At 45.0% G+C, this 576,716-nt stretch overlaps 5 protein-coding genes across 7 annotated transcripts; 4 read left to right on the top strand and 1 right to left on the bottom strand.

Annotated features, from left to right (window-relative positions):
- Window positions 1-63,391: 63,391 nt before the first annotated feature.
- LOC119646518 (vacuolar protein sorting-associated protein 28 homolog) lies at window positions 63,392-64,300 on the top strand. Its single transcript, XM_038046978.1, has one exon. It carries the CDS (start codon window positions 63,539-63,541, stop codon window positions 64,169-64,171), a length of 633 nt encoding a protein of 210 aa, XP_037902906.1. The 5' UTR covers window positions 63,392-63,538; the 3' UTR covers window positions 64,172-64,300.
- Window positions 64,301-143,208: 78,908 nt separating this feature from the next.
- LOC119646519 (integrin alpha-PS3) lies at window positions 143,209-196,230 on the top strand. Its single transcript, XM_038046979.1, has 15 exons — window positions 143,209-143,671; window positions 169,365-169,732; window positions 169,792-169,923; window positions 176,407-176,669; window positions 176,828-177,034; window positions 183,178-183,283; window positions 183,348-183,530; window positions 183,657-184,043; window positions 185,692-185,821; window positions 185,882-186,086; window positions 186,247-186,404; window positions 194,746-194,815; window positions 194,900-195,573; window positions 195,638-195,779; window positions 195,910-196,230. The coding sequence occupies exons 1-15, from the start codon at window positions 143,484-143,486 to the stop codon at window positions 196,003-196,005; spliced, it is 3,309 nt and encodes a 1,102-aa protein (XP_037902907.1). The 5' UTR covers window positions 143,209-143,483; the 3' UTR covers window positions 196,006-196,230.
- A 15,574-nt stretch (window positions 196,231-211,804) lies between these two features.
- Window positions 211,805-495,072, bottom strand: LOC119661170. Of its 2 annotated transcripts, none has more exons than XM_038070385.1 (9): window positions 494,183-495,072; window positions 466,629-467,158; window positions 395,167-395,349; window positions 385,462-386,279; window positions 374,569-374,710; window positions 343,192-343,431; window positions 250,677-250,798; window positions 222,454-222,586; window positions 211,805-212,488 (listed from the first exon to the last, which is right to left on the bottom strand). In XM_038070385.1, exons 2-9 carry the CDS (start codon window positions 467,065-467,067, stop codon window positions 212,457-212,459), a joined length of 2,109 nt encoding a protein of 702 aa, XP_037926313.1. In that variant the 5' UTR covers window positions 467,068-467,158; window positions 494,183-495,072; the 3' UTR covers window positions 211,805-212,456. The 2 variants fall into 2 exon arrangements, with proteins under 2 accessions (XP_037926313.1, XP_037926314.1); XM_038070386.1 differs by having other exon boundaries at window positions 374,569-374,707; window positions 494,183-495,070.
- LOC119661171 (alcohol dehydrogenase 2-like) lies at window positions 243,232-244,679 on the top strand. 2 transcript variants are annotated; one of them, XM_038070388.1, is made up of 5 exons: window positions 243,232-243,323; window positions 243,379-243,514; window positions 243,601-243,828; window positions 243,893-244,069; window positions 244,244-244,679. In XM_038070388.1, the coding sequence occupies exons 2-5, from the start codon at window positions 243,422-243,424 to the stop codon at window positions 244,514-244,516; spliced, it is 771 nt and encodes a 256-aa protein (XP_037926316.1). In that variant the 5' UTR covers window positions 243,232-243,323; window positions 243,379-243,421; the 3' UTR covers window positions 244,517-244,679. The 2 variants fall into 2 exon arrangements, with proteins under 2 accessions (XP_037926316.1, XP_037926315.1); XM_038070387.1 differs by having other exon boundaries at window positions 243,252-243,514.
- A 50,532-nt stretch (window positions 495,073-545,604) lies between the features above and the next one.
- LOC119646384 (vam6/Vps39-like protein) lies at window positions 545,605-557,908 on the top strand. The gene is made up of 10 exons (XM_038046828.1): window positions 545,605-545,736; window positions 549,418-549,695; window positions 554,953-555,156; window positions 555,219-555,492; window positions 555,617-555,876; window positions 555,939-556,334; window positions 556,393-556,557; window positions 556,622-556,977; window positions 557,030-557,426; window positions 557,505-557,908. Exons 1-10 carry the CDS (start codon window positions 545,667-545,669, stop codon window positions 557,799-557,801), a joined length of 2,697 nt encoding a protein of 898 aa, XP_037902756.1. The 5' UTR covers window positions 545,605-545,666; the 3' UTR covers window positions 557,802-557,908.
- Window positions 557,909-576,716: the final 18,808 nt, after the last annotated feature.

Genomic DNA, 576,716 nt, shown 5'->3' with positions numbered 1-576,716 from the left:
TGAAATGAGCCATCTTCACTCTAGTGGAGGTGTCATCGGGTAAGTCATTCCTCACATTACCAAATGACAATCATTTTACCCAGTTACCCAGCCCGCATGAAGGGAATGCTACCAAAAAATCCAGACCCGAATCCAAGGGAGGAGAAAACCCGGGAAGGTCAGGAGTGAAGGCAGGACCCAGGAAGCCCGTCATTAGTTATGCTAGTGCGGTCAAGGGCATTCGACTGGCCATACTGCCAAAAAGGTTTCCCGAGCAAATACTCACTCGGGAGGAACAGGAAATCATTGAGGACCTTGTCGTCAAGCAGATGATCAAGGGTTGGACATCGGAACTGGTGTTCACCGGGATACGCTTTCGACCAGGCCTTATACTGGTAGACTGCGCGATGGACGACACCGCAGAATGGGTTAGAACCATAGTTCCTAGATTGCCAGGCTGGGAAGGGGTGGAACTGTCGACATGTGCTGGGGATGTTATACCAGGAGCCCACATGGTGACAGTTTTTCTGCCAAAGGCCGCGGCAATAGAAACGGAAGACCTTATGAGACTCCTAATTGCTCAGAATGAAGATCTCCATGCTCGACTATGGAGAGTCTTCAGAAGCAAGGTAGAGGGCAAGGGTAAACTCCTCACGATCGGGGTAGATGACCGATCCCTGGAGGCAATTAAACATCGGAGTTGTCATATCTACTACCGATTTGGCAACATACTCATGCATGTGCACAGGGAAAAGCCGAGGAAAGAGACCTCGGAGGAGGCATCGGGTGAAAAACTTACCGAGGTCCCTGAAGAAGTCGCGGAAGCCATAGAGGCGGAAAGAACTGGATCAACCAGGGAAATAGACCTGCTGCCCAGTAAAGAGCAGAAGCTGGAAGACCTAGACCTAGGACCCCTGAGGCTCAGGGTGGACAACGACGCGCAGGAAAGCGCCATGTCGGAGGAGGAGGGTGACACCCCGACAGTGGAGAAGAACTCCAAACAATAACGGAGCCAATCGCCAGCACTAAGATAGCCCAGATAAACGTCCGCCATGCGAGAGCTGCATCTGCAATGATTGCAAGGGCAAATTCCAAGGAGAACATTGGAATAGTGCTGGCTCAGGAGCCCTAGGTATACCGGGGGCAGATTCGCGGTCCGCAAGGAGGAAGCATGCAGGTAATTTGGTACTCCTCTTGTGAAAAACCAAGAGCTTGCATAATTCTCAAACGTAATTTAAAATACATATGTCTTTCAGAGTTCTAAACCGGGGACCTTGTGGCTATCCAAGTCTCATTGGAAGCCGGGAGGAGCACTCGAGAGGCAGTTGTAGCATCGGGATAGTTCCCAGGAAATGAGAGCCGGGCTCCACCGGAACAAGTCGCAAAGCTGACGAAGTATTGCGAGGAGAGGGCGTTACCACTTCTTCTCGGCTGCGATGCCAACGTCCACCATGAAGTCTGGGGAAGCAGCGACACTAATCGTAGAGGTGAGTACCTTCTCGAATTTATTCTTAGCAATAAGTTAGAAATATACAACGTAGGGAACGCTCCGACATTTGTGGCCAGCACCAGACAGGAGGTACTAGATATAACTCTAGGAAATACTCTAATGAACGGGATGGTCAGGAATTGGAGGGTGTCGGATGAACTCTCAATGTCTGATCATAGGATAATCAGATTCGACATTGAGGGTAACTCCGAAATAAAAAGAATAATAAGGAATCCCAAGAGAACGGATTGGGAATCCTACACAACGCACTTGAGCAACAACATTGCCCACCTTCAAGGGGGCGGTGACATCAGGAGCGAACTGGAATTAGAAACGGTGGTGGAAAACCTCAACACAATCTTCATTGACGCCTATGAGGCTAGCTGTCCGGCCAAGCCAGTCAAGTCATCAAGGAATGTACCATGATGGAACAAGAACCTAGCCAGAATGAGAACAGAGGTACGAAAACTCTTTAACCGGGCAAAACAAACCGGGGACTGGCGGAGGTATAAAAATGGAGTGACTGCGTATAGCAACACGATCAGGGAAGCGAAACGAAACAGCTTTAGGGAATTCTGTGAAGGGATTAAACAGATCACAGAAGCAACCAGGCTGTACAAGGCTGTAGCCAAAGACGGGGGAATATCCTCTGTCTGCTTGAAAAAGGAAGATGGGACATTCACCGAGAATGAGGAGGACAGGGTATACCTGCTTCTCAGAACTCATTTCCCGGGGTTCTACCCCTCGGTGGCAGGCGACAACAATCTACCTGACACCCCAACAACGAATAAAAGGGGAAGGAAGGAGAGCTGGAAACTAGCAAAAGAGGTATGCTCAGAAGCTAGGCTAAGATGGACAGTGGGAACTTTTAAACCAATGAAATCTCCCAGAGTAGACGGCATTTTCCCAGCACTTATCCAGAGAGGCCTAGGAATTATCTTAGAGTCTCTTCTGACGGTGGTAAGGGGGATCATAGCACTGGGTTACATACCAAGGGCATGGAGACGGGCGAAAGTGGTCTTTATTCCGAAAGCGTGTAAAAAGGATCCTTTTCACCCTAAATCTTTCAGACCAATCTGCCTCACATCGTTCGTACTCAAAACAGTAGAGAAGGTCATAGACAACTATATTAGAACTAACGTTCTAAAGCGTAATCCCCTACATCACTGTCAACACGCTTATCGGGCAGGACGGTCAACTTAAACTGCTCTGTATCAGCTGACAGAGGTACTACGGGACGCCATAGAAACAAAAGAAATTGCACTGTGCGCGTTTTTGGATATCGAAGCAGCATTCGACAACACATCGCACACAGAGATACAGGATGCCCTGAGCCGCAAAGGAGTGGGAAACACCCTGGCACTCTGGATGGGCAAAATGCTAGAAAGCAGATAAATAGAGGTACAAACAGGTACAAATTCTATTATCATGAACACCACTCAAGGCTGTCTACAGTAGTGGATGAACTCCTGGACGTGTTAACTAATACTGGAATACAAGTCCAGGGCTACGCGGACGACAATGTTCTAATCTGTAGGGGCAAATATGAAGATACCCTATGTGATAGAATCCAAACTGGATTAAGGGTTACTAGTGCCTGGTGCCGGAAGGTGGGACTGCGGATCAACCCAACCAAAACCACCGTAGTACCATTCACTAGGAGGCGTAAGCTGGATCACCTGAAAGCCATAACATTACATGATACGGAGGTGAAACGAGAAACAGAGGTAAAACACTTGGGAATCACGCTAGACCAAAAATTACTCTGGAAGAAGACACATGTCGGAAACACTTGTCGGAAAACCACGAGGGCTCTGATGACTTGCAGATCCATAGCAGGAAAAAAATGGGGTTGCAGCCCGAAGATACTACTTTAGATACATATTGCAATAGTAATGCCAATGATTACCTATGGAGCGGTAATCTGGGCAGAAAGAACCCAACTCAGCACACAAGCCAGGGAATTACATAAGCTCCAAAGGCTGGCTTGCGTGTGTTTCAGTGGGGCAATGAGGACATGCCCAACGGCATCCCTGAAGGTCCTTCTGGGATTAACCCCTCTCCATTTGCACATACAGATGCAGGCAAGGGATCAATATTCAGGATGGCTGGTAGTATGAGTGAGGCGGGGAGCTGCCTAAATCGAAGGAAGATTGATATCCTTTCTAGGCGGTATCCCGAATTACTAATACCGAGGGACAACATGACAACGAGGTTTCACTTCGATAAGAAGTTTGAAACACGTTGGAGTAACAAGACAAACTGGGAGAGCGTGGCTGCGACATACGGCTTAAACCAACAACTGATTACTTGGTACACTGACGGATCCCTCACAGGAGAGGGAGCAGGTGCCGGTGTCATTGGTCCAAGGAAAATGTACTTTGAGCCAATGGGCAGATACACTCGCATATTCCAGGCGGAAATATACGCCATAGACAAATGTGCCTCCTTTAATCTGCAAAGGAACTACAGGGGGCAGAACATAGCTATTCTCACTGAGAGCCAAGCAGCGATCAAGGCACTTAGGTCCAACCAGATGAACTCTAAACTGGTATGGAAATGCCTTGAGAGACTGAATACACTCGGCTCGTCCAACAAGGTCTGGATACTTTGGGTTCCAGGCCATGCTGGGTTGGAAGACAACGAGACAGCGGATGAACTAGCCAAGAAGGGAGCAGGGGTGCCTTTACACGGGCCAGAACCCTTCTGTGGAATCGGAAACGGTTTCATGGCTATGAATCTAAGAAATGAAGAGAAACGGATGAGGGAACTATATTTTGCGGGCCTACCAGGGATGGAGCAGTCCAGGGTGCTTATTGGGGGATACGAACCCATGCGCGCAAAGGATTGCTTAAACCTCACCAAAAAGAACCGCCGAATCATAGTGGGAATTCTCACTGGTCATTGTCGGCTGAACTAGGGAACTAGAACCTAGGGAAGCTAGGAATATCTACGGACACTGCCTGCAGGTTTTGTGAGGAGGAGGACGAAACCTCTATACACGTCCTGGGACAGTGCCCGGCACTTGTGCAAAGTAGGTCGAGACATCTGGAAGAACACTTAATACCAGATGCAAAGCTGAAACATCTGGAAGTGGAGAACATACTAAAGTTCCTAACAGTTACAGGCGTGCTTGAGATAATATGATCATTAGGTACACTATAACCAGCAAAAGAGGCACAATAGTTCTTCAAGGGCGCGGTGTGACTTTCCCTTAACAGAATAATAATAATAATACCCAGTTATATACAGGACACGGAGAAATGACAGACCTATGGTATATGCATCGCTTTGGACAAGATAATTTCCCAAATTATTCAGGAATAGATAGTATACCTAGAGATGCTGAGCAGGCGATGATTCATAGTCGAAAACAGAAGAAGATTGAGCAAGGCACTGAAGACGAACGGGGTCCAGGAGGCTCAAGTTGAATTAGACAATTGCAAAATTTCGAAACCCAGGTAAAAAATTGTAGCCGACTTCGTCTCTCTTTTCGTTTTTGAACTTTAGATGTAAACCCAAAAAGAGGAGTCCATGGACCATAAAGAGTGGAACAAGTTGCTCTCGATTTGGTCCGGTCTGACATTAAATGGATGCGGATTTAGGGCTCCTCAATCCCTAAAAAGAAATTGTCTTGCTCCGGCTAAGTTTTGGTCCGAACTATGGGCGGATTTACGCTGAATATAATTCATACCCTTGTTGTGTTTTACGAATTAAAAACTCTGCTGTGCAGAGGTGAGGAAGCGTCTGATGAGTAGCCTCTGCCCTGGTAAGAAACCGTAGCCCTCTTCGTCCCTCTTTTCATTTTCGAAACGAGTTGCTGGGAGAGGCAATGATGAGGAAGCCTAAAGGAGATGGAAACATGAAGGTCTAAAGATAAACCTACCTCGCGAGGTAGTACCTAAATGGTGGCGTTGTCCGGAGTGGGGATGGAACTCCAGAAGAAGTTTTTAGTGGATGTTAATATCACATGCTTTACCTCCAGCGTTCATGGAGCTGATCTGGAGCGGACGTGCCTTTCTGAGATTTCTATACCTCATAACATAACATATGGCATCGTATCTATAGATACTCACTTCTGAATCCTTTTGCTGTTCCTAAATCATTCACCAAAAGAAATAAATGAAAAGATATTACAAGTAATTATTTTTCAGTGTACGTTGCATTGATGAAAGCGTATGCACTCAGAATTGACTGTTTTCTTCTTTTTTTTGAATCGTATCTGCTGCAATGGGTGATCTTGACCTAATTTCGAACGATTCTACACATTGCGCCGTACTGCTCGCTGCATCATCACGTCTTTATAACTAATAAATGATACGCACAAAGTATATACATATGTCCATATCTACATACTACTCTCATATATAATCTTTAAATATTGTATAAAGATATCAGACGGCGCGTATACCATGTATGCGGGCAACGTACTTTCCATACAATGAAACCGTCACAGGGTGATCAGACGTGTCACGAATGCCAAGACATTTCACAGTTTTATCAAAAACAAAAATTACAAATTTGCAGAAACCCAAGACTGAACGTACCAAAATAATAATAGCAAATGCATTATAGGTTGTGGGTGCCAACTCAAGACCAATTTGACTAGGACGTGTGTCGATTTTTCACCTGTGCGTTGCATTGTCTGGCTGCGCTTCACGTGTGCGACTTGCAAGTGGGTGGGGAGTAATGAATGCTCTGCAGAACATTAACATTAATGCACCATTGAAAATTCAATCAGCATGAAATATGCAGTCGGGTGTGCATATGCACCTCAACCAGGGAATGCAGATCAATTTGATCTCGAAGACGCTTAGACAGTCTCAGAGAAAGATAATCAAGTCTCAGCTAAAGATATTCAAGTAAGATACAAATTACCCACCGTGTGGGTGGAGAATCGACCTTTTCAAACATTGCACCTGGAGTCCGGTGAAGCTTATGAAATGCTATCACTACAAAGTAAGTAAAATCCTGCGACGAAAATATTAAACATTTTTTTCGACTCTCTACTGTTTGAAGCGGGAATGGAGCCTTATTGATACCTTGGCGTCTGACATCACCACATCAAGTGTTAGAAACGAAACAGGTATCAGTGATGCAGGAACTAAATAGTACTTCCACTATCTAAAGAAAGGTCTCGATCAAAAAAAAACCTTTAAGAGGACTCAAGACAGACCGTAGCCTTCATCAGTAAAACCGGAGAACAAGGGCGCAGTAGAGGTCGGCCAAAAGAGGAGAATGCTCCCAACAAGCCCATATCCGAACCCAAGAGGGAGGAAACCCCGAGTAGGACAAAAGTTAAGTTAGCAGCCACGAGGCCTGCCATTAGCTACGCTTATGCTTCAGACATAGGACACAGCGGAATAGCTCAGCACTGCAGTCTAGAATGGAGGAGGGCTGCCTTAGATAGTGTACCAGGCTCTTCATCATCATCAGCGCAACAACCGGTATCCGGTCTAGGCCTGCCTTAATAAGGAACTCCAGACATCCCGGTTTTGCGCCGAGGTCCACCAATTCGATATCCCTAAAAGCTGTCTGGCGTCCTGACCTACGCCATCGCTCCATCTGAAGCAGGGTCTGCCTCGTCTTCTTTTCCTACCATAGACTTTCCGGGTGGGATCATCCTCATCCATACGGATTAAGTGACCCGCCCACCGTAACCTATTGAGCTGGATTTTATCCACAACCGGACGGTCATGGTATCGCTCATAGATTTCGTAATTGTGTAGGCTAAGGAATCGTCCGTCCTCATGTAGCGGGCCAAAAATTCTTCGAAGGATTCTTCTCTCGAACGCGGCCAAGAGTTCGCAATTTTTCTTGCTTAGAACCCAAGTTTCCGAGGAATACATGAGGACTGGCAAGATCATAGTCTTGTACAGTAAGAGCTTTGACCCTATGGTGAGACGTTTCGAGCGGAACAGTCTTTGTAAGCTAAAATAGGCTCTGTTGGCTGACAACAACCGTGGGCGGATTTCATCATCGTAGTTGTTATCGGTTGTGATTTTCGACCCTAGATAGGAGAAATTTTCAACGGTCTCAAAGTTGTATTCTCCTATCCTTATTCTTCTTCGTGTTTGACCAGTGCGGTTTGATGTTGTTGGTTGATTCGTCTTCGGTGCTGACGTTGCCCAAGATCTCGCTCCAATCAACGCCTGCTCGATCTGGATGAAGGCAGTTTGTACGTCTCGGGTGGTTCTTCCCATGATGTCGATATCGTCAGCATAGGCCAGTAGTTGGGTGGACTTGAAGAGGATCGTACCTCTTGTATTTACCTCAGCATCACGAATCACTTTCTCGAGGGCCAGGTTAAAGAGGACGCGTGATAGCGCATCCCCTTGTCGTAGTCCGTTGTTGATGTCGAATGGTCTTGAGAGTGATCCTGCTGCTTTTATCTGGCCTCGCACATTGGTCAGGGTCAGCCTAGTCAGTCTTATTAATTTCGTAGGGATACCGAATTCTCTCGTGGCCGTGTACAGTTTTACCCTGGCTATGCTATCACAGGCGGCTTTAAAGTCGATGAACAGATGGTGCAACTGTTGTCCATATTCTAACAGTTTTTCCATCGCTTGCGGCAGAGAGAAAATCTAATCTGTTGCTGATTTGCCTGGAGTAAAGCCTTTTTGGTATGGGCCAATGATATTCTGGGCGTATGGGGCTATCCGGCCTAGCAAGATAGTGGAGAATATCTTATAGATGGTACTCAGCAACGTGATACCTCTATAATTGCTGCACCGTGTGATATCTCCCTTTTTATGTATGAGACAGATAATGCCTCGTTGCCAATCGTCAGGCATTGATTCGCTTTCCCATATCTTGAGCACAAGTTGATGAACCCTTGGTGTAACTGGTCGCCTCCATATTTAACCAATTCGGCTGTAATTCCATCGGCTCCTGACGACTTATTATTTTTTAGCCGATGAATTGCACGGAATGTTTCTCCTAAACTTGATGGTGGCAGTATTTGTCCGTCGTCTTCAGTTGGCGGGACCTCCAACTCGCCGATGTTCTGATTGTTCAGTAGCTCATCAAAGTACTCAACCCATCGCTCTAATATGCCCATTCTGTCGGAGATCAAATTTCCCTCTTTGTCTCGGCAGGATGAGCATCGAGGTGTATAAGGCTTAATCCTGCTGACTTGTTGGTAAAACTTCCGCGCCTGGTGCGGTTGCTCCCTGTCCTTTTCTAGCTCACAGACTTGTTGGTTCTCCCAGGCTTCCTTTTACCGTCTGTGAAGTCGCTTCTCCGCTTGACGGAGTTCGTCATAAGTCTCTGCGCGTGCCCAAGTTCTTTGAGAATGCAACATTACTCGGTATGCGACATTCTTCCGTTCCGTTGCTAGCTTACATTCATTGTCAAACCAGCCGTTCCGACTCCTTTTGCGGCTGGGGCCAAGTACGTTTATGGCCGTATCCATGATAACGTTCTTTAGGTGATTGTGAAGATCATTTGTTGATGCTTCATCTCCAGGTCCTCTGTTGACTGCGGTTATTGCGGCATCCATTTCCCTCTTATAGGTGTCGGGGAGAGTTGTGTTGTGAATGGCTTCTATGTTAGCTCTCACCTGATTGTCAGAGATAGTGATCCGAGTCTATATTAGCCCCCCTATATGTTCTGACATTCATCAAGGCTGAGAGGTAGCGGCGTTCGATCAACACGTGGTCAATTTGGTTGAAAGTGATCCCGTCTGGAGAGGCCCACGTATGTTTGTGGACCGCTTTCTGCGCATACCAGGTACTTCCAACAACCATTTCATGTTACCCTGCTAATTGAATAGTCCGCAGTCCGTTATCGTTTGTTTTTTCGTGTAAGCTATGAGAGCCAACGTATCGCCTGAATACGGGTTCCTTCCCTACTTGGCTGTTAAAATCCCCAAGTATGATTTTGATATCATATCTGGGACAGGCTTCGAGGGTTCGTTCTACTACCTCGTGGAAGGTATTCTTCTCCGACTCTGCAGTCTCCTCTGTAGGGACGTGAACGTTAATGAGGCTTATATTTCTAAACTTGCCTCGCAAGCGCAGAGTGCATAGCCATTCGCTTATGTTTTCAAAGCCGATAACATCAGGTTTCATTTTTTGGCTGACTAAGAAACCTACTCCGAGCACATGGTTTACTGGATGACCACTATAATATATGGTGTAGTGGCTCTTCTCCAGGAAACCGGTCCCTGTCCATCGCATCTCTTGCAACGCTGTTATATCAGCCCTATATTGGGACAGGGTATCGGCTAGCTGCTCATCAGCTTCATCTCTGCACAGGGGGCGCACGTTCCATGAGAAAATGCGCAAATCGTTTGTCCGTTGTCGTTGCCGGGTCCGTCGTTTTAAAGTCCGTCCTGTCCGAGGCCCCTGTTGTAGCTTCGTAACAAGTTGTTTTCCATGTAGGGTTGTCAGCCCTATCCAACCCCCAGCCTGGAGGACCAATTGGTACAATTTGTCCCGTTTTTAGGCTCTTATTCGCTCAAAATAAGGATCTTCACACGCGGCAGCAAAAACAAACTCCTCACGATCGGGATAACTGACCGATCCTTAAATGCAATTAAACGCCGTAAGTGCCCTATCAACTATAAAATCTGTAATATCTCGATGTCTGTGTACAAGGAGAATTTGAGAAAGATACTTCGGAGGACATATTGGCTGACAAGCCTAGTGAGATATCCGAAGGAATTCTAAATGCAATATAGGTCGAAATAATCGAGCATGGAAGTGGGCCTACTGCTCATCCAGACTGTGAATCTACACAGGTGCAGATTCATGGTCTGCAAGGAGGAAGTATGCAGGTAATTTGAGATTCCTCTTACCAAAAACCAAGAGCTTGCATCATTCTCAAATCAAATTTCATGTATGCCTCTCACAGCTCCTGACTTAAGACTTCATGGTTATCGAAGTTTCATTGGAAGCCAGCGTGGGAGGCAGTCGTGAAGTTGGGCTACTTCCAAGGAGGCAGAACTCAGATACCACTGGACTTAGTCGTTCTCAACCAACTCGCATAATATGATTTCGGGAAACAGCAATACCGATCGAAAATGTGAGTATTTTCATGAATTCATCCTTAGCGATAGGTTGGGATAATAAAATGTAGGGAACATGATAATGACAACGACCAGCATTCGTGATCAACACGAAGCAAGAGGTACTAGACACAACCCAGGGAAGGGGGTTGGAGCGGTTTCTATGTCGGATCACAAAATAATAAGATTCGACGTTGACGGCAAGGTTGATAGGTAGAAAAAATAAGGAATCCCAAGAGAGCGAATTGGAACTCCTACATAAGGCTCCTAATCAATAATATGGCTCATCTAAAGGGGGTCGGTGATATAAGGCACAAACTGGAATTGGAGACAATAATGGAAGACCTCAACAGCCTTCTCATCGACGCATTTTAGACTAGCTAGAAAGCCACGTCATCAAAGGCGTATCCTATTAGAACAGGTTCGTGAGCTGCTTGCTAGAATGACAACATTGTGCCACCACCGAGGCTGAGACTCAAAAACGTATTGGCCTAACCAGTGCGCACTGGCGATGTATAGCAACGCGATCAGGTAAGCAAAGCGATATAGCTTCAGGATATTGGATTGAAAAAACCACAGGAGCATTCAAGCCATGCAAGGCTATAAATAAGGATAGAGCAATATCCTCTGTCTAATTGAAAAAGGAAGGTAGCATTTACCCAGAAAGAAAGAAAATTGGAAGCTAGCAGACCGTAAAGTAAAAGGCAGTAGAACCCTAAGGGGATTTTATTTTGCCTATACTACTTCAGAGGGGCCTTTCTCGCAGGTGGTAAGCGGGAGCATAGCTTTGGGATATATTTGATGTGTGACCACCCTGTTGCAACGGCAGGGAGCATGCAGATACTCCTCCCATTGTCACACTCAGAATTGTTCAACTTCTTCGCGATTTCGATAATTATCCTCTTCTTCCACTCGCTGGGGTATCCGCATGTTGCGGTGACTAACCATTTCATCCACAAGAGGAAGAACCTTCCGGATATGATACGGTGAACAACCATGGTAGAGTGAGAAGTCGACCGTTGACGTTCTTCACAGGACCATCGAAAGGTTTGCGGTCTGCAACATCTACCTCTTCCTGACCAGCTCTCTTGTCATGACATACACTACGTTGAACTTCTCGGGATTTCGTTTGGTATCGGAATTCGAGCGCGTCACACCAGCCATCACTCACAGCGGTCAGTAGATCCTTCAACACAACCCAAACCCAACTGACCTTATGACAGGTTCTGTGTTCAAACAATGTGCCACCAATGATGAGACAGTAGAAGTTGCAGAGTTCTACAAACCACCCAAACCGTGCTTCTGCGTCTTTCTCCACTATATCGGAAGTCTCCAGTGCGTAGCATCATACAATTGCGATGCTACTTAACCTTCACTGGAATCTAGCAGTTAGAAGTCTGTCAGAAACTGGCTCCCAGGTAAAGAGAGCGCGCCTTACGGTAGCGGTCAGAAATAATCCAACACGGGATTCGCGTCTGCTACCACTTCGTTTTCCAGAGTACAAAAGCACATTGTCATTAGTGCGCAAGGGGAGAGGAGTACTGTCCAGAGTCCCACAATCTTACTTCGTTTAGGTACAGAATATCCAGTTTATATCGCTGGAATTCCCGCTCAAGTTAGAGAAAGCGAGTATTCCGAAGATTTTTGCAACCGATGTCGAGGAGCTTGCGCACATTGCAGAAACAAAATAGCGGCCAAATAGTTGGATCCAAAGTTAGATCAAAAAGACTCTAAAAGGCGCATTTCGAGAACATATAACGGAAAGATTGGAAGGGTTTGATGCTTTGCTGACAGGGCCATAGAAAGGAAACAAGCGATCGGGGTGATAATTATACATGTCTGTGATTCAGCGCAACAGCCAAAGCCTGTGTGACAATCACTGGAACAATGACGACATTCTCAAAAGCAACCCTAGAGGTCCTTCTGGCATTGACTCCTCTTCATCTTCGCATACAAATGCAGATAGAAGGGTGATCTTCAGAATGTCCGAGGATATCAACCAGACAGAGAGCTGCCTAAATCAGATAAACTGATACGTTGACGGCCTCACTACAGGAAGAACGGCCACAGGGAAATGACCAAGGAAACAGTACAAATCTAGAGTATGACAAATTTCCTTCCCAGAAACTTTCCAAACGAAAAAATTTTAATTAAATCGTCATGGTACCTGTATGTAAAATCCTATTCCTATCTAGGTTCAAAAACCACATCCGATAGCAAACACGACAACAAAATCCTCACAAAAACTGTTTCGCTCGAAATGTCTCACCATAGGATCAAAGCTCTTACTGTTCAAGACAATAATCTTGCCAGTCCTCATGGAGTCCTCGGAGACTTGGGTTATTAGGAAGAAAAATGCCACGTTCGAGGGAAGAAACTTTGGCCCCTACATATAAGGTGTATCCTTCTGGAGACAGATTCCGACATTATAATGAAGAGTATGCAGGTGCAACAATCTCCTTGTGTTAGTCGTTGCTTAGTCTTAAGTCAACTCATTTTGGATCTGTATCCACAACTTTACATCTTCCATCTCAGTTCTTATTAGCCAATCAGTATCGAAACAACACCCAGATATCCGTCTAGCTACTCCTCCAATGCAATATGATTACTATTATGGTAAGTTTGGCAGAAATCTGACAGCAGTTGGTATACCAACAATTCCTTATTAAAATCGGTTAACTGACAATCTGTCCGTCTGTCTGCTTGCTTTTCTGGCTGTCTGTTTAGCCTCGGGCACTGGACGATGCATCATCAAAGTGGATTCTATCATGGATGTATACATTCTTTGAAGTGAAAGTCCTAACATCTTAGCTATCGCAGATCTATAGCACCAGAGAAATCTTCAGGACTGATATTGTTCACAAATATGACATTTGCATATTAATTTGGAGTCGCGTCTGTCTGGACTAGCTGCATTTCCACTCCTGATGAAGTAATCAAATCATCTGCAAATTTTAGCAGAAAGATCTTTATGAGGAGGAGGAGGAGCGAAAGTAATTGATGTGAGAAGTTCCCTTTCAAATATGGTGAACCTAAAAGTCACAACCTATTGAAATCACTAGGACTTTACTTTTGGAATATTGGTTGACTCTTATGGATGTCCCAATAGAAACTTCGTTGCTGTTATAAATAAAATAACCAGAATACGACGGGATCTCTTGTCATCACACTGTGACGTTCGGTGAATGCAAAGGCTTTTGATGCAATTCGCGAGGGTTGGTGTCAGCCCAGTAGCGCATGTTTTGTTTGTTAACCGACCCACACAAATGAAAATGGGCTTCATCGCTAAAAAAACAATAGCACCCTCGGGAACGACATCAAGAAGGAGATCACACGCGTTCATCCGAGAATTGAAGTCACGTTCTGAAAGTTCCTGCACTATCGTCATCTTATAGGGATGAAAATGAAGATCATCACGAAGAATTCTTCTCACAGAACGATCGGATAGTCCAAGGGCAGATGCGTGTTTGCGCGCAGAACGTCGTGGCGATCGCAACATTGACGCTCTCACTGTTTCAATGTTGTCAGGTGATCTAACGGGCCGAGGGACTCCAGTTCTTCCTTTTGTCGCACTTGCAGTTTGTCTGAATGTAGTGACCCATGTAACAATTGATTTGCGGTCTGGGACGGGAGCCAACGGGACTAAATTAAAGCGATTCCGAAATGCACGCTGTGTTGCAATAACCGAACATCCGCTTGAAAAGTAAACCTCAACGGCAAAGGCACGCTCCTCACTATTCCAACGCATGATGGCGACTGAACCGTGTGGGGACAAAACTTTACAGTATCCCCTCTTGAACGAGACCACTAGCGCCCCGCTATGACATCAACTAACTGAGTGGCGCACATTTTAAAAAAGGAAGTTATGCTGCCGCACCCTGTATTACACATTTTTTTCGACTCTCTACTGTTTGAAGCCGGAATGGAGCCTTATTGATACCTTGGCGTCTGACGTCAGCACATCAAATGTTAGAAACGAAACAGGTATCAGTGATGCAGGAACTAAATGGTATTTCCACTATCTGAAGAAAAGTCTCGATTAAAAAAAGAACCTTTAAGAGGGCTCAAAACAGACTGTAGCCTTCATCAGTGGAACCGGAGAAGAAGGAAGTAGTAGGGATCGGCCCATAAGAGGAGAATGCTCCCAACAAGCCCATATCCGATACCAAGAGGGAGGAAATCCCGAGTAGGTCAAGAGCGAAGTTAGAAGCCATGAGGTCCGTCGTTAGGTGCGCTAGTGCTTCAAGCAATCATTGAAAGGAATAGTGTTGAATAGTGTACATTTTCGAACAGAGCTTATACTGATAGACTTGGCAACAAAGGACACGGCTGAATAGCTCAACATCGCAGGCTGGAATGCAGGAGGACTGTCGACATGTGCTTCAGATGATATACCAACCTCTTATTCGTTCGAAATAAGGATCTTCACACGCGGCGGCAAAAACAAACTGCCCACGATCGGAATAGGTGACCGATCCTTGAATGCAATTAAACCACGCAAGTGCCGCATCAACTACAAAATCAGTAATATCTCGGTATCTGTGTACAAGGAGAAACTGAGAAAGATACTTCGGAAGACATATTTGCTGACAAGCCTAGTGAGATATCCGAAAGAATTCTAAATGCAATGTAGGTGGAAATGATCAAGCATGGAAGTGGACCTACTGCTTATTCAGACGGAGAACCTACAGAATTATGCAGGTAATTTGAGATTCCTCCTGCCAAAAACCATCTAATCAAATTTCAAAGATAAATGCCTCTCTGAGCTCCTCACTAAAGATTTCAAGGCTATCTAGGTGTCATTGGAAGACGCCTAGACTACCTCAGAAGGTAGTTGTCAAATCGGGTTATCCTACTGGACTTAGTTGTTGTCTACCAACGCGCATAATGTGATCAGGGGAAGCAACAACACCAATGAAGAGGTGAGTACTTTCATGAATTCATCCTTCGCTATAGATCAGGATAATATAATAGGTAACATGACCATGACAATGACTAGCATTCATGACCAATACGGAGCCAAAGGTACTAGATACAACCCCAGAGAGGAGGGACTGGGGCGGTTTTGGATGAACAATCTATGTTAGATCACAGAATAATAAGATTCGACGTTGAGGCCAACTCTTTGGAAGAAAAAATAAAGAACCCCAAGAGAACAAATTAGGACTCCTGCATAAGGCTCCTAATCAATAATATTGCTCATCAAAAGGTAGTCGGTGATATAAGGAACGAACTGGAGTTGGGCACAACAATGGAAGACCTCAACAGCGTTCTCATTGACGCATCTGCGAGAGAGAGCACGTCATCAGGAATGTACCCTGGCAGAACAGGTTCCTGAGCTGTCTGTTACAATGAGGGCATCCTGACTCCACTGAGGCTGAGGCACGAAAATATGCTGACCATGTATAGCAACGCGATCAGGCAAACAAAACAAAATAGCTTGAAGAAACTGAATAGAACAAACCACAGAAGCAATCAAGCCATACAAAGCTATAAACAAGGGTAGGGCAATATCCTCGGTCTGTTTCAAAAAGGAAGGTGTGGCAACTACCCAGACAGAAGGAAAATTGGAAACTAGCAAACTCCAGAATAAGAGGCCGTTTAAACCCTTAAACTACCCAAATCACGGGGAATAGATTGTATTTTGCCTGCACTTCCTTCCGAAGGGCCTAGAAATCATCTTAGGACCTTTCTTGCGGGTGGTAAGCGGCAGCATAGCTTTAGAATATATTTGGGGTGTGACCACCTTATTAAATGAAACAAAACAAATCGTTTTATGGGAAGAAGTAAGTTTATTGCCGACAAGAATAATACAGATTGCCCGATAGGAAGGTGGAAGGCGGTGGTGCGGTGGAAACGGCGAGGCTACGAAGAGTTACGCCTGTTTAGTTCGGCTGCTACGGAAGGATTAATTCGGCGATCGTCCTGGTTTAGGATGCTGAAGTATGTCGCTGATCGAACGCGGTGCAGAAGCCGCGGAAATTCGTGGTGCCACATATATACCAAGGATATGAAAGGGGTCTTTATTCTGAAAATGGATGAAAAGGATCTAGCCTAAAACTTTCAGACCAATTTTCTTGAACGTCTTAAATAACTACATATATTAGAATCAAAGTTCTAACGCATGATACTGGGTGCGGTTTTGGAAGGTGTTCTCCCTGGGCAGAGGTGAGGCAGCGTCTGACGATTTGCCTCTCCCCTGGTAAGAAACCGTAAAGCCGTCATCGCCTGACATTTTCTTAAAGTTTGGGTGCTAAGCCCTAAACGAGGGGTCCGTGGACCAAAAAAAGAGAGAGTAAGTTGCTTTCCATTTGGTCCGGCTCGGCATTAAGTTGATGCGGACTTAGGACTCTACAATTCTAAAAAAAAATATTCTCAGCTCTGGCCAAGCTCTGGTCAATAAGGCGGATTAGCGCTCAATATAATCCGTAGTCATGTCATGTTCTGCGAATTATATAAAAGAAAACTTACCATCTGCGAGTCACGCTGCTCCCAGGGGCAGAAGTGAGACAACGTCTGACGATTTGCCTCTGCCCTGGTAAGAAACCGTAAAGCCGTCATCGCCTGACATTTTTTTAATGTTCGAAGAAGCTTTCGACAACACATCGCAAGCAGAGATACAAAATATCCTAATCAGCAAAGGAGTCGGAAACTCTCCTTCCGGATGGGTAGAATATTAGAGAGCAGGTATATAATTTTTTTGCCATGAATACTGCCCAAAATTGCCCGCAGGGTGGAGTACTATCACCGCCACCGTGAAGTATAGTAATTGACGAACTGTTAGGAGAGCTTACAAATACTGGAATACAGGTCCACGGGTATGCTGATGATATCGTATCAATCAGAGGGGCAAATATGAAAACACCCTATGTGAAAGAACCCAAATAGGATTAAGAGTTACCAATACCTGGTGCAGGAGGGCGGAGCTGTGTGTAATCCAACCGAAACCTAGTTTCACTAGGTTGGCATGGCATGAAAGTTAAACGATCAAAATCGGTGAAATACTTCGGAATTACATTAAACCAAGAAGTACTCTGAAAGACGCGTGTTAAGGACATATATCGGAAAGCTACAAAGGGTTTGATGATTTGTCGGCAGGGTCATAAAGCCCGGGGTGAAAATTATACACATCCGTGGTGAAAATTATGTGCGGCCCTTCCATTATCCCTTTTTTTATCGAAATTTCTATTCCGGACTCCCAAGAAAATTCCACAACTCCCCCCCCTCTCGTCAACTCTGTTTGTAGGTCCACAGTAGGAAAGAAATGGGTACCTCTATAATACTACGATGAATATATACTACAATGCTGGGTAGAAACGAACTGAGCACAACGGCCAAGGAATTGCACAAACTTCTGACTTCTGACTTCTGTGCGATTTGCCCAAATGTATCCCTAGAGGTCCTCCTGGAATTGACTAATTCGATGCAGATAATGAGGGCGATCTTCAGAAGGACCCGGGGCAGAGAGCTGCCTAAATCTAAGAGAGATTGACATTCATTCTAGGTAATATTTCGAAGTGCTGATACCAACGGGTTATCCCCCTCACAACGAAGTTTCATTTCTATATTTGAAACACGATTGAGCAACTGGGCAAACTAGAAAAGCATGGTTGTGACCTACAAACTAAACCAGCAACAAATTGTTTGCTACTTTAACGACTGCCTCACGACAGAGGGAACTGGTGCAAGGGTCTAATGAAAAAGTGTAACGTGATGTTGCCTCTATGTAAAATCTAGACCTCAAATTTGTAATGAAAATAAGGATCGTCGATGATGAAAAGACCATCCTGAGTGGCCGGAGACGACGAAGAGTTGGAAGCTTTCCCAAAAACCTAAAAAGATGGCGATATTCACTGTGAAGGTCCACCCGAAAATTTTGAAGCTTCATCGAAGTGCTCCATCGGAACGTGTTTGCACGCCTCTGTGGGAGAGGAGCGGGGTCACTTTGGCTATCGTCTTTTCATTTCTGGCTGGTATGCTACCGGCAATCAAGCGGCCAATTGGGAATGTGTATGTCAATAATGAACCGATTTATTTACTTCCATGTAACTCTTCCCAAGCTCGTTAGGCCAATATCACCTTTACGTCGCGTCAAGTTGTTTGATATGTGTGGTATATATTCCAAATATGTCGGTCCAGGGAGTCTATTCTCCGTATTAATAAGGAAGAAATGATGTTATTTGGACCCATAGATTTGTATCTAAGAAACAAATTAAATATGTATGGCTATGTGACTTTAGACCGTACACTTTGTACTCTGTGAATCGGAGGCTCCCAGTTGATGACTTTATTATCTTTACTATCAGAATCTGGTTTAACTTCAAAGTCGCTTCAAGCGAGTTAGCCTCTTCGAAAAATCCTCTCTATGACGATCATTTAGCCAATTTTATAACCATCTTTAAAGCTATCTGAGCACCTTTGAAATGACTAAGATGAATTCATCTGTGGTCCAGGAATGTGTCTGGCGTGGTAATATCGATGACTTCTCGCTTAACCGGATGAACCAAAACAACTGATATGAGAAGTTCTCCTTCAAAAATGGTGAGCTGACAAGTCACAACCTATTTAGACTTTACTCTTGAAATATTGAGTGAATCTTATGCATGCCTTAATAGAAACTTCTTCGGGATCATGTGTGTATGTGTATGGTGGGGGAGAAGCTACAGCTTCTGAGCCCTCAGGCCGTGTTGGCCCATTGTACTTGCCACCCTCGTCTAACGGAATATTCCGGATTCGTTAACGTATCGCAGGATTTCCGTTAGTTGATGTGATGCTACCCGTCGCAATTGGAGAACATCGGCACCAAAGATCTGATGCCTGATGCGTCCATAAGCGGGGCATTCACGTAGGAAATGCTCCGTGGATTCCGCTTCCTCATTACAGGAGGGACACATATCATCTTCGGTAATTCCTATTCTGAACATATGCCTAGCTAGTGAATTAGGGCCTGTCAGAATGCCCACAATACACCTGCAAGTCCTCCTGCTTTTCGACAGGATAAATTTTGCGGTACGTATGTTTGGTTTTTGCAGGAAAAGTTTAGTGTGTCGAGCAACAGTTAGCCTCTGTCACCTGTCATTTTGACAAGCTTGTTCCCAGTTTTTGAAAACAGACTTAGCCAATGCTACTGATACTTCAATTGCTGGCTCCGGTCCTGGGATAGGCGAAATTGACCCCTCTTTCGCTAAAGAGTCCGAGATTTTATTTCTTTCTATGCCACAGTGACAAGGAACCCAGAGTAGTTCCACCGTATTGAATCTAGACATAGAGTTCAAACGTTTCTGCATTCCTGAACGATTTTCGAGGTGATCAAAGGACTGCTCAATGCCCTCAATGCAGCTTGACTGTCACTGCAGATTACTATGCGCCTGCCCTTCAACCGCTCGTCCCAGTTCGCCGCCCTTAGGATCCCAAAGGAAAAGCCCACTTCTCGTTTTTATTCGAGAGGTACACTCCGACTTCAGAACCCTCTTCTGTTTTTGAGCCATCGGCGTGGAAGACTTCCGTATATCCCGCCACGTATTCCTCTGGGTCTTCCCAGTCCTCTCTACGCTTCAGGGTAACTTGATATCTTCTACCAAACAAATGTATGGGGACACGGAAGGCATTGTAAAAACTTCCTTTTAGAATTAGTCTGATTATTGTGTTGTCACTATCACATGGGTTGTTGCGTAGCATTTACATTGACATACCTTAAATGAGTATGTCAGGAGGCCCAGTCTCTAATTTCCACACCAACAACTCATAGTTTTCAGATGAAGTATATAAACGAATGAAACTAGACTCAAGTTTTCCATCGATGATCTCAGCCCCTCTCTCCCGTTAATGGTTTGATCGTTTATATCAAACTCCTTTTTGGAGAGGCATCATATCCCCTGTGCCCGCTCACCTTTCAGCGCGAAAGTCACGTCTTGACTTAAAGTTTTATTACCACTTGACTTCAGCTTTGCCTCCTTCCTCCTTCCAAAGGGATCTCTCCTAATGAATTTTGTTCACCACAGCAAGAATAGCAGTCGACGAAGGAGGATAGGAATAAACCCAAACAAAGTTAAAGTAAGTGACACCATTTTGACCTAAGTATGCAAAAACGATGTTTGGAGCCACAATAAGATTTTTCCATCAGCGAAACCTGCCACTTTAAAGCCCGTTGTTGGAGGTTATTCTATAATAGATTGTGTAATCAGTTGATCAACCTGAGTTTGACAAGCAACATTCAACATTTGATCATCCCCCCAAATAATCCCCCCCCCCCCCCCCCCCCAAATCATCATCACCCCAAATAATATAATTGAAATGATACGCTTCGCTTCGAAGTTCGCTTGAAACTGAGAATCTACACTCAAAACAAAGAATTCAACGTATTTTCGCTTCCATCAAGGATAGAATTTAACTTTCTCCTTCATTCGAGAATTGGGTTAAGGCCATCCCTCATCCTTGGTAGATATCTTTAATGAGCTATTTCCGCCTGCAAAACTTAAGTACAAGATACCCATATCCGAAAGCGAACGACAACCACAACAATGATTCACACGAAACAAATTGGGTGGTTAACTGAATTCACTGAACGTGAATTTCACATACCCCATGTTGTTGTAAACGACACAAGATCACTTTGCCAATTTTTCACCAAGTTGATCATGAAAGCGTGTTGCGAACCTTGAATGCGCGACAGTTCTATGCGACCGTACTTTGCCAAAATGTTTAAAATTAGATTGAAAACGTCAGAGTGTAAATAGTATCATCTCCAATTGTGTACTTGGGCAAGCCAAGAAAACGCGTGAAGATCGCTCTCGAAATCATCATTGACAATACAAGTCTCTGAGCATGCAACCATGATTTCAGTACTCAAGTTGTCTGCGAAATTTTAATGGGAAGAAGAAACTTAAATATTTCATTGAAGTGCAGCGGGGGTGTTGATTATCCAAATTAAAACCGAATTCTTGTCAATTTCAATTTTCTTCAATGACGTGTGGGCTCTGAAAATTGAAGATGATTTAAGATAAAGATTGAAAATATGTATCAATGCTTATTGAACAATTCCTGATCCCCTGTCTCCTCCACGCCTATTCAGGTTCAAAATGTTCTCCTCACTTCTTCCATTGAAAGCTTGACAGTAACATAGGACCTGGTTTGAATGGGCTTCCTAACCTCTTCCTAGTTAACCATAACCCTACGTCTCCCACCTGCTCCTTCCTTACATTTGAAAAGAGGACCTTATTGTCATTATTCCCAAAGCCGTGACCCTACTTTAGCTATCTCACTCTCCTCCTTTTGTTTGAAAAATTCTCGGGAGATACGATACTGACTGATAGATTTGCTTCTGCAGAAGAGAACGAGAAGGATGCTCCTTAATCGTGCTCTGAAAGGTGAATCAAGCACTAGCTGGAATCGCTATAAAGAGGCACAGAAGGCTCTAAAGAAGAGCATAAGATCGGCTAAACGATCATCTTGGAGACGCTTTTGCGAAGAGACTAACTCTCTTGAGGCAACCTCAAAGCTGAAGCGGATTCTGGTCAAAGAACGTAGCCAGAAACTGGGTTATTTACGTTTACAGAATGGGAAGTACACAGAAAGCGATGAAGAAACGGCAAATCATTTGCTTGAAGTACACTTCCCAGGCAGCATCCAAAATCTAATCTCAGTGCCAACAGGTGCATACAGCCCTCAACCGAGAGACTGGAATCTGGCATGCAAAGTAGTATCACTGGAGCGAGTGAAATGGGCATTTAACTCGTTCCATAGATACAAGTCTGCAGGTCCGGATGGCATCATCCCTGCGCTAGTAATAGAAGGAATGGATGCCCTGGGTCGACACATTCGGAATATATATCGTGCATGCCTTGCACACGCTTATATTCCAATTAAATGGCGGGATGTGAAGATGTTGTTCATTCCCAAACCAGGAAAACCCACCTACACAGACGCAAAAAGCTTTCGATCGATCAGCCTAACGTCCTTTCTGCTAAAAGGAGTAGAAAGACTAGTAGATCAGTTCATAAGGAATACACACGTTCTTAAATCGCCACTTCACCATACGCAACACGCCTACCAGAAAGACAAATCCACGGAGACAGCACTCCATGAACTTACGGCAAAAATTGAAAAGGCGATGTCCGATAAAGAATACGCCTTAGGCGCATTCATGGACATCGAAGGTGCCTTCAATTATGCCTCATTTGCGGCAATTTAAGTATTATTGGAGCAATGAGTACTACGCCGACTGCGGCACTTGAAGCTATCCTAAATTTACCCCCCATTCACTTGGAGGTGAAACGGAAAGCAGCCAACGACGCATATACGCTCGATACCATTGGAGCGTGGAGAGGCGGCCAATCCAACGGGCATGCGTCTATCTGGAAATTCCTTGAAAAACATCCGGTAGCTTTGATGCCGACCGATCATATGGTTTCCAGATTCGTCTTTGAAAAGATATACACTGTCTTAATCACCGAAAGAGGAGAATGGTCGACAAGTGGCCATGAGTCTTTTCAGATTACAGACCTAATAATCTTCACCGATGGGTCAGTCACGGAGGATGGATCGGGTGCAGGTGTGTTCTCGGAGAATCCGATTATGGAACTGGCCCGACCCATCGGAAAAATGACGACCATATTCCAGGCGGAGATATATGCCATTTCATTGGCAGCAAAAGAATGTCTGCGACAAAAATGGAGGGGTCGCACCATTCGAATCTGCTCCGACAGTCGGGCGGCATTATCAGCACTAAATGGCAACAACATATCAAGCCAATTGGTGTGGAGTTGTCATCAGGTGCTGCTCAAACTTGGCCGACTGAACGAAACATTCCTGATGTGGGTGCCGGGGCACTCTAACATCGCCGGTAATGAGGGGGCTGATAGACTGGCTCGCCGAGGGTCTGGATCCACAATGGTGGGGCCAGAACCAGCTCTTGGAATCCGACCATCTACTGTCAAGTCTACTCTGAAGGGTGAAATTGCAAGGATTCACGCAGCCGAGTGGAGAAATTTGGACTCTTGCCGGCAAGCGAAAATCCTTGTGAAGGAGCCTAGGGCCACTAGAGCGGCATTTTTGTTGTCCCTTGAGAAGTGGGACATGGAAACCCTAGTAGGGCTTTTGACGGGACACTGCCCCTTAAACTACCATATGAAAAAGATTGGGGTAGCGGTTTCGGCTGTGTACAGCCAATGTAAGGAGGAGGAGGAGACAGCCCTGCACTTTTTATGCAGCTGCCTGACATCCTCAGATCTCAGACCAAGACACCTTGGCAAGGTTTTCTTCAATGAAGAATCTGCACACTCTCTGCCTCTTGAGAATGTTCTCAGATTCGCTAAAGCCTGCGAACACCGTAGGCAGGAAGCCATTGAATAGGCAACTTACGGGGATAGTACAATGGGCCTAATAATGGCCTGAGTGCTCGGAGCTGCGACTCCCCCCAGTTAACTAAACTAAACTAACTACTTCTGCGCACCAGATCGCCTGCAACCTAGCAACTGGGTTTTATGAACTTCCTTGCCAGTTCACGTCAGGAAGTATACGTTATCTCAATCGATTTGCCCAAAAGCCATCGATTCCATCAACCATGATATATCCCTCTCCAAACTCTCTTTGCCCCATTACACATGGCTATCCTCCTACTTTCCCAACCAATCCTGCATATTTTCCGCCATTGGTGACTCATCAAGATCCTTCCCTCCCAATTTTGGGGTCCCGCAAAGTTCTACACGGGGCCCTCTACCATTCTTATTTTTTATTAATAACCCTCCCCTTTTCCTCACCTTCTTTGCTTGCTTTACGAGTACAGCCTTAAATTATTTACCTCCTTTTCACCTCGGCTTACATTACGGATTACACCCTCCTGCAATCCAAATTAGATCCTCGCTCGGTTAACAAGCTGACACTAAATGACAGCAAATACCACTCGATGACAGACCGGACCTATTGGGGAGAAAGTTTTTCCTTCTATTTCTGGTCTGGACTGACACCCAAGTTTTTAAAAAATATAGACGGCTTGTAATTTCATTCAGAGCTACTCGATGTATTAGTGGTGTATAGCGTCTCCAATATCCTTTTACCACTCTCTTGATGAACAGCATCTATCACTTCTGAGCTCCTTTCAAAACCTAAGTGTAACTTTTGACAACAAGGTTCGTTACAATTTCCACTTCGGGAATATAAATTAAAGTATGGAAGCTTTGATAAGGGACATTAAGTTAACTTGGAGTACCAGGGAAAAAACGTCCACTAGTAAAGTAATAAGGCTAAGCAAGAAACAGAAATAAGAGCTCCTCAAGGTAAGGTGGGTGGGTAAGCAGCGAAACGGAGTAGAGAAGATGTTAATGAGCCCATTGGTTTTCAACAAACTTCCAAGAAGAAAAAGACCATGGAGACAGGATATTGCCCTCGAAGTAATGACTACTTCCAAGAAAGGTGATAATACCACACGCCGATGTCCTTCGGAAGATGAAAGTAAATTCGGGACTTGCGCATAGTATAGGCCGTACCAGACGAACACAGAAAAAGGATCTGATGTTGGGGTCAAATAAATCCAGAGAAAAGTAGACAACCGGCATGTTGCAAGTGTCCATAGGATGGAGCTGAATCACACGGTCAAATGAGACTGACAACGATCAACCCCGAAACTGCAAAGCCGATCAAGACTTATTCACACAAACCAATTGTGAGTCGAATGGAGACATGACAGTGATCTGCGACCGGTACCGCATCAGCGCTATGGGCAAAGAGAAGACAAACAATGTCATTTCTGAGAGCTGGTTTTGTAAGGGCAAAAGCCAATGGCGCCCATATATATAGCTGCTACGCATGTTCTATTACTACAGTAGCATGCATGGTCCTTGGAGGAGGGAAGCTGAGTGAAAAACACTAGACACCAAATCCTACTTGAACCCTGTGCGGTACTGATCATTGTACGTGCCCATACTCGGAGGTTAGAGGTTAGACTTGATCATCGATCTTAGTATCACTTTGGTAAAAAGGAGGGTCTGGTGGGAAAGAGAAGAAAACTAGAAAGATGGGCTGACCTACTGGAGATTTTGAACAGGGGGTATTCCTAGTGACTCTCGAAGGGAAGAAACACAGTTAGGCTGAGAGATATGACGTTATAATGCCTCAACCAACCAAACTACTGGTGGAACTAATAAATCCGGATGTTGACATCATTTTGCCTATGAGCGGGGAGACTTTGTCAAAAAGCAAAGAGGGAACCGGAAGATTACGAGCTAAAGGAAGCAACTGAGATTTTTAAAGCTGGCTTAAAAAATCATGCGAAAAAAGAAACGGCATTTCTGCAAGTAGCTATGCTTTAATGCCAATATAAACCCATTGAGGGTGGCTTACAAATGGCGGCTCTTCTTCAAAATAATTATAATTCTTTTCCCGCAACGGGCGGAAAGTGGGCCTTAGAACCACATTTTTTCAACCCCCTTGGTTTCCAAGGCAACACAAATAACCTGTAAGTGGTTTGAGATAACAAGCCCCGGGGTTGAACAGTATTCCGAAAAAAATTTTCACGTTGACTGCCAAGCTGCTCAGTTCGGCTATTGAAGTCTCAAAAGTCACCTAGCGTTTCTTCTTCTTATTGCCCTCCCTGTTTTTTAGACACTTTAGGGAAAACGTTAAAGAGGTTGATGTACACCCTGATTCCGTCCATCGAGCTAGCGATTGGTTTATCGGAGTAGTTGTATGAGCTCGGCGAGCCCGCTTTATGGTCGACATGGTAATAATGGTCTTAACCTACTAAGAAGGCATTACAAGTTGTTGAGTGTTCCATGGAGGTGACGGTAGATGTTGGGAATACTTTTAATTCCTTCAACTTGGGTTGCTTTTAATTGTTCCAACTTGGGTTGCCTTCAACGCGACCAACTAATCCGTTGGAGCGGCACCTAGGCTAAACTGCCCCCGCCCCTACTTATATCAGTCAGTCGAGAGTTATCCCCTGGAGGAGACTTCTCTGGTATGAGAGATAGCTATGGCTAGGTCACGAATAGCATGATCCGCATTCTACAAATTAAAATGTACCGGAGTGCAATCGCTCACCAGCTGCTAGCGCAATTCGCTGCAGAGTTAAAGGCTGATCTAGTGCTAATCAGCAAACAATACTGGAACAGGGACCCGGCTTTATGGCCTCTTGACTTATCGAGTACCCCTGCCATCTGGGTTTGGGACGACGTTCGACTTCGAAGTTCTGCCCAAGGATGAGGGAATGTGTTTGTCTGGATTCGGTATTTAGGGATATCGTTTTTAGTTTTTAGCTGACGCCGAATGAGACAATGCCGGACTTTCAGCGCCGGATTCATGCTCTGAAGGACGCGTTGCAGGCACGGCAGGGAGAATCTTGGTTGGCGGTGATTTAGGCCCTTAAGTGGGGCATGCCGCACCCAGACTTCAGAGGAAAACAGATCCTGAAAATGCCGGCGAAAACCGGGTTTGTAGTTTTAAACACCGGATCCACACCAACCTTTTAATGCCCAGGCTGCGAAGAAAGCATCCCTGACATCACTTTTGCGTGGGAATATATGGCACCATCGGTGGACGGTTAGCGAATCCTGGAAGACTTCTCGCTAACCATAAAAACAATGGGCACCTCACGTTAAGGACGTTAAGCAAGGGCTTGAATAAAGGACGAGCAAGTTTCTCCTCTCTAGCTCCTTAAAAAATTGCGAATTTATGGCGGGGTTATTTTCATGTCAAGCAGGTTGAGGAGAGAGTTGAGGAGTGGGAAGGGATAAAAGGGTACGCAGAAGGAAGAATAAGGTCCTTTCTAACATCGTAAAAAATTATGGCAATCATTACCCGTTGAAACGTTATCGCACCTCAACAAGGGGCTGTTTATTCATTATTTATTCATCAAGGCGCCGTAACTTTTTAAGAAGCAGTGGCCATTATGGATTTTTAGCCGGGGTAGGAAGGAGGGACTTTATAAGAAAGAGTGACCGATGCGATTTGTTAGCCGCCATGAGTTTCTATCGGGTTCGAAGAGGGGGAACTCCCCTCCCCCACCATAAAGTTTTAATTCCATTCCATAAACAGGGGTGAAATTCTGAAAATTATTGAAAATGCTACCCAAGAAATCCAACAGCCAGTAGAGCGCCTGATATATCTGAAGAACAAGGTTCGCTACTGAAAATAGAACGAATCACTGCCTCTATTTCAAGAGCTGCTGAAATATGGAGGAGCATATGCTTCAGATGACATCCCGGTCACGATGGTACCAGATAACCCGTGGTAATAAAGAGATAACTGATGGTTTCGTCCAGGGCAGAGGCAACTCATTAGACGCTGCCTCACCTCGCGGGTCCGATCGCGCTCATCGTGTACGTGGATTCAAAGTGCAAGGGTAAGTGTATCACCTGATTTGCTTACATTTTCCATTGTTGACATTCAGTGTTAGCTTGTTGACCGAACACCAACAGACTAAATTATCTAGGTTGGACTGTAAGAGAGCACAGTCCAGCAGAGACGAAACAGAGGCAAACAATTTAAGGTCGTCTGCGTAAAGCAAATACGAGCAGGTGAGGATGGAGGCGAGGTCATTGATAAAAAACAGAAAGAGTAGCGGGCCAAGTATAGAGCCTTGGGGAACACCAGAGGAAGGAGAGCAGGAACGAAATGAGTAACCATGAAAAGAAACTTTGCAGGAACGGTATGAGAGATAGGAGGAACGCCAGGAGATGACTGAGGGAGGGAACTCTAGCGAAGAAAGTTTAGAGAGGAGAATGTTATGGTCAACGGTGTCAAAGGCTTTGGAGAAATCAGTATAAACAGCATGTACCTCCTGTCGTGAATTAAAGCATTTAGCAACAAAGTTGGTAAAGACCAGAAGGTTTAAAGCCGTAGATCTATGTTTCACGAAACCATGCTGCTCTTTGACAATGAGGCGACCGAAGTGCGCGGTCAACCAGTCGTTGACGTATCTTTCCAGGATTGTGGAGCAAGAGGAGAGAAGAGAAATAGGGCGGTAGTTCACAGCAAGAGAAGAGTCCCCGTTCTTGAGGATAGGGATGATAAAGGCCTCTTTCCATAGATGGGAAAAGTAGCATTCTTCTAAACTTTTGTTGTAGATTATACTCAGAGATAGGGAAATGTGTTTTCTACACTTAAAGAGGAAGAGGTTAGGAAGCGCATCGGGGCCAGGTCCGACATTGGGGTCAAGATTACCAATGAGGAACTCAAACAAGGAAGGCGTAAGGAGAGGAATGGCCAGAGATTCGAAACAGTCTACAGTTATGAGAGGTGTAGAGGTTGGAGCCCTCGAGGGAGGAAACACTGAAGGGAAGTAGGTGCAGAGAAGGTAGCAGGATTGTTGTGGAGAATTGACAGTGGAGTCAGCAAAACTGATAGAAGAATGGAGAGATTGAGTGGGATTACGAGAATTGCGAGCGTGAGACCAAAAGGGTTTTAAGTTACCGCGGGCAAGGGCGGCTTCGACGCTCAATAAGTACCTTTTACGCGCTTTTCTAACCATTAACTTCACAGTAGAGCGTATGACCTTAAAGTGAGCAAGGTCGGCGTCATTCTAAGATGCCTGAAGCTTCTTCCGCACTGTATGTTTCAGGCGAATATTAATTAGAATTTCCGTTGTGAACCAAGTTGGGTGCGAACGTAGCCACGGAGGGGAAGAAGGGACATAACAGGAGAGGAGATCGAACAGGATATTGTAAAAGGTGGTTAGAGCTTGATCACACGATGACTTGCTTAATATATGTACCCAATTAAAAGACGCTAAAGCTCCGTCAAAGTTGGCTTTGCGGAAGTTGAACTTAGTAGGGTTGCCGAAGATGTCAACTCGTGTGGACAAGTCACCTTGAAAGACGCAATCACCCGGTCGGTGTTGTTGTCTTTTGCCGGTTTGACGCAGGACAGAGGGAAAAGCAAACCAACTTTGCTCTTTATATACTCCAGACCATCGTCCGTAGAAGTTGCGAACGCTAACCTGGAGATAAAGAGCTGTTAAGGTAGGGACGCCACCTTCAGCTTGGGGCCACTAGTATGGGTGAATGAAGTGCCAGGATATATGGCAGCGGCGGGAAGTGGAGCTTTTTTGGTGACTGGAACGATGTCATGGCTGTGTTCCGATTCGTGACTTGCTGAGGAGGCTGTGGATATTGTCCCGCAATAGTCGCGATGGAGCGAGATATGATCGGAGGCTCGGTGGACTATAACTCATCGCATAGGGACCGCTGCATCAGGGGTGTAGAGCCGGAGAAGCAACCCTGATGCAGGAAGGCATTGCAGACGAAATCAACTCCGATTGAGAGGCTTTGTGCATAAATTCCTGAGAAGATCTTGAGGAGCGCCTTTTCAGAAGTCAAAGTGTCGTCGATCGAATTCCTAACCCACCAGGAACACGTAGATAACGACGACTTAGTAAGATCATTGCATTTTTGCCACTGCTTCAGTGTTGCGATTCACGTTTTCAGCGGAATTCAATGACCGTGCTGAATCGCTGGGCTTGGTAAGGTCATCCTTAACAGAAGGAGAAGAAGACACAGCTGAAGATACAGTAGATGCTGCCGGTAGAGGAACTCCATTCGACTTCGATACCAAAGCAGAAGTTTCAACGGTGCACTGAATGACTACCAAGGTCGAGGACTGTTTATTAAGCAGCTGTATTACATCTGACAGCGTGGAGCCATGGCAAGTGTTGCAGCGTGTTGGCGAACTATGCTCGAATCTCTTAAAAATGCTGCAGGAATACCTAGGCATTTGATGTGGTAAGATTTCCCGCAGTAACCGTCGCAATCAAGGAACTTAGAGCACGCGGATTCAGGTTCAGGATAACAGTCAATAGACCCTATTTCAGCTTACACAAGCACCAAATTGTTAATGCTGTGTTCTTAATGGTCTTAGCTGTATTCTAGAGAAGAATTCTCCGAAAAATTGTTGGCCCTCTACAGGAGGATAGACGTCGAGATGGGAACAAAATCTTGTTGAAGAGGGTGTGGTACACGCATAAACTAATCCATATGGGTGAAGATATCCGGCCCGATAAGCCTATAGAGCAATATGTATCGCAGAAAAAACGCGGCAAACCCTGTCTGAGATGGAACGACGGGGTAGCGCAAGGCGCCAGACCGCTTTTAAGAATATCGAATTGTTGGACCTCGGCGCAAAACCGGGATCTTTCACTAAGGCAGGCCTAGGCGTAGACTTTTTTCCAAGGACACGTCGGAAGACCTCTGAAGTTTGGAACTGTGGTCGACCTCAGATAAGTATCGGTGATGACTGCGAGGAACCCAATTAGCGCTATGGTACGCCAAGTTGAGGTCACAAACTCCTAAGACAATGACTGCTGGGGTAAGCTAGCTCAGATGCTTCGCATCCATCCCGTAGCGTTCATGAAGGAAAGCAGCTCTTCCACCCTGCATCTAGAGATCTCTTTGAAGACCTTAAAGAATAGTTTACCTAGTACCCGCGACCTGGCTCTGAAATGCCGAAAGGATTCTAATTCTTCTCCGCAGCTTCGGCAATGCGAATTATAGAGTATACCGAGTCTGGCGGCACGGTCCCCTATTCGCCAGTGCACCGTGCAGAACGAACTAATATTGTATGCATTTGTACCTGTCTGGCACAAAGGCGATCGCGGTCGAGTCTTGTTATAAGTATGCCAAATCCGCCCCTCGAGAAACTCCCAAGAGCAGAGCCCCGCTTGGCCAATCTATCAATGGTCGGAATAGCTATGTTACGCTTGGGACTCAGATCATGGCCATCGACAGGCTTCCAATATCAGTAGTACTTCCGCTTGAAATACACTGGCGAATCCTGGGAGACCGTACGACTCGAAACATTTACCAACATTGAGCCCCAATTTGTTCTGTGCATGCCAACGAGATAGATTGTCAAAGTTTGGTTGTAGGCGATTAAGTTCTGCAGGAGGGTCAAAAATGAAAATAGTTTCAAATGCAGGGAAAAGACGGGGACAAGTAAATCAGAAAGGAGGATCATTAATGAAGGAAGAGAATAGAAATGGAGTAAGGTTGGAAACCTGGGGGAATCCAAATGAGGAAAAAAGGAGTTGGCCTTACTCACGAGTAAGGTCTCAACTATGAGAGGACAGATGATGTAAAACTATATGAACCGAGCTCCTTGAGGAGCAGAGAATGGTAAACGGAATCAAAAATTTTGGAGAAGTCAATGTAAATTGACGGTATCTCACACCCATGCTTCTAATTGGAAGTGTTAATATTTTATGTTGATGATATAACATCACATGTACAGCTAGGTTAATGAAGGGTGATGTTTGTGATATTACTTTGTAATATCAACTTCCTCAAAAAGTGGCATGATACTGGCGATGGGAGGGAGATACAATAAAGGCATACACGGATCCTTCGGAATCAAAATAATAACGAATATGTTGCGTCACCAGATTCAATAGAATAACTTCGTAAATAAGAAAATGGACCCTGAAATATTTTGATAATATCAATAAACTGTTTACTTACTAGTGGCATCATGCAGTCGTGTTCCTTGTGCATCATATAAACACCAAGTCATTTCTGCAGCACCTGCAATGAAAATTTCTCCATCTGTTGTGGCGTTGCGCCAACCCACTCGCTGTACCACAAGATCCCATACAATGATCACATCTAATGATCAAGCAAACAACAACGGAGACAACAATAAACAGCAAAGTTTCAATGCCAAGCGCTCGGTAGTGACCTTTTCCAATTTTATTTCCGGAATACATTCATCTCGCGGAAAATCTCATAAAAAGGCATATCAAAATGTGCTAACTTGATTTGCATCACGCTAACTTGTCTACAACCATTTTATTTGTATTCTTAGTATTCAATTAAAATATCTAAATAATTGCTTCAATTGAAAGCTTAGATGCATGGTTAGAGGCAGCCTTTAGAGAAAGACGTTATCCGTGATAGGTGTTTACCTGGTGCGATCATTAATTTGAGTCATGTACTCATGTAGATTCAGATACACTTTCATATATATAGTTGTATCTATGCCTATCCATACAGATATCCTTCCCCATACAAAGCTTAGCTGTATCTATTATGGAATGCCTTACGGACGGGGTAGCGAAAAATGTGTTGAGGAAGGTCGTGTCGACTTTGAGATTTTGTTCTAAAATTAGCAACGCCATATATTTAGAATTCATTCTGTGTTGGAAAATTGTAGAATTAATTTTCCACTGCATCCGAGCTGGTACAAGATACAAGTTGAATGCATATGCCTCTAATGCTTCCGTGGGAAAAACATAAACAAAATATAGTGAAGTACCGTGAACTGTGATCGGAACTTTAATTAACTTCCTTTTCCGCACTAGCAAATTCTCCCTGCTTTTAACATTGCTTCTAATAAACTTCTAGCTAAAAATAACACCATTGATCAAGGAAAACTGGCAAACTAATATAAAAAGCGAAAAAAGATATTATTCTCTATTACTAACAAGCAACTGGTTGCATTTGTTATTATATCTGTATAAAGGCAACTTAGAGAAATATGTATGTTTACAAACTGAAGTGAAACAAGAATGACTCTCAAAAAGAATCAACCTATTGTCTATTGATAGGAAAATATGAAATTATCTATTCTAAAACTGGAACATTCAACAAAGATTTTATTCAGAATGATGGTGGACCAGCCTAAAAATTTCAAAAAGTAACTGACGGTTTCATCCAAGGCAGAATCAACTCATCAGATGCTGCCGCACCTCTGCCCTAGGAACAGCGTTACTTACCTGCCTCACCTCTGCTCTGGACGAAATGATCAGCCTCTTTTTGAAATTGTTGGGTATCTAGCTCGAAAAGGAGGGATCCCTGGACCACAAAAGTGGATTAAAGTTTCTTCTCAATTGGTCTAGTCCGATATCAGCTGGATGCGAACTTAAGGGGGGTTTTCCTGTCAATTACTAAAAAATCGAGTAATGTACTATTATTAACTTTATTTTAACAGGTATCGGTATGAAGGATATTTCGGAGCCTAGGCACCATATAGTGGCAGCCCCCTGATTTTTCAGATTTTTCATTTGGGTAGTTTCTGAGAATGGGTCCGTTAAAAAAATTACCACTTTCAACCCCCCGCACTCCCCACCTTTTCAACAAATGTCAAAACTAAGACCGGCTTCGAAAAGTACTAACCGAGACCTTTAATTTGATACCCCATATGACTATATTTGATTAAAAAAAATGTACACCCCCCTTTTGCATGTATGGGGACACCCCCCCCCTTAAATTCGACGTAAACGGATGTAACTCACTATATGCGTGAGCGTTCACAGTTCCCACCTTTCTACAAAATTTGGTGCCAATCGCTATAACCGTCTCTGAGGAAAATGCTTGTGACGGACGGACAGACAGACAGACAGACAGACAGACAGACGGACAGACAGCAGCAATGGAGGCCAATAAATCTTGCGCGGTAGTTACTCTCGATGTGAAGAATGCCTTTAATACGGCAAAATGGAACAAAATAATTGCGGCTTTAACCAAATTGGACGCTCCTAAATATCTGGTGCACATAGTCATGGAATTTCTCCGGGAGAGGATATTGTGTTACAATTCGGACGATGGACCTAAAGCGTATACAACAACTTGCGGGGTTCCACAAGGATCAGTCCTCGGTCCTCTTCTGTGGATAATATGACGGAATTCTAAAGTTGCAACTACCCAAAGGAGTGACAATCATTGGCTTCGCAGACGATATCGGAGTAACTATCGTCGCACAAGACATTGATGAGATCGAGGTACTCACAAACGAGGCAATTTTTGAAATCAGGTCTTGGCTAGAGGAAGCTGGTCTGACACTCGCGGAGCATAAAACCGAGGTAGTTTTGATTACAAAGCGAAGGAAGCAGACGTCGATAAGGATCAGGATTGGAGAACACATAATACAGTCGCAGCCAACGCTTAAATACCTAGGAGTTATGGTTGACCAAAGACTGAAATTCAAGTCTCATCTTGAAAATTTAGCAACCAAGGCTTCCGGAGTGGCTACATTGTTGGCAAGAATGTTGCCAAATATAGGTGGTCCTAGGCAAAGCCATCGGCTCCTGATCTCGAGAGTTGTTAGCTCCATCTTGCTTTATGCAGCGCCAGTCTGGGCATCGCCTTTGAAGGTGGAAGCAAACAGAAGAAAAATCGCAGCCCCATACCGATTGAGCGCATTACGTACGTCATGCGCTTACCGTACAACTTCAGATGAAGCTGCTTGTGTGATAGCCGGCATGATCCTCATCGACATCTTGGCGAATGAGGGTCGACGCCTGTATGACCCATCATATGCAATCGGTGAGTCTTATACCAATCGTCGGCAATTGGCACTAAGTGATTCTATTTTGGAATGGCAGAAAAGGTGGGATGATTCACCTAAAGGACGTTGGACACACAGGATTATTCCAGATGTCTCTAAATGGATCAAGCGAAGACACGGTGAGGTTAGTTACCACCATCGCTTCAGGCGTGATGACTCCCCGTATTGCCCAACATACGTGATGATTCCGGAAGATGCGGAGCATGCTGTTTTTAACTGCCCGCGATTCGCTGCACACAGAGCGGAGGCGGAAATTAACGCCGAGGCACGGTTGACACCCGAGAATATCGTGGACTACATGCTAGCCTCTGAAACATCTTGGAGAGCGGTGGAAAAATTAATGAAGGCGATCCACAATCTGCTAAGGAGGGAGGAGCTTCGGAAGAAAGTGACAAATAACGACAGAAGCCGCAGTTCATAACTGATCCTGCCCCGCGACATAATACCGAAATGGCAGTCCCGCGGGGTAAGCGAAGGAGAAGGAGGTGGTTTTAGTGAGTAAAAATCTCACATAACCGTATGGCAGGAGCCAACGGTAGGTTTCGAACCTTTCCACCTTTTACACAAAACTTTAAAAATAGTGTCAACTTGATCTTGGTGTTGGGAAAACTTCATTTCCAGATTTTAGATAAGGCAGTGATGTGGATCTAGTTCGATGCCACCGCTAGCAGAAACCACTCTTCCTAGATATACAAATTGATCGACGCCTTCGATGCTCTACCCATTAATGCTGATATATAGTTCCTCTTCTCCCGTTGGTGGGGTATAGCGCGTCAGAAACACCTATGCTCCATCGTTCGCGGTTACCTGAAATGCCCTTCAGTACCTCCCATGACTTTCCGACACGCTTGCGCTCCTTCTCTACTGTTCTGGGCTAAGTGTCCTTCGGGCATCTTGGAAGAGTGGATTCCACTGCATGACATAGCCCGCAATGCAATTGTCGCTTCTCTTTATTGTGTGACCTGTCCACTGCTGCTTTCTTCTTCTGATCGCATCGCATAAGAGTGTCAAGCCTGTGCACTGAAAAAGTTGTTGGTTTGAGATAGTTTCCGGCAAGCGTACTCCGATGATACGATACTAATACGTATCGACTAAAGTTTGGAGAGTTTGAGTAACAGTGGAGTTCACTTTCCATGTCCTACTTCCATACAGCAACACAGAAAGAACACTACCTCAGAACAGTATCAATCTGATCTTGGTGTTAAGAAATAACTGCATTTCCACATTTTAGACAGGATCAGCGAAGGCAGATCTAGCGTTGTTAATCCATCGGCCAAGATCGATTTCGATGCCACCGTCCGCAGAAGCCATGCTTCCTAGATATACAAATTGATCGACGCCTTCGATGCTTCGGCCATTGAAGCAGATAGGAGGAGTACGATGACCCGTCAGATTGAGAACATTGGTTCTGTTGGTGTTTATCTTCAGTCTAACTCTATTTGCCTCTCTTTCTAGAGCCATTTAGCCAAGGTCTGTGACCCGGTGGGAGACAAACAGATGTGATCAGTGTAGTTGAGGTGATTGAAGAAAGACGTCATAGCCCATTGAATCCCTCCACGTCCTCCGAACAAGACCGCATGAAGAACGTCACCGATAAAAGGAAAAAATAATATCGGTGACGAGGTGCAACCCTAGCGGACTCCATTTTGAACCTCAAAATGCTCCGAGATTTTACCTCAATGCACTAGGTGATATCTTGTGCCATCATATGTCGCTCTGATAATAGCTATTAGTTTCTGCGGAATGCCCTTCCTGCGTAGAGCACTCCATGTTCACGCTGTCAAAAACTTTCTCGAAATCGATGAAGAGCAAGCACAACGAAGCTCGAAATTCCGCGCACTGCTTCAAGATGGTCAATGCAGAAAGATCCGGAGCGGAAACCAGCAAGCTCTCTGTCCATCAAGCTTTCGAAATGTTCTTTGTTGCGTTTCAGGATTATTTTAGCTATTATCTTTGCAACTTGGAGGAACATCACCGGATGTGATATGGTTAAAAACCGTGGCGAAACGTTCTTTTCACTTCTTCAGCTGATCATCATCAAGGATAAGGAGTTGACAGTTAACGTCCTTTGAAAGATTTGCGCCCAAGTGTAAATTTTTGTGATGCCGTATACACTTCTGACATCATTGCGTTCTGGGGTATCTTCCGCTTCTTGACCTGTGCAATAGCAAATTCATTTTTATTACGGCGGACACTACGTTGAACTTCCAGGGATTTCACTCGGTATCGGAGCGCATCATGCCCGCTATAACTCGCGGTCAGTAGAACCTATAACCCCTTCCGCTCATCGATCCGCTTCCACAGTTCCGCAGTCAGTTAGGTCTTATGACGCCCCTTCGGGATGTGGCTGATAGCCTGCGTAGCACCTTTTTTAGCGACAGCTGGATCAATCAAAAGATCGGCGTGAAACTAAGGGGGTCGCAACCCTGCGAGAAGTGGCGCACGCATCATGCAAACGAACATACGTGACCATCAGATGGTGATCCCTTTCGACACCGATGTCTGCAAGTCTCTTGTCAATAACAACCGGACAACTCATGATTGCCCGTACGGCATCAGTAGTCAGATCCAACTGACCTTATGGTAAATATTGTGCTCGAACAGTGTGTCACCAATGACCACCCGGCGAAAACTGTAGAAATTCCCAAACCATTATCGTTACAATCGCCAAAATTGTGTTTCCCTCCATCACATGTAAGAGTATGATGTTGTCACAGTGAACTTTGGCACACAGATCATCCATCAAGATAGCAATGCCACCTTTAGGAACCTTCACCTGAACTGCTTTAAATTACTCCTAGAAAGCATCCTTCTAAACTATTTCGAAAGTGTCTGCTGGTGCGTAGCATTGCACAATTGTGATCCTCCTTAATCTGGACCGAAATATTGCAGTCCTAGGTCAAAAGATGGTACCTTGCGGAAGTCGCGATTACTACCACTTGGACTTCCTTAGTACAAAGCACTTTGGCTTTAGGAGAGGGAGAGGAGTACTCCCCAAAATCACACCATCTTATTTGGCCTGGATCCAGAATTTCCAGCTCATATCGTTGAAATTCTGGTTCGAGTGGAAGAAAGCGAGCATGGTGGGGACCATCACTATCGTTGTCAAAGAGTGTGCGCCGTCCGAGCAAAGCAAATACGTGTCTGCACGCTAAATAGTAGCACCCTAACTGGAACGACCGAGGAACTCGCATAGCTCTTCGGAAAAGGTGGTGCCAAAAGCTACAACATAAAATACGAACTTGGTGAAAATAGCTGAATACGGTGTTGGCATTGTCATCTCTGAGGGTTTCCATGATGCCATTAAAGAAGTCGAACGATTTGATGATCGGCTGATGAAGCTCACGGTAATATCGGCTAATTGTGCTATTCACTTCTTCACCGCGTATGCACCATAGACAGGTCGACCTGATGCCGAGAAAGACGCCTTCTGGCAACCTCTCAATGCAAAGACCTGCAACGTGTTTGCTGATGACTATAACATCATTGCCGGCGACCTTAATGGACATGTGGCTGAAAAGGCACAAGTGCCATGGGGGGGTTTGGAGCGCGCAATGCAGGAGGCGAACGTATAATCGATTTTGCGGACACCTATGATCTTGTACTTATGAATACATGGTTCATCAAACCCTATGAGACCATCGCACCACAACATCGGCCGTTGATTGCCGTCCTGTGAAATAAGCTACCGATAAAACAGCGTGAGGAACGCACTGCTCCGCGGCGCATATAATGGTGGCGATTTCTTGAGAAGAAAGAAGAAATGATCTCACTTACGCGATTACCAACCATTACCAATGTGGTCGAATCGTAGAACCAAATAAAAGGCACGATCCACAAAGCAGCCTCTGCAACCCTCGGAGTCACCAAGCCAGGTAAGCGATACATCAACCGAGATACTTGGCTTTGGAATGCCAATGTTGAAGCGAAGGTCCGTGAAAAGAAACGTCTCTATCACAAATTTCTCGACGATAAAACACCGGCCAATTGGCAAATTTATTTGAATATACTCATCCTCTGTTTCCAGAACCATTGCCGACATTTGGAGCAGTTTTACCTTTCAGTGCAACTGAAGTCGAGGAAGCAATAAAACGAATGAAATCGTGGAAAGTAACAGGACCTGACGACATCGCATCTGAGCTCTGGAAAGCGAAGAGCTAGGACTCAATACTGTAGCTCAGGGAATTCTTTAATCGGGTTATTCAGGAAGGTAGAACGCCATCTGACTAATAAGAAAGTACCACAGTTCCGATATAGAAAAAGAAAGGTAGTCCAGCAGAATGTTCAAACTACCAAACTACTTTCCCACATCATGAGAATTTTTGAACGCATACTTGAATCAAGGGGGATTTGTCAAGAACTGCGTAACTACTGACGCAATATGCGCTGCGCAGTTACTCATGGAGAAACACCGTGAGAAGTATCGTCCTCTTTACATAGTATTTCTGGACCCAGAGAAAACGTTTGATCGTGTGCCATACGAACTCATCTGGTATACTCTACGACAACACTTAGCGCCAGAAGAACTCGTGCGCTGGGTTAGATTGCTTTACCACGATCCGAAAAGTAAAGTTCGAAGTATGGTGAATGTATCAAAACGGCTGTTGGTGTTCATCAAGGAAGCGCCCTCTCACCACTCCTCTTTGTTCTTCTTATGGATACCGTCACAAGGGATATCCAACGTCCAGCGCCCTATACACTGCTTTATGCAGATCATGCTTCCTAGCGTCACATAGCATAAATGATCTCGAGCAACTTGTTCAAAAATGGAATGATCGCTTCATCCAACACGGTCTCAAATTGAATCCAAGCAAAACTGAATTTTTGACGACCGGTCTCCATGAAACAAGTACAATTACTGTCAGCGGCAGTGATCTGCCCAGAACTGAGCGATTTAAATATCTCGGGTCAACGCTATCAGCTAATGCAGAACTGCCCTATGAAATTGCTTCACGCATTAACGCTACCTGGATGAAGTGGCTTTCCACAACTGGTGTTCTTTGTGATCGACGTATCAACAAACGTCTCAAATCTAAAATTTACCGCATATACGGTTAGAGTACTGACAGGTGATATTTGTGAACTTATATACTTTCTAATATCACTTTTTTCAAATAGTAATGTAATACCACTTTACCTAGAAGTGATGTTTCGCGCACCTCTAGTGTGACAGGCAGAATCGACTTTAATAAGGTTTTGTTTTACACAAAATCTTAAAAAGGGGCTGACAGATGAAAATAATTGAAGCCCAACAAAAAGACTACTGACTTCACTGATTACTGCTTCTATTTTTTTAATTTATAATTTTTTTTATATTGAGTGCAATTTGCTAGGCTTTTTAAGTTCTTGCAGCTAGGCACTGATAGAACTCACAATGGAACTTATGTTGATTAAATTATTCATCAAACACTGTTATAAAATAAATTATTTTAACACCTTCAGAATCAAAACAAAGAATACCCATTAAGCTATAATTATGGTAATGGTCTACCATATAAAACAGTGATACCTGTTGGATGAGTATCTTAGGGACTGGCAAGATGCAATTTAATGTTCAAATTTACAGGTCATAATCACCCAATTAGTGAATCGATAGGCATTATCAACAAGGCGATCTTGATTGATTCACTATTATTTATTTCGGCAAATTAACCATTCTGATGATGATGGTTAATTTGAGGCCATAATGAAGCTATTAAGACGGGGGTTTTTATCTTACTTCAATTTTATTACCTGTGCACATATGCAGATTTGCGCATATATTTTTCGTTTGGTTGACACTTGCTCTGGAGTAGCATTTCAACCCTGTATAATAGGCGGATAAAACATTTTTCTAATATGATAAAGCTAACACTCAGAGCAGTGACCATATCTATTACTATCTGTGTCGACTCTTTCACTTCTAAATCCATCCATCCATCTTTTTATTTCCACCATTTGTTGGGTTTTTTTGGTTTACATCTATGATTCGTTCCCTACTAATAGCACTATGTCTTAAAATTTACGGTGCAATGGTCGAGTTGGTTGTGCGTCAGCTTCACAATCCTTCTACCCCGGGTTCGTCATAAATGTTTCTCTTTATTCGTTGAAATTTAACTAGAAAAAAAATATCGATTCGACAAAAAGACTGTGGCCATAGCCTTTACTCCACAAAGGAGTGACTAGCAAAGTACCCTAATTTTATTTATGACCTCAACATGGTAGATTTAATTTTATACTTTGTGCGAGATTGTTATTTCAATCAGCAAGTCAATATCAATGTTGACCCCACAAGTCTTTGAAAAAGTCAACAAAGTTTATTGTTTAAAGTAACCTTTGACCTTTTTTAAATGCTCTTGTCATGGTCTCTCAGCTGTCAAGAACTTCTTCAGAAGCTCCAGTAATTCGGGTCAAGATTTAATTATTTTTTTCTTAAATTTTTGCAGTTTAAAATTCTCAGAATTTTATCTAATATCTTTTATTTTTAAATTCCAGATTTTCCATATTGCTGTTTGGATATTGATGTTTATCACAGCTTTAATCCTTATTTGGTTAATATATTTATCCCGTGGTTTGCAGTTAGAACGCCAGCAATTAGCCCTAGTGAAGTTTCAGCGTATACTGAACTCAGAAAACCGCTCACAGTTCAATAATCTTTGAAGTTAACTAACATCTCATGAGGAATGCTGTTGAAGAAGGAAGTTGCAACTATCAAGGATTTCTAGCCAACATATGGTAATTAGGGTCTGTCAACAATATTGCCTTCTTGTTGGGGACAACTTATTTTTAACTTTTTTATATTCATAGATACTTGAAGCGGCAATGTTTCCCACAGTTATATTTTTAATGGATTTGTTTCCTCTTTTTGATTAAATTGTGAAGCACCTGAAAGTTCATTTCGTATTTGGTATATTTTAAAAGGATAATGTTATAATCTTTCCTGTTGATCCATTTGGGATTGCTCTTTAAACCAATAATTCAGATTATTATGTCCCCAACTTTATTCTTGAAAACTCCTATGTCTCCCAGGAAAAATCTTACTTCAATGATAGAGAACTGTTGATTTCAGCAAAAATAATATTACACGAGAGGTGGTTTGTTGAAAGAAGGGAAGAAGGTAGGAGTGAGAAATATATATGCTGAAAGGTATTGAATCCAAGCATCTTTTGTTTAAAATGGCATATCATTTCTCCTCCGCCAGGACGAAGCAACGGGCAAGGACCAGCTCTGATGGAACACGAAGGTAGCTGGCCTAAGCTATCCCTATTCAATCCCCAAAGTTCCACCTCAACGCAGAGGGTACGGTAAAGAAATTACATACAGAAGATACGTATCTCGGCATATTGCTTGAATTTGTATGATGGAAGAAAAACATGGCACATGTACGCTGTTTTTCAGTCGCAGACACAAGGAAACCATCCGTGCGCTATCGACATAACAATAATTTAAAAACTTGGGCAGAACCAACTCTACATAGTGTCACAGGGGCCGAGACAGAAAGCAAAGTCTTTAACTGATTTACAAGAGTTGTTTATTTCACGTTTTTAGACACGGAACATATTGTGGTCCATATCGGTCGGCGTCTCGAACTCGACTCTTTTGCTACCCATCATTGTCGCGATTGCTCGTTTGTGACAGTTCGGCCACTCCTGACAAATCGGACTCCTGGCCGGGCACGTTCCCCGGGTCTTCTTCGTTGTCGCTCCCATCGGTATCGTTGTCGAGGAAAGGTGCAGCTGTGCACCACGGTTTAAGATGTTCGGCGTGGAACACCGAATTAAAGCGCCTTTGTCGACGTTGGAGACCTTCGATATCTTCAACGACGTATCGGTCGAACCTTAAGACTTTCGAAATTAAATGCGGCCCTCGATATCGCGGCTCCAGCTTTCGAGAAAACCCCGTCGAAGGAGCATCGTTGGTAATCACGACCAGATCACCCTCCTGATATTGAGAAGGCTTCTTGCGCTGCCTATCGAATCGCTGCTTCCATTTTGCCTGCTCGGCTTCAATAGCTTTAGTTGCCCTTTCCCGTCGGATATCGATACTTTCTTGTGAATCGTTCGCTTCATCGTGGATGGCTTGTACGAGACGGTTATGAACAACGTCCCACAATCGAAAATCGAATATGAGATCGTTCGGACTATATTTGGTCGTTGCATTTGTATTGCTGTTCAAAGTCCACTGGATGTCGCGGATAGCTGTGTCCCAATCTGAATCGCTTACACAGCTGGCTCGAAGACATTTGCAAACCGTTTGATTAATTCTTTCAATTGAGCCGTTGGCTCGAGGTGTTCGAACAGCTGTTTGAATGTGTTGGATCCCGTTTAATTTACAGTATTCGGCAAAGTTGTGAGAAGTGAAAGCCGTGCCTCGATCGGTGACGACAATAGCTGGTAGCCCAAAATACGAAGTCAATTCATTCAGCGCTCGTATTACTGGCTGGGTGTTTACGCTACGGACGGCTTTTAAGACTGTAAATTTAGTAAAAGGATCGGTGATTCCCAGGATATATTGATTTCCTCGTGACGTCTTTGGCAGTGGTCCTACATGATCCAGGTACAATCGCATGAAGGGAATAGGTTTCACAGTGTCGATGTATAGCTGCCCTTCGGCCTTCCCTGTCACCGTCTTATTGTACACGCATTCCATGCATGCTGATATATATGATTTGACATATTTTCTCATTTTCGAGAACCAAAAATCTTTCCTCAATCGATCTAAAGTTTTCTCCGCAGCAAAGTGTCCCATGTCATCGTGGTACGTACGCACTACTCTCCATCGCATTGCCGTCGGTACAACGAATCTCAACTGATCGTCAACTTTGCGGTACAAACGGTTATTTTTGTAAACGTATTCGCGTCGAATCTGTGTCGCTTGTTCAGAGCTCATTCCTTGAAGAACTTTGACAATATTTGCTAACTTCATATCCTGCAGCTGGATGGTCGTCAAGAAATCGTGTTCATCGAGTTCCACCTTAAGGACGAGGTCGGCGACTGTCTTGGTTGGGTTTGGAGGCTCTACGGGTGCTGTGCTCAGAGCGTCTACATGTCGCATGCGGTCAGCACTGTATTCACAATCGAATTCCTGAAGACGTAGCCACCATCTAGCAATGTGAGGATGTAACGGCGTTTTATTTTTCGTAGATATTAATGCAGCACAATCAGTAATGACACGAAACCTCTTTCCGATCAAAAACATTCTGAACCGTTCCAGGCTGTCGACTATGGCTAGAACCTCTAGCTCATGACTGTGATATTTCGCTTCGGTCTCCGAGCACTTCCGACTGAAGTACATGACAGGTTTTAACCCGTTGTCGCTCTCTTGAAGTAACACTCCAGCAATTCCATTCGAACTCGCGTCCGTGTGGACTTCGTGCTGTCGCTTGACGTCGTAGATCTCTAAAATCGGTGGATGATAAAGAGCTCTTCGTAAGGTATCGAATGCTTCCTGTTCAAGAAATGTCCATGTAAATGGTTCCGCATCCTTCGTTTTCAGCAATCGAGTTAACGGTAAAGCTATCTGAGCATATCCTTGAACGAATCGTCGAAAGAAACTAGTTAGTCCAAGAAACTGTCGAACCTCGGTTCGATTACTAGGTGTTGGGAATTTCTGAATTGCATCGGTTTTCACTTCACCGGGTAGAATACCTTCCTTAGTGATTCGATGTCCCAAAAAGGATACTTCGGTCGCTAAAAATGTACATTTCTTTATATTTAATGTCATACCGATTTCCGCTAATATTCCTAAGAACTCATCCAACGCTTCCAAGCCTTCTTTGATATTTTTGCTCGGTATGATGATTTCGTCAACATAAGATACTACTCGTCGTTTCATTCTCGATGTGATTTTTCGGATTTCTCTTTGGAATTTGAATGGAGCGTCGGTCAATCCAAATGGAGCTACGCTGAATTCATATTGGCCTATATGAGTGGCGAAAGCCGTATACTTTTTCGATGATTCGGCAATCGGGATTTGGTAATATCCTGAAATGAAATCCAGCGTAGTAAAGAAGGAATTTCCGGCCAATTGTGCCACTTGCTCTTCCACACTGGGAACTGGGAATGGTTCCTTCACTGTATTCGCGTTTAATGCTCGATAATCGATACAAAGCGGGTCTGTACCATCTGATTTCGCGACCAGTATGACCGGAGATGAATATTCCGACTCGCTCGGTCGAATTATTCCAGCTTTCAGTAGCTCGTCGATCATTTCTTCTACTTTCAATCGCCTCGGGAACGGAACCTTGTAAGGCTGTCGACTGACTGGTTTGCTGGTGGTAACACGGATTTCCATTTCGGTGGAATTTGAACGACCGATCGTTGATAAATTAGTAGAAAAACACTTATGCCATTTTTCCAATACTTCAGACAGTTGTTCTTTATCGATTGATGATATTGGTCCGGTTCGTATGTTCTCGAATTCCGATTTCATTTTAAATTCACGACCACGAATTGTGCAGCACCTACCTTCTTGCAGTAGAATATCGGTTCCAATGAGTATCTGCTTATCCATCTGCTCGTCGTCCACGATATACAAAACTCCCTCCAGTATCACGTCGTCAATTCTGATTGTTGCAATTATTTTCTTATTGCAAAGGTATACAGCTCCACCGAACCCTTTAAGTTGTTGTGCTGGCTCGACTTGTTTAATCTGTCCAATTCGTTGAGCCTCAGACTGTCTGATCAAAGAACAGCTACTTGCTGAGTCCACAATACACTCAAATTCATCGTCGCCTATTTCCACTGTCTTCGTTAGCAATTTGTTGTCTGTGTGTTGTGCTATACGATTTATTGTCTCTCGGCGGTTGGCTTGTGTTCGCGCGGCTGTCGGGCAGTCATTCTGCGCATGGTCAGTTCTATTGCATTTCACGCATCGTGGTCTTCGTTGCGGCTTCGGACAGTTCAACGACAAATGCCCTCTTTCGAAACAATTGTAACATAGCCTCGAGTTTTGATTTGCAGCATTCAGCAGCGGCGGCGATCGGAGTATATTCGTTCGTTCACCCCGAACGCTATTGGAACTATCGTTCGTTCCCGGATCGTTCGCTACAAATCGTCGTATGGCCACTAGCATTTCGCTCGGCGTGTTGAAATGCATCGTGGCTATGGCAGTTTGTAATGGTTTCATACAAAGCCCTCGTCGTATGTAATACACGATCGTTTCGTCGTCAAGCTTCGCCCGTCGTCCCATTGCGCAGACGCGGAAAAAATATTCTTCGGTTGTTTCGTTGTGTGCGCGACGGCTGCTATCGAGCCGCTGTCGCATATCTTCTGTCGTAAATCGACTGGGGAAATCTGCAATTAGCGCTTTGGAGAATTCTTCCCACGTTGCAAACGTCGTTTGCAATCCGTCAATCCATCAATCCATCGTTTAGCCGGGCCTTTCAACTTAGCCTGAGCGGCAAACAGAACGAGGTATTCCTCCCAGTGATATACCTGAGCCAATTTTTCAATTCGGTCGATGAATTGTTCGGCTGATGCGGACACATCGTCGAGCGGGTCAAATGTTGGTAGAATCCCGATAACATCTCGTGGTTGAAATACGTATTCCGCGGTCGGTTGACGAGTTGACGTCATCGTCTCGTTGCGCCGTCGTAGTGTCGGCTCGATATCGCCGAAAGCCGTTAATTGACTCGGTGCGGTAATATTGAATGGTGTGCGTTGATGATGGGCTTCGGCAATAGCATCGTCGTCCTGGGGTAGGACAGCTGATGGAACGGGTGGAACAGGTGGTACGGGTGGTACACCGATTTGACCATTTTTAATGGCCGCCATTATTGACGCCACATTTTCCATCAAAGCGGAAACCGTCTGTCGAAGGTCGTCGTCATTGTCCTCGATTTCGTTGTCGGACACTTCGATTTCATCGCTACCTTCACTGTCGATCAACCGCTTCACTAAATCCGGTTTTCGCCCGGCCGATCTCAACTCCCGGTCGCGCAGCAACTTCCGTAATACCGGGCACGTTAAATCTGCGATTGGGAATTTTTGTCGCGGCATTTTGCATTCACCGAAACCGAAAAGGAAGATCCCACTTCTGATCTGTCACAGGGGCCGAGACAGAAAGCAAAGTCTTTAACTGATTTACAAGAATTGTTTATTTCACGTTTTTAGACACGGAACATATTGTGGTCCATATCGGTCGGCGTCTCGAACTCGACTCTTTTGCTACCCATCGTTGTCGCCATTGCTCGTTTGTGACAATAGTATTCTTGGCCGCACGCAGCCAGGCAGGCTGTTAGCTACTTCGTACCATGGGGTAGGTAGGTAGGTATCAGTGGCCGCTCCGGCTCGTATCTTCAGAGCCAGCCCGTAGCATTCACGAAGGAAAGCAGCTCTCCGACCCAGCAAGTAGAAATCTCGCTGAGGTCCCCGAAGAATGGTTTACCCAGTGTCCGCAGCCTGACTCGAGCCAGAGCTGGGCAATCGCAGAGAAAGTGCATGAGGGTTTCCCTTTCTTCTCCGCAGCTTCGGCAATGTGAATTGTAGGGTATGCCGAGCCTGGTGGCATGGTCCCCTATGGGCCAGTGCCCCGTGCAGACCACCGTAATCTTGAATGCATGAATGCATGCAGACACGCGTCTGACACAGGAGCTCTCGTGATCGGGCTATATTATAAGCGGGCCAAATTCTCCTTGACTTGGCACAGCTTGTAAGCCTTCGCCATCTCAGGCCTGCGGCTGCTAGGTAGTGCGAGTAGACTCGGCCCCCAACAGCCGCCAGCGGAACACAGACTGTATTCGCTGAGAGACTGCCCAACAGCAGAGCCTTGCCTGGCCAATCCGTCAGCCCGCTCATTCCCCTCTATGTTCCTATGCCCGGGAGCCCACAGGAGGGTGACCTTGAGTGTGCCGCCCACATGGTTGAGCGCGTCTCTGCACTGCCCCACCAACCGGGAAGATGTCGTTTACTACAAGGCCTTGATGGCCGCTTGGCTGTCGGTCAGAATGGCTATGTTACGCTTGGGGCTCGAATCACGCTCCAGCCATCGACAGACTTCCAATATCGCCAGTACTTCCGCCTGGAATACACTGGTGAAACCTGGGAGACCATACGACTTGAATACACCGTGTGTATTCGAGAAAACCCCCGCGCCGACTCCATAGGCCATCTTTGAGCCGTCCGTAAAGAATACCGTGTCATAGTCTTGCAACACGCCGCCGGTCTTCCACTTTGCCCTGGTTGGAAGGTCCACAGCAAAGTTTCTCGTGAAGTTCAGCTTGCGTGTGACATAATCCGTGGGGGATGCCCAGATTTCTCGAGGTATTTCATCTAGGATGTTGCTGTGGCCGTAGGACTTCGCTGCCCAGCATCCGGACTCACGTAGTCTGACGGCACTGCAAGCTGCAACATATTTGATGTGGAGGTCTAAAGGGAGGAGATGCAGGAGCATATTGCGAGCATCTGCCGGGCAGGACTGCAGAGCCCCCCCGTAGCACCTGCACACGCGGTTCTTTGAATCCTATTAAGCTTCGTTCTATTGTATTTCTTCTTCAAAGCCTGCCACCATACCAATAGAGCCATACGTCAGGATCGGACGCACGACAGCGGTGTACATCCAGACAACCATCCTCAGTCGAAGACCCCATTTCTTTGCAAAGGTTCTCTTACAGGCATAGAAGGCTATACAGCCCTTCTTAACCCTCAGTTCTATGTTCAACCTCCAATTTAGCTTAGGATCCAGGATTACACCCAGATACTTTACATTAGAGGAAAGAACCCATGTTTGTTCATTCAGCCGTGGTAGATGGAATTCAGGTATCCTTGTCTTGGTGGTGAATAGCATCAGTTGCGTTTTGGTTGGGTTTATGCTGAGTCCGCATCTTGCCGCCCACAGGCACACCTTTCGCAACGCTCCTTCCATGATGTCGCTCATAATGGACAGAAACATCCCTGATACTAATATCACCAAGTCGTCGGCATACGCCACCACCTTCATCCCGCTGCTTTCCAATGTACGTAAAATTTTGTCCATTACTATTAACCAGAGCACCGGTGAGATAGCACCACCCTGGGGCGTGCCTCTGTTCACAGCTCTGGTCAAGTGGTTGCCTCCCAGATCGGACCAGGATTATCCTGGTACTCAGCATGGATATAATCCAATGCGTGAGATACTCCTCCAATCCAATACCGGTTAAGGCTTCCTTGATGGCGTTGGTACTGACGTTGTTGAAAGCTCCTTCTATATCCAAGAAGGCAGCAAGGGTATACTGCTTGTACTACAGCGACCGCTCAACCGTGCCAATTACCTCGTGGAGGGCGGTTTCTGTGGATTTTCCTTTGAGGTAGGCATGCTGGGACTTAGAGAAAGGCGTTGTCTCCATAATCGTCCTTAAGTGAATGTCCAGGACGCGTTCTAGGGTCTTCACCACGAAAGAGGTCAGGCTGATTGGCCGAAAGTCCTTCGCGGACTCATGACCGCGCCTGCCCGTTTTCGTTAGGAAAACCACTCGTGCGCGCCGCCAGGACTGCGGTACGTATCCTAAAGTGATGCAGCTCCGGTAAATCTCAACGAGCCACGGCACAACCCTTTCCTGCTGCTTCTGTAGCATGACTGGCATTATGCCATCTGGGCCTGGAGATTTGTGTGCGGAGAAGCTGTTTATAGCCCAGCCGATTCTATCCCCGGTAATTACCGATTTGATAGTTTCGCACAGCTGGGGTTGCCGCAAACCCTCCAAGCGAGGTTCTGACTCACAGTCCTCCTCGCTGGAGGGAAAGTGCGTTTGCTCCAGCAGCTCCAAGGTTTCACTAGAAGATTCCGTCCAGGAGCCTTCCGACTTTTTAAGGAAGGATGGACTCTTATGTTCCTTGGGCAGAATCTTATTGAGCCTCGCGGATTCACTAGTGCTTTCAATGTTCTGACAATAGTCTAGCCAAGACCGCCTCTTGGCGGTCCTGATGGCCGACTTGTACTTCTTTAGGCAGTCCTTGTATGGCTGCCAGTATTTTTGCCTGTAGCAGATGTTGAGGATTTCTCTGGTCAGCTTCCTGAGACTAGAGAGACCTTCGTTCCACCACGGTGGTAGGGTCTTTTTGCTGTACTTAGTAGGGCATGAGACTTTAAAGGCGGTATCAAATGCCTTCTCCAGAGCCCGGACCTTTGACTCCAGTTCGTCTGCCGTGCCAATCCTACCAATTTGCGCACCGGAGAGTTTGTACTTAATTACCTGACCAAACTTTCTCCAGTCGATCCTCCTGGGGTCTCTAAAGGGCTCGGAGACCTCTGCGGCGAGATCTAGACTGAAGAGTATCCAACTGTGGTCAGAGAAGGATTTCTGGTCAGACACTCTCCAGTCCTCCACCCTAAGAATCCCGTTGTCGGTTATTAGGGTGATATCAAGGACCTCCTCCCAACCGTCACAGTTCTCCGAGCAGGGGAAATGAAAGGTTGGTGTACTGCCCCTGTTACACACCGATAGATTTGAAGTAATAATAAAATCAAAGAATGACTCACCTCTTTCGTTGATTTCGGAGCTGCCCCAAAGCGTATGCCTTGCATTTACGCCGCAGCCTATCAGCAGGTTGGCTTTCTTTGCTGTTATGGTATTCGTCAGATGTTGTAGTTCTTCTGGCGGAGCTGATCGGTCGTGAGCCATGTATGCCGAGGAAATATACACGTCCTCTGCCCCCACCTGCTCCAGCTTGACCACAACTAGGTCACTGGAACTCAGGTCCGGGCACAGGAAAGCGTGCAGACTCTCCCTCGCAAGTATACATGCTCTAGGTTTAGCCTGATCAGCGTCTCTTGTGCTGTGGAATAAATAAAAGTATTTGCTTTGATGTTTCGGTCGCTTCCGACCCAGGGCTCCTGTATTAATGCGATGTCGATGTCTTCCTCTAAGAGGAAGACGAGCAGATTAGCCGAGGCACACTTCGAGTGCTGCAGATTTATCTGCGTTATCCTCAGCATGATCTGCTTACGTGGGGGGTTTGTCAGCCCCCGTCGGACCGTCGATCGTCATCTCCTCCAACAGCTCGTTGGCGGCGTCGATTGGGTCAAGGTCGTCGTCCGGTTTTGCGGAGCGGAACACTTTTACTTTGGCATTCCTGACTCCGAACCACACTTTATAATCAGCCTTTTTCAGTGCCTCCAGGCACTCCTCGTTTATGCGGAGTAGTATGGGCTGGCTGTTTATCTGAGGTTCCTCCTCCTTGATAACAACCCAGTCGTCCATGGGAATCCCGGGGTTGTGAAGGCGCAGGAAATGGACGAGCTTGTCCTTCTCCATGCGGATCTTCGGCAACCAGATGCAAGCGACCGGTCTCCTGAGAATCTCGTCGTAAGGGATAATCTTGAGCTTAACGCCCTCCCAGGCGTCGCTGATCTTAGCGACACACGAACCAAGAAAGTCCTTAGAGAACTGGTCCATGCAAGCTATTATGTGGAACCCACGGACCACCTGAGATGAATCAAAGTGGGGAGTGAGTCCCGGGTGCTTGCCTCCGGTCTCCACGAGATGTTCATAGACCATGCCCGACAGCCTAGCCTCAACACTAGTCGACACCTCCAGCGTTAGTTTGCCGCTAGCAGAATTGCCATCCGCCAGCGCCACACATAAGTGACTCCTGGCCACGTCGCTGAAGGGCTTCGCAGCACGTGGCCCGCGGGCTGACGGTTGCTGTACAATTTCCTCCGTATGTTGCTTGGCGTCTGCGCTCTTGCCCACTCTGGTCCGCTTCTTATCTTGTTCGACCTCGTCTTGAGATCGGTTGCGTTTTAGAGCGATGGGCTTCGCCTTCTGCTCGTCAGCCCGGCGTTTGCTGTTGTATTCATCAACAATCGCCTGGTATTTAGCGAGGTCTTTTTCATCCCGCTCGTCGATGGTACCGGTCTCCTTATTCTTGGCAATCTTGCCAAGAATATGCATCGCCTTCTGGTACTGGCTCTTGAGCAGGACACCCGTGGACCTTTGCTTCTTAGCCGGTTTCCGGCGACCGACATTCTTGTCGGTTTTCGCTTTCGAGGGATCCCCCGACGCTGAGGGCTTCGGGTCAGGAGTACTATGCCTGGTACTCGCTACACCCAGCCTGACGGCAGTGGGTTCCAGGCTGGAAGCCACTAGTCCGTCTGACGCCTCGCTCCGGGAGGTCCCTGCGGTTGGTTTCAGCACAACGGTGCTACGGCTGGCACCGAGTGTACTGCTCTCGACGGCCACTGTCTCTTGGCTGGAGGCCAGCAGCTCGTCCTCCGATGATGCGCCTGGCATCATCGCCTCCTCTTCTATCGTCGTTTTAGTTTTTTTGTTAATTGAGTCCATGTCTTGGTCCCACGAGTAGTCCGGGAAGAATGTCCACCCTGGCTGGCCCGGCCACCAGGGTAAGGGTCTTATTTGAAACTGAAGGTGCCCAAGGTATTTAGAGTTCGCATACTAAAGACCAAGCTCCCCATTGGCCACGCAGCCCTCGGCGTATGCTGGCTTGGGGTCCTATTAGCACCTTCTCCGGTGCAGGGAGGACGATCCCCGGGCTGTTGCTTCAGTCCATCCCCCCGCCAGATCTACTTGCCCCTAACACATGATCAGCAGACAAGCAGATCCTCGTCAGTTGGATGAGCCTATTCCCAGCCCGGCCCTACACACTCTTGGCCCGCCCGAAGACGGTTTCCAGCGGCCACCACGCGGAGGTCGTGTGAGGACTTGCCGAATTAGGCAACTTTAACCTGAAGCATAATCAGACCAGGCCGCCTTTAAAAGGATAATGTTATAATCTTTCCTGTTGATCCATTTGGGATTGCTCTTTAAACCAACAATTCAGCCTATTTTAGCCCCAACTTTATTCTTGAGAAATCCTATGCCTCTCAGGTATACAGTTGCCGAAAATCTTAACGCCATGATAGGGAACTGTTGGTTTCACCAAAGATAATGTTACACGTAAGCGAGGTGGTTTGCTAAAAGAAACGAAAGAGAAGGTAGGAGTGAAAAGGCTATATGCTGGGGACGAAGCAACGGATGAGGACAAGCTCTGATGGAACACGAAGGTAGTTGGCCTAAGCTATCCCTATTCAAGCCCCAAAGTTCCACCTCAACGCAGAGTGTGCGGTAAAGAGATTACAAACAGAAGATACGTATCCCGGCATATTGCTTGAATTTGTATGGTGGAAGAAAAGCATGACACATGTACGCTGTTTCCCAATCGCATATACAAGGAAACCATCCGTGTTCTATCGACACAACAATACATTAAAACCTTGGGCAGAATCAATTCTACATAGTATTCTTGGCCGCACGCAGCCAGGCAGACTGTTAGCTACTTCGTGCCATATGCGATCACATTTCATATATCATATCAGCTTTAAAATTTATGAGCGGGAAAGCTCCGTCGCTTACTAATAGCAGAGTATCATTTCACCTGCTAAAATGAACCTGTTCAATCATCCATCTTCCCACCGGCACTAATTAAGCCATCATCATCCTGTCATTGATGCAAATTAGACATTGATAGTCGTTCAAATTGAATTCATACGATTGATACGATTCAAATATTTCATTATTCCCAAGTGCTAAACTTTATCTTAACAGAAATCTGAAATAAAAATGTCAACCTAGAGCAAGTCTCCCAGGTTATCTATCATGAAGACGGAAATACGATACTTTCAAATTGGATGGAAGTTTATGTTATTCGTGGCAATCAAATTCATTTAATAGCAGTACAGGAATATATGTTTTCAGATTAAAGATAAAATTGCTGCCAAATCGGTTGATTGATAGAGAAACAGTTAATTCAGTTTTTGGAATTGTCAGGAGTTAAATGGGGAAGAAGAAGAATTTGATGTTAGACGTGAGAAGCAGTCAAGATGCTTCTGGGAGAGAAAACTTTGGTTTCTAGCCTCGAACCCACGTGCTCTCTGGGAATCTGAGACCTTGACTTCCCCACAGAAAAGAACAAGGTAGAAGAGGCCATCCACCGTGAATGTCTGGAGGTAACCAATTTCCGGATCGGTATCATTCCTGCAAACTCCCGATGATAACGTTACGCAAACTACGGACTCAGGGCGGTGTCCAGTTTTCAGAGTAGAACTAAGAACTAAGATCTAATATGCGGTCAACATGATTCGCAGCCTACAAATCAATATACACCGGAGTGCAGTCACTCACAAGTTGCTAGCGTAGTTCGCTGCGAAGACCAAAGCTGATTTAGTGTTCAGTACCGAAACAACGACCTTCTTGCCCAAGCCCGAGGGGACGGCTTTGTCTGGATTCGGTGTTTCAGGGTAACGCTTTTCAATGTCTATCTAACACCGAATAAAACGATGTGGTACTTTCGACGCTATCTTTGGCACAGAGGGGCGGATCCTGGTCAGAGATGACTTCAATACCAGGGCGATTTAATTGGGCATGCCTCACCTAGACTTGAGAGGGAAACGATTCCTCGAAATGGCGGCGAGAACAGGACTTGTAATTTTAAAAACCGGATTCTCCCCAATGTTCCAGGGCCGAGGCTGCGAGAGAAGCATTCCAGACGTAACCTTCGTGTCGGAGTCACTGGCGCCGCTGGTGGACGGGTGGCGAGTTATGGAAGACTTCTCGGCTGGCTGACACAAACTCTCAGTGTGCGCCACTCCGGCGATCATTCTATGCATGGAACGTCGCGAAAGTGAACACTGGGAGGTTTGTCGAAACTCTTGGAACAGGTGGGGCTACGCTGGAAGGTACTCCTGGAGGTGGTGGCGCTGCAGCTGACACCGTCGTAAATTCAGTTATGAACCTGATAACGACGGTCTGCGGAGCTTCAATGCCCAGGGGGGCATCGAGCCGTGGCAAACTTCTTATCGACGAGGTGAATGTGGACCCATCGGGACTCGGTTTCAAATTGGTAATCCGAAAAGCTGGGGGCTCTGAGGAAACCCTCTTCAGTTAAGGCCGAGCAGAGGGACCGTATTGTATAAGCAATAATGGCAACGCTTGCACTGATCAGCAAAGGAAAAGGCGACTCTGAGTTGCCGTCTTAATACCGCCCAGTTTATATGCTTGGCACTGTTGGGAAAGTGCTGGACAAGCTCATCAGAAACAGATGCACAGCTTCCTCAACTCGGCTGCCTCAAGTCAAAACGGACGCGTCGCCTGCCTCGCCCGGCTTGCGTTTTCTTGCCGTATGAAGGGCTTTAGTCAAGCCAAGGAGATCCGTTTAACCGTGCCCCCGATGTTGAGACTATAATGAGAACTTCGAAGGGGCCCTCATAAGGTGGCTGCAGCGGCTTCCAAAGGGCGTCCATCCTAATTAGTACATACCTAGGAGGACGATTCGCCCGGCTTGCGTTTTCTTGCCGTATGAAGGGCTTTAGTCAAGCCAAGGAGATCCGTTTAACCGTGCCCCCGATGTTGAGACTATAATGAGAACTTCGAAGGGGCCCTCATAAGGTGGCTGCAGCGGCTTCCAAAGGGCGTCCATCCTAATTAGTACATACCTAGGAGGACGATTCGAGATGCCTGGGCACGTCCGCCACAGTTTTCGTTTGGTTGGTGGGTGTACCAGCTCCACGGGACTCGCAGTAAATTCTTATCGATTTGCTGTCGGGAAGCCAAGTAGAACCAGTGGCAGGACCTGCGGCCAAGAAGGATCGCCTTGGACCATTATAGCGGGCTTCAGCATCCCATTGGACTGCGAGTGGAACGTGGTTGTCCGGTGGCATTTAAAACAGAGGAGTTTGTCAAACTCTGAGAAAAGGGTGGAATCAAACTGCATTCCGTGGTCGGTGATTATAATTGCCGACACACCAAAGCGTGGAATCGACTCTCGACAGAGGGCCTCTGCACAAGATTGTGCAATAATGTTTCAAAAACGTTGTCTCAGACCACCGCGTGAACATATCGACGATTGTGAGGCAATATCTGAAACCGTGCGAGTCTCGCAAAGGTCCAATGATGTCGAGGTGGGTTATGTGGAAACGCTTGGTGGGCCAAAGGAACACTGTCTTTCCTCCAATACTTTGTAGTCTTCCGCTTCTGCCATGGGGTGCACTGTCTGGCTCAAGAATTAATGTCGTTGCCCATGGACCCCACAAATACTTTGCGGTGACTAACTAATTCATTGTCCTAATGCCTGGGTGCGCCAGATCGTGAATGGCGTGTAATACTTCTTTTTCGAAATCGGCTGGAATATATGGCCTTGGTCCCTTACCCGGGGTCTCTCAGTATATACTGGATGTTGAGCCGAAGATAGGAAACTCCTTAAATGTGATTGCCAGAAAATCGGCTGGTGACAGGGATCATGCGCAGCCACATTATCTTTTCCAGACACGTGTTGAATGTTGGAAGTGAACTTGCTAATAAAGCTCAAGTGCCGAAGTTGGCGAGGGAGCGCTTTGTCGGACTTTTGCTTTAAAGCACAAGTGAGTGACTTGACGCTTGTACCTTCACTGGGTCCCGTTGGATGCCTTCAGGGGTAATCAGGTCGTCGAGGAATCGCTTGCGATTGTAGGGATTTGCCCTTTTGAACGTTAGGTACTAGATCGTCCTCAAGGAGACGCTGACTCACAAGAAGACGTCACCAGAACATCACCCAAATGTATGAAACAGAAATTAAGGTTTCGCAGCACAGAGTGGATGAACTTTGGAGGAAAATGGGGAGCCAGTGGTGTTGATGTGGTGGTCAACATCATTTTTAACGAGCTCAGAGAGACTACGCTCGGGTGCGATGTTGCGGAATTTTTGATAAAGTGCTCGAACAGGTGCATCGACAACATCTTCAAAAATGATAGAAAGAGTGTTGGGTGAGCAGAATGAGATTTTTCCTGATTTTCTAGCGGAAGTGGTGGGGTCAACGAGAGGCCTGTTATGTATTTCCACTAGCAATCCATAGTGGCACAGGAAATCCGCACCTAAGATAGATATGCTGAAGTCCGCGATAATGAAAAGAAAGAAAACGCTCGTCGAAGTTCTAAACTCAAATCTTCCTGCCAGTAACGTACGTACGGATCGAAGAAGAATTTGCTTCCGCGAGTTTCAACAATCGCAGTATTAAATTATGGTGCCGGGATACGCGAAGAACCGAAACTTCAGCACTTGTATCGAGCAGGTAGTTGCGCGAGCCTAAGGGGTCGTAGATTGTGAGGCGACGTGATGTTGCATTTCGGGTAGCAGTCGCCAGAACTCGCTGACTTTTTTCGTGAGAAATTACAAGGGCTGGTACATTTCTTAGTTTTTTTCGGCGAAACCAGCGAAACCAGGCGGTACCAGCTTGCCTTGGTAAATGCCAAAGGTCTCGATCGCCTATTTCGGGAGGCGGATCTAGACCTTGATCTAGTCTTATTTCCCGAACGGAAAGCGCTGACGACCTTTGCCAACTGCTGTTAATGCATCTGCTGTAGCTGAGCCACCTGGCTTGAGTTCTCGCGAGACACCTCACCAATCATGAGTCGCACGTGAACCTCATTAATTTTATCTGCGGTGACGGCTAACGTCTCCAGAGATCCCGAATCCGCATATGCCAGGATGGCCTGTGTGCTCTCCGAGAGCCTCTGCAGCCACAAAGACTATAGACGTCCGTCAATTTGGTTTGGCGCACGGTCACCTAGCGTTAACTCTGTCTGTAAGCGGTTAAGTTTAGCCGTCTCACTCACCAACACGTATTTTATGAGCTGCTCTTTTAGTCGTTCATAAGAACAGTCCTCGAAGACGCCGGAGACAAGCTCGTGATTGAAGTGAACGGCATCCGCTTTAATGCCGGCCACAGCGAATTGGGAGCTAGTGAAACCATGCTGCCGGGATCCGACGCCAAAACGGCAGCAACCGTACGGCCACGGTTGTTACCGAGAAAACAAGCAAATGGAATGAGTAGAGAAATGGGTAGCAATAGTAGATGAGAAGGAAAACGGTCCTACGCCGTCCCTTGTGGCGTTCTTTTTTATAAAATTTGAAGGAGATTGAGGTGGAGTCGACTCTGCGGCTTAGCGAGTTTTGATTTAATAGTACCCGAAGAACATATTGACCTTACAAACTATGAAATTTTGATCGTAACAATACTTAAATTAATTCTACACTCTTCGTTCAGACCACGCGTTAGCATTCGAGTCAGATTCAGGCTTATCCACATTAAATGTATATTTGATATCGGTAAGCAATTCTTTCTTCGGTGCCGTTTGTTGTGTTCTGTATTTTCGCTGTCAAAAATTGTTTTCCGATGTCATGGCTACCACGATTCATTTGCATTTAAGTCTGAGCTTCCGGAAGGCCAGTCAGCAGACGCTAGGAAATCTGACACGTTCACCCAATTTTCTTGGCCTTGTGGGCTGGCGCAGAATCCTACTGAAAGCACCAATCAAGCTTCCATTCAGAGGCTCAACTACGGTCTTAGCATCCGTTCACACACGGCTGAGTTGGTGTTGAACTGGTTTTACAAAAATGAATGACCGTTACGCCTTGATAGGAAACTTCCCACCACACCATCACTGAAGGAGGGTGGTGCCCTCTTTCAACGCGTGGTGCTCTACCATTAGTCTTATAACATGATCTTCCATATACCCTATCATTTTAACCATTAAATTTTTCTCCGTTAGAAAAGATTTTTTTATACGTAAAAAGGATTTTATTATGCCCGTTTTTGTAAAGCGTTTTATCAGGTTTTGGTTCGCTGAAAACGGTTTTCTTTTAATTTAGACGTAAGTAAATGGCTTTCACAACGTCTATAGGCCCCTTAACTGGAAATCTTCGATCTTCGACGTCATCTATTTCTCTGTACCATTGCAACCTTTGGTATAAGAGTCGTTTACTTACAGATAAACGTTTTATGTATCCCTTTGGACGTCTTTCCACACTCGTATAAGGCAACAATAGTCACGTGTTTCTCGTACTTGTTGAACCTCATCGTTACGCTGCTCACGAACTACTTATGGCGATTTGAAACTTAAGTGGAGGTAAAAGGGCATCCTATATTCCACGTTCACAGTGTTGCCACTATTTTTCGTTTCTCAATTCACTCGCTACCATGTTTTGCAATTTACTGACAGAATTTGTGGATGTAATTCAGTCCCCATACTCGCGTTTCTATAGGAATAGACTTTGCAAATTACTAGCTTACATACTACTTGCCATTTTAGTCGTCTTTTACAACAAGCAAGGATAACTTTTAGTTTCTTAAGCTGGAACTCAACGGGTGAGTTTAAAAATCTCAAGTTGCTAGCCTACAAACTTCTAGCTCCTTTAGCAATTGCCTTCGATGAGGAGCAATAAATCATCATCATCAACGGCGCAACAACCGGTATCCGGTCTAGGCCTGCCTTAATAAGGAACTCCAGACATCCCGGTTTTGCGCCGAGGTCCACCAATTCGATATCCCTAAAAGCTGTCTGGCGTCCTGGCCCACGCCATCGCTCCATCTTAGGCAGGGTCTGCCTCGTCTTCTTTTCCTACCGTAGATATTGCCCTTATAGACTTTCCGGGTGGGATCATCTTCATCCATACGGATTAAGTGACCCGCCCACCGTAACCTATTGAGCCGGATTTTATCCACAACCGGACGGTCATGGTATCGCTCATAGATTTCGTCATTGTGTAGGCTACGGAATCGTCCATCCTCATGTAGGGGGCCAAAAATTCTTCGGAGGATTCTTCTCTCAAACGCGGCCAAGAGTTCGCAATTCTTCTTGCTAAGAACCTAAGTCTCCGAGGAATACATGAGGATTGGCAAGATCATTGTCTTGTTCAGAAAGAGCTTTGACCTTATGGTGAGCCGTTTCGAGTGGAACAGTTTTTGTAAGCTGAAAAGTAGGCTCTGTTGGCTGACAACAACCGTGCGCGGATTTCCTCACCGTAACTGTTATCGGTTGTGATTTTCGACCCTAGATAAGGGAAATTGTCAACGATCTCAAAGTTGTATTCTCCAATCTTTAGTCTTTCCGTTTGACCAGTGCGGTTTGATGTTGGTTTTTGGTGCTGAACTTGCCACCATATACTTTGTCTTGCATTGATGTGCAGCCCAAGATCTCGCGCCGATGAATGAAGGCAGTTTGTACGTCTCGGGTGGTTCTTCCTAGGATGTCGATATCGTTAGCATAGGCCAGTAGTTGGGTGGACTTAATTAGGATCGTGCATTTACCTCAGTATCACGGATCATTTTCTCGAGGGCCAGGTTAAAGAGGACGCATGATAGAGCATCCCCTTGTCGTAGACCGTTGTTGATGTGGAATGGTCTTGAGAGTGATCCTGCTGCTTTTATCTGGTCTCGCACATTGGTCAGGGTCAGCCTAATCAGTCTTATTATAATAATTTCGTCGAGATACTAAATTCTCTCATGGCCGTGTACAGTTTTACCCTGGCTATGCTATCATAGGCGGCTTTAAAGTCGATGAACAGATGGTGCAACTGTTGTCCATATTCCAACAGTTTTTCCATCGCATGCCGCAGAGAGAAAATCTGATATGTTACTGATTTGCCTGGAGTGAAGCCTCTTTGGTATGGGCCAATGATGTTCTGGGCGTATGCAGAATATCTTATAGATGGTACTCAGCAACGTGATACCTCTATAATTGCTGCACTGTGTGATATCTCCCTTTTTATGTATGAGACAGATAATGCCTCGTTGCCAATCGTCAGGCATTGATTCACTGTCCCATACCTTGAGCACAAGTTGATGAACCACTTGGTGTAACTGGTCGCCTCCATATTTAACCAATTCGGCTGTAATTCCATCTGCTCCTGGCGACTTTTTTAGGCGATGAATTTCACGGACTGTTTCTCCTAAACTAACTAACTAAACTTGGTGGCAGTATTTGTCCATCATCTCCAGTTGGCGGAACCTCCAACTCGCCGATGTTCTGGTTGTTCAGTAGCTCATCAAAGTACTCAACCCATCGCTCTAATATGCCCATTCTGTCGGAAATCAGATTTCCCTCTTTGTCTCGGCAGGATGAGCATCGAGGTGTATAAGGCTTGATCCTGCTGACTTGGTGGTAAAACTTGCGCGCCTATTGCGGTTGCTCCCTGTACTTTTCTAGTTCACAGACTTGTTGGTTCTCCCAGGCTTCCTTTTTCCGTCTGTGAAGTCGCTTCTCCGCTCGACGCAGTTCGTGTCCGCGTTCTTTAAGAATGCAACATTACTTGGTATGCGGCATTCTTCCGTTCCGTTACTAGCTTACATTCATCGTCAAACCAGCCGTTTCGACTCCTTTTGCGGCTGGGGCCAAGTATGCTTGTGGCCGTATCCATGATAACGTTCTTTAGGTGATTGTGAAGATCATTTGTTGATGCTTCATCTCCAGGTCCTCTGTTGACTGCGGTTATTGCGGCATCCATTTCCCTCTTATAGGTGTCGCGGAGGGTTGTGTTGTGGATGGCTTCAGTGTTCACTCTCACCTGATTGTCAGAGGGGATTCTAGGTGGTATTGTTATTCGAGCTCGGGGCACCATGCCAACGAGATAGTGGTCCGAGTCGATATTGGCCCCCCTATATGTTCTGACATTCATCAAAGCTGAGAGGTGGCGGCGTTCGATCAACACATGGTCAATTTGGTTGAAAGTGGTCCCGTCTGGAGAGGCCCACGTATGTTTGTGGACCGCTTTCCGCGCAAACCAGGTACTTCCAACAACCATTTCGTGTGACCCTGCTAATTGAATAATCCACAGTCCATTATCATTTGTTTTTTCGTGTAAGCTATGGGAGCCAAAGTATCGAATACGGGCTCCTTCCCTACTTGGCTGTTAAAATCCCCAAGTATGATTTTAATATCATATCTGGGACAGGCTTCGAGGGTTCGTTCTACTGCCTCGTAGACTCTCCGACTCTGCAGTCTCCTCTGTAGAGGCGTGAACGTTTATGAGGCTTATATTTCTAAATTTGCCTGGCAACGCAGAGTGCGTAGCCTTTCGCTTATGTTTTCAAGGCCGATAACAGCAGGTTTCATTTTTTGGCTGACTAAGAAACCTACTCCGAGCACATGGTTTACTGGGTGATGGTGGTGGTGTGGTGGTGATGGTGTAGCGGCTCAACGCATCTCTTGCAACGCTGTTATATCAGCCTTATATTGGGACAGGGTATCGGCTAGCTGCTCATCAGCTTTATCTCTGTACAAGGAGAGCACGTTCCGTTGCCATTGCCGGGTTCATCGTTGTAAAGTCCATTCTGTCCGAGGCTCCTTTCGTGGCTCCGTAACATCGGTTTTCCGTGTGGGGTTGTCAGCCCTACCCAACCCCCAACCTGGAGGAGCAGTTGGTACAGTTTGTGCCGTTTTTAGGCGCGGGAGACTCGTCTTCATCCTTCTCCATCTGCAGTATTTCGTTACGAAAGAGCTCCCAGCGGTCACTACGTGGAGGTGGAGATAGGGTTTGGTAGTAGAGCTGTTGGTGTTGGTTCAGCAGGCATTTCCCAGGTTTTATGCTCCATCGTGGGTACCAATCCACGTTTCGCCCTGGGACTTATACTACCCTTTGACCACGCGCACATTACGCTTCATTTTTCGTACTTTTTCATTATATTTTCACGAGTGCCGGAAGGTCAGTCCCTTCATTTGCATAGAGTTTCGAAATTGACAAATTGCTAGCAAACAAATTTGTTGCCTTTTTAATTACCTCTGACGACAAGCGAGGAAACCTATTCTTAAGCCAACAAGGTACTCCATAGCAGTTCAAATTTCACGTGTATACCAAAATAAATCTTTTTCCGAAAAGTCCCATATCTCTACCGTGGAAAGTTTCCCAAAAATAAAAGCCTATTATTTAGCAAATAGCAATATGGACAAAACCATAAAAAATATTTAAGTTTCCGTTTAGAGTAAAGTTTGTAATTACTTATTCTGAATAATAAAAGAGAACGTGCCTCCGAAAAGGGTTCCCGAGATCGCACCACCCCAGCTCCTGCTTAATTCTTATCTGGACATCAGATGGCAGCCGACAAATAAATTGGTTTCATCTGAAAAGAATTGTTTACTAAGCAAACACAGCGACAATAAGGATTAATAAATTCTATCCAAACAGATAACGTCTTAATGTCGCTCATTTTCCAGAGAAATGATTTATTTTTTGCTTACTAAGTGATAGGAACGGCGACTGTTTGCGCTTTTTACGTAAACGAATACCTCACGGCATCACATGAACGAGTCAACGCACGAAAGCCAATTAATTAAAGTTTAAAGTGAAATATGTAACATAAATGCAAACATGACCTCGAAATAATCAAGCAAATGAGAATATTTAGGGGAAAATATTGAGTGTCACCATTTTTTAGTTTTGGTGGCTTTTGACCGTTTTGTTGGAAAGTCATTTTTGCAAACATTAGTTAAGCCTGACTGAATGCTCGCCTATTTTCTGCACAAAGGAAATTAGTTATTTAGGAGAATCACTAACAGACAGCACTCACTAATGGCATATAAACCCATTATATCAGCTTATAGCCAAATGCTGCAGTTAATTCCTCGAAAGTTCAGTTACCACTCTTATCTATTTCTGTGATAGTTCGCTGTCAGCCTATCATAAACCTAAATTCTTTAGAAATTAAAGTGGGCAACTTTGTTTACCGAAGAAGCAACTTAAAATCCACGATGCAATATCAGTTAAAAGTCAAAAATAGGAAAAGAAGCCAAGAAATATAATACAAATGAAACACATTTGCGAAAACCATAGTTTCGGTATTAACATCTATTTGAATTCTATCCCGCCGAACTGAAAGCACCGCTTCAACCAAACGATCCCAGTTGACGTTGAAATCTAGTACAATTTGCTATGACGAATCGTCGCTTGGCACAGCTGATGTGATTCATTTGTGTTTTCATCCTGTCACCTAACAAAGTCGTGACAGATTCCCACGGATTGCGGTTTCTGAATTATTTTTAATAAAATTCCTTTCACTCGTTTGATTCGTGATTAACGTGTAATAACTGTCGCCATGCAAGACAACCGGCCGGAACTCTACGAGGAGGTGAAATTATACCGACACGCTCGCGAACGTGAGAAGTACGATAACATGGCAGACCTGTACGCCTTGATCAATACTTTGCAGAATCTCGAAAAAGCGTACATTTGGGATTGCATTACGCCACAGGAATACACGGCAGCCTGCTCCAAGTTCCTCGTCCAATACAAGGTCGCATTCAAGCAAGTGCAAAGCGATGAGTTTCCCACCGTCGATGCGTTCGTTAAGAAGTTCCGCCTGGACTGTCCCGCGGCCCTCGAACGGATCAAGGAGGATCGCCCCATTACCATCAAAGACGACAAGGGCAACACGAGCAAGTGCATTGCAGACATTGTATCGCTGTTCATCACGATAATGGACAAACTGCGGCTGAAGATCAAGAGCAAAGACGAATTGCATTTCGAACTCAAGGACCTGGTCGACACCATGCACCGACTCTCATTGATTCCCGAGGACTTCGAGGCAAAGGCAAAAGTTGAGACGTGGCTCTCTACGCTGAACGCAATGCAGGCATCCGACGAACTGGCCGACTCGCAGGTCCGCCAGTTTCTTTTCGATTTGGAATCGGCGTATGCGGCCTTTAATAAGCTTTTGCACAGCGGGTAGGGGAGAGGCCCTTTCTGTGCACACATTGTGGATTGTATGCGCGACCACTGTTTCGGCCGGCATTTGGCGATCTTTAGGTTTAATTTTATATTGTTAATGGAAAGTTAATAAAAATAGTTCGTATTCTAACTTTTGTATTATTTTATTCTGGCTCACTACTCGGTTTAGCGTTGGTGAAACTTGGCAGGACTGAATTTAAATTGGGATTTGAACTGTAGTTACTCTTTGTATGTAGAGTCATTCCATATCCATTAATTAAGGGAGTCTCAGCGTCTGGACGCAAGGAAGTTAGTCCGAAAAGGACAAATAGGTGTCTGCACGCTAAATGTTGACACCCTAACTGGAAAGACCGAGGAACTCTTAAGATCCCTTCGGAAAAGGCGCTTTGATATCTGCGCTCTGTAAGAAACTGGACGGTCTGGTACCAAAAGCTGCGGCATTGATCGCAAACGCGGTAAAAATGGCTATAAACTTCTCTATTTTGGTAGCCCACACTCAATATGATGTTGGCGTTGCCATCTCGGGGAGTTTTCGTGATGCCATTAAAGAAGTCGATCGATTTGATGATTGGCTGATCAAGCTCAAACTTTATACCAGCTGATCGCACTATTCACATCTTCATCGCGTACCATCGCACCACAGACAGGTCGACATGATACCGAGAAAGATGCCTTCTGGTAAGTTCTCGATGAAAAGACTTGTCACGTGCCTGCTGACGGCTATATCATCATCGCCGGCGACCTTAATGGTCATGTGGGTGAAAAGGCAGACGATAACAGGTGCCATGGGGGCAAAGGGTTCAAAGCGTGCAATGAGGGTGGCGAACGTATAATCGATTTATCAGACACCCATCACCTTGTACTTATGAATACATGAATATAGTGGAAACAGTAAAACGCAAATCGACTATATTCTCATAAAACGCCGACATTTTACCATTTCCAGTGATTCCAAAGCCGCTCCCTATGAGACCATCGCACCTCAACATCGGCCGTTGATTGCCGTCCTGCGAATTAAGCCATCGATAAAACAGCGTGCCGGCGGCGATTTCGTAAGAAGAAAGAAACAAGTTGGGAAACCGAAAGCTTAACGCTTCAGGTATAACAGGTTTTGTGTTTCCTAATGTGAGAAGCACAATGCAGTTCTTCATTGGCTGACAGCATTAACTCAGTGCTCAGCTTCAATAACCTGCCCAGAACTGAGCAAATTAAATATCTCATCTCAATACCAGCCAATGGAGAACTGTATTTTGAATTTGCTTCACGCATTAATGCGACCTGAATGAAGTGGCATTCCCCAACTGGTGTTCTTTGTGATCGACGTATCAGCGAACGTCTCAAATCTAAAATTTTCCACAATATCGGACGTCTGATGAAATACCTCGGGAAATCTGGGCATCCTCCACGGACTATGTCACACGCAAGCTGAACTTCACGAGAAACTTTGCTGTAGGCCTTCCAACCAGGGCAAAGTGGAAGACCGGCGGCGTGTTGCAAGACTATGTACAGTATTCTTTGCGGAAGGATCAAAGATGGCCTATGGAGTCGGCGCGGGGGTTTTCTCGAATGCACACGGTGTATACAAGTCGTATGGTCTCCCAGGTTTTGCTAGTGTATTCCAGGCGGAAGTACCGGCGATATTGGAAGTCTGTCGATGGCAGGAGCGTGATTCGAGCAGCAAGCGTAACATAGCCATTCTGACCGACAGCCAAGCGGCCATCAAGGCCTTGTACTCAACGACGACATCTTCGCGGCTGATGGGGCTGATGTGTAGAGACGCGCTTAACCGTCTGGGCGGCAAGCTCAAGGTCACTCTCCTCTGGGTTCCCGGGCATAGGAACATAGAGGGAATGAGCGGGCTGACGGATTGGCCAAGCAAGGCTCTGCTCTTGGCAGTCTCTCGGCGAATACAGCCGGTGTTCCGCTGGCGGCTGTCGGGGGCTGAGTCTACTCGCACTGCCTAGCAACCGCAGGCCTGAGATGGCGAAGGCTTACAAGCTGTACTAAGTCAAGGAGAGTTTGGCCCGCTTATAACATAGCCCGATCACGAAAGCTCCTGTGCCAAACGCGTGCAAATGCATTCAAGATTACGGCGGTCTGCACGGGGCTCTGGCCCATAGGGGACCATACCGCTAGGCTTAACAAACCCTACAACTAACATTGCCGAAGCTGCGGAGAAGAAAGGGAAACGCTCATGCACTTTCTCTGCGATTGCCCAGCTCTAGCTAGAGCCAGTTTACGGACACTGGGTAAACCATACTTTGGGGACCTCAGAGAGATTTCTAGCTGCAGGGTGGGGGAGATCTGCTTTCCTTCGTGAATGCTATGGGCTGGCTCTGAAGATCCGAGCCTGCTGGACTCTGCCTCCCTGCTCCCATAACAGCACTCACGGTCTTAGAAGTTTGTGGCATCAAAACGGCGCACCAAAGCGCTAATTGGGCTCCTCGGAGCGGCCACTGATACCTACCTACCTTCCCATCGTCCGTCTGCCGCTCTCTATAGTTCTGAGTGTTGACCAACTATAAAAGACAATGAAAGTTGTCTTGGGGTAATGGAGACGAAGATGTTGCATTGCACTGGTGGCGTGACACGTTTCGATCCCACCCCTAAAGAGGATATCCGCGATCGTTATGGTGTTGCTCCGATCGTGGAAAACCTGGGCGTGAGGCGTTTTCGATGGTATGGTCACGTAATTCGCGCTAACGAGAATTCACTTGCCAATATCGGTCTGGACATCGAAGTCAACGGTAAGCGACCAAAAGGCCGACCGAAACAACCGTGGCTTGATACGCTGGATGGGGATTTAAAAGCTTCGCGATTACAACCAAATCAGGCGTTTGATAAAATAAAATGGCGAAACCGATCACGAGGAGCCGACCCCGCTTGTGAACGGGACAAAGGCTGAAGAAAAAGATTTATTACTCCTAGGAAGGAGTTTTTCAGTCAATTTCAAAAAGTTGGTAATATACTATTACTAAGTTTATTTGAGCAGATATCGGAATGGGACATATTCTGAGGCCTAGATTTCATCTAAGCGCAACTTTCCTGATTTTTTTCGGATTTTTGGGTTAGGTAGTTTCCGAAAATGAATCCCTGTCTCATTTTAAGTGCGTATATTTTGACCCCTTACTCGTGCACTTTGTAATTCACCTCAAACCTAATACCAGATTCGGAAAGTACTAATTGAGACTTTTCATTCGATGCCTAATATTACTATATTGGATACAAACAATTTTTAAATCCCCCCTTCACTTGTATGGAAAATCTCCATTTAAAATGCACCCAATTTTATGTCACTTACTGTATATGTGGGATTTCATGGTTCCCATATGTCCACCGAATTTCGTTTGGACCGGTTTAGTCGTTTTGGGGAAAATGTGTGTGACAGACAGACAGACAGACAGTGAATCGATTTTAATAAGGTTTTGTTTTACACAAAACCTTAAAAATGATCTCACCTACGCGATTACCAACCATTACGAATGTGGAAGAATCGTGGAACAAAATGAAAGACACGATCCACAAAGCGGCCTCTGCAACCCTCGGGGTCACGAAGCCGCATAAGCGGTACATCAACCGAGATACTCGGCTTTGGAATGCCAATGTTGAAATGAAGGTCCGTGAAAAGAAACCCCTCTACCACAAGTTTTTCGACGATAAAACACTGGCCAATTGGCAAATTTATAAGAATGCCAAACGGGAAGCAAAGAAACCAGTCGCTGTCACCCTAGCGGTCCATTACAAAAATCTTTACGATAAATTGGACACTCGGGGTGGAGAGAGAGGTCTGTATCGACTTGCCAAAACCCGTAACGAACGCACACAGGATATAGAACACTTCTGTTGTGTTAATGACAAGAACGGTACTTTGCTTACCAACCGTCGAGCCGCAACGGATAGATGGCGAGAATATTTCGAGCAGAGTTCAACTGAAGAATTTGCTCATCCTCCTTTTCCATAATCATTGCCGACATTTGGAGCAGTTCCACCTGTCAGCGCAACTGGTGCTCAGAGGTGGCGGTGAGGAAGACGGGGCGGCAACCCTGTCGGCCAAACCAAAACCAAGTGGCCGAGGAGAACCTCCATATTGGTGGCACCGGGAGACGCTGTAATCACTTTGGTTTGCCGGCCGTGATTCAGTAGGCGAATGTTTCAAAGACCTAATCAGGGAGATCAGATCCAAGTCTGCACGGGGACTCATCTGAAGTGGCAAATTGGTCACGAAACCTTACCAGGGGTATACTGATACCATGGGAACCGACATAGCCCCTGGACTCTCAGACTTCGGGTGAACTCCTGTTGTATGTAGGTACAGCTCGGTTGTTTGCGGTTGGCCTCCCTAGTGGGGGTTTCATGATGGTTGTGGTTGTGCTCAAGCGAGAAGAGACCTTCGGGCCTCGGCATGGTGTTGCGTTTGAACACGGGTGCCGTACTCGTTAGTTCGGTAGAGATTTAGGTAACTCTTGCATCCACCAGTATGAATGCTAAGCCATGCACTTGGTATAGACTGGTACCGTTGTTGCTTGTCTCAGCGGGGCTCTGTTTGTGGTCACAAAATCAATCCGTGTCGGAAGAGGACCGTAGGATTAAGTCTCACGACAGGTGTCTACGTAAAACACCATGGGCTTCACTGTCAGCGCAACTGAAGTCGAGGAGGTAATAAAACAAATGAAATCGGGGAAAGCAGCAGGGCCTGACGACATCGCATCCAAGCTCTGGAAAGCGAAGAGCTGGGACCCAACACTGTGGCTCAGTGAATTCTTTAAAAGGGTTATTCAGGAAGGAAGAACACCAACTGACTGACAAGAAAGTACTACTGTTCCAACATGGAAAAAGGAAGGTAGTTCAGCAGAATGTTCAAATTACCGTCCGATCCGGCTACTTTCCCATAACATGAAGATTTTTGAACGCATTCTTGACAATCGTATTCGCGAAATCGCTGAAATAACCGTGAATCAAGCCGAATTTGTCAAGAATTGCGGAACTACTGACGCAATACACGCTGGGCGGTTACTCATGGAGAAACACCGTGAGAAGCATCGCCCTCTTTACATTGTATTTCTGGATCTTTTTTTTTGTGCGTACACGGAGGTGGAAAATCTTAGAAAGACACGTCCGCCGCAGCTCCGCCGCCCGAACGGCGGAACTACAGCGGGCGTGTGTGGGATTCATACCCACTAAAAACCACCCCCGGTCTCTCCAGCCCCAGCCCCGCGGGATCACCATTGAGGTATTACTTGGCGGGGTAGGTTTGCTCTTAGGCACTCATCCTTCTCCTATTTGCGGCTTTCCTCCTTCTTTGTTCCTTCAGCAACTCCTCCTGCATTTCGATGATTGCGGAGCCAACCCCAAGCCACTTCTCCTCGGACTCCAGCATCTCAGTAACCAAGCTCTCCGGGGTCTCGCTCCTGCCCAGCACCTGGTTTAAGCTCCTTCTCTCCATCGCAAATCGTGGGCAGTGAAACATCACATGCTCTGGATCCTCCGGTATGCCATCGCATCTGGGACAGTTCGGAGCATCATCCAACCCAAAGCGGTGCAGATACTGCTTGTAGTAACCACCGTGTCCCGTGGGGAACTGGGTAATGAGGTAGTTGGTCTTCCCATGTTTTCGCTCAAGCCACACCCTAATGTTGGGGATGAGCCTCAAAGCCATCCGCCGGTAAACCGAGTTCACCTGCTTCCGTCTCTGAGAGTTTGCAAGCGCCTCTGCCCACACAGGCGACGAGTAAAGCAGGATGGAGCGCACCACTCCGGCTAGCACCAACCTCCGGGAATGTTTCGGTCCACCAATATTTGGCAACATTTTTGCAAGTGCCGTGGTGGCACCGGCTGCCTTTTGGCATGCATACTCTAGGTGTTCCCTAAAACTCAATTTGGTGTCAATTATTACCCCCAGGTATCTAATAGCCGGCTTTGATACAACCGTATGTTCACCGACCTCCACTTTCACAGTGTTATTTTTTCTGCGGTTCGTTATTAAGACCGCTTCCGTTTCCGCGTCCGCGTCCGCGTCCGCTCTCACTGTTTCCGTTGCGTAAACCTCCACATCTTCTGGGTGTTTTGCTGCAAGAACCACAGCTAGGTCATCACCAAAGCCGACAATCGTAGTCCCCTCTGGGGCGGGAGAGCAAGCACCCCATTATACATGATATTCCACAACAGGGGACCAAGTACCGATCCCTGTGGTACCCCGGCTGTGACAATGTACTCTTTGGGGCCCTCATCCGACCCGTACCAGAGAGTCCTCTCTGAGAGGTAGTTTTCCACCAAATTCGCTAAGCATCCGGGGACACCTATGTCAGCCAACGCCCCTTTAATTCTATTCCAGTTGGCCGAGTTGAATGCGTTTTTGACATCCAACGCCACCACGGCACAGCAGCCGCCAAAAATCAGTGCACCTTTTGCCAGGCTTACCACCATGTCAATTACGTCCACCGTAGAGTGGGCGCGTCGGAAACCAAACTGGCGTTCCAACAAACCATTGCTGGCTTCGACGATGGGCAGGAGTCTGTTGTAGATGACTCTCTCCATCATCTTCCCCATTGTATCCAACAGGCAGATAGGACGATATGACGCTGGGTTTCCAGGTGGCTTGCCAGGCTTCGGAAGCAACACCAACTTTTGCTTTTTCCACTGGGCAGGGAATATTCCTTCTTTTAGGCACGCCTCGAAGGTGTTGGCGAAAAGGTCGGGCCTAGTCTTCACTGCCAGTTTCAAAGCTCGGTTGGGGATGCCATCCAAACCTGAGGCCTTGTTGTCACCGAACCTACCACATATTTCCCGCAGCTGGATCTCCCTGATGAAAGAGATCAACGTTTAAGTCCAATGACCCTTTTATGACTGGTCCCATCATTGTTGCCATCTGCTTATGGATCTCTCACTTTCGACTTTCTCTCTTTTGATGCACCCAATGTTATATATGTTAATCACCCCGTCTGCCAGGATGTCAATCGGCATCATTCCCAAGGTGACGAACGCTGCATCATCTGAGACGATCCTGAAGGCAGAACCGTTCGGTGGTAGATAGAAAACTTACAAAATTGTTCTTTGGAATGGTCAAGCAAGTAACTTGCATTTGAATTTTCACCAACTGTCGAGAACGTAGGGTACGGGATTGTAATTCAGAGCATTCGAAATGCATGTCTCCGAATTTCAGGGTACTCGTTGCATTATTATTCACTGACAATTTTAAACCGGGCGTATGCATATTCATATGAGCTATGTGCGAGTAGTTGCAAACATATATATTTTGCATTGGACTTTTCTTCTCGCATCTAGAAGCATATTCAATTTATTTTCCAGTCTACAAGTCCACGCAACATCAGATGAATATCGAAAGACTTTTCATATGGGTGGGTTGGGTAATGCATGTAGACTTGACTGAAAAATGAAAGTGTCTCCGTTCCCTTCAGGCCGACTTGTGAAGTCAACTGGCAAAGCTATAATCAACGCACATTGATACCTGCCCAGCCACTATACACCTGAGATACAGACAGCATTGGCTGCAGTCGTAACGTGTCATACATTGCCAAAAGTTAGAGACCTTTCCTTCTTTTGATTGAGCCTTGCACGCAAGTTCATTTGTTCGTGCGACGCGAATGCCGATAATGTTTCTTATATTTTATGCGAAATGTCTTTGGAAATTTGTAAAACGAGTTTCAGAACAAAGTAGGGCAAAATGCTAAACTTGTAGAATTCAAATATTATATAATTGACTTGCATTTTAGCGGTGAATGTTGAATGGGTTGTGTACGAAGTTGCTGGGCTGTAAGAGGATTTGAATTCCTTTGGTATTCTTCTGAACGGGCACGCTATTTGTATATGACGATTTCCTTCAAACTTTATATCCCACAAGGCAGTTCAGATATTTAAAAAACTCAGCCGAAAAGGACGTTGAGCAACTGGGATTAGAGTCCTTGAAAAATACAATAAGCAGTGGAATTCCTTCTCTGAGCACCTTAAATATCTTGGGGACTGAAAGTATCTGTTCATGTCAGACTGACGGAAAGAGTAACCCTATTTTGAGGTATAAGATATTAAATTTATTTCTGAGGCTACAATCAGAGCCATGTCGTGACTGATACAGCGGTAGTGGCTTATACTGAGTGCAGGTTTAGCATTCATACCGATGTATCATCATCAATGGTGCAACAACCGGTATCCGGTCTAGGCCTGCCTTAATAAAGAACTCCAGACATCCCGGTTTTGCGCCGAGGTCCACCAATTCGATATCCCTAAAAGCTGTCTGGCGTCGTAGTCTACGCCATCGCTCCATCATAGGCAGGGTCTGCCACGTCTTCTTTTTCTACCATAGATATTGCTCTTATAGACTTTTCGGGCTGGATCATCCTCGTCCATACGGATTAAGTGACCCGCCCACCGTAACTTATTGAGCCGGATTTTATCCACAACCGGACGGACATGGTATGTACCGATGTATGCAAGGCCTATCTAACATCTCTGAAGCAACTAAGAGGTACAGCGACTGAGTTGTTCAGCTCCACGTATAAGCCCACAAAAAGTTTTGTGGCGATACGGGGACAACCCCAAGCACCATGAAACTCCCACAAGGGAACCAACCACAAATAATCGGCCCGGAAACACATTCTCCAGAAGCGTATGCTCTCAGAGCGCCATCGCGGTCCCATGGTATCAGATAACTTCTGGTGAGGGCTCGTGGTAAAAATCACTTTAGATGAGTCCCTTTGCAAACCCTGATCTGACCCTGAGTACGCGAGGATGGGACTCCCCAACGGCTTAACTGGAATCAGCCCAGTGCGGCGAATCGCAACAAAAACTTTCCACCAGTCAACTACCGCTCTGCGTACAACACAATACATCAGACATAACAAGACAACACTAACACGAAACACATTAGCTAAGCCAGATTTTAGCAAACGTACGCCCTCCTCATGCTGTAGGCTGTACGACGCCGGTCCTCCACTATATCAAGAGGAAGAACTCCCAACAATACCTGCATGTAGTCGGTCGAAATCGTGTAAAATACAGGAAGACACGCTAAAAGCGCCACTCGCTGACAAGCGTAGAGCAGTTTCCTGCCCTGCGCCGCCATTGCGCCAGATCACACAACAGAGGGGACCCGTACGTAGAACATGGAAAACATAGTCCCACATATATGGATATACCAGCTCGCCTTGCACACCTCCACACCACATTTAAATCACCCAGTTCTGTCAATAGCAGTAACCTGCCCAGAACTGAGCGATTTAAATTCCTCGGGTCAATGCTTGATACGCAAGATGGGAATTTAAAGGCCTCGCAATTACATCCAGATCAGGCATTTGATAAAATAAAATGGCGGAACCGATCGCGACGAGCCGATCACGCTTGTGAACGGGACAAAGGCTGAAGAAAAAGAAGAAGATGTGAGGAACGACGAGTGCATGACAGCTCCGTGTCACATAGATAAAAATTCCATTGCCCTCCATTTTTTAGAAAAAGATTTAAATAAATCATTTGATGGAAAGCCCTGTGTTGATACATAATAGTCAATCTCATACGCTTCAGACTTTGAATTTAATCTTCTTTTTCTTTTTCTTCAGCCTTTGTCCCATTCACAAGCGGGGTCGGCTCAAACTATGAGTTTAATATTTTTAGCAAATGCGCAGAATTTAACCATACAAAAAAGGGCTGGGGAGATTTAGATTCTTCATCAATGGAATTTTAATATTTCACTCGAATGTCAATTATTCTCGTTAAGCATCTTATTTGTTTGGCTTAGGATGCTGTTAATTCGCGCGAAATTGATAAGTTTCAACTGCTGTAACTTTGTCACTAATAGTTGGATATTCATGAAACTTGGCATGCGTATGCACGATACTGCCATCTATGCCGGTGCAATTACTCCTAGGATAAACTTAAGGGGAGTTTTTCAGTAAATTTCTAAAAGATGGTGATATACTAGTATTAGTAAGTTTATTTGAGCAGATATCGGAATGGGACATATTTTGAGGCCTAGATTTCATCTAAGAGCACCATCTTGACTTTTTTCCGATTTTTGGGTTTGCTAGTTTCCGAAAATGAGTTCTGTCTCACTTTAAGTCTGTACATTTTCACACCTTACTCGCGCGCTTTGCAATTCAAAACTAATGTCAGATTCGGAAAGTACTAATTGAGGCCTTTCATTTGATACCCCACATGACTATATTCGATGAAAAAAAAATGTACATCCCCCCTTTACATGTATGCATACAAACTTATGTCACTCACTGTATGCGTGGGATTTCATATCTCCTATATGTCCACCAAATTTCGTTCGGATCAGTTCAGCCGTTTTGGAGAAAAATGCGTGTGTCAAACAGAAAAACAGACAGACAGACAGAAAGACAGCGAATCGACTTTAATAAGGTTTTGTTTAACACAAAATGTAAAAATGTATATCCTTTCTGAGATCTTCCAGGATAGGAAACAGAGCCCCCCTGGTAATTTATGTGAACGTTTGACGATCTTGTAGGGTAGATAGTGGAAAATTCTCCTACGCTACACTAAACCGCGAAGAAAATGTGCTCATGCTTGATTTCTAGACTGAACCCTTATCTGAAACAGTCATTGTGGCCGGTAATAAGCTCATACCTCATTATGAATAAATATGTGCTAGTCTAAGGTTGCTGGGTATCCCTATGTATAATACTATCGTTGTAATTTTCTCAAACTGAAAGTGGGGTCCTTCAGGACTTAATGAGAAACATTTAAACTTTTTGGGAAGTATTAGGTCGCGGAAATTTACAGGCGTATTCTAACTTATGATGGACTCCATTTTCTTTATTCTGCAAAAGCGATGGCAACCAATATTATTCCTCCAATTTTATTTAATGGACAAAAAAAGAATCTTCTACAAAGTGAGCACATTTTTTTTTCTTTTTGGGAGTAGGGTAGGGACTCCCGCAACAGCCCTCTGTCGGAATGCAACTCCCTGTCATCAGAGAACTAGCCTGGAACTGTTTGACATATTACTTCGGGCTAGCTCTCCCGTTCTCCCGGGAGCCTTCAAGTCAGGGAATTCCTTTCACCAAAGCGAAGGAAGGGGAGGAAGGTAGCTGTTAGTTCAGTGAAGCCCTTACCGTCCGATCTCTCTGCCGGTCGAGTTCAATCCTCTTCGCAATAAGATGAGCCCGAACATAATGCGCAATACGGTTCCAGCTCCCAGTGCTCTTCAGCATCTCTTTGACAATGTTGTCTGGAGAGAACTCCCCTGTGTCTGCATAAAGGTGCTGACGAAAGCCGTCCCACCTCTCGCAAGAGAAAAAGGTATGTTCAGCGTCGTCCGCCACTCCATTGTAGAACACATAATCAGGAGATCGCGCCTTCCCGATCCTGTGCAGGTAAGACTGAAAACCTCTATACCCACTTAGAAGTTGGGTAAGGAACTAATCAATCTCAACCATGGGTCTAATATGCCGATGAGCCGCGCAGTCCATCTGCCCCTTGGCTCATTTTGCCAAGAAAGTTGCCACTCGATAAGGGTACGTTCTTCACGGGCAACCACCTCTCTTAAGTTCTCGCCTTTACGGCGATAGATATCTTTGCGCTTTGGGCCACGGGGATCACTCCCGCGATCCACCATCACAGCCGGTTCGGAGACGGTGCGATAAGCAGACGCCACTCGCAAAGCTCCCCGCCTCTACACTCTCTAGAGCAGAACCGACTGCATTGCTCCCATAAGGAGACGTCTCCTAGTTGATATAGGGCTCCCAATATTCGCCATTAGCCGATTCAAGGCCCCGACTCCAGCTGCAGCCCTGTCCGTTATTGCTTTGATTTGCTCGAAGAAGCTAATCTTCGAGTCGAGCATTAAACCAACGTATTTAACCGCTGGTTTTGATTCTATAGTCAACTCGCCGATCGATATGGGACGCAGGATCGGGATACTCCTTCTGGTCAAGATGACTACTTTGGTTTTTTTTCAGTGCAAGGCTGAAACCGTGAACAGTCATCCATCCGCTTATCTGCCGCATCATTATGCCAAGTCTGCTTCGCGCCTGTTCAACAGTGCGTCCGGCAACAAGTGCCGAAACGTCGTCTGCATAACCGACAAGGCGCGCCTCTTCGGGCATATCAAGTCTCAGCAGACTATCGTATGAAACGTTCCAGAGGTCCGCCCTAGGATGGATTCTTGTGCCACTCCGGACGTGATTTCCATACTCCTTTGGCCCTCTAGCGTCTCGTAGAGCAGGGTGCGGTCTTTCAGATAATCCGTCAATATCCGGAAGGGAATTGAAGGCATTTCTGACATCAAGCGTTATGAGGAGCAATATCCATCGAGATCGGCGGTTACGCGCCACGGCTCGATGAACCGCATCTACGACCTCCATAACAGCATCTAGTGTAGATCTCCCTGTTCTGAACCCAAACTGGATCTCTTCAGTGAATCTACTCCTGATGAGCTTCCTAAATACTTTTCCGGCTGTGTCAAGCATACACAGGGGTCCGTATCCAGACGGGAGCTCCGGGTCTACTTTACCCTAACTGATCAACAAGGATAATGCCCTCCTTCAAGCAAGCGTTGAACGCCTCAAGTAGCAATTCTGGCCTTTAGCGGAACACAAGTTTGTAAACTTCCGCCGGGATACCATTAGGACCTGGCGCCTACTTAGTTTTCATAGTGAGAACCACTTCTTCGAGCTCTCTCAGTGTGAAAAGGGGGTAATCTCCGACGCTTTCCGCGCTATTTACATCAAGCCGTATAAGGAGTGTGGAGAATAATGCTCGTACAATGCGGTCCATTCTGGTCGGTATTTAGTATGCAGGGCCTCCGCCGAGCCCCGATTTTCCGGGTGACAAGCTTATAGGCAAGTCCCCACGAGTTCTCATTCACCTCATTAACAAGGTTCTGCCAGCCGCGAGCTTTGCTTTTATTTATAGCGCTGTGGAGTCTCCTTTTTGCTGATCTATACTGTGCCTTTATGGCACATGCCTCCTCGTTGGCATGCAAACGTTGTGTCAAACGGCGGAGCGTATGATACTCCCTCCGTAGGTCGGCAATTTCTGCCCTCCACCAGTACATAGAAGACTTGTCGCGCCTGGGGCCCCTCCGTGGCATGGAAACCTCACACGCCAACGTTATCAGGCTCATCACTGAATTTACGACGGTGTCAGCTGCGATACTATAACCCCCCGGAACGCCCTCCAGCGCGGCCCTGCCTGCACTAAAAGCTTTGACGAACTTCCCGATGTTCACCCTCGCAACATTCCAAAGGCAAGAGGAGCGTCGCGTTGGTACTCGCCGGCAAGTAGCGTCAACCACTTCGAACGCGATGTACTGGTGATCACTTGTCGAGAAGTCTTCTAGGTCTCGCCGAGAGCCAAGGGGGCCTTTCAGATAGGCAGTATGGGTTCCGGAAAGCCAGATCAACCATCGATGCCATCAAAATGGTTACTGGCTTGGCCGAAAATGCAATTCACGGAAGGGGTTGTACCAGCAAATATTGCGTGGTGGTGACCCTAGATGTGAGGAATGCATTTAACTCGGCCAATTGGAACCTTATACGAAAGTCTCTGGCGACGATTGGTGTTCCCACCTACCTCGCCGCTATTATCGATAGCTACTTGAAAGAGCGGACACTCTGGTATGATACCGATGACGGATCCAAAGAGTACGTTGTCTCCGCGGGTGTCCCCCAGGGCTCTGTACTGGGCCCACTACTGTGGAACATCATGTATAATGATGTGCTCAACCTTCCGGTTCCGGAGGAGGCTACGGTGGTGGGTTACGCCGATGATATAGCACTGGTTGTGGTTGCAAAGCATCTCGAGGATGCTGAGTTGTACTCAAGCGAAGCAATCAGTGTTATTAAGGCTTGGTTAGAGAGTGCTTGACTGGCACTCGCGGAGGAAAAGACGGAAGTGATGAGGATCACTAAGCGCCGCAAAAGAAATTACGCCTGCATTAGAATCGGGAATCGTATCATCACTTCCAAGCCGGCCATCAAATACTTGGGGGTGATGATAGACGGAGGATTTAATTTTAAGCAGCACATAGAGCATACTTGTAAACGAGCATCCACCACGAGTATTTCTCTGGCAAGGATGATGCCGAACGTAGGAGGCCCGCGGCATACTTGCAGGCTGCTCATAGCCAGGGTGGTGAGCTCTATCATGCTGTATGCAGTCCCAGTTTGGGGAAAAGCAATGCAGGTTTTAGGCAATATACATAAACTGAGTGCGGTCTACAGAAGAACATCCCTAAGGGTGTGTTCTGCCTTCAGGACCGTCTCAGACGATGCAGCGTTCGTCGTCTCCGGAATGATGCCGATTGATATCCTGGCAACCGAAATGATGAACATTTATAACACCAGGTCCATCTCTCCCTTATCTCAGGTGAAAAAAGCCGAAAGGGAGAGATCCATAAGCAGGTGGCAACAGCGATGGGACCAGTCAGAAAAGGGTCGTTGGACTTACAGGTTGATCCCTTCCATCGGGGAGTGGCTGGAGAGGAAGCTTGGGGAGATCAATTATAATCTCACCCAGTTTCTTACCGGCCATGGAGGATACCGTCAATACCTTTACAGGTTTAAATTGGACACCTCGCCTAATTGTCCAAACTGCGGGGTCCCAGAGGACCCGGCGCACGTTTTCTTCCAGTGTCCTAGGTTCGTGGAAGAAAGGAGGAACCTGGAGGAAACTCTAGGTGAAGTGCTATCACCGGAAAATTTTGTCCGAAGAATGGTAGCTTGTCAGGAAGACTGGGATGCGATCAATTCCATGATCGCTGTAATCCAGGAAAAACTGCGAAAAACAGAAGAAGTGAGGAGGACGCGGTTACGAACCCCGCGGGTAGACGGAAGGAGACCTAGCTAAAGTAAGCTAACTCCGCCCCGTGATGTAATACCTAAAGGTGGTCCCACGGAGTAGGGGGGAGTCGGGGGTGGTTTTAGTGGGTAAAAATCCCACACTCTGGCGTGTCCAGGCCAGAGTTTTTTGAAGATTTCCACCTCCTCAAAAAAAGAAAAAAGGTCTCGCCACCCGTCCACCGATGATGCCAAAGATTTCGATGCAAAAATGATGTCAGGCTTCCTTCACAGCTTGGGCGCTGAAATGTTGGCATGGATCCGGTGTTTAAAACTACGAGCCCGGTTCTCGCGCCATTTCCAGAATCCGTTTCCCTCTAGAGTCTGACTGAGGCATGTCTCATTCAAGAGCCTTGGCTTTAAAACCACCGCCTATCGTCCCTCCGTGCTCGAAACGGCGTTCTCTAGAGCATCAAGCCGGCGCCGAAAATCCGTCATTGTCTCGTTCGGCGTCAGGTAAACGCTAAAAACGTTATCCATAAACAGAGGATCCAGACAAACCCATTCCCCCGGCCTTCCGCAAGAACACGAAGTCGAACGTCGTCCCGAACCTAGATGGCAGCGGTACCAGATAAGTCGAGATGCCATGAGGACGGGTCCTTGTTTCGGTATTGCTCGTTAATCAGCACTAGATCAGCATTTACTTCCGCAGCGAACTGTGCTAGCAACTGGTGAGCGGTTGCACTCCGGTGCATGTTAATTTGTTGAATGCGGATCATGCCGTTCGCACCCTAGCCCTCTCCAATTCCGCCCTGAAGATCGGACACCGTCCCGAGCCTGCAGTGTGTGCGACGCTCTCACCAGATGCGCCACGATCCTTGCGGAGAACGCGCAACTCTCGCTTTCATTGCAGGTCTTTGCTTGATGACCCACTTGGTCGTATCTCCGGCATGCTGTCCTCCTATCCGGACCCTTGCAAGCTCCTGACGTGTGTCCATAGTCCAGACACATATAGCGCTAGGTGGGGACTAACCGCATTCGTACCCTGCATACTACCCATCCGATTTCGATTCCGCCGCTGCTAAGGAGTTTCGACGCATATTACTCGGGGGCGTCCTCCACGGCGAGCTTTTAGTCTCGAGCATTTACAGAGGTGATACCTACCCGGGCATTGGTTACCTCTGGACATTCACGCTTTAGCATATTAGAAGCCACTAATTGAAACCCAAGGAGATTCAGAATGAAAGGTTATTCCTCCCACCTTTCAAGTTACCTTGATATCCGAAACGCCAAATAGAAGTTCGGGAAATGACAGTATTCCATCCTATTTTTAGCAATCAGAAACTAGCTATTAATCAATATGACACAATAAAATCTACAATAAGTCAACAACAAATGGTCGTTATTGACCTTTACTTTGCCAGATCGCCACCAACACTTTCATGAGAAATGCACTAAACCGCAAATCGCCCATTACCCACTTAACCTTCTTCGTATCAGAATTACTTCCTCTGTGTCAAAAATTGCTTTCAATAATGCTCGCCATATTGTGGGCCACTTCCATTGCGAATTATGCAGTCGGAAGTGATCATTAATAATATTAGGCCGGTGTCAATCAAAATCCAAATCCGCGCGATTATACCGTACGTTGATAGTAATCTTAATTGATATCGTTTCGCCGAATTGGTTGCGCTGCTAATGCTGGCTTTTTGTGAATGTACAATTAGGAACCGGGTCACCTATTGACAAAGATTTTTGCACGGTATCAGTTCCACCCCGCAGGGTAATTTGGGAGACCAATTTAGATTGTGCGCCAGACCTGGCTGTTCTAGATTTAAGGTCGTGCCTTGAGTAAGTGCCTGAAATTGTCAGTCCATGGTAGCTTAAAGCTCGTAGCTTGTTGCAATGGAACAATTTTGCTAATGAAGCAATTCGGGATTATATTGATTTTGGACAGATGCAACCCCTTCTTCCCTCCTGTATCGGAAGTCTATGCCTTGCAATGGACAAGCATATACTGATTTTGGCGCAAGAAAACCAGGGTACCCCCTCAAGCCTAGTCTTATCACCAAGGGCATCATATGTATCATTCCAAGTGTTTGATCAGTTCGAGGCTTATTAAGATCCAAGTGTTGGTTTTAAGGTAATACACGCCTTCACGGAGCCTGAGAGCAATCGAGCCGAAATCATAACATTCAGAGTTAACTAAGAAAACACTCACTCACTCAGGCAATGCTAATATTTTCGCATTGGAGCCACTGCGAGCATAATCGATATTGTTAAGGTGCAATTACCTGGCTGACTACTGTATTTATCATCGAGACTGGGCTAATGGAATTAATTTTTGCAAGAATACAATACACTCGGTTACCTTGACCGAAAGACGGTTCAGTCTACCTTCTACGCTTTCGTTGTTGCTTTTCTGCGTAAGACGATTATATCAAGAAAAAAGTCCTCAGGGCAGCATGGGACCGTCAATATGCTTTCTTAATTCTCGTTGTCGCTCTTAAATCTTTTGCTTGCCTCCGACTTCACCTTCGCTTCCATGTCGACTATAATTCTACCTTAGTCCACTGCACTTTTACCTTGCGATTTTTGAATAAATTGTTTCTGATCGATTCGATCTCGATGGCTGCATGCCGGCATACGGGAGCTGACTTTTCCAGTAAAGGTTACCTAATTAGCCAAAATGTCTCGAATGTCTTTCAGAAACATGAAATTCCATGGACAATTTGTATATTTGTTAACACAAGGAACAGTCCCAGCTCCCAAGGTTGCGACTATTATCGAGTTTCCGAACGATTATGTAAAGATCCGAAAGCGGTTATTATTTTTCATAAAGTCAACCGCAAATGAGACATTGAGGATGTTGCACTTTCGGCATTGTGCATTGAGATTTCAACCTGAGTCAATTGGCCGTGGTACCGACTGGATCGGAAATTTTGAACGTGTTCCCTTGACGGGTCGGGTCGACCTTCTACATACTCCTTGCACACTCGGCCCACCTTTTTGTCATCACGAGTCCAGAGATACGTTCAGCAATTTATAAACATATACCACAGAGTGACCTCATAATGGACAACGATTACAATTTTTAACAATTTGTCCTGAAGGCAAATTTGTTTTGAATCCGATGAAAACACGTTTGGCGGGACCAGGTCCAACGCCTTCGGTTGTAGGTGCTCCCATGTAGTCGCTGCAACTATCGAATTCTGCAACGACATCCATCTGTAAAATGGACGCGTTGCAGTGCTTTCGATTGTCTTTCTGATATTATCAGTTATTGGTCTGCACTATATAATGACAGCCTTGTCAACATGCTGAAGATTTCGGCTTGGTTGACAAAGCTGCCGTTTTTATCATTTCAGTGAGACATTGGGGACATTGCTGGAGGCTTGGCGATATATTACGTGGATATGAAGGTTCATTCAAGCTTAATTTGAGCCAATGGTCAAACGAGTGATACTCAGTGTTATTTCTATTTGTTATGATACAACCATTTGATTGTAGATTCTTTCTTCCTTTCTTTCTTCCTGAGAAGAATTTTGGTACTTTAGCAGTATTTTAGTACATAAACCGTGGGTATGAAGTACAACAGCACTACCACAAATCTACCATCAGATGCCTCCACAGGCGTGGAACTAATATAGGAAACGTTACAGGATGGACACGATCATCTTCTCATCCTTTTATTCTGAACATATGTCCAGCTAATATGCTTTTTTTTATGGATGGAGGTGGAAATCTTAGAGAGACGCTGCTGCGCCAGGTTGCAGTTGTGTGTGGGATTCGCACCCACTAAAACCACCCCCACTCTTCCTCCCCTCCCCGCGGGACCACCGCGAAGTATTACTTCGCGGGGGAGGCTCTGGTTCGCTATACCAGCTCGTCCATGTCACGTCTCCGTCGCGCCGCCTTCCGAGCTCGATCCAACTCCAGGAGTTTTGTCTGCACCACGGCTACTGCCTCATTTACCGCCATCCAGTTTTCCTCCGACTTCAGCATCTCTTCCACCAGGTTCAAGGGCTCGATGTCCGCCCCTAAGATGCTGTTCAACCTTCTTTTCTGCTGCAAAAATCTGGGACAATGGAACATAACGTGCTCCGGGTCCTCGGGTGTAGCACCGCATTCAGGACAGTTGGGAGACTCGTCCAACTCGAAGCGATGCAAGTACTTCCTATAGCCACCGTGTCCCGTAAGGAACTGTGTCAGGTGGTAATTCAATTCTCCGTGCTTTCGGTTGACCCATTTCTCTATACACGGGATCAATGTATGGGGTCCACCGGCCCTTGTCGGAGTTATCCCATCGTTGTTGCCACTTGCCACACAACTCTCTCCTGATGGCTTTTCGGAAATCCGCATTCACCTCGCACGGATTTGCCTTCCGTTTTTCGTAGAGCCAATGTGCCTCGCTCGCTAGAAGATCTATAGGGATCATTCCTGCGATGACACACACTGTCTCCGTGGACGCCGTCCTAAATGCGCTGCACACCCTTAGCGCAATTGGCCGGTATGCCGAACTTATCTTCCTCCGGTTGACAACGTGGTTCAACGCTCCCGCCCAGACAGGGGCCGCGTATAGCAGGATCGATCTCACCACTCCCGCGATGAGTAGCCTGCGACTATACTTCGGCCCTGCCACGTTAGGCATCATCCTTGCAAGGGATGAGCTGGCATTTGCTGCCTTCTCTCACGCATAATCCAAGTGTCCCTTGAAACTCAGCTTGGCATCGATCATCACCCCCAAGTATTTGACAACCGAGTTTGAGATGACCTCATGATTACCAACCCGGATGGTAACCGTGTTGTTCTTCCTACGGTTGGTAATGAGGATCGCCTCCGTCTTTTCGTCCGCCAGGTCCAACTTGGCCATTCTTAACCATGACTTGATGGTATGAATGGCTTCATTTGCATAAAGCTCCACGTCCTCAGGATGCTTTGCAATTGCAACTACCGCCAGGTCGTCTGCAAAACCAATCAGCGTCCTCCGGCATGCGAAGGCCAAGCACTCCGTCGTACATTATGTTCCACAGCAGTGGTCCCAATACAGTACCTTGAGGCACACCTGCTGTCACAATGTACTCCTTCGGCCCGTCGTCCGTCTCGTACCAGAGAAGTCTGTCCGAAAAGTAACTCTCGATGAGCCGAGCCAAGTAGCTAGGAACACCCAGTTTGGCCAAAGCGCCCTTAATCCAGCCCCAGTTGGCTGAATTAAAAGCATTTTTGACGTCCAGCGTCACCAGAGCACAGCATTTGCCCATGGCCATTGCATTTAGAGCCAATTCCACGACTTTTGCTACTGCATCGACCGTAGAACGGGCACGCTGAAACCCATATTGCCGCTCTGAAAGACCACCCGCGAGCTTGATGAACGGGAGCAGCTTGTTGTATATCACCCTCTCCAACATCTTCCCCATGGTGTCTAAGAGACAAATAGGGCGATATGAAGAGGACATGCCGGGTGGTTTTCGGGGCTTCGGTAGCAACACCAGCTTCCTCTTCCACTGGGCGGGAAACACTTCTTCCGCCATGCACGATTCGAATGTGCTTGCGAACCACCTTGGTCTGGCCTTGACCGCCACCTTCAGAGCCCTGTTCGGAATTCCGTCCAATCCCGGAGCCTTGCTGTCCCCAATACGTCTGCAGATTTCCCAAAGTTCCTCTTCGGTAACATTAGGGATCGAGAAGACGTCCTGCTGAGCTGCTGGTTTTCGATGATTACCTACCTGGTCGCTGTGAGGGAACTTAGTAAGGAAGATCCTCCAGGAAACGGGAAGTGACACCTGAAGCCAAGTGGTAATCAAAACCCCAAGCCAACGTGTGACTACCGTGCCGAGGACTGAAGATGTGGCCATAAACGGTGAACTCTGGGTACCAGGCAACCCCCGGTTTCAACTACCCTTGTCTTGGCAAAAACGGACTCCGCCGAGATCGACCTACTTTCCCCCGATAAAACTGAAACCATGGCTGCCAATTATGAGAAAACAAAAAAACAAAGACCTTTTAAAACAAGTCGGGAAACCGGACGCTCGGCGCTTCAGGAATGGAAGGTTTTGTTTGCTTCTTCTGTGAGTATATTTGAGTGCAGAACCATCCTATGTGTACCTAGCCAATTATGTATATGCATTTAGCATGTCAGACTAATCGAGCACTTTCATTTGATACCCAAAATAGCTATAAATTTTACACCCCCTTTTGCATCCATGGGGTGCAGGGCTCGTACCAGCGGTTTTTGGGAGTGAGCGGGCGGGCTCTCGGTCGTCGATATCCCTCGACTGCAGTGCCTCGGTGGTGGACAACTTGGCAACCTTGGTATATAACGCTACAAGTGATTTGGATCTGGAGAAGGAGGTATTCAAGCGAGGTGTGACCTTACCGAGAACACCAGTAACAAGACCAAACAAAGATGAACAGAAGGTAGATCGTTGGACGACAAAAACCATGATAACACCCACCGCATCAAGAAAGGCAGAAGAAACTCGTCAACATTGAGATCTCCACCAATGCCAAACACGGTAAAGGATAAGGTACAGGCAAGGTCAATAAACGCCAAAAGTGAAGGACTGTCTAAAAGGAGTAACCCTGTCGGGGCTTATAGGGGCAGAGTCCCAATCCGGAGGAATTACCCTTCATCCAGCTTGGGGCAAAAATAGTTGAGCTGTCCGAGTTTATCAAGTACAAGTACAACGTGCACCATGCCATAAAGAATATGGTGAGGGTTATTAGAGTCCTCTATAATAGATTGCAGAAGGAGGAAAAGAATAATAAGGATGCACTGAACGTCGCTGTGTCAACAATGTCACAAGCGACCCAAGTCACGCCTAACCGTACTACCGTCGAATCATGGCGAAATAAACGAGTACTTGAAAAAGAGAAGGATCCTCTAAATAATCAGCAGGCGCCTAAGAAAAAAAAAAGGCGGACAGGACATTCTGAAAACCAGCACCAACAGCTTAGAAAGAGGAAAGGGTACAGCGAAGGTAGGAAACTCGACCAGCGTTGCGAAGCCCAAGATGAACGAAAACGATGGATGGACTAAAGTTACCAACAAAAAAGCAAAAAGAAAAGCAAAAGTGCGAACTCGTCCAGATGCGATTATTATCTCCAGAAAGGGCAATCTGTCCTACGCGGAGATACTCAAAAAGGTCAAAGCTGATTCCGATCTAAAAGATCTGCGCGGAAATGTGAACAGAATCCGAAGAACCCAGAAAGGGGATCTCGTGTTCGAGCTGAAAAGATCCAACGTAGGCAAAACTGATGGCTTTCGCACTCAAGTGAAAAGCTCACCTCGGGAGAATGTCACAGTACGTGCCCAAAAGCATAAGATCTATATATAATGTAAGGATCTCGATGAAGTAACATCGAAAGGAGAAAATTTATACTGCTCTGAAGGAGCAATTCAAATTGAAAGAACTTACCGAGGAGTCTGTTGTGGGCTTACGAAAAGCTTTTGCGCAGATGGACATAGTTTTGGCTTACGAAGATGCTGTAAACACCTTTCAGAAAGGGGGTCAGGCTCGGTTGTAGACCTGACCTTTGCCAGCCCTGTCCTGGCGCGTGGTTTGTCCTGGTGCGTCAGTGAACGCTACACCCACAGCGATCACCAAGTAATCTTTTTGAGACATGTGTCGAGCTACAGGGCAAAGAGCTATCATGCCCGAAACCAATAAAGATTTCAGGCTGGTCTGCAAAATCTTTGGATGAGCGGACCTTCATAGAGGTGTAGTTAGATCAACTTAATAAAGAAAGCGCCTCTACGGAAAGAGCTGTCCATCCGGCTCAATGCATCGCCAAAGCATGTGACGCGTCTATGCCTAGGAGGTGCTCATTCCCCAGTAGAAAACCAAACTACTGGTGGAATGATGAACTGACCGGCCTCCGATTAGTCTGCCACCGAGCCAGAAGAGCGGTTCAGAGGGCGGTAGGTAGAGTAGATCAGGGGCAGAAAGAGTGCGCCTATAAGGCAGCCCGCAAAACCCTCAAACTCGCCATCCAGCGAAGCAAGAGGAAATGCTTTAAAGAGCAGGGATTATTCCCCCAGCGAGAGGAGAACACCGACAAATACCAACGACCTCTGAATGTGGCAGCAATTCCGCCAGTCACCAGGGACAAGCTGCTGGAGATCTGTGGTAGAATACGAGACAATAAAGCGCCGGGCCTGGACAGAGTACCGAATAAGGCTCTTAAGCTTGCCGTGAAATCCAGGCCGTTCAAGTTCACTGGGTTGTTCGAAGTAAGCATGTCCAAGGATATATTTCCGACATGGAAGCGGCAGAAGTTGGTACTTCTGCCTAAGCCTGGTAAACCTCCAAGTGAGCCAACCTCCTACCGACCTATATGTCTTTTGGACACTGTGGGGAAAATGTTAGAGCGGGTAATCTAGAATAGATTACTCCCGGTTGTTGAAAGCCAAGGCGGCCTTTCAGATCGGCAGTATGGATTCCTCCGTAAAGCCAGATCAACCATTGATACCATCAAATTGGTTATTGGCTTGGCCGAAGATGCAATCCACGGAAAGGGTAGCAAATATTGCGTGGTAGTAACCATCATCATCATCATCAACGGCGCAACAACCGGTATCTGGTCTAGGCCTGCCTTAATAAGGAACTCCATATATACCGATTTTGCGCCGAGGTCCACCAATTCGATATCCCTAAAAGCTGTCTGGCGTCCTGACCTACACCATCGCTCCATCTCAGGCAGTATCTGCCCTTATAGACTAGATTAAGTGACCCGCCCACCGTAACCTATTGAGCCGGATTTTATCCACAACCAGACGGTCATGGTATCGCTCATAGATTTCGTCGTTATGTAGGCTACGGAATCATGTAGGGGACCAGTAGTAACCAATGACGTGAAAATTGCATTCAATCCCGCCAATTGGAATCTAATATGCAAATCGCTAGCGAAGGTTGGTATTCCCACCAATCTCACTGCTATCGTCGATAGTTATTTAGCTGAAAGGAGGCTCTGGTATGACACCGATGGCGGACCGCAGGAGTACGTTGTTTCCGCGAGTATCCCGCAGGGTTTCGTATTCGGCCCACTACTGTGGAACATCATGTACAACGATGTACTTAATCTTCCCCTTCCGGAGGAAGCCACAGTGGTGAGTAGCTGACGACATAGCGCTGGTTGTTGTCGCAAAGCATCTCGAAGATACTGAGTTATTCTCAAACGAAGCAATCAGTACTATTAAATGTTGGCTAGAGAGCTCTGGTGTGACACTTGCGGAGGAAAAAACAGAAGCGGTCTTCATCACTAAGCCCCTGAAGAGAAATTACACCTGTATTAAAATCGGGGATCATATCATCACTTCCAAGCCGACCATCAAATTCTTGGTGTTGGTGATAGACAGGAAGCTCAGCTATAGGCAACACGTGCAGTATGTTTGCGATAAATCATCCACTGCTAGTATTACTCTGGCGAGGATGATGCCGAACGTGGGAGGGCCACGGCATACCTCTAGGTTGCTTATACCCAAGGTGGTGACCTCAGTCATGCTCTATGCGACCCCAGTTTGGGGAGAGGCGTTGCGGATGTCAGTTAACACTAACAAACTGAGTGCAGTCTACAGGAGGACAATCCTGAGGGTATGCTCTGCCTTCAGGATTCTCCCAGATGATGCAGCATTCGTCATCTCTGGAATGATACCGATTGACATCTTGGCAGATGAGATGGCGAATATATACAATGCGAAGCCAAGCTCTCGCTTATCGCAGATGAAGAACGCTGAGAGGGAGAGATCGATTAGTAGATGACAAGAGCGGTGGGAACGCTCGGGAAAAGGTCGGTGGACTCATAGGCTCATTCCTGCCATCAAGGAGTGGTTGGAGAGACGACACGGTGAGATTAATTATAATCTCACCCAGTTTCTCACAGGGCATGGAGGATATCGCCAACACCTGCACAGGTTTAAATTGCAGACCTCACCCGACTGTCCAAATTGCGATGGAGTCCCGAGGACCCAGAGCATGTATTCTTCCACTGTCCGAGATTTGTGGAAGAAAGAAGGAATCATGGGGACACTCTAGGGAAGGTAGCACATCAAGAAAATTGGGATGCGGAACTCCATGATCGCATCTATCCAAGTCAAATTGCGAAAGGCAGAGGAGAGGAGAAAAGCGCGGTCACGTGCGCCGTGTATAGAAGAAAGGTGACTAAGCTAGAATGAGCTGACTCCGCCCCGTGATGTAATATCTTATGGTGGTTCCGCGGGGCAGGGAGGCAGTCGGGGGTGGTTTTAGTGGGTAAAAATCCCACACACTGGTGTGTCCAGACCAGTGTCTTTTGAAGATTTTCATCTCCTGAAAAAGAAAAGACAGACAGGCAGACAGACAGGCAGACAGACAGACAGTAAACCGATTTTACTAAGGTTTTATTTTACACAAAACCTTAAAAAACTAAATCCTTTACCTGAATAAAATACCTTGACTGAAAAAAAGATATTCTGAACTTTCAGCTCCTTGGAAGGCAACGGAATAGCTGGAGGCATTCCCAACATTATGCCCGTGTATCTAATTGCGACAGGAGCTCCATGAGTCAAGTCACCTTTTCGATGCCTCTATCTCCACGAATCTTTTGATTCACCATTGATGATTCGTTTCTTACTTTGAAGGTCCAAAAAAGATTATCATCACTTTTCTGAATTTGCATTTGGGCCTCTTGACTTCAACAAACAACTTAGAGTATTCATTCTTCAAAACGTGACAGAAACAATTTTCAAAGAAGTGAAAAAACATAGTTCCTATGTAGCTACATGAATACATACATAGTCGACGAAAACAGTGCCCGTATCTCACATATGTTCATACCTGTACCTGAAACTTGAAAATGCACTTTACACTTGACCTTGTCGAAATCAAAAGTGTTCAATACCCATTCGAAGATTTTAACCCTGAATAATTTGTCGTGCATATATATCTTTTCCAAGCGTGTAGTCTATAGTGTGAATGGAAAGTGTATCTCATGACTTCAGGCCCACTTACGGAGTGGCTTTGCGTGAGAGCGTGTTACAATAATAGCTTCTTGACGATCTCATTCTTTCTTTATTCTTGACATTGAAATTTCACGATCAGCACCTTGGTAATGACAAATTGGATTTCATTCAATGAATAGCTCTCCAAAATTATTGTATTCGGACCTAATATAGTAGCAGATACTAGCGTGTATAAGCATAGATACGTACGCTTTTCAAGATCGGATGTGCTTCGAATAGATTCTCCCAAGTGCCTTTTAAGGTATTACATGCATTACTGGGACGAATCATGGCAGGCTATTTACATACAAAGTCTGCTTTGCACTGAGCATATGTAGAATATGTAGAATAATCAGTAATAACTGAAAACTGCTATAATTTAATAAGGTCTTTCATCGTATCTGCAATCAATGGAATTACGGGTGGTCACTGCAATATGCAATCAAATACGACCAATGAGGAAACTCTCAATCGAATTTTCCACCCAATAATGTCAAATCGCGATATTACGAGACCCGTTTTATGGAATTCGTAGATATCAAAGTTAAGAACTTTCGATGGATGACATAATCCTCAGATACAATTTAGTAACAGCGTTTTGTAATTAATGTGGTCAAATCATTCTCTCTTAGGTCCCAAGTGGCACCTTTGCTGCGACAGCGAAATATTTTTCGCTGAAATGTTAATGTCACCGTGAACGCAAAGCTCAATTAAAACCATAAATTTACTCTGCCGATTCCTGTTTGCCGACATGAGAAACTGGACCAAGGCTTCACATACGACACTTTTTTGATTTACTTTAATTTTTCTGCACGCATGTCTCACATAGGATTTCCACATACGAGATATACTGCAAAACCCATACATATGTTCCCAGACATGTGGTTAACTTACATGCGTTGAACGTTACTGCTAGATGTGAACAAGCATCTTACAGATATACATTTGTATCTAATAGTTTGCCTGTAAAATCCACTACAATCGAACGGATTGATCGAGATATGTGATGGAGGCAAAAGTCTAGTTGCGTACCTATGAACATTCGCTACTGCATTGAATGAACACTTCAAGTGTAAGCTGTGCCTACTTTGATAATTTCTGATATTTGCGGATTTGTCATACCCTGAGCACCTTACAGGTGCTGATATGTGCATGATTGCATGCACGTTACGCACACCCAATGGTCAGCTGGCCGTACATGAAGCATTTACTTTCATTGCACTCGAACAATTCTGTCAAGGGGTCTCTTATAACGCCCTTGTTTATGTCATTGATACCTAATGCGATTTGTGGGAAAATAGCTATAAGATATGAAGGTATCTGAAATTCCATTCAAATTCTCCAGGACGCGTTAAAACCGACCACCGAGAAACACCTAATATCGTCTTAAGGGTGAATCTCACAAAGGTCAATCTCACAAATCAGAAAAGATCGACTTTCAAAGAGCAGCAAAATCGAAAAAACCAGTAAAGCTAACCATCCCCCTAACTCAAAAACGAATTGCCAACCCATCTCACATTCCACTTCGGACGACCAGCATTTGAAGATACTATTTCAGCTACAGCTTCTAAGTTCAGACACAGATAATTAGACTGGGAAGTGGTCTTACGAAAAAGTCTCCAATCCTGTACCAGTTGTGCTCCTTACAACTCTCATTGGTAACCTGCTACCAAGTGGGTGGAGTAACCTAGAAAGAAAAGTCGTTCCTATTAGGATGAGACTAGCAAAGATTTAGTCAGTGACTGATGCGTTTATGATAAACTAGGATTCAACCTAAACAAGTCGGGAAACCGGAAGCTGAACGCTTCAGGTACGAAAGGTTGTGTATTTCTTAGTAAGTAATATATGCATATATTATGTGGGAGTATCCACTTTCCGGTGATATTGATATTCATAGTCTTCAATTTGCAAAGGATAAACAAATTTAACCTATTATAACTTTGTTAGTAATAGTGCGATTTCCACCAAACTTGGTAAGATCATGCTCTATATTATAGCCTACATTATTGGTGCTAGGATGAACTTAAGGAGGGTTTTGCAGCTATTTACCAAAAATTACAGTAATATACTATTATTAACTTTATTTGAACAGATATCGTTATGGAAGGTATTTCGGAGCCCAGGCACTATTATATATAGTGGCAGCCTCCTGATTTTTTTCATATTTTTCGGTTGGGTAGTTTCTGAAAATGGCTCCGTTAAAGAAATGATCACTGTCAACCCCCCGCACTCTCCATCTTTCCAGCAAATGTCAAAACTAATCCCGGCTTCGAAAAGTACTAACCGAGACCTTTAATTTGATACCTTAGATGACTACATTTGAAGAAAAAAAATTTACACCCGCCTTAAATGACGTAAGAAGATGTAACTCACTGCATGCGTGAGCGTTCACAGATTCCACCTTTCCACCAAATTTTTTTGTCAATCGCTATAACCGTCTCCGAGAAAAGTGCGTGTGACTGACAGTCGGACAGACGGACAGACGGACAGACGGACAGACGGACAGACGGACAGACGGACAGACAGACAGACAGTAAACCGATTTTTATAAGTTTTGTGTTTACGCAAAACTTTGAAAAGACCTTTAACCAAATTGATCAAAACAACCAAAAGAATGAGCAATCAGCGTACTTGACATTCACACGCTCCGAAGCGCTAAATGTGACTCACTCCTCTGTGTTGTATATCTACAACTCATGGAAAAAAAGCCAGCCTTCTCAATAAATGTTATCTCGGTAGACTCCAGAGAAAGGCGATAAGGCAGACTGTAGCATCCGTGACTTCGGAGTATTCGCATCACTACGTTCGCTTTGTCATACGACGGGAAGATTCATCAGTTTGTACGCAGCATTCTTTCTTTCCTCATATTGACTTCCATTATCTTCCATTCTCCTACTTTCCACCCCGGGATCACTCTCAGAATTTAAATTATCCAAAACCCTGAAACCCATTTAAAAATTTTCAATAATAATAAAGAAATTTTCAAATATCCAAAGTGATCATTAACATTTTTTGTTGTTGTTCTCTTTATACGGCCCCATACTTGTCACGCTTGGCAAATGCATTTTTAATGTTTGTCTCAGGCTAATGCGAAACGTTGTTGCATGGATGCGACTATTGCTGTGGCGGCTGATTTGTGGAAAGTACGAAGGAGTCTGGTTCTTGATTCCTGTCGTTAATTCAGTATATCAGAGGATTCGGATCCGGATTGGATACTTGAAAAACTCTCAGCAGGAAATTGGATCTGTAGAGTCGGATTTGTATTTGAAATAAAAGTTTATACCTAGTGTAATTTGTTCGAACGAAAAACGGTAACAAGTGGATTTAAGGGTTGGAATCCACGGTTAGCGGCAATCTCAGAAACCTGCTCTACAGTCTGGTCGTCATGCGGTTATCTACCAACAATTCAAGGAGTTTGAGCTGACGAACTCCAGAGGGGAAATGTAGTGCTATTCTTCTATCCTCTAGGATTATCAAGGAAAGGTGAGAACTTCAAAGGCCCTGCCTCCTGAGACAATAGAAGTAACGATTAGGGATGTGATCCATCGTGGGTTTCCTCTCTCCATCGCGGCATTCACGAATTTTACGGCTCCATGTGCTCGATCGAGTCAGTACTTTTTATACAGGGTGCGGCAGCATAACTTCCTTTTTTCAAAACTCAATAAAAACTATTGTGTGCATCGGAAAATATTTATTTATTTTTTATAATGTAGGTACATGTCTAAAGTTTTTATTTACATTGTTTTGAAGATCAAATCTGTTAGGTGACGTCCCCCATTCTCCATAAATTGCGTAAACCAATTTCTGGCGTTTGTCATGACTCTTGTTAGCATAGCAGGTGTTATGTTGGCAATTTCTTCTTGGATGTTGGTCTTCAAATCTTGTAGGGTTCTTAGACGGTTCACATAAACACGGGATTTCAAAAAACCCTATAGAAAAAAATCACAAGGGGACAGATCGGGAGAGCGTGCCGGCCATTCCAAATCGCCTCTAATTGAGATAAGGCGCTCTGGAAAGTATTCCCTCAAAACAGCCATCGATGCTCTTGAAGTGTGTGCTGTTGCACCGTCTTGTTGGAACCAAGTGTCCCCCAAATCCAAATTTTCTAGCCGTGGGAAAAAAATTCTGTGGCATGTTTACATACCGGTCCGAATTCACTGTCACTGTAACCTCATTTTCCTCAAAAAACCAGGTACCAATAATTCCAGCTGAGGAAATTGCACACCACACTGTCACTTTGGGTGAATGCAAAGGCTTTTGATGCAATTCTCGAGGGTTGGTATCAGCCCAGTAGCGCATGTTTTGTTTGTTAACCGACCCACACAAATGAAAATGGGCTTCATCGCTAAAAAAAAACAATAGCACCCTCGGAAACGACATCAAGAAGAAGCTCACACGCGTTCATCCGAGAATTGAAGTCACGTTCTGAAAGTTCCTGCACTATCACCATTTTATAGGGATGAAAATGAAGATCATCACGAAGAATTCTTCTCACAGAACGATCGGATAGTCCAAGGACAGATGCGTGTTTGCGCGCAGAACGCCGTGGCGATCGCAACATTGACGCTCTCACTGCTTCAATGTTCTCAGGTGATCTAACGGACCGAGGGACTCCAGTTCTTCCTTTTGTCGCACTTGCAGTTTGTCTGAATGTAGTGACCCATGTAACAATTGATTTGCGGTCCGGGACGGGAGCCAACGGGGCTAAATTAAAGCGATTCCGAAATGCACGCTGTGTTGCAATAAGCGAACATCCGCTTGAAAAGTAAACCTTAACGGCAAAAGCACGTTCCTGACTATTCCAACGCATGATGGCGACTGAACCGGGTCTGGAAAAAACTTTACAGTATCCCCTCTTGAACGAGACCACTAGCGCTCCGCTATGACATCAACTAACTGAGTGGCGCGCAGTTTAAAAAAGGAAGTTATGCTGCCGCACCCTGTATATTTTCAGTTTAGCTTCTCATGTGTTCCCTAGGGTTCACGTGACGTTCGTGTTTTTTTGTATTTTAGTTTGCGATGCGGTCCCACGGATCGATTACAGGAGACGTGGAATTTTGTGAAGTTATTCAGGAAGGAGTGAACCATCCAAAAGGACTCCCTCACACATTCCCGAGTCTAAGTAGGACAGATGCATTCAGGCGCGTTTGGATGTACACTTCAGCGGAGCATCTGGATTTGGGGGTGAACGTTTACAGCCAATTTTGCCGACTTTTTAGTATTTCGGGTTAACTCTCCTCCCTAGGTCGACTCCGACCACCTCAGATGGTCCTTGATCGGCGCCTAATTCCCCTCTAAGTTATTACAGAAAAAAGAAACAGGAAGTAAATTCACCTTCTGCATGGATTCTCAAAATGAATCCGTAAACGACAGTTGGAGAGCGTGAATACTGAATCCATTCACAACACAGCCCTCCGTAACACATATAAGGGCGAAATGGATGCGCAATAACCGCAGCTAATAGATGTCCTGGAGATGAAGCATCAACAAATGATCTTCACTGTGTTCAGCGAATCGATTCCTGACGACTGGCAAAGAGGCGTTATCTGTCTCATACATAAAAAGGGAGATATCACGGTGTCCAGCAATTATAGAAATATCACGTTGCTGAGTACCATCTATAAGATATTCTCCGCTATCTTGCTAGGCCAGATAGCCCCATACGCCCAGAACATCTTTGGGCCATACCAAAGAAACTTCACTCCAGGCAAATCAGCAACAGATCAGATTTTCTCTCTGCGGCAAGCGATGGAAAAACTGTTGGAATATGGACAACAGTTGCACCATCTGTTCATCGACTTTAAAGCCGCCTATGATAGCATAGCCAGGGTAAAACTGTATACGGCCATGAGAGAATTCGGCATCGCAACGAAATTGATAAGACTGACTAGGCTGACCTTCGCCAATGTGCGAGGTCAAATAAAAGCAGCAGTATCACTCTCAAGACCATTCGACATCAACAACGGTCTACGACAAGGTGATGCCCTATCATGCGTCCGCTTTAACCTGGCCCTGGAGGGAGTGATCCGTGATGCTGAGGTTAATGCAAGAGGTACGATTCTCTTTAAGTCCACTCAACTACTTGCCTATGTTAACAATATCGACACCATGGGACGAACCACCCGAGACGTACAAACTGCCTTCATCCAGATCGAGCCGGCGTTGATTGGCGCGAGATCTTGGGCTGCCCATCAATGAAGACAAGACAAAATACATGGTGGCAACGTCAGCACCGAAAACCAACCAACCAACAACATCAAACCGCAGTTACGATGATGAAATCCGCGCACGGTTGTTGGCAGCTAACAGAGCCTATTTCAGCTTACAAAAACTGTTCCACTCGAAACATCTCACCATAGGGTCAAAGCTCTTACTGTACAAGACTATGATCTTGCCAGTCCTCATGTATTCCTCGGAAACTTGGGTTCTGAGCAAGAAAAATTGTGAACTCTTGGCCGCGTTCGAGAGAAGAATCCTTTTGGCCTCCTACATGAGGATAGACGATTCCGTAGCCTAAATACCGACGAAATCTATGAGCGATACCATGACCATCAGGTTGTGGATAAAATCCGGATCAACGGGTTACGGTGGACGGGTCACTTAATCCGTATGGATGGAGATGATCCCGACCGGAAAGTCTATAAGGGCAATATCTATGGTAGAAAAAGAAGACGAGGCAGACCCTGCCTGAGATGGAGCGATGTTGTAGGTCAGGATGCCAGAGAGCTTTTAAGGATATCAAATTGGTGGACCCCGGCGCAAGATCGGGATGTCTGGGGTTCCTTATTAAGGGAGGCCTAGACCGGAGACCAGTTGTTGCGCCGTTGATGATGATGAGCGACCTTCAGCGAAAAGAATAGATTCGAATTGCATCCTCTGGTCCGTGCTGATAACGGCTGAAGCACCGAAACGCGGAATCCACTCTCGACAGAGGGTCTCGGCACTTGATTGCGTCGTAATGTCAGCCAGAAGTATTGATTCAGTTGACTACGTAAGCCTGTCGATGATTGTAAGGCAATACTTGAATCCGTGCTAGTCTCGCATAGGGCCGATGATGTCGAGAGGGATAATTACCTAAGAAATACACCTACTTACTTTCGAACGTGCTTGTTGACCTTGCACTTTTGGCACGCGATGCACTGTCAGGCCCTAGAGTTTACGTCTTTGTTCATGGACGCCAGAAATGTTTATCAGTGCCTAACCGGTTCTTCGTCCTGATGCCTGGATGCACAAGATTGTGAATCACGTGGAATACTTCCCTGCGAAAATCGGCCGAAATAAATGGTCTGAGTCTCTTATTTGAGGTCTCGCAGAGTAAATAAGAGTTTGAGCCGAAAATAGGAGATTCCTTGAATTTGTATTTGGAATTTCCCTTCAAGCTTTGACGTTCTGCATCGTCTTCTTGTGCCTCGGTAATTGCCGTATAATCGACAGCGGCGGGAATTGTGACCTCTGAGATTCGGGACAACGCATCAGCAACTACGCTGTCTTTTCCAGACACGTGTTAGATATCAGAAGTAAACTTGCTGATATCACTCAAGCGCCGAAGTTGGCGGAGGGACGGGGGTTTGTGGTCCGTGAACACCGTGAGCGGCCTGCCCTGAAGGAGAAACTGAAGTATTTAATTGCAAGAAACACGGCGAGTGTTTCACGATCGTAAGCGCTGCAATTGGTTTGAGCTGGATTGAGCTGCTTCGAAAAGAAACTCAATAGTTGCCAAATTTGATTCACCCGTTGGTGGAGAGCGGCGCATACCGGTGTATCAGAGACATCGACGAACAAAGCGAAAGATGCATCTGGCTGAGGAAATGCCAGCAGTATTGCCTCGGCAAGCTGTTGTTTGGCTGCCTCAAACGCATGGACGGCCTCAGTTGACCACGCAACCTCGCGGAAGTCTTTAACTTTATGCCCAGACAAGTAGGCGTTCAAGATCTCTTTCTAATGAGCGGCCCTGGGCAAGAAACGACGATAGAAATTTAAGATGGCCAAGAACCTTCGCAGATCCTTCACCGTGGTTGGTAGTGAAAAACTCTTAACCGCCTCAACCTTGTCAGGTTGGATACCGTCAGGGGTTACTTAAGTGGGGGAATCAGCATTTTTCAACGTTTAGGACAAGTCCGGCCTCAAGGAGACGTTGAAAAATGCACTCTAGATATTCTAAGTGCTCAAATTCTGAAGAGGAAACGACCAAAAAAAAAACATCATCCATATAGACGAAACAAAAGTTCAAGTTTCGTAAGACAGAGTGGATAAATCACTGGAAAGTCTGCGCAGCGTTGCACAAGCCGAAAGTCATCCTAGTGAACTCGAAGAGTCCGAAAGGTGTTCAGATAGCCGTCTTGTGAATATCTTCGGAGACGACAGGGATTTAGCGGTACGTAATGCAGTGGTCGGCAACGTCTTCGAAAATTATCGAAAGAGTCATTTTGGCGGGTAGAAATTTTCCCTGACGTCTGTAATGAGATTCCCGGTCTATCAAAGCCTTGTTCTGCAAGTCCACCAGCAGCCCATTGTGACGAAGGAAATCTGCGCCTAATATGCTAATGTCCGTCAGGACGAAACGCCACGAAAACGTTTGGCGCAGTCCGAAACTCACGTTCACCTGCTTATAGTCATAGGTGCTGATGGGAGACGAGTTCCCGGCCGCCAGACGTAAATTTGCGGAAATCGGGTGTTCGGACGAAGTACAGGGAGAACCGACACCTCAGTGCCCGTGTCGACCAGGAAGCAACGTCTGCTTGGGGGATCGAAGATTGTAAGGCGACGTGGTTATGCGTTTCGGGTAGCCATGGCCGAAGCACCCAGCGAGCCTAGTTTTTTATTGCGCTAAACCTGCATCCGGTGGTACATTTAGTCGCTTGAGCTCCGTATTTCCAATGGTACCAACAAACCGTCGAGGCCGATGAGGGTCCCGGCGTACGACTACCCGAACGCCCCCTCGGGAAGCAGACCTCGACCGTGATTGCGATCGAGATCCACCTCCCGAACGCAAAGTACCTACCGTCGCAGTTGTGTCTCGGGAAGCTTCCGCGACCACGGGGGGCGTGTGCACGTCGCGCACTTTGTCTGCCGTGGCGGACAACACCTCCAGCGATCTCGAATCCGCGCAGGCCAAGATGGCGCGGGTGCTCTTTAGCAGCTCCAAGCCGACCTTATCCCCACCCAACTGCTTTATTTCTCGTAGTAACTGTGGTGTGGTTCAGCTTTGCTTTCTCACTCACTGAAAGGCGCCAAATCAGCTGCTCCTTCAAGTGGACGTACGAGTACTCCTCTAGCACCTCCATGACGCGTGCGCCATAACGCTCGCCAGTGCAAATTGCGCCTCCAACTGACGAAACCACACAGCCGGATTGCCAATTTTCGATTATACGCTCGCCATCCTCATTGCGCCCTCCAATCCCCTTCCCCTCATGGCACCTGTTACCATCTGCCTTTTCACCCACATGACCATTAAGCTCGCCGACAATGATGATATGGTCATCAGCAGGCACATTACAAGTGTTTACATCGAGAAGTTGCCAATAGACATCTTTCTCGGCTTCAGGTAAACCTATCTGTGGTGCATACACAGTGAAGAAGTGAATACTGCGATCAGCTGATATAATGATGAGCTTCATCAACCGATTATCAAATCGCTCGACAGACACAGCAATATTCAAGAATGTTTCTGACAAGGGAGCTGAGGAGTGTTAAAGTGGGCTGAATTGAGGTAAAGTCGGAGGAGGAACGTATGATGAAAACAGACATTTTGGAAGCTCGATTGATGATGTCAACCAAATGGGAATTGAAAAGAAGTTTGTCATCGAATATTACACCCAGGTCTTCAAAGGAGGCCAGTAGTGAAAGGGGTTGTCCACTAAGAGAATGGGAAAAGGATGTTGGGGAGAGTTTAAAGGAATATCACATCCAGCGATATTTGATGACATTCAGTGTCAGCTTGTTAACCGAGTACCAACGGACCAGAGTATCAAGGTTGGACTGCAAGAGAGCACAGTCTAGCTGAGACGAAACAGAGGCAAATAATTTAAGGTCGTGTGGGTAACGCAAACACGGGCAGATGAGCGTGGAGGCGAGGTCATTGATATTTTATCAACAGGATGGGGGCCAAGAAGAGAGCCTTGGAAATCACCAGAGGAAGGACATCTCGTTAGTGATGTCGACTGATTTCAAGTCATCTTGTTTCGGCTTTAACTTTCCGTTGACTATGATAGGTCTTTTCAAGTGGTTCTAAACACCCTTTATCAATGAAAAGTAGGAAAGCCAGACTATTCTTTCGCGGCTTATCTTTCTTTAAAGTGAACCTTTCGTCCACAAGTGTCCTAGAGCTATGAAAATGCATAAATTGGAAGACCTTGTCCTTGTCAATGCAGACCTACACACCCGAGTCCGAGCTACAGGTCTGCTAGGAATATCGTCTACGGGATCAGCTTGAGCCTTTCACTCTTTTAGGTATGGTGACGCATAGATTGCCAGAATCCTGGAGAATTGTCCTTGAATGCTATAATAAGTTATAGTACAAAGAGGCCAACTAGGAGAAATAAAAATATGGAATAGTACTACTCAGGTCCAACACACTATCAAGGATGTACCTGATGATCACTTCAGAGAATTTCGCCTCCACACTCGGTACCTCTGGTGAGATGCTGGTAGAACTAGTGGAACTACCATCCACCATAAGTTTGCTGGCAACGGTGTTCCTTCGGAAGGTGATGATAGCCGTCAGCCCCAGATATTGCCCCTCATGATATTTTGTAACACTCATTTTGGTGGCTATAAACATTCATTTACATTACAGAGAATGTCGAATACACCTCAAAAAATTAGGCATAAATTTTGTGAAATGTCCAGCAATAATACTTATTGAAAAAGCCACCACCATACACACTGTCCAGAACCAAGCCTAATAAAATGTAATTAATTTAATTTATCGCACGCCGATCTCTAAACTGGAACCATAATCCCAGGTGCTCATTGAAAAAACTTCCAAAACAGCCGACCCAGTTCTGACGGACTGGTGAGACGACGGTGGCTTAATAATGAGCGGATTAATCCATTAAACTCGTTGTTAAACATGATCGTTTTATTGTGTTTATGAGCGTGTTCTTCGCATTCTGTACGGTGGAAGCAGGCAAAGCTCACCGAGGTTTGCCGCGGGTTGGCCCAGGCAATGTTAAATAATAACTTTCGCTAATTAATGAGATGCATAATGGCTTTTAAAAGTGTAATGGGAATTAAAGTTATTCGTTCTATGTTAACATATGTTTTGTTTTGATGTAAACGTAGTTGAGAAATTAAAATGTCGTTTTTTTAGACAATGTCTGCAATGAATAATGAAAATTTAAAGATATGGAGGAAGATGGGGCTGCCACTGCTTTCATCCGCTTATTAGTATGGAGATAATAATTGATTCGCTACACGTAGGTTATCTTATTCACAGTGAGGGGGAGCGAAAGGGTGCGGATAGGAAATCAAAATTAGATTTCGCTAGGTATTCACCGAATCTCAGAACCTTATCAATAGTCTTAAACAAGCCTGACGAGAAGGAGGAGGAAAGTTAGGAACACCCCAACCCCGAGTCCGGATTTTTCGGCGGTTCGGATAATAGAGGGGCCCGCATAATTTGCGCCCCGAGCTCGTTTTTTCTACATGATTTTCAACTCGGACCTTTACGTATATTCTATAAGGCAACCTCGATAAGGAGACTTTCTGCCAGAACTGAAAAGCTCCGGAGATTAATCAGCAAATGATTTCCGCAACCAAGTGGAAAACTCGCAGGAGCAGCAGGTCGTGGTCAAGGCAAGCAGGTATGAACTTCTTGAGTTTTTTTGTGAAAAATAGCAGCTATAAACCGCCTGAGAAATGCACATGGCGGTATTCACACTGCAGCCATCAGTTTGTTGACAGAAGCAGCAAGTGTGTCCAAATCGGCCTGTGGGTGGTATAATACCTTAGAGAACGGCCCTGTAAATTGAAGCTTAAGAATACACTCAAAGCCTTCTCTGCTTGTCATAAAAGGCGACTAGAAGATATAGAAATTTGTAGGTTAGCAACTTGTAAATTGGAAGGTTTACTGCTACCGAAATGTCAACAACACCTCGGATAAGGACTGACCTCAGGCTGAAGCCCCTTGGCTATCGAAAATGGACTATCATTGGTTTCTGGAATGTGCGCACGGTCTTTGTCAACGATGGTGTGGCGGTACATCGGAGGCATGAACCAGAACTGCATTGCCGTGGTGAACGATACACTGCATTACCGCCGCCGCGGCTTGGTACTAGACCAGCGCACAGACCTCCAATTTTCTTGATTGGACTGCCGGCGCGTCCAGATGCAATTTTTAAGAAAAGAACAATTTATTTTCTTTTGATTTCTCTATATTCGTTATAGGCAAGTATAGACGATTCCATGGGCGAATATCTCTTTTTGGAAGCCAGTATCAAGTTGGGATATCGCTGGATCTCGGAAGCAACCTCTGGACCGCAGCGTGGACTGTGACTTCCAAAATTGGAGACAAAGCGTCTACAATAACGTTGTCCTTTCCAGACACGTGTTGGATATCAGAATTTAACTGGCTGATATAACTCATGTGCCGAAGTTAGCGTGGGAACGTTTTGGTCGGGCTTTCGTCTAAGCGCGAAAGCAAGGAGCTTGTGGTCCGTGAAGACGGTGTACGGCCTGCCCTCAAGGAAGAAATGGAAGTATTTTATAGTGAGGTACGCGGCGGGTAGTTGATGTTTATGAGAAGTGCGCGAATGCGATGGTTGGCAACGTCTTCGCAGGTAGAAATTTTCCTTGGCGTCTATAACGAGGTTGCGGGATATATCAAAGCCTTGTTCTGCAAGTCTACCAGCAGTCCATTGTGACACAGGAAGTTTGCACTTAATATGGGGATGCTAATGTCCGCCAGAATGAAACGCACGAAAACTTTCGGTGCAGTTCGAGACTCACGTCTACCTACCTATAACCATAAGTGCGGATAGGAGAAGAGTTCACGGTCATCAGTCGTGGATCTTGCGGAATTAGGGTATTCGGACAGGGTACAGGGAGAACCGACAACTCAGCGCCCCTGCCGATCAGGAAGCAACGTCTACTTATATGGTCGAAGATTGTAAGGCTAAGGTACTGCGCTTCGGGTAGCCGTCGCCGATGTTCTGTGACGTTTGCTATGTTTGTGCCGCTGGCTACCTCCTGAACTTCAAAGTTCAAACGCTCGCAGACAAGAGTTGGAAGTAATTGTCTGGATTGTCCGGACTTCACTTCCTTCTGTTCTCAACCAACTTCCGTTTTTTCTTTCTGCCATCGGTTCCGCTAATTGAACCATTTTCCTTTGTTCGGGGTCAAATTTTTCCCCAACAATTTAAAAAATCTTTTTTACTTCTCGACATACTCTTTATTTACAAAACGTTAGCACTACTTATCATCGATCCGAAAAGTAAAGTTCGAAGTGTGGCGGGTGTATCAAAACCGCTTCATGTCTCTCTTGGTGTTCATCAAGGTAGCGCCCTTTCACCACTTCTCTTTATTCTTATTATGGACACCGTCACACGGGACATCCAACGTCCAGCGCCTTATACACTGCTTTATGTAGATGATGTTTTCCTACCATCTAATAGCAAAAATGATCTCGAGCAACTTGTCCAAAAATGGAATGACCGCCTCATGCAGCATGAATCTGAATAAAACTGAATTTGTATGACCGATCCCCATGAAACAGGCACAATCACTGTCAGTGGCATTGACTTGCCCAGAACTGAGTAATTTACCTCGAATCAACGCTTTCAGCCAATGGAGAACTGTGCTATGAAATTGCTTCACGCATTAACGCAACCTGTATGAAGTGAAAAAGTTGCGATCGGCGTCTTCGATGGTATGGTGGCGTAAGTCGCGCTAACGAGAATTCACTTGACAAGATTGGTCTGAACATCAAAGTCGATGGTAAACGACCAAAAGGCAGGCCGAAACAGTGGTGGCTTGATACGCTGAATGGGGATTTAAAAGCTTCGATATTGCTTCCAGACCAGGCATTTGATAAAGCCAGATGGCGAAACCGATCACGAGGAGCCGACCCCGCTCGTGAACGGGACAGAGACTGAAGAAAAAAAAATCAGTGAAAATTAATTGTATAAATCAGCGTTTGAAAAGAAATTTTATTGTTCTTTCCGCTCGTGGCTGGTCAACGGGCAGGACTCCAATGACAAATGCTATTCTTGACACTTGCCGCCCCAGTCCCATGTCAGGCTGTCAGCTGTTTCTACGCCCATTGAATGCAGCGGCAAAGGCGAATTCGCAATGGCACTCAGTTTCGCGCCTCCGGTGGACCGCCACATTCTAAATCAAAACAGACCGACTCGCGTGCGATTGTTTCCATGTCACGGAGCTGATCGTATCTATTTGTTTTGAAAATAAGTAAAATGTTGGAGCGTTGCTGCACATGGAAAAATTAATTTTGCTGAGACTATTCCACCAGAATATCAAAACTACGTATTCGTTGTGACCGCGGCGATATTTGTCTAGCTGGGCTGGCACACGACTTAAGTTGAAGAGGAGCGACTTCATCCCACGACGGTTTTGATCATCGACAGCAATTGCCGTCGTTTTATAGAGACATTACAAGCGACACCCCGAGGAAAATTTATTGATTCGTGCAATCGTTGCGGTATTCAAACGCCTGGATGATCTCAGTGGACCACGAAACCTCTTTAAAGTCGTCAGAAAAAATTTACACCGGCAAAAACGACACTCTTTCCATTGTTTCCATTGCAAGAAAAGAGTTTGACGATCTCATAAATCTCATATTTGCAGAGCCAACTCCACTTTATTTGATCCCTAAATCATACGGCGAAAAACTGCCGCATCAGATCCTTGTTGTCCCCGAAGACATACCGAAAATATCTTCACATCTTTCGGACTTTCCAAGTTCATCCGGATGACTTTTAGCTTGTGCAACGTTGCGCAGACATTCCAAAGATCCATCCAATCTGTCCTGTTTCGACGTGTCGTGTCCTGTTTCGTATACATGGATCATGTTTTGGTCGGTTCCTTTTTCGAATCTGAGCATTTAGACCATCTTCAGTGCATTTTTCAACGTCTCCTTGAGGCCGGGCCCATTTTAAACGTGAAAAAATACAAATTACTACAAAAGTAGGTGAAACTTCTCGGTCATATGATTACTCCTAAAGGAATTCAACCAGACCCAGACAAGGATGAAGTGATGAAAAATTTTCCCCTACCAACCACGATGAAGGATCTGTGAAGGTCCCCTCGCCAATTTCGGCAATTGAGCTTCAGCAGTCAGTTTACTTCTCACATTCAACACGTTCATTCCGGCCGATTTTCACAAGGAAGTATTTCTCACACAATGCCCAAGATCATGGACCCAGGCTCAAGATGACGAAACGGTTAGTCACTGGAAAATATTACTCTTTTCTCGGAATTGGGCAAGCTCCTTGGTTTGGCTACTGCATCTATCTGCGGTCCCATGGGATGTTATGATACAACGTTGGCACCGGACACTAAAGGCCGCCTTAATGGCTCGCGACGATCCGTCGTCGGCCTTCGCACAGTTTATCGAGAGGAGTTCACGGCTAGTCCTCCGGAGATGGTGTACGAGAAAATCTGTGACTCCTCGCCGATCCTGTACTGAACATCAGAGTAGGGTTGAGCGACTACGGCATGCTGCATCTGTTCAGAGACGTGGTTTCGAGGCTGCGATCGACGCCACGTTCCCGGCACACGACGCCGGAGTTCGACACCCTCAGGGACCTTAAAACATATTCACTGGTCCTCATTGAGTTGGATGCTTTCCAGAGGCCGCTGCACCCACCACACAAGGGAAGAAAAACTTATTTCCCTACATTTATTATAGACAATCAACATTGCCTGGGACTTGTGAATGGACTAAAGGAAGCTTCTGAAAGGTACGTCGGTGCGAGTGCAGACAATTGGAAGCGAGCACCAAGTCAGGATATCTCTGGATCCCGTAAGGAGCCTCTGGATCCCGAAGCAGCAGTAACCGGCTAAAGTGGCGATGGTCTTCAGAATGCCCGTTTTCTCTAACTTAAGGGGGAATTTCAACGATATAAGCTGGGCATTTTGAGACTAAGCAAAGTAAGATGGTGGGACTCTGGAAAGTATTCCTCCCTCTTGACACAATAATGGCACTATGCTTTTGTACTCTGGAAAGCCTAGTAGTAGCAGACGCGAAACCGATGTCGGGTTCTTTTTGATGGCCACTACAAGGCGCGCTCTGGGTACCGGTTATAAATAGACTTCTGACTGCAAGATTCCAGTTCAGGCGAAGGGGCATCATAATTGCACAATGCTATACATCAACGGAGACCTCCGATATAGTGGAGAAGAATGGTTTCTACCAGCAATCACATGCATTTCACTGGAGGCTCCAGAAAAGTGACATCGTGATTGTGATGGGTGATCTGAACGCCAAGGTGGACTCTGATAACACCTTGCTCAGACATGTGATTGGGAAGCATGATCTTGGCGACCGTAGCGGTAATGGTGAGAGGTTGGTGGATTTCTGCAACTTCCTCGTCATTGGTGGCGCACTGAGCACAGAGCCTGCATTACGGTCAGTTGTACGAAGCAATCAGATTGGCCAGTTTGCGTATATTTAGCAGTCGTCTCCCAGATGTGCGGTGAATTTGGCGTCGAAAGCGATCACCATTTGATGGTCGGTTACGTTCGTTTACCTATTGCGTCTTCTACTTTTCGCCGGGTTGGACGCCTGCGATCCGGCAATTGTACAGCTATCTTGCTAATCGGATGGCAGATATGCAGAACAACCCGCCTGAAAATATCTATAAGCATTGGGCCGTCAAAAGAAATATTTTCTCTCGAGTGCTCTGCAGGTCGCCGGGCACTCCGTGGAAGCGGATCGATTGACGCGCCTAATTCGATAGAAGATTCAAGAGAAGCAGGCCCGGGATGACACTCACTACCTCACCTGATAATAATAATAATAATCGTTGGCGCAGAAATCCAATTGAATAAGGGCCTTGAAGGGTGTTAGAGTACTTCATTCAAGATCGTAACGGTTGACTACAGTGCACTGTTCGAGGCAATGTGGTCAGCATTGCGCTCTCGGGTGGCTATTACCCTGGTTTAACTCAGGTACTCATTCACAGCTGAGTGGACTGGTATCCGACGCCAAATCACAATTCAAATCCCACTGTCACCAGGGAGACCAGAGGACTGCTATCCGGACATCCTTCTCCGATTCATCGCATTATCCAGTGCTTCCGATCTCGTGGTTATCAACCCGACACTATTGGTTTTCCTGCGATTTGTATTAAGGACCATTTCCGTCTTTTCGCTCGCCACGTCAAGTTTTCCCTTTCCAAACTATACTTTGATGCCATAAACTTCCACGTCCTTGGGACACTTCGCAGCTACCACCGCTGCCAGATCTGTAAAGTCAATCAACGTGGCCTCCTTTAGCACGCGAAGACTAAGGACTCGATCATATATTATATTCCACAGCAGGGATCCCAATGCGGAGCCTTGGAAAACATGTCTTCACAGCGAATCTTCCTGGAAGTCTCTCCGGGAGGTAATTCTCGATTATCTGAGCTGAGTAACGTGGGACAATCAGTTTAGCCAAGGTGCCCTTAATTCAACCAAAGTTGGCCACATTAAAAGCATTGTATCAAGCATCACCACTGCGCAGCAATTATAAAAGGGCTCCCCAGTCATGCTGCCGATTGGATAGACCACCTGCTAGCTCGACGAACGGTAGCAGTCTGTTGTATATCACCCTCTCCAAGATCTTTCCCATAGTGTTTAAAAGACAGAAAGGGCGATATGAAGAGGTTATGCTAATTGATTGTTGGGGTTACATAGTAAAACCAGCCTCTGCCCCTTTCATTAGGAGGGAAGCATTAATTCCACCATGCATGGTTCAAATGTCCTTATAAACCATGTAGACCTGATTGTAGCACCCAACTTCAGGGCTTTATTCGGAATCCCATCCTACCCCGGAGCCTTATTATCCCCAATTCGTTCACAAATCTCTCACCATCCTCGGTTACTCGTAAAACCAATAAGGCTACCACTTTCTTAGTGTGTGGTAAAAGAATTGTAATTATTCTGAATAAGAGCCGCGGATACGTCACTTTGGGGAATGCCAACGACGCTTGTTCACTAAAGTCTTTTAGCACCGCCATACGGATTCTAGTGATCCCCATATAGCAATTCAAGCATATAAAAGCTATTAGGAAGAAGCCCGACTAATTAAAGAAAGAACGACTGTAAACTTTGCCCTTAATTTTCATCAAATTTGCCGAGAAAATAACTGAACAGTTAATTTCAATTAAAAGTTAGGCGTTATGATAAGTGCGGGCTTTGTTTCTATCAAATACTCAAACCTTTACCAAGACACAGTTCCTCCGCTGATAGTAAATTGCTGGTTGATTTACGGTATTCCAAGCTTTGGTTGCAGTATTCGCTTTTCGCTTCGAAGTGCAGTTGCTAATTGAAGGCAATACAGTGAAAGTAACTTATTTCAAACCGAAACAAAATGCAAAGATGCATCTATTGGTAAAATTGCGTACTACCATTGGGCTGGCATATTAAACTTTCTTTTTAAATACAAATTAGCACTTAGCACGATTTTACTAACGAAAAAACTATTTGGCGATAGTGCATTCATATTAGTAAATTATCCACGGTTCGGAAAAGGGTGGCCTTTTTGGCAGCGACAACACACCCTGTGAACAGCTTCTTCACTTTACTTTAATAAGAAAGTTAATTCAAGCCTACAACATTGAGGCAAAACTAAGTCGAACACAAAGTTCGATGACAAACTATTATTCTGAATTTACTAACAAGATTGAGAGGCTAATGCTCTACTAATTCTGCCATCGTTGATTGATTTGATTTGATCCCAGAGCTACATTATTTTTTTTAAAGGTTTCCTATTGTATTACAATTGTTGTGACTATGATCACGTCACGAATCGGTTTTTGGGATATCTATACGTTCCTTGAAAATACTATCAAAGACCACTTGGCCCCTTCAACTCGAGCGAGAGGTGTGGCCCTTTTATTTGGATATTGGGACTCTGAGTATTCCTGAGGACTCTCTCCCTCTTGTGGTACTTTTGTACTTTGGTAAGCCTGTCGGAAGTAAGCGTGAACCCGATTAATGCTTACTGGGTCCATAAACTACGAACTCATATCCTAGGAATCAGTATCAGATAGAATAACGACTGAAAGATTTCAGCCCAGAATGAATAGCATTTCAACAGGACAGTGCCACGCGTCAACTAAGACTTCCAATGTAGAGGAGAAGGAGAAATGAAAGTTGAATGCGATCCAAAAAAGGCTTCCTGAAGGTAACATTATGATCCCGATGAGGTAGTCTGAATGCCATTATGTGGTTTGATAGCAACTTGTTCAGATATGTGATGGAGAAATATGCTCTTGGGGCTCATAATGACAGAATCCAGAACCTCCGCAAAATCAGTTGGATTTGAACTCAGTAGCAATGTTTTACCAATCAGAATGGTCAAGTCCGACTCAGTAGTAGATTTAGGAAATATCTTCTGGATGGGTACAATAAGAAAGTCATTGACGTCTGATTCAAAGAGATTGCCGCATCCACTCGTCTCGAAGTTTAACAAGGGCGGACATTGGGAGAAGTGTCTTCCTGATTGGATCTGGATGAACATTGGGGCGTCATCAAGAGTATTCTTTTTTCTGTCGATAGTTAAGTAGTCAACAAAGTTCCAGAGAACAGCATAGGATATGACAAATGACAAAAACGTGGAAGGGGGTCGACAAGCAAAAGAACCTGAAGTTCTAACAAGCATGAATGAACAGAATGAGCTTGGGTTTTGAAACCGTAAAAACCCTGTGAAGTTGTGGCATACCGTGCATAAAAATTAGTGTTTGTCATGTTACCTAATCATGGATATTGATGAAATTAATAATAGTTTCTATATGGCAAAACACATTTTGAAAAGGCTTACAAGGAGTGGTATTTGCATGCTTCCCATTGTCATAAAGCCAATTACGAAAAGAATTGATTGACGGAAAACCAATCAGCCTGTAAAAATGTTTATAGAAAAGTTATCCAGAACAAGAAACCAACCAATGTGGAGGAAGAAAGAAAAATCAAAAGCTCAAAAGTCCAACGCTATTGGGTTTGGGCTAACAGTGTTCCGGGCGTCGATATCCATCGATTGCGGTGTTTCGATGGTGGATTACTAAGTCACTATTGCATTTAATGCTTCGAGTAGTATAGAGAAATTGGTGTTCCAATGAAGTATAATACCCCCGAGAACATGATAAGAACCCAGAAAGATGCCTAACCGACTAGGCACCCGTCAGATCACAATGGGGAGGTTGCATTTAATCGGGAGATATCGCACCAGCGAGTGCTCAATCCATTTAGAAAAAGGCACGATAATGCTGCGATTTCCATTGATGCCAAAGTCGACTAAAGGCGTAAATTAGGGAGGCTGCCACAAATAGTAAACCAAACAAAGGAACAATCTCCGAATGCGGACCAATCATCTGTTGTCCTGCTCAGAGGGAAAATAGTATAATTGCCCGAATTGTTAAAAGACAAACATATAATGGGTTAGCTAAACCCGCCAGACCATGTTCTGCCTATTATTTCAGTCATTCAAGCTTTCAACTTCCGAATTCTTTCGGTCAAAACCGACTGACATGCGTCGATGTGCAAATACTTCGAGAATCAACTGTATTTAAGTCCTCGAAATAAATTCTGAAAATTTGGGACTTTGAAGGTACATAATTTCGAAAATGAAATGTAATTTACTCAAAGTTTTTTTTTTATTATTTTTTCCAGAAAATCAGTTTTTTCAAATATCTCAAAAAATAAAAGAAGATAACGCATATGTGGATACCCTACCCTCTTCTCTCCAGGGTGGCGCTGACGAATCAAACTTTACCGTGATTATATCAAAATATTACTCACTTCAAGCGCCACTACTTCCTAAGGAGGAGTGGCCGTTGCTTTTTTCAGTGGGCGTGGAGAGAGAAGATCTTTCGTTTCTCCATTCATCCCCCTTCTTCGCCCGAGGGATGTGGTTCAAAGTCAAACCCTAGCGTTTCGACATCAAAATAGCTCCAGCTCGGGGTCTTATAAATCTTTAAGCGGAGTGACCTTAGTAATTTTTTAATCTCTTGCATACTCTTCCTCTCTCCCTAGCGCGGTAGGGTTGAAAATTAAAACGTCACTATGAAGACATAACAAAAGCTTACTTTGAAGGGCCATAACTTTTTGTGAGGAGAGGTTGGATTTTGATGATATACCGTGGGGTAGGACCCCGGAAAATGAGTTCTGAGAAGCAGGTGTACTCTGTCCTCCTCATTCTCGGTAAATGTCCCGGATATTGCTCCGTCTTTGGCTACAACTTTGTAAAGCCTGGTTGCTCTGTGATTTGTTTTGCCTCTTTAATCGCGTTGCTATATGCAGTCAGTGCATTTTTGTACCTCGGCCAGTCCCCAGTTTGTTTTTCCCGGTTGAAGAGTTTTCGTACTTCTGTTCCCATTCTGGCCAAGTTTCACCACAGGATTTCCAGTCCGTTCTCCTGGAATTTCTTATTAGTTTTTTTTTTATTACCCTCAATGCCGAATCTGATTATTCTGTGATCAGACCTAGAGGGCTTATCCGATCCCCTCCAATTCCTTACCAGCTCGTTCATTAGAATATTTCCTAGAATTATGTCTGGTACCCCCTGTTTAGTGCTGGTCAGAAATGTTGGAGTGTTCCCTAAGCTATGTATTTCTAACTTATTGCTAAGAATAAATTCATGAAGGAACTCACCTTTTCGATTGGTGTCGCTGCTTCTCCAGACTTCGAGATCTGCGTTGGCATGGTAGCCGAGGAGAAGTGGTAATGCCCTGTTCTCACAGTACTTCACCAGTTTAGCGACTTGTTCCGGTGGAACCCGGATGTCGTCTCCAGGGAAGTATTCCGATGCACGACTGTCTCTCGAGTGCTCCTTGCGGCTTCCAATGGCGCTTGGATAGCCACAAGGTCCTCGGTCAGGAAGTCTTGGTTTTTCCCAATGGGAGTCCCAAATTATCTTCAGCCTTCCTCCTTGCAGACCGCGAATCTGCCCCCGGTACTTCCATGGCTCGTATTGTTCTCTTAGGAACTTGGCCTTGCAATTACCGCATATGCAGCTTTCACATGGTAGAAGTTTATCTGGGGTATCTTAGTGCTGGTCATTCGCTCCGTTATTGTTCGGAGCTCTTCTCTTCTCCACTATCGGAGTATCACCCTCCTCCTCCGACATGGCGCTTTCCTGCACATCGCTGTCCACCCTGAGCCCTAGAAGTCCTAAGTCTAGGTCGTCCAACGTTTGCTCTTCACTGGGCAGCAGGTCCATTTCCCTGGCTGATCTAGTCCTTTCCGTCTCTATGACTTTTGAAACTTCTCCGGGGACCTGGCTATGCTTTTCATCAGGTGTCTCTTCTGTGATGTCTTTCCTCAGTTTTTTCCCAGATATGTTGCCAAATTGATAGTTGATGTGGTAACTCTCACGTTTGATTACCTCCAGGGATCGCTTATCTACCCCGATCGTGAAGAGTCTACCATTGCCCTCCATCTAGCTTCTGAAGACTCTCCATAATCGCGTGTAGAGATCCTCATTCTGAAGAATTAGGAGGTTCATGAGATCTTCCGTCTCTTTTGTTGCGGCTTTCGGGAGAAAAACTGTCACCACGTGTACTCCTGGTATATCATCCCCAGCACATGTTAACAGTTCTGCCCAGCTTGGTAGCCACTCTGCAATATCTTCCTTCGCGCAATCCACCAGTATGTGACCGTATCCCGGTGAACACAAGTTTCGCAGTCCATCCACTCCACATTTGCCTGACAATAAGGTCTTCGATAGTTCCCTGCTCCTCACGAGTGAGTATTTACTCGGGGAACATTTTTGGCAATATGCCAGTCGAATGCCCTTGACCGCACTAGCATAACCGGGTTTTCTCTCCTCTTGGCTTCAGGTTTGGATTTTTTGGGAGCGTTCCCTTCATGCGGCCTGATCTCTGCTGCTCCCCGCTTTCTTGGCTCCGTTAAAGATGGCTTAGGTCTTTTCTGACCTCTCTTAAGGGCCTCTTCTGGTTTCAGGCCTTCCCTAAGGTAACGCAGGTACCATTTGCACCTGCGCCACTGAGACCTGTCTCCTCCCTGACGTCAGATATATTTACCTTAGACGTGTTTTTGCTTGTCCCTGCTTTTTAAGCAGGGGTGTTTGTTGGTTGTTGTCCTCGGAACATCCCAATGTTGACCTTGAATCTCTCAGTATATTGGATATCTGCCGCCCCTGGTTAACCAGTTTTTTTGTTTTAATACGGGTACTCATTTGATTCCAACGAGTATGGGGAATTCGATTGGGGAAGGTGTTTTTCGACACCCCACTCTAAATCCATAGCGTTTTGTTAATAGTAGGCTGACCTCGTACAGGGTGTGGCTATTACCACTCACTAACGGTATTGGTAGACGAAAGCTTGGCCCCTACAAAGCCACACATCGCCCTTGAGGAGAGACAGCTCACCCTCAAAGAAAGATAGGTTGACTTCAGGGAGCTAAGCACTGCTTAACCATCAGGGGGAGGGGGGTTTACATTCGCCTCTGAGCAGAATTCCGTAAAGAATTCAGCATTCTCCTTTTTGACGATAATTACTACTTATCGTGGATAAGTGAGGTCTGTTTGAGCAAAGGAGATTAAATATAATTGAAAAGGACACATAATACAGAAGAGTGGCAAAGCGACAATCACTGGACTCAGCGACGACCCGGTGAAATTAACTACCACCTGATGCCATTCTTGAGATGGTATGGCAGTTACAGATACAGCCTGTACGGATTTAGATTGGGCGATTCTGATTGTGGTTATCCAGCTCCATCCATGACTTACTTAGAGTGAAGGAGATTGAGAGATTGGGCCCTCTGGAATCTAGCAAAAGTCCGGAAAATATGGACGGATGAAGCGAGAGGAGAACTGGGGCGCAGTATAACAAGGAACAGCAGTGTCATTCTAAGTTTTCCACCTCTAACTATTAAAGGCAGACAAACAGACGTTGAGCCCACTTGATTAAGGTTTTGTTACACACAAAACCTTAAAAATCATATATTCAACAGTACAGAAAGGCGAAACCTCCAACAGTCAGAGCAACATTTCAACTTCCTCGCTATTGATGGCTTATCAAATGTACATTGAAGTGAATCGAGAATAAATGCTATGCATCGTCATTGACCTCTTATTCGGAGAAGCGCCTCATCGATAACAAATTATTATGCGAAATCGAGGCACAAATCGGGTCAATTCATAACTCTGTCGAGTTAAGGCTTGACGCAGCAAGGGTGCTATCTTGATCATTCGGAACAAATTGGGGAATCTGTATATTCCGCTAATTCTAATGCTTCCTTCCGCTGGTGTTCGTAACTTTGTCATAATTAACGCGACAACTTTTCTAAATACACCAGCTGATGGCTATCGCGGCTCCATAATAATTTTAATCGAATGCAAATTTGTTTCTATTAGAATTAATTGTCTCTCATTAAATCAATGTAAACTTAAATGGATACAAACAATAAAACTCCTCTTTATGTAGCAGATTTGAAATTCACTGGGTGCCGTGGGCATCACTCACAGCCATGCCAATCTGATGAGCAGTAAACCTGGATCATAATTTGTACGGCGAAGAAATTAATTCGATACCCTCCCTGAATACTAATCGCTTTCGAGTAGCGCTGATAGCGTCCAGTGGGGGCTGCAGAGATCAAGGGAAGGATCAATGTTTCCATGCAAGTAATGAGGGAGTCTTGCTTTGTGCCTTTCATTTGTGTTGACTAGTTTTGAAATTATCGAGGTCATCACTCACGTAAGTTGATTTAGTTCGTGATCAAGGTATCGTTATGGAATCGGGGAGAATGGAACTCATGATCATTTCATAGTTTGTTTATGAACCTATCAATCAATTCTGCCAGATAATGGAAGTCACACAAAAAGATTTATAAACAACCAAATGATATTCTTCTACGGAATAAACCTTTCTCTTAACGCTATCTTTGTTTAGTTTAGATACATATCTGCTCGTAAATCATTCACTGTAAATAACTTCTGAAGTAGAATGTCGCCAATAAGGCAAAGCTAGGAAGCTAAATACTTCAATTTAGAAAGCTGTGACCAATAGATTTTTATTTATGAGACACCGCCTCTCCAGAAGTAGGGTCAATTCTATCCGAGTCCTTCAGACAGGATTTAAAATGGTGAGGTAAAGATAAGGTAAAATAAAAGTCGAGCACACTAAGCACTGTGATGCGTCATAATGGTGCAAAACCCCCAAGACCATAAGCCAGCTTATGGAGTTCACCAGAGATAACAGTTCTCTTACCCTACAATCGGAGATCCCCTTTAGGACGCCAAGGCACAGTTTACTTAGTGTCCAATGCCTAACTCTTACTAAGGCTTGGCAACAGCAAAGGAAGTGCAAGCAGGCCACTATGGTAGTACCTATTCTGGGTATGCTAACTCATGACATTAGCCCCCGCCCCCCATGCGTTTGGCTCAGAAGTTCTCGTGTCCGGTTTCGTCGTAGTAGAGCCAAACCTTCTTTGATTTAGCGCGGGTAACTGCAGTTAAAATTATAATTTAGAGATTAAATTACATTTATTTATTTTAAATATTCGATTAATCATTTGAATATAAATTTTATTTAGAAGAGTCATTCTCCTCCAGATCCTCGTCTGTCTCCAACTGACACGGAAAAACGATTTTCGCTGTCAAAAATTGTTTTTCGATGTCATTGTCGCCACGATTCACACTTGCGTGCGTCGGACTCATGAGTTGCTGGTTCTGCCACAACATTTCACCCCCAACTGGAACCAAAAGGGAGTTTCAGTGAGGAACCAGACGCAAGGCTCCCTTAACTCGGCTACCTCAAGCCAAAAAGGACGCGCCGCGCCTCTCGACCTGTTCGCGTTTTCTTGCTGGCTTTGTACAGCTTTAGTCGAGCCAATAAGCCCGTTTGATCGTGCCCCCGATATTGAGGCTATAATAACGTCGGCCTCGCTAGAGTGCTTCGAAGGATCCCTCATAAGTTGGCTTCAACGGCTACCGAGGAACGCCTGCCCTAATTAGGAAATGCGTACAGGGTTCGAGATCCCTGGCACGTCAGTTACGGTTTTCGCGAGGTTGGTGAGTGGTGACGGCTTCAGCTTTGACATTGCGCCCTTGAGCAGACACAAAAGACCGGTAGCATTGAATCCCGATCTGATGTCGAGAATAGAATAGGCTGGGGAGTCTCAGGTTCCCCACGTATACCAGCTTCACTGGACTTGTAGCAAATTCTTCGCGATTGGCTGTTCAGGGGCAATCAAAAGAGTGGTAGGACCTGCGACCAAGAAAGGTCGTATTGGGCTGCGCCACCTTTCGAATATCCTATTGGGCTGCTGGTGGCATGCGAGGAGTTTGCCCAACTCTGAGAAAAGGGGGAAATCAAACTGAATCCCTGGTCTGTGATTATAATTACCGATCGTCAAAACTTTGTTTTATTCAAGCGATGATTTCACTTTTGGACAAATTGTACGAGATCAGCTTAGTTAGAGCATTGAATAGGGCGTTGCATTTTTGATATCCCTTTTGACAATGTGATGAATGTCAATAGAGATACGAAGCGGTTTCGACATACCTGCCAGACCTCGATCCTTACTTCTTGAATCAATGAACGTGTTACTCTGGAACTAGATGTTGTCACCAAAGGTCCTAAATGCAACGCCAACACCATATTGAGTGCATGGGCTACCAAAGTAGAGAAGTTTATAACAATTTTTACCCCTCTCACTGTCTATGTCACGCTTTCGGTATCACATCATGGGACCTGCCACTAAGAGGGATAAGGTCGGATTTAGCATAGTGTGGAGTAACTCCCACTATTATTTACTTTTTTCCCAGATCTCAACATTTCATTTTTATTTCACTGAGGATATTTCAAAGAATGTTGACGGAGGAGCTCACCGACCTCATAATTGCTAAAAACGAGGATCCTCACATTCAGTGGTGGAAAATTTTCAGAAGGGAGCTGACGGCCGACGGCAAATTCTTCACGATCAGGGTAGATGTAGATGACCGATCTTTGGAGGTAATAAGAAGCGATAAATGCCGCCTAAATTATAGACATCGACTCTAAGAGGCCACACATTAACGATGCACATGCACTCAGTACTTCCCTGCTCGGCTTTTGTCCTCAACAATAATGAGGAGATCATCCGCATCAGTAACGCATTCAACTGCCAAACTAAGGTCACCCAACAGTTCATCCATCATCACGTTCCATATTAATGGACCTGCGGTAGATCCTTGTGGGCAGGGAAGTTCCACATTAATCAACGCACGCTCATTAACACCTTAAACGAGTGTTTTGCTACCATGGAAACAACTCTTCCACAGAGTTAACTCCTGGCAACCACAAAGTTTTGATAACACAGGAGGTTATCTGCAGAAAAACTTCTGATGTTTGACTGTCCAGGGTTTCAGCAGCATGGCGACGTTAATCGCATGTACTGACGAGATCTTGCAAAATGGCAGTCGCTCTAGTGCAATTTAACTGCAGCAATGCAAGCGACATAGCGCTCATTGGTGGACATTGACCCTAGGGATCCTTGCGATGTAAAGAGTGCTCAACATGTACCTTAGTATATGTCCGGCCGGAAGCTTCGGGAACCCACAACTGTTGAAGTGCACCTCGTTCCTGCAAGATGAAGCCTCTGCATTTAAATCCAGGTGGCTTTACGTGAGTCAGCATAATCCCACGGTCTTATCGGGCGTGGATTGATTCGGAGACCACAATCAGAGCCCGCCGTGACTGATACAGCGGTACTGGTTTACACTAAATGCTTGCTCAGCCTTACTGTACTGTACTGCTATACTCAAGCGAAGCAATCAGTATTGTTAAGGCTTGGTTAGGGAGTGATGGACTGAGGAACAGACGGAAGCGCTCATCATCACGCCGGAAAAGAAATTACGCCTGCATTAGAACCGGAAATCGTATCATCACTTCCAAACCGGCCATCAAATACTTGGGGGCGATGATACCGTCAATACCTGTAGAGGTTTAAATTGGACACCTCACCTAATTGTCCAAACTGCAACGGGGTCTCAGAGGACCCAGAGCACGTATTCTTCCAATGTCCTGGGTTCGTGGAAGAAAGGGGGAACCTAGAAGAAACTGTAGATGAAGTGCTATCACTGGAAAATTTTGCACAGAGAATGGTAGTTTACCAGCAGCTAGACGGAAGGGGACCAAAACTATTATCCGAAAAGCCCCGTGATTGAGACACCTACGCCCCACTCATTAGTGAGAATCTCAACACAGACGCAATTTAGGCCCGTATCATTAATGGCGACGGCCGCTTTGGCCGACCCCCTTGTAGGCCCAGGCAGGCCTCTGATACAATTATTGACTGCCCACGATTCCTGTAACATAGCTACGCTAATGTTCTGCTCGCGCATGTGCTGTGTACTAGCCGAGATCATACATCACAGCAACGGTGGGTTGAGACGCTGGATGAGGATTTAAAAGCCTTCAGATTGCATCCAGATCAAGTATTCGATAGAGCCAAATGGTGAAACCGATCACGACGAGCCGACCCCTTGTGAACGGGACAAAGGCTAAAGAAAAACGTCGAGGTGGCGCTGCGCAGTAGTTGCAGTAGTGTGTGGGATTCTCCCCCACTAAAACCACCCCCACTTCTCTCCCCATATCCCGGGGGACCACCGTGAAGTATTACTTCACGACGAGGGCTCTAGTTTACACCTGCACAACTAGGTCGCGCATCCGTCACGCTTTCCGGGTTCGAATCAGTTCGTGTATCGGAGTTATTCTTACGTTTATCGCACTCCAATTTCCTTCCGATTTCACCATCTGCTCCAAGAAATCATGGGGTTCGATAACTGCGTTGAGGATATCGTTTAACTTTCCTCTTTCATTCGTGAATCTCGTACAATGGAACATAACATGCTCCGGCTCTTCCGATGTAGCGGCGCATTCGTGACAGTCTGGGGACTCATCCAATCCAAAGCGTTATAAGTACTTCCTGTATCCACCATGATCTGAACGGAACTGCGTTAGGTGGTAATTCAACTCTCCATGCTTCCGCTCAACCCACCTCTCAATACATGGATCAATGAATGGGTCTAGCGGCCTCTGTCGAAATTATCCTGCCGTTGCTGCCATCCCGTGTACAGCTCCTTCCTAGTGGCTTTCCAGAAGCCCGCAGTTAGTTCGGTCGGATTCGCCTGCCTTCTTCATTGAAGACAGTATGCCTCACTCCCTAGAAGATCCAAGGGAATCATTCCCGGGATGACACACACTGCCTCACCGGATACTGCCCTATATGCACCCTCAGCGCGATTGGCCGGTATGCTGAACTTACCTTTCCCTAATTCACTGACTTATCCAGTGGGCACACCCAAACAGCAGCCGCGTGTAGCAGGATGGATTTCACCACCCCTGCTAGAAATGAGCTAGCCTTTGCTGCCTTTTCGCGCGCATTATCCAAGTGCCCCTTGCAGTTCAACTTGAAATCGATCATTACGCCAAGATCAATTTTGAAACGACCTCATGATTACCAATGCGGATTTTGACAGTATTGCTTTTCCTGGGATTGATAGTAAGGACCGCTTTCGTCTTGGAGCCATGCTTTGGTGGCATGAATGGTTTCACTTCCATACAGGCCGATATCTCGCTTAATATTAAGAATTCGAAGAAAAGCAGCTTAATTCGTGGTGTTCGATTTGGAGCACGAAGAGAGGTTTAGGGTGATATATGGGTTAGGGGGAGGGGGGTCCTTTGAAAAATTTTAAAAGCCGATATCTCACTTAATATTGAGAATTTGAGGAAAAGGAGGGGGGAGGGTCAAAAATTGGTGAAAATTGAAGAAAATTGAAAAATCCTTTGAAAAACTTTAAAGGTCGATATCTCGCTAAATATTAAGAATTCGTGGAAAAAGAGCCTAATTCGTGACCACCAGCCAAGAGGGCGCGGAGAGCTGGAGGGTGATATATGCGTCAGGGAGTAGAAAAATGGAGAAAATTGAAGAACAATTGGAAAATCCTTTGAAAAATTTAAAGGCTGATATCTCGTTTAGTATTGAAAATTCGAGGAAAAGGAGGTAAATTCGTGATCACCAGCCTAGAGGGCGAGAAGTGCTGCAGAGTGGTATGTGGGTTAGGGGGTCCAAAATTGGTGAAAATTGAAGAAAATTCGCAAAATCCTTTAAAAAACTTTAAAGACCGATATCTCGCTTAATATTACGAATTCGGGGGAAAAGAGCTTAATTCGGGATCAATAGCCTAGAGGGCGAAAGGGGCTGCAAGGTGGAATATGGGTTGTGGGGTCGAAAAGTGTGAAGAATTGATGAAAAATAGAAAAATCTTTTGGAAAGCTTTAAACGCCGATATCTCGCCGATATTGAGAATTCGAGGAAAAGGAGCTTAATTCGTGATCACCAGCTAAGAGGCCGAAAGGGGCTGGAAGGTGAAAAATTGATGAAAAATCGAAAAATCCTTTGAAAAACTTTAAACGCCGATATCTCGCTTAATATTAAGAATTCGGGCAAAAAGGGCTGAATTCATGATCACCAGCTTGGAAGAAGAGAGCTGAAGGGTGATATATGGGTTAGGGGGTCGAAAAATGGTGCCGTCCAACTACCACCACCGCCAGGTCGTCTGCAAAACCAATCAATGTTGCCTATTTGGCACGCGAAGGCCGAGCACTCCGTCATACATTATGTTCTATAGCAGCCTTGGAGAACACCTGCTGTTACAACATATTCCATCGGCCCGTCGTCCTTCTCATTCCAAAGAGGTAATTCCCGATTATCCGAGCTGAGCAACCAGGGACATCCAATGTTACCACCGTGCAGCACTTGCCGGCGGCCAATGCCTCCCGAGCCAGTTTCACTACCATTACTATTGCCTCGACAGTGGACCGTGCTCTGCGAAACCCATATTGCCACTTCGATATATGAACCGCTAGCTCGACGAAGGAAAGTAACTTTTTGTATATCACCCTTTCCAACATCTTTTCCATGGTGTCTAAACAAGTCGGGAAACCGAAAGCTGGTCGCTTCAGGTATGAAAGGTTTTGTTTGTCTCTTCTGTGAGTATATTTAAGTGTAGAACTATCCCATTTGTACGTAGCCCGTTATGAATATGCATTTAGCATGTCAGAATTAGTACTTCGGGTTGTAAATTTACACGGTAAAGACAACTTTGAGCTACTGTAACTTTGTCACTAATAGTACGATTTTGATCAAACTTGGGGATAATATGCCTCATATTATATTTTATACTACTACCAAGCTCTATAACCTAAGGGGGGTTTTACTCAATTTCCCAAAAATAATGTAATATACTATTATTAACTTAATTTGAACAGATATCGATATGGAGAGTATTTTGAGGCCTGGGCACCATATAGAGGCAGCTTCTTGATTTTTTTCAGATTTTTCGGTTGGGTAGTTTCTGAGAATGGCTCCGTTAAAGAAATCATCACTTTCCATCCCTCCCACTCCCCGCTTTTTTAACAAATCTTAAATCAAAGAACTAAGACTAAGGACCCTCCCTAAATTCAACCTAGAAGGATATCACTCACTGCATGTCTGGGGGTCCATAGTTCCCACCTTCTCAGCAAATTTCGTGTCAATCGGTATAGCCGCTTCTGAGAAAAGTGCTCGTGGCAGACAGACAGACAGACATAATTGACCTGCCCGCATCTTCTGCTCGATATTGTGATGGCGCTCTTCCCCCCGGATAAAGAGGAGCGCCAACAACACAAGCAAGCATTGGACGTCTATATCATACCTGCGGTAACTGAGGAGGAACTTACGCAAATTTGCCGGAGAATTGGTGATAACAAAGCACCAGGTCTGGATGTTGTTCCCAATAGAGCCCTTAAGCGCTGTTAAGACCAGACCCGACTGGGTTATCAGCGTGTTTGAAACATGCATGATAGAAGGAGTTTTCCCCGACCGGTGGAAGAGGCAAAAACTAGTTTTGCTCCCGAAGCCGAATAAGCACCCAGGACACCCATCATCATACCGACGGATTTGCCTTATCGACCCTGCAGGAAAGATGCTCGAAAGGGTCATCTACAACAGACTGCTCCCTATCATCGAATATAAGGATGGACTATCGGAGCGACAGTTTGGATTTCGTCAAGCTCACTCAACGATCGACGCCGTAGACGTTGTTTTGAAGCTGGCTCGAGACGCGATGTCGTCTAAAAAATGTTGTGCCGTGGTAACGTTGGACGTGAAAAATGCGTTCAATTCCGCAAGTTGGGAGTGGATAAAAAGCTCACTGGCTAAAACGGGTGTCCCTAGTTATTTGACTAAGCTCCTCAACAGATACCTTTTGGAGACGACACTTTGGTACGACACGGATGAGGGATCCAAGCAGTACACGGTCACCGCAGGAGTACCACAGGGCTCAGTGTTGGGTCCTCTCCTGTAGAACGTCATGTACAATGAGGTTCTTCTCCTTGCCGTGCCAAGCTGTGGTTGTCGTCGCGAAACAACCTGAAGACGTTGAGATGTACGCTAACGAAACCATTAGCGCCATAAAAGCGTGGTTGGAGATGGTTCAGCTTGACCTTGCGGAACAAAAGATGGAAGCGGTCTTGATTACCAATTGTAGGAAGAGGAATACGGTTAATATTCGTGTTGGTGGTCACGTCATCACTTCGAAACCGGTTATAAAATACCTAGGGGCGAGGATTAACACTAAAATCAATTTCAAGAGACATCTGGACTATGCCTGTGAGAAAGCGGCAAATACCAGCGTGTCATTAGCGTGGATGATGCCTAACATTGGAGGCCCGAGATACAGACGCAGATTACTTGTGGCCGGAGTGGTTCGCTCTACACTATTATACGCGGCACCAGTTTGGGAGGAAGCACTAGCGTGTGACAGTAATCGTAGGAGGGTAAATATGACTTACCGCTTAGTGGCGCTAAGGGTGTGCAGCGCCTTCAGAACAATATCAGCCGAGGCAGCATGTGTTATTGCGGGAATGATCCCGATATACATTCTGGCAAGTGAGACACGTTGCCTGTACGAGACAAGGAAATTGAATCCTCCTGAAAACGATGCAGAATACTGAAAGGCGGCAAGGCGAGAGTCACTGGAGATTTGGCAGAAACGGTGGGACAATTCGCAGAGGGGTCGCTGGACCCACACTTTGATTCCCCGTATTGAGGAGTGGATCCAGCGACGGCACAGCGACATTAACTACCATCTGACGCAATTCCTGTCAGGACATGATGGTTACAGGAAGTACCTGCACCAATTCAGACTGGATGATTTGCCCTTGTGTCCTGAATATGGTTGCACACCTGAGGACCCGAAGCATGTTATGTTCAACTGTCCACGATTTCTCTCAGAAAGGAGGAGTCTGGAAGACTCTCTGAAAACCAACCTAAGCCTGTAGAACATCGTCGGAGAAATGTTGAAGCCGGAGGGAAACTGGTGTGCGGTAAACTCCGCAATCAAAAGAATACAAGAGGAACTTGGAAGAGCGGAGCACGGAAGGAGGACGTGAAGAACGGAAGGCTTGGTCGCTTAAAGCGCAGTCCACCCCGCGAAGTAATGCGGCCGTGCAGCGGGGAAGGAAAAAGGAGAAAGTGGGGGTGGTTTTAGTGAGTGAGAATCACATAAGCTGCTGCAACCTGGCGCGACAGTGTCTTTGTAAGATTTCCACCTCTATCAATTAAAAAAAAAAAAGGCAGACAGACAGACATTGAACCGATTTTAATAAGATTTTGTTTTACAAACAAAACCTTAAAAACAGATAGGGCGCTTGGGATTTGAATCAAACCTCCTTTATGAAATTGATGGTGCTATCCGCTGTCAAAATTATTTAATAACCAATTTGTTTGGGTAGTTTTCTCCGCTTGCCTATTGTCGTATTTTCGTATATAAAGAATAAAACTGAGACTGGAAACCACAAAAAATATAGTCAATAGAGAGAGTCATATTGGGATGATTGCTCTATGACTAAGTAATTAAATAAGTAAGGTTTCTGTCAGACTACTCAATCTTGCTGGGTAAACTACCCAGGAAATCATGGTCGATTAGAATTGCGGTATAAAACTATGATATCGAATATTATATATCATTTTCTTGGTTGAATTTAAATATTCTCACGATACAAGTGCATGAATGTATATTTTATGAGTGTTTTATCTGCAGCGGATAATATCATTTTGTGGTCGCACTTATCCAAAGCTTGGGAAATATTTTAGAGTCTTTTGTAAATGCTATAATTATCATTGTGCAGTAGGTTTGATATTGAAGCCTGAAATCCCTATGCATATGTACTAATACAGGTTGCAGGAATTTACATATTTACAAATTTTCCCTAAGGTTAAGTCTAAATCTTGCGGAAAAAGTTCTTACTATCTGAAGACAAAGGTTCCATATGAATCACAAATCACTTTTCCCAACCATTAGTTAATGGATATAATCCATAGAACTCACGAACACACTCGGCTAGACATAAATATGTAATTATTCATTCTGAATTACATGCACAATATTTCTAATATGACCGTGCACTATGCAGTTGTCCACCCTCAAGATGCAGTTACTCAAGTAAAGATACACTTTATGACAATCGGCGTTTGTTGATAGTACGTGTGTCTATTTCCTGCAGCTTTGCGATAGCAGCACGTAGTTTGAGTGATTCATTACAGCTGCAACGTGAAGTGAGGAGTCTTGAGCAATTGTCTAGTGACTGGACTGGGCTTATCAACAACCCCCTGCATGGCTCTGGTCGCTTGCCAGCATAACAATCTTTCTTCCATATCGTTTTGCATTTTTGAATATTTCCTATGTTTTATCTATTTACGGGCTGGGGCCAATGATTCAGCAAGAGCCGGGTATGTCTTCATCGAGGTCAGTGCACATTCATTATTGTAATGTGTCATATTAGTGGATTTTCTGTGGAAATTCGAGCAAGAAGAATGAAAGTGCGAGTAGCGAATAGAATTCTCGGAGGGATCATGATTACTAAGTACTATGAATTTTCGTGTTTGGAAACTAACTTTGCTGATTGGAAACATCAAGTTCTCATCTACATACTCATTATTCACACGCCACAGAATTAGATAATTATAATTAGTAATAGAGAAAAGCTATCCCATAGCGCTAATGAGGTACCGAAAAAACACATTTTTTGACATACAAAAATGAATATCTTCCAAAATGAAGGTTTTGTATAAAGCACTGGTATGGACACGCCAGCGCTTGGGATTCTTACCCACTAAAACCACCCCCGACTCCCCCCAAGCCCCCCGAAACCACCACACGGTATTACATCAGGCGGCAGAGTCAGCTCATTTTAGCTTGGTCCCCTTTCGTCTCTATGCGGCGCACGTGACCGCGCTTTTCTCCTCTCCTCTGCCTTTCGCAGTTTGCTCTGGATAGATGTGACCATGAAGTTGATCACATCCCAGTCTTCCTGACATGTTAACATTCTTCGCACCAAATTTTCTGGCACGAGTGCCTCTCCTAGAGCTTCCTCTAGGTTCTTCCTTCCCTCGACAAACCTTGGACAGTGGAAGAATACAGCTTCAGGTCCTCTGGGGCTCCATTCCAGTTTGGAAAATCGGGTGAGGAATCTAGTTTAAACCTGAACAGGTACTGGCGATACCCCCGTGCCCCGTCAGAAACTGTGTGAGATGATAATTAATCTCTCCATGCCGTCTCTCCATCCACTTCTTGATGGCAGGGATGAGCTTGTGTGTTCACCGACCCTTTCCCAACGCTCTTGCAATCTATTTAGAGATCTCTCCCTTTCGGCGTTCTTCGTCTGCGATAGAGGAATGATAGACTTCGCATTGTATATATTCGTCATCTCATCTGCCAAGATGTCAATCGGCATCATTCCAGAGATAACCAATGCTGCATCCTCTGAGACACTCCTGATTGCCGAGCACGCTTCTGTAGACTGAACTCAGTTTGTTAGCGCTAAATATAACCTGCAATGCCTTTCCCCAAACTGGAACTGCATAGAGCAGGATCGAACTCAATACCCTAGCCATAAGCAACCTGGAAGCATGCCGTGGTCCTCCCACGTTCGGCATCATCCTTGCCAGGGCCACACTTGCAGTGGATACTTTGTCATAAACATACTGGACGTGTTGCTTATAGCTAAGCTTTCCGTCTATCATCACTCCCAAGTATGGTGATGACAGGCTTAGAAGTGATGATATGATTCCTAATTTGGATACGGGCAAAATTTCGTTTTTTCCTCCGCAAGTGTTAGGACCAGAACTCTCTAGCCAACCCTTAACAGCACTGATCGCTTCGCAAGAGTATAACTCAGCATCTTCGATGTGGTTTGCGACCACAACCAGCCCTATATTGTCGGCGTAGCCCATCACCTTGGCTTCCTCCGGAAGGGGAAGATTAAGTACATCGTTGTGCATGATGTTTCACAGCAGTGGGCCCAATACGGATACCTGTGGGACACCCGCAGAGGCAGCGTACTCTTGGGGTCCGACATCAGTGTCACAACAGAGCCTCCATTCTTGTAAATAGCTGTTGACAATAGCTGCCATATAACCGGGAATGACAATCTTCGCCAGAGATTCCCGTATTAGATTCCAATTGGCCGAATTGGACTGGATTGCATCTTCGGTCAATCCAGTAACCATTTTGATAGCCTCAATGGTTGATCTGTCTTTACGGAACCCATCCTGTCGATCTGAGAGTCATCCCTGGCTCTCAACAACCGGGAGTAATCTATTATAAATTACTCGCTCTAGCATTTTCCCCACAGTGTCCAAAAGACAAATAGGTCGGTAGGAGGTGGGCTTACCTGGAGGTTTGCCAGCCTTAAGCAGTAGCACTAACTTCTGTTGCTTCCATGATGCATGAAATATCCCCTTGGGCATGCACGCTTCGAACAACTCAGCGAACATGTCCGGTTTGAATTTCACGGCAAGCTTAAGGGCTCTATTCGGCACGCCATCCAGACTCGGAACTTGGTTATTTGCTATCCTAGCACAGATCTCCAGCTCGTCAGTGATGACTGGCGGTATTGCCGTCACATTCAGAGGTCGCTGGAAGTTATCTATTCCCTCCTCTAGCTAGGGGAATGACCCCTGGATAATTTTTAACAAGAGTGACGGGCACGTGATCTGCAGAGATGATTGGCCTCTGAATCGCCCCATCACGTTTCTACAGGCGCTCCCCTACGGGTTTACGTCCACTTCCGAACAGAGTTCCCTAAAGCATTCCCTCTTGCTTCGTTGGATGACGAGCTTAAGGGTTTTGCGGGCTTCCTTATAGGCGCACTCTTTTTGCCCTTGGTCGATTCTGCCTACCGCCCTCTGAGCCGCTCTTTTGGCTCGGTGATAGGCTGATTGAAGGCTGGCCAGTTCAATATTTCACCAGTAGTTCGGCCTTCTACTGGGGAATGAGCACCTACTAGGTATGTATGCGTCACACGCTTTGGCGATACATTGGACCACATGGACAGCTCTTTCCGTAGAGGCACCAGCTTTATTAGGTAGGCCTAACTACACCTCTATGAAAGTCTGCTCATCCAGGGCTTTAGGAAAACCAGCCTGACATCTTTCTCGGTTTCGGGCATGATGGTCTTCTGCCCGGTGGCTCCAGCCATAGCCCAAAGAAGCTGATCGCAGGTGATCGCTGTGGGTGTAGTCCTTGCTGATGCACCAGGACATACCGCATGCCAGTGCAGGGCTGACAGAAGTTGGGTCTACGATTAAGGCAGACCCCCTCCTTTCTGAAAAGTGTTTACATAACCTGCATTGGGCAGAATTATATCTAACTGTGCAAAAGCGTCTAATAGACTGCGGCCCCTTGCATTTGTCTCTCTCATATCCTACTCACGGGCCATTGAAGTCATCAGCAATCACCCTTGGACTACGACCCCTTGCGTCGAGAACAAGACTCTCAAGCACTTCCTCTAAATCAGACAGTGTCAAACTTGGTGAGGTGTAACAGCTGCACACATATACCCCGTTTATTTTCGCCTACACCCTGCCGCTGTATGTCTGACTATCAGTACATTGTATGACTTGTCGACCGCATGCCCATATCGCCACACCACCAGTCGAATCACTAATTATGGCAATTTCCACCTTGGATTCGTAGGTGATCTGCTCGAGCAAATCTTGAGCAACCCTACAATGATTGGGGTTTATTTAAATAAACCTCATTTATTGATTGAAGTCAGCGCCTTTCTAAATTCCAGGCATTTAGCACTTCCGACAATATGCCAGTAATCCCGTCCCTCACTTCCATCGCACAATAAGCATTTGAGGTCCCTATTGCATGCTTTGGCAATATGGCCTTTCTCCCCACAGCTTCTGCATCGATTGAACCGATCAATGCTGCAGGTGCATGCCTTTGCGAAATGACCTCTTTAGAGAAATCTGCTCTCTCAGATGGCAAACAACCCATCTGATTTGAACCTTCTTGGCTGTCAATAACTTCTGCGCTATGTCCATTGGTAATAGTAATGTAGCCGTTTGACTATTGTCAGAGACCTTCCGCAAACTCACAATGGACTTCTCGGCAAGTTCCTCTAACTTGAGCTGTTCCACCAAGGCAGTGCAAATTTCTCCTTTGGATGTCACTTCATCGAGATCCTTGCACTCATGTTTTTGGGTCCGTACTGTGACATTCTCCCGAAGTGAGTTCTTAACCTGAGTTCGGAAGCCATCAGTTTTTCCCAAGCTGTTTTCGTTTCAGTTCAAACAGCAGGTCGCCCTTCTGGGTCCTTCGAATCTTGCTGACATTTCCGCCTAGATATTTTAGGTTGGTGTCAGCTTTGACCTTTTTCAGTATCTCCGCGTAGGATAAACTTCCATTGTTGGAGATCATAATTACTTCTGGGCGAATTCGTACTTTTGTCTTTTTCTTCGCCTTTTTATTAACAACTTTGGTCCATCCACCATTTTCATTACCCTTGAATTTTGCCTATTTGATTGCCGAAGCTTGCACTTGGGGGACCTGCTTTCCCTCTTCGGTGCTTTTAGTTCCATTTTTCCAAACTATTTGTATGGCCTTTTTCCTCTTATGTGCCTACTGATGTCCCAGAGGATCCACATGTTTTTCCTGCACTCTCTTGGTTCGTGGCAGGTTTATTGTAATACGATTGGCTGTTACTTGGGTCGCCTGTGACACCGTTAGAGCAACAGATTTCCGCTTGCCCTTGGAATTTCGTTCCTCCTGCTGCGATTTGTTGTAGAGCACTCTAATAGCTCTCACCATAGTTTTTATGGTTTGGTAGACGTTGTGCTTGTCCTTGATGAACTCAGACAGCTCCATTATTTTTGCATCAAGCTGTGCGAAGGATAATTCCTCTGCTTCAGGGCTCTGCTCTCCCTGAGTCCTAACCGGATTACTAATTTTAAATAGTCTTTCACATGTGGCATTCATTGACCTTCCCTTCGTTTCATCTTTTTGGTGTTTGGCATTAGCCGAGATCTCAAAGTTAATGAACTTCTTCTGAATGGGGCTTTTTCCTTCCTTCCTTTGCCACGGTGACCAAGTTGTCCACCATCGAGGCACTGCGGTAGAGGGATATCGACGACCGGGAGCCGGCTTGCTAACTCCCAAAAGCCGCCGGTACTGGGGTTCCAAGCCTCTGCACCGTAAGTTTCCTCCTTCTCGCGTCATCCATAGTGGTTTTATGTTCTGGGCATCCTTCCCATAGCCATTTTTATCCGCGCCAGAGATGAAAAAAACACTAACCCATGCACAGTCAGAGATATTGCTACTCCTCACTGGTCTGTCCGTCTGTCTGTCTGTCTGTTTCTCCGTCACATACGTTCTTCTCGGATACTGTAGCAGCGATTGACACCAAATTTGATGGAAAGGTGGGAACCGTGAATGCTCACGCATACAGCAAGTTAAATCCTTTTACGTCGAATTTAAGGGTAGGTCCCCATACATGCAAAAGGGGGGGTGTCATGTTTTTTTACCAAATATAGTCATGTGGGGTATCAAATGGAAGGTCTCGATGATTACTTTCCGAAGCTGGTCTCAGTTTTCACATTTGTTGAAAAGGTGGGAGTGCGGGGGTCGAAAGTAACCATTTATTTAACAGGGCCATGCTCAGAAACTGCCCACATAATATATGCGTATATTACGTGTTACGTACTAATGGAACAAATTCACACTCAAATGTCTTTTTAAAAGAAATACACAAAACCTGAACGTCCAACTTTCGGTTTCCCGACTTGTTTGAATTTGTGTCAAATGATATGAAAGATACACACTCAGGCACGAATAAAAGGAAGAATCCAGTGAAATTATTCATTGCTAATTACTTTTATACTTTCAGTTCGATCCCACTCCAGAAAACGAGTCTATGATGTCAATGGGCAAGATTAGCACTTTCATTTCTGATAATTATTGTGTTCAGGGAACATACTCGTGAATAGATGAAAGTATCTCAATCGATCTACTAAGTTGTCTGAACCTCTCCGTTGTAGTATGCCTGCATATCTACGTATTTTCGTATCTGTATATGTCCATCAACGTCTCGTTTGACGACCATCAGACAATATACTTTCTTCAAGTTACTGCTCTTCTTATTAGGAGCTGTAACTCATGTGCCGCATTTTAACAACAAATATATCTGTATGTGTGTAAAAGTAATTACTGCAATGCATCTACGTACTATAGTTGGTCACTGAAACTCGAACTATTTTGAGAATAACACAATTGGCAATTAGTAAATTGGTCGCATTGGTCTATCGGTTAACAATATAATAAGATGCATTTTGAAATGATATAAGTAAACATTTAACTACATATGAAGGAACATAGTATTTATATGAGTCTACGTATGTTATGCATACCATTTCCCATGAGCTCCACATTTTTCGCATTATCGAATCACCAAAAGCCGGTTTTCAATCGATTGATGAATCGCAAAGGTATGCGATCCGAACAGACTTAACCGCCATCACCTTTATATGGTGTAACCGCGATGAATCATGGTATTTCTCCCGCACTGATTGTATCTCGCGACAAAGTAAAAAGATGTATTCATCGAAAACTTTCAAAATTCCTAGAAAGAGAATCCCCCCATGATATGATTGCGAGCTTGGACCGTAAAGTTGTGCGTGAACAATAATCACATCTCATGAAGAGTTTTTTCATAATTGTCCCAGCATTTTGAGTCACGTTACTGAGGGGGTGCTCGCATTGGAATAGTGAATTTACAATAGATTCGACGGAATTGCTTCGTTGACTAGTCCAGTATCTTGATAAAATATAACGACGATTATATAGAATTTCATAATATGAGATATATTTGTAGGTTGCTTTCTTTGGTGGTTTGTTCCAGAAAATAAAGACCTTCTGCGTTAACACGTTCACTCCTAACCAAAAAATCAAAACCTTCCTGAGAACCTGCAAATTTTTTCTACACAAAACAGGGCGAAATATACATGTTGGACTAATTCTGGTGTCCTTTCCATGAAGTTGGTAAAATTCTAGGAAATATGGTGCTCAGGCAGTATATGCGTGGTCAGTTCCCTAGTTGAAAAATATCAGTTTCTCATTCAATATGCAGATCACAGACTCAGTTTAGACGGGATAGCGATCACGAGCGGACGTGACATCCCAGAGGCAACCAACGAGAAGAGGAACCTTCAATTTCTGGAGCATTTGGAACCGACTTCGGTCGGTAGTCAGCCGCGACGGATAAAATATATTTTTTATATTTTCTTTATGGTAGAAATCACATCCTCCGGACAACAGGATTGCAGGCAGCAACAGCAAAAAACCAAGGAGATGTCCGCCAAGATGGCAAAGAGGGGGGCCCGAGCTCCGGAAACAAGACTCAAGCAGGCTTCCTTGAAATTACTAGTATGCTGAGGGAGGAGACTGCTGAACTCCGAGCAGATCTCAGGGTGGAAAAAGAAAAATGACAGGAAAAGGAAAACCTGCAGCAGCTGCAACAGCAAACGGAACAACGGATTGAAATGGACGACATCATGCCATGTGTAGAAGGCAGCAAAAACGAAGCGGTAACATCGGAGGACGAGGATCAGTTTAAATTTGTGACAAGGCGAAAGCCAAAAAAATAATTGTTAGTGCCAAAATTGTTAAGATTACAGGAAACATTCCGCAGGTTAAAATCATCTCAACCACCGCACAGAAACCCAAAATACCGGTAATTACCGGATACCCCCTAAACGTCCCTCAATTGCTAAGGTCCCTTAAGTCAAAAAGGATGAAAACAACATTAAAAAAATGCAAGAGCGGTTACGACCCTCATCTTCGCCGAATCCATCGAGGATCACGACAAAATCTTCGCTCTTATCAAAGAGCAAGGGTTCAGCGCCAGAACCAGTACCCCTCAATCCTTGCAGCAAAACTGTCTCAAAGGTTGGCCATACCAGACGTCTCTTACGCCCAAGCGACGAAAAACTCGTTGCCCCGAGTGGCTCCTGTACCTCCACCTCCAACAATACCATCTCTCCCAAACCAACCAACTGCTTTCCGTGAATTGATTGGTGCTCTTGCTTCAGCCAAGACAGACAAGCAACGACAATTCGCCGCCATCAAACTCATCCTTAGCCTATGGAGTTAAATATCGTTACTTTCAACTCCGGGTCTCTTGTATCTCACGCCCAACGTGCCACTGCCCAGGTGTTGGTTAACTATCTGAAAGTTTGGAGACTCATATTAAAAGCAGGCATAACGTGAACTTCACCGGATATAGTACCATCCGGGACGACAACACCACCGGCTCCGCCTTTTTAATCAAAAAAGACTACGAATTCGAAGAAGTCGCCATAGACAATCTGTTAACCTGGTCTGCTGCGGCGACTTTCATTAAAACGGCAAATAGTAAGGGGATTTTCATAGTCTCCGTTTATATAAGACGTCAATCGAAAAATGAGGAACTGGTCCATGACTTAAAAGTCTTGAGCGATCTCCAGTTGAAGTTTAATTATCTTGTCTTTGGAGGCGACTTCAACTCCAGGCACACTGACTGGGGCGATACGGACATTAACTGTAATGGGAAAATCCTGCATAAATGGATCCACGACCCTTATTATTATTCTGTTAAGGGAAAGTCGCACCGCGTCCTTGAAGAACTATTGTGCCCCTTTTACTGGTTATAGTGTACCTGTTGATCATAGTATCTCAAGCAGGCCTGTAACCGTTAGGAACTTTAGTATGTTCCCCACTTCCAGAAGTTTCAGCTTTGCATCTGGTATTAAGTGTTCTCCCAGATGTATCGACCTACTTTGCACAAGTGCCGGACACTGTCCTAGGACGTGCATAGAGGTTTCGTCGTCCTCCGCACAGAACCTGCAGACAGTGTCCGTAGATATCCCTAGCTTCCCTAGGTGATAGTTCAGCCGACAATGACCAGTGAGAATTCCCACTATGATTCGGAGGTTCTTTTTGGTGAGGTTTAAGCAATCCTTTGTGCGCATGGGTTCATATCCCCCAATAAGCACCCTGGACTGCTCCATCCCTGGTAGGCTCGCCCAATATAGTTCCCTCAACAGTTTCTCTTCGTTTCTTAGATTCATAGCCATGAAACCGTTTCCGATTCCACAGAAGGGTTCTGGCCCGTGTAAAGGCATCCCTGCTCCCATCTTGGCTAGTTCATCCGCTGCCTCATTGCCTTCCAACCCAGCATGGCCTGGAACCCAAAGTATCCAGACCTTGTTGGACGAGCCAAGTGTATTCAGTCTCTCGAGGCATTCCCATACCAGTTTAGAGTTCACTTGGTTGGACCTAAGTGCCTTGATCGCTGCTTGGCTATCGGCGAGAATAGCTATGTTCTGCCCCCTGTAGTTCCTTTGCAGATTAAAGGAGGCACATTTGGCTATGGCGTAAATTTCCGCGTAGCCCTGGACTTGTATTCCAATATTAGTTAACACGTCCAGGAGTTCATCCACTACCATATTCCACATCAGCGGCGATAGTACTCCACCCTGTGGACAGCCTTGAGTGGTGTTCATGATAATAGAATTTGTACCTGTTTGTACCTCTATTTGTCTGCTTTCTAGCATTTTGCCCATCCAGAGTGCCAGGGTGTTTCCCACTCCTTTGCGGCTCAGGGCATCCTGTATCTCTGTGTGCGATGTGTTGTCGAATGCTCCTTCGATATCCAAAAACGCGCACAGTGCAATTTCTTTTGTTTCTATGGCGTCCAGTAGTACCTCTGTCAGCTGATACAGAGCAGTTTCAGTTGACCTTCCTGCCCGGTAAGCGTGTTGACAGTGATGTAAGGGATTACGCTTTAGAACGTTAGTTCTAATATAGTTGTCTATGACCTTCTCCACCGTTTTGAGTACGAACGATGTTAGGCAGATTGGTCTGAAAGATTCACGGCCCTTTCTCACCAACCAATCTCGAAATGGTCTTGCCGGATCCTTCGTCAAGACCCAGGAGTCAATCTATACTAGACTACTTCCTTCTGTCTATGGCTTTCAACTAATCTCAAATAATACCTTACCAGGCATGTCCGACCACTTCGCAATCAATCTTAAACTGTCCTCACCTTCTTCTCTGAAAAAGCCAGTAATGAAGATAAATTCAAGGCTAAGTTAGCACCAAAACTCAACTTGAAAAAGCTCATAAATAATTGTAATTTGTCGGACAAAGGAATCGACGAGGCTATTTGCTTAGCGTCTGACGCCACTGATATTGCTACACGCAGAAAATCTAAGCTAATAAAAGTCGATGAGTTTGAGTTCAATTTTTTTCCACATGAAATAATGCTTCACTAGAAAGTAAGGCAGAAGGTAATACATAGTTTGGAAGCAAGAAGGAATGAGTTCCCACAGAATACTGCAAACGTAATACGGTCTTAAAGGCATCAACGGTAGGACCAAACTGAGTCTATCAGAAGTTCAGATCCCTCTTCTAGACACACTCAGGTCGAGGAGGAAGGACAGATGACGATGCATCTACTCACGCAGCGTGTGCGTGGGCAGCACTCCAGAGAAAATTATACTCACACCACATATGCGTAATCAGCAGTGAACGTATTAAGTATTACATCACGAGCCGGAGCTAGTTTACTCTGGCTAGGTCTACTTGCTTCAATGCTCACGCTAGTAGCCGCACTATCCTCATTTCTTTCGCATTTCGCAGTTTACTCTGGAGTTGATAGCATGCCAGCATCCTGCGGACAAAATTTTCCAGTGATAGCATTTCACTTAGAGTTTCCTCTAAGTTGTTCCTTTCTACCACAAACTTTGGCATTGAAAGAATTCGTGTGTTTGGTCTCCCTATGGCAGTTTGGCAATCAGATGACGTACCAAATTTAAACCTGTGCAGGTATCACCACTAACTTCTATGGCCCGTCAGAAACTGGATGAGATTGCAATTGATCTTCCTATGCAGCAATTCCCGACGGTAGGGATCAACTTGTGTGTACCATCTACTTACACCTTAGAGGAGAGATGGGGTTTGCCTTATATACGTTTGCTATCTCGTTTGTCAAAACGTCAATCAGCAACATTCCCGAGTTGAGACGCTCCTGAAGGCAGAACATACCCTTAGGGCTGTTCTTCTGTAGATCACGCTCAATTTATATGCGGTATATAAAACATGCAGTGCTGTTCCCCAAACTGGGACTACGTGCCATATTCGCAGGATCCTTTTTCACAAGTATATTCTACGTGCTACCCAAAATTAAGCTGCATCTATCCCCATTGCTTAGAGCGCTAAACTGTCCTGATAGAAGGTTGCTGTAACATTTTACCCTTAGTGTCTAGAAGATATATGGCTCACCTGAAGGTTTACCAGCTTTAGGTAGAAGTACTAAATTTTGCCAATCCAATGTGGCAAGATATATCCCCTCGGGCACACACTTCAAACAGCTGAGCGAATACGCATTATCTGGATTTCACGGACTCTGTTCAAAATTACATCCAGGCCGGTAACTTTGCGATCTGGGCTCTGTAAAAGACTGAGAAAGTCTAACGGAGAAGCGGAATCTCCTCACCGCAACCAAATACGCAAAGTGGAGAAAACGCCTGCACCGCAAATAAGTAAGCAATCACACGAAAGACTGCCAGACCCTACGACGGAAGACCGTAATTGCAATCATCAAGAAAAAGCTACAGAAGAGAAGCCGCCCCGATGCGCTAATAATAACGAAAACAAGTCGGGAAACCGGAAGCTAAACGCTTCAGGTACGAAAGGTTTTGTTTATTTCTTAGTACGTAGCACGTAATATATCCATATATTATGTGAGAGTATCCACTTTCGGGTGATATTGACATTCATAGTCTTCAATTTTCAAAGAAGCAACAAATTTGAGGTATTATAACTTTGTTAGTAATAGTGCGATTTCCACCAAAGATAAGATAAGGTAAGATCATGCTCTATATTATAGCCTATATCACTGCAAAATTTCATGGTACTAGGATGAACTTAAGGGGGGTTTCTAGCCAATTACAAAAAATTGTAGTAATATACTATTATTAACTTTATTTAAACAGGTATTTCGGAGCCCAGGCACCATATAGTAGCAGCCCCCTGATTTTTTTCAGATTTTTTGGTTTGGTAGTTTCTGAGAATGACCCCCTTAAAGAAGTGATCACTTTCAACCCCCCGCGCTCCCCACACTTCCAACGAATGTCAAAACTAAGATCGGCTTTGAAAAGTACTAATCGAGACCTTTAATTTGATACCCCACATGACTATATTTGATGAAAAAAAATTTTACACCCTCCTTTTGCATGTATGGGGACCCCCTTAAATTCGACGTAAAAGGATGTAATTCACTGTATGCGTGAGCGTTCACAGTTCTCACCTTTCTACCAAATTTGGTGTCAATCGCTATAACTGTCTCCGAGAAAAATGCGTGTGACGGACAGACAGACAGACAGACGGTAAACCGATTTTAATAAGGTTTTGTGTTTACACAAAACCTTAAAAAGTGAACTTACGTACGCTGATATTCTGCGCAAGATCCAAACAGACGCCTCGTTAATAGACAGCTGAAAGTGTGAACCGCGTAAGGTGAACGCAGAAGGACGACCTGTTCCTGAAATTTAAACCAGACGAAAACAAGTTAGAAGACTTGCAGAAAAAAATCGAGTGGTCATTGGGTGAGGCAGCAGAAGTGATGCTCAGTAAAAATCGCGTAGTGATTGAGTGTAAGGACTTGGACGAGATTATAACGAAGGAAGAAATTTTTTAAGCAATACCATCCCAACTGGGAATACAGTCGCTCAGGAGAAAGAAGTCATATGGCGGCACACAAACTGCGTCCATAAGTCTAACACACGAAGTGGTCAAAAGGGCTATCATTGCCAGTAAAGTTCAAAATGGTTGGGCTGTCTGCTGACTACGAGAACAGATAACTCTGAAAAGATGCTTCAGGTGTTTGGAATTTGGGCACGTGGCGAAAAAATGTACTAGCGTTCATGATAGGTTCGACCTGTGTCGTACATGCGGGAAAAAAAGACACATTGCAAAAGTCTGCGAAAAAAACAGAATTGTCTGTTCTGCAGGTAAATAAACGACATTGACAGCGCCCATATCACAGGCAGTAGCACATGTTCACACTCTGCGGAAATGAGGTTCCGACAGTTAAACCTGAACCATTGTCAAGCGGCAGGACCTGCTCTCCCAAACGGTATTGGAAAACAAAATCGATGTTACTATGATATTATGTGCGACCACCAGTCCATCATTTTTGAAATCATGCATGGTACACGAATGAAATGGTCCCGGGCGAAAGGGTTCAGCTAATACTAGTTTGACGAGGAGATTTTCGAAGAAGTTCTGCAGAAAAATACAACGCTTGAAGGAAGCGTAGAAAATAAAGCTTTAAAGATCGGGGAAAATTTACGGCGGGCATGTGACGTCTCCATCCCAAGGTATATTGTATCCTAGAAGCAAGTTCCGAACTTTTGGTGGAACTCTGAAATACGAGAATGCCGCAATACCTGCGTCAAGGCCAGAAGGCGCAGTCAGCGAAATAGAAATCGATCTTGATAAGACCAGTTACATGAAGAATACAAAAACATCTCGGAAGAAATTAAATTTGGCCATAATAAAAAGTAAAAGCGAACATTTTAAGCAACTGTGTAATGAAGCTGACACGGACCCCTGGGATGGCGCCTATAAGACAATAATATCGAAAGTCAAAGACAAACGCTCTCCACCAATTTCTTCCGCTACTCTGCTTAATGGAATAGTAACGAATCTTTTTTCACAGAATGTGAGCGCCGCTTACCTTCCCACTGTCGAGATAGACACCGTCGCAGTTCTCATGGTAAGTGAAATGGAGGACCTCGAAGCTGCGGAAAAAATAGTTCAAAATAAAGCACCTGGCTTGGATGCCATCCCCAATAAAACTCTCAAGGCAGCAGTGAAAATAGTTCCAAATATGTTTGCCAAGGCGTTCAACGCATGCCTTAAAGAATTGATATTAGTCCCCAAGCAAAACAAACCTTTGGGGGAAGCTTCGTCCTACAGGCCGATATGCCTTCCAAATAATGCTAGCAAACTATTCAAATGAGTAATCTATAACAGATGACTTCCAATTGCCGAAAAGGATGACGGTCTCTCCGAGAATCAGTTTGGTTTTCGAGAGAGGATGTCAACAACAGATGCAGTTGTCCAAGTAGCGAATACAGCTAAGACGGCACTTGACAAGGACAGATGTTGTGCAGTGATCGTGACTGGATTTGAAGAACGCCTTCAATTCCGCTAGATGGAGCAAGATACTTGAGTTCCTAATCAACTTAGGCATGGCGAAGTACCTGGTGCGTATCGTTACGGACTTCCTTATCGATAGGGTTCTATGCTGCGAAAGAATGAAATGGTACCAAATGACATGCGGAGTTCCATAAGGGTCCGTCCTAGGGCCACTCTTGTGGGTTATTATGTATGACGGAGTACTAACGCTAGACTTTCCTACTGGTGTGATCTCTATTAGTTTCGCGGACGATATTGGTGTGACGGTTGTTGCACGCCTTCACGAAGAAGTCGAGCTTTATGTAAATAAAGCAGTCAATGAGATTAAATCCTGGTTAGAGAACGCTCGCCGAGCAGAAGATGGAAGTAGTTATTATAACCAAGCGGAGAAAGTCCACTTCCATGAAGATCAAAGATGGAACGCAAACAATTCATTCCAAGGCTGCGCTTAAGTACTTAGGCGTAATGATTGACCAGAGGTTAAACTTCAGATTGCATGTGGAGTTTGCAGCAACCAAGGCATACAACATCGGAGCGCTGGTTGCGAGAATCCTACTAAATATACGTGGCCCAAGGCCGCGCTGTCGACTCCTCATTTCAGAGGCGGTCAGTTCGATTCTACTGTATGCAGCCCCAGTATAGGCAGATGCACTGGAAAATACAGCAAATAAGAGAAAGATTGGAGCTGCGTATCGTATAAGTGTACTCCGAACATGTTACGCTTACAGAACAATATTCAATGAAGCAGCTTGCGTGACAGCAGGAATCGTCCCGATTGAGATTTTGGCGAAAGAAAGAAAACGACATTACGATCAAGCGTACATCACCGGAGAATTTCCTGTCCGTCTGCGACAGGTCGTACGAACTGAAACTGTCGCGGAATGACAGGAGAAGTGGGACAAGTCAGAAAAAGGGCGATGGACTCACAGAATTATATGGGATATCCGAAAATGGATCGAGCGATCTCACGGCGAGGTAGGTTTCGACCTAACTCAATTCTTGAGCGGATACAGAGGCTATCGAGCATATCTGTATCGATTTGGGCGTGATGATTTGCCATATTGCCCAAAGTGCCCAAATATTGCAAAGCAGTCAGAATACGTTTTTAAGGTTTTGTTTGCTAAACAAAACCTTATTAAAATTGGTCAATGTCTGTCTGTATGTCCGTATGTCTGCCTTTTTTTTTTATACGTTGGAAGGTGGAAAGGTTCAAAACCTACCGCTGGCTCCTGCCATACGGTTATGTGAGACTTTTACTCACTAAAACCACCTCCTTCTCCTTCGCTTACCCCGCGGGACTGCCATTTCGGTATTACATCGCGGGGCAGGATCAGTTATCAACTGCGGCTTCTGTCGTTATTTGTCTGTCTGTCTGTCTGTCAGAGGCACTTTTCTCTGAAACGGCTATACCGATTGACACGAAATTTGGTGAGAAGGTGGGACCTGTAGACCCCCAGGCATGCAGTGAGTGATATCCTTCTACTTTGATTTAGGTGGGGTCCTCATACATGTAAAAGGGGGGTGTAAAATTTTTTTTCACCAAATATAGTCATGTGGGGTATCAAATGAAAGGTCTCGATTAGTACTCAAAGCCGGTCTTAGTTTTGAGATTTGTTAAAAAAGCGGGTAGTGGGAGGGGTGGAAAATGATGATTTCTTTAACGGACCCATTCTCAGAAACTACCCAACCAAAAAATCTGAAAAAAATCATAAAGCTGCCTCTATATTGTGCCCAAGCCCCAAAATACTCTCCATATCGATACCTGTTCAAATTAAATTAAGTTAATAATTGTTTATTACCATAGGGTTACATTGGAAGCTACAACCGGAGAGTAATTTACACCCGAAAATATAATGGAACTTATGGGGAAAGCAAAGGGGTTATGGACCGAAGTCGAAAAGGCGATTGCACGGATTGGTAAGAAGCTTTGTCAGGAAGAAGTCAGCCTAAAGAATGAACGCGAGAGAAACACGAATATTAACACCAGCGCAGAATAAATTCTGATCCAGCCCCGTGACGTAATACCAAATGGGGGTCCCACGGGGAGAATGGAAGGAGAAGGAGGTGGTTTTAGTGGGTAAGAGTCCCACATAACTATGTGGCAGGAGCCTGCGGTAGCTTTTGAAGCTTTCCACCTTCCAACGGAAAAAAAAGACAGACGAACAGATAGACAGACATCGACTCGATTCTAATAAGGTTTTGTTTCACACAAAACCATAAAAATGTACCCGCCTTAAGCCTCTGAAAACCCACTATGGGAAACGAGAAATTAATACATTGAATTCACATATGCATTTTCCCTTTTTGTAATTTTGTAAGATCGGCAAGGGCAAAACAATTTGAAATCGTGTGTACTCGCACTGATTTCCCCCCTTGAGGGGCAAGGGGAGTGAAGTAGCTGTCTAGTATCTAACTGTATCCATATTTCCGATTTACTTCTTATATCTATCTGAATTAGGCACTACCCGCAAAGTTCATTAGCACGCATATACTATAAACCTACATACACACATGTCCCGTTGGAATAATTGATATTCATATACAAATGATTAAAAAACTAAAATAATTCTTTTCCACCCAATTCATACGAATTTACTTCGTGTGGTATTGACGAATTGATATGTGATGATGACGTCATGCAGGTTGTAGAGTGCACGAAATTCACAAAAAATTGTAAAGTTTTACCCCCTATAACTTTGTTAATAATAGTTTGATTTTCTTCAAACTCCACCAAATTGTGCATTATTTTCTTCTTTATACGCATGCCAAATTTTGTACTTCTGGGATGAAGATTTCGTAGAGATGCACTACTGCGATTTTTTTCAGATTTTTCGGTTGGATACGTTCTGAGAATGAGACCTGCTACACTTTTTGGGGGTCATATATTGAGCCCCCACTCCCCTATGTTTCACCCAATATCAAATATTGAACCAGTTTCGAAAAGTACTACTTGAGACCTTTCATTTGATGCCCAACATGGCTACATTCTGTGAAAAAAAATTTGCACCCTCCTTTCACATGTGTGGGGAGCCCCCCCCCCCCCCCCCCCCCCCTTAAACTTAACACAAAATGGCGTCAGTTGCTGCATGTAAAGGGAACGGCAGATCACATACTCCTACCAATTTTCGTGACGATCGGTCCAGCTGTTTCCGAATAAATCGGCTGTGACAGACAGACAGACAGACGGACAGACAGATTTCAAGGGATATCTGGACTATGCCTGTGAGAAAGCGGCAAATACCAGCGTATCATTAGCGCGGATGATGCCTAACATTGGAGGTCCAAGGTACAGTCGCAGATTACTTGTAGCCGGAGTGGTTCGCTCCACACTACTATACGCGGCACCAGTTTGGGAGGAAGCATTAGCGTGTGAGAGTAATCGTAGGAGAGTGAATATGACTTACCGCTTAGTGGCGCCAAGGGTGTGCAGCGGCTTCAGAACAATATCAGCCGAGGCAGCGTGTGTTATTGCGGGAATGATCCCGATAGACATTCTGGCAAGTGAGACACGCTGCCTGTACGAGACAAGGAAAATGAATCCTCTTGAAAAGGATGCAGAATGCTGAAAGGCGGCAATTCCTGTCCGGACATGGTGGTTACAGGAAGTACCTGCACCAATTCAGGCTAGATGATTCTCCCTTGTGTCCTGAATGTGGTTGCACACCTGAGGACCCGGAGCATGTTGTGTTCCACTGTCCACGATTTCTCTCAGAAAGGAGGAGTCTGGAAGACTCCCTGAAAACCACCCTAAGCCCGCAGGACATCGTCGGGGAAATGTTGAAATCGGAGGGAAACTGGTGTGCGGTGAACACCGCAATCAAACGAAAACAAGAGGAACTTGGAAGAGCGGAGCGCGCAAGGAGGACGCGAAGAACGGAAGGCGTGGTCGCGTAAAGCGCAGTCCACCCCGCGAAGTAATGCTTTGCGGCGGTCCCGCGGGGAAGGAAAAAGGAGAAAGTGGGGGTGGTTTTAGTGGGTGAGAATCCCACACGCAGCTGCAACCTGGCGCGGCAGTGTCTTTCTAAGATGTCCACCTCCATCCATAAAAACAGACAGACAGACAGACGGACAGACAGACATCGAATCGATTCTAATAAGGTTTTATTTCACACAAAACCTTAAAAACGAAAATCTTGCAAATATTCGAGTGAAAAGAAAAAGATAGATCTTCCTTTTTTCCGATACGATTTTATCTAAACTAATACTATATTTTGGAAATCAGTTATTTTCTTCGTCAGTGTTTATTTCCGTCCCAAATATTTACACCGAAAAGATTGGCTAATAAACAAACTCGAGATACAACAATTATAACGTTTATAGCTATACTGTAATGGGGTCAATAATGAACGCAGATAGATAGATTGATTTTCAGCTTTTCAAATCTCAAAAAAAAAATTTCCTACTTTATAATTTAACTAGAAACAAATTGGATGGTATAAGATAGTTTCTATAGTATCTTTTCTTTCGATTTCAGCAATACACCCCCTTATAATAAAATATCTTTTGCACGAAACGTACAAGCAACAATACTAAATGCCGTGTTGTGTTGACCATCTACAAGGTTCGCAGTTTGTTAAGACGCTTTGTTCCGTAAAGACATGACTTGGGAGAGTGGAAGTCGGTTAAAGTTTATCAAGTTTTAATACCGAAGAATCTCATTTGAATAGAAACCGCGGCAAACCTTAATTAGATTCTTATCTATGGAATTCTCGTGATAGCGGCAAGAAGTGTAAACATAGTGCGAAATTAATTTATAGGGTCCATGTATTTACGAGTATCGGCCCCAATTCGAAATATAATATCTCTAGTGTTGTTCTAACGAAAAAGATAAACCAAATTGGAAACCACAATGCAGGAGTGCCGGGAGTTTTCGTTTAAGCTGTTTTTATTAGTTGCATTTAATTTGTTTATCCAAATTAATGGATTTAACATTTCGCCGAAACCAAATATGATTTTCAAGGAACCTTCCTTGAAAGTTTACAAGCCGAAAGTGAGATCATCATATTTTGGATTTACTTTGAATTTGCGGGAACAAAGGTACGTCTTGGGATATTTTATCTTTTATATTCACAGGACGAATGCAATCATCTTTTTTTATGGTAAAATTCCTAGAGATCGTTTATTCTGTGTTGGATTGGCAAATGAGGGAGTGACGTAGTATTAACGTCGGATACTATGTACTCTATCGTAATTAGCAAGTGTTTTGTCTAGCACTAGAGTACGTAGTAGTAATTCAATTCCATTGGCTACTGTTTCATAACTCTATCAAGAGATTGGTTCTAGGTCGGCCGATCTTCATTTTTCATTCAAATTTCTGGCAAATATCTACGGATGGGAATATTCCACGAATGGCTACTTTTCCATAGAAATGAATATTCTGGGAAATGCCTATTTTTTCATTTACTATACATACCTATTTGTTCGTTCATATTCAAACACTGAAAAAACTGTCCTTTCAGTGGAAATGTTTTGAAAATTAATTTTGGTTTAAATGTGAAATAGCAACGTCCGACACAAAAATGTAATATATTATTTTTTTTGTTCGTACAAGGAGGTGGAAAATCTTAGAAAGACACGTTCTCCCTAGCTCCAGTGTGGGATTCGCACCCACTAAAAACTACTCCCGGTCTCTCCAACCCCAGCACCGCGGGACCACCATTACGGTATTACTTCGCGGGGTAGATTTGCTTCATTATTGCGTCCGCCAAGGTCAGGCCAGGTCTTTCTAGCCATGTTTCTGTCGCGTAAACTTCCTCGTCTTCTGGGTGTTTTGCTATAATAACCACAGCTAGGTCATCAGCAAAGCCGACAATCGTAGTTCCCTCTGAGACATGATATTCCACAACAGGGGACTAAGTATCGATCCTTGTGGTACCCCGGCTGTAACAATGTACTTTTTGGGGCCCTCATCAATGCCGTTCCAGAGCTGTTTGAAGCAGTTCTTTTGCTCTTCCGGATGACCTCTTTTAGGCGGCCACGCAGTTGCCTGTGTGCTTCCTCTCGACTGTCGCAACCGGGCTTTTTCCTGAGCCTCTGGCAAAGCCTCCTTGCTTGGTAACATGCTGCCCGCAAGCTTGCGATTTCGTTGTTTCACCAGTAGTTGGGTTGCCTACTGGGGAGCAAACGCCTTTTGGCCATAGTAGCATCGCATGCTTCCGTCACCTATCGGGTGATTTGGGTGGCTTTTTCTCTAACCGTACCATTCAGGGATATGTCGGGTTTGAGCGCAGCAGAAAACGTGTCCCCTCAAAAGCTTTTGCCGTACAGCCGAGCATACCACCCTGCATTCTGCGAGAATTCTTTTTCCAACTCGATCCGTCCTTGATTTCCATGCAGATTGCATGGTGGTCGCTGTGAGTATTGTTCTCACTGACACTGCATTCCTTCGCAATGTGACCGAGGCAAGGTATCTAAAGCATCGCTACGATGTCACCTGTTCTCTAGGACGACACATAACCCAGCCTATTCTCACTCTTCCTGTTGCTAACAGTTTGAGTGCTGTCTCTACTGGTAGGCTGATGATGGCGGTTGGTGTTTCCCCGTAGGCTTTCCTTAGCGTTTTCATCGCTGACTCTTGTAGTCCGACCAGATTGAACTGCTTCTCTTACGCTTCGCGAACCTCCTTCGTGATGATTTCTTTTATATCTGTGCAGATTATAGTGATCTCGGGTCTGCTAGCCGTTATGTCGGCTTCTTGTCCTAACGACTTTCCGATTTGGCCCACGAATTTTTCAGCAGTTACGTCCTTGGATTTTTTTGAGCTCCAACATAAGATCTCCCTTCTGTGACCGTCCAATTCGGCTGACATTGTCTCCCAAGTTGGTGAGTTCGGGGTCTCCCTTCACTATCCTGAGAATGTTAGTATATGACCCTTCACCTCGTTTGGAAATGATAATCACCTCCAGTCTTATCTTGTTCCGATCGTTTCTTCACTGCGGTTACACTTTGCTCCAGGCTTTCGCATCCGCGTTTGGAGGTCCGGTCCCTTTCCTCAAGGTTGCCGCTGCAACAGTTTCGCTGGCAGCTTTAGTCGCAGTTCTCGTTTGCTCCGCCTTTTCGGAAGTCGAATCCTTTTTTCTTTTCAGGGTGTCGTTCAGCTTTTTGTGCAGCCTCTTCTCCGGTTTCTCCCCCTTTGTATTTCGAACAGGCGTTACTTGAGTCAGCTGGTTCACCTTTTCATTCGATGGCTTTCCATCTCTTTCGTCCTGGGCCTTGCCGTACGCTAAACGGTTGTCTCTTATCATGGCCCTCATATTCTTGTGAATGCTCCTGCACTTCTTTAAGAATTCACACAGCCCCATTATCTTTTTACCCAGGGCAGTAAATGCAACTTCAGACTTATCATTGCCTTAAACATCGCTCGGGTGATTCGGCACCAAGGATTTTTCATCGAAGACTCCCGCTTCACACTTCCCACTGGGGGCACCGATCGCGGGAGCCTATGCCCGTGTGGGAGGGGATCTGCGAAGAATCGAGCTCCTTCTGAACGGGTCCGTCGATGGAGCCAGTTCCAGTCCCTCCCTACGCTTGTAACATTAGATGCCACAGTAGCTAAGGTTCCCACTACTGAGACACTGCGTTCGTTGTCTATCGACGCTTGCCCACTCCCAAAAACCGCCGGTACTGGGTTTCCAAAGCCCTGCATCGTAACTTTATTTCCCTTCTGTTCTTCCATAGTCAACTTTTATCCACAGGTGGGCTTCTTGTTCCCAAAAATTAAATATATTTACAAAATGTAAAGAACTATGTATAATTGAATGAATGCCATATACACAGGCCCGTCGAGTAGCGAGTGGAAAGACCCAAGTGTAGATAGATCTCAATAAAATTAGAATGTACAATTACACCCTGGGCCCGGATTTTCGCTCTACGACCCTGCATGTAAATACATACTTAATTAGCATTTTGTTGATTGACGATACTTTGAATCTTTAAATTGGCTGTTGAAGCTGTGATTCTTTTAGTTAATTTTATGGATCTCTTGAAAAATGCCCGTCCAGCTACCTCCCTCAAAATGTGTTCAAATCTCCCGCTTCTCATCTCATCTTATCTCTGCGTTAGCGCTGACTGTTTGTGTAAATTTACAGCGGTTCTCTAACAAGATCTCCGCTTGACGTTTATCATCATCTTTCACGCGCAATTCGCTGTTGACTGTTTTCTCGTTCTCGTTCTCGTTTCGTTTTTTCGTTTCTTTTTCTCATCCTGCTTTGTGCGGGCAATAAAATTAATCAATTAACACTAATCTTTGTGTTTTGTTTTGATATCAACTCGTTCTCACCCAACCGTGAATTTGGTTGAATCTCGAAAGAAGTCCGGTCCCAGTATTTTTAAAGAACGCATTTTTTGAACATTGTTTTTGAAGCGTTTCTCGAACATTATGAGTACTCTTCTTCGGATTCTTAGCGATCATCCCCTCCTCGCTTTCTTTGGGAAGGACCCTCAGGTCTCATTAAAAAGTTGTGCAGAAAGATTGTTAAGGCCGGTGGTGTTACAAGGTAGCCCGTACTGAGACGTAATTGTGGCTTGCCATATTATCCACTAGAGGTGGATCTGCACCGGATGTTATACAGTTGAGAATCATGATGAAATGCTCCGTCCACCTCTTGAACTGTTTATAATCGTGGATGAGAAGCCTACTGCTAACGTATCTCACAGGACCATCCAAAGGCATGTGATCACCTACAAACTGATTCGTAATATAACTTTTGATTCCCCGACCAACACAATGGTGGAATTCCTTTGGATGCGACACTGCACTTCTCATGTTTTTCTTGGAGTAAAGTTCTACCTCCACTCGGAACCGTTGACATAGTTCTTAAGTCCTTCCGCTTATCGATCAAACTTTAAATTTCCGCAGTCGCCCAGGTCTTATGACGTCCTTTTGAAATTTGGTCGATGACTTGACCCGCCCCCCCATTTTCACAAAACGAAAGTTTTCCCACTGTTGGATGACAGCCGGATTGCAACAACGATCCACATAATCAGTTCATCTGAAGGACTTTGAACATCCTTGAACAAATTAAAATATATACATATATAGGCTGTCAAGTTGCATATACTCATAGTATCAGTTCCATATCACAAGTTATGAAACACTGCCGTTGTTGATAAATCGTGCAACTCATTCTATTTAAAAACGGTTTTAAAAATTTTATCTGTTGTTGAAAAAGCCACGATCAAGTATAAATAAATGCTTTCTTTTTTTAGTTTTTGATAATGCGGCCTTGTTGATCATATGTGCAATGGAATCCATTTCATTATTTTGTACTTCCTATATTTGGTCATTTCGATGATTTGTACAAAATCGCCAGTGCCTTGACCATACGAATTATCGGAATTCCCTTGTATTAATATAACGTGAATAGCTGGCATTTTCGCTGGTAATTTTTGACTAATTCCTGTACATACCCTGAAATAACTGTCCGCCATATTCTTTCCACCCAAACAATGGGTAGCTTTGTTATTTTTAAAATGTTCTCAGCTGCTTGGAGCTGCACTGAAGTTCGAACACTTTTTATTTGATTGATATGCGGTAATCGGGGTAGCTGGTTCAGTCTGTTGATTCCATTTTCCTCTCTCTGTTGCACCCAGAATTGCCTACAACTATGGCAACTTCGTTTGCTTTTCGGCAAACTTCAGTAAATCGGATTTTCATATATTTATTTATTTATTTATTTATTTTATTTATTTATTTATTTAATGAGGACAATACACAGAAAGCAAATTTCTTATTACATATTGTCCTCAGAGGGAGGAGCAAGTAAATGACATATTTTGCGCTTAAAGCTAGAGAGGGACATAGAGTCAAATGAACCAAGCTGTAGGGCATTGTACGACCGGCAAAACCTCGGGATCGGAGAGTGAAAGTAAATCTCGAGCTCGGCGAAGGGCACATCAATAATGTCCGCATTACGTGTGTCATGAGACGAGGCGATGCGGAGAATAATATCCGAGTTGGCGGAGCAGTCCATCAGACCATTGCAGAGTTTGAAAAGAGTACACATATCAAGGCAAATACGGCGTTGCTGTAGGGAGGGGAGATTGAGGGTGCGGAGTCGTGACGGATAATCAACCCGTGGAAGGTTCTTTTTGTAAAAGAGGGTCCGGGTGAATTTGCGTTGTACAGCTTCAAGAGCGCGGCCGTCACGGATGCGGTAGGGGGACCAGACTACAGAGCAGTATTCAAGGATGTTTTTGACAAGGGAATTGAAGAGTGCTAAGGAGGGCTGGATTGAGGTAAAGTCGGACGAGGAACGTAGGATAAAACCAGACATATAATTGAACTATTATTTCTGCATCCAAGATTTTGCTTTCGCAAACAGATCTTTGATCGTGCGTTGACTCCGCCTCGATGGGTGACCAAAAAAAGAAAATTATAACTTATGTGAAAATAATTTTAGCCCAGTCGTGATCGACATTTGCTCTCTTTTGCATTTATTTTCTGAGAGTAAAGTTTCTCCATCGGAGTACTTTTATGCCTTTCTTCATTTGTAAGATTTTGACAACTCACACTCACTACATTCTGATGGAATATCTTGCGTTAGTCACAATCCTACCGGATTATTTTTCAAAATCAACTTGGCAATCAATCTTGAATGGGGTTTTGTCGACGTTCGTTTCGATCTTTCCTAGCATCTTCGTTGATATTGCCTGCCGCCTCAGATCGACTGGTCCATTTGACAGCCTTTACTAAGACAATAAAAGTCTCTGTCTTACAGTGCTCTTGGACACTGGATGAAGTAGATCTTGAGTTTTCCTTTGAATCTTAATTGGCACACTCATTTATTATTTGTCCTGTAATAGCGACGACATAAAAGACGTGTAGCCCTTTTACCATCCATACATGACCAAACTACGTGGGATATGAATGGGCCGATCAAACGATCCCCTTTAATTTTAATTAATTTTTTTAACAAATTGTATCTCGTTTAATATAAGATTTTCTTATCATTTAAATCTGTCAGTGTTTTTCAAAATGTACTAACCAATATTTTTCAAATTCTGGCTAGCTGGCGTACTACAACCCTTCCTTCTTGCATCAATACGGTTGAACTATTATCTTACATTTCACTCTAAAATGAAACAAATAGCATAATGCTCATGAATTTTTTCTACTATCTAATCGAAAGTCCATCAGCGTCTCATTTTGGGACCAATCCTCATTAAAAACGGTTTGATCAGACTCTTTTTAAGGTTTTGTGTAAAACAAAACCTTATTAAAATCGGTTTACTGTCTGTCTGTCTGTCCGTCACACGTATTTTTCTCGGAGACGGTTTTAGCAGTGGTGGGGTGGTGAAAAGGTGGTGGAAAGGTGGGAACTGTGAACACTCACGCATACTGTGAGTTACATCCTTTTATGCTGAATTTAAGCGAGGTCCCCATATGCAAAAGGGGTGTACATTTTTCTCACCAAATATATTCATATGGGGTATCAAATGAAAGGTCTCCGTTAATACTTTCAGAAGCTGATCCTAGTTTTGACATTTTTTGGGAAGGTGGGGAGTGCAGGGGGTCGAAAGTGATCATTTCTTTAACGGCCCATTCTCACAAACTACCCAACTGAAAAATTTGAAAAAAACCAAGAGGCTGCCACTATATTTTGCCAAGGCTCCGAAATACCCTCCATACCGATATCTTTTCAAATTAAGTTAATAATAGTTCATCCTCGCATCACAAAATTATAACAGGTCCAAGTTGTTGCTTCTTACAAATTCAAGACTATGAATGTCAATATCACCCGAAAGTCGATACTCTCACGTAATATATGTATATATTACGTGCATACACATTCAAATGCCTTTATATCAGAAATACACAAAACCTTTCATACCTGAAGCATCCAGCTTCCGGTTTCCCGATTTGTTTAGACTATGAGGAGGGGTAATAATCACGCATAATTACACTCAGATATGGTGAGGGAGCTTAAAATTCTAGGAAGGTACGTCTGCTGTAATTTGAATAACCACCTCCACCTTTCCTATCCTACCCCCCTCATTATTCAAGCTCTTTCAGCATTCCTTGATATTGTGAAATAGTTATAAGTGAATTTGACTTCGAAAGACACTAAGATTTCGTTTCCTTTGTTTTCCCCAATCAATTGAAGAGTCTTGGAGAACTCACTTGAATTCTTGACCGATTTAGTCTCAAACAATTTTATTTTATTTGGCTATCTGAAGGATGGGAGACGTTGCCGTGGAAATGATTTCCCGCATCTCCTTGTCTGCCTATTGGTTCTCAAAAGTGGTTGACATTCTTTAATAACGCTGTACACCTGTTTTACGAGTTGCGGTATAGTAAAGGATAGGTCCTAAACCTTATATACCGTCCATTTTCCAGCTTAGCCTTCATGCGATTTTCGTAGTCCTCTTTGTCCAATCTTGCAAGGATGTTCTCTTTATCTGCTTTGATTTAATAAGCGGGATTCTCTCTGAGTTCCTCGATTATTTTCTTCTCTTTAATGGTGTTCCTGCTGGCCGGCGCTCGCTGTTGCTGAACTGATACGTTCTTTTTGTTCTGCAGTAGTTGGTCTTGTCGGAGAGGGTGCATTGATTCCCGTGCATTGGTCGATCTTGGGCGGCAAAAATCAGTCCATTGTTTAGAAGTTTTAAATATTACTCTGTGAAGAACTGATAGGATTGGTTTACTACGTAATTATAAATTTAATCCATTTTAATCCACAGCTGGTGTCTCCGCAATGGACTCACGGTGAACGCTAGGAAGACTGGACTAGTTATGTTCACTAGGAACGTCAGGTGGGGCAGCTATACGCTAGCCACCTCAGCAGGGGCGGAAATCCAGCTGGCACAAACAGCCAAATACTTAGGAGTACATTTCGACTCCAAGTTAACGTGAAAGCATCATATCCAGGAACAATATCAGAAATCCTGCAGATTGCTCTGGTGGTGTAGGAATACGATAGGTAAGACCTGGGGACTTTCACTTAAACGGATATACTTGATGTATACATCCATAATAAAACCCATTTTGATGTATGCATGCATCGTCTGGTGGCCAAGACTGAACTTTGCTAACAGCAGGAAGCTGCAGATTCAGAGACTTGGTTGCCTAAGTATTACTGAAGCAATGACTGCGGCACTTGAAGCTATCCTAAATTTACCCCCCATCCACTTGGAGGTGAAACGGAAAGCAGCCAACGACGCATATAGGCTCGATACCATTGGGGCGTGGAAAGGCGGCCAATCCAACGGGCATGCGTCTATATGGAAATTCCTTGAAAAACATCCGGTAGCCCTGATGCCGACTGATCATATGGTTTCCAGATTCGTCTTTGAAAAGACATACACTGTCGTAATCACCGAAAGAGAAGGATGGTCGAGAAGTAGCCATGAGTATTTTCAGATTACAGACCTAATAATCTTCACCGACGGGTCAGTCATGGAGGATGGATCGGGCGCAGGGGTGTTCTCGGAGAATCCCATTATAAAACTGGCCCGACCCCTCGGAAAAATGACGACCATATTCCAGGCGGAGATATATGCCATTTCATTGGCAGCAGAAGAATGTCTGCGACAGAAATGGAGGGGTCCCACCATTCGAATCTGTTCCGACAGTCGGGCGGCATTATCAGCACTAAATGGCAACAACATATCAAGCCAGTTGGTGTGGAGTTGTCATCAGGTTCTGCTGAAACTTGGCCGACTGAACGAAACATTCCTGATGTGGGTGCCGGGGCACTCTAACATCGCCGGTAATGAGGAGGCTGACAGACTGGCTCGCCGAGGGTCTGGATCCACATTGGGGGGCCAGAACGAGCTCTTGGAATCCGACACGGGAAGTGGAACATGAAAACCCTAGTAGGGCTTTTGACGGGACACTAAACTACCATATGGAAAAGATTGGGATAGTGGATTCGGCTGTGTGCCGCCAATGTGAGGAGGAGGAGGAGACGGCCCTGCACTTTTTATGCAGCTGCCCGGCATCCTCAGATCTTAGACGAAGACATCTTGGCAAGGTTTTCTTCATTGAAGAATCTGCACACTCTCTGCTTCTGGAGAATGTTCTAAGATTCGCTAAAGCCTGCGAAGCGGGAAGCCATTGAATAGGCACCTTACGGGGATAGTACAATGGGCCTAACAGTGGCCTGAGTGCTCGGAGCTGCGGCTCCCCCCAGTTAACTAAACTAAACTAACTAATTATAAGTTTGGTAGACATAGGGTCCCGGTATCTCCTCTCGGCGACTTCTGGGGAGTTTCCTTCCTTTCATTTTCGCATGTTTCCGCCATTTTCACTTTAGTGCTTCCTGTTCACTCCTTGGTGGAGTATAGGGTACCCACACAGTCAGATTGTGCTTTAGTTTCACTATCATCACACTTAACGCTGTGCAAGTGATAAGCGATTCGAAACCCGAGCAGCGAGATTGGAAGGCTGATGCTCTACGCCCTCAACCAAGGCGCCGTCGTTTTCCCTTTGGTGGGGGGAAAATGGGACCTCATCGAGGTATAAACAGGTCAGTTTCAGATGTAGGTGATATGCCTCCAGAGGTTTTCTGTTTTCTAAAGCAAATGATATTCGCATTTTAGGAAAGAATTTTGATAGAGGAACATGACCAAACCGCACTGAAAACATCAATGGATCAATGGATCTCAGTCCACGTAAGAATCATCCTTTCTTGAAAAGCAACTGCAATCTCGAATTATATTTAAGTTATTCAAACTTTTCGGCTTGAATGGCAAATTTTTGGAGATTTAATAAGCCTTATTATGGTATGAGTCACACTTTCGTAAAGTTCTTATTCTTTTAAAGAATTATGAAAAATCTAGTATCAACTTTGATACCGAATTTAGTCACTTCCCCACATGCTAAAATGAAATTATATTTTTCAGAGTGTGTTCTCATACCTAAATATAAAAGTATATTTTATGCCAACCATCAAGGAAACTACTGTCTTCCAAGTCTCTTACATAACGCTTAGTATCTTTCTTATTCATCTTTGCGGATACAAAATCTACAATCAATATTTACATTCAAACAAACTGGTTGGAGCTAAGACATAACAGACACGTATAGAAATAAGATAAAATGCGAAGCTTAAAGTAGCTTTTTGTAGATTTGCAAGTAACATACAAACGGTTATTATACGAGTATTGTGTGGATAAGTCATTAGTTGAATCTGTATGAATCATGTGGGTTTCTCACGAAGCATCACCACGTTCCACCTTTATTTTACTGTCGCTGACCAATCCCTCGTGCCGATGACGAATTTAGAGAAAAAGTTGTACCATCTCAAGATTAGTCAGTCAGTCGGTCAGCCAATAAGTCAGTCATTTAACCCATGAATTCTTTGATAGCAATTTATATGATAATTACGACTGTCTCGGACAAATTGAATTATCTGATTCACAAGGGGCTGTGAAGATAAAATGGTGTTCGTTGAATGTAGTCATAACTCTTTGAAAGGGCATATCTTTCGAAGAGGTTAACTTGCATAAAATGGAATTGAGCTCCTCTTCTGGGCTCACTTTTCTTTCTATGTCTTCGCAAATCTCAGAAGATTGTGACCTTAGAACGGGATTCAAAATTCATAGATTCTAATTCCCGAAACCCACGTATGGAGGCAATATGCAAATGGCATCAATCTTAATTCGGCGTGAATGAGGCTGACATAGTCATCTGTAATTGACTCGTCGTGAATTAGAGCTCATAAAAAATGTGAACTCTGGCGTGCGGTTAGCACAATTTTGACCATTTAGGCGAAAGTGAGTCCACTGGGATTGGGACCAAAATAGAACCATCAGTCAGCCAGTCAGCCAAGCTCGCCGTCCAACAATCCGAAAATCTCTTGACTTTGTGATAAGAAAACGACAATATCGTATTCTGTAATTTATTTTTAAGTACTTTCCACCTAAGCATGGTCGTGGGACAAGGCAACGACCAGGAAAATTCAACTATGTTTAATGCATGTGATAGCGGCCATGGCGTCATTACAGAATGACGGCGTCATTCTGCGACGCCGCGTCCCATAGCCTACTCAATTTCGCGGAGGAGTGAAAGTGAAGTAGTGCCACTTAGGCTAGTACGCATACAGTTATTATCACTTAAGCCTCAGCGGAAATGTTCTTTCGAAAGCAATTAGAAATTGTAGCCTGAAGGCAATGAGCTCAGACATTGTATTGTTGGGCGTGTAGTGATAGTGACGAAGTGAATTATTCACTCATTGGATGTTGTGAGGGTAATGTCAAGGTAACTGACGGGACAGATCACCCTCGAAATGGAAGTGAAGGGAGCGTCCTGGAGTGGGATTATAACTACAAGGCAAAAATTTGTTATCTATAATATGATGACCTCAGCCCCTAATTTCCTCCAGGAAGAAATAAACGATACATTTCCGAAAGATATTAACCAACCAATGGTCATTTGAGTTAGTCAAACTAAATTAGTTTAGTAAAATGACTACAGAACGTCCACAAAGCCAAATATTTACTTCCAGCATTGTATCTATAATGAAGATACATTTGGAAATAATGGAGTAGGTATGAAACAGATCCATCACTGTCCATTGAGTCCAGTACTTGGTCTGTTAGAAACATTAGAAGCAGACTTTCCTCTTCATAAATAAATATAGAAATCACTCCTACAAGATTTTTTTTTCAGTCCATGAAAATCTGAATACGAAAAATAAGATTCTTGGAAGATATTTCTTTGTTGTGTTCGTTTCTTTCAAAATTTCCAAGCATTTCAATATTTATAGTCAAGGAAATGTTGTAGGAATAAATACAGCTTTCATGTGGTATTAAAGAGCATATTAACTCGTATTGTATGACCTTTGTATTGCACTAGCAAAAGGCAAGCTAGCGAAACAAAAATGGACGAAACCTTTATGTACTGATGAGTTATGATGATGTTAATGGTAAATTGAATGTTGTTCCTTATGGCTCCAAAAAAGAGTCACGTAATCAAAAGCAAGAAAATTGAGGATGATATAGGAAAGTCCACGTTACCTTGTAGAAAAATCTGAATAGCGAGAGTGAGTCAAAATCTTACAAATAAGGAAAAAGATAAAAAAGTATCTACTCCCGGAAATTTTACTTAAAATTTGAAATATGAGAACTAAGAAATTATCCTAAGTGGGTAATGAATGCAATTTGTTTCGAGAGCAGAGTGTAGTTTTTAAGGTTTTGTGCAAACACTTACTATAATTTTTGGAAAGCTGGGGAGTGCGGGGGGTTGAAAGTGATCATTTCTTTAACCGACCCAGAAACTACCCAACCGAAAAATCTGCCACTGTATGATGCCTAAGCTCCGAAATACCCTTCATACCGATAATTGGCAGGGAAACCCCCATTAAGTTCATCCTAAAATCACGAAAGCAATGTAGGCTTCAGCATAGAGCATGATCCTACCAAATTTGGTGAAAATCGCAATATTACTAACAAAGTTATCGTAGGTCAAAGCTGTCGCGAGCGATGGCGTAGGTCAGGACCCCAGACAGCTTATAGGGATATCGAATTGGTGGACTTCGGCGCAAAACCGGAATATCTGCAGTTCCTTATTAAGGCAGGCCTAGACCGGATACCGGATGATGATGATGATGTCGCTTTTGTGCAAATTCAAGACTTTGAATGTCAATATCACTTGAGAGTGGATATTTTCACATAATATATGCATATATTACGTGCTACGTACTAACGGGACAAATGGACACTCAAATCTCTTTATGAAAGAAATACACAAGACCTTTCATACCTGAAGCGTCTAGCTTCCGGTTTCCTGACTTGTTTAGGATTCAAATACGTTTTAATTTCATATATCATGAGTCCCCTGAGAAACAATGTTTAAGCCATATCAGGAGCCTGATTTTAAGGTTTTATGTGACGGTGCAATGCCCGAGAAAGTTGTGGCACCAGACTTGTGATCGTGGCCTTGTGGTTAGGCTTTCAATCCCGGCCGCAGTCATAGATGTTCGCGATTTTCTAAATAGAATAGTATAATACAATGGGTGCTAGCGGCTAGAGTGCTGTAATTAACGTTCCTCCTTCAACCTTTATCGGTACCTTACTATCACAAACGTGAAGTTACCGGTATCGTTCTCTGTGTTGCTGTAGGCCTACGGTATATCTCGAACTTAAGCTTTCCGTTAGAGTTGACGACATTTAGATCCAGGAAAGGTAAAACACCATCCTTTTCTACCTCTAGTGTAAACTCGATTTTATTATGAATCTTGTTTATAGAGGAGATGACCATGTCTATGTCGTCCCTTCTAACGATCGCAAATATGTCGTCTACATACCTAAACCAAACTTTAGGCATTATTCCCCTCGATTCAATTTCTTCTTCGATTGATGACATGAACCTTTCAGTGAGTAATGGCGAGAGGGGGTTCCCCATCGCTACTCTCGAAGTAGTTTTGTAGAATCTGTCCCGAAATGTAAAATAGAGCCTGGCAAGGTTAGCATAGATACGAACTTTTCTTCTTCATTCCGGGCCAGATCCAAACTGGTTCAGCCATCTCTCGAGTTCGAAAATTGACTCTTTTACTAGTGTGTTGGGACACAATGCCTTTACATCAAACGACACCATCAACTCGTCATCACCCATCCTCTCAATGCGTTGCAGCTTCTCTATTAATTCATGGGAGTTAGCAACTGAGTACTTACTATTCGTCGTCCCCAGGTTCTGGCACTCATTAATCAACCACTTGGCTATGTTGTACGTCGAGGCAACCACCAGACGAATAAGTATCCCATACTCCTACCTATTCAACAACATCAGGAATTGGGCAAAAAAGTACCAACTGGAAATCGTAGGTTCGAGTCGATCATCCACCTTGCGGAGTTTACTGGGAAGCGTTAAGGATCCTTTGGGAGCGAACGAAAAAAGTGGGATTTACCGAATAACGTGCAGCGACTGCAATAAAATATACATAGGACAAACGAAACGCCTGATGACGACGAGGTTTGATGAGCACATTAGGGAAGCGGTAAATTGTGTTCGGAAACAAAAATCGTCGTGGCAGCGCACATAGTCGAAGAAGCCCATATCATTCAACGCGATAACCTTGAGCTCTTGAGGCATATAAACCGAACGACAACCTTGGACCCTTGGGAAAGTCTAGAAATTCTGAGAGAAGAAGCGACGCGGTTATTAAATACAGATTCCGGTAATTGCCCCTCAAAATTAATAAGACTTGCCGCGGTAATTAATAGATAATTAGGTTAATAATTTGTACTGATGAAGGGAGTAAGTTGCTCCCGAAAAATATATATATACATGTTCAAATCTCCCGCTTCTCATCTCATCTCATCTCTGCGTCAGCGCTGACTGTTTGTGTAAATTTACAGCGGTTCTCTTTCTACATCTCCGCTTGACGTTTATCATTTTCTTTCACGCGCAATTCGCTGTTTACTGTTCGTCTCGTTTTCATTTTCGTTCTCATCTTCTTTTTTCTTCTCATCCTGCTTTGTGCGGGCAGTAAAACCAACTAATCAAAATTAATCTTTGTGCTTTGTTTTGATATCAACTCGTTCTCACCCAACCGTGAATTTGGTTGAATATCGATAGAAGTCCGGTCCCAGTATTTTCAAAGAACGCGTTTTTCGAATATTGTTTTTAAAGCGTTTCTCGAACAATACATAATAAAATAAAATTGTAGTTTGGAGTAAGCTACTGGTCTATCAATGCTATCAGCCAATAGAGAACTGCGTAATGAAATTGTTTCACGCATTAACGCAACCTGGATGAAGTGGCATTTCACAACTGGTGTTCTTTGTGATCAACGGATCAGCGAACGTCTTAAATCTAAATTTTACCGCAATGTCGTCCGTCTTGTCGCTCTCTATGGTTCTGCGTGTTGGCCGACTATAAAAGACAATGAACCGCGTCTCACCGTAATGGGGACGAAGATGTTGCATTGCACTGGTGGCGTGACATGTGTTGATTACGTCTGAAATGAGAATATCCGCGACCAATATGGGTTTGCTTCGATCGTGGAAAAACTGCAAGAGAGGCGCTTTCGATGGTGTGGTCACGTAATTCACGCTAACGAGAATCCAATAACCAGTATTGGTCAGAACATCGAAGTCAATGGTAAGCAACCAAAAAGCCGGCCAAAACAATGGTGGCTTGATACACTGGATGGGGATTTATAGGTCTCGCGATTACATTCTGATCAGGCATTTGATAAAATAAAATGACGAAACCGAGCCGACCCCGGTTGTGAATTGAAGGCTGAAGAAAAAGAAAAAGATGTGAGGAGCGACGAGTGCTTGACAGCTCCGTGTCACATAGCTAAAAATTCCACTGTTCTCTATTTTCTAGAAAGCGATTTAAATAAATCATTTGATGTATTGATAATAGTCAACCTCATACGCTTCACACTCTGAATTTAATATTATGTCAATTACTAAAAATTATAGTAATGTACTATTATTAACTTTATTTGAATAGATATCGGTATGGAGGGTATTTCAAAGCCTAGGCACCATATAGTGGCAGCCCCCTGATTTTTTTCAGATTTTTCAGTTTGGTAGTTTTTGAGAATGGGGGTTCGTGAAAAAGATTACCACTTTCAACCCCCTGTACTCCCCACCTTTTCAACAAAAGTCAAAACTAAGACCGGCTTCGAAAAGTACTAACCGAGACCTTTAATTTGATACCCCACATGACTATATTTGATGAAAAAAAAATTTACACCCCGCTTTTGCATGTATGGGGACCCCCCTTAAATTCCCCGTAAAAGGACTATATGCGTGAGCGTTCACAGTTCCCACCTTTCTACCAAATTTGGTGTCAATCGCTATAACCGTCTCCGAAAAAAATGCGTGTGACGGACAGACCGATTTGAATAAGGTTTTGTGTTTACACAAAATATGCATGTCGGTGCAAAATTTAGTACACCTAGGATAAACTTAAGGGGAGTTTTTAGTCAATTTCTAATAGTTGATAATATACTATTAGTAAATTTATTTGGGCAGATACTGGAATGGGACATCTCTCGAAGATTAAATTACACCTAAGTGTATTACACAAAACCTTAAAAAGGGCTGCAGATTCTTCATAAATGCGACTTTAATATTTCACGCGAATGTCAAAAGCGGTAAATTCGCGCGAAATTGCTAAGTTTGAACTACTATAACTTTGGCGTTAATTGCCAGATTTCCACGAAATATTGTCCTCTATGCTGGTAATTCGGAAGTCCTAGGATGAATTTAAGGGGGTTTTTCAGTAAATTTCTAAAAAGTAGTAATATACTATTAGTAAGTTTATTTGAGCAGATATCGGAATGAGATATGTTTTGAGGCCTAGACTTCATCTAAGCGCACCACCCTGATTTTTTTCGGATTTTTGGGTTGAGTAGTTTCCGAAAATGAGTCCTGTCTCACTTTAAGTGCGTATATTTTGACTACTTACTCACGCGCTTTGCAATTCACGCCAAAACTAATATCAGTTTCGCAAAGTACTAATCGCGACCTTTCATTTGATACCCTACACGACTATATCCGGTGAAAAAAATTTTTGAATCCCCCCTTTGCATATATGGGGAAGCCCCCCGTTTAAGCTCCACATAAATTTATGCCACTCGCTGTATGCTTGGGATTTCATAGTTCCCATCTGTCTCTACCAAATTTCGTTCGGATCGGTTTAGCTGTTTTGGAGAAAAATGCGTGTGACAGACAGAGAGACTTTGAATCGATTTTAATAAGGTTTTGTTTTACACAAAACCTTAAAAAGATAAAAAAGTATCTACTATCGGAAATTTTACTTGAAATAAAAGATATATCGCGAAAAGTCTTATCTTTTCGTTGGAAAATCGCCAGGTGAGATACTTCCTGTGTTGTTTAGGAATTGTTTGTGAAAAGTGAGTTCCTTTATTCTCAAGTTTTGTGTAAAACAAATTAGAAATCGTTGAATTTATTCTCATGAAACGTGAAGTATGAGAACTTGGAAATTATCCTAAGCGAGTAATAAATTCAATCTGCCTTGAGAGCGGGGTGTAGTTTTTTGTGTCTTTCAAATGGAAAGTTTTCATTTCATATATCATGGGTTCACTAAAAAACAATGTTGAGGCCATATCGGAAGCCCAATTTTGAAGTTTTATGTGATGGTGCAATGGCCGAGCAACGTTTGGTGTCGGCTTTAAAATCTTCGCTTTGTGGCATTGTATTAATCCCGGCCGCAGTCATAAATGTTAGTTTTTTTTTTGTTTGGGAAATGAGGGATCCTAAGTTCACATCTACTTTATGGTGGACCGGAGCAAATGGAGAGCACATACTTGATGTTGGATCAGACCAAACGGAGAGCAACTTACTCTCTCCATTTGGTCCGATTCAACATAAAGTAGATGTGGATTACTTATCTTCCTAACAAAAATCCCGCTTTGGCCTAGCTTAGTCCCAAACTATTGGATATAATTTGCACCCTTGTCATTTGCGATTATATAAAGGAGCGTTTTTCGCCTGTTGCGACTTTCGGTCACGCTGCTCCTAGGGCAGAGGTGAGGCAACGACTGATGAGTTGCCTCTGCCCTAGACGAAATCTTTAGTCATCTTTTTTTAAGGTTTTGTGTGAAACAAAATCTTATTAAAATCGATTCAATGTATGTCTGTCAATCCGTCTGTCTGTCACACTCGATTTACTCGGAAACGACTGAACCAATTGTCAAAAAATTTGATGAGAAAGTGTGGTCTGTGAACCCCTTTACATATGGCAAGTGGCACCATTTTATGTTGAGTGTGAAAAGGGCGCCCGAGATATACGAATATGGTTGTTAAAGTATATTTAAAATTAAATTATGTAATTTTCTACATTCTCCCCTGCATCGAACCTCTTTCAAATAGAGGCGTTGTGGTATTCAGGATCCTTCAATATATGCTGGGCCAAATTCAGAAGATTAGTCTTGCCTTGCCGTCGTCGCCTGGATAGGTACGAATGGCTCGACCGAGTGGCCATTTCATGATCGATAAGTTGTCATCCTTGATGATGACAATTGTGTCGATCGAAATGTTTGACATTGTTTTTTTTCAGTTATAGCGGTGTTGTAGAAGATGCAAACACTCTATGTATTTCGACAGCCTCTCTGCCTCTCCCCCCTGAAGACTTCGTTGACTCTAAGGGACTTTTAGAAAATCACTTTAGTCAACCCACAGGATCGATTTTTTTAACAGAGGTATAAGCGTATAAACAGATAATAGTTGCATACTCCAAGGGAAGTCATTGGTTATCTGTCTACGATAACTTCAGAAAGTTGAAATTAATGTCCATGTTTTTTTTACAGTTGGTATAAAAGTTGAAAAAAGAACTAGGTTTTTTTCCTTATCCTGTAAATATTTTTATTTTTTCCCGCATACAATCGTTTCGGAGACCATATGTCTCCTTCCTCAGTGCTAGTACCTAATAAATAGGAAAAAGGCACATGGTCTCCGCAACGATTGTATGCGGGAAAAAATAAAAATATTTACAGGATAAGGAAAAAAACCTAGTTCTTTTTTCAACTTATAATTTCAGAAACTTTCCGGAGATAGAATTTCCAAAAAAAACCAAAGATTTGCAGAAATTGCCTATAGAATAGCGGAAAGCAAAGGTTTGGTATAAAGGTACCCTATCTTGAACGCAATAACGACCTTCAGACATTGACCATATTGACGGATAACAACTGATGCAAAAGATTTAGCAATCAAAAATTGGCCATGATGACTCTCTTTCAGAAAATGTTTTGGAACAGAGGAGATGGTATGAAGTTGATGTTCCAAAGCAAGAATCTACTCGTATATATCAGTGATTCCATTGTTGAAAGAAGTTCCGATGTGAACTTCATAGTTTTTGTGATGCTTCGGAATCATGGTGTGATACTTTCAACTACAACAGGAAAATATATAGTTACAGAAAGGTATGTCTCCCTGCTACGGGGACTCGTATACGTGTAAATCCTTTAAAAAGGAAGTCCACCGTTCCGAGGTTGGTAGTAGGAGACGTCATGATTCTCTTAAAGCTCATAAAAGTGCGATTTCCAGTATGCAGCTAAGCATAGCAGTGTAATTCTGATGCGGCTCAATACTAATTTTGAATTGTTTGAAAAAGTACTCATCGAAACTGGGTACTGATATCAGCGACAATGTGGCCTAGTTAGAAATGCTTAATGCATATTTTTGTAATTTGGACCTCGTCCGGTCAAAGGACATAACTCTTCGCAATTAGGCAAATTAATCCTATCGTACAGGTCGTCAGCTCCATCACATCCAATCATGATTTGTCAGTACAGATTCTCTTGAAGAATATGAACAAAGTCAACTTGGGGTACTCCAACTACTGCAGATGACTGAGTTTATCAAGTTACTGGAAGATATTATAGAATTATTCTGATCAGAAGATCTTTATTGTTGACGGCACAGGCGCACTCAACAACTGACGGGGAAAATTTCTAGCGTTCACTTCACCATTATCCCCCGGTTATTTCCGAACATCCACTATTCTAGAAGGTTATGTTCGCGTTTTCTTATACAAGGTAATTAAGGCGGTAAATTTAAAGCTTTCCCGGTAGCATTTAGGAGTGTCATTGTGTGGAGAGGTTGTACTCAGAGTGTGATGGTGATCACAGTACCAATTTTCAGAGAGCAATTAACAATTTGGCAAAGAGTTCCAGCAGGCGGTAGGAGTGGCAACGAAGAAGTTCGCAGCTATATTCGGGAAGGACGGTATAACCTGGAGGTTCATATGTATGGCCACGGCACATTTCAAAGGGCTCTCAAAGGCTACAGTCAACTCAGCTGCAAAATACGTGAAGTGCATATTCGGCGGAAGAATATAATTGCAGCATTCAAAAAATCTGTGATTGTGCCAGGCTGAGACCTCTAGTTTCATTTTCGAATAATTCTGTTTATGTTCAGGCATTGACGTTAGGAAAATTTTTGGTGAATCGACCATTAGTTGTGATTCCTGACGTTGATAGGACAATACGGAGCCTGCACAAGCAGTGGTAACATCTGAAGGCCATATATCATCTCTCATTCTCTTACTTGATTGTTTAAATTATTTTTATTTCGTATGAAACATTACAACACGAACTTGTAGCTCTGACTTTTTTGAAAACAAAGTTATCAGATCAGAATTGTGTAACGTCTAAAAACTTAAATTTTAAAATTTGATTTTCTGTTCAAAAATTTGGGGGGGTCCTGTGTGCGAACAGCTCCCAATTTATTGGGCTAAGCAACCAATTTTTTTTCATGGCAAAGGCAAGTCATTGTCTTAGGTCTGCAAGTAGTGAATTCTATAATATATCATTTATAATTCGTACTCATTTCGTAATACATGTATGCATATCAGGTAACAGTCAGCATTTAGGAACCACTTTGGTCGGCTCCCAGGGCAGCGCCTGATGAATTGCCTCTAATGAAACCACAAGTCGTCCTTTTCTAAATTACAATGATTTCTCAACACTTTTGCAGGTTTTAATCTATATTATTTATTAATTTTACATCATTATCAGATCTAGCGTCATATTAAACATATTTTTAATAACATTAAAGCAACACAGGTGACCCTACATTTTAGTAGTACTTGGAAGTATACATTAAAGATACTATCATAAAAATATACTCCCCATGTAAATATCAGCGTAACTATGCAAACGGTTTCGTAGTGACACGTTTTGTTTTCAATAAAAATACGCTGAGGTAAGGAGATCGGAGTTACCCTTGCGTAAATCATTATTTCCTACTTAATGAGTCAGTCATTTCTGTTTACAACCAGTTGTTCGTCCATTCATGCTTGTAGTACTTACTACCATACTCGTATGTATGTGCATGCATTTGTTAAAAGTTTATGTAACATGACTCGTTCAAACGACATTCAATTTACATTGAGGAAATTTGAAACCAAGAAAGTCATATGACGTTATGGATGTAATGCCTGTATGACATATAAAGTACATACAGCGGTCGGTTTTGTTAATTTATGAGTAATCTTTCCGAAATATCTTAACATGTCAGCTTGTCAGAGATTTCTTTTCGATTGTAACTTTTATAGGTTCCTTATAAGTTTGTTTTTTAAGGTCTAGGTTTCATGCTAAAATTCAGTGTAATAGCAATTATCAACTTGCTTGCATGGATCGATAAGCTTCTAAGGGTTGTTTGACAACCATACTTGGTATCTAGATTCAAACTTGGGCATGGTATCATATCGAGAAACTAACAGCGAACCACGTAAACATTCTGGGCGGCATAAACCAGACAAGGATATATATGAAATGATAGAGGATTTGCTAATACAAAAGAAGGGATGATAGTTCCTGCAAAAATTCCAGGGTTATTGATGGGGGGATGAGACAATTTCAGACCTGGAAAACATGGCATTATTAGACATAAGGATCTTATTCTCCACCACACTAGTAAAGGAACCACAACTTGGATATTTAGAAGAAGAATAACCAAAAATCGACGGACCACGTAAGAATGATGAGGGAAGTACGGTTTCATAAGGAAGACAATTGAAAACTTAATCTGACGACACTGGTCTCACAAGTAGGACCAAGAGACAAGCGGCGTGTACTTATCAGCCACACTACAAGCAACTATCAGATTACAAGTCTATTCAAGAAATACCATATCGAAGTAATATCTAGGAGGCTTAATCAGCTGAAGATACGATATGAAACCAGAGTGAAATTATGCGGTGTTTCCAACGATTAATTAATTGAAATAATAAAAACTTGTTGTTTCTTTTTCGTTGGTGTGGGTATTTATTCTTGCAAATACCGATATATCGGGAACCACTTGTTCCCTTCATTTGCACTGATGAAGGGAACAAGTGGTTCCCGAAACATCGGGATTTGCAAGAATAAATACCCACACCAACGAAAAAGAAACAACAAGTTTTTATTATTTCAATTCGATATGAAACGTCAAAAACAGTCATCCTTGGAAACACGGAAAAACGGAATCTATCATTTAATTCGTATGGATTGCCAAATATCATACATCAGACAAACCAGAAGGTTAAGAAGCAGCGAATTTGGCAATATGGAAAAACATACTAACATATTCGATAACAGGGAGTTGCAGTCTAAAAATTTCGGAAATTTCGTCCTATCGAAACGTCAACTACGCATTGCATAGGGATTGTCCTAACACCAAAGACATTTGACTATCAAAATGGACTATGATTGATTTCTGAAATGTGCAGACGATCTTCGACAACGATATCGTTTTCTTCAGCTTGAGCGAGAACTCCAAGACAAGAAGACTCTAGGCCTAAGCGAAGGAAGGTTTTCTGAATTCTGGAGAGTACACTTTTCCCTCTTGCAGCAATGTGCTTTTATTCTCCAAAAAGACGAGTGGTAGTAGTAGCAAATTCGATGTCGATTTGTCTTTGCCGACTACCGTAAAGAGCGCTCTCTTGACTTGAAAGGCTGTTTGTGACAGAATTCCAACTGCAAGAATCCGGTCCAAATTAAGGACCATCACAACTATGCAGTGCTATGCTAATATACTGGAGAAGGATGCATTTGACGAGCAATTACATGCAGGTCAGGAGAAGCCTTCTAAAGATAATATTGTGATCGGATACAGACTGTCCCTCTAAGCAGAAGAGAAGTCATCTCTTCAGTGCAGTCAAACTGAGTAAAGGCTACTGCTTCCACTCATACGGGAATTTCTCCGAATTCGAAATCTTCCTAACGTGTGGAAGAAGGAGATGATCGTTAAGATTCCAGAGAAGGACACAATTGGAGGATTATCTGCGTGCTCCATGCCCTCGCCTTTGCGAGTTGAGGTGCCACATCCTCCAGGTAAATTTGGAGCATTGTAATGTGGCGACTGCATTTATCAACCGTCGGATCAATAGCTGCAAGACATGTATATTCCACATACAAGAACCATGGGTTGCTGGTGGAGAAATTAAGGACTTAAAGTTCCGACATGCTGATTTACTGCCTACTAATGGAAGTGATAGACCCCGCTCCAGCATTATGGTTTCAAAAACCTCCAAGCTATCTTGGATAACGACCTATGTTATGGTGACACCACAACGATCAAATTGACCAAAAAAGTGATCAGGGAGATAAGGAGATTCTATGGTGCTCTGGTAATTTCCATAGTGCTCTGCCAAAAATAAAGGCAGGATGCGATGCTAACGCCCGCCATATATGAAGTTCCAACATCAAAACGAGAAAATCGAGACTACTGCAGTATCTGGTAGGAACCGAATTGCAGATCCTCAATTTTGGGTAATGAACCCACTTTCTTCAACGTGCTCCAGCAAAAGGTCATCGACGTCACGGTGGCATTGCGACTCTTCTCAGAAAGTGGATAGCATCAAACGATATTACACTTTCGAATCACAGGCGCATTGATTTTATAATGGGCATGAATCCACCTCCAACCACTCCATTTTGAAATCCTCGTGAGACAGATTCAGCGACGTACAAAACAGAACTGAGCGCCCGAGTTACGATCGTTAGGAGACGTATCAAATCCATTGCTGGAATTGAGAAAACTTTTGCGAAATTACCGACTTTATTGAGGGAAGCTCAAAGCTGAAGCGGATCCTTGTCAAAGAACGTAGCCAGCAATTGGGTTCTCTACGTTTACAGAGCGGGAGGTACACAGAAAGCGGTGAGTAAACGACAAACCATTTGCTTGAAGTGCACTTTCCAGGCACCATCCAAAATCGCATCTCGAGCCCGACAGACACATATAGCCCTCAAATGGAAGATTGGACTCTGGCATGCAAAGTAATATCACAGGAGCGAGTGAAATAGACTCGTTCCATATATACAAATCTGCGGGTCCGAATGGCATTATTCTTGTTCTGTTAATAGAGAAAATGGATGCCCTGGGCCTAAACATTCCTAAAACAGGAAAATCCACTTACATAAACGCAAGAAGCTTCTGACCGAACAGTCTAACGTCCTTTCCGCTAAAAGGACTTGAAAGACTAGTAGACCGGTTCTTAAGAGATGCATATATCCCTAACTGGCCACTTCATTCTAGGCAACATCCCTATCAGAAAGGCTAATCCTCGGAGACTGCGCTCCATGAACTAACGGTAAAAATCAAGAAGGCAATGTCCGATGAAGAATACGCCTTAAGCGCATTTATGGACATCGAACTTGCCCTTAATTATGCCTCATTCGCGGCGGTTTGTAACGCGGTAAGACAGCATGGATCGATCCGCTGTTAATCAGTTGGATCCTTCGCATGCTAAACTGGAGAAAGATCTGCATATTGGTCGGATAGAAGTCAACTGAGGCAGGATGTGGTAGGGGTTGCCCACAGGGAAGGGTTCTCTCTCCTTTGTTATGGTTCCTGGTAATGGACACCTTGCTATGGCTCCTCGAGGGCACAAAGGTCTTCCCACAACATCTGCGAGCCGCTTCGGCCACGCTGCTCCCAGGGCAGAGCTGAGGCAGCGTCTGACGATTTGCCCCTGCCCTGGTAAGAAACCGTAAAGCCGCCATCGCCTAACATATTTTAAAGTTTGGGTGCTAAGCCCTAAACGAAGAGTCCGTGGACCAAAAAAAGAGTAAGTTGCTCTCCATTTGGTCCGGTCCGTGATCAAATTTATGCGGACTTAGGACCCCACAATTCTCAAAAAATACTAATCTCGATGTTTTGGACTAAATTTATCAGAAGTTATAGGAACATAGAAAATCACTGTCAGTTGCATCCGAGTCCTCTATACAATAGCAAGCAATAAGTACATTGCAAACGAACGACCATGTCCCAAGAGGAAAAAACCACTCAGGCTGCTTCAGCTTGCCGCATGAAGAACATCACATTAGGCGGAGCAAATGGACCGAAGCTATTTTGATGTGTTGAATCTTTTGAATCTAACTTCGCGGAATTCCCAAACAAGAAGACCATCCAAATCAAAGACACTTAGGTGAATGTTAATAGGATAGTTCGAGGTGCAGATCATATTCATAACCCGTTCCGACTTCAAATTTTCAAACCTAATTCGAGTTTATTTTCGAACTTTCACTCGGTGCCAGTTATTCAGGTTCCGTACCGGAGATATCCCTTTCTAAGTCCGATCTCCTCAACTGGAAATGGGATAACATAAAGATATTTTTTTATCCTCTATAGCCACCACCTCTCATTTACAGAGCAGCAAAATACCAAAATGAGTACATCCAAAATTAGACACCCTAACTCAAATATAGTCTAGGGCCTATTGCCCTCATCATCGGTATTGAGAATTTTGATTTTCTGGCATTAGAGTGTTTCCTATTCACTCTTTAGTGGAGTACACACACACACAGCCAGATTGTGTTTCAATTTTACTATCATCACACTTAACACTGTGCAAGTGATAAGCTCACAGCAGCGAGATAATCACAAGAAGAACATAGCCACCCATGACGACTAGGATTCGAACCCGAGATTGCGAGGCTGACGCTTTATTCCCTCAATCATCGCCCCGTCACTTTATTGTAATACTGGTATTTTGCATATGGTCCCTTAGGGTGCGATAAATTTACATGAAAGAGGCAAATTTGCCCTATTATAACTTTGTTAATAACAATAGGGTTTCCACCAAACTTTTTGGTATCGTGTTTTATACTACGGCCTATACTGCAAAATTGCATGAATTCAGGGTAAACTGAAGGAGGTTCCTAGAAAATTTGCAAACTATATGTACCCATAGTAATACGCTATCATTGCCTGGCTAACTTTACTTGAGCATATGTGTGTATCCCTCAGCAATTTGATAGCATGGATAAGTTTATTTGATTGCACTTCATATTTATATTTACCTATTCTACTTTTATCTTTCCAGCATTATAGTCGGAGCACCCCGCGCTCAATCTAGTCTTGAATCTCAACGTCACATCAATGAAACAGGTGCCATATACAAATGTTCCCTCCAGAGTGGTGAATGCGCTCCATATGTTTTCGACGCCAATGGAAACGTGCATGTGGAGCGATCAGACTACACCTATGATTCCGAAAGAAAGGATCTGCAATGGTTAGGAGTTTCTATGGACGGTGGCTCTAAAGAGACTGACCGCTTCGTAGTATGTGCTTCGAAATTGGCTGCCGATGCAGTCGTCGAATATTTGGCTCATGGGATTTGCTATTGGACTCCAAATACTTTAGGAAGTGAGCCACAAGGAGTTCGACAAATTGCTCCTTTAAGGTTAAAAAGTAAGACTAATTTTTTTGTTTGATGAAGGTCGTAATTTAAATTTGTCTCACTTTTCTAGGTATGCAGCTTAAGCTTAGAAATGGAAACCGTGTCTATTATTATTCATTTGCCCAAATGGGGCTGAGTGTACATCTCACTGAAAATAATGAGGAAATTTTAATTGGAGCTCCGGGAATATATACATGGAAAGGTATGTTGAAATTTTGGAAGACCTTTTTTAATCTTTTTATTATATTCACTGTTGATATTTTACGTCCAAGCATCAAGGCTTATAACAAGGGGAATTGCCCTGCCTCCTAAAGAACTGATGGTTATAGCAGGTTGCTCTTAAGTGATAAGGCTTAAGCTTCCTTTGAATGGTACTATGGCATTCTTGGCTGAATTGGCTCTCAGTCCCGTCTTCCTGCGATAGTTACTAGTAGTTCTTAATCTCGTTTCGATTCCCTCCCACAGAGGGGGGCTACTTCCACTGCTAATTTGGAATATGGGAGTTGATGAATTTCAGTATTTGTTAGCTCTTCGAAGAGTCCGCCAACTCCCATATTCCAAATTAGCAGTGGAAGTAGTCTCCCTCCTGTGGGGAACCCCTTAGTTGTATTCAGTGGAATTGAATTGGAATCCGTTGGTACTTGCCTATTTTCCAATATTTTGTCCATCCAGAAGACCAGGATGTTCCTGACGTTGGATTCTAGACTAATTCAGAGAAGTGGGGAAGATACTTTTCATTCCGAGCGATTTTATTAAGTTAAAAGTTCCTAACGCCAATTATACTCTACGTACCACGCGTACCATTTTTGATGTTCTCTTGTTTCTCCCTTCATCTTCTATCGAAGTGTCAAACAGAATGTCCCTGTCCTCAATCGTTGAATGGTACCTCGGAAGATAAGCCTGGAGAAGTAGATGTTCCTTATCTTTATTCTCGGTAAATACCCCATCTTTTTCCTATTTAGATAGACAGAAGAAACTGGTCCTTAGCTACTACCTAGCATACCCTGAATGTTTCTGTGGTTTGTTCAACCCCTTCACAGAATTTCCACTAACGTTGTTTCGCTTTGCTTCGACGATCATGGTGTTTTGCCTCGTCAGAGCGTTTTTGAACCTTGATCAGTCCTCCATTTATTTCCCCCCTTCCGCCGGTACATCTCTTGATGAAATCACTGTCCTATTAGAAGAATTTGCCTCATACGAGACGATGGTAACTGAGTGTGGTCTTTGAAAATTCATTCATTCTGTGCATCACTGCTCTCCTCTAGATGAGTCATGTTATTGCTCAGTTTTCTTACATAGGAAATCCGATCTCTCTTCTGGGATCCCTTACTTCGTTGAGTATTTCTTTGGATTAAGTCTACAACCTTTTTCGCCGAGTGTGAGCCACGTATGTTCGGTTGGGGTCTTTGCTTGCACAGATCGCATTGTGTTTGCCCTCCGCTCGCGGTACTACACTTGCTCTAGGTGGGATTTGGGAGTCATCTCTTGGGAAACTTTCTCCGCAGAAAATTATGCGGAAAAGGAGGGCCTGGGGTGAAAATTATACGAGTCTGGAGTGAAATTTATATGAGCCTCCTATTATCCCTTTTTTCCATTGAAGTTTTCGTTGGCCAGGATCCCCGCAAAAAACTCCAGGCCCAGGGGTACCCCCGTTTCCATCCCCCGCTTGTCAGACTTGCATATCTATTTCAATTTGTATTTAAAAATTATACAAGCTTATGCTTTTTCGCAAAATTAGTCCTAAATTCCGTTCAGGTCACCAATTTGTTCCCAATACTGAGCCTGCATTATTCGAATGTCATCCTTTTGCTTCCAATTATGACGCTGACGCAGCTTTTATGTGGTGAAGATTTACATAGATTCTGTTAGTGGCCTTGGGCTTGGACCATTTGTCCAATGTCAGTACCGTCTTCCTCCTCTGACATGGTACTTGCCTGCGATTCGTTGTCCGTCTTGAGCCTTGTGTGATCCAGGTCTAGCTCTGTGATTTGTCCTATGTTTCAACTAAATGAAAAGATTGTTTTTTTGATTGGGACAACCCTATTGTTTTGATTAGCAGCCACTTTTGGATGTCAAAATAATAAACAGGTGGGGGGGGGGGGGGGGGGGTAAGGTGGAGTTTGACATCCACAGAAAAACCACCCACACCCAAGGAAGCATTCCGATAACCTTTAACCATTCATTGGCTAATGAGAAGAAAGGAAAGACAATTGAAAAGAAAGGAACTAACGCACCTAAGCAGACAACAACAAGAAAACTCAGAAGACAGAAATAGATTCTCCTGCATCTACTCAAGGGCAACGCGAGACATTAAAAAATTAGTGGAGAAAACAAACCTAATTCCGATACTTACAAGTAGGCAACAGCAGCTAAGACAAAAACTGAGTTTCTCCAAAGACTGCCTGCAAAAGAATGAGAGGCGTGGGATATACAAAATCGATTGTCCAGAATGCGACCAGGTTGACGTTGGACCAACTAAAAGACTGACCGCCACCAGGATCAGACAACATTTAGGGGAAAGCACGGGTTGCATTGAAGAAAGGACGAATAGCGAGCGAAACAAAATCATCAGAAGCCAAGCATATGGTAAACAGGGACCATAACATCACCATAGATAACAACGAGATGCTGCACACGGTAAGAGAAACACGGTCATTGGACATCCTGGAAAGTCTAGAAACGTTCAGACTACTGGAGGAAAATAGGATAAACACAGATCTTGGGAACGCTCCGTCATGGCTCTTCAGGCTAATTTAGGAAAAATCAGGGCTAGTCTTTAATTAACTTAGATTGAAGCCTGAACAAGGAGGCAACTGTCTCCCGAAATATCGATATATGCTAATAAAAACAAGAGGATCGTCTAAAAAAACAATATCTTCTTTTAGCTAGGAGTAAATCGTCAAATCTTTTCTTTTCACTAGGTAGTAGGTCCAGCTCCTCACTCAGTCCTACTCTTTTAGTCTTCATAATCTCCGCGATTCCTTCAGGTATTTCGATAGATTTTCCACCTAATGTGTCCTCTGAAATATCCTTCCCTTTTCCTTCGGGCGCGCGTATCGGGATCTTACTGTGTTTATAATTAATATTTCACTTGTTGCTTTTACTTGCTTCTGGAGATCCGTAATCCACCCCGATCGTGAGCAGTTTGCCTTAGCATAATACTGTCCACAGCCGTGTATATCTTCATTTTGGTCGGGTACGTGGTTAAGGAACTCCTCTGTCTCCATTTTTGTGGCTTTGGAAGGGTAAACTGTCAATTCGTGCGCCTCTGTTATATCATCGTTAGTACATGTCGACAGTTCTGCTTCCTTATATATGTAGCCTGGCAATTTAAGGACTTATGGTCCTTAGCTACTCCGCCGTGATCTCTATCCGTCTATCAGTATCAGATCTGCTCTTCACGAAAGAGGAAATCGGAAAGTGGTCCTGGTAGAATATCCAGTCGTATGCCCTTCAGCCTACTACCGTCTTCTTACGTTCGTGATTGGATTTTTTGGGAGCATACTCTTCCTGTGGGCTGATATACGAAGAGCTAGATACATGAAAATCAAAATGAATCCTTGCACGAAAAATTTTCCCTGAAAATGGTTGGATTGTTATCGGTGAAGCTAAGGCCGAATAGTCAGAAGGCCTTCTGGAAGACATAAGCAAGTGAAGGCCCTCGAACTTGTTAAATTTTCACCACGGGGTCTCCGCAAATAGCGACAGAGATTCTATTTACATTTGACGAAAACTTTCAGGATGCAGAAGATGAAATTAATTATTCTGAATTGCCTTCCGGCAAGTTGTCAGAAATGCTAAAAAATATGTAGGGTGAGGAAAGTGTAATCGGTTGTTTAGCGCTGCGCCCCATACCGAAAGACGGTCTCGCACTTTGCTCCCCTCTCTCAGACTTTTCACTCTCAAATTTTCGGGAGCCATTTAGCTTTGCAAGCATCGTTGGCACGCTGTACTTTACCAAGGGGTAAATGGCAACCATATTTGTAACTTTAAGCCTTTTGACAGCCTCTTATCTTCCACCCAGCCTTCTGACAATATTTTTATTGTGTTCTTTTCTCCTGGGTCTTTTCTCGATATCGAATTCACCCGCGCAAAAACTCAGTTGTTTGAACCAAAATTTGACAGGTTTGACAGCCCGCCCACCCCGGTAAGCCTTCTGGCTGTCCAGCTATTACTTCACCAATTACAATCCAAGATTTTCCAGGTAAAATTTTGTTAATTTCCATGTAGCTCTTGATGAGTTGCGCAAATGTTTGACGCTTGCGCAATGCGTTGTGTTGTGTATAGGCATATTGCGCTTCATTACGGGGTTATGGTCCCTCAAAGTGGGGTTCCTTTTATATCATCATGGCGAAGTTGAATTTTCAAGCCTATCCAGACAGAATGGGAAGGATATGTAGAAGAAAGATAAAGGTTACCTTTTTCCAACCTCGTTAAAGGACTGTGGCGGTCACCATCCCTTTAAACGATAGGGCTTAATTTTGAGCCCTATTCCCGCGGTGGTAAAGGAGGTACCCTCTCTCTCAAATCCCCCTGTCTAATGGGGGTATTTGGATATTATGATAAAGTTGGTTTTAGCAACCATACAAGCGGAGAGCGAGAGGGTAAAGAGGATATATTGAAGGGGTAAGAAGTCTGGCCTTTCTACTTCTGTTAAAGTTACGACACCCCAAAAGGGGCTACTTTCGAATCATAAATAAACTGGTAGAGTAATTATTGTCCTAATGTGCAAGAGGGCTACAGTCGGGGCCGCTCCTAAAATGGAGTTCTTAAATCAGACTCACTAAGAGTCGCACGTGATAACAATACAGATAGATGCAATAGCATTTTAATGGCATGTTATTCGTACCGTTTCCAACTTGTAACTAATAATTGAACAAAATATCACCACGTTGCGCATCGGTCCGTTGTGCAATTTGTTTGACTGTGAATGGGCCCTATTAGAACTCTGCTTTCACTGGGTCTTCTTCGGCTTCGCCTCTGAAGGTTTAAGTTTATCTTTCTTAACCTTCTTAAGGGACTATTCAGGTTCATAGCTCCTGTGCCACTGAGGACTGTTTTTTTTTCGGTTTTCTAATATGCCAAACTCAAACGTACTCTTATGGTCCCTCCCTTCTGGTCATCAATTTTTTTGGACTGTGGTCTTCGCAACAAGTGAATGTCCACTGCCTGACAACCTATGCACATATTTACGTGTGGCATGGGGTCCTACTTGTTTGTTGTTGATTTTGTTGTTTATACTCATATGATTCTCACGATGTCTCTCTCTCTCTCTCTTTCTCGATGTCTCACGATGTCGGCTCGCTCAGATATCAGTGAGATTTCGTTCGAATATAATCAGTTTTCCCCGGTTGCAAAATATCCGATGGGAAGGCTTCAGATAACACCATAAACTGGCAGGGGGGATTCCCTAGTCTAACTCCGTGGTATTTTGTTAATATTAGAGCCGTTTCAAACAGGGCGTGACAATTACTATTCACTAGCGTAGATGTGTACAATACATCAGTTTAGTAGATGATGTGATATCACATCACTTTTTGAAGTAAGTGATATCACGAACAGCACCTTTCATTGCTCCAGCCGTACATATGATGCCGATACTATCAAACATTACTTCTCGTTGGAGAGATATTTGTCCTTTAGTGCAAGAGAAGGACATCCATAAGATATTTTTGCATGTAGATAACATTAAATGATGATTATTGCGAGCGAGCATTGCTTATCATTGAGGAGCAACCCACAGTTGGAATCAGAAATATATCACCATCACGCAAAAATCCGAAATAATTTTTACACACCAAGGGTAGGCAAGGAAACAGGGAAGTTCACAAGCAATAGTCGTCATCGGCACTCAGCAGGCGCTCCGATCACTTATTCTAAGAAGAACGATGACGTTTTGTGATATGACTTCACATTGGCACGGGCATTACCAAAAATAACTTATCACAAAATTAATATCATCATCATTTCTCTAATGGGTGGTAATGTTATAATGTAGTGATATTAAGTGACGTTGTATTGTTAAGTGATTCGGTGGTACTGGGATCCCGGTCGGTGATGGAGGGCTGATATATAAGAGTGATATTCTTGGATCTTGGAGTGCTACATATTAATCTCCCTGGAGAACATGAGTGAGCTCCCACTGCTTCAGCCCCTTTTTATGAAAGCAGTTATACAGTTATACTTTATAATTGATGCATTGCTTCAAGAAAGAGAGTTGATGTAGTCAGATATTGCTAATTTCTCAATAGTTATGTTAACGTGTGATAAGGGAAAGTTCATTATCTTCTCGGTTTCTGCAACCACAATCTTAATAGGGTATTTGAATGTTATTTTAATAATTCAAGGGCGCCGTGAAGTCAGAATATATAAATAATACTTGCGAATTCGTATTGTACTTATCTATCGAGAAAATGCTTTTCATATTATTCATAATGAAGCTGTTTTACGATTTCTATCTGATTTGCGGTTTTCATATACATTACTATAAAATCTTATTTTTCATTATTCATAAATTATATATTCCAACAATTTCACAATTACATGCCACAACCGCTGATTATATGCCTGCAATTATGTCCTCACTCGTTACTATTATTTATCATTAACGAACAAATGATTATGAATATATTCGGATTTAGTGACACTTAAAATTACTGACTTTTTATGTATTTTAAATTTCTAGGTTCTGTGATTAGATATCGTCCTCGTGTGGAAGAAGATTTTGGAGGCCTCAGCCGACGAAGTTCAGATAACCCTGGTGCTCACAAGATTGTTCCACGACAAGCCATTGAATATATTAGTGAAATTCCTGATCCAGAGAATTGGGGTCAACAGAATGATTCATATTTTGGATACGCTGTGTCATCTGGTTACTTTGATAGTCGCGAACCACACAAGATTTTCTATGTTGCAAGTGCCCCACAAGCAAATCTACAAAGTGGAGAGGTAAATTCTGAATAGAAAGGGATGTTTAGAATATCTAGTTTAGTTCCTCAAAGGTATCTGAATATCCTCGCTGGATTTTTCTTAAAATCTTAATCCTAGTTTTCCTATGAATATTATTTATAATGATTATCGAAATAATCCTGTATTTATTGAACCAGGTCTACTTGTTCAGCTTCATTCTGAACACAATTATAATTCATCGAACATTTACGGGTCAACAATTTGGAGAATATTTTGGGTACTCGTTGCTTAGTGAGGATTTCAATGGAGACGGACTTCCTGATCTAGCTATATCAGCTCCCTTATATTCAGTCCCAGGAAGCTATGAAAACGGAGCAGTTTACATCTTTTTGAATAAAGGAGAGGTTAGTTGAAAAATTGTTTCAAACACTACAAATTCAAAACCATTTTTAAATTTCAAACAACATTATTTTGAGTATTTCATTTCTTTATAGAAGTTTTTAATTACCTATTATACACAACAAATAAATTTTTGCAAAACCTTTCATACCTGAAGCATGCCGCCTCTGGTTTCCCGACTTGTTTCATATAACTTCACAATTTTATGTAAATGTCCATACCAGAATCCAATTAAATGCATTTTGCCTAACGGATCGGCGCAAGCAATAGAGAAATTTCTACGTGTATACGGTTGTGAAGGTGTGACGTCGCGTGCAATCTTCGTATGCCGCCCTCATTTTTTTTAGGGTTTGTGTAAACACAAAACCTTATTAAAATCGGTTTACTGTCTGTCTGTCCGTCTCTCTGTCTGTCTGTCTTTTTTTTTCGGCGTTGGAAGATGGAAAGGTTCAAAACCTACTTCTGGCTCCTGCCACACAGTTATGTGAGACTTCTACTCACTAAAACCACCTCCTTCTCATTCTACTCTCCCCACGGAACTCCTATCAAGTATTGCGTCGTGGGGCTGGATCAGCTTTTAACTGCGGCTCATTATGGTTCTCTCCCTTCCCTGTTTTCGTCGTAGCTCTTCCTGCCTAAGCTGTTGGTGGATAGCTTGCAACCCTTACAACCTGGTTCCAGGCATTCGTTGACTCCAGCATAAACTCCACAATGTTTTCGGGTGTTAAACGACTGTGTGCGACCGCTTCCATTCTTGTTCGGTGCGCGGTGATCCTGGGGCAATCAAATATGACATGCTCCGCATTCTTAGCCACGTTACCACATCTTGGGCACCATGGTGATTCGTCGTGACCAAATCGATGTAAATAAGCACGATAACCTCCATGTCCACTCAAGAATTGTGTCAACTCGTAGCTTAATTCCCCATGGTTTCGTTCAAACCATCTCCGAATATCCGGAATGATGCGGTATGTCCAACGACCAGTTTGGGACTCGTCCCATCGCTGTTGCTACCGTTCGATAGATTCCCACCGTGCCAGCTGCCGTCGAAATACGCTAGACTCTCCAGCTGCATACGTTTTGTCGTAGAGTCGCCGACTTTCTTTCGCCAAGATGTCTATGGGAAGCCTCCCTGCTAGTACATATGCTGCTTCTCCTGAGGTTGTCCGATATGCACTGCATACCCGGAGTGCACTTTATCGATACGCCATTCCCAATTTTCAGCAGTTCACTTTGTTATTCAGAGCAGTTGCCCAAACTGGAGCTGCGTAGAATAGCACGGAGCTGACTACCCTGGAGAGCAGAAGACATCGACTTTGTCTTGGCCCACCAATGTTCGGTAGTATCCTCGAGATCGTTTTAGCGATAGAAGATGCTTTAGTTGCGGCGTACTCAATGTGTCTTTTGAAGTTGAGTTTTCTGTCAATAATTACTCCCAAGTATTTGAGCGATGGTTGGAAGTAAATTGTTTTTCCGCCAACTTTGATTTTCACAGTTGTGTTCTTTCTTCTCTTGCTATTGAGAACTACTTCTGTTTTATGCTCGGCAAGTGAAAGGTCAGAATTTCTCAACCAGGAATTGATCTCCCATACCGCCTCATTTGCATAGATCTCGATCTCGTCTTGGTGCTTTGCAACCACCGTTATTCCGATATCATCGGCGAAGCCAATAGTTGACACGTTGTCCGGTAGGCGTAGCGTCAACACTCCATCGTACATAACTAACCACAGCAAGGGACCCAGGACAAAACCCTGTGGCACTCCGCAAGTTGTCGGGAATATTGTTAGCCTATCGTCCGAGTCACAGTAAAGTCTTCTCCCAAGGAGAAACTCGACCACAATGCGTACAATGTACTTCGGGGCCTGTATCCTGACGAGTGCCTCGATAATTTTTTTCCATTTTGCACTATTGAACGCATTTTTTACGTCGAGGGTTATTACTGCACAGCATTTTCCTTCTTCCAAGCCAAGCCAGTCAGCATGCTGATTGCGTCGACAGTTGATTTTGCCTTACGAAATCCGAATTGTTTGTCGGAAAGGCCTCCTTCCTTTTCCGCAACAGCGAGCATTCTGTTATATATTACTCGTTCAAATAGTTTGCCAATGGTATTGACCAGGCATATCGGCCTATATGAGGAGGGGTCACCCAATGGTTTATCTGCCTTCGGAATGAGTATTAGCTTTTGTACCTTCCATTGCTCGGGGAATTCTCTTTCCCGAAGGCACGCCGTGAAACTTTGGGCAAACATATCTGGTGCTGTCCTGGCGGCTACTTTCAGGGCAATGTTAGGGATTCCATCCGGTCCTGGAGTCTTTTTTTCAATCAATCTTTTTGCTGCGTCTAGAACCTCCTCATTTACCACTATCGGAACTTCGTCGGGATTTAAATGTACTGCAGGCAAACTTGTACGATTCAGATCCACTGGGAATAGAGTGTTCACTATATTCAGCAACAACTCTGGGCAAGTAATCGGTGGGAAGCGCTCGCCTTTTAGTGATGACATCACCGACCTATATGCGCCACCCCATGGGTCAGAGTCAGCTTTAGTACACATCCGCTTGAAATGTTCGGATTTGCTCTTTGCGATAGCTACTTGAAATTTTTTCCTCGCATTTTTATATTGCACGTGTAGTTTCCTCGAACTCGGGTCGGTTTCTTCTGCGCTGGGAGCGCGTCCTAGCTTTGAGGCACTTTTTCCGGCATTACTCAATTTCGGAATTCCACCAAAAATTAGGATTTCGTCTTCGGAAAGTGCTACGTCGAGGCATAGCGGCATCGCATGCCCGCTGCAATTTTTCCACGACCTGTGAAACTTTGTTTTGTGCGCTTCCCGATAGCAATGTATCTTCCAGAAGTACCTCCTTGAACATTTCTGCGTCGAATTTCTTAGTTACCCAGCTCATCGTTATTCGTTTTAATGGCTTCAAATTACTCCTTTGCAAGGTTTGAAAGATGATAGCCTGATGATCGCTGTGTGTGTACTCCTCGCTGAAGTCTCTTATTAGAGTATCACTGACGAAGGTGAGGTCTACCACCGATTGCAATTCTCCCCTCCAGAATGTGTTGGCTCCCCCAGAGTTGGCAAGTACCACGTTCAAGCGCGAGATTGTCTCCAGCAATATTCGTCCTCTTGCGTTGGTTTCTCTGCTACCCCATTCTTCTGCCCATGCGTTGAAGTCGCCGGCTATTACTTTGGGGTTGTGGCGACTTGCATTGAAGGATAGTTTCTCCAGCAATGACGTGAATTCCTCTAATGTGAGGTTCGGTGCTGCGTAACAGCTATAGATGTATATCCCTCCAATCTTGGCACCAGTGAACCCGTCTTCTGGATGTTTTGGCTTGGCTTCCGCAGCTCCATATCGCCGCCTTACTGGTTTTGTCTGCTATCCATACTCCGCTATGCAGATTTTTGTATTGTTCAGATACAATCGCAACGTCGATGTTGTTCTCGAATACGCACTTTGCGAAAGTAGGTCTTGGGCCGCACGACAGTGATTCAGATTGAATTGCATAAACTTCTCTGTCTGTCTGTCTGTCCATCACACGCATTTTGCTCGGAGACGGTTATAGCGATTGGCACCAAATTTGGTAGAAAGGTGGGAACTGTGAACGCTCACGCATACAGTGAATTACATCCTTTTACGTCGAATTTAAAGGGGGTCCCCATACATGCAAAAGGGGGGTGTAAAATTTTTTTCATCAAATATAGTCATGTGGGGTATCAAACTAGTACTTTTCAAAGCCGATCTTAGTTTTGACATTCGTTGGAAGGGTGGGGAGCGCGGGGGGTTGAAAGTGATCACTTCCTTAAGGGGGCCATTCTCAGAAACTACCAAACCGAAAAATTTGAAAAAAATCAGGAGGCTGCCACTATATGGTGCCTGGGCTCCGAAATACCTTCCATGCCGATATCTGTTTAAATAAAGTTAATAATAGTATATTACTACAATTTTTTGTAATTGATTAGAAAGCCCCCTTAAGTTCATCCTAGTACCATGCAGTGATATAGGCTATAATATAGAGCATGATCTTACCAAGTTTGGTGGAAATCCCACTATTACTAACAACGTTATAATACCTCAAATTTGTTGCTTCTTTGAAAATTGAAGACTATGAATGTTATTATCACCCGAAAGTGGATACTCTCACATAATATATGGATATATTACGTGCTACGTACTAAGAAATACACAAAACCTTTCGTACCTGAAGCGTCCAGCTTCCGGTTTCCCGACTTGTTGTAGTTGTACGCGGGTGATGACTTCGCAGTTGATTATTTAAGGCAGAGAATGAATGGATTTTGCTCTTTTTATTTCCGCCGACCGATCTTCCATTTGATCGATGGTGTAGAGAGATTGGGGGATCTACATACCATTTTAGAGAAGTTTGGTTCAGAGAGGGCATTTTTTAACGTTTCATCGAGGTCGGGCTAGTATTTGACGTTGAATAGTGCAAATTCCTACAATCGCAGGTATCCAACCGGACTCAGTCTTGTCTGGCCTGAAAATCAAAAACTTCCGTCTGATTGTGTGGTTTCTAGGGGCTGTTCACACGTTTGAGGCCAACAAGCAACAGCTGGTGAATGCTACATTTCTAGCATTCTCTCCACAAGATGCACCCCTAGCCGTACTTGTCGATGCTTCATACCTTGCCGTAGGTGCTGCTCTTCATCAAAAAGTCAATCAAATCTGTCTACTGTTGAGCTTGAAGGCAGGTTGTTCACATTATTCACGGCCCATAAGGCACTTACTTTTGCTTTAAAACAAAAGCCCAACAAAGCGTCTCTTCGCCAACTTCGGCACTTGAGTTTTATCAGGCAGTTTACTTCCAACATTCAACACGTGTCTGGAAAAGATACCGTGGTTTCTGACGTTTTATCGCATAATGAAGAGGGCAGGGAACTGCCACCGTCGATTTTCCGGGAATCACTGAGGCGCAGAAGGACGCCGCAATTCCCCAGAACTTGATGGCACACTCCAAGTACACCTTCAGGGAGTTTCCCATCTTTGGCTCGGCATCCAGTATAGACTGCGAGACTTTAGGTAAGGGAACAAGGCCATATATTCCAGCCGATTTCCGATCACGATCTGGTGCATTTAAGCATTCGAACAACGAATCGAATAGTCACTGTAAACTATTTCTGGCCGTCTATGAACAAGGACATTAATTTCGGGGCTAGACGCTGCGTCGTATGCCAGAAGTGCAAAACTACAAAGCATGTGAGGAAGAAGCTAGGAGTGCCCTCTCGTCCACCAAGCGTTTCTACACAATCCACCTCGACATCATTAGCCCTTTGCGAGACTCACACGTTGTCGGGTATTGCCTCAAAATCATCGATAGGTTCGCGCGGTGGCCTGAGGCAATACCTCTGAAAGACATTATTGCACAATCTTGTGCAGAGGACCTCTGTCCAGAATCGATTCCACGCTTTGGGGTGCTGGCCAGGAATGCGGTTTGAGTTCTCTCTTTTCTCAGAATTGGGCAAACTCCTCAGATTTAAACACCATCGGACAACCGGCAACCACCTGCAATCCAATGGGATGCTCGAAAGGTGGCGCATGACGCTGAAGGCCGCTATAATAGCCTAAGGCGACCATTCTTGGTCGCAGGTCCTACCACTCGTTCTTTTTGGCCTCCGAACAGCCAATCGTGAAGAATTTTCTGCAATTCCCGGTGACCTGGTGTACGGGGAGAACTTGAGACATCCCAGCGACCCTGTTCTCGACATCAGATCGGGGCTCAACGTTATCGGTCTGCTGCGTCTCCTCGAGGAGGCAATGTCAAAACTAAAGCCACCACGATCCACCAACCACGTGGAAACCGTGGCTGACGTGCCCAGAGATCTCGAATCTTGTGCGCACGTTCTGATTAGGATGGACGCTCCTTGGAAGCCACTACAGCCACCTGATGAGAGTCCCTTTGAAGTCCTCGAACGAGGCCGCACGGACAAACGGGTCTCCTTGACTCGCCTAAAGCTCTTCGTCCAACAAGAAAACGCGATCGATGCGAGGGGCCCGCGACGTGCGTCTGGTTCCTCGCTGGAACCCCGCCCCCCCCCCCCCCCTTGGTTTCAGCGTTAATTAAACAGTTTTTTACTACCGACCCCCACGTTAATTTGCATTTTTTAATTGATATCTTTTCATTTCAGGCAAATTTCGAACTATCCAATGTTTTGAAATCGGGTAACAGTCTACCAGGACGATTTGGCATAACACTATCGAAGCTAGGAGACATTGACCATGATGGTTACAATGGTAATTGATATTTCACAACTGTGGTAACTTCAACTTGGAATATTCATAACTGCTTTTCTTGTAGATCTTGCGATTGGAGCTCCTCATGAAGGAAATGGAGCAGTTTATGTATTTTTGGGTAGCAGCAATGGAATACATGAAAAAGCCAGCCAAGTTTTACGGTCACCAATGGATGACTTAAACGACCAAAGTATGTTTGGACATGGAATCTCCAAAGGAGTAGATGTTGACTCCAATGGCCATCATGGTGAGTTTGAGAGGAAGGGAGAGCCAGATTTTTGAAACTGACTCGCTGGCACGATGGATGTGTTAGCCATAACTACCAAGATTAAGTATTGAACTAATCACCCTTCTTTTCTGCATCCCCATCTAGATCTAGCGGTCGGTGCTCCCAATTCCGAAATGGTCTACCTCTACAAAACATATCCTGTGATCCGGATAAATGCATATACCCAGTCGTTGAGCCGCTCAATCAGTATTAACCAGACTAAATTCCAATTTCGAGCCTGCTGGAGTCTGGAGTCAACATCAAACCAAACAGACCAACAGCCCATCAAGATTACATTGAAGGTTGATCCGCAAGTGAAGCGAGCCTTTTTCTCTGAAAACATCAATGAAATGGAATTCGATGCGATTGCGGTTCCACTGCCAACATGCAAAATCTATGATGTTATGGTGAAGTTCTCGCTGCCAGATATTTTCAAATCAATCGACATTGAGATCCACTACGCGCTTATGAGAAAGATACCTGACAGTGAAGGTAAGTTTATTTATTTAATTTAACGCTGTAGGAGGGGAAGCTTCAGAAAGTGGAGGCGGGAGGGGAGAGAAGCTTTTCTTAAAGAAGAGGGACCGGGTGAATTTATGTTGCACATTTTAAAGAGTAAGACAATCACAGTTGCGGGAGGGTGACACCATCACGGAGGAGTACTCGAGGGTATTCCTCACGAGGGAGTTGAAGAGAGCCAAGAGGGTTGGATGGAGTCAATATCAGAGGAGGAGCCTGAAAATTTTGCTAAAGGTCGTCTGCATAGTGCGAACAGGGACAAGTAAGGAGGGGAGGAAAGTCGTTAATAAAACTAAAAAAATAACAAAGGGCCCAAAATAGATCGCTTTGGGATACCAGAGAAGGGGGAGAGGGACCGGGAACTGCAGCCGTCAAAAGAGACGCGGCAGGATCGGTTGGAAAGGTAAGAGGCAAGCCATAAAACAGGCGGTATGGGAACGCTTAGAGACGAGAGTTTAGATAGAAGTATCTTGTGATTTACAGTGTCGAAGGCTTTAGCGAAACCAGTGTAGATGGTATGTACTTCTTGCCGCGAATTTAGAAATTTGGCGACAAAGTTGATAAAGTCAAACAGGTTTGAGGCAATGAAAATAATAGATAGGGGAAGAGAGATGGATTTACCAGTTTTGAGCAAAAAGTGATTTGGAAGACAGGAGAGTGGAGTCGGGATATCTGAGCATCGAACTCAACAGCATGATGATGGGCGTCAGAGTGTCCTCTCTAATCTTTCTGTGCGTTGCTTTTCCCAATCCAAGGCCAAGGGTGCGATCTAAGTGGTTTCTAGAAAAGTTTAACTGGAGGGCGTCACAGCTGTACATGAAAGTGGATAAAGGAAGGGAAAGGGGAGGGGGTAGAGTTATTAGGGAGGGAGGGAAGGCCAGGAGAGCATGGGAAGATTAAAGTCGCCACAGAGGATGAAAGGAAGAGAGGGAAAGAAAACGATTAGGATTTCTGATAATCTGTCGAAGGAATTCTCGTACAGAGAAGGCGGGCTGAGGCAGAGAAAATTATTTGTATGATAAAGGGCCATAAATTTAGCGAATGACTCGTATAGTGACAGAATCGTAGGTGGAGGAGGAGGAGGAAAAGATGATTTTGGCACGGAGAGGGGACTTAATAAGTATTAGGGCATCTCCACCATTTGTCTTGCCAAGCGCAGCGCAGTCTCTGTCACAATGAAAGACAGAGGAACCTTCGAGGAGCTCGGAATCTAAAATTCTGTCATCCAGCCAGGTTTCAGAAATGCATATGACATGATGTTGGAATGCTAAGGCAGACAGTTTGAAATCCGACAGCTTGGTCCTTAGACCCCTTACATTTTCATAAAAGAGTGTATAGTTTTCGGAATCATTTAAGTTCGGCGAGGCAGGCGGGCGGGCCGGTAATTTTCACGAAGCTTAGTCCTCTGATAAGGCTTGACGAAGACCCCCTGTGGCCAAAGGAAGATTGGACGATAGCATCGAAGTCGTGGGGATATGTCACTTTGAAGGAAGCTATGTAGTTACAGGACTTAGTTTTAGAGGGAAGGTGTACTTTGTGGTACTTCCAACTAGATAAGCTTTCGCTGCTTAAGATATTTCTACTTAAAAGATACATTGACTAGATTATTTATGATTTTCAGTTTTCTGTGATACATGTGCTGCCATCAATCCACGCGATCCTAAGTTTTCGACCGAAAAGATCAGTTTCAGTACCGGTTGCAAGGATGTTATATGCGTATCGGATTTACGAGTATCTAGCTCTGGTTTTGGGTATGTTCAATTCAAACTGCATATTATCTAAATATATCATTTATGAAATTATATTTTCAGTAAATCATTCATTCTGGGAAGCACTAGGACGCAAGTTGTCACCTATAAGATCGCTAATAAAGGAGAGACATCTTACTTAACTGAGCTCAACATAACAGCACCCTCGCAAATGCCATTCGCGAAAATACCGTCTGCTTGCAGATTGCAAGATAATTCCTTGAGGTGTACATTGTATAAGGGAAGGCCATTACCTAATGGTGCTGAGGTAAGGGAAGATCGGTTTGTGTTACTCCGTAATTACTTTTATCCCTTATCTGTCAATTTAAATTCGTTCAATTTGTAATTATTTTATTGGATACGTCTATCTTGCAGTTGTAGCACTAGTTCTTCTAGCCATTTTCTGATTCATATTGGACATTTTCCAGGACACACTTGACATAGCATTCGATACCTCACACTTAGCTGGAGAAAGTGTTACAATAAAAGCAGAAGCATTCAACACTGGTAACGAGCTAAATCCTGGCGACAATGTTCTAGTGAATGTCATTCAATTAAGGGAGTACAGCGAAGTGGATATATCCTAGTAAGTATTGGGTTACTCATGCTTTTATTTTTACCTGTTAATTGGGACGCAGAAATTCTAGAAAAACCGAACTATGTCTCGTAGAGTGAACCATAGGGAGCTATTTCTCGTGATGTTAATCCGCTTCTTCTCACCATGAGTGAGTGTGACCCGCGACCCGCCCAGAACTGAGCGATTTAAATATCTCATATCAATGCGATCAGCCAATAGAGAACTGCGTTATGAAATTGCTTCACCCATTAGCGCAACCTGGATGAATTTGCGTTCCACAGCTAGCTTTCTTTGTGTTCAAGGTTTGATACACGAAGCCTCACCGAAGGTTATTTGGTGCCAGCATATGCTCCAGGAGAATTCCTGGAGGATGTGTTCTCGGCCGGGTTATTGGCGGTTGGCCCCCTAGTGGGAGTTTCATGATGCTTGTGGTTATGCCTACATCGCGGGTAGAGCTCCTCGGAGCTCAAGCGTGGAGTTGCGCTGTACAACTCAGGTGCCGTACCCCTTAGTTGCGGCAGAGGTGTTAGATAGGCCTCGCATCCACTGGTATGAATGCTGAGCCTGCACCCAGTATAAACCAGGACCACTGTGCTTGCATGGCGGGGCTCTGATTGTGGTCCCAAAATCAATCCGTGTCCGAAGAGGACCATTGGATTATGCCTACACGGCAGGTACTCACGTTAAACCCCCAGGACTTTCATCCGAAATGAGGATAATCGTGATCGATATGACCATGGGAAAATGGCGGGAGAAGTGTCTTTGATGGTATAGCCACGTTTAAACATCGAAGTCGATGGTAAACAACCAAAAGGCTAGCCGAAACACCAATGGCTTGATACGTTCGCGCAACCGATCGAGACGAGCCGACCCCGCTTGTGAATGGGACAAAGGCTAAAGGAAAAGAAGAACTTTGGGAATTATTGGTACATGGGATGAGTTCTCCTCCCGGGGAACGGACATCTTCACAACGGTTTCTAGGTCTGAGGTCGAGTTGTCTTAGATGGCGTTGGTCACGGCTCTTTAAAAACTCTTTCCGTTCTTCCGATCACTCGATTTGGGCCCCGTTACGGCTGTGGGCTCAATACCCTGGCAACTGTATGATGGCTTCATGAATAGAGGCCGACGGACGAGAGAAACAACTTACCATAGTCAGGCAGTAATACTTTTTTCTTAAAAAGGTATAACCTAACATCCATATTCCCGTGCTTAACTCTGGATGATCATTATCTGGTACGCTTGAAACTATGTAGATATTGGTTGCGCAACCGAATGCTGGATGGGGGTAGTAAACTAGCCTTCTATATAAGGAAATTCGATCGCATTGTGTTTTTTTTTGGAAGGCGAGAGTCAGCGGCTTATGATTCATAAAAATGGGGAACTAACTTCAACCAAAGGCAAAGTTGTCGCCATGGACTTGTAGTTCCCGGCTACTTATTTACGTTCCGCTTGATTAGAATTCTTTGGGAAGAAACTCAATAGTTCCCAGCTGCAGTTAATTCATAGTTAGAGGACTGTTCATATTGCGAAGCAAAATTAGATGTCCAAAGGTATGTCTATGTCACCTGAAGTATGGGAACTCAGGGGCTATCCCGGTTTGCATGGTAGCAGTATACCCCTAGTAAGGTTTCGTGACTATTGCCACTTCAGATGAATCCCCGTGCAGACTCGGGTCTGATCGGCCTAATTAGGCATTTGGAGTGTTCGCCTACTGCATCGCGGCCGGCAATGTGATATAGCGTCTACCTCCAATATGGAGGCCACTTGGTTTTGGTTCGGCCAACAGGGATGCCGTCCCCGCCACCTCTGAGTACCAGTTGCGCTGACAGTTAAGTCCTTAAGGGTTTTACGTGAGCACCTGTCTGGAAAACTTAATCCCATGGATTTTGTGACCATAATCAGAGCCCCGCTGAGACAAGCAACAACGGTACCAGTCTATACCAAGTGCATGATCCGGAGGATTTTGTTGTATGCAGCTGATCCCTTGTGAAACTAAGTCAGTTCTCTGTAGATCAAACCTTCAAAATGTTCTTTGATGCGTTCCAAAATGATTTTGGGCAATATCTTCGCAACAGCAAAAAGCCAGCAAATATCCCTTCATTATCCCGTTTTATAACCCCCCCCCCCCCCCTGCTTATTTGCAAAAAAAATCAGGCAGCCAGTTTTCGCAAGCCTCTTTTGAGGCCAACTTAGTAGCACCAAGAGCGTTTTGCATGGACCGGAAGACATGGTAATCACTTGGTGCCAGGTCCGGACTCTACGGTGGGTGCGATAGGACATCCCATCCAAGCTCCCATAGCTCCTGGCGGATCATCAAAGATGTGTATCGACCAATTCTGGCCGCTCCTGGTCAATCGCCTGCTTCAAACGGTCGAGTTGCTTACAAGAATCTGATGCAATACAGTTACTCAATAAACAGTCCTCGACCTTGGCCGCCATTCAGCGTGCCGTTGAGACTTCCGCTTTGGTACCGAAGTCAAATGGATTCCCTCTACCGGCGGCTTCTTCGACTGTATCTACTGTACCTCCAGCTACATCCAGCTACATCTCCTTCTGCCAAGGACGACCATACCAAGCCCCCCGATTCAGCCCAATCACTGAATTCCGCCGAAAACGTGAACCGCAACACTAGTGCAGTGCCAAAAATGCAGCGATCGACGTCGTCATCTGCATGTTCCCGACGGCTCAGGAATCCGTTAGACGAGACTGTGGCTTCCGAAAAGGCGCTTTCTACTGTGCATAACAATGTAGCCTCAACATCGTCTCAGGAGTCTATGCACCAGGCCTCTCATTCTGTATTGAATTCGCCTGCAATGCCCTCCTACATCAGGGTTGCTTCCACTGGCTCTACACCCCTAATCCAGCGGCCCCCACGCGACGAGTTACGGTCCACCGAGCCTCCGATCCTGTCTCGCTCCATCGCGCCTACGAGGGGACAATAACCGCAGCCTCCTCAGCAAGTTTTGAATCGGAACACAGCCGCCCCACTTTCTGACATCGTTCCAGTCGCCAACGAAGCTCCGCTTCCCGCTACCGCCATATATCCTGGCACTTCAACCATCCATACCAGTGGCCCCAAGTTAAAAGTGGCGTCCCCACCTAAACAGCTCTTCATCTCCAGGCTAGCGTTCACAACGTCTACGGACGATGTTCTGGAGTATATAAGGAGCAAAGTTGGTTTACTTTCTCCTCTGTCCTGCATTAAACTCACAAAAGACGACAACACCGACCGGGTCATTGCATCTTTCAAGGTTACTTACCCACACGAAGTTGATGTCCTCGGCAACCCTTCTTTCTGGCCTGAAGGTGTATTCATAAAGCCGCATAAGCGCCCCAATTCGCGGGTAAATTTCAGGGCAACCCGCCTGCCTCGCCGAGCTATATAACTGGATCCATGTTCACTGTCCGTCTGTTTTATCAGAACGTCAGGGGTTTAAGAACCAAGCTGGGGGCCTTCAATTTATCCGCGCTGGCTCAGCAACACCATGCCATCTGTATCTCCGAAACCTGGCTAGACGATGCCATATTATACTCTGAGCTCCCCGAAGGGTACTCCACTTTCCGTTGTGACAGGGACCGGGATGCTTCTCGTAAGTCCACTGGCGGTGGAGTCCTAATTGCTATAAAAGATTCACTCCCCGCTGAACTCGTCTTCTCCTCCTCTGGCTTTCCTTTTGATTGTGTTGCTCTTCGTGTCTCCCCGCCCAACTTCCTCCCGTTCATTGTTTCTTGTGTATATGTCCCCTGTGCTAGCCCTTCTCACCTGTATGAAGAATTGTTTGACAGTTTGTCTGAACTCCTTACCGTCAGATTCCCTTCCCTCCCTTTCTTCCTTTGTGGAGATTTCAACCTCCCCATGCTGAACTGGCCTAATCATCCTAGTCTTCCAATTCCTTCCAACAACTTCTCCCATTCTTCCCTCCCACTTTCTTCCTTTATGTATACTTGCTCTGCCCTGAATTTCAACACCACCAAAAACTCCTTGGGCCGCACTCTCGATCTCTTCCTTTCCAACCTCCCCGAGCGCCACCTCTCTTTATTTCCTGGCACATCCCCGTATGTAAAAACCGACGCTCACCATCCCGCGGTTGAATTTGAAGCGGAGCTCCCTCGTTCAAAACCCAAAACCAAGCGTAAACCCACTAAGTTCAACTTCCGCAAAGCCAATTTTGACGGTCTGAACTCAGCTTTAGCGTCTTTCAACAGGGTTCATATATTAAGTAATTCATCGTGTGATCAAGCTCTTAACACCTTCTACAATATCCTCTCTGATCTCCTCTCCTGTTATGTCCCTTCTTCCCCTCCCTGCCTACGTTCTTTCCCAACTTGGTTCACAACGGAAATCCTTAATAACAACGGAGTGGGTCGTGGACAAGGACGGAGAGAATGACGTAAGCCACGAATCGGATGGCACTGTCAAATCAGGGCAACGAACTAGCTTCCCTCAGGAAGAAGAACAAGGGTCTGCTGAGTAAGTTAGAAGAACAACATCCTGGAGGACATGCGCTTGAAACATACACTGAGGAAGAAGTTTCGGGCTTCTAAAAATGACGCCGACCTTGCTCACTTTAAAGCTATACGATCTACTGTGAAGTCAATGGTCAGAAAGGCGCGTAAAAGGTACCTATTGAGCGTCGAAGCCGCCCTTGCCCGCGGTAACTTAAAGCTCTTTTGGTCTCACGCTCGCAACTCTCGTAATCCAACTCATTCTGTCCCTTCTTCTATCAGCTTCGCTGACTCCACTGCCAACTCCCCACAACAATCCTGCGACCTTCTCTGCACCTACTTCTCTTCAGTGTTTGCTCCCTCGAGCCCTTCACCCTCTACACCTTTCATAACCACAGACTCCTCCGAATCACTAGCCATTCCTCTCCTTACGCCTTCCTTGGTTGAGTTCCTCATTGGTAACCTTGACCCCAATGTCGGACCTGGCCCCGATGGGCTTCCTAATCTCTTCCTCCTTAACTGTAGAAAACACATTTCCCTCCCCCTGTGTATAATCTACAACAAAATCTAGACGAATGCTACTTTCCCCGTCTCTGGAAAGAGGCCCTTATCATTCCTATCCTCAAGAGCGGAGACCCTTCCCTTGCTGTGAACTACCGCCCCATTTCCCTTCTCTCCTCCTGCTCCAAAATCCTAGAAAGATACGTCAACGACTGGTTGACCGCGCACTTCGGTCACCTCATTGTGAAAGAGCAGCATGGTTTCGTGAAACATAGATCAACGGCTTCAAATCTTCTGGTTTTTACCAACTTTGTTGCTAAACGCTTGAATTCACGATAGGAGGTACATGCTGTTTATACTGATTTCTCCAAAGCCTTTGACACCGTTGACCATAACATTCTCCTCTCTAAACTTTCTTCGCTAGAGTTCCCTCCCTCAGTCATCTCCTGGCTTTCCTCCTATCTCTCATACCGTTCCTGCAAAGTTTCTTTTCATGGTCACTCATCTCGTTCCTTCTCTCCTTCTTCTGGTGTTTCCCAAGGCTCTATACTTGGCCCGCTACTCTTCCTGTTTTTTATCAATGACCTCGCCTCCACCCTCACCTGTCCGTATTTGCTTTACGCAGACAACCTTAAATTGTTTGCCTCTGTTTCGTCTCCATTGGACTGTGCTCTCTTACAATCCAACCTTGATAATTTAGCCCGTTGGTGTTCGGTCAACAAGCTAACACTGAATGCCAACAAATGCCACTGGATGCGCTATTCCCTGAAACCCTCCCCATCATCCTTTTCCTATTCTCTCAGTGGTCAACCCCTTTCACTACTGACCTCCTTCAAAGACCTGGGTGTAATATTCGACGATAAACTTCGTTTCAATTCCCACTTCGTTGACATCATCAATAGAGCTTCCAAAATGTCTGGTTTTATCCTACGTTCCTCCTCCGACTTTACCTCAATCCAGCCCTCCTTAGCACTCTTCAATTCCCTTGTCAGAAATATCCTTGAATATTGCTGTGTAGTCTGGTCCCCCTACCGCATCCGTGACGGCCGCGCTCTTGAAGCTGTACAACGCAAATTCACCCGGACCCTCTTTTACAAAAAGAACCTTCCACGGGTTGATTATCCGTCACGACTCCGCACCCTCAATCTCCCCTCCCTACAGCAACGCCGTATTTTCCTTGATATGTGTACTCTTTTCAAACTCTGCAATGGTCTGATGGACTGCTCCGCCAACTCGGATATTACTCTCCGTATCGCCTCGTCTCATGACACACGTAATGCGGACATTTTTGAAGTGCCCTTCGCCGAGCTCAAGATTTACTTTCACTCTCCGATCCCGAGGTTTTGCCGGTCCTACAATGCCCTACAGCTTGGTTCATTTGACTCTATGTCCCTCTCTAGCTTTAAGCGCAAAATATGTCATTTACTTGCTCCTCCCTCTGAGGACAATATGTAATAAGAAATTTGCTTTCTGTGTATTGTCCTCATTAAATAAATAAATAAGAAGGTCTGACCATAGTTGAGCAGCTCATAATGGATGATTCCCTTCCAATCCCACTAAACACACAGCAAAACCTTCCTGGCCGTCAATTCGGGCTTGGCGTTGGTTTGGGCTGACTCGCCGCGCTTCGACCGCGATCTTTTTCACGTGAGGTTGTCATATGTGATCCACTTTTTATCACCAGTCACCATCCGCTTCAAAAATGGGTCGAATTCGTTCCGTTTCAGTAGTGCATCGCAGGCATTAATTCGGTCCAAGAGATTTTTTTGCGTCAACTCGTGTGGCACCCAAACATCCAGCTTTTTTGGAATTCAATCTTCTGCAAATGGTTCCAAACGGTTTAATGGTCTAGACCCAGTTCCTGGCCAATCGAGCGAATGGTCACATGCCAGTCTATTTGGATGATTTCGACAATTTTATCGGTTTCTACGACGACTGACCTGCCAGTACGCGGTGTATCTTCGACATCCACTACACCAGAATGAAATCGATCGAATCAGCTGTGCTGTGCGAATCCTTACAGTATCGGACCCATAAACTTCACAAATTTTCTCGGCCGCCTTCGTTGCATTTTTACCTCAGGTAGTAGAAACGTAAAATATGGCGAATTTATCATTTGGTGGACTGCTTCTTTGGCGCGCTATAACTTGAGACTGAAACGGACTGTCAAAGAGACACTTCTAGCACAGATTGTCGTCTTCAAATCGCCGTATAGTATGACCCGATGCGATATGTTTACGTGCCGCCATCTATTGACAAAATACGACATTTCTTTTTCCCCAATCCTATACTTTTGTCCATGATAGAGCCTACTGATGACATGCTGCCAGGATCGTAGAGAGAAAATCTGGGCCGGGTGTGGAAATTATGCGGAAAATTGGGTCCAGAGTAAAAATTATCCGGGTGTGGGGTGAAAATTATGCGGGCACTCCTACTATCCCCCATTTTGAAATTTCTGTTCCGGACTCCCGAGAAAATTTTGAGCCCGGGGGAAATCCACCCCCATCTCGCCAGGTCTGGATCAGCTGGGTATTGGTTACCTCTTTCATTACTTTCTCAAAACTTTATGTTGTCCATTATCAACTAGATGCAGATTCGAAACTCCCTTAGTCAGCAAAAACACGTAACAATGAAAGTGTCTGTACCTTTTTTTGAGCGGAGGAAAATACCAATTTCTTCAAAGCTATTTCAGAAAATTGCAATGAAAGGGTTGGTAAGTCCTTGAGGGTTTAACGTGAGCATCTGTCTGGACGACTTAATCCCACGGTCTTCTTAAGACACGAATTGATTTTATGACTACAATCAGAGCCTCGCTGAGACAAGCAACAACGGTACCAGTCTATACCAAGTGCATGGTTTAGCATTGATACTGGTGGATGCAAGACCTAACTAAATCTCTACCGAACTAAGGAGTACGGCACCCGTGTTGAAACGCAACACCATACCGAGGCCCGAAGGTCTCTTCTCGCTTGAGCATAACCAACAACCCCCATGAAGCTCCCACTAGAGGGCCAACCGTATATAACCGGGCTGTATTCTCACATGCAACGGGAGTTCACCCGAAGTCTGAGAGTCCAGGGGCTATGTCGGTTCCCATGGTACCAGTATACCCCTGGTGAGGTTTTGTGACCAATTTGCCACTTCAGATGAGTCCCTGTGCAGACTCGGGTCTGATCGCTCTAATTAGGCCTTTGGAGCATTCGCTTACTGCTTCACGGCCGGCAAGCCAAAGTGTAGGTTCTTCTCTTGTTTGTGGTTTGGCCGACAGGGTTGCCGCCCGGTTTTCCTCACACCTCTGAGCACTAATGAAAGGGTTGAAGCAATTAAAATTTAGTTGCATACGCGTTTCCCACCCAAAATTGTATTACTACTGATTCACTAATGAAATATTTTCGTCTTCCAGCCGACAACTGACGCCAATTTTGAGTCTTGAAAACGATCTTGGAATGAAAGAAATTAAAAATTTGGTTGAGGTAACTGAATCATTATTATTATTCCGATATCTCGATTTTACGGTGAATGCTACAATCGCATTGATATTTACATTCCTATTTCAGATTCGTAACAATGGTCCAAGCAAAATCAGACATATGAAAGTCCTTATTCATATTCCGATCTCGTATCTAGTCCCCAACACTCAAAGTCGAATACTTCTAGTCGAATATAATAACATAACGATAAACGCTACTCACAACAATAGGACCATCAACGCCGTCTTTACACAAAACAACACAGTCATCATCCAAAATGCCATGGAAATATCATCAACTCCTCAAATAGTTGAAAATATGCAAGGAATGGATTTCGATTCATCAAAAGTCGGATATCCAGTTGAATTTGATCCTGGAAACCAGCCCGACAGTTCCGAAACGGATCTCTCCAACAACTTCAGTAATAGCAAGAGGCGTCGTCGGGCTACAGGAGACATTCCCGATATTGAGTATGACCAACTGACGCGATGGGATAATACCATCACTGAGATCAGGGAGAGTCTGTCGAGTTTGGTGTCTATCGACAAAACCGTAATGTTCAATTGTCACAACCCTGCGGATGCTCTCTGCATTGAAGCCTCCCTCGATGTAACCAATTTGGAAGCAGGCGACAACGTTGTTAGCATATTGATAAGTTACAATGTTGACCTTAATCAAATCGATAAAATCTTGACTGAAACGAAAGACTACTTCGTGATCACTACTCTTATTGACGTGACCAAACTGGACGATGAAGAAGGGTAAGTTGCCTTAAAAATGGCTTATATAATGCTTACATTGAATGTCCTCCCGTCTTCCTTCCAGAAAAACCATCAAAGTTCATAAATCGTACCCGCACAATATAATCTCGAAATACAAATTGGCAATGGTTCCATTATGGGTGTATATTATATCGATAATAGCAGGACTGCTGATCCTTGTAATGATGACTTATGGATTTTATAAGGTAAGACCATCTTGGCATCTCGATTTATTGATATAGCTTCAGACCCACACTACAATTCCTGCGCTAATTCCAAACTATCTTTACTTTCGAAATTTATCTAATTCTGTATTCCCAACTCCTCTAATTCCAGATGGGTTTCTTCAAACGCGAAAAGAAAGAGGAACTTGAAAAGTTGCATCGAAGAAGTCAGCGCGAAGAAGACGAATCCGAACAAAGGCTTACATAAGGTCCAACTACCGATTACCTTTAGATATTTCTTCATAGTTTTTAAGGATATTTAAAAAGGCTGTGCATTCCATTATAATTAAAATAGTATTTTGTATTTGAAACACAAAGATAGGTTTAAGTAGAATATGAACGAAGCGTACGAATTAGGAATACGAATATTTTCTTATTTTCTTTATTTGATTTTCTCACTCTGAAATAAATTATTCTATTGGTTTCTATGAAATGGATTAGACTTTTTTCATGGCCCTTTTTCGGTTGGGTCGTCTGGTTCGTACGCGGAGACTCAAAAGTCTTAAAAAGAGACGCCCCTTCCAGCCCCAGCCGGGCGAACATCAGAGCTAGAGCAGGTGCATGTGGAATTGGCTACTGTGGCATCTAATGTTACAATAGATAATGGTGGAGTGGAAATTAGGTCCACACCGGATCCTTTTAGGAGGAGTTCGAAGCTTGGGAGATCACCACCGAGAACAATGGTTCTTTCTGGTAATCGAGATTCGCCGCGGGACTCTGAAAGAAATACGAATAGTCCCTTAATCGAGATCATTCCTTGTGGCGTAAGGCGCGAAAGCAAACGGGAACATACCGGAATGGCGTTCGTTACACTCGGGGAACGAATAAATGAACTGTGCGAGTTCATCAAGGAGAAGCGGAATATCCACCAAAATATTCGAGCCTTGATAAGAGGCATTAAATTGTCTTATATCAAGGCACTCGAAGAAAAGAATTCCCAAGCGTCAGTTGGCAAGGTCACAAGGGAAACGCAGGTGACGCCTCCCCGTGATAAAGCAGGCGGGAAGACAGGAAAACGGGCTAGAGACGGTACCAGCGAGCCTCTTGGAAAACAGCAAGTCCCGAAGAAGAAAAAAGCCTCTTCACCAAAGAAGGCGGAGCCAGCGAGAGTACCCGCGAAAGTCGGTAATCTTACGATTGCAGCCACAACACCTACAAAAGTGGAAAAAACCAACGCCCGGAGGCCCGAACAATGGACTAAGGTGAGCAACAAGAGGAAAAAGGACAAAAAGAAGCTCCGCCCGGAAATAATAATTATTTCCAAGAAGGGAAATATGTCCTATGCCGACATCCTCCGAAAGGTGAAATCAGACCCGGAATTGAAGGATTTGGGGGATAGTGTGAGCCGTATCAGGCGAACACAGAGAGGGGATCTGATGCTGGAGTTAAGTAAATCCGCCGACAAGTCGGCCGATAACTTCCGCGGGAAGGTGGAAAGTGTACTTGGAGAGGAAGGTAAGAGCTCGGAAACAGGAGATAGTGGTTGAATGCAAGGACCTAGATGAAGTCACCTCACGGGAGGACATCTGTGCTGCGCTAGAGCAGCAGTTCAACCTTGGCGATATAGACCAGAGTGCCATAAAAAGGATGAAGAAGGCATATGGTGGCACACAGACCGCTATTATTAGTTTGCCGGCGGAATCAGCTATTAAGTTAATTACCGTGGACAAGGTAAGAGTAGGTTGGGTCGTGTGCAGGCTCAGGGAGCAAATCTCTCTAAAGAGATGCTTCAGATGCCTCGATTTCGCCCTTTTTGCGGCGGCATACACTAGCCAGCATGATAGGTCGAGGAGTTGCAGGAAGTGTGGGGAAAAGGGCCACCTCATCAAAGATTGCACCGGAGATCCACGGTGTATGTTATGTAGTGGGAAAGAGGGCGTGGAGGGCCGGCATATTGCGGGAAGCAGCAGATGTCCGGTATATAGGAGGGAGCTGAACCGCACAGGCAAATGAGATTGATACAAATCAATCTCAATCACTGTGAGGCAGCTCAGGACCTGCTCTCGCAAACCATTCGAGAGTTGAATGTCGATGTCGCGGTTATTTGCGAGCCGTACAGAAACTACGGCGGTGCGACTTGGGCGGTGGATGCATCTGGCAACGCCGCAATCTGGGCGTGCGGAAGACAGGCCATTCAGGAAGTCATGGCCGCCCCCCCCCCCCCGGCAGCTGGTTTTATAAGCTCCTCCTAGTGCAACCTTAGCACAATATGAGGAGATGTTAGACAGTCTGGTGTTGGACGCTAGAGACCGCAGCCCTAAAATCATTGCGGGCGATTTCAACGCGTGGGCCCTGGAGTGGGGAAGCCGATCGACGAACACCAGAGGTCAAATTCTGTTGGAGTCATTTGCGGAGCTGGACATCGTGCTGGCCAACGTTGGATGCGTGCCCACCTTTCGAAGAAGAGGGTCGGGTTCGATCGTTGACCTGACATTTGTTAGCACTTCATTGGTGAGGGAGATGGCTTCGCAAGTGAGTGAGCACTACACCCACATTGACCACCAGGCCATCTTCCTCCGCATTGGGAACCGGGGAAGCAGTCAACGACGCTCTGGAGGTGGAAAGGCTAAGGCGGTTGGCTGGTCTATCGGAGCTTTCGACAAGGAGACATTCCTGTCCGCATTGTAGGGAGCCCATGATCCGGATGGAACAGCGGTGGAAAGGGCCATACAGCTGTCTCAGCGTGTAACCGAAGCATGCGACGCTACGATGCCACGACGACGTTTGCACCACGGCAAGAGACCAAACTACTGGTGGAACACGGAGATCGCTGCCTTGAGATCCTCTTGTCTCCGAGCGAGGAGACTTTCCCACAGGACAAGGGGAAGCCCGGAGCACCAGGAGCGTGAGGAGGAATACAGGGAGCTGCGAAGCAACCTTAAGAAGGCCATTCGGAGAAACAAGCGGGAATGTTACCAGAAGCTCTGCATGGAGGCTAATACGAATCCGTGGGGTACAGCCTACCAAGTTGTAATGAAGAAGATCCGCGGGCGAAAATCACCTCAAGTGACATGCCCACGGCTCTTGTTGCAAATAATTACAACTCTTTTCCCGCAGTAGGAGCAGGACGAAAGAGAACCCCAACTGGCAGCTCAGCAGGACGTCTTTTCGATCCCTGATGTTACCGAAGAGGAACTTTGGGAAATCTGCAGACGTATTGGGGACAGCAAGGTTCCGGGATTGGAGGGAATTCCGAACAGGACTCTGAAGGTGGCAGTCAAGGCCAGACCAGGGTGGTTCGCAAACACATTTGAATCGTGCATGGCGGAAGGAGCGTTTCCCGCCCAGTGGAAGAGGCAGAAGCTGGTCTTACTACCGAAGCCCCGAAAACCACCCGGCGTGCTCTCTTCATATCGCCCTATTTGTCTCTTAGACACCATGGGGAAGATGTTGGAGAGGGTGATATACAACAGGCTGCTCCCGTTCATCGAGCTTGCGGGTGGTCATTCAGAGCGGCAATATGGATTTCGGCGAGCCCGTTCTACAGTCGATGCAGTAGCAAAGGTCGTGGAATTGGCTCGAAATGCAATGGTCATGGGCAAATGCTGTGCTCTGGTGACGCTGGACGTCAAAAATGCTTTTAACTCAGCCAACTGGGGCTGGATTGAGGGCGCTTTGGCCAAACTGGGTGTTCCTAGCTACTTGGCTCGGCTCATCGAGAGTTACTTTTCGGACAGACTTCTCCTGTACGAGACGGACGACGGGCCGAAGGGGTACATTGTGACAGCAGGTGTGCCTCAAGGTTCTGTATTGGGACCGCTGCTGTGGAACATAATGTACGACGGAGTGCATGGCCTTCGCGTGCCGGTGGAGACAACGCTGATTGGTTTTGCGGACGACTTGGCGGTAGTTGCAATTGCAAAGCATCCCGAGGACGTGGAGCTTTATGCAAATGAAGCCATTCATACCATCAAGTCATGGTTACGAATGGCCAAGCTGGACCTGGCGGACGAAAAGACGGAGGCGGTCCTCATTACCAACCGTAGGAAGAACAACACGGTTACCATCCGGGTTGGTAATCGTGAGGTCGTCTCAAAATCGGTTGTCAAATACCTGGGGGTGATGATCGATGCCAAGCTGAGTTTCAAGGGACAGTTAGATTATGCGTGAGAGAAGGCAGCAAATGCCAGCTCATCCCTTGCAAGGATGATGCCTAATGTGGGAGGGCCGAAGTATAGTCGCAGGCTACTCATCGCGGGAGTGGTGATGTCGATCCTGTTATACGCGGCCCCTGTCTGGGCGGGAGCGTTGAACCACGCTGCCAACCGGAGGAAAATATGTTCGGCATACCGGCCAATTGCGGTAAGGGTGTGCAGCGCATTTAGGACGACGTCGACGGAGGCAGTATGTGTTATCGCAGGAATGATCCCTATAGATTTTCTAGCGAGCGGGGCACACTGGCTCTACGAAAAACGGAAGGCAAATCCAGCCGAGGTGAATGCGGATTTCCGAAAAGCCATCAGGAGAGAGTTGTGTGGCAAGCGGCAACAACGATGGGATAACTCCGACAAGGGCCGGTGGACCCATACATTGATCCCGTGCATCGAGAAATGGGTCAACCGAAAGCACGGAGAATTGAATTTCCACCTGACACAGTTCCTTACGGGACACGGTGGCTATAGGAAGTACTTGCATCGCTTCGAGTTGGACGAGTCTCCCAACTGTCCTGAATGCGGTGCTACACTCGAGGACCCGGAGCACGTTATGTTCTATTGTCCCAGATTTCTACAACAGAAAAGGAGGTTGAACAGCATGGTGGAAGAGATGCTGAACTCGGAGAAAACTGGATGGCGGTAAATGAGGCAGTAGCCGTGGTGCAGACAAAACTCCTGGAGCTGGATCGAGCTCGAAAGGCGGCGCGACGGAGACGTGACATGGACGAGCTGGTATAGCGAACCAGAGCTTCCCCCGCGAAGTAATACTTCACGGTGGTCCCGCGGGGAGGGGCGGAAGAGTGGGAGTAGTTTTAGTGGGTGCAACCTAGCGCAGCAGCGTCTTTCTAAGATTTCCTCCTCCATCCATAAAACAAAAAAAAAAAAATATACCGTTACGGTCTTAAATATGGTATTCTAAGACACTTCAAGGCCCTGATGCAATATGGATTGTTGCGCCAACGATTATTACTAAAAACCACCCCCGGTCTCCCCAGTCTCAGCCGGGTGGACAACAATTCAGGTATTTTAAGGGTGGGTTTGGCTTTAGCCACTGGTAGTTCGGCTTTTTTTGCTTTCCTCTTTCTTTCTTTCTTCCACAAAACCAGGAAACCATAAGCCAATTCTCCTTCGACCTCAGCACCTTTACACAATCCTTCCTAAAATTTGGTTCAGATTTCGTCTCTTTGTCGTGAGCCTTGGAAGTGAAACATCAGATACTCTGGATCCTTCGGTACGTTACTGCATTCAGAACAATTCGGTGAATAATCCTACCCGAGGTTAAACAGATGCTGCTATAACCAAGCGCAGTGTTCTGTGAGAAACTGGGTAAAGTGGTAATTGGTCTCCCGTGTCTCCGCTTATACCCACCCTTCGAAGACTCGTCTAAGGTGCGCTGCCGGAAATCATACGACTCTAATCTTGTCGTTCTCCAGAGTTCTGTATGCTCCTCTATAAATCTTGCATGGTATAGCGCGCTTATTTGTTTCGCTAGGATGTCGGCTGGGAACATGCCCCCTGCGCCAGTACTGCCATCTAGGCTGGATTGGTGGGCTTTCAAAAAATGGCTAGCAAGGACGTTTGCTTTCTCAGGAGGGGCTATATTTCGTGGAAAGATGTTATTACTGTTGACAGTTTTGCCAATTCGCGGAGATATTTGCCTGAGCTGCGTTCGAGTTTAGCTTGATATTGGAAAGGTGGTTAGGGAGGTTGTTATTATATAAGGTCAAGATTCTTCGTGGATTGAGGTGTCGAGATCATGAATCTTCTCCTTTAGAGAGAAGTACAACCGAGAATATCTGTTTCTATATTGTCCGGAAGAGAAATGAGGTTACGAAAATTGAGGCAGAGGGTTGGCACGGATTTGTCGGATACATAGGAACAGTTCGACCTAGTGCCTACGAGCAGTTCATCATGAACTGCATGGGGGCTCAGAAGGCATGGAGTGCTTTTGCGTAGTGCATGAGCAGACGACAAGGATGGTCGAGTGAAAAAAGGTGTAGAAATCCCCTGAGGTCTAGTGAATGGGATTGCCTTGGTTCGGGATGGAGAAGCCCGTCTCTTGGCGTTCTTCCTCGCCATCACTTCGACGAAATTAGGCCACTTACTATAGTTGGCAAATTGGTCACTTGTCCCACAGTCTACGCACTTGGGACTTTCGTCAGGTGCCTTGGGACCGTCACCTGGCCTATCTATACCGTCAAATTCGATGCACTTGTACTGGAGGGGACAGTTTGATGCTGCATGACTGATCCGCTGGCACTGCAATACAATATTTTTTGCTTGCTCATAATCGATTTGAAGCGGACCAAAGTGCGGTTTATCGCCTTAACTGGAGTGAAATCATCGATCTCGAAACATGGGCGTCAAAGGAGAGACTAGCCCAGCAGTTTACGGCCCTTTTGCTTGGATTTCGAGGTGACGAAGGGTTTGGTGGACAGCGTACTGGAGATCATCATCATCATCAACGGCACAACAACCGGTATCCGGTCTAGGCCTGCCTTAATAAGGAACTCCTGATCTACGCCATCGCTCCATCTTAGGCAGGGTCTGCCTCGTCTTCTTTTTCTACCATAGATATTGCCCTTATAGACTTTCTGGGTGAGTTAATCCTCATCCATACGGATTAAGTGACCCGCCAACTGTAACCTATTGAGCCGGAATTTATCCACAACCTAACGGTCATAGTATCGCTCATAGATTTCATTGTTATGTAGGCTACGGAATCGTCCATCTTCATGTAGAGGGCCAAAAATACTTCGGAGGATTCTTCTCTCGATCGCGACCAAGAGTTCGCAATTCTTCTTGCTAAGAACCCAAGTTTCCGAGGAATACATGAGGACTGGCAAGATCATTGTCTTGTACAGTAAGAGCTTTGACCCTATGGTGAGACGTTTCGAGCGGAACAGTTTTTGTAAGCTGAAATAGGCTCTGTTGGCTGACAATAACCGTGCGCGGATTTCCTCATCGTAGCTGTTAGCTGTTTCACTTTCTTGGGATCTGAACCATGTTCCCCTTTGGGGGTTTGCTCTCTTGTTAATCCATTCAACCGTTGGTGTTGTTCTCCACTCCTGTTTCGTCCCTAAATGCCTGCGTTCCTTGATAAATTCGCAGAGCTCTATGATCTTGTTTCCCAGTGCGATAAAGCCTCTTATATAGCTCGGGTTTTTAAGCGTCGAAGTTTCCTCCTTCTGGTAGCCTCTCGTTAAACTTTTTCGACTAAGGGATTAATGAATAATGAATCCAAAATTAAATTGTTCTTTTCTTTCCACTACAAATTTTCGTTTGGTTAGTACAATTTCGCGGTTTCCTCAGACTTTCGGGGACTGCGGATCCATTTTGAAACGAGCCCTACGTGTTTGGTTTTGGAATAATTCTGCCTATACCAATGAGGTTCATAGATAGGAAGATTGCCACGAAACCCCAAAATAAGTGTCTTCTCCCTTTTCACGTCCAATTTTATTCTAAAATTTTCATCCCGACTATTAAGATTTTCTTTTCAAATCAAAATCATATGTTGATGTTTTTAAAGACCTCTTCTTGAACAGCATAGAGCATACTTTCAGACAAAAGAAATATCATATTTTTCTGCCCAAGAATATGCAAATTCTAACCTTAAACAATCTGAAAATAAATTAAACACTGCACGGCAATTGTATAAATTCGTCTTGGTGTTGAATTCAAATTATTTTTAATATGGAACAAAAGCTAAAAAATCATTTCAGGAGAAGGAGGAAGGAAGGAACGCTTTAAGAGAAATTATTTGGCAGTTAATTCTACTTCAAAGTCCTTTTGCAAGGCAATATAAAAAGAGATTAAAGTGAAGGATTTACTCACTTTGGTCAAATATCACTTCAGTCGCATATTAAATTGACACTTTACTTAGTCCATTTAGTGCTGGATCGCACTAATTGAAAAGAAAGTGTCCTCCATTTCTGGTGAAGTAGCACTAAATTGCAATTAATCGGTTCTAGATTTAGTCGAATTAGTATTCACAAAATAGTAAAAAATCAAGCTTCGAATTTTCGAAGGTTTTCCCAGATTAATTTAGCATCTGCAAGGTTACATATTGATGTCCTTTATATCTGTGTTTCAAAGGTAGTATATTAAAATCGATACACTGTCTATCTGTCTGTATGTCGGTCTGCCTGTCACACGCACTTTTCTTCAAAGCAGATAAACCCAACCGAACGAAATTTGGTAGACAGATGGAAACTATGAAATACGACGCATATCGCGAGTGACATGAATTTAGGTGGAGGTTAAAGGGGGCTCCCTATACATGCAAAGGGGCAATTTAAAAAAAAATCACCGGATGCAGTCGTATGGTGTATCAAATGCCTCGGTTAGTACTTTCCGAAACTGATGCGAAGTGCGTGAGTAAGGAGCCAAAATATGTGCGATTTTGATATCTACTCAAATAAACTTACTAATAGTATGTTACCAACGTGTCCAACAATGGAATGATCTCATGCAACATGGTTTCAAATTGAATCTAAACAAAACTGAATTTTTGATAATCGATCTCCATGAAAGAGGCACAATCACTGCCTGCGACAGTGATCTGCCTGAATTGAGCGATTTAAATATCTCGGGTCAACGCTATCAGCCAATGGAGAACAGCGTTATGAAATTGCAACCTGGATGAAGTGGCGTTCCACAACTGGTGTCCTTTGTGATCGACGTATCAACGTACGTCTCAAATCGCCGGATGACAGGGGGTCCCTTGAACTACCAGTTCCTTTCCTTCCTCCCCTCCCGTCGGTGAAAGGAATTCCCTAATTTGAAGGCTCCGCAAGGTGGGAGAGTTCGGAGACTAGCCCGAAGTAATGAGACAAATGGTTCCAGGTTAGCTCTCTGACGATGGGGAGGTGTTTAGTTGGTAGTCCAACGACGTACCGAACCGGGAGTTCAACACTCTGTGCGTAAATGCAACCTACTCTACCCCAAAAAAAACTGCGTTAGAAATTGGATTTAAGGTGTTCGTTGATGGATCAATCGCAAGGAATAGCAGTTGTCATTAGTCAGTCAGTAGTCATTCAAGCTGGAATGATCGCCTCATGCAACACGTTCTCAGATTGAATTTAAACAAAACTGAATTTTTGACGACCGATCCCCATGAAACAGGCACAATCACTGTCAGCAGCAGTGATCTGCCCAGAACTGAGCGATTTAAATACCTCGGGTCAACGCTATCAGCCAATGGAGAGCTGCGTTATGAAATTGCTTCACGCATTAACGCAACCTGGATGAAGTGGCGTTCCACAACTGGTGTCCTTAGTGATCGACGTATCAACGTACGTCTCAAATCTAAAATTTATCGCAATGTCGTCCGTCCAGTCGCTCTCTGTGGTTCTGAGTGTTGGCCGATTATAAAATACAATGAATGACGTGTTGCGGTAATGGAGACGACGATGTTACGTTGGACTAGTGGCGTGACATATTTTGATTACATCCGAAATGAGGATATCCGCGATCGTTATGGGGTTGCATCGATCGTGGAAAAATTGCGAGAGAGGTGTCTTCGATGGTATGGCGCTAACGAGAATTCACCTCCCAAAAAGATAAGACACCTTATATTTAGGCATTTTAGAATGGAATTCAAATAATAAAACCCGGTTCCTTTTATGATATTTTAATATTTCATTGAGCCTCCTTTCTTTTTTATAATTTCTACCATTCTTTTAGGTAAACTATTAAACAATTTTCTTATATATTTTCTGGAAATTTGGCCCCATGCAGAAATAATAGCGTTTTTTTAATTCGTTTACGTCTTCAAATTGCTTTGATTCATCATAAACGATTCGGGTCAGCTGCCCCCAACAATTCTCGAGACCTCGCTGGGAAATCGAGGACATCAGTATGTTAAAAAAAAAATATAAGGACAAACGGTTCCGTCCAGGGCAGAGGCAACTCATCAGACGCTGCCTCACTTCTGCCCTGGGAGCAACGTGACCGTGAGTGGCAAGAAACACAATTTTTTATTTATATAAACCTTAGCCTAACAGAATTTACAGACACAGAGGATGATTAAATAAAACATGAAGGAAGACTTAACGAGTTAACTCTTATCTAAATCATAACCTAAAAAAGAAAAGTTTACAGACTAGACTAACTAATTAAACGAATATATTGCCTAAAACATAAAAGGAAAGAAAAAAGAGGAAAGACAATTAAAAACCTCTTACGACTAAAAGTACTTAAAAACTACTTGCTGGACTTACCAGGGTAAGGCCAGGCAATTAAATTCCATTTTGGAGCCGTCAATGGACTGCTAATGGAGCTTCAATCTTTGCAGATTGACGCGACAAAGGCAATCATTTGGAGCCTTTGTTCCCAGATGTCCTTGGAACTGGACAGGGCTGGTAAAAAGGCCTTTAGTTGGCGACTGAGTTCCGGCAGGCTGCATTTAAACAGCTCCTGCGCCTTGCTACTAATGACCTCATGTGCATTAGAGGCTGGTGTCTGAGCAGGTGTTTGCTGGCTTTTCCTCAACGGGATGCCTTGGATAGCCTGGGCGTAGGAGCCGCCAGGGCTTATTTTAGCAGATTGATGATGACCAGCGCCCTTCTTGAAATTCAAGAAGGCGGAACATTTTCTATAGTTCGCCGGATGTTCTGTCGAACCACAATTGATGCAGGCGGGTTTCTCCTCCTGCGTTTTAAGGCATTTGCCTGGCGCGTGTGAAGTGACGCCCTTCACACACCTGTAGGGCATGCTGCAGTTGACCGCAGCGTGGCCGATCCGCTGGCAGTTCTTACACTGCATTACTTCTTTGTTCCTAACAGGCTCGAATTTAACGAGCGTGTTAAGAAATGTTTTCACACAAGCGGGCTTCGTCGTGTTGAACCCTGGTGAGAATGTTATGAGCCAGAGGTCGAGCGAACGATTCTCTCGTAGCGAGCGTATCGTCGCATACTCCCTGACGTCTGTGGCCTCAGATAAGCCGGCCTGCGCGACAGCGGTCATGACGTCGGTTCTCGGATGGAACCGATGCAAGCCCCGGATAACCATGTTAACCGGTTTCAAACTCTTCGGGGTGTAGGAGATGAAGCTCTTCTCCTTCCTTGGAAGGTAATCCCGTGTCTCGTTGAAGTCACTCAGTGAATTCAAGAGCACTTTGTTTTTACCGCCATTCTTTTTTAAAGTGTACTTGTCTGGGAGCGACTGGAGGTGCTCTGAAATGATGGTGGGCAGTGCTGCCTCGTCCTCGCATAGGATGATCGGCGGAATTCGCACTTTCCTGTTGCTGGCTGCTGCTGGCTTTGACGTGGCGGTGCTGATGTCGGCGGTACTCGCGGCGGCGGTGTTCGCTGACATAGCCTTCGAAGTGCACGGTTTGTTGGAGACGGGCTGAGAAGTGGATGGAGTAGTCCGTTCACCTTTTTCCGTAGTTCTAGGATCGTCATATTCAGGTGCTGAATGTGCGTCATCAGGAACTGTATCCTTACTGCTGGGTCATTCCGGTCCGTAGTGGTTGCTGTTGTTTGTTCTTCGTTCTCCACGGTGTCGATGTCCTCCGCGGCGTCGTCTTCGAGCGGCGTGGTAGCGCGCTTCTTACGCTTCACCTTCACCCAGGTCGACATCCTGGGGAAAAAAAATAAAAAATAATTAACGAATAGTTACCTGTCCGACTAACGTCGGCCGATAATGATGGACTCCGTAGAAGTCCAAATGTTGCTTGCGGCTTCCTGCCGACCGGAGTCGGCTCTGGTTCCTCGATGCTCAGTCCGTGATAATTCAACTCTCAGATCCGGAGAGCCACGTTTGCACGCGGCCGCTGCTACGACTGAAACGCGAGGGTGAGTGGCAAGAGATGGAAAACGCTCCTTACATATTCGGAAAAACACACCAAGGGTGCGAATTAATCAAAAAGAAACCGCCAATAGTTTGAGCATAAGCTAGGCTAAAGCTAAAGAACCAAAAAATGTGAGAGTAAGTTGCTCTCCATTTGGTCCGGTCCAACATCAAGTGGATGTGGACTCAGGATCCCTCACTTACCCTAAAGAATCAGTATGTTGCTGCTGAAAATACTGCTTAACGACCTTTGCACTATGAATCGCAACATTATCTTGCTGGAAAATGAACAGCTGATCCGCGATTGCTCCCAAATTGCTCACGTAGCATTTGCACATACCGGGAGCTGTCTATTTTCCCACATAAAAACCGAATAGTTGACCGCCCATTGTATTCAACAGCAGCCCAAACCATTACACTTCCACCACCAAACTGTCTTTTGCTTATCACTCTCTCTTCCTTCCTTAAATCATGGAAATAATAGCTGAAACCGTCGGGTCCGTCGAGGTTAAATTTTTTCTCGTCAGTAAAAATTACACGGCGCCATTTTTTCTTCCAACGCAAGTGAATTTCTGCAAAAGCCGTTGTGGTCAGTTTGTATTTTTCTGTCAGAGGGGGTTTTCTCTGTAATTTGTGGGGCTTAAGATGCTTTCCTCGTGCAATAATGTTTCGGACATTTCTAATGGCAGTGCCAACGCCTGCCTTGCCCACGATTTGCCGTGCGGTTAGCGTAGAATTTGATGTTAATATAATAATCCTCCGTTAAGACCGAGGACTTACTGCCCTTGGCCGCCATGTACACATTTTCTTCCCATAATTTTCGGGACCCCGAATAACATTACGGACGGCACATCTGCTGCGGTCCGTAATCCGAGCGATTTCTGCTAGGGACTTACCAAAAATCACCTAAAAGCCAATTCTATTGATACCTTACGTCTTTTTTACTGGTCAAATGTTCACACTTGAATGACCAGAGAATGATTTTTCCTTGGTTTTTACCTACCTGAAATTCGAATTTCTTCTTCGGGGAATCCCTCAGTTAATTACTCAGGAAAATCTAATTCGGCACCGTTATCTCGGATCTATACACACCTTCTTGGAATTGTTTTATTATTTTGGGATTTTATGATATCGCTCATAGATTTCATCGTTATGTAGGCTACGGAACCGTTCATCCTCATGTAGGGGGCCAAGAATTCTTCGAAAGATTCTTCTTTCGAACGCAGCTAAGAGTTCGCAATTTTTCTCGCTAAAAACCCAAGTCTCCGAGGAATACATGAGGACTGGGAGGATCGTTGTCTTGTACAGTAAGAGCTTTGACCCTATGGTGAGACGTTTCGAGCGAAACAGTTTTGTAAGCTGAAATAGGTTCTGTTGGCTGACAACAACCGTTCGCCGATTTAATCGTCGTAGCTGTTTTCGGTTGTGATTTTCGACCGTAGATAGGAGAAATTATCAACGGTCTCAAAGTTGTATTCTCCTATCTTTATTCTTCCCGTTTGACCAGTGCGGTTTGATGTTGTTGGTTGGTTGGTTTTTGGTGCTGACGTTGCCACCATATATTTTGTCTTGCCTTCATTGCTGTGCAGCCCAAGATCTTGCACAAATCGCCGCCTGCTCGATCTGGATGAAGGCAGTTTGTACGTCTCGGGTGGTTCTTCCCATGATCGTCAGCATAGGCCAGTAGTTGGGTGGACTTAGGATCGTACCTCATGCATTTACCTCAGCATCACGGATCACTTTCTCGAGGGCCAGGTTAAAGAGGACGCATAATACGGCATCCCCTTGTCGTAGACCGTTGTTGATACCGAATGATCTTGAGAGTGATCCTGCTGCTTTTATCTGGCCTCGCACATCGGTCAGGGTCAGCTTAGTCAGTTTTATAAATTTCGTCGGGATACCGAATTCTCTCATATACCTACGTATACGGTTTTACCTTGGCTATGCTATCATTGGCGGCTTTAAAGTCGATGAACAGATGGTGCAACTGTTGTCCATATTCCAACAATTCTTCCATTGCTTGCCTCAGAGAGAAAATCTGATCTGTTGCTGATTTGCCTGGAGTGAAGCCTCTTTGGTATGGGCCAATGATGTTCTGGGCGTATGGGGCAATCCGATCTAGCAAGATAGCGGAGAATATCTTGTAGATGGAACTCAGCAACGTGGTACCTCTATAATTGCTGCACTGTGTGATATCTCCCTTTTTATGTATGAGACAAATAATGCCTCTTTCCCAATCGTCAGGCATTGATTCGTTGTCCCATACCTTGAGCACAAGTTGATGAACCACTTGGTGTAACTGGTCGCCTCCATATTTAAGCAATTCGGCTGTAATTCCATCGGCTCCTGGCGACTTATGATTTTTTAGCCGATGAATTGCACGGGCTGTTTCTCCTATACTTGGTGGTGGCAGTATTTGTCCGTTGTCATCAGTTGGCGGGACCTCCAACTCGCCGATGTTCGATGATCCTCCTCCTCCAAAAGTTCTGGGTATTTGTTGCTGCCGTCTACTGTCCGAAAGAGTCCCTGATACCCAGGAGTATAATGTAAAGCCTGGTACTCGGTGGAGACCTCAACGCCAGGCAACACACTTAGTTTGATGCATGGTCGAACCAGAGTGGGGAAAGACTCCACCGTCTCTGGTTTCCTTAGCAAACTCTGTCCTTGGCGTAACCCCAGGATTCTGAGCCGACTTTGTTCGGATTCCGCGAAGCGCGTATGCCACGGTACTTGGGAGCTTTTAAAACGGAAAACAGTTTCTGAATGTTGCCCAAGGACCGATTGTTATGTATTACGACCTTGATCAAATGAATGAACTGGCTCCATTCCCTACTCTGGCCAGTAAACATGGGGTCTCAGGCATCGACGAACACAGCTAAGGAGGAAATGTAAGTAGTGTAGCATCAACAAGCTGTTGTTTGACCGTAACAAACGTCTCAGTCTTTGGTTTTGAACCCGGACAAGTAAGCGTGGAGGATTGTTTGGTGATAAGCCACGACGATAGAAGTTTAACATGCCCAAGAATCTTCGCGGATCCTTCACCGTGGTTGGCAGGGGAAAGTTCTTAACTGCTTCAACTTTGTCCGGATCAGGTTGGATTCCCTCAGGGGTAATCATGTGCCCGAGACATTTCACCTGGTTTTGTAGGAATCTACATTTTTCAACATTTAGAATCTGACCTCAAGGAGACGTTGAAAAATGCACTCGAAATGGTCCAATTCCTCAGATTCGAAAGAAGAAGCGACCAAAACATCATCCATGTATACGAAACAGAAGTTTAAGTTTCGTAGGACAGAGTGGATGAATCTCTGGAGTATCTGCGCAGCATTGCACAAGCCGAAAGTCATCCTGGTGAATTCGAAGAGTCCGAAAGGTATGCAGGTAGTGGTTTTCGGATTGCCTTCGGGATATCCAAGGTTGTGAAAATACAACAGTTTGTAAGTGAAGGCGCGAAATCATGGATGAATGGAATAGGGTACCGATCGGGAATTGTCTGAGCATTCAGATGTAATTTCCGTAAGGCCCCATTCGCCGTTTGGCTTGGAAACCAAATGAAGCGGAGAGCAACAACAGCTACTGGAAGGTCCGCAAATATCCAGTTTCAGTAAATCAGTTCCTTGCAACAGCTAGCTTCTGGGGTGATAGAGGATGCATCTTAGAGAAGATGCCGGTGATGTTGATGTGGTGCTGCGATATTCGGCGACGTTTTCGAAAACAGTGGAAAGGGTGCCGTTTTCGCAGGTGGTAATTTTTCCTGACGGCTCTGCGGGCTCCATTAATGCCTTGTTCTGCAGGTCCGCCAAGAGCCCATAGTGGCATAGGAAGTCTGCGTCTAAAATGGAGGTGCTAATGTCCGCCAAAACGAATCGCTACGAAAACGTCAGGGTCACTAATTTCGGCTTTTGCTCTCTCAAATGTCCCCCGTTTTACTAAGCAATCGTTCGGGTAATAATTGACTGACTTGTACGGGCGCAGAGATTCCTGAGAAAACCTCAAAATCAATCAAGCGGGAAAGCATCAAAATCAGAGCCTCTTTAACTACAAATCGAAAGAAAATGCTCACAAAGTTCTACATGTTTTTATTTAGTACGTTCTATAAGTTCATGTTAATCTATCAGTCAGCTTAGACTAATCTAAATGATTCCATTACATTATGATCTGTTAACACCGAGTAGCTAAAGGTCTAAAATTACCAAATACGATTCCATTATATATTATTCTACTGATAAATCCGTTTTTCCGGTGCTAGAATAAATAATAAATAATTTCACTTTAAAACTTAGCCGACATTTTAACTTTATTCCGTATTTGACAAAAAAGATACTTTCCAAGACTGAAGTATTTCCCGATCCATTCTCAAAAGTTCCACCTTAAATAGCGACCATTCAATAAATATAAAATAATATTACTTTAGACGTTAGAAAATTGTATCTTAAATAAATTCATTTGCACTAATTTTACTCTTTAGATCGTTACTGCGTTTACTGTTCTGTTTGATTTGATGAAATTCATAAATAATTGTAATCAGTTCTGTGGTTTCTTTACCAATCGGTGGTTACTCGGTGGACGCAATGCACGCGTCCACGCCTTTATGCAAACTTAATTAACAATATTTTGATAAGGATCTGTGTACGCGGAAACATCGTAGGTGTAGGTTCAATTTAGATGGGATAGTGTAATTGGTATGTACAGGACGTCCGCTCCGGGGTGGCTAAGTGTACTTCGGCTTCGAGGGCGCGGAACCTGGAAAGAGGAGAAGAATTTTATTAGGCAAATGCCGTGAAAAGATTGGTTTTATGTGCACTTGGGCGCATGGCTAAAAGCAACCAATAACCAGGGCAATAACCAGGTGTCAAATGTTAATTGATTTCGTACGCACATGAGCATATATTGCATTTGTTATTCATCCAGGTGAACGCACACCAGATAGCGTCGATAATTGATTGCAAGATGCACTCAAGTGTGCATTTGTACTTTTGTGTATTCAAGCCCATGCAAAAGACATAACGAAATCGCAGTCAGAAGATCAGTTTAAATACAATTATGCAGGTAAATCAAGATAGGTTGCGTAACTAGATGCTTCCTTCTGTGAGTTCAGATAATGCCTCGACTTCTCAAGTATATGATGTAGTGCTTCAGATCAATTGGCTTTTTGCCTCCACTTATGATATTGTTTACAAATCAATCCACTAAAGGAATTGAAGAATGGCAAATTACATCTTCCGACATTTGCAAATGGGCACAAGTGGCTACGAAACTGGAGAAGGAATTTCTAGATGACATAGGGTCCACAGGGTATACATATTATCTGACTCTGGTTAGTGGAAGAATGCATTTAATAATATGCAACACTCCTTCGTTTTCGCCGTGCCTAACACCCCTTTTCTTTCTCATTATACTGCTCTCAATTTACCAATTCCCTATCCCAATTATTCCATTTTCTATTTATTTTATGAAAAAAAAACCTAACGACTGGTCGCTTTCCCCTAACCCTACGAATTTATTTACATTTGAACCATTCTAATTTTTGTTTTAATTTCCAAATAGTGATTATTGATAACAATCCCTGTGAGGGATTCGTACTCCATCTTTGAAGCCAGTTGCTGGGATGCATCCCTTCTGCTTCCTCAGAATTCGGTGGACTAGGCTTGCATTAATAATGTGATAGGCCCGCTCTTGTATAACTTTGCAACCCAGAGAAAAAGTTATCCCATTTGGGTCAATCAAGATTGTGAAAATTACCCCTCTCAACTTAAATTCTTTGCAGTTTCATCAAGAAATCAAATCGCATTCAGAGTGTACTCAGTTCTGTACAAGCTAGTTGGAGGAATGTGAAAGTCCTTCTCAAGGAGCCTGTTGGTGCCAACACGCTGGTCCAGGATGCCCGTTTGACATTCCTGGGCTTTAGAGCGTTTATACCTTTTAGAAGCGTCTACAGGTGTGGGGTGATCAGAAATATGGGACTCTTCTATAACACGGAAACAAACGATTGTGGATGCTGAATCGTCGGTTGAAATCGTCGATGCTGAAAGACTATCTCTTAAAAGTCCTGAGCCGGGTGGTGTTAGATTGCCTTCGACCACTCCCAAGGTAACTTTCCTGGGGAATGACTTGCCAGATCATGTCTTTTTTGCCTACACTAGGGTGGAGGTTGTTGAAGTTAAGGGCGTCGCAGTGTTTTAACTGTGGTAGACCGGGCCACTTACACAAATTTTGCAAGACCCGAGTTTCGAGATGTTTGGATTGTGCTGCTGAGAACTGCACTGGGAACTGTGAGCGCAGAAAGTGCCTACTGTTCGGGGAAAACTCCCACAACGCCAGGGATAGGAGATGCCTGAAATTGGTTGCTATGATCGTGTGTTCCCCTCTCTTCTTAGTAAAGGGAGCCAAGAGTACCATTCTGGACTATAAACGGGTTGCCGAGGCTCAGCTAAATTTGGCAATGTCCTGAAAAGGAACAGGTGAAGACTCTCAATCAGACCGGCTTAGATAGTGATCACCTAATTTCTCGCTGTAGCATTGGTGAAGATACTGCAATATAACGTTCGAAGCCTTAGGGCAAATAAATCAAAATACTATGCTAATAGCAGCAGCTTTGATAAACTTGCGCTGTTGGAAACCTACACTTTTAACCATTCTCCTCACTCTAAATTCATCTCTGGATTTAACCTTCTAGCTAAGGCAAGCTATGATGGTGTCGTTTTTATAATAATAAACGTTGAGGCAACAATTCAATTGGATCAGGGCCTTGAAGTGCGTTAGAGCACTTCATTCAAGACCGTAACAGTATACTACGGGATTATAGTACCCTATAGGAGGCAATGAGGTTAGCATTGCGCTCGCCCGAGATTATTACCCTGATTTGACTCAGGTGCTCATTCACAACTGAGTCGACTAGTATCCGACGTCAAATGACGATACAAATTCCACTGCCACCAGTGAGATTCTAACCGCGACCTTCCGTACAATAACCTGTAATTTTCGCTTTTCGTATATCCATTCGTTTCCGCCAGACTATCAGACTATGAAATCGTCATAGCGGAGACAATCAATCTCTTTTCCAATTTTGTGGTTGTTTTGGTTTACATCCCTCCCAATAACTCCAACGGGGATTTCAGCACGGCTATTGGGAGGCTCCTCACTTTTTGTGAATATTATAACAATGTTTTTATTCCCGGAGGATCTGAATGCCAGATCCATCAATCTGTGTGATTACCTCAGCAATGGCAAAGGCAAATGTATAGAGGGTGCGATCCTCAATTCCTCATTTATCTTCCTTAATAATGGTAGATCCACTTTTTACAACCCACCGTCAATGTGAAACCAATTGGGCTCGGTTCTGGACATTGCTCTGGTGAATTCTGCCAGTCAATGTTGGCAGTCGAATCCGATTACAGAAAAAATATCTAATAGTCACCACACTCCCATCTACATCTCTACGCAGGTGCTTAATGTGTCTCCTAAATTCAAGATTGATTCGAGTAGGTTAAAGGCGCGTGTCTGCAACTTAGCGTCACAAGATGATATTCCCACTCTAACGAACCTTTTGGAAACGGTCGTGTCGTGGGCTTCAGAGCTTAGGTTCTACTTTAAAAGGAAACAAATCGTGTATAGACGTTTAGGACAAGTTCCAACAGCCAAACGATTGTGGAGGATGGTGGCCGCGAACGCGAAGCGGAAGTGTTGGCGTGGAATTTGGTATGATTTATCTGAGACAAAAGATGTTATGTCTTTCTAGAAATCTATGAAGGGATTTCGTGGCTATCTTAGTGACAGGCCCCCAACTTGGGATCCTACGAAGATTTGGGAATATCTTGATTATCTAGCTGGGCAGTACAGCCCAATCTCGTTCTCATCTTGATGTCCTCAAACACCCCACAGTGTCTTTGCCTTTCTCTCTAGAAGAGCTGACTGCCGTTTTGCTCAAGCATAAATGTGCCTGCCCCTGGTGTTGACAACATCACTTATCAAGATGTACGCTGGTTGGCGCCTGAAGCTCTTTCGGCTTTGCGGGAGGGGCTTAACATCCCACCTATGGATTAGTCCTTTATTCGGATGGTACCCATCCCCAAAGCTCTTAAGGGCCCTGAACATTTGACGAGTTACCGTCATATCGGCCTCATTAATGTGTTTGATTCGATAATCAAGGTTTGTATCAATAATTTCATTGAATTCAAAGTCCTGTCGGCCAACTGCTACGCCTATCCTGTACATCTCGATAGCTAAGGGGAGGAGTCAGCAGATTTTGGATGTGGTACTGGATGTAAAGAGTGTCTACGAGAAGGTGGATCTTGCGATTCTATGTTACATAACGTCACGTTTCCGTTTTCCTGCTGAAATTGTTCTATGGGTGCCAAGGATAATGTCCAATCGACGCTTCCAATTAGGGCTGGACAGCGTTGGCATCCCTCAAGGATGTGTTTCAAGTCCAATGTTGTTCAACCTTTATACAGCAGCTCCGCACCATAAACGTTCTGATAGTATTAAAATCTTCCAATATGTGAACGATTTCCTTATTTTGGCAACCGAAGGCAATTGGAGTTCGACCTCCGAATGTCTACAAAGACAGGTTAATCTCTTTGTTGATGAATCCCGTAGATTGGGCCTTCCAATCAGCACAACAAAATCCCAATTTATATCCTTTAAGCGAAGCAGGATCACACCCCCTGTTCATTAAAGTTAGTAATCACACCCTTGCCCATGCTAACTCCATCACCTTCTTAGGCAGGGAAATAACGAGGACATGTTTGATCAGAGATCATTTGAACACTATTATCTCGAAAACCTTAAAGGCCGGCAGGCTGATTAATTTTGGAACTGGTTTTTCTTGGGGCCTCACACCACGGTTCACGGTTCACAGACGTACAGTCCTAAGGGTGTGTTCTGCCTTCAGGACCATTTCAGATGACGCGGCGTTTGTCACTTCGGGAATAATGCCGATTGATATCCTGGTAGACGAAATGATGAACATGTTACACATTATACTTTATAGCAGGTGAAAAAAGCCGAAAGGGAGAGATCCATAAGCAAATGGATGAGACCAGTCAAAAAAGGGTTGTTGGAGTTACAGGTTGGGGGAGATCAATTATAATCTCATCCAGTTTCTCACTGGCCATGGAGGTTACCGTAGATATATTTATAGGTTTAACTTGGTGTGAATGTCCAAACTGCGATGAGCTCCCGGGGAATCTAGAGCACGTATTCTTGCTATGGCCGAGGTTTGTGGAAGAAAGAAAGAACCCAGAGGAAACTGTAGATGAAGTGCTATCTCCGGAAAATTTTGTCGGGAGAATGGTAGCTTGTCAGGTGGATTGCGATATGGTCAACTCCATGATTGCAGCAATTTACGAGAAACTGCAAAAAGCGGAAGAAGTCCGGAAGGCGTGGTTACGAAACCCGCGGATAGAAGAAAAGAGACCTAGCTTGTTGGTTCAAAAGTGTAGGGGGGAGGGGGACTCGTTGGTGGCTTTGGTGACTTACTGGCGTGTTCTGGTAAGAGTCTTCTACTTCCTTAAAAAAATAACAAAGTGAACGGACAGACAGACAGGCAGGCATCCAGGTCACAAACTTTCTGTTTATTTATTTTTATTTTTAACTTCACATTTGCAGTATTTGCTTAACATTAAGCAATCGTTTTTTTTGCATTTCAGGTTCTAATGCGGACCTACGCACTGGTTAAATGACACGTGAATTTCTGATAATGGTGTAGAGCGGGACTCAGATACAGGTGGAACTTCACTGCCGATTTCGCCACATTCTTTAAGGCGAGAGTATAGTGTAGAGGGAAAAAAATCGATTTTTTTTGTCTTAAAAAAATCTTCATTTCTTCCCAAACAAAACACGGACCTTCCGAAAGGTGAATTCGAAAAATTCCTGCCGATACAGTCGTTTGTTTGCAAGCGCGCGTTGTCTGCTTTGACCTTTCAGTGTTCTGGTGTTTTTTGGCCAGCTATGTCCGTTCTTGAACACATCCTTCTCCAAATATAAATACTTGTAGCCTTAGATGCCACGGTGGCCTAGTTATCCACCACTGATCCATTGCGGTCGAGGGATATCGACGACCGGGAGCCCGCTTGAACACTGCCAAAAGCCGCCGGTACTGGGGTTCAGAGCCCCTGCACCGTAATTTTACTTCTTCTCAATTCGTCCATGTTGGTTTTATTTTCTGGGTACCCTTCCCATAACATGTTTTGGTCCACATCCTAGAGATGAGCAAACACTAGCCCGTGCACAGTAAGAAAATAAAAGTGCATGGACACATATTTAGACATCAATAGGTATGCCCCTATGGGGACCCCCCTTAAATTCGATGCCACCTGGGATCACACCTGATGGAAGATCTGACAACAGGCTCTGTCCGTCTGTCACACGCATTTTTTCTCAGAGACAGTTGTAGCCATTGACACCACATTTGGTGTAAAGGTGGGAACTGTTAACGCTCACGCATACAGTGAGTTACATAATTCTACGTCGAATTTAAGGAGGCCCATGCATGCAAAAGGGGGTGTACATTTTTTTTCATCAAATATAGCCATGTGGGGATCAAATGAAAAGTCTTGGTAAATACTTTCCGAAGCCGGTCTTAGTTTTGACATTTGTCGGAAAGATGGAAAACGCGGGAGTTTGAAAATGATCAGTTTTTCGAACAGACCTATTCCCAGAAAGTACCCAACCGAAAACTCTAAGAAAAATCAACAGGTTGCTTTTATATGGTGCCTAGGCTCCAAAATACGCTACCCTACCTACCGATATCAAATAAAGTTTATTACTATAATTGTTAGTAATTGGCTGTAAAACCCCCCTTAAGTTCATCCTAGTACCACGGGAAGATATAGGATATAATATCAAAGTCTTATGCGACTTCGCTTCGTAGCTTGAAGAAAGTTCTGGGTAACTTTCATTGATTTAACCCGAAATCGGTGCTGTTCAATATATAATTGGTGGAGTATAGTGCGTTAACCATACTTCTGCGCGATCGTTCGTGGTTACTTGAAACGCACTTTAGCTCACCCCCGGGACTTCTTCAGGTGCTCGCACTCTCCCTCTACTATTCTCCGGTACGTGTCCTTGAGGAGGTGGGATATGTGTTCCATTCACTGCCACTTCCCCTTCCGATCACAATGCATACGAGTGCCTGGCCTGAACGGTGACCAAGATAGTGAGATAGTGTCAGGTCAGCGGACTCCGATGATACGACGTAGGTAAGGGTTCACGAAGGGTTGGAGTTTTGAGTAACAATGAGGTTCACTTTCCATGTGTCGCTCCCATATAGCAATACAGAAAGAATACTAGGACAAAACAGTCTCAACTCGGTGTTGAGATAACTGAATTTCCAGACTTTAGATTGGATACAGGAAGCGGATCTAGCGCTAACGCGTCGGCAAAAACCACGCTCCCTAGATATACAAATTGATGGATGCCTTCGATGCTCTGTCCATTAATGCAGACAGAAAGAGGACGGTAACTCTCAGTAACTCAGTAACTTTCAGTCCAACTCTACTTGCCTCCCTTTACAAATCCAGAGCCATTTGGACCGGAGTTCGCTTTGGACCCCGAAACCCTCCGAGATTTTACCTTGGTGCAGCACGTGATATTTTGCGCCATCATATGTCGCTTTGATAATGAATATTAGTCCCTAGGTATATTCTTTGCTATGTTAAAATGACAATTTTTAAAGGGTGCCCCGAAGGTAACGGAGCAGAAGTGTCTTCCATTCGTAAAACGAAGGCTGGTGGAGTCCTAGTCCAACTAGGCCCTAAGACAATAAATAAAGTTACGTTCTGTGAAGCAATCAAGGGGCTTCTGGGAGAAAAAGCTTTGATTTCCAGCCTGGAACCGACATGTTCTTTGGAAGTCCGTGACCTTGACTGTCTCACAGAAAAAATGAGGTAGAAGAGGCCATCAAACGCGAATGTCCGGAGGTAACCAATGTTCGGATTTGTATCACCTCTGCGAACTGCCAAGGCCAAAAACTCGTTGTGGTGGAAGTTGCCGAGCAATCCGCGAGGAAGCTTCTAAACAACGGGAAAATAAGAATTGGTTGGGTAGTGTGTAGGATACGAATCCGGGCCGCCCCAACTAAATGTTACACACTGCGCGCTCAGGGCGATGTCCAGTTTTCAGAGCAGAATTGAAAAGAGCTAGCACACGGTCAATATGATTCGCATCCTATAAATCAATGTGCACCGGAATGCAACCGTTCACGAGTTGCTAGCAAAGTTCGCTGCGGATACCAAAGCTGATTTAGTACTCATCAGTGAGTAGTACCAAAACAAGGACCCAGTTTCATGGCACCTTGACATAACAGGTACCGCTGCCATCTGGGTCCAGGACGGCACCCCTAGGGTTCTCACCCAAAGCCCAGGGGACGGCTTTGTCTGGATTCGGTGTTCAGGGATAAAGTTTTTTATTGTCTATCTTACGCCGAATGAGACGATGTCGGACTTTCGACACAGACTTGATGCTTTAGAGGACGCTATCTTAGGCACAGATGGGCGGACCCTGGTCGGCGTGACTACAATGCTAGGGCATGCCTCATCACAACGTCCCTGGCTGCGAGTGAAGCATTCCCGACGTAACCTTCGGGTCGGAATCACAGGTTTCGCTGGTAGACGGGTGACGAATTCTGGAAGACTTTTCGGCAAGGGACCACAAATACATTGCCTTCGAAGTGGTGGACACAAACTCTCGGTGTGCGCCACCCTGGCGATTTTTCTCTACATGAAACGTCGCGAAAGTAAACACCGGGAAGTTTGTCGAAACTCTTGGAACAGGTGGGGCCGCGCTGGAGGGTACTCCTGGGGGCGGTGGCGCCGCAGCTGGCACTGTCGTAAATTCAGTTATGAACCTGATAACGACGGTCTGCGGAGGCTGCATGCCCAAGAGGGCATCGAGAGCTCCGGAAGGTGTGTCACGAGCTTCGCCGCTTAACACAACGTCTAAGCAACCGGGAGAAGGCATATACTATAATGACAGAGTACAAATCAGCTAAAAAGGGACTCCGTAGCAGAATAAACAAGCGCGAAGCTCGATGCTGGCAAGATCTGGTTGACGAGGTGAATGGGGACCCGTGGGTACTTGGTTACAAACTGGTAACCTGAAAAATCGGGGCCCTGCGGAAAGCCTGTTCACTTAAGGCCGAGCAGATGCACCGCATTGTAAGGACACAATTCCCTGCGCACCCCGTGACGTCGGAGCGGAGAGCGCAGATGACTGTGCACTTTTCTCTATAAAAGAGCTGGAACAGGCTCATTGAAGCAATACGCGCTGCTGGAGATTTATCTCCCCGGCAGTTTGGTTTTATATCAGGGAGATCCACAGTTGATGCTGTCAAGCAAGTCGTGGGTGCCGTTCGACGAGCGGAGGCACATAGCCACCGAACTCGACGGGTGGTGCTCCTCGTAACGCTTGACGTCAGAAACGCCTTTAATTCCGTAAGATGGAAAGACATTTCACGGACACTAGACAATATTTTCAAAGACATTCTACGCACACTGGACAATATGTTCAACGGAGGGTCAAAAAAAGATGGAGGTCACGTCGGGGGTAGCACAAGGAACCATCCTACCTATGATAGCCTACTTAAACTCAATATGCCAGAAGAGTCACGCCTGGTCGGCTATGCAGATGATGTCGCGGCGCTTGTTGCTGGACGCACTGTCGAATGGGCGCAAAGCAGACTCGGTATATATTTCAACCTTTCACTGGAAAAAATCGAAGTATTCATCCTGACTAAAAAGAGAATTCCAACCCCGACCCAGTCAAACCCAGCGGTAAAGTACCTCGGGTTGAGTCTTGACTCAAAGATGAGCTTTTTTGAGCAAAGCAGTAGCGAACAAGGTTGCAGCTGGAGTTTCAGTGTTAAGTAGGCTAATGGCAAACATTGGGGGTCTACGTATAGTAGGCAACGTCTCCTGATGAGTTAAACGCAGTGTGTCCTGCTCTACAGTGCAGAGGTATGGACTGACGCTCTTAACAAGGAGGTATATCGTAAACGTCTCGCGCAAGTATAGAGACTGGAAGCTTTGAGGGTGGCATCTGTGAGATTGGAAACTAGCGATCTCCGGATTGTGTGTTTTGCAATGGAGTTGTGGACGATGCCCACCACACTTTTTTTTCTTGTGGAAGGTGGGGTGGGATTCGTCAGTAGCTCTATTTAAACACAAGGGATCTTTCTCCAGACAACATTGTCAAAGAGATGCTGAGCAGTGCTCACAGGTGGAGGCGTGTTGTCCATTACGTTCGGGCCCTTCTCGTTGCTAAGAAGATAGCTCTCGACCGGTGGTGGAGCCGGATGTCAGGGAGTTCATTGAACTGACAGTTCCCTTCCTCCTGTCCCCTTTCGTTGGCGAAAGGAATTCCCTGATTTGAAGGAGAGAGAGAGGATTGGCCCTAAATAATGTGACAAACAGTTCCAGGCTAGCTCTCTAGCGATTGGGAGGTGTTTAGTTGGTAGTCCGACGACGTACAGAACCGGGAGTCCAACCCTGTGTGCGTAAATGCATTCACCTACTTTACCCAAAAAAAGGGTGCCTATTTACTACTGCGCCATTTTCACTTTGGAAAAAAGGTTAATGTGGATATTTTTGGTACTGAATCAAATTTGTTTGCGTTGTTATTAACTTGCGGTAGATTGATGTTTTATAAAACAAATCAAATATACAATATATAATGACCGATGCACAAAAATCCTTTAAAATCATACTTACTTTTATGACACGTGCCCACATGCTTGACATCAATATAAAATCCTGTATTGCAAGACTCTCTTCTCATCTGGCACCAAGAATGATAGCTTAAATTATTGGTGCCGCAAATCTTATGTTCCTGATACCGTTGCCCCTGTAAAGATGAAAAAGGAAAATCAACAATTTTTATTGGGAAAATATAAATGAACACGTTAGCTTTCTAATTATTTGATTAAATTAAAGCGATCTGTACACCTAATCATAATCGCATTAGCACTTTGCTGTCGTAGCGCAGCAACATGTCGACCAGTTAATTAGTATCAACAGCTGACATGTTCGGTTATGTTGTTTAGTAACATTTCCATGTTGTATTAAACATTTTGCATTGCTAACATTCCAACTTGTGGCCAGAGCGACAGAACAGACCGAGTCAGACGTTAGAGTGGGTAGTTTGCATGCAGGCATATGTCCGCAGCCTGGAGCAGTTTCGCACGTTTCCAGATATCTATGTTTCTCTACTCGACCTTCAATCTGTTGAAATTAATTAATGTAATTAACAAGAGATCAACGCGACTGGGAAACATTAAAAATATCCGCGAAAGGCAATTAAAGACTATTTTAACCCCTTGGGGAAAGAATTGGTAGGGTTTGGTCGATGTTTAAGTCAGAAAGGTCGGGTTGTGGGTGACCCTAGGTGTGACAGGCTAGGCAGCCACCCTTTCCTTGCACTACACCTAGCCCCTTCCTTGTTCTCGTTACAGTGTGAACTTCGATGTCCACAAAGAACTTTCCTGGTTAGCCAACTTTCCTACTTGCCTTTCTTCCGATTTCGAAGAGAAGGGTTAAGTGCATTCCCATAAAGCTAGTTCCCTGACCATATGGCTAGAGAGAACTGCATTCATGCGTTCCATACGGTTTGCATGACGCTCCTTCGAATCGAAGTTTAATTGCACTTTACAGGTGATGAACATGTGTACACGGTAAAGTTGACACACTCAGGAAATTTGTGTTGACAGGCGAACTGAGAAAATAAAAGCCTTCATACGTGCAACGGACAATTCAGTTAATGATCAAACAGGAAGACCTGGGCAGGTTGCGAAACGACTCTCATATTACATTATATTCATTAAACGCGAGAAAGCTGATTTATGAATTTTGACCCGCGACATAGGGACCTCTGGGGAAATTTTGACAGACGCATGGAAAAGGGGTGAATGCGCATACTACACATGGACTTCCGCAGTGGATAAGGCTCTCACGATCAGAAACAGGCACACTTAAAATAAGATAAACCGAATCAAATCTACAATTACAAAACGCGGATTTCCACATCTTTGCCTTCAAGACATCCACGGCAAATAACTTCAGGTGATTCTTTCTAGCTGCCTAGAGGCTGCGATGCAGGGTCTTAATTCATTTTGATTTAAACCCAACCGGCATTCGGTTAACCAGTATTTGTGCTACATCTGTCTCAATTACTATTCGGCTCAGATAACTTTTCGTTTTTAATGAAATTGGAAGCCTTCGCCAGGCCAATAAAATACTGAACAGCAAAGGTGACATCTGACTTGGTGGAAAACCATAAAATCGTATTGATTGGTGGCGTAAATAATCGTTACTCAACACAGACGTTTTGTTAATTCACTAATGAGTGTGCAGGCCTGAAAAAGTAGCAGAAACACGGTGTAGTCATGTAGCTGTTTAGAATACATCGTGGTTGCATTGTTGCAGTTTTTCCTGGTCTCTAACGATCATGTGGATATCAAAAGTTTCATATGCATCTGGTAATTGGCATTACGGGGAGAAAACCTAAGCATCTAATGAGGCGTAACGTATATTTTTACATGGAACTGTTGCTACATCAATATCAGAGTTAATTTTGCTGGACGATGCAGTTGCATAATAAACCGTGACTTGCAGTATGAATATGACTTTCAGAGGAGTGTCAGAAGGATCGGATGAAATAAAGCCATTCTTTCCTCATTATATCAAATTCGTGTTTCTGACTCTTCAAGCCCTTGAGTTCTACAATGCGCCTTACGATTTTGGGCTAGGAGTAAATCCATCCCCTTTTGAGGCGTTTCTGTATAAGTCCCCACTTCGCTTTCATATAGGAATATAGGCCTAATGCAAGATCCGGCGGAAGTCGAAGCTTATTTTAAAAAGTGCTAATTAAGCCCTGTTATTTGATATACCATATGACCATATTCTGATAACAATACCTTCGCTTACAGGAGGAGGGGAGCTTTTTTGGGATAGGGTGGGTGTGATCAAGCTCGTAACACTTTCTACAATATCCTCTCTGATCTCCTCTTCTGTTAAGTCCCTTCTTTCCCTCCCTGCCTAGGTTCGTACCCAACTTGGTTCACAACGGAAATTCTTAGTAACATTCGCTTGAAACATACACTGCGGAAGAAGTTTCGGGCTCCTAAGAATGACGCCGACCTTGCTCACTTTAAGGCTATACGCTCTACTGTGAAGTCAATGGTTAGAAAAGCGCGTAAAAGGTACCTGTTGAGCGTTGAAGCCACCATTGCCCGCGGTAACTTAAAACCTTTTTGGTCTCATGCTCGCAATTCTCGTAATCCAACTCAATCTCTCACTTCTGCTATCAGCTTCGCTGACTCCACTGGCAATTCCCCACAACAATCCCGCGACCTTCTCTGCACCTACTTCTCTTCAATGTTTTCTCCGTTGAGCCCTGCCCTCTACTCCTTTCATAACTATAGACTCCTCTAAATCTCCAGCCAATCCTTTCCTTACGCCTTCCTTGGTTGAGTTCTTCATTGGTAATCTTGACCGCAATGTCGGACCTGGCCTCGACGGGCTTCCTAATCTCTTCCTCCTTAACTGTACAGGGTGTGGCAGCATAACTTTCTTTTTTTAAATGCGCGCCACTCAGTTAGTTGATGCTATAGCGGAGCGCTAGTGGTCTCGTTCAAGAGGGGATACTGTAAAGTTTTGTCCCGACACGGTTCAGTCGCCATCATGCGTTGGAATAGTGACGAGGGTGCCTTTGCCGATGAGGTTTACTTTTCAAGCGGATATTCGGTTATTGCAACACAGCGTGTATTTCGGAATCGCTTTAATTTAGCCCCGTTGGCTCCCGTCTCAGACCGCAAATCAATTGTTACATGGGTCACTACATTCAGACAAACTGCAAGTACGACAAAAGGAACAACTGGAGTGCCTCGGCCCGTTAGATCACCTGAGAACATTGAAGCAGTGAGAGCGTCAATGTTGCGATCGCCACGGCGTTCTGCGCGCAAACACACATCTGCCCTTGGACTATCCGATCGTTCTGTGAGAAGAATTCTTCGTGATGATCTTCATTTTCATCTGTATAAGATGGCGATAGTGCAGGAACTTTCAGAACGTGACTTCAATTCTCGGATGAACGCGTGCGAGCTTCTTCTTGATGTCGTTCCCGAGGGTGCTATTGTTTTTTTAGCGATGAAGCCCATTTTCATTTGTGTGGGTCGGTTAACAAACAAAACATGCGCTACTGGGCTGACACCAACCCTCGAGAATTGCACCAAAAGCCTTTGCATTCACCCAAAGTCACAGTGCGGTGTGCAATTTCCTCAGCTGGAATTATTGGTCCCTGGTTTTTTGAGGAAAATGAGGTTACAGTGACAGTGAATTCGGACCGGTATGTAAACATGCTACAGAATTTTTTTTTTCCCACGGCTAGAAAATTTGGATTTGGGGGACACTTGGTTCCAACAAGACGGTGCAACAGCACACACTTCAAGAGCATCGATGGCTGTTTTGAGGGAACACTTTCCAGAGCGCCTTATCTCAATTAGAGGCGATTTGGAATGGCCGGGACGCTCTCCCGATCTGTCCCCTTGTGATTTTTTTCTATGGGGTTTTTTGAAATCCCGTGTTTATGTGAACCGTCCAAGAACCCTACAAGATTTGAAGACCAACATCCAAGAAGAAATTGCCAACATAACACCTGCTATGCTAACAAGAGTCATGACAAACGCCAGAAATCGGTTTACGCAATGTATGGAGAATGGGGGGCGTCACCTAACAGATTTGATCTTCAAAACAATGTAAATAAAAACTTTAGACATGTACCTACATTATAAAAAATAAATAAATATTTTCCGATGCATACAATAGTTTTTATTGAGTTTTGAAAAAAGGAAGTTATGCTGCCGCACCCTGTAGAAAACACATTTCCCTCCCCCTGAGTATAATCTACAACAAAAGTTTAGATAAATGCTACTTTCCCCGTCTCTGGAAAGAGGTCCTTATCATCCCTATCTTCAAGAGGGGAGACCCTTCCTCCGCTGTGAACTACCGCCTCATTTCTCTTCTCTCCTCTTGCTCCAAAATCCTGGAAAGATACGTCAACGATTGGTTGACCGCGCACTTCGGTCACCTCATTGTGAAAGAGCAGCATGGTTTCGTGAAACGTAGATCAACGGTTTCAAATATTCTGGTCTTTACCAACTTTGTTGCTAAATGCTTGAATTCACGATAGGAGGTACATACTATTTATACCGATTTCTCCAAAGCTTTTGATACCGTTGACCATAACATTCTCCTCTCTAAACTTTCATTACTAGACTTCCCTCCCTCAGTCATCTCCTGGCTTTCCTCCTATCTCTCATACCGTTCCTGCAAAGTTTCTTTTCATGGTTACTCATATGGTTCCTTCTCTCCTTCCCCTGGCTCTATACTTGGCCGCCTACTCTTCCTGCCTTTTATCAATGACTTCGCCTCCATCCTCACCTCCCCGTATTTGCTTTACGCAGACATTATTTGCCTCTGTTTCGTCTCCGTTGGACTGTGCTTTTTTACAGTCCAACCTTGATAATTTAGTCCGTTGGTATTCGGTCAACAAGCTAATACTGAATGTCAACAAGTGCCACTGGATGCGCTATTCCCTTAAACCCTTCCCAACATCTTTTTCCTATTCTCTCAGTGGACAACCCCTTTCACTACTGACCTCCTTCAAAGACCTGGGTGTAATATTCGACGATAAACTTCGTTTCAAATCTCACTTCGTTGACTTCATCAATAGAGCTTCCAAAATGTCTGGTTTTATCCTACGTTCCTCCTCCGACTTTACCTCAATTCAGCCCTCCTTAACACTCTTCTATTCCCTTATCAGAAACATCCTTGAATATTGCTGTGTAGTCTGGTCCCTCTTCCGCATTCGTGACTGCCGCGCAAATTCACCCGGACTTTCTTTCACAAAAAGAACCTTCCACGGGTTGATTATCCGTCACGACTCCGCACCCTCAATGGCCCTCCCTGCAGCAACGCCGTATCTTCCTTGATATGTGTACTCTTTTCAAACTCTACAATTGTCTGATGGACTGCTCCGCCAACTCGGATATTACTTCCCGTATCGCCTTGCCTCATAACACACGTAGTGCGGACATTTTTGATGTACCCTCCGCGGTGTTCGAAATTTAATTTCACTCTCCGATCCCCAGACTTTACCGGTCCTACAATGCCTTACTGCTTGGGTCCTTTGACTCTATTTCCCTCTCTAGCTTTAAACGTAAAATAAGCCATTCACTTGCTCCTCCCTCTGAGGACAATATGTAATAAGGAATTTGCTTTGTCCTCATTAAATAAATAAATAAATAAATAAATAAATGCGTTTACACACAGAGTGTTGCACTCCCGCAACGGTATGCCGTCGGACACTTCACCTGTAGTCAAAGAACTAGCCTGGAAACGTTTGTCACATCACTTCGGGGTAGCCCCCAAGCTCTCCCGTCATGGGGAGTCTTCAAATCACCAATTTCATCAACGGGAGGAGAGAGGAGAAAAGGAATTGTCACTTCAAGCAACACCCATTATCTGGCTTCTCCACCAGTTGAGTTCTATCTGCTTTGCGACAAGAAGAACCCGAACGTAATGTCCAACGTGGCTCTACCTATCAGCACTTCTCAGTATCTCCCCGACAACGTCGAATCCCACCCGAACTTCTACAAGAAGAAAAGCTATAATCGGCGTCTTCCGCAGCCACTTTGCAAAACACACAGTTAGAAGACCGTCCCTTCCTCTCCGTGTCCACTTAGGATAGTCAGCCACGGGTAAGGAAATGGTCAGCCACACACTTAAATTGCCAATAAGTGTCGCCAAGAGAGCTGCCACTAATTTAGTGGACGTTAAAGGGAATGACTTCCGCAATTACCATCAAGGCCGGTTCAAAGGCAGGGCCGTAGGCTGATGCTCCGACAAAGTTTTACATTTATGTATTTGTGCAGGGTGCTTCAGATATGCCTCCTTGCCAAGAGCATCAGCCCATACTTCTGCTATCCGGCGCCTTATCTGGCGTCGATATATCACCGGTCACTGGATCATCCCCGCTACGCGCTTCGGTTAGCATGTCCGTAAAAGTTGCGCAAATTACGGAAGCCTTCAACTGCTTCACACTGTTTTGATGCGGCTCCGATAGCTTCGATCTTCCCGGCGAACCTTCCAGCCCAAACTTCACCTATCGAACGTGCTTTATCAGAAGAGGCTGCTGTTCACCCGCCTTTAGGAGTACTTGGGAGCACCATAGCTTTTCCAGTAGCAGCTAACCCATCTTCAGTGCGCTATCTCTCCACCGGATTATCAACGCCTTTCGCCGCAGTGCACTAGACATCAGCCGCTATCATTCCGAGTTCCTCTCCTATGTACTCGGGTGGCTTTCTGTTGTAAGTCACTTCACTGCCTAAGTAACTTTTCATCACCAAACTTGCCTATTCTAGTTCTTCTGATGAAGTTCTTAATTACATCAGAAGTGAAGTGGAGTGAAGCATAAACAGCTTGCCAAGTAGCTTAAGTTCTTATCATCAAAATGTGAGAGGTCTACGTCCCAAGCTGTCGTGCTTCAATTTTTCTGCCATGACTTTCCAGCACCATTTCGTCTGAATTATTGAAACGTGGTTGGATGCTATGAGCTCCTCGAGGGGTTCCTTGCCTTTCGCTGCGACAGAGATCGCGTAGCTTCAGGTAAGTCAGCTGTTGGAGGTGACCTGATCGCGGTTAAGTACCCCCTACGAGCCGAATCCATGTTTTCTTCATCTTCTAATCCCTATGATTGTATCACCTTACATGTTTTCCCTTCCAACGCCGGTCCTTTTATTATATGTTGCGTATACTTCCCTTGCCTCAACCCCTCTGTATAATGAATTCTTCGACAGTTTTTCAGAAGTTCTTACTGTAACTTTCCCCTCTTTTCCCTTCATGGCCTGTGGCGACTTAACCTCCCTTTGCTCTCCTGGCCTAACATTCCTGGTCTAAATCACACCCTCGATCTAGTCCTCCCAAACATGCCGGAACGGCTTCTTTCCCAATCTTCTCTTGCTCTTCCATATGTTGCTCCTGATGCCCATCATCGTGCTCTTGACCTCGAGGTACAACTGCCACCCATCAACTCCCATACTATGCGCAAGCCCTCTAAACTCAACTTTCGTAAGGGCCACTTTGAGAGTTTAAACTTACCTCTGGCGTCAATCAACTGGGCTCCCATTCTCTCACCATTAACCTGCGACCAAATCCTCCTCTGCTTTTATTACATTCTGTCTGACCTGCTTGCTAGATACCTTCCTTTCTGGTTCACCACTGAAATCCATAAAAAACTTCATCTGAAGCAAGCTGCGAGAAAAAAGTTTTTATCCACCAGAAGTAGTGCAGACTTTAACCATTTGAGCGCTCTGTGATCTTCAGTTAAGTTACTGATAGTTAAGTCTAGGAAGGATTATCTGGACAGTATTAAAGTCGACTTGGCCTTTCTGGTTCCACATCCGTAACGCCCGCAATACCTCCCAGTCCCCTCCCATTTTCATCAAATTCTATGGCTCCACTGCTACCTCTCTTCAACTATCCTGTGACTTACTTTCCAGTTACTTCTCCTCGGCGCATAACTCCTCTCCCTCTTTTTCCTCTTTCCAGCTTCTGCGTACAGCTTCTTCCGAATCTCCTGTCACTCTCCTACTGACTCCCTCTTTGTTGGAGCACCTCATTGACAACTTCGATGCTAATGTCAAACCCGGCCCCGATGGTCTTCCTAACTTCTAAGTTCATTTCCCCTCCTTTCTGCAATAATTTTCAATAAGAGCCTAGAAGCGTGTAATTTTTCCAGCCAGTTGAAAGAAACTCTTATCTTTCCCATACACAAAGGCGAGAATTACCGCTATATTTCGCTCCTCTCATCCTGGTCCAAGATCCTCGAGAGGTACATCAATGACTAGTTGACCACCCACTTCGGCCACCTTATAGCGGGGAGGAGTCGCACGGCTTCATAAAACGCCGATCCACTGCTACCAATCTTCTGGACTTCACCGCATCAACTCACGGCAGAAAGTCTACGTTATCTAAACGGATTTTTGTAAGACTTTCGATTCCGTCAGCCACGAGATGCTATTGTCCAAACTCGCCTCTTTCAACATTTCTCCGTCACTTATTACATGGCTTGCCTCCTACCTGTCCTTTGGATCCTGTAGCGTTTGTGGTTGCACTTCTAGCCATTTTTCCCCCTCCCCTGGTGTGCCACAAGGATCCATTCTAGGATCCCTTTTATTTTTATTCTTTATTAACGACCTCCCTTCTATTTTCACTTGTCCATGCTTGTTATACGCCGATGACCTCAAGTTATTTTCCTCTGATTCGTCCTCAATGGATTGCGCTTCCCTGCAGGCAAATCTCGATACTTCGGTCCATTGGTGCATAGTTAATAAGTTGGCTCTTAATGTCAGCAAATGCCACTCGATGTGTTACTCGCTTAAAAACTCTTCCACCGCTTTCTCCTACTCTCTTCGTGGTTGTTTTCTGTTCACTCAGAACTCTATCCTCGACCTGGGCATAATCTTCGACGATAAACTCCGTTTTGACAGCCACTATTTCGTTATCACCAACCGTGTTTCAAAAATGTCAGGTTTCATACGTTTCTGTACTGATTTCACCTTGGTCCAACCCTTAATAATGCTTTTTAACTCCCTCGTGGGAAGTATCCTTGAGTATTGTTCCGATCTTTGCACCCTCTTCAACTCTCCACCGGCCTAGTGGATTGCTCCGCTTCTGTTGATATCGTTCTTCGTAATCATCTCCGAGACTATGTCGAAGATATAATGCACTACAGCTTGGCCCCGTGGACTCCCTTTCGCACTTTAGTTTTATGTGTAAACTACAATCTTTGCTTTTTCCTCCTTTTGAGGGCAGTATGTAATCGGAATTTTTTCTGTTTATTGTCCGTTTAATAAATAAATCAATAAATAAAAAAAATGCGTTTAGCCACTGAGCGTTGAACACCCGCAACGGTACGCCGTCGGACACCTCCTCATCGACAGAGAACTTCCTTGCTCTCCCGCTATGAGGAACCTTCAAATCAATTCCATTCACCAACGGAAGGAGAGAGAAGGAAGGGAACTGTTAATTCAAGAACCCCTCATCATCTGACCTATCCACCGATTGAGCTCTATCTTCTTTGCAACGAGGACAATCCGAAGGTAATGCCCAACATGACTCTATTTGTTAGTGTTGCCTGGAGAGAAATGCCCTGTATTTATCTAAAGTTGTTGACGAATCCCTTCCCAATTTCTACAAGAGGAAAAGCTGACATCGGCGTCGTCGGCATTCCCATTGTAAAACACACAGTTAGGAGACCGTGCTTCCCCAACCTTGTGCAGGTAAGACTAACAGCCTGTGTCTCTTCCGAGGTGGGTAAGGAAATAGTCAGCCTCACCATACTTTCGATTCAGTCACGCACTCAAATTGTCAATGTGAGCGACTCATTGCCATCTGCCTCTTGTCTCCTTTTGCCAAGAAAGTTGCCACTCATTTAGTGGAGTGCATTCTTCATTGGCAACCACGTTCTCCCTTACGCTTTTACATGGCTTTTCACTTAGCAAGAAAGGGAACGGGAATCAGTCCCGCGATTACCATCATGGCCGGTCCAAAAACGAGGCTTTAGACTGATGCCAACGGCATAGCTCTTCCATCTATGAACAGACTGTGTTGTGGTCATTAGAAGTTGTCCCTTTGTCCTTTTTGTTGTCCCTTCAGAAGTGGGTATGAAAACCCTAGTAGGACCGTTAACGAGACGCTGCCCTTTAGACTACCGCATTGAAAAAAATCGGTGTGGCGGTCTCGGTCATATGGAAGCAGCTCGAGAAAGAAGAGACGGTCCTGCTGTATGAAACTGCCCGCCCTCCTCAGACCTCAGACGAAGATACCTTGGTGAGGTTTTGTTCAACGAAAAGTCTGTGCATTCTCTGCCTCTGGAGAATGTTCTCAGATTCTCGAAAGCCTGCGAATGTTGGCGATGAGAGGCCGATGAATAGGCGATCTTCGGGGATAGTACAATGGGCCTAACAAAGGTGTGAGTGCTTGGAGCTGCGGGTCCCACAACTAAACTAAACTAACTAATATTATATTAGTGACGAATCAATTCGGGCATCATAGATCATGCTCGTTTAAGGCACATTCGTTTTGCCGAAAGGATGCTTTGCAGCAGTTCCGCGGAGTAAAACAGAGGAAGAGTGAAATCTGGCCTATCAAAATGTTTCAAGGATTTTCATCTCGACCCATACAAAAGAACAAACGGAAAGATGGTTCGATTAGGTGTTTGTTTACATGAGGCATTAGAAATATAAATTACCTGAACTCAAACAGTGGCTGAAAGAATACCAAATGCGATCAACGAAGTTAAGCATCGTTGGATGCAGTAGTAATTAGATGGGGACCCAAATGCAAATATTTAATTTTTTTGAATTTGCATGGAACAAGAAATGAAGTAGGTGGAGTAATTCTTCCTAATTACCCCCTGTATCTGCCCTACGTATGCTTGTTAAATAATGCAGAACCCTTATCATAAATTTAGTACTAACGAAAGTTGACTATTTCCAGGACTTTTATGTAAAGTTCCTAACATACGAAGTGGCCAGCTTCCTGTTTTCAACTTATTTAAAGTAGGGAAAAAGGTAATCACATACAATCAAAGTGTGAAGCTTTGGATATCGATATCAAACAGCACTATATCTTCAAGTATGAGTTTGATGAAGACAAGGACACACCCCTTTTAATTTACCTGAATAGATAATAAATATGATTTTACACACTACCATCAAGCATATCTGGAGTAATGAGCATAATGATAAGTTATCGGGATAAAAGTGATAGGAATTATAGGCAATATAACTAGTAATCTCCAGAGGATTAAACGAACTGGCCGGAATGCGTTAGTCGCGCATATAAATCAGCTCCACTAAGCAGGATCCATGTCCCAGCTCAGGTGCATTGACATCGACTAATGAATACCTCCAGCATCACATAATAATACCCAAGCGTCGCGCAACATTGAGTGATATCTAACTTAGAACCGTATCCGGTGTTTTTGACATAATTGAATATCTTTCTATAAAATTTAACTATCAATTATTCCTCGAGTATAAATAATTACTTTCCACAGTTACTATTCAAATCCCTGTATAGTTTCCAATTAACATTTTTCCTCTTCGTCTCTGGCCGCTTTGATCCCGTGTAATGAACGAAAAAGAAAATCCAACATAAATAACAGGTTGCCGATGATGAAAATAATTGGATTTCTAACGTTTACCAACAGTAATTACACCTTGAATTAAGATTAGAGTTCAGATTTAATTTTATCTATTTGCAATCGGAATAGTTGCAGGCAGCAATGAATCTTGTTCTGCCGCGCCACGTTGTTCACTACTAATTGCACTTCATTAATGACTAGAATTTATTTGAATCTTTCCGTACATTTATCTGGTGTGTTCAGTGCCCATTTTATTGAACGGTGCTCAGATAGTAAAGTTCTTTGGCACAAGCCACTTGATAGCATCTTGGAAGCACATCTTATGTGCAGCTTGAGATTTTGCAATCGCTTCGAATTCTGAAGGGAGCCTAGATTTCTTGTAATGTGTCTGACGTTTTCTTGATGTCCGCATCAATACAGCAACTTATAACAGTTTATAGTTTGAGAATAAATAGATATTGAGTGCAAAGAACACAAAATTCAATATATGTTCCCGTTGACTCTCATCACGGGGTCGGAAAATACTTTGCCATTTTTATTAAAATCGGTTCAATGTCTATCTGTCTCTCTGTCTGTCTGTCTTTTTTTTATGGATGGAGGTGGAGATCTTACAAAGACACTGCCGCGCCAGGTTGTAGCAGCGTGTGGGATTCTCACCACCACACTAACCACCCTCACTTTCTCCGTCTTCCTTTCCCGCCGAACCGCCGCAAAGCATTACTTCGCGGGGTGAACTGTGCTTTAAGCGACCAAACCTTCCTTCTTCGCGTCCTTCATGTGCATTCCGCTTTTCCAAGTTCCTCCTGCATTCTTTGATTGCGGAGTTCACCGTACACCAGTTTCCCTCCGACTTCAACATTTCCCCAACGATGTTCTGCGAGCTTAGTCAGGTTCTATTATCAGGGATTCTTCCAGACTCCTCCTCTCTGAGGAAAATCGTGGACAGTGGAACATTATAGCATGCTCCGGGTCCTCAGGTGTGAAACCACAAATAGGACAAACGGGATAATCATCATGCCTGAATTGGTGCAGATGCTTCCTGCTGGATCCACTCCTCAATAAGGGAAATCAAAATGTGGATCCAGCGACCCCTCTGCGAGTCATCCCACCTTTGCTGATTCATTTTCCTTTTCTCGTACAAACAGCGTGTCTCACTTGCCAGAATGCCTATCGGAATTATTTCCGCAATAACACACGCTACGTCGCCTGATATTGTTCTGAAGGCGCTGCACACCCTTAGCATTACTAAGCGGTAAGTCATACTTACCCTTTTTCGATTACTCTCACACGCTAGTGCTTCCTCCCAAACTGGATCCGCGTATAATAGTGTGGAGCGATCCACTCCGGCCACAAATAACCTGTGACTTCTTTGCCTATGTTTGGCTATCTTTGGCCGCCAATGTTAGGCATCATCCGCGTTAATGATAAGCTGGTATTTGCCGCTTTCTCACAGGCATAGTCCAGGTGTCCCTTGAAATTGGTTTTTACCGTCGCTCCGATAGCCTATCCTTTTATTCAATGATAGGGAGCAGTCTATTGTAGATGACCCTTTCGAGCATCTTTCTTGCCGTGTCCCCGGTGTCCTGGGTGCTTTTCGGCTTTGGGAGCAAAACTAGTTTTTGCCTCTTCTACTGATCGGGGAAAACTCCTTCTACCATGAATATTTCAAAAACGCTGAGGCATGCTCCATTTAAGCGCCCTGACATTGAATTCACCCCCGACCAGGATCTATCCCTCTCTGACGAAGATAGCATGCTCCAGAGCATCAAGTCTGCGTCGAAAGTGCGGCATCGTCTCATTCGGCCTTAGATAGGCACTGAAAAACGTTACCTTCATACACTGAACTCAGGTAAAACCGTCCCTTCGGCCCTAGGTCTTACCTTAACGTGGCATGTTGACATAAAGCTGGGTCCCTCTTTCGGTACTGATCACTGATGAGCACTAGATCAGCTTTGGTCTCCGCAGCGAACTGTGCTAGCAACTCGTGAGCGGTTGCACAACGGTGCATATTTGTGTATAGGACGCAAATCATGTTGATCGCATCCAAGCTCTCTCCAGCTCTGCTCTGAAGACTGGAAACCGCCCCAAACCTGCTGTGTGCGCAACGCTCCTTTTCGTGTTCGTGGGCGCAACTCTCCTTTTCGTTGCAGGTATTCGTCTTATGGCCTGCCTGATTGACCATAGCCAACTTGGACCGATATTCATTAGGTGGCGCCCATTGCCAGACACAGGCTCTGCCGCTTAACACAACGTCTAGGCGACCGGGAGGAGGCATGTACCATAATGATGGAGTACAAATCAGCCAAAAGGAGACTCCGCAGCGCAATAAACAAGAGGAAAGCTCGCTGCTGGCAAGATCTGATCGACGAGGTGAATGGGGATCCGTGGAGACTCGGTTACAAATTTGTAACCCGAAAAATCGGGGCTCTGCGGAAACCCTGTTCACTTAAGGCCGAGCAGATGGACCGCATTGGGAGGGCACTCTTTCCTGCACACCCCGTATGGGATGGTGACGTCGGCGCGGAGAGGGCAGAGGACTGTCCACTTTTCTCTATAAAAGAGTTGGAACAGGCAGTCCTCTCTATGAAAAACAAGAAGGCGCCAGGACCCGATGGTATTCCAGCAGAGGTGTACAAACTGCTATTCCAACACCGGCCAGACCTACTGCTCAGCGCATTCCACGCTTGCCTGAAAGAGGGCATTTTCCCTGCCCGTTGGAAAGTTGCGAGGCTTGCGCTGATTCCTAAAGGGAAAGGCGATCCCGAACTGCCGTCTGCATACCGCCCACTATGTATGCTTGATACTGCTGGGAGAGTGCTCGAAAAGCTCATCAGAAGTAGACTCGCTGAAGCGATATGCGCTGCCGGAGATTTATCTCCCCGGCAGTTTGGTTTTAGGGCAGGGAGATCGACAATTGATGCTGTCATGCAGGTCGTGGACGCCGTTCGACGAACAGAGGCACATAGCCGCCGAACTCGACGGGTGGTGCTCCTCGTAACGCTTGACGTCAGAAACGCCTTCAATTCCGTAAGATGGAAAGACATTCTAGGCACACTAGACAATACTTTCAACATGCCGAACTATCTCTTACGGATATTGAGGGACTGCTCTATGAAACGCTAGAGGGTCAAAGGTGGATGGAGGTCACGTCGGGGGTAGCACAGGGATCCATCAAAGGGCCGGACCTCTGGAACGCTACCTATGACAGTCTGCTTAAACTCGACATGCCAGAAGAGTCGCGCCTGGCCGGCTACGCAGATGATGTCGCAGCGCTTGTTGCTGGGCGCACTGTCGAACAGGCGCAAAGCAGACTCGGCATATTGATGCGACGGGTAAGCGGATGGATGACTACTCATGGTTTCAACCTTGCATTGGAAACAACCGAAGTAGTCATCCTGACTAAAAAAAGAATTCCGACCCTGCGCCCCATATCGTTCGGCGAGTCGATAATCGAGTCAAAATCAGCGGTAAAGTACCTCGGGTTGACTCTTGACTCAAAGATGAGCTTTTCTGAGCAAATCCAAGCGGCAGCGAACAAGGCTGCGGCTGGAGATTCGGCGTTAAGTAGGCTAATGGTAAACATTGGGGGTCCTACGTCTAGTAGGCGACTTCTCCTGATGAGCTCAACGCAGTCTGCCCTGCTCTACGGTGCAGAGGTATGGGCTGGCGCTCTTAACAAGGAGGTATATATCGTAGACGCCTCGCGCAAGTACAGAGACGGGGAGCTTTACAGGTGGCGTCTGCGTACCGCACAGTCTCTGAACCGGCCGTGATGGTGATCGCGGGAGTTATCCCCGTTGCCCTTCTTGCTAGGGAGCGTCAGGCCATATACAAGCGCAAGGGAGATGAGCCAAGGGAGGTGGTTGCTCGCGCAGAACGGCAACACACTCTAGACGAGTGGCAGCTCTCGTGACAAAATGAAACTAGAGGCAGATGGACTGCGCAGCTCATCGGCAACTTAGGTGCGTGCCTGAATCGGAAGCATGGTGAGACTGACTATTTCCTTACCCAATTTTTAAGTGGGCATGGAAGTTTTCAGTCTTACCTGCACAAGATTGGAAAGGCGCGTTCTCCGGATTATGTGTTTTGCAATGGAGTTGTGGACGATGCCCACCACACTTTTTTTTCTTGTGGAAGGTGGGAGGGGGTTCATTAGCAGCTCTATTTAAACACAGGGGATCTCTCTCTGACAGCTGGAACCGTGTTGCTCATTACGTTCGGGCCCTTCTCGTTGCTAAGAAGATACGAACTCGACCGGTGGAGGAGCCGGATGGCAGGAGGCTCCTTGAACTGACAGTTCCCTTCCTCCTCTCCCCTCCCGTTGGTGAAAGGAATTCCCTGATTTGAAGGCTCCGCAAGGCGGGAGAGTTCGGGGGCTGGCCCGAAGTAATGTGACAAACGGTTCCAGGCTAGCTCTCTGACGATGGGGAGGTGTTTAGTTGGTAGTCCGACGACGTACCGAGTCGGGAGTCGAACACTGTGTGCGTAAATGCATTCACCTACCCTACCCCAAAAAAAAAAAAAAAAAAAAAATTGCCAGACATTGGGAGCGATGACACGAGGGCGTGATTGCCGCGCTATGCCCCACATCCACACCAGGTCTATGTTGGTGCGAGCCCAAGTGAATCCGGTTTTTAACACTCCTGAATTGTTGTATGTGGCGTGTGGGATGGGGGAGAACTAAAGTGTCCAAAGAATTTGGCTGATCATGCATGCCTGTATCGACAAGACACTTCAATAGAGCTCCAGTTATGTGTTGGCAGATCCGAACGGTTAAGTTTCGCTGTTTTTTTTAGCTTTTGGGGTGCCTATGTTCCCGTAGTTGATTCTAGTCAATCTGGAATGCCTTTTTAAGTTGGTACTGTACAATGTCAAGGGGCATAGGTAAGTGAAAATAGACAGTGAATGCAGCCAACTCCCGCTTGTATATTACACGCCGATAGAGGCTGAGATGTTGATCCGGGGGTCGTCAGCGACCTTTAATGGACCGCTTACGATACGGAATGTGACGTCCCCGAGGTGCCTGAGTAAGTAGTTCTGAACCCATATCTGGCAGTATACTTACGTCGTAGGTAGTAGCCTCGAGAAAGTTTCTGCTAAGGTGTTAGTTATGACGTGTATCAGGAGTCAGGCCCTTCAGGACCCTGGTCGGGTAATGTGCATTGAAGTAGGCCGCGTTGCCCCGAGCGAGCGCTGATTTGTCCGTAAATTCCGGGATCAACTAAGCATATGTCAGCCCTCAGGGAACTGGGGTAGGGGCTTTGTCTCCGAGGGTACACCTGCTCCTGACTATTACAGCCCGCTCCCTTGCACCCGATGCGCTGGTGAGTTTTTCATTGAGAATACAGATAAATTAATTAAAAAAAATCGACGAAACAACAGGGAAGGAGGAAGAGCTGAGTGCGTTTGGGCGCAGCACAAAAATGCGTCGTTCACCGCAGCAATCAACGAAAAAGGCAGTGAGAGCTGACACCCGATGTGACACCGGGGCGACCAAATAAAGAGGAAGCCTTATCAAGTGGCGCGACTGACCGTGCGGAAATGGCAACTTCAATACCTTATATTGTCCCTGTTTCGAAAGAAAGCCCAGTCAGAATGGATTCGGGCACAAACCGAGTGCAAGTGCAGAAGATCGTCCTAACTAGAGCCGAAGAGGAAAGGCTCATCAGGAAATGCGTAGAAGTGGTGAGCATATGCTGTCGGCAACGTTTATCCAGAGGAACGTCAGCAAAGACGTCGAAAACAGGCTGATAGAACTGAAGGAATTATTGGACCACATCTCCTTCTATAGGCGAACCTTGAGAGCAGCGGACGGCAATTGGAGAGAAGAAACAGCCGCACTCCCCGCTGAGAACGTTGCAGGCGTCAAATGGACCGCAGATAGCCCACTGCAAAGCGAACTAGGGAAAAAGCTGAGCGAGGTTGACGTGCCTGAAAGAAACTTTAGCGAAGTAGTTTCCAGGGCCCAAAAAAAGAAGGCGAAGAAGGAAAAATGGAAACAGCTGACTACGCCGCCAGAGACGCGTCTGTCCAAAGACAAGGAGGCGACGGAAGGCAAGACAATTGCGGAAGTCCTCAGTGAAATCCGCTACAGGATGAAACCCCACGAGAACGGAGTAGAGGTGTCTACCATACGGAAAACGAAGAGTGGCGGAGTCCTCGTCGAACTGGGCCCAAATACGATTGGCAAGAATACGTTCTGCGAAGCGATCAAGGGGTTATTGGGGGAGAAGGCTCTTGTTTCCAGCCCAGAGCCCATATGCTCTCTAGAAATCCGAGATCTTGACTGATCTTGACTCACAGAAAAGGTCGAAGTTGAGAAGGCGATAAAGCGTGAATGTCCAGAAGTCACCAATGCCCGGATAGGTATCACCTCTGTAAATGCTCGAGGACAAAATCTCGCCGTGGTGGAAGTCCCCGAGCAATATGCGGGGAAAGTCCTTAGCAGTGGGAGAATCAAAATTTGATGGGTAGTATGTAGGGCACGAATGCGGATAGTCGCTACCAAGTGCTATAGGTGTCTGGACATGGACACACGTCAGCAGCTTGCAAGGGACCGGACAGGAGGACAGCATACCGGAGATGCGGCCAAGTAGGTCATCAAGTGAAGACCTGCAATGAAAGTGAGCGTTGTGTTCTCTGCAGGGATTGTGGCGCGTCTGGTGAGAGTATCGCACACCCTGCGAGCTCGAGATGGTGTCCAATCCTTAGGGCGGAATTGGAAAGGGCTAGTGTGCGAATGACATGAACCGCATTTTACAAAGATAACATGCACCGGAGTACAACCGCTCACCAGTTGCTAGCACAGTTCGTGGCGGAAGTAAATGCTGATCTAATGTAAATTAGCGAGCAATACCGAAACAAGGACCCGGCTTCATGGCATCTCGACTTATCGGGCACCGCTGCCATCTGGGTTCTTCTTACCAAAGGCCGAGAGAACGGGTTTAAGGATAATGTTTTTTAGCTTTGTGAAGGCACAGTATAGATCAGCAAAAAAGAGACTCCACAGCGCTAAAAATAAAAGCAAAGCTCGTGGCTGGTAGAACCTTGTCAACGTGGTGAATGAGGACCCGTGGGGACTTGGCTATAAGCTTGTCACCCAGAAAATCGGGGCACTGCGGAGGCCCTGCATAATAAGTACTGACCAGATGGACCCCGCATTGTGCGGACATTGTTCCCCAGACATCCTGTTGATGTCAATAGCGCGGAAAGCGTCGAAGATTGCCCCTTTTCACAATGAGGGAGCTCAAAGTAGCGGTTCTCACTATGAGAAAAAAGAAGGCGCAAGGCCCACATGGCATTATGGCGGAAGTTTACAAACTGGTGTTTCGCCAACGTCCAGAATTGCTGCTTGAGATGTTCAACGCTTGCTTGAAGGAGGGGATTTTTCCTTGTCGGTTGAAAGTGGCCAACAAGGGTAAAGGAGACCCGGAGCTCCCGTCTGCATACCGACCGCTATGTATGCTTGACACAGCCGGGAAAGTGCTCGAGAAGCTCATCAGGCGTAGACTCGCCGAAGCGATCCGCGCTGCCGCGGACTTATCCCCAAGGCAATTTGGATTCAGACCAGGGAGATCCACAGTGGATGCTATTGTGGAGGTCGTAGATGAGGTTCATCGAGTCGAGGCACACAGCCGCTGATCTCGACGGACAGTGCTCCTCATAATGCTTGATTTCATAAATGCCTTGAATTCCGTAAGATGGACAGATATGCTGGGCACATTAGAAAACTCATTCCACGTGCAAGCTATTTCTTGCGGATATTGATGGATTATCTGAAATACCGCCCCCTGCTCTATGAGACGCTAGAGGGTCAGAGCAGGATGGAAATCACGTCGGCAGTAGCACAGGGATCCATCCATGAAGATGAGCTTCTTCGAGCAAATCAAAACAGCAGCGGAGTCGCGGCCTTGACTCGCCTAATGGCGAATGTCGGGGGCCCTATATCTACTAGGAGACATCTCCTTATGGAAGCAACGCAGTCGGTTCTTCTCTATGAAGCGGAGGTATGGACTCATGTCCTTGCATTGTAGGCGGCCTTGCTCAAGTGCAAAAGCGGGGAACTTTGCGAGTGGCGTCTGCTCATCGCATCGTCTCTGAACTCGCCGTGATGGTAACCGCCAGGGGTGATCCCTGTTGCCCTTCTTGTCAAGGAGCGTAAAACTATCTACCCCCGTAAGGGCGATAACGTAAGAGAGGTGGTTGCCCGTGGAGTATGTTAACACACCCTTATCAAGTGGCAACTCTCTTGGCAAAATGAGCCAAGGGGCAGATGGACTGCGCGGCTCATCGACAGTTTAAGCCCGTGGTTGAACCGAATGCACGATGAGATTAATTACTTCTTTTCCCAACTTCTAATCGGGCATAGAGGTTTTCAGTCTTTCCTGCACAGGATTGGGAAGGTGCAATCTCCTGATTGTGTGCTCTACAATGGAGTGGCGGACGACGTTGAACACACCTTCTTCTTATGCGCGAGGTGGGACGGTTTTCGTCAGCAACTTTATGCAGACACAGGGGAGCTCTCTCCAGACAACATTGTCAGAGAGATGCTGAAGAGCGCTAGCAGACTGAACTCGCCTGGGGGAGGGATCGAATGGTAAGGGGTTCCCTGAACTAATAACTCCCTTTCTCCCTTCCTCTTCCGTTGGTGAAAGGAATTCCCTGACTTGAATGTTCCCAAAGCCGGGAGAGCGAGAGGGCCAGTCCAAAGTAATGTGTCAAACGGTTCTAGGCTAGTTTTCTGATGACAGGGAGGTGTTTAGTTGGTAGTCCGATAGTGTATTGTTGCGGAAGTCCACCTACCATACTCCCAAACGAAAAAAAATTTCCGAGTCTGGCTAGCAGCTGCTGCTTGCAACTTTTCTTTTGATATTTGAGGTAGCCTGATTGACCATAGCCAATGTGGACCGACATTTATTAGGTGTGCTCCCGTGGTTGACTCCAATCAATGTGGATTGGAGATATAGGTAAGTTGGAGTAGATAGTGAATAGACGTTCTATCTCCCACTTTCGTTTGTATATTACAAGTTGAGAGAGACGGAGATGGCATATCTGCTAAAGCTAACATGATCAATATTACATCTATTGACATGATCAAACTAAAGCTCAGTAAATCAGATTAACCATAATCACTACAAACAATTTATTATTTTTTGCCACAATTCTTATCGATGACATAATGGCATACAATATCGTTTTCTCTTCATGCTTTTCACTTCGTCTAGCGATTTCAAATATAAATTTTTTATGTTTTCCGATAAGAGAGCAAACTGACTCAAGCCAATATTTTATCGCAGGAAACTTAGCCCGTTCTCATATCAGTAGGGAGCCACCAAGCACTTTGTTTGATTCGAAGTCATTCAGTGTGAATAGTCTCGTACACAAATTGCGAATATCAAACCATTTTCGTAGTAACACCAACAACCTTGCAGAGAAATCGACAAAAAGGACGCATCCGAAAGTGCAACAGATACAATGCAGTTCGTCAAAAAGTCAGTAATAGTAGTTGGAGGTTATGGCGGAATTGGGATGGAAACGTGTAAAATATTGCTGAACAGAGGAATCAGTGTAAATATCATTCAGTATTATTTCGGCACACCTTTAGATACTCTTCCAATCAATGATACTAAGATTCCTAAAAAAACTTCTATCAGAATTTAGGTATCTTCGACTTGACTGAAAACGATGAAAAACTAAACTCTCTTCAATCTGATGACGGAAATGCTCAGATAAGATTTTGGAAGGTCGACGTGACAAACAAGCTGGAATGCAAAACCGCATTTGAATCAGCTGCATCGGAATTTGGATTTATCGATTTTGTGGTACATTCCGTTGGAGTTGTGGATGAACTGGACCCCGAAAAAGCGATTGGAGTTAATTTGGTGAGAACGTGAATCATGCGCTAATTATAGACTCTCCTGACCCACTAATGGACTTTACAATTAGCTAGGGACGATAAATGTAAATTTAGCCGCAATCGAATGCATGACCAAGGAGAAAGAGAAAGGTCGAGGTGGGGCTATACTCACCATATCATCAGTCTTCGGCTTGGAGCCTTGTTCATCATATCCAGTCTATGCAGCTGCTAAACATGGAATCATCGGATTTCTGCGATCCTTGGGAGTATGTTCAAATACTAAATTATCTAAATATTTGAGCCATTGAGAATTTGTACCGGCTCAGAATCCTTGCAAAAGATACAATATCTTTTTCTCGTCTGTGCCTGGATCAAATAGTTTTGACTATGTTCTCAATGAATAGATTCATATAGATATAACCTTGCCCCCTTAATTTCAGACAGAGGATCTTTACAACCGTACTGGAGTTAAAATAATCGTGGTATGTCCAGGATTCACAAAGCCATCAATGCCTCGCAGTACACCGGACGCCATATTTCCCTATTTGCCGGTAGGATCTCCTGACGATCGATTCCAACCAGTAGCAGACTGTGCCAAACGTGTTGTTGATGCAGTTGAAGATAATGACACTGGAACTATCTGGATAATTGATAACAGCGAATTAACTCAGGTTGCACCAATCAAGTATTTCTTTCCGCCCCCACCGCAATAAGTGAAGTGAATTTTCCAATGTGGTTTAATGGAGGTAAAATATCTAACCGTAATGCAGTTAGTAAATAGTGTTTACATCCTTGTTTGTCAAGTACCCTCTCTTTATAATATAGTAAGCGATACAGATTGCTGTTATTTATGACGTATCTATATAAAATATGTATTTTGTTAGAAAGGATTGGTTTTTGAAAAATTTGCATAAACAAAACTTCGCCTTCCCCTTTTGGGGCAGAAACAATGGAGTTGAGATGCTCGTCGATGCGTCGATCACAAACAACGCAAGTTCACGCCACTTCATGGAAGTTGCTTCACAGCTTGAATGACTACTGACTGATTAATGACAACTGCTATTCTTTGTGATTAACCCATAAACGAAGATCTTAAATCCGAGGTCTAACGAAGTGGCATTCAATTTATCAAACTCGGTTCCAACTGCTAGTCGACTACCAAGGACAATGAACGACGCCCCATGTTAATCGAGGCGAAGCTGCAATGTTCCTATGATCATATTCACACGGTGTGATCACACTCGAACTGAGGACATCCATGATCGATATGGGGTTACACCCGGGTTCCAATATCAACACTACATTGGGTGTCAAGCTCCAAGAGTTAGCGGTCACTCCATAATCTTCACGGAAAACAACTGACAATGTTTTTGCCGGCTCGGCGCACAGCTTCCATACCTATTACCCTTCAATCTTTCCGTAAACATGCAATAATACAGAATGGGCTATTTTACCCATTACTCCACTTGTGACTTTGTCCGAACAGGATCGGTTTCACACGCACCACCTACATCAACGGATCAATTGTTGTTCCGACCTGAATAACCAGCTCGTCCACGAACTTCCCAATTTTTAGACTCGCTGGCACACATTATCCTAATTAACTGGCCCATTTTCCATCTGCAGACTTTTGGGAAAAACTGGGGTTGTGTTGGATTGTATTTAGAGACAGTGTCGTTCTCTAAGAGAGTTAAACCCCTTCTTTGGGTGCTTCAAGACTCCAGACGAGCCCAGAAAGCTTGACGGAGGAATTTGCAAAATAGTCAAAAGATTAGAGAATCTTCCTAGAAAATCGGCCTTCACCGAAGCGTTTGTTAGTTTCTACACCTCAACGTTTCTCGCATTGATCACTTACAGATTACAACAAGTGGACCCAAAGAAGGCTCCAGGATATGATCCAATCCCGGAAAAAATGCTGAAGAAACTTCCAGATATGCGCCAATTCCCTCAAGGCCTGGAAGGATTTAGAAACTTCAGGCTCGACTACAAACGCCTGCTCTACAAAGCCATCATAATGCCAATATAGATAGATTCCGCTGTGGGGTTCAGCGTGCACATCTAACATCTAGTTGCTACAGAGAGCCCAGTCCAGGATACTACGGATGATCGTCAGTGCATTTTCGTATATGAAAAACGAAAACGTCCGCATGGACCTTCATATTGCAACAGTGAGAGAGGAGGTCTCATTTCAGGTAAAGAAATGCAAGGGAAAGTTGGATTCCCATCCTAACCCCTTGGACAACAGATTGATCGATTGTAAAAAAATGAACATTTTAGAATATAAATAAAAATTAACAAAACGTTGTAATCTTACTTTGAGAATAATGTATTCTATAGCATTAGCGAGGAATACATCTGAATTTTAACTCTAAAATTTGAAAACTTATTATTTTTATGTAGAAAGATTCAATAAAAAATCTTCAAGATAGATTTCTGAGAATGCCAAGGCAGGGCGGGGCCCTTAAGTGCCGCACCTCAAAATATATATGAGGGAGGAGAAATATAGATTGAGGATGCGATCAGGTCGTCAAAGTTCACTCTACGTTGACAAGGTTCATTCTGATGGCAGATTCGCTATTTGCACTCCCCTCGGACACCACTTTATCGTGGTGAGGTAGTCTTCTACTACACTAAGGGTATCCAAAAGATGAATATGGAAGCAAAGGATTTAAACTCTCTGGTAAGAAGTCCCACACTTCGAATCTAACCCCGACCATCAGCCTCACCATATTCATAGCCCCCTATAGATAAATCTGTAGAAGGCATGTTTCCGACTCAGTGGAAAGCTTGCCAGAAGAACCCAGAAAAGAAAAGTACGAAAAGTCTCAACTTTAGAGAAACTGGAAATCTGACTACGGTCGGCCTGTTCACGGTACTACAGTCCAAATCCACTCGCAAACGGAAAAGGAAGGCTCGGCAGAAGGGAACTTCGGCTACTAAGGAGGGGGGACACCAGGCTAAATTTTGCCTGTCAGAACCTTCTCCTTCACCCTTACCGGGAAGAGCGGAGGAAAGGGAAGCTGGTGACGTGGTCGCTACTGGTTTAACGCCGGTATGTGAAAATGAATCCAAGCGACCCGGACACCGTGAACCTGGAAGGGCCCCAAACTGACGGCAGAAGAGGCCACTGCAGAGGAAGATGAAGCACCTTGGTAATGGGGACATGGACGTGGCTATACCACTAGGTGCGGTAACGTCCAGAGAAATCGGACGAAAGGAAAGGAAAGGAATATTCGGCGGAAGGTGGGGATAAACTGGTAACCCCAGTGAGATCCACACTGGACGCACCAGATTCTTCTGCCAACGGTAATGCGCGCAAGAAGTATAAGAAAAACACATCTGTTATGGACAACGCTTCATTGTGCTCTCTACGCGTCCCGCGGGGATTAGGACCGGTGTGCCGGGAGGTAATCAAATCTGCGAGAGAGATCTTAGTGAAGCTGACCCCTACCATAGGAATACGGACACGAGGCGGGAAGGCAGAGGACGTATGCGCAAGCTGAAGCCTCAGTTTTGACTACCGCCGTGGGAGTTTCCTCCGAAGAAGGCAAAATGTTAGAGGGACAATTTATCATCCTCCGGGAATAGCTGAGGAAAAAAATGCTGGAGCCTGGAACGAAGCCACGATTTAACAATCAAGGTTTTCGCGATGGGCTTCTCAATTTGGAGCGCACTGACGAGGCTGCCTTAAAGTGGCTCCAGCAGGCCGTCCAGGCTTTGAGTTCTGGCGGTCGGCCCAAATTCACTATTCTGAACACTGAGCTGCGCAGCACAGAACATGTCGGAAGTTCGTTCCCGGGTCCTCGAAGGAAGGCACCTTGGCATGAACTTTGGACACTGGAGGGTAAAGCTCATAAATACCAGGAAGGACAAATCTACAAACGTGGAGGGTTTCAACTTGGTATTCGAGTTGGATCAAAAGAGTCTGAATGTGTGTGTTCTACTTTTTCCTAGATAAATTAAAATTCAATCATATCAGGAAACTGTAGAGCATCATCTCCATTTTGAGAGCGAAGAATAGTGATAGTCTTTGACTCACATAATATAGAGCAAATTATAGCATTTTTGGTTAATACGCTCGCGGAGGATAGGGCATGAAACCCCTTATGGGGATTCGCACTGGTGAAGGGACTACAGAGTGAATCCTACCTGCTAGTAACGTCTCCTACACATTTCAAGGAACAGGCGGAAAAAAGGGAAGCCAGAGACGTGAACGGAACTGACTTGATGCCAGTTCGGAAACAGGACACCGCAAATCAGTGAAGGTGCTAGTTGGCAAACAGACGAATGCTCTGCGGGATGAGATGAGATTTTTCAGGGATGAGGACATGGGAACTGCTGTACCTCCAAGTGCGGCTTTTCTCAGACCGCGGGATACACTTCTAACTGTTTTCCGTTACACATTACACTAAGTTTACGTCGAAAAACATAAAGATTATTCTAGACAAGAAGATTCTTTGGAACAAACATGTAGAGGCAAAGAGGAAATGAGCTTTCACAGCTTATGGGCTATGCAGCCGGACTTTTGTCTCGACATGGGGAGTTAGACCTCAGGTAATAATGTGGATATATGTTGCTATCATTAGGCCGATGTTCGCTTATGCACCCATAGTGTGGTGAGTTAAGATGAAAAAAAATAATTTTCGTTGTAAACTAGCCACACTGCAAAGAACTGAGTATCACCGTCTGGGTATCACCGGTGCCATGAGCGTGACATCCAGCGCAGCTCTGAATGTAATGCTCAATTTGCAGCCCTCGGATTTCTTTATTCAAAGCACTGCAATGGATTAGATCTATGGGGAAACAATGGACGCGGAGACCCCAGAGCATTGGGAGAATTACTGGGAGTACTGAATCCAGTTCTTACAATGCCTTTCGATTATCGTATCCCCATACATCTTTCTGGTAGAAGATATGAAGTTATCCTGAAACGTGGAAAGAACTGGGAAGTCCCAGAGGAGGTGGCGGGATATACGGAAGTCTTTTACACCGATGGCACAAAAACAGAAGAGGGTTCTGGAGCCGGAATCTATTTCTCGAATAAAAATGAGAAGTGGGCTTCTCCTTTGGGACAATATGCAACGGTTTTGCAAGCCAATGTTTATGCGATCCTAAGGGCAACAAACTGGGTGATTGGCGAGCGGTTGAAGGGCAGGCGCATCGCTTGAGTATCACTGCACTCAAGCTACATTGAGGGCGTTGAGTAGTCCGTTGATCACCTCGAAAATCGTCCAGGAATACAGAAACCGTTTGAACTCTATTGTGGGTAGCTGGTCACTGGGCGTAGAGGAAAATGAAATCTCGGATAATTTTGCAAAAGTGGGGTCAACCTCCCACATGCCGGGACTGGAACCAGCAATTGGAGTACCAGTAGCATTGGCTTACACTGTCTTCAAAAACTGGGAACAAGCTTCCCAAAATAACAGGCGGCAGACCCTAAATGTTGCTTCGTTAGTTCGACTGTTACTTTTAAATGTAATTAATTTTCATGAATTGGTGCGTCTGATGAGAACGTTACGCACATTACGGGGTCTGAGCGCTTTCCAGCCTTCAGAGCAGGTTGGCGCTGCAGCCGACACTGTCGTAAATTCAGCTATGAAACGATAACGACAGCCTGCGGAGCCTCCATGGCCAGGAGGGTATTGAGACGTGGCAAACCTTCTATGTATTGATGGACAGTGGAAATCGCAGAGCCCCGGAAGTAGTGTCACAGGCTCCGCCGTTTAACACAACGTCTAAGCGAGGGTACAGATTAATCAAAAGGAGACTCCGCAGCGTAACAAACAGGAGGTGCTGGCAGGATCTGGTGGACGAGGTGAATGGGGGAACCGTAGGGAGTTGGTTACAAACTGGTTACCCGAAAAATCCAGGCTTTGCGGAAATCCTGTTCATTTGTGGGCGAGCACTGTCCACTTTCTATATAAAAAAGTTGGAAAAGGGCAGTCCTCTCAATGAAAAGCAAGAAGACGCCAGGACCCGATTGTCTCCCAGCAGAGCTATACAAACTGGTACTCCAACATCGACCAGACCTACTTCTCAGCGCAGTCAACACTTACCTGAAAGAGGGCATTTTTCCTTCTTGTTGGAAGATGCATGCCTTGATCAGCAGGGAGATCTACAGTTTGCTGTCATGCAAGTCATGGATGCCGTTCGACGAGCGGAGGAACCTAGCCGCCGAATTCGACGGGCGGTGCTCCTCGTAACGCTTGACGTCAGAAACGCTTTCAATTCCATAAGATGGAATGGCATTGCAGGCGCACATAATAGTTTAATTGTTAGTTGGCGAGTGGGTAGTTATACCTGAAATCTAATTATTGTCCCCTATGGAACAGTCCCCCGCGGAACCATCGTAACCGGGTCTTCTTATAGGAAGTCCAGATGATCCTCCTGGATATAGCGCAGGTGGCAAGCTTTGGCCATCTGAAATCAGCAGTTGTTAAGTAGTGCGAAAGGATCCCATCCTTAACATTCACCAGCGGGACGTCGGCTGCATCCATTAGGTGACTGGCAAGAACAGAGCCCGCCCTCGCCAGTCCATTAGCCTGTTTATTCCCTTCAATATTTCTATGACTGGGAAGAGGGTTCGATATTTCTATGACTAGGGGGTCATAAGAGGGTTGAAAAAATCCTACTGAAGCTCGGCTGTGGCCACTTTTGCAAATTAGATAAATAATATACAACTCTCTTTGAACATTATATATCCTGTAGCCTTGGCGTGGCTTAGCTTAAACCGTGACATTGTGGCCCTTATTGGTAGTTTCCGCTTTGAGGAGTATAAGCTAAATAAGGGTTTCAAAAGAACCTGCAGGCATCTTAGAGCATAATATAATTTCGAATTTAGAAATATTACAAGATCTAATAAACATAACTCACCTGCGGTCGTCGTTTCCGGGGACATTTAAAGCTGCATGAGATACAACGTGGTTTATTCGTCTGCAGATCGTTGAGGCATATTTCCTTATCGCGGCATTGTATTGTGTTGCAGTTGGCTTCATCTGGAAATCGAAATGAAAATAACGCATATCTTTAAAACTGCTGAATTGGAGTATAAATAGATTGAAAGATTTCCAGGCTAGAGAACAATTTAAAATAATTACTTCCTCGTATAGGAAATGTTCATATTTATGGGTAGGTATGCATTGCTCCATTGCTTTGCATTCCCATCATATGATTCAGAAGTTCTGAGCGCCTACAATTCCTGCTTCCAAATTTAGTCCGAAAAAATATGACATGCATTAAGATTCAATTTCCTTTCCGACAAGAAAAAATGCATTCGACGAATATCGTCTAGACTGCAGCTACTTAACGCGACACTGTCGAAATTCGCAGTTAATTTGCCAACAACAGAACTAGTCATCGATTAGTCTGGCGTCCGAGAGTGGAAGTTGGAACACCTGACCATCCTCAGATCACGCCAATGGACCAACACCCGTACGAGATACGATAGCCATTCATCCTGCATCTTGGTCCGTGCACATCATATAAATCGCTGCTATATCTATACGTGGTCGTAATTCTCAGATGCGATCATCTTACTCACGAATTGACTACAGAATGTCTAGGTCTTGGCATTCCAAAGATGATTCAGTTCCCTTTTATTTTTACTCGAGATGCATTTTAGTAGCGGAATCGGATAGGAATCGGCGATCCACATGGCGGTGATCGTGACCATCGTTTGTCTTCTGGCACAACTTCAGCTCAATGGCTAAGTGGCTAAATGGTTGGCTCCGAGGTCTTACATTCAACACCGGTCCGGGGATTGATCTTCATCATCGTCTCTGAATTATCTTGGAGTGTTTTTCACTTCAACTGGAAAGATAGGTTGCAGCCTTGTTGCACAGCAAAAACTGTAAAAAAGGATCGAAGATAAACGATCGGAAATGAAGATCATCTCTAACGTGATCATGATAATGCTGGGAGCACACAGGACATGTTACGAATATGTCACAAGTTTGCAACAGTAGCAAAAGATACAAGTATTGCGGATGTTGTGATACGGGAGGATCGGGATGAGCTGCAACTTAGGGGTTTAGGTCAGCCGTTTATTGGACCAGCACTGTTAGTTCGTCTGAGAGTAGGGTGCACTCCGAAGTTTAGGACCCGATTTGAAGCAGGTGACAAGCAGATCTTCATTATGCTTCAAGATCTTCCTACATCCGAATACAGAACTCCTAGTAGTCTCGAGCCACCTCTCCCTGAATCGATGCCATAACTATCAACTGCTTCCTCTATGGACTATATAGTGCCTCGTATTCATAGAACTTGCAAGTAGGTATGCCCACCATGCGCGACTATCTGCAGACTTCCCAAAAGCAAGAAAGTTGCATTGAGGAAAACTGGATTGGAACCGCGACGGCACATCTGTCTGACATGATTGGCAAGACGGCCCGAAAGCGAGAGGAAGTTCAAGATTTGGGAAGACCATGACAAGAAGACGCGACGTTGTTGTCATTATGGAAAAAATTTGACAAATATAAAATTGCTTTTGAAAAGTATTTTTTCCAGATAGGAGCCAAGTATGCGCATATAGGACGCACGCATGTATGGTCGTTATTTGAGGCGAGTGTCTAGACTTCTTAATGATTTCACTGCTTGATGTTGGTTGCTGGTGGTTGCTGGAGGTTGCTGGTGGTTGCCCGGTTAGGCTGCTGCCTCCTCAAATATTTTATTAATTTTTTCCCCTTTTTTGCGGCACAGTTGAGCTTCACTTCATAACGTTGTCCATGTCTTTTACTCTTATTGGGCGCGTTGTACATATATTTCGCGTATTTTCCTCGGATGTGTCCAAATGTGCTAAACTGCACAACGTCTAACAAACAGCCTGGTGCAGTCCTCCTGCTGCTGCTGCTGCTGCTGATTGCAGCCCAGGAACGTGAGTATTCATAAAATATCGATTTAGTTTTTACGTTTGGGCTTTTAGTTTTCATTCATTTTATATTTTCGTTGCATGAAAACGGCATACATAATTTATTTTGAATGTTTATTCGTTATTTTTATTACCCCTATTTAGGAGAAAATAACTCGTTAATGCACATGTATATATTCGGTGGACTCTTGGCCGTTTTATTACCACATACGAGTATATACCGCGATGTTTGGTTCGTCTGTCTCCTTTTTTGCTACCAAGGATTTATCTGAACATTTCAATTTGTCATTCATCGTGTCATTTGGCTGGATAAGATATTGCGACTTCTCAGGAGAATAATGTGGAGTTTTTAAAATTTATGGCGGTTTAAAAGTTGCTTGACAGAAAATCAGTAGCCGAGTGTTTATATAATGGAAGAAGTTTAGCGAATGTAGCAGGTGTATTTATCATAGGCCTTGTTACTCGTTTTTGCACAGGACGTTGGTAATTATAAGACCACGATAAACACTACAGGAGCCTTCGGGTTTGGTTTAGTGTTTTTGTGTGCAAGTTTCACTGAAAACCAGTCATCCACTTGCATTTTTCTGAAGGGGTTTAATATAAATCGGAAGGCGTTTATGAGCTGGCAAACTTGAAGTCACTTTAATTGATTTATATCTCCAAGAAGAAATAAATCAACCATCAATGATTGAATCTTGAAACCAGAATTGAATTGACGTTCCTTGGGCAAGAGCAGCGTGGAGATGAGTGAACAATTTTTAATGGAATTATTTTAACAATTCTTTATCGCGCCCAGAATATGTTGGAAAGCCGGAAATCAAATTAAATCAAAAAGGACTTTTCAACTATTTAAAAAAGTAGCATTTTGCTATTTGGAGGAATCCATCCTGTATAGATTTGAAGAATCCATCCTGATCCAAGGACCATCCTAGTAGACCCGAAGTGGCCTACAACATTGAGCTATCCCGAAAACCTAGAAATTTGGCAAAACTAGCGTTTACATCTGCTCACAAATATTGAAGCTCCACTAAATACACACGGTTTGCTCGCCTCTTTATTTCCCAGGCTCGGGAATATAGAGACCAGGGTCCTTTAAACACTTTAATCCTTCATGTATTCTTAAACCAATGCGTGGGTCCGCATGGTACCATTATTAAGTCAAAGACAACCACGAAAAAACCGGGCCAGCCTAAATGGAGGGCGCTCTCCAACGGCAACGGCAAAGAAACGCCGTAAAAGCGGTGCTACGCAGGCTCCTGAAGAAATTGAGTCCAACTATATGAGGAGATGTCAGCAATGGACTGGGTCGCGGAGTCTGATCTAAGCCATGACTTTTGTCAGCCCTGCCGTGGTATGTCTTGGTGTGTCAGCAAGAACTACCCCCACAGCTATCACCAGGCAATCTTCTTTGGGCTATCGGTGAAGTCACTGGGTAGAAGACCATCATTACCGAAACCGAGAAAGATGTCAGGCTGGACTGCTAAAGCTCTGGATGAACAGAACTTCATGGAGGTGTGGTTAGACCAACCTAATAAAGCAGGCGCTCCTGCGAAAAGAACTGTCCATATGGCCCATTGTATCGCCAAAGCGTGTGACGCGTCCATGCCTAGTAGGTGCTTATTCCCCAGCCCAAACTACTGGTGGAATATTGAACTGGCCAGCCTTCGATCAGCCTGCCACAGAACCAGAAGAGCGGCTCAGAGGGCGGTAGGCAGAATCCACCAAGAGCAAAAAAGCGCGCCTATTAGGAAGCCCGCAAAACCCTCACGCTTGCCAGCCACGGAGCAAGAGGGAATGCTTTAAGGAGCTCTGTTCGGAAGCGGACGTAAACCCGTGGGGGAGCGCCTATAGAATCGTGATGGGGCGATTCAGAGGTCGATCATCTCCGTAGATCACTTGCCCTTCACTCTTGTTAAAAATTATCCAGGGGTTATTCCCCAAACAAGTAGAGAGCATAGACAGCTTCCAGCGACCTCTGAATGTGACGACAATACCGCTAGTCACCAGTACCGAGCTGCTGGAGATCTGCGCTAGGATACGAGATAATAAAGCTTCGGGTCTGGATGGCGTGTCGAATAGGGTCCTTAAGCTTGCCGTGAAATCCAGACCGGGCATGTTCACTGAATTGTTCGAAGCGTGCAGGTCCGAGGGGATATTTCCTGCATCATGGAAGCAACAGAAGTTAGTGCTATTGCAAACCTCCAGGTGAGCCAACCTCCTACACACCTATTTGTCTTTTGGACACTGTGGGGAAAATTCGGGGGCGAGTAATCTATGATAGGTTACTCCAGATTGTTGAGAGTCAGGGAGGCCTCTCAGATCGACAGTATGGGTTCCGTAAAGCGAAATCAACCATTGATGCCATCAAAATGGTTACTGGCTTGACCGAAAATGCAATCCACGGAAAAGGCAGTATTAGCAAATATTGCGTGGTGGTGACCCTGGATGATAGAAATGCATTCAATTTGGTCAATTGGAACCTAATACGGTAATCTCTGGCGAAGATTGGCATTCCTGCTTATCTTGCAGCTATTGTCAACAGCTATTTACAAGAAAGGGGGCTTTGGTATGACACTGACGACGGACCCCAGAAGTACATTGTCTCTGCGGGTGTTCCACAGGGCTCCGCACTGGGCCCATTACTGTGGACTGTGATGATGCCGAACGTGGGAGGGCCACGACATGCTTCCAGGTTGCACGGTGAGATTAATAATAATCTTTCCCAGTCTCTCACGAGGCATGGAGGATATCGCCAGTACCTGTTCAGGTTCAAGCTAAATACCTCACCCGATCGTCCAAACTGCAATGGAGTCCCAGAGGACCCAGAGCATGTATTCTTCCACTGTCTAAGGACAGGTGCTCCTACCAGAAAATCTAGAATGTTAGCGCGCCAGGAAGGCTGGGATGCGATCAACTCCATGGTCGCATCTATCCAGAGCAAACTGCTGAGAGATGAAAGCGAACCAAAATGAGTTTACTCCGCACCGTGATGTAATACTGTGTGGTGGTTCCACGGGGCTGGCGAGGGTGGTTGTAGTGGATAAGAATCCCATACGCTGACGTGTCCAGGCCAGTGTCTTTTGAAGATTTCCACCTCCACAAAAAAAAAGACAGACTGACAGTAAACCGATTTTAATAAGGTTTTGTTTTACACTCCTGGAGGACTTAATTGGGGATCTGCAAACCACAACTATCACGTTCGAGGCAACAAAGTATTCATCGTATGGTGGTTCTAGCCCCAAACAAAGCAACTGCTTCAAAACAGCGCTGCCGAAATGGGCACCCTGTACCAACTCAGCAGTTAAACTTGTAACAAGCTACAAACCCCAGCGCCACATAAACACAAACCATGGGCACCTCGGACGAAACAGGTCAGTACCATAATTCCTCCTATTGTTATTCTTCAATACGCGGGGCTACGGGACAACAATTTCCAGTGCCGTCAATAAGGACACCTTCGTAAAGAAGTCAGGAGGCTTCAATCATCAAATACTTTTTAAATCCAAATTGCACTACCCCGCCGCGAAGAACTGTCTCATGGAAAACAAGGCAAAATTATTTACATATACCCTACCTTTCGAAAAAATCACCTCACTTATCATTCGTGGTCTGGATCACACATACTCCGTACAGGAGATTGCTGAGGATCTGAAAGCTAAACCCACCTCCAGTGTGCTGTCCGTCAAACCTTTCGTTACCTCGAAAGTAAAGCAAGAAAGCTGTAAGCTGAACCATGGCTAGTCACGTTTGACACCTCTTTCGATATCACTCACTCCAGTTGAAGCTTAACTGCACTTCGGTCCGACCAGATTCTGAACAAACAAATATTGTTGCGCAAAAACTGCCAGTAAGTCAGTCATGCGGCACCGAACTGCCACCTACAGTATCGCTACGCCAAATCTGACGGCCTACACGGTGAGTGTACCAAGTACGCAAACGATGAGGCAAGCGACCACTTTGCCAACTATCATAAGTGCCCCAGCTCCGTCAATGTGATGGCGAGGAAGAACGCCCAAACGCGGGCCCCTCCATCCCGAACCAACTCGATCCCATCCAATTGACCTCAGGTGATTTATACGCCTTCTGTCACTCAGTTATCCTTGTCGTTCGCCGAAGCACTACGCAATAGCAGCTTAAGCCCCCGGGCCAACATGCACTGTCTAACCAAGCCATCTCAGATCCCTGTCAGTTCGCCGACCAATCCCGGCAGTTCATGACGATGTTCAACGCAATGATCAATCTTATAGCATCCAGTCATGGATGTTAGGGTCATCCAACATTTCCTAACGAATGCGATGTTTAGACCAACCTTGGCAAGTGAATTCGCTTTAGAACTTATTACGTGCTGGGTAGAACCCCATATCCACCGCGGTTCAACGTAATGTCTTCATCTCCATTACGGCGAGACACCTAGCTTGTTCAGTGTCTTTTATAGTCAGCCAACACTCAGAGCCATAGAGGGTGACGAGACGGCGGTAGATTTGACACGCTCGTTGATACGTCAATCGAGAATCCTTGAAGCTTCAATATTCATCTGGATATTCTAACGTAAAAATGTAACTGATTTATTGGTCACTTCAGTCAAGCGTGATCGGTTACTATATTAATAATCATTGGCGCAACAATCCATGTTGGATCAGGGCCTTGAAGTGTGTTAGAGCACTTCATTCAAGACCGTTACGGTACACTACAGGATTATAGTACCCTGTAGGAAGCAATGTGGTCAGCATTGCGCTTGCCCGCGATTAGCTGAGTCAACTGGGATCCGACGTCAAATCACAATATAAATTCCACTGCCACCAGTGAGATTTCAACCGCGACCTTCCGTACGACAACCTTGCGCTCTAAACACTTAGCTATCTGGATACAATTGTTACTACTGTGATTATTACACTGATTTGATCCAGGTGTGTCAACTGGTATCTGATATCCAGTCACGATACAAATTCCTCTGCCGGCAGTGAGATTTAAACCGTTTACACTGTTACGACAACCAGGCGCTATAACCACGTAGTTATCCAAGCACTACTTCGAATGTTGTGCTTTCAACTTGCGCTTGAAATTCGCGCATTGTCTCCGCTGCTGCCAAACGTTTCTGCTCAATAAAGGTGAGCTCACTGAGCCTGAGTAAACTGTTTCGACATATACACCATGAAAATTGCGCCTCCTTTCTTGGTTTTCTGCATCAGAACTGTTACTTTAGAATGCTCACCATTCGCTACAACGGATGGCTCAAAATTTGGAGAAGTCGGAACATGGCAAGAGTGGAGCTAAAGAGAGCCTTATTTTTAAGGCGCCGAAGTGTAAAAAAGCTTCTTCAGGCCAACAGAACTGACAATTCATCTGGAGCATGTCCGTCAAAGTTGCTGCCACTGCTGCCCGCAGGCCGTCACTCTGGGCTCATGTGGTTCCAGCGTGCCCTACTGAACGTTGTTTCATTACTGAGATAACCATTCGTGTCGAGCTAACTTACTCTACCACTTCCACTATATTCTGGCTTATATCGCCGACCTTGAATGATTTCCAAATATAAGACTCCTTTTACCAAAATATTATGGTTCTAAAGACGAAGGTGTCAAGTTTCGCCTTATCTGCTTTAGTATTCTTACACCGCGCAATTTGCAGTACTGAAACCTGGTTGGATGATAGGATTTTAGATTTTTAGCTCGTCGACGGATACTCTGTCCTTCGTTGTGACAGAGACTGCACTCAATTTGGCGAGTAAGCCGTCGGACGTGCTCTGATAGCAGTTAAGTCCCCCTTTTACGCCTCTTCTTTCATTTACGATTCTGTAACGTACGAGTCATTTCGCCAAACGTATGTCCCTTTATCATGTCCAGTGTATATTTTCCCTGCTTCAGCCCCCTTTTCTGTACAAAGATTTTTTTAACGGATTATGAGAAGTGCTAACCGTATTCTTTTCTTCTCTTCCTAGCATACTACTCCTGGCATTCCAGTGCCTCCCTCATCTTTCTTTTCATTTATCCACTTTCATGAACACCTGTGCCATCCTCCATTTTGTCCTTCCCAGAAATTACTTAAGTCGCACTCTTGATTTCGTCCTCTGTAACATTCGTGTGAGTTGCTTTTCCCAATCCCTTCACGCTCACCCCTTCTTATGTTCCTCCTGACGGCTATCACCCTACTTCGGGATTGACGCTCAGATCACCCGACTTCACTCGTGCGTCAGGTGTAATTTTCATAAAGCGGATAAGTCCTCTCCCCATTTACCTGGCCAAGCAATCAGCACTTTCTATAACATTCTGTCAGATCTCCTTCCTTATTACGTCTTTGCGCTCTTACCCAGTCTGGTTCCCTGCAGGAGCCCTCAAAATTCTTGGTCAACAACTTACTGCCAAGAAAAAGTTAGTGTTTTCTGGAAATTATGCTAGCTTTGTTTTTTAAAATTTTCCTCGGTCAAATCACCAAGTTCCGAAAGGAATATTTGGCTAATGCAGAAGCCTCGCTGGAGCGTAGAGACCCCAAACCATTAGGGTCAATCCATTTTCCCTACACCCGCTCTATTATTTTCAACAAGAGTCTCGACGAGAGCCATTTTCCTGGCTTGTGGAAAAATACTCTCCCCACTCCATTCAAAAAAGTGGGGATGGCATTTTTATTGTGAATAACTGTCCTACTTCGCTCATCTCCTCCTGTTCCAAAATCTTGGAAAGGCATGTCGGCGACTAGTTGTTCCCTAGTTTGGTTACCTCATAGCGAAAGTCACAGAAAGAAATGCATACTATCTACTCTGATTTTGGTAAGGCCTTCGAGACTACAAATCACAAGATACTTTCGACTTCGCTCCCTCAGAGTTCCTATATCACTAGTAGCATGGTTTACCTCCTACATTTTCAATCGATCCTGCCGTGTTTTTTTATGACTTTTCCCCTCTTTTGGCTTTTCACAATATTGCTTTCCAGGGCCTTTATTATTCTTATCTTTGCTGAAGGAAAAAAAAATCATTTACTGGAGCGCACAAACTCCAAACTATTTTGCATTCTGTAAATGTGTAGCATCCGCAATTCCCCCCAGCTACCTCGTCCTTTCATTAAATTCTCTAGCCCCTATGCTAACTACGTCCAATTATATCGTGATTTATTATGCCGCTACTTCTTTTTAGTCTATGCCCCCTCGTTTCCTTCTTCTTCTCTCACACGAGGGGATGCAGCTTGTCGCATATCTTCTACCGTTTTACTCCCTACCTACCTGCTTGTCAAGTACTTCATTTTCGGTCTTGATGCCAATGTTGACCTTGGTCACGACTGTCTTCCAACATCTTTGTGATTAAAACGGATCAGTCCATTTTCCCCGCATGCCTCTCTCACAAGGCTTTGTGGTCAAATATCTAAATTTTTCCTGCCTTAAATATACACTATCTATTTTGCTAAAGCCTTCAACAATGTAAATTACAGGACACTTTCGTCCAAACTCACCTCCCTCAGAGTTCACATATTACTTGTAACATGGCTTCCATACCTAGCTTTTCAACCGATTCTGCCTCTTTCTCTTTTGATGACTTACCTATTCCTCAGGCATTCCATAATGCTCTATTCTGGGTCCTTTATTATTCTTATTCCTTATCGACTACCTTGCTCCCTTCTTTCTTCTCCACCTATGGTCTATACCGTCGATCTTAAGCTGTTTCCAGCTATATAGTGGCCTATGGAATGCGTCTCCAGTGAATGAAATCCTCGACCACTTTCTTTATCTATTCTCTTGGCGGATATTCCTTATCAAATCTTTTGACATAAACCTTCGCTCCGACATCAACAACCAGACTACGAAAGTGTCTGGCTATATGATAAGCTCTTCTTCTGATTTTGAATCCTTCTAACCCTCCTTCAGCTCTCCCGTAAGAAGTATCTTTGAGTACTGCTCAGTGATCCAGTTATCCTCCCGCCATTAAAAAGGGGTACCTTAAATTCACCCCTTCCGCTTTGGACTTTGTTATTCTCATGTGATCGTAGTCGGTGGCTATGTTTGACTGCTTGGTCTTTGATGACTTTCAGGTCCCTATGCAGATCTTCATTACTAGTGAACCAGGGAGCGTCTATTGTGCTTCTTAGCAGTTTATTTTGGAACGTTTGTACGACCTTCAAGTTTGATTCTTTGGCAAAGCCACAGAGCTGGATGCACTATGTCCATATGGGACTTAGGATCTGCTTATAAATTAGCAGCTTGTTATCGGTCGCATGGGAATTCCTCCTCAATAGCCATTTCATCTCCCTCTATCTGGCATTTAGCCCGTCCTTCTTTCTTAGGATGTGTCTATTCCAGCTGAGTTTAGCATCGTGAGTACCTACCGTGTAGGCATTACCTTACGGTCCTTTTCCACACGGATTGATTTGCGGACCAAAATTAGGGCCCGGCATTCGCATCAACAGATGTGAAGCTTACCAACTCCTCCGTTGCAACTAGGGGGCACGGCGCCTGAATCATGAAGCGCAAATCCACGTTTCAGATCAGAAAAAGCTCTGCCCACGATATGGGTCCAACCACAACCATCATAAAACTCCTATAAGAGGCCTAACCGTAAATAAACGGGCCAAGAGCAAATTGTACAAGAATTTTTCCGAAACATAAAGTATGCTCTCAGGGAGCCATCTCAGCCCGCATGGTGCTGGATATCCCCTAGTGAGGCTTCGTGGTAAAAACTAAAAACTACTGTGACTGATTATTTATACTGGAGGCTGTAAGACCTACTTAAATTTCTACCAAACTATGGAGTATGGTACCGAATTATGAAACCCTGCACCACGTTTGTAGGCCGAAAATCTCAGTTCGCTTGAACGTCATCGGAACTACCGTGAAACCTCCACTAGGAGACCAATCGCTATAACCGAGCTGAAGGCAGGAGACAGAGATTCTCCTGAGGCATGTGATTTCAGGGGATATCCCAGTTCCCATTGTACCTGTATACCCCTGGTAAGATTTCGTGATCTAATCCCACGCTTCATTGTGCTCCGCAGCAGGGCTTATATCTACGGTTCTCGCGGGGATTAGGACCGGTGTGCCGGGAGGTGATCAAATCAGCGAGAGAGATCTCAATGAAGCTGGTCCCTCCCACAGGAATACGAACACGAAGGCGGGAAGGAAGAGGACGTATGCGCAAGCTGAGGCCTCTGTTCTGACTGCTGCCGTGGGAGTTTCCTCCAAGGATGGCAAAATGTCAGAGGGAGAATTTACCATCCTCCGGGAATGCCTGTGGAAAAAAATGATGGAGCCTGGAACGAAGCCACGATTTAATGATCAAGGTTTTCGTGATGGGCTTCTACATTTGGAGTGCGCTGACGAGGCTGCCTTAAAGTGGCTCCAGCAGGTAATCCCAACTTTGAGTTCCGGCGGTCGGCCCAAGTTCACTATTGTGAACACTGTGCTACGCAGGACAGAACATGTCGGATGTTGGCTACCGGGTCCTCGAAGGAGGGCAGAGGACATCATCCGCTTGCTGGGTGAACAGCAACTGGAGGGTAAAGTTCATGAAGGCCAGGAAGGACCAATCTACAAACGTGGAGGGCTTCAACTTGGTATTCGAACTGGACCAACAGAGTCTGAATGTACTCAGGGGAAGTCACCATATGGTGCTCCACTTTTTCCTATATAGACTGAAATTCAGCCATATCAGGAAACTGTAGGGCATCATCTCCATTTTGAGAGCGAAGAACAATGATGGTCTTCGATTCACACAACATAGAGCAAATTGCAGCATCTTCGGTGCGCTCTCACACAATGGAGACGTGCGCGGAGGATAGTGCATACAGGGGCGGAACCCCTGTATGGGGGTTCGCACTGGGGAAGGGACTACAGAGTGAATCCTACCTGCTAGTAACTTCTCCTACACCTTCCAAGGAACAGGCGGAAGGAAGGGAAGCCAGAGACGTGAACGAAATTGACTTGATGCCAGTTCGAGTGATCGAATCTATGCAACCCGGACACCGCAAACTAATTAAGGTGGTAACAGACGAATGCTCTGCGGGATGAGATGAGATCTTTCGTGGATGAGAACATGGGAATTGCGATACTTCCAAGTACGGCTTTTCTCAGAGAAATCAATCACCAGGGGGTCGAGTCTCTGGCGGTACGGTGTGGGGGAAACCCCGTCATACGCGGACTGCCGCATACGCTTTTAACTGTTTTCCACAAGACAATAGACTAAGTTTATGTCGAAAAACATAAAGATTGGTCAAATCAACCTGCAGCATGCCAAAGCTCTCTCCTACCTGTTGGCAGCGAGAATGACAAAGCTACAGGATTTCCCCTATATCTTTTTGGTGCAAGAACCGCGGGTTCAATTTAACAGAATCTATGGCATTGGATCAGTAAAGGGGGCTAGGATCTTCTACGACAAAAGATCCATAAGACCGAGAGCTTGCGTCCTGATGGCAAGACGGTTAGAGGCAACTATGCTGAGACAATATTGTTCCCAGGACTTAGCTACGGTCATCATACAATACCAGATAAATGGCGAGAGGAAAAACATCATAGTTGCCTCCGCTTATTTACTCTATGATTCTTTGTATCCTTCACCGACGCAAGAACTTAGAGATCTGGTGGCGTATGCTGAATCAAGTGGTCTCGAACTCTTAATAGGTTGCGATGCGAATGCTCAACATATTTGTTGGGGCAGTAACAAATGCAATCCAAGAGGAGAGAAGCTATTTGATTTCATCACTTCAGCTGGTCTTATGACTGCAAACGTAGGGTGAGACCCTACGTTCGTGGGACCGAGAAGAAGCGAAGTAATTGACCTAACAATCTGTACCCCAAAATTGTTAGAGTTGATTACACACTGGCGAGTGCTAGACGAGGTCTCACTGTCAGATCACCGATATCTAGAATTCAATCTGACTATTGCGGGCGAACAGTCTGCAGTACAAAGACGGAACCTTAGGAAAACGGATTGGGAAAAGTTCAATGAACTTCTTGGCAATAAAGTACAGTTTCCTAGGCGACTAAGGACTCCTTTGGTGCTGGAAGGAAAAGGCTTGCCCTATTTCCCCAGGCCACAGCGATAAAACGGTTCCTTGGTGGAACCGAGAACTGCAAAAACTCAGGAAATCAACCAGACGACTTCTAAATCGTGCTTGCAAAAGTAACAAGGACAAAGACTGGTTAAATTTCAGGAACTCACAACGTGGATATAAGAGGCTCGTGAGGTGCTCGAAACGAGACTAACGACTAACGAGACGAGCGTACTGTGAGGAACTGGAAGGCGAAAGGGAGGCGTCAAGGCTGTGCAGAGTCCTCGAAAGGGATGAGTCGGCCAAGTTGGATTTTCTTAGAAAACCCGACGGTACTTTCACGAGCTCCAGACTGGACTCAGTACAGACCCTCCTGGAAGTACACCATCTGGGAGAACGGGTGAGAGAAGTGGTAGGGAGAGAGTTGACTGTTCTTGCAACCCCTTCAACACGCAAGTGTTGCAAGGGGAACTGGAACACTGCGAAAGCGGTTGTTACCCAGGAAAAGGTGAGAGCTGCCATACTGTCATTTGAACATTTCAAAGCACCTGGCATGGATGGCATCTATCCGGCAATGCTAAAGGAGGGTATGGAGCATTTAGAGCGACCTCTAAGAAATATTTTTGGAGGATGTCTTGCTCTGGGCTACGTGCCTTCTTCTTGGCAACAGGTTAAGGTAGTTTTCATACCGAAACCTGGGAAAGATGACTATTCTAATCCAAAGAACTTCAGACAAATCAGCTTGACTTCATTCTTGCTGAAAGGTTTGGAGAGACTGGTGCAGCATCACATTCGTGGAAACGCACTTAGGTCACACCCACTTAGTGAAAACCAACATGCTTACCAACGTGGAAAGTCCTGTGAGTCTGCTCTTCATTCTTTGGTCACAAAGATAGAGGATGCAACTTTGAATGGTGAGTACGCGATGGGGTGTTCGTGGACATTGAAGGGGCTTTTGACTGTGCGCCTTTTTAAAAACTTTGTGATGCCGCCAGAGCGCATGGTGTTGATGATGTTTTAATTAAGTGGATCCATGCTATGCTAACGCAAAGGTTGTTGTGCGCTGAGGTAGGGGTCGATCGCTACCTGACTACGGAAGCAACGAAGGGCTGCCCCCAAGGAAGTGTGCTTTCGCCGCTTCTGTGGAGTATGCTGATCGACTCACTACTATGCAAACTGCAAAATTTGCCAATACACGCTCAAGCTTATGCTGATGACGTGGCTGTACTTGCTGTTGATCGGGATCTTGGAACGGTGTGTAGGAATATACAGCGTGCCGTTGATTTGATAGACAGCTGGTGCCTTAGACATGGGCAGTCAGTTAATCTAAATAAAACCACAATGGTTTTATTCACAAAAAGGAGAAAACTTAATGGACTTTGTCTCCCTGGGATGAGGGGTACTACCCTTCAACTCTCCGAAGAAGTGAAATATCTGGGGGTCACTCTAGATAAAAAACTTCTTTGGAACATGTAGAGGTAAAGATGAAACGAGCTCTCACAGCTTATGGGCTGTGCAGACGGACCTTTGCCTCGACATGAGGACTCAGGTCTCATGTGGTAATGTGCATATACGTAGTCATCATTAGGCCGATGTTCGTATATGCATCCGTAGTGTGGTGGGTTAAGGGTGAGACAAAAAGGTTTTCATCGTAAACTAGCCGCACTACAAAGAACTGTTTGTCTGGGTATCACTGGTGCCATGAGCACGACATCCGGCGCAGCTCTAAATGCACTACTCAATTTGCAGCCCCTGGATATATTTATTCAAAGCACTGCAATGAGAGCAGCTCATAGGCTAATTCGATTAGATCTATGGGAAAACAACGGATGTGGGGGCACAGAGCATTGGAGAGTTACTGGGAGGACTGAATCCAGTTCTTACAATGCCTTCCGATTCTCGTGTCCCCATACATCCGTTTGGTAGAAGATATGTAGTTACCTTGAAGCGTAGAGAGGACTGGGAAGACCCAGAGGAATGCGTGGCGGGATATACGGAAGTCTTCTACACCGATGGCTCAAAAACAGAATAGGGTTCTGGAGCCGGAGTCTACCTCTCGAATAAAAACGAGAAGTGGGCTTTTCCTTTGGGACAATATGCAACGGTTTTTCAAGTCGAAGTTTATGCGATCCTAAGGGTGGCAAACTGGGTGATTGACGAGCGGTTGAAGGGCAGGCGCATCGCAATCTGCAGTGACAGTCAAGCTACTCTGAGGGCATTGAGCAGTCCTTTGATCACCTCGAAAATCGTTCAGGAATGCAGAAACCGTTTGAACACTATGTCTAGATTCAATACGGTGGAACTACTCTGGGTACCTGGTCAATGCGGCATAGAGGGAAATGAAATCTCGGACGCTTTAGCGAAAGAGGGGTCAATCTCCCCTATGCCGGGACCGGAGCCAGCAATTGGAGTATCAGTGGCATTGGCTAAATCTGTTTTCAAAAACTAGGAATAAGTTTCCCATAATGACAGGTGGCAGAGCCTAAATGCTGCTCGACACACCAAACTTTTCCTTCCAGAACCCAACATACGTACCGCAAAGTTTATTCTGTCGAAAAGCAGGAGGACTTGCAGGTGTACTGTGGGCATTCTGACAGGCCATAATTCACTAGCTGGGCATATGTTCAGAATAGGAATTACCGAAGATGATACGTGTCCCTCTTGTAATGAGGAAGCGGAATCCACGGAGCATTTCCTATGTGAATGCCCCGCCTATGGACGCATCAGGCATCAGATCTTTGGTGCCGATGTTCTCCAATTGCGACGGGTAGCATCACATCCAGTAACGGGAAGACTCGGGGTTGGTAGTCCTGCTTAAATCTTCGAGTATTCACCTACTGCATCATGGGTAGCAAACCTTAGTGAGTACAGTCTTTCCCGGTGCCACCATGTGGAGGTTCTCCTTGACCACTCGGTTTTGGTTTGGCCGGGAGGGATGTTGCCCTGTTTTCCTTGACGCCATCTCCTTCTGAGGAGTTGGTTGAATATAAACATACGCGGCTTTTTGGCGCTGTTCACGTGTTTGACGATAGCCAAACCGAATGGTCATTCTTGAGATTGAGAACGGATTTTGTAGGAAAAAAAAATGGTTTTGGAAAAAACAATGATTTGTGATGAACCGAAGTATCAGCGATCTTGACCGCATTCCCAAATTGGTTTTTAAAGTGGCTTACCAATGCGTACCCGACGAATACTTCGGTGTAGTTGCACCTGTATAAGTACAGGTGTACTTGGGTGGTTATTCTTGGGATTGAGGATGGATTTTCCGGAAAAAAGCGATTTTGGGAAAAACAATAATTTATGAGGGACCGAAGTATCAGCGATCTTGACCGCATTCTTAAATTGGCTTGTGAAGTGGCCTGCCAGCGCGTGTCGACGAATACTTCGGTGTAGCTGCACCTGTCTAAGTGCAGGCGTACTTGTACCATCAATAATCGTTAGTCCATAGTGAGGTGTAGCTAAGAGCACGACTGGCCACTGTTAACTCGGGCTGATTCCCCGGAACCTACTTGAATTTGAGTGTGTAGTCTACTCTCTATGGCCCCTTTTTTTACCGACCGCTAGCGGATTTCCAAAGTTAAGCCTGTAACAATTCCAATTGCGGCCAGTTTCGTGCTTCTATCTATGAATTATTGCAGTTTTCAATTGCCTTCTTCAGCGCTTCAAATGGAAAAACCAAAAATTTCTAAAACTCTCGAGCTTACTCCAGGCTCACCGCCATCTTTCTAACGAGTATGCTATTGGGCATTCAATTCCGTGTGAAAGTATGTCATAAGTAAGCTCCATTCATCGTCGAATAACGAAATCAAAACTACAAGTTCATGCTAAGTAAATAATATCTTTATCCGTTCCAGGGACCAGGGGCATCCATAAATGCTTGGATATTAAGACACTTTAGAACTGAATAAGAGCAAACAGCACCAATTGCTAGTCATCAAAATGCCACTTCTATCAACATAATTGTCAACATAAATCCAGGCCACTGATATTGAGGATTTGTGATAAACAAAATGTGTGTTGCACGTGTATAAAAATCCCCACAAGTATGACTTTTTGTAGTTCCAATTTGACGATTTCAACAACTAACAGCGTCCATTAAATTCTCGAGCCCAACAAAATTATTTTCATTCTTGATCTCATTCCGCAAAGCCATTGACACTAAACACTTTTGAGAGCTCAAAAAATGACTCCAGAAAGCATTAATATCTGATTACTGACTAGCTTGGAGCGAAATTCCAAATTGTCGGCTCGGAATCAATGAATTCACTATGGGAAAACCTAATGAGCTCCTAAGCCAGCCTCTCTGGACTTTGGACTTGACCATTATCGCAACCTGGGTGAGATTCATTTTTTTAACAAAACGGTGGGGGTGATATTGCACAATCCCTGTAAGAAAAGTCTTAAAGGCCATAGTTAGCAATTAGCCATTCATCTAGCCTCACGGAAAATTCCCCAGTGGTCGGAGCGACGCTCCAGCAACTATGGCCACATTATGCGGATGGACAAAAAGAGCAAGAAGCCAAAGATGGATTCAAAAATAAACATTAGAAAGCAAATAGAAGTCATAGATCTCAAGGCAATTGTTCGACATCCTCGTAAATAGCTGTGCCGGAGGAGCAAAAAAGCCGACGATCCCACTGTCTGAGTGTCTGCTATTGAAAGCGGCTTAAGGCAAGACTGCCTACTTCTTGGGCTAGAAGTAGACGTAGAAAAAATAACAACAACCACCATAGAAAGGCATTAGTCAACATTCTTTCATTTCAGAGGCCTGAAGAATTATGCAACTTCTTATTGACTTTTTTCCCTTTCCGTTCCATTCCACTCCATCTAGCTGCGCAGCACCACGCTAGACGGGCTAGACATCGGTTTGTCTATTTGCACCCGGGCTGAATGCGCAATCAGCTTTTCAGATAATCGCGTGATCAACGTGATCGGCACACGATTGGCGATCATGTAATCATAATAGTGACGTCTGGTACCGGCCGGGATTGCGGACTCCATCATGTTGTCCGGCCTTCTTTTGGGGCCTTTGGGGCCGATGGGCCGATATTCGATACCTTGGTCTGCAGGCAGACATAGACCAACTCTCGACAGCTTCTAAATAATTGCTTATCATTATATTCTCCCATTTGATGTAGGCAAACATATTTAGCTTCGCCATCAGTTTCAGTGAATGTCGAATGTCTGGGTGTATGGTACTGCGCCGATTGTTACTTTTTTCAGTTGGATTCACTACTCTCTGGTCTTTTTTTTCGACTCCTCTACGCAAAGGTGGTAGAAATTATGCTGAGACATTATTTTTGTGGTCATTCGTGTTCAAGTGCCTCACCTTATCGAAAAGGAACGCGTGTTTGCTAAGAGGTCCGTCAATGGGGCCTTGGAAAAAATTGAGGGCCGGTCTTGTGACGTAGTTGGAAAGGTCAATACTTTTTGAAAATTCTTGCAGACAATAGTTTTCTAGTACTAAAACCGGGTCCATTTTTTTGTGGATGCAATTCTGGATTTCCGAGGAGCTAGATGGTTTGGAAACCTTCTCTGCAGCCACAACATCAAGACTATTTTTGGCGTATAGTCAATGGTTTGTTCATACGAGTATATTCGAAAAGACCGATAATATCTACATAAATCTGGATAATTCCCAGACTTACTGTGGGCAGTTATTAGATTTTTGCTTATGAGATTTTTTTTTCTTTGATGGGCCTCAAGACTGACTAGTGTAAACAGGAGGCTCGGCCATTTGTAAGAAATAAAAGAAGACGTTAACGGCTGAGGGGAGTGTAAGAATGACCGAATCATACGATTCTAACTTGTTTATCACAAAAGGCGCCCAATGTGGGTTCACGTAAACAAGGTTAGATTTTTTTGGATTTAGCCTACAAGTTTAAGGTTAAAAGTTCAAGTTTTGGCACTTTTTTTAAAACGGGAACTCTAATTTGTGCAACCATTATGTGGTTTTATCCGTTATTACTTATTAGATTCATTGAATAGACGTCTTATTGTTATAATTATTATATAAGGCCTATAAATAAGTTTTGTCGGTTTTTTTTTTTAAATTTGAAGCTTTATTGTGAAAAATTGGTTATACATTCATTGTTCAAAGTATTGCCCATCGCTAGCCACAACTTTCTCCCATCTTTCAGGCAATTCATAGATACCATCGCGCCAAAAATTGGCCGGCTTGGCCGCTATCCACTCATTGAGCCATTTTTTGAGTTCGTCGTGATTGGAGAAGTGGTGGTCAGCCAGACCATGCTGTATCGACCGGAACAAATAGTAATCAGAAGGAGCAAATCAGGGTCCCACCATATACACAGCATGATCTTTTCACCATGAATATTCGCTTTGGCCGTCGATGATCAGGCATGGCCGGGGTATCCCCACTTTGCCCGACGCTTTGGATTATCGTAATGGATCCACTTTTCATCGCCAGTAACTATTCGATACAGAAAACCCTTCCTTTCTTGTCATTGAAGCAGTTGTTCGCACGGGAAAAACCGGCGTTCGACGTCTCTTGGCTTCAGTTCATACGGAACCCAATTTCCAACCCTTCGCATCATTCCTATTGCTTTTAATCAGTGGCTTGCTGAGTGACTCCAAGTGTTTTTCCAAGTTCTTCTTGCATTTGCGATGGATCTTGGTCGAGCAATGCCTCTAATTCTTCATCTTCAAAAATTGTTGGCCGTCCGGCGCGCTCTTCGTCTCTCAAGTCAAAATTGTCACTTTTAAACCGTCCAAACCACCTCTGACATGTTCGCTCAGATAGAGCATGGTCACCATAAACTTCCACCAAAATGCGATGACTTTCGGTTGCTTTTTTCTTCATATTGAAATAATGAAGTAGAACTCCCCGCAAAAACACACTATTTGGTACAAAATTGGCCATTTTCGTTGATGAAAAAAGTATTGTTGTTTACACTTCAATTAAATAATTTATACTGACGTTTGTGCCTATTGACAGTAGCTTTCCGATGAATGTTTGGAAGTGTGGATCAATGGAATATGTAGCGACATGGTAATGACATGACAGCACCAACATGGCAACGCCTCTCAACAGCTGATATGCTCAACAAAGTAACGTCACTATATGAATCGGCAAGAATAAAAATTCGACGCCATCCGACTCTTTTACACACTCTTTCTCTCGACCTTCTCGGTGTTTGTTGAATAAATGGGTAAAACCTTAAAAACATACTTTTTCATGTTTCTACATTGGTGACCCCGACGACTAGAGTTAAAATGAAAAGTGCAGTGATCTTAAATTTCTATACGTTCAATCGACACCAAGCACGAGTTTCAAAATGGCCACCAAATCCAAATCGCCAGAGACGCCGAAAACATCCCTTCAGAGTGATTTCCGGCCGCCGATAGCTAATCGACCAGCAGGCGTATTCATGGAAGCGGCACGCATACAAAAATTTCCGTCATTTTATCGACTCGACCCGGCATTTTGGTTTGAGCAGATAGAGGCTGCGTTCCATACTAATCTCATCACGTCGGACGAAACAAGATTTAAGTACGTGATACAATTTGCCGAGCCGGAAATCCTTCCGCATGTGATCGCGATAGCACGCAATCCTCCGGCAACAAATAAGTACGAAGCCGTGAAGGAGAGGATATTGGCAGCATTTGCAGAGTCCGCCGAATCCAAGCTGCGACGACTTTTCCCAAGGGAAGAATTTGGAAGGAAAGAAACCATCGCATTACCTGCAGGACTTGCGAAACACTGGCGGAGAGCAGGTAACTGACGTCATGCTAAGATCGTTGCTACTTGAGCAATTGCCCGAAAATATTCGAATGGTGTTAGCGATTTCTAACGAAGCAGACGTCGATAAATTGGCAAAAATGGCGGATTTAATGATCGAGATGCAACAACTGCCTTGCATTTCCACCGTTCAGAAAGCACCCACGGAAAATGATGTCTTGAAGCAAATATTGAGCCGAATTGACCGACTGGAAATCACGACATGCAATCGGTCCCGATCCAAACAACGGAGCACCAGAAGGCAAAGATCAGGTTCACGGAATCGAGGGTTTTGCTTCTTTCATCAACGGTTTGGGAAACAAGCGCGTAATTGCCGACCGCCATGTAAGTGGACAAAATAATTCCGCGACTTCGGAAAACTAAATTCGTCGTCCCGAATTTCGGCGGTCGAGGACGACCCCTCTTACAGTAAACCCAGCCGATTATTAGTATTCGATCGGAAAAGCTGCATGCATTTACTGGTGGATACCGGTGCTGATATTTCAGTTTTGCCTAAAGACAAAAATCAGCACACGCCAATGCTTTATGCCGCCAACAATACGCCGATCAAAACATATGGACATCGCATCATAACGCTCGACCTCGGCTTACGACGACCGTTTATCTGGAGGTTCGTTTTAGCGGATGTTCGACAACCAATAATCGGTGCCGATTTGCTGCACCATTATGGCTTATTAGTGGACCTACGCAGGAGGAAGATAATCGACGAAAAGACCAACTTATCCTGCATCGCAAAGCTCACCGACACCATAACTTGTGGTATGACAACACTGAAGTCTAGCGAAAGTTATCATGACATTCTGAGAGATTTTGTCGACATCACAATTCCATCTGACGGAGCGAAAGTGATGGCTCATGATATCTACCACCATATCCTGACTAAAGGACCGCCTGTTTTTGACCGACCCAGACGATTAACGCCCGAAAAACTGCGCGAAGCAAAGGCCGAATTTGACTACATGCTACAACAGGGAGTTTGCCAACCATCGAGTAGCCCATGGGCGAGCCCGTTACACTTGGTACGGAAGAAAAACGGACAATGGAGACCATGTGGAGATTATCGGCGTTTGAACGCTATCACCGTTCCAGATAAGTACCCCATCGCTCACATTAGTGACTTTGCGCACAAACTGAGTGGATGCAAGGTATTTTCCACGATTGATCTGACAAGAGCATACCACCAGATTCCTGTAGCAACCGAGGACATTCCTAAAACAGCTGTCATTACTCCTTTTGGGCTTTTTGAGTTCCGATTAATGACTTTCGGTCTACGTAATGCCGCACAAACTTTCCAGCGGTACATTGATCATGCACTCCGCGGATTGGACTTTTGCTATGCATACATCGATGACATTCTTATCGCTTCTAAATCGAACGAGGAGCATCGACGATATTTAATCGACTCCGTGAATACGGATTATCCATCAATGTCGATAAATGCAGCTTCGGAACATCTTCTGCCGAATATTTACGATATTTGGTGAGCGAAAATGGCATCAAGCCCCTTCCAGGACGAGTGGAAACCATTTTGAATTTCGGAAAACCGTCAACAATTGCCGATCTGCGACGATTTCTAGGAGCTGTTAATTTTTATAGAAAATCGTTGCAGAATGCAGCCGAAATTCAAGCACCTCTCCACGAGTATCTCATTGGTGCAAGGAAACGGGATAAACGCAAAATCGAATGGAATCCACGAGCAGATGTCTCATTTGAAAAGTGCAAACAGCAAATTGCCAACGCTGCGTTACTACGACATCCCATTGAGAATGCACCATTGGCCATCAAATCAGACGCATCGGACACGGCTATGGGAACAGTGGAACAACGATGTTTGGGAACCGCTCGGTTTCTTTTCGAAGAAGTTCTCCGATATACAACGTAGGTACAACACTTACGATCGAGAACTCCAAGCAATCTACAGTGCAGTCAAGTTTTTTCGCTACATACATGGTCGAAGGTCGTCCGTTATTAATCAAAACCGATCATAAGCCGATAACGTTTGCCTTCCAACAGAAAGCCGATAAAGCTAGTCCACGGCAATTAAGGCAACTGGACTATATCGGCCAATTCTCGACCAATATCATATACGTCACTGGCGAGGAAAACGTTACAGCAGACGTCTTGTCCCGAATTAGTGCTGTTACATTGCCGGTTGCCATAACGCCCGAAGAATTAGCTACAGCGCAACGAAACGATGAGGAACTTCAACATCTACTGCGTTCTGAAACGACCTTGGATTTGAAAAAGTTGCGAGTTGACGACAAGGATACAATGTTGTACTGCGACGTGTCAACTTCCCAAATACGGCCGTATATCCCAATACTTCTCAGGAGGAGAATATTTGAGATTACTCAGCGACTATCTCATCCAAGCGGACGCGTCACGAAGCTGCTGATTTGCCGAAATATGTCTGGCCTAGTATGTCCAAGGACATTCTCGAGTGGGCACGAACATATCTAGCGTGTCAACGAAGTAAGATTGGACGACATACAAAACCATCGCATGGCCAAATCGATATGTCGGACACGAGATTCAGTCACGTACATATCGATATTGTCGGACCGCTAACGCAATCACAAGGTCACTCGTATGTATTGACTATGATCGATAGATTTACGAGATGGCCTGAAGCGGTTCCGATACGATCAATTACGGCAGATGTTATCGCAGACGCATTCTACACTAACTGGATTTCACGATTTGGAGCACCTACTATATTAACATCGGACCAAGGATCCCAGTTCGAATCTTTGATCTTCCAGTCGCTGACGCACTTAGTGGGTTGCAAAAAGATTCGAACCACTGCATACCATCCTGCTTCTAACGGATTGATTGAGCGATGGCACCGATCGATGAAAGCAGCTATTATGTGCCACAACAACCGTGAATGGGTCGAAGTGTTGCCAACGATTTTGCTCGGTCTTCGTACAAGCGTTAAGGAGGATATTGGGGCAACAGCTGCTGAGCTAGTCTATGGGACAACGATTCGCATTCCTGGAGAGTTCTTTCTTGACGAGGAAATGCATCCCGATCCGAAATTTTTCGTTGAGAAATTTCGTCACCATATGACGCAAGTTCGTGCAACGCCAATCTCTCGACATGATAGAGGGAAGGTGTTCGTCCACAAGGATATTTCTACATGCTCACACGTGTTCGTGCGGATTGATCGAGTGAAGAAGCCGCTAGAGCATCCGTACGAAGGACCATATAAGGTGTTAGAAAGACTTTCCGATAACGTTTTCAAAATGGAAATTCAGGGCAAAGCAACAAATATCAGCGTCGAGCGACTAAAACCTGCCTATTTCGAAGTAACATCTGATCCAACGGAAGCAGCCCAACGACCAATAAGTTTGGCTCCCAAAACGTATGTAGGACCAAGAGCGAAACCAGCGAGTGAGAGGCGAGTAATATTCGATACGTAGTTTTCCAGCCGTTAACCGTCAAAACTACTCAGGAGGGAGCAGTGTAGCGGCATGGTAATGACATGACAGCGCCAACATGGCAACGCCTTTCAACAGCTGATATGCTCAACAAAGTAACGTCACTATATGGATCGGCAAGGATATAAATTCGACGCCATCCGACTCTTTTACACACTCTTTCTCTCGACCTTCTCGGTGTTTGTTGAATAAATGGGTAGAACCTTAAAAACATACTTTTTCATGTTTCTACAGGCGTTGCCAGGTCTTCAAAGAAGAGTCATAGAAAGTGAAAAATGAAGCACTATAATCCACAACACAAACAAACATGCATAGGAGTGCAACTGCTCACGGTCTGATAGGGCAGCTGGTGCCAGAAAAAAGAGCTGACTTGTTGCTTCTCAGCGAACAGTACGAAAATAGAAGCTCACCATCGTGGTGTGCTGAGATATCTGGCTCTACTGGCATCTGGGTGAGAAATACAGCTAACTTGCGAGTGCGGACCTATGGTCGAGAAGACGGCTTCGTTTAGGTTCGTTGCGCGGAAGTGACTTTTTCAAGCGTTTACCTCACATTGAACGAATCTATGAAAGCTTTTTGGCTCGTCGCCTTGGAGGATGAGATTAGAAGAAGGAGACTTCAACGCTTGAGTCTTCGAATGGGGTATGCCTCAACCAGATTCTCGACGTATTGTCCTAAATACCGGTAGCACTCCGATAATCCAGCGCCTTGGTTACGAGGACACTACTCCTGATGTAACTTTTACTACGGAGTACTTTGTTTTAGAGTTTCACAGCCAGTGATCATTAGAACATTTCCTACGAAGTAACAAACGGCTCCCCTCAATGTTCTGCCATCCGGCAAACACCTACCGACTCTCTCAAGAGGGGTAACTTACCGACAAGAGTCAGGCGCAGACAGAAGAATTGCAACTGCACCACTAATTCATTTAACAATGAGGTTCTTCACCACAGCTAGGAACCAAGAAGTTACCTGTGAACTGGTGGACGGCTGAAATTGTAAGCCTACGAAAGAACTGCCTCAGACTTCGGTGGACTGCTCAGCGTGCAAAAGGCCAAAAGGAGGTAATGCTTAGATCTGCAGAGTATAAGAGTTGGAAAAAGGAACTCCGCAGGAAATCAACAGGCAGAAGGCACGCTGCTGGCAGAGCTAAACAATGACGTAAACAGAGAGCCATGGGGATTCGGTTACTCTGGTTACCAAAAAAGCCGGTGCCCATTGGTCACCCAGTTCTATGGAAACAGCGAAGATGGAAGAAATCGTGCAGGCCCTTTTTCCTGTCCATCCCATCCGAACTGGCAGATGAAAGATGAATTGAAATCCAACGTCTTTACTAGGGATTCAATTGAGTGCCAAGCGCAAGGAATGTATCCCTCAATTAGCCCGTTATGAGTTTTATTGGTAAACAACGCCAAACTATCTCTCCAGTGAAGAAAATTGAACCTGGATTTAACACAACAAAAGGAGGAGTCGAAAAAAATCAAAAATTTGACTGACGGTTTCGTCCAGGGCAGAGGCAACTCATCAGACGCTGCCTCACCTCTGCCCTGAGAGCAGCGTGACCGAAAGTGCCAACAGGTGGTTTTGCGATGATAAAAGGGAGCGTATTTCCACCTGTTGGCACTTTCGGTCACGCTGCTCCCAGGGCAGCGGTGAGGCAGCGTCTGATGAGTTGCCTCTGCCCTGGACGAAACCGTCAGTCAAATTTTTGATTTTTTTCGATTCTTAATGCTTGGGGTGCTACGCTCCAAACTAGGGATCCATGGACTAAAAAACGAGGGAGTAAGTTGCTCCTCATTTAGTCCGGTCCACCATCTGGTGGATGGGGACTTAGGATCCCGCAGATCCTAAAAAGGAGGAGCATTCTCTCTCTCAAATATAGTGTCCCAGATGAAATTTTCATATCTTGGGAGAAAGTGAGTGGAAAGAGTTGATACGAAAAATATGGCTAAAGCGCATTAAAGTCGGAGCCAAAATTTTAGAAGCAATTCAATGGTGCAACCAGTTTTAATAAATTCCTGCTCACGGCAATCCAGAAAATACTAACTGATTGTCTGTAGGGAAAACGTTTGAGAAAATAATTCTTCATCGTATATTTTATTCTTTTATTTTTTTTCCCATTGCAACCGGAAGTTGTTGCATTTTCATTGATCATATACAGCAAAACGATGACGAAAGCCAACAGGTCAGTATTAAATAATTTTCCAGGCAGCGTACACGAAGCGCAAGTTAAAAATCAATAACCTGCGCTTGCAAGCGGGCCGTGCAGTAAACAAGAAACCGAAAGAAATGCAACAAGCTCACCACCATCGACTGCAACGAGCCATCCAGAGAGAGACGCTGCTAGACGACACGGCCAAGACGGCGGGATGGGCGGACGGACACAGTGAGACGGGAAACAATAAAAGAAGTTAGTGAACCTTCCTCAAGGTCCATGAAGGTCAGCGATTTTATGCTGCATTCGTTCGTACACTTGAAGAAATGCAACATGTGCATCAACAAACGACTGCATAACCGCAGGCTCGACCGGCTCGGCCGGCGCGCCGACGATGCACTTACACCGTTCCCTCGTGTTTGTTGGTGCATTTTGGCGAAAGCAGCGTGTGCATGCGTGGCTGGATGCAAGATAGCCGTAGAGATGCTAGTGGTGGAGCCGGCGATGCATCAGCTCCTGTTGTTGCAACATTTGAAATCAACTCGGTTTCCAGACGACGCGACCAAGTTGGGAAAGGAAAGCAAAAAAGAAAATGACTACAACCACCCGACAAACATCTTATGTTACAATCAAGACTTGCAGAGGTGCATACACGTGGTAAAGTGGGAAGCAGTGGTTGCACCTGGCCGTCGGTATGCCATTCATGGCAAGGGGGGGTCAACTCCAGTCAGCTTTTAGGGAGACTTCCTAGAATTCTCATTCGAAGATTTTGGTAGTAGGAAGTTAGTAAGGAAACATCTTGAGGACTATCCCTAGTTATGATGGTAATAATTCATGACCGACAGTTACTGCATCTCATGCAGTATACCTGCAATCAGGGGGTGATGCCTTTGATGAACTATCCCATCTCCTTCTACCGCAGAGTGGGCAATGAGCCACCACTTTCTTCAACAAAATTGGAAAATGTGCGGACTATCTTAAACTCTGTTATCAAAATATTTCCGCACTCAACTTCCACTGTAATCATGGTTCAACCTGGCTTGTTTGACCTGCAGTCGCTCCGGCGCATGCAGCCCAAGGTAGTAAGCCTTTCTTTCTTTCTTTCTTTAAGTCAGTGAATTTCTTGGTTTTCCTTGGCCCTGTCTCAGACAGCAAATGCTAATGTTGCTGTTTTCCACCGATAGCATCGTACATTTTTTTCGTCTCCTTTGCAGGCATGGTCTCGTATCGCGCGTAGTAAACTCCTACGATCACAGGGCCGGGTATCAGCCAGACAAAACATATTGACGAAGAACAATATCACTATCGCGTAGTGCCAGCCGAAGCAGGAACAACAACAACAACAACCAGTCCCAACAGCAACATCCATCAGACAAGAAGCATAGCATTAAGAAAAGGAAGAGCCTGGGTGAAACGTAGTCGAAGGCACATATTTAATTTGTCCGCAAACTGCTGCAGGCATCTTCCGCCAGATGGTGGTCTGAACGGGGGAAAATCTCTTCGCTGAGTTTTCAGGCCGCAAAGAGATAAACGGTTTGCATGGATGCAAATAAGCTGCTACCGGGATTAAGCAAGCACACGCGATTTGCACGATCCAAGACATTTCAAGTCGAAGCGACGATGATAAAATGAAGACCACGATGGATAATGCTTTTAATTCAGAAAGGTAATTTGTATTGTTGGCTACAGTAATGATTTCCAGGTCTCCGAAGTTTATGGAGGAAATAAAATGAATTCATTTATGGTAGAATTTATCTTGTGAATAATTGGAAGTAAATTAAATCCCATCAATGATAATATTTAGGAACATAAAGGCTATAAACAGAGTTCTAGTTACTTCTGGAATTTTCAAAATGTTATCTATTCCGCGTTCACTCCTATGTACAGTAAAGGACATGGTACTTGCTTCCTTGTCTACGATCATTAACGGGTTGCTCACGATATTAGGAGTAACGTCACCGAAGCGCCAGAGTAAGTAGTTGTGACCTCTTAGCTGTCAGAGTACCTGCGTCCTCGGTAGTAGCCTTGAGAAAGCCTCTCGGTGAAGAGCGAACCATGGATGACCGGATCAGGTCGAGACACACTGGGAGTTTCGTGGCCGTCGATAGCTCTCTACCGACGTCGATGGGGTGATCTGAGCTCTGTCAAGGTGGCAGTTGCGACGTGCATCATGAGCCAGCCCTTTCGGGACCCTGGTCGGGTAGTGTGCATTGAACCGGGATTAGTGTACCGCATTGCCCCCGTGTGAGCGCTGATCCTTAAGTGAGTTCCGAGATCAGGTAAGCATGGGTCAGGCCTCAGAGAATTGGGACCGGGACTTTGTCCCAAGGGTATACCCGTTCCTGACCATTGTGGGTCGCTCCCTTGCATACGATGCGCTGGTCAAAAAGAGTATTGAAGACAAATGACAAAAAGAATTCAAAAAATCGGCGGAATATCAGCGTAAGAGGAAGTATTGACTGCGTTTGACTGCAGCACGAAAATGCATCACTGACCGCATCGTCCAGCGAAAGAGGCAGCGAGGGCTGAAACACTCAATGCGACACCGGGACGCCAAATAAACCTTTTAAAGATATGTTCTGCTGTTTCGCAAAAAAAGCCAAATCAAAATCGTTAGACCTGAGCCGAACCGCCAGACCTGAAGCGAGTGGAAGAGCAGTCGACCGTCCTAACTAGAGCCTAATAGGAAAGGTTATTAGGAAATACACAGCCACGATCAGCAACGTTCCTCCAGAAGAACATCAGCAAAAATATCAAAAATGGGCTGATGGAACTTGTGGAACTGCTGGACCCCATTTCCTTCTACACACGAACATGGACAGCAGTGGAAGACGTGCGAAAGTAGAAACAGCCGCACTTTCCGCTGAGAATACTGTGAACGCCAAACGGATCCCAGATAGCCCACTGCAAAGCGAACTGGGGAAAAACAAAGCGGAACAAGGAAGATACCCTTGAAGGAGACTTCATCCAAGTAGTTTCAGGGCCCAAAAAGGAAGGCATAGAAGGACAAAAGAAAAGAACACGTTACGCCGTCAGAAATCCGTCTGTTCAAAGATAAGAAGGTTAGAAATAGAAGGCGAGGATACAGAGAAGGACTAGACAAGATATTTGCGGATGTCCTCAAAATCTGGTACAAGATGAAGCTCGTAGATAATGAAGCGGATGTGTATTCCATATGGAAAACGAAGGGTGGCAGGGTTCTCTTTAAAAAAGGCCTTAAGACAAATAAGACTACGTTCTACGAAGAGGTCAAGTGGCTACTGGGTGAGAAGGTTCTCGTTTCTGGTCTAGATCATATGTGCGCTCTAGAAATCCGAGATACTGGCTGCCTCATAGAAAAGGTCGAAGTGGAGGCGGCCATAAAACGTGAATGTCCAGAAGTAACCAATGCCCGGATGGGTATCACTTGTGTGGATGTACGAGGCCAAAAATTCGCTATGGAGGAAGTCGTCGAGCAATACGTGAGGAAGCTCCTTAACAGCGGAAAATCAAAGTTGGATGGATAGTAGGCATGGTATGAATGCAAATAACCGGATTTTGCGGAAAACGCGTTGCCCTCAGATTGCCAGAGAAGAATCAGGAGAGAGGAAGATTGGAAGGTGGAAGTATTTAGTGCAGTAATAAGGATGTGAGTTGGGTAAAGACAATATTGTCTTAATCATTGTAACGAGTAGGTCAGCTGTAATAGCACCTGAAGCGAAAAAAATAAAAGAGACAGAGAAGGCTCAGAGACCATTTCTTCCAGCCGAAAGATGGGGTCTCTTTTGTAGAAGTTATTCAAGAAATCCGCAGTAACACAAATTTAGAAAATAGTGGGGTGGTTATTACATCTATTCGACGCAATCAAACCGCCGGTACACCTGTCGAACGTAGGTGGAGGACTGGCAACAACTACAAATTCTATGAAAAGGCAGAATAGAAGCGCTTTGTTTTGCTAGTAAGGCTATTGGATATAGCTCTGCATGTCTAAAGAACGTGACTCCAAGTTAGGAATTTAGCTTGGAATAAACCAGATCTCCAAAGAAGAGCTGCGGAAAGTGGAAAAACGAGAAGAATAACACACATACTGTAAACGGAAGAAGAATGGGACTATTTATACACTGATTGAGTATATGTTAGGGGAAAATGTGGGTCGAGATTGAGGCTTACCAATAGTAGATTTATCTGAGACTGTTGCCATCTGGGTTTGAGCTGTCACCAACTTGCGAGTACAGGGCCATGACCCGGGAGATGGCTTTGTCTGGGTTCGTTGTCTCGAAAAAAAATATTCTTTGTCTCGCATCGAACACTTCCATGTTTTTCAGGGAAAACTCTGTACCTTGGTAGATGAGATTGGAAGTATGGAAGGAAAAATGCTAGTCAATAGAGACTCCAGTGCGTAAGTCACTGAAAAGAGCATGATTGAACCAGTGTAGTGGCCGCAGCTTCGCGACGGGAGCGGGGTTTCATTCGCCTTTTTCGGGAGTAATTTAACCAAATAATGCATTTCCCATAAATTTCACCGCATTTGCACATTATTGATTGCGTTCAGACAAATTGATCGTAACAGAAGGGAATGATCTGCCGCATCCGTCAACGCTACTGCGTATGCTGGCAACATGACCTCTATGTAGAAGTTCAAAGCCAGGTTTAGCGGGACCGGTTGATCAAGAGACAGCTGATGAGCAGAGGAGACCATTTTTGGCTGTTGGTGAAGAAGGGTCAGATTTCGGACCTGCTAGAAAAGAATGTGATTTAAAAGTTGAGCTGTTCTTTGTACTGACAAAACGAGGAGGAGGATTCTGACCGCGAAGGATCACACTTGGAAGTGAACGAAGTGGAACGAAATCGCGAGATTTTGTTGACAGATAACTTCACGAAGAGGTGAAAGATTAATGGGATTCAGTGAACATTTTCCGGATGGATCAAAACCGCAAAATTTCTGTAAAAGCAGATATTTATTTGGGATCGCTAAGGAGCAGTTAGGTAGTCATTTTTTGTGAAGTCGAGCTCTCTGATTGCTAGGGGTGTCACAATTGAAGCGGGAAATGAACTCCAAATTTGGAAATGATTGACTAGACCAATCGTAGTGTCTTATGGTCGATTTTTGAAAAGAGAACCCGGTGATAAAATGCAAAGATGTATAGCAATATATAAAGAGGTGGGAAAAACGAGAAAATGAACGGGAAGGCTAATGAAAAGAAAGAAGAGTTGGTTTGCATATTAACCAATAAGTTTGTTTTGCTAAAAGTTTTCAAATAAATTTTTGGGTCTCTTTAGCCCTCCTACTCCCACATTTTAGGGACTTCCTCCAGAATAATGGCCGGAGGTTATCAAGGAAGGGAAGGAACCTCAGAGGCCCACCTCAACAAACATCTGAGGCAGAGAACCAAAGGCCGAGACAGAGATCTATTGTAGATCTCCACCCTTGAGTGCGGAATTCTGGTCCGGAGATTTACGGCTCCACGCGCGGTTCGAGCCGTCGTTATTTTATTTTCGTTTTTCAGGTTTTAGTTCGTGTTTTGGTAAAACTTGTTGAGCTTACGCAAATTCCTTTGTTTGTGCACGTACTTTCAAGATCCGTTGCGGACCCACGCACTGGTATCAACATGTGAATTTTGTATAATGACACGTAGCGCTCAAAGGACCAACCCCCCATTCCCGAGCCTAGCTAGCACAGAGGCGTGCAAGCACGGGTAGAGCCAGTGCTCCGATGGAACTTCAATATTTGCGGTCAATTTCGCCAATTTTTTAGGTTTCTGGGACAGCTCTTCCCTCTACGTGGTCTCCTGGCACTCAGGATAGTCGGTTGACTATCGCAATCCCGTTAGTTCATTACACCAGTTTCTTAGGCAATGTGAGTTTCAAAGGTTCCGCGAAGTTGGGACCCATAGCGAAGATATTATCGTCGACGTGATTTTTATATTACTTTTCTGTGACGAACCCCACCTCCTCTGGTCAAGCATGGAAAAAAAGGTAGAGGTTTGTCATTTATATTAGCAGGAACACGCGGAGTCTTTATAAATTACTAAAAATTTGAATTCTTAACTATGTTCTATGAAAGAAGTTCATATGGAGAAAATTGTACAAGCGTACTTTCCTGTCAACCCTACTAAAGTCAACGCTATCGACAAGGAGGAACATTGTGTTCTTAATTGATATGGAACTGAAAACCGCGGCTTTGTCCATGAAGGGCAGCAAAGCATTGGCATTTGTATTTAGGCATAAGTTAGACTTGCTATTTAGAGTGTCCTAGTCCATTAGGCGAAGCTTGAGCTAGTAAGCAAAGGCAAAGCAAGTCCCAAATTGCTGTCAGCGAACCATCCCTTCACTATGCTGCACACAGTGCAAAAGCCGTTCGAGGACCTCATCAAGCGAAGGCTAGTTGACGTGAGGTGTGTAATAGAAAAGCTGCCGTAACATAATTTTAGAGGGAAGCGATCCAGAGATACCACTTCTGATCCAAGCCGACAGCAAAATACCATGGCCTTATGGTACACTCGAAACACCGCGTTTACAATTAATCAGCTAACGGTCACTGTCGGAGGTTGCGTATCCAGTAGGCGTCGTTTGGTAATAAACATCGTTCAGTTCATCCGGTTTAGTTCTACGGTTCTTCACAGTCTTGAAGTATGGGCGAGTACTTTTAGTAGGTCGATGTACCACAAATGCCTGTTGTAGGCACAACGACAAGAAGCTTTGCAAGTACTACCTGCTTATCGCACTACCTCGAAGTCTGAGAACTGAACGATTTAAATATCTCCGGTCAATGCTATCGGCCAATGGAGAACTGCGTTACGAAATCTTTTCACGCATTAACGCAACCTGGATGAAGTGGCGTTTCACAACTGGTGTTCCTTATTATCGATGTATCAGCGAACATCTCAAATCTAAAATTTACCACAATGACGTTGGACCTGTCGCTCTTCATGGTTCCGAGTGTTGGCAAACTATAAAAGAAAATGAACGGCGTCTTGCGGTAATGGAGACGAAGATGTTGCGTTGAACTAGTGGCGTGAGACGTTTTGACCACATCCAATGGAGAACGGCGTTATGAAATTGCTTCACGCATTAACGCAACCTGGATGAAGTGGCGTTCCACAACTGGTGTCCTTTGTGATCGACGTATCAACGAACATCTCAAATCTAAAATTTACCGCAATGTTGTCCGTCCAGTCGCTCTCTATGGTTTTGAGTGTTTACCGACCATAAAAGACAATGAACGGTGTCTTGCGGTAATGGAGAGGAAGATGCTACGTTGGACTAGTGGCGTCACACGTTTAGATCACATCCGAAATGAGGATATCCGCGATCGTTATGGGGTTGCACCGACCGTGGAAAAACTGCGAAAGGGGTGTTTTCGAACGTATGGTTACGCAATGCGCGCTAACGAGAATTCACTTGCCAAGATTGGTGTGAACATCGAAGTCGATGGTAAACGATCAAAAGACCGGCTAAAACAACGGTGACTTGATACGGTGGATGGGGACTTAAAACCTCGAGATTGCATTCGCTAGAGCCAAATGGCGAAACCGCCACATAAACCGACCCGGCTTGTGAACGGGACAATTAATTATGTTTTTTTAAAAGTTTCGTTCTAAAAATGGCGAACCCTATCAGCGCGGACATCAGCTTGATGAAGTGGGCTTTTATTATGGGTGGAAATGAAAATGTAAATAAGAAGCATTGCAGCAATGTGTGAAATTCGCACCTATCAAAGCCATCCCCAGTTCTGCATCCACATTCCCGCCGCAAAACTGTAAAATATTACTTCTTTCAGGAGGAAGAGTCCGGTATACACTACCACGTTTATTTTACACGTCCCTGACTGCACTAGTCGGGACCTTTGCGCCACTATCATCTAGATTTGAGCACGTTCATCTGGATCTTATCGTTATGCCTTATTGCGAGGAGCCTGATCATAGTAGACCGTTTCTCACGTTGGCCGGAAGTAGCATCAATCCCCGATCAAGAAGACATCACAGTTGCCAGAACGGTTCATAACACATGAATTTCCAGGTTTCCCATGCCACTACGAATCACCACAGATCGAGCAAGCTAGTTTGAATCGAGATTGTTTCAAGGACTAAGCAACCTGACCGGTACAACCCACATGGGAATTACAGCGTACTATCTGGTAGCTAACGGTATGGTCGAACGGTTTGAAGCCAGCTTAAAGCAGCAATAAGATGTCACAGTAGCCGCTGGACGAAGCATTGCCTGTGGTGCTACTAGGCATTCGCACAGCTTGGAAGGAAGACCTTGGCGCAGTAGAAATGGTATATAGGTAGCCATTAGGCCTCCCAGGCGAATTTTTCGGCTTACGGTTCAATAACGAACAAGTATACACGCCTAATTTTGTCAACGAGTTGAAACAGGGTTTCTAAATATTAGAAGAGTCAATGGGAGTCAACATGATAGCAAAACAATCTTGATATTCAAAGACCTGGCGACAGGAAGCCATGTCTTCATCCGTAACGATGGTCCAAAGAGAATACTTCAACGTCCGTACCAGGGCCCATATCGGGTGATCATTAGAACGGGTAAGCTCTTTAAAGTTCAAGTTACCGGGCGTATCATCGCGGTCTCTAAGCTCAAAGCTGTTTAAGCAATGGCCGACGATATCCAAGAGAAACCGATCTCGGACCAACAACAGGAATGCAATGCCCACCCCCGAAAGAAACATCTAAAGAATCGTTCAAGTTTCCGTTCAACAACCTGAAGCGGCAAACTCAACGAAGTCTGGCAGATGGGTTAGATTTGCTGATCGTTACCAAGTAGGCAGAGAGCAGTCACTCGGAAGAAGAAACAATATACTCGCAGCTCTCACTTTGTGAACACCACAATGAGAAGCAGGATCGAGTTGGATTTCAATAAACATACCAAATTATATACACACGGCCTTCATTCAATTTCTGCAATCAACCTAATCTGTCAATTCCCAAATGACCCTAATTTGAAAAACAATCTGCTTTTTTTATTTATATCTAATGGTTTATTTTGAAGCGGTTTGGTGATGACCAGATATTGACCATAATTTTCTCCTACAATTGGTAATAAAACCATTTTGGTCTTTTCGCTAGATTTAGTTTACAGATTACAGATGTCTTGATTCGATAAGATGAACAGTTTCACTTCCGTAGAGCTCCACGTGGTCGGGGTGTTTCGCAATACGCACTACAGCCAAGCTTTCCTTAAATTCCATCAAGGCCGCTTCCTCTGATACACAAAGGCCAAGCACTCCATCAAGCATGACTTTCCAAAGCATGAGTTCCAATACAAAAACTTGGGGAACATCTGCTACAATGTATTCCTTCTTTTCAAAGCTCTCTAGAAGACAAACAGGACAAAACGACCAGGATGATTCAAATGTGCCTATGAGCCATTTATAATTTGTTCAGAATCCCGTCCAATCCCAGGGCCTTAGTATCCATGATACCCCCACTGATTTCTCGCAGTTTCCCTTCTATGATCGCGAAGACATTGGCCGAGGTTCAATTACGAAAAAAACCTGCAAATATTTTGAAAAAGAACCACGGGTACGTCACTCTTTGTCTACGCCATTGGTTCGTATCAACCAGGTAAGCAGCGCTCACTAGTTTGTAATAACCTAGCCTGGTAGACACAGCCGCCCATAACAATTCTGTTCGCTTTTATATAAGTTCCATTTAAGGCTACATCAGAAATCTAGGTATTTTTCTCCCAGTTTCTGCAGGTCCGGGTTTGGTAAAAGGGTTTGACAAAATTTTCTTGCTCGTAGACAAGATGATCTCATCATCGAGATTTCTCGGTTCCCAACGTAACTTAGTTTCCAGTTATGGTGAAAACACCATCGAATTCAGACGGCCGGTCTAATCTCACCGGCCTTGAACACTGAGCTTAACAAAGCAGACCATGTCAGATATTAGATTACAGATCCTCGAAAAACTGCTGTAGGGTGATACGCTATTTGATTTCAGTCCTCTTTAGCTGACAGATCGAAATTGCACTACTTGACAGCAAAGTGCAGTCTCTTGGATGACCAAGGACTTTTTTTGACAATACTAAAGGGGAAAGGTCAAAATCCAGCAAGAAAACCGAGGAAAAGCTGGTCGGAATCAGTAGATGCAAATAGTGCATCACTTCTCAGATTCAGGGATTGGAGGATGCGCTGAAAGGATCGTGACTTTTGCAAAGAGACTATTCTGAAATCTAAGGCTTTAAGGACGCCAAGACAAAGTGAGGACTTTTTGGGCATACTGGCAGTCAATGTAACCTGAGGCAAAACGCTGTCAGTCCTGCTGGTTTTCAAGGAAACGGTTGTTCTCTGCTCTAGAAGGGTCTTCTAAGAATTACTCGCACCTGCAATGTATCAAAGAAATGATTTTGAACTTTTGTGAATCTCTATGGGAAAAGATACTTAGCAGGGAAAACATCTCAATTATGCATGTCCTCTTATATCAGCGAAATTATGTGGCGCTAAAAGCCTGCAAGCCTGCCATAAACAGTACATCAAATTAGATTTCCCATACGACCGGCCGAACTGAAATCAGCAAGCTGGCAAATTGACCGGCAGACATCCACCGACTCGATCGTTTCATTGGGTTTTAATGAGAATTTCGCGGGGCTCGGACATGATACATACGCCAAATTGTAATTATGTGCTAATTATAATGTGTATTTTGTTGAATTTGCAAATATCCATCCCCGTCCGCTGTTTAAATTTATAACTCAATTTAATTATAAGTTATAGCTGTTAAGCAAGTCGAGAGCTTAAGTAGGAGTCCAACGTGAAATACGCCCGTAATTATGGGCCTGGTCTGGCCTAAGCGTTTCGAAACTCGCACTTGAATGCAGAACGCGTCCGTCCGTCCGGTAACATTCTGCAATCCAATCCATTTCGGCCAGATCCCTGTCTGGTCAAACCGCCCCTTTTGCTACTTTACGAACATATAAATGATCAGAATTTGCGCCAACCACTTTTCTCACTTTATAGGTAATTTAACAGTTCCAAGTAGCCACTGGATTTGGCCCCAACGTAACGCCCAGCAATGTGTTGTCGCTCTATGGACTTTAATTGATTGCAGGCAATTTTTCTGGTTTTTTGTAAACCTGAATGTGTGCATATTAGGCTAGATGTTTGCTAAGATTGCATCTGTCTAAGATGCGACTGCAATGCAAATGCACAGATAGAAATGCATTTGCGGAGCAAGCAGCAACGGATCTGTAATTTCCGAGTCACAGGCAATTATTAAGTCGAGACGTGCAATTGAAAAAGTCGCAGCTACTAATTCTTAATGAACAACCTGCGCATCCGTTTTCTGCTCGATGAAGCAGAAACTGTAAAATGTAAGTAATATTGGAACAATGACAATTAATCCATTGTCTAAGTATCGTGGGGCATGAAATTGGTGTAATTTGGAACATTCCAAATGAAATGATCGCCTCCTTCCCATATACTGATATGGATGGAAGGATGAAAAGCATTCGAAATAGGCAATTATGGGTACTGATCACCTAAAACCCTTATAACTCCTACAAGTCGCAATAACGGAATTTTCGGTTGGATAGGTTCTAAAAACGAGACCTATTAGATTTTTCAGTTCACACATTTTGAGCCCTCACTCTCCTATGCTTCTTTTAACACCAGAAGTAACATCAGTTCCAAAAAGTACTAACCAAGCCTTTTCATTTGAGGCCCTACATGACTATATTCTACGAACAAAAATTTACTCCCCCTTCACCCTACAGGGAAACCCCCCCCCCCCTCCCCTCAAATCAAAAGAAAAATGATGTCACTTGCTGTATGTAAAAGAATTCACAGGTCACATGCTTCATCGAAGTCCGTGACAATAGCTTCAGCTGTCCTCGAATAAATCGGATGTGTCAGACAGACAGGTGAAAAGGGCACGCATACAAGGAAGCTCCTAAAAATCTCAAAACTGGTCATTCCGTGGAACAAAAGGCTCTGCTCTAAGGCGGATGTAAACTGGTGGGGACGCGTTTCTAGAGTTGTGTCCTACTCTGACGCTGGCACCTTGCAAAGATCGCTGAATATGATGGCAATTCCGGCAGTAAGCACATGAAGGTCCTGGGTGTAGGCATAATCCCACGGTCCTCTTCGGACACGTGATTGATTTTGGGACCATAATCAGAGCTCCGCCATGACTAGCAAAGCGGTACTGGTTTATTGCAAGGCCTATCTAACACCTCTGCCGCAACTAAGGGGTACGGCACCCGACTTGTATGGCGCAACTTTACGCTTAAGCTCTAAGAAACTCTGCTCGCGATGTAGGCATAACGAAAACCACCATGAACTCCCACAAAGGGGCCAACCGCAAATAACCGGGCGAGAGCACATCCTCCAGGAATTCTCCTGGAGCATATGCTCTCAAAGGTCCCATGGTGCCAGATAACCTCCGGTGAGGCCTCGGGGCCAGAGCCACTTCAGATGACTCCCTTACAGACACGCTCTCCTCGAGTACGTGGGGACGGCACTCCCTAACTGATTAACTGGAATTAGCTCGAAGCGGAGAACTTAAAATACAACATGAAAGACGTCACAAGACACAACTAACACAAAACGCACAGGGCTGGTGGCTGTCCACCACGGCCATTATGGCCATTAGTCCATCATACTGCAAACGAAGCAGCGTCGCGAAATTCCCTCCTTCGTTGGAAGGCAACACGCGCGAATACATTAACGCATTGAAGTGTCTCACGGCTAGCAAGGCACTGGCTAAAATCAAAGATACCCATCACCACATGAACGCCCATGTCGTCTAGATTGCGAATGTCACAGTGCGACGGAACTTCCTCTGGCAAACACATATCTAACGTACTTATACGGGCCCCGACCTTTCGCATATTCGTTCCATCTAAGCTGCCACTTAGATGTTACCCTCACATCTAACACCCTTTTGACCGCGGTCCTAGGACCTCCACCTGATTTACACTTACTGAATCCGTTTGCAGAAAAGTTACACCCCTCCTGATCCTGTAAGCCGTGGCACGCCGAACTACCTCCAGATCAAGAGGAAGAACACCCAACAAGACCTGCATGGCGTCGATCGAGACTGTACGACATACAGGAAGGCACGATATGAACGCCACTCGCTCACAAGCGTAGAGCACTTTCCGCCTTGCGCCGTCATCGTAAAATCATACAACATAAATGGATTGAGCAACTTTCCTGCTTAGAACCCCATTTACACCTCATCACACGCCTCAAAATACACACCAATTTAATTAAGCGGACACCTTGGACGAATGCTTTTCAATCGTGGGAGTAGCTCTTCCACAGAGGTCGTCAGTGTACGAACCCTGGCCCTCCTCCCTAGCCTCCTTTGGGACCTTATTCCCAACACCGGCGTCAGTCAACGCGACAAACGCCTTCTTAAGGTTGACCTGGCAGTAATCACGGGTGAGCTGTTGGAGATCTGCAGCAGAGTAGGTGATAGCAAGACTCTGGACCCGGACAGAATAGCGAAATAGGGCCTTTTTGCTGGCCGGATACTTTGGTCCATTGGTGCACAATTAATAAGTTGGCCCTTAATGTCAACAAATGAAATATGTCTTCTAGATACTATGGGGGAAGTGCTGGGGCGGGTAATCAATAATATATTGCTGCTGATCATTGAGAACCAAGGAGGCCTCTTAGATCGACAGTATGGGTTCCGTAAAGCCAGATCATCCATTGATGCCGTAAAGCCGGATCATCCATTGATGCTTGGCCGAAAATGTAATTCATGGAAATAGTAAAATCAGCAAATATTGCCTGCATTGAATTTGACCAATTGGACCCGGGAATTCCTGACGACGATTGGCGATACCACCTATCTGGCTGCCATTTTCGACAGCTATTTGCGAGAACGGATGCTCTGGTATGACAACGGTGATTGGCCTCAGGAGTAAGTTGCCTCCGCGGGTATCCCGCAGGGGTCTATACTGGGAGGGGGAATAAGTACAACGATGTTCTTAATTTTTCGGTTCCAAAAGAGGCCACAGCGGTGGCCTACGCTGACGACATTGCACGTATTATCCCAATGCCTGAACTTCGTGGGAGAAAGGAGGAAAGGAAGAAACACTAGGCTATTACAGAAAAATTTTGCCCGGAGAATGGTAGCTTATCAGGAGGATTGGGATGGCATCAAATCCATGATTGTAACGTTCTAAAGAAAACTGTGAAAAGCAGAAGAGGTGAGGAAGGCGCGGTTACGATCGCCGCGGCTAGAAGGAAGGGGCCCTTGCTAAAGTAAGCTAATTTCGCCCGTGATGTAATACTTAATAGTGGTTCCACGAGGCGGGCGAGTTTAAGTGGGTAAAAATCTCATACAATTACGTGTCCAGGCCAGTGTCTCTAAAAGATTTCAAACTCCTTAAAAATATAAAAAAAAAGGACAGACAGACGGACCCGTGAAAAGTTACCAGATCTCCCATCAAGTGTGTTCGTTCGTACAGATAAAGGAGTGCTCGGCGGATGCGAATCAATATGCACTTGCACACAATTGGAGGTGCGTGTGCGTAGGCGCCCTTATGCGCGGGTCGGGTAGGTTGGGGGGAAACGCCTACACGTGGACAAAAATGGCTATGGAAAGGTCAACCAGAGTAATAAGTTAATATGGACGAAGAGAAGGTGCAGGGGCCCGGAATCCCAGCACCGATGGATTTTTGGAGTGAGCGAGCAGGCTTGCAGTCGTCAATATCCCTCGACTATAGTGCCTGGGTAGTGGGCAACTTGGACTCCGAGGCATGTAATGCCACAAGCAGCTTAGACAAGGATGTGTTGAAACCGAGAGCATCGCTCCCTGGAACACCCATAACTACAGTGCAGAAAGATGTGCCTAAGGGAGAACGCTGGGCTAGGGGATACTCCTCAAGATCGAGAGTTCGACTCGTTTAAAAAGAGCGCAACGATAATGAGATCTCTCCAACATCCAAGGCGGAAAAGACCTGTGCCAAAGGAACCCCGTTACTACCTCAAAATTTGTGAAAAGAGGAATGGAGACTGCGTAACAGAAGGTCGAACTAGGAGAATCATCCTTAATTTAACTTGGAGCGAAAATTATTGAATTGTCAGAATTTATCATAGTCAAACATAACGTGCAACAAGCAACTAGGCATATAGTGAGAGCTATCAGCGTTCTATATAACAAATCGCGAGGGGATGCGAAAGAATCGAAGGAAAGTCCTAAAATTACTACGACGGTAGCACAGTCAACACAGATGACACCGTACACTCGTGGATGAGCAGAGAAAAAGGGGCTTCGGGAAAAGGAAGAAGAACATCCAGGAAATTAGTACGTGCACAAAAAACAAAAAGGCGTATCGCCCGCTTTGGAGAAGAGGCCTTAAACCTTGGTAGGCAAGAAAATAGTGCTTAAAATACTAGTGTCACCAAGGGCGCCGATGTCTGATTAAAAGGTATGCGACGGTTGGACTAAAGTTGGACCAAAAAAGACTAAAAATAAGAAAGAGAGAATAAAAATGGGTGATAGTTGACCCTGATCTTAAAAACTTGGGGAGAAATGTAAGCAGAACTCGAAAGATCCAAAAGAGGGATCTCATGTTGGAGCCGAAAAGATCTGAAGAGAGCAAAACCGAAGTCATTAGCCAAGTCAAACATTTATTTCGGGTAGGTGGTGCCGTGCGTGCTCAAAACCCTGAGGTCGTTATACAGTGCAAGGACCTAGATGAGATTCACTTCTAAGGCAGAAATCTGCATAGCCTTAGCGAAGCAGTTGAAGCTGAACGTCTTGTAGGAGGCATTCATTCTAAACTTCAGGAAGGCGTATGAAGCCACACAGACGGCAACTGGCTACCAGCAGAACCAGCGCGCAAGCTACTTGATGTGAGGAGTGTCCGTATTGGATGGGTAGTTTGTCGTCTTAGAGAGTCCTTGAAGAAATGCTTCAAGTGTCTCTTGTACCAACATCTGGCGAGAGCATCCACAATAGCGGTTGACCGGTCTGATCGATGCAGACGTAATGGGGAACTGGTCACATTACCTGGGAATGTAAGAAGGGTCCCAAATACATGTTGTGCGTCGAAAAGGAGGACATGGACAGCGGGTATATTGACGGAAGCGACGAGTGTACTCATTTCAAGAAGGCACTAAATGCAATAGAAAAATGAGGTTGATCCAAATCACCCTCAATCACGGTAAGGTCGCTCAAGGTCTACTCTCGCAGTTACCCGCGAATCGAAAATACAAGTGGCTATAATGAGCGAATCCTATAGAAACCCTAACAACAATACGAGTATATGAGTAGCCGATCCTAAAGATAAGGGGTTGGCTTTGTTGGTTGGCTGAAATGTTTGAGGCAACCAAGAAGTGGGTTGGTATGGTTAAAAAATAGACGGTATATACATCTATAGCTGTTATGCCCCTCCAAGCCTGACGTCGGCTGAATTTGAGGACATATTGAACAGATTAGTCTGGAACGCAAAATTCATCGCCGGTTACTTCGATGCTTGGACCACAGAGTGGGCAAACTCATTAACGGATGAAAGAGGGCGTTATCTGTTGGAGGCTTTCCCCAACTAACGATGATCAGATTACCACCTTCACTAGCTCGTGATATGTGACAGTGATCACCAGACAAACGTCTTTGACCCGAAAAGCTAACCAAGCGATTGGAGACCTATTGGTCTAAGAATGAGGAAAACGTCAGGTTGTACTTTCAAAACAATTGACGAGCAAGCATTCATAGATGAGTGGTTGGTTCAGGATACTATACCAGGCACACCCTCAGAGATAGCCCTTAATATCACGGAGTGAATTGCGAGGGCATGCGACTCATTGATATCAAGGCCTTATGCTTCCCCCAGTAGAAGACCCAACTGCTGGTGTAATAGTAAGCTTCAGCCGGCGTGTCATCGGGTCAGACGAGTAGCCCAGAGAGCAGAGAGGTGAAGAAGCGTGTTTACAAGAGGAACTGCTTCAATCAACCCTGCCTAGAGGTGGATATAGACCAATGGGAACGCACCTACTGCGTTGTAATCGAGAGATCCAAAGGACAGACAACTCCGTAAGTTACATGTTCCGAGCTCCTACTGAAAACGCGTTTATGGTTTGTTTCCGCGGGAGAGCACGAGCGGTTACAGTTTGCAGACACCTTTAGATGTGGCTGTAACACCCCCAGTAACGACGAAAGAAATACAGCAGATTTACGGTAGGTTGGGAGACAATAAAACACCGGACATCAACGGTATGTCAAGCAAAGGCCTTAGCTGTTAAGTCGAGAGCAGACATATTTGAAGAGCTCCTTGAATCATGCTTGGTAGATGGGATCCTGCCCGAGATATGAAAAAAACAAAAGCTAGTGTTACTGCCTAAACCTAGGAAGCCTCCTGGTGAACCATCTTCCTACGTTCCTGAGCGAATAATCTATAACAGATTTATCCCGGCTGCAGAGACTCTAGGAGGGTTATCAGACCGACATTTCGGCTTCCATGCAGCCAGATAAACCGTCGTTGATCACTGGCTTAGCTGAAAATGCAACGCACGGAAAAGGCGGCACTAACAAATATTGCACAGTGATTACCCTTGACGTGCAAAATGCGTTCAACTGGGCAAGTTGAAGCCTTATAAAGCGATCTTCATGGCAATGGTATACCCAGTTACTTAACTGCGCTGGTCGACAGCTATCTAAAAGCAAGAAGACTTTGGTGCGGCAGAGAAAATGGACAAAACAGCCATTGTTTCCGCGGGTGTTTCACACGGATCTGTTCTGGGACCGCTATTGAAGGACATCATGTATAGTGATGTCCTCAGCATCCTTGTTGCTGGCGAGCCAACAATACTGGGTTATGCCCGTGACATAGTCGTGATTGTTGTCGTAAAAATCCCGCGGATGTGCAATTGTATTCATCCGAAGCAATCACTGCTACAAAGAAGCAGCCGAAAAATGCAGGCCTTGCACTCGCGGAGGACAAAACAGAGGCGGTGCTTGTCATGAACGGGCGTAAGGACACCACTTCTCGTATCAGAAAGGGGAAACATATCATCATTTCAAAACCAAGCAATGAAATATTTTGAAGTGATGATAGATTCAAGGCTGACTTTCAAGCAGCACTTACAACATGTTTGCACTAGGGTGTTCAATTCTAGCATGGCCCTGGCAAGGATGATACCAAATATTGGACCCCCGCGATGGTGAGTTCTATACTGTATTGCATACCACATGCATTGACCAAAAGATGAGCGCGGTTTCTAGAAAGACTGCCTTAACGAGTGTGCTGTGGTTTTAGAATCATCTCAAACCAAGCGGCTTACACGGTAGCTAGAGTGATACCGGCTGATATTTTGGCTGACGAAATGACGCACATCTATGATGGTCCCGAATGTTCCTTTGATCAGCACGTGAAAAACGACGAAGGGGAGGAATCCTTAAGCAAGTGGCAACAACGGTGAGAACGGGTAAAAAAGAGTCGATGGACCCACAGATTGATTCCCAGCATCATGGTGTTGCCGCAGAGAGATCTCACGGGATATTGTGGATACCGTAAATACCTGTCCCAGGTCACTCAACTGCCTCAGCTGCGACGGTATTTCGGAGGACCCGGAGATTATTTTCTTCCAGATTCGTATGTTTTCTGTCCTAGATTCGCAGAGGAAGGGAAGATTCTGAGGAGAATTGAGAAGAACAGAAGCACCACAAAGTCTAACTAGGAAAATGCTTGCGTGCCAGGGGAACTGATATAGTCGGGCGGAGTCAGTGCAGGTTGAGAGAGGCAGAGGAGGCGAGAAAAGTGCGGTTGCGAATGCAATTAATGGGCGAAGGGGGAGGGTAGAGTATGTGCAGGCCGAGGTGTAATACTTTGCGGTGATCCCGCGGATAAGAGGACGGAAGTGAAGGGGTGGTTTTAGTAAGGAAAAATCCCACATGCTGAGTGCATGTATATCAGTCTCTTTGGAAGATTTCTGCCTCCGGAAAAGAATAAAAAAGTCGGGAAACGGGAAGCTAGACGCTTCAGATATGAAAGGCTTTGTGTATTTCTTATATAAATACATTTGAGTGTGCATTTGTCACATTGCTACGTAGCATTTAATATATGCATATATTATGTCAGAGTATCCACTTTCGGATGATATTGGTATTCATAGTCTTGAATTTGCAAAATTCGACGTAGAATTATGTAACTCACTCTATGCGTGAGTGTTCACGGTTCCGTCCTTTCCACTAAATTTGGTGCGAATCGCAATAACCGGTTCCGAGAAAAATGCATGTGACAGGCAGACAGACAGGCGACAGAATGGCGATTTACTCCTTGAGCTTAGGCCTGTGGAGAGTAAGGCTGACGATCTCCATAAGAAGATCGAATCATCATTGGGCAAAGCAGCGGAATTAAAGGTGAGCCAGGACTCAATGCCGATTGAGTGCAAGGACCTGGATAAGATTACCATAAAAGCGGAGATCTGCCGGCCTGAGTTTAAAGAATTACACAAGCGATTTAAAAAGGCGATGAAAAAACTGCGAGCAGCCAGCTCTAGAAGTAAAACTGAACCCTTCAAGAAGTTATGCAAGGAAGCGGACTCCGATCTATGGGGAGATGCATACAAGGTCAAGTCATGGCATCAATCGAGGGTGAACGCTCGCCACCGATCATCAATACTGATTTGCTGCGAGATATCCTTTGTACCCTCTTTCTAATAGTTTCAAATGAATCGAACCTGCCCACTGTCCAAATACATTCCGATGAAGCTCCCGAGATAACCATTGAAGAAGTCCTGGGAACCGCAAAAAAAATTGTGGAAAATAAAGGCCCAGGCTTCGATGAGATTCTAAATAAAGCTCTGGTAGTGGTCGTTCAAACAGTTCCAAGGTACTGCTCTAACAAATTTACGACGTGCCTTAAAAAAGGGATTTTCCCAGAGAAGTGGGGAAACCAAAACCTTGTCCTAATCCCGCAACCAAATAAATCTTTTGGTGATCTAGGCCTTTAAGCCTATTAAACGGCGTCGGGAAAATTTTCGAACGAGTCATCTACAATAGACTTGTGCCGTTTTGCAGAAAAGGAGGCCTCTCAGATAGGCAGTGCGGATTCCGAAAGGCAAGATCTGCTGTCAATGCGATCAGTACGGTGACAAAAATTGCTGAGGGAGCAGTAGAGGCCAATAAATCATGCGCGATAGTTACTCTCGACGTGAAGAACGCCTTTAATATTGCAAATTACTTGTGAGTTTAGCCAAATTTGGCGCTCCCAAATACCTGGTGCGCATTGTCATAGAATTCCGTCGGGAGAAACAATTATGATACGATTCGGATGATGGACCTAAGACATATAGAACAACCTGCGGGATTCCATAAGGATAAGTCCTCGACATCGGAATGACTATCGTGGCACAATATATTAAGGAGATCGAGGTCCACACGAATGAAGCAATTTTTGAAATAAAGTCCTGGCTAGAAGACGCTGCTCTGACGCTCGCAGAGCATAAAACTGAAGTAGTTTTGATCACGAAGTGAAGCAAGCAAACGTCAGTAAAATGATGGAGTTGGCGCACACATAATACATTCGCAACTAACGGTCAAATATCTAAGAGTCCTGGTTGATCAAAGGCCGAAATTCAGGCCCCATCTTGGAATTTAGCAGCCAAGGCTTTCGGGGTTGCTGCATTGTTGGTAAGAACGTTACCAAATGTAGGTGGTCCTAGGCAAAGCACAAAACCTTAAAAGTGGTAGATGGGATCAATTCTTTTTTGTTTTGTTTCACACAAAACAGGATATATGTGGATATGTGTATGTATGAAAAGGTATACAGAAAATTTGTGATATTTCCAAAGGAGCTCGGAAACTAATCTTTCCATTCAAACATCTCTACAAAGGTTGGTATCTCCACCAAACCTACCGCAAATTGACTTTCAAATTCCGAAAAGATTCCTTTGATTTCCCGAACTGCATTTCCTCATTTCTGTTCCATATTTGTCTTGGACATTGCAGAATTGCATCCAATAAAGCCATGACCATATCAAGGCTACTAAAGGCAAGGCGAGCATTCCCCACAAAATTAATATCTATTGAAATTTATTCGAAAAGCGATAAAATACTATTAAATGGCAATTGATTTCGTAATCGAGACTTCAACACTCTGTCCGTTTTGTTGTCTAGTCGTCCGCCAGTCTCCCATACGAAGTTCACTGATGCATATCAAATCCAGGGCATTTTCTATTCCTTTATGCTCTTATTACCCTTTGCCAGATATCTAGTCAGATACGTACGATCAAGAAAAATTATACTTCCACCGACCGAGCATGCCAATTATCTATGGCACGTTGGTCTAATCAAGAAGCAATTTATATGTACGAATTAATAATCCGAAACCAATGTTACATTTCCGTTTAGCAGTTAATGAGTATGGGTCTGTCGTGAGTTCAGTCTTTGCCATGAATATCTATTTATGTGCATTGATCTAGGAATGTTCTCTTCTAGGCTATAAACTGTCTAGATATCCCAGATTATGTACGTTTCAAGTGCATACTCAGTGGTCAGCGCAAGTCGGCGTACTGACTCCAGAGTACCTTGCCCAACCCATCTGAGAATATGAAATGGTAGACTTCGTGCCATTCACTCGTAAAAGAACACATTCACTTGGAATTGTCATAATCCCGTCCTACAGAATTATCGCCAGCCATAAATTCTAAACTCGAGTACGGTTACACAAATCCTAGTTACCCTGGGTCATCGAATCAGCATATCGGGGTCATTTTATCTGAAATGCTCAAACATAACGGCTGATATAGTAGGCTTACAAATACATTTTCAAGATTTTCGCAATCCAGAATGAAGGTGTCTAGCCAGGATTAACCTGGTAAGACGTTTTCGTTTTCCTTAACTGTTCTATTAATACTTTGAAAAGTGCGGAAGCCGCGGTTAGCCGTTGGAAGATGGTTATGGCGTGGTTAGCTCTATTTCCGTCGTCTTAACAGAAACTGGCGGCCTGGTCTGATTGTTGCATAATTCGGCTAGTCCTCACACGACTCCCTGACGGTGGCCGCTGAAACGCGTCTTTAGACGGGCCAAGAATGTGTAGGCGGCGTTGACAAGGATCTTCTTCCCTGTTGGTCATGTGTTAGGGCCAAGTGGATCTGGCAGGGGGATGAGCCGAAACAACAGCTCGGGGATCGCCTTCTCTGCTAATAGGATCCCAAGCCAAGATGGAACAGAATATCCCGAAGGCTGCGTGGCCAATGGCGAGCCTGGTCTTTTATGAATACCTTGGGCATCTCTACCCTGGAGGCCGAGCGAGCCAAGGTGGACATTCTTCCTAGACTACTTGTGGGACCAAGACGTGAATTCAATTATCAAAAAGAAAAAAACCGACAAGAGAAGAATAGGTAGTGACGCCAGGGGTGTCATCCAAGAATGAGCCACTGGCATCTAGTTCGAAGGCAGTCGCCGCCGAGAGCAGTACAATCGCTGCCAGCCGTAGTACCGCTGTACTGAAACCAACTGCAAGGACCTCCTGGATCGAGGCGGCAGACGGATTAGTGGTTTCCTGGCTAAAATCCACTGCCGTTAAGCTAGGTGTACCAACTACCAGACATAGTACTCCTAATCCGAAATCATCGACGTCGGGGATCCATCAACAGCAACAACCGGCAGGAACGTCGGTCACCGGAAACCACGTAAGAAGCAAAGGTCCATCAGTGTCCTGCTCAAGAGTCAATACCAGAAGGACACGCATATTCTCAGCAAGCGGGATAAAAAGGACCTCGCTAAACAGCAGACGATTGTTGAGGAATATAACAGCAAACGCCTGGTAGACGAGCAGAAGGCGAAGCCCACTGCTTTCAAATGCAATCGATTTCAAGACGAAGTCGAACGAAAACACAAGCGGAGTGAAGTCGGTAGGAGCTTGGACGCTAAGCAAACTCTGAAGAAAGGTAAGCAGTAATAGCCAGCCGACGAAGCATGAACTGCGAAACCCTTCCGCGACGCGGCCACGAGCCACTTACGTGTGGCGCTGGCGGATGGCAATTCCGCTAGCGGCAATCAGCGCTGAAGGTGTTAAGGCCAGGCTGCGGGGAAGGTAATTGAGCAGCCAGAGGCGAACACACGGGATCCATCCACTGCTTTGATTGGTCTCAGATGATCCGTGGGCTTCCCGTTATAGCTTGCGGGGACCGATTCTCCAGGGACTTTTCCATCCTCTACAATGAGATTCCCAGGAGACCGGTCGCTCGCATCTGGTTGCCGGAGATTCGCATGGATAAAGACAAGCTCGTCCAATCCCTGTGCCTTCAGAACTCCAGAATTCCCATGGACGACTGGATAGTTATCAAGAAGGAGGAGCCCTAGACAAACAGCCAACCTTTTCTGCTCCGTATATACGGAGATTGCCTGGAGGCATTGGAAAAGGTAGACCCTGAAGTACGGTTCGGAGTCAGGGCGAAACTGTGCAAAATCGAACGACTCGGCTAGTCTGTTTGTCTTCCTTCTAGAGGAAGACATCGAGATCACACCAGTAAAGGAGTCTTGGATCGGAGGCGACCGAACCATGAAAGGACTTCAAAACAAACATTATAATTTATCATATTCCACAGCACAGGAGACGCTGATCAGGGCAGACCTAAAGCATGTGTCCTCACAAGGAAGAGTCTGCACAATTTCCTGTGTCCGGATCTGAGTTGCAGCGATCGTTGTGATTAAATTGGAGAAGGCGGAGGCAGAGAACGTGTATATTTCTTCAGCTTATATGGCTCACGACCGATAAACTTCGTCAGAAGAAATACAACATTTGACGAGCTAAATAGCAACAAAGAACAGTAAAGCACCATAAAACAAAGGCCAACCCGTTGATAGGCTGCAATACCAAAGCAAGGCATACGTTTTGGCACAGCTCGGAAATCAACGAAAGGGGTGAGTCATTCTGTCGATTTGTAACAGAGGCAGTAGAGCGACCTGCCATGTCCCCAGCTGAGAACAATGGCAGTTAGGAGGAGGTCCTTCATATCACCCTACTAACTGACAAAAGGATTCTCAGGGTCAAGAACTGGAGAGTGTCTGACTAGAGATCCTTCACAGATCGTAGTTGGCTACTTTTCAGTCTAGATTTCGCCGCAGAGGTTTCCAAACCCTCCATAGATCCCAGAAGGATCGGAAATTCGCAAATTGGCACGACTGCCGAATTGGAGTCAAAGGTCGAGACTCTGGAAAAGGCTTTCGATGCCGCCTTTAAAATTTCGTGCCCTGCTAAACGCAGAAAGATAACACTTCCACCGTGATGGAATGAAGATCGCTCTAACCTCAGGAAGCTGACCAGGGAAACCATTAACGTCCTGTACAGTCATAAACTTTGGCAGCCATACAAGGACTCTTTCCAAGGGGCGGGGCTATAAACATATTCTCCGCATATAAATCTTTGGGTCCAGATGACATAATGCCAGTCATGCTACAGTAGCTGCAGGAAAGGATTGTGCGGTGGTTTGTTCAGATTTACCGGAGCTGTTTCTCTTTAGGATACGTACCACAGTATTGGAGACGTGCACGAGTAGTTTTCATACCGAAAGCGGGCAGGTGCGGTCATGAGTCCGTGAAGGACTTTTGAGCAATCAGCCTCACCTCTTTCATGTTAAAAACCCTAGAGCGTGTCCTGGACATCCACTCATCCACTTAGGGGGGGGGGGGGAGAAAGAGAACATTTTTCTGTATGTCCCAGCATGCCTGCCTCAAAATCCACAAAAAATCGCTCTCCATGAGGTAATTGGCACAGTTGAGGGGTCACTGCAGTACAAGCAGTATACATTAGCTGCTGTCTTGGATATAGAGAGCGAATTCAAAAATTGAAGTAATAAAAATTTGTTGTTTCTTTTTCGTTGGTGTGGGTATTTATTCTTGCAAATACCGATATTTCGGGAACCACTTGTTCCCTTCATCAGTGTAAACAAGTTAGCATAATTTCACTCTGAATTCAAAAAATACCAACGCTATCGAGGAAGCCTTGACTAGTATTGAATTGAAGGGGTATCTTACGCATTGGATGCTTGCTAAGTACCAGGATAATCCTGTCGGCTCTGGGAGGCAACCACTTGACTAGAGCTCTGAACAGAGGTACGCCCCATCTCTCCTTAATAGTGATGGACGAAATGTTACGAACATTGGACGACAGCGGGGTGAAAGTACTGGTGTACACCGTCGACTTGGTGATATTTGTGTATGGAATGTTTCTGTCCATTATGAGCAACATTATGGAAGGAGCGTTGCGAAAGGTGTGCCTGTGGGCCGTAAGTAGTGGACTCGACATAAACCCAACTAAAAGCAAGTTGCCCCTACCACGGTTGAATGAACAAAGATTGGTTCTTTCCTCCAATGTAAAATATCTAAAAAAAACCATATTGGAGATTGAACATGGAATTGAGGGTTAAGAAGGCCTATATAGCCTTCTATGATGGCAAGAGTTCTTTTGCAAAGGAATGGTTTCTCCGGCCGAAGGCGGTTCTCTGGATGTGCACAGCTGTGGTGCGTCCAAACCGAACGTACGGCTCTATTGTATGGTGGCAAGTTTTGAGCAAAAAGTACAGTAGAATGACGCCTAATAGGGTTCAAACAACCACGTGTGCAGGTGTCACTGGGGCTCTGCAGTCCTGCCCGGTAGGTGCTCTCAACGCCTCCACCTAGACCTCCACATTAAATACGTTGTAGCGTGCAATGCCGTCAGACTATGTGGACAGCGAAGCCTTACGGCACAGAAACATCCTCGACGAAGTACCTCGGGAAGTTTGGCATTCCCCACAGACTCTGCTACACGCAAACTGAACTTCACGAGAAACATTTCTGTGGACTTTGCAACCAAGGCAGAGTGGAAGACTAGCGGTGTGTTTAAAGGCTATAACAAAGTATTCTTCATCAACGGATCGAAGATGGTCCGTGAAGTCGGTGCAGGAGTTTTCTCAAATACAATGTATCCGCGCCATATGGTCTCCCAGGTTTTGCCAGTGCATTCCAAGTGGAAGTACTGGCGATACTGGAAACCTGCCGCCAGGCTGGTGGGGTTATCCGGACTTGGGTTCCCGGTCAAGGAACATAGAGGAGATTGGGCGGGTTGACGGATTGGCCAGGCGGAGCTCTGCTCTTCGCAGTCCTTCGGCGGATACAGTCAGTGTCTGGCTGGCAACTGTCAAGGGTGGAATCTACTCGCAGTACTTAGCAACCGCGGGCCTCAGATAGCGAAGGATCACCACTTGTGCCAAGTAAGGAAGATTTGGTTCGCTTACAATAAAATTCTATCACAAAAGCTCCTGTGCCGGTCGAGTATAAATACATACAAGATTAGATTGATCTGAACGGGGCACTGGCACATAGTACACCATCCCAACAGGGACGACATAGCCTACAGTTCGCATTGCCGAAACTGCGGGGAAAAGCGAAAACCCTCCGGCACTTCCTTTGCGATTGCCCAGCTTTAGGTAGAGTTAAACTACGGACACTGGGTAAACCATTTTTTGGGGACCCCAGAGAGATTTTTAGCTGCAGGGTGGGAGAGCTGCTTTTCTTCGTAAATGCTACGCGCTGGCTCTGAAGATTTGAGCCGGCTGGACTCTGTCTCACTGCTCTCATAACAGCAGTCACGATCTTAGGAGTTTGTGGTTCCAAAACTGTTCACCACAGCGCTAATTAAGCTCATCGGAGCGATCTCTAACACCTACCCTAGCCGAACCTGAGCTAGTGTCCTTTGTTTTATATCTCATCCCCTGTCCTTCATAGCATACCATCGAGATTTGAAATTCTTGTGTTTGTTCGGAGGCTTAGATTTAGTTAGTCATGGTTTATAGAAGTGTGCGGGAAAACGGGTCTTAATGGTTATACTCTGGAAGGTATTTTTCGTCCAAACTTCTTGGAAGTATGCGCCCTTTTTTGGTTTGAGCAATGTGAAACTTCAAAATTCCTCCTTCAATGTTGGGAAGACAGCGCGAATGGGTTGGGTGCCTTCAATTCTGGTTATTCACAACAAACGGTTAGCACACTAATCCTGCTTTTTCAGTTTTGTGATTCGAACCCTTGCAGTTTTATGCTTTGCTATTTCAAGACCAACCTCAGCCTCAGGGTCTTCTTCCATGATTGATGGGAGCTTAATTGGTATTCATCTGAACTCGTGGGGAACGATCTCATATAATATCCCGCAGTAAATCAGGGTTAATTGATAATATGACCGCCTTGTCTGCATCTCCCTCCCCCTACCTCACCCAGGCAGGGGGCTTTGGGTTGCAAAGCAGTCCCTGCTAGAGAAAACATGCAGGAAGGGGTTGGGAATTAGGAACTAGGGATTGATACTAAGGATGGGTAAGTTTTTTAAATTGGGACTGGAAGTAATTACCGGGGTAGAAAATTACTCTACTTTGGTGATCGAAGAGACAGTTTTGGGATTATAGGAATAAGAGAAGTTGAGATAACATATGAGTACGAAGAAGATTGTCTTCATGCATGGCCTGTATGATAAGGGGATTGTAGTGTGTCTGACATTTGGTTAGGAAATTAATGGCCTGACAGACAAGGACAGCGTTGATATGGAGAGTTTAACAGGAATTGTATAGGATTTGGTTGGAGACATATATTTTTGAAATGGTCTTCGTTCTTGTAGATCTTGGAGCAGTGGCGGAGGATCTTCCGTTCTCTCAGGCGGACTCTTTTTATTTGGGAGGGTGAACTATCGGACCAGAAGATGAAGCCAAAAGTGAGGAGAGGTCTGATAAGCAGTTTGTAATAGAAAAGCTTAATTTTTTGGGGCGTTGGGACTCTATATTTTAGGTCAGGAGACGGGGATACGGCCTTCGAAATATGGGATACGTGAGAAAGACGGGACTTCATGGTCACGTTCACAGTGGGAATGGGCGCGTCATGGTTTTTGGGGGAAAGGACACCAATTTCTCTCCCTATTTCTGGCGGGATCCTCATGTTATCGTAAGACACAATTGGTTCACACTTTTGGGGATTAAGAGATAATTTGCAACGAGTAAAGTATATATAATATAAACCTCGTCCAAACAGGAAATCAGACAAACTTCGCTAAGGAAAACATGTTTAGTGGATGTGTCAAGGATCAGGTCATCCGCGTATTGTAGGATTTTCATGGGATTAGGGTCAGTATTCGATTTAGGTACATCAGTGGTGCACAGGGAAATCAACAGAGATACATTCTCAAAGGACGCGGGCACGTGCGAAGACTTACCAGGAACTCCATCGAGGGGAAAAGGGACTTCGCAGACGGAAAAAGGAAGCCCGGGAGAAGCAACAGATGTGCGAATTCGAAAAGTACAGAAAGCAACCGCACCAGATGTGGAACTTTTACCAAGAAGTTAACAGGATGAAGCCTTACACACCTCGATGTTCATCCTGCCGAGACAATGTGGGAAATCTAATTTCGGACAGTAAGTCGCCAGGAGCCGATGGAATTATAGCCAAGTTGATTAAATATGGAGGCAAACAATCACACAAAGCGGTTCATCAACTGATGCTCAAGGGACAGCGAATCAATGTCCAACGATAGAAGATATTCTTCGTTATCTTGCTAGGCCGGATAGCCTTTTATGCCCAAAACATCACTGGCCTATACCAAAGAGGCTTCCCTCTCGGCAAATCAGCAACGGTCAGATTTTGTCCCTGCGGCAAGTGATGGAAAAACTGCTGAAATATGGACATCAGTTGCACCATCTTTTCATCGACTTTAAAGCCGCCTATGACAGCATAGCCAGGATAAAACTGTACACGGTCATGATAGAATTCGTAACCCCACTAGGTTGATCCTGATACATTTTTGTGGCCAGATAAAAGCAGCAGGATTACTATCGAGACCATTCAACATCAATAACGGTCTTAGACAAGGGGACACAATATCATGCCCTAAATGGAAGATGCACCATCGTCTTAAGGTCCACCCAACTGCTGGCCTAGGCTGACGATATCGACATTATGGGAAGAACGACAAGAGATGTACAAACTAGCTTCATTCAGATTGAGCAGGTGGCGCGAGATTTTGGCTTGCGCATTATCGTCATCATTAGCGGCGCAACAACCGGTATCCGGTCTAGGCCTGCCTTAATAAGGAACTCCAGACATCCCGGTTTTGCGCCGAGGTCCACCAATTCGATATACCTAACAGCTGTCTGGCGTCCTCACCTACCCCATCGTTCTATCTCAGTCAGAGTCAGGGTACATAGATACTGCCCTTATAGACTTTCCGGGTGGGATCATCCTCATCCATACGGATTAAGTGACCCGCCCACCGTAACCTATGGAGGTCATGGTACCGTTCATAGATTTTGTCGTTATGTAGGCTACGCGCATCAGTGAAGCATCAAAAACCACCCAACCAACAACATCAAATTGCACCGGTCAAACGAAAACAATAAAAATAAACTTTGAGACCGTTGATAACTTCTCAAAAATCCCAAACGTTACAGGTATGATAATGAAATCCGCATACGGTTGTTGGCTACAAATAGAGCCTATTTCAGCTTACAAAAACTGTTCAGCTCGAAACGTCTCACCACAGGGTCAAAGCTCTTACTGTAGAAGACTATGATATTGCCAGTCCTTATGTATTCCTCGGAGGCCTAGGCTCTTAGCAAAAAAATTTCAAACTCTTGGCCGCGTTCGGGGGAAATATCCTGAGGATGGACGATTTCGTAGCCTACATAACGACGAAATCTGTGAGCGATACCACGACCGTCAGGTTGAGGATAAAATTCGGTTCAACAGGTGTCGGTGGATGGGTCACCTAAATCGTATGGATGAGGATGATTCAGCTTGGGGAGTTCATAAGGTTCTATGGTAGAAAAAGAAAACGAAGTAGACCCTGTCTGAGATGGAACGATGGCGTCGGTCAGGACGCCACACAGCGTTTAGGGATATCAAATTGGTGCACTCTGGCGCCGGGGTGTCAGGAATTCCTTACTAAGGTAGGCCTAGACGGGATGCCGGTTGTTGAGCCGTTGATGATGATGAGTATCGTAACTGGATGGATTGTTGTCGTAATACAAGCCCCCCCCTTGGCAACAAATGAAGGCTTAGCTGCTGCTTGGCGAGCCCTTTTTGTTACCTTCTGTGTGGAAGAGTGGAGATCGTGCATGGTCAGACTTTAGCCTCAGCAAGTGAGGCCGATTGGAGCCCGGCCCGAGTGCTGACAGAAAGGGCCGCCTGAGTTTACCTTTGGAAGGCATGCCAGAGTAGCATAGTACATTCCAGCAGTAGGGAGGAAAGTGCTCCCCTGAGTTCTAGTATTTTACATCTCTCCACCTCAAAACGTTCATCTTATGTCGCTAAAACTATTGCTGTAGTCGAAGCCAGCCAGGTTTCTGGGGGCCTTCAATAACGTTGTCGAGGTGCGTTCATACATTCCAAAAACGATTCATGAATAAGAAATTTATAGTGGAGTGACCCATTTTAACGATTACAGCTTGCAGTTCATCAATGATATCCAACGTCCAGCGCCCTACATACTGCTTTATGCAGATGATGTTTTCCTAGCATCTGATAGCAAAAATGATTTCGAGCAAATTGTCCAAAAATGGAATGATCGCCTCATGCAATACGGTCTCAGATTGAATCTAAATAAAACTGAATTTTTGACGACCGATCCCCATGAAACAGGCACAATCACTGTCAGCGGCAGTGATCTGCCCAGAACTGAGCAATTTAAATACCTCGGGTCAACGCTATCAGCCAATGGAGGACTGCGTTATGAAATTGCTCACGCATTAACGCAAGCTGGATGAAGTGGCATTCCACAACTCGTGTTCTTTGTGATCGACGTATCAACGAAAGTCTTAAATCTAAAATTTACCACAATGTCGTCCGTCCAGTCGCTCTCTAAGGTTCTGAGTGCTGGCCGACTATAAAAGACAATGAACGGCATCTTGCGGTAATGGAGACGAAGATGCTACGTTGGACTAGTGACGTCACATGTTTAGATCACATCCGAAATGAGGATATTCGCGATCGTTATGGGGTTGCACCAAAGGTGGAAAAGTTGCGAGAGAGGTGTCTTCCATGGTATGGTCACGCGATTCGTGCTAACGAGAATTCCCTTGCCAAGATTGGTCTGAACATCGAAGTTGATGGTAAGCTACCAAAAGGCAGACCTAAACAACGGTGGCTTGATACGCTGGATGGGGATTTAAAAGCCTCGAAATTGCACCCAGATCAGGCATTCGATAGAGCCAAATGGCGAAACCGATCACGACGAGTCGACCTCGCTTGTGAACGGGACAAAGGCTGAAGAAAAAGAAGAAGAGTTCATCAATGATACCTTACTTTTCACATAGCCTTCAAAGATGAAAGTATCTATTTGCAAGCCGTTGCCACCTTCAGTGCATCACAAGTATACTTTCATTCACTATTTGCTATCTTTTTTGCATATTTATAATTGAGAAGGCATTTCAGCTTCATCTTTACTTATGGAGCTCCTTCCTTCCTCATCAAAGCTGAGGAACAGTTTATACCCTCCAAGGGCATTCAATGGAAAAGATATCTATAAGCGTAATTTCTAAGCTACCATCTCCTATACTTGGGTGCAAAATTTACAGCGTAAATCCCAAAAGGATTTCATTTGAAAATGTAGTCGTGCATGCTCAACATCCGATCCAAAGGGCTGTATCTGTTCACTTCCATTGGACACAACATCCTTTCACCTGTTCCAATGATTGCTTTTACACCTGCACTGATTCACATTAAAAACTCCCCAGAATCGTCTTAGAGACCAGCCAAAACAGAAAAAAACCAAGATTCAATAATAAACGGCATCCAAAATATCTTTGTCGAAAATTACGTGAGACAAGCACAGGCGCAGGCGCAGGCATAGGCCCAGGCAGACAGCAGACAACGCAGTTGCAAAAGAGCAAAGATAAGGTCAGACAAGTCGACCTTCTACACCTTGACGCGATGACTTCTCGCAAAACGGCAGGTGAATCGTTTGGTCAACTTTTTTTCAAGTTGTCTACTGAGAAGTGCAACGCATGCATGCACTTAAAATTTTGAAGAAGTGCATCCGAGAGAGGGTGCAGAAAATTGCATCCGGAGTTGGTTTTTGGCGAATGGTATGCATTAAGCAAAGTCAAATGAATGGCGAGGGGCGAGACTTGTCTGGAAAGGATGTCCCTTGGGAAAACAATGAAGTATCTTGGCGGAGGAAAACGGGGTCGGTCAGAATAATAGCGCGGTTGGTTCTATGTAGGGTCCTAAGTTTCATGACTCCCTTTGGACAGAATACTGGCATTTTGACTTTGAAGGGAGATCCCCTAGCGTACAATGACAAGCTAGGATATCTGCTTGACATTGATTCCTAGATCTAGAAGATTTTTTGATTCAAGCTCGTAGGCTAGAGTCTCACTGTTTGTCGACTGAAGTAGGTCATTTGGTCATGTTTCTGTTGGGATGAAAGTGTGGACCTTTATCTGGTCAGGTCCGAGAATCTGAGATGTATGCACACTATAAACCTGGTATTCCGAAATTCGGTTGGACCACTTTGTAATTAACTAAATTAATTATCCACGCGAAGAAAAAAGGCTAAAGGTATATGCATGTTCGGCTGTAAACGATAACAGAATGACTGTAATAAAACTTGGCCCTTTCGCGGACCAAATGCATTCCAGGATAGGAGCATGACAGTCCTGCATTGCGTGAGCACCTTCCCGACCCTTGTTTTCGCCGGGTGCATTACATTATTGCCAAATGGGAATACGATGACGATGCACCGCGTAAGTATCCCATGACCATTCTCGTATCAAGATAATTTTTTAGCCCCGTTTAAAGCAAGAGTCAATTTTGACCAGTCTGCGGTCAGTCTCTGGCGTGACTGTCTTGTCAGAATTCTTAGTTTAGTGGTGGTTTCTTTTTGGCGTTCTTGGTTCTTAACTTTTTCGAGAATTGTTATTGCGTCTTGGTCTTGGCTGCAGACGAGCACGGAGACGACAACGACGACGACTGCGACGTCGTCGTCATCGTCATCATCAAAATGCATTTTGGGGCTTCAGCATGCATTGGACACACAAAATAGCAAAACACGAGGGCACGATGCACTTTAATGCATTTACGAAATTAATTGCAGCAGGCTTTTTACAGAACAAGTCGGATAAAAGGAGAACATCGTAACGACAGTGACGACCACGTCGAGTCGTGCAAAATTTCCAGTGTGGGGATAAATTTTGGTTGCGTTGTTGGTTTTATTTTGACTTTATGACCCGCAATAAAATTAAAATTATTATTATCGCTGTTAAATTAGACGGTTTGGACAGAATTTTATGGCGAAAGTTGTACATATTTTAACAATGATATTTATCTGAGGAGCTTAACTTCCCTTAATTAGTAGTCACAGCGTGAAAGATAATAACTAAAGACTGCGTTTCCGCAAATAAAAAATGGTCAAATGTTTTGTTTTTGGTTTACGATGGAAGCATTCAAGCTTGTGGAAGAAATTTAGAATGAAGTTCCTCTCTAGAAAATTAAATAATAGCACATAATCAAGCCAACTGTTATGCAACCCTGGACCCCGAAACTTGGCACTTGTATTTTTTGGTCTTATATAAAAACAACTCTTTATAAGCGCTTATCTCACTGGTTAACCAGGCGGAGGCACATCTCCGAAATACTGAGAGCCAGGTGATTACACCCAAGAAGGGAGCAGTTGGGACGACAAGCAGTAGATCCAAGGTTAACATTGGTATACTGCGAGGACACCAACCAACAAAGGCCAGTGCTCAAAAGGCAGGGTCAAGCAATATATCAGACGTCAGGAAGGAGACAGGTCTCAGTGGCACAGGTGCTAAATCATACATGCTTTATCTGAAGCAGCTCAATGCAGACCTAAGCCATCCTTGTCGTGGTAGTGGAGTTTGTGGTAGTTTACTACGACACCAACAGTGTCCAAAAACACATGAAGGTGGAAACAAAGGATTGTAACTCTCCAAGTGGTAAGAAGTCACAGACTTCGAATCCACCCGCGACTTTGAGAAATCAGGTCGTTGCCGAGGCACGGATTTTGGAGGGCTCACCAGTTTCATGTTTCTCCACGGAGAAATCTGTGGAATACAGGCTCTTCACGTCAGTGGAAAACCTACACCCGGTGTCTACGGCACGGTCAGTCAAAGAGGATAGTATAGCAACTTCCTTAATGCGAGGAACTAGAAATCTGACTACGGCCGGCCTGTCGGTGACACTGTTGCCTAACTCTTCCAAAATATGGGGAAGGAAGGCTAGGCAGAAGGAAACTTTAGTTGCAAAGGAACGCAGCACAAATAAAGAGAAAGACTTATCAAGTGGCGCGACTGACAGTGCGGGGATGGTAACTCCAATAGCCTGAAGTGCCCCTGTCCTGGAAAAAAGCACTAGTCCTGAGCAGGTGGATTCGGATACGAACCGAGCAGAAGTGCAGTCGACCGTCCTAGCTAGAGCCGAAAGAAAGGCTCATCAGAAAGTGCGCAGCAGTGGTGAAGCGTATATGGTCCGCAACGTTCCTCCAGAGGAACTTGAGCAAAGGCGTCAAAAACGGGCTGATGGAACTGGAGCAACTATTGGACCGCATCTCCTTCTATAGGAGAATGTGGAGAGCAGTGGAAATAGCCGCACTCCCCGCTGAGATCGCTGCTTGTGTCAAATGGACTAGAGATAGCCCACTGAAAAGCGAACTGAGGAACAAGTTGAAAGAGGACGACGTGCCTCAAGGAGACTTTATATTTTCTAGGGCCTAAAAACAGAAGGCAAAGAAGGAAAAAATTAAACAACTGACTACGCCGCCAGAGACCCGTCTGCCCAAAGACAAGGAAGCTACATACCAAAAACCAGGGGCAGAAAAAACGAGGAAACGAAGAAGGACTAGACCGTCGCCTCTGCTCATCAAGCCGACGGAAGGCGAGAAATTTGCGGAAGTCTTCAGTGAAATCCGCTTCTATACGGAAAACGAGAAGTGGCGGAGTCCTCGTCGAACGGGTTCGGTCTGATTATGCTTCAGGTTAATGTTGCATAATTCGGCAAGTCCTCACACGACCTACGCGTGGTGGCCGCTGGAAACCATCTTCGTGCGAGCCAAGAGGGTGCATCGCTGGGCTGGGACTAGGCTCATCCAACTGACGAGGATCTGTTTGTCTGCTGGTCATGTGATAGGGCAAAGTAGACTTGCCGGGGGATGGACTGAAGCAACAGCCCGGGGATCGTCCTTCCTGCACCGGAGAAGGTGCTAATAGGACCCCAAGCCAAGGTGGAACAGCAAACGCCGTGGGCTGCATGGCCAATGGGGAGCTTGGTCTTTAGTATAGGAACTCTGAATACTTTGGGCACCTTCTGTTTCAAATAAGACCCTTACCCTGGTGGCCGGGCCAGCCAGGGTGGACATTCTTCCCGGACTACTCGTGGGACCAAGACATGGACTCAATTATCAAAAAAACAAAAACGACGATGGAAGAAGAGTGGGTGATGCCAGGCGCATCATCGGACGATGAGCTGCTGGCCTCCAGCCAGGAAACAGTAGCCGTCGAGGGCAGTACACTCGGTGCCAGCCGTAGCACCGTTGTGCTGAAACGAACCGTAGGGACCTCCCGGAGCGAGGTGTCAGACGGACTAGTGGCTTCCACTCTGGAACCTACTACCGTCAAGCTGGGTGTAACGAGTACCAGACATAGTACTCCTGACCCGAAGCCCTCAGCGTCTTGGGATCCCTCGAAAGCGAAAACCGACAAGAATGTCGGTCGCCGGCAACCGGCTAAGAAGCGAAGGTCCACGGGTGTCCTGCTCAAGAGCCAGTACCAGAAGGTCATGCATATTCTCAGCAAGATTGCTAAGAATAAGGAGGCCGGTACTTTCGACGAGCGGGATGAAAAAGACCTCGCTAAATACCAGGCGATTGTTGATGAATACAATAGCAAACGCCTGGATGACGAGCAGAAGACGAAGCCCATCGCTCTAAAACGCAACCGATCTCAAGACGAGGTCGAGCAAGATAAGAAGCGGAGTAGAGTGGGCAAGAGCGCAGACGCTAAGCAACATTCGAAGGAAATTGTACAGCAACCGTCAGCCGGCGGGTCACGTACTGCGAAGCCCTTCAGCGACGTGGCCAGGAGTCACTTATGTGTGGCGCTGGCGGATGGCAATTCTGCTTCCGACAAACTGACGCTGGAGGTGAGGACCAATGTTGAGGCTAGGCTGTCGGGCATGGCCTATGAGCATCTCCTGGACACCGGAGGCAAACACCGGGGACTCACTCCCCATTTTGATTCATCTCAGGTGGTCCGTGGGTTCCGCGTAATAGCTTGCATGGACCAGTTCTCTAAGGACTTTCTCGGTTCGTGTGTCGCTAAGATCAGCGACGCCTGGGAGGGCGTTAAGCTTAAGATTATCCCTTACGACGAGATTCCCAGGAGACCGGTCGCTCGCATCTGGTTGCCGAAGATCCGCATGGAGAAGGACAAGCTCGTCCATTTCCTGCGCCTTCACAACCCCGGGATTCCCATGGACGACTGGGTTGTTATAAAGGAGGAAGAACCTCAGATAAACAGCCAGCCTGTACTACTCCGCATAAACGAGGAGTGTCTGGAGGCACTGAAAAAGGCTGATTATAAAATGTGGTTCGGAGTCAGGAATGCCAAAGTAAAAGTGTTCCGCTCTGCAAAACCGGACGACGACCTTGACCCAATCGACGCCGCCAACGAGCTGTTGGAGGAGATGACGATCGACGGTCCGACGGGGGCTGACAAACCCCCCACGCAAGCAGATCATGCTGAGGGTAACGCAGATAAATCTGCAGCACTCGAAGTGTGCCTCGGCTAATCTGCTCGTCTTCTTCTTAGAGGAAGACATCGACATCGCATTAATATAGGAGCCCTGGGTCGGAAGCGACCGAACCATCAAAGGGCTCCAAAGCAAATATTTTAATTTATTCCACAGCACAGGAGACACTGATCAGGCTAAACCTAGAGCATGTATTCTTGCGAGGAAGAGTCTACACGCTTTCCTGTGCCCGGGCCTGAGTTCCAGTGACCTAGTTGTGGTCAAGCTGGAGCAGGTGGGGGCAGAGAACGTGTATGTTTCCTCGGCGTATATGGCTCATAGCCGATCAGCTCCGCCAGAAGAACTACAACATCTGACGAACACCATAACAGCAAAGAAAGCCAACCTGCTGATAGGCTGCAACGCAAATGCAAGGCATAAGCTTTGGGGTAGCTCCGAAATCAACGAAAGAGGTGAGTCATTCTTTGATTTTATTATTACTTCAAATCTATCGGTGTGTAACAGGGGCAGTACATCAACCTTTCATTTCCCCCGCTCGGAGAACATGACGGTTGGGAGGAGGTCCTTGATATCACCCTAATAACCGACAACGGGATTCTTAGAGTGGAGGACTGGAGAGTGTCTGATCAGAGATCCTTCTCTGACCACACTTTCCACAGATTCTGTCCAAGGAACATAAGAGTCCATCCTTCTTTAAAAAGTCGGAAGGCTCTTGAATGGAATCTTCTAGTGAAACCTTGGAGCCGCTGGTGCAAACGCACTTTCCCTCCAGCGAGGAGGACTGTGAGTCAAAACCTCGTTTGGAGGATTTGCGGCAACCCCAGCTGTGCGAGACTATCAAATCGGTAATTATCGGGGATAGGATCGGCTGGACTATAAACAGCTTCTCCGCATACAAATCTCCAGGCCCAGATGGCATAATGCCAGTAATGCTACAGAAGCAGCAGGAAAGGGTTGTGCCGTGGCTTGTTGAGATTTACCGGAGCTGCATCACTTTAGGATACGTACCGCAGTCCTGGAGGCGCACACGGGTGGTTTTCATACCGAAAGCAGGCAGGCGCGGCCATGAGTCCGCGAAGGACTTTCGGCCAATCAGCCTGACCTCTTTCGGGCTGAAGACCCTAGAACGCGTCCTGGACATTCACTTAAGAACGATTATGGAGAGAACGCCTTTCTCTAAGTCCCAACATGCCTACCTCAAAGGAAAATCCACAGAACCCGCCCTCCACGAGGTAATTGGCACGGTTGAGCGGTCGCTGCAGTACAGGCAGTATACCCTTGCTGCCTTCTTGGATATAGAAGGAGCTTTCAACAAAGTCAGTACCAACGCCATCAAGGAAGCCTTGACCGGTATTGGATTGGGAGGTATCTCACGCATTGGATTATATCCATGCTGAGTACCAGGATAATCCAGTCCGATCTGGGAGGCAACCACTTGACCAGAGCTGTGAACAGAGGCATGCCCCAGGGTGGTGCCATCTCACCGGTGCTCTGGTTAATAGTAATGGACAAAATTTTACGTACATTGGACAGCAGCGGGGTGAAGGTGGTGACGTATGCCGACGATTTGGTATTAATATTAGTATCAGGGATGTTTCTGTCCATTATGAGCGACATCATGGAAGGAGCGTTGCGAAAGGTGTGCCTGTGGGCCGCAAGATGCGGACTCAGCACAAACCCAACCAAAACGCAACTGATGCTATTCACCACCAAGACAAGGATACCTGAATTCCATCTATCACGGCTGAATGAACAAAGATTGGTTCTTTCCTCTAATGTAAAGTATCTGGGTGTAATCCTGGATCCTAAGCTAAATTGGAGGTTGAACATAGAACTGAGGGTTAAGAAGGCCTGTATAGCCTTCTGTGCCTGTAAGAGAACCTTTGCAAAGAAATGGGGTCTTCGACCGAGGATGGTTCTCTGGATGTACACCGCTGTAGTGCGTCCGATCCTGACGTACGGATCTATTGTATGGTGGCAGGCTTTGAAGAAGAAATACAATAGAACGAAGCTTAATAGGATTCAAAGAAACGCGTGTGCAGGTGCTACGGGGGCTCTGCGGTCCTGCCCGGCAGATGCTTTCAATGTACTCCTGCATCTCCTCCCCCTAGACCTCCACATCAAATATGTTGCAGCGTGCAGTGCCGTCAGACTACGTGAGTCCAGATGCTGGGCAGCAAAGCCACAGCAACATCCTAGATGAAATACCTCGAGAAATCTGGGCATCCCCCACGGACTATGTTACACGCAAGCTGAACTTCACGAGAAACTTTGCTGTGGACCTTCCAACCAGGGCAAAGTGGAAGACCGGCGGCGTGTTGCAAGACTATGACATAGTATTCTTTACGGACGGATTAAAGATGGCTTATGCAGTCGGCGCGGGGGTTTTCTCGAACACACACGGTGTATCCAAGTCGTATGGTCTCCCAAGTTTCGCCAGTGTATTCTAGGCGGAAGTACTGGCGATATTGGAAGTCAGTGATGGCTGGAGCGTGATTCGATCCCGAAGCGTAACATAGCCATTCTGACCGACAGCCAAGCGGCCATCAAGGCCTTGTACTCTACGACGACATCTTCCCGGTTGGTGGGGCAGTGCAGAGACGCGCTCAACCATCTGGGCGGCACGCTCAAGGTCACTCTCCTCTGGGTGCCCGGGCATAGGAACATAGAGAGGAATGAGCGGGCTGACGGATTGGCCAGGCAAGGCTCTGCTCTTGGCAGTCCCTCGGCGAATACAGTCGGTGTTCCGCTGGCGGCTGTCGGGAGCCGAGTCTACTCGCACTACCTAGCATCCGCGGGCCTGAGATGGCGAAGGCTTACAAGCTGTGCCAAATCGAGGAGAATTTGGCCCGCTTATAACATAGCCCGATCACGAGAGCTCCTGTGCCAGACGCGTGCAAATGCATTCAAGATTACGGCGGTCCGCACGGGGCACTGGCCCATAGGGGACCATGCCGCTAGGCTCGGCTTAGCCTACAACTCGCATTGCCGAAGCTGCGGAGAAGGAAGGAAAACCCTCGTGCACTTTCTCTGCGATTGCCCAGCTCGAGTCAGGCTACGGACACTGGGTAAACCATTCTTTGGGGACCTCAGAGAGATTTCTAGCTGCTGGGTCGGAGAGCTGCTTTCCTTCGTGAATGCTACGGGCTGGCTCTGAAGATCCTCGGAGCGGCCACTGATACCTACCTACCTACCCTATAGGTTTGCTTGAGATACTATAGTCAATAGGTACACTATAACCAGTAAAGGGGGCACAATAGTTCTTTAAGGAAGCGGGGCCACTTCCCCTTAACAGAATACCAATAATCAATAATCAGGATCCATCCAGATCAGACCTTTGACCGAGCAAAATGGCGCAAAAGATCAAGACCCCACTTCTGAATGGGACAAAGGCTGAAGAAGATGCAAAAGATACATATTTGAATAAAAAGAAAGAAATAATTGAGGTCCTTTTGCCAATGACACATATATATTGTTCTTTGCCCAATCCAAGGAGACTAAACACAGGAGAAGCAAATCAAGTATCTAGGGAGCACTGAATGCCATTGCGTATTGGCACGATAAGAACGAGGAGCTAACTGGCCACACACCAATGCTCTACATCACATATGCGACACTAACACCCAAGTAGATACGCGGAATAGTTTTTACGCAAGTGATCGAAGAAGGTCGAGCATGTGCAATGATTTTCTTCCACCATACGAAACGTTTCCATTTCAGTCAATGTTCAAAATAAAAAACTGTTTTCTACTAAATTTCATAGAATTTCCGTGAAGCTAAAAGCAGATTTAGGTAGGTTTAGATTTCAGCATTTTCCCAGTTCCAACAGTTCCCAGTGCTTTTTGACAGCATGCGGTATGTAAACTAAAAGTAAGCTTTCAGTTTGAAAACTCTTTGGATCAAAACAACTCCCATCGCAAATATTTTGTACATATGTATGCCGTATGTTTTGCATGGTTCCATTCGTATAAACATAGATTATGCATAATACTAGAGCACATTCCATTCTTAATACGTTTTCGATTCATTCATGTTTTCGTGAGCGATATCGACATTGCAGGAAACACGTTCCCATGCCGCCTGTTTTGACGACTGACGTTTATTTTGATTTGTATGAATTGAATAAACAAATAATATTACATATTTAGCCGCGATTAGCCGCGAGTAGAACGTGTGGCTAAATGGAGCCTATTACACATGGACCAATTGCGACGTTCCTTTTGTACTGCTTCGTGTTTGTGGAGCAGCATTCCATTCATGAGTTGTTACGAAACTTTCAAATCTGCAGAGGTTGATTACGTAATCGTTCTATCTAGATTCCTTGCTTTTCCTCAAAGATTAATTGATAACGTTAAGGCGATGGATCTGGAACTTTTCAAGAAGGCGAGCCTGTCGACTATAGATAGCTGAAATAGCTTATCTGCCTAGATATTCGCTAGTGCAGAACCCATCAATGGATCGGAGCTCCCTCCAGCCTTTCCGGCTTACATCCTGTTGTGTCAGTCCCACCTTCCTGCCACCACGCAATCATCTAGGCAGCTAGCTCTGTGTTTTCATACGCAGAGTTTATAATTTGCTGATAGGTCTGCGTTGTTCGAACCAATCTGCTCGGAAAAGTTTATTCAGCGCGTAAATTATGCAAATTGAAAGATACAATAAATTATGGAGAAATGATTTATCGCTCCTTAAACTGTTTGCAACGATAGAGTGATGAAGTATGTGATAAAGTGATCATGATGTAACACATTCATTACCATTACTGGAACCAATCTGAATCTACTGTTACCCGATCGTCATCGTCGTCACGTCATGTCGTCTAATATCTTTTATAAACGCAACGGCAATGATCACTTTATTGGCGCTAAGTGATCCAACTTACGACAGCCGATCAGGTCATACATGTACAGTTTGTATGTTTTCCAGACGAGGAAGTGTCTGGATGATTGAATACCTTTCTGCACGATATCATTATCATCATCATCTATTCAATGTCACTTTGATTGCACGTACGTAGGTCGCTCAAGGGGGTCTTTTTGACCTTATCTAGTGTGTGTAATGATCTTCAAAGAAAGCAGATTTTACTGGAATAGTAATAGATTTGTTTACTTATTGTTTCCTCAGTCGGTACTTTAGATGCAAGCCCTTCTTTCTTTAGGCATAAATAGGTTTTTATAGATAATAACCAAACCCTGCACCCCTACTTGCAAACCGGCTGGAGGAAACGCCGGCACATCAACTAGTAGTGAACCTACCAGAATTTTCAAGGAAAGGCGATTCCCACCCCGGATTTACATTGAGGTATCTTAAGTGTTTGCAAGAGATTATCTTTTCAAACACGAAAATGAACATCAACCTCTTTTTTGCCTTCCCCCATAAATTGCATTACCCGGCCATGTACATGTCTCTGATGACGTGCAAGCAAATGCATTTTTGTCTAGCGGATCGACTCAGACAACTGCAAAACATTTATTTATTTCAAACAGTTGAGCGCATGCATCTTAGAGTTTTTTATTCATGTATCTTGAGCGGATTTTGTGCAATAGTAGGGGTAGTAGTATTACTCTGTCAAAGTGAGAGTTATAAAATACCTAGAGCAATTTGTAACAAATACTTTTCCCAGTCTGGCTTGCACTGGGCTCCCTGCCTACCCCTAGGCAGAAAGTTCAAGTAGTTTTCATCACAAGCGCGGGAAACATCAGCTCCAGCATTCTCGTTCAAATGTATGCAGAGACTGGTTAAGCGGCACTTTCGCGAGAAGGCTCTAAGGTCCCACCAACGTGGAAAGCCTTATGAGTCTTCTGCTCATGCTTTGGATGTGTTCGTGGATACTGAACGCTTTTCCAAAAACTTCATTATGCATGTCGTGCAGCTCATGCAATTTATGCGCTGCACAGGCTAACCTTTGCCTCGACATGGGTACTTAGATCTCAGGTAGTAATGGGGATATGTTTCTATCAATCGGCTTATGCATCCGTAGTGTAGTGAGTTAGCGTGATACAAAAAACTGTTTACTGCGAACTAGACAAACTGGATATCCGGCACAGCTCTAGATACATTACTCAATTTGCAGCCCTTATATGTAACTACAGAGTAGCTCATGGACGTGAAGGGCATAGAAAATTAGACGAGTAATTAGGAGAACTAAATCCAGGTTTTTAACTCCCTGTATGTGTTTGGGAATCGTCCTCAAATGTAGAGAAAACTGGGAAGAACCGGAAGAATACGTGGCAGGATAGACTGGTGTCTTCTACACCGATGGTTCTAAAACAGAACAAAGTTCTTGAGCAGTAGTCTCTCTCTTGAATAAAAACGAGAAGTGTGTTTTCCTTTAGGATAGTATCGTCTGTCAGCAAGACGATATCTCCTTTTTGTAAGTTGGGTTGCGGTTTCAGCCATTTATTGCGGCGATACATGTGATGCAACGTCACAGCCTCCATCGATTGTTGAAGGACGTCTGCTGGTCTGAGTCGTTGTATGGTTCGCGAGGGCACAGCGAGGATGATTCAACTAAGAAATGAGCCGGCGTTAGAGCCGCAGCGTCGTTGGCGTTTAAACCGAGTGGGCGGAGGAGCCTCTAGTAGAAATATGCTTCGATTTTTGCAACCAGTGCTAACAGCACTTCAAAGGTTAGAGTGAGACTTCCGATAGTTCTGGGCACCGCTGCCTTCCAAAGGCCGCCAAATTGTGGAGCACGAGCTTGAACGTTGTAGAATTGTCGGGGTAGAGCTTCTCCTAGACTCCTCGGAAAGCGCAGAATTGGGAGTAATTTCGATGTGCACTGCTCAAATTACAAAACAGATAAAAATAGCTATGTAGCTTTCGTGGTTTTAGCTCCTGTGCCTCTGGAGAACAGAATAATGCAAGCCTGTGATGGCGAAGCCTCGTGATGGGACGACGCGCTCGAAGAATCGAGTGCAGCGGACGCACCACCGAAGTGCTCCGGTGACGACTGCTGAACATCTTGTTATCTAGAACGAGCGGTAGAGATGGGATAGCATGAGTTGCACGCCGCTCTCGATGAAACGTCTGATGATGATGCACCCATCTGGAAGCACGATGGGCTGTTTCTCGTTGAATGGAAGCGGTGAGTAGTGTAGGCGTCCACCTACCCGAATCAGTCTTTGCTGACAAATGAAAGGGCTGAGTCTGGCTAAAGGCCTGCGTTTTGATATTGACTCGCCAACGATGAGCCGCGCACGCTCGTCCTTGAAATATTGAAGTTGAACAACTCTGAAACAAAATACACGAGCGAGGCTCCATTCTCTGCTCAATAAGGCTCTATGCATTAGCTTTTCAACAGTGCGAAGTCTGCAACGGGAGCAATAGTTCAAAATCCGTATAATTTTTTCAAATTTTGAAAACTGCTTCGTTTGTGCGGTTCGCCATAAGGGCGGCTTTTGAACCATTCCAGCACGAATCGATAGTCTAACCACACGTGAGTCGCCTTCGGTGGTTGGTGCGCTGTATCGAAGATATGTGAAACCAATCGAGCGAGAAGCGTCACTACGCAAAGTTCTAATCGAAGTAAGGATTGAACCTTTGTTGGAACAGCCTTAGTTTTTGCTGTTAACAGCGTAGATGCATGTACAGTAACGACAGAGTAGATAGATGCAGCATAAGCTCGTTATGAAGTGTTTGGGAACCCGTGAAGCTGCTAGTTGTTATCCTTAAACATGCCGAATGGTGAAGATCTCTGTAAGTTCGCTTCCAAATTTCGTCCAACGATCTTGAAAAGGTTGCGGTAAAGAGAAGTCCCAATCCAAGTTGTTCAGCCAAAAGTCCTGCATAATGATCTTGGCTATGACAATCACGGCAGCACCCAGTCTATTGGATCAAATATATGGGTAATTTCAGATAAAATCGAGCGCTTTGTGTTCTCCATTTTATAAGGCGCAGCTAAGGTTTTAAACATAAAGGCATCGTCCTTGGGGAGCCACTTGAGCCCAAGGATGGATACTACCACACGCAGTTTGACATCTACCTTGCGCAGAGACCTTGACGTCAAACCTTGTAAAAATTGCTATTCATTCGCTGCCCATTTCCCGAGTATCATACTTGCGGATGCCAATAATGCCACTAGTTGCTCTCTTCCATGAAGTGAGTTTGAGTAGAGTGTATGTCAAAGAACAGCAGCCACCTCAAGATACTACGTAAACCCATCAGTGCCCAGCTGGTTCGTTGCGCTTAGCGCCAAAAACGGAACCGAAGCAGTCCCGTATGTTACCATGATGCACCTGAAGTCTCGAAGCTCGCCACTACTACCGTGTCGCCACAGGATGCGTTTCCAACCGGCGTCGTCATGGTGCAACGCTCTAACACACTTCAAGGCACTGATCCAATATGGATTGTTGCGCCAACGATTATTACTATCATAATAGTATATTGCCATGTTTTAGAAATTTACCGGAAAACCCTCCTTAAGTTCATCCTAGAAGTAAGTGGCATCAGCATAGGCGATAATGTAGGGCATAATTCTGAAAAGTTTCAACGCAATCGAACGATTATTAACAAAGTTATATAAATTCAAAGTTTCGCATTTCAGGTAAATTCATTACACTCTAAGAGGTGTATGACGTCATCACAATATAAAGTAAACTTATGTGAACGGGGGGGTCTCCGTGGGGAGACGTTTCTGTTTTCGTGTTTTGGCTTTTTTGTACAAACTAAATCTATTTTAATTGAGGACTTCCTATCCGTCTATTCCTCTCTAGTTCCGCAAAACTTTCTTTACAAAAGGGACATCCTCCAGGGAAGGGCGGGAACCTCAGAAGCCGCGCCTCACAAAACATCTGAGGTAGGGGAAGCGTCGGTCGAGGATGTGATCCCTCATGGATCTTCTTCTTCAATTTCGCCAACTTTTTAGGTTTTTGGGATAGATCTCCCCTGTTGATCGTCAACGGCCCCTCAGGATGATCTTTTGATTATCGCCAAACCTTAAGCCATTACATTTGCTAGCAGTGAAATGCTAAACATGTATATATACGAGCGCGCTACCTTCAAACGGAAGATGGAGTTTCTAGACATTGCCGAAAGGTTTTAGTGGCCGTTGTGCGTAACCACAACTTTAGTGTTTTCCTATCACTTCTTATGTGTTTTATTATCCAGAGCAATATAATATGGAAAGACCTGGTTGCAATTTTCCTCGCTGAATTGATTCCAGTTAAGTGGCCGCGGAGTAACGTTGCCACTTATTCGAAGAGGGCAATCAAAAGGGACTCATCTCAAATGGTTTCTTGTCATGAAACTTCACCGAAGATCATCAGTTACCATGGGACCCGAGATGGCTCCTTGACAGCATATGCTCCAAGAGGATGGTGCTTTAGTTACACCCATATCGCGGACAGACCCTCTTGCGGGCAGAATGCTTGAACTTTATAACTGGGGACTATACTCTAACACAGTTGCTAGTTATTTATTTATTTAACTAAGCCAATATCCAGAAAACAAATTTCTTGTTACATATTATCCTCAGAGGGAGGAGCAAGTAAATAGCTTACTATATGCTTAAAGCTAAAGAAAGAGACAGATTCAACGAACCCAAGCTGTAGGGCGTTCTAGGATCGGTATAGCCCCGGGATCAGGGAGTGAAACAAGAGGTCGAGCTCCGCGAAGGGCACTTCAAAAATATCTGCACTACCTACATTATGAGAGGCGGTGGGGAAAGTAATATCAGAGTTGCCTGAGCAGTTCATAAGACAATGACAGACTTTGAAAAGGATACACATACCAGGAAGATACTGCGTTACTGCAGGGAAGGGAGATTGAGGGTGCAGAGTCGTGACGGATACTTAACCCGTGGAAGGTTCTTTTTGTAAAAGAGGGTGGAGGGCATTTGCGTTGTATAACTTCAAGAGCGCTACAGCCACAGATGCGGAAGGGGACCAGAATGCACAGCAATATTCAAGGATTTTTCTAACAAGAGAGATGCAGGGTGTTAAGGAGGGCTGAATTGAGATAAAATCGGAGGAAGAACGTAGGATAGATAAAGCCTGACATTTTGGAAGCTCTGTTAATGATGTCAACAAAGTGGGAATTGAAACGAAGATTGTCAGTGAATATTATACCCAGGTCTTGGAAGGAGGTCAGTAGTGAAATGGCTTCTCCACTAAGAGAATAGGAAAAGGATGGTGAGGAGGTTAAGTGAATTACAGATCCAGTGGCATTTGTTGACTTCTTCTTTTTCTTCAGCCTTTGTCCCGTTCACAAGCGGGGTCGGCTCGTCGTGATCGGCATTTGTTGACATTCAGTGTAATTTTGTTAACCGAACACCAACGGATTAAATTATCAACGTTGGGCTACAAGAGAGCACAGTCAAGCGGAGACGATACAGATGCAAATAATTTAAGGTCGTCTACATAAAACTAACACAGGCAGTTGAGGATGGGGGCGAGGTCATTGATAAAAAGCAGGAAGAGTAGAGGAGGAGTATAGATCTTTGGGGAACACCAGAGGAAGAGAGAAAGAACGAGATGAGTAACCATGAAAAGAAACTCTGCAGGAACGGTATGAGAGATACGAGGCAAGCCAGGAAATGAATGAGGGGGGAAGTTGAGGAGAGAGAGCTTAGAGGAGAGAATATTATGGTTAACGGTATCAAAGGCTTTGGAGAAATTAGTATAAATAGCATGTACTTCCTGTTGTAAATTAAAGCATTTATCAACGAAGTTGGTAAATACTAGAAGGTTTGAAGCTGTAGATTTGTTTCACGAAACCATGCTGCTCTTTGACAATGAGCAGACCGAAGTGCACGGTCAACCAGTCGTTGACGTATTTTTCAAGGAATTTGAAGCAAGAAGAGAGAGAAGAGGGATAGGCGGTAGTTCACAGCAAGACAAGCGAAATGGGTGAGATTATAATTGATCTCCCCATGCTTTCTCTCCAGCTACTCCCCGATAGAAAGGATCAACCTGTAAATCCAACGACCCTTTTCTGACTGGTCCCATCTCTGTTGCCATCTGCTAATGGATCTCTCCCTTTCGGTTTTTTTTAACCTGGGATAAGGGAGAAATGGACCTGGTGTTATAATTGTTCATCATTTCGGTTGCCTGGATGTCAATCGGCATCATTCCCGAAATGATGAACACCGCATCGTCTGAGACGGTCCTGAAGGCAGAACACACCCTTAAGGTTATTCTTCTGTAAACCGTACTCAGTTTATATGCATGGCCTAAAACCTGCAGAGCGTGTCTACAAACTGGGCATGATTGAACTCATCACCCTAGCTATGAGCAGCCTGCAAGTATGCCGCAGTCCTCCTACTTTCGGCATCATCCTTGCGAGAGCCATACTAGTGGTGGATGCTTTTTCGCAGGTATGCTCTATGTGCTGCTTAAATTTGAGTTTTCCGTCTATCAGCACCCCCAAATATTTGATGGCTGGCTTGGAAGTGATGATACGATTCCCGATTCCACCGCTTCCGTCTTTTACTCCGCCTGTGCCAGTCCAGTACGCTTTAACCAAGTCTTAACAACACTGATTGCTTCGCTTGAGTGTAACTTAGCATCGTCGAGATACTTGGCGACCACAACCAGTGCTGTATCGTCGGCGTAACCCACAGCCGTGGCCTCCTCCGGAAGCGAAAGATTAAGTACATCATTATACATGATGTTCCACAGTAGTGAGCCCAGTACAGAGCCCTGTGGGACACCAGTGGAGACAACGTATTCCTTGGGTCCATCATCGGAATTATACTAGATTGCTATCTATAATAGCGGCGAGGTAGATAAGAACACCAATCATCGCCAGAGACTTTCGTATAAGGTTCCAATTGGCCGAGTTGAATGTATTCCTCACATCCAGGGTGACCACCACACATTAGTTGCTGGTACAACTCCTTCCATGAATTGCATTTTCAGCCAAGCCAGTAACCATTTTGAAGGCATTAATGGTTGATCTGGCTTTACGGAACCCATACTGCCTCCTATCTGAAAGGCCCCCTTGGCTCTCTGGGAGTAATCTATTATAAATAATCCGCTCCAACATTTTCCCCATAGTGTCTAGAAGACAAACGGATCTATAGGAGGACGGTTCCCCTTGTGGTTTGCCAGCCTTAGGCGGTAGCAGCAGCTTCTGCCGCTTCCACGGTGGAGGAAAGATACCCTCGGACATGCACGTTTCGAACAGCTCCGCGAACATATTCGGTGTACATTTTACGGCAGGTTTAAGGCCCTTATTCGGTATGCCGTCCACACCCGGGGCTTTGCTGTCGCCTATTCGACTGCATATCTCCAGCAGCTCGTCCCTGGTGACTGGTGGAATCGGCGTCACATTCAGAGGGCACTGGAAGGTGTCAGCACCCCCCTCTTGTTGGGGAAATAACCCCTGGATTACTTTCAACAGGAGTATAGGGCACATGATCTTGATCGATCCTACCTATTGCCATCTGAGCCGTTCGTTTGGTTCTGTGGCAAATCGATCGAAGGCTGGCAAGTTCACTATTCCACCAATAATTGGGTCTTCTAGTGGGGAATGAGCATCTCCTAGGCATCGACGCGTCACATGCTTTAGAGATGTTTTGTGTAACATGGACAGCTCTATCCGTGGAGGTGCCTGCTTTGCTAGGCAAGTCTAGCCACACTTCCATGAATATTTGCTCATCCATCGCTTTTGCAGACCATCCTGGTATTCTTTTGGATTTCGGCTTCCGAATCTCTCTGTCTGTTACACGCACTTTTCTCAGAAACGACTATACCGATTGACACGAAATTTAGTGAGAAGGTGGGAACTGTGAACGCCCAGACATGCAGTGAGTGATATCCTTCTATGTTGAGATTAAGGGGGGGTCCATACATTCAAAAGGGGGGGGAGTGTAAAATTTTTTTTCACTCTTGAGGATAGGGGCGAGATATGGGGAAAGTAGCAATCTTTTAGAATTTTGTAGTCGAACATACACATGGGGCGGGAAATGTGTTTTCTACAGTTAAGAAGGAAGAGGTTAGGAAATCCATGGGGGCCAGGTCCGACATTGGTGTCAAGATTACCAATGAAGAACTCAACCAAGAAAGGCCTAAGGAGAGGAATGGCCAGAGATTCGGAGAAGTCTGCAGTTAGAAGAAGCGTAGGGGGGTGGAATGGTTGAGGGGGAAAACATGGAAGAGAAAAGAAGTCGCAGGATTATTGTGGGGAGTTGGCAGTGGAGTCAGCAAAACTGATAGAAGAAAGGAGAGATTGGGTAGGATTACAAGCGTAGCGAGTGTGAGACCAATAGGGTTTCAAGTTACCGCGGGCAAGGGTAGCTTCAACGCTTTACAAGTACCTTTTATGCGTTTTTTTAATCATCGACTTCACAGTGGACCGCATAGCCTTAAAATGAGCAGGGTCGGCGTCGTTCTTCGAATACCAAAACTTCTTCCGCAGTGGATGTTTCAGGCGCATATTATTAAGGATCTTCGTTATGAACCAAGTTAGGTACAAACGCAGGCAAGCAGGGAAAAAAGGGACATAACAGGCGAGGAAATCGGACAGGATATTATAAAAGGTGCTAAAAGTTTGATCACACATTGAGTTGCTTAATATGTGAACCCAGTTGATATGCGGTAAAGCTGAGTTGAGACTATCAAAGTTGGCTTTCCGGAAGTTGAACTTAGTAGATTTATGTGCAATTTTGGAGTTTGAGCGGGGCAGCGCATCTATACGTATGGATGCTTAGCAAACCACCGGCATAAGCCAGTGCCGCTGTTTTATTTACGGTGGGGTTCTGATTGTGGTCTCCAGGATCCTCATTTGTGACAAGATCCTCCTCTGCAATTTCGAATAAACGTCTGTAGTGACCGCGGCTTCGCGACGGGAGCGGAATCTCATTCGGCTCTTTCTTAATTAATTTCCTCAAATAATGCATTTCATAATGTGCAATTATCCTAATGTTCGCCGCAGATTGCACATTATTGAATGGATTCGGACGAATTAATCTTGACAGAGGCGAATGATTTACGCATACGCATGTTTCCGCAAAATGAACTGACAGAGTTCAAGGCAATGTAGTGGGAGACGAAGACGAGACGATTAAAAAACTAAAACAAAATAATTCTTTGCGACCCCATCCATAACAACTCATTTCGTTGTGGTATTGACGAAATGATATGTGATGATGACGTCATGCAGGTTGTAGAGTGCACGAAATTCACAAAACATGGTAAAGTTTTACCCCCTATAACTTTGTTAGTAATAATTGGATTTTCTTCAAACTTGACCAAACTGTCCACTATGTTCTTCATTATATGCATGCTAAATTTTGTACTTCTGGGATGACCATAGGGAGGGGGGGGGGGGGGGAGGCGGGTTGCCGGGTAAATTTCTAAAATATGGAAATATACTATTATTAACTTTATTTGTGCAGATATCGGAACCGGATATATTTTGAGGCCTAGATTTCGTAGAGATGCGCCGCTATGATTTTTTCCAGATTTTTCGGTTGGATAGGTTCTGAGAACGAGACCTGTTACACTTTTTGGGGGTCATATTTTGAGCCCTCACTCCCCTATGTTTCACCCAATATCAAATATTGAACCAGTTTGGAAAAGTACTAATTGAGACCTTTCATTTGATATCCCACATGGCTACATTCTGTGAAAAAAAAATTTGCACCCTCCATTCACATGTATGGGGAGCCCCCCTTAGACTTGACAGAAGATGGCGCCACTTACTGCATGTAAAGGGAACACCAGATTACATACTCTCACCAATTTTCGTGATAATCGGTCTAGTCGTTTCCGAATAAATCGGGTGTGACAGACAGACAGAAGGAAAGAGCCGTCCTTCTGGCTCAATGCATCGCCAAAGCATGTGATGCGTCCATGCCTAGGAGGTGCTCATTCCCCAGTAGAAGACCAAACTACCGGTGGAATGATGAACTGACCGGTCTTCGATCAGCCTGCCACCGAGCCAGAAGGACGGCTCAGAGGGCGGTAGGTAGAGTCGATCAGGGGCAGAAAGAGTGCGACTATAAGGCAGCTCGCAAAATCCTCAAACTCGCCATCCAGCGTAGCAAGAGGAAATGCTTTAAGGAGCTCTGCTCAGAAGCGGACGTAAACCGGTGGAGGAGAGCTTATGGAATCGTGATGGGATGATTCAGAGGCCGTTCATCTCCGCAGATCACGTGTCTCACCCTCTTGTTAAAAATTATCCAGGGGTTATTCCCCCAGCAAGAGGAGAGCACCGACACATTCCAACCACCTCTGAATGTGACGGTAATCCCGCCAGTCACCAGAGACGAGCTGCTGGAGATCTGCAGCAGAATAGGAGACAATAAAGCGCCGGGCCTAGACGGAGTACCGAATAAGGCCCTTTAGCTTGCCGTGAAATCCAGGCGAACATGTTTGCTGAGTTATTCGAAGCGTGCATGTCCGAAGGAATATTTCCAGCGGCTTGGAAGCGACAGAAGTTGGTACTTCTGCCTAAGCCTGGTAAAATTACTTAACTGAAAGGAGGCTCTGGTATGACACTGATGACGGACCCCAGGAGTATGTTGTTTTCGCAGGTGTCCCACAGGGCTCCGTATTGGGCCCACTATTGTGGAACATCATGTACAATGATGTACTTAATCTTCCCCTTCCGGAGGAAGCCACAGTGGTGGGTTACGCTGACGACATAGCACTGGTTGTTGTCGCAACGCATCTCGAAGATGCTGAGTTATACTCAAGCGAGGCAATCAGTGCTGTCAAATGCTGGTTCAAGAGCTCTGGTCTGACGCTTGCGGAGGAAAAAACAGAAGCGGTTCTCATCACGAAGCGCCGGAAGAGAAATTACGCCTGTGTTAGAATCGGGAATCATATCATCACTTCCAAGCTGACCATCAAATACTTGGGGGTGGTGATAGACAGGAAGCTCAGCTATAAGCAACACGTACAGTATGTGTGTGATAAATCATCCACTGCCAGTATGGCCCTGGCGAGGATGATGCCAAACGAGGTAGGGCCACGGCATACCCCTAGGTTGCTTATAGCCAGGGTGGTGACCTCAATCATGCTCTATGCGACCCCAGTTTGGAGCGAGGCATTGCGGATGTCAGTTAATAATAGCAAACTGAATGCAGTCTACAGGAGGACAGCTCTGAGGGTATGTTCTGCCTTCAGGACTGTCTCAGATGATGCAGCATTCGTCATCTCTGGAATGATGCCCATTGATATCTTGGCAGATGAGATGGCGAATATATACAATGCAAAGCCAATCTCTCCCTTATCGCAGACGAAGAACGCTGAGAGGGAGAGATCCATAAATAGATGGCAAGAGCGGTGGGAACGCTCGGGAAAGGGTCGGTAGAGAGACGACACGGTGAGATTAATTATAATCTCACCCAGTTTCTCACGGGACATGGAGGATATCACCAATACCTTCACAGGTTTAAACTGGAGACCTCACCCGACTGTCCAAATTGCGAGGGAGTCCCAGAGGACCCAGAGCATGTATTCTTCCACTGTCCGAGATTTGTGGAAGAAAGGAGGAATCTAGAGGAGACTCTAGGAGAGGTGCTGGTACCAGAAAATCTGGTGGCGAAAATGCTAGCACATCAAGAGAATTGGGATGCAGTCAACTCCATGATCGCATCTATTCAAGATAAATTGCGAAAGGCAGAGGAAAGGAGAAAAGCGCGGTCACGTGCGCCGCGTATAGAAGAAAGGTGACAAAGCTAGAGTGAGCTGACTCCGCCCCGTGATGTAATACCTTATGGTGGTTCCGCGGGGCAGAGAGGGAGTTGGGGGTGGTTTTAGTGGGTAAAAATCCCACACGCTGACAGACAGACAGACAGACAGGAATTCCTAATGTGCTTAATTTCTTCCCGCCACAGAAGAAGCTACCACGCCAAGCTCGGAGTGTTTAATAGCAAAAGTAAGTGTAAAGTTTTTTTTTCAAATTTCTTTTTTTTCGATGATTTTTAATTTGATTTAATTTTTGTTTTATTTTTTTTTCTAATTTTTGATTATTTTTTTATATATTTGAATTTTTTGAATAATTACATTATGAATTCTAATTGAGTTTTACGTAATTTGAGGACTTCCTCCCGCTCTTTCCCTCCTTGCTCCCGCAAAAACTGTACAGGGAGATCCTCAAAAAGACAAACTGGCCTGAGGATGTCAAGGAAGGGTGGGAACCTCAGGGGCCGCGCCTCATTCCATATCTGAGGCGGAAGAGGCAATAATCGGGACTGTGATTCGTCGTGGATCTTCCCCTCCTTGATCGCAGCACTCGGATCCGGAGACTTACGATTACACGCGCGCGGTCGGGCCGTTTTTGTTTTGTTTTTCAATTTTATCTCGCGTTCTGGTCGTTATTCGATAGGCCGTCGCGAATTCCCTTGTATTGTCTATTTTGGAATCCGGTGCGGACCCATGCATCGGAATAGACACGTTGATTTTGTAGTAATGAAGCATGAGGGATCAAAGCGCTCAAACGACCCCCCACAAGAACGTGTCGACCGAGCACTTTGATGGAGTTTCAATCTTTGCGGACGGACCTTCACGGTCAACTTCACCAATTTTTTTAGGTTTGAGGGATAGCTCTGCCCTTTAGGTCGTTGTCAGCCACTTAGGATGATCGCTCTGATCATCCTACTCATTCAAGTTCATTACACGTCTTCGCCAATAGTATTAATAAGCCAAAAAAGAATACATTCCATACTTGATTTCCATCTTGGATGTTCGTTATACCCACTTTTATGCTTTCAAACACAAATCAGACAAAACAGACATCCAATGCATCCAAGGCAAATTTGTCTGATCATCATAAAGTGAGCACATTTGGATGCAGTCTGCATTTCAAATGCATACAATAAGGTAAGAAATTATAAATATAAACATTGGCACCATTAGACATAACAATAAACAAGCCTCCTTCCTCCATCGTTCCTTCGGGTCAATTAACTAATTTACACGGAAAGAGTAAAAAGTCCGAACTCAATAACTCAAATATAAGCGAACCCCATGACTGATAAATCAAAAGTGCAACACCTACCCATGATATGAAAGGAGATACGGACAAACACGTGAATTGCAGTGAATGTGTTTTGACATACTTCTGAATACTTCCAATAATTATTTACGTTACAAATTCTTTAAAATTCTAAACATAGTACCCTGGCCTAACCCATCCCTATCCTCGGGATACATATGAATCAGTGCTGGGACGTCAGAACTCAGACGCGACAGCCTCCGTGAGGGAGGAGGAATCAGCGCCTGACGAGGCCAAGAATATATCCCAAATGCAACACTTTCGCATACTATGCAAAACTTCTTGCGCGGAATTCAAGGAAGTGCAATATGCACTATACGTTTGCAAACAAACAAGTCACGCTACATGAATTTATGGGGGTGTTGATATTGATGCTTGATAAGTATATCCATGTTTTGAAAAAAAGATGCAAAAACCTCTCCACAGCGAACACCTTCTGGCGTGAGGAATCTCGAAAGGCAGCAGCGGCATGCAGAACAAAAAAGGAGGACGTGAAATAAATAAATAAATAAATGGATAAACGGTAGGATGGAATCTGACCGCGTCTCGATGTGATAACACAATGTCTGCCGATGATCCTCGACGGAACGTGGACGTGGGAAAGTTGCAGAGAGAGTTGAGTTGCTTCTTAGATTGTGCAAAGAACTCTTATGTCAGAGGGTTTCTAAACGGCAAAGTTACCTACAAAAATCACGGTTGAATGGAGATTAATCTGCCTACCGCATACACATTAATCCATTACCGATATCTGTAATTGCAAACCTCCACTTACTTCTGAGCAATAAATGCTAACCTCCACTGAATTCACGAGGAAATCAACCTGAAAAATACACCATTTATTAACCTATTGCACTACTCAACACTACCAGCGAAACCTCAGACACTTCACTTTATTAAGTAAAATTCGTATCTTGTAGGATGGTTTACAGTATCATCTATCCCCGTCTGGAAGCTGTCGCTATTCGTGACCCAACACGTATATTTGCAACTTCTCAGCACCGTCAGGTATTATTGTCTAGGATTTCCTGCCAGACCTCAAAACCTCGACGACATCTATTTTCTTCAGCTCGATGGAGCTCACAGATATCCTCAACCATTTGGTTCGAGGCTGGATAATAATAATAGATCTAGGGGGTTAGTGACAAGCTGTTGGAGCTGCAGTCAGAGAAGTATCTATTTCTGTCTAACAGTAAGGCTAGGTTCGAAGATGGAGAAAAATAGGATATCCGCTGCCAGTTCATAACATTTGAATGAAAAATTCAATAATAGATACTTTAGGAAGGTATGCGCTGATAAGGATACTCACGAAGCTCGGCCTCTTTAAAGTACAACCACAAAAAACGTCCCTCCGGCCCGTTGTTCAATGGATGTTTAAAGCTACTGCCTCCCTATTAGTGCAGTTGCATTAAATTACTCCTCAATTGTCTGCATAATTTTTTACCTAAATTGTAACTAAATGTTGTCGTCGCTTCAAGCGCACCTCGGGGCATTCATCATAGTTTATATCTTGGAATGGAGTTAAAGTAATTTGATATAATCACGAAGTTTTATTAATGCGGTTTCATATGGCAATAGAATCAAGGGAGAAAATTGACGCGTTATGCATAAGTGAGCTGAAGAGTTCTTTGAAGAAAAATTCCTGATTCGAACTCAGGAGAAAAATTCCAAACAGGAATACTGGGTGCATTACGTTACATAAATAGGCAAACCAATGCTAAGTTCCTGGTGTTATTATGGCATTAGTTCCATTTTGAACCGAATTTCAAGTTTGCAGAAAAGGAATTTTGACAAAAGTGACAGATAAGGTGCACCTAGACAAAGAGACCCTTTCTAATAACAATAAGGGTCAAGCAGAACACTGCAGTATAGACTGCGCGCAATATAGCTCCCTGGAGCCAACCTATCTCCCCTTGATAATGAGCTGTCTCTCCTCTAGGATGTCGCTTTTCAGGGGCCAAGCCCCTCGTCTACCAAGACCGTTAGTGAGTGGTGGTAGCCATATCCTGTACGCTACGGATCTAGACTGGGGAGTCGAAAAACACCTCCCTCAATCCAGGGTGTCATGCGAACCGTACCCATTGGATAGTTTACAGTCGGGAGTTCGATCAAGGCCTGACTGATACTTTTCGCTTCAGAAAGTAAGTTTAAGTTTACCGTGCTACGGGGGACTAAGGCACAGCGGACGTCCTAACCCCCATACTCAAATGAGTAACATCACAAAAATTACGAAAAAATACAACGAAACAAGCACAACAAAAGCACATCTGAGGTCAATATAATAGACGTCAGGACGTCAATATAATAGACGTGCACAGATGCTAAATGGGACCTGCGTTATCTGAAGGAAGGCCTGAAACCAGAAAGGCCCTTAAGAATGCTCAGGAAGACCTAAGCCATCTAAGCCAAGAAAGCATAAACGCTTATCTAACTGGTTAACTAGGCAGAGGCACATCTCCAAAATACTTAGAGCCAGGTGATTACATCCAAGAAGGGAGAATTTGGGATGTCAAGCAATAGATCCAAGGTCAACATTGGTATACTGCGAGGATAACAACCAGCAAACACCAGTTCTCAAAAAGCAGGAAAAGTAAAAGCACATCTGAGATCAATATAATGGAGGTCAGGAAGCAGACAAGTCGCAGTGGTAAAGGTGCTAAATAGAACCTGCATTATCTGAAGGAAAGCCTGAAACGAGAAAGGCCTTTAAGAATGCTCAGAATAGACCTAAGCCATCTTTATCGGAGCCAAGAAAGCGGGGAGCAGTGGAGATTAGTCCGCATGAGGAGAATGCTCCCAAAAAATCCAAACCTATATCCAAGATGAAAGAAAACCCGGGCAGGTCAGGGAGGAAGGCAGGAATCAGGAAGCCTGCCAAAAACTATGCAAGTGCGCTCATGGTCATTCGACTAGCCATACTGCCAAAAATGCTTCCCGAGTAAATAGCAACTCGTAAGGAGCAGGAAACTATCGAAGACCTTGTCGTCAGGCAGATTTGTAAGGGATGAACAGTGAAACTTCTGTTCACCGGGATATGCTTTCGATCAGGTCACATACTGGTGGACTGTGCGGCGAAAGGCACTGCAGAGTGGCTTAAGACCATAGTTGGAAGCGAGATACAAGGGAAACGAAAATGGCGAATGGACCGAAGTCATAAACAGCAAAAAGGCGAAGAACAAAGCAAAGGTGAGAATCCGCCCAGAGGCAATTGTTACCTTCAACAGGGGCATTCAGTCATACGATATTGAAAAAAGTCAAAGCTGACCTGGACCTAAAAGATCCAGGCAGCAGAGATAGTCAAATCTGAAGGGTCTCATGCTTATGATAAAAAATCCAGTTTGGACAAAACTGATGGTTTGGTACCCAAGTTAAGAACTTGTTTGGAAGAATGTCGAGGATCTGGACGAAGTGACATCCAAAAGGAAAAATTTGCATTCCTTTGAAGGAACAGTTTAAGTTGGAATAAATTGGACGAAAAATCCGTTGTTAGCTGTCTGCCGTGAGAGAGATCAAATTTTACTAAAGAGTAGCTTCAAGTGTCTTAAGTTTGGGCACTCCGCGAAGGCATTGATCGGTCCGATCAATGCAGAAAGTGTGGCGAAAAAGGCCATATTACCAAAGGGTGCAATATGGACCCGAAATGCCTATTGCGCGAAAGGAAGGAAGAAATGGGGTTTGTTCAAATAAACCACAATCATTGCAGAGTTGCTCAGCATTTCCTTGGGCAGACCACTTATGAATCTGAGATAGAAATTGTCATCATTAGTGAACCCTATCGAAACTGTCACGATGGCGTATAGGTGTTAGACTCAATTGGCGGAGTGGTGTAGTCTTTTAGAGGCCTTTGCGCTGTTAGATATTGTTCTGGCTAGCGAAAGCAACGTAAACATCTTTCGGAAAGGGCACAGAAGATAGGAGACCTAGCTAAAGTAAGCTGATTTCGACCCGCGGTTTCACGAGGCAACGGGTGACTTTTGTGGGTAAAAATGCTACACACTGCTGTGTCGAGGCCAGTGTCTTTTGAAGATTTCGACCTCCTTAACAAAAAAAAAAAAAAATAGAGAGACAGACAGTGAACCGATTTTAATAACCTTAAAAATCAATGCCTTTAAACAATACCGGCAACTCTGGTCCTACCCAAATTTTATTGTCCTACAATGCATCTGCCTCACATGGAAAACACAAGTGCAGCTGGCAAAAATCATAAAGCCCCTGTCAAAAATGTATGGGACCTGGACCATTAAAAAAGGCATTCTCCCACACCTACAAAAAATTGGAGCTTTCAACTCGTGATATAAAAAGAAAATCCAAAACAGTTTCCTTGAACTTTCCTAAAAACGTCCAAACCTAAACACTGAGGAAGGCCACAGGTAGTTACCAAAATATGCATATCTGCAAAAGAATAACAAACAATTTAGTAAAGTTCAAAGAAACTATTTTGGATTTTCTTTTTATATCACAGAGCTTTACTGAAAGGCTCTCAACGTAAGTTCTGTTAATAAGTCCTCAACCCTAACTTTCTTAATTACCTCAAATCCTTCCCCAAAACCGGAAAGTAACTTCACCCGCGCCTTCGTTAAATTCAATCACTCCCAAACATACGCAGATAAAATCAGTCCCAACTCTTGAATGATCACAGCATCATGGTCATACTCAACCTACAAACCTTGTTCAGCTAACCCAATTCCGCCTTCACAGACTGCAAAACGGATTGCAACAAACTCGATGGTCCCTGCACAACTGGTCCAGGATATTTTCAGAATTACCTCCACCTTCGCCAGGCATTGAAAGATTTTCTGGATACCAGGCCACAAAAGCAATCTCCAAAATATGAAAGCAGATCTTGAAGCAAAGGCAATTCATGACATTTCTAGATTCACCTCTACCAAAATTGCGTCAAAGGAGGCTATAACAATATTCCTAAAAGCATCCTACCAGAAATAGCGCGTCAATCGCGTCTACAGACCATCGTTTACGATTTGCCGAAATACACTTCAGCTCCTCCTAGCACTTGCCAAGGACCATGCACTCCTTCACTGTTCTGCATCATGTGCTCTTGGGGCAACCCATTCGTCGACCATCTTGGCGGAGTGGTTACCAGTATGTGGTGCAGCCAGCAATGAGTTTGCCACCCTGACCCTCCCCCCTTAACATGTGACCTATCCACTACCAATTCCGCCCTCTCATCAACATGTTCACCAATAACTGGCCAGAGCGCCAACCAAGTTATCGTTCCAAATTGTATCAGGCCAGGGTACCCCGATGATATGCTACAGACAAATTTTAACAAGGGCTTGGGAATTTTCGAATAACAGTGATGGTCACTTTCCAAGTGCCTCTCCAAGACAGAAAGGACATTAGTACAGAAAAGTAGGCAGCGAAAGCAGATCTAGCGCATTGGATGCGTCGGGCGACATCCAGTTCGGTGACACCGTCGGTAGAAATTACGCTTCCAAGATATGCAAATTGATCGATGTCTTCGTACTCTGTCTATTCATGGACATATGTGTGGAAGAATATTATTACTCGACAACAGAATGAGAACCTTGGTTTTGTTGGAGTTTATCATCAATCCGACCAAACTTGACTGTCTTTCCAAATCCAGAGCCATTTAGCCAAAGTCAGTGACCCGGCGAGATAGCACACAGATGTCATCAGCGTAATCAATATTCCCTTCTCACTCAAACACATTGCCGTCAGAAAAAGAGTGGAGTACTCTCCAAAGTCCTACCATCACTTAGATGAAGAATGTCCAACATTAATCTTTGGAATTCTCGTTCCAGTTGGGGAAGGCGAGCAATCTGAGGACCCCCGCACATTCTAGCCAAAGGATTCCAGCCAGTCGCCATCCGGGGCGTTGTTGACGTTTTGGTAGCAGTGAATTTTCGAAATTTGCTAACCCACAAATTTCTATTTTAGTCGCCTTTTACGACAAGCAGGGAAGACAGAAATAGATTCTCAAGGTCTAGCTCAGAGGACAACTCAAACTATTGTTACCGCAAATCTACCTTTTCTTTTCCTTTCGATTTATACAACCGTCTTGAATTCCTGGGGGAACCTCTTTCCCACGATTGCCCGAGAAGCTTGCATTTGTCCTCTACTCATTTTTTTTCCTCAGCTTGTACAGGAAATTTCAGTTGATCATTATGTTCGCAGTGTGGACATTGAACGGTTTGCAATTCCCCAATTTGATAGGTTTTACAGCCGATGACGAACAATTAAAGACCTGTTTATATCAATGGTGAACAAGAACCAGGAACTAGAGAGGAATTACGCATTATTCAACATATAGAGGTTAGCAATGATAATTCTGAGGTAGCACTGTTAGTTTTTTTCCTTTAAACCACAAAGGGGCAGTTGCACGAAGCCAAAAGCCAAGGAAGAAGGTGTTTTCCCAATCAAACAATTTGTCAACACTTCGTCAGATCTCGGTTGCCACCATGCAATTACTTACAGGACCATCCTGACCCCATATATAGCATTACATATACTGCGGTAACTAACCGAGGACGAGAAGTTGTGATACAGTCAGGCATGCCAAACATTATTGACAGTTTTTACGTAGACGACAGCAAGACGATGACAGCACTCCAAAGGACAGGCTTTAAATTACGGAAGAATGTTACTACCTACAATGAATCAGTAAAGGGGGCTAGGATCTTGATCGATGAGAGTTTCTCGAGGCTAAGAGCCTGGGCCCTGATGTCAAAATTATTAGAGGCAACCATGTTGAGACAATTCTCTTCCCAAGACCTGATTGAGGTTGGTTAACTTGCAATACTAGGATAGTTGGCTCTGCTTATCTACCCCATGGTTCTTTGTGTCCTCTGCCGGCGGAGCTAAGGTATCTGATAGAGTATGCATAATCAAGTGACCTTGAACTCTAAACAGGTTGTGATTCTTGGCGATTTCTGAAAACCTTCCAACACGAAGCAAGGATAATTGGGATACTGCCAGAGCAGTTGTTACCGACTGAAAAGCGAGAGCTGCTACTTTATCCTTTAAACACTTCAAAGCACTCATAGAATACAGAGCACTTAGAGCAACTTCTAAAACATATTTTTCGAAGATGTCTTGCTCTGGGCCATGTGGTTATCTCTTGACAGAAGGTTAAGGTTATCTTTAAACCTAACCCTGGGACTATTCAATTTCAAAGAACTTCAGACAGATCAGCTTAAGATCATTTTTGCCGAAATATCTAGAGAGACTCTTTGAGCATCACATTCGCGGGCAGGCGCTAACATCGCACCGACTAAATGAAAAAAAAATCACACTTACCAGCGTGGAAAATCCTGTGAGTCTGCTCTTCACTCTTTGGCTTCAAAGATAGAGGGTACAACTCTGAAAGACGAATACGTAATGGGGGTGACCATGCGAATTGAAGGGGCCTTTGACAGCATAGTGTTGTTCAGTGTTGGGCATATTTGTATTCGTAAATACGAATAAATTTATACGATGTACAGAAGGTAGTCGAATATGACGAATCCTTTCTGTTGAAAAGAGCATAAATTTTGATTAGTCGAATCATGAGATACGGCGGACCAGCCTTTGACACACTATTCAACGTCCATTTTGCGAGTCATATTCTTGCACACAAGCCGTCCTGAGCCTCAGTTGATTTTCTCGGATGTCGCTACCCTTCTTTGGGGTTCTTATAGTCCTACCTATTTCAGAATTGGTGGTCAAAGGGTAGTATAGGTCCCAGGGCGAAACGTGGATTGGTACCCACGATGGAGTATAAAACCTGGGAAATGCCTGCTGAACCAACACCAACAGCTCTACTACCAAACCCTATCTCCACCTCCACGTGGTGACCGCTGGGAGCTCTTTCTTAACGAAAAGCTGCAGACGGAGAAGGACGAAGGCGGGTCTCCCGCGCCTAAAAACGGGACAAATTGTACCAACTGGTCCTCCAGGTGGGGGTTGGGTAGGGCTGACAACCCTACACGGAAAACAACTTGTTACGAAGCCACAACAGGAGCCTCGGACAGGACGGATTTTAAAACGACGGACCCGGCAACGACAACGGAATAACGATTTGCGCATTTTCTCATGGAACGTGTGCTCCCTGTATAGCGAAGGAGCTGCCAAGCAAGTCACCTACACCCAATATAGGGTTGATATAACAGCGTTGCAACAGATGCGTCGGACAGGCGCCGATCTCCTGAAGAGAGAGTTCTACACCATATATTATAGCGGCAATCCAGTAAACCATGTGCTTGGAATAGGTTTCTTAGTAAGCCAAAAAATAAAACCTGCTGTTGTCGGCTTTGAAAATATAAGCGAACGACTATGCACTCTCCGCTTGCGAGGCAAATTTAGGAATATAAGCCTCATAAACGTTCACGACCCTACAGAGGAGACTGGAGAGCCGGAGAAGGCTACGAGGCAGTAGCACGAACCCTCGAAGCCTGTCCTAAGTATGATATCACAATTATACTTGGAGATTTCAACAGTCAAGTAAAGACGGAGACCATATTAAAGCGATATTTCGGCTCCCATAGCTTACATAAGGATACCAATGATAACGGACTGCGGATTATTCAGTTAACAGTATCGCCGAAATGGTTTTTGGAAGTGCCTGGTTTGCGCGGAAAGCGGTCCACAAACATACGTGGGCCTCTCCAGACAGGACCACTTTCGACCAAATTGACCGCGTGCTGATTGAACACCCCCACCTCTCAGCATTGATCAATGTAAGAACATATAGGGGGCCAATATAGCTTTTCGGGATATCGAATTGGTGGACCTCGGCGCAAAATCTGTGTCTGGAGTTCCTTGTTAAAGCAGCCCTAGACCGGATACCGGTTGTTGCGCCGTTGATGATGATTATGATGAATGTAGAAACCATTTGATATGATTGATATGATGGAACATTTCTGGGTACCTGGTTATTGTGGTGTAGAGAAAAATTGGGGAAGTCTTAGCAAAAGGGAGGTCCAATTTTCCCCATGCCTGGAGCAGAACCAGCAATTAGGGTGTCATTAGCATTGGCTAACGCTGCTATCAAAAAGTTGGGAACAAGCTTCCCATGATGACAAGTGCAGCTTACCTTCTTGTAAAAACCGAACAAGCATACTTCAAAGTTTAGATTTGTGGGAGTACTGCGGGTATTCTGACTGGCCAAAATTCCCTAGCTGGGCATATGTCCCTTCTGTAATGAGGGAGTGTAATCCACGGAGCATTTTCTATGTGAGTGTACCGCCTATGGAAGCATCAGACATCAGATTTTTGATGCTGATATGCTCTAGCTGCATCGGATACCATCTAAGCCACTAACAAAAATCCCATAAACGAATCCGAGATATTCCGTAAGACAGAGAATCGTGTACAAAGGACCGCTAGGGTCTGAGTGCTCAAAGGCTTTGCTTATCCTACTCCATTTTAGCTATTTTCAAGCAGTCCTCTGTCTGCTATTGGAATGTCAGACAAAATGGAGCTTGCCTCTATCGTGGAGAATTGACCAAACTGACAAAATACTACAGCCCTCCAATTATCTTACCTTCTGCTTTCCTTTTTCAGACAAACAAAGGTTATTGTTCTGTCCTTAGCTAAAATCTCGCTTAGCTTCGACGTTTTCATGGTTTGTTCGATTCCATCACAGAATTTCCCACCTTACCTATCCAGTTGATGAGTTTTGAACCTCTAACGTCATCTTGGATATGATCCTGTTCCGTTGAGGTTGGTCTCCTTATGTAGTGACTACCTTAACTGGATAGTTGACCTCATACCTCTACTGCAGCCTTCAACAATTGTATCCAGTCCTAGTTCATCACTAATATCGTCGCTCAAATCCATATAAGCCATGTTATGGGGCAGCTGCCTTATATGGTCATCCTAATTTGGTCTCTCTACCTTATTATTCTATTTCTGAATCGCCTTCAACGTCAATTTGACTATTCTGTAAAGTGACACATTTAGTTTCTCCGAAACTATTCAGTTATAACCTAGTCCACTCATAAGAGCATTTTCTAGGATTATGTTGTGAACTTCTTCTACTAAAAATAAATTCCAGAAGAAACTCAACTCTTTAAATGATGCCCCTGCTTTACCAAATCCCGTTGATACCACAACCGAGAAAAGGTGGTAGTGCCCTCCTCACACTATACTTAACTAGTTGATAGACTGGTTTTGGTAAGATTTGGGCAATGAGGCATGGGAATACCAGCAAAAACCTTAAAACCTTGGCAGACAAAAGTGAGACAACGTTAATGTAGCCAACGGGGCACCGAGGGCAAAGAAACTTGCATGAAAGAGTTCCCAAATACCATTTATGGGACAACTTAGAATTATGAAAGTCATAACAATGAAAACACCTGAAGATTACAGTATAGAAGTCGGGCCATGTTGTCTCTTTTGACCTGAATGATCTGAAGCTAAGTGAACCTAAAATGAGAACGCTTTTGAGCGACCACTGTTCTTTTGTCTATAATAATGACCCATCATGTAGGCATTGGAATAACGGGATGAGACAGACTCAACAAAATATTAGACTACTCTTGGCTTATGCGGTGGAAATACACCTCCTGGTTAATGATAAACCCTGAAAGGTTGGTCAATCAGGTGCACAAACAATACTCATCCTTCTAACTTGTGTCTTCTTCCGACAATCCCAAAACACAGTTGGTAAACTTTTGCTTAGGAAAATCAGCTATTATGTTAAAAAAATGAAATGTTGGGACTTATTTGAAGCAGATAAATCCTAAAATATCAAATGGACAAGAGATTGTCCTCGATGTTCACTACGAATGACCCCACGTTGGGCGCCGCTCTTAATGAATAACAATAGCGTTTTCAGGCCCCACAGGTGTGTGGTCTAACCTTCCTGTATCCCACGCACCACCTTCAATGGGCCTTAATATTTCAGCTCCCCACATTAGGTACCATTTGCAATCGGCGTGAGTTGCTACATATTTTCGGACTTCAGGTTTTTTTGTCATAGTTGTTTCATAGAACCATGAGCCCAACTCATGACAAATCCAGCAGTTTATTTCTAGAAATGCCATCACTGTCCTAACCTTAACGTTAAAGTGAAAACAGCCCATTTCCTAAGTAATGCCATTGATGAAACAAAATTCCTATCATGCGTCAGTTCAATCATTCACAACCTTCACTGTTGTATCAGTATTCTACCCGAGATTCGTTGAGTGTTTCCTTTTTCTTCACTTTTATTCGCCTGTGTTTTTGGCGTTGTGGGACCATTCTAGTTGCCTCATTGCCAACCAGAATGTAATTTGATCGACAGTTAACAAATTAACGGTATACAAACCTCCAAATTGGTGCAGATGTGGGTGAAGAAATGTAGGTCAGTTGGACGGACAGAGTATGGCGACCTTATCAGTTCAAGTTGCATAAATGCAAGGGCATCAAATTTAGGCCATGGCTATATACCCTGCCATATGAAGAGTGAAATTTCTTGTCTTTATCGGAAGTTATGGATTGGCGCAGTTCAAAATCAATGAAATGAACGGGGTTAATTTGAAACCCTAAGCCATTTGAATTGTCAACCGATTAACCAGTCAAAGAAAATGTTTGTTGTCACTTTCCTGGAAAATGTTACCGAAAACAAAAAGGGTTTTGTACTTACCTTTGCATAGTCCATAGTAGGCGACGGCAATAGAACGACCTGTTGTACAAATCAAACGATTTATATCACATATGCTTTTGTATGTCAGCCCATCTACGCCACATACTGCTCTCGATGGATCAATTACGGGTGTCGCATCATCTTGGGGACACGAAATTGTACATGAAATACAATGCGGCAAACCATACTGATCCTCAACACATGTCAGGTTGTTCAAGCATCGAACTAATTTACAAGATGCTGAAAAGGTAGAAAAAAAATAATGAATCATTTTCATTCACATTTTGTTTCAGTGATCTTCTAATTTCCAAAAGAAGTAAAACCTTCTCTAATTTCAATAATTGTTCATGAATTTGATTTGGTGCTAAAATTCATTTTCATCTTCATTATAAAGAAAATAATATGACACGTCAACTTCAATCAGCTGTGATGATCCGAATGACTTGACAGATTTTCATAAGAATTCACATGTATGCATCAAACAGTAGTACCATCTTCGAAAAAATAAAACAACTGGAGTACCTAGTAGCGACAAGGCACCAATTCCTTCGGACTCCAGTAACCAATTCACCGCCACAATGTTAGAATCGCGAACGTCTACTAATCTCCCAATCCATACAGCCCATCGCAAAAGAACCAACCAGAGAGTACAATGCTGAATCCAACGAAAGGGCTGACAAACTTCGAAGGTAGCCTAATCATAACACGTAGGTATTGTTATTAGAAGCATAGAGAGAGCCACCCAAATAAGGCAAAAGTGATAGACGGTTGAGGGCACAATGTACAGAAGCTCCAATAAATCAACATCCATCAATGGAAACCTAACCTGTCGAATTGAAATTTTCATTTTCTCGTTTGGCCTTTACCACTGAGGTCGGCTCCTCGTCCGTTTGGAGCCAGGAATTTAAATCGGGTGCAGAAATGGAATCCTAGGAAATAAAAATAAATGTTTAGATAATCGTGAAGCCAAAGAAACAGATCAAAGGAAAGAAACCCTATTTGAAAGCGATTGTTATAGTGAATGAAGGGTCACCTCTCTTAGGTCAAGGGAGATACAGCGCCAAGCGATCTAGGTGACAATATCACAAGAATTGGAAAAATGCAGGAAAGGGAGCTCCTCCTGGAGCTTCAAAAGATGCAGGACGAAAGCACAACTATCAAAATCTAGTAGGTAGGCAGTCTAGGTGAGGCAATTGCCCCGTGAGGCACAATTAACGAGAATCCACTCGCCAAGGTTGGTCTGAAACTCGTAAGCGATCAAAAGGTCGGCCGAAACAACTGTGGCTTGATACGCTAGATGGTGATTTGAAAGCCTCACGATTGCATCCAGATCAGGCTTTGAGGAGGAGAGATCATGATACCATTTGACTTCTTCGAGTTCACCTGGTCGTCAATGGGTCCTCGTAATCCAATCCCAATCGCTTGGACTGTCAATTAGAGAGGTATTACTTGCACGAAATAATCATGCTTCTAGACGACTACGATCAACATTTCCGATATCTGCGACAGCTTTTCTCCAAATTGTCTCCTGAGAAACTACGTACCAACCCGGACAAATGCTTCCTGGACAGAAATGTCCCTTCAGACGATATTAGGCCTCCTGTGTACAGGATCTAAGACAAAAGACAGCCGGCGAAATTCATCGATCACTACGGATCCTTTCTGTCGCCGCTGCATTCTAAAGCTCCGCTGAGCGAGCTGTGGACAAGCTTCTAATGATAAAAAGTGATGCCTAAACTCTAACAGCACTCACCGACACAATTCCCAACCACCTTCATGATACCTGAATAAAACAATTTAGACCACTTGGGAAGCAACTTATTCCCTCTCTTGTCCGCTGCTCCCAAGACAGAGGTGAGGCAGCGTCTGATGAGTTGTCTCTGCCCTGGACGAAACCATCAGTCAACTTTTTTGAAGGTACCTATTGTTATTATAAGCATGAAGCGAGCCACTCAAATAAATCAAAAGTGGAAAACGATAGTGGGTGTAAACTACAGAAGCTCCAAAGAGGCAGATCCATCAAATAAAAACGCAACCTTGTTGCGTTGAATTGTTTTTTTTTCTTCTAGCCCTTGTCTCCTGAGGCCGGCTGGAAAGGGAAAGTGTCCTCTACCATCCTTTTATATATCCGGAGAATGATTACCCTGGGCAGATCTTGCATAACTAAGCACGATAGATTCGATCAATACAAATGATGCCAATATACGAAGAGGGCCCAAAAGTAATCGAACTGAGAGCGCGCTGTCATTCGTAAATATGCTACTGAGTTCCACCGCTAAATAGAGATAGCAGAGATCTTCACGTAGCAATTGGCCATACGGCGTCAGTTTCTACCTTGTTCGTTCCACCTGCAAAGATCAACAAAGGAAGCTTGCCAAATCCTTTGATAGGCTTTCAAGGAGAGGCGATTGGCCGCAGACAAATTTTCAAATAGTTTGGGTGCTTTAAACGTGGTAAGATGGGTATTGAAGACAATGCTCGTCCACTTTATCTTGAAAAGATGAAAACGGTGACAGAAACCCGAAAAAAACGAGGATCGTCTCTTCAGGCAGAGGCAGGCGTGAGTTGGAGCTCGTCCTAGTGGATTTTGATAAGGGATTTTCAAATGAGATATCAAATTAGCCATTTTTACGGTGTTTGGTAGCCAGTATTTTACGTGAAAAAAAAGAAAGAGGAATAAAGGTCTCACGAAGGAAAGGAAATATTGATTCCCGAAATATACGACGACAGAAAGATAAGCACTAGCGAAGAAGATCGCATTTATCACCCTCGCAGGAAGTGAATGTATAACATCTTCTGCATAGTCACCCACCGGAAGTAAGAAACTTTGCGTATACCTTCAATACATACGTGAGCTGCTGACCAATAAAACAAGCGAGAGAACATAGAAGATTCTCGTCCCACTGGCAATAAGGTCTCCTACTAGGAAAACTCCTCTCCAGCACATTCTTAGACCCAGATCCTCTCCAAATGATAATCAACCACCTCGTACGCTCAAGGCTAGCTTCACCGATCCTTAAAGGTGACTTCCTCTCCAGTGGAAGTCTCTCTCGAGCAATTTCAAAACAGAAACTCGAAACCCCTTTATTCCTTCAGCGACGCTCAAAGAAAATGGTCAGCATAGCACAGCTCCATTGCATTTACAATTCTCTCAAGTATCTCATCACTGTGACTTTTTTTTTTTGAAAGAAAACTTCAAGTTCGCCATTCCAGCAAGAATAACAGCTCCTTTACATCAAACATTCCACAACTGACATTATCCACGTTACATGAGAAGACGCCTGCCTGCAAATGCGTGTATAAAGCAGAGAGTGGATGATCCTCATCATCATCATCATCATCAACGGCGCAACAATCGGTATTCGGTCTAGGCCTACCTTAATAAGGAACTCCAGACATCCCGGTTTTGCGCCGAGATCCACCAATTCGATATCCCCAATTCCTGACCTACGCCATCGCTCCATCTTAGGCAGGGTCTGCCTCGTCTTCTTTTCGGGTGGGATCATCCTCAACCATACGTATTAAGTGACCCGCCCACCGTAACCTATTGAGCCGGATTTTATCCACAATCGAACGGTCATGGTATCGCTCATAGATTTCGTCATTGTGTAGGCTACGGAATCGTCCATCCTCATGTAGGGGGCCAAAAATTCGTCGGAGGATTCTTCTCTCGAACGCGGCCAAGAGTTCGCAATGATCCTCATGTGCCTACTTATTACGAGGTCTCGACAGAAATGCATTCTCCTGGCTCTCTCTCCTCACCTGCATTGATCTTTTTGCCCGCTCTTCTGAAAGCACTACTCAGTCCTAAAAGGCAAAGCCTCGAGATGACCAACTGAGTCGGAAAACTACCCATCGTTCTCCTTGGATTATGAGTTGCTTTAAAAACGACTTTGGGACGTCTAAAGCCGAACAACGCTTTGGACAAACAATCCGCATTCCTGGAGAATTTTCTTTCAACGCTATATATCCATCATACCCGGGTTCTTTCTTTGACAAACACTGACAGAGAATACCTGTGATCTACCCTACTTCTGCAGCTCAACATGACAAAAGCCACTCTTTCACATTCAAAATTTTTGACGAGAGCACTTACATTTCGCCAAGATGATCAAAATTAAACCGCCTTTGTAACCTTTACACCAGAGCCCTTATCCCTCGTCCCAGGAACGAATATTATCTACTTGACATCAATGGAAAGGAGGCGTTGGTGTATTTCACTCGCCTTACACCTGTATACCTTGAAGTGTCGGCTTTTACGCGGTATTCCAACCGATGAGCAGCACAGCTACAATTCCTTCGAAGTCAGGCCAAAGAAACCGAGTAAATTTATGCCAGAGCTTTTGACACGGCCGAACTCTTCCCTCTTCGCATGGAGTATCATGAAGATGTACATCAGAAAATGGGACGAAGCTCATGGAGAAGACAGGGTCACGTTTGAGGACCCTTTGGAGAATATAGGTGCTGCAGCTGACACTGCCGCAAACTCAGTTAGGAACCTGATAGCGACGGCTGCGTGGTTTCCATAGTCCAACGTGTACCCAGTCGTGACAGGTCCTCTATATGTTGATGGTCAGCAGACCGGAATGACAGAGTATGGTATAGGTAGCCTAGTCGGCAGGATGGACTACACGAAAAATTGGTACTCTGCGGAAACTCTATTCGCCTAATGCCGAACATATGGACCACATTGTACGAGAATTACTCCCTGCGCATTCCGTTCGGGTTAGTGTCATTAGCGTGGAAGGAAGAGTTACCTAGTTTTCACGATGAATAAACTGGAAGAGGCGATAAAATAAGCAAACTCCAGGACCCAATTGTAACTCAAGAGAGGTATATAAACTGATGTACTACCATCGATAGGAAAATACTCAGAAAGTTAATCAGGAATAGCCTCGGTGAAGCGATACGAATCACTCGCGTCTTATCCCTAAGGCAGTTCGGTTTTAGAGGATGGAATTCACATCATCCACTGTGGAGCTCCTCATAACATTCGACTACATCAGAAATGCTCTGTGAGATGCTGGAGGGGCAGAAAAGGACGGGAATTGCGTCCCCTTCTTAGCGATCTGCATTCTACGGGGATAGCTGAGACGATTGAAGAGTCGAAACCAACGATTAGGTATCCTGGATTGACACCCGTTTCAACAAGTCGGGAAACCGGAAGCTAGACGCTTCAGGTATGAAAGGTTTTGTTTATTTCTTTTATAAAGAGATTTGGGTGTGCATTTGTCCCATTAGCATGTAGCACGTAAAATATGCATATATTATGTGAAAATAGCCACTTTCAAGTGATATTGACATTCATAGTCTCGAATTTGCAGCTTTGACTTAGTATTACTTTGTTAGTAATAGTGCGATTTTCACCAAATTTGGCAGGATCATGCTCTATGCTGTAGCCTATATTGTTGCAAAATTTTGTGATTCTAGGGTGAACTTAAGGGGGGTTTTCCTGTCAATTACTAAAAATTATAGTAATGTACTATTATTAACTTTATTTGAACAGGTATCGGTATGGAGGGTATTTCGGAGCCTAGGGACCATATAGTGACAGCCCCCTGATTTCTTTCAAATTTTTCGGTTGGGTAGTTTCTGAGAATGGGTTCGTTAAAGAAATGACCACTTTCAACCCCCCGCACCCCCCACCTTTTCAACAAATGTCAAAACTAAGACTGGCTTCGAAAAGTACTAATCGAGACCTTTAATTTGATACCCCACATGACTATATTTGATGAAAAAAAAATGTACACCCTCCCTTTGCATGTATGAGGACCCCCCCCTTAAATTCGACGTAAAAGGATGTAACTCACTATATGCGTGAGCGTTCACAGTTCCCACCTTTCTACCGAATTTGGTGCCAATCGCTACAACCGTCTCTGAGAAAAATGCGTGTGACGGACAGACAGCCAGACAGCCAGACAGACAGACAGACAGACAGACAGACAGACAGACGGACAGACAGACAGACAGTAAACCGATTTTAATAAGGTTTTGTTTTACAAACAAAACCTTAAAAATGAGCTTTTTAGAGCAGATCAAAGGTAGCTTTGTACTGATGAAGGGGGTATATTGTATATATCTACACTGTAAAATAAAAATTGTAGTTTGGAGTAAGCTACTAGTCTATCAAATGTTGAGGGTTCTACCTCTAGAAGAAGATGCCGTCTCATGAGGATGGCGCACTCCATTTTGATCTACGGCGTAATGGCATATGTTGAAGCTTTTGTGCAACTACTGAGTTGGGGAGCTTAATAGGTGGTGTTTTCCTGTTTACTGCCTCAGAGCCAGCTGTGATTATGACCGCAGGATTGATCTCCGTTTTCCTCCATGCTAAGAAATACGAAACCATCTATAAGTGCAAGTGGAGTACTGAATAAAAGTGGTTGCTCGTGAAGAACGTCAACATTCATGAATGTTACTTCTCTTGGGAAATGAGAGGCAAATGGATTGGGTCGGTCGCCGGAGGCTTAGGTCCATGGTTGAACCGAAAACATTGGTTGGTTTTTATTTTTACCTGCACAAGATTGGAAAGGCATCCCCTGACGCTATGTTTGGCAATGGGAAAGCTGTAATGACTTAAGTATATACATTGGCGATGCCTGGGTGGCCCGATTAAACCAAGGGGGAGAAGTATCCTAAAAAAACTAAAAACTGAGCGAAATTGGGCTTGGTGGTCCAGTCACAAATATTGAAGCACCACCGAAATATTCCGTCAAAATGCGCTTGGTTACCTCTTTGCTAGCCGGGGAATGTGGACCAGAGGGGGAGCTTACTTTCTTCAAAACTTAATTCTTACATTCAAGGGGTTTCAATCGTTCAAGGGTCCTGTTACAGAACTTCACGTGTCCTCAAGCCGATGCGTGGATTGCCAGAATCTGAAAGTCAAACAAACATGGAACATCGCAGATACCTGGCTAAAGTAAACACGTGAGCTAAAACTGGAATGTCACCTAATGGAATGGTGTCAATGACTGCCTTACGTTTTTCTAAAGGGGAAGTTTCTGATGGTTAATACAGGAAAATTTTGAAATCCCATGACTCAAGTATTGCCAAGTACTCGTATATGATCTAGCTAGTTTGCTCTTTTCAAATGGAGGTGAATGAGTTGTTGCAGTATACATTGGCGGGCAACTCTTGTTGGAGGAACACACCCAGGATCTGACGGAGGGTAAGCTGGTGAAGATTTGAACCCTTTCCTTCCTCTTTTTATTAAATAATTTGAAAGCATCTTTAAAAAGAGCCGATGCTTCAAGAATATCTTTCGGTTGGACTTGAGTCGACGAAGACATCCGCTGAGTAATGAACTGAAGGGTAAAACATCAGCGTGGAACTCAGATTTGGCGAAACAGAGGAGAACGACAATGGTTTAAAGCCCCATTCAACTGCTGAGTAGATTCGGTATAAAGGGGCTTGAAAAGCTCTAAGGAAGAGCATAAAGTCGACCAAACGATCATCATGGGGACGCCAGACGACCAACTCTCTTGAGACAACCTCAAAGCTAAAGTGGATCCTTGTCATAGAACGTAGCCAGCAATTGGGTTATCTACGTTTACAGAGCGATGAAGAAAAGGCAAACCATTTGCTTGAAGTACACTTCCTAGGCAGTATCCAAAATCTCATCTCGTGGCCGACAGACATATACAACCCTAAACCGGAAGATTGGACTCTGGTTTCATTGGAATGAGTGAAATGAGCATTTAAATCGTTCAATAGATGCCAGTCTGCGGGTCCGGATGACATTAGTCCTATTCTAGTGATAGAGGGAATGGAAGACGTGGATCTACACATTCGGAATATATATCGTGCTTGCTTAGCACAAGCTTATATACCAACCAGCTGGCGCGATGCGAAGGTAATATTTATTCCCAAACCATGGAACCCACCTATACAGACGCAAAACGCTTCTTACCGATCAGTCTAACTTTCTTTCGTCTGAAAGGACTGGAAAGACGGTTCATAAGGGATACATATATCCCTAGACGACCACTTCACTGTAGCCAACATGCCTACCAGAAGCAAATACACGGCAGCACGGCAGCACTCCATGGGCTAACGGTAAAAATTGAGAAGGCAATTCAAGGATACGTCTTGAATTATGCCTCATTCGCGGCCATATGTAACGCAGCAAAACAGCATGGAATCCACCCGCTTCTAATCAGTTGGATTCTTCACACAGAGTGGGGAAAGATCCACATATTGGTCGACAGAATTTCTATTCAGGAAGGATGTCTTGGGAGTTGCCCACAAAGAGGGGTTCAAAGGCCTGAGTGCTTGGAGCGGCTTCTTCAACTAAACTAACGTTCATTTTCATTTCCTTTCATTTTCATAACAATCCGGTTGAACGATTCACTTCATCTTGTGTTTCTAACAATTCCGAAAGTGATACAGCTTGAATTGTCCTTGTTCGACGCACTTTTTTCCTTTTTCTTTCCGAAATGCAAATTACACTAATATTTTCTTAACTTTCATATTCTAGTCTCTTCTTCATCAAAATGGAACTATGCTACCGTCATCCCAAAGTAGACTCCTCACGACTCAATTGGCTGCAGGTTTTTTGTTCTGACCTTGAACTTTAAATTCCTCATCTGCCGAGACAATAGCAAAAACTGCCTCGAATTTTTCTGTAAATTTTATGCCTCGAACTAGGCTCATTAAACCAACAAAATCTATTTGCATAAGCACGCATTTCGCTTTAGCCAGAAAGAAGCGTTAGGAGTGCCTTCAATAATATGCATGATGAGATGTCCATGTGGAAGATACAAGCAAAAAAATCATAACTTTTTTTTCTTGTCGAAGGTGAGAAGGGATTCGCGAAGAACTTTATGCAGGCACGGAGGAGCTCTTTCCTGGAAACATTGCCACCCCTAGATCAATTACTTCCCTGTAAATAATTGTTCAATTTATTTCGGAAGCCTAGAATGAATTCCTACTAGACAGTCATGAACATTCCTCATCCAAACTAGCTTCCATCTATTCAGACTGAACTTTGATCCGAAAGTTAGAAAACTTCTCCACTGACCAATTAATTGATGTACCTCAGGTAACTCAACCAATTGATTTTAACCTCAGTTCTCTGCAATTTACCGTTTCTTACAATTCGTCGGAGACTAACATTCGGCAGACACTATATGCACATAGTTTAGTTTTCAAGCCTGACATGTCTCCCATCTTTCTTCTATTTCTCCAGACTATCTACGTACAGACACGAGATACGGCCTTATCACCGATCGCGAATGCCAAACTTACACTCGCTCCTCAGAAACCATCGCAAGTCCATTGAAGGTGCTCACATGCAGTGGCTGCAGTCATTCCTGAGACGTAAACAATCCATGTATGTCTGTCTGCCTGCATGCCGGAGCAATCCAGCCGGCTCAGCCAGCCAACCGGCCGGTCAACCAGTTCCCCATAAATCTTGCAAGTAGATACTTTGTTGCAGCCAGTCTGCTGCCATTGTCACGGTGGTAACGGATTGATGTTAATCCGCTTGCAAGATTAATGTTAGCTACTTATTTGCATCACACATTGCAGACGACTACATTATCACGCATAAATAAGTTTTCCGTTTCTTCTATAATGAGATCTAATTAATTAAAACTGGTTTTCTATAAGTCCAGAAATTTTACGGACCAAGCTTTCGGGCTATTATCTAATATCTCTAAAAGTGGTATAGATACTATGGAGAAACCAAGTGGTGCTAGCGTAGATAAATGTAGTCTTACGGGAGCTAGTTATAGTCATTTTTCGGAAGTAACACTCCAAAAACCTTTCATCGCAGATACTTTTATTTGGGAAGTCTTCATTAAAATGCAAAGATTGCACCAAGATTAAGATGAAGTCGTGTAATCCAAATTTACTGACGGCTTTTTGTCGCTTTTAACGCCCACCATTTAAAGAATAAACTAACATGGCTAAAGTTAGTGGCCCAGTTATTTATACTTCAAGTGAAGGTTGCAGACAACCTACCAGCGTAACAACCTCCAATGATGGTCATATGAAACTATCTTTCGACAGGCTAACAAGGAACTGGGCCGGATTGAGAGGGTTGCCGGGAGTCTACGTAGCTACTGGAACAAGTTGAACTAGTTGGCAGGTGAACTAGAACAGCAGGACAAAGCTTGTCCTGGTTGCTTCTTGAAAGGTGCTGATCTAAAGCGGAGGTGGCCAGACATGGCTTATAGATAGCCCTGGTGGATGGTAATTCCACTACTGGCAAGCTATCACCGGGGATGTGAAACATTCTGGAGGCCAAGCTGTCTTAGACGGCCTCGACAGTGCATTGGACCGCGAGAGACCAATCTCACGCCTTGACTCCTCCTAGTTGGCCCTTGAGTACTGCGCTGTAACATGGGCGGATCAGTTGGCCTGCACTTATTTCCACTCATGCATCGCTAAGATCAATGACGCCTGAGATAGCTTAAAGCGCAGACTGCTTTGATAAGACCAGGTTTCTAGAAGACCTGCTGCTCACATTTGGCCGACAAGCGTAAGCTCTTCCAGTATCTACGTCATCAGAATCCTACAATTCCCATGAACGACTGGAGGAAGCACCCCAAAAGAATAGTCTGCCTTTCTGTCCTTATGAATGGAAAGTAAATGGAGCCACTGAGAATGGCGACCCATAAGGTACTATTTGGACCTAGAAAAATTAAGGTTGAATTTAATCGACCCAACGGGATCTTGGAACAAAGCACGATGTTCCAGTTGCTTCGCCTACCAAAATCTCAACGAACTGCTATCAGCTTATCAGTTACACAGCTTTAAGTTTGATGATAATGAAACTGAAGCACAGTCTAGCTAAAAATGGAGGGAAGAAACGAGGGTAATATATAGACTGTGTAGATGCTCTATGCTCCACCCAGAAGTGAACAGGAGTCATACAAACTGAAGTCGGTGGGAGCAGAATGCTTGAACATTTTCTCAGCGCTATAGCATTTAACTTCTTTTATCACGGTGAGGGAAATCAGACTCTTGACAGGCGCAACGCAAGGCACACCCACTGGAGCTGTTCGCAAATCAATCAGCAACAACACCGCTAACCGTTTGCTTTCCAAATTCAAAAAATTATGTGGTCAGGCAAGAATTCTTTGATTTCGCCATACTTACTAGCATTTTTGTTGTTCCTTGAGAAGTGGGACATGAAAACCCTAGTAGGGCTTTTGACGGGACACTGCTCCTTAAACTACCATGTGGAAAAGATTGGGGTAGTGGTTTCGGCTGTGTGCAGCCAATGTGAGGAGGAGGAGGAGACGGCCCTGCACTTTTTATGCAGCTGTCCGGCATCCTCAGATCTCAGACGAAGACACCTTGGCAAGGTTTTCTTCAATAAAGAATCTGCACACTCCCTGCCTCTGGAGAATGTTCTCAGATTCGCTAAAGCCTGCGAACGTCGTATGCGGGAAGCCATTGAATAGGCAACTTACGGGGATAGTACAATGGACCTAACAATGGCCTGAGTGCTCGGAGCTGCGGCTCCCCCCAGTCAACTAAACTAACTAACTACTTACTAGCAAAGGAATTTTTCAAATGGAGAATTGAATAGCCCCACTCGGAAGATCCTAGTCGAATGCTCTTTAAACTAAACCTCCGGGAGGGGTTTCTAGATAATTCAGAGGGTCCAGAAGGACCGACTGGTGGTTATTACTGCTAAGTTTTCCAGAACTCCAATTGCCACAGCATTCGCACTAGAGACAAACCTGAGTCAAAGGTTTGGACTTTAGACAAGGCAGTGGAAGTCGCCTTAAGAAACTCGAGGCCAGGGAAATGAGGTGAAGACAACACTACTACTGAGTTGGAATGAAGACCTCTTTAATATCATCAACATGACTAGTCTTTAATGTCTGAAGTAAACATAATTACTAGAAGTCAGGTAGGGATTTTCTGAAATTGTGCAAGAGTGCCATTAGGACTGCCAAAAGAAGGTCCTGGTTGGACTGCTGTCAAAATATTGAAAGCATCAGCGATTCTGCACGACTCAGTAAGATTTTAGCCAAAGTAGAAAGGAATCCATTATTACTTAATAAACCGAATAGTTTCTGAGCGGTATCTTTAAACAAAACTCTTGAAGTAACTCTTTAGATACATTTTCTCACAAACAAAAACAACTGGGGGGGAACGGACCGATTTCTTCGGAGGATAGCATTAACTGGACTACACAGACCTTCTCACCATATAAATCTCCTGGAACGAGCAGTAGGGCAAGATTGTTCCGAACACGGATACGTTCCAAACTCATACCGTACCATAGCAAGACCGTATGGAAAATTTTCATACCGAATATGGTCAGACGGAGTGGTGGAAAACCTCAACACAATCGTCATTGTTGTTTAGGATCTGCGGGATCCTAAGTCCCCATCCACTTGATGGTGGACCGGACCGGCAGAGGTGAGGCAGCGTCTGATGAGTTTGCCTCTGCCCTGGACGAAACCGTCAGCCAAATTTTGGATTTTTTCGACAATCGTCATTGACGCATATGAGGCCAGCTGTCCGGCCAAGACAATCAAGTCATCATGGGATGTACCATGGTAGAACAGGAACCTAGCCAGAATGAGAACAGAGGTACGAAAACTCTTTAACCGGGCAAAACAAACCGGGGACTGGCGGAGGTATAAAACTGCACTGACTGCGTATAGCAACGCGATCAGGGAAGCGAAACGGAACAGCTTTAGGGAATTCTGTGAAGGGATTGAACAGATCACAGAAGCAACCAGGCTGTACTAGGCTGTAGCCAAAGACGGGGGAATATCCTCTGTCTGCTTGAAAAAGGAAGATGGGACATTCTCCGAGAATGAGGAGGACAGGGTACACCTGCTTCTCAGAACTCATTTCCCGGGGTCCTACCCCTCGGCGGCAGGTGACAACAATCTGCCTGACACCCCAACAACGAATAAAAGGGGAAGGAAAGAGAGCTGGAAACTAGCAAAAGAGGTATGCTCAGAAGCTAGGCTAAGATGGGCAGTGGGAACTTTTCAACCAATGAAATCTCCCGGAGTAGATGGCATTTTCCCAGCACTTATCCAGAGAGACCTAGGAATTATCTTAGAGTCTCTTCTGAGGGTGGTAAGGGGGAGCATAGCCCTGGGTTACATACCAAGGGCATGGAGACGGGCAAAAGTGGTCTTTATTCCGAAAGTGGGTAAAAAGGATCCTTTTCACCCTAAATCTTTCAGACCAATCTGCCTAACATCGTTCGTACTCAAAACGATGGAGAAGGTCATAGACAACTATATTAGAACTAACGTTCTAAAGCGTAATCTCCTACATCACTGTCAACACGCTTACCGGGCAGGAAGGTCAACTGAAACTGCTCTGTATCAGCTGACAGAGGTACTACGGGACGCCATAGAAACAAAAGAAATTGCACTGTGCGCGTTTTTGGATATCGAAGGAGCATTCGACAACACATCACACACAGAGATACAGGATGCCCTGAGCCGCAAAGGATTGGGAAACACCCTGGCACTCTGGATGGGCAAAATGCTAGAAAGCAGACAAATAGAGGTACAAACAGGTACAAATTCTATTATCATGAACACCACTCAAGGCTGTCTACAGGGTGGAGTACTATCGCCGCTGATGTGGAGTATGGTAGTGGATGAACTCCTGGACGTGTTAACTAATACTGGAATACAAGTCCAGGGCTACGCGGACGACATTGTTCTAATCTGTAGGGGCAAATAGGAAGATACCCTATGTGATAGAATCCAAACTGGATTAAGGGTTACTAATGCTTGGTGCAGGAAGGTGGGACTGCGGATCAACCCAACTAAAACCACCATAGTACCATTCACTAGGAGGCATAAGTAGGATCACCTGAAAGCCATAACATTACATGATATGGAGGTGAAACGAGAAACAGAGGTCAAATATTTGGGAATCACGCTAGACCAAAAATTACTCTGGAAGACGCATGTCGGAAACACTTGTCGGAAAGCCACGAGGGCTCTGATGACCTGCAGATCCATAGCAGGAAAAAAATGGGGTTGCAGCCCGAAGATACTACTTTGGATATATACTGCAATAGTAAGGCCAATGATTACCTATGGAGCGGTAATCTGGGCAGAAAGAACCCAACTCAGCACACAAGCCAGGGAATTACATAAGCTCCAAAGGCTGGCTTGCGTGTGTATCAGTGGGGCAATGAGGACATGCCTAACGGCATCCCTGGAGGTCCTTCTGGGATTAACCCCTCTCCATCTGCACATACAGATGCAGGCAAGGAGATCAATATTCAGGATGGCCGGTAGTATGAGTAAGGCGGGGAGCTGCCTAAATCGAAGGAAGATTGATATCCTTTCTAGGCGGTATCCCGAATTACTGATACCCAGGGACAACATAACAACGAGGTTTCACTTCAATAAGAAGTTTGAAACACGTTGGAGTAACAAGGCAAACTGGGAGAGCGTGGCTGCGACATACGGCTTAAACCAGCAACTGATTACTTGGTACACTGACGGATCCCTCACAACAGAGGGAGCGGGTGCCGGTGAATGTACTTTGAGCCATAGACAAATGTGCTTCCTTTAATCTGCAAAGGAACTACAGGGGGCAGAACATAGCTGTTCTCACCGATAGCCAAGCAGCGATCAAGGCACTTAGGTCCAACCAGGTGAACTCTAAACTGGTATGGGAATGCCTTGAGAGACTGAATACACTCGGCTTGTCCAACAAGGTCTGGATACTTTGGGTTCCAGGCCATGCTGGGTTGGAAGGCAATGAGGCAGCGGATGAACTAGCCAAAAAGGGAGCAGGGATGCCTTTACACGGGCCAGAACCCTTCTGTGGAATCGGAAACGGTTTCATGGCTATGAATCTAAGAAACGAAGAAAAACGGTTGAGGGAACTATATTGGGGGGCCTACCAGGAATTGAGCAGTCCAGGGTGCTTATTGGGGGATACGAACCCATGCGTACAAAGGATTGCTTAAACCTCACCAAAAAGAACCTCCGAATCATAGTGGGAATTCTCACTGGTCATTGTCGGCTGAACTATCACCTAGGGAAGCTAGGGATATCTACGGACACTGCCATGGCCAGGTTCTGTGAGGAGGAGGACGAAACCTCTATGCACGTCCTGGGACAGTGTCCGGCACTTGTGCAAAGTAGGTGGATACATCTGGGAGAACACTTAGTACCAGATGCAAAGCTGAAACTTCTGGAAGTGGGGAACATACTAAAGTTCCTAACGGTTACCGGCCTGCTTGAGATACTATGATCAACAGGTACACTATAACCAGTAAAAAGGGGCACAATAGTTCTTTAAGGACGCGGTGCGACTTTCCCTTAACAGAATAATAATAATAATGGTCAGACGTAGCCATGAGACCGCAAAAGAGTCTAGGCAAACAGTCTTACCTGACTTTTGTTAAAAAGCACAGACATCCACTTAAAGAAGATTATGGAAATAACGTATTGCTACCTTTCCAATTCTCAGGATGCCTACCTCAAAGAGAGACTTCCTTTCCCAAGGATAATTAGTGCTATTAAATAGATATTAATCCACAACTGCCTTCCAAGAAGCAATAATTTAACCAAGATTGTGCCTAAAAAGAAGCGAAAAGATCAGCGGCTAAGCCCGTACTTACACTTCAGGAAAAACGTAAGACATACGTCCCCTGAGGACCAACTACAGCGCAGGCAGACCCATTCCGCATGAACGCAACGTCCGACGCAAGGACAAGAAAACCCTTTGATTTGAGGCCCTTCAATGCCCTACCACTCGCAGCAACAACACGGGTTCTGCCACAAGTGCGTCATAGGACAGGATAACCTGAAGCTTAATAAAGGTTGTGGGAATAACATTGGGAATTATAGTTTCGCGCGAACTTTGGAAAGACTTATAAATCGAGGACGGACCATTATCAGCTTCTGGGTTTTCCACCACTAATTGATTAGTTTTAGGCTGCCAGGAGAGGTCTTCTGAAACGGAGTGTCAGTGTATTAGGAAAAAGGAACTTTCACATTGTGTCACCCAGCGTCGCCAGATCAACCTTTTCATAGGCGTTCTTCACATCAAGCGCCACAGATAACAACAGTTGACCTTTACTTTTGACGATCGATATGTGGAATAAGCCATCATTGAGGCCAAAGGATGTGGATTTACCTGCAGAATAGTCATAAGAGTTTCCAAGGCGGATTTTTTATTCTCCAATGAATTTATTGATTGAGTTGATTGATTCGAACCTTTATCATTGAATTAAGTAGTTTGACAAACACATTCATGAGAACAATTGGGAGGTCACTAGTCAAAAGTTCGGGGTCCTTAAGGGTTTTAGGGATGGGGACTACTCTAATAATAGACAGGCGGACTTACATTGCACCAGATGACCCTTAGACCCAGTAACAAAATAGAGAACATTTCCGGGGCTAACCAGTGTATATACTGGTAAGTAATATTGTCTGGACCAGGGGCAGAGACTCTGTTATGCCTGAGCAGGACAATCATTATCTCTTCTTTCAAGAAAGGCTGAGAAACTGTGGGACACCTTAGACAGAACTGCACAACCAGAAACTCAAGATAGTTCTGCCAAAGTGGTAGTTGTCGCGTCCACCAGGAGCCAGCCCCTTCGGGAGTGTGCATTAAACCGGTATTAGTAGACCGCGTTACCCCGAGCGAACCTGATCCGTCTGTGAATGCCGAGATCAGCTAAGCATAAATCAGGCCTCAGGAAACCGGGGTAGCAGCTTTGTCGCGGAGGGTATACCTATTGCGGCCCACTTCCTTGCACACACAAACAATATAAACGAGTAGATAGTGGGAATGCGTTGCTCACCTCAGCGCCCAGCGAAGGGTGCAGCAAAGGTTGAAACACCCGACATGACATCGGAATGCGTAAACCGGGAAGAATAATCAGAAAGGGAAGCGGCACCTGTGACGGAGACGGCAACCCAGACAGTACCACGCAGTGCTGTAGTTAAGGAAAGAGGCACAGTGGAAACTCCTGAAACTGACCAGATGGTTTCGAATATAAGCAGAGTGAAAGGGCTGTCCACTACTCTGGCGAAAGTTGAAGGGGAAAGGCTTATGAAGAAATGCACGGCAGTTGTGAAGCGCATGTGATCTGCAACGTTTCTCCAGAAAAAATCAGCAAAGGGGGAAAAATGGGTTGATGGAGCTGGAAGAGCTCCTGGACAGAATTTCGTATTGCAGGCAAACATGAAGAGTAAGAGACAATCCGCGGAAAACAGGAACAAAATACCTCCCGATGAGAACACCACGAGTGCTAACCGGATCGGAAGCAGCCCGTCGCAGAGCGACCTGGGGAAACAACGGAAGGAAGAAGCGGCATCTGAAGGAGACTTCACTCAAGTGTCTTCCAGAGCTCAAAACAAAAAGACGGAAAGAAGCAGGAGGCAGCAATACGCCGCGTCATCAGGAAAACCCAGCTTAAAATTAAAGCGAACACGAAGGATGGAGCACCAAAAAAAAGGCAACACCTTTGCGAAAGTTCTCAGCAAAATCCGTTACAAGATTAAGCCCCCCTCCAGATAGCAGAGCAGGAGTGTGTTCCATTCGAATAACGAAGGGTGGTGGAGTCCTAGTCGAATTAGGCCCAAGGACATGAAATGAAGGTACTTCCTGTGAAGCAGTCAAGTGGCTTTTGGAAAGGAAAGCTTTGTTTTCTAGCGAGGAACCCACGCGCTCTCTGGAAATCCGAGACTTTGACTGGCTTACAGAAAAGAACGAGATAGAAGAGCCCATCAAAGGGCAACTGCCCGGAGGTAACCAATGTTCGGATTGGTATCACCTCTGCGAACTCCCGAGGCAAAAAACTCGCAGTGGTGGAAGTTGCGGAGCAATATACGAAGAAGCTTCTAAACAGCGGGAACATCAGAATTGGTTGGGGGAGGGAGGAGGGGCGTCCACACTTGATGCAACCATACAAGTCGTGGATACCATTCGTCGCGCGGAGGCACATCGCCGCCGAGCTCGACGGGTGGGGCTCCTCGTGACGCTTAACGTCAAAAACAGCTAAGCACACTAGACAATGCTTTCCACGCACTGAACTATCTCTTACGAATGTTAAGGAATTATCTGAGGAACCGCTCCCTGCAAGAGGGTCAGAGGAGAATGGAGATGACGTCGGGGACGCGCAGGGATCCATCCTAGGGCCGGACCTCTGGAACGTTACCTATGATAGTCTGCTTAAACTCGACATGCCAGAAGAGTCGCGCCTGGTCGGTTATGCAGATGATGTCGTGGCGCTTGTTGCTGGACGCACTGTAGAACAGGCGCAAAGCAGCCTTAGCATATTGATGCGACGGTATGCGGATGGATGCCTGCTCATAGTTTCAACCTTGTATTGGAAGAAACCGAAGTAGTCATCCATATGGTTCGGCGAGTCGATAATGAAGTTAAAACTAACGGTAAAGTACCTTAGACTGACTCAAAGATGACCTTTTTGAGAAAATCAAAAATGCAGCTGGAATTTCGGCGTTAAGTGGGATAATGGCAAATATTGGGGGTTCTACGGCTAGAAGGCGACGTCTCCTGATAAGTTCAACGCAGTCTGTCCTGCTCCACGGCACAGAAGTGTGGATTGACGCGCTTGGCAAAGGGATATATCGTAAGCGACTCCCGCAAGTACAAAGACGGGGAGCTTTGCGGTTGGCTTCTGCATGCCGTACTGTCTCTGAGCCAGCCGTGATGGTGATCGTGATAGTGATCCCTGTTCCCTTCTTGCTAAGGAGGATAAAACCATATACAAGCGCAATCAAGAAGAGCCAAGGGGCATGGTTGTTCATGAAGAATCGCAACGCACCCTAAATGAGTGGCAAATCTCTTGATGAATGAAACTAGAGACATGGACTGCGCAACCCATTGGTAACTTAGGTGTGTGGCTGAATCGGAAGCATGGTGAAACTGATTATTTCCTTGCATGATTGTTAGTAAGCATGAAGGTTTTCAGTCTTAACTACACAAGATTGGAAAGGCACGATCTCCAGATTGTGTATTTTGCAATAGGGTTGTAGATGGCGCCTATCACACCTTTTTTTCTTGTGGAAAGTGGGTTGGAATTCCTCAGCAGCTCTATTTAAACACAGGGGATCTCTCTCCAGATAACTTTGTCAAAGAGATGCTGAGGAGCACTGACAGTCAAAGGAGTTTCCCGTTGCAAACCACGACTATAACAGCTGAATCAAGTTCTTGATCGACTCAAGTCAAGTTGTTTCGATGCTTTCAAAGGATGTCATCAAGAGGAAACCACTCCAGCTTTTCATACAGTCAACGTTTCGCCGATCGTCACTTTCGACACGCACAGGAAGACGCTGAATTTAAGCCTGCTGCAATGTGCATACTCCTGACAGTTCAACATCGCAGACGTGCAATCAGGGATCATCAGCACAGGCTTCTTGTCCCAATACGGCTTTCTTACTGTCATCGGAGATGAGAAGTTACGTGATTCAGTGATTGAGCCTACTTCTTGCGGCAGCGGGTAAACTACCTCCGCAAGAACTCCGGCTTCATCATGGGACTCTGTTACAAAAATTCAAGGATGACTGATCGCTACACAGCACAGTCATCATGTTTCCGATTTGCTAATAGATTACCATTTCCGCACAACGGAACCCACCTCGAGCCACGAGGAAATAGTTTCACAATCTAAAGGAGCAAGGCATCATCGACTATAGTCCAGCTCGCTCCACTTCCTCTCAAAAGCAGATAGCCCATGGCATATCCCCGACGACTACAAACGTTTGCGTTTATACCACTCCGCACCATTACTAACTGTCTATAATGGAGGACTTGCTACAGAAGTTGAGAGACAAGGTCTTTTCAGCAATTCGCCTTCGCATTATAAATCGCACCGGATACCGATCACAGAAAAGGACTCTTCCAGGACGACGACCACAACACCATGTTATGCCTTATGCTAAATCAACTGGTCACCAATGGTCCTTCGTAATGGAGCCTAGTCACACCATGACCCATATCCTGCGGGATTGTCTGCGCAGTGCGACTTGATCGAAAGCCTCTTAAGAGCATGCTCCAAGGCTAGAGGCAGTCGCCGATCTAGCTATCTATTTCTAAAATAGATAACGCATGATGATATCTAAATACAAATAGTTCAAATTAGGTCCGGAGGTGGTTATTCGACCAGATTTTCAAAATGTATGCTGTCAGATGGCACATACGCTACCTTCCTAATAATTATGATTACATAAAGGTCGGCGTATTTGAATTTAAATGCCAAACCTATAATCTCTTAGAAGATAGTTTGTTCTATGAGTTAGCTTCATTAAAATTCTCTAATGTTCCAGGCAGACTCTACCTTCTTTCTTAGAAAATTATGAAAATAGAACTCTGGCTGTTTCCCTGAAATCTCCAATCCACTTGGAGCGTTTTGGCTGAAAATTATATGACCTAGTGTTGCTTCTGACAGTGGATCCCATTCGTTTATGAATATAGGGATGTATCTTGGTATACTATTCATACCATTCGCTACCTAACACTGTTGCTGTTGTTATTTCTGTTGAAGATATACAATTTGGACCCGACCTGCCCCATGGATTCTTATTAAGTCCAGAAAATCTGTCTGAAGTCTGCAGGGACTGCATGATTAACGTCGCGGATGCATGTTGCATCTTAGTTTTTTTGTTACCTTGGCCGTTTGTATCTTTTTGGGATGCTCAGTGTGTGATGCCTGTTGTGACCCATAGAATTGCGCATTTGCCGCTACCGGAAACGTCTATGCCGACATTGATGCTGCTCAAGATCACGCTGATCCCTGGCAGATTAGGCGCTTCAGTTCATATTTCGTAGGCGTTCGGGTTGATGTTATGCAACCCAATGAATCTGACTCTCCGCGGTGTGGCAGAATTCAAAATATTTGATGACGCATTAGAAATACGCTTGCGGATTAGTGGCTCAGTGGCTTAGTATGTTACCAAGCTGATGGCTGAAATTTCAGATACGATTGAGGTCAGGTAGACTGATTTTGGCGGCACTTCTTAGGAGCCATATCGGTTCCGCACTGTGGTCTTGGACACTTAATGAAAGCACCTTTCCGCCTCTGTCAGCCGTTCATCATCGAAAATGCACTTTTATTGTGACCCATTTCGCGCTGACACCCTGAAATTGCCTACATCAAACGGGGCACACGTTATAAATTTTCATCGTTGCAGTCAACGCAAAATTTAATAAAATGCAATAAGTTGCCGGATTTTAACACGTTCAGTGCTCGAGCGATAATTAAAATTTTGTTCCAGATCATCAGCACTTGTGTGTTTTTCTTGGCCGTAAAATGGCTCTTCAGGTTTTCCAATAGATTTCCCAGCGGCATCGAAACATCAAGACCATCACTTCACTCAGAGGAAATTTGAAGATCTTAATGGAATCAGGTCCTAGATTTGTTTGAAATTATTCTTGGCACGAGTTCTAATCTGTTTATGAGCGATTAAAGGGAATCTGGGTTAAGTGTGTTGAGATAAAATGTCATATTTCGACGCCTGAATAACTTTGCACCTGTGTGAAAGCGATGCCAATCATGATCGTCCCGCTGCTTTCATCTAAAAGGAGGATATGATCAAAGGAAGTGGTTTGATAGTTTCTTTTTTTCTAGATATCATACAATGGGATTGCCCATTAACCCGAAGATAGTGAGACAGCCACTGCGCAGTCCCCAGTCCCGTAACACTTTTCGAAAGGTGCCAGGTCAGTAGTTCATTACTTTCCTTAAATGTCAGCACTTTCGTAATACCAGACAGAACCTTTGATTAATTTGCAAGATACCGTGAATAGGAGACATCGGCATAGACATAGCAAATTAATACTGCAGGATGAACGGCAGGATAGTCAACACGGGGGAGGTTCATCCTAAAGGGGCGCGAGCGGGTGAATTTACGCGGTATCTTCCGTAGGGTACGACAATCGCAATTACAGAAGGAGACTAAATCACGGAACAATACTGAAGGATACTTCTCGCGAGGGAGTTAAAAAGCATTATGGAGGGTTGGACCGAGGTAAAATCAATACAGGAGCGCCGTATGAAACCTGACATTATGGAAGCACGATTGGTTATATCGAAACAGTGGCTGTCAAAACGGAGTTTATCGTCGAAGGTTAGGCCAAGGTGGGGGATAAGGTTCAGATAGGACAGAGAGCAACCACCAAGAGAGTAGAAGAAACGAGCGGGAGAGGTTTTAAACGAGTAACACCCACTTATTGAAGCATCTCGTCAAAGAGATTTGCTCTCTAAAGTGACAGACTACCCACCCATTACGGACAATCCTGATAGCTTGTGCGTTGCTTCTGCTGTCAGTCGGATGGTCGTCATCTGTGTGCCCCCATACGTCTTCCTGAGGCTAACAATGGATGCCTCCTGCAAGTCGTTCAGCTTGAATTGCTTCGCTAAAGTAGTGCAGATTTCTGCCTTAGAAGTGACCTCATCTAGGTACTTGCACTGTATAACGGCCTTATGCTTTTGAACACGCACGGCAGTACTTACCCCAGCTAAATTTTTGACTTGGCTGCAGAAGTCTTCGGCTTTGCTCACTTCAGACCTTTTCGGCTCCAACATGAGATCCCTCTTTTGGTTCTTTTGAATCCTGCGTATCTTTCTTCCCGAGTTTTTAAGATCAGGGTCAGCTTTTACCCTTCTTAGTATGTTTGCGTAGGACACACTACCCGTGCTTGAAATCATGATTACCTCGGAGTGGATCTTCATTCTCTCCTTTTTCTTTTTAGGCTTTTTGGCCCAATCTTAGTCCAACAGTCGGATACCTTTTGATCGGATATCGGCGCCCTTGGTAGCGCTAGTGTTTTAGGCACTATTTTCTTGCCTACCAAGGTTTTAGGCCTCTTCCCCAAAGTGGGCGATACGCCCTTTTATTTGACAAGTGCAAGTACATGTTCATACGTAGCGTAGCGTACGAGCATTCCCTTATCCGCACGAAGAGACGATGGGAGAGCTAGTACCTCCTCACGGGTCCGTCTGTCTGTCTGCTTTTCTAAAGAGTAGGAAATCTTTAGGAGACACTGGCCTGGACACGCCATTGTATGAGATAGCCCACGTAAACCATCCTGGCCCCGTGGAACCACTATTAAGTATTACATCACGGGCGAAGTTAGCTTTCTTTAGGTAAGTCTCCTTCCTTCTAGCCACGGCGATCGTAACCTCATCTTCCTCACCTCTTCAGTTTTCCACAGTTTTCTTTGGAACGTTACAATCATGAAGTTGATCGCATCCCAAACCTCCTGGCAAACTACCATTCTCCGGGCAAAATTTTCCGCTGATAGTGTAGAGTTTCCTCTAAGTTCCTCCTTTCTTTCACGAACTTGAGGCATTGGGAGAAAATGTCGTTCGGTCCTCCGCGAGCCCAGCACAGTTTGGACAGTCAAATGAGGTGAGGAAGTGATGATATAACTCTCAATTCTAATGTGAACGAAATTTATCCTCCACGCTTGGTGATGGGGGGGGGGGGGGGGGGGGGGTAAATATCAGCGCTACGCGTGTTGTATGATGTGTTACGAAGAACGAGACCGGTAGAGAGTTTGAAGAGGGAGACGAAAGCTACGAAAGCGGGCGGGATAGTCAACACGTGAGAGGTTCCTCTTCAAGAAGAGCGAGCAGGTGAATTTGCGCTGTATCTTCTCTAAGGCAGGCCAATCACAATTTCGGAAGGGGGACCAAATCACAGAATAATGCTCAAGAATACTTCTCGCGAGGGAGTTTAAAAGCATTATGGAGGGTTGGACCGAGGTAAAATCAGTACAGGAGCGCAGTACGAAACCTGACATTATGGAAGCACGATTAGTTATATCGAAGCAGTGGCTGTAAAAACGGAGTTTATCATCGAAGGTTACGCCCAGGTCAAGGATAGAGTTCAGATAGGACAGAGAGCAACCACCAAGAGAGTAGGAGAAAAGAGTGGGAGAGGTTTTAAACGAGTAACACATCGAGTGTCATTTACTGACGTTAAAAGCCAACTTAATTACTTTGTACCAAGCACTATCCATTGGGAATGAAACTGCGGAAAACAGCTCAAGGTCGTCGACGTATAACAAGCAAAGACAAGTGAAGACGGAGGGGAGGTGGTTAATGAAGAATAAAAATAGAAGATGGCCAAGAATGGATCCTTGTGGCACACCAGAGGGGGAAAGGGACTAGAAGTGCAACCATCAAAGAAAACGCTACAAGATCGAAATGAGAGGTAGGAGGCAAGCCGTGAAATAAGTGATGGGCGAATGTTGAGAGAGGCGAGTTTGGACAATAGTATCTCGTGGTTAACGCAATGGAAGGGCTCAGAGAAGCCTGTGTAAAAGGCGTGGACTTCCTGTCGAAAGTTGAGGCATTTGGCCACAAAGTTGGTGAGGTCCAGAATATTGGTAGCAGTAGATCGCCGTTTAATGAAGCCGTACTGCTCCTTAGCTATAAGGTGGCCGGAGTGGGTGGTCAACCAGTCATTGACGCACCTCTCGAGGATCTTGGAGCAGAATGGGAGGAGCGAAATAGGGCGGTAATTCTCAGCAAGAATATGGTCATCGCCTTTGTGTATAGGAAAAACAAGGGATTCTTTCCACAGGCTGGAAAAATGACACTCTTCGAGGCTCTTATTGAAAATAATGCAAAGAGGAAGGAGGAGGGAGAGGAGGTTCTATTCAGGAAGAAGTTGGGAAGGCCATCGTGGCCGAGTCCAACATTGCCCATTGCCATCAAGGCTGTCAATGAGGTTCTCCACCAAAGAGGTAGTAAGGAGGAGAATGGCAGGAGATTCAAAGGCACTCAGAAGGTGCAGAGAGGAAGAAGGGAGAGAGGAGTTATGCACCCAGGAAAAGTAACTGCAAAGTAAATCACAGGAGAGCTGATGAGAGGTAACAGCGGAGCCAGAGAATTTGATGAAAGTGAAAGGGGGCTAGGAAGTATTGTGGGCGTTACGGATGGGACACCAGAAAAGCTTCAAGTTACCGCGCAACAATTCCACTTCAGCACGGTCCAGATAATTCTTCCTAGACTTAACTGTCAGCGACTTAACTCGATCGCAGAGCGCTGAAATGGTCAAAATCTGCACGGCTTCCGGTGAATAAAAACTTTTTCCTCGCAGCTTGCTTCTGAGGAAGTTTTTTATAGATTTCAGTTGTGAACCATAATGCGTAGAAGCTCAGGGATTTGGGGGAGGAAGGAACATAACTAGGAAGGAGGGCATACAGAATGTAATAAAAGGAGAGGAGGATTTGGTCGCAGGTCAATGGTGAGAGAATGGGAACCCAGTTTTATTGACGCCAGAGCTAAGTTCAAACCCTGAAGGTTGCCCTTACGAAAGTTGAGCTTAGAGGGCTTGTGCAGAATATAGGAGTTGAGGCGTGGCAGTTGTACCTCAAAGTCAAGAGCAGGATGATGGGCATCAGGGGGAATATAGGGAAAAGCAAGAGAAGATTGAGAAAGGAGCCGTTCACGCATGTTGAAGAGGACTAGATCAGTTGAACTGAAGAGCGGCACAGGTGTTCATGAAAGTGAATGTTAGGCCAGGAGAGCAAAGGGAGGTTAAAATCACTACAGATAATGAAGGAAAAAGAGGGAAAAGTTACAGTAAGGACTTCTGAAAGACTGTCGAAGAATTCATCGTTCAGATAGGAAGGACTGAGGTAAGGGAAGTACACGTAACATATAATAAAAGGTTTCACGTTGGAAAAGAAAACACAGGTGATACAATCATAGAGGGTAGAAGATGAAGAAAAGATGAATTCGGTTCGTAGGGGGGACCTAAACACGATCAAGGCTTTAACGCCACAGCCCTTGAATTAGGCTTGCATCTACAAGATTCTCGAGACAGGAAAATTTTAAAGTTGACTGGCAGGACAGGACTCATTGTGCTAAATAGCGGGAGCCATCCGACCTTCTGACAACCTGGTTGTGAGGGCACGATCCCTAATTTTTGCTAGGGAGTCCTTAGTGTCAGCGGTCCAACGATGGAAGGTACTGGAAGATTTCACGTGCAGTGATCATCAGTACATTTCCTTCGAAGTGACAAACGGCTGTTCCCAATGTTTTACCGTCCGGAAAAAACCTACTGGATAGACGTGGGATGTGCCAAATTTGTTGAAGCGCTCTCAAGAGGGGTACGACAAGATCCAGGTGCTGGCAAAAGAACTGCAACTGAATCGCTAGTTCATTCAACAATGAGCCTTATTACCGCAGCTTGTAATTCAGCGGCCCGGGAAATTACCCGCGTACTGGTGGACGGCTGAAATTGCAAGCCCGCGGAGGAATCGGCTCAGAATTCGGTAGATATCACGCCGTCTCAGAATCGGTGATGATGGTAGTCGCGGGAGTGGCTCCCGTTACCCTCCTCGAGAAGAAAAGTAAAACGATTTACAAGTTCAAATGAAGAGACCCGAGGGAAGTGATTGCTCTTGAAGAATGACTATATGCGCTCAGGAAGCAGGCAGTGAACTATGGTCCGCGGTTGAACCAAAAGCATTATAAGATTTATTACTTCTTTCCCCAAGTTCTAAGCAATCATTGAAGCTTTCAGAGTTCCCGGTACAAAATTTTAACATTTTTTCTTGTGAAAGTTGTGATGAGATTCACCGGTAACTTTACACAGATACAGAGGAGCTTTTTACGGACAACAGTTTTCAGAAAGATGCTGAGAAACCCTGACCGCTTTATGCATTATGTTCCGGATCATGTAGCGAAAATGAGCCAAACCGGCGTAGGACTGAATGGCAGGTGATTCTTTAAACTAACGATTCCCTTCCTCCCCCGCGCACTTTTGATGAAAGGAATTCCGTGACTGGCAAGCTCCCTAAAACGAGACTAGCCCAATGTGTCAAACGGGGGTGTTCAATTGGTATTCTGATGGTTTACCGTTACGGAAATCCAACACTGCGCAAATACCTCACCTGTTCCTTTTCATTTTTCAGTGCCGTAGCCATGAGCCCCTTTCCGATTCCACAGAAGGATTCTGATCCGTGTAGAGGCGTCCCTGATCCCGCCCTGGCCAATTCGTCCACTGCCTCAGTACCTGCTAATGTGGCCTGGAACCCAGAGTATCCAAACCTTATTGTGCGACTCAATCGTGTTCAGTCTGTTAAGGTATTCCCGTACTAGTTTGGAATTTACCTGGTAGGAACTAAATAGCTTAATAGCCGCTTGGCTGTCGGTTAGAATAGCAATGGTCTGTCCCCTATAGTTCCTCTCAAAGTTAAAGGAGACACCTCTGTCTATTCGTTTATATCCGCCTGAAATATGCTGGTATGTTTATCCACTGGTTCAAAGTGCGTTTTACTTGGATTAATAATCTCAACGCCTTCTCCCTCTGCCGTAAGGGATCCGTTAGTTTATCAGGTAACCAGTTGCTGATTTGAGCCGTATATTAATGTTCTCGCAGTTTGCCCTGTTGCTCCAAAATTCTTATCGAAGCAAAACCCCTTTGTCATATTATTATCCCTTGGTATCAAAAATTCGTGGTAGGCAGCTCCCGCCTCATTAGTACTCCCAGACATTCTCAAGACGACCCTCCTTGCCTGCATCTGTATGTGCAAATGGAGAAGACACAGTCTTTAAAGTTTATGTGACTCCCTGGCGGCTGTGCTAGTTCAGTTCTTTTTGCCCATACTACCGCCCCATAGGTAATCATTGGCATTGTTATTGCAGTGTATACCCAGTGCAGCAGTTTCAGGATCCAGCCCCATTCTGTCCCTGTTATGGAACTGCAAGTCATCAGAGCCCTTGTAGCTTTCTGAAATATGTTTTCAACTACTTCCAGAGTAGTTTTTGGTCTAGCCTGATTTGCAAAAAAAATGACCTCGTTTTTACTCGCTTTCGGAATAAAGATCACTCGAGCCCGTCTCCATGCCCTTGGTATATATCCCCAAGGTATGCTGCCCCTTATCACTCTTAGGAGAAATCCTAAGATAATTTCTAGGCCTATCTGAAGTAATGCTGAAAAAAATGCCATCTACTCCGGGTGATTTCAGTGGTTCAATAGTTCTCACTGCCAATCTTACTCTAGCTAGCTGGAGCATACCTCTTTGGTTAGTTTCCAATTCACCTTTTGTCCACTTCTGTCCGTTGTTGGGGTGTCAGGCTATTGCTTTCCGCCTTAGTAGGGGACTCCGGGAAATGAGTTGTGAGAAGCAAATGTACACTGTCTTCTACATTCTCGGGAAATGTCTCATATTCCTGGCCTTATCTTTGGCTATAGCTTTATATAGCTTGAATGCTTCAATGGTTTGTTCTACTCCTTCACAGAATTCCCTAAAACGCTATGCTATATGCCGTTAGAACCCTTTGGTACCTCTGCCAGACCCGGATTTGTTTTGTTTTCGCACCTCCTTTCTTATTTTGGCACTACAATACGCCCCTTGATGACTTAACTATCTTAACCGGACAGCTGGTCTCATATGCATCATGGGCAACTTTGCTGATGCTGTTTCTAGCTCTATTTCGCTCCTGATGTCACCGCCCATCTATTGATGAGTCATGTTGTCATTCAGTTATTATTCTATTTACTTCCGAGTTGCCATCAAAGTCGAATCTGATTATTCTATGATCCCACGTTTAACGCTCATCCGGCACCCTCCAATTCTTGACCAAGCCACTCATTAGAATCCCTGAAGGTACTCAAGGTGGGCGTTGACATCTCAACCGAGAAGAAATGGTAGCGCCTTCATCTCAAAGACTTCGCCAGTCTAACGACTAACTCCGGTAGGATTCGGGTGTCGTCTTTTGGGAAGTATCGTGATGCCACGACTGCCACTCGAGTTTTTCCCTCGCCTTCCCGGCTTGAGCTCTAAAAGGCCTAGATCAGAGTCGTCTAGTTTCTCCTCTTCGTGGACAGCAGATCCACCACCCTGTTCGGTCATGCCCTTTCAACCTCTATGCTTCCGCCATTTCTTCCAGGACCTCGGTAAGCTTACCACCCAATGTTTCCTCCGAACTATCCTTTTTTAGTTTCTCCCGGTGCACGTGAAGAGACTTGCTACCAAATCTGTAATAGATGAAGCAGTTCTTCTTCTTTTTCTTCAGCCTTTGTCCCGTTCACAAGCGGGGTCGGCTCGTCGTGATCGGCTTCACCGTTTGGCTCTATCGAATGCCTGATCTGGGTGCAATCTCGAGGCTTTCAGATCCCCATCCAGCGTATCAAGCCACCGTTGTTTAGGTCTGCTTTTTGGTCGTTTACCATCGACTTCGATGTTCAAACCAATCTTGACAAGTGAATTCTCGTTAGCACGAATTGCGTGACCATACCATCGAAGACGCCTCTCTCGCAACTTTTTCATGATCGGTGCAACCCCATAACGATCGCGGATATCCTCATTTCGGATGTGATCTAAACGTGTGATGAAGCAGTTACAATGTTTAATTGCCTCTAGAGGTCGACCGTCTACCCCGATCGTGAGGATTTTGCCTTTGCCTTCCTCCTTGCTTCTAAAAACTCTACATGTGCAGCTTTGGAGGTTTTAAGTGATGGGGAGACGACCAAGCTTCCCCGTCTCAATCGCTGTGGCTTTGGGAAGATAGACCGTCATCATGTGTACCTCTGATATGTCATCCCCAGCACATGTCAACAGTTCTGTTCCCTTTCATCCTGGCAGTTTAGGGACTATAGTGCCAAACGAATCTGCCGTGTCTTTCGTCGTGCAGTCTACCAGTATAAGACCTGGTAGAAAGCATATGCCGGTGAACATGAGCTCCATATTCCATCCTTCACACATCTTAATAATCATGAGGTCCTCAATTATTTGCTGCTCCGCATGAGTGAGTATTAGCTCCGAAAATACTTTCGCCAGTATGGACAGTCGATTGCTCTTTATTGCATTAGCATAGCTAACGGCGGGTCTCCTGACTCCTGCTTCATCCCTGACCACCCCGAGATTTCCCCTCTCTTAGGCTCGGATTTGGATGTTTTAAGAGCACTTCCTCTTACAGGCTGATTTAACCTCCAAACTTCATCCTCCTTAGGTGGTTGGCCTGTGGCTCGGAGTTCTGCCTCCACCTGGCTGGCCGGTTTGTCCGCAATACGGAGTGTCGCTTGTTTATTTTTGGTTGTTTTTTATGTTCATTGGTGTACTTACTTGGTTCTCACGAGTATGGGGGTTAGGAGGTCCGCCGGGTCATAACCCCCCTAGCGCGGCCAGACTCACTCTCTGAGACGATCAGGAATAACTGAGGATCCGTTTGAATAAAGCCAATTACTCACGACTGCAAACTATCCAATGGGCATGGTACGCATAATCCCTAGATTGGAGAGGTATGTTTCGACTTTTCGGTCTAGATCCGTAGCGTTTTGTTAATGGTAGAGTCACCTCGTACAGAGTGCGGCTACCATCACCTACTAACGGTCTTGGTGGACGAGAGGGTGGGCTTCTGGAGAACTGCACATCAACCCCAAATTTAATTATATACCATTGATTTGGGTAGATATCAGTATAGACAATATTTTGATGCCTAGAAGTTATATAGGGGGCATCAACCAACATTTTTTTGACTGGATGGTTTGGCCCTTGAATTGTCCTTGAATTAATGGGTTTGTAACCTCCACACCCTTTCCCCCTTGTTGATGTAAAAACTGTGATCTTTAACTTGGTTCCTTGAAAGCCCAGTGTACACTCCGTCCTTCAAAAATATAGTGCACCCACAGGCAGTTAGAAAGCTACCCGGGGTTTGCATGCTTCCTCTAAAAGTAGGACATAATTCAAAAATGTTAACTCGTTCTTTCAAGAGTGCACATAACTCCTGCAGAACTTGCAATGACTGGCTCATTTTGCACCAACCACTGGGTCGTTAGTAGGACACTAACGAGCTGGTCCAAAATCTGTTTCTATACAAGCGCCTCACTAGCCTAGGATTTAGAGTAAAGAGAAATTTGCATTTGCTTCCAGTTTCCGCTCTATCAAGGTACATAACTATGTATCTGAGGCAAACAAAAGCGCAAATGCTTAACGAGCTTGCTTAATTCTATTGTGGGTATTCCTACAAGGAAAAATCTATTAGTCTCCACGTTATTATGCCTGTCCATTGGCTGTCACTTCAAATTACCAGCACAAATCTCTCATGAAGGTCAGACTCCATGGAAAAATGCTTGCGTAAAACTCTTTCCCATCGCAAGTCGAGCGTACGCGCAACATAAAAGGGAAAGGTGCGGCGGATTTGCTCGTTCTTTATTTAATCCCTTTGATAGCCCTCCTTGCAATTCAAACAATCAACAGTATTCTATCGCCGTGTCATACGGTCTCACCACCATGTCCTTCTCATGTTTTCATTGAAGTTGACGTTGCCGATGGTTTCCATTGACCATTTCACGTTTGATCTCGGATTTGCTCCACGCTAACAAAGCAAGACAACTTGCGGAGGCACAACATTGTCGTCGCCATTGTCAGAGTGCACTAATCCATCTAATCTACTTTTCACTGGCAATTTAAAATTTTACTTACTCTGACAGTGTCCCCGATAGGCGACCGCTAGCGTGGTACTTTCCCTGCGGCATGCTCGTTTCTTCAGCTGACATTCGGTTTTGTATGTTTTTCCGTCTGTACCGCAAACAGGATTATAGTATCGTCCATGACCATGTTGCTGCTAGGCCGGGATGAGTTCCGTCCAGTCCCCAATATGGCATTGCATTGCATTTCAATAATTGGTTGCATTTGCATGAATGCATCGGGGATAAATGAGCATGAAAACAGAGAAGGAAAGTGAAAGAATACCAGATTAGATACTGCCAATTTAGGTTTTGTAATATGCATATAAAATATTTAGTCCTACGCTCCGTTGAAAGAAGGATATATGGCGGAACCCAGAGTTACCGTAGTCATGTCTTATCTAAGAAACTTCAATCAATAAGTTTAAAAAACTAGCGCTTTTAGGCACGCTGATTTCTACTCGATTATCCAATTAATAAGAGGACTTTTCACTGTGAGCCCACACTCTTAGCTCCACCCCGAGTAAGAAGGAAATTGAAACTAGAAAGGAGAACGTGACACCTATTATTCAGTTCAACTAAATAAACCCCTTCAAAGTCGTTGAATGCTTCCAACGACCATCCTGGTTGGCGGGGACGACCAAGAGGGGAGAGCTACCCCAAAAACCTAAAAAGGTGACAAAATAGACCGTGAAAGCCCGTCCGTAAATACTGAAGCTCCATCGAAGTGCTCCGTTCACACGGGCTTGGACGACTCTGTGCTAGCCAGACTCAGGAATGTGGAGGGTCCTTTGAGCACTTCAATCCCTCACATGTCATTGCACAAAAATTCACGTGTCCTTTCCGATGTGTGGGTTCGCACGAGATTTTGAAAAACAAACCAAAAAGGGGGTTCGCGCATGCCTAAAGAATGGCCAACACGCAAGCTAAACTGGAAATCCAAAAATAAAAAAAAAAATCGGTTCGACCGCGCCCGTGGTGCCGTAAAACTCTGGATGGTCGTTTCACCACCTAATCCCAATTTTTCTTCACAAATGGCCCCACGTTGGGCGCCATTTGAAATAACCAAAAATGTTTAGTAGTTTTAGGTTTTTGGAATAGCTCTCTCCTGTTGGTCGTCTATGGCCACTCAGGATGGTTTTTTGGTCACCGCCAACACTTTCGGTCATTACAACGTTCTCAGACAATTTCAGAAAAAGGCTCCGCGAAACGAATATCCAGGGTCGTGATTATAAAAGACAAGTTATGTCTCATATAATGGGTAGGTAGGGTAGGTATCAGTAGCCGCTCCGAGGAGCCCAATTAGCGGTTTGGTGCGCCGTTTTGATGCCACAAACTCCTAAGACCGTGACTGTTGTTATAGGAACAGGGAAGCAGAGTCCAGCTGGCTCGGATCTTCAGAGCCAGCTCGTAGCATTCACGAAGGAAAGCAGCTCTCCGACCCTGCAGCTAGAAATCTCACTGAGGTCCCCAAAGAATGATTTACCCAGTGTCCGCAGCCTGGCTCGAGCCAGAGCTGGGCAATCGTAGAGAAAGTGCATGAGGGTTTCCCTTCCTTCTCCGCAGCTTCGGCAATGCGAGTTGTAGGGTAAGCCGAGCCTAGCGGCATGGTCCCCTATGGGCCAGTACCCCGTGCAGACTGCCGTAATCTTGAATGCATTTGCACGCATCTGGCACGCGAGCTCTCGTGATCGGGCTATGTTATAAGCGGGCCGAATTCTCCTTGATTTGGCACAGCTTGTAAGCCTTCGCCATCTCAGGCCCGCGGCTGCTAGGTAGTGCAAGTAGACTCGGACCCCGACAGCCGCCAGCGGAACACCGAGTGCATTCCCCGAGGGACTGCCAAGAGCAGAGCCTTGCCTGGCCAATCCGTCAGCCCGCTCATTCCCCGCTATGTTCCTATGCCCGGGAACCCAGAGGAGAGTGACCTTGAGCGTGCCGCCCAGATGGTTGAGCGTGTCTCTGCACTGCCCCACCAACCACGAAAATGTCGTCGTTGAATACAAGGCCTTGATGGCCGCTTGGCTGTCGGTCAGAATGGCTATGTTACGCTTAGGGCTCGAATCACGCTCCAGCCATCGACAGACTTCCAATATCGCCAGTACTTCCGCCTGGAATACACTGGTGAAACCTGCGAGACCATACGACTTGCATACACCGTGTGTATTCGAGAAAATCCCCGCGCCGACTCCATAGGCTATCTTTGATCCGTCCGTAAAGAATACTGTGTCATAGTCTTGCAACACGCCGCCGATCTTCCACTTTGCCCTGGTTGGAAGGTCCACAGCAAAGTTTCTCGTGAAGTTCAGCTTGCGTGTGACATAGTCCGTGAGGGATGCCCAGATTTCTCGAGGTATTTCATCCAGAATGTTGCTGTGGCCGTAGGACTTCGCTGCCCAGCATCCGGACTCACGTAGTCTGACGGCACTGCACACTGCAACATATTTGATGTGGAGGTCTAGAGGGAGGAGATGCAGGAGTACATTGAGAGCATCTGCCGGGCAGGACTGCAGAGCCCCCGAAGCACCTGTACACGCGGTTCTTTGAATCCTATTTAGCTTCGTTCTATTGTATTTCTTCTTCAAAGCCTGCCACCATACAATAGATCCGCACGTCAGGATCGGACGCACTACAGCGGTAAACATCCAGAGAACCATCCTCGGCCGGAGACCCCATTTCTTCGCAAAGGTTCTCTTACAGGCATATGCAGGCCTTCTTAACCCCCAGTCCTATGTTCAACCTCCAATTTAGCTTAGGATCCAGGATTACACCCAGATACTTTACATTAGAGGAAAGAACCAATATTTGTTCATTCAGCCGTAGTAGATGGAGTTCAGGTATCCTTGTCTTGGTGGTGAATAGCATCAGTTGCGTTTTGGTTGGGTTTATGCTGAGTCCGCCTCTTGCGGCCCACAGGCACACCTTTCGCAACGCTCCTTCCATGATGTCGCTCATAATGGACAGAAACATCCCTGATACTAATATCACCAAGTCGTTGGCATACGCCACCACCTTCACCCCGCTGCTGTCCAATGTACGTAAAATATTGCCCATTACTATTAACCAGAGCACCGGTGAGATGGCACCACCCTGGGGCGTGCCTCTGTTCACAGCTCTGGTCAAGTGGTTGCCTCCCAGATCGGACTGGATTATCCTGGTACTCAGCATGGATATAATCCAATGCGTGAGATACCCCTCCAATCCAATACCGGTCAAGGCTTCCTTGATGGCGTTGGTACTGACGTTGTTGAAGCTCCTTCTCTATCCGAGAAGGCAGCAAGGGTATACTGCTTGTACTGCAGCGACCGCTCAACCGTGCCAATTACCTCGTGGAAGGCGGTTTCTGTGGATTTTCCTTTGAGGTAGGCATGCTGGGACTTAGAGAAAGGCGTTCTCTCTATAATCGTCCTTAAGTGAATGTCCAGGACGCGTTCTAGGGTCTTCAGCACGAAAGAGGTCAGGCTGATTGGCCGAAAGTCCTTCGCGGACTCATGACCTCGCCTGCCCGCTTTCGGTATGAAAACCACCCGTGCGCGCCTCCAGGACTGCGGTACGTATCCTAAAGTGATGCAGCTCCGCTAAATCTCAACAAGCCACGGCACAACCCTTTCCTGCTGCTTCTGTAGCATGACTGGCATTATGCCATCTGGGCCTGGAGATTTGTATGCGGAGAAGCTGTTTATAGCCCAGCCGATCCTATCCCCGGTAATTACCGATTTGATAGTCTCGCACATCTGGGGTTGCCGCAAACCCTCCAAGCGAGGTTCTGACTCACAGTCCTCCTCGCTAGAGGGAAAGTGCGTTTGCACCAGCAGCTCCAAGGTTTCGCTAGAAGATTCCGTCCAGAAGCCTTCATATAATACAACACAAAAATTGTTCATAGAATTAGGTATAAAGGAGTAAAACTCCGCAGTGCAAAGAGGAAGAAGACTGGTACCACATGGAAACCTCCTTCTTGATGCCATCACCTTTTCAGATAGTGCTTTTGAGCTCACTTACGCGAAAGAAGCCTGACAGGTGTTCACCCGGGACCGAAATTTTCTCGAGGGCCCAGAATAGAAACTTCAATTGAAAAATGGGTTAATAGGAGGCAGCATGATTGTCACCCCAACATGTATGATGTTTACTCCGAGCCCTGCTTTACGCCTGATTTTCTCCTCGAGACCGGTTTGACGCATTATTTTCACCCCTCTACGATCCTGCCACTCGCAATATCCCGATGCTGCCAAAATAATTTTGCCAGGGCCGAGAAGAATATCCTCTTTTTTTAAAAAGTTGGAATGGATTGGCCAAAAAAGGCTGTACTCAGAGAAATCAAGATTACTTTCCAAGCAGGACTTGACAATGAATGAAGTTTATAGATTATGGGCAACGTGGATGTACCAGCAATAATAGTTCGTAGACTTCTAAAAATCAAGGTTTGGAAACTTAGCAACCCTTTTGCCTATAAAAAAAACTACGAAACAGACTAACTATCATACCTTATAGATCCTCCGAAAGTGTCTATAAGCTACAGTAAAGTTGCGGAGGATTTGTTGGGGGACTGAGGCCGCATTTAAAAAGACGCAGCCATACATCAACGAAATTCTCTTCGTAATACAGAATAGGATTACGTAACTAAAGCGTGGGAAATAAGCTGGGATTTCGATAAAAAGGTTCCTTATGTTACTCTGTTAGAAGAAAGTAACTTCTAGGTTGCAGAGGGTCATGCCAGCTTAGCTTGGCTTCAGGTTATAATTCAATCAAGCACTTTCTTCTTGGGGTCACTGGAATCTGTCTTCTGACAGACGAAGAACGGATTCAGCTCGATTAGAGATAGGTTCATCCAGCTTGTTACGTGTTTTTTCGAAGGCACGGGTTGTCCTTCCTATATCGTAAAATTGCTGAAAGGACTCCACGTCTAGATGAACCCCACGAAAGGTGGATTCTGCACACACCTTATATAGTAGGGAGAAGCTTCAAGGTGAAGACCGAACCACGAGTGACTAGTACACATCGGGATACCCTCGGAATCTTCACAGCTCTCGACAGTTCACTGCTAACGTCGTTGAGCCTAGCTCTGCCTAGATGGAAGTTGTGATGTGTAGCAGGAACCAGCCCCTTCAGAACCCTAGTCGAGGTGTGTACATTGATCGGGTTTAAGTAGACCACGTTGCTCCGGTCAGCTAAGCTTTATATTAGGTTTCTCAGGGAATTGAGGTTGGGACTTTGTGTCTGAGAGTACACCCACTTCGGACTATTCAACCCTCTCCCTTGAACACGATGCACTGCTAAGATTTCCATGCAGAACGAAAGCAATAATGTTCACAAAATCATTAAAGTAGCGGGGAAAGAGAAAGAGTGGATCTACATTTGGGAGCAGTACCAAAATTCGTCGTTCTCCGTAGCGCCCAGCAGCGAAAAGGGAAGAGGTGCAATACCCGATAAGGCACCGAGACGCCCAAGGAAAGTAGAAGTCTTGTGAAGTGATGCGGCTGTCGGTGCGGGGACGACAACTTCTGTACCCTGCAGTGGTCCTATTCCAGAAAGAAGCCCAGAGAAAATACTAGAACTGATTATGTGGATGCAGATATAAGCCGCGTGGGAGTGCAGTCGACTGTACTTGCTAGAGCCTTATAAGGAAATGCAGGGTCGTGTTGAAACGCGTGTGGTCGGTAGCGTTCCCCCAGAAAAACGTCAGAAAAAGCGTGAAAACTGGTCTAATGGAGCTGAAAGAACTCATAGACCGCATTTCCTTCAACCGACAGACATGGGCAATAGTGGACGCACGAAAAGCTGAAACAGTCGCGCTTTCCGTTGAGAACACTATAAGCGCCAGATAATCCACTGCAAAACGAACTAGAGAGAAAGCGGAAAAATAAGACGCTTATAAAGGAGACTTCATCCAAGCAGTCTTCACGGTCCAAAAAAGAAAAGAAGGCGAAGAAGGACAAAAGGAAACCACAGGCCACACCGTCAGAAAACCCTCTATCCAACGTCAAGGGGGGTATGAATGGTAACTCACAACGGAAAAGACGAGGAAACCAAGAAAGACTAGACCGTCGGCTCTGCTCATTAAATTGACAGAAGGCAAAATGATGAGACCTGTTATAAGATCAGGCCCAAAGACAGTGAAGCAAAAGTCGAGTCCTTGTTGAATTAAGCCAGAAGACAACTACCAAAAGTACGCTCTGCAAGATGGCTAAGGGGCTACTGGGAGAAAAGGATCTAATTTCTAGTCTAGAGAATATTTACTCTCTTGAAATCCGGTGTTTTCACAGTATCTCAAAGAAGTCGAAATGAAGGAGACCATCAAGCGTAAATATCCTGAGGTAACCAATGGCCGGATAAGTATCATATATGCGAATTCTCGAGGCCAAGAACTCTCTACGGTGGAAATAGGCGAGCGATACGCGACGATGCTCCTTAAAAGTGGGAAAATCAAGATTTGCAAGGAAAAAAGGAACTGGGTTCTCCAAAGGAATCGTGTCGCATTTGGTGGGAGCCTTCCATATACTGCAAGCTTAGAGCGGTATCCGTTCTTCAGCGTGAGACTGGAATGGTTTAAGATCCGCACCCTACAAATTAACATGCTCCGGAGCACAAGCAAAGTTGCGCACTTCGCTACGGAGGTAAAAACTGATCTACCGCTAATCAGTGAACAATATCAGAGCAAGGACCATTTATCAGGTGTCGGTGCCATGTGGGTTCAGGACGGCACCTGGTTGCGAGTTTTTTGCCTAAGGCCGAGGGGATGACTTTGTCTGGATTCGTTATTTAAGGCTAACGCATATCCAATACTACATGAGATGATCTCGAATTTACGACGTAGGTTCAATACTGTGGAAGACGCCATTTAGGGCACGGAGAGGCAACTCCTAGGCAGGGGCTGACTTTAATGCAAGAGCCGTTGAATGGAGTATGCCTCACCCAAACTCTAGAAGGAAACGGATCCTGGAAATGGTGTCAGGTACTGAGCTCGTAGTTTTAAATTCCGGATCCACGCTCCTAGGCGGCGAAGGAAGCACCCCTAACCTTTATGCAGTTAGACAAGTGGCGAATTCTAGAAGACTTATTAACAAATGACTGCCAACACATCGCGTTGGAAGTGGTTGACGCAATTTGTCGACGCGCACCAGCCTGAAGCACTCAATGCAAGTGGTATGTCGCGTGGGTGAGCATCGGGAGGTTCGCTGAAGCTCTTAAAACAGGCAGAGTTGTGCTGGAGAGCACTTCGATGGTGGCGACGCTCATCTTAAACTGTCGTAAATTCAGCGACGTTCCGGAAAACGATGATCAACGAAGCCTCTATGCCCCGGAGGGTCTCCAACCGCATGAAGCCTTCTATGTAATTGTGGACGGCGAAAACTGTCGACATGCGGAAGGAGTGTCATAGACTCCGTCGTTTGGAACAACATTTATACCGCCGGAAACAAGCATACATGACAATAGCAGAGTACAGAACAGCTGAAAAAAACTCCACAGCACGATAAACAAAAACAAAGATCATACTGGCAGTATTTAGTCGACGAAGCATCCGTGGGACTTGGCTAGAAAATTATTGATCGGAAACCAGCCGGATTGACAGCAACAATGAGGAGGCCATCGGCGGCTGTCCGCTTTTCACTATGACAGTGATCAAAGAGGCAGTTCTCTCTATAGAAAATGAAGAGCAGCCAGGTCCTGATGGTATCCTGGCAAAAATATGTAAACTGGTGTTCCACCATCGGCCAGACTTAATGCTCGGCGTGTTCAACGCTTACCTGAAAGAGGTCATACCTCCTTGTCGCTAGAGGGTGGCGACGCTGGTGCTGATCAGCAAAGGAAAGGGAGACCCTGAGCTGCTGTCTGCCCACCAACCGTCGTGCAAGCATAAAATGGCCTTAAAAGCTCATCAGGGATAGATTCGCTGAAGCAATACGTGCTGCCGGGGACTTATCCCCTTACAGCAGGGAGATTAACGGTGGATTCTGAGATTCTAGATGCCGTTCTTTGAGCTAAGCGATATAGCCACCGACCTCGACGGGTCGCACTGTCTCAGAACCTGCTATGATGGCGATTCCTGTTGTCTTCCTTCCTAAAGCACGTAAAGGATGGATCTACGTGCACAAGGGAGTAGACTAAAGAAACGTAGTTGCCTGTGAAGAATTTCAATCCAGCCTTAATAAGTGGTACCTTTCTTGGCAAAATGAGTCAAACGGCAGTAGTTGAATCAAAAGGACCATGAGATTGATTTCTCCTTGCCCAACTTCTAAGCGGGGAGGAAGGTCTTTAGTCTTACCTATACAAGATTGGGGAAGCATGATCGCCTGATTGCGTGTCCTGCAATGGGGCAGTGGACAACGTCGACATACTTTTTCGTCTTGAAGGTGGGATGCGATTCGTCAGAAACTTTATACAGACTTAGGACACTCTATAGAGTGTCTATAGACCACGTTGCCAGAATGATGCTGAGAAGCGCTGGTAGATGGATTCGTGTTGCGCATTGCGTTCGAGTGGTTCATATTACAAGTATGACTGAACTCGATCGGCAAAGGGATCGAATGGCAAAGGGTTCCTTGAACTAGCAACTCCTTTCATCCTCTCCCCTCCCGTTGGTGAAGGAATAGCTAACATGAAAGTTCCCTAAGCTAGGAGAGCGGGAAGACTAACTCGAAGTAATATGTCAAACGGTTCCAAGTCACTTCTCTGATGACGGGAGTTAGAGATGGACCGAAGTAACAGCTCGAGAACTGTTGTCCTTATAGGGAAACCTGCTGAAAGGATTGTAAACCAAAGGAGAGTGTCATACAGCGAGGACCACGTAGGTAAAGAGAAATTTGATATCGACTCTAGGGAACTCTGAACACCCCAGCCAACTTTGGTTTTATTCAAGTCCTTCGCTCTGGTAACCATGCCAGCGAGGGTGAACTTTTTTTTACGGAATACCCGTTAGACCCAGCATGGATTCTATTTTACAAGGAAAGTCGCAAAGACCTTAAATGGAACAGGGAACGGATACCAGGCGCCTATTGCTTCTAGGTAGGAGACAGCAATCATCATCTATAACATAGCGTAGCACCCCTGCGACTTAGAGCAGGTTTAATACTGAGATGGAAAATAGACCATCCAGTCCGGTGATAATCATATTCAAAATGAATGCAGCAAGTACTAGCCTTAGTACATCTACGCCAAAATTGCCGATGCTGCATGCGAAGGTAACCCACGAAAGGACGCAAGTTCCGTAATAGGGAACCATGGAAAAGAACAGAGAACTCCTTAATTCCTTTTCGAGAACCGTTACTAGAAGCCATATTCTGAGCAGGATTGGAAAAAAATTAGGAAGCCAGTAGGGTCGATAAACCGGAGGAGCTCAATTACAGAAGATACAATTTCATCAGCAAACAAGATAACGTCCCTCAACAGAGCCCTCATTATAGACCTTCAGAGAGGTTTCCTGGGGAGTAATTTCACCAGTGGTAAATCGTGGTCGGAGATGTGAAAAAATCTCGAACTCAAGTTGTCAAACATGGTCGTTGACAATGTTCTGAACCAGAGGAGATCTAGCTTATATGATCGTTTGCGTTTTACTAGTAGGAAATCTACTGAGGAAGGGAGCAACTCGTCCAATCTCTTCGTCTTCACAACCCTGTGATACTTACGGACAACTGGGTAACACTGAAAGGGTATTCACTGGGGTAGAAGGAGTCAAAATGAATCAGAAAGATTAAGGTCAAAAATCCAGTCGACAGTCGAAGTCCAGTAGTAGCAACAGTGAAAAGTTTGTAGACTTCGGCACACTTCACTGCCCGGTCGTAGGCGGAATCATATTCGAGTACAAGGATTTCCGCAGAATCAACTGGGTTTCGGCGACGGCTACGAACATCTAATCAGATCCCCCATATCGCAATCGCGATAGATATAGGAGTTGCCTTCTGAATGTGTGTAACAAAGGAGGTGGTGACATAGCCTTCGTAGAAGAACCTAACACCAGCCCCCCAAAGTGCAACACACCAGCCGTCTCCTCGATCCGGCTACCCTCTAGCAGTGGGAGAACTTTTCTGCTGCACAAACGGCATAAACTCTTAAAAGCCACAGAGAATATTGGTGAGCACTAGGCCACCCTATCTGTGACAAGGGTGATGTTGTCAACGACTTCACAAAGGAACTCCACAAGGTTGGCAGACTAAGGAAATTTCATGCGAGTCTAAGGATGTAAGGAGCTAAGAGCACCGTTGATGATAACGACCACGGGTGAGTGTGACGCATTAGACCTTCGTTATACCAGTAAAGTACGTGGAGGGCAGCTTAACGGAAGCCGCGACAAAAGAAATTCCACTACTTATTGGTAGATAAGCTATCATTCACTTGTCAAAATTGGTCTGAACATTGAAGTCGCTGGGAAACGACCAGAAGACCGGCCGAAACAACGGTGGTTTGATACGGTGGATGGTGGTTTGAAAGCCACGCGATTGCATCCAGATCCGTCTTTTGACAGCGCAAACTGGCGCAACAGATCAAGACAAGCCGACCCAGCTTCTGAACGGAACAAAGAAGAAGAAGAAAAAATCTAGTAGAGTAGATCCAACCGGGTGCTATTGTAGATAATAAAGAGGGTGAGACGTTGTACACTCCTAATTTAAAACCTATCACGATAATGATGTCGGCCCTGTCTCAACTTTAGTTTGGGGACGAGGGACGTATAATTTGAACACCAGGACGTTGCTTAAAAGCCCGGCTGGCCTTTGACGTCCTAGGAACCAGTTGGTGAAAGCACAGAGGTAGGTGAACTGAGAATAAAGAGAGGTTTTTTATAATTACTACTGGGGAGACACATGCCTTACTAAAAAAGCTGACCGCTACCCCAAACCCACGCATTGCTCCTTTTACCCAGAGGTTTCTAGCAAATATAAGATCCTCGTGTGATAAATCAGCAGAACTCGTATCTCACCTGTACATCATCGACACTCGGATAAGGAAAGCCATGGTTGAAAAAGCCACTCCGAATTTTTTCGTCCAGTAACACTGCGCTCTGTCCCGAATCAGTGGCCTTTGAATGATGCTTCTGTTGGTCTCTTTTCAGCTGATGACGATTGTGATGTGTCTGCTTTGTACCATGCGGCGTTGAACTAGAATTCGATAGCTTCCCGTCTTGTAGCGACGTTTCCTTCAAACTCCTTTCCGAATTATCGGCCATAATAATTATCCTCCCACTCTTCGGCGAATCACCCTGGTGATCCACATTTGCCGTTGCTTCAGCATCCTCAGCATGTCGTTCAGAGCTGGATGACAATACCTTACTTGATGGTGATTTTGTTGTACTATTCTTTCGCCGTTTTGACGAATTCTTTGATTTTCTTTGGTTTTTCCGACGTTTCGTTGACGTCAAATGATCAGTCTCATTACGATTCGATTTTAAAGCTTCAACGACAGGTTCATTGGAATCACGTCGCCATCGTACTTCGGAATTGTTATTATTTGTATTAATACTAGTAGAATTTTTATGATTAGTTGAAGATCTTCCAGGCACAGTGTTTCCTGCATCAAAGTCCATACCACCAAAATTGAAGAAAGACGGGAACGGTCGTTGCTCCTTGGGGAGCATAATTGGCGGTGAGTTTGTTGGTGTTGTTGCAAGAAAACCTTTCGTGTTGGATGAACGATTTTTTTGTTTAGATGAACGGCATACTGGAGCACATACACACTTTGGTCGCCCTTTTCTGTAGACACATCGTTTGCCTGTACCACATTTCGCTGCTTCACATGAATCTGCAAGATAAAGGACAATATATTTATTAGATTTTCACGTGGGGGTTTAAATTTCTAAATCTTCGAATGTGCAAACCGTTTTCATTTTATTGTGCCACTTATTTCAGAGCAAGTCCGTTGGAGTCCTGTTCAAGAGCTAGTATCAGAAGGTCATCCATATTGGCCTTGGGGATGCCACTTCCGCTAGCAGCAAATTTGCTTCGAAGGTATGGCCCAGCCATGAGGCCAGGCTCTCGGAGCTGGTCATTAGGCATCTACTGAACGGCAAGGAAGGACAAAGGAAATGTATCCTCTGCTCTGATTCCTACCAGGTCGTCCGTACAGGAGGACCTATTTTCCAGGGGCTTTCTCAGTCCATGCGCCGCCAGCATCAGGGAAGCTCAAGATTAGGGCTTGCAAGGATCTTTCCAGGTAATCCGTTTCTCTCATCTAGTTACCAAGACAAGTTCGTCCAAACTCCCTTCCTTTGAAACCCTCAAAATTCCTATGAATGATTGGTAATCAAGAAGGAAGAATCCCAGACGAACAGCTTTTAAATGGAGAGTGTCTGGAGAGACCATAAAAGGCGGACTATAGAGAGGTTACGAACGCAATAGTCAAAGTGTCAAACCTGACGACGACTTGCATTCAATCGTCGCAACCAACGTACTGGAGGAGATGGTCACCGACCGTCTGACGAAAACTGACGGACTCATTGGCAAGCAGACTATGCTGAGCCTAACGTAGATAGATCTGCATCATCTGGTTAACTTGCTGAACTTTCGTCTACAGGAAGGCATCAACATCATACTCATGTAGGAGCCCTGGATCAGAGGAGACCAAATCGTCAAAGGGTGCCAAATTAAATAATACAATTTATTCCACAATGAGAGAGACACTGATCAGGACAAGCGTAGAGCATGTATTGTCACCAACAAGAGCCTTTTTGTGTCAAAACCTGAGGTACAGTGACTTACCAGTGGTAACATGGGGGTAAGCGGGAGCGGAGAACGTTAATATCTTCTCGGCTTACCTGACTCAATACCGATCAGCTCCCCCAGAAGAATTACTCCCATTGTATCGAGGGAAGCTACCTTTTGGATAGGCTGCGACACTAATGCGAAGTATACTCTTTAAAACCATTTGAAAATCAACGAAAGAGGTGAGTTTCGGTCGTAACAGTTCCGGGAATTGTGATATTGTCGACAACTTCGCCAACGAACGTCACAAGGCTGGCAGACTAAGGAAACTTGATGTGTGTCGATGGACGCAAGGAGCTAAGAGCACTGTTAATGGTAACGACCGCGGGTGAATGCAACACATTGGAGCTTCGTTATAGTAGTAAAGTCCGTGGAGGGCGGAGTTTAGCGTGAGCCGGAACAAAGGGAATTCCACTACTACTTGGTAGACAACCGATAATTCACTTGCTAAGATTGGTTTGAACATCGAAGTCAGTGGGGAACGACCAAAAGGCCGCCGAAACGCTGGATGGTGATTTAACAGCCTTGGGACTGCATCCAGATCAGGCTTTTGGCAAAGCAAAATGGCGCAACTGATCAAGACGAGTCGATCTCGCTTCTGAACGGAACAAAGAAGAAGAAGTTTAGCAGAGAAGATCTGACCGCGTACTATTGTAGGTAACAAAGAGGTTGGGGGGGGAATTATGTCGGTAAGGAAGAGGTTTTTGATATTATCCTTCTAATTGCCAATGGGACTTCCGGAGTGAAGCTCTAGAAAGTACCTGATCAAAAATCCTTCTCGAACTGGATAATTTTTAGTCTCGTGCTATAGAGGTTTCCAAACCTTTCAGAAATCTCAGGAGGACTGACTAGACCAAGTTTGGTCGGGTAGTAACATCCGCACGACAGTGGCAGAAATAAAGGTCAAAGCTTTGGAGAAGCTATTCTGAATTGCCTCTCTGTCTCCTGTTCCGCAAAACACAATAAAAGGACATCGCCACTGTGATGGAACGAACTCCTGTCCAATATCAGAAAGCCGACCAAGCAAGTCTTCAACAACCTCGACTGGCATGAATATTGCCGGCTATATAAGGCTTCTCTGAAGAGGTTTAAGTCGCCTATCATCGTTCTCAAGAAGTGATCCTGGCTGGATTACTGTGAGATCAACGAAAATATTAGCGACCCTGAAGCTGCTGGTGCAGATAAGCTTCCCTATCAGCTACGAGGACTGTGAGCCAGAATCTCACTTGGAGGTTATGCAACCGCAGTTGTTTGAGAATGTCGAATCGGCAATTACTGAGAATAAAATGATGTGGGCTATAAACAGCTTCTCTCCATACTATCTGGGACTAGATAGCATAATACCAGTCATGGTCCAAAAACAACAGCAGAACGTTGTATCGTGACTTGTAGAGATTTACCGGAGCTGTATCTTTGAGTCCATGGTTTTCATACCGAAAGCGACCACGCTCTTTCGGCCAGTCAGCCTCCTTTTTGTATTGAAAACCAGAGAGCCCAAAAGCCATTGAGCGCGGCCACGGAGAAGTCCTCCTTCTCCAAATCTCAGCAGGCCTACCTCAAAAGCAATTCCTCGGAAGCCACCCTTCATGAGGTAATTAATAAACTTAAGCGGTCGTTACACTACAGGCAACATAGCTTAACTGGTTCCCTGAATGTGGGCGGAGCATTCAACAACGTGGGTATCAAAGCCATCAAAAAGTTAGTAACCAGAATAAGATTGGAGAGGTAACCACTTGAGCAGAGCGGTGATGTGTAGCGGTAGATGAAATTCTACGGATACTTGACAGGTGTGAACTGATTTGATAATGCTGGTGTCAAGGGTATTTCCCTCCATTATGGGTGAGATCATTCCGAGCGCGTTGGGAAATATGTATCCTTAGGTTTTTAAGGATGCCCCTAATGCACTTTTACTTCTGGATGTCAAAAACGCATTCAACTCAGCCAACTGGAATAGAATTAAACTGGCGTTGGCTGACATAGGTGTCCCCGGATACTTAGCGAATTTGGTGGAAAACTACCTCTCAGAGAGGACTCTCTGGTACGGGACGGATGAGGGCCCCAAAGAGTACATTGTCACAGCCGGGGTACCACAGGGATCGGTACTTGGTCCCCTGTTGTGGAATATCATGTATAATGGGGTGCTTCCTCTTCCCGTCCCAGAGGGGACTACGATTGTCGGCTTTGCTGATGACCTAGCTGTGGTTGTTGCAGCAAAACACCCAGAAGATGTGGAGGTTTACGCAACGGAAACAGTGAGAGCGGTAAAGTCCTGGCTAGAAAAGGCTAGAAAGAAAACACAGGAAAAATAACACTGTAAAAGTGGAAGTCGGTCGGGACTATCAAATACCTGGGGGTAATAATTGGCACCAAATTGAGTTTTAGGGAACACCTAGAGTATGCATGCCAAAAGGCAGCCAGTGCCACCACGGCACTTGCAAAAATGTTGCCAAATATTGGTAGGCCGAAACATTGCCGGAGGTTGGTGCTAGCCGGAGTGGTGCGCTCCATCCTGCTCTACTCGTCGCCTGTGTGGGCAGAGGCGCTTGCAAACTCTCAGAGACGGAAGCAGGTGAACTCGGTTTACCGGCGGATGGCTTTGAGGGTTTGCAGTGCTTTTAGAACCACATCAGATGAGGCAGTATTGGTGGTGGCAGGCATGATCCCGGTTGACATTCTGGCCAAAGAAATGAGTGCCCTGTACAATGCAAGACATATGGAAGGGCATGCACAGCGTAGAAATGCGGCAAGGTCAGAGTCGCTTGATCTCTGGCAACGCAGATGGGACGAGTCTACGAAAGGTCGGTGGACGCACAGGCTCATTCCCAACATTAGGGTGTGGCTTGAGCGAAAATATGGGGAGACCAACTACCACATTACCCAGTTCCTCACAGGACACGGTGGTTGCTACGGGCAGTATCTGCACCGCTTTGGGTTGGATGATTTTCCTAACTGTCCCAGATGCGATGGCATACCGGAGGATCCTGAGCATGTGATGTTTCACTGCCCACGATTTGCGATAGAGAGAAGGAGGTTAAACCAGGTGCTGGGCAGGAGCGGGACTCCGGAGAGCTTGGTTACTGAGATGCTGGAGTCCGAGGAGAAGTGGCTTGCGGTTGGCTCCGAAATCATCCAAATGCAGGAGGAGTTGCTGAAGGAGCAAAGAAGGAGGAAAGCTGCAAATAGGAGAAGGATGAGTGCCTAAGAGCAAACCAACTCCGCGAAGTAATACCTCAATGGTGGTCCCGTGGGGCTGGGGCTGGAGAGACCGGGGGTGGTTTTTAGTGGGTGTGAATCCCACACGCGCCCGCTGTAGTTCCGCCGTTCGGGCGGCGGAGCTGCGGCGGACGTGTCTTTCTAAGATTTTCCACCTCCGTATACGCACAAAAAAAAAAATGCACTTCTACTCACGTGTTGCGATGCTATAGGGCCTACAAATAAGTTCTGTCGGTTTTTCGTTTAAATTTGAAGCTTTATTGTGAAAAATTGGTTATATATTCGTTGTTCAAAGCATTGCCCATCGCTAGCCACAACTTTCTTCCATCTTTCAGGCAATTGATAGATACCATCGCGCCAAAAATTGGCCGGCTTAGCCATTTTTTGAGTTCGTCGTAATTGGAGAAGTGCTAGTCAGCCAGGCCATGCTGCATCAACCGGAACAAATAGTAATCAGAAGGAGCAATGTCTGGAGAGTACGGTGGGTGGGGTAGGAGTTCCCATTTCAACGTTTCTAGATATATTTTAACGGGCTGTGCAACATGTGGACGAGCATTGTCATGTTGCAAAATAACTTTATCATGCCTTTGCTGGTATTGCGGCCGTTTTTTCTTGAGTTCGCGGCTCGAACGCATCATTTGATGTCGGTAGAGTTTGCCCGTGACCGTTTCGTTCGGTTTTAACAGCTCATAGTATACCACACACAGCATGATCTTCTCACCATGAATATTCGCTTTGGCCGTCGCTGATGAGGCATGGCCGGGGTATCCCCACGTTGCCCGACGCTTGGGATTATAGTCATGGATCCACTTTTCATCGCCAGTAACTATTCAATGCAGAAAACCCTTCCTTTCTTGTCGTTGAAGCAGTTGTTCGCACGTCAAAAAACGGCGTTCGACGTCTCTTGGCTTCAGTTCATACGGAACCCAATTTCCGACCTTTCGGATCATTCCCATTGCTTTAAACGGTTGGAAATGGCTTGCTGAGTGACTCCAAGTGTTTTTCCAAGTTCTTCTTGCGTTTGCGATGGATCTTGGTCGAGCAATGCCTCTAATTCTTCATCTTCAAAAATTGTTGGCCGTCCGGTGCGCTCTTCGTCTTCCAAGTCAAAATTGCCACTTTTAAACCGTCCAAACTCCCTCTGACACGTTCGCCCAGATAGAGCATGGTCACCATAAACTTCCACCAAAATGCGATGACTTTCGGTTGCTTTTTTGTTCATATTGAAATAATAAAGTAGAACTCGACGCAAAAACACATTATTTGGTACAAAATTGGCCATCTTCGTTGATGAAAAAAGTATTGTTGTTTACAATTCGATTAAATAATTTATACTGACGTTTGTGCCTATTGACAGTAGCTTTCGGATGAATGTTTGGAAATGTGCATCAATTGAATAAAAAACAAGCTACGCCATCTATTGTAAAAACCGACAGAACTTATTTGTAGGCCTAATAGATGATCCCTGAAGTCAGAGGGTTCTCCCGGATATACACAGTGTAACCGAGTCATACAGTTTTCCAGGATACGCCAGAGTATTCGAAGTGAAACTACTGGTGATACTGAGTCAAATTGATGGGTGAAGCATGATCCGAACCCCAAGTGTCATTCTGACCTTTTGGACCAGACGCTGGTATAAGCGTGCAGAATTACGCTGCTTTGCACGAGACGCTGGCTTATCGAAGAACATGCCGACAAAGTTGGCATCCCTTACAGACCGTATTGTTGAAGTTGCGGAAAACAGGGGAAACTTGCAGGCACTTTCTTTGCGATTGCTCACCTCTAGCTAGATATAGGTTGTGGATATTAGGTAGACAGTTCCTTGGGGACCTTAACGAGAGCTCTGGTAGTAAGGTGGGGAACTTCTATACTTCTATCAATGCTACAGGTTGGTCCTTAGCTGACTAAATTCTGTTCCCTTTGTCCTTCCCACAGCAGTCACGAGCTTAAGAGCAAAAGCGCACCACAACCCAATTGGGCTTCTCTGAGGAGCCACTTATATCTACCTACCTATCTTTGAACGGGGCTTGAAAACGACAAAAACTAAACTTCATAAAGCCAGCTGTGTTTGAAAAATGAACAGAATGCGAAACTCGGTGAGACAAAGTTGCTATTCTGCGATATGACAATACACGGCCCTCTGTTGCCGAAAACTCTTTAAATGGGGTCAATTTTGAGAATTCACCCCGCCCATCATACTGAATAGACGTTGCTTCTTCAGACTAGTATCTGGTTAGATCAATGACCAGCACCATGATTGACCAGTTAAATATCACACTCAAAAGGAGACATAGTTTCAAACCTGAGGAATGGATATTAAGGTTGAGCTTCGCGAAAAGGACTTTGAAAGTATCAGTGTTACGCTTTCTATACGAAGTTCTTCCTAAAGAAAAGGGATCGGGTGAAATTGCGTTGAACTTCTGTGATGGCAAGGCAATCACAGTTGCAACAAGGAGACGAGATCATCAAGGATGCTTCGAACGAGGGAGTCGAAGAGTTGAAGAGTGTTATGAAAAGTTGGGCAGAGTCAAAACCAGAAGAGATACTCAACATTAAACTAGACATTCTGGATGCGGCATTGGTGACATCAAGCCAGTGTCTGTCAAGCTGAGCTAATCAGGAGGAGTTACACCGAGGTTATAGATGAGCTCCCGAATAATAAAGGGTAGCCACAAAGAGAGTAGAATTAGAAAGTGGGAGAGGATTCGAGAAAGTAAGACATCGAATTGCATTCGCCAATGTTTAGTGCTATCTCATTTATAGACCACCGGCAAACTAGAGGGTCTAAATTCGAATGTAGGACTCACCATATATTAGGGAAACTATAAACGAAAAAACCTTAAGGCCATTGGTGTGAAAAGGTCAAGAGAAAGGGAAGATCCTTGGTGAAGGATACCGGGCCCAAAATGGAATCAGAAGAGGGGAGGAGGAACAGGATATGCAATCATCGAAAGAAACACTGCAGGAACAGTTAAAGAAGTAGGAGTCAAGCCATGTAATCAGGGACAGGATAATGTTAAGAGAGACCAGTTTGGACAAAGGTACCATGTCATTAACGAAGTCAAGGACTTTAGAGAAATCCGTGTAGGTAATGCGCACTTCTGCTGAGAATTTAAACATTTGACCACGAAGTTGATGAAGTCGAATGAGTTGTAGCAGGTGCCCGGTGTTTCACAAAGCTATGTTGCTGTTTAAGGTGGTCGAAGTAAGTAGTCAACAAATCGTTGACATATGTATCTCTCAATGATTTCAGAATGGGAGGGGAGAGGGAACAATAATTTCTGAGTGTATGATCACCACTTTTGCGTAAAAGATAGGATAGTGAGAGTATTCTTCCACAAGCTAGGAAAATGACAAACTAGGAAGCTTTTGTTTGACATTATTTATAGAGGAAAAGGGATACGCATTGTTTGGTTTCTAGCAAAAATAGGTTAGGAAGACTGTCAAAACTAACAATGCTGTCAAGGTTGTCAATGAGGTACTCAACTAAATAAAGGTATTGTAGGAGATTCAGGATAGGCTGCATTGGGGAAAATGAAGAAGAACTAGGAGAGAAGTTGTCAACCGAAGAAAATTAATTACAAAGACCCTGCAAACTTGATGAAAGTGGGGGACGGCTAGTCTGGATTGCGGCTATTGCGTCATAGGAGCTTTCGCATACCAATGTTACTTCGATACTAGTCAGATACTCATTCCTGGTGTTAATTACTAGTGACTTTACTGAAGACCTCAAAGCTTTAAAGTAAGTGAGGCCAGCGTGACTTTGTACACTTGCGTCGGAAGACATGCTTGCTCCCAAGTCAAGCACAAAGTGAATATCATGGAAAAAACAAGCGTATGCCCTAAAGTATGCCCCTTTCCACAGGGGGAATTGGCAACCTTCCAGGATTCTGTTAAAAATTATCCAGGGAAGGAAGGAAATTTTTAACAAAAAGTGGTTAGGAAGACCACTAGGTCGCATTCAACATTGACGTCAGAGTTCCCAGAGAAGTATTCTACTAAGGAAGAGATGAGAAGGGGTATTGCCGAAGATGTTGGGCAGATTGCACCCATTCGTGGGATGGAGGAGGCATAATGCACCAAAGAAGCATAAATACGAAATAAGGCACACGATAATTGAGGCAAACCAGGGGAGAAGTCTGAGGATATGACGAAAGTAGGATAGGGTTGACCAGGTCTGGACAAAAAGGGCTTAAAGTTTCCGCATACCAATGCGACTACGACACTGTTCAAATCTTCCTTTCTGGACTTAGTTATCAGGACTTCTCTAAAGACCATATTTTTCGTTGCTATTTATGGGCCTCAATGGTGAATAGGAAATGAGTAGGAGTTTAGTGACCTAGGACAGGGGGAAACGTTATAAAGAAGTAGATTAGACAGAATGGTAAAAAGGAGAAGCTGATGGTATGTTAAGGGAGTGGGGATGAGATCCTAGCTAATAGTCGCCAGGACTGAATTCAGTCCATCCAAACTGGCCTTTCGAAACTTGAATTTAGCGGACCACACGGAAGTTGAGACGGATAATTCCCACATGGAAACCCAGAGCAGGACGATTAGAATCAGGAGCGGCGTAGAGCGATGGTAGGTTTGGACTCAGAGCCCCCGGAGATTAGCTTCGAAATTTTGAAAATCATTGCTTCTACTATGTTTAATATTTGTTCAAATGATGTCTGAAATCCTAAATATATACCAGATAACTTACAGCTAAAACTAACCTAAACAGGATTTACATACAGCTCCATCATTTATTGCGGCAGCAAAAAATAGCTCCGTATCTGACATTTCTCGCTCTGTATAAGCGAAACTCGGATGTTTACAGCATTCCTCTTCTGACATGTTGCTAGAAAATCGTTGAGTGCATTTGCCGCTCGATTCTCTTGTAGTCCAACAGATACCAGCTGTAAAAGAAGAAAAAAAAAGATAAAAATAGTGTCTTCATTGCAGTAATTTTAGTTGTTAATAACAGTAGGATTTCCACCAAACTTTCTAAGATTATGCCTTATATTATCGTCTATACAACCTCAATAAGAGCAGCAGTGAACCTTCAAAATATAAAATTACTTTATTTATGGCACATGTCCAGGTGAACAGTATTCTGAGGCCTAGATACCATATACCGATACCGCACTATCATGAAGGCTTTCAGATTTTCCGGTTGTGTAACTTCTGAGAACGGTTCTTCGAAATACTATGGAGGATTTGCTATTCATCCTGGACGTGTATTGGCAGCGCTTAATCACGGCGCACATGACCCCCAATCTGAGGCGCTGGATAAGAAGGAGATAGAGGCGCATGATTCGTTTTAGATACAGTTGAACCGCAATATATGTGTATACAGTTGCGATTGAGGCTTCATGCAGCACTGAGGGCTTCCACGGCAGGCACTAGACATGTCTGTGCGTCAGAACATTAAATTGGATTTGTTGGCGATTTCTCCTTTTGACGGGGCACTACACAACTAACTGGCATTCCAGGTCACATTTACGACGCTTGTCCATAACATACATTTCCCGGAGGCATATAAGCTCGGCAAACTGCACCAAACCAGAAGTGCCGACGTTGTGCCCCAGATTGCTGGTCTGTAAATCTGCTATCAAGAGGAGTGGAAAGCCATGAACAAGCGATACCACTGGCCGAGGCAATTAGCGGATATTCATCTGACTCGATTCCTCAACATTGAGGCGGAAACAGAAAACCCAGTGATTAATGCGGCGCAAGCTACACTCCGCGCTTTGCGTGTTATGAATCTTCAGATTGACTTGAGGGACGCATTCGCGGTCGCAATTATCGTGCCTAAATTCAGGAGCTCGACGCAGGCTACATGGGGAATGGCAGGTTCTCAAACTGAGATAGCTACATTGCGGAAGCTGTCGCAGTTTGTGGAGAGGCATGCTCATGGCCTAGGTTCGGTAACGGTCAAACTGTCCAGACGCTAGGACGCTCCTCACAGCAATGGACAAGACCGGCAACCGGCGCATCGGCGGTGGAATATAAGTTGAAGCGGACCAAGACGACCCTTCTTCCTGGGCTGTCAGTAGTTGGCAGGTATGACGATCGCGCCAAGATTCGAGGCGCTACGAACCACAAATCTTTATTTTAACTACCTTGGACCGATGCATCCGCCTAAAGAATGTGCGCTAGGTGGCTGCAGACGGTGCTTTATAACGTCTCGATTGGCACAGCGGCTACAACTATGGAGAAGATACACGGATTTGGATGTAGTAAGCGTGGCAGACAGGATTGAGGCAATTTTACAGTTTGGAGCGGCGTATAGCTTCCAACCCTGAGCTGCAAGAGAAATATATGGCCTTTGTGAAAGAATATGTGGACCTAAGACACATGCTGCACGTTGATTCACTTCCAGCGCAGGCTTTTGGTTACTATATCCTACGCCACGCTGCACAGCAGAAGTTGGTTTCAACGCGTCGGTCCCAACGTTCAAGGTCAATTTCTTAAATGACTTGCAGTGAGCGGATCAATAATTAAACATCATCCTCCCATTTAGTCAATTTCGAGTGGCGCTATCCGTAGGCATCGAGAAGATATTCAGACAGGTTTGGGTGGCGCCTAAACATCGTAACCATCAGCAAATCTTTTGGCGATAACACCCGCAGGATCCTCTTGAGCATCACCAGTTGGCGACCGTTGTATATAGAATGGCCTCACATCCACACAATGCGGTCCACGCTGTGCAGCAGTGCACTCTGGACAACACGCTGCACGTTTCTGTTTTTAGTTGGGGTAGGTGAATGCATTTACACACAGAATGTTGGACTCCCGCAACGGTACGTCTTCGAACTATCAACTAAACACCTCCCCATCGTCAGAGAGCTAGCCTGGAACCGTTTATCTCATTACTTCGGGCTAGTCTCCGAACTTTCCCGCCTTGCAGAGTCTCCAAACCAGGGAATTCTTTCACCAACGGGAGGGGAGAGAAGGAAGGAGACTATCAGTTCTAGAAACCCCTTGCTATTCGGCTCCTCCACCGGTGGAGTTCTATCTTTTTTGTGGCGAGAAAACCCCGAACCTAATAGGCTCCACCTGTCAGCGTCCCTCAGCATCTCCTCGGCAATGTTGTCTGGAGAGAGATCCCCTGCGTTTAAATAGAGCGGCTGACGAACCCCATCCCACCGTCCACAAGAAAAAAAAGTGTGATGGGCGTCGTCCAGAACTCCATTGCAAAACACACAATCCGGAGATCGTGCCTTTCCAATTCAGGTAGGGCTGAAAACCTCCACGTCCGCTTAAGAACTGGGTAAGGAAATAGTCAGTCCCACCATGCTTCCAATTCTTCCACGCACCTAAGTTTCCAGTGAGCCGTGCAATCTATCTGCCTCTAGTTTCATTTTCCGAAGAGAGTTGCCACTCATCTAGGGTGCGTTGGCGTTCTTCACGAGCGACCACCTCCTGTTGCTTCTCTCTTGCGCTTGTATATGACTTGATGACGCTCCCCTCAGCAGGCCAGGCTGAAAATCGAAAGAGCTCGCCGTGGTGGAAACAGTTACGGACGTGCCCGCCTCGCTCGTCTTTGACATCGGTGCTTGGGCTATGATGAGTTTCAGCTTCCGACAAGCTTCTGTTCCTAGTGGATGAATCTCCCATCTCCGATATCAACTCCAACTAAGCGTAGTTGGCTTTGTCACCCCGGTAATCGCGTGGATCATGATCATAATTCGATCCATTTGGGCAGCTAGTTCTCTCAAATACGAAGACGCAGACTTGACTAACCGTTCGCAATGGCTTGGACAGGCATGGCTTCCACACACAGATTGGCACTTCACGGTTTCTCAGATACCAGCGTTCAGACCTGCGCGGCGGTCATCTACGTGTATACCAATGACTAGGAAAGTCGCGCTCATGTCACCTTCATTGCGGTGTGTACAAAGATAGCACCTCTTAAGATAGCACAGCGAATCACTTCACCACAAGGCGACGCTACGATTCCTAGCTTGGAGCTCACAACAGCTCTTCTACTGACAGTTATGGTAGATAACATGCGATCAGCATTGTCTTTAGTCTACACATCCTGCATATATAGGAAGGACTCCCAAGTCGTGCTTTGGTGGCTTCGAAAAAATCCACCGGAATAGAAACCGTATGTAGCAAATCGAGTGATGAAAATCCAGGCCCTCACTTCCAGAACGGATTGACGTTACGTGAGATCGGCCGGGAATCCTACTGATTGTGCAAGCCGATGCCCCTGAGCTGCAAAGCTTCTGGACCATCATCTTTGGTGGCAAGGCCCGATGTGTCTTCACGTGGCAATACTAGCTCCGGATACACCTATGGCATCGCCTTCTCCAGCGGTTTTGCAACGAGCTCAACTAGAGTCGTCGTGGTATCGCCAGCTATCATCATTCGTACCCCGACTATTTCTACTTATTGCGCTTTTGATAGAACGATTCAACCAACTTCGGCGTTTATTTGGCACCGTGGTTCGAATACGGCGTTGGACTCCTTCGCGGAGACATCTTCTTGGCAGCTCCAGCGTGAGGACCAGGCTATGTGTCTGGTCTCGTCATATAGATCGAGCAAGATAGGGGCGAGTTTGAGTCCTATCGTTCCACTTAATCCATATCTGGAGGATTGCTATGCTTGGGAGGACGGCCTCAACATTCAGAGTACCTACACGGTCAGCACTTCAGCATCATTTTGCCCAAGATCGGCGCACAAATTAAACTTATTGTACATCACGCGCATATCACCACTCGCCATAGTGGAGTGCAACTCACGCTACAAGAGTTGTGCTCATCAGACCACGTGTACTTACGTCCATGGCTATCCTGTCTTAGTTTCTACACTGGACAGGTGGGTTATTAGTTGGCTCCAGACCGATTCTGATCTTCTTTAGGATAGAGTTCTGCTGGCATCATGCTGGAAACTCTATTTTAGGAAAGGCGCAGCAACTCCAGTTGGCCCTGAGCCGAGGGTAGTTGATGCGTTTTCGTCCAACGGGCCTCGTGTGCTTATCAGCCGAGGGTTTTAGGACCTTTCATAGTTAGATTTTGGCCCACTGAAGATTGTATAAATATATATGTAACCAAAGGCTATGGTTGTACCTAAAAGAAAAGATCAATGAAAAACTGTCGTGTAGATAACGTTCTTCTTTTAATTTGGTCTAGGAGCAGTGGTAGTACGCGGTAAAACCCAGATAAGACTGGGGGTTATCTGTACGAGTATATAAGCTAGAGAACCTAGCAAGAACTTTAAATGTACTGCTGCACTTTGGGAAAGAGGTCCTAAGGTGCATGGTGGCAGTAAATCAACGTACGCAAGCAGTGCACATCGAGGTGATAGAGGACCTCACCTCTCACGCATTTCTCGACGCATTCACTCGCTTCATGGACCGTCGAGGTCGATGTACCGACCTCCCTCTAATGGTACGACTTTCGTCGGCGCGATTAGGCCCCTTCAGCAGGATATGGCTATCTTTGCATCGGAGTAGAATCAGCAAGAGTTGGGGGATCTCGGTACGACCTGGCATTTCATATCCTGCCGCGCCTCTTACCAGGGAACATTATGGGAGGGGGTCGTGGAAATTTTCAATTTTCTTCGATTTTCGCGAGGCCTGCCACCGGCCGATTTTCTGCGATATCTCCCGTTCCTGATGTGGTAGCGTGAAAATTCGTGCGTATTTTCAGAATCTGGGCCGGGTCCCCTTTCGAACGAGATATCTCCCAACGCAATCCAACGATTTTGCATTTTTGGCCATTATCACGACCCGGGGGTCGTGGAAATTTTCAATTTTCTTCACGAGGCCTGCCTGATTTTCACGAGGCCTGCCACCGGCCGATTTTCTGCGAAATTTCGCGTTCCTGATGTGATGGCGTGAAAATTCTTGTATTTTCTGAATCTGGGCGGCGTCCCCTTTCGAACGAGACATCTCTCAACGCAACCCGACAATTTTGCATTTTTGGCCATTTTTACGATCCGGGGGTTCAATTTTCTTCGATTTTCACGAGGCCTGCCACCGGCCGATTTTCTGCGATATCTCCCGTTCCTGGGGCTGGGACAACTTTGCACACTGGTTGAATTTCTCTGAACTCCAGGCCGGGAGTGATAACTCCTTTGCGAGATGACCCATCTGACAAATTTAGACCGCTTCATGCCGCGGCAGAACCTATCTTTACCGATGTTCCAGACAATCGTCTCAAACACTGGCAGTGGCTTCATCGCGTTCAGCAGGAATTCTGACGGCGCTGGCGCGACGAATATTTGGCAGCATTATAACTCCGCAGCAAACTTCGAAAACGACTCCCCGAACTGCAGGTGGGAGAGGTCGTCTTGATCAAGGAGGACTCAGGCAACTTACCACTCACTCATTGGGGGATGGCTACATGCAGGCAGGAATGGTCTCACCCTACAGACCAGCGACTGTTCGATTGAGGAGCTGGGTATGATGGTATCATGACCACTAATGCCAGGGAGGATTTCAAAGAATGGACAGTGTTTGGAATCGAAATTACATTGATGCTGCTAGTTATCAGGGAAGAGTCAAGTTGCCAATGGGTTTTCCTTGCATTTTAGAAACCTGGCCTAAAATCCGCCAGTGCAACATGAAGGGCATAATCCGCTGCCAGGATGTATGACATTTTTGTTTTTTTTTTATGGATGGAGGTGGAAATCAGAGCAGTGTGTGGGATTCGCACCCACTAAAACCACCCCCACTCTTCCGCCCCTCCCCGCGGGACCACCGTGAAGTATTACTTCGCGGGGGAGGCTCTGGTTCGCTATACCAGCTCGTCCATGTCACGTCTCCGTCGCGCCGCCTTCCGAGCTCGATCCAACTCCAGGAATTTTGTCTGCACCACGGCTACTGCCTCATTTACCGCCATCCAGTTTTCCTCCGACTTCAGCATCTCTTCCACCAGGTTCGAGGGCTCGATGTCCGCCCCTAAGATGCTGTTCAACCTCCTTTTCTGCAGCAGAAATCTGGGACAATGGAACATAACGTGCTCCGGGTCATCGGGTGTAGCACTGCATTCAGGACAGTTGGGAGACTCGTCCAACTCGAAGCGATGCAAGTACTTCCTATAGCCACCGTGTCCCGTAAGGAACTGTGTCAGGTGGTAATTCAATTCTCCGTGCTTTCGGTTGACCCATTTCTCGATACACGGGATCAATGTATGGGTCCACCTGCCCTTGTGGGAGTTATCCCATCGTTGTTGCCACTTGCAATACAACTCTCTCCTGATGGCTTTTCGGAAATCCACATTCACCTCGGCTGGATTTGCCTTCCGTTTTTCGTAGAGCCAGTGTGCCTCGCCCGCTAGAAGATCTACAGGGATCATTCCTGCGATGACACACACTGCCTCCGTCGACGCCGTCCTAAATGCGCTGCACACCCTTAGCGCAATTGGCCGGTATGCCGAACTTATCTTCCTCCGGTTCAACGCTCCCGCCCAGACAGGGGCCGCGTATAGCAGGATCGACCTCACCACTCCCGCGATGAGTAGCCTGCGACTATACTTCGGCCCTCCCACGTTAGGCATCATCCTTGCAAGGGATGAGGTGCAATTCGCTGCCTTCTCTCGCGCATAATCCAAGTGTCCCTTGAAACTCAGCTTGGCATCGATCATCACCCCCAGGTATTTGACAACCGATTTTGAGACCACCTCACGATTACCAACCTGAATGGTAACCGTGTTGTTCCTCCTACGGTTGGTAATGAGGACCGCTTCCGCCTTTTTGTCCGCCAGGTCCAGCTTGGCCATTCGTAACCATGACTTGATGGTATTAATGACTTCATTTGCATAAAGCTCCACGTCCTCGGGATGCTTTGCAATTGCAACCACCGCCAGGTCGTCCGCAAAACCAATCAGCGTTGTCTCCTCCGGCACGCGACGTACATTATGTTCCACAGCAGCGGTCCCAATACAGAACCTTGAGGCACACCTGCTGTCACAATGTACTCCTTCGGCCCGTCGTCCGTCTCGTACCAGAGAAGTCTGTCCGAAAAGTAATTCTAGATGAGCCGAGCCAAGTAGCTAGGAACACCCAGTTTGGCCAAAGCGCCTTAATCCAGCCCCCGTTGGCTGAGTTAAAAGCATTTTTGGCGTCCGGCGTCACCAGAGCACAGCATTTGCCCATGGCCATTGCATTTCGAGCCAATTCCACGATCTTTGCTACTGCATCGACCGTAGAACGGGCTCGCCGAAATCCATATAGCTGCTCCGAAAGACCACCCGCAAGCTCGATGAACGGGAGCAGCCTGTTGTATATCACCCTCTCCAGCATCTTCCCCATGGTGTCTAAGAGACAAATAGAGCGATATGAAGAGGGCACGCCGGGTGGTTTTCGGGGCTTCGTTAGCAACACCAGCTTCTGCCTCTTCCACTGGGCGGGAAACACTCCTTCCGCCATGCACGATTCGAATGTGCTTGCGAACCACCTTGGCCTGGCATTGACCGCCACCTTCAGAGCCCTGTTCGGAATTCCGTCCAATCCCGGAGCCTTGCTGTCCCCAATACGTCTGCAGATTTCCCAAAGTTCCTCTTCGGTAACATCAGGGATCGAGAAGACGTTCTGCTGAGCTGCCAGTTGGGGTTCTCCTTCGTCCTACTCCTGCTGCGGGAAAAGAGTTGTAATTATTTGCAACAAGAGCCGTGGGCATGTCACTTGAGGTGATTTTCGCCCGCGGATCTTCTTCATTACAACTTGGTAGGCTGTACCCCACGGATTCGTATTAGCCTCCATACAGAGCTTCTGGTAGCATTCCCGCTTGTTTCTTCGAATGGCCTTTTTAAGGTTGCTTCGCAGATCCCTGTATTCCTCCTCACGCTCCTGGTGCTCCGGCCTTCCCCTTGTCCTGTAGGAAAGTCTCCTCGCTCGGAGACAAGAGTATCTCAAGGCAGCGATCTCCGTGTTCCACCAGTAGTTTGGCCTCTTGCCGTGGTGCAAACGTCGTCGTGGCATCGTAGCGTCGCATGCTTCGGTTACACGTTGAGACAGCTGTGTGACCCTTTCCACCGCTGTTCTATCCGGATCATGGGCTCCCTCCAATGCGGCCAGGAATGTCTCCTCGTCGAAAGCTCCGATAGACCAGCCAACCGTCTTAGCCTTTCCACCTTCAGAGCGTCGTTTACTGGTTCCCCGGTTCCCAATGCGGAGGAAGATGGCCTGGTGGTCACTGTGGGTGTAGTGCTCACTCACTTGCCAAGCCATCTCCCTCACCACTGAAGTGCTAACAAATGTCAGGTCAACGATCGAACCCGACCCTCTTCCTCGAAAGGTGGGCACGCAGCCAACGTTGGTCAGCACGATGTCCAGCTACGCAAATGACTCCAACAGAATTTGACCTCTGGTGTTCGTCGATCGGCTTCCCCACTCCAGGGCCCACGCGTTGAAATCGCCCGCAATGATTTTAGGGCTGCGGTCTCTAGCGTCCAACACCAGACTGTCTAACATCTTCTCATATTGTGCTAAGGTTGCACTAGGAGGAGCGTAGCAGCTGTAAATATGGACACCGTTGACCTTCGCCCTTATAAAACCGGCTGCCGGGGGAGGCCATGATTTCCTGAATGGCCTGTCTTCCGCACGCCCAGATTGCGGCGTTGCCAGACGCATCCACCGCCCAAGTCGCACCGCCGTGGTTTCTGTACGGTTCGCAAATAACCGCGTCATCCACATTCGACTCTCGAATGGTTTGCGAGAGCAGGTCCTGAGCTGCCTCACAGTGATTGAGATTGATTTGTATGAATCTCATTTGCCTGTGCGGTTCAGCTCCCGCCTATATACCGGACATTTGCTGCTTCCCGCAACATGTCGGTCGTCCACGCCCTCTTTCCCACTACATAGCATACACCGTAGATCTCCGGTGCAATCTTTGATGAGGTGGCCCTCTTCCCCACACTTCCTGCAACTCCTCGACCTATCATGCTGGCTAGTGCATGCCGCCGCAAAATGGCCGAAATCAAGGCATCTGACGCATCTCTTTAGAGATATTTGCTCCTTGAGCCTGCACACGACCCAACCTACTCTTACCTTGCCGCGGTAATTAACTTAATAGCTGATTCCGCCGGCAAACTAATAATAGCGGTCTGTGTGCCACCATATGCCTTCTTCATCCTTTTTATGGCACTCTGGTCTATATCACTAAGGTTGAACTGTTGCTTTAACGCAGCACAGATGTCCTCCCGTGAGGTGACCTCATCTAGGTCCTTGCATTCAACTACTATCTCCTGTTTCCGAGCTCTTACCTCAGCTTCCTCTCCTAGTACACTTTCCACCTTCCCGCGGAAGTTATCGGCCGACTTGTCGGCGGATCTACTTAACTCCAGCATCAGATCCCCTCTCTGTGTTCGCCTGATACGATTAGGCGCGGTTTGTTTCCGGTTCCATATCTACATCTGATGGGCTAGACCATTGTTATCTTGGCCCTCCTTCTCTGTAGCATGTTCCCTTTGAAAGGGACCCTTAAAATTCAATATTGATGATAACCACTTTGGTGTCAGCGCATCATTTAGTTGCTAATACTGAATAGCAAGTCAATGATATCTCGAGTCTCGTATCTGCTACACTGTCAAGACCGACATTTTTTCGCTGAATCATTCCCATCATTTTCTTTATCCTTTTTTCATGAGATGTAATTTATTTAATTTTCACAGAAATTCTGTCGAAATTTCTGATAAAATCAGGCGAGAAATAACCATGAAGACGAGACCTTATCGCTCCAGCCGTGAAATCGACAACATCAACAGCAACAATACCATTCACGACAACGATACTGGCGTTAACACACTTTAAGATATTATTTTTTTGCAGACATTTTTGTCCGATCCAGCTGTCGTTATTGTCCATTTCAAGATCTTAATGGGTAAAATAAAGTTGTCAAATGGCTTGCATTAACGGCTTATGAGTCGACACCACCAGCATCGCTGTAACAGAAACTCAGAGAATATTTTGGGTCCATCTTGGTATTCTCTTTTTCCCCAATTCCGTAATTTTATTGATCGTACACAATCAATGGGGGCTAATAATATACCCGATTTTAAGATGACGTGATACCAAAATAGCTCTTTTGAACCGTTGTAATTTATGGATCGTCTGGGGATGATAATTGCCTTCGAGCTTCAGACATGGCTCGTATAGGTACGTTATTGTTGTCTGAGCGTGTAATACGGAAATATAATATTTTGTTTACTATTGAAATGAATTTATCTGAAAAGGAGACAAGAAAAAACTTAGTGCGTCTGTTCGATGGCATCGAGTGCCGAGTTTGGAGGCTTTTAGCCCATTCCACAACGATATTTGGGGCCACGATGTCGAGATGGAAATCATTTTTTTCTGAGGTGGTTAAGAATGCTGTTGTGATGCTCAGCGAAGTGTGAAGTGTGTGAACGTTCGATAATAGACCGCGCTCAGAGGTATAAGGTACCCTGATCCCCAAGGGAATAGGTTTCACCCTGGTCTTCTGGATGGGCAGAATGTTAGAGAGTAGGCAAATAGGGCCGGCATGTTGTTCTCACTGTGGAGTACTATCATCGGTTATGTGGAGTATGGCAACGAACTCCTACGAAAACTAACAAATACTGGAAAATAAGTCCAGGGTTTCGCTAATGACAGCGTTTTAATCTGTACGTGTAAATATGAGGATATTCTATGTGACGAATTCAAACTGGGCTAAAAGTATCTAGTACCTAGTGCAGAAAAGCGGGGATGTGCATCAATCTAGTGAAAGCCACCATAGTACCATTCACTAGAAAACGTAAGCTTGATCACCTGAAAGCCATTACGTTACATGGCATAAGGCGGAGTACTTCGGAGTACGGGGGACCAAAAATTATGGCTTAAACCAGCAACTGATTACCTGGTACGTACGTGTGTTTGCGATGGGGGAGAGGCAAAGCCTCTGAGCACCATTGACCTATTGTACTAGATTTCCCAGTGTAAGGAGATATCTTGGATTCGTTCAGGGATCGCAGGATTTCCACGATGGATGGATGACCCGCTTCAGTTGGAGTACTTCAGCACCAATAACCTGATGTCTGATCCGTCTATATCGCTACAGATTGTGATGCGCCTGCCCTTCAACCGATCGTTAATCACCCAGACTGCGGCCCTTATCTCATACACTTCAGCCTGAAAGACCGTTGTATGCTGTTCCAAAAGAAAAGCCCACTTCTGGATTTTATTTTGAGCCATCAGTGCTGCCACACATTCTTCTGGTTGATGCCAGTTTTCTCCTAGTTTGAAGATAACTTCATATATTCTACCAAACGGATGTATCCGAGAATTGGAAGGCATTGCGAAAAGTAGATTCAGTTCTCCCAATAACTCTTCCAATGTTCTGTGACCCTAAGTCGACTGTATCCCAGTAGATATAATTCAAATAGTCTATGAACTACTCTCATTCCAGTGGTCTGAATAAATAAATCTAAGCGTTCAAACTTCGGCGGATGCCGTGGCCATGGCACCGGAAATATCAATCACTGTTCTTGGCAGTCTGGCTTATTTTACAATAAAAACCCGGTCAAAGGGTAGTATAGGTCCCAGGGCGAAACGTGGATTGGTACCCACAATGGAGCATAAAACCTGGGAAACGCTTGCTGAACCAACACCAACAGCTCTACTACCAAACCCTATGTCCACCTCCACGTGGTGATCGCTGGGAGTTCTTTCTTCATGGAAAACTGCAGACGAAGAAGGATGAAGACGAGTCTACCCCGCCTAAAAACGGGACAAAATGTACCAACTGGTTGGGGGTTGGGTAGGGCTGACAACCCTACACAGAAAACCTATGTTACGCAGCCACGGAAGGAGCCTCGGACAGGATGGATTTTATAATGACGAATCCGGCAACGACAACGGATTAACGATTCCCACATTTTCTCATGGAACGTGCGCTCCCTTTACAGACAGAATGCTGCTGAGCAGCTAGCCGATAGCCTGTCTCAATATAAGGCTGATATAACAGCGTTGCAAGAGATGCTCTCGCAAGGGAACGGTTTCCTGGAGAAGAGCCGCTACACCATATATTATAGTGGCCAACCATGTGCTCGGAGTAGGTTTCTTAGTCAGCCAAAAAAATAGAACTTCCTGTTATCGGCTCTGAAAATACAAGCGAAAGTCTATGCACTCTGCGTTTGCGAAGCAAGTTTAGAAATATAAACCTCATAAACGTTCACGCCCCTACAGAGGAGACTGCAGAGTCGGAGAAGGATACCTTCTACGAGGCAATTGAGCGGAGCGTCGAAGCCTGTCCCAAGTATGAAATCAAAATCATACTTGGAGATTTCAACAGTCAAGTAGGGACGGAACCGTTATTCAGGTGATACGTCGGCTCCCATAGCTTATATAGGGATACCAATGATAACGGACTGCGGATTATTCAGTTAGCAGTATCGCACGAAATGATTTGATGGCTTGCGTGGAAAGCGGTCCACAAACATACGTGGGCCTCTCCAGATGGGACCACTTTCAAAAAAATTGACCACGTGCTGATTGAACGCTGTCACCTCTCAGCCTTGATGAATGTAAGTACATATAGGGGGGCCAATATAGACTCGGACCACTATCTCGTTGGCACAGTGCTCCGAACTCGAATTACGACACCACCTACAATCCCCTCTAACAATCAGGTGAGAGTGAAAACCAAAGCCATTCACAACACAGCCCCTCCCAACACCTATGAGGGCGAAATGAATGCCGCAATAACCGCAGTCAACAGAGATCCTGGAGATGGAGCATCAACAAATGATCTTCACAACCACCTGAAGAAGGTTATCATTGACACGGCCACAGAGAGCCGCAAGAAAAGTCGGAACTGTTTCGCTCGAAGCGTCTCGTTAAAGGGTCAAAGCTTTTACTATTCAAGACCCTCGGAGACTTTGGTTCTTAGCAAGAAAAATTGCCAACTCTTGGCCGCGTTCGAGAGAAGAATCCTCCGAAGAATTTTTGGCACCCTACATGAGGATGGACGATTCCGTAGCCTACAAAACGACGAAATCTATGAGCGATATCATGACCGTCAGGTTGTGGATAAAATCCGGCTCAATAGGTTACGGTGGGCGGGTCACTTAATCCGTATGGATGAGCATGATCCAGCCCGAAAAGCCTATAAGGGCAATATTTATGGTAGAAAAAGAAGACAAGGCAGACCCTGCCTGAGATGGAGCGATGGCGTAGGTCAGGACGCCAGACAGCTTTTAGGGATATCGAATTGGTGGACCTCGGCGCAAAACCGGAATGTCTGGAGTTCCTTGTTAAGGCAGGCATAGACCGGATACCGGTTGTTGCGCCGTTGATGATGATGATAATGATGTTTACATGACCTTCTTTGGTCAGAATTATATCCAACTGTGCAAAAGCGTCTATTAGACTGCGGCCTCTTGCATTTGTCTCTTTGCTACCCCACTCACGGACGCAAGCATTGAAGTGACCAGTAGTCACCCTTGAATTACGACCCCTTGCATCGAGAACAAGACTGTCAAGCATTTCCTCGAATTTGGACACTGTCAGACTTGGTGGGGCGTAATAGCTGTACACATATACCCCGTTTATTTTCGCGCACACAAAGCCGCTGTATGTCTAACCCCCAGTACATTGTGTGACTTGTCGATCGCATGCCCATATCGCCACTCCGCCAGTCGAATCTGTAACCCATACGCCACCGTGACGGTTTCTATTGGGTTCGCCAATGATGGCAATTTCCACCTCGGATTCTTGAATGGTCTACTTGAGTAAATTTTGAGCGACCCTGCAATGATTGAGGTTTATTTGAATAAACCTCATTTTTTTATTGAATTCAGCTCCTTCTCAAATTCTTGGCATTTAGATTTATCGAGATCGAGATCCTTGCACTATCTGTAAACCTCATGTTTTTGAGTCCGCACTGTGACATTATCCCCAAGAGAATTCTTAACGGAAGTCATCAGTTTTCCCAAGCTGAATTTTTCCAGCTCAAACTGGTCCTTCCAATCTTGCTGGCATTTCCGCCTAGAACTTTTAGGTCGGGGTCAGCTTTGACCTTTCTCAGTAGCTCCGAGCAGGACAAACTTCCCTTGCTGGATATCACAATTGCTTCTAGACGGTGCTTTAAGTTTCGTTTTTTTCGTATGGCCTTTTCCTTTTCCTCTTAGGCCCCTGCTGATTTCCCAAAGGATTCACATCCTTCTGCTGTCGCTCCTCGTGAATATGTGGGTCAGCGTTGTTGCCGTTTTTATAATTCAGTGATCTGCCTCCAATTCATCTTTCTTCGATTTTGTTATTGGTGTTTTCGGTAGAGTGGTATTTCACTTGATCACCTTCTCCAGATCAAAATCACTTGCAGCATTATACTTCACGGTGGCCAAGTTGTCCACCACCGAGGCACTGCGGTCGAGGGATATCGACAACCGACTGCTTGTTCACTCCCAAAAGCCGCCGGTACTGGGGTTCCGAGCCCCTGCATCATAAGTTTTCTCCTTCTCTCGTCTTCCATAATGGTTTTAAGTTCTGGGTATCCTTCCCATAGCCATTTTAGTCCGTGCACCAGAGATGAGCAAATACTAGCCCATGCACAGTCAGAAAAGAAAAGTGCATGAACACTTATTTACACATCAATAGGTATACCCCAATCTGCCAACAGGGGTCGCACCTGATGGGAGATCTGGCCACTCCTCACAGGCCTGTCTTTTTTTTATGCGTTGGAAGGTGGAAAGGGTCAAAAGTTACCGATGTTACGTTGCGAGGCAAGATCAGTTACGAAGTGGGCCTCGTGTCGTTATTTGTAACTTTCCTCGGAAGCTCTTCCTTTCTCAACAGATTGTGGTTCGCTTTCATTAATTTTTCCACCATCCTCCAAGATATTTCAGAGGCTAGCATGTAGTTTACGATATTCTAGGGAGTTAACCGTGCCCCAGCGTCAATTTCCGCATCCGCTCTGTGTGCGGCGAATCGCGGGCAATTAAAAATAATGAAATTATGACGCATGTCGGGCAATACAGGGAGTCGTCACGCCCGAAATGATAAAGGTATGCACGGTACCCTCCGTGTCCGCTTAGGAATTGAGTTAGGTGGTAACTAACCTCACCGTGCCTTCGTTTGATCCATTTTGATCCATCTGGAGTAATCCTGTGTGTCCAGCGTCCTTTAGGTGAATCATCAGATCTTTTTTGCCATTCCAAAATACATTCATTTGGTTCTAATTGTCGACGATAGGTACAGGACTCGCCGATTACATATGATGGATCATAGAGCGTCGACGCTCGTTGGCCGTGCCTGCTATCACCCAGGCTGTTTCATCTGATGTTGAACGGTGAGCACACGATTTTTCTTCGATTTGCTTCCAACTTCAAAGACGGTGCCCAGACTGGAGTCTCCATAAAGCAAGATGGAGGTGACAACTCTCGAGATAAGGAGCCGACGGTTTTGCCTAGGACCACCTATATTTGGTAACATTCTTGCCAACGATGTAGCTACCCCGGAAGCTTTGGTTGCTGAATTTTCAAAATGAGACTTGAATTTTAGTCTTTGATCAACCATGACTCCTAGGTATCATAGGTCTGTCTTTCTGTCTGTCACACCCGATTTATTATACACAGAAACAGTTGAATGAATTGTAACGAAATTTGATGAGAAGCTGTGGTATATATGAGAGTGAAATATAGGTGAAATAGGTCTGTGTATGCCCCAAAAAGTGATACAAGGCCCGTTCTCAGAACTCACCCAACTGAAAAATCTAAAAATAAATCGCAATCAAAGTCCCAAAATACATCCCATTCCGATATCTGCACAACTAAAGTTCATAATAGTATATAGTTTTTGAAATGCTCCGGAAAACGCCCCCCTTAAGTTCATCTCCGAAGTGCGAAATTGGACATCAGCATAGGTAATAATGTAGGACATAGACACAATTCCGAAAAGTTTGAAAGCAATACGACTAATTATGGCCTTTCATTTGGTACCCCACATGACTATATTCGATGAAAAAAATTTTGAACATTCCACATTAACATGTATGGGGAGCCCCCTTTAAACTGCACGTAAATTTATGTCACTCAACAAAAACAAATTTCGTTCGGATCAGAAGGTCAAAGTTTCGCATTTCAGGTATTTTTTATTTATGGCACCGCAGCACGTGTATGACGTCATCATATTAAGTGAACTTATATGAACAGTGGAGTCCATGGGATGCCCTTTTTTGGCTTGTTAAGGTCTTGTATGAAAAATCGATTCACTATCTGTATGTCTGTCACACGCACTTTTCTCCAAAACGGCTAAACTGATCCGAACGAAATTTGTTTTTGTTGAGTGACATAAATTTACGTGCAGTTTAAAGGGGGCTCCCCATACATGTTAATGTGGAATGTTCAAAATTTTTTTCATCGAATATAGTCATGTGGGGTACCAAATGAAAGGCCATAATTAGTACTTTCCGAATATGATATTAGTTTCGACGTAAATTGCAAACTGTCAAAATGTACACATTTAATGTGAGACAGGACTAATTTTCGGAAACTACCCAACTCAAAAATCCGAAAAAATAGGAAGGTGCGCTTAGATGAGAAGTATAGAGGACACTACTTCTCCCCAGCCGTTTTTTGTATCTGTTGTAGATTAAGGGAGTCATCCCGTGTGTCGGACCCACGGAATCGATTCTTTTTACATCAATTGTATCTAGATATAGTGTAGAATATATGGGCAAAGTGATTCTTTGATATTCGGAGTGGTTCGAAAATTATAGTGTTAAACACGTAGTAAGTCACATGCCATATTTATGACAATCGCAATAAAGCGCGTATTTATCGGTCCGAAAAACATTCGAATGACTTCGCTAAAAGGACAAGAAATGAAGCCAAGGCTGTACATGTGTTTATTGAAGAAACCTAAAATTTATGGATGATCAGTTAAGATTTTATGGGTAAAAGTCGCATTCTACCTTTCAAATGCGTTTTTCTTGAAACTGCATATTGAAAATCTGCTGCCACCATAGCCTAAATCTATCCAACGAAATTCTTTGAAATTTTCACGACTTATCCAGAACATATTTATACGGTCCGCAAACTAGGATAATTGCGATTCAGTCAGTATTTTTTTTTTATTCATTAAAGAAGCCTTAAAAAACACCAAAATTCACAAAAAAAAAAGTTTAACAAAGCACCAGAAATTTAGTTTTCAATATTCTTTAATAATCCTAGTTTGCGGACTGCAGTTAAGTCTTCATGTTGAAATGCCGTCTACTTTTTAAGGTTTTGTGTGAAAGAAAACCTTATTAGAATCGAGACGGTGTCTGTCTGTCTGTCCGTCTGTCTTTTTTTTTTTGAGGAAGTGGAAATCTTCAAAAGACACTGGTCTGGACATACCAGCGTTTGGGATTTTTACCCACTAAAACCACCCCCGACTCCCTCACTGCGCCGCGGAACCACCATAAGGTATTACATCACGGGGCGGAATCAGCTGACTCTAGCTTAATCCCATTTCTTCTATACGCGGCGCACGTGACCGCGCTTTTCTCCTTTCCTCTGCCTTTCGCAGTTTATCTTGAATAGACGCGATCATGGAGTTGACTGCATTCCAATTCTCTTGATGTGCTAGCATTTTCGGCACCAGATTTTATGGTACCAGCACCTCTCCTGAAGTCTCCTCTAGATTTCTCCTTTCTTCCATAAATCTCGGACAGTGGAAGAATACATGCTCTGGGTGCTCTGGGACTCCATCACAATTTGGACAGTCGGCTGAGGTCCCCAATTTAAACCTGTGAAGGTATTGGAGATATCCTCCATGTCCCATGAGAAACTGGGTGAGATTATAATTAATCTCACCGTGTCGTCTCTCCAACCACTCCTTGATGGCAGGAATGAGCCTGTGAGTCCACCGACCCTTTCCCGAGCATTCCCACCGCTCTTGCCATCTATTTATGGATTTCTCCCTCTCGGCGTTCTTCGTCTGCGATAAGGGAGAGATTGGCTTCGCATGGTATATATTCGCCATCTCATCTGCCAAGATGTCAATCGGCATCATACCAGAGATGACGAATGCTGCATCATCTGAGACAGTCCTGAAGGCAGAGCATACCCTCAGAGCCATCCCCCTGCAGACTGCATTCAGTTTGCTAGTGTTAACTGACATCCGCAATGCCTCGCTCCAAACTGGGGTCGCATAGAGCATGATTGAGGTCACCACTCTGGCTATAAGCAACCTGGAGGTATGCCGTGGCCCTCACAAGTTCGGCATCATCTTCGCCAGGGCCATACTAGCAGTGGATGATTTATCACAAACATACTGTACGTGTTGCTTCTAGCTGAGCTTCCTGTCTATCACCACCCCCAACTATTTGATGGTCGGCTTGGAAGTGATGATATGATTCCTGATTCTAATACAGGGGTAATTTCTCTTCCGGTGTTTCGTGATGAGGACCGCTTCTGTTTTTCCTCCGCAAGGGTCAGACCAGAGCTCTCTAACCAGCATTTGACAGCACTGATTGTCTCGCTTGAGTATAACTCAGCATCTTCGAGATGCTCTGCGACAACAACCAGTGCTATGTCGTCAGCGTAACCCACCACTGTGGCTTCCTCCAGAAGGGGAAGATTAAGAACTTCGTTGTACATAATGTTCCACAGTAGTGGGCCCAGTACGGAGCCCTGTGGGACACCCGCGGAAACACTCTACTCCTGGGGTCCTTCATCGGTATCATACCAGAGCCTCCTTTTAGTTAAGTAACCATCGACGATAGCAGCGAGATAGGCAGGAATACCAACCTTCGCTAGGGATTAGATTCCAATTGGCCGAATTGAATGCATTTTTCACGTTCAGAGTTACTACCACGCAATATTTGCTGGTACTACCCTTTCCAAGTACCAACTTCTGCCGCTTCCATGCTACTAGAAATATTCCTTCAGACATGCACGCTTCGAACAACTCAGCGAACATGTACGGCCTGGATTTCACAGCAAGCTTAAGCGGGCCTTATTCGGTACTCCGTCCAGGCCCGGCGCTTTATTGTCTCCTATTCTACCGCAGATCTCCAGCAGCTCATCTCTGGTGACTGGTGGGATTGCCGTCACATTCAGAGGTGGTTGGAATGTATCGGTGCTCTCCTCTTGCTGGGGGAATAACCCCTGGATGATTTTCAGCAAGAGGGTGGGACACGTGATTTGCGGAGATGAACGGCATCTGAATCGTCCCATCACGATTCCATAAGCTCTCCCCCACGGCTTTACGTCCGCATCTGAGCGAGCTCCTTAAAGTATTTCCTCTTGCTACGATCGATCTTGCTGATCGACTCTACCTACCGCCCTCTGGGCCACTCTTCTGACTCGGTGGCAGGCTAATCCAAGACCGGTCAGTTCATCATTCCATCAGTAGTTTGGTCTGCAATGGGGGAATGAGCACCTCCTAGGCATGGACGCGTCACATGCTTTGGCGATGCATTGAACCAGATGGACGGCTCTTTCCGTAGAGACGCCTGCTTTATCAGGTTGATCTAACCACACCTCTATGAAGGTCTGCTCATCCAAAGATTTTGCAGACCAGCCTGAAATCTTTTTCTGTTTCAGGCATGATAACTCTTTGGCTTGAGGCTCGACACATGGCTCAAAGAAAATTGCCTGGTTATCGCTGTAGGTGTAGCGTTCGCTGACGCACCAGGACATACCATGCGCCAGCGAAGGGCTGACAAAGGTCAGGTCTACAACCGAGCCTGACCCCCCTTTCTGGAAGGTGTTTATTTGCACCTTCATTAGCCAAAACTATGTCCACCTGCGCAGAAGCTTCTAATAAACTGCGCCCCCTAGCATTTGATTTCCTACTACCCCACTATAGGGCCCAATCATTGAAATTACCAGCAATCATCTTTGGACTTCGTCCCCTTGCATCGAGAACAAGATTATCAAGCATTTCCTCGAATTCAGACAGTGTCAAACTTGGTGGGGCGTAGCAGCTGTATACATATACAACACTTATTTTCGCCCACACAAAGCCACTGACTGCCTGAATTGCAGTACATTGTATGGCCTGTCGAATGCAAGCCCTTTTTCACGCCTCTTTTTCACGTACTCGCTTATTTCGCTGGGATTCGATGGTAGTACGGTTAGGTGTCACTTGGTTCGCTTGTGATACTGTTGGCACAGCGGGGTTCGGCGTGTTCTTATTCATCTTTTCCTCCATCTGTGATCTATTATAGAGGACTCTAATGGCCCTCACCATATTCTTTATGGCTTGGTGCACGTTGCGCTTGTCCTTGATAAACTCGGACAGCTCAACTATTTTTGCCCCAAGCTGGCTGAAGGGTAATTCCTCAGGATCGGGACTCTGCTCCCTATAAGTCCCGGCAGGGTTACTCCTTTTAGATGGTCCTTCACTTTTGGCCTGTACTTTATCCTTCATCGTCTTTGGCATTGGTGGAGATCTCAAAGTTGATGAGCTTCTTTTGAATGGAGCTCTTCCTTGTTCCTGAACACCTCCTGCTGTCGAGCATCTTGAACATGCGCGGTGGGTGTTGTCACGGTTTTTGTTGTCCAAAAAGCTGCTTTTAGTTCATCTTTGTTTGGTCTTGTTATTGGTGTTCTCGGTAAAGTCGTACTTCGCTTGAATACCTCCTTTTCCAGATCCAAATCACTTGTAGCATTATATGTCAAGGTGGCCAAATTGTCCACCACCGAGGCACTGCGGTCGAGGGATATCGACGACCGGGAGCCCGCTTGCTCACTCCTAAAAGCCGCCGGTACTGGGGTTCCGAGCCCCTTCACCGTAAGTTTCCTCCTTCTCTCGTCTTCCATGGTGGTTTTATGTTCTTGGTATCCTTCCCATAGCCATTTTGGTCCGCGCACCAGAGATGAGCAAACACTAGCCCATGTACAGTCAGAAAAGAAAAGTGCATGAACACATATTTACACATCAATAGGTATACTCCAATCCGCCAGCTGGGGTCGCGCCTGATGGGAGATCTGGCCACTCCTCACAGGTCTTTTTTTTTATGGATGCAGGTGGAAATCTTGGAAAGACACTGCCGCGCCAGGTTGCAGCACCGTGTGGGATTCTCACCCACTAAAACCACCCCCACTTTCTCCTTTTTCCTTCCCCGCGGGACCGCCGCAAAGCATTACTTCGCGGGGTGGACTGCGCTTTACGCGACCACGCCTTCCGTTCTTCGCGTCCTCCTTGCGCGCTCCGCTCTTCCCAGTTCCTCTTGTATTCGTTTGATGGCGGTGTTCACCGCACACCAGTTTCCCTCCGGCTTCAACATTTCTCCGACGATGTTCTGCGGGCTTAGAGTGGTTTTCAGGGAGTCTGCCAGACTCCTCCTTTCTGAGAGTAATCGTGGACAGTGGAACATAACATGCTCCGGGTCCTCAGGTGTGCAACCACATTCAGGACACAAGGGAGAATCATCCAGCCTGAATTGGTGACGGTACTTCCTGTAACCGCCATGTTCTGACAGGAATCGCGTCAGATGGTAGTTAATCTCACCGTGTCGTCGCTGGATTCACTCTTCAATACGGGGAATCAAAATGTGGGTCCAGCGACCCCTCTGCGAGTCATCCCACCGTTTCTGCCAGTTCTCCAGCGACTCTCGCCTTGCCGCCTTTCGGCATTCTGCATCCTTTTCAAAAGGATTAATTTTCCTTGTCTCGTACAGGCAGCGTGTCTCACTTGCCAGGATGTCTATCGTCATCATTCCCGCAATAACACACGCTGCCTCGCCTGATATTGTTCTGAAGGCGCTGCACACCCTTAGCGCCACTAAGCGGTAAGTCATATTCACTCTCCTACGATTACTCTCACACGCTAATGCTTCCTCCCAAACTGGTGCCGCGTATAATAGTGTGGAGCGAACCACTCCAGCTACAAGTAATCTGCGACTGTACCTTGGACCTCCAATGTTAGGCATCATCCGCGCTAATGAAACGCTGGTATTTGCCGCTTTCTCACAGGCATAGTCCAGATGTCCCTTGAAATTGATTTTAGCGTCAATCATCACCCCTCGGTATTTGATAACCGGCTTCGAAGTGATGACGTGACCACCAACGCGAATATTAATCGTATTCCTCTTCCTACAATTGGTAATCAAGACCGCCTCCGTTTTTTGTTCCGCAAGGTCAAGCTGAACCATCTCCAGCCACGATTTTATGGCGCTAATGGTTTCGTTAGCGTACATTTCAACATCTTCAGGTTCTTTCGCGACGACAACCACAACTAGATCATCTGCGAGACCGATTATCTTGCCTCCTTTGGCACGGGAAGGACAAGGACCCCATTGTACATGACGTTCCACAGGAGAGGACCCAACACTGAGCCCTGTGGTACTCCTGCGGTGACGGTGTACTGCTTGGATCCCTCATCCGTGTGGTACCACAGTGTCCTCTCCGAAAGGTAACTGTTGAGGAGCTTAGTCAAGTAACTAGGGACACCCGTTTTAGCCAGTGAACCTTTTATCCACTCCCAGCTTGCGGAATTGAATGCATTTTTGATGTCCAATGTCACTACGGCACACATCGCGTCTCGAGCCAGCTTCAAAACAACGTCTACGGCGTCGATCGTTGAGTGGGCTTGACGAAATCCAAATTGTCGTTCCGATAGTCCATCCTAATATTCGATGATAGGGAGCAGTCTGTTGTAGATGACCCTTTCGAACATCTTTTCTGCCGTGTCGATAAGGCAAATCGGCTTCGGGAGCAAAACTAGTTTTTGCCTCTTCCACCGGTCGGGGAAAATTCCTTCTATCATGCATGTTTCAAACACGCTGATAAACCAGTCGGGTCTGGTCTTAACAGCGAGTTTAAGAGCTCTATTGGGAACAGCATCCAGACCGGGTGCTTTGTTATCACCAATTCTCCGGCAAATTTGTGTAAGTTCCTCCTCAGTTACCGCAGGTATGGTGTAGACGTCCAGTGCTCGCTTGTGTTGTTTGCGTTCCCCTTTATCCGGGGGGAAGAGCGCCGTCACGATATCGAGCAGAAGATGCGAGCAGGTCAATTGTGGTGTTCGCCCTCTCATCTTCTTCGTAACTATCCTGTACGCTGTTCCCCAGGGGCTTTGGTCTGCCTCTGTGCAAAGCTCCTTGAAGCATTCTCGCTTGCTGGTCCGTATAGCCTGCTTAAGCTTACCTCGAAGGTTCACATATAATAATAATAATAATCGTTGGCGCAATAATCCATATTGGATCAGGGCCTTAAAGTGTGTTAGAGCACTTCATTCAAGACCGTAACGGTACACTAGGAGGCAATGTGGTCAGCATTGCGCTCGAAGGTTCACATATGCTAGCCGTTTCTCGTCGAAGTCTGGTGTTGCTCTAGATCCTTGGCAGATCCTTCTAGCACGAAAGTATGCACCCCGTAACACCGCGATCTCTTCATTCCACCAATAGTTTGAGCGCCTTTTTGCGAGAACTCGTCGCCTCGGCATAGCAGCGTCGCATGCTCTTGTTATGCGTCCCATCATTTGCTCTACCTTTTCCGTAGCCGCACTACCGGGACTTTGGCCTCCCAATAGCATCTCTATGAATGCATCCTCAAGCCCTTTCACGGACCAGCCCCGGTTTCCAGCCTCACGAGAACACGTATCGACGCATGGCCCATATTCGATCTGGAGGAAAATCGCCTGGTGGTCGCTGTGAGTATAATGCTCACTGACAAACCAGGTCATTCTCCTCGCCAATGTGGTACTCACATATGTCAGATCGACTATTGAGCCCGACCCTGTCCCACGAAAAGTGGAAACGTTTCCCGTGTTGGCAAGCACCAAATCTAGCGCTGCTGATTTCCACACGCCCATATTGCTGCCTTGCCAGTTTGAACGCCGCTTCAGTTGGTAAGCTTATAGTTGCCGTTTGCGTGCCTCCGTATATCTTCCTCAGTCCCCTGATTGCGGAATCTTGCAAGCCAAGTGGTCTGAACTGCTTTTCTAAGGCGTCACGGATATCCTCCTTGGTCGTGATTTCGTCAATGTCCTTACATTCTATGACAAGCTCCTGCTTTCTGGCCCGTACTTGAGCTTCTTCTCCTAAGGACTTCTCCACCTTGCCGAGGAAATTTTCCACCCTTTTGCCCGGAGACTTCTTCAGCTCCAGCATCAAGTCTCCTTTCTGGTAGCGTCTGATTCGGCTGACGTTTTCTCCAAGGTCCATCAGCTCAGGGTCGGATTTGACCTTCCTAAGGATATCGGCGTAAGTCATATCCCCTTTTTTGGAGATGATGATTAATTCGGGCCGTAATCTTCTTTTCTGCGTCGTATTTTTCGTTCCGCCAACCTTGGTCCCTTTTGAAGGCTTTGCCTCCCTTGGGTCAATTGGAGCCGGCGCCGCAGTTTCCACGATGTTGGTAACTTTGTTTCCCTTGTCTTTTGCCGGTGAGAAGCCTTTTTGCATTTTCGCGTCCTGTGAGGATCGGAAAGAATCGTTCGTGCACTCTCTACTCCTCTTTTCAAGTTTACCGCCTTTTGGATGTTGAGGGGGTGTCACTTGTGTTGCCTGGGTGACGCTTGATTTTTTGGAGGCGTTTTTTTCTTCCTTGGCACCATTGTATAGTACCCGAATGGTACGGACCATGTTTTTGATGGCCTGGTGCACGTTGTGTTTGTCCTTAATAAATTCAGACAACTCTACTATTTTACCTCCGAGTAGGGCAAACGATGATTCTTCCGGTCTCTGAAATAGCTCCTCAGCTTCATATTGGGCCCTTATGTACTTATTAGCCTTCCGAGAGCTTCCCTGATTTCGTTCCTTCATCAAGGTTGATTTCGGAGGAGATCGCACGATCGTCGAGCTTCTCTTAAATGGATCAACCACTAAGTCCTGCGACATGTTTCGACCAGGTGTAGATACCCCGCTATGGGCTAATAACTGACCAGCTTGCGCCCCATCTTTTCTTGTGTTTTGAACAGGCGTTCTCGGGAGTGATGTACTCCTTTTAAATGCCTCTTTCTCCAGGCTACTTGTAGTATTTGATGCAACGGTGGCCAAGTAATCCACCACCGAGGCACTGCAGTCGAGGGATATCGACGGCCGGGAGCCTGCTTGCTCGCTCCCAAAAGCCGCCGGTACTGGGTTTCCGAAGCCCTGCACCGTAACTTTATTCTCCTTCTGTTCCTCCATGTTTGGTTTTATTTCTGGATATCCTTCCCGTAGCCAATTTTTATCCACGGGCGGGCGTTTACTTCCCACCTACCCGGCCTGCGCATAAGCATGCCCATACACGCACACCTCCAAATGCGTATATGTATCATACATATTCCTACGCATCCGCCGAGCATTCCCTTGTCCGCACGAAGGTACGCGCCTGATGGGAGATTTGGCAACTCCGCACAGGACTCCTCACAGGTCTCTCTGTCTGTCTGTCTGTCACACCCGATTTATTCGGAAACGGCTGGACCGATTGTCATAAAAATTGGTGAGAGTATGTAATCTGGTGTTTCCTTTACATGCAGTAAGTGGCGCCATTTTGCGTTAAGTTTAAGGGGCTCCCCATACATGTGAATGGAGGGTGCAAATTTTTTTTACATAATGTAGCCATGTGGGGTATCAAATGAAAGGTCTCAACTAGTACTTTTCGAATATTTGATATTGGGTGAAACATAGGGCAGGTCTCGTTCTCAGAACTTTTGCAACCGAAAAATTTGAAAAAAATCACAGTGGTGCATCTCTACGAAATCTAGGCCTCAAAATATATCCGGTTCCGATATCTGCACAACACAGTTTGTTTGTTTAGGGTGAGCGTAATATCTATGGCTGTAATATGTACGTATGTCTCGTAGTTTTGGAAAAATATGAAGGAATATGTTGGATTTGTAGCTATAATATATACGGATAGAAAAATGTGCTTTGAAATTTCTTACATAAGATAAACACAAAACCTTTATACCCGAAGCGCGAGCTTCCGGTATTCCGAGTTGTTTTTATTTCCAATTAATTGTTAAATGAAAGATCAAACCCCGAATACCTCTCACACTATCAAACTGATTAAGAAGCACATTTCTTCTCAAATTAATTACCAAATCTAATATCTGTCTGACTGTATACATGTATAATTTAGTCAAATGATTCTCGATTAAATTCAATGTATTTATATCAGATTCTGTCTAATGTTTAGCACAGATAACTCAGTAGACACTTTATTAGAAATTCTTTTGCAAAACGCAATTATCCGAGGGGTTCTATCTATTCCCATGCAACATTGCTCCTCAATAGATTTGTTTTCAAAAACACTTTCGCTTGATTTTTTCCGTCTTTGAGTACCATAAGCATAGTGAAATCATTCTATAAATACATCAAAGAAAAAAAAAGAATAAACAATTTGCTATTTGCATAATGGAAAACTGAAGTAGGCTCGAAATTGTTTAGATCTGTAGTTTGTATATTTCATATTGGCATCTGAAATTGAATTGGAACATCTAAAAAAAAGCTGAAGAATTCTGAAACTAGTTTATGGTTTTCAGATTCTCGTGAGTGATGCCTACTTACACTTTTGATTTGTTTTCAACTAGAACATTAGTCATGGAAAAAAGATTGTTTTCAGAATTTTTTGAAAATATGTGAGTTAGCGGTTGGGTTAGAACGGTCGGTTTGGCAATCTATTCTTTTGAATATGTATCTGTAGGCATATAAACTGCCTAAAATAGTGTCATGGAATTTGAACCAGTGTGAGAGCTATAATTCCTTTCTGTGATGCCTTTTCCAAGGCCGACCATAACCCAATTTGGTAATCCCTGACACGCAGGTGCGTGGGGCGAAATTAGACAATCAACCTAATTTTATCAAAGTCTCTATCCCCAACCTATTTAAGTAGTACAGGAGAAATCGTTCTTTTTCCCTCCCCTTGTTTATCAGCCTATTGACCTTAGTCGACCCTTTATGATTCGAAAAGCGCTATCCAAGATCAATTCACAAATAAAAGATAAACCAATTCTATTTTAGATTGCAGATCTGCTCTCAATTTTTCGAGAATTCATTATTCAACCGTTTATAGTGATTAATTCTGAAATGTGATCTTCCAGTAAATTACTTAAAAATTACAGTATCCGAAAAAAAAATTTCTCAGAAGCCCCTAAAATTGTCATCAACACCAACTCATCCGAGTTTCCAAACAGATTGGTCTGTATCCACCGTGAATCATGTTTCATCTTAAATAAAAATAGAGAAAAAAATCGAATTTAGAAATTCCCAAGTAAGTAACTCCATTATATAATGGTCTAGGGAACAGCATTGACCATATTTACCACTTAAGTGTAGATGCTGCAACAATTACCAAATATCTGGCGCCAGCAATGAGCATGCATGAACCCACTCTTTAAATAATTTCTCTGTCTATCTTCGAATATACGAAAAATCTTATTTGGAAGGCACGTGTGTATCTTAACAAGTTTTTTTTGCTTTGTTTTTGACTTTAGGAATTACGGAAGCTCTGATGGGTAATCTCAAATTAGAAATGAAAATTAATCTTTTGAGGACTAGACATTTTACTTTTCCATTGGGTGGGTGGATCTTTTTATTACGTAACCTTTGTTTCGCTTAGTAGCGGAATCGGCTCGTCTGGATCGAATGTACCATTTCACTTGGTCCAAGTAGAGTCGAAGGGCTCTCATGCCACCATCTAGTACATCAAGTCATCATTGCTTCGTTCGGCTTTTTAGTCATTACAATTCAGTTCCGATGAATGCTGCGTGAATGCGTATTACGCCACTGATCCACCCCAATATCTTTGTCCTTACCACTGCAAGGCGCCGTTCAATGTCTACGACAGTCGGTCAGTAGTCAGAACCATGGATAGTACCAGACCGGACGACGCTACAATAGATTTTCGATTTGAGACCTTCGTTGATGCGTCGATCACAAAGCACGCTAGCTATGAAGTGCCCCTGCCTGAAGCAATTTCTTAGTCTACATCACGGTTGGCTGATAACATTGAACCATAATGGCTACGTTGCTAGCAGGTCGTTTCCATTGGCACTAACAGTACCTGTTTCATTAGTTCATAGGCCCACATTTTCGAACCTCGGTCAATACTGTCGTGCACCTCCTTGAAGTCAATGAATATCTAATGGACGTCGCCATTTACCTAGAATCTGTTTGACCGTAAAAAGCCGGTCAATTGTCGATTTTCTAGTTCGAAAAACTCCATTGTTTTAACAAATCATCTTAACGGCGCACAGAATAATATTTCTCTCTAGAATTTTTTGAATTCATTCAAAGTATTCACTGGGTCCTCCAGGATCCCGTCGCAACTTAGACAATAGGTGAGATTATAAATGATCTCCTCATGCTTTTCGCCCCGAGGCAGGTATCAACATGTGTGTCCACCGATCCTTTTTTGAGTGGTCCCATCGCTGTTGTGAACTGGTCGTATAGATCCCCCCTTTCGGCTTTTTTCACATGTCAATCGACATCATTCCGAAAATGACAAACGCCTGGGCCTGGGACGGCCTCAGAGTCGAATACAGCCTTAGGGCAGTATTTTTGTTGATCGCAATATTTTATGTTGTTGCCCAAACTGAGACTGCATGTAGCATGATAGAATTCACCACCCCTAAGTATGAGCAGCCTCCAACTGTGTCGCGGTCCTCCTACATTTGTTCCGGTCCGGCATCAAGTCGGTACGGACTTAGGACTCCCCAATTCCTAAAAAAAAGAAATTGTTTAGCTCAGGCCAAGCTTTTGGTCTGAACTGTATGCGGATAAACGTAGAATACAATTCGCACCCTTTTGTGTTTCGCGAATTATAAAAAGTAGCGCATAACATCTGCGAGCCGCTTCGGTCACGCTGCTCTCAGGGTAGAGGTGAGGCAGCGTCTGAAGAGTTGCCTCTGATCTGGTAAGAAATCGCAGCCGTCTTCGTCCATCTTTTAATTTTAGAAATTAGGCGTTAAACCTAAAAAAAGGATTTCGTGGACCTCGTTGCGAATGTTTTTTGGCAAGTATTCTCTATGTCCTGCTTAAAATTGAGTTGTTGAGCTTGTCATCAGTGGTGAATCTGGCTTTACAAAACCCACATTGCCTTCTTGCTTCTCAACGAACATTTTTTAGGAGGATGTCTCGACTGAAGGCCAAGTTTACCGGCTTCTGCCATGTTGCAGGAAATATTCCCGGAGACATACACACATCGAATAACTCGACGAACATATCTAGGCTAGATTTCAATGCCAACTTAAGTTTTGTTGTCACCTACTCTGTAAGAGAGTCCAAACAGCTCGGCTGTGATTACTGCAGGAATTGCTATCACATTCAGAAATCTCAGAAAGATGCTAGCGGCCGTCTCTAGCTGGTGGAAGGCTGCCCAGTCCACCAGCGGTTGAGAAATGTATGTATCTCCTAGGCGTGGATGCGCCACATGGTTTGGCGATGAATCGTTGGGCATGGAGGCTCTATCTATAAGGCCATACGTTAACAACGCCATTCACTGACAGGCATAGAACAGTTTCCGGCCCTGCATCGTCATCGCAAAATCATACAACAGAGGGGACCCGTAATTAAAACATGCGAGAAAGAGTCTCATATCTCACATCTCCTGCTTAGATCCCATTCACGCCTCAACATACATACTAATTTAGTTAAATGCGCCCTGAGGTAGATCCGGTGCAGGTAGAAGCACATGTGTTCCGGGGTAATGATATATATGTTGCTATGATAACTTTGCACACCTCATCCCACCCAGGTGGGTTCCAAGACTAGAGCCTCGCCACATTCTCCTCGATCTCGGTCTCGATCCCTTTAGCGCGATCAACAGGAGACAGCGAAAACCCGGATCTCGCAAATAATTTACCCGGCAAGGCACAAACACTATCACGCCATGTCAGTATGGGCTCCCTGTTTTGTTTTCTTTGTTTTCTTTGAATATCTGATACACCCTTCCCCAGGAATCATCACTATGCTCATGAACGAAATACTCCCGGTCTGCTTTCTTCAACTGCCTCAACAGCTCCTTGCAAGACGATACACCTCGGCCGTAAGTGAACCTAAGCTGGTCGACATCAACAGAAGGATTAACTTCAAATTGACGGCATGCCCTTTGGAATCTCTACCTCAGACGACGGACGCTCACTGAGAAGAACCACCATGTGATATGTTTCGAAGCCCTCTGTTCGGGCTACGTCAACATGACATCATTGACAATGCCATACCCAGAGGAGAGCGGCCAACTAACTTCTTCCTAGACAAATGCCTTTGCTGCAACATTTACACATATGGCGTCAATATTACTAATGCTCTGGAGCTCTCAAACGTTTAAAAATTTGACGAAACATTGAAACAAAATAAATCGTACTTCAAGAGCGTTTTTGACAATAATTCTTCCCTGCGTATAGTACCGTGGCAAGATGTCCGCTGGGCAATCTTGCTGTGCCACATGGGGGGAGGCCAGATTCATGTCCCTGCCCAGGAAAAATGCCCAGAGTTCCTGGAACATGATGACCCTAATGTTGTGCCCGCGCATTTGCTAGCCGAGATCGTGCATCACGGTAGTCACTCTATCGCAATTCAACTGCGGTAGTATTAGCGACATGGGACTCAGTGGCGGGAAATGATCCGGTAACTAAGGCACAACATCGACCGTAGCAGAGTAGCAGTTTTCGGACTGTAGGATCGACAATTGACCAGCTACTTACGGTCAAACAACGGCAACATCAGTGTCCATCAAATATTCGTAACCTGCAAGCAAACATACGACAGTAGACAGGTTCGGTTTAGATCAATCAGCCGCGGATGCATAGCCAGTTTTCCTAATTAACCCAAGTTTTGAAAGCTCAAGAACAAACTTAGTGACTGAGTGACTGAGTCCCACTTATTGATGTCTGTTGAAATCAGATATAGTTTGCGACGGTGAAAAAGATATATTAGCGGCTAAAAGAAGCACCAGCAAAGGATCCAGAGCGGAAACCCGCCTCAATCGATCAAACTTTCGAGGTGTTCTTTGATATATCCCAGGATTATTTTAGCTTTTATCTTTTCTATAGATGAAAGCACGCAAATACAACTCCAATTCTCGCAATCAAGACGGATGCCCATCTTTAAAACTTTAACTGCCATACCCTCCCCTTACCTTTGAAAGCTCTCTAAAACTGCAAGGAGCAGTGAACGAAACTGACAGACGAAGGAAAGCACCTATTCGATTATTATCCTTTTGGAGGCCGATATCATTAAAACTGTGTTTCCCCATTACATTTCCAAACACCTTCTGTTTTTTAAAAACCATTCTTGTCATACGCAATGATGACAATATCACTCTTGATTACTAGCTCCCTGGCAGACTTAACTACCCTTCTCAAAGGGCATCCACTTGTTTTAGACCGTTGTTGATGTTGAGTGGCCTCGAGAATGATCCTCAAATGAACAGTCTGGTAAACTACGTGGTGGAATCAGGTACAGTTTGGAACATGGTAGTTGCAAGAGATTATTGAGGCTATTATTTTGTCTACAAAAGGAAGCACGCAAATACCGCTCCAATTATCACACTAAAGACGTATGCCTTTCCTCAGAATCTTAACCGACAGCCTCCCTTCTTCCGATCTCTGAGTGCTCTCTAAACCTGTGAGGAGGAGCAAAGCGATTCACAGGCGAAGGAAAGAGACTTAATGTTATTTTCCTGAATACTCTTTGCAAATCACTTTAGGTTTGTGAACCTCGAAATTATCACAAACATTTTTCAATGGAGCGCTCTCTCTCACTTCTCAGCTCCAAGCATTCAGTCCTTCTATTAGGACCTTTGTATTATCCCCTAAGATCGCCTATTCAACGGGCTTTTAACTGCAGAAATCGCTGACTTTTCTAGAACTGAAAATGTCTTCACGAGGTAGATAGTGCGCAGATTCTTCGTTGAAGAAACCTTTCCAAGATATCTTCGCCGAAGATCTGAGGAGGCCGGGCAGTTCCATATGAAATGCAAGCCCATTTTCTCCTCTTCCGCACATCCCCACACTGACGAGCATACGTAACATAAGTTCATCACAACAATCCCTTAAGTGTAGATGCTGCAACAATTACCAAATATCTGGCGCCAGCAATAAGCATGCATGAACCCACTCTTTAAACAATTTCCCTGTCTATCTTCGAATATACGAAAAATCTGATTTGGAAGGCACGTGTGTATCTTAACAAGTTTTTTTGTTTTGTTTTTGAATTTAGGAATTACGGAAGCTCTGATGGGTAATCTCAAATTAGAAATGAAAATTAATCTTTTTGAGGCCTAGACATTTTACTTTTCCGTTGAGTGGGTGGATTTAAAGGAATCTTTTTATTACGTAACCTTTGTTTCGCTTAGTAGCGGAATCGGCTCGTCTGGATCGAATGTACCATCTCACTTGGTCCAAGTGGAGTCGATGGATACATCAAGCCATCGTTGCTTCCGCCATCTCTTCAGTCATCACTATTCAGTTCCGACCAATGCTGCACGAATGTCCACATCATTGAAAATGCCTCCTTGCAATTTCTCCCCGATGTCCACACTTCGGATATGATCATAAGGTATTACGCCACTGATCCAACTTTACATCTTTGTCTCTATCACTGCAAGGCGTCGCTCAATGTCTATGACAGTCGGTCAGTACTCGGAACCATGGAAAGCACCAAACCAGACGACAATTTCACAGTACACTTCACCGTCGGCTGATAACGTTGATCCGAGTTACTTAATCGCTAAGTTACGAGCAGGTCGTAACCATATGCATATGTGACGATTTGGCAGAACTTATATATAGAACGGCGTGTCTTTTCTGCCCACAGGTAACTTTCGTACAAGCTGCTCCAGTGCTAGACTGAACACAGTAGAGATGCCACCCAACGCATCTGTCAAGCTATTTATAATTATGATCTACACTGTTGAATGGGATATCTTCATTCTGGTCAGGTTTACCAGTTTTGCTCGAATTCCCAAGTCAAGCATAATTTTGTACTGTATCTCGATGTTAAAATCCCACCATTTTTTCAGCATCTGTTTGACCGTATAAAGCCGGCCAATTATCGATCTTGTGTTCAGGTGAGGTGGCAAATTTGAAACTGTACAGGTACTGCCAGTATCTTCCATGACTCAAGCAGCCCTGGAGGCAGAACCCAGCTTTAGGGTAGTTCCCCTGTTGACCGCACTCATTTTATGTGCATAAGATAGGATACGCAGCGACATTGCCCAAACTGGGACTCCATACGGCATGATAAAATTCCCCACCCTGACTATAAGTACCCTCCAACAATGCCGCGGTCCTCCTATATTCGACATTATCTCCCTATATTCGTGGATTACTCCTTGCAGATGTACTCTATATGCTGCTTAAAATTGAGCTTCGCATTTATTATCACTCCTAAATATTTGATGGCTCTGCTTGGCATGGATGGTCTATCTGGCTTCTTAGCTCTCATCTCCCGGGAGCAATTATAGATGACCAGCTTCAAAATTTCACCCCCAGTTAATACTGAATTTCAGAGGCAAAACCCGACCCCTGGCCTGCTAATGTTAGAGGCGCAGATCGAACCTCACCCGCCGTACACCTTTCTTTCTCGAGACCTCAGCTTTGGAGACAAAAGCCTTTGGCCTGTATACGGAGATGTTCTTGGGCCGCCCCTGACGTTAAACCTAAAGAAGTACTCCCCCCTATTCAATACTCGATATGGGCTCTCATATGGTGATTGCAAGGCCTTCCGGGAAGCATCTACGCGAACCAAGACGTTCTTTCTCTTCCTTAGCTCGTTCTGTCTCAAACTGACACCGAAAAAAAATGTTCGCTGTCGAAAATTGTTCTTTGATGGCATGGTTCCCACGATTCACACTTTTGGGCGTGCGACGAACTTACCGGTTTCGCTATATTATTACGTGTAGCTTGTTTCAATTCGATATTTTCAAATTGAATGCCTGCCTCTATTTTATTGAAGAACAAAATACACTACCTCAAACCCTCCTCCATTATCGGGGCTGGATCCAAGACGTTATCTAAATAACATGATGGTGTTGGGTTTATAAAAATGGGCTTTCCAATTTGGATGGGAGGCAAAGCTAATATTTCTGCGGCCCTTAGATGCCGGTGCCCGAGTTGTACAGGGCAACTTCACGATTGAGTCCACAGGGAGCTATTCCCACGATATGGACATATCCACAACCGCAATCGACTCCCTCAGGAGGGCCAACCGCAATACTGGGGCCGAGAGCACAACCGAAAAAAATGTTCCTAAAACATATGCTCTCAGAAGGCCATCTCGGCTACTAAGGTACCATATAACCTCAGGTGTCGCTTCTTGGCTATAGTCATTTTACATGAGTTCCATCACAGATTCGAGTCTATTCGCCCTTTTCGAGTACATGAGGGCGGCACAACCCAGCGGCTTCACAGGAATCAGCCCGGTGCGAAGAACAGCAGCGAAACCTTTCTCTCAGTTTGTTACCACTCCACATAAGACATCACAAGACAACACTAATACAAAACACATGGAATTGGTGGCTATCCACCACGGCCACTAAGTCCATTCATCATAATGCAGATGAAGTAGCGCCGAGGAACCCGAACGTCTTCAGAAGGTAAAACATGCATCTATTGATCGCAAGCATTTCAAGATCAGCATTAACTAAGTTCATTTGGGGCGTCCTGCTGCCGTACCACGCCGGACTACCTCTAGATCAAGAGGAGGAACATTCATGTAGGTAGCCGAGCTCCACTATAGCCCATACACGTTCGTTAACACCTTGGACGAATGATTTCCTACCATGGAAGTAACTCCTCCACAGTGCTAATTGCTGGCCACGTCCAAAAAGTTTCAACAACACGGATGACCAGCTTAGATAGTCAAATGAGCCTTTAAAATCTACAAAGATTTCAGAAACGCATTTTCCAACAAAGCTTTCCACATACATTAAGGCATCGCTCATGGACCTTCCACGTACCAGGAGCGAAGGCATGCTTGGGACTTAGCAATGCAGCCGGCAGCTCTTCCAGAGTGATGGGCTGAGAAACAGTGGCATATCTAAGAATATCCGGAAAAGAGAGGGAAAGGGGGTTGTACTGCTCAACAAGAAAATCAAAATATTCAAGGTTTTTTTAAGGATCCAAACATGGGGGCTCGCCGCTGAGGTAACCACGAAAACTCTTCATGATAAAGTAAAATACAATTTAAGCTACGGGGCCCACAACGTCTTCGGTTGGCCCATGTGGTTAGTGTAAGGTCTAGGTTCATCAGCAATTTCCCTTTTCAAGGTGTTAGTAAGAGTAGGTGCCAAGTTGCTGATCTGTGCCTTTAAGCTATTTGAATCAATCTTGAATTTAGGACAAAACTTTAACACCTGCATAGAGATGCAAATGGGAGTGTGGTGACTATTAGATACTTTATCCATAATCGGATTCCACTGCCAACTTTGACTAGCAGAATTAGGAAGAGCTATGTCTAGATCCGAGCCCAGTTGAATAGGCATAGACGGTGGGTTAGAGAAAATGAGCATTCCATTATTAAAAAAATTAAAGAAGGAGTTGAGGACAGCAGCCATCAATCCCATCCCTTTTCTATTACTGAGGTAGTCATCCAAATTTTTGGATCTAGCAATAAGACCCCAAGTGATGAGTACATTGTTATATTTCACACAAAAAATGGGGAGCCTACCAAAGGCCGTGTTGAACTCCCTGTTGGAGACACTTTTTTTTTTTTTGGGAGCAGGGTAGGGGAATGCGTTTACGCAACAGCTGGCGGACTACCAACTAAACACCTCCCTGTCATCAGAAAACTAGCCTGGAACCGTTTGACACATTACTTCGGGCTAGTCCTCCCGCTCTCCCGGCTTTGGGAGCCTTCAAGTCAGGGAATTCCTTTCACCAACGGGAGGGGAGGGGAGGAAGGGAGTTGTTGTTAGTTAGCCTGATCCCTCTGCCGGTCGAGTTCAATCTTCTTCATAATAAGAAGAGCCCGAACATAATGCGCAATACGATTCCAGCTGCCAGCGCTCTTCAGCATCTCTCTGACAATGTTGTCTGGAGAGAGCTCTGGGGAGGAAGTAAATTGACACGATCACGAAATTAGAAGTGCGGTTGAGAGTTTCAGCTATGATAACATCATAATTTGAAACATTGCTGTCTTGGCGGAAATGAGACTTGTTAAACGCCAAAATGACGCCACCATAGCTGTCATCCCTAAACTTTGCTATTAGATTAACACCCGAAATAAACTTTGAGGGAGGCGAATGGTTAATAGTATAACTTTCTTGTAGGGCAAGAATATCGAAGTTGTTACTATTAGCATAATATTCTATGTTTGCTTTATTTGCCCATAGGCTTTGAATCAGTTAGATTGAGTGTCTTCACGATATCAAAAACCTTACTCTTAAGTTCCTGATAATCTAATCTTATAACAATTTCATTGAGCATTTGTAGTAATTTGCTAATTTTTCTCTGGTACTTCGTTCTACAAAAGATTCTCAGAGACAGGAGGCGTTGGTTTGAAAACATTGCGAAGTGGAATGGAATGTGGAGGCTCTGGCAACAAGCCAGGGCCTTCTTCTGGGTCATGCCTAGCTTGAACAGTAGAGATCTCTCAAAGGCAACTCTGAACCTATTTATGATTATAACCTCTATTACAGATTACCAGACTTAGGAAGCAGCACCAACTTCTGTTGCTTGGATGGTACAGGAAATATTCCTTGCATGTTTCGGACAACTCAGGGCTAGATTTCACGGCGAGCTTAAGGGCCCTATTCGGTGTTCTGTATAGGCCCGGAGTATCAATCAGCAACAATACTTCTATGCTCCATAAAGCATCCCTTTTTGCTCCACTGAATGGAGAGCTTGAGATTTTTGCGGGTTTCCTTATCTGCATGCTCTTTTTGCCCAATCCTACCTACTACTCTTTCGACCGTTCGTCTGGTTGGATGGCAGGCGGATTGAAGAGTGGTCAGTTCAATATTCCAACTTCCCAACAACCCTCAACAAGAATGAGGAGATCATGCGCGTAAGGAACCCATTCAACCACCGAACTAAGGTCACCCACTAGTTCATCTACCATTAGGTTCCATATAAACGGGCATGTGATAGAGTCCTGTGGGCAACGCGTTTTAGATTAACCCACAGAAGTTCATTAAAACCATGGACAAATGACAAATAACCCCTACACTAAGCTTATTGCTGGCCACACTAACAAAGTTTCAACAACACGGATGACCAACTTCGATAGTCAAATGCACCTTTGAAATCTACAAAGATTCCGGAGACGTATTTGCTAATAAACCGGGCAACAAAGGTTTTCACATGCGTTAAAACGTTCCTGGTGAACTTGCTAGTTCGGAAGCCATACTATCGTTTTGAGGCCAAATGGTATGTTTTCACCGCACAGTTACTGAACCATAATCCTCTCCAGAATCTTGTCAATGACCAGGAGAAGAGATATGACCGAGGATTACTCTTGTTCTCCTCTAGTGACATCAAGAGCCCAACAACCTGACAGTCTTCCAAAAAGCAAGGAAATACTCCTTCCCATAACCGAAACTCATAAAGACACTCTTCCTGAGAAGGGACGGCGCTCGTCCATCTCATCCAAGTACGGGATATACTGCTCTAGGTCATTCGTGGGTGGACAGTATATGGTTACGCAAAATCACCATGCCAAAGACCCGTGATTGAGGCACATATGCTTCACTCTCGCAGTGAGACCCTCAACACAAATGCAAACTAGACGCGTACCATATAGATGACCATATCCGCCTTGGTCGACTCTCTAGCTGTCGCATGTATACAGGTAAACCCCTGACGCAACCATTGACTGCAAGATTACTGCAACTCCCATATGGGAAGACAAAAAGAACATTATCACAAAAGAGTCTCAAATTGATGCAAGTTTTGAGATAAGCCGGTTTTTACCAAAGCAGCGCAAGCAGGTTTAAAGTTCGAAAAAAAAGAGCATCTGCAGACCAAAAAAAAGTTGGAGGAAATTACTTCCCATTCGCTCCGGCCCGACCCTAAGTGCGTGTGATCTAGCGAAACCACAACGAAACTGATACCTAAGTTCTTATTACGAACACAATGGGTACAGGAAATGCCTCTATATGTTAAGGTGCAACCGCAGATGCATAGCATATTTTCCTCTTCCACTTACCCAAGGTTTGAAAGTTCAAAGAAAAACTTAGTGACTGAGTTGGAATCCCGTTTAACGATGAACAATCTGGTTAGCTTCGTGGTGGAATCATATATAGTTTAGAACGCGGTAGTTGCAACGGTGAAACGGATGCATTAGCGACTGAAAGGTGCAGAAGCAAGCAGATCCAGAGCGGATACCAGCCTGCTGGCTATTGATCAAGCTTTCGAAATATTTTTAATACATCCCGGTATTATTCTAACTTTTATCTTGTCTATAAAAGGAAGCACGCAAATACCGCTCCGATTATCACACCCTTTCACCCTTTCCTCAGAATCTTAACCGACCTCCTCCCTTCTTCCGATCTTTGGAAGCTCTCCAGCCCTGTGAGGAGCAGGGAAGCGATTCACAGGCGAAAGACAACGACTTAATATTATTTCCATTAATACTCCTTGCAAATCACCTTAGTTTTTTGAACCTCGAAGGTATCACAAACATTTTTCAAAGGAGCGCTCTCTCTCACTTCTCAGCTCCAAGCATTCAGTCCTTCTATTAGGACCTTTGTATTATCCCCTAAGATCGCCTATTCAACGGGCTTTTAAATGCGGAAATCGCAAACTTTTCTAAAACTGAAAATGTCTTCACGAGGTAGATAGTGCGCAGATTCTTCGTTGAAGAAACCTTTCCAAGATATCTTCGCCGGAGATCTGAGGAGGTCGGGCAGTTCCATATGAAATGCAAGCCCATTTTCTCCTCTTCCGCACATCCCCACACTGACGAGCACACGTAACATAAGTTCATCACAACAATCCCTTAAGTGTAGATGCTGCAACAATTACCAAATATCTGGCGCCAGCAATGAGCATGCATGAACCCACTCTTTAAATAATTTCCCTGTCTATCTTCGAATATACGAAAAATCTGATTTGGAAGGCACGTGTGTATCTTAACAAGTTTTTTTTAGGTTTGTTTTTGAAGTTAGGAATTACGGAAGCTCTGATGGGTAATCTCAAATTAATCTTTTTGAGGCCTAGACATTTTACTTTTCCATTGGGTGGGTGGATTTAAAGGAATCTTTTTATTACGTAACCTTTGCTTCGCTTTGTAGCGGGATCGGCTCATCTGGATCGAATGTACCATCTCACTTGGTCCAAGTGAAGTCGATGGATACATCAAGCCATCGTTGCTTCCGCCATCTCCTCAGTCATCACTATTCAGTTCCGACGAATGCTGCACGAATGTCCACATCATTGAAAATGCCTCCTTGCAATTTCTCTCCGATGTCCACACTTCGGATATGATCATAAGGTATTACGCCACTGATCCAACTTTACATCTTTGTCTCTATCACTACAAGGCGTCGCTCAATGTCTATGACAGTCGGTCAGTACTCGGAACCATGGAAAGCACCAAACCAGACGACACTGCGGTAGTTTTTCGATTTGATACTTTCGATAATGAGTCGATGACAATGAATGCTAGCTAGCTAAGAAGCGTCACTATATCCAAACTACCCAAACGCGTAAAGCAATTTTACAGTGCACTTCACCGTCGGCTTATAACGTTGATCCGAGTTACTTAATCGCTAGGTTACGAGCAGGTCGTAACAACTACCACTGCTTCCTCAGTGCATTGACCCACATATTCCAATTTGGAAATCCGAGCATGGATGTTTTCTCTTCGTCAATAGAATTTGCCCAGCTCTCTTATGGTTATCTACCGGTCTTCGTTCTTCAGTTCTCCCCTCGAATATCCTATTAGGTATCCGAATATTATCGATGTGACCACTCCATTTCAACTTCCAAATTTTGATTATTTTGAAGACTTCTAGTTCGTCAAATTTTCCGATTATGATGATGTTAAAGTAAGCACCAGGATGTTTATATCATCTGCATATGTGACGGTTTGACAAGACTTATATATAGAGCGACGTGCCTTTTCTACAGGTAACTTTCGTATAAGCTGCCCCAGTGCTGGATTGAACACAGTAGAGATGCCACCCAACGCATCTGTCAAGTTATTTATGACTATGAACTATACTGTTGAATGGGACATCTTCATTCTGGTAAGGTTTGCCGGTTTTGTTCGAATTCCCAAGTCAAGCACTACTTTGTACGGTATCAGTCTGCTTGAAATTAACGAATACTTTATAGATGTCAATGTTGAAATCACAGCACATTTTTGCAGCATCTGTTTGACCGTAAAAAGCCCGTCAATTGTCGATTTTCCAGATCGTGGTCGAAGCGCGGCGAGCCGGCCCAAACCATCGCCAAGCCCGGAGTGACGGCCAGGAAGGTTTTGCTGTGTGTTTGGTGGGATTGGAAGGGAGTCATCCACTATGAGCTGCTCAACTATGGCCAGACCCTCAATTCGGTCCTCTACTGTGAGCAACTCGACCGTTTGAAGCAGGCGATTGACCAAAAGCGGCTAGGATTCGTCAATAGGAATGGTGTTCTGTTCCACCTGGACAACGCTCGGCCTCACACATCTCTGATGACCCACCAGAAGCTACGGGTCCGTGGACCAAAAAAAGAGAGAGTAAGTTACTCCCCATTTGGTCCGGTCCGATATTAAGTTGATGCGGACTTAGGACCCCCAATTCTTAAAAAAATGCGTTATGAAATTGCTTGACGTATTAACACAATTTGATGAATTGGCGTTCCACAACTGGTGTTCTTTGTGATCGACATATCAACGAACGTCTCAAATCTAAAATTTGCCGCAATGTCGTCCGTCCTGTCACTCTCTATGGTTTTGAGTGTTGCCCGACTATAAAAGACAATGAGCGACGTCTTGCGGAAATGTAGATGAAGATGTTGTGTTGGACTAGTGGCGTGACACATGATACTCACGAAATGAGGATATCCGCGATCGATATGGGGTTTCACCGTTCGTGGAAAAATTGCAAGAGAGGCGTCTTCGATAGTATGTTCACGTAATTCACGCCAACTAGAATTTACTTGCCAAGATTGGTCTGATCATCGAAGTCGATGATAAGCAACCAAAAGGCCGGCCGAAATAACGATGACTCCAGCGTATCAGGATGGGGATTTGAAAGCCTACGATTGCATCCAGATCAGGCATTTGTTAGAAATAAAAAACGAAACTGATCACCGTCATCACGAGCAGAACCCGCTTGAGACCGGAACAAAGGCTGAAAAACAGAAAATGCTTTGTCTCCCGACGCAGGCATCAATCTGTGTGTCTACCGACCCTTTTTTGAATGGTCTCATCGCTGTTATGGATTGGTCATATAGATCTCGCTTTCGACTTTCTTCACCTCCGATACGGAGTGATGGACTTGATGTTATATACATATCCATGTTCGTCATCTTGTCTGCCAAGATATCAATCGGCGCCATTCCCGAGATGGCAAACGCCGCACCATCTCAGACGCCCCTGAAAGCAGAACACAGTCAGTTCTTCTGTTGATCAAACTGAGACTGTGGATGCCTCCTCGCAAATATACTCTGTATCTTGCTTAAAATTGAGTTTGGCATTTCTTATCACTCCTAAATATTTGATTGCCCTGCTTGGCATGGAAGATTTATCTAGCTTTATGGAATCCATATTGCTGCCTTGGGAGCTGCTTGACCGAAATGGTTACAAGTTGGCATTTGCTCCCTTATATTAATTCAAGTTGCAACTCATCAGACGCGGCCTCAGCGTTGCCCTAGGAGCTGCGTGACTGAAGTGGTTACGCCTGATGAGTTGGCATCTGATGAAGTGGTTGACGTCTAATGAGTTGCTTCTACCCTTGACGAAACCGCACTTCCCAACGGATTCACAGGAATCAGCGCGGTGCGGAGAACAGCCGCGAAACCTTTCTCTCAGTTAGTTATCGCTCCACATAAGATATTACAAGGCAACACTAACACAAAGCACACCGCGGCTACTATGTCCAGTCATAATAATGCAGATAAAGCAGCGCCGAGGAACCCCGAACGTCATCGGAAGGTACAACATTGGAATGCAACAGCGCATCGGAGTCTATCACTGCTAGCAAGGCTAAAATTAAAGATAAAGACTCAAACTCAGGGGCAGAGGTGAGGCAGCGTCTCACGATTTGCCTCTGTCCTGGTAAGAAACCGTAAAGCCGTCATCGCCTAATATAATATTTTGAGAGCAAATTGCTCACCATTCGCTCCCATCCGACCCTAAGTGCGAAGGTCACCCTAGCGAAACCACAGCGAGACTGATTCTTTGACTTATTATGAACACATTCATCATCAACGGCCTAACAACCGGTATCCGGTCTAGGCCTGCCTTAATAAGGAACTCCAGACACCTCGGTTTTGCGCCGAGGCCCACCAATTCGGCATCCCTAAAGCTGTCTGGAGTCCTGGTCTACCCCATGGTTCCATCTCAAGCAGGGTCTTCCTCGTCTTCTTTTTCTACCATAGATATTGTCCCTATAGACTTTACCGGCTGGATCATTTTCATCCGTACGGATTAAGTGCCCCACCCACCGCAACCTATCGCTCATAGATTTCGTCATTGTCGTCGGAATCGTTCATCCTCATGTAGGGGGCCAAAAATTCTTCGGAGGATTCTTCTCTCGAACGCGGCCAAGAGTTCGAAATTTTTCTACCTAAGAACCCAAGTTTCCGAGGAATACATGAGGACTAACAAGATCAGCATCTTGTACAGTAAGAGCGAGACTTGATCCTGTGGCGAGACATTTCGAGTGGAACAGTTTTTGTAAGCTGAAATAGGCTCTGTTGGCTACCGTGCGCGGATTTCATCGTCATAGCTGTTATCGGTTGTGGTTTTCGACCCTAGATAGGAAAAATTATCAACGGTGTCAAAGTTGTAATCTCCTATCTTTATTCTTCCCGTTTGACCAGTGCGATTTGATGGTGGACTTAAAGAGGATAGTGCCTTGTGTATTTACCTCAACATCACGAGAACGCATGATAGGGTATCCCCTTGTCCTAGACAGTTGTTGATATTTAATGGTCTCGAGAGTGATCCTGCTGCTTTTTTCTGACCTCGCACATTGGTCAAAGTCACCCTAGTCAGTCTTATCAATTCCGTCGAGATACTGAATTCTCTCATAACCGTGTACAGTTTTACCCTGGTTGTTGTAACTTATGTCCATATTCCATCCATATCCGCTGCTCAAGCTACCAATAACCCTCAACAAGAATGAGGAGATCATCCGCGTAAGGATCCCAGTCAACCACCGTATTAAGGTCACCCAACAGTTCATCCACTATTAGGTTCCATATAAATGGACCTGCGATAGATTCCTGTAGGCAACGCGCTCCACATTAACCTACACACGTTCATTCAAACTTTGGACAAACGATTTCCTACCACGAATGGGCAACTTAGATAATCAAATGCGCCTTCAAAATCTACAAAGATTCCAGAAACATATTTGCTAATAAACCGGGGCAACAAATATTTTCACATGCGTCAGGGCATTGCTGGTGAACTTGCCAATTCAGAAGCCATACTATCGTTCCGAGGCCAAATGGGATGTTTTCACCGCACAGTCACTGAACCATAATCCCTCCAGGATCTTGGCAATGGCCGTGAGAAGAGGTATGACCGAGATTACTCTTGTTCTTTTCTAGTAACGTCAGGAGCACAACAACCCGGCAGTCTTTCAAAAACCAGGGAAATAACCCTCCCATAGCCAAAACTCATAAAGACACTCGACACAAGAAGGGACGGCCTTCATCCACCTCATCCAAGTACGCGATATACTGCTCTAGGTCGTCCATAGGTAGACAGGATATGGTTACGGAAAATCACCATCCTAAAAGCCCCGTGATTGAGGCAAATACGCTTCATTCGCTAGTGAGACCCTCAACATAGATGCTCCGGTCCGACCCCAAGTGCATGTGACCTAGAGAAACCACGACGAGACTGATTCTTTGATTAAGTTCTTATTACCAACACAGCGGCTAAGGAAGTGTCTCTATAGGTTCGGTTTGGATGAATTACCTGAATGACCTATTTGTCAAGATGCAGCCGGAGATGCCCAATATTTGAAAGCTTAAGGAAAAACTTAGTGACTGGGTTGGAGTCCCACTTGCAGATGAACAATCTGATAAATTATGTGGTGGAATCAGATATACCAGGTGTACTCCTAATTAATTTCCGGTTTTTTTGTGAATAAAACACATAATTCAAAGGGAACCGTAATAGTTATTTTATTCGAAATTTTTTTCGTCGCTTTCTACACATTTCTCCCACCTTTCTGCTAATTTGTGAATACCACGCTAGTAGAATTGACTGCCTTTGGAGTTGAACCATTCAGTGAGCCATTTTCGCAAATTTTCGGAGGAGTCGAAGTGCTTCTCAGAAAGTGCGTAATGAGGCAAAGAGATGGTAATCCGATGGGGCCAGGTCTGGTGAGTAAGACGCATGGTTAAGCACCTTCCACTTGAGTTTTTCCAGCGTGTCGCGAACGACTTTCATTGGGGTATTGTCGTGGAGCAAAATCACCTTCTTCTGTCTTTCTTGATATTCTGGTCGGTTCTCCGCAATCGCTCGGCTCAAATCTTTCATTTGTTGTGTGTAGCGAACGGCGTTCACAGTTTCACTAGGTTTCAGCAGTTCACACCGGTCTGGTCCCATAACATACAAAGCATGACCTTCCGACCGTAACGATTTGGCCGTGCCGTCGATGTCGATGCTTCATCTAGACCAACCCACGATTTGTTCCGTTAAGGGTTCTCCAAGACAATCCATTTTTCGTCGCCCGTAACAATTCGATGGAGAAAAGACTTTCTTTTGTACCGTTGACGCAGCATTTCACACGGTTCTCCATTTGTATCTCGGTCAGTTCATGCGGCACCCACTTTCCACACTTCTGAATTTTTCCCATGGCTCGCAGATGTTTTGAAATTGCTTGCTGTTGAACTCCCAAGTATCTGCAAGATGTTGTTGCATTTGCGTGCTACCTTCATCCAATAATGCTTGCAATTCGGCGTCATCAAACGATTTTCGCTTGTCGGAGCGTGCGGCGTTGTTCAGGTCGAAATCTCCATTTTTGAATTGTCGAAATCACGTTTCACATGTTCGAAGTGTTAATGCACGATCGCTAGAAACTTCCACAAGTGCACAGTGGCTCTCGGACACTTTTTTTCCTTGATTGAACATGAAAAGCAATACATGGCGCATATGCTCGAAATTCGGTACGTACGCCGACATATTTGACGCGCAATAAAAACTTGCTGGAGGTACTTTTTGGAGAAACGTCAACGCAGTTTAGACACTCGACAACAACTAAATAAAATGACAGGTATGTGTGACCAACAGTGACACAAAACATAGAATGCCATCTATCCAAAAAAAAACGGAAATTAATTAGGACTACACCTGGAGGTTTGGAACGCGGTAGTTGCAACGGTGAAGCGAATGCATTAGCGGCTAAAAGGTGCAAGCAAGAAGATTCGGAGCGGATACCAGCTTTAATCCATCCCGAGATTATTGAAGCTATTATCTTGTCCACAAAAAGACGCACGCAAATACCGCTCCGGTTACCACACTCAAGACGGATGCCTTTCCTCAGAATCTTAACCGACATCCTCCCTTCTTCCGATCTCTGGAAGCTCTCTAGCCCTGTGAGGAGCAGTAAAGCGATTGATTCCTTGCAAATCACCTTAGTTTTGTGAACCTCGAAGCTATCACAAGCATTATTTAACGGAGCGCCCTCTCTTACTTCTCAGCTCCAAGCATTCATTCCTTCTATTAGGACCTTTGTACTATTCCCTAAGATCGCCTATTCAACGGGCTTTTAACTGCGGAAATCGCAGACTTTTCTAAAACTGAAAATGTCTTCACGAGGTCGACAGTGCGCAGATTCTTCGTTGAAGAAACCTTTCCAAGATATCTTCGCCGGAGATTTGAGGAGAGAGCGCAAGCCCATCTTCTCCTCTTCCCCACATCCCCACACTGGCGAGCACATGCAACATAAGTTCATCACAACAATCCCTTAAATCTCCAAGATTGGAATGGGTATGAAAAGTATCTAAAGAATGCTTGAACGCTCGATAAGTGCAGCATCACAAAAACATTTACAAAATTAAATGAACCGAAAAACAGTCACAACACAGCCACGATGCCAACTCCGCCTTGGTGCAGGTGGCTGTTGGCGCAATGTCAAGTGCAATTAAATCTTCAATTTTGCCATAGATATTTTGATTTTTCTTTGCAATGTCCTATACGTATTTTATTTTCACGTTTTCCGTTAAATTCATCTATTTAAAGATTTCCTTGCTGAAAATCTCCGCTTGGAATCGAGCCAATATTTTTGATTTTATCGTTGAAATTTTCATGTGCCTTAGGCGGAAAATATGAGAATTCCTGTCACCGACTTGTATCTGTGTTTTTATATGCAGATGAAAATTTTTGACCAAAAGGTATGAGAAAACGGTAAACAAAACTACTTGAAATTATAGCAGCAACTGCATAGGCAAATAAAGATATCGTTCTGAGGAGGGAGGAGGGCAACCATGAATTACTTGGGAGTTGGCGCTGGCATTGGAACGTGAATATCTGTCATGGTTCAATCTCATTTATAAAGATTTCCTATGTTGCTGTAAGACTGAAGGAGTCAACAGCCACTATGCGGTTTGATGAAAATCCAGTGATTCATGATATAGACATAAATAGAAGTGACCGGAAGTAGCGTTTGTAGCTTGCCAAATTCTAATCCATTATTAGATTGAAATCAAAAAAATCTTGACAAAATCAAGAGTTTTTGGGAATTCATGAGATGGTTTTGACATAGACCGCCTAGTCATTGCGTTAACTAATTTAATTACAAGGAGTAGCTTTTTGTTTTTTAAAGGAGGTGGAAATCTTCAAAAGACTGGCCTGGGCATGCCAGAGTGTGGGATTTTGTACCCACTACCCACTATGAACAGCCTGCAAATATGCCGGGGGCCTCCTACGTTCGATATCATTCTTGCCAGAGCAATACTCGTGGTGGATGCTCTTTTACAAGTATGCTCTATTTGCTGCTTAAAATTAAGTCCTCCGTCTATTATCACCCCCAAGTATTTGATGGCCGGCTTGGAAGTGATGATAGCCCTGGGGGTTTAACGTGAGTACCTGCCGTGTAGGCATAATCCCACAGTCCTCTTCGGACACGGATTGAATTTGTGACCACAATCAGAGCCCCGCCATGCAAGCACAGCGGTCCTGGTTTATACTGAGTGCAGGCTCAGCATTCATACCACTGGATGCGAGGCCTATCTAACACCTCTGCCGCAACTAAGGGGTACGGCACCCGAGTTGTACAGCGCAACTCCACGCTTGAGCTCCGAGGAGCTCTGCCCGCGATGTAGGCATAACCACAACCACCATCAAACTCCCACTAGGGGGCCAACCGCAAATAACCAGGCCGAGAACACATCCTCCAGGAATTCTCCTGGAGCAAATGCTCTCAGAGGGCCGTCCCAGTTCCCATGGTACCAAATAACCTCCGGTGAGGCTTCGTGGCCGAAGCCACTTCAGATGAGTCCCTTGCAGACTCGGGGTCTGATCGCCCTCCTCGAGTACGTGGGGACGGAACTCCCCAACGGGTTAACTGAAATCAGCCCGAGGCGGAGAACCGCAACGGAACCTTTAACCAGCTAACTACCGCTCTGCGTACAACACAACACACAGGACATCACAAGACAACACAAACACATAACACACAGGACTGGTGGCTATCCACCATGGCCACTAAGACCATTCACCCAACAACCGCAGGCGAAGCAGCGTCGAGAAACTCCCTCCTTCGTTGGAAGGCAGCACGCGCGAAAACATTAGCACATCGAAGCGTCTCACTGCTAGCAAGGCACTGGCTAAAATCAAAGATATCGTTCACCACACGAACGCCCATGTCGTCTAGATTGCAGATGTCACAGTACGCCGGACAGACACAGAGAACATGGAACCAGTCCTCTGAGTCAGCCCCACACAGAACACAACCCTGACTGGAAGCAAGGTTTCGCTTGAAGATAAACTCATTCAAGCTACCATGCCCCGTCAGGAGGAAGCCCATCTCAAGCCCAAAGTCCACGACGGAACTTCCTCTAGCAGACACATATCTGACGTACTTATATGTGACCCGACCTTTCCCACATTCGTTCCATCTAAGCTACCACTTAAATGTTACACTCTCGTCTAACACCTTTTTGACCGCAGGCGGCCCTAGCCCTTCAACCTGATTACTACCTACAAGATCTGTTTGCAGCAAAGGTACGCCCCTCCTGATCCTGTAGGTCGTGGCACGCCGGACTACCTCCAGATCAAGAGGAGGAACACCCAACAAAACCTGCATGGCGTCGGTCGAGACCGTACGACATACAGGAAGACACGATGACAACGCCACTCGCTAACAAGAGTAGAGCAGCTGCCTGCCCTGCACCGTCAATGCAAAATCATACAACAAAGGGGACCCATACGTACAACATGCCAGAAAGAGCCCCACATAAATGGATCTAGCAGCTCTCCTGCTTAGACCCCACTCACACCTCATCGCTCGCCTCAGCATACACACCAATTTAGTCAACCGTGGCTTGAGCTCGCGCAGGTGCGGAGCCAAGTACATGCGTTCCGCGATCGTGACTCCCAAGTATGTCACTTTCTTCCGGTATTTCAATGGAACTCCATTGAGTTTAACGCATGGCGTGCGACGCAGGTAGCCTTTCAGCATTATCGCGACGGTTTTTTTCCGTGGAGACCGCGACACCGACTTTTAAAGACCACGAGTTAACGATACGCATGTACTCGACCTCAAGCCGAGTGTTCCCCCCAACAAGAATGAGGAGATCATCCGCGTAGGCAACACATTCAGCAACGGTCGAAAGCTCACCCAACCGTTCATCCATCATCAGATTCCATATAAATGGACCTGCAATAGATCCCTGTGGGCAGCCGCGCTCCAGGTTCACCCACACACGTTCATTGACACCTTGGACGAATGCTCTTCTGCCATGGAAGTAGCTCTTCCACAGAGCCAATTCCCGGCAGTCACACTCACGAATTTTGGACAACACAGAGGACTAACTTAGGTAGTCAAATGCGCCTTTGAAATCAACAAAGATTCCAAAGACGTATTTGCTAGGACAACGGACAACAAGGTTCTTGACATGCATCAAGGCGTCGTCGGTGGACCTATCAGTACGGAAGCCATACTGCCTGTCAGACGTCAGATGGGATGTTTTCACCCCCAGTCGCTGGACCATAATCTTCTCCAGGACCTTACCAAGGGCCGGGAGAAGAGATATCGACCTGTACGACCGAGGATTACTCTTATCCTTCTCCGGCGACTTCAGGAGCACAACCACCCTGGCAGTCTTCCAGAATGCAGGGAAATAGCCCTCCCGAAAACAACACTCAAACAGACACTGGAAACGAGATGGAATGGCTTGCCAGATGGCTTTGCACATCTCCCCAGTCATCCCATCCCAGCCAGGTGACTTCCGAGACCTAAGCCCTCGATCTCACAACATCTCAGGGGAGGAATTTCATCCCCTTCCTGACATCGACCGTCAGGAGACACCGAAGGCTCGGATCTTGGAAACAATTCACCCAGCAAAGCACAAACACTGTCATGCCAAGTCAGCATAGGTTCACCGTTCACCCTAATGCCGGCTATGTCATGACTACGTTTCCCTCTGCATATCCGGTAGACCCTACCCCAAAGGTCATCACAACGCTCACCAACGAATCGCCTCCAGTGTTCTTCTTTCGACTGCCTCAACAAATCTTTATAAGACAGGACAGCTCGCCTATAGGCGAGCCTAAGCTGGTCAACATCAACATCCGGACGGACAACACACAGACGGAGAGCGGCCGGCTAACTCCTCCAGCCGAGCAACATATAAACCCCAATTACACCCACGCGTACTCCAACGTATCGGCATAAGCGGGGGATCAACACTCACATTCACACCCCTATTGACAAGCACGACCTCATTAGGAGTGTGGTCACTCACATTACATCCATCCAACAATTTTCAAGACAGGACAAACGCCTTTGCTGCAACATTTACACACGTAATATCAATATCACTGATGCCCCTGGAGCTCTCAAAAGGGCTTGGAAGTGATGATACGATTCCCGATTCTAATGCAGGCGTAATTTCTTTTGCGGCGCTTAGTGATGAGGACCGCTTCCGTCTTTTCCACTGCGAGGGCCAGTCCAGCACTCTCAAACCAAGCCTTAACAACACTGATCGCTTCGCTTGAGTACAACTCAGCATCCTCGAGATGCTTTGAGACCACAACCAGTGCTACATCATCGGCGTAACCCACCACCGTGGCCTCCTCCAGAACCGGAAGGTTGAGTACATCATTGTACATGATGTTCCACAGTAGTGGGCCCAGTACAGAGCCCTGTGGGACACCCGCGGAGACAAGGTACTCTTTGGGTCCATCATCTGGATCATACCAAAGTGTCCGCTCTTTCAAGTAGCTATCGATAATAGCGGCGAGGTAGGTGGGAATACCAATCGTCGCCAGAGACTTTCGTATAAGGTTGGCCGAGTTAAATGCATCCCTCACATCCAGGGTCACCACCATACAATATTTGCTGGTACAACCCCTTCCGTGAATTGCATTTTCGGCCAAGTCAGTAACCATTTTGATGGCATCAATAGTTGATCTGGCTTTACGGAACCCATACTGCCTATCTGAAAGGCCCCCTTAATCTATTATAAATGACCCGCTCCAACATTTTCCCCATAGGGTCTAGAAGACATATGAGTCTAAAGGAGGATGGTTCCCCTGGAGGTTTGCCAGCCTTAGGCAACAGCACCAGCTTCTGCCGCTTCCATGGGCCAGGAAAGATACCTTCCGACATGCACGCTTCGAACAGCTCCGCGAACATATCCGGTCTACATTTGACGGCAAGTTTGAGGGTCTTATTGGGTATGCAGTCAAGATCCGGGGCTTTGCTGTTGCCTATTCGACTGCAGATCTCCAGCAGCTCGTCCCTGGTGACTGGTGGAATCGACATCACATTCAGGGCACGCTGGAAGGTGTGAGTACCCCCGTCTTGCTGGGGAAATAACCCCTAGATTATTTTCAATAAGAGTATAGGGCACGTGATCTGCGGAGACGATCGGCCTCTGAATCGTCTTGTCACGATTTTATAAGCGCTACCCCATGGATTTATGTCCGTTTCCGAACAGAGCTCCTTAAAACATTTCCTCTTACTTCGCTGGATGGCGAGCTTGAGGTTCTTGCGAGCTTCCCTATAGGCACACTCCTTTTGCCCCTGATCGATCCTACCTATTGCCCTCTCAGCTGTTCGTCTGGCTCTGTGGCAAATCGATCGAAGGCTGACAAGTTCACTATTCCACCAATAATTGGGTCTTCTAGTGGGGAATGAGCATCTCCTAGGCATCGACGCATCACATGCTTCAGAGATACTCTGTGTAACATGGAGAGCTCTATCCGTGGAGGTGCCTGCTTTTCTAGGCAAGTCTAGCCACACCTTCATGAATATCTACTCATCCATCGCTTTGGCAGACCATCTTGGTGTCCTTTAAAAAGTCAGATCTACAATTGAACCATTTCCCCTTTTCCGATAAGTGTTTATATCGCCTTCGTTGGCCAGAACCACATTCAACTGCGCGAATGCTTCTAATAAGTACCGCCCCATTGCGTTAGTCTCTTTGCTCCCCCACTCGATAGCCCACGCATTAAAGTCACCGGCTATCACCTTTGGACCTCGTCCCCTTGCGTCGAAAACAAGATCGTCTAGCAGGTCTTCAAACTCAGGCAGTGTGAGGCTCGGTGGGGCGTAACAGCTATATACGAATATACCGCTTATTTTTGCCCACACAAAGCCTCTAGCTCCCTGATCCATGCTATATTGTATGGCTTGACGACCGCACGCCCATATCGCCGCTCCACCAGTCGAATCTGTGACCCATACACCACCGTCAAGATTTCTGCACGGTTCACTAATGATAGCAATCTCCATCGTGGATTCGTAAGTAGTCTGCGCAGCAAATCTTGTGCGACCCTGCAATGATTAAGACTTATTTGTATTAACGTCATTTTTTTACTGCAGTTAACGCCTTCCTAAATTCCGGACATTTACCACTTTCGGCAATATGCCCTCCTTTTCTTCGCACAAAATGCATTTGGGGTCTCTATTGCACTCCTTGGCAATATGTCCTTTTTCCCCATACCTTCGACATCGATCGGACCGATCAATGCCGCTAATACATGTCTTCGCAAAGTGTCCAAACACACGGCCAACAACTTCTGCACCGACTCCACTGGCAGTCGCATTGTGGCCGTTTGAGTACCGCCATAAGCTTTTCTTAGGCTTACGATATATTCTTCCCTGAATTCCTCAAACTTGAATTGTTCCTTCAAGGCAGTGCGGATCTCTTCTCTGGATGTTACCTCATCGAGATCCTTGCACTGGATATAGGTCTCATGTTTTTGGGCATGAACCGCGACATTCTCCCCAAGTGAGTTTATAACTTGATTACGAAATCCGTCAGTTTTTCCCACGCTGGATTTTCTCAGCTCAAACATGAGATTCCCTTTCTGGGTCCTCCGGATTTTGCTGACATTTCCGCCTAGGTCTTTTAGGTCGGGGTCAGATTTCACCTTCTTCAGTATCCTCCGAGCGAATTCGCACCTTTGGTTTCTTATTTCTTTTTTTTATTCACGACCTTAGTCCAACCATCGTTCTTATTTTCTTTCAGTTTTGGTTCGTTAGCCGACTTTTCTACTTTTGGTACTTTGGACCCTTCTGAACTTATAGTTCCGTTTGTTCGACTGGTCAAGACCCCTTTTTCCTTTTTGGGGCCTGGTGATTCCCCAAACCTTCCCCTCTCTTTGTCTCGCACTCTTTTACTTGAGCGAAGGTCGATGACTTTGTGCTTGGGTGTCACTTGGGTCGCCTGTGACACTGTTGAGGCTGGGATGTCTAGCTTTTGTCTAGGCTTTCTTATTTCTTCCTGTGACCTATTGTAAAGCACCCTGATGGCTCTCACCATGTTCTTAATGGCTTGGTGCACGTTGTGCTTGCCCTTGATGAACTCGGACAGCTCAACTATTTTAGTCCTAAGCTGCATAAAAGGTAGTTCTTCTGGGTCAGGGCTCTGTTCTCGGTGAGTTCTGGCCAGATTACTCCTTTTACTGATTCCTTCACCTTTTTCAGTCGCTGAGCTCCCATGAACTTTCTCTTTTGTCGGCTTTGATATTGGAGGAGATCGTAAAATGATGAGCTTCTCCTGAATGGATCAATTTGCTGCTGCTGGAGTACCTCTTGATCAAATCCGATGGGTGTCGAAATCGCCTTTTTTGGCCAGCTATCTCCTTTTGGCCCATCATTCATTGCCCTTGCAATTCTTGTTCTTGGCAGAGTTGTACTTCGTTTGAAAACCTCCTTTTCCAAATCTACAAGGAGTAGCTACCATACTATATATGCAGTAGGCTGGTCCCAAGCCAGTAGGTAAGGCAGGAAAATGAGATACCATACCTTATACTATCCTTAGTGAAACTTGCAAAGACAGGGAAGGTGGTAGCGAAAATATAGATGGACGAAGTCCTACCTGATCTTACATCTTCGTCAAGAAGGTTAACCAAACATTTACCTGGCACTCCAGGTCAGACTTTAGCCAACGGGCCAACAGTTACTCGGGAACTTAGTACAATGCCTCGGATAGAATTGACTGAAGTGGGACGACCTCGCAAATGGAACTCGGACCATTCTGTTGGAACATGCGATCTTTGTACAAAAGAGCCAGGCGCTAACTGTTATTCTGATCACTACTTAGAAAAATCCACCTACCCGTGCCGAATATTGGCAAAAGAGCCAACCTGCTCAAAAAGCTCCAAATCAAGCATAGCGCCAGGCATTGACGGCATACTGCCCTCAAGAGTCGTCACCAATGCTTAGCAGTGCGCTTTTGATAGGGGGAGGTGCCCGAACAAATAGCTCTGACTCCCTAGCTGGTAGGTAGGTTCTAGGTTCTGAGAAAGCTCCTGTCGAGAGCTCATTACCGACGACGTCGTGATGTGAGCCTAGCTCTACCAAAGTAGTAGTTGTGGCATCTATTAGGAGACCGCCCCACCGTCGGGATTCTGGCCGGCTAATGTCTATTGAACCGGTATTAGTAGACCGCGTTGCCGCAACCGAGGGCTGATCCGTCTGTGAATTTTAGGATCAGGTAAGCGCAGGTCAGGCCTCAGGGAACAAGGCTAGGGGCTTTATCCCCAAAGGAAAACCCCTTTCTAACTATTGTGGCTCCCTTGCACACAACTTCCATATAAAAAAATTACAAAACTGAGAAGAAAACCGTCCCTCGCCGCAATGGCAAACAAAGGAGGCAGCAAGGACTAAATTAAAGAAGATTCGCAAGGTCATGTAGCACCCGGGGCAAGGATGACAACCCCAATACCATGCATACCTGTGCCCAAAAGAGCTACAGAGGAAACTGCTAAAATTAGGCAGATGACTATTCTTGCTGAAGCCGAAGAAGAAAGACTTATTAGGAAATGGTTGTGAAGCGTAAACGGTGTTCAACGTTCCTCCAGAAAAAGCTGAACAGATGCGTGGAAACGGCTGATAGAACTGAAAAAATTCCTGGATTGCATTTTTTTTTCAACAGGCGGATAGGAAAACAAATGTAGATACGCGAAAAGCTGAAGAAACCACGCTCCCCCTCCCCCTGGAGAAAAGCGACCCAAAATAAAAAAGCGAAAAGAAGAAGCAATAACACGCTGTACCATCAGAAAACCGTCTGCCTAAGATTAAGGCGTTTTGCGACTGGTGAAGCACCAAAAGAAAAGGTAAGTAGAGAAAGGAGGAATAAACCGCCAGCTCTGCTTATTTAAGCAACGGAAGGCAAGACCTCGCGGAGGCCCTGAGCGAAATCCGTTATAGTATCAAATCTGAAGACAGTGGAGCAGAAGAATCTTCCATTCGGATAACGATAAGTGGTGGATTCCTCATCGAACTAGGTCCGAGGATAACAAACAAAGGTAAGTTCCGTGAGCTGGTGAAGGGATTACTGGGAGGGAAAGCTCTGGCTTCTAACGTAAAATCTACGTGCTCTCTGGAAATCCGAGATCCTGATTGCCTCACTGAAAAGACCGAAACAGAAAATGCCATCAAACCTGAATGTACAGAAGTAACCAATGGCCGGATTGGTATCACCTCTTCGAATTCTTGAGGCCTAAAAACTCATAGTGGTGGAAGTTGCCGAGCAATACGTGAGTAAACTTAAACTTAAACAGCGGGACAATCGGAAGTAGTTGGGGAGTATATATAATATGAATTCGGGTCACTAGCTATAAATGTTACATTATTATGGTCATATGCCTGCAACGGGAACCTGACAGTAGGGCAGATTGGACCAGGTGTATTATAAAACGAATACCTGCAATAAAAAAGATGTCTGGTGACAGTATTGCATAGACGGCGGGCTCGGGATGCTGTACAGTCTTCAGAGCCTTCTAGCTCGGTTAACATTATCCGCATCTTCACATCACCGGAGTACAACCGCTCATGAATTGCTAGCGCAGTTCGCGGGTCACATAAAATCGGCGGAACAAGGACCCAGCTGCATGGTACCCCGACTTATAATGGCCACTGCCATCTGGGGGTAGAAGACGGTTTTCTCTGTATTCAGTGTTTAGAAGTAATATTCTTCCGCGTTTATTTAACACCGAATGGAACGATCGCGGACTTTCGACCCAGGCTTCATGCTCTGGAAAACATTGTCGAGCACTTGAATGGAGCATGCCTCACACAGACTCCAGAGGGAAACCGACTCTCGAAATGGCGGAGAGAACCGGGGTCGTAATTTTCAACACCGGATCCACCCCAACTTGGCAGCGGCTAGGCTGGGAAGAAAACTTTCATGACGTGACTGCCGCATCGGAATTAGTGTCAGAGGTAGATGGGTGGCGAGTTTTGGAAGAATTCGAAATGGTCATCGCGATGGTGAACACCGGGAGATTTGTCGAAGTTCGTGGAACAGGTGGGGTCGATGGGCTTTCGTAAATTTAGTTATGAACTTGATAACGAAATTACCGAGCCCTGAAGGAATGTCATAAACTTCGGTGCTTGACAAAAGGTTTAAATCACCGGAAGAAGGCATGCAACACAATGACAGAACAGGAGAGTCACCCGCGCGATAAACAAAAGCGAAGCTCGCTAATGACAAGGTCTAATCGAAAAGGTTAATGAGAATCCATGGCGGTTTGGTTGTAAACTAGTTACCCGAAAATTGAAGGCTTTGTGGGAACCTTGTTCACTTAAGGTCGAACAGATGGACCGTGTTATGCGGACATTATTCCCTGCATATCCCGGACGGGTTGACAACAGTAGCAAGGAAGGGACACAGGATTCCCCATTTTTAAGGCTTTGTGTAAAACAAACACGCATTTTGCTCGGAGACGGTTATAGCGGTTGACACCAAATTTGGTGGAAAGGTGGGAATTGTGAACGCTTACGCATGCAGTTACATAACTCTACATCGGATTTAAGAGGGGTCCCCATACATGCAAAGGGAGGTGTAAATTTTTTTTCACCAGATATAGTCCGGACCCGGTCTTAGATTTCATATTTGTTGGAAAGGTGAGGAGGGGGAGATGGGGGTCGAAAGTGATCATCTCTTTAACGGGCACATTCTCGGAAACTACCCAACCGAAAAATCTGAAAAAAAATCAAGACGCTACCTCTATATGGTGCCTAGGCCCTGAAATACCCTCCATACCCATATCCTTTCAAATAAAGTTAATAATAGGATATTACTATAATTTTTAGTAATTGGCTGCAAAACCCCCTTTAAGTTCATCCTAGAACCAAAAAATGGAGGCTATAACACAGGGCATGATACTACTAAGTTTGGAGAAAATCCCGCTATTACTAATAAAGTTATAATACGTCAAAGTTGTCGCTTCTTTGCAAATTCAAGACTTTGAATGGCAATATAACCCGAAAGTGGATACTCTCATATATACATATATTACGTGCTACATACGGGGCAAAAGCACACTCAAATGTAAGAAATACACAAAACCTTTCATACTTGAAGCGCCCAGCTTCCCATCCTTGAAGCGTTCAGCTTCCGGTTTCCCAACTTGTTGTTTATTCCTGCTGAAAGGTTGCGAGGCTTGCCCTGATCAGCAAAGGAAGAGGCGAGGTTTCATGATAACCTCTCCGGGAAAAGTGCTATTTGATTGGGAGGCCATATGCAGTGTCAAGTAACTGACATAATTCATACTCGTATAAGTCGGCAAGCTGATTTTATTGCCAAAGGATTCTCCAACAATCTGAACATAGCAAACGAATCTCGCAATTGCCAGTGGTTCTAATAACAACTCATTTTTATCAGGATCCCGCAAATCGTTTTCCATCTTGTGTACGGTGTTCCCGTATTACCAGGTTCTGGTATACTGCCGATTAACATCCTTTAGCAAATGGTCCAAGAGATTGCAGCTGCGGATAAATTCTGAAGAGCTGAGCGGTCTAACACCAAAGCCTCTTGCTTTGCCGCTTAGAAAAAGTCCGACAAAGCGTTCCCTCGCTAACTTCGGCAGGTCAGTTATATCTGCCATTTTACTTTTGATATCCAACACGGGCCTGGAAAACACAATATTGTCGCAGACGCGTTGTCTCGAATCTCGAAGGTCACAGTCCCCACCACGGTCGATTATACCGGCAATCGCCGAGGCACAAAAAGACGACGTAGAGCTTCAGAGCCTGCATCAAGGCGACGAACCGGTTAGTCACTGCAAAATACTTCTGGCCGTCCATGCACAATGACGTAAACTCTTGGGCCAGACAGTGCATCCCGTGCCAGAAGTGCAAGACAAAAAGCACGTACGGAAGGAAGTAGGCGTACTGCCTAGGTCAACCAAGCGCTTCCACACCATTCATCTCGACATTATCGGCCCTTTGCAAGACTGGCACGGTTACAAGTATTGCCTTCCAATAAACCACAGGTTTACGCAATACCTCTGGCTGACATTACGGCGCAATCATATGCCGAACCCCTCTGTTGAGAATGGATTCCGCGCTTTGATATCCAGCCGTAATCACCACGGACAGGCAATGCAATTCGAGTATACTCTTTTTCCGCGTAGTTGAACAAGCTCTTTGGCTTCAAACGGCATACCATCCACAGTCCAATGGAATGCTGGAACTTTGGCACCGGTCGCTGAAGGCCGCCTTAATGGGTCGCGGTCCTTGCCTTTCGTGAGTGATGTGATGGCAGAACGGAGATGCGAACCCTGAATGTCACCTCTAATTCGCCTCTGTTGCCGCTTTAAACGGTCAAGGAAACAGCTGACGGCCTGAGATGAGACCAAGGCGAAAAATGAGTGCAATCCAAGAGGGGAGAACCTATTTGATTTCATCACTTCAGCTGGTCTCATGACGGCAAACGTAGGGTGCCCACCTATGTTCGTGGTACTGAGAAGAATTGAAGTAATTGACCTAACAATCTGCATTTCAAAAGTGTTAGAGTTGATTACATACTGGCGGGTGCTAGACAAGTTCTTACTGTCAGATCATTTTCACTGTCAAATCACCGATATCTAAAATTCAATCTGACTATTGCGAGCGAACAGTCTGTAATACAAAGACGGAATCCTAGGAAAATGGATTGGAAAAAAAATTAATGAACTTTTTGGCAATAAAGTACATCTTCCTATGCGAATAAGGACTCCTTTGGCGCTTGGAGGTGAATTGGAGACTCTGAATTGCACACTTATAGAGTGCTATGAAGTGGTTGTCCTATTTCCCGAGGACAAAGCGGTGAAACTGTTCCTTGGTGGAACCGGGAACTCCAAAAATTCAGGAAATTCACCAGACAACTTCCGAACCGTGCTTGCAAAAGCAATAAGAACGGCGACTAGTTGAACTTCCAGAACTCACAGCATGAATATATGAGGCTCGTTAGGTATTCGAAGCGAGACTGCTTTAGAGCGTACTGTGAGGAACTGGAAGGCAAAAGAGGGATTTCAAGGGTGTGCAGTTCTCAAAAGGGTTGAGTCGGCCAAGTTGGATTCTCTTAGAAAATCCGATGGTACTTTCACGAGCTCCAGACTGGATTCAGTACAGACCCTCCTATAAGTACACCACCCGGGAGAACGGATGAGAGAAGTGGCAAGGGGACGGTTGACGGTTCTTGCAACCCCTTCAACATGCAAGTGCTGCAAGGGGAACTGAAAAACTTGGAAAGCGGTTGTTACCCATGAGAAGGTGAGAGCTGCCATACGGTCCTTTGAACATTTCAAAACACCTGGCATAGATGGCATCTATCCGGCAATACTAAGGGAAGGTATGGAGCATTTAGAGCGACCTCTAAGAAATATTTTTCGAGGATGTCTTGCTCTGGGCTGCACGCCTTGCTCTTGGCAACAGGTTAAGGTAGCCTTCATACCGAAACCTGAGAAAGACGACTATTCTAATCCAAAGTACTTCAGACAGATCAGTTTGACTTCATTCTTCCTGAAAGGGTTGGAGAGACTGGTGGAGCTTCATATTAGTGGAAATGCACTTAGGTCACACCCACTTAGTGAAAGCCAACATGCTTACCAACGTGGAAAGTCCTGTGAGTCTGCTCTTCATTCTTTGGTCACAAAGATAGAGGATGCAACTTTGAATGGTGAGTACGCGATGGGGGTGTTCGTGGACAATAAAGGGGCTTTTGACTGTGCGCCTTTTCAAAAACTTTGTGATGGCGCCAGAGCCCATGGTGTTGATGATGCTTTAATTAAATGGATCCATGCTATACTAACGCAGAGATTTCTGTGCGCTGAGGTGGATGTCGATCGCTACCTGACTGCAGAAGCAACGAAGGCCTGCCTCCAAGGAGGTGTGCTTTAGCCACTTCTGTGGAGTATGCTGATCGACTCACTACTATGCGAACTGCAAAATTTGCCAATACGCGCTAAAGCTTATGCTGATGACGAGGCTCTGCTTGCTGTTGATCGGTATCTTGGAACCGTGTGTAGGAATATATAACGTGCCGTAGATTTGATAGACATCTGGTGACTCAGACATGGTCTGTCAGTTAATCCGAATAAAGCCACAATGGTTTTATTCACAAAAAGGAGAAAACTGGATGAACTTGGCCTCCCTGAGATGAGGGATACTACCCTTCAACTCGCCGAAGAAGTGAAATACCTGGGATTTACTCTGGATAAAAAACTTTTTTAGAACAAACATGTAAAGATGAAACGAGCTCTCACAGCTTATGGGCTGTGCAGACGGACCTTTGCCTCGACATGGGGACTCAGGCCTCATGTGGTAATGTGTATATACGTTGCCATCATTAGGCCGATGTTCGTATATGCATCCGTAGTGTGGTGGGTTAAGGTGAGACAAAAGGGGTTTCACCGTAAACTAGCCGCACTGCAAAGAACTGTTTGTCTGGGTATCACCTTGGATCTGTTTATTCAAAGCACTGCAATGAGACCAGCTCATAGACTAATTCGATTATATCTACGGGGAAACAGCGGATGTGGGGGGCATAAAGCATTGGAAGAACTACTGGAAGGACTGAATCCAGTTCTTACAATGCCTTCCGATTCTCGTGTTCCCATACATCTGTTTTTTAGAAGATATCAAGTTACCCTGAAACATAGAGAGGACTGGGAAGACCCAGAGGAATGCGTGGCGGGATATACGGAAGTCTTCTACACCGATGGCTCAAAAACAGAAAAGGTTTCTGGAGCCGGAGTCTACCTCTCGAATAAAAACGAGAAGTGGGCTTTTCCTTTGCGACGATACGGAACGGTCTTTCAGGCTGAAGTGTATGCGATCCTAAGGGCGGCAAACTGGGTGATTAACGAGCGGTTGAAGGGTAGGCGCATCGCAATCTGCAGTGATAGCCAAGCTGCATTGAGGGCATTGAGCAGTTCTTTGATCACTTCGAAAATCGTTCAGGAACGCAGAAACTGGTTGAACTCTATGTCTAAATTCAATACGGTGGAACTTCTCTGGGTACCTGGTCACTGTGGCATAGAGGGCAATCAAATCTCGGACGCTTTAGCGAAAGAGGGGTCAATCTCCCCAATGTCGGGACCGGAGCCAGCAATTGGCGTATCAGTAGCATTGGCTAAATCTGTTTTCAAAAACTGGGAACAAGTTTCCAATAATGACAGGTGGCAGAGCCTAAATGCTGCTCGACACACCAAATTTTTCCTGCCAGAACCCAACATACGTACCGCAAAGTTTATCCTGTCGAAAAGCAGGAGGACTTGCAGGTGTATTGTGGGCATTCTGACAGACCATAATTCACTAGCTGGGCATATGTTCAGAATAGGAATTACCGAAGATGATACGTGTCCCTCCTGTAATGAGGAAGCGGAAATCCACGGAGCATTTCCTATGTGAATGCCCCGCCTATGAACGCATCAGGCATCAGATCTTTGGTGCCGATGTTCTCCAATTGCGACGGGTAGGATCACATCCACTAACGGAAATCTTGCGATACGTCAACGAATCCGGAAAATTACGTTAGACGGGGGTGGCGAGTACAATGAGCCAACACGGCCTGAGTGCTCAGAAGCTGTAGCTTCTCCCCCACCATACACACACACACACACACACATCTGGGTGTGATCCTGGACCTTTAGTTAAATTAGAGACTAAAGACAAAACTGAGGGCTAGAATAGCCTGCATAGCTTTTTAGGTCTGTAGGGGAACCTCTATAAAGGAATGGATTCTTCGGCCGAGGTTAGTTTTCTGGATGTACACAGCAGTGGTTCGTCCCACCTCAGGGTACCGTTCTATTGTGTTGGCAAAGGAAGACAGGAGCTTGTCGGCTTCAAATCTATCACGATGTCATCATGCGTAGAAATCTAATTGGTCTGCAGATCTATCAATCTTATCCAACATTTTACATCCTAAAATACAAATAAAATAAATAGGAAAACTCAATCAGAAGCAAGTACCTAGGAAATGCATGAGAAACACGGAAGACGGTTCAAAACCAGGAACGTAATTGCATGGAACTTGCCCCTCCTGTAAACGATGAATGCCTCCATGCTTAGCATATTTTCAGTGAAATTGCCAATAAAGCATGTTTGCAGACCATACGCGTCTAACGACTATTAGCGTCTTCAATAAACCAAACAATTTCTTTATGCAACCAGTAACTCCAAAAAAAGAACAGACATCAGTCAATCATCAAAATAGATGCTAGGCAGAGCTAGATATTTGCATATAACAAACAATTTACATGCTCGTCTGAAAATTTCCGTATTTGCGAAACTCTTCAGTGACTCCTATCATAAGTGCAATCTGCAAAAGAGCAAAAACCATACCTCACTATATTTGTCATTTACATTTCCAGCGTAGATTGTGGCCACATCCAATATTCCGCAAGCGTGCTCATTTCACCGTAGCCTGCAGAGGACGGTTCCACTAGATTCTGTCGGGACTATTAGGTTCCGCCGGTCATAGATCATATCATATCACAGACAGTAGGGGAGGATCGCCAAGTTAAGCTAGAGTGGAGTCGATATTGGTGGGTAGTTACGTAAGTTTTTCTCTTGCTTGACTTCGAGGGATCATTCCTAAAAAGGGCGAAAAGAGGGGAGGTATCTTAAGGGTATTTTTAGAACAGGACAAGTTTCAAGTTTCAGCAGGATTAAGAGGACCTCTCAACACATTTTGACAGTTCGCAATCCTTCTCGGCACCGGGACCTTCTCAATACTTTCAATCACTTATATGTACCCGCAAGGCATGTTAAAAGAGGTGTTATAAAATTTTATCGGGCAAAAGATTAAATCGCTTTTAGTAAGATACACTCACACAAGTATTTCAATAAAAATCTAAAATAAAAGTCGTCAGACGTCATTCGAATTTATATTGATATTCTTCGAAGGCTCCTGGGAATGACGGGCGGCGCGACAACGTCTTTTTCTGCTCTATCTTCCTTTAGCTTGTCTACATCGATAGTACCTGCCGGCTTACACTTTGATGATGGTAATCTCGATATCTAGACGCATGTCATATTAGGCATGATAAAGGTACTCATGCGTAGATTTGCATATGACGCAAGAGCAAATGCGAATATCTTCATTTAAATTTATTTTTCCCATAGTAAAAAAGCATGACTTGTATGAACCACGGAAAAACATGGAATAACGAGCGACGTGAATGTTTTACCTATTTTTGATGAGACTAAACTGTAAGAAGATGCTACAAATCAGATTGTCAGGACGCAATCAGCATTTTAGCTACAAATGAGAGGCAGTAGAGGACTCAGTATCATGAGTAGTACTAATCAATTTGGAAATCATTCAATTTGATTATGATGAATTTTCGATTAAACCAGAATCATGGTTTGAAAAAATGTGAACTAGATACCTCTGGCGATTACGTCATAAATTAAATGAGCTTGAAAAACTGGAAAGTGAGGCAACAATGGAATAGTACAAGCAGGCCCATAGATAACACCTGGCATGATCTGGAACACGCAATTCAAACCATGGTGGGCGAGGTGGGTTGATAGGAACACAGACGTCATAGAAATTTTTGATACCAGAGAGAATGTCAATAACCGCTTGACAAAAAAGTAAATAAAGTAAGATAACGCGTCATCATCATCAGAAGAGGCCTCCAGGATAGACTAATGTAGAATAGAGCTTCCTGGGAACCACCCTATCCTTCCTTAAAGATGATATGTAGATCTAAGTCTCTTGTCCACCAAGACCACTACTGGGTGGTGATATCCACACCCTATACGAGGTGGCTCTACTTTTAACAAAATGCTACAGTTCTAAACTGAGGATTCCAAAAACATCCCCCTAATCCAGTGTGTCATACAAACTGGGCTCACTGGATAGTTTGTAGTCGAGGTTAACTGACTGTATTCGAAGGAAGCCTCAATGGTACCTGGTCGCTTCAGTGAGCAAGTTTGACGTTACCGTACTACGGAGAAGGGAGGGGGCGGGCTCCATGGCATGGTGAACCCCCTAACCCCCAATACTCGTGGGAATCAAATGAGTAAAAAAATTAATAACACACAGAAGACAAGCAACAAAAATCAAACGGGACGCTATACTACAAAGAAACTGATCCACCAGGCGAAGATACATCTCCGAAATACTGAGAGCCAGGTAATTACACCCAAAAAGGGAAAAGTTGGGAAGTGAAGCCGTGAAGCCAAGCTCAACATTGGCCTCCTACTAAGATCGTACCCAACCAACCAATCCATTCTGCCGAAAACATTTCCAGAGCAAATGCTCACTCGTGAGAGTCTGGAAATAATTAAGGACCTCATTGTCATCAAAATGTGTGAAGGGTAGAATTAGAAGTCTGTGTTTACCGGCATACGCTTTTGACCAGGTCATATATTGGTGGACTGCAGAATGGAGGACACGGAGAAATGGCTTAGGATTACAGCTTTTAAAGTTGCCTAGCTAGAAAAGATCAGAACTGTCGGCATGTGTTGGTGATGATATACCAAGGGCACACATGATGACAGTGTATCTTCCTAAAACCGCAACTCTAGAGACGGAGGATTTTATTGGCCTTCTAATCGGTCAAAATGATAATCGGCATATTCATTCATAAAGAGCGTTTAGAAGCGACGTTAAGAGCAAAAGCAAACTCCTTTCGATCAGAATGCTTTCAAGAATAGTCTTGAAAGCAATCAAACTAGAAAATCGCTTTACCAATTATAGATTTGGCAACACACCACAATGAGAAACCAAGGACACCAAGGAAAAATATTTCGAAGAAGACATCGGGCAGAAAACCTATCGAGGTCCTGGAAAGAATCGCGGAGGCATAGAGGTTAAACATGCAGGAGCAACCAGGGATGAAGACCTACTACGTAGTGAGAGGGGGAAGCTGGACAATCTAGACCTGGGTCTTCTCAGTCTCAAGGCGGACAACGATATGCAGGAAAGCGCCGGTTTGGAGGAGGAGGACGACACTCGGACAATAGAGAACTAAGATAGCTTAGGCAAACCTGCACCATACAACAGCCTCATAACATTGCAGTACTGATGGCTCAAGAACCCTGAGTGTACCAGGGGCAAATTCGTGGTCTGCAAGGATAAAGTATACAGGTAATTTAGGACTCCTCTTGCAGGAAACCAAGAACATACATCATTCTTAAACGTAATTTAAAATATATCTGCCTTTCAGGGTTCCTAATTGTAGACCTTGTGATTGTAAAAGTGATCCATAATTTAAGATAATAAAAACTTGTTTTTCCTATTCGATAATGTTGATATATATATTTTGCAGTTGAAGTAAAGAGCAAAAAGGGATTGCCCTTTACTTCAACCAAAAGTGATTCTGTGAAGCAACTCCCATGATGAGAGGAACTGGAAATCTGAGGAACGCACGGCTGAGGGAAATTTCAACCAATAAGGAGTGGGATCTGCAGGATAAATTTAAATACTGTCCAAACTTGGACTTGATACGGGTCCCAGCCAACCGCAGGAAGGAAGGAAAATTTTCTTGGGAATGAAGAAATGAACGGACACAAGAGAAGGGAACCTTCTGCGGAAAGTAAGGACAAATGTTGAGAGAAGCCTTGCAGTGGGAGGTGCTTTCAAGGATGGTTAAATGTCAAGGGTTAGAGCCTGTCACAATCTTGCAAAAGTACCTATCTAATGAGCTTCTGGCGGCCGACCACCAGCTTTGGAAGAATGGCAGAGGACATCATCTCTGATCCCGGCCAAAGATAGCTAATGTTGTAGTATAGATAAGTAAGTTGTAGTAAGATTGCACTGCAGTGGATCTGCGATTGGCGGATGGAGAATACATTGACAGAACCCCTGTAGGGGAGCTCGGTCGGGTGGAGGGACTACAGGCAGAATTCTACCTGCAAAGAAAGAGAAGCGTATGTGACATGGAAGGACACCAGTTTGTGGAATCAGATCTGTGCTAACTGGACATAACATACCAGAGGAGCCGTTAAAACAAAAACAGAAGAACACGTTTCCTATCGGGAAGAGACCCCTTTGTAAGTGAGCACATAGTCACTGTTGCATCATCGAAATGCAGCAATTTTCAAAGAAAGTGATCGTAGGATAACCAAAACTCATAAGAAATTTACTGACACCCGAGTATCCAAATTAACAACGGCGTATTTTTTTGTATTCCATACATAGCGGCAGCATCGTTTTAGGGGATGTGAAAAATCATAAAGATTAATCAAATTAACTTGCAATATACCAAAGTCTCTCCTTTTTCACCCGGCTGAGAAAGTTCTTGGGTTTTAACTAGCTCAGATACTGGACCAGTGAAGGGGGCTAAGATCTTCAACACTGCAAGATCAGTAAGACCAACAGCCTGTGTCCTGATGTCAAAACTGTCAGTAACTTCGCGGACACAATTCTTCGTCCCGGACCTAGTTCTGGTCATCTGGTTATATCAGGTTAATGGCGAGAGGGACTCTCTTGGAAAAGCTGTTGGGAAGCCTTGACAAATGGCGAGCTTTTCTAGTTTGGAAGAGTATTAAGCTCGACTGGTGGCGAGGCAGAATGTCAGTTGGATCTTTAATCTAATAAATTCCTACGTCCTCTTTCTCCCGTTGTCGAAAGAAACTCCCTGACTTAAAGAGAGGACTAGGTCAAAACAACATGTCAAACGGCCGAAGGCTCAATGTTTACCGACTGGGAGGTATTTAGTTTGTCTCATGGTTTATTGTTACAATAATCCAACATTCAGTGTGTGTACAGTATACATCCTACCCAAAGCCTTAACTTATGCTTAAAACTATTGTAGGAAAAATAGTTTAAGGGACCAAACTACCAGTTTTGCACCGATGTCCACCAATTCGATATCCCTAAAAGCTGTCTAGCGTCCTGGCCTACGCCATCGCTCTATCTCAGACAAGGTCTGCCTCGTCTTCTTTTCCTATCATAGATATTGCCCTTAAAGACTTTTCGGGCTGGATCATCCTCATTCATACGGATTAAGTGACCCGCCCACCGTAACCTATTGAGCCGGATTTTATCAACAGCCTGACTGTCATGACATCACTCGTAGATTTCGTCGTTATGTAGGCTGTAGGATGGACGATTCCATCCTCATGTAGGGGACCAAAAATTCTTCGGAGGATTCTTCTCTCGAACGCGGCCAAGAGTTTGCAATTTTGCTAAGAACCCAAGTCTCTGAGCGAAGTAATGCGTTACTAAAATAAGGATTAAGTGGAGGAGACAATCGATGTGTTGAAATAGGTGTTGGTCGTTGCCTGGTGCCAAAGGGCAAGGAAAGACTGGCCCAAGGAGATATTGCATCACCACTAGCCCACTACTGTGTGAACTGCAAAATCTGCCAGTATGCGCCCAAGCCAATAAATAATGTGATTGTGCTGACTATTGATAGAAAACTCGGAAGGGTTTCCAGAAATATGGAACGCGCTGTTGATTCGATTAACAGTTGCTACCCCATGCATGGGCTTTCAGTAAATTCAAATGGTCTCAATAGGGAGGCCCAATTCCCGTGCCGAAACATAGGTATCCACCGCTATTATTCAACTGATGTTCGCGTCCACATCCGTAATTTAGTAGGTGAAGCATTTCACTACAAGCTAGCCTCACTAAACTGAAAGCGCCGGGAAAATTGGTACGTACCATTGCGTAACATATACTAAGATCTTTTACACAAATCGCTCAGAAATAAAAAAAATTCTGGAACTTCTGGACTTTCCAAATAAAAACCAGAGATGGGATGTTTCTTTGGACACCATACAACGATCTTTCAGGCTAAAAGGCTAGAGTGTATGAGATCCTAATATCGCAGGCAACACAAAACCCATAACTATGGCCAAAAATCCTTGAGGGCTTTGAGCAATACCTTGATTATCCGAGTTGCGCGCCTAGGGGCGAATGAGACCTTAGATTTTTGAAGCTGGTTTATAGCAACTGCAGCGGGAAGCACCACATTCACTATAAAATCCTGCAATATTTTATCGAATCTGATATATTTCATAAGCAGCTAGCCGATACCCTGTCCCAATATAGGGCTGATATAACAGTGTTACAAGAGATGCGATGGACAGGGACCGGTTTCCTGGAGAAGAGCCATTACACCATATATTATAGCGATCATCCAGTAAACCATGTGCTCGGAGTAGGTTTCTTAGTCAGCCAGAAAATGAAACCTACTGTTATCGGCTTTGAAAACATAAGCGCTTGCGCGGCAAGTTTAGAAATATAAGCCCCATTAACGTTCACGCCCCTACAGAGGAGACTGCAGAGTCCGAGAAGGATACCTTCTACGAGGCAGTAGAACGAACCCTCAAAGCCTGCCCCAGATATGATATTAAAATCATACTTGGGGATTTTAACAGTCAAGTTGGGAAGGAGCCCGTATTCAGGCGATACGTTGGCTCCCATAGCTTACACGAAAAAACAAATGATAACGGACTGCGGATTATTCAATTAGCAGGGTCACACGAAATCGTTGTTGGAAGTACCTGGTTTGCGCGGAAAGTGGTCCACAAACATACGTGGGCCTCTCCAGACGGAACCACTTTCAACCAAATTGACCACGTGTTGATCGAACGCCGCCACCTCTCTGCCTTGATGAATGTCAGAACATATAGGGGGGCCAATATAGACTCGGATCACTATCTCGCATGGTGCTCCGAGTTCGAATAACAATACCACCTAGAATCCCCTCTGACAATCAGGTGAGAGTGAACACTGAAGCCATCCACAACACAACCCTCCACGACACCTATAAGAGGGAAAAGGAAGCCTGGGAGAACCTACAAGTCTGTGAACTAGAAAAGTACAGGGAGCAACCGCACCAGGCGCGGAAGTTTTACCAACAAGTCAGCAGGATGAAGCCTTATACACCTCGATGCTCATCCTGCCGAGACATAGAGGGAAATCTGATTTCCGACAGAATAGGCATATTAGAGCGATGGGTTGAGTACTTTGATGAGCTACTGAATAACAAGAACATCGGCGAGTTGGAGGTCCCACCAACTGAAGACGACGGACAAATACTGCCACCATCAAGTTCAGGAGAAACAGTCCGTGCAATTCATCGGCTTAAAAACCATAAGTCGCCAGGAGCCGATGGAATTACAGCTGAATTGGTTAAATATGGAGGCGACCAGTTACACCAAGCGGTTCATCAACTTGTGTTCAAGGTATGGGACAGCGAATCAATGCCTGACGATCGGCAACGAGGCATTATCTGTCTCATACATAAAAAGTGAGATATCACACAGTGCAGCAATTATAAAGGTATCACGTTGCTGAGTACCATATATAAGATATTCTCCTCTATCTTGCTAGGCCGGATAGCCCCATACGCTCAGAACATCATTGGCCCATACCAAAGAGGCTTCACTCCAGGCAAATCAGCAAAAGATCAGATTTTCTCTCTGCGGCAAGCGATGGAAAAACTGTTGGAATATGGACAACAGTTGCACCATCTGTTCATCGACTTTAAAGCCGCCTATGATAGCATAGCCAGGGTAAAACTGTACACGGCCATGGGAGAATTCGGTATCCCGACGAAATTAATAAGACTGACTAGGCTGACCCTGACCAATGTGCAAGGCCAGATAAAAGCAGCAGGATCACTCTCAAGACCCTTCGACATCAACAACGGTCTACGACAAGGGGCTGCCCTATCATGCGTCCTCTTTAACCTGACCCTCGAGAAAGTGATCCGTGATGCAGAGGTAAATGCAAGAGGTGCGATCCTCTTCAAGTCCACCCAACTACTGGCCTATGCTGACCATATCGACATCATGGGAAGAACCACCCGAGACGTACAAACTGCCTTCATCCAGATCGAGCAGGTGGCGATTTGCGCGAGATCTTGGGCTGCACATCAATGAAAGCAAGACAAAATACATGGTGGCAACGTCAGCACCAAAGACGAATCAACCAGCAACATCAAACCGCACTGGTCAAACACGAAGAAGAATAAGGATAGGAAATACAGCTTTGAGACCGTTGACAATTTCTCCTATCTAAGGTCGAAAATCACAACCGATAACAGCTATGATGATGAAATCCGCGCACGGTTGTTGTCAGCCAACAGAGCCTATTTCAGCTTACAAAGACTGTTCCGCTCGAAACGTCTCACCATAGGGTCAAAGCTCTTACTGTACAAAACTATGATCTTGCCAGTCCTCATGTATTCGGAGTACCTCGGAAAGTTGGGTTCATAGCAAGAAAAATTGCGAACTCTTGGCGGCTTTTGAGAGAAGAATCCTCCGAAGAATTTTTGGCCCCCTACATGAGGATGGACGATTTCGTAGCATACACAATGACGAAATCTATGAGCGATACCATGACCGTTCGGTTATGGATAAAATCCGGCTCAATAGGTTACGGTGGGTGGGTCACTTAATCCATATGGATGAGGATGATCCAGCCCGGAAAGTCTATAAGGGCAATATCTATGGTAGAAAAAGAAAACGAAGCAGACCCTGCCTAAGATGGAGCGATGGCGTAGACCAGGACGCCAGACAGCTTTTAGGGATATCGAATTGGTGGAACTCGGCGCAAAACCGGGATGTCTGGAATTCCTTATTAAGGTAGGCCTAGACCGGATACCGGTTGTTGCCCCGTTGATGGTGATTATGATGATGACAGACTGGCTCGGCAAAGTCCTGAATCCACAATGGTGAAGCTAGAACCAACTTTTAGCGTCCGGCCATCTACTGTCAAGTTTACTCTGAAGGAGGAAACGGCAAGGATTCACGCAGCAGAATGGAGAAATTTGAACTTCTGCCGGCAGACGAAAATCTTTGTGAAGGAACCCGAGGCCGCTAAAGCGTCAGTTTGGTTGTCCCTTAAGAAACAGGACATGAAAACCCTTATAGGGTTTTTAACAGGACACTGCCCCCTAAACTACCTGAAGAAATCGAAATTGTGGCCTCGACGGTATGCAGCCAATGCGAGAAGGAAGAAGAGACGGTCCCGCACTTCGTATACAGCTGCCCGGTCTCCTCAGACCTCAGACGAAGATACCTCGGTAAAGTTTTTTTCAACGAAGAGTCTCTGCATTCCCTGTCGCTGGAGAATATTGGGACAGTACAATGGGCCTGGCAAAGGTCTGAGTGCTTGGAGATGCGGCCACGCCCACTTAACTAAACTAACTAACTAGTAGTGTGAAAATATTACTTAATATTTCGGTTGGGAATTTTCCCTCTTCAAAATTCCAATCATAAGCTTTCCATTTTAAGTAAACCCTATCTCCAATTAACAAATAACACGATTCTTGCTGATCTGAATCTTTCAACCTTAATCCCCTGAAATTTATTTAATAGGGTCCAATAACAAAACGAGTACTTACCCTCACTCACATCTGCAACTCCCAGCATGATTATTGCAATAATTACAATTATATTCAACGAACAGATATTTAACATTTTCGCACATGGCACGTACCGACATAATGTCCACTTTAAGTAATCCACTGCGCGTATTTCCTCGATATTTTCACGGCTACGACTGCACCACGAACTGCAGCAATTACTAATTTTGTTGGAGCAATCAACCTTTGGCACATCACCTTGCACTGAACTCTTACTTCTTCTTTTGTACTTGTAATTGCATTTAAGGAATGTTTCTCCACAACACTCTCTGCATGTCTTATTAGCATTTTCCGTTTTCCTCACATGGTCGGGACATTTTCTTGTGGTCAGTGATGCAATTTGATTTGCCTTATTTGGGCCTTGGAATTTGTTACATTTTCCTAACTCACTCTTAGGACTCTTATGGCGATTTTCCATTTTACCGTCACATTACCATTTGAAATCATTTTATTTGAGAGCGTAGTTAGTGGAAAATGTCGATCTGAATCTGAAATTTTAGTGGATTTGCCTGAAACGAGAACGGTGAAATAGTGTAAGCCGAAATGCAATTTTCCTTCAACAACAAGCAACAATGGAGGTTTTCCTACATGTTTGAGGCCAAAAAAAGCATGGATTGAGTTCTGTTGAAATGCCAAACGCGTGACTTAGCCATTTCAACCATTTATTGCTCTTAAGATACAAAATAACAATAGACAGCGTCCAGAGTACTTTCAGCCTTGAAAGTTTGCCAATCAGAATTGATACATATATCTCATTAGTACGTACAATATCACTGAATTGACCAATAATTTCGCTAACAGCCATACGGCAGTCACTGAGTTCAATATAACCTAAGGAAGTAAGAAAAAAAGACCTTCAAGCCAAAAAACGACCACATCTGCAAACCGACCAAATTTCTTTTCCGTGGAGTAAGACCAGGTACTTTACGCATCTCAATTGAAAGATACTTTTAAATATGCTTTAACCTTTTCAATCCTAAATTAAGGAGGGCATTCCACCGCCCTTCAATACTTTTTCAAATTCAGCGGATCCTTTGGTATGAAAGGTACCTTGTATTCCAGGAGGACAATTCACGATCTGACAACCTATTTACAGTGCTCTATTGTCATGGAACCCGAAACTGATTCTCAAATTGATACAATGATTACTTCTTCTTTTTCTTCAGCCTTTGTCCCGTTCACAAGCGGGGTCGGCTTGTCGTGATCGGTTTCGCCATTTGGCTCTATCGAATGCCTGATCTAGGTGCAATCTCGAGGCTTTTAAATCCCCATCTAGCGTATCAAGCCACCGTTGTTTAGGTCTTCCTTTTGGTCGTTTACCATCGACTTCGATGTTTAGACCAATCTTGGCAAGTGAATTCTCGTTGGCACGAATTGCGTAACCATACTGTCGAAGACGCCTCTCTCGCAACTTTTCCACGATCGGTGCAACCCCATAACGATCGCGGATATCCTCATTTCGGATGTGATCTAAACGTGTGACGCCACTAGTCCAACGAAGCATCTTCGTCTCCATTACCGCAAGACACCGTTCATTGTCTTTTATAGTCGGCCAACACTCAAAACCATAGAGAGCGACTGGACGGACGACATTGATTACTACGATATCGAAAAGAGAATTACATTAAGCAGACGAACTTATTAATCACCTCAGCATAAAGGAGATGCATAAATCTACATGCTCAGCCTGAAGCTAGACACAGAATCTCTCAAGGACTGGCACACATATATTGGCAGCTCTACCGTAATTATGCCATTGTCGCAGTTTGTAGGATACTTGAATCCTTTTCATCCACTGATTGTTATATGAACAAGGGTAAATCAGGTAAACAAGGGTCGATCGACGCCCATGCAGTACGCCTGAGAATGATCGGTCGTACTTAAGATACAAGGCGAGATTTTGTCAAGCCAAAAAAATGATGCTTTAACTGTCGTAGCACAAATCGTAGAGCTAATAAGTGCTCCTCGAAACATGGTTGGGAGATCTGCGGGACGAAACACAGCTCGCTTCTGCACATGAATAGCACTAAAGTTGCTATTCAGACATTGAAAAATACTCAGAGTCCTCTTGTAACTGATAATATTTCAAAAAGCCAGGTTATATTATCTATCGCGCAAATTCAAAAAATTCCACCAGAATGTGGGGTCTTAACTTGATATTTGCGTTGCCGGTCTTTCATCAGGGAATCACCAATACAACTGCTCAAGAACCGTCGCAATTACGCACGAGTTAATATCTGATATCTGACTTATCACGAGAGGAATAACCGGGAGTGACGACAATCGTAAAAAATCAAAGCAGACAGACAGATCAATTGGTCTTCAATCCGCTAGTTTTAAAGTCTACTACTACAGCGTTACCGCCAGTATATACTCGGTTGAAAATACCAGATGGAGTCGCTCAAGCAGACCTAGCAGATCCTGTATACAATGTTCCATCTAAAGTCGACATTTTGATCGGCATAGATATATACAGGAAAATATTACTACCTGAATTTCAAGCTTCAAACCAAGCAGACTTTATACAGGAGATTCAACTTCCAGTGTATTGTTCGAAATTTTATAGTAGAATAAAATCATTGCGCATCTTCGACCGGGACGGTAATTGTGGGAGAAAAATTCCGCGTATAAGATCTATATGTGATGCAGTGCATTGGTGTGCGCCCAGGTGGTCGCGAACACGTGGCTGCGGCGTGTTGCAGAGTTGTTTATGACTTCATACACCTCAAGAAAACTATCTAAGCCAAATTTTCCTTCTCGATAGATGCAGGCCGCCAAATAACACAAAACTTTCTACATTGGCCGGAATGGTTTGACCCAAACGATTGGTTACAAACATGCATAATAATTGCGAAGGCCACGTTCCAAAAACTTTGTTTGATAAAATGCGACTGTAATATTCCCATAGAAAATGAGATTATCAAGGACTGGCTCCTTGTACGGAACCAGCTCCCACCACTACATCTTCTTTCTTTCTCTTCAGCCTTTGTCCCGTTCACAAGCGAGGTCGGCTCATCGTGATCGGTTTCGCCATTTGGTTCTATCAAATGCCTGATATAAATTCCATCACGAGGCTTTTAAATCCCCATCTAGCGTATCAAGCCACTGTTCTTTCGTCCGGCCTTCTGGGCGCTTATCATCGACTTCGATGGTCAGACCTGCCAAGGTTCTCATTAGCGCGAATTACGTGATCATACCATCGAAGACATATCTGTCGCAGTTTTTCCACGATCGGTGCAACCAGATATTCCATTTTGGATGTGATCAAATCGTGCCACGCCACTCGTCCAACGCAACATCGGCGTCTCCATTACCGCAAGACGCCGTTCATTGTCTTTTATAGTCGGCCAGCACTCAGAGCCATAGAGAGTGACAGGACGCACAACATTGCGGTAAATTTTAGATTTGAGGCTTTCGTTGATACCAACACTCAAAACCATAGACGGCGACAGGGCAACACTGCGGTGAATTTTCGACCTGAAACGTTTGTTGATACGTCGGTCACAAAGAACGCCATTTTATCCAGGTTGGACTAATGAGTGAATCAACTTGATACGCGGTTCACCATTGACTAATAACGAGATATTTCAATCGCCACCCATCAAGAGTAATAAGCATCCCCATAAGGTGGCCTGCAATAACTCCTTCCAGTGGAGATAGAAGGAGTATTTTAAGAAGCCCTGTTCGGAGGCGGAAGTAAACCCGCGGAGGAGCATATATACAATCGTGCTGGGACGATTCGATATCGTCTCCTTGAAAATCATCTAGGGAATATTCCCTCAGGAAGAAAGTGGCAATGTCAGCCACTTCTGAATGTGGCAGCAATTCAGGCAGTTACCAGGAATGAGCTTCTAGAGATCTACAACAGAATAGGCGACAATGAAGCCCCGAGTCTTGACGGCGTACCAAATAAGGACATTAATCTCTTCGTGAAATCCAGACCGAACTTCACTGAGTTGTTCGAAGCGTGTGTGCCTGAGTGGATATTTCCTCCATCAAGAAAGAGGCTGGTACTGCTGCTTAAGGCTGGTAAACCTCCAGGCGGGAACGTGTAATCTAGAATATATGACTACCGGCTGTTGAGAGCCAATGAGGCTTTTCAGATCGGTAGTATGGATACCGCAAAGCCACATCAACTATTGATGCCAATGAATTGGTTACTAGATTAGCCAAAACTGCAATTCATAGAAAAGGTGGTCTCAGCAAATATTGCGTACTAGTGACCCTGGACGTAAGCAATGCATTCTTTACGACCAATTACATTTTTATATGCGATGATTGGTGTTCTCACCCATCTTACTGCCATTACCAACAACTACTTGCAAGATTGCAGGCTCTGGTATGACACCGATGATGGACCCAAGGAGTACGTTGTCTCCACAGGTGACCCCTTGGCTCCGTGCTACGACCACTGCTGTGGAACATAATCTACAACGAAATCATCCGGAACTGGAGGATACCACAGAGGTGGGTTACCTCCGGAACTGGCGGATACCAGAGTGATGGGTTACCCCGAAGACATAACAAGGTATCTCGAAGATGCTGAGTTGCACTCATGAGAAGCAATCAGTACGGTTAAGACGTGATTAGAGGGTGCTGGACTGGGTCTTGCTTAGGAAAACATGGAATAGGTCCTTATCACCAAGGTCCGTAAGAAAAACTACGTTCGCATTAAAATTTGGATCAATCGTCATTTCCAAGCTCGCGATCAAATACTTGGGAGCGATAATAGATGCAAAATCCAATTGTATGCAGCATGCAGGGTATAGCCGCGAAAGACTATGTTTATGTGCCAGCCGAGTAGATGGGAGAAGATCCCCCCGAAGAGCCGTGGATAAAAATGGTTATGGGAACCTTTTTCTCCCCTCAGGGCAAGAAGTTAATATGGATAAAGAAAGGAGATGATAATTTACGGTACAAGGGTTCGAAACCTCAGTCCCAGCTACTTTTAAAACCGTCCAAATAGTCTTCCGGTCGTTGATATCTCTCGATTGCAGTACAGTTACAGCACAAAGTTCAGATGTCACTGCCATGGCAAGGGACGAATCCTTACCAACAGGCGGCAAAACCCACACAAAATCAGATCGACCCGCACATTCTTATCTTTATAGTGACAGCATTCTTCCGTTCGCAAAAAACATCTTCACCATAAATGTAGTAACTTGAGAAGAACTTGTGAAACTTTGCCGGACGAACTTGGTTTGGATGGCTTCCTGAAAAGAGTCCTTAAATTCGCGGTTAATGGTCTAAACCGCGACTGGTTTATTAGCTTGTTACAGGCATTCAAGGTAAAAGAAATTTGCCCGCTCGGTAAAGGAGACAGGAACTATAATAATTTTGCTACCGAGGCCCAATAAGCAACTAGGAGGCCCATCTTCATACCGTTCAATTTGTTTTATAGATGCAAAAGGAAAGATACTAGAAAAGGTCATTTAGAATAGACTCCCTATCTTAGAATGTAGACATCTTTTCGTTGATTGAAGCCAAAGACATGTTCCTGAAGTTGGCTCGCAACACGATATCCTTCAATCAAGGAGACTATACACAGGAGAAGCAACTTCAGTGACAAAGGGGCACGGAATCTCATTGCACACTCTTCGGTTAGAGACGAGGTAGATACGTGATATTGGCATATCAGTATATCGATGTCGCCTAGATGGTTTTCATATGTGTAGCTCTTCACCTTATCCAAGCAGAAAATGAAAAGACTCTCTTTCCAGGAGAGCAAACTTGGATCTGTTGCTGTGCATATTTGCTTCCATCAAGCTTCCTATAGAGGAATTTTGAAGGATCATTCGCTCACTGATTCCATTAAGATCCATTAGTATTAATCCAAAATGAATCTTCAAAGAAGCTTTGTCTTTGGTCCCCGGTGGGATGTGTGGAGCCATAAACGGCTGTGCAATGTCTGTTGCCATGACACGCTTTATGACAAGGTTCCCATAGATGAATTTTGAAGCATCATTTGCTTACTGATTCTATTAAGATCCATTATCATTAACCCAAAACGAATCTTTAAGAAAGCTCTGTCTTTGGTTCCCGCTGAGATTTCCGGAGCGATAAACAGCTGTGCAATATCTGTTGTTATAACAGATGCTGTCACGTGTTCGCAATAACTCGCAACCATACGTATGAAACCACATGGAAGCACACAAATGCACTGCATCACATACACGGCACTAACACCAGCCCTTATGGGTAGAATTTTGCTCGGGCAACTCCCGTCGCGGTCGAACGTGTGCAAGACTTTTCCGTCTTCAGAAAATTTTAAAAAATGTGCTAAGAGTTAAACCTCTTATGTATAATCTTCTTGCCTCCAATAATGCAGTGAGTGGTAACATTGGACGTCAAAAATGCGTTCAATTCTACCGGCTGGGAATGAATGAAAATCTTATTGACTTAAACGTGTTCCTGGTTACTGCGCTAAGCTACTCAGAAGTTACTTCTCTGAAAGGACAGTTTGGTGCGATGTGGATGAAGGACCTTAACAAGAGTACCACAGGGTTCACTGTTGGTTTCTCTACTATGGGACGTAATTTTCAATTGGGCCTCTTTTTTCTTCCGTTATCGGAAGAGGTTGCAATAATCAGTTTTTTGGATTATTTGGTTGGGGTAGTGGCCGCGAAATAACCAGAAGATATTGAAGCGCCGTAAAAACGAGCCTGAAAGGGAAAGGTATCTTTAGTGGTATTCTTACTTTAAGAAGGAAGAACTGAATTAGTATCTGGAGAAAATGGGATGGGTGTGCTCGGTAATCTGCAGCCAATGTGAGAAAGAGGAAACCGTTACTGCTTTGATCATATTTTTGTTTAGCATAAACTAAGACGTAAAAAGATAGGTATAAAATGGTATCAACCGATCAACCGATTTGTTGGGAAAACGAGAATGTCAAAAACAATTTACCTTCAAGAAATTTCTAAAATATTTGAGAGAACAATAATCTTGTCAATAAAGTATTTTGAAAAAGAATGATATCTTAGATTTGATCTGTAAAAATAATTTAAACAAGAAAAGGAGACTGATGACTGTATCTTCCATAAAGTTTTAATTTACTCTGATTTATCTAATCCAACAAGATATCTCTGTTTGAAAAAATACTTTGGCTATCTGTTCAAATTCTAGTTCTTCCCAAATACAAACCAGAAATCTACACAGAACCCCTCAGTTGAACACATCCTCAACTTAAATTTATTGAGTGGATTCAACCACCCACCTCCGTCAAAATGCAGTGGAAAAAAATTTTAACCCAACGCTTCCAAGAATTTTCTGAATGAATATCATCTGTATTAGATGATATCCTAAATATAGTTTTTACGCTGGCCATATCTAAAATAAGATAGATATATCTAATTCTAAACACTAGAACATGTTTTTTATCCCCCGGGGGATAACTTAATGGATGCCACGTTGAAAACGCCATTACAAAACGTAAAACTTTCATCTGATAAATCTCTGTTTTAGATAGATACATAGATACAAGAATCTTGATTAGATAAATCATACATCCTTTCATATGACTTTTAGTAGGAGTAGTTATAATAAATTTGTTTGCTGCCTGCTTCCTATATTTTTAGAAAGCCACATGACTGAAATGCATGAAAACAAATATTTTCGCTGTCAGTGGCCTCTGGTAGTAGTGGGTGTGCCAATTCGTGTGGAGGAATTAAATGAGTAAGAAATGATAGAACTCATTTTCTTATGTCAACGGAATCCCATATTGTTTATTTATAATTTTCGTTGGGACGAATAGTGCGGTACAACTATAATTATTTCATTTCCTGCTCGTTCAGATTTATGGTACTGAGAAGTATTCCACTCACCGATTACATGGTTCTTTCCAAATGATCCAACCGGAAGAATAGACATTCAGGCAGTAGCAGGTATCACTGCCAAATTACAGCATATAATTTCAGTGGATAGGAGGAGGAGGAGGAGGAGATATAATTGTGACCAAAAAAAAATTGGCAGACGGTTTCGTCCGGTGAAGAGGCAACTCCTCAGATGCTGCCTCACCTCTGCCCTGGGAGTAGCGGGGCCGAAAGTAGACGAAACCATCAGTCAATTTTTTTTATAAACTTGGGCATTTAACCCGAAAAGGAAGAATCCGTGGACCACAAGAGAGGAAGTCCTGTCCGTCATCAACTGGATGTGGACTCAAGGCTCCCAGCATCCCCAATATAAAATTCACTTCGGCCCGGTTCAGGTCTGAACTTACGACGGATTTCACTTCAATATAATTCACACTCAAGTCATGTTTGCTATTATATATAAATGGAGCGATTACCACCTGTCGCTACTTTCGGTCACGCTGCTACCAAGGCAGAGGTGAGGCAGCATCTGTCCTGGATGAAACCGCCAGTCAATTTTTTTTTAAGAACTTCGGTGTTGAACCCGAAAAGGAGGAGTCCGTGGACTACAAAAGAGGAAGTAAGTCGCTTCCCAAGTGATCCGGTCCGTCATCAAGTGGATGGGGACTCAGGACTCCCTACATCCTCCATATAAAATAATTGTGACCGCCTGAAAGAACAAACCAGCAGGTCTGACGAGAGGGGGGTGGAAAGGAAGAGATTCCCCACGGACCTAGAATTTTCTCGGGGGCCCGAAGCAGCAATTTCAATGAAAACTAAGGCTAGTGAGAAAGTCCGCATAATTTTCACCCCTGAACCGGATAATTTTCACCCCGTCCCCTCAGTACTTGTTACAATCTAAATTGAAAAAGTCTTAGCCTCTAATTGTATTTGCCAAATGTCCCGATACCAATAGCAAAGGTTGCACCCTTTGGTACTCCAAGTACACAGAGATGAGATGTTAATGAAAAAGTCTGGCTGATTATGCATCGCCTCCTTCAAGAAAATAAGGAGTGGGCGTGATTAAAATGAGTAGGAATGACGTTAATCAATTTCCAAAAGTGGTCAGTGACGGTCTTCACTAGAAGAACTAGTCCAGGTATATAGCTACGTTGCTGCTGTTTTCATGACATAGTCGTATGTACATATATTGTTTCAGTCAGTCATCTTGAAGCTACCATTTCGCATGCATCAAATTGCGTCATTACATTTTATTCTGTTTTCAAATGAATAAATATTCTCTTCAAGTTACGGAATAAATTAATTTAATTTTAGCCCGACATTATTTGAGTGATGCAACAGAAAAGACGTGGTTTGCGAGATTTCATGACGGAAATTTCAGTCTTAAAGGCGATCAACGTCTAGGAGAAGTAAAAACAAGTCGGAAACCGGAAGTTTTTTTTCGGGAGTAGGGTAGGTGAATGCGTTTACGCACAGACTGTTGATCTGGCGCAGCAGTGCGCTGTCGAACTACCAACTAACCACCTCCGTATCATCAGAGAGCTAGCCTGGAACCGTTTGACACATGACTTCACGCCAGCCCTTTCGCTCTCTCAACTTTGTGAGTCTTTAAATTAGGGAATCCCTTTCGCCAACGGGAGGGGAGCAGAGGAAAGTCCCTCCACCGGTCGAGTTCAACCTTCTTCGCAATAAGAATAATCCGAACATAATGTGCAACACCACTCCAGCTGGCAGCACTCTTCAGCATATCTCGGACAATGTTGTCTGAAGAGAGCTCCCCTGTGTCTACATAAAGCTGCTGACGAAAGCCGTCCCACCTTTCATAAGAGAAAAAGGTGTGTTCAGCGTCGCCCGTCACTCCATTGTAAATCACACGGTCAGGAAATCGCGCCTTCTCAATCCTATGCAAGTAAGACTGAAAACCTCCACGCCCACTTAGGAGTTGGGTAAGGAGGTAATCAATCTTACGGTGCGTTCGGTTCAGCCATGCATCTAAATTGTCTATGAGCCGCCAAGTCCATCTGCCTCTTGTCCCATTTTGCCAAGAGAGTTGTCACTCGGTAAGAGTGCGTTGTCGTTCTTCACGGGGAACCACAAATTTTCGCCTTTACGCCAGTAGATATAGGGCCCCCAACATTCGCTATTAGCCGACTCAAGGCCGAGACTCCAGCTGTATCCTTATCCGCTGCTGCATGGATTTGCTCGAAGAAACTCATCTTCGACTCGAGCATAAAACCAGGGTATTTAACCGCTGGTTTTGACTCTATAGTCAACTCGCCGATCGATATGGGAATGGGATTCTCTTTCTGGTCAAGATGACTACTTTGGTTTTTTCCAGTGCAAGACTAAAACCATGAGCAGTCATCCATTCGCTTGTGCCAAATCTGCTTTGCGCCTGTTCAACAATGCGTCCAGCAACAACTGCCGCCACATCGTCTGCATAACCGACCAAGCGTGACTCTTCCGGCATATCGAATCTCAACACACTATCGCAGGAAGCGTTCCAGACGTCCGGCTCTAGGATGGATCCCTGTGCTACTCCCGCGTCTCATAGAACAGGGAGCGATTTTTCAGATAGTCCCTCAGTATCCGCAAGAAATAACTTGGCACACGGAATCAGTTCTCTAATGTCTTACGGAATTGAAGGCACTTCTAACATTCAGCGTTATGAGGAACACCAACCTCGCTTCAATGAACCGCATCCGCGCCCTCCATAACAGCATCCACTGTGGACCCCCCTGTTCTAACTGCCGAACTACCTTGGTCTACTCCTCATGAGCTTTTCTGGCACTTTCCCGGTCGTATCAAACATACATAGCGGTTGGTATGCAGACGGGTTTACTTTTCTGTTGCTGATCAGCACAAGTCTCGTTACCTCCCAACGACAAGGAAACATCCCTCAAGCAAGCGTTAAATGCCCCGAGCTGCAAGTTTGGCCGTTCGCGTTGTAAACTTCAGCCGGGATACCATCAGCACTTGGCGCCTTCTTGTTTTTCATGGTGATAACCGCTTCTGCAAGATCTCTCATTGTGAAAAGAGGTCAATCCTCGATGCTTTCCGCGCTATTGACATCAACCGGTACAATATGTCTGGAGAATAATGCCCGCACAATATGGTCCATCTAGTCAATACCTAGTATGCAGGGCTTCCACAGAGGCCCGATTTTCCAGGTGACAAACTTATAGCAAATTCTCCATGAGTTCTCATTCACCTGGTTGATCAGGTCCTGAGCTTCGCTTTTATTTATCACGCTACGGAGTCTCCTTTTTGCTGATCTATTCTCTGCTTTTATGGCGCATTCATCCTCGTTGACGTATACACATTGTGATAAACGGCGGAGCTTCTGACAATCCTTCGTAAGTCGGCAATTTCTGCCGTCCACCAAAACATAGAAGACTTCTCACGGCTGGGGACCCTCCAAGGCATGGAAGCCTCACACGCTGTCATTATCAGGTTCATCACTGAGTTTACGACAGTGTCAGCTGTAATAATACCACCTCCCGAAACGCCCTCCAGGGCTACTCTGCTTCTCTTGTTCCAAGAGCTTCACACGAAATCCCCGATGTTCACCCTGGCGACATTCCATACGCAAGGGGAGCGCCGGGTTGGTGCACACCGGCAAGTAGCGTCAACCACTTCGCACGCGATGTACTGATAATCACTTGCAGGGAAGGTTTCCAAGACTCGCCAGCCGTCCACCGATGATGCTAGAGATTCCGACGCAAAAGTGATGTCAGGGATGCTTCCTTCGCTTGGGCGGCGAAACGTCCGCGTGGATCTGGTCTTTAAAACTACAAATCCGATTCTCACCGCCACTTCCAGAATCCGTTTCCCTTTGGAGTCTGACTGAGGCTGCCCATTCGAGGACCCTAGCATTAAAATCACCTCCAACCAGGATTTACCCCTCCGTGCCCGAAACGACGTCATCAAGCTGGTGCCGAACGTCCGGCAGCGTCTCATTCGGCGTTAGGTAAACACTAGAAAACGTTCCCTAAACACCAAATCCAGGCAAAGCCATTCCCTCGGCCTTGAGCAAAAATACGAATTCGGTATTGCTCTGTGATTAGCACTAGATCAGCCTTTACGTCCGCTGCGAACTGCGCTACCAACTGGTGAGCCCTTGTACTCCAGTGCATATTTTCAGTTGTGACCTAAAGATTGGACACCGTCCCGAGCCCGCAGCGTATGCGACGCTCTCACCATACGCGCTTGCAGAGAACGCAACTTTCGCTTTCATTGCAGGTCATCGTTTGTTTGCCTATCTGACTGCTTCTCCGGCATGCTGTCCTCCTGTCCGGTCCCTTACAAGACGTGTGGACGTCTGTCCATAGTCCAGACACCTATAGCACTTGATGGGGACTATCCGCATTCGTACGCTGCATACTATCCATCCAATTTTGATTTTCCCGCTGCTGAGGAGTTTCTTCGCATATTGATCGCGGATTTCGACACTTTCTGTGAGGCATTCAAGATCTTGGATTTCTAGAGAGCACATAGGGTCGAGGCTAGGAACAAGAGCCTTCTCCCCCAGTAACGTCTTGACCGCTTCACCGAACGTACTCTCCCTAATCGTTTTCGGGGCCAGTTCGACGAGGACTCCGCCAACCTTCGTTTTTCGTATGGAAGCCACCGCTGCTCCGTTATCTTCGGATTTCATCCTGTGGCGGATTTCAGTAAGAACTTCCGTCGGCTTAATGACTAGAGCCGACGGTCTAGTCCTTCTTTGCTTCCTCGGTGGCGTAGTCAGTTGCTTCCTTTTATTCTACTTCGCTTTCTTTTTTTGGACCCCGGAAACTGGTAAAGCCTCCTTCAAGCACGTCGCCTCTTTCCGCTATGCAATGGGCTATCTGCGGTCCATTTGGTGCTACTAGTGTTCTTAGCCGGAAGCGCGGCTGTTTTCATCTTCCACTGCTATCCACGTTCGCCTGTAGAAGAAAATGCATTCCAGTAGTTCCTCCAATTCTATCAGCCCGTTTTGGAGGTCGCTATGGAGGTCGTAGGTGCAGTTCATGGACCGAGGCACACAACCGCCGATCTCGACAGATAGTGCTCTTCATAACACCTAATGTCAGAAATACCCTCAATTCTGTAAGATGAACAGATATGCTAGACACATTTGAAAACTCATTCCACGCTACAAGCTATCTATTGCGGATATTGAGGAATTATCTGAAAAACTGGTCCCTGCTCTATGAGACGCTAGAGAGCCACAGGAGGATGGAAATCACATCGAGAGTAGCACAGGGATCCAGCCTGGGGCCAAACCTCTAGAATGCTACGATAGTCTGGTGAGGCGCGATATGCCCGAAGATTCGCGCCTGGTCAGTTATGCAAACGACATTGCGGCACTTGTAGCCAAAGGCACTGTTAAACAGGCGTAAAGCAGACTTGGGATATTGATGCGTCCCATATCGACCGGCGAGTCAAAATCAGCGGTTAAATACCTGTGCTTAGCGCTCGACTCAAAAATGAGCTTCTTTGAGCAAATCAAATCAGCAGCAGACAAAGCTGCTGCCGGAGTCTCTTCCCTCAGTCGTCTAAAGGCGAATTTTGAGGGCCCAGTATCTGCTAGGAGACGTCCTCTTATGAGAGCAAAGTAGTCCGTTCTGCTCTGTGGGGCGGAGGTATGGGTTGATGCCCTTAACAAGGATGTACATCGTAAGCGCCTTGCTCAAGTGCAGAGGCTACGCGAGTGGCGTCTGCTTATCGCACTCTCTGTGGTGGTGATCGCGAGAGTGATTTCCGTTGCCCTCCTTGATAAAGAGTGTAAGATTGTCTACCACCATAATGGCGAAAACTTAAGAGAGGTAGTTGCCCGTGAAAAACGTCAATGCACCATTACCGAGTGGAAACTCTTTTGGTAAAATGGGCCAAGAGGTAATTTTGATCCGTGGCTTAACCGAATACACGGTGAGATTGATTACTTCCTTACCCAACTTTTAAGTGAGAATGGAAATTATCAGTCTTACCTGCACGCCATTAAGAAGGTGCGATCCCCTGGCAACGGAGTGGCGACTCCATTAAACACACCTTTGTCTCTTATGAAAGATAGGACGGCTTTCGTCAGCGGCTTTATGCAGAGACAGGGCAGCTCTCTCCAGACAACATTGTCAGAGAGATGCTGAGGAGCGCTAGTAGCTAGATTCGTGTTGCGCATTATGTTCTAAGTCTTCTTATTGCGATAATATTGAACTCGACCGGCGGAGGGACCGGATGGCAAGGGATTCCCTGAACTAACAATTCCCTTCCTCCCCTCCCCTCCCGTTGGTGAAAAGGATTCACCAGGACAACGCTCCAGTCCACACTTGCTGGCGGAATTGCACAAACTAAGTTTTGAATTTCTGCGACACCCACCCTATTTACCAGATCTTTTTATTCCCAAACTTGAAAAAATTCTCGGTAGGAAAAATACGGGAAAACACAGTAGACCCATGTTTCCTGCATTTTTTTTTTGTGGGTTGAAGGGTTGGGGCATGGAGAAATAGTATGTGCTATTCTTTATAAGACCAGAAACTTTCCAAATGACCCTCGTAATAACATTTTAATGACGTAGCACAAATAATTGCCTGCGATGTAAACTCATCTAGGTCTTTGTATCCTCCCTCAGCTTTCTTCGGTGAAGAGGCCTTTTTAAGATTTTGTGATAACCGAAACTTTATTAGAATCGATTCGATGGCTGTCTGTCTGGCTGTCTCCTACACCCGATTTATTCGGAAAGGACTCAACCCATTGTCACAAAATTTGGTAAGAATCTGTGGTCTGTAAATCGTTTTACGTATAGCGAATGACGCCATTTTGTGTTGAGTTAAAGGCAGGGGCGGGGGGAGATGAGTCACCCTATGCATGTGAAAGGTGCTTGTTCTCCACAAGCCCATAGCGCCGCTTGGCTCGTTTGGTCTTTGACCCAACACACCCACATCGATGTTTTTCTCGCGGATGGTTTGCGGGAATAGTTAAAGACGGGGGGTTGTCACCCTATACATGTGAGAGGTATGTGTCAATTTTTTTCACAGAATATAACCATGTGGCCTCAGTCGACGCGCCAGGACGGGCCCCGGTCCTGTCGAGAAATGGGCAAGGGTTCTTGACGCATGGACGGCGTCAGGAAGTAGGCAAGTTAGTCCGAACAAAACAAACAAAATAAATACGTGTCTGCACGCTAAATGTTGGTACCCTAACTGGAAAGACCGAGGAACTCGCAAGAGCCCTTCGGAAAAGGCGCATTGATATCTGCGCTCTGCAAGAAACCCGATGGTCTGGTGCCAAAAGCTGCGACATTGAACGCGAACGTGGTAAAAATGGCTATAAACTTCTCTATTTTGGTAACCCACACACTCAATATGGTGTTGACATTGCCATCTCAGAGGGTTCCCGTGATGCCATTAAAGAAATCGAACGATTTGATAATCGGCTGATAAAGCTCACCATTATATCAGCTGATCGCACTATTCACTTCTTCACCACATACGCACCACAGACAGGTCGACCTGATGCCGAGAAAGATGCCTTCTGGCAACTTCTCGATGAAAAGACTTGTCACATGCCTGCTGACGACTACATCATCATCATCACCTTAACGGTCATGTGGGTGAAAAGGCAGACGGTAACAGGTGCCATGGGGGAAAGGGGTTCGGAGTGCACAATGAGGGTGACGAACGTATAATCGATTTTGCGGACACCCATGACCTTGTACTTATAAATACATGGTTCATCAAACGATTGTCTCATCTTCCTACATTTTATAGTGGGAACAGTAAAACGCAAATCGACTATATTCTCATAAGATGCAAAATTTTATCACCGTCACTGATTGCAAAGTCGTTCCCTATGAGACCATCGCACCTCAACATCAGCCGTTTGCTCTACCACGATCCGAAAAGTAAAGTTCGAAGTATGGCGGGACAGGACCTGACGACATCGCATCTGAGCTCTGGAAAGCGAAGAGCTGGGACCCAACACTGTGGCTCAGTGAATTATTTAATCGGGTTATTCAGGAAGGAAGAACACCATCCACCAGAAAGTACCACTGTTCCAATATGGAAAAAGAAAGGTAGCCCAGCAGAATGTTCAAATTACCGTCCGATCCGGTTACTTTCCCATACCATGAAGATTTTTGAACGCATTCTTGACAACCGTATTCGCGAAATCGTTGAAATAATCGTGAATCAAGCCGGATTTGTCAAAAACTGCGAAACTACTGACGCAATACACGCTGCGCGGTTACTCATGGAGAAACACCGTGAGAAGCATCGCCCTCTTTACATTGTCTTTCTGGATCTAGAGAAAGCGTTTGACCGTGTACCACACGAACTCATCTGGTATGCTTTACGACAACACTTAGTACCAAAAGAACTCATGCGCTGGGTTCAATTGCTCTAACACGATCCGAAAAGTAAAGTTCGAAGTATGGCGGGTGTATCAAAACCGCTTCGTGTCTCTGTTGGTGTTCATCAAGGAAGCGCTCTCTCATCACTCCTCTTTGTCCTTGTTATGGACACCGTCACACGGGATATCCAACGTCCAGCACCCTACACACTGCTTTATGCAGATGATGTTTTCCTAGCATCTGATAGCAAAAATGATCTCGAGAAATTTGTCCAAAAATGAAATGATCGCCTCATGCAACACGGTCTCAGATTGAATCTAAACAAATTTGAATTTTTGACGACCGAACCCCATGAAACAGGCACAATCACTGTCAGCGACAGTGATCAGCCCTGAACTGAGCGATTTAAATACCTCGGGTCAACGCTATCAGCCAATAGAAAACTGTCGCTCTCTATGGTTCTGAGTGTTGGCCAACTATAAAAGACAATGAACGGCGTCTTGCGGTAATGGAGACGAAGATGCTACGTTGGACTAGTGGCGTCACACGTTTAGATCACATCCGAAATGAGGATATCCGCGATCGTGGAAAAGTTGCGAGAGAGGCGTCTTCGATGGTATGGTCACGCAATTCGTGCACTTGCCAAGATTGGTCTGAACATCAAAGTCGATGGTAAACGACCAAAAGGCAGGCCTAAACAACGGTGGCTTGATACGCTGGATGGAGATTTAAAAGCCTCGAGATTGCGCCCAGATCAGGCATTCGATAGAGCCAAATGGCGAAACCGATCATGACGAGCCGACCCCGCTTGTGAACGGGACAAAGGCTGAAGAAAACGAAGAAGAATCGCGTATTACCATATTTTAAAAATTTACCTAAAATTTATCCTAGACCTTCAAATTTTTTAGCATCATAAGTAATAATGTGATACAGAATTTTGGAAAATTTGAAAAAAATTCAACCATTAATAACAAAGTTACCCCGCATTATTCCCTACCTTATCTAAAGTTGTTGTCAACTGGGTTTCCCGCGCCACTTTGTCACATACAGGCATAACAGCATAGCAGATGCATAATTTTGCTTATATGATTGCACTATAATCTATAGCAACATTTCTCTAATCCAGTTTTAAGAGCACTTAAGGCCCATCATCAGAGCCTTGGTTTCCTCAGAATAATAGGTAAATCGATTTTTAATTGGAGATAATTCATTCGCATACCCCTCGATATTTTGTCAGTATTAACTTCCAAACTCTCACAAAGGAAGTAATAAATCTTTCCTGCAGAAAATGTCAAGGACATTACAGTGAGTCACTAACAAATAATTTTTATACTAATAAAAAGCTAAACATTGCTGAGTTTGAAGATTCACCCAAGATCCTACGATCTCATTAAACACAATCAAGGTATAAGGGCAAGACTACTATATGCATGTGGTATATTCTGTACATAAAACCACGTTGCGAAATCATTCTCAGAAAGGAATGTTTGTAACTTGAGCAAGGTCCAAAAAAGGAAGCATATAGTCACTGAGATCACAGCGCAAAAAAGTAAAGGCCCAGTTGTATTCCTACACCTTGACCCTGTCAGAATAGCAAGTCCATATACATATGCATACCTAAATCTGTAGATAGACAATCCCTACACTGTTCAGAATGCGCCCACTAAGCTGGAAAACCCGAAACTTCCAAAACTGACCTCAGACTAAGCAACCAGTTTCGGTTTAATAGGAGAATCTAAATTTAGCTGAAAGTATAACACAAAACATTCTCGGAAGTGATACCATGCCAAACTCGTCGAACCGCACATACAGTGAGTCGGTACAAAATCTGGAGCATCGGTGACTTCTCATGCATAACCTAATCATATGATCGATACAGTTGACTTTAAAAATATAGATATATCTATCTAGATACAAAGCGGTGCACGAAAGCGAAGAAACCAAAAATGCATAACAAAAACAATTTTTTTCATTAGGTTTTTACGGTTTCTTTTGGGATACTGATCATGCACACACTAGACTTGCATGAGATTAGTCAACAAAAAAACTCTCAGTGGCTTCGCCTCGTGTACTGGACCATAGTCTTCCTCGGGCATCGTGATGATCGCGCGGAGAGATCTTCACCCTGCTTCATACCAGACCACGAGATCCTCAGCAACTGATCGTACTTCCTTATTACCGATTAGCCGATTAAGAATTATGCAACAAGATATCTCGAAGGTATAAGAAACAAGTTGAAGTGATGATCCATGGAGGTATGCATATGTACATATGTGCTGAATGATCGCAGCGGTGATCGTGATTTTTTTCGCAGATTTTTTCTTTAAAAATGAGTTGTTTTGATTGTGCTTTACATCTCGTAGAGCGAACTATTTTCATCATTTACTCATGAGCACGTTCCAGGTATAATATTTAGTTACGACGAACTAGCTAACATCTAATTGAAACTCTCTATGGGAAAGGTGTCTTCGTTCAGTACCACAAAGTGTCATCCCCTTATCACACTCGAGGTAACATGGCCACACTTGCCAAATTCATACCTAATAAACTAGATAAGTGAAAAAGGGCTTTTGCTCACTACATGGACACTACAGTTACCAAAGAACACATGACCATCATAGGGACCATGTAACCAGCTGTTGACTGTCCCACACACAAAACACAACCCTGAATGAAAGTAAGGTTCCTCAAGACAAGAAACTCATCCAAGCTACCGGTCTAGCGAGGAAAAAGCCAATCTCAAGTGTAAGACCAGGATATAACTCCCTTGGGTAGAATCGTTCCACGTAGTCATATTAGATCCAACCGTTACTCTTTCATCTCATCTAATTTCCCATGCAGATGTACCACCCCCGTCCAAAAATCCTTTAATTGCAAGCGGCACTAGTAATTCCACTCACCACTTACAATATTTATGCAGGAAAGGTACGATTTTCTTGATCCTGTAAGATGTTGCGTGCCGAACTACCTTTACATCAAGAGGAGTAATGTCATATGACATATAGCCCCGGTCGGAACAGAAGCTCTAAAGGGCACCCCAGAGAAAGCCTTCCAGAATGTGATCCAGACTTAAAAATATCGCCCCCAAATATATGGAAGGTAGAAAGATATCAGTGGTGACCATTTAAAGCCACTAACTCATAACACCAGGACCGCTGTAGTAAGAGCAAGGGGGCAGAATCCACCTAGCTCAAATCTTCAGAGCCAGCCCGTAACATTCACGAAGAAAATCGGTTCTACCACCCTGCAACTGGAAATTTCCCTGTGCCCGTAGCCTAGCTCTACCTATAACTGGGCTATCGCAAAAAGCAAGTGCCTCCCCCATCCCCGTAGTGTCGCTAATGCGAATTCTAGGGCACGCCCTATAGAGCAGGGCCCCGTGCAGACCGCCATAATCTTGTATGCATTTGCACCCGTCTGGGAAAGAGCTCTTGCGATCGAGTCTTGCTTAATTTGGGATGGTGAGCGTTCACCGTTTAAGATTCGCATAAGTAGGCAAGTAAATTCCATTGTGCCCCCGAGGGACTGCCAAGAGCACTGACTTGACAGAACAACTTTATTCTGTCGGTGGAGAATACTGCAACACGCCACCGATCTTTCAACCTGCCCTGGTTAGATAGTCCACAGTGAAGTTTCTCGTAAAGTTTGGCTTGCGTGTGATATAGTCCCTGGGGAATGCTCCGAGATCCCGAGATGCTTCGTCTAGTATGTTACTAAGGCTTAGGGTTTCGTTGTTCACCATCCTGACTGACGTAATCTGACAGCGTATTAATGTGGAAAAAAGGAGAACATTGGGAGCGCATGCCAAGCAGGAGTGCAGAACCCCGGAAGCATCTGCACACGCAATCTTATGAATCCTGTTAACCTGCCACCACACAAAAGAACCATCCTTTAGGATAGGATGCAATACCGCTGTGTATAACAAGAGAATCATCCTCGGTTTTACGTTCAGTCTCCAATTTAAGTTCGGATCCAGAATTACATCCAGATACTTTACACTGGAGAAAAGAACCTATGTTTGTTCATTTAGCCACAGGAGGAATTCGGGTACCCTTGTCTTGTTGGTGGATAGCCCCAACATCTTGCCGTCTACAGCTATACCTTTCTTAATGCTTATTCCATTATTTCACCGCGATAGCTGGATTTCAGATACCCTTGGATTGGTCGTAAATAGCACCAGTTCCGTTCCATGATGTCGCACAAAATGGACGGAAGCATCCCCGACACTAGTATCACCAAGTCATCAGCATATGCCACAATATTGGTAAATTTTGGTCCATGACTATTAACCACAGCACCGGAGAGATGACCAGGTCGTGCCTCTGTTCACAGCTCTGGTCAAGTGGTTGCCTCCCAGATCTGACTGGATTACCCTGCAATGCATAAAATGCGCATCCAATCCCATATTGGTCATGATAGCGTTGGTACTAACGTTATTGAATGGTCCCTCTATATCCAATAAGGCAGCTAGGATATACTGCTTGTACTGCAGTGATCACTCAACCGTGCCTCGTGGAGAGCGGCTACTGTCGATTTACCTTTCAGGCGCACTCTACGGTCTTCAACACGAAAGAGATGAGGCTGATTGGTTGAAAGTCCTTCGCGGACTCATGGCCGCCCCAGCTCGCCTTCAGTATGGAAGCCACTCGTGCACGTTTCCTGGACTGGGGTATTGCGGTCTTCGATAAATTTCAATAAGCCGCGACGCAACCACGACGCGGAGAAACTGCCCCTTGGCCATCTTGATGGCCGACTTGTACTTCTTCAGGTAGTCCTTATACGGCTGCCAATATTTACTCCTGTAGCTGATGCTGGAGAGATCTTCATTCCACCACGGTGGCAGTGTCTTCTTGCTGTATTTAGCTGGGTACGAGATTTTAAAGGCGGTATCGAATGCCTTTTCAAGAACCCCGACTTTTGACTCTAATTCGTCAATCGTGCCAATCTTGCCAATTTGCACACCGAAAAGTTTGTTCATAATTACTTGACCAAACTTTCTCCAGTCGATCCTCCTGGGGTCTCTAAAAGGTTTGGAGACCTCTGCGGCAAGATCTAGACTGAAAAGTATCCAACTGTGATCTAAGAAGGATGTCTGGTCAGGCACTCTCCAGTTTACCGTCCTAAGAATCCAATTGTCGGTTAGTAGGGTAATATCAAGGACCTCCTCCCAACCGTCACAGTTCTCCGAGCTGGGAAAATGAAAGGTTGGTATACTGTCACTGTTACACATCGGTGGATTTGTAGTAATAATAAAATCAGAGAATGACCCACCTCTCCCGTTGATTTCCTAGTAGCTCCAAAGTGGATTCCTTGCATTGGCGTCGCAGCCTATCAACAGGTTGACCTGCTTTGTTACTATGGTGCTTGTCGAATATTGTATAAAGGCATGCTCACAAGACAACGCACTGACAGGCATACGCACCAAAAACTCTCACATATATGGCCCTAGCAGCATTCCTGCCAGACCCCATTCAAAATCTCTCCTCCCCTTACTCGTTTCATCATACGAATATATCTAAGTTTAGTCAAACGTATCCCGAATTCTATAAGGTGTAACTGCAAGAACCTGGATTCCGCGAAGTAATGAGGAGACCATCCGCTTTAGCAACACATTCAACCTTCATTCTTTTAGCTTGAGTCCGACACTTTATCTATCATCAATTCGCATATACATAAATAAGCCAGCAGTGGATCGCAGTCAGCAAACGCGTTCAACATTCATCCACACCGGCATACCCTTGGACGAATGTGGTTCTACCAAAAAAGTCACTCTTCCACAGCACTAATTCCTTTCAGTCACATTACCAGTTCAGATACCATATTTCTCGCCCGCCATCGGATCGAAGGTTTTCATGTGCAGTCGTTGCACAATAAGCCCCTCTAGGGCCTTGGAAGGCAATGTCAATACCACTCTTCCACAATGACTTCTGGAACACAGTAACTCTGATAGTTTTCCAGAATGCTGGGAAGTAGCTCCCCCGAAGACAGAACTTATAAAAGCACTGGCAGATGGAACATGGAAATGGGAGTGCCCACCATACGGTTTTATATAATATTAATAACTTAATTTGAACAGATATCGATATGGAGAGTATCTTGAAGCCTGGGCACAATATAGAGGCAGCCTCATGATTTTTTTCAGATTTTTCGGTTGGGTAGTTTCTGAGAATGGGTCCGTTAAAGAAATCATCCCTTTCCACCCCTTCCCACTCCCCGCCTTTTTAACAAATCTCAAAACTAAAAGCTTCGAAAAATACTAATTAAGACCTTTCATTTGATACCCCACATGACTATATTTGGTGAAAAAAATTTTACACCCCGTTTTACATGTAACGCAGGAAGATACCACTCACTGCATGTCTGGGGTTCCGCAGGTCCCACCTTCTCACCAAATTTCGTGTCAATCAGTATAGCTGTTTCTGAGAAAAGTGCCTGTAACAGACAGACACACAGCCAGACAGACAATAACACTAGGAAACTGAATGCAGTCTACAGGAAGACAGGTCTGAGGGTATGCTCTGACTCCAAGACTGTCTCAGATGATGCAGCATTCGTCATCTCTGGAATGATGCCGATGGACATCTTGGCAGATGCGATGGCGAATATATACCATGCAAAGCCAATCTCTTCCTTATTGCATACGAAGAACACTCAGAGGGAGAGATCCATAAATAGATGGCAAGAGCGGTGGGAACTCTCGAGAAAGGGTCGGTGGACTCACAGGCTCATTCCCGCCATCAAGGAGTGGTTGGAGAGACGACACGGTGAGATTAATTATAATCTCCCCCAGTTTCTCACGGGACATGGAGGATATCTCCAATACCTTCACAGGTTTAAATTGGAGGCCTCACCCGACTGTTCAAATTGTGGTGGAGTTCCAGAGGACCTAGAGCATGTATTCTTCCACTGTCCGAGATTTGTGGAAGAAAGGAGAAATCTAGAGGAGACTCTAGGAGAGGTGCTGGTACCAGAAAATCTGGTGCCGAAAATGCTAGCACATCAAGAGAATTGGGATGCGGTCAGCTCCATGATCGCATCTATTCACGATAAATTGCGAAAGGCAGAGGAAAGGAGAAAAGCGCGGTCACGTGCGCCGCGTATAGAAGAAATGGGATTAAGCTAGAGTAAGCTGACTCCGCCCCGTGATTAATACCTTATGGTGGTTCCGCGGGGCAGGGAGGGAGTCGGGGGCGGTTTTAATGGGTAAAAATCCCACACGCTGGTGTATCCATACCAGTGTCTTTTGAAGATTTCCACCTCCTCAAAAAACAAAAAAAAAGACAGACAGACAGAGAGACAGACGGACAGACAGACACACACAAACAAAACCTTAAAACATTACTAGCGGCGAACAACGCGTCGACAATTCAGAGAGATGGGCTTACAACCCACCATCTACCAAAATCCAAACAACATATGCAGAGACAGGACAAACAGCCCTGGATAGGATACATACCACGGAAACGACTGCGCAAACGACTACGCCCTTGGATCCTGGAATATAAGATCACTAAATAAATGCCAAAGACTTACTCCAATAGACCAGCATATACGAGACTGTTGCAATCCGTCTAAGAAACGAATTAGAATGGTTGCGAAGTCTTCAAATATGGGGAGCTATCGGAGAAGCTTGAGCTTGAAGTCACTTTCATCGTTGATAATGACTTTAAACAATGCTATTGACTTCAAACATGGGGGCTCCCTTTACATGCAAAAGGTGGGTGTAAACATTTTTTTCACCCAATATAGTCATATGAGATATCAAATGAAAGGTCTCGATCTATCTGTATACATTAAAGGCAGGATAATGTACACCAAACCAATAAGAACATGGTAGGAGCCATCACCGTCCATAAACCACGGGAGGAAGATAAAATACCTATGACGGGATAGTTGATCTTCTTGATCTCGTCGCCTGGGTACCAATCCTAGCAGTCATGCATGTTTGTGTTCGCCTTTGTAATTGTCTCACTGCTGTACGGTTATCAGTTACATAGCATTAAGCGATATGGGCAAACGGGATCTCATTTTAGGGTTGAAAAGTTCCCGCGGGGCAAGGCAAGAAAAAAGCTAACGTAAGGACAGTTACGTAGTGCGCTCTCACATAGGTATGATCTCCTTGCTGGACAAGAACCCAAGAACCCAGAATGTACTTCATCAGCGAACCCCACCGCTAGCTTCAAGAAAGTGTATATTGATACACAAGTTCCAACAATTTCACATCCAATCGAACCAGCGGGAAAGCTCTTGCACAGAAGACAAATCAAAATCGGTGGATCATTATTCACCTCAAATGTCTCTCCACAAGCATATTGCAATGACATCACTCATGGTCGATCTGACAAAAAAGTGGAAATTGCAAGGAACGGACCACAAACGGACCAACAAAAGGAATATCCCTACCAGAAGAAAACGCACAAGTCTAGCAGTAAAACTCGAGAGGGAAGATCTACGACGAATTACATCCTTAATCGAATCTTCTCCTACATCAGATCTTCACGAGGATTCCCATCCTCCTCAGGCCATAATATCGGAGGACAGCCCTGTCTAGAGCCACTTCAATTCCAGGACAAGTTTGAAATTTTTCAAAACTGATTAACATACGCTTTTGCTACCGTAAACATAGCAGGAATACGAGCAATTGAGAGGCAGTGCTTAACGAACAAGCACTTCCAAGCTTAGGCTCCGATTGGCGCCAACTGCTTAGCTAAGGTAGAGAGAAAAAGCGCATCTGAAGCATCTGCGGCTAATGACAAGCCGAAGCTGCAATCATTTTTTGACGATCACAACTCTAGGGTCCAAAAAGCAGAAAAGAGAGCTGGGCCAGCAACGCTAAAGAAGGAAGGCTATTGAAAACAATAGATAGGTATATATATGTATAACGAAACCAATCTATCCGGATACGAGACCGAACGATGCGAACAACTTAGGAGGAAACTCCTGCTAGCTATAAGAACTGGATCCTCGTAAGGCATTAAGCTTCACTTTCGGTCGGTAGGTGTATACTGTAAAATGTTATTGCTAAACTTTGCCCACGAAAGCACGAACGAGTGGGTCAGGCATTACAACTCCTTCCTCAACAATTTGTGAAAAGGGCCTCTCCTCTTTCTAGTCCCTGCGAACTCTTACAAGTAGGGACATCCTCCAGAATGATGTGAAAGAAGGGAGGCAATCTTAGAGACCGCGCCTCTATCTGAGGCAAAAGAAGCAGGGATCGAAACTGTGATCCGTCGTGGATCTCCCCCCCCCCTCGCCTTGTTGGCGGAACTCGGGTTCCGAGATTTACGGCTCCTCGCGCGCGGTGGAACTGATGTTTTTGTTTTATTCACATTTTTCAGGTTTTAGCTAGCGTTTTGGTTTAACTCGTTTGGCTTACGCAAATCCCTATGTTTGTGCGATTGTTTTCAAGCCCCGGTTTGAACCCAGGCACTGGTAGAGACACGTGAATTTTGTATAATAACACGTGAAGGATCGTGGCAGTCAGAGGACCCCACATCCCGCACATTCTCGAGCCTGGCAAGCACAGAGGCGTGTAAGCACGTGTCGACCGACCGCTTCGATCAAGCTTCAGTAGTTGCGAGCGGACCTTCACAGTCAATTTTGCCAACTTTTTAGGTTTTTTTGGATAGCTCTTCCCTCTAGTTCGTCTTCGGCAGGATGGTCATTTAACCATCGCAATCCCCCTTTAGTTCAATCAAAGCGTAACCGATGCTGTTACTGAGTATTAATCGTCCCCGGCTAGTGTCCAATCTTTAAAAGGGATGACTTATAGCCTCGCCTGGGATAGAAGCAACTCATTAAACGCTGCCTCACCGCGATTAAGTGTATAGCGGACCCAGGACTCCACCAATCCAATAACCAAAAATTGTCGTTTTTGATAGCCAAAGGTCAGCCCCTATCCGAGACTTCATTGACGGTTCGATAGCGATAGGGTTCCAAAAGTTACAGATTGCTAACACATAAATTCCTGGTCCTTTTAGTTTCTTCCAACAACAAGGAGGGAAATTTTGCTTCACAGAAAGAATTGATGTTATTAGATATCGCCATAAGTTAAATTTGATCAGTAGAACCCTTGCAGTGCCTCTCTTGAATAATTCTTGGGGCAGGGAGCAGCATGAAGACTCTGAATATTTTCGTTCAACAATATTCCTTTTAAAAATAATTTCGAACCTCATATCACATAGACAATTAATGTCACTAAAATGTTAGTTTTTCTTACAAATGAATCAACGACCTTCAAGCTAGGACCTAAAAATTCACTGAAAGCACTACCTAATTGCTGTTAGGCTCACTAAAAGGGACAGACATTTTAGGCTGCGACATACGACTCCAACCAGCAACTGATTACTTGGTACACTGACGGATCCCTCACAGCAGAGGGAGTGGGTGCCGGTGTCATTGGTCCAAGGAAAATGTACTTTGAGCCAATGGGCAGGTACACTAGCTTATTCCAGGCGAAAATATACGCCATAGACAAATGTGCCTCTTTTAATCTGCAAAGGAACTACAGGGGGCAGAACATAGCTATTCTCACCGATAGCCAAGCAGCGATCAAGGCACTTAGGTACAATCAGGTGAACTCTAAACTGGTATGGGAATGCCTTGAGAGACGGAATACACTCGGCTCGTCCAACAAGGTCTGGATACTTTGGGTTCTAGGCCATGCTGGGTTGGAAGGCAACGAGGCAGCGGACGAACTAGCGAAGAAGGGAAGAAATGAAGAGGAACGGTTGAGGGAACTATACTGGGCGGGCCTACCAGGGATGGAGCAGTCCAGAGTGCTTATTGGGGGATACGAACCCATACGCACAAAGGATTGCTTAAACCTCACCAAAAAGAACCTCCGAATCATAGTGGTGATTCTCACTGGTCATTGTCGGCTGAACTATCACCTAGGGAAGCGAGGGATACCTACGAACACTGCCTGCAAATTTTGTGAGGAGGAGGACGAAACCTCTATATACGTCCTGGGACAGTGTCCGGCACTTGTGCAAAGTAGGCCGAGGCAACTGGGAGAACACTTAATACCAGATGCAAAGCTGAAATATCTGAAAGTAGGGAACATACTAAAGTTTCTAACGGTTGTAGACCTGCTTGAGATACTATGATCAATAGGTACACTATAACCAGTAAAAGGGGCACAATAGTTCTTCAAGGACGCGGTGCGACTTTCCCTTAACAGAATAGGCTAACAATTTGCAGCTTCGAAAATATTTAGCTACCGAAACGAATCATAGATATCGAAGATCTCCTTAAAAAGTTATGATCCTTTGTTATAGAATGACGAATAATTATGTTAAAAAATTTAAATGAATGGCAATTTAGAAAAAAAACTTAATATTTCAGACAGAGCAATGCATCTACTTCACGATGAATCTCCAATAAATTAGATAACTTACTGCCAATATCTGCATACTTTCCACTTCTCCAAGATGATCCTAGATCACTGAATCAAAAATCAAAATCACTGTCTTTCAACATCCTTAAGAAGCACCAAGGGTCGCACTTTCTATAATCACTACTTTTATAAGACTCGAGTAGCACATAAAAGATACATTTGCGCGCGGTTCATTTTCAAAATTCATACTTGATGTTCTGTTCACGTCCCCAATGTAAATTATTTAATAACAAACGATAGTCCTTATAATGGTTGCTAATCAAACGAAAACATCACATTATGAAACCAATAAAAATCGAAGAAATCAAAACAATGGATTTCGGAATTCAGATACAATGTGCTTTGAATATTAGCCAATAGTCAGTCACCCGAGAACATGGAATTTCTTTTGAGTAACGAATCTTGTCCGATTGATTTATAGGAGCCACTCATAATTAAATCCGTTGATAGTTCTAACGTTTTTTTTTTAATCGAAAAGATTGCTAGAATGACAACCAACGAATCTTAGGTAAATGTACAAAAAGTATCTTCTACTCGTTTCGGAGCACAATCTTCACAAGACTATCTTCCGATGCACCAGCACAATCTTTAGATAGTGTACTTTCATCGGATAAAACTTTAACAAAACGAAATCCGTTAAACCGCCGTCACACGAACAGAAATTCTAAAAAAAAATCTTTCTCAATGGAAGATCAAAGAATCTACACAACCGCTAATCTCAGTCTTCGGTAAGAAACTGAAAACATCACAAGAAATCGAAAAACGCATATCTCCCCTTTTTGGATCAGGCAACAACCAAAAGTGCCCAGCGCGACGTAACGCAAGTCCATTAAGCCCAAAACCCAACAAGAGGCCGCCCAAGCCTAAAAAGCTTCCACCCAAGGCAGTTCCCGACCGTCTGTCTGTCTGTTCGTCTGCCGCCTTTGCTAGCGTTTTCCACACACTTGAATTCTAGATTCTGACTTTCTACATGAACAACGGGAGCTGCGCAAGAACATTTACATCAAGCCAAGAACTTTCAGTGAGAGCGTCAAGAAAAGCATTTTCGAAAGTGAACTCAACCAGTTGGCCCGGAATGGCCGATGAGCGACCATCGAGGGGTTAATTCGAACTTCGAGATGCATTGCATCCAAGTTATGGGGCAAAAGTGCATTCAGACAACATATGCACATGCACATGCGACAAGATGCTTTCAGGGGCCAGTACGCGATGAGCTGCCTCTTGCAAGTTGCGGATTCAGGCGCTTGCAATTGGCTGCACATAATCGCATTCTTCAGGGAAATTTGTTTTCTCTCGCTGCAGGTAACTTCCGGTGGATGGTAATGGAAAGAGTCAATCAGCTCCAAGACTGCACTCGGCTTCTTGGAATGCTTGCGTCATTGGTAAACTGATAGAAATATTGGACGTTGATAATCACCTGATTCTCGGAAGAAAACCGCATTTTCTAGCCTTTCAATATTTGGCGCCCAAAAAGGACGAATTCCCGTAGCACTTTCACCCACAGTTAAATTAGGAAAAAAGCATCATAACATCCCCCTCTACTAAAATCGGTTCAATGGCCATCTACCTGGTTTGTCTACCCGCCTGTCTGTCATACCCACATACAGTGAAAGTATGTAGCCTGGGAAGCCTCTTTGTTTGCAACAAGTCACACGATTTTGTGTTGAATTCGTGTAAAGGGAAGGACAGCCTTCTCAAACCTATACGGATGCCATTCACCCTTAGCGGGGTAAAGCCATCAACCACACCAACGCGCACTACTGAAATGTCCTTCAGCACCCCCACGACGTCCCAAGACGCTCGTACTCCTCCTCAACTGTTCTCCACCAAGTGCCTTTGAGGCAACCCACTCGTCGCCATCTTGAGAGAGGGGATTCCACTGCATGTCATAGCCAGCAATGCAATTGTCGCCCCTCCTTAATGTGTTACCTGTCCACTGCCGCTTTCGTCTCCCTACAAAGTGCTAACGAGTGTCAGGACCAAGTTCTTCGTTTGGGATAGTGTCAAGGCAGCGCAATCACGTCACTAACGTAGACAGATATTGACAAAAGCTAGGAGCCTTTTTGTTTTTTTTTTTTGGGTAGGGGTGTCAGACTCCCGATTCGGTACGTCGTCGGACTACCAACTAAACACCTCCCCATCGTCAGAGAGCTAGCCTGGAACCGTTTGTCATATTACTTCGGGCTAGTCCCCGAACTCTCCCGCCTTGCGGAGCCTTCAAATCAGGGAATTCCTTTCACCAACGGGAGGGGAGAGGAGGAAGGGAACTGTCAGTTCAAGGAACCCCCTGCCATCCGGCTCCTCCACCGGTCGAGTTCTATCTTCTTAGCAACGAGAAGGGCCCGAACGTAATGGGCAACACGGTTCCACCTGTCAGCAGTCCTCAGCATCTCTCCGACAATGTTGTCTGGAGAGAGATCCCCTGTGTTTAAATAGAGCTGCTGACGAATCCCATTCCACGTTCCACAAGAAAAAAAAGTGTGGTGAACGTCGTCCACAACTCCATTGCAAAACACACAATCTGGAGAACACGCCTTTCCAATCTTGTGCAGGTAAGACTGAAAACTTCCATGCCCACTTAAAAATTGGGTAAGGAAATAGTCAGTCTCACCATGCTTCCGATTCAGCCACGCGCCTAAGTTGCCGATGAGCCGCGCAGTCCATCTGCCACTAGTTTCATTTTGTCACGAGAGCTGCCACTCGTCTAGAGTGTGTTGCCGTTCTTCGCGAACAACCACCTACCTTGGCTCATCTCCCTTGCGCTTGTATGTGGCCTGACGCTCCTGACGCGATCACCATCACGGCCGGTTCAGAAACAGTGCGGTATGCAGACACCACCTGCAAAGCTTCCCGTCTCTGTACTTGCGCGAGGCGTTTACGATATACCTCCTTGTTAAGAGCGCCAGCCCATACCTCTGCATCGTAGAGCAGGACAGACTGCGTTGAACTCATCAGGAGACGTCGCCTGCTAGACGTAGGACCCCCAATGTTTGCCATTAGCCTATTTAACGCCGAAACTCCAGCCGCAGCTTTGTTCGCTGCTGCTTTGAATTGCTCAGAAAAGCTCATCTTTGAGTCAAGAGTCAACCCGAGGTACTTTACCGCTGATTTTGACTCGATTATCGACTCGCCGAACGATATGGGACGCAGGGTTGGAATTCTCTTCTTAGTCAGGATGACTACTTCGGTTTTTTCCAGTGCAAGGGTGAAACCATGAGTAGTCATCCATCCGCTTACCCGTCGCATCAATATGCCGAGTCTGCTTTGCGCCTGTTCGACAGTGCGTCCAGCAACAAGCGCTGCGACATCATCTGCATAGCCGACCAGGCGCGACTCTTCTAGCATGTCGAGTTTAAGTAGACTGTCATAGGTAGCGTTCCAGAGGTCCGGCCCTACGATGGATCCCTGTGCTACCCCCGACGTGACCTCCATCCTCCTTTGACCCTCTAGTGTTTCATAGAGCAGGGAGCGGTTCCTCAGATAGTCCCTCAATATCCGTAAGAGATAGTTCGGCACGTTGAAAGTATTGTCTAGTGTGCCTAGAATGTCTTTCGATCTTACGGAATTAAAGGCATTTCTGACGTCAAGTGTTACGAGGAGCACCACCCGTCGAGTTCGACGGCTATGCGCCTCTGCTCGTCGAACGGCGTCCACGACTTGCATGACAGCATCAATTGTCGATCTCCCTGCCCTAAAACCAAACTGCTGGTGAGATAAATCTCCGGCAGCGCTTATCGCTTCGGCGAGTCTACTTCTGATGAGCTTTTCGAGCACTTTCCCAGCAATGCCACGCATACATAGTGGGCGGTATGAACACGGCAATTCGGGGTCGCCTTTCCCTTTATGGATCAGCGCAAACCTCGCAACCTTCCAACGAGCAGGGAAAATGCCCTCTTTCAGGCAAGCGTTGAATGTGCCGAGCAGTAGGTCTGGCCGGTGTTGGAATACCAGTTTGTATACTTCTGCTAGAATACCATCGGGTCCTGGCGCCTTCTTGTTTTTCATAGAGAGGACTGCCTGTTCCAAATCTTTTATAGAGAAAAGTGGACAATCCTCTGCGCTCTCCGCGCCGACGTCGTTATCCCATACGGGATGCGCAGGGAAGAGTGCCCTTACAATGCGGTCCATCTGCTCGGCCTTAAGTGAACAAGGTTTCCACAGAGCCCCGATTTTTCGGGTTATCAGTTTGTAACCGAGTCCCTATGGATCCCCGTTCACCTCGTCGACCAAATCTTGCCAGCAGCGAGCTTTGCTCTTGTTTATTGCGCTGCGGAGTCTCCTTTTGGCTGATTTGTACTCCATCATTATGGTACATGCCTCCTCCCGGTCGCCTAGACGTTGTGTTAAGTGGCGGAGCCTGTGACACTCCTTCCGGAGCTCTGCGATTTCCACTGTCCACCAATATATGGAAGGTTTGCCGCGCCTCGATGTCTTCTTGGGCATGGGGGCTCCGCAGACCGTCGTTATCAGGTTCATAACTGAATTTACAACAGTGTCAGCTGTGGCGCCACCGCCCCCAGGAGTACCCTTCAGCGTGGCCCCACCTGTTCCCAGAGTTTTGACAAACTTCCCGGTGTTCATTTTCGCGACGTTCCATGCACAGAAAAATCGCCGGGGTGGCGCACACCGAGAGTTTGAGTCCACCACTTCGAAAGCAATGTATTGGTGGTCACTTGCCGAGAAGTCTTCCAGAACTCGCCACCCGTCCACCAGCGATACCAGTGATTCCGACGCGAAGGTTACGTCTGGAATGCTTCCTTCGCAGCTCGGACGCCGGAACGTTGGGGTGGATCCGATGTTTAGAACTACCAGTCCTGTTCTCGCCGCCATTTCCAGAATTCGTTTCCCTTTGGAATCTGTGTGAGGCATGCCCCATTGAAGTCACCCCCGACCAGGATCTGCCTATCCGTGCTTAAGATAGTGTCCTCCAAAGCATAAAAACTCCGACGAAAGTCCGGCATCGTCTCATTCGGCGTAAGATAGACACTGAAAAACGTTATCCCTGAACACCGAATCCAGACAAAGCCGTCCCCTCGGTCTTGGGCAAGAACCCTAAGGAGGGTGCCGTCCCGAACCCAGATGGCAGCGGTGCCTGATATGTCTGGGTGCCATGAAACTGGGCCCTTGTTTCAGTACTGCTCACTGATGAGTACTAAATCAGCTTTGGTCTCCACAACGAACTGCGCTAGCAACTCGTGAGCGGTTGCACTCCGGTGAATATTGATTTGTAGGATGCGGAACATGTTGACCGTGTCCTAGCTCTTTCCAGTTCTGCTCTGAAAACTGGACACCGCCCCGATCCCGCAGTGCGCGCAACGCTCTCATTAGTCGCGCTACGGTCCCTGCATAGGACGCAGCTTTCCTTTTCATTGCAGGGGTTCGCTTTATGGCCTGCCTGACCCCATTTACGGCATGCTGCACTTCTGTGAGGTCTCCGACAGTTTTCAGATGGGTGCCCATAATCAAAGCTAGGAGCCTTTGGGTAACAGTGAAGTTCACTTTTCATGTGCTACTCGCATATAGTAACTCAGAAAAAAACAGGGACATGGCAGCGAAAGCGGATCTAGCGCTATTAATGCAATGTTGTTGTTGATTCTTGTTGGGGGCGGGGGAGGGGGTTTCTTGGTAAGCTTACAGTCCAAGATAGAGACCTGATACCACCAACAGGACTAATGCAGACACTTAGCCGATGTTACCGGAAACACACCATCGTTCTTGGCTGGTTGGATTCTTTATTGTAAAGCCGACGCACTTACAATCACTTTAGTGTCAGAGCCTACCCGAACAGGCTGGACACGTATTGCAAGCTTGATAAAAGTTTGTCATTAATGTTTTAGGTTATGAACGTTCAAACGTTATTAAGTTGGTAATAATTATTTTGAGTTTGATAATATTTAATTTAGGGGTTGATATGGGTTTGTGCTGCACATGACAACAAGGTTTCACTTCGATAAGAAGTTTGAAACACATTGGAGTAACAAGGTAAACTGGGAGATCGTGGCTAGTACATACGGCTTAAACCAGTAACTGATTACTTGGTACACTGACGGATCACTCAGAGCAGAGGGAGCGGGTGCCGGGGTCATTGGTCCAAGAAAAATGTACTTGGAGCCAATGGGCAAGCACACTAGCATGTTCCAGGTGGAAGTATACGACATAGAGAGATGTGCCCCCTTTAATTTTCAAAGGACCTACAGGAGGCAGAACATTGCTATTCTCACTGACAGCCAAGCAGCGATCAAAAATGAAGAGGAGCAGTTGAGGGAAATATACTGGGCGGGTCTACCAGAAATGGAGTAGTCCAGAGTGCTTATTGAGGGTCACGAACCCAAGCGCATAAAAGATTGTTTGAACCTCAGCAAGAAGAACCTACGAATCCTAATGGAAATTGGCCACTGCCGGCTAAACTGTCCCCTAGGGAAGCTAGCAATATCTACGTACGAACCTGTAGATAGTTCTGTGTGGAGTATGATGAAACCTCTATACACATTCTGGGACAGTGTCCGGCACTTGTGCAAAGTAGGTCTAGGCACCTAGAAGAACACTTAATACCAGATGCAAAGCTGAAAGATTTGGAAGTAGGGAATATACTAAAATGCCTAACGGTTTTTTTTTATGGATGGAAGTGGAAATCTTAGAAAGACGCTGCTGCGCCCGGTTGCAGCAGTGTGTGGGATTCGCACCCACTAAAACCACCCCCACTCTTCCGCCCCTCCCCGCGGGACCTCCGTGAAGTATTACTTCACGGGGGAGGCTCTGGTTCGCTATACCAGCCCGTCTATGTCACATCTCCGTCGCGCCGCCTCCCGAGCTCGATCCAACTCCAGGAGTTTTGTCTGCACTACGGCTACTGCCTCATTTACCGCCATCCAGTTTTCCTCCGACTTCAACATCTCTTCCACCAGGTTGGAGGGCTCGATGTCCGCCCCTAAGATGCTGTTCAACCTCCTTTTCTGCTGCAGAAATCCGGGACAATGGAACATAACGTGCTCCGGGTCCTCGGGTGTAGCACCGCATTCAGGACAGTTGGGAGACTCGTCCAACTCGAAGCGATGCAAGTACTTCCTATAGCCACCGTGTCCCGTAAGGAACTGTGTCAGGTGGTAATTCAATTCTCCGTGCTTTCGGTTGACCCATTTCTCGATACACGGAATCAATGTATGGGTCCACCGGCCCTTGTCGAAGTTATCCCATCGTTGTTGCCACTTGCCACACAACTCTCTCCTGATGGCTTTTCGGAAATCCGCATTCACCTCAGCTGGATTTGTCTTCCGTTTTTCGTAGAGCCAGTGTGCCTCGCTCGCTAGAAGATCTATAGGGATCATTCCTGCGATGACACACACTGCCTCCGTCGACGCCGTCCTAAATGCGCTGCACAGCCTTAGCGCAATTGGCCGGTATGCCGAACTTATCTTCCTCCGGTTGACAGCGTGGTTCAACGCTCCCACCTAGACAGGGGCCGCGTATAGCAGGATCGACCTCACCACTCCCGCGATGAGTAGCCTGCGACTATACTTCGGCCCTCCCACGTTAGGCATCATCCTTGCAAGGGATGAGCTGGCATTTGCTGCCTTCTCTCGCGCATAATCCAAGTGTCCCTTGAAACTCAGCTTGGCATCGATCATCACCCCCAGGTATTTGACAACCGATTTTGAGACGACCTCACGATTACCAACCTGGATGGTCACCGTGTTGTTCTTCCAATTCCTAACGGTTATAAACTTGGTTGAGGTACTATAATTAATAGGTACACTATAACTAGTAAAAGGGACACAATAGTTCTTGAAGGTTGCGGTGCCACTTCTACTTAACAGAAAATTAATAATAGGTTAGCGTTTCAAGTCATTATCGGGGTTTGATAATGATGAGCACGATGCGTTTAGGTTCCAGTATACCAAGTGTTGAGCATACGAGTGTTGAGATCCAAAACACCCGGCTAGGAGGTTCCAGCTCAAACCATACCATACCATTTACACTTAACCCGAACCCAGGTGTATCTATGTTTCCAAACTTTTTGAGAAAAACTTTGTTATATGCGTGATCGGTTTGAAGACGAATCAGTAATTTTTATTCAGAAACTGTAAGCGTACACGTAGCCTTGGGTTGAATTATGGGTAACGCTGCGTGAATGTTAGAGAAATGTGGTTGTTTGGCACGTGATATCCCCAAAAAATGATCTTGCCACTCTTTACAGGAGTATTCCTGAATTACCTTCAGAACATCTACAGAGGAGGATTCGACCAAACTTGTGGGACTAGAGTCCAGAGCCTTGCGGGCCCCTAGATGGGCGAGTTCGCATGTGCCGGGCACTATAGAACTTTTAAAGACTTAAAAAGAGAGTGAGAAGCAAAAGCATATATTTTACCCACTAGGTGATGCGATGGCGTAGTTTGTTTGAGTAATTTACAAGTATGGAGAGTTACGGTAATGATAGCAGCTTGTTCTTCCCCATCCACCTTAATGGCCTGAAGTATAGCAAAAAATTCAGCCGCCAAAACCGAACTGAACCGCGTTCCATCCAGACGAACAACCGCACAGGCAGACCCACCATGCATGAACGCAGCATCAGAGGCCAGGATTGGAAAACTCCTTGATTTGAGGCCCTCCACCGCCGCGCCACATTCAGCCGCCACCTGGACTCGGCCACAGGTGCGACAAGATAACCAGAATCTTATTAGAGGTTGCGAGAATAACATTGGGAATTACAGCGTCAAACAAGCTTCGAAGAGACTTGTAGATGGAGGGCAGACCATTGTCGTTAATTTAAAAAGTTCTTTAGCTGCCAGAATGCAATGCCTGATGTATAAATCCCCATATTGAGGCCCGGGTCCAGCGGAGTCCATAAGCTATAAGAGCATTTCCCACTTTGCCTCTTCTTGTTTATTCCAAAGAAACTTCTTATCTAGAATAGATATTTATCAGATATTTCATTTCTTCAGAGAGTTGACCAAAAACCAACTGTCAATCAGTGAACCATTTCGAAATCCCTCCCGGTCAACATACTCCAAAGACACTTCCTTGGGGGCAGCCTTTCCTTGCTTATGTTGTCAGGTAGCGTCAACACTCACTTAAGCACACAAAATTCTGTGCTTTAGCATAGCATACTCGGAACTCCACTTAATGAAAGTTGAGTGAGAACAGACTCACAGAGCTTTCCACATTAGTAAGCATATTAGTTTTTATTTAGTAGATGCGACCTTATTGCGTTCCTGTGAATGTGACGCTCAACCAGTTTCTCCAGACATTTCAGCAGAAATGATGTTAAGCTGATTTGTCTGAAGTTAATTGGATTTGAATAATCATCTTTCCCAGGCTTAGGTACGAGGACTACCCTAACCTTCTACCAAGAAGTACATAGACAAGGAACTCAGAGCAAGCCATCCTCGAAAAGTATTTGTTATAAACCGCTCTAAGTGACCTATACCCTCTCAAGCATCGCCGGATAGATGCCATCCATGTCAGGTTGCTTTAAAGTTTTCAAAGAGCATAATAGCAGCTCTCGCTTTTCATTGGTAACTACAACTGTCGCAGCTTCCCCCTCCCGTGTTAAAAGGTTTGCGCCAATCCCCCCCGCCCCCCCTACTTCTGCCGCCTGTTCGCCCAAATGGTGTGCTTCGTGAAAGTTCCCGTTTTATAACTTTGGTCTCGGAAAATTGAACAAAACTCTTCAAAGCACTCTAGAATTGTACTATTCAATGTTTAAAATTGATTTTCTTTCGCCAAAAGAGTCCTTAGTGGCTTAGAGAGCTACATTTTGTTGGCAAGCAATTCATTTAACTTTGACAATTACATTTTCTTAGTAGTCCTGAGTGACGATGATTTGAGAATGAGACTAGCACCTGCCAGTCACTAACCAACTCTAAAAACTTCGAAGTCAATTATTTCACTTCTTCACTCTATGTTCGCAGCTATCAGGCCAGCATTTGCTACTTCCCCAACAAATATGTTGAGTGGTCGCATCACAACCTATGAAGAGTTCAACACCACTTGTTCTGCAATCACCACCAGATCCATTAGTTATTGCGTCGATGGTAGACACAAAAATTATAAGGTAGGTAAGGAAAGTTCTCCTCTTCCCGTTAATAGGGTATGGTAAAGTGACCGCAACTGTGTCCTGAACACTGAATTGCCTCAGCATGGTTATATACAACAATTTTGACATCAGGACGCTGGTTCTCGGTCTTCAAATGTCTCGCAACGAAGAAGATTCTAGCCCTCTTTACTGAACCAAAACCACAGATTTTGTTAAATCGAACCTTAGACTCTTGTACCAGAAATATATAGGGGTAGTCCTTGCAAGCCTTGCTGCCAGTAGGTTGGAAAAGGCTTTGGCATGGTGCAGATTAATTTGACCAACCTTTATGTATGCAAACACAAGTGTAATCTATGGTTAAAACCGTCGTTAACTAAAGACTCTGCTGCGCTACACTGGGATTACCAGCTTGTTCCCACCTTCCACCAAAAACTGCGCTTTCTTGTATCCAATTTCTCTCCTCTGTCTTCATTCCCAAGAAACTTCGCCGGCTTTTGCAGTACCGTCTGCTGTTGTCAACTAAGCGCATTTCCAGGTTCATGGTGTCTGGGCTGCGTAGATTTGTTTCCACATACCGGTATTTGGCCAGTTTTGGTCACGTCCCCAGTTCCCTTTATTCGACTTTACCTGGTAGAGGCGGAAGAGAAGGTTCCAACAGACAACAGTTCTCATTGTCGTTCCCTCGCCGTTGTGCCCCTACTAATGGGACAAATGTTTTTTATAAAAGAAATACACAAAACCTTACCTACCTCCCAAGTTGTTTGACATTGTATTGGTATTTGATATTATATCCTATCCAACCGTACGTCTAGCACCATCACCGTCGCTTGATGTGTCACTGCTAACGGGCACCATCGTTACCATCCTTATCGGTTCGTTCTTCTAATCTCGATCAGCCTTAGTTACCATCGTATGAACAAAAGCTACCTGAGCGAAGATTAGGTAGTTCAATAGTGTAGCAGTTTACTGGAGTTTTCCTACAAGCCCCCTTTTTTGGTTGCAATAAAATTATTTTGCACCATCGCAGCACTAAACAATGCCAGTCTCACCAATGATCGGAAGTCTCCTTTCAGTGGCTATTCACAGTACTTTCTTTGGCAAACATCACTTCCAATCGGGCGAAAGCTTACATTAAACTGGGCTTTCTAGGATTTTTCTGTTCACCAATAATCACTTAGGGATAAGAAAGCAACTTGCCGATGCATGCTCTTAACCTCGTTAAAACAATACTCGAAGGAGCATAACAACACGCCTTTAAGTTTAACTGGCACACCTCACATAGGTAATCCCATTTAGTTTGGTCAGCAATCAAATTCCAGCTCCACCATTATCGTCTATGAACCATCATCATTTCATAGGTTCCTGAGGAACTTCAGAATGAGGGATTCTTCAAAAGATAAGGTTGAACTATTTTTATTTTTTTGTTCCAGTTAACACTACCCCAGTTCCACTTCGATTTGAGGTCCTGTCGAACACCTTAACAATATTTTCTTTATCCTTCTGCATCGAAAGGACCAACCAGCGCATGGAAAGGGAGGAAGGAGAATACGGGGCCAAGTATCTTATAAGAAAACCTAATTTTGTTGAAGGTCCAATTCTCGGCTCTGAAGAAAGGTCGGACCCAGAGGAAGTCATCCCCTCTCCCTCCCCTTTCATCTGGATGTGATTCATAGTTTTCAGTAGTTGGCACAACTTAAAAGATTTGACAACTTAGGCACGCCGTTTCCACTTTATGGAAAACAAACAACCTAAAACTACTCAAGAAGGAATTCCAAGATATTATTCTCCCTGGATAAACACAATACAATGAATCCACTATAATTTTGGAAAATTACGAAGACATTGTTTTTACAACCCAAACGTGAGGCGGAAATATTTTATGAATGACATGATGAAATAAGTGTACTCACACGGATAACGCAATTAAACGTGACTTTAAGTTACTTTTTGCTAATATTACTCATTAATGAATCTAGATGTTCGCATATTGGGATGATTTACACTTTTCTGGCGAAATATTGATTAGAAACAAGTTCAATTCATAATAACAAGAATTTATAGACTTCAATGGCTAACTTGCCATAAATATTGAATAATATTTCTAATTTTATTACCAATAATGTAGTGGAGGATATTTATTGAGTTGTTTGCCCGGAAATACTTCAGTTAAAGTTTCACCTGATTAATATGTGGAACTAATTTTAAGCACCTACGTCCTGGAGAGCAAATAATATGAAACAAATAATTTGGTAGAGGTTACAGCGTCCTCACGCAAACAAAGAATATTGAACCCAATAAGAAGTACGCAGTGACAGGGGTGGCAGACCAGTTTACTGAAAAATCTACCCTCCCGGGACGTCATCCCTATGGATTTTGGGATGGACCTTCTTTGCGTCTAATCAACCCTTTTAGTAGCAGTTCGAGGGTCAGGTTAGATTAGCTTTCCGTTCGCATTGCACAACGGTCACCGAGTTTCATCACTCCAAGTCCATCTAGTGCGCCATCGGTCTCCTTCCCTTCTAGACAGTGGACTGTAGGCTTTAGACTTCCTCGCAACGTATATATCTAGTTATCTTATGCTTCCTGTGATACAGCGTTCCAATAGCTGGCCCATCAACTACTGCAACCATCGTTCCCCTTCCATGTGAGGAGACTCATCACAAAAGCATGATTAAGGATGCACGGAAATAGACAGTTCCACTAATTGTTGACATCAGCGGCGAAACACCCCTCCAGTAAGGACAAAAATCGGCAGTTTCCTCGAATAATAGCTAAAAATTCCCTTTCGAGGTCTTAAAAATAAAAGCCCTCCTTTACACTTCTTGAATTTTGTTGAACATCTCTGAGAAGCACCTCATCCCCTTCATGCAATCACAGAATTTAATGGCCCATCATTGCACCTTCAAGAAACCTCTCTGGCTTGACCAGGAATTTCTGATATGAAGCCGAATAGAGTTTCCACTGGACAGAGCCTCTAGGGTCAATGTGAAGTATTGTCCTCAAGTACTCATTCAAAACCCCCACGAAGCACCGCAGATAATTTTCTAAAGTGGAATGCTGCTATCTTTTCACAATGGTAGCTTGTGAAGGGTACGCGGTTATCTTCAATTCCTTTATGTTTAACAATTTGTAGAGTGACTTAAACAAACCTCTACGGTCTTAATTATCGAATGGTTTGCTAGCTACAGACGTAAGCACTAGTGGCATTTTGGTTTGCCGATGGTCCTTTTTCTGCTGGCACTTCTCACTCTTCAACACGTGCCTTTAAATAACCCTCTTCATTGCACGACTCCTGAAACCAGCATAACTCTTCCTTATACACAGGTGGGCCCTGAACCTAGAATATTGATAGTCCCGAAGAACCAATCGAACATCATTGCATCACCATCCACTAGCTGTTGCTTGATGGTCTCAAATGCCTAGACAGCGTCTGGGGACCACACAGTCAGACGGCACTCTTTGGTTTTCGGCCAGACAAGAACGTGTTAAGGATCGATTGATGGTGGGCGGCCTTGGGCAAGAAACGACAATAGAAATTTAACATGCCCAGGAACCTTCTCAGATCTTTAACCGTTTTTGGAAGCGGGAAGCTCGAATTCGCTTGCATCTTGACTGTGTCCAGGTGGTTGCCTTCAGGGGTAATCAGGTGGCCGAGGAGTCTCACCTGCGATTGTAGAAATTTGCACTTTTCAACGTTTAGTACTAGACCTGCCTCAAGGATACGTTGAAAAATACACTTGAGGTGTCCTAAATGCTCGGACTCAGAGGAAGACGCGACCAAAACATCATCCAAATATACGAAATAGAAATTGAGATTTCGCACAGCAGAGTGGATGAATCCTTGAAAGGTTTGTGCCGCGTTGCACAGTCCAAAAGTCATTCTTGTGAAATCGAAGGGTCTGGAAGGTGTATATATTGCCGTTTTCCGAGAGGTACAGGGATCTGATGGTATGGATTCACTAAGTCCAAGGTCGAGAAAATACAGCAGTTGGCGATAGATTCGTAAATGAGCGGCATAGGGTATTGGTCTGGAATGGTCTGAACATTTAGACGTCTGCAGTCGCCACAAAGTCTCCATTGGCTATTGGATTTAGGAACCATATGAAGTGGCGAATACCAACAACTGTCTGAAGGTTTGCAAATACCCTGCTTAAGAATTTCTTCGAACTCTTTCCGCGCAACCGCGAGCTTCTGCAGTGGTAGTGGACGCACCTTAGAGAAAAATGGGGAGCCATTAGTGTTGATTTGGTCCTGAACATCGACGAGCTTAGAGAGACTACATTCGGTAGTGATGCTGCGTAATTTTTGAAGAAGTGCGCGAATACGTACATTGACAACGTTTTCAAAAACGATGGAAAGAGTTCTAAGTGAGCAGGATTAGATTTTGCCTGATGATCTAAGTAAAGTTGTGGGGTCAATGAGGGACCTATTCTGACCTCTATCAAACCATAGTGGCACGGGAAAACCATGCCTAAGATGGACATACTGATGTCCGCATCTAAGAAGCGCTAAAAAAGCGTTCGTCGAGGTCCTAAACTAAAATTTACTTGCCTGTAGCCATACGTGCGGATCGATGAAGAATTTGCTGTCACCAGGTTTAATGATTGCAGTGTTAACTTATTACGCCGGGGTACGGGAAGAACTGAGACTTCAGCGCCTATATCGACCAGGTAGTTGCGCCAACTCAAAGGTTCGTAGGTTGCGAGGCGACGTGGTGCAGTCGTCAGAACTGCCGGCAAGTCTAATTTGTTTGGTGAGAAATTGCTGGGACTGATATATTTCTTAGTTTTTTCCGCGAACCTACGGATTGGATCTACTCTCCGAACGCAAGGCACCGACGGCCTCTGCCAACCCAGAGACGGTGACTGTTAATGCTGCCACCATCTGATGCAACTGAGCCATCTGGCTTGAGTTGTCGCGAGACACCTCACCAACCATGGGTCCCATATGGATGACTTCATGGATTTTATCCGCGATAAGAGTTTACTTATCCAGAGGCCCCGAAACCGCACATGCCAGGATGGCCTGTGTGCTCTCCAGGAGCCTCTGCACACACCTGAAGGCCCCTTCGAAGTCCTCGAGGGCGGCATCATTTTAGCCTGAAAGTCGAAGCACCCTCAAACGGGTCGCCGTAGCTCGACTTAAGCCCTTCGTCCAGCCAGAAAAAGCGACCGGGACGAAAGACGGGCGAATATTCCTTTTGACTTGGGGCAACTGGGTTGAAGGAGCGGTGCATCTGATTCTTAGCTGAAACTTCTCCTTTGGTTTGAGCTATGGGTGGAGTGTTGTGGCGAAGCGAACAGCTTGCGTGTCACATGCACGCAAGTGTGGGTCGTGTTATCCATGACATCTAAGAACAAAATTGTTTTTCGGTGTCAGTTCGAGTTCGAGAAGTTAAGCAGGAGGAGAAGGGTCGCTCTTCTCAATTCAGTTAAAATAATTCAGTTAAAATAATTTATATTTAGAAGCAATAACATAATGTGTTTAACTCACACCCTTATATAAGACTTTGGTGGACTAGGCCAATATCCCAGACAACTGCGCCTCCTGTGCCCGACCCAACCTCATCGGGGTGATCACTCAATGATCTATATAATGCAACAGCATTACCTACTGAAGCTTCCGCCTTATAGATGACCTTGAAACTATACTCCAAAATTTTTTTTTGTAATCTTAACTCAAGGACTTCAATTTATGGCATCAATGCATCCCACGTTCCAGGAGATGATGCGGAACCAATCACAAATTCTACAGGTCCTAATCGGTAATAAATAATCGAGCTGAAAATCTGTCATTAGAATCATCATCATCATCATCAACGGCGCAACAACCGGTATCCGGTCTAGGCCTGCCTTAAAAAGGAACTCCAGACATCCCGGTTTTGCGCCGAGGTCCACCAATTCGATATCCCTAAAAGCTGTCTGGCGTCCTGGCCTACGCCATCGCTCCATCTTAGGCAGGGTTTGCCTCGTCTTCTTTTTCTGCATAGATATTGCCCTTATAGACTTTCCGGGTGGGATCATCCTCATCCATCCGGATTAAGTGACCCGCCCACCGTAACACCTATTGAGCCGGATTTTATCCACAACCTGAAGGTCATGGTATCGCTCATAGATATCGTCGTTATGTAGGCTACGTCCATCCTCATGTAGGGGGCCAAAAATTCTTCGGAGGATTCTTCTCTCGAACGCAGCCAGGAGTTCGCAATTCTTCTTGCTAAGAACCCAAGTTTCCGAGGAATACATGAGGACTGGCAAGATCATCGTCTTGTACAGTAAGAGCTTTGACCCTATGGTGGCACGTTTCGAGTGGAACAGCTTTTGTAAGCTGAAATAGGCTCTGTTGGCTGACAACAACCGTGTGCGGATTTCATTATCGTAGCTGTTATCGGTTGTGATTTTCGACTCTAGATAGAAGAAATTATCAACGGTCTCAAAGTTGTATTCTCCTCTCCTTATTCTTCCTGTTTGACCAATGCGGTTTGATGTTGTTGGCTGGTTGGCTTTCGATGCTGACATTGCCACCATATATTTTGTCTTGCCTTCATTGATATGCATCCCAAGATCTTGCGCCAATCGCCGCCTGCTCGATCTGGATGAAGGCGGTTTGCACGTCTCCGGTGGTTCTTCCCATGATGTCGTTATCGTCAGCATAGGCCAGTAGTTGGGTGGCTTAAAGAGGATCGTACCTCTTACATTTACCTCAGCATCACGAATCACTTTCTCGAGGACCAGGTTAAAGAGGACGCATGATAGGGCATCCCCTTGTCGTAGACCGTTGTTGATGTTGAATGGTTTTGAAAGTGATCTGCTGCTTTTATCTGCCCTCGCACATTGATCAGGGTCAGCCTAGTCACCCTTATTAATTTCGTCGGGATACCGAATTCTCTCATGGCCGTGTACAGTTTTACCCTGGCTATGCTATCATAGGCGGCTTTAAAGTCGATGAATAGATGGTGCAACTCTTGTCCATATTCCAACGGTTTTTCCATCGCTTGTCGCACAGAGAAAATCTGATCTGTTGCTGATTTTCCTGGAGTGAAGCCTCTTTGGTATGGGCCAATGATGTTGTGGGCGCATAGGGCTATCCGGCCTAGCAATATAGTGGAGAATATCTTATAGATAGTACCCAGCAACGTGATATCTCTATAATTGCTGCACTATGTGATATCTCCCTTTTTATGTATGACACAGGTAATGCCTCGTTGCCAATCGTTAGGCATTGATGAACCACTTGGTGTAACTAGTCGCCTCCATATTTAATCAATTCGGCTGTAATTCCATCGGCTCCTGGCGACTTATGATTTTTTAGCCGATGAATTACACGGACTGTTTCCCCTAGTGGCAGTATTTGTCCGTCGTCTTCAGTTGGCGGGACCTCCAACTCGCCGATGTTCTGATTGTTCAGTAGCTCATCAAAGTACTCAACCCATCGCTCCAATATGCCCATTCTGTCGGAAATCAGATTTCCCTGTGCGGTTGCTTCCTGTACTTTTCTAGTTCACAGATTTGTTGGTTCTCCCAGGCTTCCTTTTTCGGTCTGTGAAGTCGCTTCTCCGCTCGACAGAGTTCGTGATAAGTCCCTCCGCCTGCCCTCGTCCTTTGATAATGCAACATTACCAGCCGTTCCGACTCTTTTTGGCCAAGTATCTTTGTGACCGTATTTATAATAAATTAAAATTCATGCTCTGTGAAATGGGCTAGTGACCACGAATCAGCGAAATTTGACAACAAGGAAGTTTTCTTGGGAAGGTGTGTGAATTCTAAGTGGCAAGTGAAAGTCCAAAAAGGATACAATGTTTCCTATGGCAGGATCAAAACCAGTAGTTGGGGAGTAGTATTAGCTGATGCTACTATCAAAGACTGAGGGCAAACTTCCTGTGTGTATAAGTAGCAGTAGCATTGCTATTAAACACACCAAAATTTTTCTGTCAGTTTGCCGCGCTTAGGATCGCATAAACTTCGGCTTGAAAAGCCATTGCATATTGTCCCAAAGGAAAAGCTCACTTCTCGTTTTTATTCGAGAACTAGACTCCGGCTCCAGAAACCTCTTCTGTTTTTGAGCCATCGATGTAGAAGACTTCCGTATATCCCGCACGCATTCCTCTGGAACTTCCCAGTCCTTTCTAAACTTCAGGATAAATTCATACCTTCTACCAAACAGATGTATGGGGACACGAGAATCGGAAGGCATTGTAAGAACTGGATTCAGTCCTCCCAGTAGCTCTTCCAATGCTCTATGCCCCCCACATTCGTTGTTTCCCCATAGACCTAATCGAATTAGTCTATGAGCTGCTCTCATTGCAGTGCCTTGAATAAATATAGCCAGGGGCTGCAAATTGAGTAGTGCATTCAGAGATGCGCCGGATGTCGTGCTCATGGCACCAGTGATATCCAGACAAACAGTTCTTTGCAGTGCGGCTAGTTTACAGTGAAAACCTTTTTGTCTCACCTTAACCCACCACACTACGGATGCATAAACGAACAGCTGCCTAATGTTGGCAACGTACATCTACATTACCACATGAGGCCTGGGTAGTACTCCTCATCTCAGGGAATAAAGTCCATCCAGCTTTCTCCTTTTTGTGAATAATGCCATTGTGGTTTTATTTGGATTAACTGAAAGACCATGTCTGAGGCACCAGCAGTCTATCAAATCAACGACACGTTGTATATTCCTACACACCGTTCCAAGATCCCGATCAATAGCAAGCACAGGTACGTCATCAGCATAAGCTTGAGCGTGTATTGGCAAATTTTGCAGTTCGCATAGTAGCATAGTAATCAACATACGCCACAGAAGTGGCGAAAGCACACCTCCTTGGGGGCAGCCCTTCGTTGCTTCTGCAGTCAGATAGCGATCGACACCCACCACAGCGTACAGCAATCTCTGCGTTAACATAGCATGGATCCACTTAATTAAAGCATCATCAACACCATGGGCTCTGGCGTCATAACAAAGTTTTTAAAAAGGCGCACAGCCAAAAGCCCCTTCAATGTCCACGAACACCCCCATCGCGTACTCACCATTCAAAGCTTCATCCTCTATCTTTGTGACCAAAGAATGAAGAGCAGACTCACAGGATTTTCCACACTGGTAAGCATGTTGGTTTTCACTAAGTGGGTGTGACCTAAGTGCATTTCCACGAATGTAATGCTCCACCAGTCTCTCCAAACCTTTCAGCAAGAATGAAGTCAAGCTGATCTGTCTGAAGTTTTTTGGATTAGAATAGTCATCTCTCCCAGGTTTCGGTATGAAGACTACCTTAACCAAGGCACGTAGCCCAGAGCAAGACATCTTCGAAAAATATTTCTTAGAGGTCGCTCTAAATGTTCCATTCCCTCCTTTAGCATTGCCGGATAGATGCCATCCATGCCAGGTGCTTTGGAATGTTCAAAGGACAGTATGGCAGCTCTCACCTTTTCATGGGTAACAACCGCTTTCGCAGTGTTCCAGTTCCCCTTGCAACACTTGCGTGTTGAAGGGGTTGCAAGAACCGTCAACTCTCCCCCTACCACTTCTCTCACCCGTTCTCCCGGGTGGTGTACTTACAGGAGGGTCTGTACTGAGTCCAGTCTGGAGCTCGTGAAAGTACCGTCGGGTTTTCTAAAAGAATCCAACTTGGCCGACTCATCCTTTTTGAGGACTCTGCACAACCTTGACGCCTCCCTTTCGCCTTCCAGTTCCTCACAGTACGCTCTAAAGGAGTCTCGTTTCGAGCACCTTACGAGCCTCTTATATTCACGTTGTGAGTTCCTGAAATTTAACCAGTCTTCGTTCTTGTTACTTTTGCAAGCACGATTTAGAAGTCGCCTGGTTGATTTCCTGAGTTTTTGCAGTTCTCGGTTCCACCAAGGAATCGTTTTACCGCTTTGGCCTCCGGAAATAGGACAAGCCTCTTCATAGGACTCTAAAAGTGTGCAGTTCAGAGTTTTCAATTCATCTTCCAGCACCAAAGGAGTCCTTAGTCGCCTAGGGAACTCTACTTTATTGCCAAGAAGTTCATTGAACTTTGCCCAATCCGTTTTCCTAGGGTTCCGTCTTTGTACTGCAGACTGTTCGCCCGCAATAGTCAGATTGAATTCTAGATATCGGTGATCTGACAGTGAGATCTCGTCTAGCACTCGCCAGTGTGTAATCAACTCTAACAATTTTGTTTATCCGGAAATACTTCTATTAAACTTTCACCTGATTTATATTTGGAACTAATTTTAGGCACCCACGTCCTCTGGAGTATGAAACAAACACGTGTTTATAATATTTCAGATATTGGTATTCCTGATGACAGATTAAATAAAATAAATGTTCCTTTATTTTTCGAAAACAATGGATTTATTGCATCTTTCTAACAATACTGTATAAAAAATGTATATTCGAAATCTGAATGTAAACATGATGTTTTTGACTCCATTTTGATAGTGAATTGGTTCAGTTACACAAGGTAAAGTCCTTGAGAGTAAGAGAAAATTCGCGGAAAGCACAAAGAACCGCGCCTTCCGCTGCGAGCAGCCGCACAGACAGCCCCTTGCAGAGCGAATTGGGGAAAAAAACTAAAGTAGAACAGGGCATCTGAAGGAGACTTCACTCAGGTACCCTCCAGGACTCGAAAGAAGAAGGCGAAGAGGGACACGAGGCAACAACACGACGCATCATCAGAAAAACCTATGCTTAAACTTAAGGCGGACATGAAGGATGGAGTGCTAAAAGAAAAGGTCGAGAAACGAAGAAGGACTATACTGTCAGCTCTGCTTATTAAGCGAACGGAAGGCAAGACCTTTGCGAAAGTCCTGGGCGAAATCCGTTACAAGTTTAAGCCGCGAAGATAGCGGAGCAGAAGTGTCTTCCATTCGAAAAACGAAACGGAGGTGGAGTCCTAGTTGAATTAGACCCGTGGACAACAAATAAAGACATGTTCTGTGAAGCTGTCAAGGGACTCCTGGAAGAGAAAGCTTTGGTTTCCAGCCTGGAACCCACGTGCTCTCTGGAAATCCGAGACATTAACTGCCTCAAAGAACAGAACGAGGTAGAAGATGCCATCAAACGCGAATGTGCGGAGGTAACCAATGTCCGGATTGGTATCACCTCTACAAACTCTCGATGCCAAATACTCGTTCTGGTGGAAGTTGCAGAATAATACGCGAGAAAGCTTCTAATTAGGAGGAAAATCAGAATTTATTGAGTATTGTGTAGGATACGAATCCGGGGCACCCCAACCAAATATTACGAATGTTTGGATTGTGGGCACAACGCGGACTCGAAGTCGTGTTCAGTCTCCAGAGCAAAACTGGAAAGCGCAGTCAACTTGATTCGCATCATACAAATTAATATGCACTGGAGTGGAATCGCTCGTGAGTTGCTAGTGCAGTTCGCTGCGGAGACCAAAGCTGATTTAGTGCTCATCAGTAAGTGGTATCGTAACAAAGACTCAGCTTCATGGCACTTTGACATATCAAGTATCGCTGCCATTGTGAGACTGATTATTTCCTTACCCAGTTCTTAAATGGGCATGGAGGTTTTCAATCTTACTTGCACAAGATTGGAAAGGACCGATCTCCGAACTGTGTGTTTTGCAATGGAATTGTGGACGACGGCCATCACACCTTTTTTTCTTGTCGAAGGTAGAATGAGATTCGCCAGCAGCTCTATTTGAACACATGGGATATCTCTCCAACCAAAATTGTCGATGAGATGTTGATGAGCGCTAACAGGTGGAGCAGTATTGCGGATTACGTTCGGTTTCTTGTCGTTTCAAAGAAGATAGAACTCGACCGGTGGAAGGGGCAGACGGCAGAGGTTCCATGAACTGACAGTTCCCTTCCTCTTCTCCCCTTCCGCTGGTAAAAGGAATTCCCAAAAAAAAGGTCCTTGATCAGATTTAACTCGTAAACTAATAACGATCCTTGTTCAGTTCTGAATCAGGTCAAATCACACCTTCCAGTGGTAGCCTTAAATAGCAAACCGCCAAGAAAACTATCGTGTGGTAAACAAGCGTGACAGCGTCCAAGGCCGCACTATCATACAAAGACTATTTAACCTACAAGAAGTATACCGATTGTGCTAGAAAATCCACCCTCTCCGAATCTCGATTTTATCGATCCTGGATAAACCTTCTATGCGTCTGATCGACCCCTTTAGTACAAGTTCAAGGGTTAGGCTAGTTTGGCGGAAGGCTCCAAGCAATCAGACCTTTTGTTATTCCCATTATACTATTCCCTAAGATCACCTATAGCGTTCGCAGATTCCCACGACATTCATTTTTTTTGACACTCGGTCACTGCTTAAATTCAAAAAACTTAGCGAGCGTTGCGTGCATTTTATGGTTCCCATGTTATCTGGCTCCCCATGAAGAGAGAAGGAAAGTAGGGGCAACTCGTTGCATAGCTGCCAGAATCGACTCAACACTTGTCCTTCCCCGGCAATCCCGCGCGCGTTAATTTTCTTTGTGATTTTTGGAAATAAAATCGAGAGTAGCACAGGAATCCATCCTATTACCAGACCTCTGAAACGCTTCCTGCGATAGTTTGCTGACACTCGATATGTCCGAAGAGTCGCGTGTGGTGGGTACCATGATATTGATGTGACGGGTTAGCGGATGAATGACTACTCATAATTTCAGTCTTCTGCTGGAAAAACGGAAGTAGTCATCTAAACCAGAAAGAGAATCCCGACCCTGCGTCCCATATCGATCGGCGAGTTGGCTATTGAGTCAAAACCTTGGTTTAATGCTCGACTCGAAGATGAGTTTCTTTGAGCAAATCAAAGCAGCAGTGGACAGGACTGCAGTTGGAGTCTTGGCTTTGAATCGGCTTATGGCAAATGTTAGAGGCCCTAAATCTACTAGAAGATGTCTTCTTGTGGGAGCGATGCAGTCGGTTCTGCTCAATGGCGCGGAGGTATGGAATGATGCCCTTAACAAGAAGGTACATCGTAAGCGCCTTCTTCAAATGCAGAGACGGGGAGCTTTGCGAATGACGTCTACCTATCGCATTGTCTCAGAACCAGCCGTGGTGTTGACCACAGGGATGATCCCCGTTGCCCTCCTTGCCAAGAAGCGTAAAGCTATCTACAGCCGCAAGGGCAAAAACTTAAGAGAGATGGTTTTCCGTGAAAAACGTCAACGCACCCTTACCGAGTTGTAACTCTCTTGGCAAATTGAGCCAAGAGGCAGATGGACTACGCGACTCATCGGCAACTGAGATCCCTGGGTGGACTGAATGCACAGTGAAATTAATTACTTCCTTACCCAAATTCTAAGTGGGCATGAAGGTTTTCAGTCTTACCTACGCAAGATTTAGAACGCGCGATCTCCTGATTGTATGTTCTCCAATGAAGTGGCAGACGATGCTGACAACACCTCTTTCTTGTGAAAGTTGCTTTCGTCGACGGCTTTATCCAAACACAGAGAAGTTTTCTCCAGACGACATTGTCAGAGAGATACTAGCAGGTGGAGTCGTGTTGCGCATTGTGTTCGGGTTGTTCTTATTGCGACAAAGACTGAACTTGACGGCGGATGGCAAGGAATTCTCTGAATTAACAACTGACTTCCTCCCCTCCCCTCCCGTTGGTGAAAGGAATTCCCTGACTTGAAGGTTCCCAAAGTCGAGGGAGCTTAAGCGGAAGCTAGCCCGAAGTAATATGTCAAACGGTTCCAGGCTAGTTCCCTGATGACAGGGAGGCGTTTAGTTGATAGTCCTATGGCGTACTGTTTCCGGAATCCAACAATCTGTGCGTAAATGCATTCACCTACCTTGCTCCCAGAAAAGTAGCTAAATTCTGGCGCTGATCACAAATGTTGGTGGGTTCCCTACGTTATATATTTCTAACTTATTATTGAGGATGAATTCCAGAAGATGCTCACTTGTAGCCGAGAAGAAGGGATAACATGACAATAAGGTTTCATTTCGACAAGAAATTTGAAACACGATGAAGTAAACGGGAAAACTAGGAAAGGGTAATAATGACCTACGGCCGAAACCAGCAACTGATCACCTGGCACACTGACGAGTCCCTCACGATAGAGGGAGGAAGAGATCATTGTCGATGCAAAGCGTACTTTGAACCAACCGCATTAGTATATTTCAGGCGGAAATATACCATAGGCAGCCCCTCCTTCAACTTTAAAGGGAACTATAGGGCGTACATTTCTATTCCGACCGACAGCGAAACGACTATTAAGGCACTTAGATCCAACAAAGTGAACTTTAAATGGGTATGAAAAAGGCAAAAACACCGGATGCGCTCGGGTGGCATTATAAGGTCTGAGGGTTATGGTTTCCCGGCCATACTTGGTTAAAGGGCTGTAAAGTAGCAGACGAACTGGCGAGGAAAGGATGGCTATGACACTAAGCAATGAAGAAGAACCACGCAGGATTCTTTAAACTTCATCAAGAAAAGCTTCAGGACCATAGTAAGTGTGCTTACTGGTCGTTGCAAGCTAAATTATCACCTGGGGAGCCTTGGGATATCTGCGGACACTTCTATAGACAGCTAGGGATATCTGCGAACACTGTTTACAGATTCCGTGAGGAGAGTGAGGAGACCTTAATTAAGGGGCCTTAGAAAATACTTAATACAAATCCCATAGTGAATCACCTGCGATATTCGAAGGATCTGAGGGCTCAGGCATATTCGATGATATGGTCATATTGCCCGTAGTGGTAATACCTCACAGGTTAAGGTTGTGGTAAAACCACAAATCAATGCCAAATGGTCCAATGACAACAATGGCGTGATACAGTAGATGTTGATTTGAGAACCTTTTGACTCCATGAGACAAAGCTTCAGCGAAAAGGGAACCCAGCTTTTGGTATCCGGATCAAAGTACCATATTTAACTGAACTATAATGTGTGGAAAAAGGTTTTTTTTGCTTTTAGTAGTCAAAAAGATAATTAACAAAGTATGTATCATTTTACATAATTACGGGCATCTAAAATTTCATGGAATCTTACAAAAATCCAGGAAGCTTGTCAATTCCCTCTTTTGCTAGATGAAGGTTTGTAATCACTGCATAACACACCACGAAAAGTGCATTTCAAATATTTCGGCTTATGTGGTACCTTCGAAGCACCACAAAAACCCTTTCCTGTTTGTTTTTGGAGGCAGTGCAGCAGAAGAAGGTGCATCGAAAATTGCATTTCTGGTCATCCTACTCTCTCCCCTACCTCCAACGATCTCACTATTAACTCTTAGCCGCGCTATTGTATATATGTAGTCACGTTATTTTTGATGAGTGGCATTGCATGTCCAGACGTAAGACGATTGCATATTTATGTGTGTAGTGTAAAATGCATCACAAGAAATGCACCAAAATGCACTGAAAATGCAACTGCATCCCTTCACCATGCGGGGAGGCTGGTAAGGAAAGTAAAGGGATATATATGTATGCAGAAAACTGGTCGTTATTTTCTTCTTATCCTCTCCTTATCCTCGGGATTTTGTTTTTGTTTTTTTGTCGGTTCCATGTTGTTTTCATTATTATTAGATACCTGACACAGTACACTTGCATAAAACCGCCAAAATGACGCCCCACATTCCCATTCCCATAGATATAGCATTGAACTTGAAATTTTTAACAATGGGTAAAATCAAGGTTTTTTGTTTGCCTTGCGAAGGATTGATTTGGAAAGGTTTCAGTGGAGAATTTTATTTTTTTCTCAAGTTAAATCGAAAGTACATTCTCCATCATATCAGGCTTTAATTGTCATAATTCATGTTGCAAATTAAAAATGACAGATTATTCTTGCGGTTTCGGTGTTCGCCCAAAGCTTCGTCAGGGTGTGTATATCCTGTGTAGCTATCAATTGCAATCATCGTAATTCGTAATTTTCTCAGTTGAAAATTAAGACAAAATTTTAAGATTAATTCCAAGAAAGTTCGGCCATCAGAAGTAAAAATCACCAGGAGAGGGGGTCACTTTCAAATTATTTAGTCCATTGAAATGGCTTTACCTTTTTACTTGTATTCCTTTCACAACTGAAAAAGATATGCCAGGATCTCTTTCAACCCGAATACCGAAACATTAGAGAAAAATTTCTCAAAACTTCTCAAAACCACTCCAAATAAAACATCAAGGCTGGATGGGCTTCTTGAACTCCTGAAGGCCCCTCCATTGCAAGGCTCAATTGTCAAGTATAAATGGAGCATGATATGCAGATGGTATTTCTTCATAAAACTCTCAAGCTCGTCCTTATGCAATATATTAAAGTGAAGGATTGTCATTTGTGATGAACAGTCTCGCTCACAATGTAACACAATTGGCCACTTCTTTTCTCTCTGCACCTTCGAGATATTTGTCTGAACATTTTTCTTTTTAAAATCTTCAAAGTTTATCAACATGAAGTCACTCATCTTTTAAGGATACTCAAGGATAAGATGATTTTGTCTGGTTGAATTACTGAGCAAATGAAATTCATGTGGGGTAGGTTATGGTTCGTTGTGTTTTACTTGCCTCGACATATCTACGTATACATATTTTTTCGAAGGATAATGCTATAAACCCTTAAACAATTTTAAAAAATTGTCACCGATTTGGTGGTAAAAGTAGGCCGAATACCCCTAAACAATTTATGTAGAAACCAGAGTGAATGCTATAAACAATTTCAAAGGACGAGCAGTTGATTCACCTATCAAGGACATTTTATAATATTCATGGTTGGTTGGTTGGTTACTCTCATTGAACTTTGAAACAAGTTGGGAACAGGAAACTAATCGCTACAGGTACGAACTATTTGTGGTTTCCGGATGTAAAAGGTTTTAACCGGACTGTAGCTCCATTAGATACTTCTTCTCAAAAGTCATTTATGTGGCTCCTTACATTTTGAAACAAATAAACAGGTCGGGAAACCGGAAGCTGGATGCTTCAGGTATGAAAGGTTTTGTGTATTTCCCATATAGACATTTGAGCCTGTGTGGAGTTGCCAAATCTCCCACCAGGCGCGTCCCTTCGTGCGGATAAGGGAATGTTCGGCGAATGTGTCATGGCCATGCACATGCACGCATCCGGAGATGTGCGTGTATGGGCATATTTATGCGCAGGCCGGGTAGGTGGGAAGTAAACGCCCACCCGTGGATAAAAATTGGCTATGGGAAGGATACCCAGAAATAAAACCAAACATGGAGGAGCAGAAGAAGAATGAAGTTACGGTGCAGGGCTTCGGAAATCCAGTACCGGCGGTTTTTGGGAGTGAGCAAGCGGGCTCCCGGCCGTCGATATCCAACGACCGCAGTGTCTCAGTAGTGGGAACCTTGGCTACTGTGGCATCTAATGTTACAAGCGTACGGGAGGAACTTGAACTAGCTCCAGTGATGGATCCGTTCAGAAGGAGCTCGATTTCTCGCAGATCCCCTCCCATATAGGCACAAGCCCCCACGATCGCTACCCCCAGTGGGAAGCGTATAGTGGGAGTCTTCGATGAGGAAGAATCACTGACGCCGATTCACTCGAGCGATGTTTTGGGCAATGATCAGTCTGGAGCTGCCTTTACTGCCCTCGGTAAAAAGATCATGGAGCTGTGTGAGTTTATAAAGGAGCGCAGGAACATTCACCAAAATATAAGGGCCATGATAAGAGGCATTCGTTTGACGTACGGCAAGGCCTAGGATGAACGAGTAGGGAAGTCGCCGATGGAAAAAGTGAACCAAGCAACTCAAGTAACGCCGGTTCAAAACACAAAAGGGGAGAAACCGGGGAAGAGGCTGCGCGAGAAGCTGAATGACTCAACAGGCCAGCAAACCCCGAAAAGAAAAAAGAACTCAACTCCCAAAAAGGCGGAGTTCATGAAAAGTACGTCTGAAGCTGCCAGTGAAAATACTGCAGTGGCTACCTCGAGAAAAGGGATCGAACCTTCAAAGGCGGATGCGGAAGCTTGGAGGAAGGTAGAACCGCGGAAAAGAAATTATCGGAGGAAGATTAGACCGGAGGTGATTTTCATTTCCAAACGGGGCGAAGGGTCATGCGCCGACATTCTCAGGAAAGTGAAGGCAGACCCCGAACTCGCCAATTTGGGAGATAACGTCAGCCGCATTAGACGGTCACAGAAGGGAGATCTTATGTTGGAACTTAAGAAATCCAAGGATGTAACCGCGGACAAATTCTTAAGTCAAATCGGGAAGACTTTAGGGCAGGAAGCCGACATAAGAGCTAGCAGGCCGGAGATCACTATAATCTGCAAAGATATAGATGAAATCACGACGAAGGAGGAGGTTCGCGAAGCGTTGGAGAAACAGTTCGATCTTGCCGGACTACAAGAGTCAATGGTGAAAACGCTAAGGAAAGCCTATGGGGGAACACAAACCGCCATCAGCCTACCAGTGGAGAACGCACTCAAACTGTTAGCAGCAGGGAGAGTGAGAATAGGCTGGGTTATGTGTCGCCTTAGGGAACAGGTGGCGTTAAAACGATGCTTTAAATTCCTTGGCTTTGGTCATATTGCGAAGTCATGCACTAACACAGGAGATGCGAAGTGGAAGGCCATATCAGCAAGGACTGCGGAGCTGACCCAAATTGTCTACTGTGCAAAGGAAAGGAGGGTGTGGACCATCGGCACATTGCGGGCAGCAGCAGATGCCCGGAATACAGGAGAGCCCTTAGCACAAATCGCAGATAAGGTTGATGCAAATCAACCTCAACTACTGCGAGGCAGGATCTACTCGCGCAAACCATCCGCGAGAAAAACATCGATGTGGCCATACTAAGTGAACCATACCGAAACCGCGGTGGCAGCGTTTTGGTCAAAGACCAAGCGGGCCAAGCAGCGCTGTGGACTTGTGGAGAACAAGCCTTCCAGGAAATAATAGACCACCCGGAGGAGGACTTCATCAGAGCGAAGGTGAAGGGCATCCACATCTACAGCTGCTATGCTCCACCCAGCGCTACACTCGTCGAGTATGAGCGGATGCTTGCTGCTCTTGTTTTGGATGCAAGAGGACGTTGGCCGATCATAATAGGAGGCGATTTCAATGCGTGGGCTCTTGAATGGGGCAGCCGGATAACTAATGTCAGGGGACGTGTTCTCCTCGAAGCATTCGCGGAGCTGGACGTGGTACTAGCGAATGTAGGGTCTTCGTACACTTTCCGGGCAAGGGGCCTGGGGTCTATAGTGAACCTGACATACGTGAGTGTCACTTTAGCCAGTAGAATCGCTTGGCATGTCAGTGAGGAATATACTCACAGCGACCACCAGGCAATCTGAATAGAGATCAAGGGCGGATCGAGCTCGAAAAAGAGTTTTCGCAGAATGCCGTGAAAGCTTTCGAGGGGGACACGTTTTCCGCGGTGCTCAAATCCGACATATCCCTGAATGGTACGGCTGGAGAGAAAGCCACCCAGATCACTCGATGGGTGACGGAAGCATGCGATGCTACTATGCCCAGAAGGCGATTGCTCCCCAGTAGGCAACCCAACTACTGGTGGAACAACGAAATCGCAAGTTTGCGAGCTGCATGTTTTCGGGCAAGGAAGATTTGCCAGAGGCTCAGGGGAAAACCCGGTGGCGACGGTCAAGAGGAGGAACACAAGCAATTGCGTGGCCGCCTAAAGGAGGCCATTCGGAGGAGCAAAAAGAACTGCTTCAAACAGCTGTGCGACCATGCCGACATAAACCCTTGAGGCGAGGCTTACAGAGTGGTGTTGAAAAGGCTGCGAAAATCACCCCAGGTGACCTGTCCGCGCCTCCTGAAACAGATTGTTACCACTCTGTTCCCTCACCACGAAAATAGGGGAAGGCAAATTTTTGTCCAGCTAAATTACGGCATAATACCGCCTGTAACTGTGGAGGAGCTGCGGGAAATGTGTGGTAGGTTCGGTGACAACAAGGCCCCAGGTTTGGATGGCATCCCCAACCGAGCTTTGAAACTGGCAGTGAAGACTAGGCCCGAACTTTTCGCCAACACCTTCGAGGCGTGCCTAAAAGAAGGAATATTCCCTGGCCAGTGGAAAAAGCAAAAGTTGGTGTTGCTTCCGAAGCCTGGCAAGCCACCTGGAAACCCAGCGTCTTATCGTCCTATCTGTCTGTTGGATACAATGGGGAAGATGATGGAGAGAGTCATCTACAACAGACTCCTGCCCATCGTCGAAGCCAGCAATGGTTTGTCGGAACGCCAGTTTGGTTTCCAACGCGCCCACTTTACGGTGGACGCAATTGGCATGGTGGTAAACCTGGCAAAAGGTGCACCGATTTCTGGCGGCTGCTGTGCCGTGGTGGCATTGGATGTCAAAAACGCATTCAACTCGGCCAACTGGAATATAATTAAAGGGGCGTTGGCTGACATAGGTGTCCCCGGATACTTAGCGAATTTGGTGGAAAACTACCTCTCAGAGAGGACTCTCTGGTACGGGACGGATGAGGGCCCCAAAGAGTACATTGTCACAGCCGGGGTACCACAGGGATCGGTACTTGGCGGAGCTGCGGCGGACGTGTCTTTCTAAGATTCTCCACCTCCGTGTACGCTCAAAAAAAATTGACATTTGAGTGTGCATATGCCCCATTAGTACATAGTATTTAATATATGCCTATATTATGTGAGAGTATCCACTTTTTTCGGTTGGTTAATTTCTGAAAATGAGTCCGTTAAAGAGATGATCACTTTCGATCCCGCACTCTCCACCTTTCCAACAAACGTCAAAACTAAGACCGGTTTCGCAAAGTACTAACCGAGACCATTTATTTGTTGCCCCACATGACTATATTTGATAAAAAAAATATTACACCTCCTTTTGCATCCTCCTTAAATTCGACCTAAAAGGATGTAACTCGCTGTATGCGTGAGCGTTCACAGTTCTCACCTTTCCACCAAATTTGGTGTCAATCACTAGGCCCGTCTCCGAGACAACATCATAGCATAGCATAGGAATCATCAGGCAATCTTCTTTGGACTATGGGTGGAGTCACCGGGCAGAAGACCATCATCCCCCAAAACTGAGGAAAATGTCAGGCTGGTCTGCACACCTTCTGGATGAGCACACCTTCATAGAGTTATGGCTAGACCAACCTAATAAAACAGACGCCTCTACGGAATCCACGGCCCATGTGGCCCAATGCATCGCCAAAGCATGTGACACGTCCATGCCTAGGAGCTGCTCATTCCCCAGTAGATTACCAAACTATTGGTGGAATACTGAACTGGCCAGCCTTCGATCAGCCTGCCACCGAGCCAGAAGAGCGGCTCAGAGGCCGGTAGGCAGAATCGATCAAGGGCGAAAAGAGCGCTCCTGTAAGGAAGCCCGCAAATTCTCAAGCTCGCCATCCAACGGAGCAGAAAGAATGCTCTAAGGAGCTCTGCTCAGAAGCGGACGTAAACTCCTGGGGGAGCGCCTATAGAATCGTGATAGGGCGATTAGGAGGCCACCCATTTCCGCAGATCACGTGCCCTTCACTCTTGTTAAAAATTATCCAGGGGTTACTCCCCAGCAAGGGGGAAGACACTGACAGCTTCCAGCGACCTCTGAATGTGACGGAAATACCGCCAGTAGCCACGGACGAGCTGCTGGAGATTGGGACTAGAATAGGAGATAACAACGCTGCGGGTCTGGATGACGTTTCGAATAGGGCCCTCAAGCTTGCCATGAACTCCAGGGGATATTTTCAGCATCATGAAAGCGACAGAAGCTAGTACTACTGACTAAAGCTAGTAAACCTCCAGGTGAGCCAACCTCCTACAGACCTATTTGACTTTTGGACATTGCGGGAAAAATCCTAGAGGAAATAATCGACAATAGATTATTCCGGTTGTTGAGAGCCAGGGAGGCCCCTCGGATCAACAGTATGAATTCCGTAAAGGCAGATCAACATTTTGATGCCATCAAAATGGTTACTGGCTTGGCCGAAGATGCATTCCACGGAAGGGTCAGTACCAGCAAATATTGCGTGGTCATGACTCTGGATGTGAGAAATGCATTCAATTCGGCCAATTGGAATCTAATACGGGAATCTCTGGCGATGATTGTCATTCCCGCTTATCTGGCAGCTATTTTCAACAGCTATTTACAAGAATGGAGGCTTTAGTATGACACTGATGACGGACCCCAGGAGTACGTTGTCTTTGCGGGTGTCCCACAGGGCTCCGAACTGGACCCACGGCTGTGGAACATCATGTTCAACGATGTACTTAATTTTCCCCACGGTGGTGGGTTACCTCGACGATACTGCGTTATAATCATGCGAAGAGATCAGTGCTGTGAAGGGTTGGCTGTAGAGATCTGGTCTGGTACTTGCGGGGAAAAACGGAAGCGGTCCTTATCACCAAGCGCGTAAAAGAAATTATGCCAGTATTCAAATTGGGAATCATATCATCACTTCTAAGCCTGCCATCAAATAATTGGAAGTGATGATAAACGGAAAGCTCAACTACAAGCAACACGTGCAGGATGCTTATGACAAAGTGTGGCCCAGCAAGAATTATGTCGAACATGGGAGGGCCACGCATGCTTCCAGGTTGCTTATAGCTAGGGTAGTAAGTTCGATCCTGCTTGGGGAAAGGCATTGCCGGTCACAGCCCTACGAGTGTTCTCAGTATTCAGGACTGTCTCAGATGCAACATTCATCATCTCGGGAATGATGCCCATTGACATCTTGGCAGATGAGATGACGAATATATACAATGCGACGTTTATCTCTGTTTTATCGCAGACGAAGAAAGCCAAAAGGGAGAGATCTCTAAATAGATGGCAAGAGCGTTGGGAACGCTCAGGAAAGGGTCGGTGGACTACCAGGCTCATCCCTGCCATGAAGAGGCGTTTGGAGAGACGGCACGGTGAGATTAATTATAATCTTACCCAGTTTCGCATGGGGCATGGAGGATATTGCCAATACCTGTTCAGGTCTAAACTAGATACCTCACCCGATTGTCCGAACTGCGATGGAGTCCTAGAGGACCGAGAGCACGTATTCTTCTACTGTCCAAGATTTGTAGAAGGAAGGAAGAACCTAGAGGAGACTCTTACCAGAAAATCTTGTCCGAAAAATGCTACCATGTCAGGAAGACTGGAATGCGATCAACTCCATGGTCGCATCCAGAGCAAACTGCAAAAGGCAGAAGAGACTTGAAAAGCGCGATTACGTACGTTGCGTACAGATGAAAGGTGACTAAGCTAAAGAGAGCTGACTCCGCCCCGTAATGTAAAACTTTATGGCGGTTCCACGGGGCTTAAGGGGAGCCGGGGTTGGTTTTAGTGAGTAGGAATACCAGACGCTGGCGAGTCCAGGCCAGCATCTTTCAAAGGTTTCCACCTCCTCACTAAAAAAATTTTATTATGATTTTATTTTACACAAAAGCCTAAAAAGCGGATTTTTTTTAAAAAAAATCCGTTCATTCAAAGGATAGAATAGGCCCCAGGGTCAAAGCGAGAATTGGTACCCGCGATGACGTAAAAAACAACAGATGAGGCAAAAACAACAGTTCTGCTATCGAATCCTATCCTACCTAATCCTATCTTCTAAATAAGTCCAAAAAGGAGGAGAAATCGGTGCGTGGAGGAGGCATCAAAGCCCTCAAAAAGATGACGAGCCGGCATGAACGAACATTAAGTGCAACACTTGACACAGTCCGCGCGGGGGGATAGTCGCACCTACATCAACTGTGGATCAAATACGCATCCGGCGAGTTATCGAAACTGCCCGATGTTTGTCCGCGCCCCCCCAACTCAGTCAAGCTAAGACGCAGCCAACATTATCCGCATCCTAGAAATCAATATCCTCACGAGTTGCTTGCACAGTTCGCTGCGGAGAACAAAGTCTAGACCTAGTGTTCATCAGTGACCAAGATCGAAGCAAGGACCCAGCATCTTAGTACCCCGCTGCCATCTGGGTTTGGGACGTCTGTGTACCGCACTGTCGCTGAACCGACAGTTAGTTTGTAGTCTGACGGTGTACCGTACCCTCCCCAAAAAAAAGTCCGAAAAGTAGGGTGCGTGAATAATAAAAAGATAATCTGACCAGCTCGCTCTCCATTTCATCCTGGCCAACATCAAATAGTTACTAAGTTAGGATCGCTCAATCCCTAAGCAAAAATTGAAAGAGCCCCTTAGAAGAGGCTATCTGCGCTCTACAAAAAGTTCAATGGTATGGTGACAACAGCTTAAACATAGAACGATTTGATGATTGGCAGATGAACGAATGATCTCTTCACCGTATATGCACCACAGACAGAAACTTGACCCGATGACGAGGAAGACGCCTTCTGACAACTCACCGTGAGACATGTATCATACCTGTGGAGGCGACGGCAATAGGTACCAAAGGCTTTGAAAAACATAATGAGGATGGCGAAGTTATTGGCGACTTTATCGGCACTCACGACCTTGTACTAGTCAGTATGTGATTTATTGAACTGTTGTCTCATCTTCCTCTATTCTATAGTGAGGAACGTAAACAAATGTAGCAAAAGGGAGAAGAACACTCTTCGGAGTCCCACCATATTAGTTCACTTAGGCCCAGAACGCCCAGATTATTTCGGCAGGATTCTCGCTCATGTCGAATTTAATCTGTATTGTGGGGGATACCGTTGTGATGGAGCCTGCGTATATTCGAAAAAACAATCATAAACCGATTTCGATAGTCAAAAATGGCAGCCCTATCCGAAGCGTTGTTGACGTTTCAGTATCAAGCTAGTTTCATATTTGACAGGTTTCTAACCCACTAATTTCTATCCCTTTTAGTCGCCCTTATAACAAGCAGGGAATACTTTGAGTCTATTTTTAAACCTCAAGTCACAGGCATGCACAAAAACTGGAAGCTCATAATTGCATAAAAATTATATTCGAAGAAGTTAAACAAATTCAACCCAACTTAGGCCGGGTGAAATTGATTAATTTTTTCATCTGAATGTAAAGACGGCTTGGAATCTAAAACTGGTTCATTATTTCGGTTTGTTGTTGGATGCATTGGCATGAGTTTAATCAAGAGTGTGATAATGCTAACGATGCACTCGAAGAAATCATATCAATTAGTATTAAACTCACTCCCATTGCAACATGATAGATATCCCTGATCGATGAATCTAATGTTAACTTGTGTCACTTCAGGAATCACATGTATCCACAATCCAGATATACTCGTATCTACAGAGATACGTCTGCATTCATATAATATGGCGATCGTTAGATTGAGAGATTGCGATCAATGTGCAATCAGCGCAAATGCAAATATCTATGAAAATTCATCTTCTTATAAAGTCTTATATAAGCACAGAAGTACTTGAAGCTATCAATTGCATGTAATTGCGTTTCTCTGAATATAAATTAAATTCTCTTTGAAGGAATTGACGATTCCACGTTGGTTTGATCTTGCCTACGAACATCCACACTAGATATGCATACATATCGCCATGCAACGATTGCACTGAAATCGGATTAGATTGAATAGTAATTAGATGAGTTAGTTAGTAGACATATGTCGTGTTCATGTCATGTCTGAAATGTTACCCGCATAATACTTCTCGTAGCCATAATTAAATTATGTCCGTTCGACACACCATGATCATGATAGGGAAATGTCTTCTTTCTGCTCTCCAACGTTCGATTAAAATAATTATCTACAACCAATGGTTTGAGATAGTCTAGGACCCCGTCACCATTTGTAATTGAAAGTAACAACATCAAGGAAATCAAGTTAGATGACCATGTTCAGGTTGGTAGGTATGTAAAGCAGTTGTTGCCAAGAGAATCTTTCCTGAAAAATGCGCTTTCAGCACGGATTTGAGAAACCAGTAGATAATAGGTCTCAGGGTGAAACTTGGATTGGTACCCACAATGGGACATAAAACGTGGGAAACGCCTGCTGAACCAACACCAACAGCTCCACTACCAAACTCTATCTCCACCTCCACGTAGTAATCGCTGGGAGTTCTTTCTCTATGAAAAACTGCAGACGGAGAAGGATAAAGGCGAGTCTCCCGCGCCTAAAAGCGGGGCCAAATGTACCAACTGGTCCTCCAGGTTAGGGGTTGGCTAGGGCTGACAACCCTACATGGAGAACCGATGTTGCGAAGCCACAACAGGAGCCCCGGACAGGATGGATTTTACAACGACGAACCCGGCAACGACAACGGAGATTGACCCCTCTTTCGCTACAGCGTCCGAGATTTCATTTCCCTCTATGCCACAGTGACCAGGTACCCAGAGTAGTTCCACCGTATTGAATCTAGACATAGAGTTCAAACGGTTTCTGCATTCCTGAACGGTTTTCGAGGTGATCAAAGGACTGCTCAATGCCCTCAGTGCAGCTTGCCTGTCACTGCAGATTGCGATGCGCCTGCCCTTCAACCGCTCGCCAATCACCCAGTTTGCCACCCTTAGAATCGCATAAACTTCGGCTTGAAAAACCGTTGCATATTGTCCCAAAAGAAAAGCTCACTTCTCGTTTTTATTCGAGAGGTAGACTCCGACTCCAGAACCCTCTTCTGTTTTTGAGCCATCGGTGTAGAAGACTTCCGTATATTCCGCCATGCATTCTTCTGGGTCTTCCCAGTCCTCTCTACGCTTCAGGGTAACTACATATCTTCTACCAAACAGATGTATGGGGACACAAGAATCGGAAGGCATTGTAAGATGGACTCAGTCCTCCCAGTAACTCTTCCAATGCTCTGTGCCCCCCACATCCGTTGTTTTCCCATAGATCTAATCGAATTAGCCTATGAGCTGCTCTCATTGCAGTGCTTTCAATAAATATATCCAGGGGCTGCAAATTGAGTAGTGCATTCAGAGCTGCGCCGGATGTCGTGCTCATGGCACCAGTGATATCCAGACAAACAGTTCTTTGCAGTGCGGCTAGTTTACGGTGAAAACCTTTTTGTCTCACCTTAACCCACCACACTACGGATGCATATACGAACATCGGCCTAATGATGGCAACGTATATCCACATTACCACATGAGGCCTGAGTCCCCATGCCGAGGCAAAGGTCCGTTTGCACAGCCCATAAGCTGTGAGAGCTCGTTTCATCTTTACCTCTACATGTTTGTTCCAAAGAAGTTTTTTATCTAGAGTGACCCCCAGATATTTCACTTCTTCGGAGAGTTGAAGGGTAGTACCCCTCATCTCAGGGAGGCAAAGTCCATCCAGTTTTCTCCTTTTTGTGAATAAAACCATTGTGGTTTTATTTGGATTAACTGACAAAACCATGTCTAAGGCACCAGCTGTCTATCAAATCAACGGCACGCTGTATATTCCTACACACCGTTCCAAGATCCCTATCAACAGCAAGTACAGGCACGTCATCAGCATAAGCTTGAACGTGTATTGGCAAATTTTGCAGTTGGCATAGCAGTGAGTCGATCAGCATACTCCACAGAAGCGGCGAAAGCACACCTCCTTGGGGGCAGCCCTTCGTTGCTTCTGTACTCAGGCAGCGATCGACCCCTACCTCAGCGCACAACAATCTTTGAGTTAGCATAGCATGGATCCACTTAATTAAAGCATCATCAACACCATGCGCTCTGGCGGCATCACAAAGTTTTTGAAAAGGCGCACAGTCAAAAGCCCCTTCAATATTCACGAACACCCCCATCGCGTACTCACTATTCAAAGTTGCATCCTCTATCTTTGTGACCAAAGAATGAAGAGCAGACTCACAGGACTTTCCACGTTGGTAGGCATGTTGGTTTTCACTAAGTGGGTGTGACCTAAGTGCGTTTCCACGAATGTGATGCTCCACCAGTCCCTCCAAACCTTTCAACAAGAATGAAGTCAAGCTGATCTGTCTGAAGTTCTTTGGATTAGAATAGTCATCTTCCCCAGGTTTCGGTATGAAAACTACCTTAACCTGTTGCCAAGAAGAAGGCACGTAGCCCAGAGCAAGACATCCTCGAAAAATATTTCTTAGAGGTCGCTCTAAATGCTCCATACCCTCCTTTAGCATTGCTGGATAGATGCCATCCATGCCAGGTGCTTTGAAATGTTCAAAGGACAGTGGGGCAGCTCTCACCTTTTCATGGGTAACAACCGCTTTCGCAGTGTTCCAGTTCCCCTTGCAACACTTGCGTGTTGAAGGGGTTGCACGAACCGTCAACTCTCCCCCTACCATTTCTCTCACCCGTTCTCCCGGGTGGTGTACTTCCAGGAGGGTCTGTACTGAGTCCAGTCTGGAGCTCGTGAAAGTACCGTCGAGTTTTCTAAGAGAATCCAACTTGGCCGACTCATCCCTTTTGAGGACTCTGCACAGCCTTGAAGTCTCCCTTTCGCCTTCCAGTTCCTCACAGTACGCTCTAAAGGAGTCTCGTTTCGAGCACCTCACGAGTCTCTTATATTCACGTTGTGAGTTCCTGAAATTTAACCGGTCTTCGTTCTTGTTACTTTTGCAAGCACGATTTAGAAGTCGCCCGGTTGATTTCCTGAGTTTTTGCAGTTCTCCGTTGCCGTTTTACCGCTTTGGCCTCGGGAAATAGGACAAGCCTCTTCATAGCACTCTAAAAGTGTGCAGTTTAGAGTTTTCAATTCATCTTCCAGCACCAAAGGAGTCCTTAGTCGCCTAGGGAACTGTACTTTATTGCCAAGAAGTTCATTGAACTTTGCCCAATCCGTTTTCCTAGGGTTCCGTCTTTGTACTGCAGACTGTTCGCCCGCAATAGTCAGATTGAATTCTAGATATCGGTGATCTGACAGTGAGACCTCGTCTAGCACTCGCCAGTGTGTAATCAACTCTAACAATTTTGGGGTACAGATTTTTTTTATAAATTCATTTAATCATCACCATACGATGATATTAGGTAATAAAACATTACCTAACAACACCATAATATCTATCTTCACCACATTACCAAAGTGATAGTGATATTACTTCTGTGATAGGTAATGTTTTGTAATGTAATATCATATTACAAAACACCATTAAACGTCACCGCTTTCCGTAGGACAAATGGCGGCGGCAGTTGTCGAGTATCGAGCCGATGCCGACGCCAGGCATCACTTGTCAATCTATTGTTGTTATAATCATTTCAGGTGCATGTGAATATGGGGATGTGAATTCCTTGCTTTATATATATAAGGTAATGTGATTTACAAGTGCAAGACTTTGTTTGAAAGGTTGATTTTTGTTATATTACTTTGTAAGATCACTTTTGTCAAAAGTGATGAAATCTCACATTACCTACTAAGGTGATATTTCGCCCATTTCTTGTTATAACTCCAGACACATTTAAAGTCCAAAGCATAATATGCCTGATTAAATTCTGTCTCCAATATCTTTATTTTTATTATTAATGACAACAGCTTCATCGATTTGTGGACCAGGAACCCGTAGACGTGTTGATCAGAATATAAAAATTGCAATGGATATGTCACACATTGAAAAATGGCGACAAACACATCGATGGCACACCACGCAATGAAATCTACTACCATAGGATGGCCACTTGTCGGTCACGCTATAAACACATGTCGCAGAGCAGTGGAAGAGCAGTGCACACTTCTCGGAAAGTCCTGGATGGAGCTGAAAAATCGTATTGGAGCATAATGACTTAGTGAGCTGTGTGGTGGTCAAACTGACCACCCTCGTTAGCCGGACTTGACTTGACTTAGAGAGCAAAGCTGTCCCAACCAGGTTCGTCAGTTTGGCCAACGCACAACTAACTAAGTCATTATAAATGGTGGCCCAAAGTGGGGTCCAGCGTTCGTAAAGTTCAGACTTCATTTTGGTGTGTCAGATAGAGAGCCAATAATTTTTCAAGTTTCTTCCCGGCTAGGTTCCACGTGCATTCGATTTCATTTTCTAAATTCTAGGTTGCAGGCCTTTTCCCTGGAAGCAAATGTTGCTAAGCGTTACTTTTACATTCCACCTTGTAGAATAGAGTCTTCTATAATTGGTATTGCCATCTAAACTTCTGAAGATTGTCTTTCGCTCCCTTTATTCAATTCAAAACACCGATGGGATGAACCTTGATCGAATACGGAGGGTTTTAGCCTAAGCTTTGCCACTCCGTCCTTAATGGGACTGAATTCTGGCGATTCCCTTTTGTCAGATTCAGGTTACCTGGTACCCTGCGACATAGAACAATTTGGGAGTTTTTCCTGCGAACCGGTTGTGAGCAAGTTTTGGGGTTGAGATGGCATTTTGGGCCATCTGTGAGTTTCGCAGGGTTTTTCTCGAGTGGAGAAATTGTCCATTCTTTCTTTTGGTTGCTTTTGATTTTGGAACGATTCAAAGCTAAGCTATCAACCTGATTACTAATCACGCGATCAATGTCACCTTCCCTCGACCTTCCTGTCAGATGGTAGTAGAATTGTTGGAGCATCCCAGATTCTTGTAGTTGCGGTTTCCTAAATATATCTAAATCCAAACGTTGAGTTTCAGAACTCAGACCCAGTCGTCAGGGCGCTCCTGTTTCAGACACACGTGACTGCATGCCATTATGACAGACACGCAGAAGTGACTCCAGCACAGAAAATTGCTAGGAGAACGACGCTTTCAGTCTTGAGACCTCAGATTTTTAGAGTAGCAGAGGGGACGACATGAAAACCAAAAGGACCCAGCCCATCATCTTCCCGAGCCTGGCTAGCGCAGAAGCATGCAAGCACATGTCAACGAGACACTTCAATAGAACCAGTGGGCTGGCTCCTCCCTCAGGGTCGACTTCTGGCAATCGCCCATGAACTGAATCATTAGATATTGTTGCCTTTTCGAAAGAGTGATTTATAATGTCACAGTTCACAGTCCAGTTCAAGGCGGACACTCGAGCGAGTCGGTCACGACCAAACTTCAGTCCCCAAGATCAGCGTGAGGAGGAAACCTACAATAAAAGCTCGCTAAGAGTTCCACTCTTGGCGACGGTAAGCTATTAATATTTCTACTTTTATCTTTTCAGACTTCAACTTTTAGCTCTTAAAGCTAAAAAAGAAAATCGGGATGAGCGAAGTACCTATCGGCTCCAAACGCAGGAAAACTAGCGGAGGCGCCACCGATGACGCCCAGACCAGCGAAGTCCCGAAGGGTGACATGGAGTTGGAATCCTCCGTGCCACCCGAAGACGAATCCAAGTACGCGACGGACTCCGACAGCTCGACCTCGTCACGCGCCAGCGCCCCGGCGGTCGAAATCCAGGATTTTGTGCGCGTCAAGAAGGAGAAGCGCGCTCTAGCTTCCAAGCTACGCGCTAAGGAAATGGAGGTGGAATCACTCCACGCCATCATCCGCGACCTACAGCAGCAAATCAACGCTCTGAGAGCAGCGAATCCCGGCAACAGGACCACAGCGACAACTCCGGCACCAAGGACGACGACCATTCCGAGACCCAGCATCCCAGCACCTAAAGCAGCCCACCCGAGGCCATCGGGCAGCAGCACCGCCCCATCAGTCAACCAAGCCAGCCAGCCGACATCAACCAACCGCAACACCACCTCATCCAGCAACAACGCTTCCAAAGTGAGTAGAATTCCCCCCCTAGTGGTAGTAGGCCCCCCCAGTGACTTCTCATCCACAAAGAGAACTCTTCAAAAATCGCTACCCCATGATTTCCTTATCAAGAAATCCGGTTCCGAGTCCCACCAAATCCTCGTTAAAACCAAAGAGGAGTTTAATAACACCAAAAAACTTCTGGTCGATAGCAAGACCAAGTTTTACACATACACGCTCCCTAGCGAGAAAACAACAAGCCTCATCATCAGAGGCCTGGATCGCACCTTTTCCCCCAAGAAATTATGGACGACCTGCACGACCAAGGCGTCCATAACATCCACTCGGTAAAACCATACCAAACAACCCGTGCCAAGATCGAAAACCGCACGCTCGATCTTTGGCTCATCACCTTTGATGCTACCTTCGCCGAAGAGCAGCTCAAAAAGGTCAGAGCCGTCCAACGGACCATTGTCCGTTTCGAAGAAATTCGAAACAGATAGCTACTGCAGTGCAAGAACTGCCAGAGAATTGGCAATGCCGCGCCAAACTGCAACCTTAACTACCGCTGCGTGAAATGCGACCAAGTGCATCCCCCAGCGGCCTGCCCCAAAACGGCTGAAGAAAAGCCGAAGTGCGTGAACTGCGGCTCAAACGAACACCCGACAAATTATCGAAATTGCCCCCCCTTTACCCTGGTCACGTCTAAGCGCAACGCACAGAGACGTACTCGCACGCCTCAACCACCACCGAAACAGACACCTCGCCCAATCAATACTCCCTCCTTCGTGAGTCCATCAGTGTAGTACGCAGACGCCACACGCACCCAATCGACCTCCTCGACACACACCGCCAGATCCTCTAACGCGGTACCAGCTAACGTTAACATGAAGCAGTTGTTCGACATGTTTTCCATGATGGTCAGCTCTCTAACCTCCAACAATGGACGTTAGATTTATAGAGCTGAACATCAACTCAATCGTCGGCAGAGCACGCCGACACGAATTTGAGCTATTTCTCAATGAGCACAAACCCCTACCCTACTACTTTGCGAAACAAAGCTCAATTACCGCCACAAACCATCTTTTCCCAATTTCAATCTGTTCAGAACAGATCGCTTGCAGCAGCTCCAGCCCGGCAGCTCGATCGCAGGCGGAACCGCTATACTTATCTCGAATAAATTTCTATGTACACAGCACTTTCCCCCGGTGGACTACTTCAAATCAATTGAAGTCACCCTGATCTCGATCAATACCGAATCTACCACGGTATATATCGCATCAATCTACTGCCCACACCAATTCCTTGATTCAGCAGATCTATCCAATCTGCTATCATATTGCTCTAGCCAACGAAGTCGCCAAAGCCTGAGCCCTTGTGATAGGCGGAGACTTAAACGCGAAACACCCTTCATGGCTAGACCGAAACCCGAATTTCAATGGTCGCGAACTTCACAGGTGGCTCACTACACCATCATCTTCACGTAATATTTCCCACCTTAGTCCCGCACTACCAACCTTCTTTCGTTGCAACTACCAATCCTACCTTGACCACTTCCTTACTACATCCAACATCACCATCGTCCCAAATCCAAACACCTTCCCTTTTCTAGAGACCACGTCTGGACTCAGCGACCATGACGCAATTATCCTCAACTGCAAACTGCCAGGAAGGGTCAAAAACCCCCCTCCTCGCTCAGTACCTGACTTCAGTAGAGCGAACTGGAGCCATATAAACCAGCACATTTGGAGAGAACTCAGCAACATTGAGCTCCCAACCTCCCACCAAATCTCTAACTCCGCAATCTCTCACCACCCAGTCTCACCCAGCTCATGCAAAATTCATGCGATGAGCTTATCCCACAGCGCACCCTGGGATATAAAAACCTAATTTCTCTTCCCAATGATATACTGGTGGATATCAAATATAAGAGAACTCTTCGGCACAGACTCTTCAGAAACAGATTCTCGCCAAACTTCGACACCATGAAGGCCGAGTTATACAACCTCGACCTATCAATTCGAAACAGAATTCGCTCTCTGTACCTCGAAAACACCAATTCTCGCCTTGCGAACACTATCCTAAATTCGGAAACTTTCCACGAATTAAGGAAATCCTGCCCTGGGCACGGAAAATCTTCCGCCCCAGCCCCAATTCTCCCCCAAAATATTCCCCCCCCCCTATCAGCCACCCTTTTCTCACTCTTCACTGCGGACCTCCCAAAACCACCAGCACACCCACAACCTATCCGGATCCTACAATACGTAGACGACCTTATTATTTATTCCTCGACCAAAAACATCCTCCTGGGAGAATCCCGCCTCAACTCATACGAGTTGTTCCACTATTTCAGTAGATGGAAACTAATGCTGAATCCCCAAAAGTGTCAGGCAATTGTGTTTCGAGGCCACCTCCAACTGACCAAACCCATACTCCATAGGCTTAAAAACCTATCTCTCCGGGTTAATGGCTCCACAATCCCAAACACCGATAACGTAATAAATTCAAGGTTGTCCAACGTTCCCCACATCTCAAAGGTCCTGGCCAAAGTAAATTCGGCGTTCTACGCTCTGCGCCCAATTTTATTGTACAGGAGCCCAACCCCAACCAAAATAAAACTTATGTGCTACAAACAGCTCATAAGGTCCATCATCTCATACGGCTTCATTTTTTGGTGTGACTCTTCCCCAGCGCAGATGGAGCGACTGCGCCTCAAGGAAAGACGATTTCTCCGGCATGCCAGCCAAATCTACCGTAATGATGATCGATCAAAATACATTTCGAATTCCACTCTATATAACGAGTGCGAAATTCCCCGCATTGACGCTTTCCTCGTTAACCATGCAATCAATTTCCTCCGCAAGTGCAGAGATCACCCAAACCCCTTAGTTAAATCTGCGATGGGCATAATTTGCGCCGAAGACAATTTCTTAAGACACAATAGGTTCCCTCAACTCATCCTTGATCTTCTGGAACGCGGCGACGTGTTCGATGAAGAAGGAAGAATCTCTACACAGGCGCCTATTCCCCTTTCACAATTTGTGAAGCCCAAACCCACCATGAACCAGGTATAACAGACCCCTCCCCCTCCCCCTTTTCTCACCTTCACCCTCTTTCTGTCACCTCTTCTTACTATCTCCCCTTTACCTTTCACTCCTTTCTTACCCTTATCCCCGTCCCCAACTACTACTAGTTCCCTGAACTAACAGCTCCCTTCCTCCCCTCCCCTCCCGTTGGTGAAAGGAATTCCCTGACTTGAAAGCTCCTAAAGCCGGGAGAGCGGGAGGGCTAGCCCGAAGTAATGTGTCAAACGGTTCCAGGCTAGTTCTCTGATGACAGGGAGGTGTTTAGTTGGTAGTCCGCCAGCGTGCTGTTGCGGGAGTCTAACACTCTGTGCGTAAACGCATTCACCTACCCTACTCCCAAAAAAAAAAAAAGGTTTCTAACCAATTACAAAAAATTGTTGTAATATACTATTATTAACTTTATTTAAACAGATATCGGCATGGAAGGTATTTCGGAGCCCAGGCACCATATAGTGGCAGCCTCCTGATTTTTTTCAGATTTTTCGGTTTGGTAGTTTCTGAGAATGGCCCCCTTAAAGAAGTGATCACTTTCAACCCCCCACGCTCCCCACCCTTCCAACGAATGTCAAAACTAAGATCGGCTTTGAAAAGTACTAATGGAGACCTTTAATTTGATACCCAATATGACTATATTTGATGAAAAAAACTTTTTCACCCCCCTTTTGCATGTATGGGGACCCCCCCTTAAATTCGACGTAAAAGGATGTAACTCACTGTATGCGTGAGCGTTCACAGTTCCCACCTTTCTAGCAAATTTGGTGTCAATCACTATAACCGTCTCCGAGAAAAATGCGTGTGACGGACAGACAGACAGATAGGCGGACAGACAGACAGACAGTAAACCGATTTTAATAAGGTTTTGTGTTTACACAAGGTTTTGTGTTTACACAAAACCTTAAAAATGTGTTTCTCAGTGATTTATAATGGATGAATAGAGAGGCTGTCGAAACCTGCAACTTCGACCATATGGGGCTTGAGAGCAAATGGTCAAGCAGATTTTGATGTTGCTTCCCCGCTTATCATCAAGATTTATGGAACCGCTACTGCGATTCGTATTAGATTCAATCAAAGTCCTTCATTATAATTACTTGTAATTCTCACAAATTAGTTCGATGCAACCCCAAGACGTTTACTTAATGTTCGATACTCAATTCGTTAAAATACCATGACCGCAATATGATATGCTCCTAACATATTTTATGCAACAAACAAAGAGACCTTTTTCTCGCATGGTTCCCAACCATACAATGCAATTTAGATTCTCATTTAAGATCATGTCGATCTAACATTGAACAATTCAGTTGGAATGGCTTTCGAGCGCAAGGTATGCAGCACTCAGCGTTCACTCTGCGTGGACAGAACCTATGAGTCTTTTGTATGACCATCCTTTCAAACATAACCTTCCTCAATTATCGGGATTAGATGATGGTGCTCTGGAAGACCAGGAAAGCAAACCAATATTGTATCCTTCCTAATAGACTGTAATTGGTTTCTTGGTCATGCTCACTAGACACAAAGTACGTATGTCCATGGACAGTTACTCTTCGATAGCTCTTGAGCACGCTAACATTTTATGGATTTCCGAAGCTCGATTTTCCGTTTAAGTTGCAGCTATAGATACATCTTTCTATGTAGTGAGGAAAGAGCCGAAAGGCTCACAAATTAAAGAGATATATCGCCTTATTAGATCAAAATTACAACCCAGTTAGGCACATAAAATTTCTATTCTCTCAGCGTTGATGGTATTAATGGATACCATGGTTGCATGTTTTTATGTTGTGGATTTGTCCTCCGTGCTATCAAGAATGTGCTTTAGATACCACAATAGAAGTGCAGATTTTTAGCTACTAACAAGGCCTGTAGCAAACGCATTTATTAAGATTTATTAAAGGCAAATAGAAGATTTTTCGTATTTGTCTGAATTTCATCTTTTTATCACGTATATAGTATTTGGCGGTCAAAGGATAGTATAGGTCCTAGGGCGAAACATGGATTGGTACCCATGATGGAGCATGAAACCTGGGAAACGCCTTCTGAATCAACACCAACAGCTCTACTACCAAACCCTATCTCCACCTCCACGTGGTGATCGCTGACAGTTCTTTCTTTATGAAAAACTGCAGACGGAGAGGGATGACGGTGAGTTTCCCGCGCCTTAAAACGGGACAAAAGGGGGGTCCTCCAGGTTGGGGGTTGGGTAGGGCTGACAACCCTACACGGAAAACCGATGTTACGAAGCCACGAAAGGAGTCTCGGACAGGATGGATTTTACAACGACGAACCCGGCAACGACAAAGGATTAGCGATTTGCGCATTTTCTCATGGAACGTGCGCTCCCTGTACAGACCGATTGCTACTGAGCAGCTAGCCGATACTCTGTCCCAATATAAGGCTGATGTTACAGTGTTGCTAGAGATGTGATGGACAGGGACCGGTTTCCTAGAGAAGAGCCGCTACATCATATATTATAGTGATCATCTTAGTCAGCCAAAAAATGAAACCTGCAGTTATCCGCTTTGAAAATATAAGCGAACGGCTATACACTCTGCGCTTGCGAGACAAATTTAAAAACATAAGCCTCATGAACATTCACGCCCCTACAGAGGAGACTGCAGAGTCGGAGAAGAATACCTTCTGCGAGGCTGTTGAGTGGACCCTCGAAGCCTATGCCAAGTATAATATCAAAATCATGCTTGGAGATTTCAACAGTCAAGTAGGGAGGGAGCCCGTATTCAGGCGATACATCGGCTCCCAAAGCTTACATAGAGATACCAATGATAACGGACTGCGGATTATTCAGTAAGCAGTATCGCACGAAATGGTTGTTGGAAGCACCTAGTTTGCGCGGGAAGCGGTCCACAAACATACGAGGGCCTCTCCAGGCGGGACCACTTTCAACCAAATTGACCACGTGCTCATTGAACGCCGCCATCTCTCAGCCTTGATGAATGTCAGAACATGTAGGGGGGGGGGGCAATATAGACTCCAACTACTATCTCGTTGGCATGGTGCTCCGAGCTCGAATTACGACATCACCTACAATCCCCTCTGACAATCAGGTGAGAGTGAATACTGAAGCCATTCACAACACAGCCCTCCGCAACACCTATAAGGGCGAAATGGATGCCGCGATAATCGCAGTCAACAGAGATCCTGGAGATGAAGCATCAACAAATGATCTCCACAATCACCTAAAAAACGTTATCATTGATATGGCCACAAAGATACTTGGCCCCAGCCGCAAAAAAAGTCGGAACGACTGGTTTGACGATGAATGTAAAGCTAGCTACGGAACCGAAGAATGCCGCATACCGAGTAATATTGCATTCTCAAAGAGCGGGCAGTCTGGGAGAACCACCAGGTCTGTGAACTAGAAAAATACAGGGAGCAACCGCACCAGGCACGCAAGTTTTATCAACAAGTCACCAGGATGAAACCTTACACACCTCGATGCTCATCCTGCCGAGACAAAGAGGGAAATCTGATTTCCGACAGAATGAGCATATTAGAGCGATGGGTTGAGTACTTTGATGAACTACTGAATAACCAAAACATTGGCGAATTGGAGGTCCCGCCAACTGAAGGCGAAGGTGTGGCACAGCGAATGAATGCCTGACGACTGGCAAAGAGGCATTATCTGTCTCATACATAAAAAGGAATATATCACGCAGTGCAGCAGTTATAGAGGTATCACGTTGCTGAGTACTATCTATAAGATATCCTCCGCTATCTTGCTAGGCCGGATCATCAGATCATTGGCCCATATCGAAGAGATTTCACTCCAGGCAAATCAGCAACAGATCAGATTTTCTCTGCGGCAAGCGATGGAAAAACTGTTGGAATATGGGCATCAATTGCACCACCTTTTCATCGACTTTAAAGTCGCCTATGATAGCATAGCCAGGGTAAAACTGTACACGGCCATGAGAGAATTCGGTATCTCGACGAAATTGACCAATGTGCGAGGCCAGATAAAAGCAGCAGGATCACTTTCAAGACCATTTAATATCAACAACGGTCTACGACAAGGGGATGCCCCATTATGCGTCCTCTTTAACCTGACCCCCGAGAAAGTGATCCGTGATGCTGAGATAAATGCAAGAGGTACGATCCTCTTTAAGTACACCCAACTACTGGCCTATGCTGACGATATCGACATCATGGGAAGAACCACCTGCCTTCATCCAGATCGAGCAGGCGGCGCGAGATCTTGCGCTGCACATCAATAAAGGCAAGACAAAGTATATGGTAGCAACGTCAGCACCAAAAACCAACCAACCAATAACATCAAACCGCATTGGTTAAACGGGAAGAATAAAAATAGGAGCTTCAGCTTTCAGACCGTTGATAATTTCTTCTATCTAGGGTCAAAAATCACAACCGATAACAGTTACGATAATGAAACCCACGCACGGTGGTTGTCAGCCAACAGACCCTATTTCAGCTTACAAAAACTGTTCCACTCGAAACGTCTCACCATAAGGTCAAAGCTTTACTGTACAAGACATCGATCTTGCCAGTCCTCATGTATTCGTCGGAAACTTGGGTTCTTAGCAAGAAAAATTGCTACTCTAACTCTTGGCCGCGTTCGAGAGAAGAATCCTCCGAAGAATTTTTGGCCCCCTACATGAGGATGGACGATACCGTAGCCTACACAATGACGAAATCAATGAGCGATACCATGACCGTCCGGTTGTAGATAAAATCCGGCTCAATAGGTTACGGTAGGCGGGTCACTTAATCCGTATGGATGAGGATGATCAAGCCCGCAAAGTCTATAAGGGCAATATCTATGGTAGAAAAAGAAGACGAGGCAGACGCTGCCTAAGATGGAGCGATGGCGTAGGGCAGGAGACCAGACAGCTTTTAGGGATATCGAATTGGTGGACCTCGGCGCAAAACCGGGATTTCTGGAGTTCCTTATTAAGGCAGGCTTAAACCGGATACCGGTTGTTGCGCCGTTAAAGATGATGAAGGATAGTATAGCAGCTCTCGTCTTATAATTGGTAACGACCACTCTCGCCATGTCTCAATTCCTAGAGCTTTGACCCTATGGTGAGACGTTTCAAGCGGAACAATTTTTGAAAGGTGAAATAGGCTCAGTTGGCTGACAACAACCGTGCGCGGATTTCATCATCGTAGCTGTTATCGGTTGTGATTTTCGACCCTAGATAGGAAATATTATCAACGGTCTCAAAGTTGTATTCTCTTATCCTTATTCTTCCTGTTTGGCCAGTGCGGTTTTGATGTTGTTGGTTGGTTCGTTTTCGGTGCTGACGTTGCCACCATTTATTTTGTCTTGCCTTCATTGATGTGCAGCCCAAGATCTCGCGCCGATTACCGCCTGCTCGATCTGGATGAAGGCAGTTTGTACGTCTCGGGTGGTTCTTCCCATGATGTCGATATCGTCAGCATAGGCCAGTAGTTGGGTGGACTTGAAGAGGATCATACCTCTTGCATTCACCTCAGCATCACGGATCAATTTCTCGAGGGCCAGGTTAAAGAGGACGCATGATAGCGCACCCCCTTGTCGTAGACCGTTGTTGATGTTGAATGGTCTTGAGAGTGATCCTGCTGCTTTTATCTTGCCTCGCACATTGGTCAAGGTCAGCCTAGTCAGTCTTATAAGTTTAGTCGAGATACCGAATTCTCTCATGGCCGTGTACAGTGTTACCCTGGCTATGCTATCATAGGTGGCTTTTAAATCGATGAATAGATGGTGCAACTGTTGTTCATATTCCAACAGTTTGACAGATAATGCCTCTTTGCCAATCGTCAGGCATTGATTCGCTGTCCCATACCTTGAGCACAAGTTGATGAACCACTTGGTGTAACTGGTCGCCTCCATATTTAACCAGTTCGGCTGTAATTCCATCGGCTCCTGGCGACTTATGGTTTTTAAGCCGATGAATTGCACGGACTGTTTCCTCTATACTTGGTGGTGGCAGTATTTGTCCGTCGTCTTCAGTTGGCGGGACCTCCAACTCGTCGATGTTCTGGTTATTCAGTAGTTCATCAGAGTATTCAACCCATCGCTCCAATATGCCCATTCTGTCGGAAATCAGATTTCCCTCTTTGTCTCGGCAGGATGAACATCGAGGTGTATAAGGCTTCATCCTGCTGACTTCTTGGTAAAACTACCGCGGCTGGTAGCAAGCAGGTACTTCCAACAACCATTTCGTGTGACACTGCTAATTGAATAATCCGCAGTCCGTTATCATTTGTATTTTGATGTAGCTATGGGCCAACGTATTGCCAGAATACGGGCTCCGTGCGGACTTGCCTGTTAAAATCCCCAAGTATGATTTTGATATCATACTTGGGACAGGCTTCGAGGATCCGCTCAACTGCCTCATAGAACTCTCTCCAACTCTACAGTCTCCTCTGTAGGGGCGTGAATGTTCATGAGGCTTATGTTTTTAAATTTGTCTCGCAAGCGCAGAGTGCATAGCCGTTCGCTTATGTTTTCAAAGCCGATAACAGCAGGTTTCATTTTTTGGCTGACTAAGAAACTTACTCCGAGCACGTGGTTTACTAGATGACCGCTATAATATAAGGTGTAGTGACTGTTCTCCAGGAAACTAATCTCGGTCCAACGCATCGCCTGCAATGCTGTTACATCAGCCTTATATTGGGACAGAGTATCGGCTAGCTGCTCGTCAGCTTCATCTCTGTACAGGGAGCGCACGTTCCATCAGAAATGCGCAAATCGTTATCCGTTTTTGTTGCCGAGTTCGTCGTTCTGGTATCAGTCCAGTCCGAGGCTCCTTCCTTCTTCCTTTTTCGAACACAAATTTCTCATTTGCGTGTACATATTTTACATAAATATATCTAATATCTCGTAACGAAACTTTACAAAAATTTGAAAACTGACTTCAATCGGTACAAAATCCAAACGGGACTAATCTCACAATTGTGAATTGATCCCGAGATTCGTAATCAGCTGACTGGCAAATAAGACAGATGTTTTCTGTCAAACCATCTCTAATAGTTCTGGTTGGTAGCTGGTTTGTTTTTGTTATAATTGCATAGAAAACTTGTGAGGATGCATGAGGCATATGCAGTGCATTCCGCCTCAAAACTGTCTGTCCAAATAGAATCAATTGCGGCATTTGGTAAGTTTATTCCGCAGATCTCCCTACTGGAGGAAGTGCGATAAGAAGAGTTCGAGCGACCTAATACAGTGGAACCATGGCATTGTGTATTCCGATAATTCGTATTTCCATGCAATTCGTACAAATTTTTCGTTTGCCAGAGTTAATTTTTGGAATTTTATACTTCCTGAAGTTCATACCTAACCGTCATGGAAGGCACAGAGCAGCACAGTTTCCGGAATACCTTCTGATTCATGATGATCATCATACATGTTTGGTAGAAACTATCATGGGAGGATATACCGACGTTTTCTACACCGATGGCTCAAAATCAAGAGTCCTGAAGCAGGAGTGTACCTCTCGAATAAAAAGGAGAAGTGGGCTTTTTCCTTGGAACAATACCCAAGGGTCTCAGGCTGGTCAGCATAGTGTATGCCGTGACAAAAGAAAATTTGCTATTTCGTTGGTCAGGAAAGCGCTAGATGCCCCAGATCGCAATGATTTCAGAACTGTATACCGCATCTCGAAAGAGCGTGCATCTTGTTTTTCTTCAGCCTTTGTCCCGTTCACAAACGGAGTCAGCTCGTCGTGTTCGATTTCGCCATTTAGCTCTATCAAATGCCTGATTTAGAAGCAATCGCCAGGTTTTTAAATCCCCATCCAACGTATCAAACCACCGTTGTTTCGGGCAGCCTTTCAGTCGCTTACCAACGACTTCGATGTTCAGATAAATCCTAGCAAGTGAATTCTCGTTGGCGCGAATTACGCGACCATACCATCGAAGACGCCCCTCGCAAATTTTCCACGATCAGTGCAACCTCAGATCGATCGCGGATGTAATCAAGACGTGTCACGCCACTAGTCCAACGCAACATCTTTGTCTCCATTGCCGCAAGGCGCCGTTCATTTTATTTTATAGCCGGCCAACACTCAGAACTATAGAGAGTGAGAGGACGGACGACATTGCGGTTAATTTTAGGTTTGGGACGTCGATCACAAGAAGCACTAGTTGTGGAACGCCACTTCTCCCATTCGCGTTAATGCGTGAAGCAATTTCAGAATGCAGTTCGCATTGGCTGATAGCATTGACCCAAGATATTTAAGTCGCTCAGTTCCGGGCAGTGACAGTGATTGTGCCTGTTTCATGGGGATCGGTAGTCAAAAATTCAGTTTTGTTTAAATTCAATCTGAGACAGTGTTGCATGAGGCGATCATTCCATTTTTGAACAAGTTGCTCGAGATCATTTTTGCTATCAGATGCTAGGAAAACATCATCTGCATAAAGCAGCGCTGAACGTGGAATGTCGCGTGTGACAAAGCCCATAATAAAAACAAAGAGGAATTATGAGGGCGCTTCCTTTATGAACACCAACAGAGACACGAAGCTATTTTAATACAATACACACTTCGAATTTTACTTTTCGGATCGTGATAGAGCAATTGCACCCAGCGCACGAGTCCTTCTGGCACTAAATGTTGTCGTAGAGCATACCAGATAAGTTCGCGTGTCACACGGTCAAACGCTTTCTCCAGATCCAGAAATGCAATGTAAAGAGGGCGATTCTTCCATGAGTAACCGCGTAACGTCTATTGCATCGGTAGTTCCACAGTTCTTGACAAATCCAGCTGGATTCACGGTTATTTCAACGATTTCGCTAATACAGTTGTCAACAATGTGTTCAAAAATCTTCATGGTATGGGAAAGTAACCGGATGGGACGGTAATTTGAACATTCTGCTTCACCACCTTTCTTTTTCCATATTGAAACTGTGGTACTTTGTTGCCAGTCAGATGGTGTTCTACCTTCTTAAATAATCCGATTAAAGAATTCACTGAGCCACAGTGTTGGGTTCCAGCTCTTCGCTTCCCAGAGCTCAGGTGCGATGCCGTCAGGTCCTGTGACTTTCCCCGATTTAATTCGTTTTATTGCTTCCTCGACTTCAGTTGCGCTGACTGGGACTGCTTCAAATACCGGCAATGATTGGGGAAGTGGAGGATAAACAAATTCGTCACTTGAAGCCTGCTCGAAATACTCTCGCCATCTATCCACCGCGGCTCGACCATCGGTAAGCAACGAACCGTTCGTGTCGGCTTTTAGGAAGTCAATATAGATCTCCCCTGTCATCTCGAGTGTGTAGTTTATCATAAATATCTTTGTAATGGACCGCTCAGGTGACAGCGATAGCTTTCTTTCCTTATCGCTTGACATTCTTATAAATTTGCCAATTGGCGAGCGTTTTATCGTCGAGAAACTTGTGATAGAGGCATTTCTTTTCACGGACTTTCATTTCAACATCGTCATTTCAAACCAAGTATCTTGGTTGACGTACCGCTTACCTGGCTTGGTGACCCCGAGGATTGCAAAGGCCGCTTTGTGGATCGTGCCTTCAAATTAGTTCTACGATTCTTACAAATTCGTAGTTGTTGGTAATCGCGTAAGTGCAATCATTTCTCCTTTCTTCTCACGGAATCGCCACCATTTAATACGCGACAGGCCAGTGCTTTGCCCACACTGGTTTATCGGTGGCTTGATTCGCAGGACTGCAATCAACGGTCGATGTTGAGGTGCGATGATCTCATAGAGAACAGCTTTGGAATCAGTGGCGGTAGTAAAATGTCAGCGTCTTAGGAGAATATAGTCCTATATTTGCGTTTTGCTATTCCCACTATAAAAGGTTGGAAGATGGGACAATCGTTTTATGAACCATGCATTCATAAGTACAAGCTAGTGGGTATCCGTAAAATCGATTATACGCTCACCACCCTCATTGCACGCTCCAAATCCCTTTCCCTCATGGCACCTGTTATCGTCTGTCTTTCCACCCAAATGACCATTAAGGTCACCGGCAATGATATAGTCATCAGCATCATCGGGTTGACCTGTCTGTGCGACGTACGCGGTGAAAAAGCGATATAATGGTGAGCTTCATCAGCCCTGTCCGGATAGCTAAGTGGTTAGAGCACAAGGTTGTTATACGGAAGGTTACGATTCAAATCTCACTAGCGGCAATGAAATTTTATCGTGATTTGACGTCGGATACCAGTCGAATGAGTACCTCAGTCAGGGCAATAACCTCGAGTGTCCTATAGGGTCCTGCAATCCTGCAGTGTACCGTTACGGTCTTGAATGAAATGTTCTAACACACTTCAAGGCCCCGATCCAATTGGAATGTTGCGCCAACGATTATTATTATTATTCATCTGCCGGTCATCAAATCGTTCGACTTGTTTAATTACATCACAGAAACCCTCTGAGATGGCAATGCCAACATCGTATTGAGTGTGTGGGCTTTCAAAATAGAAAACTTTATAGCCATTTTTACTGCGTTCGTGTTATAAGTCGCAGCTTTTGGCAGCAGACCCCACCGCGTTACTTGCAGAGCACAGATATTAATGCGCCTTTTGCGAGCTCTTCGATTTTTGCAGTCAGGGTGCCAATATTTAGCGTGCAGACTTGTCACCCAGAGAGATCAGGTGGGGTTTAGTATAGCGGAATTACCCCAACTAAGCTTTATTTATCTCCTTCCCTGGTCTCAGCATTTTATTTTTGTTTTACTAAGAATAGTACAAAGTACATTACCCCAAACGCTCCTTTAGCTGAGCTTAGGACCAGCATGATATGTTAATAGCATGACGCAGTTCTCATTACTATTAATTATTATCTCAATAAGATCAACTTTATTTACCCTAAATCTTTCGCAGATAATCATGTGATCCTTGGTACCCGCAATGGACAACTTTTAATGTATTCGATTGACTACAATGGCGCAGATAATAAAGTCGAACTACGTCTTATGAAGTTCAATAAGAATTTCAGTAAAAAACCAATTGTTCAAATTGAAGTCGTACCAAAGAGCAATTTACTATTCAGTTTGTCTGATGGATTGATCAACGTTAGTGACATAACCAGACCGAATTTCTCGCTGATTCATAGCGCACAAAATACAAAAAATGCCAGTTTATTCTGTTTGGATGTAAATGTAAGTATTTTAAAAAGAAAAAATTAAATTTCTTTTTTTCCGTTTTGTTAAATTTTGATTTTCACATTTTAAAAATAAGCCAACACTAAAATTCACAAAATCGCAAATATAAGAAGTAAAATATTCCCTGGAACGATCGAACGAGGGAGGCAATTCAGAGTGGGCAACATCTCCCCATAATCGACGTTCGTGCCAGATACTTATGAATCAACTGGTTAAAAAGTACAAATGGCAGCAGTTTTGTCATACCGTGGCAGAAAGGGGCTAGGAACCCACCCTTGTAGAATAGTGACGGAGGAGTATATGCCGCTTGGAAACTTTTGGGGAGCTGAAGCGCGTTCGTATCTTGTGCCCCTCTCCGGTGTGGCCCTTCTTCGCAGGAAGCTATAAGGTCTACAAATAAGTTCTGTCGGTTTTCGCAATAGATGGCGTAGCTTGTTTTTTATTCCATTGATCCACATTTCCAAACATTCATCGGAAAGCTACTGTCAATAGGCACAAACGTCAGTATAAATTATTTATCATAATTAAAGTGTAAACAACAATACTTTTTTCATCAACGAAAATGGCCAATTTTGTACCAAATAATGTGTTTTTGCGGGGAGTTCTACTTCATTATTTCAATATGAAGAAAAAAGCAACCGAAAGTCATCGCATTTTGGTGGAAGTTTATAGTGACCATGCTCTATCTGAGCGAACGTGTCAGAGGTGGTTTGGACGGTTTAAAAGTGGCAATTTTGACTTGGGAGACGAAGAGCGCGCCGGACGGCCAACAATTTTTGAAGATGAAGAATTAGAGGCATTGCTCGACCAAGATCCATCGCAAACGCAAGAAGAACTTGGAAAAACACTTGGAGTTACTCAGCAAGCCACCGTTTAAAAGCAATAGGAATGATGCGAAGGGTTGGAAATTGGGTTCCGTATGAACTGAAGCCAAGAGACGTCGAACGCCGGTTTTTCACGTGCGAACAACTGCTTCAACGACAAGAAAGGAAGAGTTTTCTGTATCGAATAGTTACTGGCGATGAAAAGTAGATCCATTACGATAATCCAAAGCGTCGGGCAACGTGGGGATACCCCGGCCATGCCTGATCATCGACGGCCAAAGCGAATATTCATGGTGAAAAGATCATGCTGTGTATATGGTGGGACCAGCTGGGTGTGGTATACTATGAGCTGCTAAAACCGAACGAAACGGTCACGGGCAAACTCTACCGACGTCAAATGATGCGTTTGAGCCGCGAACTCAAGAAAAAACGGCCGCGATACCAGCAAAGGCATGATAAAGTTATTTTGCAACATGACAATGCTCGTCCACATGTTGCACAGCCCGTTAAAACATATCTAGAAACGTTGAAATGGGAAGTCCTACCCCACCCGCCGTACTCTCCAGACATTGCTCCTTCTGATTATTCTTTGTTCCGGTCGCTGCAGCATGGCTGACCAGCACTTCTCCAATTACGACGAACTCAAAAAATGGCTCGATGAGTGGATAGCGGCTAAGTCGGCCAATTTTTGGCACGATGGTATCTATGAATTGCCTAAAAGATGGAAGAAAGTTGTGGCTAGCGATGGGCAATACTTTGGACCATGGAATGATGGGGTCCTAAGTCCGCATCAACTTAATGCTGGACCGGACTAAATGGGGAGCAACTTACTCCCTCTTTCCTGGTCCACGGACCCCTCGCTTAGGGCTTGCACCCAAACTTTTCAAAAAAGCAAGCGATGGTGGCTTTACGGTTTCTTACCAGGGCAGAGGCAAATCGTCAGACACTGCCTCACCTCTGCCGTGGGAGCAGCGTGACCGTAGCGGGTCGCAGATGCCCTAAGCGAGGGGTCCGTGGACCAGGAAAGAGGGAGTAAGTTGCTCCCCATTTGGTCCGGTCCAGCATTAAGTTGATGCCGACTTAGGACCCCATCATTCTCAAAACGAATATTTCAGCTCTGGCCAAGCTCTGGTCAATAAGGCGGATTTGCGCTCAATATAATTCGTAGGCATGTCGTATTCTACGAATTATATAAATGAGCACTCAACATCTGCGAGCCGCTATGGTCACGCTGATCCCAGGCCAGAGGTGAAGCAGCGTCTGACGATTTGCCTCTGCCCTGGTAAGAAACCGTAAAGCCGCCATCGCATACTTTTAATCCCAGCCACCAAACAAATATTCCTCGAGCTAAATAATGCAGCACAAGAAATAAGCTAGAAATAAACGAAAAGAAAACGTCGAAAATGCCCCTCGAATATATCGAAAGCCACGGCTGTGCATAAAAATGACCCACGAATTACGTCAGGTCGACAACCTTGGACTTGTTATCTTTCTTTAGTCTTTTTCCCGTTTGGTGGCGGGGTCAGCTCGTCATGATCAGGTTTGGTATTTCACTCAGTTATAAGCTTGGTCCGGATGGAGTCGAAAGATTCGCAAATGTCCAATATTCGTGCCTTCTTTACTAGCAAGTTGTCATCATTAATACAGATTACATGACAATGGCATCGAGGTTGTGTCTCTCAAAACTTCTTCATGGAGGGTGTAACTCCATATCTAATGCAAATACCATTTTGGACATGGTTACCTATCTTTCGCACTTATAACATGACCACACCATCGTGGACGCCTCTCCCAATTTTTCCGCGATTGGTGAAACCCCATGTCGCTCGACGACATTTCAAACATGGTCATAGCGTGTTATGCCACCGCCATCTCCATTGCCGTAATACGGTGTTCACTCGGAACTATAATACTTCGTTGTAATAGGGCGAATTATACTACGGTATATTTTGGATTTTAACCGTTCATTGATGCATCGATTGCCAAGGACGCCAGATGCAGGGCGCCACTTAATCCAAATGGCGCGTGACGCATTTTGAGGACGCAGATCAGATCGCAGATCACACAGATCATTGGCATTAATTAAAATTTTAGGTACAATGGAATTCTTTAAGAATAATTTAATTATAAGTGGTAATTCCCATATGAAGCCTAAGATAATAGATAACTCTACCACCTCGAATTCCTCCGCAAATTGCGTCTCTTTATTGGGCAACTCCGATGGTTCCGGGCTTCTTAGGTAAGGAATCACAGGCCTGGGTTCATAGAGGCAAGGGAAAAATTTCTCGAACTTCGAAGTTCAAGGACAGTTTTAGCGGGACCGGCTGATCGAGCGACAGCTGATGAGCTGAACGCGGCGCTCGGGTCCGAAAATTTACGGCTTCACGCGTTTGTTGTTATTTTCATTTTTCAGGTTTTATTTCACGTTTTGATTTAACTCTTTAGGCTTACGCGAATCCCTATGTTTTTGCGGTTATTTCCAAGATCCCCTCTAAGTCCTCCGGAAAAGAGAGCATAGAGAAAAAAGAAATAATATCTGTGCGTCAGGACACAACCCAGGGGAACTACGCCGTGGACTTCGGATAAGTAGCAATGGCAGCACTGCAGAATCTGCAGAATTTGCGATGAACAATTTCACAAAGACGGTCTTGTTCACCGGCTTTACTCCGCTTGAATGGGTTGATGGCAGAGATAATTTCACTTTTATTCGTTTCATCTACGAGATGTGGAAGATTTTCTGCGGTTGAAAACCATGATGAAATAACACAAGGAACTACGGTTTCTTCCAGGGCGGAGGCAACCCATCAGACGCTGCATCTCCTCTGCCCTTAGAAGCAGCATAACCGTAGTTGTTCAAGGGTGTTCTTTTCTCAACTTAAAAATCTCATAAAAGTTTTAGCCTAAGCCGGTCGGAACTGAACTAGTTATTTGTTTTGCAATTGATGGCGACCCGGACCAGTTGGAGAGAAATGCTCCCTCTTTTCTGGTTAAGGCTAACTTTGTTTACTGATTCCAACAATGCGGCAACAATCCATATTGGATCAGGGCCTTGAAGTGTGTTAGAGCACTTCATTCACGACCGTAACGGTACACTATAGGAAGCAATGTGGTCAGCATTGCGCTCGCCCGAGATTATTACCCTGATTTGACTCAGGTACTCATTCACAGCTGAGTCGACTGGTATCCGACGTTAAATCACGATACAAATTCCACTGCCACCAGTGAGATTTGAACCGCGACCTTCCGTATGACAGCCTTGCGCTCTAACCACTCAGCTATCCGGACACGGAAAACTATAATAAGCGAAATTCGTGATCCATGCGAAACGCTTTACAAAGCAGCCATCGGCCCGATTGTTTCTGAGAAAGAAACGAAAATAAATGTTATCATGACCGAGGACTCCGACTCCAGCGCAATGTATATATACGTCAAGAAACAGCTTGAGGAAGACTTGGGCATAAAAATCAAGCTGGATAGAGAAATCTGCGAGCCCTAAATTCTCGATAAATCGCATCGTTTGCTTTTTGGAACCAGAAGAAATATCAGAAGAGCCTGGCGAACTGATGTCAACCGACGATTCGTTCTCAATGAAATATCTAGTTGTATTCAAAAATTCCTACAGCAAATTTCATTATGGTCTTTTGATAAAAGAGAAATCACAAGTTAAGGACGTGCTAAGGCTAGCATCTGCCTTATGGGGGCAAAAACGCAACATCATTCAATTAAAGAGCTGTTCATGGCTGAGTCGACTGGTATCCGACGTCAAACCACGATACAAATCCCACAGCCAGCAGTGAGATTTAAACCCCGATCTTCCATACGATAGTTTTGTGCTCTAACCACTCAGCTATTCGGCCTTGTCCTTTCCTTAAGCATTGATGCCACTTCGGATTCACGGTTATTACCGCCAAACTTGCCGGAGTGCAATAGCGCAATACCCCAAGAGGAAGATGAAGGCTTTCCCCCACTTGATTCTAAAATGTCCAAACCGGTAGCGCTAGAACTTTCGAGCATTGTGGGACCCACGACCCCGTTGTTGAGGAGCGTACTCACCTTCCAAAAACCATTTCGTGTCAGCGTACGATTGCTAAGGGTCGTAATCGATAAGACCGTCCTTGTCTAAGACAGGAATAATGTTTCGTGAGAAAGGAAGTTTCGAAATATGTAGGTTACCTACCAACAAATTTCTACCCATTTTAGTCGCCTTTTATGGCAACCAGAGAGTAATTTGAGCGAATTCTTAATATCCAACTCAATGGGGAGTCACTATCTCAGGACGCGGTATAAAAACCAATGAGATATCTACTATTGACAAGGCTCCACTCACCGCAGGCAGTCGGGCTGGAATCGTCTTTAACGGAGTTACCGAATACAGACGCACTTACACTTTGTTCCCTTTTACCTTCATTTCCCATTTTTTCTCTCTCTAGGAATCTACAACCCTCACCGGCGAAACTGCTGTTCTAATTCGAATGTGTGTATCCATTAAACGCAAACTGCAATTTTGGTATTGGAAACATGATCAACTTCTGCAATACAAGGAACCAATTGACGTCAACGGCATCCCAAAAGCTTTAGCTTGGACGCAAAACGTAATTTGTGTTGGTTTCAAAACAGAATACGTTTTATACGATGTAAGTAAGAGACATACCCTAAATGTTAGACAATGCCTGATAAATCCAACTTTGCTCATTAGATATCGCAAGATCCAAAAAAGGCAGAACTTTTCCCAACTTCATCATCACGAACTATTGATCCTTGCATTTGTTTAATAAACAGCGAAGTATTTGGCGTTATCAAGGATGAATTATTCATAGGAGTTGATATAACAACGGTTTGCAAACGCCGAAATGAAGGCGTCGTCGACTTCAAGGGTGGATCTGCAGCGGATGAGATGGCTATGCTTGTCGAGAAAAGTGATAGAAAATTACCGAAACCATTAGCGTGGAGTCAGCCGGTTAGTGTTTTAGGTGCGTAGTAAATAAATTCGCCCCCGTTAACTATATCAGTAGGACTTAACAGCAATAGGGATCCTTATAAAACTCGGACGTTCAAAAAGTATTAAAAATAGGTTCCTGTTTGTTATAATTCCAGTGTGGGATGACCCGTATATCATCGGAATCGTGCCGACAGGAATGGAAGTTCGCAGCCTAGGAATATTAAGCAACGAGAAGGATACGCTCATTCAAACATTCCCAGAACTCTCAAAAGTTCAGTTTCTCGTGAAATCTGCACGAGGCTCTCTATTCGCGGCTTCATTCTCTGAACTTTGGTTTATCCAGTCGGTCGATTTTTCAAAACAGAGACAGAAACTCCTACAACAAAAGAATTTCCAATTAGCTTTGCAAATTACGGTAAGTGTTCATCAATTGAACCTCAAAAGCAGACTTGCATGGAACTTTCGCTTCAATTTCAGAACATATCTGATGAGTCGGAATCAGAGAAAAAGGAGAAAATACATCAAATTCAAACTCTCTTTGCCTTTGAACTATTCAAAAATAAACAATTTGCCGATGCAATGAAGGTTTTTGCGAAACTTAAAACGGATCCTTGTGATGTTATTCGATTGTTTCCCGATCTTTTGTCCCAAGATAGTCACACAACGCCTAAACAAATGGTCATGTCCAGTGATTTTCCTGTGCTTGAAGATAAGGATTTAGAGAACGGGTTGCTTGCACTGATCGACTATTTGACGGAGGTTCGATATCATGTGCAGAATGACCTAAAAAAGCCATCAGACTCGAAAACTTATAGTAAGAGCAAACCTTTACTGCCGATCATTGATACAACATTGCTGAAGTGTTATTTGCAGGTAAAGCGGATGTAAATGAATTGAAAAGTTCTCCTTTAATTTTCTTGATGTGTTATAGACAAATGATTCGCTAGTTGCACCCTTACTTCGTCTAAACCATTGCCATTTGGAAGAATCCGAGAAAACGTTGAAAAAACACTTGAAGTTCGGCGAATTGATTATCCTTTACCAGACCAAGGGGCAGCATAAGCGAGCTTTGGAATTATTGCGTTCGCAAGCTAACGTACGTAGCCCCCAAAATTTAAATCTTTTAATTTGCTTTTTCGGTAGTAACATAATTTCTTCAGGTCCCAGGGTCAAGTTTGAACGGTCACGACCGCACGATTGAATATCTACAACATTTGGGCTCCGAACATAAGCAATTGATCTTTGAATTTTCTGACTGGGTTTTGAAACAACATCCTGATGATGGCTTGAAAATTTTTATAGAAGACATCCAAGAAGTGGAGCAGCTACCCCGCGCGGAAGTCTTAGATTTCCTGCTGAAAAACCACAAGCCCCTTGTGATACCCTACTTGGAGCATATTATTAACGTTTGGAATGAACAGAAGCCCATGTTCCATAACATTTTGATTCTTCAGTATAAAGACAAGGTTCAACAGTTGCGTGCGACAGTTGCTGATGGAAGTGCTTCACCTCAAAGGTAAAATTCATATTTTTTTTAGTCCTCCGAACCCAGTATCCAACTTTTCCAGCTCGAAAACGTTGGAAACAACCCAAATGAAACTCCTCGAGTTGCTCCGTTCATCTGACAAGTACATTGCTGAAACAGTCTTAAAGGACTTCCCCATCGATAGTTTATTCGAAGAACGGGCGATTATATTAGGGAAGCTTCAAAAGCACGAAAAGGTCCTTGCTATCTACGTGCAAATTTTGGGTGATATTAACAAAGCTACGAACTATTGTGAATCAGTGTACCCCAAAGAGTCCGATATTTTTGCTAATTTGCTCATAACCCTTCTGAGACCTCCATCATCCCCACCATATACAGACGTAAAACTACATCCGAATTGTCTTGAGGTCAATATGGAAGCAATCTTCGAAATCCTCAATAAGTACGCATCGAAAATATCCCCAGCAAAAATGTTGCCGGTAAGACTAACTTAGATCCATACCAAAATCTAAAAGTATTAAACCCACAAATCTACGCGAATATTTTCTGCATTTCAGCATCTCCCAGATGACATTCCACTCCATCGATTGAAACCTTTCCTTGAAGCCGCCCTTTGCAATCAGTTGGAGAGGACACGACAAAATCAAATTTTAAAGGGATTACTTTATGCAGAAGATTTACAAATTCAGGAGCAACGGATGCATTATGAAACGAAAAGTATTGTCATTACAGATTTCACAGTGTGTCCTGTATGCAAAAAACGTTTCACTAATCAAAGTGCTTTCGTACGATATCCTGATGGCGAAATTGTTCATTATTCCTGTCAAAAGAAATCAGTTGGAGTTTACAATTGAAATAATTTAATTAAGTTCCATGTATGTGATTTATTCTCATTATATTAAGCATATTCCCATTGATATCTACCACGTATATTCTAAATACATAATTTTTAAATTGAAAACGTCCATATTTATTTCCCAATGGCTTATCTGCTGAATTTGTGGTGAATTTTGCATGGAAATGTGATGCCAAGACGCCCAAATAAAGAGGAAACCTTACCAATTGGCATGACTGACGGTGCGGGGACGGAAACTCCAAGACCCTGTAATGCCCCCCTGTTCCTAAAAAGAGTCCACTCAGAATCGCTAGTTCGGAGCAGGTGGATTCCGGCACGAACGGAGTAGAAGTGCAGTCGACCGTCCTAGTTAAAGCCGAAGAGGAAACGCTCATCAGGAAATGCGCAGTTGTGGCGAAGGGTATGCGGTCGGCAACGTTCCTCCAGAGGAACGTCAGCAAAGACATCAAAAACGGGCTAATGGAACTGGAGGAACTACTAGACCGCACCGCCTTCTACAGGCTAACGTGGAAAGCAGCGGAAGACGTTTGGAAAATAAGCACTTCCCACTGAGCACATTACTAGCGCCAAACGGACCGTAGATAGCCCACTACAAAACGAACTGGGGGAAAAAGCGGAAAGAGGACGACGTGCCTAAAGGAGACTATCAAAGTAGTTTCCAGGGCCCAAAAAAAAGAAAGTGAAGAAAGATAAAAGGAAACAACTACGCCGCCAGAGTCCCGTCTGTCCAAAGACAAGGAGGGTACAAACCAAAAACCAGTAGCAGAAAAGACACGAAGAAGTACTAGACCGTCGGCTCCACTCACTAAGCAAGACATCTGCGGAAGTCCTTAGTGAAATCCGCTCCAGGATGGAACCCAAAGACAACGGAGCAGAGGTGTCTTCCTTACGAAAAACGAAGGGTGGCGGAGTCCTGGTTGAACTGGCCCCAAAAACGACTAGTAAGAGTACGTTCTGCGAAGTGATCAAGGGGTTATTGGAGTGAAAGGCTCTAGTTTCCAGCCTAGAGCCTATGTGCTCTCTAAAAATCCGAGATCTTGACTGCCTCACAGAAAAGGTCGAAGTGGAAAAGGCCAGAAAGCTTGAATATCCAGAAGTAACCAATGCCCGGATAGGTATCACTTCAGTAAATGGCCAAGGCCAAAAACTCCACGAGCAATATGCGAGGAAACTCTTCAGAAGAGGGAAAATCAAAATTGGATGGGTAGTATGCAGGGTACGAATACAGATAGTCCTCATCAAGTACTACAGGTTTCTGGACTATGAACACAGGTCAGCATCTTGGACAACGTGCCGGAGATGCAGCCACGTACATCACCAAACGAAGTCGCAATGAAAGCGAAGGTTGCTTTTTCTAGAGGGGTCATGGCGCGCCTGGCGCGCAAACACTGCGGATTCAGGACGGTGTCCAATCTTTAGAGCCGAACTGGAAAGGGCTAGGACGCGAATGGCACAATTCACATTTTACAAATTAACATACACCGGAGTGCAACCGCTCATCAGTTGCTAGTGCAGTTCGCTGCAGAGATAGAGGCTGATCTAGTACTAATCAGCGAGCAATACGGAAACAGGGAACCGCTGCATGGCATCTCGACTTATCGGGTACCACTGCCATTTGGATTCGTGACGACGTTCGACTTGGTGTGTGTTCTTGCCAAGGCCGAGGCAATGGCTTTGTCTGAATTCAGTGTTTTGGGATAACGTTTTTTAACGTTTATCTGACGCCAAATGAGACGATGCCGGACTTTCGGCACCGGCTTGATGCTCTAGAGGACGCCGTTTCGAACACAGAGGGGCGAATCCTAGTAGGCGATGTTTTTAATGCTAGGGCCCTTGAATGGGGCATGGCTCAGCGGGACTCTAGAGAGCAACAGATTCTGGGAATGGCGGCGAGAATCGGGCTCGTAGTTTTAAACACCGGATCGACGCCAAAGTTTCGGCGCCCAGGCTGCGAAGGTAGCATCCCTGACATCACTTTTGCCTAGGAATCTCTGGCATCATCAGTGGACGGGTGGTGAATCTTGAAAGACTTCTCGGCAAGTGATGACCAGTACATCGCGTTCGAAGTGGTTGACGTTACTTGCCGGCGTACACCAACCCAACGCTCTCCTGTATACGGAATGTCACGAGGGTGAATATCCGGAAGTTCGTTGAAGCTCTTCGAACAAGCAGAGCCGCGCTGAAGGGCGCGTCGGGGGGTGGTAGCGTTGCAGCTGACACCGTCGTAAATTCAGTGATGGACCTGATAATAACAGCGTGTGAGGCTTCCATGCCCCGAAGGGACCCCAGTCTTGACAAGCATTCTATGGACTGGTGGGCGGCAGAAATTGCCGACTTACGGAGGCAGTATAAGCTCCGCCGTTAGGCACAACGTTTACACGCACAACGGAGAGCCATGCGCCATAAAGGCACAGCCCTGCATACTAGGTACCAACCAGATGGAACACATTATACGGGCATTATTCTCCAGACATTGTATGGGTTGATGTCAATAGCGCGGAAACGCGTCGAGCTCGAAGAAGTGATTCTCATTATGAAAAACAAGACGACGCCAAATCCTATTGGAATCCCAACGGAAGTTTAAAAACTGGTTTTCCGCCAACGAACAGACTTGCTTCTTGGGGCATTAAACGCGTACTTGAAGGAGGGGATTTCTCCTTGTCGCTGGAAGGTAGCCAGACTCGTGTTGATCAGTAAGGGAAAAGCAGACCAGAGCTCCCGTCTGCATACCGATCGGCTGTGTATGCTTGACACAGCCGAGAAAGGACTCGAGAAGCTCATCAGGAGTAGACTCGCTGAAGCGTTCCGCGCTGCCGGGGACTTAGCCCCCAGGTAGTTCGGCTTCAGAACAGGGAAATCCACAGTAGACGCTGTTATGGAGGTCGTAGGTGCAGTTCATCGAACCGAGGCACACAGCTGCCGATCTCGACGGATAGTGTGCTCAATAACGCTTGATGTCAGAAATCGCCAGCAGCTTTATGCAGACACAGGGAAACTCTCTCCAGACAACATTTTCAGAGAGATGTTGTAGAGCGCTGATAGCTAGTGCCGTGTTGTGCATTATGTTCGGGCTCTTCTCATTGCGAAGAATATTGAACTCGACCGGCTGAGGGACCGGATTGCAAGGGGTTCCTTGAGCTAACAACTCCCTTCCTCCCCTCCTGTTGGTGAAAGGGATTCCGCGACTTGAAAGCTCCCAAATCCAGGGGAGCGGGTGCGCTAGCCCGAAGTAATGTGTCAAACCGTTGCTAACTAGTTCTCTAATGACAGGGAGGTGTTTAGTTAATAATCCCACAGCATACTGTTGCAGGAGTTTAACACTGTGTGCGTAAGCGCATTCGCCTACCTTACTCCCAAAAAAATTACTACAAAAGCAGGTGAAATTTCTCGGAAACATGATCACCCCTGACGGAATTAAGCCAGACCCAGACAAGGTTGAAGCAATCAAAAACTTTTCCCTGCCAACCATGCCATGTTAAACCGAACTTGGATCCCTTTAAGCGAAGTGGTGAAATGCTACCCAGGCCCGTGAAGACGGATGGTCGACTAAGCATTGATTGTGGTAGAAGTTGTATCGGGCCAAGGTAAGAAGAAGCGGTGCATGCCAACAACGAGAGATCAATTCTCTCGCAGTCCTAGCAAAAGTACTCAGGGTGGAAAACTGACTGAAGGAGATGAGTAATACCCTGAACACCCTCTACGAATTCGTCGGGCGGAAGCATAATGTTCATCGCTATAATAAGGTGGTTGTTCGATACCTTAAAGACACCTGCGAAAAGGCCATGGGTGAGTTAGTTTCGACGAATCAATGCTACCAATGAAAGTACAGGGCAGTTACAAACTTCTACGGTGTCCATTGCGACCTATTGCTACCAAAAGGGTGGAACGAGGCGCTCAAACAAATCCAAAGTGAAAAGTTGTAGAGGGCGTAAAGAGAAGCAGAGAAAGAATGGAGGATACTTGTAGAAAGCTCCCAACTCCAAAGAAAAGCCGAGGGTCCAAAGAACCAATAACGGAAAGAGTGCAAGGTTTAGACCCCAAATCGATCCACAAATGAAATCCCAGGAATTGGAAGCAAATGTTTGGGCAACCGAAAGGACGTTGAGATACCAGCACTTGGTTGGTAGATCCTTAGGTAAGGAAGTTAAGGTGAGGCAGTTAACCCACGAGATAACTGTGGAGTGTAGGGGCCTTAACGAGATCACGATGAAGGAGGACATATGGAGATAAGTGGTGCGGCAATTTCAAATGACACGATATCGGTGCAATAAAGAATTTGCGGAAAGCATACGGTGGCACGCAAACGGTAATCATCAGCTTGCCAGCTGTTTGGGCGAACAAGTTGCTGGAAACTGGCAAAGTCAAGATCGGATGGGTTGTCTAGGATTCGAGAGAAAATATTTTCTGCTATGTGTCACATAGCCAGATATTGCACAAGCAAGCACGATAGGTCTGATCGTTGCAGGCGGTATGGTAGAAAAGGACACCTGGTATGAAATTGACGGAAAGACCCCGAATGCACTTTGTGTAAAGATGCAGGTTTTGATGATAGGGGCCGCGACAAAGGAAATGGAAAATGCCAAGCTGCGGAAGGTGATCCGTGAAAGTAAACAGAATTCCTTTAAAGAACTCTGCGACATCAGCCTGTGGGGAGGAACCTTTAGAACAGTAATGGTTAAATTAAAAAGAAGCAGGACCCCGCAGATAAAGGGCCCAGTTTTATTGCAAAGAATAGTGACACTCTATTCCCTCAGAAAAGCAAATGTACTATTGCAGTCGAAAGAGAGCATCCCACAAAGGATATCTCAAATATAACAGCGAATGAGCTTATCATTGGCTGTGAAAAGGTAGGGGCCAAAAAACCACCTGGGCTGGACGGAATACCGAACTTGGCTTTGAAGGTGGCGATAACAGCAAGACCGCAGGAAGCAGGAGGTATGTCCACACAAAAATACGGTTTTCGCGTACCAAAAAACACTGTGCCATCATCACCCTCGACATGAGGAATGCCTTCAACTCAGTGTAATAGCAGCATATAATAAAATCCCTAAGCCAACTGAATGCTCGCACGTATATTCAGCTCTCTTATCGACTATGAAGACGACATCGCTAGTCAAGGACTGGTTGGTATCACATGGAATAGATTTGGTGGAACACAAAACTGAAACTGTACTCGTCAGCAGCCATAAATTGAAAGAAATCCTACGGTTTCGTGTGGGACAACATGTGATAGAATCCAAACCTTTCATCAAATACCTCGGCGTAATGCTGGATCATCGATTGACCCTCAGCGAACGCTTGAGGTACGCGGCCGAGAAAGCAACGAAAGTTGTAGGTGCGTTAACTGGCATGATGCCAAATATTGAAGGACCTAAAACACCGAGGAGGCTGTTGCTAGCCAGAGTGTGTTCGTCAACTTTTCTAAATGCAGCACCTATTTGGACAGAAGCCCTTAATGTTCGTGCGTATAGGAGAAAATTATCTTCAATATATCGTCTGAGTGCGTTAAGAATCGCTAGCGCATTCCGAACAAAGTCAGACGAAGCAGCTTTCGATATTTTGACTGAGGGGATGGGAACACTATAGAATTAGAAAGCATGGTGGATACTGCAAATATGTACATCGTTTTGGACATGACTCATTCTCCTTTCTGTCCTGAGTGTATAAACGAATACGAGGAACTGGAACATATACTCTTCGTATGTCCCAGATTTGCAAATGAGAGGGAGCAGCTTAAACTTCTCTTGACAAGACCCTTACAAGTAGAGACGATTATTCCGCGAATGTTCGAATCCCAAGAAGTGTGGAACGCAGCACCATAAACTGCATTCAAGAGGAGCTTCGAAAGTTAGAGCGCCTACTTAAAAGTGGCAGGTAGGGAACAATTCTCACCGTAGAAGTATAGGGTTTTAACCCGCCCCACAATGTAATGTCTCTAGATAGTTCTGTGGACCATAGCGGGTGAAGAGAGTTGGTTTTGTAGCTTTCCAAATCCATAAACAAAAAAAAAAACAGACAGTAAACCGATTTTAATAAGGTTTTGTTTTACACAGACTCAGTCCCAATTGGAGCGATATTTTAGGCCAGGACGCTAGACAACTGCTAGAAACGGAGGTACAGGGGGTTTAACGTAAGTACTTGTGTGTGTGTGTATGGTGGGGGAGAAGCTACAGCTTCTGAGCGCTCAGGCCGTGTTGGCCCATTGTACTCGCCACCCCCGTCTAACGGAATATTCCGGATTCATTAACGTATCGCAGGATTTCCGTTAGTGGATGTGATGCTACCCGTCGCATTTGGAGAACATCACACCAAAGATCTGATGCCTGATGCGTCCATAGGCGGGGCATTCGCATAGGAAATGCTCCGTGGATTCCGCTTCCTCATTACAGGAGGGACACATATCATCTTCGGTAATTCCTATTCTGAACATATGCCCAGCTAGTGAATTATGGCCTGTCAGAATGCCCACAGTACACCTGCAAGTCCTCCTGCTTTTCGACAGGATAAACTTTGCGGTACGTATGTTGGGTTGTGGCAGGAAAAGTTTGGTGTGTCGAGCAGCATTTAGGCTCTGCCACCTGTCATTATGGGAAACTTGTTCCCAGTTTTTGAAAACAGATTTAGCCAATGCTACTGATACCCCAATTGCTGGCTCCGGTCCCGGCATAGGGGAGATTGACCCCTCTTTCGCTAAAGCGTCCGAGATTTCATTTCCCTCTATGCCACAGTGACCAGGTACCCAGAGTATTAGGCCTACAAATAAGTTCTGTCGGTTTTCACAATAGATGGCGTAGCTTGTTTTTTATTCCATTGATCCACATTTCCAAACATTCATCGGAAAGCTACTGTCAATAGGCACAAACGTCAGTATAAATTATTTAATTGAAGTGTAAACAACAATACTTTTTTCATCAACGAAAATGGCCAATTTTGTACCACATAATGTGTTTTTGCGGGGAGTTCTACTTCATTATTTCAATATGAAGAAAAAAGCAACCGAAAGTCATCGCATTTTGGTGGAAGTTTATGGTGACCATGCTCTATCTGAACGAACGTGTCAGAGGTGGTTTGGACGGTTTAAAAGTGGCAATTTTGACTTCGAAGACGAAGAGCGCGCCGGACGGCCAACAATTTTTGAAGATGAAGAATTAGAGACATTGCTCGACCAAGATTCATCGCAAATGGAAGAAGAACTTGGAAAAACACTTGGAGTCACTCAGCAAGCCATTTCCAACCGTTTAAAAGCAACGGAAATGATCCGAAAGGTCGGAAGTTGGGTTCCGTATGAACTGAAGCCAAGAGACATCGAACGCCGTTTTTTCACCTGCGAACATCTGCTCCAACGACAAGAAAGGAAGGGTTTTCTGCATCGAATAGTTACTGGCGATGAAAAGTGGATCCATTACGATAATCCCAAGCGTCAGGCAACGTGGGGATACCCCGGCCATGCCTCATCATCGACGGCCAAAGCGAATATTCATGGTGAGAAGATCATGCCGTGTATATGGTGGGACCAACTGGGTGTGGTATACTATGCTGCTAAAACCGAACGAAACGGTCACGGGCAAACTCTACCGACGTCAAATGATGCGTTTGAGCCGCGAACTCAAGAAAAAACGGCCGCAATACCAGCAAAGGCATGATAAAGTTATTTTGCAACATGACAATGCTCGTCCACATGTTGCACAGCCCGTTAAAACATATCTAGAAACGTTGAAATGGGAAGTCCTACCCCACCCGCTGTACTCTCCAGACATTGCTCCTTCTGATTACCATTTGTTCCGGTCGATGCAGCATGGCTTGGCTGACCAGCACTTCTCCAATTACGACGAACTCAAAAAATGGCTCGATGAGTGGATAGCGGCCAAGCAGGCCAATTTTTGGCGCGATGGTATCTATGAATTGTCTGAAAGATGGAAGAAAGTTGTGGCTAGCGATGGGTAATACTTTGAACAATGAATGTATAACCAATTTTTCACAATAAAGCTTCAAATTTAAAGAAAAAACCGACAGAACTTATAGACATAGAGTTCAAACGGTTTCTGCATTTCTGAACGATTTTCGAGGTGATCAAAAGACTGCTCAATGCCCTCAGTGCAGCTTGACTGTGACTGCAGATTGCGATGCGCCTGCCCTTCAACCGCTCGTCAATCACTCAGTTTGCCACCCTTAGGATCGCATAAACTTCGGCTTAAAAAACGGTTGCATATTGTCCCAAAGGAAATGCCCACTTCTCCTTTTTATTCGAGAGGTAGACTCCGGCTCCAGAACCCTCTTCTGTTTTTGAGCCATCGGCGTAGAAGATCGGCCTAATGATGGCAACGTATATCCACATTACCACATGAGCCCTGAGTCCCCATGTCGAGGCAAAGGTCCGTCTGCACAGCCCATAAGCTGTGAGAGCTCGTTTCATCTTTACCTCTACATGTTTGTTCCAAAGAAGTTTTTTATCTAGAGTGACCCCGAGATATTTCACTTCTTCGGAGAGTTGAAGAGTAGTACCCCTCATCTCAGGGAGACAAAGTCCATCCAGTTTTCTCCTTTTTGTGAATAAAACCATTGTGGTTTTATTTGGAGGCACCAGCTGTCTATCAAATCAACGGCACGCTGTATATTCCTACACACCGTTCCAACATCCCGATCAACAGCAAGTACAGCCACGTCATCAGCATAAGCTTGAGCGTGTATTGGCAAATTTTGCAGTTCGCATAGCAGTGAGTCGATCAACATACTCCACAGAAGCGGCGAAAGCACACCTCCTTGGGGGCAGCCCTTCGTTGCTTCCGTAGTCAGGTAGCGATCGACCCCTACCTCAGCGCACAACAATCTTTGCGTTAGCATAGCATGGATCCACTTAATTAAAGCATCATCAACACCATGCGCTCTGGCGGCATCACAAAGTTTTTGAAAAGGCGCACAGTCAAAAGCCCCTTCAATGTCCACGAACACCCCCATCGCGTACTCACCATCAAAGTTGCATCCTCTATCTTTGTGACCAAAGAATGAAGAGCAGACTCACAGGACTTTCCACGTTGGTAAGCATATTGGTTTTCACTAAGTGGGTGTGACCTAAGTGCGTTTCCACGAATGTGATGCTCCCCCAGTCTCTCCAAACCTTTCAGCAAGAATGAAGTCAAGCTGATTTGTCTGAAGTTCTTTGGATTAGAATAGTCATCTTTCCCAGGTTTCGGTATGAAAACTACCTTAACCTGTTGCCAAGAAGAAGGCACGTAGCCCAGAGCAAGACATCCTCGAAAAATATTTCTTAGAGGTCGCTCTAAATGCTCCATACCTTCCTTTAGCATTACCGGATAGATACCACCCATGCCAGGTGCTTTGAAATGTTCAACGTGAAAGTACCGTCGGGTTTTCTAAGAGAATCCAACTTGGCCGACTCATCCTTTTTGAGGACTCTGCACAACCTTGAAGTCTCCCTTTCGCCTTCCAGTTCCTCACAGTACGCTCTAAAGGAGTCTCGTTTCGAGCACCTCACGAGCCTCTTATATTCACGTTGTGAGCTCCTGAAATTTAACCAGTCTTCGTTCTTGTTACTTTTGCAAGCACGATTTAGAAGTCGCCTGGTTGATTTCCTGAGTTTTTGCAGTTCTCGGTTCCACCAAGGAACCGTTTTACCGCTTTGGCCTCGGGAAATAGGACAAGCCTCTTCACTCACTCTAAAAGTGTGCAGTTCAGAGTTTTCAATTCATCTTCCAACACCAAAGGAGTCCTTAATCGCCTAGGACGTAAGTACTTGCTGTGTAGGTGTAATCACACGGTCCTCTTTGGAGCCCACAATCAGAGCTCTGACGTGATCAACAGAGCGACACCGGTTTATGCTGAATGCAGGCGCAACTTTAGTTCTAGTCGATGCGAGGTCTCTCTAACACCTCTGCTGCAACTGAAAGGTACGAGGCCCGGAATGTTCGGGATTCATTATTAAAGCTGGCCTACACCGGACACCGGTTGCTGTGCCGCCGATGATAATGAAAAACAAAACGTTTTACGCAAAGGAAGGGGTTGGTGAAATCAACACTGGAAAATCGATACCACGAAAAAATTGTCATCATATGGAATGTTCGAAGAAAAATTTTGCCAGGTCAATAAAACTTTGCTAAGGTATTTTTTAATACAAAAGACATTCTTGTAATCTATAACATTATTTTATTTATAAGATCAATTTACAATTAAATATATGCTTAGATTTTTCATCATTCTCAAAAAGAAATAGATTTGAAGAATTTTCAAATGGGTTTTTCCTTTTCATATGACTTAGTTCATTAATTATATTACTCATTTGATTTATTTACTATAATACATTATATATATATAATTTACGCAAATTGTATAGATTCGATGATTCAACTTCACTTCAGTTTTTCCTTCGTGTAATTTTGATAATTTGCCGGCTTCCCGTCCGATGTTTTGCTCTAATACAATATTAATTTATCTAGCAATGCTTAAAAAAGATTACTAAAGTTTGCATGTATTTTATTTGCCATGTAGAAAAAATTACTATTTATATAAAATCGTTTAAAAATTACATTTGAATTAATAAATTATAAAATTTTATGGGACAAACACTTAATTGTAAACTAAAATACTGAAAATGCACCATTATGGCTTCCAATTCATGAAATGATTCCATTCATAAATGTAGTAAAAAGGTTGATATACGACGCCTTCAACAGCGTTGAAATGTATTTTATACGTAAACACTTTAAGAATGATTCTTTTTTTACATTGAATTTATTATGCGAATCTAAAATTGCTCAAAATAACGATTATCGTGATTTCATAAAAATATATATATATTCGTTTTCAATTTGTCTCGTTCGGTGTATTGCCAAATACAAGTGTAATGTAATGTCCAATGTGTAAAATTTTAAACATTTGATATTAAAAATAATTGTCCAGAAGAAAAGTTTAACTTTCAACTTGAATAAGCCTTTCGTCCATATTAATTGCTACGAGGTAAATTTATCGAAGACATGCATTTGATAAAATATGATTGCATTCAAAGCGAAATATGCTAAATGTCTTTAAACGAGCTTCCGTTTTTGTGTGCGTTAATTGCTATTGTAGTTTATATTAGTTGATCAACAGTTTTAGAGTTTGAAAATGTAGAAATTTTCTTTAAAATGAGACTATTCATCGGAAAATCTACCTAAGTGCGTTAAATCGTGTCAAATGGCAACGTCGCAAGAAGTAGACAGGAAAAATCAGAAAACTACGAATTTGTTATTTGTTTACCATCTCTATTCGCAAGATCTCTCTTTCATAAGAATTTCAACAGTTTATATATTTCAAAAACAAAAAAAAAACATTCTAATAAACTCCCTTGTTGCGATTGACAATTGCAACTCTCGTAAGGTGCTGTGTACTTGTCATGATTTTTTTTTTTGTTACGTAGTTTTGATCAAGCAATGAATAACTGCCAAAAACCTTGACATCTAAAAACTAATGTGGTTGGCGGGGGTCAAGAACTAGGCCAGAACAAATCCTGCCTCTGCTATCGGGTCCTATGTCCACCATCAAAACAGCATACGGAGCGAAGGGTAAAGGCGAGCTTTCCATGCTTAATGCACGGAACGGAACGAAACAAGCCGGGAAACCGAAAGCTACCAGCGTTCTATGCTTCGCTGTTGGTCACACATACCTGCCATTTTGTTTAATTGATGTCGAGTGTCTAAACTGCGTTGACGTTTCCCCAAAAAGTTTTTATTGCGCGTCAAAAATGTCGGCGTTCGTACCGAATTTCCAGCATATGCGCCATGTATTGCTTTTCATGTTCAATCAAGGAAAAAAAAGTGTCCGAAAGCCACTGTGCAGTTGTGGAAGTTTATGGCAATCGTGCATTAACACTTCGAACATGTGAAACGTGATTTCGACAATTCAAATGGAGATTTCGATCTGAACGACGCCGCAGGCTCCGGCAAGCGAAAATCGTTTGATGACGCCGAATTACAAGCATTATTGGATGAAGACAACACACAAACGCAACGACAGCTGCGACAGATACGTTGGGAGTTCAACATCTAGCAATTTCGCTGCGTCTGCGAGCCATGGGAAAAATTCAGAAGTGTGGAAAGTGGGTACCGCATGAACTGGCCGAGAGACAAATGGAGAACCGAAAAGTGACGTGTGAAATGCTGCTTCAACAGTATAAAAAAAAGTCTTTTCTCCATCGTATTGTTACGGGCGACGAAAAGTGGGTTGTCCTGGAGAACTCTAAACGCAACAAATCGTGGGTGAGTCCAGGTGAAGCATCGAAATCGACGACACGACCAAATAGTTACGGTCGGAAGGTCATGCTGTGTATGTTGTGGGACCAGACCGGTGTGATCTACTTTGAACTGCTGAAACCTAGTGAAACTGTGAACGCCGTTCCCTACAAACAACAAATGAAAGATTTAAACCGAGGGGTTGCGGAGAACCGATCAGAATATCAAGAAAGACAGAAGAAGGTGATTTTGCTCCACGACAATGCACCATCGCATAAGTCGAAAGTCGTTCGCGACACGCTGGAAAAACTCAAGTGGGAGGTGTTTAACCATGCGACTTTCTCACCAGACCTGGCCCCATCGGATCACCACCTCTTTGCCTCGTTGGGCCACGCACTTTCTGAGAAGGGCTTCGACTCCTAAGAAAATTTGCAAAAATGGCTCACTGAGTGGTTCACCTCCAAGGGCAGTCAATTCTACTGGCGTGGTATTCAGAAATTACCAGAAAGATGGGAAAAGATGTAGAAAGCGATGGAAAACATTTCGAATAAAATAACTATTACGGTTCCCTTGGAATTATGTGTTTTATTCACAAAAAAAAAACCGGAAATTAATTAGGACACACCTGGTAGACGCTTCAGGTATGAAAGATTTTGTGTATTTCTCCACTTTCAAGTGATATTGACATTCACAGTCTTAAATTTGCACAGAAGCGACAGCTTTGACCTATTATAACTTTGTTAGTAATAGTGTGATTTTCACTAAATTTGGTAGGATCATGCTGTAGCCTACATTGCTACATTTCGTGATTCTAGGAGGAACTTAAGGGGAGTTTTCCTGCCAATTACTAAAAATTATAGTAATGTACTACTATTAACTTTATTTGAGCAGATATCGGTATGGAGGGTATTTCGAAGCCTAGGCGCCATACAGTGGCAGCCTCTTGACTTTTTTTCAGATTTTTCGGTTAAGTAATTTCTGAGAATCGGTCCGTTAAAGAAATGTCAAATGTCAAAACTAAGACCGGCTTCGAAAAGTATTAACCGAGGCCTTCAATTTGATACACACCTCCCCTTTTGCATGTAAATTCGACGTAAAAAGATGTAACTCACTATATCGCCGAGCGTTCACAGTTCCCGCCTTTCTACCAAATTTGGTGTCAATCGCTACAACCATCTCCGAGAAAAATACGTGTGATGGACAGACAGACAATAAACCGATTTTAATAAAGTTTTCTGTTTAGACAAAATCTTAAAAAACTATCCAAATCGGCCCTTCTGGTTGGGAACTGAGCGATTCGCTGGCAACGCTTTTTCCGAAAATATCAACGTGTCCAGGAACCCAAGATACAACCTCGGATTGGACGGATCAATGGGCAATGACTTTTTTGTCTTGGAATATGCGATCCTTTTTTCGAACACTGCGGGAGCTTCCCTAACAACATTAGCATCCTCGCGCTCCTAGAAAAAAATGGCTCGAGAGCGATGAAAATTTTTGCGGACCTTAGACAATATTTATCAGCGGCAAAGGACGAGTAAGCAGAGAACTCGGTGTCGCCTTTGTCATAAGCAACACATTTAGGCAGTTAATAGCTGATTTCAAACCTGTTAATGAACGAATCTGCTTGATTCCCTTCAAATAAAGTTTCACAATGTGTGGTATATCAACTGCCATGAACCAACGAAAGACAAAGATGACACCATTAAAGAGGAATTCTACAACCCAACTGGACAAAATTTTTGACGGGTTGCCTCCCAATGATATCAAAGTATTTGTTCATTTAAAAGTTAACTCGGCGGAGCGAGACTGTGCGATTCGGCGTCGTGCATGGATTTTTCGTCTCCGCGTGATAAAAATAGCAAGCGGTTTCTTTTGCCACTCATTGAGAGGAACGGATGCTCTCGCGTAGTGATCCCCTTTTTAACGAGATTTGACAAGTCGCACAGTTCATCGATGGAAACTTCATAATTTGAGAGGCTTCTTATATTTCTAAGCTATTTCCGCATTATTGCCCTGTGCAGCTCGAGCACTCGTCGGCTACTTTCGTCGCCGTTTTTAGACAACTTCGACCATCACGGGCCTGAAAACGATGAGAGGATTATTGGAAAAAAATCGAAGAGCGCTACGATAATCTCGTCGAATTCGAAGAAGAATTTAAACTGGAAAAATATTGTTCGGAGAATTATTTCACTATAACTGAAAGTAAGTATATCAGTGCTAAAGCTAGATTACAGGACAAGCTCGCTCAGCTTAAACCTGAACCAATTCCCAACCAGCCTTCATCAACTCTACCGGCTCTCGTGTTACCTACGTTCTCAAGCAAGCAGGGAGAATAGGAAAATTTTAAGTAACGATTTTCGTCGTTAATAAAGAATAAAGTCTCGATTTCTCGGGTCGAAAAGTTGCAGCATCTCTTGAATGCAGTTCAGGATCTAGCTGCTCAGCGCTTGAGGAGGCTTGACGTGACTGAAGCTAATTGCGATCTAGCGTGGGAGTAGCTTGTGTAGCGCTGAGAATTTGATAAACTGATGAAATCGCACTACGACCAGAACTAGCAGCAGGAGACGTGATGGTTATACGACTTTGCGTTCTTCTAACCGCGTAACCGTCAATAACGCGCTCACAACAGACTCATCGGATTCAAGGATTAATCCTTTATGCTACCTTTGTAAAAGCAATCATTGGTTGCATTGTTGCAGAAATTGGAGATCGCACGAAATGAATTTCAACATATGATGGATAAAGGCATATGCTGACCATCAAAAAGCCCGAGGGCAAGTCACTACATTTAGTTCCTAAAAAAGGATGGCTATTGGCGACCTTGTGGCTATTATCTCCGACTTAACTCAAGGACAGTGCCCGACAAATACCCTGTTCCACATATACACGACTACGAATTTTTACAATTTAACTATATTTTCAAAAATTGATTTGATTCGCGCTTTCCACTGGCTGATGAGGACATACAGAAGAAAGCCGTTATAACGCCGTTTGGGCTGTTGAATTTTGTAATGACCTTCGGACTACATAATGCAGCTCCGTCATTCCAACGATTTATGGATATGGTCTTACACGGACTAAACTTTTGCCGAGCATTCATTGACGATATTATCGTAGCATCAGAGACCGAGGAGCAGCGGACCATCTACGGCAAGTATTTGAACGGTTGACAAAATGCGAGTTTAGTGTTCAGCAAGTGGAATTTCTGAGTCAAACTATAAGCAAACAAGGAATTCGCCCACCAGGAGTACGTTCGAAAAAGCCAGACACAATCTAGCTGAAGCAACACTGGTCTTGCACTACAAACCAGGCGAGACTTTAACCCTTACAACAGATGCGTCCGAAATGGCTATTGGTTCTTGTTTGGAGCAGCTTCAAAATGGAATTTGGTGTTCCGTAGCATTTTTTGCATGGAAGTTAAGTAAACAGAGCAGGCATATGGTGCATATGACAAGGAATTACTGGCCATTTATCCATCGAAGACATCATCAACGAACAAAAAATGAAATAATTAAGAGAAATTATCCAATCAAATCACACATCGCTTCAGTTGAAACAAGTTTCTTTCATGGGGGAAGGAAAAGTTTATTGGGACGCATCAAGCGGTAATATTCGAATCTACGTACCAATCACTCTACGTAAGACCAGATTCGACACCTTCTAGTCAACCGACCTCAATCTCAAAAGGATGAATCTAGCGAAGCACATAAAACCGTTGACTGACGAGTCGGTGGACCTGGCCGATGTGGAAAAGGAAAATTAGCATCTGCGTGATTATCATGAGGGACCATTGTAGGCGATCGCCTGCATGATAGTGAAGCCAGAACCTTTAAAAGAAAGAGCTACAGGAGAACAGAAGATAGCTCACAAGCAGAAGAGGGATCTGTACCGTTAGGCAAGCAACTACAGCAAGTCAATGATCACGAGTTCAGTGAGTAAGTCGTGGACAAAAATACAACTAATGATACGTGGGAAGCCCTTCAGCAGCAATTTGAAGTTACTTCGAAGGATCAATTGTTCAAAATTTGCACAAATGTTTTCTTTTCCAAATGGACGCTAAGTAAGGATGTCCCGACTCACAGTGCAAACTTGAGAAGTCTCTGAGACGAGCTAAACAATGGACTGGCAATCAGTGTGGAAATTGCACATTGCACATTTTACGCTAGTGACCAAGGACGAAGAGAGAACTTTCGAGACGCTACAGCTGTACGTGTTTGAAAGAAACTTCAAGAAGAGTCCTGGCAGCAGGAAACTAGCTCACAAGGCGTTTGTAGGAAAATCGAGTAGGCACACAAGGTCGAATAATGCACGCACACTTAAAGAAGGACAACGCGTACAATTATTGCAACAAAAATGGCCACTAGATTCGATCATGTATTAAGTGGATTGCTGACGGAAGGCTATCTAAGAAGAAAGAATGGAGAAAGTTCGCATTTGAATTAAATATGTGTCTAGGAAGAACACTGAACAAAAGAGATTCAACTCCCAGCGCATTGTTCGAAATTTTATGATAGACAAAAACCATTGCGCATATTCGACCGTATCGGTAATTGCAGGAGAAAAATCCTACACATAAGTTTTGGTATTAATGCCATGTATGCGATGCAGTGCATTGGCGTGCATCCACGGAATTGCGAGCATATAACCTTGCTGCTTGAAACATGGAACTCACAAGAAAACCATCCAAGCCACCCCGGCACACCAATACATTAACCACATGGATCACGGACCAGTTAGCTATCTCGCCCCTACCTCACAGATACGCAATGAAATTCCGTGCCCCTTCGCCATTTGAAATGCTTCTCCTGTATTCAGTCTTCTTGGTGTCTAGTCACAAACTACAGCGAGACTTACTCAGCGGAGATTAATTCCGTGAATTGGTGTGAGAGGTGGTGGTGTGAGAGTCCCTTATTAAGGCAGGCTCAGACCGGATACCGGTTATTGCGCCGTTGATGATGAGGTAATGGGAAAAGGAACAATTAGAGTCATGCCAACTATCATAACCAGAGACAGAAGATTACTTTGAGGTTGTCACAAGAAACTTGTTCGCGGTTTTAGAAACCCAAAACAGAAATTGAAACAACAAATTCAAAAAATGAAAAATCAACACCGCCTCCGTCGCTAGTATGTATATATATATATATGTTTATACACCCGGCAATGAAGAAGGAAACAAGTTGTTCCCGAAATATCGATACGTGCTGAATAAAAATAACTTCTGGCGACGAAGACGGTGTTGAGTTCTCATTTCTTAAAACTTTTTGCTAGAAACACCGCGAGCACGCATTGATTAACAAATTCGAGTCATCGATTACTGGATGCTAACTTGAAGTTAATGAAAAAACTATAATAAGCGAAATTCGTGATCCCTGCGAAACGCTTTACAAAGCAGCCATCGGCCAGATTGTTCCCGAGAAAGAAACGAAAATAAATGTTTTCACGACCGAGAACTCCGACTCCAGGGCAAGGTACACGTCAAGAAACAGCTTGAGGAAGACTTGGGCATAAAAATCAAGCTGGATAGAGAAATCTGCGAGCCCTGAATTTTCGATAAATCGCATCGTTTGCTTTTTGGAATCAGAAGAAATATCAGAAGAGCCTGGCGAACTGATGTCAAAAATTCCAACAGCATTTCATTATGGTCTTTTGGTAAAAGAGAAATAACAAGTCAAGGATGTGCTAAGGCTAGCATCTGCCTTATGGGCGCAAAAACGCAACATCATTCAATTAAAGGGCTGTTGAGAGAAAATAGTGGAGAGTTCGATAAGCCGTAGGTAAAACCGATTTTACAGGAGAATAGAATCACGCAAAGATTGACAGCACCATACACACCTGAGCAAAATGGGAACACCGAGCGTTAAACCCAACCAATTTATGAAATGGCCAGAACTTTCAAGTATTCTAATCCAAATGCCGAGTTTCCAGATACAATGAGGGCCTAACTTGTGAAGACAGCAGTTTATATTAGACCTTGTTCAGGAATTTCAGGAGTCTTGAGTCCACCATCCATTTGATGATGAACCGGACCAAATGAGACAGCATCTGATGAGCTGCCTCTGCCCTGGTCCCTGGTCACAAAAACAGCAGTTTATGTTCTCAACCGAACTGGGAAATTGTCGGTAGAAGGACTCTATCCATACGAGCTTGGATCGGCATGCTATGCTCCTATTCCAAAGGGGAACAAAAAACGATCGACGAGAAAGACATCAAAGGATACCTCGTGAGATATAACGGCGATAAAAGATACAGAATTTACATAAAGGAAAATCACAAGTTTATCTTGTCAAGAGATGTCACGTTTCAGGAGAAACCCGGAGATTGCCGTAGAATGGATTTTTAGGAAAGAATATCCCAGAATAATGGACTAGAAGAAAGTTTTGAAGAAGATACGAAACAGGAATCGACACAACTATGAAAGAAGAAAACAAGGAGCTTCAAATTCAACCAGGACAATGGCGACTCGAGAACCAGCTTCTTTATCTTTTGCCTTTGTCCCCTTCACAAGCGTGGTCGGCTCGAGCTTCAAGATCGATTGACGTTGAAAAAGCCCGGTTTCTAGGAAGATTTTGTCATGGAAGCGGAGCATTACATGAGCGAGGTAGAGAACTCTGAGACGATTGAGGAGATCTTGAAAAGAAAGCAAAGAGACTGCTAGAAGAAAGCAACGGACGAGATGGCTTCACTGTACGAAA

This window comes from Hermetia illucens, chromosome 1 (assembly GCF_905115235.1).
Source record: "Hermetia illucens chromosome 1, iHerIll2.2.curated.20191125, whole genome shotgun sequence".
NCBI classification, from domain to species: domain Eukaryota; kingdom Metazoa; phylum Arthropoda; class Insecta; order Diptera; family Stratiomyidae; genus Hermetia; species Hermetia illucens.
Note: the sequence above shows the minus strand (reverse complement) of the source record. Positions and strands in the feature narration are given on the sequence as shown.

Coding starts and splice junctions, on each gene's coding strand:
- LOC119661170 (XM_038070385.1), bottom strand. CDS start 467,067: ATGGAAAATCGCCATAAGAGTCCTAAGAGTGAGTTAGGAAAATGTAAC. Junction 395,350..466,628: donor AGTTGCAGATGTGAGTGAGG/GTAAGTACTCGT, acceptor CTTCTTTTACAG/CTGGTATCTGTTGGACTACA. Junction 386,280..395,166: donor TGTATGTAAATCCTGTTTAG/GTTAGTTTTAGC, acceptor TTTATCTTGCAG/ATTCATGTGAAGCAGCGAAA.
- LOC119646384 (XM_038046828.1), top strand. CDS start 545,667: ATGCATGAGGCATATGCAGTGCATTCCGCCTCAAAACTGTCTGTCCAA. Junction 555,493..555,616: donor TCAGCCGGTTAGTGTTTTAG/GTGCGTAGTAAA, acceptor TTATAATTCCAG/TGTGGGATGACCCGTATATC. Junction 556,978..557,029: donor GGAAGTGCTTCACCTCAAAG/GTAAAATTCATA, acceptor CAACTTTTCCAG/CTCGAAAACGTTGGAAACAA.
- LOC119646519 (XM_038046979.1), top strand. CDS start 143,484: ATGCAGGAGTGCCGGGAGTTTTCGTTTAAGCTGTTTTTATTAGTTGCA. Junction 194,816..194,899: donor AAATTAAAAATTTGGTTGAG/GTAACTGAATCA, acceptor TTCCTATTTCAG/ATTCGTAACAATGGTCCAAG. Junction 195,574..195,637: donor AAACTGGACGATGAAGAAGG/GTAAGTTGCCTT, acceptor TCTTCCTTCCAG/AAAAACCATCAAAGTTCATA.
- LOC119661171 (XM_038070388.1), top strand. CDS start 243,422: ATGCAGTTCGTCAAAAAGTCAGTAATAGTAGTTGGAGGTTATGGCGGA. Junction 243,515..243,600: donor TGCTGAACAGAGGAATCAGT/GTAAATATCATT, acceptor AACTTCTATCAG/AATTTAGGTATCTTCGACTT. Junction 244,070..244,243: donor GATTTCTGCGATCCTTGGGA/GTATGTTCAAAT, acceptor CCTTAATTTCAG/ACAGAGGATCTTTACAACCG.
- LOC119646518 (XM_038046978.1), top strand. CDS start 63,539: ATGCAAGACAACCGGCCGGAACTCTACGAGGAGGTGAAATTATACCGA.